The 533,615-nt window shown below is 37.6% G+C and overlaps 6 protein-coding genes across 29 annotated transcripts; 3 read left to right on the forward strand and 3 right to left on the reverse strand.

Annotated features, from left to right (window-relative positions):
• Window positions 1-18,952: 18,952 nt before the first annotated feature.
• On the reverse strand, window positions 18,953-117,653 carry PDS5B (PDS5 cohesin associated factor B). 6 transcript variants are annotated; one of them, XM_051778830.1, is made up of 35 exons: window positions 117,553-117,653; window positions 97,828-97,953; window positions 94,151-94,354; window positions 89,882-89,968; window positions 89,683-89,780; window positions 88,456-88,582; window positions 81,739-81,819; window positions 79,535-79,675; window positions 68,783-68,898; window positions 66,984-67,078; window positions 64,722-64,867; window positions 63,705-63,856; window positions 61,852-61,965; window positions 60,258-60,339; window positions 57,011-57,059; window positions 55,325-55,464; window positions 55,135-55,250; window positions 54,074-54,179; window positions 52,303-52,463; window positions 51,517-51,640; window positions 50,583-50,741; window positions 49,729-49,797; window positions 45,922-46,058; window positions 41,396-41,519; window positions 40,535-40,739; window positions 36,746-36,860; window positions 36,262-36,394; window positions 35,317-35,436; window positions 34,879-34,941; window positions 32,047-32,192; window positions 29,949-30,054; window positions 26,019-26,461; window positions 25,826-25,927; window positions 22,841-22,982; window positions 18,953-22,015 (listed from the first exon to the last, which is right to left on the reverse strand). In XM_051778830.1, exons 2-35 carry the CDS (start codon window positions 97,933-97,935, stop codon window positions 21,980-21,982), a joined length of 4,347 nt encoding a protein of 1,448 aa, XP_051634790.1. In that variant the 5' UTR covers window positions 97,936-97,953; window positions 117,553-117,653; the 3' UTR covers window positions 18,953-21,979. The 6 variants fall into 6 exon arrangements, with proteins under 6 accessions (XP_051634790.1, XP_051634791.1, XP_051634789.1 ...); XM_051778831.1 differs by lacking the exon at window positions 117,553-117,653 and adding an exon at window positions 116,885-117,184 and having other exon boundaries at window positions 29,955-30,054; XM_051778829.1 differs by lacking the exon at window positions 117,553-117,653 and adding an exon at window positions 116,885-117,184.
• A 10,979-nt stretch (window positions 117,654-128,632) lies between these two features.
• N4BP2L2 (NEDD4 binding protein 2 like 2) lies at window positions 128,633-174,257 on the forward strand. Of its 11 annotated transcripts, none has more exons than XM_051778846.1 (12): window positions 128,633-128,736; window positions 129,878-130,020; window positions 131,294-132,738; window positions 141,693-141,817; window positions 143,965-144,053; window positions 144,407-144,483; window positions 147,685-147,828; window positions 161,187-162,994; window positions 165,282-165,367; window positions 165,974-166,019; window positions 167,073-167,261; window positions 171,908-174,002. In XM_051778846.1, the coding sequence occupies exons 3-11, from the start codon at window positions 131,294-131,296 to the stop codon at window positions 167,231-167,233; spliced, it is 3,981 nt and encodes a 1,326-aa protein (XP_051634806.1). In that variant the 5' UTR covers window positions 128,633-128,736; window positions 129,878-130,020; the 3' UTR covers window positions 167,234-167,261; window positions 171,908-174,002. The 11 variants fall into 11 exon arrangements, 10 of the variants coding, with proteins under 10 accessions (XP_051634806.1, XP_051634812.1, XP_051634809.1 ...); XM_051778852.1 differs by having other exon boundaries at window positions 128,639-128,736; window positions 129,878-129,901; window positions 171,908-174,005; XM_051778851.1 differs by lacking the exon at window positions 128,633-128,736 and adding an exon at window positions 128,743-128,935 and having other exon boundaries at window positions 129,882-129,901; window positions 171,908-174,006.
• Window positions 174,258-174,357: 100 nt separating this feature from the next.
• On the forward strand, window positions 174,358-188,122 carry N4BP2L1 (NEDD4 binding protein 2 like 1). Its single transcript, XM_051778907.1, has 5 exons — window positions 174,358-174,560; window positions 182,170-182,294; window positions 183,094-183,182; window positions 184,419-184,495; window positions 186,470-188,122. Exons 1-5 carry the CDS (start codon window positions 174,439-174,441, stop codon window positions 186,696-186,698), a joined length of 642 nt encoding a protein of 213 aa, XP_051634867.1. The 5' UTR covers window positions 174,358-174,438; the 3' UTR covers window positions 186,699-188,122.
• A 334-nt stretch (window positions 188,123-188,456) lies between these two features.
• Window positions 188,457-226,351, reverse strand: BRCA2 (BRCA2 DNA repair associated). 4 transcript variants are annotated; one of them, XM_051778810.1, is made up of 27 exons: window positions 226,097-226,351; window positions 224,975-225,081; window positions 224,088-224,339; window positions 222,018-222,123; window positions 221,164-221,216; window positions 221,018-221,058; window positions 220,806-220,917; window positions 218,624-218,679; window positions 217,590-217,704; window positions 213,781-214,965; window positions 208,127-212,926; window positions 207,040-207,132; window positions 205,583-205,652; window positions 204,757-205,175; window positions 203,596-203,786; window positions 202,800-202,987; window positions 200,343-200,513; window positions 199,691-200,042; window positions 198,852-199,007; window positions 196,615-196,759; window positions 193,667-193,788; window positions 192,415-192,616; window positions 192,030-192,196; window positions 191,806-191,941; window positions 190,912-191,168; window positions 190,087-190,230; window positions 188,457-189,104 (listed from the first exon to the last, which is right to left on the reverse strand). In XM_051778810.1, the coding sequence occupies exons 2-27, from the start codon at window positions 225,051-225,053 to the stop codon at window positions 188,466-188,468; spliced, it is 10,251 nt and encodes a 3,416-aa protein (XP_051634770.1). In that variant the 5' UTR covers window positions 225,054-225,081; window positions 226,097-226,351; the 3' UTR covers window positions 188,457-188,465. The 4 variants fall into 4 exon arrangements, 3 of the variants coding, with proteins under 3 accessions (XP_051634770.1, XP_051634768.1, XP_051634769.1); XM_051778808.1 differs by having other exon boundaries at window positions 225,956-226,351; XM_051778809.1 differs by lacking the exon at window positions 226,097-226,351 and adding an exon at window positions 225,548-225,933.
• Window positions 226,352-227,576: 1,225 nt separating this feature from the next.
• Window positions 227,577-230,093, forward strand: ZAR1L (zygote arrest 1 like). The gene is made up of 4 exons (XM_051778902.1): window positions 227,577-228,629; window positions 229,055-229,147; window positions 229,289-229,363; window positions 229,771-230,093. Exons 1-4 carry the CDS (start codon window positions 228,024-228,026, stop codon window positions 229,912-229,914), a joined length of 918 nt encoding a protein of 305 aa, XP_051634862.1. The 5' UTR covers window positions 227,577-228,023; the 3' UTR covers window positions 229,915-230,093.
• A 992-nt stretch (window positions 230,094-231,085) lies between these two features.
• FRY (FRY microtubule binding protein) lies at window positions 231,086-465,193 on the reverse strand. Of its 6 annotated transcripts, XM_051778816.1 has the most exons (64): window positions 465,127-465,193; window positions 436,077-436,253; window positions 414,734-414,832; window positions 364,849-365,048; window positions 349,273-349,326; window positions 340,678-340,817; window positions 338,678-338,768; window positions 338,194-338,273; window positions 337,995-338,075; window positions 336,275-336,443; window positions 333,773-333,865; window positions 333,580-333,678; window positions 330,920-331,021; window positions 326,518-326,621; window positions 325,953-326,061; window positions 324,956-325,042; window positions 322,998-323,169; window positions 321,613-321,745; window positions 317,254-317,361; window positions 312,790-313,045; window positions 311,501-311,683; window positions 310,556-310,642; window positions 308,741-309,000; window positions 308,209-308,398; window positions 307,317-307,441; window positions 307,071-307,128; window positions 305,166-305,257; window positions 304,792-304,964; window positions 302,695-302,855; window positions 301,741-301,851; window positions 300,205-300,359; window positions 297,935-298,034; window positions 297,466-297,637; window positions 295,477-295,733; window positions 293,463-293,609; window positions 289,502-289,670; window positions 289,029-289,119; window positions 286,585-286,667; window positions 283,266-283,416; window positions 282,604-282,707; window positions 279,062-279,247; window positions 276,959-277,157; window positions 276,236-276,357; window positions 275,200-275,387; window positions 274,171-274,265; window positions 271,921-272,522; window positions 270,187-270,284; window positions 269,925-270,095; window positions 265,243-265,383; window positions 264,329-264,508; window positions 263,108-263,269; window positions 262,246-262,320; window positions 261,020-261,190; window positions 255,243-255,443; window positions 254,585-254,743; window positions 250,935-251,092; window positions 249,873-250,062; window positions 244,816-244,965; window positions 243,203-243,301; window positions 242,653-242,736; window positions 237,125-237,142; window positions 234,732-234,842; window positions 233,115-233,308; window positions 231,086-232,551 (listed from the first exon to the last, which is right to left on the reverse strand). In XM_051778816.1, the coding sequence occupies exons 4-64, from the start codon at window positions 364,966-364,968 to the stop codon at window positions 232,293-232,295; spliced, it is 8,880 nt and encodes a 2,959-aa protein (XP_051634776.1). In that variant the 5' UTR covers window positions 364,969-365,048; window positions 414,734-414,832; window positions 436,077-436,253; window positions 465,127-465,193; the 3' UTR covers window positions 231,086-232,292. The 6 variants fall into 6 exon arrangements, with proteins under 6 accessions (XP_051634776.1, XP_051634772.1, XP_051634777.1 ...); XM_051778812.1 differs by lacking the exons at window positions 436,077-436,253; window positions 465,127-465,193 and adding an exon at window positions 418,976-419,301; XM_051778817.1 differs by lacking the exons at window positions 414,734-414,832; window positions 465,127-465,193 and having other exon boundaries at window positions 436,077-436,251.
• Window positions 465,194-533,615: the final 68,422 nt, after the last annotated feature.

Below are 533,615 nucleotides of genomic sequence, written 5' to 3' on the forward strand. Positions count from 1 at the left end.
TTGGTTTTTAAAGTGAGTCTTTCAGTGAGTTCAGGAGCCACTTCAATCTAGTTTAAAAGTAATTTTACTTTATCTTTTTTTTTTTTTAATCAATGAGCATTAGGCTTATCCTGTGCATTCATCTTGCTTAAAGGCAGAGGTGGACAGAAGCAATTCAAATTTGATTGAAAATCAATGTGTACAAATACAAGGTCATGTGGCCTGGGAACAAGAGACACACTTGCTGTGGAACACAGATTCAGATCCTGCTAAGCAGCAGTTCTGAAAATGACATAGGAGGTCACAGCAGAGCAGTGCCCTGGTGTCACTAGCATCATGCTATAAGAAGAGGAACACTGCTGCTACCTATATAGTAGCACACTGAACACAGAAGTGGTACACCCTCACTATTTGGTGGCGATGAAGCTGTTGCTGACACACTTGAGCCCAGACCTTGGTTTTGAAGTGTTGGAGATGTGGGAAAGATATTTGAAGTTTGTGAGTGCTGTCAGTATTGTAGGTCCTCTCATCTTTTCTCTCTTTCCCAAGCCTTGCGCACACCACAGGTGTCTTCCCTGCTAACTTGTGATGCAGTCCAGTACTAGAGAACAGAAGATTCCAGGCATCTTTTAAAGAATGACATTGGGCAGGTGCAGGTGTTCTTGTGCTAAATGTTTTTCTGAAAGGCAGAGACCAGTTCAACCAGTCCCTTCATACCTGCTGCTAAGAAAAGCAAAAAGAAGAAAGCCAGCACTAGTCTAAAGGAAGTGAAGAATCCTGTCCCGCAGGACTCCCTGATGAGTGCTGCACACCAGAGCTCTGCTGTGACATGTATCTGGACAGAGGCAAGCTAACCTTAACCTGCGAAGCTTTAAATAAGAAACTAATCTTCCTCCTGGGTCACAACCTTACTAGAGACCAGAATTTGAGAGGTCCTTCATGAAAAGCCTGTCACAGTGCTGGAAGGCAGCTCCCAGAGCACAAGTGATAAAGGAGTGAGGAATACAGACCCATGGCATGTACAGGGCCTGGGTTCAGCTCCATTCCATCACAACCTGCCATGATGGTTGAGCCATCACTGACTCTAATGTTTCCTTTACAAAAAAAAATAAAAAGTCGTATTTTCATTTTCCTTGTATGTAGTACTGCTCTAGAAAAGCTAACTTTTGTCCCTACAGATTTTATTCCTCACTCACTTCCATCTTTCTACTGGTGAAAATAGACCAGAAATGTAGAAACACTAATATAAAAATGTTGCCTTCTTGAAACCACTTCTGAGAGCTAAGGAATAGGAAGTGACCAATGCCTGGCCATTGCTTTTTAACTGGTTAAACATCTAGCCATTGTTGGGGGGTTTTTTTACCAACTAAAATGCCTGTCAGATTTATCATGATATGTAGGGTTCTGCCACTCATGCAGAATCAAACAGCCACCGGGCTCTTTGGAGCTACCACCAGGCTGACTGGAGCTTCTACAGAACTAGATGAGCAGGCCTAATTAAAATTGTCCATTACAAACCAGCTTTAATCTCCATGCAAGGTGTGTGTCAGCCCTAGTTAACCGGGGAGGAAACTGGGCAGAGATGAAGTAAGGGTAATTAGCTCTTCTCTCTCCCCTTGATATCCCATTCATGGGAATATTTACAGAACACAAAAGTGATCAGCAAGCTTCTTAAGTCCAGAGAGTAATGCCAGATGGGTCAACCATGCCACTGGCACAAACAGAGAAATAGTGCCCTGCTTGTGGCCTTCGTATGGCTGTTTCACTCCTTTATGTGGAAACGTGGACTGTGTCTCGCTACATGGCTGGCCACACTCAGACTGGGGGAGGTACATTATCTTTCAGCTACATCACCAAAAAAACCCCAAACCACAGAAAATGTTATTTTTACATCTTTCATCATTCCAAAGAGCTGCATAAGTTTTGCTCTGTAAGTCTTGTACCATAAGGTATCTTTCCCAGATGTTGGACCATTTTTATGGCACTTCCTTTATATCTCAATAACTTGTGTCACTAAAGACAAATGACAACACTGAGGAAAGTTGTCCTCACCAGTGTCTATACAATGAGGTCACTTCCCTGCTAAAATCAAGGTGTATATTTCTGTGACATAAAGCTGAAACTGATGTTTCAGTCACAGTGGGTAGGGCAATCTGAAGAACAGGCAAGCTCTTTACAAGATCTGTTTGGGCTGCCCATTTCTGAAACATAGTTTTTCATAACACTTTCTTGGGAAATACTGTACTCAATAGGTTTTCTTTCTAGTGTGAAAAGCAGTCCTCAGAAAGTCATGTAAGCTTTAGACTTTTTCTCCCTATGGTATTAGAGAAAATAGGTGAGAACAAGGAGAAAAATTAAAAAGTCAGCAAACTGGAGGAAAAAAATAAGAAAAAGGCTTCTACTTCGAAGAGCAACTAGAAGCAATTTGCAGTAACAGTTTTTGGGGTTTGTGGTTTTTTCATGGAAATCATGTGCTTGGATCTTATAATGCCAAATAGTGATGTGATATGTTGGACAGCTCTACTGGATACATCTTTGCAGTATAAACTAATTTACCTGCAAATTCCCCTTGTGTGTTTGTGGGCATAAATTCTCATTCAAGGTTATATTTTTCCAACCTGTTTTGAATACTTTTGCTTTTTGAGAAAATAGAGTTGAAACAAACATCCAGCACTTTATACTCCTCCTTCCCTTAACATTATCAAGGAAAGCAGAACAGCCCCTACAAACCAGAGCCATTAACCTTAACGTAATATGCCAGGTACTGGGTGGTACTGGGTGGTTCAGTAGCTTCAGAGGAGGTAAAAAAGCGGAGGGGGGGGGGGGAAGGCATTGTAGAAAAATGACATCTTTTTAGGTGGAAATATCCCGCTTCGAGAGCCGCTGCGCCCCGGGCGTCCCTTATTCCCTCATGGAAAGGAGGTCGCGCGCCCCCTCCCTCGCGCGCGCCGGGGGCCGGCGGCGCCACCTGCCGGCCGGCGCGCGCTCCTGCACCCTACCGCCCTCACCGCCCCCGGGCCGCGCCGCACGGGGAGCGAGGGCCGGGCTCGGCCACAGGACCACTTTCCCTTCCCTTCCCTCCGTAATAAAAGCAGCATGCGGGCTGTCCGCCACACGGACCAGCTGCCTCCCCGGCCGGCGCCACCGTCGTCTTCTCGGGAACGGCGGTGTTCGCTGCAGCCCATCTGAAACAACCCCCACGAACGCGGCGTTAACAGCCACGGAACGATCCAATCAGCTTTTATCCAGGGATTTGCAGTTTTATCTCAAATGCACCTTCATCACATGAAGTTGCCCATCCACACCTTCAAGCCACAGCTTACACTTCTTCCTGTGTTTTTTTTTTCCTTTCTCCTCCAGCTCTGACACTGGTGCCGTGTTCTTTGTCTGCTTTCCCCTGATCCAATGACCCCTGCTGCTCTTCAGGAATCCTCAGCAGCACCAAACCTGCTCTAGACTAACATTATAGTACACGGTCATGAGCATTTACCTGAAAAACAAAATGTCAAAATGTCCATTTCTGAGAGGTTTTTAATTAAAATCCTTCTTAATTTGCATCCCTATATAGGTCCTCGAACACATTAGGCAGATCCCTCGATCGTTTGTAAACACAGGAGAAACCCAGCTCCAACAAACACTTCTCTAACTAGAGCTCTGGCTAATGGCTGTCCTCACATCCCTTAACTCTCCCGTCACCTCAGATTACACCAGAAATCCTTACAGCAGCACTTGTCCGCTACTGCTCATTTGCCAGTGCCCATCTTGGAGCACAGAATTGTAAATAACGGAGCCCAAATGACAAGTTATTTGTTATAGAACAAAAATGGGTGTAAGGATGTTGAACAAAAAAGGCAAGGGTACACATGGGTTGAGAGATCTAGCATGTTGTGGCACAGGAGATGTGTACAAAGAGTGCAATTCCTGCAGGACTCACCTTTGTCAGGGAGCTCTGGCAGGTCTTTTGGAGAGCAGAAGGTGCTTTTGCCAGGTTGTGGGCTTGGATCTTTCCCCTTCTCTTACCCCACAAGTACTCTGAGGTCTCTGCTTATTCCTCTGAGAGGAACAGGCTAGCTGAAACACCAAAATACTTGACGGAGGAAGTTGGGGTTCTTCAGCCTGGAGAAGGCAATGTTGTGTGGAGACCTCATAGCAACCTTCCAGTATCTGAAAGGGGCCTACAGGGAAACTGGAGATGGACTCTTTGCCAGGAACTATAGCGATAGGTCAAGGAGTAATGGGTACAAATTGACAGAGGGGAAATTTAGGTTACATATTAGGAGGAAAGTCTTTACTGTGAGGGTGGTGAGACACTGGAGCAGGTTGCCCAGGGAGCTTATGGATGCCCCAACCCTGGCAGTGTTCAAAGACAGGCTGGATAAGGCCTTGAGCAACTTGGTCTAGTGGGGTGTCTAGGGGGGTTGGGACTAGATGATCTTTAAGGTCTCCTGCAACCTCTTAACATTCTATGCCTCTATGATTTAAATCCGTGTATACTGGTTTTCATTCCCTCTCTGGGGCAGATGATAATTTCACTAGGTAATTTTCCTCTATATATGTAAGGACTAGAACTATATTGGTGAACTGAAAACATGTTTTGTCATTTGAAAATCCAGCCCAGTGTAACGGGGAAATCATCAAAACAGGTCGTGTATGTTTTACATTATCTATGCCACCTGAAAGATTAGCTATGTTGTTCACTCAGAGAGACAGAAAAATACACCAGAATATAAACCTAAAGAAGATGGTTACAACCAATATTTCCTTTTCCTCACAGCACTCCCGAACCCTATAAATGTGAGGAGGCCCCACTGTCTCCATGAGCAGACAGCAGTATGTCCAAACCTGCTTGCAGAGCCTGAATTCATAGATGCACAACCACAAGTTTGTAAAAAATACGTCATTTTTTAAAAAAGGTGCTTAAAAAGAATGTACCCTGATCTTCCTACCTCAAATGCTATCCTAAAAATGGGGGGAAAAAAACCCTACTGACTTTTCCAAACAACCATGATACCAGCAACATGCACTGCCATTTGGCATGGGATAAATAATGTCTACACTTACCCCACTATGAGCTGTTATTCTGTTCTCATTGAAACTGACCACTCCAAACTATCTTGTCTCAGGAGGATCTGATTGCTGAGGCATTTTTTGAAACCAGGAAGAGGGGCAAATACATGGTCCACCATTTTGACTGTTCTGCTGATGCTAAAAGCAGCAAAGAAATTTCTGCCACAATAGTATTTAATTCTACTTGTCACTAGTATCCCCAGAATATGTATCAGAATATGTATCAGATTCTGATTCAGTCAAAAAAGGAAAATAAAGTGCGGAGAGGAATAAGAAAAAAAAAAAAAAGACATAGATCTCTATACCAGTCTGTTTTCCCTTTTCTTGGAAAGAAGAAATAAAAGATATGGAGAGGAAGGAAAGGGGAAGTTTCAGGTTCTGTGTAGTTACACTCCTTCCTGACACTGCATTTCTAGGCCTGATAAAGAGCCACTAGGTTAATATTCTTGACTGGCCTTTACATTGGTTTGAAGGACTATTTGGTTGTACTAACAATGATTTAGAGACAACAGCTATGAGAAGAGGAGTTCAGAGGTATCCAATTACAATCTAATTCTGCTCTGCTTAAATTAAATATGGAAAGGAATTTGTCCAGCACCCCATCAAAGTTTTTGCTGAGGTAGATCCAGGAGTAGATTCTCGTCCCTCACAACAGCAACAGACATATATCACTAAAATGGCACCAGCAATGTGCAACAGCAAATCAAGGCTGAATTTGCAGCCCTGTCCCAAAATCGGGTGGGAAAACTTAAGAAAATAATTTTTTTCCCCACTGTTTTGTCATGCACAAATAAGTCTTCTGGAGCTGCTCAGTTGATCAAGGCTTCCATGAGCACATCAAAAGATCTTTGTTAATTGTATTTGCTGCATAAGAGGCAGACCAGGGGCTATGGCAGTTCTGCCTGCTACTGAGGACAGAAACCAGCCAGTCTGAACAAACTCGAGCAAGTTCAGAAACCAGTGTCAGCTTGTAACACACAGGACAAACAGTGACACATTCAGCCCTTTGGAAGACGACCCCCATGGCTATCATTTGTGGGCTGCAGCGGGTGCTTTGCCAGCAAGGAAAAAGAGAACAGTTGGAGGGATGCTAAAAGGAAATGTCGGCACTTTTGAATAGCTCCACAGTGGGAATATCACTTCTGGCAGACTGAGAATATCACCTCTTCCACGCTGCCCTGCTTTTTCCCAGCTCCCTCTTGTCACGCAAGACAGGATCCATACTGGATCAGTCAGGGTGACTAACAGAAACAGAAAAGAACATGGTAATGTCCATGGACAATGGACGACGAAGGACCTCTTTTAGAAGCTACAGTAGGAGGCAGTGAGGTCATGGGTTCATTTTGGAGAGTGGAGAGAGAAGCAAAAGTCCTGGAAGGGCAGGGAACCACAGTCATTACTATTTACTGAAGATGAGGATTATCTTTTTGGAGAGAGAAGACAGCTATGTCCTCAAGCAGCTATCTCATCTGGGAAATGACACTGTTCTAGACAGATCTAGATTTGTTCTGATACTCTGTGTTTTTTCACAGTCTCTTTGTAACTTAAATAAACTTACAAAGAGACTGTGAAAAAACACAGAGTATCAGAACAAATTTAAACCATCTGTTTGATCATCTTGCAAACTGGAAACATTGTCTTTGAGAAAAATAATTTTTCTTCAGCCTAACAATGTACATGGATTTGACTAATATCTGGGTAAAAGGAAACTGCCACTAAGTCAGACAGAAATTACCCAGAGTACAAGTCAATATTTAAATTATTTTAAGTAATCCTTCTTCTTTCATCAGCTTCTTCTAGTAGTACCCAGGAATTTATGCTCTCTCCAGCTCCCTTCCACACCTCCCTGAGCACTTGTTCTACCCAGCACCATTCAAATTAATTGCCTCACTGTTTATCTATTTAAAGCCATCATGCACGTCCTAACTTGCCCTATACTTCCTTTTTTCATACATATTCTGTACCATCTACATTTATCCTTTCCTGAAAGGACCAAAGTTTTAAATGACTGCATTGCAATCAAAATTATTACCAGATGATAGGATATTGTTGTCTTGTCTGCATATTGTGCTTTTAGACTATTTATTATGATCCATAATGCATAGTTCAGAGAAGATGCCTGCCTGTAAAGTAGAGGCACCAAACTTGCTCTTTCTTCTCCTAACTCAAAGCCCCTTAAAAGCAATTTCACTGGATTAAAATAACAAAGGAAGCAGTTCCTGTTAGCACTGATAATTCAGCTTTAGCCTTTTCGAACAGCCTAACAACAATAACATTAATTTCCTAGATTAAAAAAATATTTCAATACATGTACAGCATCGCATGAATATAAAGCAACACTTCGGAAACAGTGCCAAACCTAACACATGTTGACTGTCTTGGATTTATGGATCAAAACAGAAGCAGAAGCTGTTTTCAGAATGTGCTCATTGATACCCCCACACCAAACCATGCTAAGTAAAATATATAAATCTTGCACAAGCAGATAATTTTCAGCACAGTTACAGCGTGGATGGGCTAGTTCAGCAGATCCAGCTAGACCCAGCCTGTGGGAGGAGGTTTCTCTCTGGTCCAGAGCCTCTTTCCCCTGGAGGAGACAGGGAACAGCTGCTCAGTCAGCATGTGGAGTGCTAACAGCCTAGCACCTCTGCCTGCACCTGGCCGGAGCCCAACCCAAAGGGCCACGAGCTGTTGTTCAAGTGAGGAAGGGGCAAGATGCAGACGCATGTCCTCTTGCACCTCTCTCGGTTGGGAGTGACCTTCTGCCACCATTTCAGGACAGCAGCTGTGAGTGGGACACTCCAGACTGGGGTGCAGCTGCTTAGCATCCCAGATCAGGCCACCATGAGTTGGCTCCCAGGATCTCTCTCACTATAAGCCATGGGGTGTCCCAACATGAAGGTATTATTCAACCTCCGAGAAACTACCAAACCATTTTGAACCATTATGACTCAGTCCTTCTCTCTGTCACCTCAGCATGAGGTTTTCAAGTCTTCTCTCAAAGTCTGATGTACCATTATAAGCAATAAAAAAAATGAGCATGACATCACCTTAGCCAACAGAATCAGAGACACTTTGAGGCATTGTTCACAGCAACATGAAATGTAGACAGGGGTGGGAATTGGCACCATTTTCATTGCTGGTCACAGCCATCTCTTAAGTCATTCACACGATCAGGCCTGTTTCTGAAGAACCTCTGGAAAAGTGTATTTACTTAGAAAAAAATCAAATCAGGACTATGAAGCTCAACTTATTGATATTAAACACCAAAACAACATGCAACAGACAGACACAGAAGCATAAACAGATGACAGCACCACAGGCTAAGTGAAACCCAAGTTAAAGAATCAGATGTTGCAGGGTTGACCATAAATTTGGAAGAAATCAGCCACAAAAAAATCTGCTTGTTTGTAACTGAAGCACTGGGAGGTCCTGCTAAGAGAGTGGCACTACGAGTGAGATCTTTCCTCTTCAGGCGTTACAAGCCTATGGAGTTTTTCTTTTGATTGCTTAGTAGCAGATTAAAATAGTATTATGGTGACTCTATACGTGCTGCTAGCTAATTACCAGCTACCAAGTTCATTAAATACTATACTAGTCATACAACCGAGGAACGTACACCCTTTCCTCAGGTACAAAACCCCAGAGGTTGGTTTGCAAAACTGATCAATTTATCCTTTAATAGAAATAAAAATAGAAAGAAGCAGTTACCTACAAAAATTCCAGGCTGATAGTCAAATGGCAAATGCAGCTGTTGCAGCAGAAAATTTTCAAGGCCTAGGTAAACTTTGACATGCAACATTTTGTAAAAATTTGCAGTAAGCAAGGCAACAGAGCTACTGAGGAATTTGGGAGTATTTAATAGGTTGAAGGAAGTTAACAAGAACACATGGTAAAGGGAAACTGAACAGTTTCAGAGGGAGAAATTCTCTCCTGGGTTTGGATAATAAAGTGTTGGTTCACTTACTACAGTTACACTGGAGCCACTGCAGCATTCATGATCCTAAGCAAGAGAGCTCAGCTGTCCAAGGCACAGAGCAACCAGCATTTAAAGGAAACAAAGGTTTAAGGAAGTACTGTCTCTTCTCCTCATGTTTTTTTTTCCATTTTGAATTTAGTTAGGTAAGGCAAAGAACTGCAATCCCTGATGGAGGAATTAAAGTTCTCCCACAGCTAGGAATTTCTCGATACTCTCTCAACTGTCTTACTCTTCATGAGCAAGACTGACATTCTGGTAGATCCTTTCATTTAAACAGCAGCTCAGTGCTCAAATAAGAAAACACAGTGGTAGGAATTATCAGAAGGAATAAGAACCATCACTATGCCAAAACTGAGGACAGTCCACTCTACTCAGGTCAAAATGAAACAGCAGAACTGGAAAAGTTTGATTATCCTTGCTGTCATCTTTGAAATATATGGAACGGCTTCTTTTCAGTCTTCAAAAAAACCCAAAACCACAGATAACCGAAGCAGTATTGTGTCGGCCTAAAGTACACGAGGAGGGTGGTCAAGGGCTGACCTTTTGGTATGTCATCCACCACTGGAACTAGGGATGGTCAGATGAAAGTAGTAGGAACTGGATTCAGAAACACATTATCAGAGGCAGTTCACACAGTAGCTGCTTGCTGCCCTGCATGTGTAGCTTTTGTGGGTTGAAAGGAAGGTTGGACTTGGAAGAGAGATCCATTGCAAGTTATTAAACAGTTAAACCACAACAAGCTCAGGAAATCCTCTGGACTGAAAATAGCTCACAGCAACAGTAATGTCCAGGGGAGCTACTATATATTTTTATCTTGTTCTTCTTCTCCCCTAGGCACCCATTTCTGACCACTACTGGAGGCAGTCTCTCTTGTATAGCACAGCTTCCCAGTATAACCACTTTTCTGTTCTTTGATCTCAGCCTCTCTCCCCAACAAATGCTAATCTAGTCATAAACTCCTGTGCTTGACCTCGTTTCTGCTATTCACATCACGCACACTGGCATCTCCCACATCCTAAAAGAAACCCTAAGCCATCCTTGTGGGAAGGAAAGTTAAAAACCCTGCAAATAACTATTACATACACAACACAGGAAAAGCTCTGTTGGGTTTGGTTTGGTTTGTTGTGTTTTTTCCTTCAGTAGATAAGATCTACAATAGAGAAGGGACACGCAAAGTTATCCCTATGGAATACCACGTTAATGGAAACAGTCCTGGTTACGGTACTATGTCTGCTTAACAAAACACCCCGTTTACTCATAAACATAAATAACTCTTGGGAGTCTCAAGCACTGTAAGAGGGAACTAGGTGAAAAAACAAACCCTGAGTTCAAATAAAACTTTTTTGCAATGAAGCAGAGGCTCCTTCATCAGCCTTTTATCTCCAGTTCTTGCCAGCAGAGTAGCTCTGCCATCAGGCTCTTCCAGTTGGCTAAAAAAGGCCTCAATTACTACTTCTCCTGTCTGTAGCAGACACCCACAACGTGTCACCCATGTTGGCCTGTCTGCTAATCCTGACCAATAAGCTCTCAGTTGGCTCCTCATCCATCCCACATGCATCCCCATGCACCCCTGCCACACTCATGTGCGGGGTAGCTCTGCCTCCTCACCCTCCTGTTCCAATGTCCCTTAAGAGCTTGGATCCATCCATGGAGAAGATCCAGCCACTCGAGTTACTTCACTATTTATCTCTCTGATCTGAACTGGATCATAGCCCTGCAACTGTATGCAGACCCTCAATTTCTCCTGTTTGCTGATCATGCCACGTGCATTAGTGTACCAGCACTGCTGAGAGGCATGCAGATGTTCTGATTTCCCATAACAGGAAGGAGACTTTTCCCCATAAAGCTCTCCTGCAGATACTTCCTTTTCTCAAAATTGGCCCCTTTCAGCCCTTTTGTTTTCTTGATTCCCTTTGCTTGCCATCGCGGTCCATCACTTGATAGTGGGTTGCCTTTTCCCTTCCGTCATGCCTAGCCTTCCACGGTCCATTGTTGGTGCCCACATGGAAAAGCATGATCCAAGCCCCCAGCAAGCCTCCCTAGATACCAGGTTGTATCAGTAGATGGAGTGTCCCAATGCTGCCATTCTCTGCTTTCTCCCAGTGCTACCAGCTGAGGTATGGAGCTGCACTGGAGGGAGTTTCTAGCCCCTAGTCTGCTGCCAGACAGTGAATCCCTTCCCTGGTAGCAGATCTGCAGGGGGAGCAGGAGCCATGCTTCTGGACCCAGAAACCACTGGCTCCCAGCCTTTATCATAGTGGGAGTCCTGCTTTCCCACCCAATAGACTGCCTATACTTCCTTAAGTGGAGCTTTTGGGGGTATTTCTGGGGGGCTTTTGTACCTGCAGGGTCCCGGTTGATCTTTCTTGTCATCTCTGATGCTGTACAGACACTTTCATCCTCCCACAGCTCTGCTAATTACCCTCCCAGGCACCAAAGCTCATCTCTCCCAGCCCTGGTGAGAGCTTCCCAGCATCCCTCAGACCCAGCCCTGTGGAGCTGCACTGGGGGTGAGGCTGCTGGTGTCACAGGGACCGTCGACTCAACACTGCTGGGGTCTGTGCTCTGCGGTACATCCTCACCATGGCAGGGCACGTGCCTGCTGCCCACAGAGAGGTCCCTGGCTCTGTCCTGCATTGACTGCTGCTATGGGGAGCTGTGTTCTCTGCTAGATAGTGCTTGTGAAGGGCTGCCCCATACCTGCTAAAAAGGCACGTGTCGATTTCAGCCAGGAACAAGTTCAGCAGCTCAGAATACCCTTTCTTCAGGAACAGGCCAGACCTGTCTGAGGTTGCAGTATCCTCACATGCAGCAGCACAGTGATGCTCCTCAAATGTCTCTGGAAGTCCTCCATCAATCGCAGAAGAAACTCTCAGAATGTCCACAAGATTTCAAAGTACAATCCAGAAGCTGCTGCACAAACTGCTGTGCCTGTTGGCTGCCCCAACAGATGTGCAATTCCTCAAATGTGTGTCTCCAGCAACCCAAGTCTGTCTTTAGTGCTGGCAATCATCCACTAAGGAATATTCATCTTACCATATAAAATAATTTTTAAATTATTTAAACAAGCCTAACTGTGCTAAAGTAGTTCCTTACTCATCCGGATCAAAAGTCCACAACAGTATCCTAAATTAGAATTTAGGACTCCGTGGATTAGGAGAACCATGAATTAAGCCCATGGCCATACAGGGCCTTGAGTATACTACGTGACTTGTAATAATAATACACACTGCATTAGCACAACAACACAACCTGGTACTGAGAACTAGAAATCAGCCAGAAGTGAAAATCTGAATTCAAGCTGCCTGCATGGAAAAAAAAATATATCCATATGTCACAAATGTATGATAAACTATTCTGAACCCAGATTTAAAAAAAGTAAGATGAACCAATCTTTTGTATTTGTTATCTTCTGAACTATGCTAACACTCACCAATGGTGATGCTAAATGGCAGGTGGAATAAAAATGGAATGCTACAACAGAGTGACCTAAATTTGTCAAGCCAGGGAAACTTGCCCTATTTCATGATTCCCACTTCAAAAGCTATGCTGTTACAGGAATGGGGTCATAGGATAATTCAGGCTGGAAGGGACCTCAGAAGGTACAAAATCTAGTTCAAAGTAGGGTCAACCATGAGGTGAGGCCAGGTTGCTCAGGGCTTTACAGAGGTGGTTCTTGAAAATCTCTGAGGGAGACTATAACCTCCTCGGGCAACCTGATCCCATGCCTTACTGATCCTATTCTAGTCAGTTTGTCTTTGTAAGTTTCTCCTTGCACCCACCGTCATGCCAAGGTTCAGCATCTGACTTTGTCTCCCTTCCTCCCACCACACGCTGCTGTGAAAAGCCTGGGCCCATCCTCTCAGGACCCCCCCGCTGGTACTGACAGGCTGCTCTTGGAGCAGCTATGCTGGAATCCCAGCCCTGTCAGCCTCCCTGCACAGGACCTGTGCTCCAGGCCCTGGCCACCTTGGTGGCTCTCCACTGAACTCACAGGAATTTATTAGTCTTTCATGTTCTTAGGGTGCCAAAGCTGAGCACGGTACCTAGAGGTGGACTAACAAGTACTGAGTAGAGGGAATAATCACCACCTCCTATTCACCTGCTGGCTTTGCTCCTATTAATACATCCCTCAATGCTGTATACCAGCTGCCCCAGCTGACATTCAACAGATCTGCTGCCCAAACTAGTCAGTCCCCAGCCCTGCATCACTGCTAAGGGTTCTTAACTGTGCAGGGGCTGGACTTCACATGAGTGCTTATTCCATTTCATGAGGAGGTCCCATTCCCTCAAGGATACTAGGTGGTTATGTGTGACAGCATGCTGACTACCCCCTTCCATTTTCTGTCATCTGGGAACTTCATTAGTGAGCACTCAGCCATCTCCTCAGGTCACTGAAAAAGACATTAAACACAGCCCATCCTAAGACAGATCCCAGTCAGTCATTACCAGCCTTGAGGCAGAATAGCCCTTGAACCACTGCCCTCTGAGACCACTCTTCCAACCACTGTTTCTACCCCTCTGGTTGACTGATACCTCCTAATCTGAGAACTGGGCTATCTAGAGGTACAAGAAAAAAAAATTCATGTTTTGGTAAAAGCAGCCAGAAAACCTATTCCCTGTCTCATGTAATTCAAATACGACCTGGATTGAAACGCTCTATGGATTACCACCCAGATCATGTGCAGGAGGGAGTTTAGCTTGCAGCTTCTTCCCATCCCATGAATTACATCTTCACGTCCCAGCTCCATCCACTAGGGCACAATTAACCCAGTGACTGGCAAGCTAATTTGATCTGTGCCTTCTCTGTATCTCTGTAACTGCCTGTTCCTCCCTTGACCTCTTGCTCCACCTCAGCAGTAAATCACCTAACCTCTAATCCTGACTGATTTATCCAAAGTGCTCCATTGGACTCAAGCTTGCTAAACTGAAGGGATTAAATGATACCACATTGCCAGAATCTAAACCCATAACCTGTCTCCTTTCAGCAACATGAATTCATGCTGCTTCCTTTCAGCAGATAAAGTGCTCTGTGACTTGGTCACCACATGGCTGTTCGTGCAGTGTTCAGTGAAGTTACTCCTCTTTGCGGAGTACTGAAATACTTCTGATTTTTATTCATAGAGACACTTTGTCAATAAATCACCCAAACATCACCAGTATCAAATTCAAGGCATTACTTAAAAAGGTCATCTAAAAGAATCTGCACGTTTGCATACTTTTGAATCTCTTTTTTTTCTATGATATTCTGGTTTGAAAAGTGTATTTATTCCCTTACTCCATTCTATCATTTTTCATGTATGAGTTTTCCTTGTGCAGAGCTCTGGCTCTCAGCCACAGCAGATCTGTGCAAACAGGTTCATGTTCCAGTGATGGTGGGAGATGACCCTTCCTTCTCAGGGGCTGCTGCTCATCAAAGCCTCATGGGCCAGTGAATGCAGAGAAAAGAGCAGAGCATCTGCTGCTGACAGAGCAGGCTGACCTTCAGAGTTTCAGTCAGGTTTGTTTCTTGAGATAAAATGTTTTTTCCTCATTCGTATTTGTGGCATTAGACATGAGTAACACAAAAGAACAGTACAGAGCAGACCAGAACCCACCACGCTGTGTGTTGTATCAGTGTGCCAGATGACTCCCATCAGCTGTCACGATGGAATTTGTGTGGTGCACTCTAGATTTTGTGAAACCACAGATGAGACTGAACGCAGATGCACAGAATACAGCAGATTTTCAAGCACTGCTCTGAAAGTCATCTAAGTCCTGGCAGAACCCACTCTGATCACTGACCTGCTACAAGTACTTCATGGAGGGCCTGCACACAGACTACTATCCTGTTGTAAAGTCGGTGGTTAGAAATAGCAGAACACCTAGACAGAATGTCTGCAGGGGAAATGAATGGCCTAAGATGTCCAGGGGTCTGAATTTATGTGGTTAAAAATAAATAAATAAAATGCCTTCTGATATCAAGACTGTGACAGACAAATTATACCTAAAAGCAAAAGGCTCACAAGAAAAAGATTTGAAGCAATTTCTGGCCGAGGTGAAACTCCCACTGCTTTTGAAATGAACACAGTACAGAAATAGACACATGTGGCTGAAAGACAACAGAAAGGCATGTGAGGGTATCTCCTTGTGTCTAGCAGAGGTAATGGTTATAACAAACATCATATTTCATTAACAAGAATATGGAATCCAGAGATTCAAATGGGATCCACCTTGAGAAGCTTTCCAGCTGTCTCAATCATTTGCCCCAGAAATTTAAACTGAGGAACACTTTGGGTATTTTTAGTCCCTTTATAAGAAAATGGGATGACCCCAGTATTTAACAACTACTAGAAGTCCTGAATCAGTCTTGAATTTAAATATGATGGTGGGTTCTAAGCTGGGATGGCTACAGTACTAAGGACTACTTTTTCTTGCATGAACAGAAAGCAATACGAAAGAAAACAATGTTCCAAATGTTCCTAATTCAACATGAAAGAGTAGCATAGAAACTAAAAAGACAGAGTCACAAGTTTTGAACGTACTAATGAATTAAGTATGGATTTAAAAGTGTTCTCCTGATATATCAAATATTTTATCTAAAGTAAATATGATAGCACTAAATTACAGCAATTCTGTGTCATGGCCATATCTCACTTCCGTATGTTGGATAAATGTAAAAGTTGAAAGCAGGCAATGGATGCTGACCAGATATTAAATACCAGAGTTAAAAAATGATAAACAATAAAAGTAGCAGAGCAGCTTAGAAAGATGAAAACAAAACTAATTTTTAGATCCCTACAGAGATTAAAATACTGTCCCATGCAGAATTAGTGTAATATCCCATAACCCACTCTCACACATTTCTCAGGATAGTACCCAAGTACATAATCATTAAATGTTGCTGAGGTAATACATATTTGATGAGTAACTTTTCCTGTTCCTTTCATGACTACCAGAAATGTTTTGGCAAAATTTGATCTTCCCTAGTGTAATAATCTTCAATTTTTCAACATTCCGACCATAGACCTGTTTCCTCCCTAATATCAACAGCAAGAAGGAGTGAACAGAACTTCTGCCTAAATCTCTCCTAATTATTCCCCCATTTGACTTACACTCTGTTTCGTATTTGGGAGCACACAGTTCATTATTTACGCTTCAGAGGAGTCCTTACCTGCCATTTCATTGGATAATGCAGGCCAGATATTGGAAGAGAGCTTCACGATTTTGGAGAAGTATTACAAGCTATAACCTTGGAAGGAGCTTGGCTCACTAGATGCTGGGAAAATGAGGTATCAAAATGTAGCAGCAGTTCAACTACTAGTTCTCTTGTCAACTACCGAACTACCTTTTCCAATACACCCTGCAGTTGGGTAGCAGTCTGATGACAGCTTTTGTCTTATAACTCAATGGTTGTGAAACAAGCAGCACAACAGCCACATTTAGAAACACAGATTATCCTGATTTGGAAGGAACCCATTCATCTTGAATACAGGACTCCTATCTCATGTCATCTGGTATCCAGTAACTGCATTCCTGCCTCATTTATCTGTTGATTCTCTACTCTTTACTCATCTCTGTAACATCTGTTAAATCAGTAACTCATATCTAATACCCCATTTTTCACCAAACCACACACCATCATTTTTTCATCACCTAAACCATATAGAATACAGCAGAAGATAAATATAACCATTTTTCTCTCCCTTCTTCCTCCAGTTCTTCATATTTTGAAAGGGTTAGGGATGGATAAGAGTAAATGCATTTTGGGGAAAACACAAAGGCAATTTCTGCTGCCTTTCAGTATGTTGCAGGTCAAGGACTCCAAAAAAATGGTGGTGTACATGACATACATGTAACAAGTTATTGTATCTATAGATGTGGCTATAAAAAAAACCCCCAACAAACCAAAAAACCAACAAAACAAAACAACAAACCCCCCAAACCTCCTTGCTTTAAATAACCACCTTATTATTTTATTAAATAAGGATTAAAAACTCTTCTATTCTTCAAAATATCTTTAGTTTACAAAAATTTAATTTTGCTGAATAGAAACATACTACAAGGAAACAGGAACCTGGAATTTTAAAGTATATCTACCAAAAAAGCCAGTTATTCCAAACCAGACTGTTTCGAAGTGCTATGACTTTAGGAGAAAGTTGTTTTACATTATCAACTTGTCTTTCCAACATATTAAAGAAAAAGCTTTTTAGGGTAAGGTTGTTTCATTTTAACACACTCCTTTATATTATAACAGCAACTGAAGTTAGTACTACTTAGATTGTTACTAAGTTCACCTGTTCTCTTATAATGCATGTCTTAATTTGAGCAACTGTCTCCCATCTGTAGAAAATTAATGAACTGCAACAGTAGTGACACAGTATTACAGAACATAGTCTCTAAAGCCATCAGATCACTGGATCTGTTCAGAACCACTAACAAATTTATGAACTGCAATTGGTTTTGAATAATAAAATTACTTCCAAGTAAGCAGGCACAGTATTCAGTAATACTGCTTTGATTTGCAAAATACTGCGTTCCTTTTTATCTACACACATGAGGTAGGTTACAAGCATCAGAGACATGGCTAGCCAAAACAAACACCTTATGTTATCCATCCTTCAAAGAAGCTATATATTAAAACTAATTCCAAACATATCACATGATTACTGAAAAAGTGATTTGCAGGGGTAGAAATCTGTATTTGAGAGACTTCCTTCTTACACAGATACAATATAATGCTGCTGTCTCAAAAGAATATAAAACATACATCTTCATTATGGAAATGAAAGTGCTACTAAAAACCAGATCATGACTGTAGTGAGGCACTGAAAAAAATGCAGGAGTGAAACCTTTCCATGACTGTATATACACACCGTACTATACCGTGTTTATCCTGCCCATACAAACACAACGGCACTCGGAGACCGCTGTAAAGAGGTCAGACCTTTTACACAGCAGAATGTGAAGAACTTTTAAAGCAAACTGGGTGGGGTTTTTTTCTGTATTTCCATCCCAGCTGCCAACATTCAGCTTCCTACTTTTCCGCTAGCAACAAAATACCAGGAGCTGTACAGTACGCAATGAAGTAGGTGTCCTAAGTATGCTGGACAAACCGACTGACAGGGCAGGAAGTTTGCTTATGTCTGTGGAATGTAAGACACTTCTGTCAGTGTTAGGAAATTGTACCTAAATTAGTAAACATCTTTTGTAAAGGCAACATCCAACAAAGATGCAAAGACTAGAATGGCAATCTGTGAGCACAACAGGAAACAAGAACGTATTCAGATTCTTCTGCTCCTTCTGATGGATGACTGGACAGAGGGTCTTGGTCAGGTGAATTTTATCATCTTGGTCATCATACAACCTGCAGATTAAAGGGATGGCCATCTAGAACTCATCTTAGCCATGTGTGGTTGTAGACATGCTGCCTAGATCAAATACAGTGGTATACCTGAATGTATTTGCACCTATTTGATGAGGTAGAGATGTATCAATCTCTACACTATATATATATAAATTATATTTTTAAACACAGATAAGTCTTTAAAATTACTCCATCCACAAACTCAGAATTTTGTATATCTCTGGTATACAGCTGTAAGATCCTCCTATGCCCTGCATGCACAAGTGTGAGAATATTCAAACATAATGTACTTGGGTTTGTACCTGTACTTGCATAGGATGAATGTATTTAAGAACTAACCCCAAAGAATGACAGGGACGTAAACTTGCAGGATCCAAAACCTACTGTGTGCATTCAGGAAAGCAGATTTTGATAATCTGTCAAGACCTACACATGCAAAAAAGGGAGCAAGAAAACTGCACACACACCTCTCAAGTTTGGTGGTGTCTTTTTTAGACTATCAGATGACAAATGCTATGCCAGAATGATGTATTTAATATTCAACTCTAAATTTTTTTCAAGTTACAAATTGAGCATATTCATTTTTGACAAAAGGGTCTTTAATATGAGTATCTTTTTGTAAATTCTAATGTTTTTGTTCACAGAGATCAAAATGTCAAAAGAGCAAGTGTCAAAATATTTGAAAAAGGGTTCAGTGTTGCTAGAAAATAAAGTCAATTGACAGAGTCAAGTATTATTAATACAGAATTCTAAACTATCCAAGGTGGAACAGGTGTACTCACACTAGAACTTTCAAGCAATTTCACATTTCCCTCCTATTAGTGGATTACTTGACCCTAAGTATTCATTATCTCAGTAGGTAACAAGTAAAAGACCACCATGCTTCTGGAATAAGCGAATTATTCTTAAACATTAGTATAAATATTACAATCCCTGTTTGGATTTTGCATATGAACTACAGATCACTGAGAGTTTCCTGTTGCACTGCAGCAAGAAAAGGAAATGTAACAAAAGCTTAATTTGCTGCAAAGTACAGCAAGATACTTCGGTAATCTCACAAAAATGTCATACTGGAACTTGTTACAGTGAGTTCAATTTGATCTTTTAATGTAATACAGTACATTTTATAAACTTAACATTATCATTGCAGAAGAGCATGCTAACTGAATGTTAGCAATTTATCTTTTACACATAATTATAATCTACTGTAGCTACTGTATGCAGATCTCAAAATGTTAGTACATAAAATATTCATTTTCTTTATACGAGATGAGAATGAACTTAGAAGAAGTTTGAATATAAGAATGAAATATTTGCTGTGTCTATTTCTCAAGAAATAATGAATTACACATTATAACCCAAGAAATCAACATTTGCAAAACTATAGTTTAAATTTACAATAAACATTATGATCAGTAATGGTGCATCAATATTTGATGAAGTTTAACCTAACCATGTTTATGCACATAAAGCCTCAAGAGTCTGCAGCAGTTTCAGCATCAATTTTTCATATTTTTTGTATAAAATGGACTTAAAGGTACATCTTCCATAAATGTTTTCAGTGCAATTCTGTCAAAGAGGAAAATATAAAGCTAGCTTTTAATTATTCTCTACCATAAAAAAAACCTCAACAACTTGCATTTGCACTGCTGAAGCATAAGTAAGCCAGTTCTGTTGTGCCAACTCTTTCAAAGTCAATTCTTATCAACCATATTTGCCTTTCTAGGCAGCATTTCCCTCATATCTACAGGTATAAATGTTGAAAAGCTGAATACTGGAAGAGTGGAGAAGTTAAGATGAGGCAGAATAACCTAATTGTTTATAACACTTTTTTCCATCGGTACAAAAAAAAAGCATAATGAAAAAATTTTAAGGGTTGCTTGGTTTACTAGTGATCTTACACTTTGTAAATCAGTAAATCCATGGTTTAGTATTATCCTTTTCTCTGATCTTTACAGGCCACCTTGCAACAATAACTTATTTATTGATGGATTATGTGAAAATGCTCCATTATTCAATGAAATAAAATTTTCTTAGTTTAGAAATTGATTTTTCATGTGTTGTCAACTGTAGGGTATCAGAGGGAGAACAGCACCTGAAGGTATAATGTGTGCTTGGCTAAGCATAGTGTAGCAACTGATACATTTTGGTTCAAAGACACGCTTTGTAAACTGTAAAACTGCATACAGGAACAGGATACTGCTCTAAGCATTTTGTTTCCTTTTTTTTTAAGACTATACCTAAAAAAAAGACAAAAAAACAACAAAAACCAATCTCTCTATGGTAGCACAAAATAAAAATGGAGCTTCATTCAAATCTTGAATACCTTGACTGTAATAATCGACAGCTGGTTATCCAAAAAAACTTAGCTCTTCATACCAAAAAAATTTGGCTCAAAAACAAAAAAGAAAGGTACAATAAACTCTCAATAAAAGGTTCTCTCATGAGGCAACCTACCAAAAACTACTGCTAGATACGAGTTTCCAAAAAAACATTACATCCCATTTTCAGCACATTTTTCATAAACATGCAACTTCACTATAAAATACAAAACACTTGGCTCTCAAGAACAGCTTTATAAAGACACACTGCATCAATAAAATTTCTCTTTGTGATTAACTTTACATTGTAATAAGAATTGTATTTTCACTAATGTTTATATATCAGATTTCATATTATAATGTAGTAATAATTTGCTCTTTGTGAACATCATGTTCAGAAGGAAATATCTATACACATTAACATACTAGACTATTAAAAACTCAGTTACAGAATTTTATTGATACAGTAGATTAATAAAAACTGAGAGGGGAAGATAAAATGGGTAGGGTATTCAGTACATTATTTAATAACACACTTTTAAAATTAAAATATTTTAAATCCTTTTTGAATTTTCAATGCCACTACAAGTCCAGAAAAGTCTGGCATCAATACTGAGGTGTAAAACAAAACTTCTTTCACAATTTGCATCTCTTGTATTACTCTATCCAACATTGTTCAACTGTAAAAGAAAGTAATTTAGCACCTCTGATGATAAGTAGGTGCCTGAAGGTAAACACTAGGTTATATTCATGAAGGAAACAAAGACTTTTTCTTCTTCTTCTCCTCCACGTGACAAATAGTGGCAAAAGAATGTGGCACTATTTGTTCAACTGATTTTTTTTTCACAGTTAAATGTCAACAAGAGTACAAATACGAACACTGACAGATATTGCTTGAGATCAATTTTCAACAAACTGTTCTTTTTTAAACCAATCGATCCAATAAACAGTGGGGTACTGTCAGTTTAAAGCCGCAGATAAAAGCTATACAAGCACTTTATAAGTCAGAAACATTAAAAAAAGAACTATTTACAGTTTTCTTCTTTAGTTCGTATGTCTACAAAGCCAGCGCACATTACACTTCACAAAAATCCACAGTTAATGATATCAACATGTGTGTGGCTAAAGCTTGTGACCTAGGGACTTCAAATGCAGGGGCAGTAAAATAGGTTTTGTCTTTTTGTCAGCAACCCCATTTGTGCACTAACAGCTTCATTCAGTCTCAAGCTTTATATTAAAAGCATTCTTCAAAGCTTTCACCTGGAAGGCTGGTAACTACATGCTCACTCATCGCCTTTCCCTTTTGGAAGTTCTGCGACGGACCTATTTGGAGAAAAAGTAATTTAATGTTTTTACAGAAAAATCTTGAAAAATCTGAGAACAAATATATTCTGTAATGGAAAAAATGCTCAGTCTTGCTCAATAATGTTTGAATAACCGTATACAGTGGCATTCATTATTCATTTCATCACAAGCACAAGTCCCATTCAATGACCAGGATGTAACTTCATTTGATGTTACTGAGCCTGTGTCCTTCTTGTATTCAAAAACAGTTTTTTCTGTTTTTATGAACTCAGATGCTCCAATCATCAGACGTACCCAAAAGTGTAAAGGCATTCACAGTTAAATTTTTAGTATTACTACTAACATTGGTAATATGAAATAAATATAGAAGTGAAATTATCTTAACATATTTGCATATGCTGCTAAGAGGAAGAAATTAGTTTAGGATTCTGTTCCAAGATGTCATGCTTATTTTCCAGTACTATTCATTTTGTGTGTTTGTTTTGAATTTATTCACTATCACAATACAGCTGAGAAGAATGAGCAACAGTGACCTGGAAAATAATTTCCATTAGATAATACGCAATTCTGGCATACAGATGAGAAAGGTTACACAGAACAGAAACTTTAAGATGTTTGACAAAAAGAGGTATTTTCTAAGACATGCAGCTTCTCTGGGAAACTACAGTGCAGCTCCACTACACAACAGTGGCAGCTGACAGTGACCTCATTCATTTTAAAGTAGGAAGAATAAGTTCTAAGTATAGGAGAAGTCATTCTAAGAACAGAAGTCATTCTCTGATCATCAATACACAGAGGACCACCACAAAGACTCACAAAGAAAATCTCAGGCATCTGTCTTACATTGATTGTGGAAACTTCCTCTTCTTCCATTACTTCTTCCTGGGGAATGTCATCACTAACCGGTGAACTACCCTGAAATACATCCATCTCTTCACTAGATTCATTCTCTTTACTGGCTGCTTGTTTGGAACGTCCTGCACGGCTACAATGAGAAGAAAAATAAAGATCAGCTTCACAGCATATGGGTCTGCAAATGTATAAACTGTATGAGCAAACATTCTACTTTACAAGAACAGAAGCCTTAAAATTTCATGTTATGTAATACTCTTGTCTTATCCACCTATATAGTTCACCCATACATGAAACAGAAGAAGTGGAACTAAAACAAAATTCTTCCTTAATAGAGGGCTAGGACTACAAAGTTGAACAGTTTTGTCTCTATAGACAAGGCAAATTTTTCTCTTCAGTGCCAGAATACAGGCCAAAGCAGTGAACAACCCTAAGCAGTGAACAGGAAAAGCCAAAGAGCCAGAGACTGAATACTATGTGTTGTTTTTTTCCTATACAATTCAATGAATAGATGTACTCTATTTCTACAGGAGTTTATACACAATCTAGAAGAACCCATATTGTTATTTATGAAATTAACACTATGATGAACCTAAATGCAAATATTCCAAGTTAGCTCATACTAAGAGCTAGGGACAATCAGGATAACAATAACTTAATTAGGATAATCAAGAACAATCAGTCAACAATAGCTTAAATTGTCTGGTTTAGTTATGGGACCTGCGACACAAGCAAAAAGCACCCACTTGCTTTACTTGAGAACTAGTCATCCGCCCCTCACCTTAAAAAAAAGCCAACTGCATATATATCCAAAACTACAGAGCATCACCCACATTACATTAGCACAATTCAGAATCAAATCACAGAATCATCCCATTTATTTCAGATGAAGTCTTGTTGCAACCAAACTGGGTGACTTTTTGGTTGAAATTAAACCAGAAACTCTGTTCCAGGCAGACAACAGATAGATATCAATCTCCACTGGGGGCACAGATCTAAAACAACTGTCCTCTGACACCATTACACTACAAAAGTGGTAGGAATTTTCAGTCCTGAGAACCACTAAAATCTGGACAAAATAAAATCTCTGAATTGCATTAACCAGCATACCATCCCTTGAGAAGTAACATAAATTAGCCCAAACCAAGTCTTCAAGACTGACAGAAGCAAGAGAATTGAAAAAGAAACAGAAGAATTACTCACAAGCTAGGTTTATCTTTTCACATATTACAAAAATAAGCCTTTTCACATGCACTGAGTGGTAGCCTAATTTGCCCTCAGAAACAGGTTATAGACTATCACCCCACAGGATATTTTATCACCTCATAGGCAAAATCCCAAATTCTAATTTCAAATCCATTCCCAAGGAGCCTAGAAAGCTTTAAGTATTTGGATTAAATATATTCTATCTTGTGGTCCTGCTCAATCTACCAACTTCCTTCAGTTAAAACTGCTGTAGATATGTATGTAGGAAAGGAAAAAAGGTCTAGCTACAGTGTACTTTAAAGACTGAAAAATTACTATGGTCTCATCTTTTTCTTGTAGATTTGGAAAAGGGGTGGTCTGACTTTAAAAAAAAAAACAAACAACAACCCACAATATTTTTTTAAATGAAATCTAGAATAGACCCAACAACTTTGAACCCTGAAACAACTTACTTGGGTTCCTTGTGCCATGAACAACATATACACATGAAAGAGCTACATTTGTTACTGATCACAGAGAGTGATACAGTTTACTTTCTGTTTAAAATGGGGTAAAGAAAGGTAAGGGCTTCACCAATTTCACTGAAAAGTGATTCGAAAGATACTTTTTAGTAAAGGGAATTTGATAAATGCCACACAGCATGTCACCCAACAATGACTTGTTCGCGTGTCTTCTCGGCATGGCAGTAGCAGCTTCCAACTCTGGTTCTACTGCACATGAAGCAGTGACTTCTGTAGAAATCAAGAGAGTGTTGAGTCCTGTGTTTCTGGTTACAGAGTAAAGGAGCAGTAGAGATCTGAGGTGAGGTAGGGAAGCAGAACACTGGAAAGGTCAGGATATGGTGTGTGCAAAATGCTAGATCAATTGATCTGGTGTAAACCTAGAATGTGAAACGAGGGTGCAAGCTTCTTCACGCAAAGTTCTCTGGTATGGAAGATCTCCGGGGTCAGGCAAATCAGTACATTACACTGCCAGAGGAAGATCAGTGTGATGCTAACTAAGCCCAAAAGACAGAAAAACAACAGAGTAACACAAAACATCGGATGGCAGAAGTGCTTAAGCAGTGCCATAAGGAATTTATCACCAGGTTCTAGAAGAGTAAATCTGTTCCATGAGCTGCAGTTAGATACAAGCGGGCAAATAACCACTTGTGCACCTCTGCTTACATATATTACCTACACATGTACAGAAAAGGTAGAGACACCTCTAATTTCCTACAGCAGGCACAAGAAAATGAAGCTAGCCAGAGTTTAACCTCATTTTGGAGCTTAATGCACCTCACAATTTTCAGAAGCTACTATCCTTCACATTTTATTCATGTGGAAATGATTCAAGTGGATAACGAGAAGGTCAGAAACTAGAAACATTAATTTAAGGAGAATCAAAATAAACTTAATTCTCCACAATACTGTTTCACTACAGTAAAAATTGGATTCTTCCCCCCATCCAAAACAAACAGGACCACTTTTCTCTCCTTAAAGTCCTAATAAAGCCCTATCTTCAAGGCCCTCCTGTGCTTTATTGACTTTTCTCCTAGAAAAGAAAAGCTACGAATATGCTACCTGAGCACCCTAAACTTACTCGCAGTCTCTTGATCTGGTTTGAGATGACCTAGGAGAAGCAGCCAAGAAAAACATTTTAGAAATAACAATGGCAATTTATTTTCTTAACTGTCAATTAAAGCATTCCGAAACATTTTCAGTAAATGTTTGCTTGGGGGCACAGAAGCATATTTTTAATTTTCACTGAACACAGATTTAGAACACTTACACTTTTTTTTGCTGTGATGGTGGTGTTTGTGATGACCTTCCTCGTCTTTTCTGTGGCGTAGACTGTGCTGATTCAACTGTACTAGTTTCAGATGGTTCTGCTCTGTTTTGAGGAAGACCCAAATTGCAAAGTATCAAATTATAACTAATGTCCAAAGATAAAAAATATGCAGCTTACAAGAAGATGGACTTACCTCTGCTGTGTTCTTTTTGATGTCCTATTTTGCCTGCCTTTTGGTTTTTGTTCAATGTTTTCAGTTTGCCTTTCTTCTTCCTCCTCCTCCTCTTCTGCTGCAGCTGCTGGCGGTTGTTTTTTTTTGCTCCTTTTTGATGACTTTGCCACTGGTTCTTCCTTTGGTGTTCCCCCATTATTTGTTCTGGCAGGGCGTCCTCTTCTCCCTTTCTTTGGTGGACTGTTCTGTTCATCCTCACTTTCTATCACATCTTCTTTTAGCCTTTTTTCATCTTGCCATTGTGTTTCATCAGCTTCTGAAACAATAGCAGGTCTCTTCCTTCCCCGCTGACTACCTCTAAGTTTCTGCTCTTGACCCAATTTATTCAGATCATCTATGCCTAATTTCTCTTCTGAATCTGTGATAGCTGCTTTCTTCCGTCCTCTAGGCTTCTCCATCTCAGACTGAAAAGGTAAGATTACACCATTAAATTAAAAAATTAAACTGCCATATTAAACAGTCACATGCAGAAACTTCACCCAGCAAGACATACAGTCTTCAAGCTACACAAGTTGTCTCAGTTTGTCTACCATATCCATTTCAAAAACATTGCAAAAGTATAAACACATACCTACATAAAAAATACCAGGCAAGAGAGAAAGATTATTTGAAAGGTGAGTAGTCAAAACACTGAAGTGTGTAGGGTCTTCCTCATTTGTATCTTCAGCTGTATCAAACGCATTAGGATATAACATCCATAACTGTATTTCTATCAATAGGAAAATATTAAGATGGAGAGGATGAGAATTGTCAAATTGTGGCTTCAAGCTCTTGTTTGTGAGCTGCAAGGTGGTTATGCCTGGCTCCCATCCTAGCACTGGCAAGGCACTAATACAGGAGACAGTGGGCAATCTGAATTTACAATTCTAGAGGGAAGAACAGGAATTAGTGGTAGCTGCCAAACCACTACTGTCAGAGCTGTACCAAGACTCAGCATTTGTTCTGCGCAGCAAAAAACTCCATCCGAGCCTTAAAACAATCACAGTCTAGTTCGTGTCTGAAGGGACTCATAAAGATTATCTCGTTCCAATCACGCTGTCATGGGCAGAGACACCTTCCATTAGACCACGTTACTCAAAGCCCTGTCCAGCCTGGCCCTGAACACCTCCAATGGTGGGGCATCCTCAATTGCTCTGGGCAATCTGTTCCACTGTCCTACCACCCTCACTGTAAAAAGTCTCTTCCTTATGTCTAATCTAAACCTAACCTCTCTGAGTTTAAAGCTGTTGCCCCTTGACCCATCACTGCAGGACCAGGTAAACAGTTTTTCTCCATCTTTCTTATAAGGCCCCGTCATACACTGAAAGGTCGCAACAAGGTCTCCCCAGAGCCTTCTCTTCTCCAGGTTGAACAACCCTAACTCTCTCAGTCTTTCTTCCTAGGAGAGGTGTTCCAGCTCTCTGACCATTTTCATGGCCTTCCTCTGGCTCTGCTCTAACCAGCTCCATGTCTGCCTTCTAATGAAGTGCTCCTGATGGGGGTCCCATGAGAGCAGAGCAGATGTCAAGAATCACCTCCCTCAACCTGCTGGCCCCCTCTCCTTTTGATGCAGCCCAGGACACAGTTGGCTTTCTGGGCTGCGAGCAGACATGGCTGGCTCATGTCCAGTTTTTCATCCACCAGTGTCCCCAGTCCCTCTTGGCAGGGCTGTTGTCAATCCCTTCATCCTCCAGCCTGTGTTGACACTGAGGATTGCCCCGACTCAGCTGCAGGACCTTACACTTGGACTTGTTGAGCCTCATGAGGTTCCCACGGGCCCACTCCTCAAGCCTGCCATGGATGCCTCTGGATGGCATTCCTGCCCTCCATCATATCAAGAAAGGCAGAACCCTTTCTGAATCATAAGCTTTCAAAACAGAAAATATTCCTTCACCTCTCCATGTTTTAGTTCTGTAAAGTGCACAGTAAAGAGCTATAAAAAGTGCAAAGATTTCAACAAGCAGTTATTAGGGCCTGTTCACTCCAACCAACCCCCATCTCTAGGAAAAATAAAAAAAAAAGAAAATACTACCCATGTACCATTTCATGGGTACTGTATTTCATTTCAGACCATGAAATTGTCCAAAAGTCCAAATATTTACAGTATTTCTGTTTCATATCAATGTTTGTTTCATACTTATATTACTGTATTTCAGCACATCATTAGTATTTGCCACATGGCAATTTAATCTACACAATGACAGTTACACAACTTAAAAATCCAAGTGAATGTTTTTTCCTTCACATTTCCTTTGTTCCATAAGCTAGAAGTCAGCTTACAAAGTCAGCTTCATTTCCACTTTATCCAAAAACCTTTGTCAAGAAAAGCAGAAAAGAAATTAAAGGACAAAGAATTACACTAGAAGAAGACAAGAAAAATGTTTGAACAATGATGACACCTCCTGTCAGTTCATGTCTTCAGTGACAAAACTGTTGATCTAGATCAGTGACATCCTCGTTATTTCGGTTTATTTGCCTTTGCAGTCATCATGCACATCTGTCATTGCAGGTCCTTTTAGGTGGTAACTGCAGCCAATTTTCAAAGTCAAGTTTCCTCCTGAGGTTAAACCATGTCCCACAACTTTAGAACTAAGGTGTTACTCAACAATTTAATTTGGACAAACATCCTGAAGTGATGTCTTTAAAACATGGACCTTCTGCTACCCAATTACAATTCTGCTTCTCAGCTAATGCTTTCTATAATGTGCTCCCCAGCTCCAAAAAACCAAAAAGGAGTTCTGAATCAATGACCTTAAGCACCTTGCTTACAGATTTAAAGTGGAATAATGCCCTCAAAAGTACTCAAAACACTGAACTGTATTTGCTTTATTGCTCAGCTTTCTCAGTTACCAGTTCAAATTAATGCTTCTAAACATGAATTGCACGCCAGGAGCTGTTTGGACTTTCAGACTTTAAAGTTTACAGAAGTGTTATTTTTTTGACAAGAGATTCCTGATTTTTCTGATTTTGTTATAAGTCAGTTTGCTTTTCCCACAAGATATAACAATATAAGATGGTTATTTACACTTCAACACAAGCAAAAATTCAGGACACTTTTACTAGTCAGTAGCTTATGTCCCAAGCAACTAAGAAAAATGCACCAGACTGATATAATGAGAGAACAGAAAAGTGTCAGAGACAGTAAAAAAAAAATAATAAAGCAGCAGTGACATCGGACACAGGACATCTTTAATGTGGTCAAGAAAATCATATTTTAACAAATCTGATCTTATTACTTTTTCATGCATATCCCAAATACTACAAAATATTTGGGATATACTACAAGATATAGATTGTCAACTGCTATTAAGGCACAAAGAACTGAAATTTACTAGTGGTATTTGAAATTCTTCTTATTTTACCTGATTTTAAAATTACAATACAATTACAATTTTCTCTGGTAGTTTATTTTTCTGTATTCTGATGCAGGTGTAAATACTGCTTAAGATAATACTTAGCCTGCTTAAAATTTCTTTTATGTATTAAAGCGCTACATATGAGTGAGAGTCCAAAAAATGTTTTATATCCTTATTAGGAACCTTCAGCATTACTGATCTACATATATATGTAAATCCCTCAATAAGGACAAGGCTATCACTCTCTAAGGCCTAAGTACACTTAAGGACATGATTTAGTGGTAGACTTCTCAGTGCTGGTTTAATGGTTGGACTTGATGACCTTTAAAGGTCTTTTCCAACCTATATAATTCTATGAAAAACAGAGAATCTGAACCTTTTTTCATTGTATTTTCATATCCAACTCTAACCACATTTTCCAGTAGCTTAAAATATCAACTCAGTTTCACGTTTCAGCATATTTTCTTGAATGATATAAAATATCATCACACGAATTTTTATTTTATTGTCCTGGTGATTTAAAATGAAACATCTGCAATGCAACCAAACAGCTCACCCTTACAAGATCAGAGTCGTCCCTCTTGTCAGTTTTCTTTCCTGGTAATGGTGAAGCCAGTGTGAATTCTTCATTTTCACTGTGGTCCATTTCAGTGCTGTCAAGCCTAGAATGAATAAACATGTATTCCCCTCATTATTATAATACACTGGGCAATCATTAAAAAAAAAACAACTAAGAACAACAATCTTCTTAAGAAATCTATTACTAAAATGAATAATTCAGCAGAAAGAAACATTTCACTGTGGGTACTATAGCCACCATGTATCACAAGCCAGAATATCTACATCTCTGGACAAAGGTTTTAATCATAAACCACACTGATTTTTTTTTTTTACCAGGAAAGATAACCAGTTTTTTAAAACAGAAGAGTCTTACTGAGTTGCAAGTGATCTGCACGTTTGCATAGATTTGCATACACTTTCCTATACCAATCAAAGATCCCCACAGACAGACCAGCCAAAGAATGCACACTTTCCTATATAGGCAATAAAACAGCAGATTTAAATTTCAGAGACCAGTTCATCCCTCTGCTTTTTGTTGTTTTTTTACAGTAGAAATTTCATTTTTATTTCAGTTTCTACAAATATAAATGTGGACAATAATGCCTCCTGCATATGTAAAACACTGAGACCCACAGATAAAAGGTAATGCACAAAAGCCAATACATGAGTCCTTTCATTTCATCTGCCCTGGGGTAGGCAGAAGCAACATTTTTAAATACCAATGCACATTTATTAATGAAAAGATATATGCTATGAGTTTAAGTGAAAAGTGGTATTCCAATGCACAAACCCTTAATTCCTTGGCCTGGCCACTGCATAGTGAGTGAAAGACGTTCTCACTCCTACAAGTGTAAAATCTGTAATAACTGTGACATAATCAGAAGCACAGGTTTTATACATCATCTCAACAGATGAAAATTTGCCTGTACATATTCCGACAGACTAAACTAGGAATACCACACATACGGAATCATTGTCATAACTTCTCTTTGTCTTTGACATCTCCACTCAAAACACCAGTTTAACTCAGGTGAACTGCAGAGATCATGAAGATGACAGGTTAGGCTGTGAGTGCAGCATTTTTTAAAATTTGATCTCAGATTCATTTTGATGGATATAGAGGAGAATCTGGAGTCCACCTGTCTCTAGCCAATAATGTATTTCAGCATGTCAACCTGCATGACTCATAAGAAATAAGCCTTTCTGCAGACTTTCTAGCAGAGAAATATTTCTTGTGAAACACTGTACTATATGTAGAATTAATATCATATATGAAATAGTCACAGAAGTACTAAATGAGAAGCCTTATATTCAAACATAGCATTTCCTCACAGTCCTGAAAGAATGTGAAAAAATATGAATAGTGGGTCTATGCAATCTCTCAATGTCTGTGAAAAAAAATTAATGACAATGTGACTTTCAGTTAAAAAAAATGAACATAAGACACAGTAACTGATGAATAACTTACAAAGCTGACACAAAATAAACTATAACTTTTAAAGACAGATAAGTAGAAGAAGACTTATGTAGTATCACAGTACATTCACCTCTTCATCACAAAACTAATCTAAAATCCAACAACGTTTATCTGCAAAGTCCAGCAAACTGCAGGGGCTAGAGGATGAAGTCATGTGAGATCACCACAACGGCCTACCAGTCCTCACCATCTATGATGTGTTGTTAACTGCACAGCGAGGTTCCTGGGGACTGCAGTTGTGTGTGTACACACACACATATACACATGTGCATATATACATGTGTGGGACGATATCTATCTATCTATCTAAAAAACACCCCAAAACCCCCCAACGCTGTTCTCAAAAAATGAAACATATAAGGCTCTCCTTTCCTCCTTCAGCCAACTCTGGATGTAATTTGATTCTGGAGGGCTTTGTTTTTTTTTTTTTAAAGCAAATTTATTTCTGAGGACAGAAAGCCCAATTCATGGTTTCAGTTATACCAATGTAGTACTATAACTTTACTTCGATGTAAGATAAAAGAATTCTGTCTTTCACTTAAAAAATATTATAGAAATATTCAAAGTTTCCATTACAAATATTTGAAATATCAAAGTTCCTTTGTTGTCTACCAACCTCCCTTTGATCCTTCCTGGAGAGCTTGGATTTGAACTGCTGCTGGCATTGCTTACAGTTTCCATTCGAGAAGATTTGGATTGAGACTGCTTGCCTGCTGACGAAAGAGGCTTATTAACTGCTCCAAGAACATTGGCTGCTTTGGGCTGAAACCAAAAATATATTTCCTTTACTTTAAGCTGCACGTTCAGATATCGTTAACACATACTATGTTTAAAATACAGGTTTCACTTTCTGCAATCATTATCTTAATTTTAACACAAAGTGATAAACATTTTCATATGAAAGCTACAACAGACACCAGAAGAAAACTGAGGAAGCTGTAATGAAATTGCTAGCTGCCACCAAAACTGGTATTCTTCTCTGTACCCTTAGATTCTGTCCTCTTCTCATTGGTAGTATGGGTGCTCACCTGACCTTGCAGTAAGCCACTTCAGCACTTTGTGTGCAGTTTGCTTTCTGCTGATTTATTTCCTGAACCAGCTCACCATCTGGATCAGATAAGCACCTGTACTAGTAAAACAGAAATAGCAGTAGGATGGCCCTTTCAGCAAAGGAGACACCGAACTGGCTTAGATGTAATAGCAATCACATTAGTTTCAACTGGGAATGAATGAGAATCTCCGAAGTCCAATACTGTAGAGAAGACTCTGATACTTCTTGCACAGATATAAAAATGTTAGTCTTTTAATAAGTACCAAAATTCCAGACATCAGTGAGCTTCAGGTTATTAATTTATCTGGATTATCTTTCAGACATGTTGAATGCCTCCACCTCATATTAACTTTTGAGAGAGCTGAAAAAGTTCAATTACTCCTAGAGAGAATGCACATTTATGCCAACCACCCATGTACAAAAATGTTGAATTAAAGACCATTCCCTACATTTCTAATTATGCATCTTCTCTTTCAATATTAGATTCTAGCTATGTCTACAGTTAGTGACAGCTAAAAAAAGTTCAACATGCATATCATATCAGCTTTGAGTATTCCTTTTTCAGAGCTATGCACCATAGCAGTGCAGGTTATACCTTCATAGCCAGAGGGAACTTTACACTGACAAAGATTCACTCTGCACTGACTACTAGAAAAAGAGCATACGCTTTCTAAAAATAAACCTTGGAGAACAAAATCCAGTTTAACAATTTACATCTACTAGCTCAGAACTAAACATTAATCAATAAGCATTTCCTGAAAGAGCTCAAAAGCAGAGATTTTCAAACTCACACTGAACCAGACTTTCTACTAAGAAGGGATAACAGGGCCTGCACTAACAGCTCCTCCCTTATGACAGAAGATACACTCAAAGCCTTACTGCCCTCAGTGTTTCCTGCTTAAATCCACCTCACTCACATCCTCTCAAGATAGTATTCCATTCCCAAAACTAGGACTCCCTAAACCAACTTTCATTTCTTGCTCCTCTCATGACAGTGAAGCAATTGAAAATTCTGGTAGGCAAATAAGCTCTACTACTTGTTACAAAATTTCAAAATAACACAAAAAGAGGTAGAGTACCTGGTACTAGAAATTGAAAATAATATAAAAGTTAACTCAGGATTCAAAAGAGTTTCAGTTAGGACATATGAAAGACATGGAGTTGCTGAAGAGAGTTCAGAAAAAGGCCATTAAGATGAAGAAGGGGCCACATCATGTCTCAGAGAACAAGGGGTTGGACTAAACGACCTCCAGAGGTTCCTTCCAACTTCAAACATTCTGTGATTTCTCGTGGTAGCATACACCATGTTTCTTATTTAATATTGTCACAGTACACTTAATATATTAAGTATGGGACAAACTACTAAGAATGTTTGATGTTAAAAACTGGTTTAGAAAACTTAATATTGACTACTGATCAAAAATTGGAAGACAAACTACTTCCTTTTAAAAACTTCTTCACAAGTAAGAAGCCAATCTCTAATCCATGGCATTCAAGCACTCAAATGCACAATACAGTGATGATCTATTTCAATCCATAAATGTTGACTTTCAGCTTCTCAAAGAGATGCTCATCTGTCTTTTTTCCTAACTTGCATTCCTCCTTTATTAGTAAGTTACTAGCTCACAGCTAATGCTTCATTAGCAAAGTTAAGGGTAATGATGATGCTGAAATTTCTTTTGTTTGCAAGGTAGCAAATTAATTTTCTTTGTCCTCTAGAGTAGAACATATTAATCCAGATGAAAAACACAATTTGTCTTTTCTTTTACTAGATTTTATTCTAAAGAGTACCTGGGTTTAGTTTTAGTGAAGAAAGAACACTGCCATTCAATACAACGCATCTTTTGAAAGACAAATTAACATAACTGTAGAACAGCCAGTTATCTTGTAAGATACTGTAAAAAGGTATTCAGCTTTGCCAAAGATTATTTACATAATTTTTAAAATAATTTCTGTTAGAGTTTTCCATAGCTGTAACTTCATAGGCAACATTGTAGTCTTCTGCAGAAAAGAAGGTTAACCATTTTGTAAACTTGTCAAATATTACGGGTTGTTTGAGGGGTTTTTTTGGACTCTCTCCTTTTAACAACAACAGGCTTTGGCTACTATTGCCACAACCCAGCACAGACATTAGCAGTTTTCCCTTCTACCCATCTCTTTTCTAAATCTGGAAACAATCTGTTCTCTTAATCAAATTGTTTCATAAACTACATGCTAGTTCTCTTAAAAAAAAAACCAACACAAACACACACAAAAAAAAAAAACCCAAAGAAAACAAACAGGAACAAACAGGCAAACAAGTAAGATCACCCCCCCAAAAAAAAAAAAAAAGACAAACCAGAACTTCAAATACAGCACCAAAAACAAGCTCCTTCCAAGCCCCCACACCATACCTACCTTTCCAGGAGTAAAAAAAGACTTCATTTCCGGAGGAAGATAATTTTTGGTGTTACTGAAATTCTATAAAGAAAGGAGGGGGGGAATTACAGCAATAATCAGTGAATTACATATATATGTGTGTGTGTATATATATATATATATATATACATATATACACATTTTGGAGATTGCACTGAAAGATTTTCTTTACATCACTTATGCTTTTGAATTTTTAAACCAGAACACTAACATCGGGGTTGGGGGAAGGAGGAGAACTCTGTGTGTGCACACATATACAAATACTTATGAAAACATATACATATGTACATTTTCAACTACAATATAATAGGGAGAAGTCTGAAGTTACAGGAAATATTTAAGAAAAACAACATTAAATTACAACTTACAAATATTTAAACAGACTTATCTCAAGAAAAATTAAATGCCACAGTATACCTTGTCAGGTTGAGTAAAATATCTGGCTGGAAGTACAGGGTCTTTAGGGGATTCCAAACTGTATGTTGTACTCTTTGACATAATGATATTCATTGCTACATCACAGACTGTATATAGTTTCTGTAAATAATAAAATTACAAGACCAAACAACACTTTAAAAGTTCATTGAAATCTTGACAAGAGATAGTGCATCTTTTGAGCACAGAACTACAAGAACTCACAGTTTAAAAGCAATCATCTTAATAATTTAACACCAGCCTGCATCTTAAACAGTGTATTGCAGAGTACTGAAATACAGACACTAAAGGCAAAAAGCATTGTTAAGTCTAACAGTTTAGGACAGATAGTTTTCATGATCTTTCTGCACTTAAGAATAGCCCTTGCCTTAGTTTCTAAGACAAAGTTAAAACAAACAAATGAACTCACACACCCTACCCACCCACTACCCAAAACTCATCTCTGTGGGCAAAGCAGAAAAGTGACAAATCTGTACATTGTGTGACGCTAAAAACACAAAAGTAAGATCAGGGTTTGATACATTCACGACACAATACAAACCAGAGACTTCTAATGTAACTATTTTTCTTCCTATACTAAGCTTACTCCTGCATTTTAAAAATTAAATATTACAAAGCACTTTAGTAGATGATTTAAACAGTAGAAGTTATAGTTTACATCTATTTAAAGTTAGTGTTTAGTAATCTTACTGAAACAGAAAGGAGGACTGAAAACCATTACAAGTCCCTTGCGGATGTGCAAGAAGCACAGGAAAATAACTGTCATCTAAACTACAACACATATTATCATTACAATATATAAAGTATCGTCTCATACATACAACTCTATTGAAAGATATTCTGAAGTTGGTATATAAACAAAAAGCAACTCCCTTCCATAAGCAGGCCAGAATTAAATGCAATTTCCAATCAAAAAGTATCACCTACTTCATTCATTTTTTGATCATCTGGTCCTTGGGCATCCTTAGTCTGTTTGATATTTTCTACCATTTTTCTGATAAATGCATGACTGTTGTTTTCATTTTTAGCCATCAATATTTCCAGTATGAACCATAGGCACCTAAAGGAGAAATGCAGTATTCCGCACAAATGAAAATCCAAAAGAAATTCTTTAAAAAAGCACATTTGAGAAAGTGATTTAGTCTAGGTTTTACTAGTATTATGAATTCGAATCAGTCTAACCCCGGGAAAACAATTCTTTAGAAAAAATGAAATTAAGGTAGGATGAGCAGAAGATAAAGAGTTCATCTGTAAAATATCAGAAAGCACTAAAAAAGCATCTATACTATTTCTCACAATATTTTACTAACTGCCATCATTATGTGCACTTGACATTGTAACAGAGTACCACCATGAATTAAAATTTCACTTAGAATAAAGTTAGAAAGAACACTATTAAAAGTAGTCTTACTCTTTAATGTCCTTGAGTTGTTCAATGTCCTGGACCTTGACATAATCTGGGTCATGAGCTAGGAGATGGATAGTATAAGGAACAACATATTCTGGTAGAAGTGACAACAGTTTCTCTGAAAAGCAGAAGAAAGATGCATCAAAAAACTACATACTAAGAAATATGCTTTTCTACTAAAAGGGAAAGGGCAAAATTTTTCTAGCATCCTCTGAGACTTCTAAGTAATCTTAAGCAATGACTGCAGAAGAAAGTCTTTCCTACATCATGACAGACAGAAGGCCTGTTTTCCCCAGGGATTCAAAAACTAAGTGTGGTTGCCAATGGCCCTCTCAGAGTTATGATCACAAAATATATATTCTATAAGGTAACAAATTCCCTGACCAATACCATGCAGCATGAAGTCCGGCACCTCAAAGTTTGATGACGAAAATCAGAATAAAAAAAAACCCTCTCCTATGGGGTAAGGACAACAGAATGACAAGTTGTATACCAAAAGTAAAAAAAACCAAAAAAAACCACAACAAAAAACAACATATTGCAGCAAACATCCACAATGCTTTCTTTAGCCTAATGCCTAAGAGGAACCAGTGGATGCACAGTACACCTTAATTATTAAACCCGTACCCTGTGCAACAGGCAAGACAACAGGCAAAGGAAGGCATGCTAGTATTCTATGTACCTTGCTGTGGTGCAAGCATCTAATCTTAAGCGCTTGTGGCAAATGCAAAGTTTAGTATTAACTATGGATAAACACTTCAATATATGTGTGAAGAAAAGAGGGAAATTCCTAGCTCTGCTTTTGAAAAAAAAAAAAACAACACATTTTTGAGCTAGTAAGCACTCATGAAAGACATGACCAAGTCTGGAAAATCTTCTTTCAGTAAGCTTTTAACTATCCCCTATTCAGTTATGAATAAGTCCAAACATCTGTAAATCATTACATATAATAATAATTTTTGAAAACAATTTTAAAATACATTAGAACACTGACATTTTTATCTCCAATATATGTATTCACATGAGATATGTTTGACAGTTATTGTGCACATCAAATAAAATACATCATTATTGTAGATTTTACAAAACAAAATAATTGCCATGCATAAGTGAGGTTTAATCTATCACCTTCTTAGAAGTCTGCATAAATAGGGGTAATGCACAGTCTACATTATATATATATATATAAAATACCACCTAATGTCTATTTCAAGCTATTTTTATGTAATTGAAATGCAGTGTACTCTGCAAAGCAGTTTTTAATTTGTTTCAATTGACACTGCACTATTAACTTCAAAAGTATCCTTGACTTCTTCAAGCACTGTCCTGCATTTTAGCCAGCAGCTGTTTGCATTACTAAATTAAAAAATAAAGATGGGAAATGGAAGAAAAAGAACATAATGATGACTTCAGAACACTAGCAAAATTGGCTTGCCTTAGACACGTCCCAGGCAAACCAACCCACTATTATTTGTGTGAATTAGCTACTTCAATAGAATGTTCATCAAGAGCTCATGAATTCAGTTTTTCAGCAACTTCCTGCTTCGGACAATTTCTAATATAATGATAATTCCAACTAGGTCTGGAAAACAAACTGCATCAGTTCCAGACAAAACAGGAATAGAACAAATATTGGTACATATTGTATTTAACCCCTGTCATGACAAAAAATCGTAATTACACATTCTGTCCTCATCTCTAATGAAGAAAGACACGACCTGAAAGGTAGGGTGGCTTTTCTACCCGTACATAAAACTACAGTGTGCCAAAACCCTTCATGAAGTTCTTTATGAGCTTTTAGGAAAGAAACTTGTTAAAAAAATTAATCTTCACCCTTGTCAGTCTTCTGCTTACTGTATTGCAAGTAAAAGCCCATCCTGAGAAAACAATAATTCCTATGCAAGACACATCTCTACCCAGATGAAACTAGTAACAGATACGCAATCAAAATAAGTCTGTTCTTGAGTGGCTTCTACTCTGAATAGCATTTAGAGAACTTAAGAGAGCTGAGAATAATTCCTGCCAGCCTTTAAAAGGCCAGTGTGGAAGAAAAGAGGCATTTTACTGTCTGGTACCAGTCCTTAGGAAGTTTTCCAGAAATATACCATCTTTTCAACAAATGCTGAAATCCCCCAAAAATATCCAACAGATATCCTCCTCACCTGTACCAAGGTTTCAAGACAAAATGCATCACAAAATCAAACATTTATAGATTCAGAAAAATAGCTATATTAATCAAAGATGCAGATTTCCAAAGGAGGTACTACAGTCATTACTACCCCGCATTACTTCATGTTTCGTAAGGAGAGTGCCAGAGAGAAACACATATACATTTAAATAGCACTTTATTATCAGAACTGAGTTTCAACTATACTTCTGCAATATGGATATTTTAGGATACGGTTTGAGACATTGTATTTGTTGAAAGCTCAGACTGGTAAACCTGAATAGCACAAAGTTAACATTGCAATCCTCAAAAAATCCTGCAATCTATATTTAATCCAGACTTCTCATGGATTATAGCACATATCAAATCAATGACATCACTCAAATATTTCAGCAAGAAAAAAAAATCATCAGGCACACTTTGAGGTTCTACTGGATAAAGAATCACACACACCTAGGCTCCTCTAAATTTCTTCTACAGATTTTTGATAGCAATTTCACCTATTTTAATAGCAATAGCACCTATTTTAAACATACGAGAATTCTTCTATTTTTCTCCTACTACTAAAAAGAGTTTTCAACTTTCAAGAGGAATAGTCTTAAGGTGACTTAGAGGTGTTTGCTCAATTTACTTTTCTTTTTCCATGTTATTGAGGTGGGAGAAAAGTACCACTCTTTCTTCTTTAAGTCTAATTAATGACACACAAAAGGATTTCTCTGCAGACTAATTCTCTGATCAAAGTATAAGAGGACTAAGAAAGATAGACTGACATGGTTAATTTAAAGTGATTCATAATCACAAAAGGAAATCAGTTATCTGATGGCATCTCTGAGATCGGATTCACAAAACAGGTCTGGTTTATGCTAAAGAAGATGAAAAAAATCCCCTTTATTTCACAAAAGCCAAACCATCAGTAATATTTCAAAGAAATAAAACTTTCAAAAGCTCTTATTCAAAACACCCATAGCTCTTCATAAAGGTCTACTTTTTCCTATGACCATATACCAGTGTTGTCACACTGTATGTATGTAGCTTTAAGTCAAAAGGACTGATTTAATAAAATTAAAAATAGCTAACATGAGTCCATAATAACTCCCAAAGCATTCCCATGATCAGATTGCTGGCACTGAGAAGAAAGAAGTACATAAACTCATCCTGAAGAGTCTACAAATATAGACCTTTGCCAGCATAAGATAAGAAGTTACTCAATATAGCAGTGCAAAGAATCTATTTAATATAACATTTATTTCATTAAGGTTACGTATTATTAATTACTGAAGTAAAATTAATCATTGTCATTTCATTTAGAATATTATTAACCATTAAGTTCAAACAGTACACATAATTGCCTTGAAAAACTACTTCACTTTCAATATATTTAGGCATAAGCATTTGCACAGTTTTTAACAAAACTGAAAGACTTCAGAAATGCCTGTTAAAAAATCAAAAGAAAATCAGAAAAACTGAAAAATTTCAGTTTTCATTAGATATCACTAAGCGAAATTTACAGCTGTTCTATGTATAAAAACAGACAACCAACAGACAACCAACCACTGTTTTCAGTCTACTCACATTTACATTTGAACTACAGCACTTGTACCAAAAAGCAACTTCTGCTCTCTTACCACTAACTGCTGCATGTTGTTTCAGATATTCTCTTCTGACATTTATGTTCTTCACAAGGCACTGCCTGGCATGAGCTCTTCTCTCTTTCACAGGATCTTTTGCACACAGTGCACAAATAGCCATATATTCTAGTGGCAGCCGTAGTCTAGAAAGGCCTTTGTGAAGTTTCTGAGCAAATATTTGTCTCACTTGGTAACATTCATCCTATTAAAAAAACCCAAAACAATAAAACAGTCAAAACTAGAAAAGGTAACAGTAAACTGTTCTAAAAGCAATACAGACTGTGAAATAAAACACGGAAGCCCAGGTAAATATGAAAAAAAACCCAAAATAAAATTACTTTCTTTCTGTTACTAACTTCACAGTCAGAAGTTAAGAATGACAACTCCAGCATCTACTGAGGAATCTCTCAATTTTTCTTCTAATATTTAAAGGATGACAACTATCTTTAAAAAATCTCTGCATTCACATATATTCTACCCAAGTACTGACAGAAAGAGAAACCAAGGTCACTGTTGTCACCACAGTTCAACATAATTTACATAATCTCATTTCAACTTCTAAGAATGTCATAATGCAGCTGGGGTATTACTTTAAATACATACTGAATTCCTTGGTTTATCAATATTCTAACATTTGACTACCTAAGTTAGTATTCCCCCACTGGGCAACCCAGTACTATAGACCTAATTCTCATCCAAAATGAGTTTTCAGGATTATGTAGTAGAAAAATAATTTCATGCCAAAGATGAACGTTTTGCATAAAACTAGATTCACAGAAATATGCACAACATACAGAACAAACAACTATATACTCATACATCTGCTGACAACCCACAATTCCCATCAAATTTCCTTACGTTTATGGCTAGTGCACACAGCTGGTATTGTTCTAAGGTGATGATTTCATGGTAACAAGGTTCTTGTGCCAACTTCACAATAGCATTTCCTGCAGCCAGCCTCAAGCGAGACATATCAGGTTTACTGAAAAACAAGCACATGGATTATGAGGGTTAATTCGTAAAAAAATTATGCAATTATTTGGCTTAATTAAATTTCAGTAAGTGTGCATTGCTGAAAAACAAGTACTTAAAAAGAAAGAAGTTTCCATGGACTTAGCTGCCCCCATACCAGCAAAAATAATTTCAACCCAAAAGTATTTTTCGTGGCACCACATTTTACAGCCTATTACCATGCATCTATTACCTTGCCCTAACTTGGCAATAAAAATCTTCCCTGAAACTTCCTAAAAGTTCCACATAGGTATGAAACAGTTCTAGCAGTGCATTGAACCAACAGAGTCCATATTGCCCCTCAGAGACCACATCTAGCAGTAAAACACTTCTGTTCAGCTTGCTGCTTTTATTTCAGCAAAGGGCTCCTGCCAAAGAAGTAGCCCATTTTTAATCCCCAAAGTTGCCAAACTTTTTCTAGCTCAAAATCCATGCTGCAGGTCAACAGAAATTAAGATTAATTAGACATTACAGTAGATGACTAAGTGATTTTTTTTTTTAAGACAAGCAAAGTGTCTTTTGAATACAGCCACTGAAAATGTATATCAGATGTGTAGCAATTTTTCTACAGCACAGAACTATGAAGTTCTAAACTCCAATATTTTTTTAATAAATTTTCTCTTGGTACTGCTTAGTTTAAGGAAAATGCAGATAGCATTTCTAGAAGATCTTAATTTAGCTTCATATCTAATATCAGTACTTTCAGCAATTGCCAGTGTTCTCCCATCCTTAAATACTATTGTTTCATGCTTAGTATAGACTAAATTAAAATCCTTCTACAAAGACATGCAAGTTCAACCTAGCCAATTCAACCTAACCACAAAGAGAAAATTAGTATAATCTTGAATTTTACAAAACTGTTGACTTATAAAATTAAAAAGAAATACCTGGAAAAGATAGTTGATATATTATTTATTGGTAAAATTCAATATTAAAGAAATACAAGACTGGTGAATTTAACCTACATATGCTAACATCTCAAAGAAATCAGTTGTTGATTTAAAAGCAATTCAACAAAGTCATCAATCCTATTACTTCAAGGCGTGAAGGATGAACAAGAGAAGGGATTTATTTATTTTCCAAGTAGGACCTTCCCTTTACCTGACACTCTACGCTAAACCATGCTTCGAAATTTAAAAAACCCATTCTTTTACTCTGTCAATGAAAGGTACAGTTGCATAGATTTAAAGAGGCCTAGGGGCAGAATCATTTTTAGGGCTGATGAGGACAATAACACCAAGATGATTACACCATGACTAAGGGCCTAAAAAACATCAAATGTCTCCTGAGCCCTCCCACTTTCATTTAATTATCTTTAGCAAATTATACATTGTTTCAAAGACAAATGCAAGCCATGAACACAAAAACTGACTCATACAGAATGATCTCATATCAAGTACAATTTAAAAGATTATGTTCTGTATTGAACAGACAATTTTACTTTTTCTAAATCAGAAGGACCAGTGTCATGTTTGCACAGCAGGGACACAGTAAGCATTGCCAGAAAGAAGATATTCTTACTGCATTCTCAAAGGTTGAAGAATAAAGGTCAGGAAGTGTCATTCCATGCAGACCTAATAGACCTGAAACATCATCTCTCTGCTTCAGGTTTTGAGAGTACTTGTTAGTTAGGCAGTATAGTTCACACAGAGACAATGGAGACCTGTCCTTCTACCAGTTTGGAGCTTTCCCAAAAGTAATACTGGAAAATAATGAATACATGTCCTGTCACCAGGGCTCTTGCCTTATGCAGCAGTGGGTGCACGTTTTCCCTAGTCTTCCTTGTGTCACTTAGAGAAGCTCTTCTGTTTGCCTTTGTCACTATTCAATCCCAGCTGGGATTTGGCTTTCCTGTGTCTCAGATGGTGTATCTGTATTTCTTCCAGGTTACCCATCTCTACTTCCACTTTCTCTATAACTCATACAACCATAGAATAGTTCGGGTTCGAAAGGACTGTTAAAGCTCATCTAGTCCAACTCCCTGCAATAAACAGGTTACTTGGAGCCCTGTCCAACCTGATCTTGAATGTTTCCAGGGATGGGGCATCTACTACCTTCCTGGGCAACCTGTTCCAGTGTTTCACCACCTTCATCATAAAAAATTTCTTCCTTTCATCTATAGGCCTTCCTTTAAGTACTGAAAGGTCACAGTAAGGTCTCCACAGACACTTCTCCAGGCTGAACAATTCCAATTCTCTTCACCTTTCTTTGTAGAACCACTCCACCTTCTGACCATTTTTGTGACCCTCCTCTGAACCTACTCCAACAAGTCCAAATCCCTCCTGTGCTGAGGACCCCAGAGCTGGATGCAGCACCTCGGATAGGGTCTCACCACAGAGGGGTAAAGGGGCAGAATCGTATCTCTCAGCCTGCTGGCCACATTGCTTTTGATGCAGCCCAGGATACAACTGGCTTTCTGGTATGTGAGCACACATTGTTGGCTCATGTCCACCAGTGTCCCCAAGTACTACTCCACAGGACTACTCTCAATCCTCTTGTGTTCAAATTTTGCCAGGAGTTCCCTTCTCATCCAGGCAGCTCTGCTGAAATATTTGCCTGACCTTCTGCTTTGACCACTCTTGAGCAATGAAGGATTGTTTTTGAATATTAGTTAACTAGCTTTCTTGGGCCCTTCTTCCTTCTAGGACCTCATCCAATGGGACTCTACAAGCAGATTCTTGTAGAGACCCAAGATTTTTCTCCTGAAGTCCAGCACTCGGATCTTGCCTTTTGCCCTCCTTCTTGCTATCAAGCTTTTAAACTCCATATAATATGGTCATTATGGCCAAGGCTGACTTCAATCTTCACACCCCCAACAACCTGCTTCTTGTGGCAAATTGCGAGGTGCAGCAGAGAGATCCTCTCCATTGAGTCTTCTACTAGTTGTGTCAAAAAGCTGTCATCAGTGGTGTCCTGGATTGTTTATGCACAGCTGTGTTGCTCCTCCAGTGGATATTGGAGTGTTTGAAGTTCCCCATGAGGGACAAAGACTGCATACATGAAGCCATTTCTAGTTGTTTAAAGAAGGCTTCATCCCCTTCCTCTTCCTGGGAAGGGGCCCTCCAGCACACACCCATTATAATGTCACCCATACCAGTCTGCTCTACAGTCCTAACCCATAAGCTCTCAGTTGGCTCATCATCCATCCCCAGGCAGAGCTCCAAGCTCTGGGGTTGAAGGGTTACTTCCAGAGCAACATCACATGTCACTGCAGCTATCTCCCTATCCTAAAAGGATCCCTAGCCCTCCATTAACTTGATTTAACAATGGAGAACTGACCACATCATTATATCAAGTTTCTACTACTGCTTCTGTGTACAAAAAGAGTAGGAAAACTAAATTTCTAAAACATGCACAGTAAGGAATCATCACTCCAAGCATGAAAATATCCAGGACCTATCGAATTGATCTATTCACAAATTACTGGATAAGCCAACCATATGCTCCAAGTAGCCATGTTGAAAAGCCAAATTACTGCCACTCAACGCCCTAGCAACTGCCATGAATGGTGATATTACAGAATTTAAAACTATGAAACAATTACTTAGAGGACCTACAAGACAGATTACACAGTTGCTACAAAGATAACATGCTAGACAAATTCTCAGGTTTGCAATGTTGCACACACAGCATGGGTTCTATCAGCATAACAACTGTATAATATTAAATTCTACCCAAAATTAAAACCTTTTTACTCACACCAGTACAATCCATCCATGCCCTTAATGGCTTGTGTAGACATAAATTTTCAATGTTTTACAAGCAATAGTAGCTGACAACTTGTCACTTCTACCACAGAGTATTAAGAAGATACCCAGAGAAACAAGTTGTCTGACAACCACCTAAAAGGTAAATTATTTATTGAGACTTAATCCTCTTTACACATTTCCCTCTTCCTTTCACTTGTAGAGGCCTCAACGGATTAGCCTGCCATCAGGCAGAAGCATCTTATATACTAGCTATTTCCAACTGGTTTACTACAATATGCAATTATTTTTATTAGAAATCCACCTACTGGCCTTTGGCATACAAAGCCATTGGTACATAAGCTGCATAAAAAATTAAAACCAATTTTCAGTGGGAAGGAGAAAGTTGCATAGTTTATTTTTGCAATACGCATAATGGTCTTTTGAAGAAATAAATAAAACAAAGAAGACAAAAACTAAAATATAGCTGTAACACTAATGTACAGTGTTACAAAAACTGAGACACAGCAACCTTATGTAGGAACCCAGCCAAGTTTACCATTGGTTCTTATGAAATAAGATGTATAAGTTTTAAACAGTCTAACAGAATAGTTTAAGTACTACTTTGACCAAAATTCTCGCCACACCGGCATCAGAGATATGAAAACATTACCATCTGTTACACACCTAATTTTCCCCTGCTCTGTTAAATCTCCATCACTGTGTAATATTGTTGTTAGCAACCTCAGAGTAGAAGTTCCTGACTTGCTGTGGTTGTTCTTCATTCCTAGCAACCACCGAACCATCATCTTGATGGCCTGAATCTGGAAAAAAAAAATTGATATCAAAAAGTCCAATCACACCATAAGCCACATTTTTTTAAATAATCTTTATCTTAATTTAAACACATAGTATTTTCCCAAGTACTTTTTTGGTGCTACAAACACAAGCCTGTCAGGGTTGCAAAAACTCATTTAAATACCAGAAAGATAACTAGAAATACTGTCACTAGACAGCAATTTTTCACTGAAAGTCTCAAGCACATAAAGTCTCAAGCAAATAAAAATTATGCATTTAATTAAAGTTTGAACTGTTTTTTCAACTAAGCAATCACACATTTTGTCCTTTGAAAATATTATCTTAATTGAACTTACATTCATTAAATGCTATGGAATAGGCAAACCAGTTTATACTAACTGATAAAATGCTACTGGATCAAAAGGCAGAACACATTTTCATCTTTCTATATTTCTACAAATCACAGAATCTTCTGAGGTGGAAAGGACCCACAAGATTCATTGAGTCCAACTCTTAAAACACATGACCGATATGGGGATCAAACCCATGACCTTGGCATTAAATTCCCATGCTTAAACAATACCAATACATTCTCTATTTATCTACATAATATTTGAGTTTAAATTTAAGACAAGTAAATTAAAAAACACTTCACAGACATTTCAACTGTTAGAGTATCAACCTGTCCTAAGATAACTCATCCTGGAAAAGAATACTTTTTTACAGTTATGCCTCAAAGCCTGTTACTTAGGATAACTTGTCTTTTGCCAATGGAAACATCAAGTGTTTTGAGGCAAGCTTCTGCCAGTATGCAGAATCCAGCAACTGACACACTGAATAATTTCACTAAAACACTGAATAATTTCACATTTCTTTAGTAAAAAATAAAACATGAATTTAGAGATTAAGTTTACTTAGTATTTGAATCCCTTTGTCCTTTCATTTTCCTCCTAATATGACAGCAGAGACAATAAAGAACATAAGGAACAGTATCCTCTTATGACAAAATGAAAATGCTCATCTAAATCACATAGACATCCCTGGGGGGGGAAAAGAAAAAACCAAACCCAAACAAACTAAAACACCAGACTTGGAAGATCAAAACACAAACCCCAAAAGTTTTAGAAAAAACATGACGCTTTTTGTACATGGTATCTTCAACTTTTCTCTTTAGTGGGAAAAGCAATTCTAGTAACTTTTATTTAAACATTCACAGTATCACCAAATTAAATTCATCATACAATCAATCTATTCAGATCTCAGCTCTAGGATTATCATCTAAACGGCTGTTTACTTTTTACATTTATTCCACCTAACTGGAGAACACCAGCAAGATGTCTGTTACTCCTGATCTCAAAATGTAAATGGGGTGTGAGCAACAGAAATGACATTGTCTTGTCTTAGCTTTCAGAGGGTCTTCCACTAGAACAGTTATAAGTATCCGCCAGAAGATTTTAATAGCAATAAAATCAATATAATAATTATAATATAACAATAATAGCAGCAGATCTTTTCACAGCTTACAAATTCAGTTTCTTCATGTCATAATCTGTACCTGTAACCATCAGTGTTTCCCATTTGTTGGGAGGACAGAAACATGCTAGCTCTATTTAGTGTTCAAATAAGTGAAGTATTTAGCCAGGGAACTTGAGTTTTCAGAGCCACAAATGCTGCATGTTTGTGCAGTAGTGAAAAATGAAACAAAGCCCCACTTACAGTGTAGTTAGTGAAATAGGATGAGAAACCTTATATTCCAGTGACATAGAACAAAACAAGAAATATCACTGCTAATACATAAATCTCAACCCACTGTGTGGTGCACACTACTCAGTACAGGTCACTGTTGAGAGAGATTACTGCTTTAGAACTCAAGTGCCAGGCATAGCAATTCAAGCCATAGTTAATGGCTTATGCCACAATCATTAATCCAAGTTAATACTGTACTGAAACATTTCTCTGCAGACATCATTTCATTTAAGCTTTAGCATCCAAATGACTAAGGTTAGCTTGTATCAGTCTAAATCTGTTAGGCTGAATGATACTAACATTTTGTCTCCAGCAGTCATTCCTACTTTCATTCGGCAACTCCCTAGTTTTAAAATCTCCATTAGATACATAATTATGTTACAAAGGGAAAAAGAGGTTTTCAAAACCAGAGGGAAGAAAAATGCACTGTCAGAGAGAAATCATTTATAAACTAATGGCATGGCCTGCAGCATTCATTAAATGTAGGCTTCTCAGTACTAATAAATGCTAATTAAATTTGCAAATCAATTTTCACAATAACCTGTTTTCACCTACAAATAAATGTTTCTTAACAGTTTTCAGTCTTGGCTTCAACTTCAAATTACCCTAAGAATTGCTACAGGCTAATTCCCTTCCAAATAGCCAAATGTAAGAAAACTTTTATCAACATAAAAGGACATTCTAGAAAGTTATTACAGCGTCACAAATCATTAAAAAATGTTAAGAAAAACAATATTTACTACTTCAAGTTACATGTAGAATCACTGAAGTGAAATCATGTCTATTTTACACTAGCAGTTCATGAAATTAAAACAAACATACATTCTTTTAACAGTCTTTGGAGTGTAGTATGCAACTATGGAATTGTACAAATATGAAAAATATCCTTGCTGTAGTCAGACAACTAAAAAGGTAATGAATCAACTCCAAACAAAATCAAGCCTTTCCAGTAATGAGTTCTGTAACAAGCTGGAAACTGAAGTACTTACTAAACCAGCAGACAAGGACGTAGGCTATGAAGACTTTAACAATTTCAAGAGAGAAGGCAAAGAACTTTTTAAAACCATCAGAGTAACTTCATTCATAAGACATTAGAAACTAAATGACTGCTATAAAATACAGCATGCTACAAAAACATGTTTCTTATTCTAAAAACGTGAAAGCAAAAATCTATCCCTGTTCTGAAGGGCGTTCAAAAATCAAATACAGATACAGAATATACTTTCCACATCATAAGTCTATTTCTAATTCAGTGAAAAACTGAGTGACAGTATCTATTACAAAGTACAGAAAATGTAATAAGTTTATTCCAACAAGCTTGAGACGACATTTTTAAGTAAAAAATCAAAACAACCCCCCCACTATTTTTAAGGCTTTTTTTCCTTAAATCTAGGTTTTCCTCTGATACAAACTGCACACAAATAAAAACAATGTAACACATTTATTCATTTGAGGAAGACTGACAAATTCAAACTCCATTTTTTCTTTATTCCAAAACAGCATTGAAAGTTTCTTGGTATATCATAAAAAGTAAAAAGAAAAAAGGAAGACTTTTAATTAAGTTTCTAGAGTATTTAACTCCCATGTTGAACAGGAGAGAAAAAAATAATTTTACTTTAGGTATGCCAGATATCATCACATTTAAGTGTTGCAAAACAAAACTAAGCCTATAAAAAGCCATACAAAAAATTTAATTAAGTGTATAGGAAAATTTATATCTAAAATAATAATCGAAAAGATGTTCTCAAAAGCAAATTTTTTTCTTCTGGCAATCAAAAATGTGTATTGTGATAAGATCCTTAATTTAAAAATATTTGTTTCTTTTCTACTTTTAGAAAGATAACAAGGAAATAATGAAAGCAGTTGACAACTTCAGGAATCCAGATAATTAACTGAATTTATTAAGTACTATACACACATTCATAGGAAAATACAGTAAGTGCTACTTACTTTAACAAGCGTTTCAGGAGACACTTCTTCATCTGGGACCCAAAGTTTTGTTGTCTTTTTTCCTGGAAGCTAAACCAAATGTTACACTTGTTAAACTACTGTTACTCTTCAGTGAAACTTGCTGTAACCTCCTCTTTTCTGTTTGCTTCTGAACACAATACAGTAGCACAACCTGGTCTGTATCTTATAGAAATAACCATTTCAGAAGTGAGATATTGTTCTTACTTCATTATTCAAGTATCAGCAAATTTAAGATTAATAAAGGGTTTTGTTGTTGTTGTTGTTACCTGAAAACTATTGCTTTAGATTGTGATAGCTATTGTTTTGAAAGTAACTTCCACTTTCCATATCCAGTAGATTGGAACTTCAAGCACATTGTTTGAGAGAGTAAATCTTTCCCTAAACAATTGCTAACAATGCACAAGTTCAGTTTTTGACTTTATAGTCACTATCAATACAAAAGTACTCAAATATTGAAATTCACAGTCTTCCATTTAAACAGTGTATTTTCCTTTCAAATGTATTATACTTAGTAAAAAAATCAGAACTTGCTCACTCAAAATACGAAACTGAGAGAAGTTATAACAATTTTCCCATTTTTAACAAAAGACAAGTCAGGAGCAATCAAATGCTGTACTGTACAGCTTGTCACTATCGTAAGGTCTACCAAATCAGTAGTACTGCCCTTTCCCGTACTGTGGATTTTCAGTGTAGTCAAACAGTACACATGGAAATCAAAAGACAACCATATACAAAAAGTAGAACCAGCACGCCAAAAAATTTTCCCAAGTACTTGCTGAGTATCATTGTACAGGAGAACCAGAATCTTAATACAGGGTTTTTAAAATACTTACCCTATCATTCATTAGCAAATCTTTAACAATAAAAGTAGCAACCAAAGATTTCAAAGGGGCAGCAAACTGATCAGGTGCTAGCATGGCTATATGGCCAATAGTAACCAAAGGTGTAATGAGATGCTCAAAATTGCTTGGATCCAGACTTTTATGCAGTGGCTAGAACAAAGGCAAAAAATTCAGGTATTACTGATACAATCTGTGTCTTATCAAGGAGACGGGAATAACAGCTTTATACCAAGTTGTTCATGTCTATTTTTATTTCAGAAGTACAATTCTAAAAGAGCTATTGACTATTTAGATTTAAAGATACATTCACCAACACACAAAGTCTCCTACAAATCAAAAGAAACATCAAGATGACAGACAAAATATTTATCACATCTGGATAGTTCAAAAAGTGGCAGCTCAAGCAGGACCATCAGGAAACAATGGATTAAAAAGCCTATTTTTTTGTCAGAGAACAATATCTCAAAATAGCAATTTCAGTAATGGACCGCGATTCAGCCTTCAAGATAAAAGCCTGATGGGCACTAATTAAAAAGAAGATTTACAGTTATACTATAAAATTTATTTAATTAGTCTCTACCATAATTCAGTTCTCCATAATTTCTGAAACCATTTAAATACTTTTGACCATTCTCAACAAGAGTAGTGTACAGTTCCTCTTCCCACAAACAGTTCATGGTTCTAGCACATAGTCCAACACTTGGTTTTATTCTATCAACTGTTAAAATACATAACCCTAAACATGATGGATCATTAGATAGAAAAACATCCTCTGCTACCATTTTTCAGGCCAAAACCATGAGAACAAAAGGAAAGAGGAAAAACATTTTTTCTAAATTAACTACAACTTGTTACATGTAATAAATGTAATTACACATGTAATATAAAAGATCAATAAAAAGTAACTTAGTTATTTTAATTTTACCTCAAATATCTGTGCAAACTGTGTTTCCTTGCTGGAAAATATTGCATGGATGCAGTGAATAGCATACTTGGCTTGACGAGGGGGTCCCTTTTTAGCTTTATGATGCAACACGGGAAGCAAAGCACTACACAGAAGTGTAGCAAAATAAACAAACAAAGAGATAAATATCTTTTCACAAATCTTCCAAAATAACAAACTAGTAAAAAAAAAATACAGATATACATATAAAGAGCACATCACCCCTGCAAAAGTGCTAATTCATTTGGTTTGGGTAATTTCTTTTCTTAAAAAAAAAAAAGAAAAAAGTTTACATATATAGCTTGCAAGTAAAAAGCAGATGAAATATCATGTGGTAAAACAAGCATTTATATCTGCACAAGTTACTACATGTTCTTTTGGAAATATTCTTGCCTACATGTTACTATTAAATTGTAAAGAATGTTTTTACACTGCCATATATATTATATATATATATATATATATATATATATATATATATATATATACACACACAATTCAGGAAAAAACAACTAATTCTAAAGGACAACAACATAAATTATAGCAGTATCACTGACATATCAGCTGTCACTACTTTGGATATATTCATTTCACTTCCATTCTTCAAAAAGCACTAGATTTTACAGTCATTCAAAATCTCTTTCCTACTTTACCTAAATAAATACTTTCTTCCACAGGAATGCAGGATAATGCTACAAGTAAAAGGAAGAGAACTTCCAAAATCCTATACAGTAAAGAACACTACTCAGAGGAAGATATACAACTTACGATCGTATGTGAGGAAAGTCTTCTTCAATTTTACTTCCTGTATTTTTGAAAATTTGTAATGCAGCTTCCGCCACTTTTTCATCATCCATTTTCAAGCAAGCAAGGAGAGATTCAAAAGTTTCAGCTGAATGAAACGAGATAGGGTGCGTAAACGACAGTACCTGCCAAAATATGATGAAAGTCATGTTAATTAAAGGTCCGCTTACATTAGGACATTACATCAAGCATCATCTTCCACTGCCATACTGGAACATTTACAATGATCTGCCTGGTTTTGTCCCATGATGCACGATTCTCTTCTTCTGACTTCTTTTTTTTGGTACCACCTAAACTTCTCTGTCTTTATACACAATCTCATTAATTTATTTCTCCAGTCTCAATTTCTTCTATTATTGTGTACGTGGACTTCTCAGTGGCTACATCTACATTAGCAAGTATTGGGTTACAGCAGAAGCAGGTCTTTAAAGAAACACAATTGATGCTGAGGAAGCAATATCCATGTTTCAGGAGTTTTACTTCAGAGTATTTCTAGACTGTCTAAATCCACTTTAGCCACTGCAACACAACATGTGCTTCTGAAGCTCATCTCATATTTTGTTCCTCTGAAAGGAATCCAGCTTATGTGCTCCAAGACTTCATGCCTGTTTGCTAAGTGGAAAAACTGATTGTGCTCTGAAGTGTAATTCCTTCCTCTAAAATAGCAACACAGACATACCCAGTAGGGTCTCTAGTCCCTCAAGCTTTCTAAAGCAGCTTAGCAGATCCTGTACCTCTCCTTCAGATTCTTGGACTTGATTGTTTTCAAGTATGACAGTCTTCCCATGTCAAAAAAAATTAAATAAAATAAAAAAATCCTCATTTGTTTCTCCCTGAAATTTTGCCTTCTCAAAGTGGCTGTTGATTATTAGCCTCTTTCCAGATAATATTCTGACCCATGGCAGAGAAACGATCCTCAAAATCTAGGAACTTCTTCACACAGTTTTCTATTTTACCCCAGTTACTTTCCTCCCCACTTCATTGCATGCCATTCTCTTCACCAGACTCCCATATTTGTCCTTTCTAGATTATTGTCATGATGTATAGACAACTTTCTTCAGTGTAGTCTTAAGTATGTCCTGCCAGTTTATATGAGTATGTAAGTACTGACTTGAAAGCCTTCATTCAAATATATAGTCCTTCACAACATGGTTCATTCTTACTCAGATCCATTGTTGTGTTACTGACTTTTTGCACTTTTATCTAAATGTGCACATCTGGCTAAAGAGCCACACACTCTCAGATTAATCTACTCAGTCCTTAGTTGATCTAAAATACTCTGAAAACTTCAGTATGGTAGTCCTTTAGATTTTCAGGCCTCTGAAGTCAACCCACAGCTGGACTACTTGATGGGGTTTGCTATGTTAATTGAGTCAATTTATGAGGAACTCTGAGGAACCACAGTATTATACTGATATACAGGTATACTAGTACAAGAAGTAGTATAATTATCTTCACAAATAACTGAATTCACACTCTAATAATGAAAACTCAGCTGCTGCTGTCTCCCACATGACTACTTCTGACTTCCAGAAAAGCTTCTAAATTATTTACAAAATAATCTTACTTATGTGTCACATAAGATAAGCACAGAGAACAAAAGCCAAACCAGTATTCTTGCATGTAGGCACTACATGTTTATTGCTAGAGAGTATGACTGGTAATTAAAAATTTATTTTAACGAAGTTCTTTTAGAAAGTTTCACATGCTCACTGACCACCAAGACGATACTTGCCTTTAGCAATTCAAGACCTGCTCTGATTGCCTGATCAGTAGGCACACCCTCATCTTCATCATCAGCCGTTCCATCTATGGACTTGTTTACTTGTTTGATAAGGGCACTGAAGAGGAAAACAAAATATGACCTTGTAGTTACTGGAATTCCACCATGTATCACTATTTTAATAAGTTTAAGATATAATCTTATTAAAAGAACTTATTTAAACAAATATGTTTTAAAACAAATATGTCAACTACATACATATTCTGGTTGCTCTCATCTCCTACCTAAATCAAAACTTATGAGCATTTAATTAAAAACATTTATCTACAGTGAATTAAGAACTATATACAAATTACCCTGGAAGGATCACCAAAATAAGAGTTGGAGAACTACAAGCAACAAATTCAAGTAAGAATTATGGTGAGGTTATTACCTGCTACAGATTCTTAATAATTGATGGAAAACAACTGTTTACAATGTCTAGTCTCTAACCAAGAGGAAAAAAAATAACCATTAAACAGTTGTGCTAAGAGCTGATGACAAATTTAAAAGACCTATCTCCTGCATATTTCTTCTTGACAGTAAAGTTTATCTCAAATACTGCTGTTAAATAATTTCAGCAATTACATTTTCGCCCCTCCCGTAACTTCACTGTCTTACTCTTCCTTAAAGTTTTGATGCCTCATCACCATAATCTACTTCCTCAGTTAAATTACTGTTTATGTCACTATGAGCTAATATTCTGGGTGGAATGCTTCAGTTGAATAGCCTGGACAGAAATTTCTTTTAAAACAAGTCAGGTGGTCACAAACCACATTTTATCCATCACCAACACATCCTTTTTAACTGATGAGTTGTCCCAGCTATGCTGAATGATAATTCATTTGTTTCTGTGGCTATATTCTGAACGAGGACACGAAATCCCCTATCAACATGAAACAGAAGAAAATACTGCAGGTCACCAAGCCTTAAACCACACCCAACCAATCCATTACTGCTTGCGCTTAAAGAAAAAGCAAGAAACCCCAATTTCAGACTCTGTAATCTACAGCCAATAACATACACAAAAATACCTGATGGATTCAGTATCAATATGTACAGGAGCAATTCTCTCGAGAAGAAACTTTATCATTTCCAGGAAAGGATTTGTTGGTTGTTTTGGATTGCCCAACTTCTTCGTTATTTCTCTCTGAAAAAAAATTTCCATTAAATTTCTAATCAATTCTGTTCCAAAATTATTCACTTTTTAAAAGCAGTTCTTACCACACATCCTTCAGCCTGTTTGCAAGAACATGTAGGGCTAACAAGCATTTCTAACTGACTTCTTATTTTTTCATCATCTTCTAAAACTTGTGTGAATTTTTTCATGAAATCTTGAGCTTTCCCTGGATCAGGAAGGTTTCCTTTAAGTAAGCAAAATAAATCACAATTTATTTTCATAAGTATCAGTATTGTAAATTACGCAAGTTCGGAATGTCATACCAAGAAATCTTCTATGTCTGCTTAAATTAGCCAAGAAAGGAAGGGAAGGAAATCACCAAAACCAAACAAACCACACAAGAAAACAAGAAAAAATTGCAACAAGCTAAAACAAACAAACAAAAACCCACCACACCAAACAAGCAAAAAGAAAAACCACAAAAAAATCACAAATCACTATATACCTCAAAATGTACAGACATATCTACGAGGACACTAATTTCTATAAATTTCCCCTCAATATTTGCTTTCCTTGCCCTTCACACTCATTTTTCAGCAAGTCTCCTTGTTCTTGTTAAGAATGTTTACAGTTAAAGATTGACCTCAGAATGCAAAGCCTACACATCACAGCAAAATATATTCTGTATATAGATCACCTGATGTGACAAGTATGAAAAACATCAAAAGGGTATTTTTGCTAAATTACCTATTTACTAAACATAAGCCTTACAACAGCTTAAAACATTCAAAAAAGAGCTTTTAAAATGCATGTCTTAAACTACATACTTATTTTATATTTAGATTTTATATTATAGGAAGAAAATTTATTGGCAAATGATCAGCACACTATTCAGTGCGCTTCATGTTTTTCCTACACTCAGTGTTAAGCAAAGCTGGCACAGAATGTGGGATAGGACTACAGGATAGCTAGTTCAAAACAAGCTCTACTGTGAATTTGTTTTGTTGTATCTTTTTAATGCAATCCAGAACTAAAAGTATCAGAAAAAAATAAAAGCTGATCAAAAAAGATCTGGAACACAGCCAACAAAGCAGCAAGGTTCAGTTTTTCCTCCACCTTTTTTTTAAAAAACACAGTCTTACATAGTATCTTTTTTGTCGGAACAGTTGGCATTTTTTAAGAAAAGGTGGATTTATAAACAAAAATTTCAGGATTGCAAAGCAAGTTTTTTTTCTCCATACTGGTTTTAATGCTACTGGCATAGTGTGCTGGGGGGAACAATAAGTGTTGCTTTGGGGTCGGTGGGTTTTTACTTTGTTGATAGTTCAGTTTACACAGTAGTTCTTCATTTTCCAAAGTGCCTACCCTGCTACTGACATCCAAAGTCTTTTGCATTCACTCAATGACATTTAGAATGTAACCAACACCTCAAAAGACAAGTAAGTTAGTATATAGTTTAGTAGTTTAGTTAACATTACATATATTCTAAAATAAATGCTAAAATAGACATTAACATCCTAGATCATCTAGATTTTGTCCACAACAGATGCAGCCAAAATGTTATGTGATAAGCTTCATGACTGACGACTTCTTACAGTAAGAAAGCAATTCTGCTTAGAGTTGCCTTCATTCTTTAAAGCATATTGCTTACATCACATTTATCATTTGTTTTAACTTTTATCTGCTGCAAAACTTCTTTTTATAAGATTATAGCAAATGATTTTTGAAGCAAGAAAGCAATATAATTCAACGGTAATTTTTAGATAGTGTAAGTACTTTTACTGACTTACTTGTTATAACCATCACTTTTGAGAATATAGCTTTACTGCTGGCATCTGTCTGCAAGTCACAAAAGAAAAATGGATTAAGTAAACATTTTACATTATTTATTTTCACTTGAAGATTGAGTGAGAAAGATTCCATATTGCATTATCAATAAGTCAGCACCCATTTTGCTAACACATCAGTGTGTTAGAAATCAAAACCACCCCTGCAAATTTAATGCTAGACAGTTACAGGAAGTAAAAGGTAGATCATACCTACACTTATGTAAAATATTTTTACCTTTCAATCTACTATATAACTTATGAACAGCTCAAATGGGTTATTTCTGTAACTGTTTTCCATCCAAAGCCTGAGTATATAATGTCAAAAGAATGCTGTCATTTTATTTAACTTTTCTCCTTCAGCAATGGTATACAAGAGCTGCAATTTATGCTTTTGCTCTTCAGAAAAGTAAATTGTCTTAGAGGTAAGTTTCATGTCTATTCTGTCTCAGGTTAGAAAAATTATGATCAACAGTAATAAAAAGTTTCTTAACGTGTTTTCAGTCTCCTCAATAGTGCTTAGACCTGGGAGACTCTGAAGAGGAAAAATGGAGAACACCTGTAGAGTTTCACTAAATAGCAAAAAGGTTTTCAAAGATGAGAAAAACAGCAGACTAGGAAGTTCAAAGATTTATAATTACAGAACAATGTAGGTTGGCAGTGACAATAGTAGGTCACCTAGTTGAACTGCCTACTCAAGGTAGGGCCAACTCAGATCAGGTTTTGCTTCAGGCCTTATCTAGTTGCATTTTAAGTATTTACAAGTATTTACAAGGACGAAGATTTCACAATGTCTCTGGGCTACCTGTTCCCATATTTGACCACCTTTACTGAAACTCTTTTTGTCCTTACTACCTAATCAAAGTTTCATTGTGACAACTTCTGTATGCTACTTCTATTCTTCTTTATCTCTGAGAGCTCTCACAAGGCCTCCAACTGCCACAGGGACAATATCCATAAAAGAACAAATCAACAACTCAGCTGTCATGATGGAGAAATTAGACTGAAGCAAAAAAGCTTGTATGGTAACACCAAGCCATATTCTAAAAGGTTACTAGTTAATTTCGGTTTTGTTTCCTGAAAGAAAACAAAGTTTTCATAGCTCTGAATGGCTAATGGATATTTGTCTCAAGATTATTACGTGGACTGTATGCCCCTCCAGTTTATGGTTATGAAAATGCAGTCTTATCTTAAACACAATGATTTAATCATATTAACTATCAACTGGGGGGACCCCCAGAAAAGCCACACAAGGAGCACCACAAAAATAAAGAGTTATTTTTAAACTAGGCAACTGTTTTGGAAATAATGAGCATGTTCTGGGCTAACGGACAGCTGCTGCCGTGACCCATGTACGAGGAAGTCAGGACTGCCCAGTACCAGTCAAAGTCACTTCCAGTCAGCAGTATAACCAACAAACCAACTCAATATACACCAAAATTTCAAACAGAGGAACCTACAGTGCCACTGAAAAAACAGAGGAGACACTGCAGAAAGTATGACTCTAAAGCGACAGTGGAGAAATCCATGCTGAAGCAGTGGGTAAGAAACAAGTAGCATTAAAAGGAAGTGGACCACAATGCCCTGACCCACATCCCCTGTGCTGCCACCGCCTCAAAGGGACGGAGTGGCGAGGGGCCTGGAGATCGCAAAGTGGGAAGAGAGGTGCCTGAAGGGGAGTCAAAAGCTGTTTCTCTAAGTGTTTGTCTGCTTTTATTTCTCATTACCAAAATAAATAACTAAAAGTTTATGTTAATTGACAAATTCCCTGACTCAAAACTGTTTTGCTGCCTGCAGTGGCACCTCAGACTATCACAAGCCCCCTAAATTCTCCCATGCAGTCTTGTTACTCAAGTGTAGAGAATTAGCATTTAAGAGCAAAAAGCAGAATAAAATCCAGATGGACAAATGCAAACATGTTAACAGCATACACGGTCTTGAACGCAATGCTTATGCTGCAATTTATCAAAACCTACACGTTTAATTCCATATCATACTTGGTATTTTACAATTGAGAAAGAACTTTCACCAGAACTCCCTGAAAACAAAAGGAAAAGTTGAAATTTCACTTTCAACTGAAATGCAGAAAATATTAAGAAACTAACTCAGGTATTAAATGCATAAAGGTATTTAAACTACACTAAATAATAAAAAAATAGTACATGAAAAGCATTTCAATACAATCACCAAAATACAATCAATTATTGTTGTACTAGCATTTACTGCACATAGAATTTAATACATTACAGCATGTTTTAAATACACTAAGTCAAAATTATGAACTTCACTGCAGTCTCTCTGTTGGCAATACATTAGCATTTCTAAGCAGATACATTAGATGATCCAACCACACAGTTGCCCACTCTTCTTGATTCGGGTAATTCTGGCAAATGGATAATTCATTAAATTCACCACGGTATGACTATATATGTATATAGAAAATAAAAATCACACACAGAGACACATAGAAATGTGAGCATGGCAACACTTTATATTATTTCTCTTAAAAAAGTACCAGATTAAACTTCTGGCTTTAAGTTTTACTTATATTCCAAACCATATCAAGAATTTCATCTTATAATTCCTCTACCCCAAACATGAGTATGAACATAACATAACTAAAGCAAATCTAAATTTACTTTATGAAAATACTCTAAATGCAAAATAATTTTTCATTTTTCCCTTCTAAGTAAATTTGTAAACAAAAAAAATAAATTGTAGTCTGGTATCTCCAATACAATATTTAAAAAGTTTCCAAGAGGGGAGATAAAAAAGCAACCTGTTGGGACAAAAATACTCCAATTTCTTCAAAGTTACTAATCATACATAAGAAGTGAAGAGGATATAGGTACTTTTTCTTAATTACTTGATTTGGCAGTCAAAAATAATATGCTAGTTTTACCCTCTTTTAAGAGTCAGAACAGTCTTGGCAAGATGTAACTAAACATGGGAGAAAATATTTTAGTATTAAAATGACTGGCAAAATAATTTATAAATTTCTCTAACATACATTTTCCTCTTCAATTTTACTAACAAAATGTATACACATTTCCTACAGCAAGCGTAGTCTGGTGGAGTATCAGTTAACTTTCACAATATTTTCTATCTGTTATTAAAAATAAGCTTGAGATAATAAAACAAATGGAATTAAAAACCAGTATATTAACTAAAACTGTATGTTCACCAGGGGATAAAGATAATTTGAACTCACTTTAGGTTGTTTTATTAGGTCAACTAAATCCTTTACTTGATGTCGTAGCAGATTTTGACATTTCCACATTTCATTCAGTGCTCTAAAAAAAAGTGAAAAACTTAAGAGTTGTCAAAATTGTCTATTCAATGAATAACACAACAGTCCAAAACAAGTCTTTACATTCTTTTCAACTTCAGACTCAGAACTTTACTTATCACCTGAACTTTCGCTGTTGTCTACATTTCCTAGTAGGACAATATGGAAAATTTAGTTGGTCGTATTAAACTGGAATAAAGTGACATTTTGAAACAAGTTCTATTTCAGATGCTCAAATACACTGCCTTTAAAAGAAGCAGGAAGTAACTGATGCCCAGCCCATTAAGAACTCATTTGTCCAAGCCTGAAATCACTCTTCTAAGAATATTCCAAGAAGCAGGTTAAAGCAGATATTTAGGATGTTTATCATTAAAACAATGCTTTTCTTGCAGATAGGCAGCAGCTACTAGATGAATAAATTGTGGAAAGTGGACATGATTAAGCTTGTAAGAGATGAACTAGAGATATTCAACAAAATACAAAATTAGCACGCTTTCCAGGAATAATAAGCCATATAAATAAAAAACCAAAAGGCCACAGTTGCATTTAAAAATCTTACAGAATCCACAGGTAAAAAGTTCTATTTAACTAACTGAACAAACTATATCATTAAAATGAGTACTGTTGCATATGAAAACTGTAGAATTCAGAAGTTACTTGCTGCCTGAAATAACAAGTATTGAAAAGAATCCATTCTGCATTTACACTTAGCCTACACTAAAAATTACTAGAACTTTAACTTTTGATTTTTAATATACTATTCTTAATTTTAGTTTGTTAAAAGCTGTTGTATCTTTAGACAGGTGACACAAGAAGTGCAGGGGATTCAAACATCAAACATTCAAACAGTTTTTCTAGTATTTGAAGGCTTTGGAGTTTCTTAAGCCACTCTTGCATATACAAAGTCTTTTCTAGTCTCAGGAGAAAAAAACCCTGTATTTGATTTTCAAGTGACTGAGTACTACTAAATTAAAAACAAAGTAAAACTATCTAAAATCAACCCAATTGTGAACACTACAGCAGCACAACAGTTATCAGTCAAATACATGTGCATGTACCCATTTTAATCTGGAGAAAGCACATAACATAAGTAAAATGCATCCTGAAGGAGTGAAGACAAAGAAGTAATTCCTTCTCATTCTTAGTCTTCCTAGCTGCTGCAACAAGTAGTACAATAATTGAGAAACTGTCAGATAAGATCTAGGGCTGATCTACCATATCTATGTTATTTTTTTTCCCGACATAAAAGGACTGCCATGCACTCAAGCTTCTTTCCAGATCTTTGACACTACTTTCTTTAGCTGTTTATGGTTGAAATGTAACACACCTTGTTAGAAAACACCCTATTAAGTCCGGGGTATTTTTTTTTTAAATCTCGCTTGAAAAATAGGTACTGTTTCTATGCTCGTTAGCTACTTCTGTCCACTGGTCTAGGCTACTCATAACAGTTCTGAACTAATTTACAATAATATTTGTATTAAAAATTATTTTTGAAGAGGTAAAAACCAGTACATACTTCACAGCATTTGAATCCAGTGTTGCATAAAGGTAATACAAACATTTCATTCGTTCATTTGTTTCCAAGTTGTGAGGGACCATGTACTGAGCAAAAATGCGTTCAACAAGTAACCTGAAAAAAAGGATTGAGAAACTTTAGCTGTGAAGGAAGAACACAGTCTTGAATTGCTGAAACATTAAATCAAAAATTCTTAGACCTAGAGATCAGTTGTTGCATATGAAGATGGGGTTTTTCAAAAACCTAAAGGTCAAGTTCTTTAACTTCCAATATAACTCAGCATAAATTAAACAGAAACTTATCACTGTAGAAGATGCAATATTAATGTTAGCAGTAAGAGATTTAAGAGACGATGTTATCAAAATCAGATGTACTAATTTAGACAGGAACCAAACAATTTTGGAGAAAGATGTCTCTTAATTATCAATCCAATAAGATGTCACCATTTAATTTCACTATGGTTCAGTATTGGGGTAAAGTCATAAACTGACCCAAATAAACAGGCCTAAAATAAAAAAAATACAAAAAAGAAATATCATGTTGATTATATGACACGTTATCATGAAGCCCAGAAGGAGCATTCAAATACTAGTCAGAAGAAGCCGACTTCCTTCCACCCTTCCCTGGCCCCTTCCCCAAGGGCTCAGTTTATGCCCTTTCTTTTGCTTCCTCAACAAAAATGCAGGTACATCCACAAGGGAATTATTAAAAGCTTCTGCATAAATTGAAGCTCCTTATTTGGAAACAGGAGAGAAAGGTTTGGGCCTGACAGTTATCCAGAAAAGACTATGAAGAAAAAACAAAAGGAAAACTAAGCCCACATTGCTCTCCTAAATACCAGGAAGGTCCAAGACTGAGGTCCAATATGGAGGTCAGTTTTAACAGAGTAGAGCAAAAAGGCTAAAAAAAAAAATCATTTATGTTTAGGCTAGAAAAGAGAAGAAAATTCCTTATGCACAGTTGGAGCAGGTGATCAAAACCCAAAACCCAGCTAGTTTAAAAAGATCCTGAAAATAAAGGAAAATGTGAGTGGGTAAAACTGGATCTGAAGATCCAGACAGTTCTGTCCATTTCCATGGTACTATGAAATTGCTGATTTTGAGGATGACCTTTTGAGGTTTTGGATTTTTGAAAAGATGTGTATGGGTTTTCAATGCCATTTTAATATCAACATGCTGTGAGGGCCAAAGGCTCATTTCCAAAGTCAACAAGACAGTCTTGATTAGACAAAGCACACTAGTTCCCAAAATAGTTTTCCACGTACAACTACCTATTTTTCAATAACAACATCTATATACAAAACTATAGTTGGTATGTCAGAGGCACTCCTTTCACCACAAATCCAGGAAAAGGCTCTAATTCACAGCTACTATAGTACAGAAAAACTAACCCTCTCCAGAGTGAGATGCTTTAACCATTGCCACGACATGTACTAGACTTATCTTTAAAAAAGGCAGGAACAACATGCAAATCTAAAGCAATATTATTAAAGCAATTTTACTTACTGAATTTTAAACATAAAAATTAACAAGCTACTGAAATATAAACAACAATCTCCTTTACTGAAGCAGTGGTGAAGTACAGCTAAAACTTTAAAAATATTTCAATCTATCTGACCCTTTAGAATCACTTTTGGCCCTAAAGTAAGAAATAAACCAATATATAATAAAGTAGAAGAAAGCAACACAGGACAACATTTGGTTTCAGTTATATAAGATTATGCACTGAATCAAAACATACAAGATTATCATTTCCTCCTTCTCATCAGCACTTAAGCATGAATGAAAAACAAATCTTCATAACACGTTATCACTCTTATCCCCTTAATCACCTCGCTCTCACAACTGACTTACCGGTCATCAATACTGTTCTGATAATATATATGCAGAAGTTTATCTTTGATCCATGATATCTGTTTTGCAGCTTCTTTTCCTGCTTCTGACTGTAATGAATATTTCTTGTATATCTGTGCAAGTCCCATCATAGCTTCCTTCCTCACTCTCCACTTGAGAAAAAGAAATAATACCCAGTTTAGTAGTTCAAAACTGAAAAGACTGCAGAATTTCCTCTTAGGTATTTCATATTCTACACCAAAATAACATAATTTTATTCTCAAAGAAGTTAAATTGGGTTTTAAGTGCAACAGTTCCTCATTAGGACATATATTGCATCATATCTATTATGCTAAACTTCTCAACATCAGTAACACCATGCAAGTAAGCCTCTTGAATTTAGAATTACTACAAATTTAAGCCAACACCCTTGTGTTATGGCTGCAACAAGGAAACACGTCATCAAATATTAATTTTAAAGTTAATATTTCATTTTAAAAGTTTGACATCAAACTTTTTTACTGCACTTTAACATAAGTAGCAAACCTCAGAAATTTTACATAATGCAACATAGTTAAACTAAATGTAAATAATATTCAAATTTGAAAGCTATTACACTGATTTGTAGTCTTCCAATGATCTAATTAAAAGTAGGTTAACTAGCTACGTCTGATGGTGGAACATTTTTCATCAGTAATCTACAATAAATTTTGAAACCTGTTTGCAAAATTTCTTAAGAAAAATGTTAGAACGTTTTACAAGGAGAACTAGACAACCGGAACAACACTGTTGTGTTGCAGCCTATTTATTTAAATCTACCATCATAACTAAAATCACAGTACAATAATGAAGGTAGTACTCTAGTCAGGGGAAAAAGACGCCTCACTAAATAGATTGCTTCAAAATTTTACACATTATATTGGTTTTCATTTGTAATTTTAAAATTAGTACATCAATTTTTAAAAGCACTGCTTTTTAAAAAGCTGAACAGTTGAGAAACATAACACACAGCCATTATTGATACTAATTATGTCTTACCCGCTTGTCCAATGTTCGTTCTCTGACAAAATTTAGCAGGTGATCATTGACAAGCAAAAGATCTTTTTTAGCAGCAGTAACTATGGATACAATAACATCATGCCGTATGGCCTCCTCAGGATCATGTGACCTTACTTTCAGATATTCTGTAAAAAAAATTGAGTAAGTATTTCAGTGCAACTACTTTCCTCACTCTATACAGTACTGACAGAAGGAGAAAAAATTATTTACTTCCATTTGGAGCACCAGCAGTAAAAAACCAATAGTTTTCTCCAAGATTTACTGGAATGTCAGTAACACTTTGTATTTGCTTAGAATATCAAATATTTATTTGGCATTAATGAAGTAAGAATTATGGGGCTACATTTTTATTTTTATTATTTCTATAGTAGTTACATCATGTATACAGTAGCAACTATACTCTACAGTACACAGTAGAGCCAAGCAGGATTGGATCTGTAGTGTAGATCAAACAGTGCTTGAGAACTTGATAACCACACTATATACATTTTTAAGTCTTACATTAGGCTAAAGGCTACTCTTTTCCTGCAGACTTCATCACCTTTGGCTGCTGGAGCACATTAGATGCAGTCCTAATCACAACTTCTATATTATCCACAAGGAATCTAGTTCACATGCTCCAGGAACACTCCACAGTGTGAGCCATGTAAGCATTGTAAGCAGGGACAAATCATGTGACATACTTCAAACTACAATGCTTATTTAGACACATCCTAGTTTATTAATCTTAAAACACTTTTTCTAGGTTACTTTGTCCCACTGCTACTTGTTTGCTAACACCAATAATCTTATACTATCAACATTTTAAGACTTCTGCTTTTAGATGTCAAACAAGTTAGCTACCTACTGCCATTTTAGAAAGCTGCCAAATAAGATGGCAAAGTTCATGCATCTTTTTAGAAGTATGTATTTTCAGTTAATTTAGAGGCAGACACAGGTAGAAACATGCATACAGAAGTTATTAAGATCACAGTATGCTGCATACATCAGTGAAACACTGAGAACATTAAGAAACTTTGCCAATTCAAAGTTTACTCTGAATGAAGTAATCTGTTTAATGACCAGTGAAAATTTTCAAGTCTCATCTGAAATACTGGCCATTAACATTCCTGGTAACCAGCCCAAGTGTCAAAAGAGCACATCAAGAAATAAGGTTTCGCACTTATAGAGGTTATGAAATTTTAAATCCAAATGAGACCTTTTTTTTTTAAGTTTTGTTCTACAGGAACACAAACTAAAACAAATGAAAAATACCATCATTACACAAAACAATTCTGGTTTCAAACACAAGTGAGTCAGAGAAATTTTTCAACGATTTGACTTCTAAAAGTGCTGTGGGGAGAGAGAGAGGAGGGGTAAGCAAAATTACATTTCCCAGAGGATACCATTAGAGGGGGCACAAAGTCTTTTTGCAATACTAAAAAAAAACTAAATTGAAAACATAATTCTGATAATCAAAAAGGAAATATCTTTACCATTTCATTAAGGAAAGGTCCAGAACACTTTTTTTTGGTTTGTTAGCTTAACAATACCATAACTATAGGATGACTCTAGCCTGCTTCTATTTGTGCCCAACTTGACAAAGGCTCAGCAAGCAGGAAAGCAATCCCATGCACCTCATAGTCCTTTAAATTTGCTCCTTAGACCAAACGGACAAAGACATTGCCTCCAAAAAGTTACAAGTAAGAGCTTATTGATCAGGGGAGATAAAGTCTCCAAACCAAACCAACCACTTCTCATTAATTAACACTTTATTCCATTAAGACATTGGGAGCAACAAATACTAAATGCTTCAATCGATGCCAGTTGCCTTCTTCCTCCAGAGGTCTTGAATTACAGGCTGTGTTTGATCTGACGGAGGTGAAACTGAAGCTGTGGTCACAGCTATCACAACCGCTTTCACGTTTTAGACAGTGGCTGTATAAGACTTACACATTTCAACTTTGTGAGCTGAAGTCTCCACTCTGCACCCTAATTAATATGATCCCATAGTGCTTAACTTCAGCAGCAGTTGGGAATGTGACTACTATAGGAGAGGGAGAGTGATCTCTCTGGTTAAGGCATTCTTTATGGACAATCCCCTCAGCCTGAGAAGCATCACTGAAGGTGGGGACTCTGTGACCGATGACTCCAACATCAATTAGGTCCTCCCCATCTGACTGTTACATAGGATTACAACCGACCTTCTTGACTTTTTCAGGAGCCTTAAAATAGTATTCTAATGTTATAATAAACTGATACCTGTTAAGTCTTTTGCCAGGTCGGGATGGTTCATAAGGCAGTGACTTGCAAATTTCACACATTCAAGACGAATAGGTACATGGATATCATTAAACCTGGTTTGAAACAAGACAATGCATTACAAGAACAAAAATATTACTTTTGACCAAAGCCATTTGTTCATTTCTACACATTCTCAAATATTTCTGAAAATATTTTTTATGCTTCCTATGCACAGTTACACGAATAAAACATCCCTGATTTCACAGTATTAAGTAGACTCTCTACAGTTTAAGAAAAAAATTCTTGTACTCATTTATTATTTCATGTTCTGAATGTGAAAAGAAATATCCCCTCCTGGTACAAATGAAAAACTCCTAGTCAGATTAAAACTATTCATTAGAAAGATGTTCGATACATTTTAACTATTTTCTGCAATGCTCCATATAATTAACCATAAACTATGTATAAGCAACTAAAAGTTTTATAAGTGTGATATTCGTCCCCTTCTTAAACTATATGACAGACAGTAAACAAATAAACATCTAGTGTACTACAAATTTCTTCTGAGATGGGTCATTTAACAAGATTTCCTTTTGAAACACTGAATTAAGTTTGATGCTTGAAAACTAGTATTTTCTCATTTTTACTTTTTATATAAGTAATTTTGCAATAAAACTATTGATGCAATTAGTTACAGACAAGAGCTTGGAAAAATTAAATGCATTTTCAAGCTCTCCTCAAAATTCTTCGTCTTAAACAAATTAAAAACAAAATTTTAGGACATCGTTGCTGTTGAAATGCTTATTTATCAAATAAATAAATTTTAAGGAATAACTGCTGTAGTAAAAGCCAGGTATGTTTTCAAAATAAAGAGGTTTTAGAATGTTTCCTTCAATAACACAGCTATTAAAACTTTGTGAAAATCCCTGAAAGAAGTAAATGCATCTATATGATTCATAACTAGTCAAAAACAGTAATTATGAACACTCTGCACATATTCACATTATAATGCAATGAAGTACTTTCCTTTGGGCCGAATGAGATGTGGTATTTTTTGATGACATTCCATGTTTAAATAGTTATATACTTTCAAGCAAAATATCTTCCTTCAATTAAGTTTCTTATACTTTCAAAAGTAGCATTTCTTTGAAAACTCAGGTTTTGATACAATTCAATGCTACATTATAAACTACTGCGTTTGTATTAAATTTTAGAATTTATCCTCATTTACTAGAATCAAAAACATTTTCATCATTGTAGCCATACTTAAGTTTCTCCTGACTACAAGCTCCAGCTATATTTTCTATATCAAACTGGCAGAATATTTCAAAAACAAAAGACTAAGTATGTTTGCAGCATTGTAAATATTACAGTTCTTTTAATGTTCCCTTAATAATTAGAAAAATTGAAACTAGCATACAAAGACTGTACATAAAAGCCTCAAAAGCAGTTCTAATATCACCTGATACTGCAAATGTCATTTGATGTTGTTTTTTAATTAATCTATCATTGAATAGTTTCACTTCTGAAGAAATTAAAATACAGCATTCATTTTTCTTGACAATGGCAATAAAGATAGTTGAAAAAAATGAACTTGTAAGGAGGATGATTTGTAAATGCTCACTCTGGAGAATGACAGATGTAGAAAATATATGTAAAATTGCTTTAGCATTACCTGTCAGATTTCAGATAAAGCAGCAAAAAGGAATTCACACTTAGTTGTCACTTAAAAAAAAAACACAACCAACCAAACAACCTGAACTGAACTTCATTGAATATTTTTCCCTCCCTAGACAGGGAACTAAGCCAGAACATACCTTCCCAGGTAGCACTGCCAAAGTGGTTTGTTTTGGGATGCCAACTCCGAATCCTTTGCCCCAAACATTTTTGCTAGAAGTTTTACAACCTGCAGACGTTCTTCATTGTCATTGCTCTGGAAAATGAACAGATCTTAAAATTAAAAAAGAAAACTAAACCAAAAAATAGAGTTCTGTTTTGTACAGTTTTTACACCAATACACTTCCAGAAATATCAAAAATACAGATCAACAGACTTCTCATGTATACAAACACCTATCTCAAAACAAAAAACTCTCACTATTTTTGTGAGAGGACAAAATAATAAAGGCAGTGAAAATGAAAAACAATGTAGAGAAAAAAAAACAGTGCGAACAAAGCCTAGCAAAAAATACACATATAAATGCATCTTTTTAACCCTTACAGATTACAGATTGTGTTAGGAAATCTGATGTACAAGCTTACACAGGTTCAGATACAACATAATACAAAACTTATTCAACGTTTGTCTGCACATAAAAGGTTTACAGTTCTCTAGAACAGTCCTTAACTAAAAAAAAAAATTATTTAAAAATAACACTTTTTAGAGAAAAACAGTTTAAGTACCCAAGATTGAGATCCACGGGATCTAGTCCTGTATTTAAGCCTATTTTTAAAAATGCTGAGGTACAACAGATACTTTTCTTTCGTATTTAAAATTAGCACTAACAGAGATAAAACAAGGCCTTCTCCAGTGTATTTTCATTATCATTGCTTTGTATTACATTTGTTTAATACAACAAACAGTATTTGAAGCTTAATACATAGTCTAGAAATGTAAGCTAACATCTGTGCAATTAGCATGTACTTACTGTTCACCAATTTATTTCCTTTGCTTATTAAAGGGAAGAACCATAACTAGTTGGAACAATTCTTTGAAAAGGGAGTAGCTAAAATTAGTGGACATTTATTAGATATTATTCATCCCTTATTATTTCCAGCTTTTTTTCCCCTGGTAATAAAGACTTAAAAATACTGTTCTTTTTTACCATCTTTGAACAAGAAATAGGAGTACAATATAGCTGTCAGAGTTCTTTGATACAACACCACAGTTTTAAAGACAAACTATTTCTCCTGATTCAACACCATAAGAGGGTTGAAAAGTTTGCCAGCATGTCCTTTTAATTCAGAATCCTAAGAACAGTAAAAGCAGCCGTAAAATATTTAAAGTAATAGAGCAAGAGAAGTTCAGGAAGCAGTAATTTCTAACACTGATATGTTTCTACATTACATTTTTAAATACACTTTAGTATTAAGTATCGGAAGCATTAATAGCAAATCCATTAATATGTTTTTTTTGTAGTTGACTAATTTTTTCCAATTAACATTCAGATTGACATTACTGGAAGCCTTCTACAACCTCCTCCTCTTAATCTGCCATAAATAATATTGTTTTTTCTTGATGAGTTTCAGCTATTAAGTGTCCATTACACTACAAATTCTTATTCTGTGGCCTCATGGTTAAGAATTTTTCTTTTTTTTAGTAGTCTGTATTAGTCCAACCTCCATGACTCATATCCCATCCACTCCTGCTTAAATGAACAAAACATTAAAAATATTAAGCATCTCTGAATTTTTCTAGGTAACCAACACAGATCCACAGCAAGACACTCCAGAGAGTGGAAGGAAGGTGGGGGGTGGAAGAGTTGGGAACATTATTTAAGCCTGTTTTTACACAGCCAGGAATATAGGAAAAAAGTCAACCAAACAAAACCCCAATCAGAAACACAGGGGGGAAAAAAAGTCAACCAAGCAAAACAAAAAACTGCCCACAAAACAACAACAAAACCCTAAAATATCCTTAATGAATTAGCTGCAGAAGCCTTTATTGTATCAGCCACTAATCCAATTATAAGACAACCGACTTGTGTTTCTAGTCCTGTTGTAGAAGGAACAAATATTTTGTGATTATGGACCAAGAATATTTGGTACTTTGTAAATCTGTGCCCTGATGTTCGTCTCCTTGAAATATTCTTAAATAAGCTCCTAAAAGGTAATAAAAATCAATCATTACTTCTTATTGAATGAACAAATCACTGTTACAGTCCTTTATTCTACTTTAATCTATACACTTTTTATGAGGGAAGGGAGTTTATTATGGTATCATAAACTCTGAAAAAAATCTTAATCCTTCTCCATTCTATGAGACATTGTGTACTTGAAGAGTCACACCCTTCACCTCCTTTCTTAGTTAAATCCAGCACTCTGTTTAATAGCGTTCCATCATGATTTGTCAATAAAAATTGACACTGAACATTGACATTTTCAGTTTCCCATACATGTTCCCAAGACACAGGCAGCTGGTTTTTCTGCCGAGACATTGGGATCTGTCACTAACAGTAGCTGAAATCAGTCAGATTGTTACCACTACTGAGTCCAAAAGAATAGGCAGCATTAAAGATCTGGAGGGATTTGGGAACAGAAGCGGACACATAACCTGAAATTCGCAAAAAATTTTAACTACCGTCTCCGGGAAAAAAGGCAGCTCTACAATAACAGAAGTCAAGCTTTTATTGATTTTATTCATTACATCATATTTGCCTAGTAATGCAGTAAGATAAAAACTTAAGCCCCATTACAGTTATTTCCCAAATACTCCATGAGCTTTTAACTCTCCTGAACTTTCAAGTGTTATTCACTTTCTGCAACAGACATTTCTAAAATTCAAATATTAAATCTGAATGAAGAAATATCAGTTACCTTTACAAGCTGACCTACAAATAATATGTTTTACTTCTTTCCTGAACCAGTAATGCTTCTGTGTCAGTGCTAGATCTCTAAATACACCACCTTAAAATGCCAAGATCAGGCACAAATGACTGACCCTCACAGAAGAGGTTAAATGAATCTCAGTGCTCATTCTCCTGCTAATTCCCCAGATTCCTTTCCAAAATCAGGTAAAAAAATAAATAATCACTGGTAAGAAGGAACTACGATTTGACACAGCTTTCACAGAGCTTAGGAACAGAGTTCTGCCACCTGAGAACACAGGAGCTTTCCTTTACAAAAATCTATAAAGGTGTGGTGAGTTGACCCCAAACAAAAGCCAAACACCCATCCAGCCTCACACTCTCCTCTCCTGTACAAAGACAGGAAGGGAAGAGAAGGAACGTTAAAAGGCCCATGGATCAAGATAACAACAGTTTGACAGGTAAAGAAAAAGCTGTGTGTGCAAACACAGCAAAAAGAGAAATTCATTCACTACATCCCATTCGCAGGGAGATGTCCTGGCAGTGCCTGGAAAGCAGGGTCTCCGCTTGCATAGTGCTTGGGAATACAAACACCATGAGTACGAACAAACCCTTTCTCCTCCTTCCCCTGACCTTTTACAGATGAGTATGTGTCCCCTCTCAACTTCCTGCACTGCCTCAGCATACTTGGGCGGGAAAGGAAGGGCAACACGCAGAGAAGTTTTTACCTTTGCCTTCACTGTTGTAGCAAAATGACAAGGTGTTGAACACCAGGTGGCCATGTCGTTTAGATCCAAAAAAGTAAATATGTTCAATGGTGTCACTGAGACACTTAAGCTCTTTTACAAGTTTCATACTAGGAGTTTCTTAACCCCTCTAAACATGGTCAAAATATATTTTATCCAGAAAAGCCCTTGGATTTTACCCACACTCAGAAACAGTCTAGAACTTCCATAAGACCCTAAACCCATGAAGATAAACCAGGAGGCTTCCTGCCATAAAGAGTTCAAATAAGTTCAAATAAGACGGAGAGCAAGAGATTTGGATTCTGTGAGCTAATGAGTTACAAACACATAGATGTCTGTTCACACCCTCAAACTCTCATCAGTCACAGAGGCTGAGATGTTGTTTCAGGGAGTCCTTGTATCTTTTCTTCGGGGCTCCTCTCATGCGCCAGCCAGTGGCAACTTCACCATAGAGCAGGATCTTAGGGAGGCAGTGGTCCTTCATCCTTGAGACGTGCCCTGCCCAACGCAGCTGTGTTCTCAGCAACATGGTCTCAATACTTGTGATTGCTGCTTGTTCTAGAACAGATGTATTGGTCACATAATCTGACCAGTGGATGTTTAGGATTGTACGGAGACAGTGTTGATGGAAGCGTTCTAGGAGACGCAGGTGGTGGCGGTAGATGACCCATGATTTGGAACCATACAAAAAAGTAGACAGCACAATGGCTCTGTAAACATGGATCTTGGTACTTTTCTTCAAGTGTTTATTTCACCAAACTCTTTTATGAAGCTTTCTGAAGGCCCTATATGCCTTTGCTAACCTGTTGTCTATCTCTCCGTCAATCTCACCATCTGAGGAGATGAGTCTACCTAGGTAATTAAACTGCTGGACTGATTTGAGCTCTGATTGGCCAATGGTGATATGGGGATGATGGAAGACTTCCTGAGGTGCAGGTTGATAGAAAACTTCTGTCTTCTTGAAGCTGACTTCCAGCCCAAAGAGCTCAGCAGCGTCTGCAAAGCAGGATGTTAAATGCTGCAGAGCTGCTTCTGTGTGGGTCACAAGGGCGGCGTCATCAGCATAAAGCAGCTCCCGGACAAGATGATTTAAGGTCTTAGTGTGGGTGTTCAGTCGCCTTAGGTTGAAAAGGCTTCCATCAGTACAATATTGAATGTAGATACCATCCTGATCATCAAGGTCTGCCACGGCCCTTTGGAGCATCATGATGAAAAAGACTGTGAATAGAGTTGGTGCAAGAATGCAACCTTGTTTCACACCATTGGTAATTAGAAAGGGCTCAGAAAGTGCATCGCCATATCTGACTTGGTCGTGCTGATCCTCATGAAGTGAGATGATCATTTTAAGGAACTTGGGGGGACATTCTAAATGTTCCAGAATCTGTCATAGACCTTTTCTGCTCACAGTATCGAAAGCCTTGGTGAGATCAAAGGTTAGATAGAGACCTTTGTTCTGTTCCCTACACTTCTCTTGCAGTTGTCTGAGAACAAATACCATGTCTGTGGTACTCCTGTTGGCTCTGAAACCACACTGGCTTTCAGGTAGAATTCCTTCTGCTATAGCGGGTATTAATCTGTTCAAAAGTATTCTTGCCAGGATTTTGCCAGCAATGGAGAGCAGAGTAATACCACAGTAATTTGAACAGTCTGATCTAACTCCTTTCTTCTTATACAAAGTGATGACTGCATCTCAAAGGTCTGATGGTAGTTTGCCTAGTTCCCAACAGCACATCACAAACTCGTGAAATTTAGCATGGAGTGCAAGGCCCCCATGTTTCCAAATTTCAGGTGGAATTCCATCAACCCCAGCTGCCTTGCCAATTTTCACCTGCTGTATGGTCTTAAGGGTTTCTCCCAAAGTGGGGGCAATATCCAATTCATTCTTCACCGGTTGTTGTGAGATGGACTGAATTGCTGAGTCTTGAACTACACGGCTAGTACTGAAAAGAGTCTGAAAGTGTTCAGACCAACGATTCAGAATGGAGCTTTTATCTGTTAGAAGTGTTTGACCATCTGCGCTGAGTAGAGGGTTTTGGACCTGGTATGTAGGCCCGTATGCTGTTTTCAGGGCCTTATAGAATCCTTTGTGATCACCCGTATCTGCGCATAATTGAGTTTTTTCAGCTAGACTGATCCACCACTTGTTCTGGATGTCACGGAGTTTCTGTTGGAGCTTGTTGCACGTAATGGGAAAGGCTGCTTTTCTTACGTGACAGGAAGGCAGTGCAAGGTGTGCTTGATGAGCAGTTCTCTTCTTCCTCAACAATTCCTGGATCTCTTGATTGTTTTCATCAAACCAGTCCTTGTTCTTCTTGAAGGAGAACCCTAAGGATTCTTCAGAGGACTGCAGGATGCTGTTTTTAATATGGTGCCAGAGTGTTTCAGGAGAGGGATCTGTAGAATCTATAGAATGATTTTCGAGCCTAGTTTGAAGATTTGCCTGGAATCTGTCTCTCATTGTGGTTGATTGGAGATTGTTAACTTGGAGTCTTCTCCTTGGGATGTTGCCCCTTTTAGGTTTGAACTTAAGATTGAAGTTAAGTTTGCAGCACACAAGCCGATGGTCTGGCATTCTGCACTGGGCATCACGCGGGTATGGTGGACATCGTGAACATCCCTCCGTCGCACCAAGACATAATCAATGAGATGCCAATGCTTAGATCTAGGATGCAGCCAGGTTGTATTCAGACTATTTTTTTGCTGAAAGATAGTGTTGGTGATGGTGAGCTGTTGCTCCGCACAGAATTCTAGCAGAAGTCGACCATTATCGTTGCAGTTTCCAACACCATGCTTGCGTAATGCTCCTTTCCAGGCTTCAAAGTTCTTTCCTACTCTGGTGTTGAAATCACCAAGGATAATGATCTTATCATCTACAGGAACCTTTTGGGTAAGGTGGCGCTGGTCAGAGTAAAATTTATCTTTTTCAGCAGGGTCAGCTTGGAGAATTGGGGCGTATATACTAAAGAGGACGACGTGTTGCTTGTTGTGTAGTGGAAGGTGTAGGGAGATAATGCGGTCAGAATGAGTTTTTGATCATGAAGCCAACTCCTGAGAGATGCCTTTGGGTTCTAGGTTTACCTGACCAAAAGAGTGTAACCGGCACCATGTTCTCTAAGGCTGCCTTCCTCGTGGAGACAGACTTCACTGACAGCAGCTATGTCGATGCTGAGACGTGATAGTTCGTGGGCGATTAGGGCAGAGCAACGCTCAGGGTGTCCACTGTTCGCAGAATCAAGAATGGTTCTGATGTTCCAGCATGCTAGAGTCAGTTTGGTTACACCTCTGGAGGCAGGTGTATGCCTTTGAGTCTTGATCTTTGTGTGACCGCATTAGTAGGAGATGCCCGTTGGCCGCAGTTAACCAACCAGGTGAAATGTGGAGATGAGCTTTGTTTAGGCCACCTTTTCTAGGCCCCTCTCCAAGTGGAGCAAGCAGTGCTGTCCTTGGAAAGGCTGCTTGGTCGTTCAGGGTGCTGCCCCAAGAGACTGTCATCTCCGGTCAGTCTCAAATGACCAATATCCTGAACCGCCTACATGCAGGGTTGAGTCTGCAGCTTCCAGTGCACCTTTCACCTGCTGTTTCGACCCTCGCCCGTCACTGCAGGGCTTTGTGAATGTGGGTAACGCCTTCAAGCCTGTGCAATGGATTTTTTAGGTGAGATGCAGTATGTGCGGAACTGGACCCACCCTTTAATCCTAAAGTTCATCTGCCAGGGCTGAGCGAGCTTGGACGGTGGCAGCGAGGTCCTCAGGACGTAGATTTGATTAGAGTGTCCTCCTCTTAGATGGATGGCCTTACAGGGCTAAGCAAGCTCTATCTGCCTCGGTTTGGGATGAGAGTTGTCCTTCTCCTAGGATGACTGCCAGAAGGCTAACGAGTTCATCCTGCCTAAGGATGTATTGTATCTGACCCTACAGTTTTGACCTGTCTGGCATGGGCGACCCTACCAAAGGCACGTACCATTGCCAGCATAGCTCACAACCACATAGGGTTACACAGGCTACATTCCTACTATTAAAACAATTAGGGCAAGTCTTACACTTCCTTCTTTTCTGCCACATCTATATTCAATCCCAAGGAAATACCCAGGAACAACCCTTTGTCCTGACCACCCTTTCAGGATGTAACGAATATATCCAGAACATACCAAACCTGGGCAGTAGCTGCAGGTGAGCCAAAAACAAACAAACAAAATCATTCTGGCCCCAGAGCTCAAGTACCTCTCAAGGTCCTAGCCTGGTCGAGACCCCCAACCCCCCAGAGGAAACCATTATCCACCCTGACCTTATCCTCCCCCCACCGTGTTACCTCATATCTTCCCACGCACGGCTTACCCGTGACACTTCATGCAGTGCTGCCCCGCCCACCCACCCGCCAATCCGAGGACCCCCATGGCCCGCCTGGCACCCTTCCCCTCCCCCAAACCGGACTGGCAAACCTCTGTGTGCTCCGAGGTTTCCCCTCTCCTCTCTCACGAGGGCGCAAAGACACACTGGTGAAGCTCCCTCTCTCCTTTTCCCTGCCGGAGGCGGCCTCACGCAGGCCCACGGGCGGCCCCGGGCCTCGTGGGTTCTGGGGGGGGGTGCCCCCACGGCCACCGTGAGGGCCCCCTCAAGTGAAGAATACCAAGTTTTAGCATCCTCCAAGAACAGAAGGTGGTTTTCAAAATTGGAACAACCAGGACCAAGAGTACCTTTTTTTTTTTTTTCCTCTTCAATATTACCAGAATGGAAGGCAGCAGGGCAGTCTTTGCAATCATGAAACAGGTGTACATACAACAGACTTCGCAGATTTCAGTCTGTCCTCAGACAGAATTCATAAGCCCAAGCAGAATACAGATTCACCATAAGCCAAGCACATTCACACCAGAAGCCTGGGCATGACCTCCCACTAAGCCAAGTTACAGTTCTTTGTAGATGATTAGCTGAAGTGGTTGGTAGTTGGAGATACTGGGCACGTGATCTGCCAATAACAGCATACTGTTGAAACTGCAACAACTTCCAACAAAGCAGGACCAGAAATCCCACATCACATCATTGTTTTCTAAGGCCTAATTGTTATTTCCCAATTTATTTTGAAGTCCTGTGCCCTACTGAGTTGACCTTCATTGTTCTTCAGCCTTTACATGATAGGGCCAGTAAAAAAAAAAAAAAAAAGTTTAACATTTCCATGAAAGCTACCATTTATCATTTTCTACAGGTAAAAGACTTTTATACAATGTCAAAATAATTTAAAAAGAACAGCTCTTGGAAAAAATGGCTCAAACTATTAACAAAACATTTAAAAAATACTTTAAGAAATTGATTTATTTCTTTCAGATTAAATTTCATTGAAATTATCGAAAATACTGTATTCTATTCAAACTCATGCAGAGCTTTCCAAGTTTCACCTGAAACCAAGATTGCATCTCAGCTTTAAAGTGAACTAGAACACTTGGTGCCTTGCTCCAATAAGTCTACTATGAGTGTACTTCATCTGGCCAAAATTGTTTCTTACTTACTGCTTTGAAAGCCAATTAAAAAGAAAAAGCACATTTTCAAAAACACAGAGAAGAATTATTCACTTTATCTTTGAAAAGCACAGATCCTATGTCACCTTCAGCGTGTGTTCAGCACATGCAAGATGAGATCATTCTGGCACATCTCCACAACTCAACTGCTCAGACAGCCACAGTTTTCCTTCAATACTGGACACAAGGGGAAAATTTATCACCATGAGAGCAATCGGCCATTGGAATAATTTCCCCAGGGAAATGGTAGATTCCCGAGTGCTGGACATTTTAAGATGCAGCTAGGTCCCTTCCAATCTGGCATTCTATGATTCTATGATCATCTGCTAAGGTGTAATACCAATCTCCTCAGTTGCAAAGCAGCAATATGAGATCTTGGAATACAGTAACTGGTCCACTACCCCATAAGTACTATTGGAATATTTGCTGTTATGACAACTGTGTATTCTAGAGCTATATCTCATAGAACAAAAACTGGATGTTTCTGTGAAACTATGTATTTGACCTAAATATACTTCACAAACTTTTACTTCAATACCTACTACTAGACTTGCTAATTCAAAAAAGACATCAGTATTAAAATATGAGAGTCAATGAAGGAGGAGGATGACAAAACCTGCAGTTTTAAGTGGACCTAAAGATGGGAAAGGTACTGCAATTACGTACTATGAAAAAGGATATGGAGGCAGTTAAGATTAAATATCCTGAATAAAACCTTCAGCTGCAGAAGTACTGCTTTTATTGGACTGAGAATGATAATTGTTTGCCATCTGTAAGAACAAGAATGAAAGGCTAAAAAAGGTCTACTTCAAAGACACAGACAGCAAGCAGTAAACTGAAGCCTACTTCTTCCGGAAACATGAATGGAAAGATAAAAGCAATTAAAAGAACCTCATCCAACAAGTGCAGCATGCCTTCCTACCAACAGTATGGAAAAATAGTAGGCATAAGCAAGCCATTATGACTATAAAAATTGCAATAAGAACAGGCCAAAGGTGCTACAAACCTAAACTCGGTCCTCAATAATAAAAATGCATGCAAATTTAGAAATGAGCAATTACACATTAGCCCTCGAGTTTAATAACAGATCACTTTCAAACACAGAAATACTACACTAATCAAAGTCCCCACTTCCACGGAAACCCTGCAGAATGACAGAATACAAGCAGTGCAGGATAAAGGGAATACCAACTGTATTGCATTTCTCCAAGTGATGGAGACACTCTGGAAAGGAAGCCAAAAAGAAAAATACTCATTAAAATAGCTAGCACCAGCTATCCTCCAGACATATGAAATAATCCTGAAAAATCATAAAAGTCATTGCAGCAATTACTACAAGACATTTTTATGCATTCCAATTCTCTGTTTACACGTATCGCAGAACTACTATTTGGACAACGTTGTTAGTATGTCAATATATATACTCAATATATTAAGTCTTTCACAATAAATAATACAGTAAACCCAGGAATAAAACAGGTCAAATTTTCAGGTCATCCAAAAATGAAGTTATTGCTTGAAAGATACAAGCCAAAAAACCTACCAATCAAATCCTAAATATATGCATAAATGCACTGTAGGTTAATAAATCTGAAGTTAAATTATGCTTTTTGAGGGTTTTAAGGAATAAATGAGTATTCCTTTAAACAATGCAGAGAAAGTATAATTTACATATAAGTATTAGTTTTATATGCCAAAGAATTTGATGAACTTCTCAGAAAAAAACCTAACACATTAATAGTCAAAGCATACACATTTCAAATATAGAGAAAGGATAAGAAGTGTTTACCTTAAGTTTGAATTCAAGCTGTGGTAGGACAGAAAGTAAGAGGTGACTGTCAATATTGTATAATTCCAGAATCAAGTCAAACACATGCTCTGACAGGTCACTAATTGATGTTTTACCAAGCATGAGGACCTGATTGAAGAACTGGAAAATAAAACAGCACATATCAACAACAAGAGTGTATACAGACACTTCTCCAAATCTTATGCTTGTCAACCACTAAATTTACCTTTTAATCTTACAACATTAATTTCACTACTATAAAAAAAAGGGGAGGTAGCACATGTAGATCAGAATTCTTAAGTAGAAATCTTAGAATATCACTCTTTTGCATTCATTATTATACATAGAGGAAAACACATAAAAGTGATGTTTAGTTTACCCCAGTAGGCCTACAATTAATTTAAGAAACACAACTTTAGAGGAGTTCCAGTGCATCACATCTTTTTACAATGTGACTATATTTAGAGTTATTTCACTATTAAGGACCGTCACTTCAAAAGTATTCTAACATTTAGTCAAAACAAGACTGAAACAACTGGCTAACTACTACATTTAACAGCTGACAGGTTAAGGAGTTGAAAGTAAAAGCACAGGAATCAATAACTGACTGTTCCAGAATTTGTTTTAAAAGCTGTAAAGCAATTATTCTTTCTTGGTAAACTTGACAAGTTTGAGGGAAAATGCATACTTCTCATTAAAGAAAATAATTCCACACTACTTTCAACGATGTCCTCTCAGATGGGTAAGAAGGAATATACTACCCTCTACTCATTAGGGGGAGGATATAATTTGGAACATTTTTCTTCTCTTTGGGTTAAAACCATGCACAAGTGTGCCTAAACAAATTACCCCATTTCCACCTGCCACTAAGACAACAGAACACGTTTAACTAGCACTTCAGTTTTCTACTTCCAAACTTGGGACAGACAAACATCACAACACTCTGTACCTGACAAAGTTAATCATATCAGTAAAGAAATTAAAAACTCAAAAGCTACCAGTTTCTAAAGTTATAGAATGAACCCCCAACAAGTGATGTAGTAGAAAAAGTCAATAGTTCACCCAGTAATGACTAGAAAATAATAGAAAAGTGCGTTTCATGAGCAGTTAAAGACTGTCTTCCAGAAACATTTTGCTTTTCTGGATACATAGTTGCCTGAAATGTATATATTCCTGTTCAGGCAACTAACTGTTACTGTGTTTTTCATGTGTTTGAAGAAAGAAAATTTTCAGAACAGCTTATTTCTCACTCATGGGAAACAAAGAACAGAAGATGCCATGTACATTCTTTCCATGAACAGAAGATTCTTATTGACTTATTGACTTATAGACTTCCTTAAAGCTCACAAAATGTCACCCAATTTGTAATCTAACCTTACAGATGAACATTAAAAACACACACAGCAACACCTTCCCAAAGAGCAGGTTAGAAGTAAGAGTTTTCACTGAAGATTTTCTAAAATCTTAGGAGGTACCACTTTCCAAGTACCACAAACATTATAAGTCTGAAAGCAATAGAAAGCAGTGAAGATTTGCTATTGTCTTCAAGCTCCTGAGGTTTTGGATAGATGTCATGAGACCTGCTAAATCCTCAACTACTAAAAAGGAAATAGTCTTTTCTATTGTACAACTTAAGTTAGAGTATAATCCTGTCTGATCTTTACTTCCCCTCATCCATTTCTAGTACAGTGGCAATGATGTCTACACTCAACTTGGCTACAATTCTCTATGCACTCGGTTTTCTTCTCTCCTACCTATTCTTAGATTGTTTCCTATTCCCATTCATGTAATAACAGCATTACAATATTGCTCTATCTTCACTTCTTTCGGCTTCTAAATAGTCTCATCTCATCACTAAAGGACGAATTTTGCCACACAAACAATGTGTTTATATATTTTTATCAGAACAATACATATAAATACATTTGGTCTTCCAGTCACTCTAAGGATTGACTTTCAAGGTCTTCTAAAACAGTAGAAAGTAAACTATCCATTGCATTTCACAAATCAAAATTATTATAGGCTTAGTAGATTATATATAGTAAAGAATTAGACTCAAAAGGACAGGTTGCGCAGTGCTTCATTAATACAATAATTCTTTCAAAGAAAATTGAGAGTCTGTAAAAAGTTGCAATTCATTCTTTTTATAATACAGTTCAGTTAAAAAAAAATAATTTCCATATTTGTCTGCAGTCTTCACTTACATTAGTAATGTATGGTTCAATGGCTTGCGCTGTCCTCTTTAGTAAAGCCTTTGCCAAATCATAGGCTTGCTTGTTTAGATTCTGAGAAAGAAAAAAAGAAAACAAAACAGAATTTTTTTAAGCACATGCATTAATCCTAAAAATAAATCTCAGAATTTAAAGGTAACATGTACTGGTAAATGCATTAAAGCAATAACCTGTTCTTTTTATACTTTCAGAAGTAAAGATAAAATAGAAAAAACAAAGCCATTCCAAACAAAGTTTAGTAGTCTTCACTGACATTACCAAGAGAAAACCTCTTTCCTGGCAAATGAGGGCTTAGTTTTAGTTGCACGTCTAACACTGATGCTCACTGAAGTCAGTGCCTATATTTTACAGCTCCTCCTTACCAGCTTCCCCAAAAAACAGGAAAGCAATATAAAGCAACATCTAGAGTCACACTACAAAAGGATTCTGAACAGATTGTGGCAGAAAGTACGATTCTGTCCTTGCATCAAGCAGTCACCTGTGAATCACCATCACAGCCTCTTCATTGTACCGTGCAAAGATTCTTAGCCTGTTGTCTGAGACAGCAAAGAAAAAAACCCTAGAATTTTAGTTCATGAGCAGAAAAGGGTGAAGAATAAAATATAAAGAAGCTAACATAAAAAATTTAAAAAACAGACCCCCCTCCCCAACATTCCAATCTCTCCATTTCTCTAATTGGGTTATTGCTTTATCATTGTTTCCTTCCTTTCCCAGCACACATTCTCCACGCTCTAGTTGCTACATCCTTTCTCCACTTTCTATATCACAATTATTTTCCAAAAATTTTCAGATGAAAATACAACTCAGCCCTTGCGGCACCCACTGTAGAGCTGATTAACACAGAAGAAGGAAAAGTCTCCAATACACAAGAATATATAGTATTTTAATAGCTAAAAGTCTCTATAAAAATATAGTTCCCACAATTTTTATTCGGCTTTGTAATTTAAAAAAACCCCAGCATATTCAATTTACAAGGCAACAGTAAAAAAGGGTAGGTTTTGGTTGTTTTTTTTTTAAATATGTCTCATCCATAAAAGCAAGAAAACTTCATTTTAGCATAATTAAAAGCAAACACAAGATGCACTGCCACACCCAGGGTATTTCTTTACCTGTGTATGTTTGGTTCTTTATAGCTGACCAAATAGAAAAAGAAAAAAAAAAAACACATTTGCAAAGAGATGGAGAATATTGCCTGAAATTTAAAAAACGCTACAGAACCATAGGTTTCTAAACAGCAGTGGGAACAGATTAACATTTTCTGATAATATAAGATAAAAAAAGTCTTTGACTTGCCTACTGATAGAATTAAGTCAGGTGATTGAAGTCAAAAGACTACAAAGATTCATGCCTGAAGTATCTGTTTTACTCAGAGCCACTACAGAAGGTGACTAAAAAGAACAATTCTTGAGTACCCTTGGGATACTCAAATGCTTACATAAAATACTAGCATCCTTGTAATTCCTCTTCCCTTATTCTAATCAAGATACAAGGGTAACTGACAGTCTTTTTACAAAATTGTACAGCTGTTCCATGTCCCAGAAAAGAGAAGGCTCTGCATGCTGGATTTCTCTTTATCGTTATGAGGGGGAAAAAAAGGAAAAAAAAAAAAGGCATTTCCACCCATAGCATTTGTTTTATGTTATTCAGCTAGAGCGGTAACTGTTCAGGAAATAAAAGGTACAAATATCTGTAACAAGAAATGTACACCACTTTCAATTCTTGTTCTGATCCTTCTTGACTTCACACTTTACCTTTATCAAAAAATTACCTTCACCTGGGTAAGAGGGAACTCTGGATCATGAGCAAGATCCGATTTACATATAAAACAAGTCTAAACAGCAGACATAGCACAGCAGAGTTCCAAAAGGCAGATCTGTTTTGATTCACATTAATTACAGTTTTAGCTTGTGTCTTTCACACATCAGTTCACTTCAGAACTTAATGTTTCCCAAGATAAATGCTGGAAGTAGATATTTGCAATGTTGAGTAAGGTATTCGCATTACACCTCATTCTATCCAAAAAAAACTTCAAAGAGGAAAAACAGTCTAGAGCACAACTGGCTAAGGAAAGTTACCTATTTTTTCATATCTCACGTACTTGATTTAATTGTGCCAACAGTCACGACCCTCAAATATCCAGAGGCCCAACCTTCTGAAAATAACAATACCAAAGAAGTCTTAAAAGCACATGATAAAGTCGTCTTCTCGTTTTCCAGCCTCAGGATAAAAGAAGAAACAAGAAAAAGTGGCACTGCCTTAGTTGAAATGAAACAAGAGCAACCCAGGCCACTACCAAGTAGTTTCAAAGATCTTTTACAGAACGTCAAACTTATCCTTCTGACTAATTCAACAGCCACAAAAACACCTAAAACTTCCTTCTCCTGAAAGAGACATTTTAAAAGGATAATAATTTAACAAATTTCTTCTCTGTGTTTAGATAAACTCTTCTATGTTACTCTCCCTTTAATCTTTCTATAAGTTTGGAAAGGAAATTAACATGTATTTCAAGATCTTTTAATGATTTAAGAAAGCCCTCATGATGGGGACAATAATCTTAATTAGAATGCCTCTAAAAGTATTTAGGCACCCAGTGGGCATAAGCTTTTAAAAGTTCTGAACAAGGTAGAAACAAAGCAATCAGCTGGCAACACTGTTTAAAGTAATCATTAGTAATTACTACATTTTGAAGGAAAAAAACAGAAATAAGTACTGATTGATAAGGACAAACCAAAGAACCACCCACGAAAAGGCAGAACACAGATCTGCAAGATAACTGAGGTTACATTTAACATCTAAACCAGATTTTCCCCCTGAACACCTCTGGTTTTCTTTCAGAAAATAAAGTTAATAAACACAGGAGAACACTTTTTTTTCCTTAAAGTTTAGGAAGCCTCCAGCAATAAAATTGGAATACCGGTTATCTTGGTCAACCGTAAGATCTTTCCTTAGTCTCAATTCTTATTATGATTTTTATGTTTATATTGCTAGTATTTCAAGCTTTTTACACTTCTGGAAGACATTAACAATTTCACCAATTTATTTTTCATACCTGCTCTTCTGTAGAATGTTTGACAAACTTCTACTTTTTGACACAAGAAGCAGCAGCAACCTCTCTGACAGAACGGCACAGACATTTTTGTGTTTATATAGACAATACTCTCCAGAACAAGTGAGAGTGAAATAATTTGTACTCATCCTTTAAATAAGGGGAAAAGGAGGCAACTGAAAACAAATGCATATCCCTTATTTTTTCTTTAAAAAAGATGACTAGCTAATGTCAATCCAGCCCTTATTTTATAACTTGAGGAGGAAAATCAAATGTAAAGTCTGTATCTAGTGCAAAAATTCCTGAAAAACATACATTTTAACATATTATTTTCTTGGAATTTGAAAAAGGTCTTCAGTTTTATTCTTATTATCAATGGCACAGCAGCAGAATTAGTATCCAAGAGCATCTGACAAAACAGTTCTAACAGATTCTCTAGTTCTGCTGGGGAAGGTAAACAGGATTCTAAGGAAGGTTGACAAAGAAAAGCTCAGCTGAAGTGTTGCCAAGATAGATAACACTAATTATTAAGCAAATTTATAGTAGAGGCAGTTAGGAATTTAATTGTCAATATCACTTCTTCTAAGACATAAGCATGTAAAGTATGTGGGATGTGCAATGTGGGATTCCCTGTAGTACTCCTGAGGCTGAAAATGGAACACTGGCAAACACTCAAGGAAATAAAGTACAATTTGCCTTCTAACACACTGTACAAACACAAAATTGTTTGCAGGTCTTCCATAAAAGCTTTATAATATAAAAAGACCATTAAAGGGGAAAGGAAAACTATTAATTTTTCTTGCCTTTTCATACTGACTAACTCTCCCTTGCTTCTGGGTCTTATCTGGGTTTAGGTCACTTTATTTCCTTCCCTGATAACATAACCCCATCAAAAGAATTTTAGCAGAGTTTATAGAAAAGAAGAAAAGAGAAGGCACAAAAGGAAAAAAATAATTCAGCATCAAAACTAAGAGTTGAATGCACTATCAGACTTTTCAAGCTTGCCATTCTATTGACTTATCTGATAGCTGTACTACTCAAGCAAGCCTGTGCACACTCCAACGTGCCTCTTTTGTGATATTAGTATCAGCTGCTCTCATTCAGGTAGGCCTGAATGAAAAGCCATCAGTATGGCTTTTATTCTGGCCAAGTGAGATGGATGACAAACTCAAGGGACATAGAGTAGTTTAGACTACTTCAGTGACTACCAATTATGGTAGACAGATATTTGATGATACATCATGTGCGCAGTACATGCTCCTTATGCCTGAGTTTTTGTAGTCATCCTGCTGACACCATTGTTTATTACACTTACTATTCAGGACTAAGGACCACGTCTATTTTTCCTCTTTGAAGAAATAGTCTTGGTTTTAAGACATAACAGCATTGAATTAACCTTTGGTAAACTGCTCAACTAACTACTACATCTCTTAAAAATATTAATGTAATTTTTGCATCAAGCTGTCTAATGTTGAATTTTAGCCACTGGGCTTCAGCATCCAGGAGTTGCTTGAACCTTCTGTTCCCAATACATACTTACAGACCACTCTTTAGATAAATTATAAAGATTGAACTACTCAAGTCTCAGTCTCGTGTTACCAATATAACTATTTTCTACAATACAAGGCTACCACACATTCCCTCTCAAACACAACCTTCCTTCTGGCTGTATTAAAATACACCACTTGCCTGTATCACTTTCTAAAGACAAAATGGTTTTATCTCCAACAATCTCTCAATCTGACAGATCTATGTTCCTTCTACTCCATCAAAAGTATTTTTGGTCCCTAGGAAATCGGGGGATGCCCCACTGACCATTACACCAACACTTGCCATTCAATTTCCCTTTTCCACAGCCTGTACAGCTGAACAGTTAGGTCAGCTCCTAAGGTCTTCCTAGTTTTGTGCTCAGTGGACACAAGTGGAAAAATTCGCAACTCTGAATTCATTACACTTGTCCAACATGACATCAGCAGAAACAGAAAGTAGTTAGAGGACCAAAATTTTAAATAAACACTATTTGAAGATTTCGAGAAGAAACAGAAAAATACTAGAAACTTCTTTCCATTAGTATGAAAAAAAAGAAGAAAAAAGGTACTCAGGATACAGTATGAAGTTATGCAACTACTTCAGTTCAAAAGCAAGCTAAAAATGAGCATCATATCCAAAGAGATACTTAATTAAAACAAAAGCAGAAGAAAATTCAACTCCCCAAATATATTAACCTATTAAAATATTCAGTCAATATCTTCAAATCCTAAAAATCACGAAACAGAATTGTTTCAATGCTACAGACAATCTAACAGGATGCAAATTCTTCAACTCAAAATGAACTTATTAAACATGAATCATAGAAATAATACAATTAAATCAAGTTAAGCACAGGTGACACAATGAAACAACAGACTGTTAATAACTGAGAAAACACAAACAGAAGTGTTTCGCATAGTTTTGCTTTTGTTTCTTGTATTCCAAAGCTTTACTTCACAAATCTGAATATTAGTCACACAAATTTCAGTCTGGACCTGGCACAAAAGTACTAGACCCCTTGAAGGACACAGCTAAAGCACTTCCAGTGTGGAAAAAAATTACTGATCTATACTAAGCATTTAATCTTTCATTGTCAATAGGAAAATAATTTATGTGCTATTTATTTCCTGAAATTGATGACCTGTGGTAAAAGCATGCTAGCAGGCGTTCCAAAGGAACTCTCAGTTAATATCCTCTTAACCTTACACTTTTCAGAAACTACAGTAGTTAGGACTTTCCTGAACACACTTTAAAAAAAAAAAAAGGCAAGCTGTTAGAACTGTCCAAATGCAGCTAAATCCGCATTTCCTAGATAATTCTCCAGATTCTTTTTCTGTCATACAGAACATAAGTATAAGTCATCTTGTAAGTCATCTTCTACATTGTAGCCTAAGAGGGTTCATAGGACACAGATAGTTTCCTGAACTAGGAAGTCAGACTTCCATGATTTTTAAACATCTAAATATCACAACACAAGCACAGTTCTGAAGTTCTTCCTTTAGTTGATCTACTGGACGCTTTTGGTTTTTTGAGAAGACACTGCTCATTAAGGTAAGACAGCAATTCCTTGGGCTCTTCAGATACCACCATTGCTCCCCATAGTTAATTCTATGGCTGCATCAGAAACATATCAGTGTGCTTTCAGTAATGTGCCAAGCCAACATTTCTGAAATGCAAGAGCCAATTACAAATCAGCAGTTGTGACAACTTTTTCCCTCCCACATTAGTTTGAGCTGTTGATACAGCACTACAGGAATTACAACTTTCCAAAGGATATATGTAACTTTTATATCCAGTTCTACTGGTATGAGAGTATATAAAAAAACTGTGTTTAAATTCATATGACATTAAACCTTTTAGATTACTATGACCACTGATACTTTGCTTACAGCGTGCCAGAGCAATGAAATTCTACTGAATTTTCTGGCTATAAAAAATAGCCTGCTAAAAGAAATCTAAACATTATGAAGACATTTGCTACAGCTATTCTCGCAATGAGATCTACATATCCGAATATATACATCCAATAAATCATGATTACAAAAAAAAAACACAACCAAAACAAAACAAAATAAAAAAAAAAAACCAAAACTTAAGTCACTATTAAGTCTTACCTTATGTGCCGGCACTAGGTTAACTAACACTGTATCCAAAAGTTCCTGCGACACAGTATCTCCCTCACAAATGATAGAGCTCATTAGATCAACCATGTGCATGTGTACTTTTTGGTTATGACCATTGCTGAAATTAAAAACAAGAATTCTTAGTGTACTATCTATATAAAGTACAAGTTCCACTCAGAGCACTTCCTGTGGTGATTTCAAACAAGGAACACAATAAGCAAATCACAAGTTTTCTTAGAAGTCAAAATACTTCAGTTCCTCAGTTGTACATACTAGTTTCCAAAATGTTCTTTAATTTCATGCTCTCCTCATTTAGTACTATAGTAAGAGTAAGAGGACTGTATCCATCCCCCCCATGAAAAGATAGTGTATTAGCACATCCCTCCTCTCTACTCAGCTGGAGTGCTGTGCCCAGATTTGGGCTTCCCAGCACAAGAGGGACACGTACATCCTGGAGGCAGCCGAGGAAACGGTCATAAAGATGATTAAGGCAGCAGAGTAGCTCTCATGCAAGGAGGCACTGAGAGAGTTGACATCTATTTTAGCCTTGAGAAGAGATGACTTAGGGAGGAACTCATCATTATGTTTAAATACCTGATGTTAGGCAGAAAGGGCAAGATTGTCTTGACACCACACACTCAGTGACCAATGACAGAACAAGAGCCAATGGACACCAAGATAAATACAGAACATACCGTTGAAACACAGGAAACTTTTTAAATATAAGGGTGATTGAGCACTACAAGGTTGCCCAGAGAGGAGTATGGACTCTCCATCCTTGGAGATGCTCAAAATCCAGCTGGCTACAGTTCTGGACAATCTGCTAGAGCTAATCCAGTTTGAGCAAGGGGCACAGACTAGACTATCTCTAGCAGTATGTTTCAGTGTCCACTACTTTCTGACTCATGTTTTTACAGCAACAATCCTCTAAATTCCTTAGAATTACATATCACACCATTCAATTTCAAGAATAGAATAAAATAAAGGCAGTAAATGACAATTAAAGTGTCTTGGGGGGAAAAAGATTATTTGCAGTGTGTTTTTTTAAATTATGTCAAGCAAAACTGACAGCTTATTGTATTTATATTGCTACATTTAGTTAAACAGAATTACAAAACTAAGCTCATTAATGCTAAAAGTCACACCGAACAACTATCTTAGAAACAACTGACCTCAATCATGAAACAATATATTGTAATTGGAGGTGACAATACTTACTTTATTACTGAAAACAGCGTTCTGTACAACTGTGTAAAAATCTCATTGCTATCTTCTAATTCAAAACATATGTTATAAGACTTGACCCAAGCAATGTTCTGTGATGGAAAAGGAAAAAAAATAAAAGGAGTAGTTAATACAAATAATACATTGAAAAATTACATCTAACAGTTATTACGAAATAAGTTATGAAGCTCACCTCAAGCAAATAAAAATATCGATTAAACTGGGGGCTTTTTGTATCTTCTAAACCTTTAAGCTGCCTTGTTATAAACATAAATATATCCTGAAAAGAAAAAATGATAGTTATTTAGTCAACTGCAATCAAACTTCCAAAATTAAAATATTTTTTTTTATGTTACTAGTATTATTTATCACTACAAAATACACAGCAGTGACGGACACATTATTTCACTGTCCAAAAGAAGATCATCTGCAAAAACACCATGGAAAATGTCAAGGAGTAATTTTAAAATACTTCATGTTTCTTTAAAGGGTTTCAAAAGCAATCTTTTAGTGAGGAAGCAAAAGTTTTCCTTTTCCAAAGAAAAGCACTCAGCTTGACAAATGGAGTTGCAACTGGCTGACATGCTGTGGAGTCAAGAACTTATTATTCAGCAGGACAAGGAATTTTACATTTTTACTTCATACAGCAACAGGTTTCAAAAGAAGGGGGAAAAAGCAGTAGGCAATTACAGCTTTCCTAAAAGTGTTATTATATGTTCACACTGTATTGTTTGTGCATTTGTCAGTCATCATGATATTGACACAGATCACATCTCTTGCAAAAACTAATAAGTAAAGCTCCTCTGGCTTCCTCTAGCACCTTTCGGCACCAGAAGACTCCTTCAGAAAAAGTCTCACACAAAGTAAATTGAAGCAGTTGATAAGGAACAAATAATCAATTATGAACAGAATGGAAACACACAGGAAGGTGTCTTTTTAAAATACTTCTTTACATTCAGATTATTAACAGCTGGAAATTCACAACTACTATATAAAATCAAAATATTTAAAAATACAGATACCAGAAACACTGTTCACAGCCTCAACTGTATCTATAATATTTCACCTAAGAATCTAGGTGTAAATCAAATAAGTTCCAAAAGGTCTAAGTTGCCAAAATAGATACATGAAAGCCTTCTTGTTAACCCTGAAAAAACTATCCTAGAAATAGTCGATAAAGCTTTTCTATAACATTTTCAAAAGGACCACTTCACCTCAGCCCCTCAAGACAAATAAGATAGACAAAAGATAAGAATGGGGTTCCTTTCTTTCTAATACTACAACCACAAAATCCAGCCCTAATCATTAAGGTGAGCACATACTGTGGTTCTAAGTAAAAACAAGAATTAGATGACATCTGACATCATCATCTCTTGGCAAAAAAAGCACAGCAAGCACACGGTTCAGAGGTAATAGCTACATTAATGTTTTAATTTGAATCAAGATTGTGATTTTGAAGTGTAAAGGATGATCAGAAGGATTACTGTTTGGTTCACACTTCAGATCAGTTACAGAGCACACGATCTAGACTCTTTAGCTGAAATTAAACCAAATGACAGTTCAAAGGACACATCTAATGGTCGCCAACCACTCACAAACTCCCAGTCCACAGGCAAAAGCCCATCTGAAGAATTCTTCCCTTAAAAACTAGTGACTGAACAAATAGTAAGCCATCAATGCCCACCCAAAATGAGTGCTGTCTTCTGGAAAACTAGTACACTGGATGGTTCTTTATCTCAATCAGTTCATTTAACAAAACATCTTCACTTTTTATCTTGCAGCTCAGTATGGAACACTTATCTACTGAATGTGATTCCCAGACCCTACTCATTTTCCAGATTTTTGTAAAGTTCTCAGAACTGCGTTGTATATAGACTACATACAGTAATGAATTGCATACATGTACAATAAGTCCAACATTTGAACACTTCAAATAACAGTATCATTTGAAAAAGTAATCATTTATTTCTAAACTATTTTTTCCAATTTTGTTTTAAAGAAAGCAAGGCAAACTCAGAAGTACTCACTAAATTTTTAATATCTCACTTATTACGATCCAACATTTTTCCCCTTTTTAAGCATACATAATATACTATTTGAAATGCATTTAAAAATTCAAAAGACAGGTTAAAATAAACTTTGGCTGCAGCTAAGAAATTGCAACACTTTCACAAAGATAAGTTTTCACATCAGACTCCGTAAAGCAAGTCTACATTAGAATTCAGACTCTTAAACCAAAATTGCTTATACTTCAACTTCAGAGAGAACATTTTATGTTTTTTGTGGATTGCTGTCTAGATGGCCATTAACCACATAAGGGCTTCAGTAAGCATCAGTCATGGTTCTCACCAGAGAATACATTCAGAGTGTTGAAGTTCTGCTACCACATACACCCTTAAACATCTCCCTTTCAGCAGTCTGGCACAGTCCTTTTGTTCAAGTCATTTTCAGTGGACACATATCAGTGATTAGATTATCTTCCCACCAAAAGATTAGATTTGGTCTGTAGGTTTTCCACAGACTGAGGACTCAAAGTTAGAAGTTTCCGGATCCCAGAATCCTGCTCCTGTTCTGTTTTTAGCCTACTCATGCCATTTCCCATCCCTGTTATCAAAGCTCTTTCAATGTTCAGAAGGAATGTAAGATTTACACTGATGATATACATAAAAGAGAGAAACCTGAAATTCTGATCCCTTTCCTCAGAATCTCACTTGCATGACATGTAAGCTACAAAGTGATCCGAGGAGTCTGAAGTAAGGGCAAAAACTTAAGGTTTAAGTTTTCTCCTCTCAAGAATTTAATCCTTTTCAGCACTCCCCTTTGCCATTTTTAACTTTGGTGCTAAACATACGAAAAAAAGACTCAAAGGTGCAGTATGGATATGATATTAAATACTGGGTAAAAACAGTGCCAAGATATAACCCAAGAGGAAGCATTCTTCCTCTTACCTCTGTCATAAAGTGGAGGGAACTCTTCGACATTTCTACCAGAGCTTGTCCTGCAACCACAAAAGCTGTGTTCAGAGGAAATGGGTTTGCAAAAAACCTACCTCAACAGCCCTAGGCAAAAGTTCCTATTGTTTGGCTTTTCTTTATTTCTCACAATGTGTTTAGAAAACAGCATCAAGAAACTGAATTCTGAAATCTGCACAGATTACAGAACTCAATGCTGGCAGTGGAAGTTCCTAGTCCATTCAGAGTTGTTGTAGTATGCGTATACTCTAAGGAGGAACTTAGTCCAACTCAGAAAGAGAGAAACAAAAACTCTAAGCCTAACAAGCAAATGATAACATACTCAAAACTGAAGTAGAAATCAGGATGCCTGAAAACCAGACATAAATATAGCACAGCAGAGAAAGCTAACATTTGACTCCAGTTGAAAGCTAACATTTGACTTAAGTAAGGTAAGTAGATGTTGTACCTCTGATTACACGCTAATTTAGAATTGAAAACAGAGCTAACAAAAATCCCAAGGTATGTCTCCAGTATGTCTGTTAACAGAAGAGGTACTACAGTTGAAGCTGAACTGTTTGCCCTACTTAGAAAGCACTGCTGGTGCAACCACTAGATGAGAAATTGAGTGATTTCCTCTTAAGTGATAACAGATATACCTTCCACCACAACCATCTTTTTTTTTTATCCTGCTGTGGAATGAACAAAGACCAAACCAAAAAAAAAAAATAGAAAAGCCCACACGCACTCTTAAATCGGAGACAAAAAAAGACATTTTTTCAGCGTTATTTTCACCTGTTTTTTATAGATTTTCTCTAAAACTCACTTCATCACTCTAGAATCTGACTGTGCATGGGAAAGAGTTTGCTTTTGAGAGTTGGAAACAAAGTTAGATTACTAAAAAAAAATAAAAAAAAACCACAAAAGAATCTAAAATTTCTTTTTTCTGAAACACATGGGGAAGATCTGTACTGCCTTTTCAAATCTGGTATTTCTCTATCAGCCATCTCCATCTAGTGGGATCAGTGATATTTGTAATTGGAGAATTTTCCATGTCACATCAGAAATCATTATCCTCTGTACAAAAGTACTTTGTCTTTCTTTCAATAGAGCCTTTATCTATAAAAATAGAAGCACTCATATCTTGGTAGTTTACTTGGGGTATTTCCACAGTTGAAACATTAGCTATCTTGCAAGAGATTGTGATACAAGGTATAGATATATCAATATTTCTAAAGTAACAGACCACTAACTGCAAATCTCAATGACAGTTCAATAAAATATTTATTTTCAATACAAATCCAAAACTCTACAAGTTATTGGAAGATGCACTGTATAACCCTTTATCTCATGAACAACTGACTCAACCAAACAATCATATCCCAAAATCAAGTGAAAACTTTGAATTGCTTAGGTTTAACCAGAAATAAAGGGGGGGGGGGGGAAAGTTATAATCAATTATATTAATCATTCAGTTTAAAAACCTGGTGTGGAAAAAGAGATTAATTTACCTTTAGTTTATCTGGTGAAGTGTATGGAGCTTCAGGGGCATAAATTCTGAAAATATCAGCAAGACAGCATGCTACCAACAAACGTACATCCTTATCGGGGTGTTTGAGGAAAAAATCTGAAGCCAGATGTAATGCAAGATTTAGGTAGAGCTCCTTTTCTTCTTCAGAGTCCTGGTCCATATCCATGAAAGTTTTCACAACCATCTAAATAAGACAGATACACACTGGTACATAAAATGAAATACTCTGTGTAACAGGGTCCTTACTAAAAGTTCCTTTTCTAGTTTTGTGCAACTTCTATCAGAAGCATTATCAGCAATGCAGTAGCACTTACCTGAGTAACCAGTGTCTTATTTTTCAGGGTATGGGAAGGACCCAGCCAAGTCCTCTATCAACTGCCCCAACAACATACAGTCTCGGTAGAGCTACTGAAAGCCAAGCTGTAGACTTCCCAGATCTTTTTGAGAAACCATATAAGCAAGTTGGACAATTAAAAAAATTACAACAGTATTTAGTGTTACAGCTATTCACTTAAAAATTCAGAAAACAGCAAAACTTTACTCAAAATATTTGTTTCTCCCTAAACTATTCAGAGTTATGATTTTTTTTCCTTCTCCTCTCTTTCAATTTCAAGTTTTCTGTTACTGCTCTAAGGACAAGTCTATCCCCCTGTGCTGTCCAGAAGCAGAGTTCACACTTTCAGCAAAAGTATATATAAATCCAGGCAGCCCAGTAGCATGGATATTGTCCAACATGGATTTAGTCCAACAGGACTAAAATGCCCACTTGTAGTATTAGGATCCGGTAGATGAAGTTATGGAAGAAGAGAAAAAAGATTCTGGGGCACCAAATATTTAACATGCTAAATAAAAGCATGAAAAGCTATAATTACGAACTGCTAGTAAGTGAGAATTCTTGTATTTAAAAAACTGTCTGAAGGGGAAAAATTTATTGAAAAAAACAAAGTAATTATGCTTCTCTCCAATTCCTTACTCGAATCGCAGAGGCAGAGTTATTTTGAGGAGTTCAACTCTTGTTAAAATTAACTAAATGGTAATAAAGATAATAAAGATTACATTACACAATCCTGAAATTAAAGTCAAAACTCCCATCTATTTCACCAGTGCAGGAAGAGATATTTTTCCAAGAAAAATTACCTCAATGAAGTTCTTAAAAAAAATGCACCCAAGCCCCCAGAATCCTAAAACACTTGAAAATATTTTACTTTGCTATAGTTTGCTGTTTGGTTGGGGATTTTTCTTCCCCCCAAAAAATTTACTATAACTGGTCAGGGAGCAACAAATCCAACTTGAAAAAGAAAAGAACTTCTGCATAATTAGGATCACAGAAGCTGTCAAGTTTTCAAGCATATGAGAATCCTTTACTAAAAGGTACAGAAGATACGTAGTTTATGTAGACATATAACTTCCATTACAAGAAATCCCTGCCAGACACAAGATGAATCATTTGAAGTGCTGGTGCTCTTACACACTATTAATTTACAAATCAGAATTGTTTTCATTTCTATGAAAAGTAATTAGATTTATGCAGTTAACAAAGTAATGAATAAATATTCAGGTGTCAAACTGTTCTTGCAACATGTAAGGGTTTTGTCTATTCTAGAAATGAACCTCCAGTCTTTCTTTCCAAACATGAACATCCATACTCATCAGCACAAAGATCTGTAATCTTATCTCCAGAGCAATCTGTTACAGTGTTTAAAGGGAAACATAGGAAAACAAGCTAGTCATCCTAGCATAGCTTTCCAGCTTCCTGCAAAGCAAGAGGATTCCTGAGCCTGAAATCACATCCAGACCACCATGATTAATACTCTTGGAGCTTCATCTCCCAGATGTGGCCCATATTTCTTAAACCCATTCAATTTTTACTACATCATTCTACAGTAAATAAGCTTTGGAATTTGCTTATATAAAACTTAAGGAAAAGTTTTAGAAAAGTTTTAGACTGCTGGTCTAAAATTAATGTCTCATTAGATGATGACTTGGTTCTTGTGTATTAAAAAAAAACGTGGAAAAAATGCTTTTCTCACACTATTCATCATTTCTAAGTATTTATCACCTTCTGTCTGCCTCCAGTGCTAGTTCATGACTAACCATTTAGTTTCTATCTCCTTTCCAAACCTATTATAAACTGAAGAAGGTGTCAATAAGAAATGCATAAAATTTCTGAGGTAAGTTATGCTAATATAGAAATTCACTGTGCATATTTTCCATTTCATTCCCCGATTTCCCAATAATTCGTATTTATATAAATATATTGTCATCAACAAACAGCAGCATTTCTGCTTGTGTAAATCAAAACAAAATCCACAGAAAAGTGCTTCTTCCCTAATACTTATGTAAATTTGGCAGTCAGAGAAATCAAGAAGCTAACAGTTCACTTATTTATCAACTACTGTTTTTTAGCACCTGCAACTGTGTTTATATTTAGGTCTATACACCTGTGGTGTAGCCTGCCTCATCCAATCCTTTATAAAAGAAACACTGTGCAGTTTCCTGCCTGCCTGTGCAGTGATGAATTCACAGGCAGAATAAACAACTGAAAAGAAATACAGGACATCCTACAAAGTACACTTCTCCTGTGAGACAAATCAAGATACCAGAAAGAAGAGACTAGACATTCAAGGCCAAAAATGAAATTAAACTATAGGGTAAAAGTATTAGGAAGAACTGTGTGCAGCATTTCCACAAGCTGAAAAAAATATGCAACTGCTAACAAAGAACATCTTCTGTTAGGAATCGCTCATATGTAAATTTATAAATGTTGTCTTTTATTCAACATCATAGGATGCAGTACACTGACTAAAGTCTATCAGCCCAAATCCCAAAGCATAGACAGATTACTGGGGGGAGAGGAGAAGCAATCCTTGTGTTTTGGGATTTTATTGGGTTTTGTTCATTTGTTCATTTATCAGTAGTTCCAACTGACTTAAAACTACTTCTTAAGAAAACAAACTCCAAATTAAGCTCTTCCATCTGTTAGAATACTTAAGGTTCCCTCTCCTACATCTGTTCCCTCCTGTTTCACAGGGCAAGCCCAAGTTGCAGGCATTCCTTCTGCACAATACAGGCCTGCCTTTTTGTGAGATTACATGGGTAGATAAAGAACTGTAGTAAAATGATTAGCCCCCAAATACGTCCAACCTTCCTGTAGAGTTAGGCCAAATAAAGTGGTCCAGAAATTCAAGACAGAAATATATAGTATCATCAAAGACTACCTTCACCACAATACAGGTTAAAATAATGAGAGTAAAGAGCTTTATAATCAACCCAAAGGGTACAAAGGCATAAAAGGAAAGTATTCTGAGGCATCCAAATTATTTCCAAAATTATTACTCTCTTTTAGAGAAGAAAATACTGGAAAAACAATAAAAGTACTGACTTACTATAGGAGGCGAGATAAAGTTTAAGTGGTATTTGAAGTTAATATAGCTCATTTCTATTAGTGATTTTTTAATTCATTTAAACATCTTTGGACAAGCCAGTTCAGGAAAGTGGTAGGAAAAAAGGTACAACAGTCAACAAGTTCCTCCTTCCAAGCATAGAAAAATGAAAGCCCAAAGGAAAAAAAACAAAAACCTTTCAGATATAACATATAGTAGGATCATGGAACACCATTTACAACTTTAATCTGTAAACAATTACTTGCTTACTAACCTTTAGCCTTCTCACCATCTCTTCTTTAGATATTTTATCAGAGATTTCTTTGACTCCTGGAGGATATGTGATTTTTCCATCATTGGCTCTCGTCTTTGAATGAGCCATGATTTCACGGTTTTAAAACTGCGGAAAGAAATTAAGAAGACAATGTTGTTTAGCTAGTTCATGTTTACCTTATCCATCTCACTTTGACAAACAAAATCCAACTAGAAATATACTGACAAAGCCCATACAAATGAAAAAAAACCAAAACCAGACAAAAGATTTTCATTGGTTTCAGTAATTTATAGTGTGGTGAACAGCAATGGTTTTGATATCCAGGTAGATCGTCCTATGACACAATAAAATTTCAAGAAGAATACAACAGAAAAAAGCTAAAACTCCTCATTCCTGTATTTGATCTTCACAAGAGATGCAACAAACAATCTTGTCATATAGTATGATCTGTTTCCACCACTTGGTAATAATAAATCCTAGCCAGATTGGATTTTTAAACTCTCCGAGAAGAGACATCTGAAGTGGACTTTGTGATCTATTTACTTGTTTGGAAAACACAATTTCCCCAAAAGCCTAAACAGCAGTGCTGTTGAAGTGTTACACATCACTAATTTTAATTTACCAATACTGCCAGACAAGCAGCTGATAGCAAATGAAAGCAGGGACAGAAAAAGAGCAGACAAAATAAGTCTTTATGCCATTAAAGCCAAGTTTTCAAGCAAAAGACTGCAGATAAGCAAGGGTATCTTCTTCCTAAATTCCGGCTAAGAAAAGAACTCAGTCACTTGGGTTCTCAATCCCTTTCAACTGTTGCGAATGCAGATTGCCACCTAATCCATTCTAAGTTATGCAGAGTTCCACTGTTGTAGAGAAGGAAGCTGAACAGAAAGCTTTATTTACATAAAAGCAATTAATATAAAAAACGGTGAAAAAAAATAAGATGATGTGTTGGGACAAGTAGGATTAGAGAAAAAGATGGTACCAGGGTAGCTACAAATGAAGACTGTACCAAAGGAAACAAATTTCTTTGCCATTGCCTTGATATTTTTATTTATTTATCTTAAGGTATGAATCTCTTCTAACAGTCATCACTGTCCTGAACTGTGAATTCTCAGTCAGGCATTTTCTTAGTACGGACCTCCTATACTAGGATCTCTGTACACTTTGAACTTCTTGGAACTGAAACATCAAAAATAAGCATCAGCCAGAATCCACAAGAAGAAATGGGCTAGCATCGTGTTCCATGACAGCCATAATTAAAACTTACTGGCCCCCAAGCCAAGGTCATTCTACACTGAAGGAGAACTGGAACTTGAAATATATTCGTCCACCCAAACCCCCCAAAAAATGTCAACATATTTTGTATTCTTCAGCCCATAGTTCACGTCAACAACCAAAGTTACAGATTTTGCTTTATCTTCACTAATCTTTTACCAAACAAAAAGTTAATATTGACTTTTAAATAATTTTTTGTAAAGAATACATCCAGCACAATACATTTTAGTTTTTGAAATGAGGAAAACATGAGTAGAATGAACACAATCAGATTTCATTCAACACGTATGATAGGCAATGTACTTCAACAAGACACACAAAAGCCAACTCAGTTTCTGTCATCACCTACCTATATCCAACAACTGAACAGTGCTACATACTTGCAGTTGTAGTAAAAACTGATAATGAGGAAGCTGGGAAGTAACAAAACTCATTGAAGTAACTTTTTCTAATACTCCCAGGAAAATATGATGTCACCTTTATCCCCATCATATTTTTTAATACACTGCCATGACGGTAAGTCTAAAACTCCTCAAAAGCACATGGGAGATGCAATCAAATTCATTCTTCTTGTTGTTTGAGACCTACTCCATTCTAGGTTTCAGATGAGGTGATGTTATATATCATAGCTAAATTAACAGCTCATCACAGCAGAAGGGAGTCTTGCTCTCCTCAATCTGAGAATGTATAAAAGCATCAGATGTTTTGTGGGACCAATCAAGCTCAACAAGTCAAAAGAACAAGCCTAATTGTTTTTGAAAAGTGTGTGACAAGCATCAAAGCTAACTCAAGGGAAGCAATAGTAACTAAGGGAATCGAGGAACAAAACTCCACCATCCAGTGGCGGATAGCTGTCAGATCAGATCAACTGCAGTGGAAACTTGATTAGAACATGGTGATGTAGTCTCATTTGGAGCACATTTTGAAATAATTCAAAGACTGAAACTCATACATTATAGTCCAGTTGAACTGTCCAGCTAATACGTCCAACTGCCATGCAGCCAAGCTTTTAAGCTTGAGTGGCATCCAAGGTCTGGGCTTGAAATGGAACATCTATATTGTGTTTATGTGGCAAGGTTTTGGTAGAGGGGGAGGCTGAAGGGATGGCCCCGTGGGAAGAGACCAGGGGTTGTCCCCATGGTCAAAAGAGCCATTTCCAGACAGCTCCAAAATGGACTCAACCCTTGCCAAACCTGAGCCCATCAGTGACAGGGGGCTCTGTGATAACATATTTTAAGAACTTGTTAAAATTCTGCATGGCAGTTACAGGAAAGAAAAGCAACTAAATGTGAAAAAAACCCTTCAGACACTGAGGTTAACGAAGGAGAAAAGTGATTTCCCTGCATTTATCTTGACCCATGAGCTTTTTCATCTTACTTCCTTCCCTGTTCCATTAAGCAAGGGGACTGAGAGAGCAGCAGTGTTGGCACCTAGCAGCTAGCCAAGGTTATAGATGGAGTACAAAGCTTATCCCTCTCAGAAGTACAGAAAAAAACTAGATAGGTCTTAATTTTCAAAAAAATTAATAAATCTAATCTTATAGAGCCAAAAATAATTTTTAAAAGGCTCAATGAAATAGCCTATTACTTAGACCATAAGAGATAAAGAATTATAAATATTTAAAACTTTCTATGTGATACAAATTCTCAGATCACTACTAAAAGTTAATGGTAAGTTTTACTAATGAAAAAAACCAATCATTGAAAAGAAACAGTAAAAAACAAAACCTATCCTTCAAACAAGAGAAAATTCAATGATAAACTATCTCCTTGTACAACAGTTGTCACTTCAACCATTACCTAAATCAAACAGTTTGTTTGTTACATCCCACTGCTAGAAGTTCCTGTTCTTCTAGGTTGCCAGCATAACTTTGTCAAAATAATCTTTGTCCAAATAAGTGAACACTTAGTAGGATCTAGGATTTTTTTTTGAAGGAAGTTTGTTTTCAACCTGATTCTAGCCAAATGCAAGTCTCTGTGATTTCACAGAAAAATTACAGCAGCTGTTTCAGCGAACTTCTCTCAGAAAAAGAAGACAGTGACAGCTAAGAACAACAGCCTTAAGGCCAGCTGTACCTAGAACATGCTGAGCATGTAAATCCATAAACCAGTAAGGTGATATCCAATGACTGAATTTCAAAAAACTTTTAAAATTTGTTTCTAAAAATGCACTGTCTTCCTTTGGAATATGTTAGAAGACGACAAGCATTTTGAAAAAAGAAAACTCTTTGACAGCTTCTTTGAGGTTCAAGAGAGTCAGTTGACAGAGTCAACTGAAATTTTAGTTGTTCTCCACAATGTTTTCAGAAATCCAGTATTATTCCATATATACAATGAAAAGATAAAGTGCACAAGTCTTACAAGATGTGTCTGAGGGAGCTGGGGATGTTTAGCCTGGAGAAAAGAAGGTTCAGGAGGGACCTTATCACACTCTACAACTATCTGAAAGGAGGCTGTAGCAAGGTGAGGGTCAGTCTTTTCTCCCAGGTAACAAATAACAGGACACAGGAAAGGGGAGGTTTAAATTGGATATCAGGAAAAAATTCATCACCAAAAGGGTGGTCAGGCATTGGAACAGGCTGCCCAGGGAAGTGGTAGAATCACCATCCCTGGAAGTGTTCCAAAGACATGTGAACAGATAAGTCTACTGGCCATTATATTATTAAAAGAGTCAATATTCAGATGGTTTCTATATAGTACACAACTTTATCTAACTCCACATACACTACTTGCTCAACAGTATATACGAATTGTGATTATGCAAATAAAACATGGATTAGTGTCTTGCATATTAAGTACCTATGCAATATACTTAATAGGTCTATAAATATCATTACAGGATGTTAAGTCAACGATCTAAAAAGAGGACTTAAACCACACTCCATTTAACTGTATTTTGTTTGGTTGACAGTTTACATTGCCTATGGTGATTTAATCAACTGAGCTAATCATTAAGCAAACTATGCCTTAACATTCATGAAGTCATGTGTCAGCAGTACCTTTCCAGAGATCCATACATGTGTTTAAATCCTAATCCTTCAAATAGTTTTGTAGAAATCTTATCCAAGTGATGAAGTAAGCTTTGGCAAATCAATCCTATATTCCTTGCAAGTCTGCCCCCTACCTTACTATCACCTCCTCTTTAAAATCCAGAATCCAAACATGAGGATTTAAAAGATCACCAGAAACAGTGACCAACTTAGAAAACTTCATCATCATTCTTATTTTTCAGAACTTTCATTGAATTATACATAATTTGTTATATAGCTACATCTTGAGACCAGAATTTTTAAATTCCACATCCAAAATCTAAGAAAGCCTACATAAATTTGACCTATATTAATACATATACTTTTAAATCTATGTTTCCAAGACATGTTTCAATGAGCCACTGAGATTAATCCTTTCTTCATGTTCACAAAGCTATTAGAAGTCTAAGTGAATTAAATAAGTGGCTGGTACGGAAAAAATTGCAATGTGTAGAGAATTAAATATATGTGTTTCCACAGTTCACATCATTCCAACAAGAAAGTCTAGCCCAAAAGGATTTCCAAATATTCATCAACATGTTCTCCATAATCAAGGAGTATCACTGTCATAGGCCATTCTGTCAAAAATACAAAAACTGTTTAGGAGATGCAAGTACATTTTCCTAAATCGTCTCAGAAAATACTGCGAGGAAGTAAAAGCTTTTCCATCTCATCAATCACAATACATATTTCACTCCAAAGCTCTATTCCTCTATCAGCATGCTGTTTGTCATTTCTTTTTATTATTTTTTTTTTTTTTTTTTAGTTTTGCACCCTCGGTGGGTAACATCCTGGTACAAATAAATATAAACCATGACAAATATTTCGAGATCGCTAACTTTGTTTCAACAACACAGTATGCATGAAGAAATTGGCCCACTACAGATGTAATTTCCTCAAAAGGTGCAACAAGATATTCTGAAGAGACTAGTCAGCAAATTACAGAGGTGGAAGAGGTAGGCATCCTTCTAGTTCATCAGGATTATTAATAAAAACCAAATAATTTAATGATTTAAGCAATTTACAGAATTTTTTTACATCCTGGCAAATTCCTGCTGGTGTATAGCTGATTGACAACAATTTTGATCAAAGTGAGAAGTGACTTAGCTGTTAAAGATTTGCATTATCCAAGTGCCACTGAACTAAATCTATTTCCATAATAAATCTACTGCTAAGGAGTTATAACTTGGCTATAAAAAGCTACTCCAAGCTGAAACTTGGCAGTTAATTTTCTGCTATTGAATAAAATAGAAAACTTTAGAATGGTGGGCCAAGTGCGCCCACGTAAATCCAGGTCATTTTTCATACCGATTCAGATATAATGTCTAGATTGAATACTTTTCATTCTCTTTTAGAATCCATAGTATCAAGAAAATGTTAGCTTCCTATTTCTGTAAGGTAGCACTTTACATAGTAAGGACTGATACAGGAAGAATTTCCAGAAACCACTAATTAAAGGTCTTCTGGAATAAAGACCCACACTATAAGGTAAAAGTAACACTCTCAGTCCAACAAAGGACATGAAAAGCACTGGGTTTCACTATAGAAATCCATTAATGGCAATCCTTTGACAGTCAATATGTAAGTAATAACATCTACTTAAAGTAGGAAAAACTTTTTCAATCTTACATTAGAAAATACAGCAAAGCACAAGTTTCTTTATTAACATAGTAAGAAAACACTTTGTGGAAAAATAAAAGATGTGCAGGTAGTAACTGCGCAAGAAGAGAGATCTTTGCAATGTACAGAGGATTTGAAGGATTCAGGAAAAGAACTAACACATAAGAACATTAAGACAAGACATGATACCAAAATCAGCATATGCCCACTAAAAGGCCTCAAGCAACTTAAGAGAATTGCAATCAGTTAGCAAATGACCCCAGGCAAGTCCCCATTTCTGCTAATAGTATTCTTTTTCAAACTTCATTAAAGTGAGCCTTCCAGAGATTTAGCAAGTAGAAAGTATTCAGTACCAACTTATCTCAGCACACAGCTCTCTCCAGTGGTGTTGCAGACACTTGCAGCTCCCATAAAAGAGAATTGACCCAACTTGTAAGTTTCGGCATTTTTTCGGATTTGATTAAAATTAAAAAATGACACCAATAAAACTGCCTCTTTTTTGTGCCATCTATGGAACAACATTTTCACTGAAATCAACCCAGGTTAAAATAAAAATAAATTATGAGAAACTACATAACAGAATTCACCATTAAACCATTCAATCACCTAAGGAAAAATAAAATTGCCCTATTACTGTGGGATCTCAGCTTTCATATTTATACCCAAGACTAAGTAAAAGGGACTGCAGGAATTACAATTAAAATGTCTTATTTCTGTGCATGGCTTCAGGAAAAGAAATTACAAGCAGATAAACACTGGAAGATGATAGCAAATAAATCTGACAGAGAAAGAAGAGTGTACGCTGACCAAATATGATGTTAATAAAATAGACATCTGCAATATATTTGTCAGTTAGCCAAGTACTAGGGGAAACATTCCTCAGGTGGTCATATTATGCAACCATACAAAATCTTAAAAAACACAAACTATGACCAGTCCTGAGAGTCTTCACACAGAAGCAATTTGGTGATGTATACAATTCCAACACAATGGTCACAGGCAACGTCCATGGCAAAGGAACATAATTGAGTTTTAAGCTCTTTGTCCCCTTGACTGGGGACAAGTTTTCATACTACTAAGTAAATTCAAACAACCACTTAGTAAAAACTGTAAGTAGTAATTACAGCCCTCAAAACAGGAGAGCTGTACCACAAAGACCAGGAAATAAAGACAGAATTGGAGCCAAATTGCAATGTCCATTGTAAATAAGCTAAAAAAAAAATTGAACTTCAATGGTTCAAATCAAGAAAGAGAAAAAAAAAAAAGTACTACTGTAAAGTAATGCCTGGAGAGAAAGAAGTTACCGAAGTATTCCATAAAGTCAGATGAATACCCACTTTCAAAGAAACAGAAGGTAAAACTTTGCTGTGACAACTGTAACAGGTGTATTTAATCAGAAGTTACTGTATCTACATTAAGAATTTCACAGTTTCAAATTAAAGTAACTGTACAGGCACCATCCGAGAATTCATGAACCACTGTGGAATACAGAGCTTTTTAAAGGTATTTAAAAATTACAGTGCAGTACACTTCAATTTCAAAAAATTAAGGTATAGTACAAGAAAATAAAAGCAGCACTGTCATTAATAATGCAAAGTCAAAAAATAATAATATTGCCAGTACAGCTGCACTAATTTGATATCAATAATATTTGAAGAGTTTAGGAAAAAATCTGCATGCTAAAGTCAGAATTTCAAAAACAGGGATAAACGTAACTTACAGGCTTATTTTACTACCCTGGGTCAATTTATGTTTGATCAGTCTGTGACAAAACAATTTGCACTTTCCTTGCACTGAAAATCACTTATTACATAAGCGTTAAATTGGAAATCATAGATGGACGGATACAGAGATGGATCAGATTGTCATGAAAGAAAAGATTAGAGAAAGAGAAATGTTTGCAAATATAAAGACTGCATATGAACATCCAAATAAGAAGATATGCTGCAAGTCAAAGAAAATCAACTGCAAGGGGAAAAAAAAAAAGGGTCTAAAGATGGGTCCTATGCCTAGGTCCAGGTATAGTTTCATCATGATTTTCCTAAGCAGTTGTGCTATTCAGCATTAATTCTAGAACAAGGTACTTCAAGGGACTCCTCTCCTCATTGGAGACATTCAAGAACTGTCTGGCCACAATCCTGTGCCATGTGCCCTAGGATGACCTTGCTGGAGCACAGAGGTTGGACCAGATGACCTACTGTGGTCCCTTCCAACCTGACCCATTCTGTTATTCTGTGCAACAAACAAATTAACAACCCCCCACAAAACCAGGACCTCAACATCTAACGCATATTTCAAAGTACTGGCAAGAACTGGCTTGGAATACTATGTGCAGCCACCAGCACCCATCATGCAGACAATTTCAACTGGAAAAAGCACACATAAAGTCTATTACATCAGGACAGTACATACACAGAGGCAACAAGAAGAAACTGTCAGTAGGGTAAGTGGAAGAGAGTCAGAAATCACTATAAATACCAGAAATACTAGGAGATCCCATCCAAAGAAAATGAACCACCACAAGGCAAAAGTTCTAAGATAAACAACTGAGCCATTGAAGAAAAACTGAACATTAGAAGAAGAATTCTGGTTCTTCTTAAGACAAGAATTAAGACAACTTTCTTGTCAATAAAAGCAAAATATCCAAATGGAATACAACACAGCTTAATCAGTGTACAGAGGAGATTAGTATCTTGCTGTTGTATGGTATGTGAATAGCTATTTGAAAAAGCAGACCTCGAATTCCCATAAAATATTTCTTTTACCAGAATCACCAGAAACAATGAGAGAAAGTTCTTAGGCTTGTACTTTAAAACAAGAGAACTGACAACCAGACTAGGTATCAAAATTTCATTATATCACTAGTTTATGGCCATAATATTGAGGCAGCCCTCTTTTGGCAGGGACACTACTTTAAGATTTGGTAAGGCAGGAATGATTTGCTTCCTTCCTCCAACAGCTAAAAAAGAATGGGGGAAAAGAGGCAGGAATTATTATTTTCCTTTACATTAACTATTTTCAAAACAGCAAAACAAAAAACACTCATAGAAACCTCAGATATCTTGCATTACACAATTTCAAATGATTAAAAGCTGTAGTACTTTCACAGAAGGGGAGAAAAAACCCATGCAAGAACAGCATGGAAGCTATGGGGAAAATAATGGGAAAATAAACACCTTAACAGACAGACATTAGGTACAAATCAGGTTTAATCACTGTGTTGCCCCCTGGGAGGAAACAACACTTGGCATTTAGCATACCATTTGTTTGGCTAAAATGCCTTATTGAGTCCTACCATGAAACTTTGTTGGTTTTTTTGTTTGGTTTGAGGGGGACTTTTTGAGAATTAAAATTAAACAAACCTTCTCCCCCCAAAAAAAAAAACCTCCAACACTAAGAATACTAAAAAAAAAAAATATATATATATATATAAAAAATTAAGAACTAGAAGAAATAATTTTTTTTAAAATACCAAAAAAATCAAAATAAAACAAAACAAAACCAAAACTGAAACCAAAACAACCAACAAACAAAAAACCCACACAATAAGAACACTGGTATGCTACCACAGAAGCAAAACATTTTGTAAATTTTTCCGGATGGACAACCAAAATGAAGTTGCTATTGTAACAAGTCATAATTTATATACCTGAGTGAGATACCTTTCCATTCCTAACTTTGCATATAATGTTAAAAAAATACAAAATTAAATGCCTCACATCCTATTGCAATTTATCTGATACAGAATTGTGAAAGATCAAAGAATGCTAGTGGGATGAGTTGAACTGTAAGACCTAAAAGAAAGTATGGGTATTGAACTACAAAGTCAGATGTTGTGCTAAAGTGCATTCACTTCTAATCAGTATGAACTATAAACAAACATTTCCATTATAACTGCATACAAAAATCTCAGTACCAAAATCACATTCAGCTAGGTGTTTTACAAAGAGATGTTGTCTACCCAGATGGTTTCTATCAGTTCAGCTTTTTGTCCCAGATAAAACATTCGCTTTTTTTTTTACTTTTTGCAAAACTGTGACAGAAAACCATAGACTGAAAAAGTAATTGTGTCCCCAAAGACAGAGGAAGAACCCATAACTGTGATTACAAAACACAAATTAGATGAAGACATACTACAACCAGGTCAACTAAATGCATTATAAGACCACAGGACTAAAAGAAACTTAAAGAGTCTAACCACCTGCTACCATAGATGAATCTACCAGTGGGATAACTTAAAAAAAAGTTGAAGCTGAAGACTCGTTTGATGTTCAAGTCTTAACTTACCTTTGACACCAACCTCAAAACTCAACCAACATGTCTCTGCCTATAACCTATTCACTCCTGTAACTTTTTATAATACAGTTATTCATCTCTTACCACTATTTAGCCCTATGGGGTTGTATTTTCACACAGTGGTTGAGGTTGGAGCGGCTCTCTGGAGGTTACCTGGTTCAATCCCCCTGCTCAAGAGGGGTCTCCTAAAGCCGGTTTGCCGAGGAGTGCATCCAGATGGCTTTGCTTTTGAGCCATCTCCAAGAACAGTGAATCTGTAAATTCCCAGAGCAACCTGTGCTGATGCTTGATTACCCTCACAGTGGAAACATGTTGCTGTGTGTTCAGAGGGAACCTTGTGTTCCAGCTTGTGCCCATTGCCCCTGGACCTGCCAGCAGGCATCACTGAGGAGAGTGTCTCTACCCTCTTGGTACCCCACTCTCAGAAATTTACATACATTGATACATTTTAGTCCTGGCTTCAGTAAAACAGGAGCATACCTACCCTATGTCAACCCTCTCGATAGTAGATTTTCAAACTCTGTGATTTGTTTTCTGTTTTGAAATTAATGTTTAGTAATTAGTTATCCTTCAGTTGCAGCTCATCACTCACGTTAGGACACAAAGAGATGGAATGAAGCTGCATCGGGGGAAGTTCTGATTGGGCATTAGGGAAAGGTTCTTCACAGATAGGTGGTCAGTCACCATAACAGGTTCCCCAAGGAAGAGGTCGCAGCACCAAACCTGTCAGAGTTCAAGGAGTGCCTGGATAACACTCTTAGTTTCAGGCAGTCCTGTGTGGAGTAGGGAGCTGGACTTAATGATCCCTATGACTTCCTCCCACCTTGAGAGTTTCTATGATTCTGTGACACATTCACTGCACAATGACAACCACACATGGAGTGTGCAGTTAGTGTGCATGTTAGTCTTGCGCTCAGGCTCAGATCTGTGCTGATATGCAGTAAGGACACATACCTTATTTTACTAGGCTGGATTACTTCCTTACTTCCCCGTAACCCACTCCTCAAGAAGGACTTCTCCTCCTACCCAAGAGAGCATTAACAAAAAACTAAATCAAAAACAACAAAAAACCCTATACACTCCCCACTGGATTGTGTTCTGCAAAAAGAATCCATTAGGGCACAAGTAACACCTACAGAAAAGACAACGTTACTCATTTTTTAAGGATGGGTTTTGTAACCAAAAGGAGCAAGCTTTAAATTATTAATAAATAGATGTAGCTGCTTGCACCATGACTGTAAGCATACAATCACGATACAACAGTTCAGTTTCCACCATTACTTAAGGTATCAGAACTGTTCATGTGTACATTATAGGTTGCTCTCTCCTCATTCCCCTGAAGTTAGAAGGTGAACATAAACAAACCAGACTAACAAACACATCTGGTAAATCCTGCTGACAGATGAATCCACCTCTAATCCACTTGTCTACTTACAACCAGATGTTGCTGTTTCTTTAGCAGAAAAAGCTGGATTTGTTCACACCTCAGCCAGATTCTCAGCTGAAGAGAAGTCTGTCTTAATTAAGTTTTTAAGATAAAAAGCTCAGCTTACCATGGAAACAGCCAAGGTATGGACACAGTTACTTCTACTAACTCGACTGCAGGGACCAACAAGCTGTATCAAATGGACTAGGAAGTTTAGGGGTTATGCAAAAGGCACTCAACCAAGATGCAAAGTTAATGGGCAAGGGAAGAGAAAGAGAAAAGGGGGGGAATAGGAACAAAAAGTGCAAAAAAACTCCGAACAAACAACAAAAAACCCCACCTCTATCACCACAGTTTACGTAACCTATCAGTTTGAGGTTCCTAATATGTACAATGTAACTAGGTATATGAAGAGAGAGTGTAAAGCCAGACGCTTCTCGGTGGTGTCAAGTAATAGGACAAGAGGCAACAGACAGAAACCGAAACTCAAAGGTCCACCTGAAGACAAGGAAGAACTTCTTTTCTGTGAGGGTGACTGAACACTGGAACAGGCTGCCCAGAGAGGTTGTACAGTCTCCTTCCCCGGAGACAGTCAAAAGCCATCAGGACATAGTCCCCAGCAACATGTTCTAGGGGATACTGTTCGAGCCAGGGACTTGGACTAGATGACCTCCAGTGGTCCCTTCCAACCTTACCCACTCTCTGGTTCTGTAAAGTCTAAGAAGTGTTGAACAAGGTGAGAGAGGAAGTAAGATGAACTTGGACAATGAAGGATTGGAAGCAGAAACCTAAGAGGTATGAGGACAAACTAGACAGAAAAGTGACTAGAGAGAGACCAGAGCAGAAAGATCAGCTGCAGGTGGCAGGAGGGGAATGCACACCAGCAGAATTCAGTGCCTTTCTAGGGCCTGCAGTACAACATGCAATATGTTACACTGCCCTTCTACCAATAACAAGAATGTCTGCAAGAATCCACTGAAAAGCTCTCATACCTCATCCCACTTGATGCTGATTACAAGAGAAAAACTTACTGCTGCTAACAGCACTCCATCAATTAGTGGTAGGTACTAAAGGTTAAAGGTTACAACATAATGACTCACAGGAGCACATCCATACAGTGGATGTTTACTAAGTTTGCTTAAAAAGTAACAGTGAAAGTATGGAAATAGTTGCAAAACCAATTTTTAGGAGTTAGGAAACAGAATTAAAGTTTATTATACAATATTAAAGAGAATGCACACAAAGGAGCTGATATATCTGATGTGTCACTATTTTTTTCCCTACCAGAGGACTTCTTTCTCATTCAAAGCAAAGCTATTCAACTTTTCTCCTTAAAATTTTATGTGTGTTCCTTATACTCTCTTTAAGCCACACTCTGAAGAGATTTAATTTCTTAGTGGTTTTTCTCACAGCTGTATTGTTTGTGTGCCATAACCTGCTTTTGCAACACTTTCACAAATTTTTTTACAATTAGTTTTCTTCTCATTTTATAGACAAGTAACTCAAGTTACAAACTGAAATTTAAGAACTATCCACCAACACCACTTTATCTAGAGCTGCATTTGAAACTAAAGCTTCTGTTGAGCCAAGCAGCAGTAGACTGGGTCTAGAGCCTGTCTCCCAGGAAATCAATACACTACTAATACGCTCTTGTGAAAAGTTTGGTTTAAATAGACTTGTCTGGGATCACAAGAAACTGACAGAGAGAATGAATTCCAGTATCCCAAAGTGACATTCAATCATTCAAATCACTAGATATGCTTTCCCTTCCCACAGTTCCCTGTCAATTCATTTTACATTTCCCAGCTTTTGGAAAATATGCCCACCAACTTTGATATGCAGTTCTAATTCCTAAATACAGCGAGTTGAAAAAAAATAAATTGAAAGACTACCATAACATACACTTACACAGATAGAAATTAATTTGTACTATTTCCTATTTTTAAAAGAGAAATTACAATTTTAATATTGTTTTAAGGCATTTTTGTATGCAATACAGAAGATTAAGGTCGCAATGGCCAATTAAGAAATAAAAAGTTACTCTAAATATGCTCATATATATATATACACACACATATATAAAACATAGTATGGACAACCTAATGGAGAGCTTACTACAGGCAACATTTGTCACTTGGGCAAAACTTTCAAAATGTTTTGAGTTCTCAAAGCACAGATATATCAGCCGTTAAAAAAGAGCACAGAATATTTTTTTCCAAAAACTCTGCATGTAGGAAAATATCTGTTCTTAATTCCTTCAGTTATAGAAATGCTTCCAAGAACTAAGAACTGTATAAATTAATTCAGGCTAATAGAAGAGGAAATGCATCTCCTACTCACTGTCTCTCTGAAAAATTCCCTTACAAATCTTCTGAAGATTTTATCATTGGCTTATCTATTCTTTCTCGTGGCAACAACATCTCAGCCTTGGCCATATTGATCATCATAACTGGTCTACTCTGACCTCCAATCGGGAGGTCTGGAGACACACCATCTATAACGCTGCTGATGCCATTGAGAACGCACACAGGATCACCCTTGAGGAGAAAAGACAATGCAGAAAGAATCGTGCCCTGCAGAATGTACCACCTAAGGAGTCTTTCTGCTGTGCCTTTTGCAACCGGACATACCTGTCTCGTATTGGCCTTTTTAGCCACCAACACGCTTGTAACAAACGTGGGTAGAGACCTTCCCAAATCTTCGTTCGCAAAGCCAGACCATGATGATCTATTCTTTCTTCTGTTTCTAAAAGCTAGGAAAGCAAAACTTTATAGCCCTATTCTGACTACTTCATTCTCAGAGAAAGAAAACCAAAAATAAACTTTATTTTATACCATGAATTAAGTAAAGTAAGAAAATTTGTCTCCCTTAGACCTTTGAAAAGCACTGGGTGGCACTTGGAGTGTCCATAGACATTGTCCCTCACAAATGCTTTCACAAACTATGGCACAAAAACCTGCAGATGCTTCTATATACTTTGTCCTTATGTAGAGGAACTACATATGATGCTTCATACTGAATTTTCAAATAACAAAATTAACAAAATTATTGAGACAGTATCACATCTAATGGCAAGCTGCCCAGCACCTCAATATATTTTCCACAAGAAAAGTCTTTCAAATTGTAAGAAGATAGATGCAGGGGAAAAAATCCCTAAATGTAATTAAAAGTTTCCATGAAGTATCTTCCACTCATTTCTCATAACTGACAACAACTCAATGCTTTTTTGTTAAGAATAGAAACCTAACATGTAGTGCCAAACAATAACTTCCTAGAAATCTGACTGTCTTCACTGAAACTGTACATCTAAATAACAAAGCAGTACTAATAGAAATGAACAGTCAAACTCAAGGTGGCCCAAAGATTACACAGGAAATTTTGATGTAAATTTTTTTCAGGACTTCCTCACGAGCAGTATGTTTGTACTGAGTGTGGGTAACTGAGTGTGTGTGTTATATTTGTTTCTTTCTTTCTTTCTTTTAATAGTCTTTTATTTGCTCCCTTCCTTTGTAAGACTTTAGGAATTCAGATTTTTGATGTTGAATTGACCTACAATGCAGATACACTGGGGATGTTTCAGAGAGAACCAATGGTTGCTTTGACAGAAGTCATGGTCAACCAATATAGATATATTTACACAGAGGTGGAAAGCCTCACTCAACAGTCACTTTTTAAGTGATTATGTTTTAGCTGAATCTAGTACTCTTTAAAAGAGCAACAGACTTCTGCCCCCAGCACAAAAAGGACATTGACCTGTTGGACCAAGTACAGAGGAGGGCCACAAAGATGATCTAAGGGATGGAGCACCTCTCCTATGAGGAAAGGCTGAGAGAATTGGGATTGTTCAGCCTGGAAAAGAGAGGCTTTGGGGTGACCTAATTGCAGCCTTCCAGTGTCTGAAGGGAGCCTACAAGAAAGATAGAGAGGGACTTTTTACATGACCATGTAGTGATAAAACAGGGGGGAATGGCTTCAAAGTGAGAGAGAGGAGATTTAGATTAGATATTAGGAAAAAGTTCTTTACTGTGAGAGTGGTGAGGCACTGGAACAGTTGCCCAGAGAGCTTGCCCCATCTATGAAGTGTTTAAGGCCAGGTTGGATGGAGCTCTGAACACCTGGTCAATGAAAGGTGTCCATGCCCACAGCAGGGGGGTTGGAACTTGACGACGATCTTTAAGGTCCCTCTGAACCCAAACTATTCTATAATAATACGAAAATGTAGTTTAGGTGACTACAAAATGGAAACAACTAAGACAATAACATTTCTGACTGCTAACTTCATATCTTTTTTTATGCATTAAAAAGCATGCAAGTGAAACATCTCATTTCAGCAGCAGAAACATCCACTAGGATTTCCAATAAAGTCAGAAGAAAGTATATACAGTAAGCATTGTATGGAATTGATCTTTAAAGAACAAAGTCTAAATTTGAATACCCCAGATGGGGTCGTCCTGATTCCTGGTTATGGTACTACCACATAAATGGTGACAGACACAAGATGATTAGTACAAACATGCCCATCTGTTGCAAATGAGGTATGGTAGGTTTTTTTTATTACTATTTCTTGAAGCATACTAATACCAAAGTTGCTGTGAGGTGAAAAAACAGAGCTGAAGATCAGGCAGTATAAAACAAGCAGAATGTTTTTCCAGTGCTTAGGATAGGATGTGAAAGAGTAAATTCCACAGATGGGGACAAATTAATAGAGGTCTTAATCCTCAGAAAGTACTTCAGGGAGTTCCCCACACTTTAAAAAGGTTGAAAAGCAGTATATGCTGAGACAGACAATAATAACCTTTAAAAAGAGTGGAGGCATTAACACTGATTCTTGGAAATGAAGCTAAAATATTAGTTGTATTACATGGAATTCCCTCAAATTTTACGTATTACAGTAAATATTCACATTAATAGCATTTTTATTGTGGAATCCAAAACGTTCTAAAGAGGTTTTGAAATAAACCACTAACTTGCTAAAATAACAAAGTTAATTATCATTCACACACTGCACTTTTGATATGTCTTACTTAAGTGTCAGAACTAAACAGACAAAAAACCCCTCAACTTTTCTATGAGACTTCATTCAACTGAAGAGGCTACCAATAGAAAAGCAATAGATATACCATTTATATACATGCACAGTCTTAACTTTTAGATGTTCAACCTCTGAGGGCACGGAAAGATGATTTTTTTTAAAGCATATATTTTGCAATTCTTTAAAAGCCTTGATTCCTTCCAGGATCTGTCAATGCTGCTCAAACAGTTCAGAGGGTCTACAAATCTGGAAAATTAACACAACGCTTCACCACCAAACACATTCTTTTAAAAGTTTCCTCAGTTTTCCCTTACCACCTAATTTCAAAGTGAAAGCTGCCAATATTCCCTTGGTCTATCCGAAGATAATTTCAGGTTCCATTATTGACATTTTGTGCTAAGAGTAAAAACACCATTACTTTAGAAATCTGTCAAAAGGAGAACGGTACTGACAAGTGGTAAGATAATGTATCACGTATCAGACCCACTTTTTGATTCTATAAAGGAACTTGTCTGAAGGCAGCAGGAAAGATTATGTCAAGAAAAAGGAAGGTATGTATTTGGGATAAATAACATTAAGAGAAAAGAATATTAGAATGAAACTGGTAGGGAAAAATTATGAGTTGCAGTATTTTCCTTCATCTATTTTGCATGCTTTTACTGTTCAGCTTTACATTTTCTTATTTGTTGCATCCACGAAAATTCTCCTTGTGCAACAAGTAGCCTTTATCACCTCTTCCAAACTCAGGCTTAAAGAAAAAAAACATTTATTCCAAACACCTTTAAATGAAAATTCTTTACTAAACTAAAAGACTCCTACACATAACTATGCACCCTCTTACTCTTCTGTATGGATATAAACTGGGTGACTCAAGAAAGGACAGAGAGGAAAAAGGTATAACCTGAAAGACTGGTAGAGAGCAACATTTCCCAAAAGAAAATGCACCTCGATCTACTGGAGGTAATAGAGCCTCCTGTTCTATGGACAAAAATGTATAAAGCCCAAGGTCATGCCCATATTTCATTACTGTGCTTTTCCAAATGCTAGCAATGACTGTTGGGTTTTATATGTTTAATTACAGCTTAATAACGACTTAGCTGACTTGCTCAATTTCAGTCCATAAGTAAGCTTGCTAGATACAGTCTAAATTCAATATTTACATGGCACAAGACAAAAAATAGTTGCAGACAAGTGCTATACATATATGATTTTCCACTTTAATTTATTTAGTTGTTTCATCAAAAACTGAAGTGTAGTATATCCACCTTGTATACTAACTAGTTAAGAGAATGCAAGAGATATATAGGAACTATATTAAAAAAAAACAAAATCAAAACACCACACCACACATAGGCACTCCATAGCCCCCACCTTATAGTAATCAAGCACAACCTTGCTTTGAGCACAGACACAAGATGTCATGCAAGTGCTGAAGTACTAAACTACTTTCTCTAGTAGTGCATGCTTTCGAACGCTGTGATGAACATGATACACACACCTCTGTTGAACTACCTCACCTGATGGTCTGTCACTCTCAGTCTTCTTTTAGGATAGTCTGAGCATGGCATATGTTCAGATTTTTCATATCTTTTTGACTTATTACTTTATGCAATATAACATTTTGCATATCTATATTATATACAAGACATACCAGGCAAAATTTCTATAACCTGAAAACTGAACAATTTCACTGGTTTGGAAGAGGAAAATCAGAAAAAATGCATGTCATCTTATCCCCTTCCAAAAACGGGATTTGACACCCGTTTTCAACTATAAAGGCACTCAAATTTTCAACACTCCTTCTATTCCATCCCCAGTAAAGAGAAATCAATTACAGCCAAAGCACCTACCCAGCAAGCACAAAACAAAGACCAACACAAGAATGCTTCAGCAGTTGTGTTAAACGCCTAACTAAATAATCACAGCTCTCAGAAAGCAAGCATAAAAGTCAGAATAAGGCTGGCAAGACAAAATCCAGCTCTATAGGAGCTCGTCTGCTGCAGTTTAATTTTCCAGGACTGTTCACCGTCATTAATTGTTGATCTGTTTTGAAGAACAGATAGTGATTTATTTGCAGCGGGATGAAGTTACGGACCTAGATTCCTGACCGGAGGGTCTCAACGTAAACAATACGTAACCTATAAATTAACCATTCTCCATCTGGCAATTCAGATGTAAAATTCATAGTTTTCCATCTACCAGGCGGCGGCAACCGCCCCCCGCCCCCCCTCCCCGTCCTCCCTTCCCGAGCGCTTTCTATCGGAGCCTGATGCAAAGTGGGAGGGAAAAAGAAAGAGCAGGGGAAAAAAAAAAAAAAAAAGAAAAAAAAAAGGCAAAGCCAGCACGAAAGAGTCGGGCTCGCACACAAGTAGGGACCCACCAAGCCACGGTCCCCGGCAGCTCTTCTCGCTGAGGAGCGCTGCGAAGTGCGGCGCGGAGAGACCGAGCCGGGCGGGAGGGGAGGGGACGGGGGTGTCCCCCAGCCCAGCCCGGGCAGCAGCCGCGCGGGGCGGCGGGAGCCCTGGTGCTGCCCCGCGGAGCGGGGACCAGGCCGGCTGCCCGGGACAGGGAGGGAGAGAGGGGACAGCCGAGGCAGGGAGGGAAGGGACACGCGGGAAGCCGCGATCACTCACTCCCCGCCACGGGCGAGCAACCTCCCCGCCCCCCCCCCCGCCACCCCGCGCCGCGAGGAGCCACCAGCGCTGGGCGCGACACCGCCCGCCGGGCCACCGGGGCCAGGGGGTGACCCCTGGCCCCCGGGGAACCCCAGCCAAGGTCACCCCCTCGCCCGAGGGGCCGGGGGGGCGCGGCAAATTTAATTTGTGACGCCGGGCACAGGAAAGGGGGGAGGGGAGCAGCTCCGCGGAGGGGCGAGGGGGATGGGAAAGGGGAGCTCCGCCGCGGGCCGAGGGCAGCTCTGCCCTCCCTCTCTCCCTGGAGCGCCGGCCGCGGAGCTCGGTCTGAGCGGGCGCCTCCCCACCCCCGGGAACGGAAAATGGAGCGGGGACGGGGTGGGGGTACCCGCGGCCGAGGTGCCGCGCTCCTTACCCCGCCGCCGCCGCAGCCGCCTCTCCTCGCTGGTCGCAGGCGGGTCCGCTCCGCGCTGCCGCCGCTCCGGGCTCGGAGAGGCGCTGCCGCTGCCGCCGCCGCCGCAGCCAATCGCCGCCAGCCCCCTCCCCTTCCGCAGCTCGCCCCGGTCCCCCTGCCGGCTTCAAAATGGCGCCAACTAGGCTCCGGCTGCTCCAATGGAACCGCCGAGCGGCGCGAGAGCGGCCACCGCGGGGCAGCAGCGCCCCCTGCCGGCCGACGCGCGCACGGCGGGCGGCACCCACGGCCCGCCCGCGAAAGGGGCCGAGGGGCGGCCCGCGGGCAGCCCGCGGCTGGTGGGCCCCCGGAGAGCTGGAGGGGCGAGCGCTTCCCCAAAACAACCCGAATTGTTAAAGGATTGCGGTAAAACAATAAGGAATGAAGCCGCTTGGCTGCAGAGAAAGAGCAGAAAAAGTAGCAGAAGTCGCTCATCGAGCCCTTCGGTTTTGCTTCAGTGAGTGCAAGAATTTGAGGGGCGCCCTTACAGGAAACTGCAAACAGAAAAGCAATGTGGTTTCTTCTCATCACTGCAGATAAAAATGCTGCGTTTGTCACAAAATCGTAGAACAGCTGAGCTGTAAGAGACCGATCAGGACCATCAAGTCCAACTCGTGGCCCTGTGCAGGACACCCCGAGTCACACCATGTGCCTGAGAGTCTTGTCGAAACACTTCTTGAACTCAGACAGGCTTGGTGCTGTGACCACTTCCTGGGGAACCTGCTCCAGTGCCCAGGAACCCTCTGGGTGAAAAACTTTCTCCTGATACATCAGGAGAGCATGAAAATGTTTAGAAGATTATTATTTTAAAAACACAAGTCACACTCAACAGATCTGTTGAAATATACCCATGGTTTTTTCTAGTGTGAGAAACACACTTCAACAGCCAAGACATTGTAACTAGTGTCTTAAATCTTTTACAAACTTTCCTTAAGCTTTCTGAACTTGCTAATACATTTTAACCGGCATGCATGATTTTCATTCAAGTTTTAAAGTACATTAAATACCCTCATCTTCTAATAGAGGCTACGCCAGTCCTACCAGAACTGTTACATAAAAATCACTTTTCAGGCCCCCAAACTCCCCTTGTTTACATTTTTTCCAGTGAATTATGTTTGTTCCACTCCTCCTGAAAGCAAAAGTACTACTGCACAGACAGAAAACACAGGAAGACTTTGATAATTTTATACTACTTACTTCTGGGAAGGATCCTGGACTTGGAGTCAAGGATATAACTTTTTGATGCAGGCCAAAAAATTTATCCTCAATTCCGCTATTGTCATCTATCTGGGCTCACCGAGGTATAAAAATCCTAGGTTGGGGAACACATCTTTTTCCTATGGAACACTTGCACGTGTGTGCAGAGATGCTTGCAAACCAGTGGAAAAGTTAAACACTCACACAACTATTGAAATTGCAAACCAAGTGTATGACTGTGACAGTAACCCGTGCACTGACATACTCCAAACGCAAACATTTTACTCCGGAGCAGGTCACAGCAGCGACACTTCCAGAGCCTGTCAGGACGCCTGGAGCGTCGGACATCTCGCGGAGCAGGACAAGGTGCTGTGTGACGCTCTGTCCGTCATTTCCCTCCTGCACCGACACCCTTCGGAAATCGGTACATTGGAGGTGATCTCCACTCCGCCTTTCCCCTCCCCGTCTCGGTTTCGCAGTAGCGCGCGCGGTCCTCCGGAGGGAGCCCGTCCGCCACTGCTGCTCCCTCATCCTCGCGAACCGACTTGGAAAGTATTAGGAACCACCGCTGTGCCTACGGGAGTGAGTAACAAGCACGCACTCCCTTTTCGATGCAGTCGTACCGGAAAAGAGCTGCACGGTGCAGCTTGTGCCAGTGCTGGCTGTGTCCCGAGGGCAGGCTCAGCCTCCCCCATGAGAAATGTTGTGTCTCACACGGCACTGGTGCCTGTAAACAGCCTCACTTTTGCCGGATTTGCCACCGCCCAAAAGTGCAGGCAGGTGTGTGTTACTTACAGAAACTGTATACTTGATAAAGATTAAAAATATTTGCACAAAATAAATATTTTGCTTGCGATATGACATATAGAGAAAGTCAGTGCGTTGGTGCCACAGAACTTCAAAGACCAGATCCTTTACACAGAATCATAGAATCATTTAATGTTGGAGAAGACCTTTAAGAACCCTGAGTCCAACTATTAATCCAGCACTGACAAGTCCACCATTAAACCATGTTCCCAAGTGCCACAATAAATACCTTCCAGGATGGCAACTTCACTTCTTCCAGGGCCTGACCACCCTTTCAGTGAAGAAATTTTTCCTAATATGCAATCTAAACCTCCCCTAGTACAACTGGTGGCCTTTCCTCTTGTCCTGTCATTTGTTACTTGAGAGAAGAGATTGCCCCACCACCTGGCTACACCCTCCTTTCAGTTAGTTGTAGAGAGCGATAAGGTCTCCCCTGAGCCTCCTTTTCTCCAGGTGAAACACCCCCAGCCCCCTCAGCTACTCCTCGTAAGATTTGTGCTGCAGGCTGTGTGTGCTAAAGACACTCTTCACATCTCAGTGTTCAAGTGACAATGACGAACATAGTCAAAGAACATACTACACAGCAGTATCCTTCTCACAGCTTTCTGTAAAAACATGGTGGGAAAATAGAAGATTGCAGTGACAAGGGCCTTTTAGTCCCTTCTTTATCAGATTGACAATCTCTCCCCTTGGATCATTTTAGTTATCTTTCTCAATTCATTCTTTAAATTTGTTGTGTCCTTGCAGACCAGAACTGCACACTGCACTCAAGATAGGAGTACACTGAGATTTCCCACAGAGAAGTGAACTGCCTTCTGTCTTGCTCTCAGTACTATTCCTCATGATGCCTTACATCTCTGTTGTTTACTGGGGGTTTTTTGGTTGCTACTGCAGTTTGAATCAAAGATTTCAGAGAGCTGACAACAGTGACTTCAAGTTTTCATGAATTTAGACTTCCAGGTTTGACAGGTAATTCTATGCTTTGCCTTACACTGATCTACTTCTCAAAGCCTATCTTTTTACCCATTCACTTTCATGAGGCCTTATGGAGTTTTTTCCACTGGCACAGCATTTTATTACCTGGAAGAGTTTAACATCATGCAAGTATTATTCTGAGTGCAACCCCTTTTCCAGGTCCATTGATGAAGATCGAAGATTGATGCATAAAACAACATCAGTAAACCCAAACATTTCTGGAAGAGAGAATTGTTGGAAAGTAACCATTAAACTGTTTTCTCTGTTTCCATCCTTCAACCAGATTTCCAACTCAGTATAGGACATTAACTCTGATTCCATGGTAACTTTGACAGCTTTTAGTGAAAGACCTACATCAATGCTCTTTGAAAATAGAGGTATGTTCCCTGGTTTGTCCTTGTCCACACACTTTCTGACTCACAAACCTGCTTGAAGTCTCTGTGTCACTATCTCCCTTCACAGAAACTATGCTGGCACTTTCCCAAGACATTATTACTGTGTCTCCTTCCTCATTACAGCAACCCTGAGGCATTTGCATGTATATTTTGCCCTCAATTTTTTTCATTCATGGACTTGAACCAAAGAGATACGCAAAGATATATAAACTTTTAGGATACTTCAAAACAGAATAGTTATTAAAAAAATAGTTTTATAAAAACAAGAGCTTTAAGATATACCTTACAGGACTGAAGAGGAAGAAAGCTGGCATGTGAGAAGAGAGATATAGACTTTCATACAACTGCAGCATCTCACTGTGGGATGAAAAAAAGTTGGAATCTGCCTCCTAGAATGACTTGGTGCTCCAGACCTGAGCAATCCCTACTGATTCATTAGGGTGAAATATTAAAATTGCTTAATGAAATCTTATAGTCCCAGGGGACTTCCCAGGGAAGGAATAGATTGGAGGGAGCAAAATCTTTTTTCTTTTGGTTCATTTGTTGGTTTAATTTTTCCCCCAGGAGAAGAAAAGATTTTAGCTTAACAATATTCTAAAAGTCTGTCCTGGATAGCAAGATCAGTCATTTCATAGGACGGTGAACTAACACATGGAAGAAGGGAGGGACTATAGAGCAGAAACCAAGAACACCTGGTTTTGATAGCAATACGTTGGGAATTTTTTATTAACTTCCCTTCCCTATACATATGACTGAAGAGTATGCTTTTGACTAAATCCCTTCATACAGTCATCACCAGGGTCAGATGAAGGGACAGCACAAATAACAAAGAATTTGAATGGAAGCCAGTTGATGGGTTTTTATATGAATGCAAAATACAAGTTAAATTTCTAACATTACATGCGTTACCCAAAATCACTTAAATTAATATTAAAGTGCCCTTTGCTTCCTTCTGTATATGGTTTGGACAAAATCAAGGCAGAACAGAAGAGTAAAAATTGAAAAGTTTAAGAAATACAAGGTGCATTTTATCCCTTTTTTCACCACACTTATCTAAATTCCCTTTCTTAATTTAGCATGCTTGTGAATATGATACTTTTGTTTCCAGCACAGATATAATGACCTTTCACTTCTGGTTGTCTCTCTTATAATTGTGACCCTTGGACAACTGCATCAAAAATATTTTACTAGAAAAACAAGATTAAATATTTGTCATTTATGTACTGAGCTCTTCACACTGAAAGGTGTTTTTGCCATGTAAGAGGGAGACCTTCAACTTGCAGGTATAGTGATTTGTCTTAGAGAAAGAAAAATTAGTTCATTTTTTAGTGTTGTTCTACTAAATAGCTGATACTACTATGAACATGACTTAGCTTTGCAACTAATTTTAGTATCTCCTATGTCTCTTAAGTAATTTGCAAGGAAGTCACATGGAAACAGTGACTTCAGATGACTGGAATTTTTAGACTCTTACTGTCTCTGTGTGTGCTGTTTCCAACATTGTCTCCTTGTAAACAAAAATCAAACAGCTGAATAAAACAGCGATGCTAAGAAGCGACTAGCTTTAATATACGTGCGCTATAATATCTGAATTTTAAAAGTACCACTTTAATCTCAGTGCTAACAAGTCTGATTCTACCAGAAATACCCATCTGCACCTGTCTTGTGGCTGTTTTCTAATAAGAAGACAAGAGTCATTAAATACTATATGGTATTTCACAAAATCAGGCAAACCAATCAAACAAACCAAAACAAAATAATAAAGCTAGAGAGGATATGAGGATGTGATGTTACTCTTCAGGGTGAGAACTGCAGAGAGCCTTTCACTCTACCTACTCTTCTGCTTTTTCCATTAAATAGTTAATAGCTACAGTGGGACACTATCAAGATTAAATGAGCTACTAAAGTAAGACTTTTTATCAAAACGAGAAGTATTACCCCCTCTCAAAACATGTAATCTTGAGTCAGCTGTAGATGTATCTTTATCTCTGACCTCTTCCTAAAGAGGTCAGTGCCTTTCTGGAGACATGCATGGGAAGAGAGCAATAAAATGTTCCATGGTACAGTAGGCACAGGAGCAAAAACATAATTTAGATTTTTAATATACTAAACAGAATCTCTCTTAACTGCAGATGGTGCTTTATTTTGCTACCAACCACTGCATCCTTTACGCTTTAAGTAAACAAATCTAACAGTCTTGCTGTCTGACAGGAGTAAGCTGTAGAGCATTAATACAAAAACCTTTACAGCCTCTAATACAGGATTGTTGTCAGGGTTTTGTAGGGCATTTTTTCTTGTTAGTTTTTGTCAGGTTGTGGGTTTTTTTTCATTCTGGTATGACTTAACAGCTATTTTGTTGCTAAATGTCATCGAATCTTCTTGCTGACCATTGTCTTATTTGCACAGTGTATTCCTACAGCTCAACACTAATACAACTGATGGTAGCCAGTGTCTAAAAAGTCACAGTAGTCAGGGTAAAAAAATTTGTTCTTCCCTTCTTGCCTTGAAGACAAGTAAGACAGTAGCGGATTAGTATTTTGGGAGTCTGTACCAGCAGTCTTTCTTTCCCTGGTGATTAGCTCAGTTTGTCAATTAATTGTATTAGTTTCTCCTCTGAGTTACCTTTATTTGATTTAAATGCTCTCCAGCCCTAATTGAGATGTAGGATAGGAGGTGGGAGAGACTACATAACTTAAATATTTTTAAGCAATGCTGTTAGTTTGACAAAATGGGAAAAAAATTAAGAAATTATTCTACTGTAAGTTGTGTCTGAAAAGTGAGCATTTCAGTTGTTTGCCTTCTAGTAATCAAATAAAAGTAATTTCAGGTAATAACTGAGTAGTTAAAATGAAGAAGTATTCCATGAGACAGTGGGGATGTCAACACTGCCATAACTAAGCACGTTGCATTACATTTTTGTAATATTTCATCCTCTCACTCAAACATTAGTATATTAAGCATTAAATACTTAAACATATTGTGTGGCGTAAAATGCTGAGTATTTTTCAGTTGATCTATATAATTTGTTCTTGTGTTCGGGAATTACACACAATGCTTCATTTCTTTCTGCTACTCACACTTTTTGCTTTTACCATTCCACTGTGTGCCCTCTATTTAGAGCTACTTATTTTAATGTCCCATTGAATTTCAGTCTACTGAAGGCATTACACTCAGTCTCCTTCATTTTTATGTAAATTTGAGATGCTATTTAGAGAGTCTTGCAGAGTAAGCAGTTACTGGACCTTCACCTTAAGTGTCAGCTTCCTAGAAATTCTCCATGCTCTACTTTGAAATACATGAATTGTTCAGAATTGTGTTTTCTTGGTTGGCTTTCACAACCCATAAGCTCAGCTTTGTCGTGGGCCAGCAGTTGTTACCTTTTCTAAAGCACTCTGTCTTAAAGGTTAAATGTCACCATTCTTTTAGTTCTGTTTTCCTATAATGTAACTCACAGAACAGGTGCTTTACTGTCAAAAAAAAACCCCAAAAACTAAGTATCATGATGATTTCAGCTAAAAACCATCAAATGAAAGGTTTTGAGAACCTCCAAAATAAACTAATTAGTGTTTCTTTTATTTTTTCCCTGTTGTTTTTGTCTCCAAAAGGATTCATGCAGTACTGGAAGGGAATCAAATAATAATATTTAAATGGCAAATTAGTTATATCATAGTCAAAAGAAATCAAATCTATCCATGTCTTAAACATCACTTACTAAAATCTGTTGCATGTATTAAAAAATGCTCCTATATCACAGAACCAGCAGGCTACCAGGATTTTTAAATTTTTTTGGTAAAAAGATATAACTTTATCAAAACTGTAATTCATAAGTTAATCCTCAAGTTGAAATTTGAAAATAAAAACCTCCACATTATCTGCGGCAATTAATAAGTAAAAAACTTACTGAGTTTTTACCTCTGAAACTTTGATATGACCAGTATTCCTCTTTGCCATGTAAAAGTTTCAGAAAAACAATTTGGCAAGCAACATTCCTAGTTTATTGAGTAAACCAGTTCTCTTAAAGTTCTCCAGAATTTCTCTCTAGATATAGTTTGGTTTAAATTCAAAGAATTATGCAATGGTATTTCTTAAGTCATCTTGAAGTCTCACTTTTTCAGACATAATTTAGTAGAGTGACAAGACAAATTACCACCCAAGGTCATTACCCTTTAGAGAGAGGTGTGATTAAATCTAAGTCTGTAACTAGTCCTCTTGAACTCCAATACATGCTTTATTAAAGTGTTATTAGAAGAACAGTTTTATGAGAAGGAGTCCTCTGTTATGTCAAGTCTGATAACAAGATTCAGGCACAAGATCTAAATGGTTGAGTTATCATTCCCCATTAGCCCTTAAATATTAAAGCCAATTTCAAGTAGTTCCCACTGGATATTTATTTTTTCCCCTTGTTATTACAGATGGAGTCTCCTCATTTCTATATTAAGTTTTGCCTAATCTTTTCTATTAAAAGGCAGAACACAGGCACTTATTGTTTTGCTAACAAACATTTAATTTTTGAGTTAATACTTTTCATGACAGCTACCTTCTTTATGCTGAGTTATTTTGGAAAGTTTCATCTAAAATGTTTCCATATGCATATTTAAGGAAAACATTTCCATATAGAAAAGAATAGCATGATGCTTTTATTAAAAATACCCTGTGCTTCTGAGAAATCTGAAGAATAGTCCTCTTCGTGCTGCCATAACAGCTGCCATTCTCTGAAGAGAATGTATGTATTCTCAGTAGTTTTCCCTGAGGAAATGGATGCCACTGTGCTGCTGTGTTCCAGATTTTGCAGGAGAAGATAAAGGCAGCACATCAGTCTTTTGCCGGAAAAAAGAAAATGATAAAAACCAGAAGGAAGAAAACACCCTGAACCAAATGGAAAGGGAGGGAAGGGGGAAAAGAACAGCATTAGTAGCAGGAAGTGATACAGGGCTATGGAATGTAAAGGAATAACTGGAACCAGACAAGATCGTATTGGAAAGGAACAGTAGAGGTGAGGAAGAGATTGGTAGTCACAGTGGGTAGAAACAAACCCACTGTGAGTACAATAACAATTGCAAGGAGGCGCTGGGTGGAGTAACATGGTAGAACAGGTCACGTTAGTAAACCACAAAGGAATCAGTGGACAGCTGCCATCATTCCTTTTTTATTTAGGAAATCAAATGCAAAAGCTACTGTGAGAAAATGCTCCATTTGCAAGTTCAAACACTCAAGTTACATAATGTCAAAATTACTTCTTTTCATAGAACATTATTCACTCCCCTTACACGTACAAATTATGATGCAATGTGTAAGGTTCAAATCAACTTAAACTTACAAGATACTTGGAAAACAGAATCAAAATCTGACTATTTAAGGTGGAAATTTTTACTTTGACTCTTCTCTTAGATCAGTTAAAGCCAACATTTCATGAACTAATATGAAGGTGATGGCATAAATGTCAAGGAACACAAGAAGACATAATTTTTCATGATTTGTTAGCCATGCGGTCACACTACTAAACTCTTCTATTTTACTTCTATTCAAAGGTTCTACCAAAATAATAGATGCACGTTACAGGAAGCATGATTTGGGTGAGATATAGTAGAGGTACACAGTAGAATTCTGAGTACCGTTATAAACATAAAAAAATGAAGTTAAAAATTTCAGACTCCTCTGCAAGCAAAGAAAACCCACAATCTGTTAAGGCTTCTTTGTAAACATTTTCACTGTTAGAATGTTTGACCCTTTGGACAATACTTTGACATACCCTATCTGCTTCTCCTGCTGATGTTTCCAATGGAACTTCTTTTACTATCTGGTACAGCTGGAGGATTCTGGGGGAACTATTTGTAGCCTTGTCTCAAATAAGCACAACATCTTCCCATATGGGATCTGTAGCAGCTGTAATAGCATCACCAGGGAAAGTATATTTTATTAGGCTCAATGAGGTTGAAAAAATGACATTAGGGTACTGCCACTTCTAACATGTGGCTTATTTAATTAGGTACACAAGTACTGGGAGAATTCCTCAAATGAAATACATCTGAGACAATTACTAGATACAACATGAAGCACTTGAGAGCTCTGATCTCCAGATACTACCTTCAATAAGTGCAGTATACTTATTCTCTCTAAATGGTGAAGTTGGGTATTTCGGGATTTAGCTTGTGTAGGGAAGCACATAATTAGTATCTCAGATGGAATATAGTTTTTTCTTTAGGATTAAATAACTGATAGTATTACAATTAGAAAAGAATTCTCTAAGAAGTCAAGAATCTTGGTTGCAAAATACTTTTAATATTAAAATTAAGGACTAGCCTCCTTATCTTTAGATAATCTCATGAAAAAGGGTAGAAGAATAAAGCAGTGTAGCACTTTGTATTTGCAAAATACTTGCATTATACTTACACCAACCTGCATTTATGTTCTTTTGCATATCTTGTGTTACTTACATTTTTCTTGGTAGCAAAGGTCAGTTCCTTATGATATTTCCTATTTTCCTCCCTGAAAGGACACCTTACAGCAGAAATGACCAGTTCCTTCTGAATTTTTCTTTACTTCAAAATGGCATTAAAATTTGTCTCTTTGACTGTGGATTCCACAATACGGTACAAAACACAGGTCCCAAACACACAGCAAGGCCATGTCTAAACACAGGATTGCTCTCATCCTCCAGGAGAATACACACGTTGTTTTTCCAGTCTGGAACAGGGTGACAAGGTTATGCCACTGTTATTCCTTAGAAACTGCACACAGGTTTCCCAGCTCTGGCTGCAATGTCTGCATAACTGGGACAGCGCTGCTAAGTGCAAATCAATATGGAAAAGTATCTGATTGTGGCATTCACACAATACACATCTCAGGAGCTTTTAAATTGGAAGATCACTAATCTTCACAAAGCATGGCAAATGAGGAGAACTGGGAGATTCACTTCAAGAGCTCACTTCTGATCTAAATTAAAATGCTACCTAGGATACATCCTTCCACACATGCCTTCCAACAAACAAGGCCATCACCTGGCATAGGAAAGAATGTTTTGGTTCTAGGAGTAATGGGAAGAAACGCCTGGCATGGATTTTAACAACCAGTTTTCTTTTTACCACTTACAGCAAATAATTTCAGAGACTTTATAAATTATATACTTTCAAAACTTTCAAACATTCATATTTCATTCAGGTGATGTGAAAGAATAAGCATTGCAGGTATTTAGAATGGGGACATCACTTACAGGAGCTGTTGTGAGCACTAATGAAAACTGGGCAATTACTGTTACAAGACTTTCCTAAGAACAATGTTTTTTAGGAGAAATGTGGCTTGCCTTGTAAAACACCACGAGTTGGAAAAAAAAAATGTAGTCACATAATGGAAAAAAATACACCCTATTTATGCAGCAGGCAAAAGTTGGAAGTCCACGTTTAGTACAACACACGTCTAGGAAACTTGGGCAGCTTTTACGCTGGGGACAATCCTCATCGGAGCTTTATAATCTCGCTAAAATCGTTGTTATTTTCTCACGAAAACCAGAATGCCACTTAAAGCAAAACAGACGTTCCGCTCCTCCCGGGATGCTGAGGGAACAACCCCCCAGGCACCACAATCCGGGCCAGCCCGCTCTCCCTCCCTCAGGGCCCTTCCCGCCGGGGCGGGGGCGGGGCGTGGGGAGGAATGTCCCGCCCCCCACGGCGCCGCGCGCGGGGTGAAGGGGCAGCGGGAGGCGGCGCCATTTTGGGAGCGGGGGTTGGCGGCGCTGCCCCTCCCGCGGCCGGGCACGGGCGGGAGCCGCTGCCTGGAGGTTGGTTCCTCGCCCGCGTGTGGCTGTGGCGGCTGCTGCTCGGCGGGGCCGGGAAGCCGCTTCTCCCCCGACCTCCGTCGCCACCGACGTGTGGCCAAGGGGAACCGGGCTGGGAAGGGGGCGGCGTGGGGATGGCAGTGTCAGCGCGCAGGGCCGGCGGCTGCTGAGGTTGCAGGACACAGGCGCCGGGATGAGGGAAGTGTTGGGGGACCGGGGTTGGGTACGCTTTGCACTGTGGGGAGCGGGCAGCTGACACACCTGAGGGATGGGGCTGGCGTCCCTTGGCGGCCGCGTCTTCTCGGTCACGCCGCTCCCAGCCCGGTGTGCGAGCAGCGCCTGCTTTCCGCGGCTCCAGGTGTGTCCTGGCGCCGTGTGAGGCCTACGCGCTTTGTCACCGCCGTACACACAGAGGGGTCACGCAAGCACAGCCTGTAGGTTCCCCCGTCTGTAGGTTCTGCTACATAAGCCTCCGTTTTCCATTGGTGAATGTGGCGTGCAGGTGGAGCTCGGGGCCTTGAGTTTGTTGCTTGAGCCTTCTGGATGTTTGGCAGGTCAGTTAAAGTGGTGATTGAGCGTGGCAAGTGGGAGCCTGGTGAATCGCCGTGCCGGCTCGGGTTCAATGCTTACTAGTTCTTTACAGAAATAATGCAGACCTGTGCCGGCCCCCTTGAGAGGCAAGACTCTCACAGAGACTGCATTTTCTCACTACCTGCTTGCTATGTCCTCCCCAAGAATGCAGGTGGATATGCTTTTGTATGCAGCGTCTGCTATGTCCTCCCCAAGAATGCAGGTGGATATGCTTTTGTATGCAGCGTCACTGTCCCGAAGGATAGTCAGGGAAAATCTGTGAGAGATTAGCAAGAAAAGATATTCCTGTGTGGGACAGTCACAGAGCAGTATCCTCCCTCACTGGAGATACTGTAGTGTAGCAAGTGTTCACATGTTTTGTTTTCGTTCCACATCAGAAAATGGGCTCTGCTTAAACACCATCCCAGAGGAGGATGAGGACATAGGAGCTAATAAAACAGCTGTTTTTTTCTCCCAATCCTGTTTTTGAGTGGAGGCAGAGTAATATTTTTTTGATAGGTGAGGGATAGAGTCAGTTATTCACGTAATATCATACTTGCTTTCTAATTTACAGAAAGGAGGAACTGAGAAGCCGGAGGTATGCATAAAGCACGTATATCTTGAGAGGAGAGACCGTTGTGCCAACAGTGTTCCTTCCACCAATTCTGAGGAGGAGAGAGAGTTTCTTCCATATCTGACAGTAGTGCTCTATTCCAGGTAGTAAAGTCAAATGCAGACAGTAAAATCTCCTTTGTTTAGACATTTGGAGAATGAGAATGGCAGGTTTCTCTCCCTTTGGATAGTAGGTGAGAAAATTCCTAGAGTAACATGTTTTCTTGGCAGTTTGGCAAGTGAACATCTTACTTAAAATTTTGCTGTGATACTTACTACAGATCTTTTTCAGATAAAGAAAAAAAATATTTTCATATCCAGGATAAAGAGCATGTGACATTTTGTTAATACTTACTCCCAGAAAGTTGAGCTGTTCACAGAAAGCAGTAGAATAAATTCTCTAATAGGAGAAACACATTCTGTTTTGTTTGATACCCCATTTGTTTGTGGGCCAGGATTTGCTGAATAAACTACTTGGCACTTGATTTATGATAAAATGATTATTGCTCTTTATTGCATACTGTCTAGACTTCTGGAATACAAAGCAAAATCCAAGAAATTCTGAGCAATAATTAGATGGATAATGGCATGACTGCATGTCACGGGGGTCAGTGCCATCTTACTTTGTTTGTAATTGCTAGTCTCTGAATCTTTCTGGAACTTACTGCCTTACTCTTAGAATGCAATCTGTTTATGACAGGGATTATTTTATGTCCGTGTTTATTTTTAGAAAGCACGTAACCAAGTGGTCTTGGTCCCTAACAGAAGTCTTTAGTTCCAAAACAAGAAACATAATAACAGATTGCAGATTTGATTTAAAGTTGTATTTGACTAGTTCTAAATTACAAATGCCATCCAGCATCTGTTCAGTTGGTGTTAAATGAATTAGTTGAGTTTGGTTCATGTCACAGAAAACAATCCTCGTGATTGAAGTATTTGCATTTTTGTTGGTCATAGTAGTAGTGATGTCAGGCATCAGTTTCTGCATTGGAAATTGGCCTATGTTTATCCTGTAAGAGATTTTTATCACTTGACAGAGTAACAGGTCAGTAGAGAACAGAGATTGTTGATGTAATTAGTTTTTCAAGTGTTCACATTTTAAAATCATGATTTGTAAATTACTTAAGGTATATCATAAAATTCCAGCTGAACTGATGCAGCACTATAGTAGTTTTTTTACTCAAGATGAGCAGTAAATAATGTGACAGTCTTGCTTAAACCATAGTTGTGGTAGGTGATGTCTGCTTTTCTCCTGGGTGAGTACATTTTAGTTGTGACCGTGGAGGGTCTGATGTCATAGGCTTGAATAAGTTCTGCTTTTTTTATATTTTATCTTAAAAATATGCATGTTGATAATGTATTCATTGTTTTTTCTAAGATGCTTCATGCTGAAAATAGAATAAGGCTCTCGGAGTGTCACGATGAAATAAAAACTGAACCATATTCTAAAAGGATGAAGTCAACAGAAGGGACTTACGAGAAACTCCCTGATGATGATAACCAAGGTATTCAGAAGGAGGTGGATGCTGAGAGAACATCAAGTGATTGGATATCAGCGTGTGCCTCAGATAACCAAGGGCAACATGAAATGCAGAAGCAGGAGAAAATACTGACTGGTGTCTTGGGATCATTGAATGAAGTTCTCCTTGAAAATAATCCAGTGCTTAGTCAGCCAGTTGATTTAGAAACTCTGCAGAATGTAAATCCTCCATTTGCATCGATAAATGACACTAAAGTTGAAGAAGAGAAAGACCCTTTTATTACAAATAATGCCGGTGAAGATAATAGTAAAAAAAGTAGTACATCATTATCAGTAAATAGAAATGCATCAGATGAAGATTTTTTTACAAGCACAGAATTTATAGGACCTATTTACAAGCCTGCCAAAAGTAACAAACAGGATGAATCTGGCAGTTGCAATGAATGTAGAAGCAATGGGCGAGATGAGAATGAATTACATGAAAACAGACCTAAAAGAAAGGAGGCTAAGAAGATGCAGGCTGTTTCTGCCACTGTACCAGAAATAGATGATGAACTAGACCAGTTCTATAAAGAAATTCATCAGCTGGAAAATGAACATTTAGATACTAGTCCTCAGGGAAAAGAAAGTGAAATTTCTCAGGAACAACAGTCTCCATATAACTGTAGTCAAAGCTCACAAGAGGATTGTCAACACATATTGTTGGACAGCCCACAGCCATTTTATGAGAATGGACAGCGTTTTCTTGGGGAACAGAACAGTCAGAAAACTAGCAATGAGCAGCAGTTTGTTGTGGAAACAGATGGCTGGAAAACTGAAAATGCCTTTAATGGCCAAGTAGATGCTAAATGTTGGAACTGCTCAGTGCCTGAATTCAGACCTGCTTGGCAGACTAGAGCATCTTTCGTAGTACCTCAGGGACCTCTTCTTCCTAGACTGAACCATCAGTCCCGTTTTCAGACACTTAATTCCCCACCACAAATTCCAAATGCTCTCCCTTTTCAGAATGGGGAACTTTGTTATGAAAATCGTCGTACTTATTATAGAAATACTGATATCAACAATCACGGTCCACTGCTTGATCAAAAGACCAGCTATGCTAGTCATATTGACATCCATACTACTCAGGTCTTCAGAAATGAAAATAATGACCAGAAGGGACCCCAAAATAATGGTTTCTGTGAAACCAGAGAAGAATGTTGGAAGGATCCAAAAGCCGACAATACAGAAGGAATGTGCAGCTTTTCTTCCTTGCAGTTATCTGAAGAAAGATTTGGTTGTGCACAGAAATTTCTTCTAATCTTAAGAGGCCTACCTGGTTCAGGGAAATCTACACTTTCTCGGTAAGTAAAGACTTAAAACTTGAAAAGTTTATTCAAATAAAAATTTTTAAGAATTTAGAAATGTCTGTAAGCACTTAGCAAACTTTTAAGTTTGTAAATTAGGCTACTAAAATGCAGTAATTTAGTATTTGCTGTCATTCATACTTGATGAGTGCAAATGACAGTAAATATTAAAAGTATTTAGTTGGGGATTTTGTCTTCTTTAGAGGTTTGATGACCAGGAGCTGCTTTGTGTTAAAATGTTGTGTATCCATTAAATTGCATACTCGTTTATTCTGTGGCTTTCAGGTGTACTAGTATGTGATGGTCCGCTTGTTTGTTTTTTTTAGTTCTTAAACTCCTTCATTTAAAAAAAGCTTCCGTTAAATCTAACAGCATCAGTTTGACTGAACCAGGAGTACAATTTTATTTCCACACAAAAATTTACGTTAGAAGAATTCTGCTACTCTGAGGATCCTTGTTTTCAGTGTGGTGATGGAACTGATCATCATCATTCCCTTTTTTCATAGTATGGTCTGTCAACTGCTCTGTTTGTTTGTGAACACACAAGAAAAATACTAATTTTTTCTTAAAAATATACTTGTTGGTGTCTGGCAGGGTTAAAAGCAGATGCCATCTCCAACTTGGATTTTCACTTTGGGTTTTTTTGGCCTAATTTAAAAAGCGCAAAAGTTGACATAGAGCGCAGACACTACCTGTATTCATTTCTTGTATAAAAAAATAAAGTTACTAAATCAGTACTTACTGATTGAGTTTCATCCAGAAACTACATCAGAAATGGGATGTCTTCTGTGGTTTTGTTCTGTTGTATGCTAGGAGTCTGAAATAGATACAGTGATCATGTTCTTACTTACTTTTTGTATAAAGGAGTAACATTCTGTTTGTGGGGTTTTTCCTGATATTTAGGAGACCGTGATCTCCGTATCATAGCTAGAAATCTCTTAACAGATATTTTCTTATAGGTTTGAATAATTTTAACTATAATATTTTATAGTTACTGGTTGCTGTATTTTACAAACCTGCATATGCCCGTGTGGTATTATTGCAGTAATTCCTTTATTATGTGAAAGCAACATAGAAAATTTAAAAAATAACACTGTGGAAAAAATGCTGCCTCATTCAATGCAGGAATTGGATAATACTTAATATAAAGATTCTAGATATTTTTTTTCCATGTTTGGTGTGCTAACTTGTCTCAGAATCTTTCTCGAAATATATGACTCATGTTTTCTGAAAAATTCTAAGTATCTTGAGGTTTTTATGAACACATATTTGTGCTTTTTTCATCTCTCACTAGTGAGATCAATTACTAATTTTATTTAACATATGGGAAAGTGAGTACTATGAAATCAAGGTCAAGAATAGTTACCAAATGTGAGTGCAGAATTTGAACCGTGTGGAACTTGTTTTTCAGTATATTCAGTTACATGCAGTTTCATATGTTCAATGCTTGGTTGCAATTGCAAATTCCCATGAAATCATGTCTCAGGGTCTTAGATACCTTGGGGAAAAAAGTCCCAGAATTAATGGCTGCCTATGGGGAAAATACTTGTATTATTAGTTAAGTCTTATTCTTAATAAAGTTGAACATATTTTTCTGTGTAACATCATAAAATTTTTCTGTGTAGACTAGGACAATGTCATCTGAGGTCATATTAGTACCCACAGGTGTCTTTGCAAATGTGTCATCTTTAGCACCTGCAGACAAACCCCTACCCCTTTTGTGAGTAACATGACTGTTAAGGAGAAGCAGAAAGTTGACATCTATGTGGATCAGCACTAGAGGAGAATGAGGTTCATCTTGCAAGTGGATTTCCCAAGTATTAAATGACAGCAGGGCCAGTAGTTAGACCTAGGAATCTTGAATTTCTATTTGCATTTCATGCAAAGTGTTTTGTGCAAAGTGAGTACAGACTCTTTTTGTCCTGCTCACAAACTTCAGCCGTACGTGTCCTGAATCTTCCACTGAAGTTTGTGTTTTGTTTTGACTCTTCCATTCCAAATAAGCAGTTGGAATCATAGGCATGCTTTTTGGAAGAAGCTAGTGGAGATCAACTAGTCCATCATTCTGCTTGGAGTGGGTCTGTCACCATCATTGGATCAGTTTAGGTGTGTCTTTGTCAGGCCTGATCTTGAAAAACCCCCAGAGATTCTATGATCTTGGCAAACTTTTCTAGTGCAGTACAACTCTCCTACTAAGGAAGTTCTTCCTAGTCTCCAAACTGAAGTTCCCAAGTCATAATTTGTATGTGTTCTATGTTGTAACATGTGCTGTTCCATGGTAAAATCTGGCTCATCTTCTTTGCAACTTCCTTTCTGGTAAGGGATAAGTTTATTCACTGTAATAGGCTGATAGCAGATAGGCTGATATCAGGCCTTTTGCTGTCTCCACTACCAGACTAAAGCCCAGCTGCTGTTAACCTCTCCTTGTAGGTTATATGCCCTTAGCCATCTTGGTAGCCATCTATTCAGCCCTTTCATGTGTTTCAGCATGTCTTTTGAACTGGGAAGCCTCTCCTGGACACAGTATTTCAGAACTGACTGCACAAGACCAGGTAGAGTGTGGGTGATGCCTTCTCAGATGATCTACTGGTCACATTTTCTTTACTAAAGCCCAGACTGGAGTTTGCTCCTCTTTTGACAAGAGCACACCATTGCTCATCTTCAGTTTGATGTTCGCTGTAATCCTCAGATCCTTTTTACCAGGGCCACTCAACCACTTTCCCTCCTATGCTGATACTTAGGTTTTTTTCATCAGTTGCAGAACTTTTCTCTTTTCCTTGTTGAGTGTAGTGATGTTTTGCTTAGCCCAGTTCTCACGTTTCTCAATGGCCTTCTGGCTAGAAGCCTTGCTGATCAGTGTGTTGAGCATCCCTGCTAACTTGGAGTCATCTGCAAGTTCTCTGCCTCATCATCCAGATTAATGATGAAGATACTGAAAAAACTGGTCTTGCTAGCATGCTCTTCTGTACTGTTACCGACTGGGAGATGATGTTGGAAACATTGATGATTTCCAGGTGTGCTGCATTCATCACTCTGTCCTCATGTTGTTACAAAACACGTTTGTCTGTTACAAAACCCACATGGACTCTTCCTGGTTAACTTAATTTCCTTAACATGTTTGGAAATAGATTCCAAGAGGATGCACTCCATTGTCTTTCCACAACAGAGGTTGGCTGAGGTTGAGTAGCTGTTAGTTCCTTGGGTCTTTGTCTTTACTTGCCCTAAATATGAGTATAACTTCAGTGACTTCTGAGTCATCTGGGAGCTCCCCTCGTCTCACCGATGTGTTTCCTGTGTTCACCTGACGTAGACAATCCTAGCCTTCTGAAGCTCTTACATATTCTTATTTCTTGACTACCTGTTTCCAGTTTTGTTTTCCTGTTCATATCCAACCATGGCTTTTGGTCTGTGCTTACTAGCTCCACATCTGCTTCTAAATTCTAAGCTGATTTCTCAGTTCCTTCTCCATCCCCTTTCTTCACAGATTCGTTTTGTCCCTGTTTCAGCTAGTGGTATTATTTCACCCTGAACTTCATTATAAGTGTCTTCCCTGTGCTTCACTCTTTGCCTTGTCCCTGTTTCCTAGCTTTGCTGCCAGTGCTGAGTTGCTTGTTCCAGTGTTTATACCACTATCCTTCCCATGTCCTTCTATTTTAGGTCAGTTTTGTTTCTTCTGTTTCTTCTTGTGTTGGGAGAAATGTGTTCTTGCAATGCAGTATTGGTCCTGAATCAGCTTCCTGCCGCTGCCAGATTGCTCTTCTGCCACTCCCAGGTTGGGTTTACTGCAGTGAGAATCTTTGCATTTTCTGTACAAAAATGAGTATTTTTCACTACTATTTTCTGTGCACATGGCATTTCAAAGTTGTATACCTTGGGCGCCTTTACAAAAAGTTTTTGCAGGACAAATGCATGTACTTTGTCAGATCCCACTTTGTCAATCCAAACTTCTCAGAGAAAAGCTTGGAATAACAAAACATGATAAGAATGCTGTATTTCTTCCTTGGTTTTGTAAGTGATAGGCCATTTAGTTAGAGATTTTTGAGAATAGTTTGGCCTGACAGATACCCAGCGGTGATACCTTTAGCCCAAGTAACAAAAGTCTGCTACCGTTAAAAGTAGATGATAATGGGCTCTTACAATGCTGGGAAAAGTTACAGGAAAAGGGACTTGTATTTTTAGAATATTTTGCTACTGAACTTGGCAGCAATTGCTATTTGCCATTCCTCCATAAATATCTAAGCATTCATTTGAAAAAAAAGGAGTGTAATGAAGTAGAAAGAACAAATATCGGTGTAGTTTAAGAAGCACATTTTTAATCAAATCCATGAACGTATAAATACAGTTGTCTTTATCTGGGATCATTCTTCCTGGCAGCAAAATATTCTGAATGGAAGAGTTAAAGTGTCAGTATTTATAGCTGAATGTAGAAACAGTAGTGTGCTGTTGTTTCTAATTATGTATTTCTATAAACTGTTACAAGCAATGTTGTTAAAGTAGCAGTTACATAGTTTCAAAATCTTTAGTAGTACTACTTTTTTTTCCTCACCATGATAGGTTAGCTATTTTAAATAGGTGAATTATTAGATTTTGTTATAAAATCATCTATCAAAGTAGGCTAACCAGGATACAGATTTGGGGACCATTTTAGTTTTGAAGAAAAATTAAAGCAAGATTTATGTGTGTGCGTGCATGCGCACACATGTGCACTGGAAAAATGTGTATTGGTTTACTGACCAGTTAAAATAGCTTTTTGGTTTCAGCATGGGTTTTGTATGTCAGGCTAATGGCTTCTATCAGATCAGATAGCATGTCTGGAAAAAGTAGGTGAGCTGCTCTAATTCTAATAGCTGCTTTAATTTCAGTGCCCTACTCTGTTCAAAAGTGGGTGTTCAATTGCAGGGAAGGTTTAGGGTAAAAAAGCTGGATTACAGGAGTTGGATAATATGCTGTTCGTTTCAGGCATGTGCACATATTGATGCTGACTAATCTGTAATTTGACTCTCTCATTAGAAATACATTTATCTTACTTTTTTTCTTTCTCCATTTCTCAAAAGTGGAATATCATCTCTTTGTGGGTTTAAATAGTAATGATGCTTTCTTTGTATAGATATTCTTTTTGTTCTTTCTGTTTGCTAGTTCATGAGCCTGGGATGAATTGTACTTCCAAATACATGTTGGAAGTATGTGAGTTACTCTGTATGATGTCAACAAATAGGTTTGTGTTTTGAATTTTCCAAGTTTAAACACTATGAATTCTGAAAGAAGTAACTGTCAGGCTTTTAAAGTGTTTTGTTTTATGATTTAATTTCACAATTTAGAAACAGGTTACAACCATTACTGTAATAATTGAAATTTCAGTTCATAAATGTATTACTTTGTGATAGCTTCTTTGTTGTGTATAGTGTAAGAGTTCTATTACTCTGGCCTCTTTGGTAGTCACTTTGCCTTGTCAAATTCCCTGGTTTTAGGGTTATTGCAAACATAGTTTACTATATTAAGTCTGTTATATCAGTTATATAGGTTCATTAATAATTGTGGCATATTCTGAACTTCAAGGAATACTAACAAAATATTTCGAGAATAAACTTTGTTGATGGGTTTGCAAGATTTCTTGAACTCTTGGTCATTGTATTTCTTTATTGCTACTAATGGTGTTTGGAACATATGACAAAAGAATTTGAGTAGGTGAGTTATTCTCCAGAACACAGAGCAAACAGAGTCAGTTCTTAGAAATAAAAATGAAAATTAATGTCCCATTACTGTTAATTCGTCAGTTCATACATACTCCTATAGAAACTGAATGGTCAGGCCCATAGGAGCTGTAGGGATGTGTTTATCTCCTCAGCTAGTAGAAGAATCCCAGATGTTATTTGCTATCTTTTTTATTTATTAAGGCAGATGATTCTGTAAGATGTGTGTATATACATTCAGCACACAAAAAGCGAGTGTGGAAGATGGATCCAGTTTTTCTAGCATGATTAATTGGTAAATATAGCATACTGTAAATAAGGAAATCAGGCCACATGTGAAATCATGGCCATGTAACTTAATGAATACAAATTCCTCTTAAATATTTTATACTATAGAGGAATAGATACAAAAATTGCTGCCATGTGTGGTGTATGATTTACTGGTGCCATTTATTCTACTTGGAACAAAAATAGGTGATGAATCCTTCTGTGCTCTTCTAAACCAGCGTCATACACATCCTATTAAAAGATCTGGGCTCAAACAGAAATAATTATTGATCGCTGTTCAAAAAAGTGGCTGTACTTTTGGTGTATCATGCTCTTTCTCAAATAGAATTACTATTTGTGCTGAAGTAACCTTAATACTATGGAAAAGGGAGAAAGAGCAAGGAGGAAATAACAGTTTGTTTGCAGCTTTGATGATGTTACTTGACATTGCGCCATTAGTAGTTTGTTCTGGTCCTCATTAATCTGAATTTTGTTGTACGTATCTCTGTATCTTAAAAGCAAATATAACCAACAGCATATTTGCAGGACAATAAACATATAGGGATGTAAGCTAATATTTAATACAGCATCCCAGTCATTAAATTGTGATTCATAACAGATCTGTTGTTGGTGACAGGTGGCAAAACATAGCAAATTCCTTGTGTCAGACTTACACTTAAGTAGCTCTTCCTGCACAGATACATAGGAAAGCATGGTAACTTAGAACTGACATATATTTGTTCCCCTAAGACATTTGGGATCTGGCCAGTTCTTTTTTGTTCCTGCCACCTCAGCAGTAGTGCAATCCCACATACTGCTAGTGCAGTTTGGTTTTAGTAGCCTGTGTGTACATTGCCTATTTCTGAGCTTGAATAGTTGCCTAAATTTCCATAGGACAGTGATATCCGAGTGTTGCAGTGGGCTGTAAATGCTCTGTGACACTAACTAGTTGTTTTCTACTTTCAGATTGAAATAGTCAGGGAGGTTTTTTAATCACACTTTTCCTGTAGATCAGACTTGAAGAGAACTGTACTGTTGTCCTAGTTATATAAAGTTTTCCTTTAAACACCAATTTCCAAGGACTTTCTGAAATTAAGTTTACATTTGGCAGAACAGGGATTGCTCATTTGACAGGTTATTGATCAAGCAGCAGTTAATTACTCCCTGGAACTTTGCTATAACCTTTTTTTCCTGACTCGCAGGTATTTGCTGGCGTGCCTGGGCAGCGTTCAGGATGAACTTTAGTTAAATCCAAAAGTCGGCTTTATGATGCTTTTAGAAGGTTTGACTGTGGCATTTGATGACTGCAAATGCAGAATTCTTGAAAAACTTTATGGATTTTTCTAGTATTCCTACGTCACCCATTGCAATAGCTTCTGTAATTAATAAATATCAGTAATGAAAATTTTACAATACAGAGTAAAAATAAACATGAACAGTGGATTTTGCAACTGTGCCCCCTGAATTTCTTTTTTTTACCCTCACTGACTTCCCCGCCGTGTCTTTTATTGTTTGATAAAGTATGCTTAAATTTGTCCTGAAATCTTTAATGTTAGCTGTGCGAGAAGCAGAATGTACTGTAACTTACCCAACCCACAAATGAGGTAAACTTCTAGCCAGTGAAATATCTGTGATACTTGGAAATGTCAGGCCTAAAGACTGGGTAAATGTGAAATTTGCATTGCAGTCTTTTTTATGTTTATCTTTATGAATTCCGATTTGAATCATTTGATCCTTTTGTTTACAAATTTGTTTTGGTTTGTCTGTTCCCTCCCCCCCCCCCAAATTCTTTTGCAAGACTATCGGATTTTGGTGAAATTGGTCTCTGTGTTCACAAGTCACCATGGAATGGCATTGCCTTAAGGAAAACAATCTAAAACACTAATCAAGTAGTTCTTCTCCTGATCTGAAATAACTAATGCAGGGATAGTAAGATGCATGGCTTTCCTATCACCCTGTTAACTCTGAGTGATAGGGAAAAGAATATAATTCCCTGATAGTTTTTCATATCTTCACTTCTGTCTTAAATTTCTTGTCATCTGTTAGACTGAAACTGCAGTTTACCAGACAAGGTAACCCATGCAACAGCTTACTGCTGCTCAGGCAAGGGACATGTCCATTGGTAGTTATTAATTTCTGGTGTATCACCTTTTGGGGCCTTTTCTTAAATAGTCTCAACTGCTAAAGCTTCAGAAAAGTAACCTGGGGTTGGGGGGGTGTCGGCAGGGGAAAGTATTGCTTTCTTCTGGCTGGTGAATTCCAGCAGATTATAGTTCCAGTGAGTGCCAGAGTAGATGAGAAAACAGGAACGAATAAGACTATGTTGTCAGGATTAGACAAGAAGACTCGGAACTGGAATGGGATATAGGATCTTGAAAGAATATGGACACTCTCCTGTAATCCTGACTTTCATTAGTAGGATGATCTTGAAAGTTTATTTTTATCTTTTATGTTTTCCTGAAAACAGGGAAATAGCTGTAAACATTAATAGTTTTATTTTTCTGTTCTTGTTCTGCCCACATCCTATGTGCAAGCAGCATGGACAAGGGTCAGAAGAGGGCATATTGAGAGTTTAAGGTCTTGAAAAAAGATTTAAACATCCAGTTTGTTTTTCAGCTGGAGGCTTCATGTTCAAATTGGTTTCTAGACATGAGAATTGAGATGGAAAATGTTAGTAAATATCTTCAGTTATTATGGGGTACTTAGAACTTATTGCAGTAAAACCATAAATTAGATAGATCTAATTAGAACACCTCTTGGGGGTGGAGAAGAAACAACAACTACAGAAATAGTAGAGAAGGGGAAAATATATTGCTTTAATTTGGATTAGAATTATTGGTAATGCATGAGTGTACTTTTTTAAATCTGTTTGGAGTTTGCAAGAGGTTCAGAAGTAGGACACAGTTAAATCTATTTTAGCTATATTCTTTTTATGTGTCTTTTAATCTATCTGAAAATTTAAAGTTTATTTTTGTGTTTTCCTGTGTTTGACAGCATTCTGCTTGGTCAGAGTTGTGATGGCATTGTATTGAGCACTGATGATTACTTCCGTCAGCAGGATGGATACACGTATAATGCTGCTCAGCTTGGTGATGCCCATGACTGGAACCAGAAGAGAGGTTTGAATGCATAAGGGGAATCCTATTAAACTATGTTATATTGAGAAAATAAAAGTGAAGCATGCATGTGTCTTAAGAGTCTGTGTGAAAAGGAGTATATGTATTTTAGCATAGCGTATATAGAACTATGCATTTAAAGTATTCTTTAATCTTTAATTCATGTATATATATATACATTGAATTTTGAACTTCTACAAGGTTCAGAGATGAAAATAGAAAAACTTGTTTCTTTGGGCTATGCCCTACTGATTTGTTCCATCTGATAGTAGTGTCTTGATAGCAGAATTCAAACTTTTTAATGCTGGCAACAGCAGATGTCATGATGTAATACCAGCAACTGTGAAGAAAACTAACTCTATCCAAACCAAAAAGAGCAGAGCAGAGGATTCTGGTTTTTTCCATTATCTTTACTGATCTGAGTTTCATCCAAAATTTATGGAAGTTTTTCTGAGCAAGACTTTATTTCACTTGTGTAGATTAACAGTTAACAACTTTGATAAGTCATCTTTCTTAATACACAGCAGTGTCCAAAGGTTGAGTTTTATTGGTAAAGAAGTAGATACCTGACATAAGAAGGATTGTAGACAGATTCTTGCTCCTTCTGTAGCAGTTTTCTAAGAATCTCATTGTCTGTTTGATCTTCTCCAAGGAGTATACAAACCAAACAGGTCCATGCAGATTGCTCTCTGTGCTGCAGTGTCTCAAGCAGAAGCTTCTTTCCTGTCTAGAGGAGTTTTTTTTGCATCAAAAGATACAGAGGGACAAGGAAAAAAAAAAGTATTCTCCCCTTTTCTCCCCTTTTTACCTTAATGCAAAATTTATGATATACATTGGGGAACATTTCTGTATGAACAGAATTTTTGAGAGCAGTTGTTAGAATATGAATTGCAAGAGCCCTTTTGAGATTTGAGTGCAGCAATAATGAATACTTTGAATGAAGTTCCCAGTAGTAGCCAAAGGAGCAGAAGAGTTGGTAAGGTAGTACTATGTGGATGAGAGGTCTCAAAGCTTCCCAGTTACAAGACCACCGAACAATTCTCACTTAATAATGGCTTACAGCTGCTTCTGGCTGGATCTAAAGATCTCTCTAGTTCTGTACCACTTAGTTACACAGTGGTTTTGGTAACTTACAGTATATGATGTAGTTACTCAGTGATTTTGATAACAGGAACAAGAGTAGCTGTGTCATGTTTTATAGAACGCTGCAAAACATTTGCAGTACTTTTGGGTTGAAGATACACTCAATTCTTACCTCCTACTTTGACTAGATAGAGCTATCTAACTGGAATTACTTCAGAAACTCTTGGTTTCATTTGTGTGTGGATCCTTGGAATACATGAAATGTGAACTTCAGAGGAAATTGTGGTCGTGGTAGTTGGGATTCTTATCTAATGAATAGGTCTAGATTGAAGTTTCATATAGATAAAATCAGCTGCATAAATTATTTCTGTAGTTGCTTCTATTAATATTACAACATATTTAGCAGATTACAAATTACATTTGTAATTCTCATGTCAGAATTATGGAGAAGACAAAAATATATTTTCTTCACAAATGAGAAAATTATTATGGTAAAATTATCCTCCCCCATTTTTGGGATGGAGTGAATCTTTAATATAGTAAGTATGAGAAAAAAATAGTTACAGATGAGACCCATTAGGGAAAAAAATTAATTTCTTTTAGATGAACAGAGTTTCAAACTCTCAAATTTTTACAAGACAGTGAAATGCATATTTTGATACTAAAACACATGCATTTAATATGATCATTGTAAAGTCAAGTGCACAAATATAAGGAAATACTGGAATTAATTTGCCACTGCAACTGTAATTCCAAAACTAGTGTCAGTCAGGGTTTTAGACCCTGTAAGTTCAGTTTTGTGGCTTTGTGAAGTTTCTCCTGTTTCAGTTCATCCTGCCACTTCTATTGAAATTTCAGCTGCCTTTGATATGTTTTTATCACTGTTGCCTTGACAGATCCCTCTGGATGGCATCCTGTCCTTCAGGTTCTTGTTTCTACTTGTCATTCCTGTCTGTATCTTTTATCCCTTCCCTTAGAACAGTGTGTGTCAGAGTAGATTAGTGAAAAAAAAATCTGGAATAGTTTAGATGTAGTGGTTTTTTAATTTGCACTATTTTTCATTGCAGCAAAGCAAGCAATGGAGCAGGGAAGATCTCCAGTTATAATAGACAACACTAATACTCAAGCCTGGGAAATGAAGCCGTATGTGGAAGTGGTAAGTTTTGTTGCATGATTATGTCATTCATTACAGTTTTCCAAACTTAGCTTCACATGGGATAAGTTGGTGTGTTTTGTCCAGAAACATTTTCCTTGCTCAGGTTTCTAAAGAGAGAGACTGTTGTTGCTAACAATTACTAATTGGTATGGCAGTGGTTTAGATCAGTTTGAGGATTGACTTGATCTAATTTACTCAGCCTGGAACAAAAGACGGGTTGGGGGTGAGTGAAACTCAGCATGCTACCACTGCAGAGTTAGCTACATCTGTTTACTGTACTTGTCTATTAAATTTTTCTTATGTATATCTTTATTACATAAAACATATCACACATATTTCTTCACTTGCTGCAGGCTCTAGAAAAAGGTTACAGAGTGGAATTCCATGAACCAGATACTTGGTGGAAGTTTGATCCTGAAGAATTAGAAAAGTAAGGTTTCTCTTACAGAAATCATGATACTTTACATATAGAGATAGGCAGATAAATATGCATACATAAGTGTATATATACAGTAAGTTATATTTTATTCAATATATTATTAAGTATTTTACTAGTAGTTTGAAATGTATTTTATTTAAATAGGCATTTTGAGGCATACCTTTATATGAAAGTTCTATGGATAAACAAGCAGACAAATAAATACTGGCCCTGTTTTGTTGGCCCAAAAAGTCAATATTAAAATGTTATTGGACATGTGTAGGAAAATGAATGACCTCTGTAAGAATCGCTTTTATTATAATGACTAATTACTGTGATAAATTTGTTGCTACAGAATGCTGATGGCAAGGAATAGGTAGGAGACAAAAGGAAATTCCACATTTGGCAAGGAGTGCATCAGTATAGTACTTTGTTTTGTCTACTTTTACAGGTGTCTCAGTGCTAAAGAACAACAGTTTATTACTAATCAGTAAAAGTTAAAAAGAAAGCTCATATTTTATATTATTCTATTGCAAGCTTTTGTGGAATCATCCCCAGTCTTCAGAGGATCTGACTTAGAGTACTGTTGAACATAGGTCATTGAACTACTGGGTTGTGAGACTGCTTAGGAAGTTGCTTATTATTCCTAGTTAATATCCTTTTTGTCTCTCATGTATCTACTTTAGGAATCTATGAGGTGTCAGTCTAACTTAGGGATATTTCTTTGTTTGAAATGTAATGTAATAGTTTCACAGTTGATGACAGAGTTCTTGCACTGATTGTCATTTTATATGCATCCAGCTGACTTCGCTTATAATTGTTTCAGCTTTGCAAGTAGCCCCTACAGTGCACGAAGTATGTTGTATAGTGCTTACATTACTGACCGACTTGGACTTTATTGTGTTTACAAATCTTTTAAAGTTTTCACCTTCTGCTCCTAAGCTACCACTAACTTTTTTTCTAGAGATGGAATGAATTCTAGTAAGTTTTTTCTAGTTTGGGGTACAGCACAGCCAAGTTAGGAGGGTTAATAATCAGACACTTGTAAGATATTCAGCATGAAATTTCCATTATGTGAGACAGACTCGATTTCCAGGAAAATTCATGTTTCCACATGGCAAAAGGATAAGCAAACGTGAAGTGTAGTTACTGTTGAATTGTATTGTTCAGTCTTTAGTTGTAGGAGTAAAGTTTATGTCTTTCCCAAAACCAAAGGTTTACTTGAACTGTGAAAGGCTGCTACCAGTTTTTAGAAGGTTCTTAGAAATGTTTTGGCGGCTCTACTTGCTTTAAATATTTGAATAGAGGCCCAGTGTCTGAAAAGTTTATTTTTGAGAGCTTAAGAAAGGTCGTGATGTAAGTTTTCATTTTCTTTTTTAATTGCTTCAGGAGAGGGCTCCTCCCAGTTTTGTATCATAAGCAGACTTACTGAGGGTAGCATAAAAATATTTAATAGTGACAGAACTTTGCTTTTATCAATAGGTTCTGTGTTGCTCCAAGCAAAACCAACTTCCATATTATAACTATCTATTAGGAGCTTTTGCAGGTGTGTCTGTGTTGGTCCAGGATAGATGGCTTTGTGGTCTTTCAGCATAGCCAAGCTGCAAAAGGATAAGTGAAGACGTGCCTGAAGAGGAGATCCCAGTATTAAATGACACTATACAGCAAAATGATTTCCTTTTTCCAATTAGTTTCTATGCTTAATGCAATTTTGCTGTTTGTGATTTTATTATCCTGCCCTACTCCTTATTAGGCCTTTCCTTTTATTGTCCTGCCTTTTCTTATTAGGGAAAGTACTTACTCGTCCATGATGTGATTATACACAAATCCGTTCAATTGTGGATGAGTGTGCACTCTATTCCCAGAGCACTTGAGCTGTAATCTTCTTCTAGGAGTACTAAAAGATAGGGAAAATACTGAGTAACTTTCTGCTTCCATCACTTGGCATAAAAGGACTTAAGAGTTCCTCTTCTCATATTTTGTCTGTCATGAGTGTCAAGTGCTTCATAGTATCTGCATTTTTCTAGGGCATTGTTTTTTTTCTCTACCATTAACTTTGTTCATATTTGTGAATGAAATCAAAACAACTGTTAAGGCTCACCAACTGATAAGTTCAATATGCAACTGCTCCTGGACCGCTTTAGCACAATGTAGAAATAAGAAGCATGTAAACAGTGAGCCACAAGTGATTATCACTCTGGCTTCTGATGTTGTCTCAGGGAAGAGTTTCTGTGAGAGAAATATTCTCCTTAAGCATTTTCTTCACAGAAAGAAAGCTGATAAAATGCACCTTAAGGAGCCAGCATAATTATGAATACTTCTGAGATCACCAATTCTGCTTCCACTCTGAGTGTGAAACTAGTGTGCTACCTGGAGTATGCTTTGAACCCTTATCAACTTGATACTTCTCTGTTGTAATAATGCATACAAACTCCTGGAGGGGCTGGGTGGTGAGGAAGTCAGTCTTTTAAAATATTTCTGTATGGAGTATCCTCTTTCCAGTATAGCCTGTTTGTTCCCAGTATTGATTTCCCTTCTACAGAACTGAGCAAGGTGGTAAGGCCGATGCTTCTTCTGTCCCTGGCAGAAAGCACAAAGATTCAGAAATACGTTCCCTGTTGGTTTAGTGTGGAAATATTTCAGATTAGACAAGATTTCTTGGTGGTAAGAGATGTATTGATGAAAAATATTGTCATTAAGTCTAGAAACCCTGTAGTTGCATATTTTTTATGCTAGTTTGAACATTGCTTTCATAAGGAGTAGTCTATGGTATTATTCATCCCTCTGCTCATTAGCTAGTATATCATGTAAAATGTGATGAATGAACAGAAAGCAAAGTCCTTCTAGGGTAACTTAGATAGGTAGTTGTATAACTATGTATTATATAGTTATAGTTGTATAACATCACATTTCTGTATGAAGAAGAAGGACCGTATTGTTTACTGTTACTTAATATGTGCAGTGGTAGATTGTTAAAATAAACCTTAACACAAGTTGAATACCTAGAGAATGAGGGTACAGCATACTAAAAGTTTAAATATGAAAAGCAAGAAGAAAAAAATTGAGAGTTCAGAGGTTTTCTCTTAAGGACTGTAAACATATAACTGTGAACATGTATTAAACATGTATAACTATATATATACTTAGATCTAACTATAAAAATACCAGACAGTTAATTTCTTTTTTTTTTTTTTTTTTTTTTTTTTTTTGTAGGAGGAATAAACATGGGGTCACTCGTGAGAAGATTGCTCAGATGTTGGAACGATATGAATATCAAATATCTATACCTATTGTCATGAATTCAGTGGTACCTTCCCACAAAAGCACTCAGAGACCACCTCTGCAGCGAAGACATAGGTGGGGAGACAATACAGACTCATGGAATTATTTCAGTGTTTCCAGTAGCCAGTAACACAGTTGCAGTCAGATCTGTTCCTTGCCCTTTTAAAACACATCATCACCTCCAATAAGTAGTGGATCTTCTGTGTTTTAAATAGACCTCTTTCAAGACCATTTTCTTCTGGAGGTTGTTCTTTTTAATGGACTTGCATGTAAATAGAATTGTACATTTAATGTTTTTTTAAAACTATATTTATTAAAGTTGTAAGACCTTTGATTTTAGTAAAATATTTAATATAATATGGCATATAGCAGAGTCTTCCTTCATAAATCTAAGACAATGATGTTGTCATATATCAGGTAACTGTTGAGCAGTTTTTTTTAAAGAAAGGGTTATATTAGAGATCTTGTAAAAGATAATTCAAGCCCTGGAAGAAGAGGTTATTCATGTAATTATCCATTTTAATGATTGTCATTTAGCCTTCTTACCTTTTTGGAGATGTTTTTGAAAACAGGTATATGCTGAATTGTCTCTTAGTTCTGTTTAGCATATATTGCCAGCTGGAAAAACTTTGGCATGGCTTTTCTGGTTTCAGAGGTTTGATTTTTTTTTTTTTTTTATTTTATTTTTTTTTACTTGGTGGGTTTTTTACTTGGTTTTTTTTTTTTTTTTTGTGGTCTCAGAAGCTCATGTGGCAACTGCAGCAACATTCTGCCAATACAGTATTCACCAGCCTTAAACTGTGCAACCGGAATTATTTTTTTGTTTGTTCTTGTTGGTAGTATATAAACTATGATGGTGTCTGCACACCACCAACTTTTTTTTTTTGTACTGACTGAAAAAAAAAAATCTTAGTTTTAAACCCCCAAAATTTCACAGCTGTATCTTTCTAAGTCAATTTGTTTCATTTGCGATAAAAATGAAGTATTAAAGTATTAGGTTGTCAAGTCCCAGTCCACAGTTGGGATGCATTAATTCAATATAAATACTGGATATAACTGTAAAACCATCTTGCATTCCTAATTTTGGCACAGTGATTGTAATCTGTTTAGCACATAACAAAGAATGAGCCAGCATGGAGAGTGACTAATTTACTGCCGATTTTCTCATAAAAATGACGAATTTGTAAGTGTTCACTCTGCTTCTTTTTTAACAGCTTGCTGTATTAATAAAATATATTTGTCTTCAGTGTTGTTGAAGTAGTCCAGTGCAACAGTTGGTATTATTTTCAAGCTTGTAGGATTTTATACAGATAAGCATTACTACTAACCTGCTAGCTGAAATAACCCGTCTTCAGGTCTAACTACGTTTGATTTCCTTATACACTGAATGAGTAAACGTTGACTGGGAGATTTTGTCAAGAACATGAGAACATAACTAAGAGAATTTTGATGGTTATCTATTACTAAGTTGGTGTCATAGTCATCAGAATTTTGAAAAATCCAAAGCCAGCATAATTTTTTTAAATTGTAAACAATTTTTGAATAGGCCCTAAAAATTACTTCCTCATTAAAGTCTGAATATCATGAAAGTTGAAAATCCAGCTATATAATGAAGTATCTTTCTGTGGTTTTCTACACCTATTGTTCAAATATGAATTGATGTTTTATTTATTTTAAAAATAATTTAAAATGTTTCAGTAATGCATGTTAATATATTGAATTATGCATATATGTAGAGAAGAGGCTCTCCCAACTATATTGTTTCCCTCATTGTCTATTATTCAAATCAATTATCTTGCTGTATTTTAGTTTTCATGGTTATCTTTTTCCATGTCTCAAAAGAATCATTGAAATTATTGTAAATGCTCAGTAATACTTTATCCCAGAGCTTTTATGTTTAAACATGAAAGCGTATTTCAAGTGGAAGGGAGATAAAAAGGTTTTAGAAAGACTCATTTTATTTACTCTGTTTTACTGTAAGCTATAACATAAAATTTATTGAGGCTTTATGTAATATTCACACTGTGCAAAGGTATGGCAAAAAAAGAGCTTCCTATTGAAGATTGATGTTATAATATCTTTTAGCACCTTTTGTCTTGAGGTTTTAAGAGAAATTGGGGGGTTTCTAGCAATATTTGATTATTTAAATAGCTATTAATTGGTACTATTTTTAAAAAGTGCAGCTTTTCTTGTGTTACCTTTTTAATTATTGGTGGGCAAGGAGTGTTTTTGATGTGCAAAGCTTGCTGATCAATAATAGGCCTGCATTTTGCAAAGGGCACTTAAGAAAGAGAAGCTCTGCAATTTGTTTCTGTATCAAACATTTCTTTTAAATGGCTCCATCTATACAGCTGAATTCCAAGGTAAGTACAATGACATGGTAGGTGAAAACACAATGGAATTACTGTCAGTGTAACACCTTTTTGTTTCATTGTATATTAACATTTTATGAGGATAGGACAGTCACAGACATACATATATCTCAGAAGTTGATTTTACACTCCAGTGTTTATATGTAAAAATAATAAAAATTATGTGAAATACGTGTTGCAGGTATTGAATTTCTCATGCTATCTCAAAACCAAGGAAAATCAGAGGAAAATTAGTTATTTTTTCAAAATATGTATGCAAGAAATGTAAGAACTCGCTGCTCAGCTAGATAGCTAGATCTAAAAATTTTTAATGCCTGCTGTAGTTTTTATACAATACATGTATTGATGAACGTAACATACCTATAATGAAGGTTTCCTGTTTTACATTTTTAGTAGATTGCTAGTTCACCATATTTCATAAAATAGTAGTGTTGGATTGGGTTTTTTAAAAATTTAACTAATGCTTAGAGCCTGACTTTGTCTGGGATAAAGTTAGTTCTCTTCAGAGTAGCTGGTCCGGGACTGTGTTTTGGATTTGTGCTGGAAACAGTGTCGATAACACAGCAGTGTTTTTGTTATCGTTGAGCAGTGCTTACACAGTGTCAAGGCCTTTCTGCCTCACCCCACCCCACCAACAAGTGGCCTGGGAGTGCGCATGGAGTTGGGAGGGGACACAGCCTGGGACAGCTGACCCCAGCTGACCAAAGGGATCGCCCATACTATGTGGTGTCAGCCCAGTATATAAAACCAGGGGAAGAAAGAGGAAGGGGAGTGGAGGGCATGTTCAGAGTGATGCCGTTTGTCTTCTCAAGTAACAACGTGTGACGGAGCCTGGCTTTCCTGGGAGATGGCTGAACACCTGCCTGCCTGTGGGAAGCGGTGAATGAATTACTGGTTTTGCTTTGCTTGCATGCGTGGCTCTTGCTTTACCTGTTAAACTGTGTTTATCTCAACCTGTGAGTTTTCTCACTTTTATCCTTCTGATTCTCTCCTTCATCCCATCAGGAGGAAGTGAACAAGTGGCTGTGTGGGGCTGAGTTGACAGCTGGGGATAAGCCATGACAAACTAGTGTAACACTTCTAATTTTTAACATGTGATGTTAAATGATCTCCTGTGAGGAATTCTGTCTTCTCTTCTTGTAGCCCTGTCCTCTTTAGGTTCATTTTAATCCAGTTGGCCATGCTTCATAATTTTTTTAAGCTTTTTGCCTTTAAGAAGAGGACCAGGCTTTTGTCTTTTGTCATCTGTCTCCTGAAACCTTTTGCAGACATGGTTGTTTCTCTGCTAATAGATAACTAAAAACAAGGCTTTGTCTAGCTATGATTGGACCCATAACATTTATATTTAATTATTTTGTGTCCATCTTCCCTGTTGTAATTTAGACTGCGTTGATATTTTCTTCTTTGAGCTGACCAGTAGGATTCATTCTCAGTGAATTAGAAAATTTTGCTCTGTGCTGGTACATCATGGAGATGAGGTGACTAGGTATATGTGAGAATTCAGGGTTTTCCATACAAAAGAACAGATGCATGTATTACACAATTCCCTGTAAAAAGCAGTAAGAAGATATAGTGCTCAAATTAAATTGAAAGCAAATACTTGATTGAGGGGATCAGATGTTTCATGGGGATCAGATGTGGAAATATTTCACTTAATTGTTTCTAGAGTGGCATTTGTCTTATTTCAATGTTTTATGTTCTCATCCTTTTGAAATAAAAGCAAGAGCAGAGATTAAAGCTCTTCATTAATAATTTCCTAGGTGAAAATCTACTTGTACATCAATAAATTCGTTGGGGGGTGTGTGGTTTCCTCTTTTTATAGGCTAGTTGGTTGAAATTAGCTGTAAATCTGCTTATTTTGAGTTTGTAGAAAAATATGTGGAAACGTAACTGGTCTTATTTTGAAGATAAAGTAGTAAGAGATTGTCAAGGTCTGATCATCTCAAATATGTCTTAATTTATTTCTGTAGTAATGGAGAGGCAACAAAGGGTGGTTTTATCTTGAGATGGACTGTCAGTGTAATTCTAAATCAAGAATAATAAAAGTATTGTGTCTGGAATTGGTCTTTGCTTTGTTTCCTTTTAGCTGATAATGCTACTGCTTCATTTCTCAGGTAGGCAGGCAGTCCTTGACCATATCATTTGTACCTTACTGATTTATAGTACTATTGTAACAATACCATGTTGTGCCAAGCCAGAATATATTGTATCTATGAAGTAATTTTTTTTCAGTTGTACTTGCAGTCTTTAGTGATGTTAAATATTTTTCTTTTTTTTGGTCTGTTAATAGAATATGACTTTTTTTTTTTTTGAAACATGTGGTTGCATGTTTTCTAATTACTGATTTTTAAAAGGCTGAATTCTTTAGTGAGTGTTGTTTAATCTCTTCCTAAATTGCTAACAGACTAAGAAATGCTGCCTTAACTGACTGAATAATATTTGCTTATTTCTGAGGGGCTTATTGTATCATGTACAAATCAGTCATGGGCCCATAATGCTGTTTGGCTATTATTTTATTCATGATACTTTTAATCTTTTTTTTTCTTTATTCATTAGCCATAGGCTTTGGTAACCTACACTATAAGTTATTATAGTCTATGAGAAGTTATTGGACAGCTTATCCCACATCTTACTCTTAACCATTAATAGTTTCTGAAGGCTTGTGAACCTGACTTAAGGGTGGATTGACTGTATTACTTTCCCCCCATTTAGCATTTTTCCTGATTGCTTGTAAGAGGAATACACTGCTTTACAGGCACCTTAACAACAAAAGTATAGACATAGATCTTTTACCTGAAGCACACGAGGGAAACACGTTTGGAGCATCATTTGTGGCTCTTTGCAGCCGTTTGGTACATGTGCTAAATATTCAATGAATATTTAGCATTCTTCTTCACTTTATGAAGACTGTGCTTATGGCTATGCAGCAAAAATTCATTATATATAGGATTATGAATGGAATAACACCTGTAGCTGATCCTCCTTTTTCCTTTTTTGGGCAGTGTCACTGGTTGCTTGTGTCTTGTTAGCTGTATTGTCTTTCCAGACTTAGAAAATATTAGCATATATTAGTGTTTATCTAAAGTAATTTTATTATTTTCTGTCCAAAGACATATTTCTATTGACATTTACTACACTGAAAAATTGAAAGACAGTTTTCTGCATCTGTTCATCCCCAACACTCTGGAATAATACAGGGCTGTTTTGCAAAAAGTACCGTTAAAGGATAATTCATCATGTCTTTTGTGCATCTGTAGTCTTTTTGGTGAAAGATATTTAAAAAGGGAAATGAGTAAATACCAAAGTGTAGTATGCAGAAATAGTGAAATTTGGATGCAAGTATGGCCAAGTACAGAGATTTGTTGAAAAAGGTGTAATACCTTCCAGGAAATGTGTATTAGAACTGAATCATGTGTAGTTCTCAATATTTCATAGAGTATTTGAGATGCACAGAATTAGTGCAACAGGTGTAGCAAATGTTCTGAATAGCAACATTGTCTGTGGTTACAAGTATTTGAATTTTCATGTTACTATAATCCAGGTTAGAGGCTGGTTATTTAATATTTACTGATACTGTTTTCTTTTACTGTTTTCCTCTTGTAACTTTTTCCCCCCCTTTTCTCTTTATTCTTGAACTGCATTTTTCTCACCTGAGTCCCATGTACTTGGTTACTACAATTGTCTTTGTAACACTGGATCCATCTCCCCCTTCCCTTTTCTTTCTTTATTTAAAAGTTGTGTGGAAAGCTACACCTTATTCTCTATTTTTTAAATGCCTCAATTCAAACTCATGCAGATTTAAAAACTGAGTACGTAGTACCCCTCCCCACAAGCTGTCCTTTTGAATTTTTTTTCTTGTTTTGTTAAAAGTAATATTTTGTCATGCAATGTATTTTTCTTTATACCTTTTTTCCTCCTTAAGTTTGCAGCATCCTCTGAGTTTTCAAAACTCATTCTTTTGTTCCAGAATTACAGTCCTACTTTGGTGGATATTTAGTTATTAGTCTTTGCTACAATTTTGTTAATTGAAACTATTTTAAATACGGGAAAAATCAGTCATCTTTCATCGGATGTTCCTAACAGAAAATAACTTATTACATATCTCCACGTATTTCATTCTGTTCTCATTATACCCTTGTTGCTTCCTTACTCTCCCACCCATATTTTCCTTCAGCTTTGGTTGCTTGTGTCTCATCTCAAATTTCATTTTACATTTGGTTTGGATGTGAATGTGCCTTGGCAAGAAAGGTCAACACTTCCCTCTAAATCTAATTTTGGCTTTTAAAACCCTTTTGTTGTACTTGCTTATCTCTACATCTGGTTATGATGGCTGTGATCTATGTTCAGGTACTAGGATGTTGTATCACAGTATACAGGTCTTTTTATTTTCTGGTTAAAATATTTATTTATTTATTTTAAAAGTAACTATAATGACCAAAATACACAATGAGGATGTTTTAGGAAGTAGGATCTGGAAATGCTGTCTTTTTTGTGAACCACATTTTAGGACAGGATGTATTTCACAGCCTCATGAGAGCCTCAGTAAATTGCCTTTTCCTGGGTAAAGCTTCTTGAGTGGAATTGCAGAAGCAGATACCTGGAAAACAGTAGATTTGTGAGGGAGAGAAACTGAAAAATGGATCATGAGGTGGTTCACAGGAGTTAATTTTTGAATGTAGATTTTGTTTCTCCTAAAAGAAAGTATCCACTAAGATTCAATACTGTCTTGTATTTGAACTGGTTGGACTATATATACATTGTGCAATATTTTATATATCTAAAAGCAACTCTGTTGTTCATTTAGAAAGAAAATGTTGGGTTTTTAAAGTTAATTATTACACCTTTTCCAATAGCTGTGAATTGGTCAGTAGGCAAATAGACTTTGCATTTGCAGTGGATGGTGTTTGTCTGGTCAGTCGCAGTCTTCGCCTGTGTCCTTCACGGTTGTCAACCTGGGCCACCAGCTTTGTAGGATGTGGTGTGTAAAGTGTGCTCCAGTGCTGTGAAAGGAGGGTGCTTAAGATTTAGTGAGAACTTAGTGATTCATATCCCGTATGCAGTAGTGCTGTAGTTTGTCCAGAAGTTAGTGAAAATCTGAAACAGATCATTGCCTGGGAAGGTGGGATATTTCTATCCCATTACAGATTTTTGAAAATGTTCCTTAAAATCTCACACAGAACTGTCTATATCAGTAGAAAGCACAGCAGGTTACACCAGACTATTAACCAGTGCAAATTTGACTGTAGTTCCTATTTCTCCAAACTTCTTCTCAAAGCGGCATATTTCTTGTCTAGCCTGGATTAATTTCAATCAGATTGTTTAGCTGGTATCATCAAGTAATAGAACTGATGTCATCAAACTTGGCAAGATGATTCATACTGTACTTCCAGTGCATAACATTGTCATCTGTGTCCATCATGTTATTTTGAAAGGACTGAATGTTGATAGAACTTAAATGAAAACCAATTCTATGAGCCTTCATGGGGAAGAAGGCTGATGATGAAGCTGCAGTTTCTTCTCTGTATTGTAAGTACATCCCCTTAAGATGGATTCAGATCACTTGGAGTGTTTCATGTTGCCCTTTTTTTCTCCTTCTTAACCTGCCTTTTAACATTGAGCCATACTTAATGGTGCAGAAAAATCCAGTCAAACTAAAAATGGTGCCTCTTCTCCATCTGTTAGCATCCATCAGTGCATCTAATGCCGGGGGCATTGTTTTGTTTTGTTTCTTTTCTCAAATTCTTGAATTGTGTCAGGTGAGATATTTGTGGCATCTAAATTAGGTTGAAGCAGCTTTTGAGTTGTTTCTCTTGCTTGGAAAGTGGATGTTTGATACTGGGCACAAGTATGTTCAGTGCACATGTAGTGTATGTCAGACAGTATGTTTGGGATCAATTTCCTTAATGTTGATCCATGTAGTCTATGACTAAGGAGCCTAAATAGGACATCTTCAATCAGAAGATATTTATGACTTTCAAGAACCAGGCAGGACAAAGATCAGTAAGGTCACCCCACCTGAAATTTTTATGGAGTGAACGGCCTGTCATTTAGAACCAAACTGCTGTTACTGACACCTCACAAATGTGGGGGTTTGGATGGGTGGGTTGTTTGCTTTTTTACTTTGAAAAGTGAAGTGCTTGCACTTTACCATGTATTTGATTAAATTAACAGCTTCTAAAAGCATGCTTTCATCAAACCAACTGTATGTTATTCTCTGTGTACTTTCTTCATCAGTATCTCTTGTGTCTGGACTATAACAGGGCAGCAGTCTGATAGCACAGTCTGATACATTGCACAGAACTGTATACACATCAATCCTGTATAAAATATAAAGATTGGAGCAGCTCTTTGAGCGTTGTGATAGATGAGCACATTTTATGAAGGTATTTAAGTCTCACCACCAGTGGTAATGCTGGTGAAAGACAAAAGAATAATAAATGCTGAGATACCTTGGATCAAATCCGGTTAGTAGGATCTTTACTGATTTGGGGTGGAAGGAATTAATTTGCAACACTGTAAAGTGTAAACATTTCTTACAAATAACTTGTGCTGAATTTCCTTGTTGTGAGGCAACCTGACATGTTGCTGCTGGAAGTAGTCACTTGCCACTTCCTTTGTCTTAACTAGACACTTCTTTTACTTCTTGCTTTACTAAGTTAAATGAGCACAACAACAAAGTACGCAGTTGTTTTCTTTTGATGCAGGTTCGGGCAGGCGAATCCACCCACAAGGAGAGTAGTAGGGCCAGCAAAAAAAAGTAGTGGAAGTGCAAGGGCAACATCTGGAACAAAGTAGGAAAGGGTGACAAAGACTGTTTCTTCAGCAACAAAGTGCTAAACTGAATGCTTAGTTGTCTAATGGAATTTCAGCTTTTAGGAAGCCCAGTAATGCTGGCAAGTTATGTGGTTTTTTTCTACTTGCTTGATCACCTGATAGCAATATTCCATTTGGTTTGAGGAATTAGATCTTTTATCACTCATTTCAGTATTAAAGGCAAGATATGTAACAAAAAGGCTGATACCTTGGCTTTTTTTTGTTATTCCAAAATTATAACTTTGGTTTCTCGTTGTTGCTGAAGTAAAATTAGGTCACAAGGAATTCAGCAATGTACTTGGACTTATCAAGTAGAGAAGATAAAGTGTATCCCAGTAAATGCTATTTTATGTAAGCTGCTCTACTGTAATTTTTATGTTGAAAACCCACTCCAGAGACTTTATAGATTAATGATAACATACATTTCTGAAAGAGCATATGCCTCATTGCTAAATGTCATCTGGAATTGGATTTTAAAGTTATCAGTTCCCTTATATTGCTTGGTTATTAGGAAACATTACTGAAAGAGTGTTCAGGCTTTGGAACTGGCTACCCAGGGAAGTGATGGAGTCACCATCCCTGGAGGTATTTAAAAGACATGTAGATGTGGCACTTGTGGACATGGTTTAGTGGTGGATTTGGCAGTTCCAAGTTAATAGTTGCACTTGATGATCTTAGAGGTCTTTTCCAACCTAGATGAATTTATGATTCTATTCTATATTTCATTACAGGAGTGACTGCAGGCATTTTTTGTATCAAGCAGACATCAGTTTAGATGCATGCTAGAGCTGAAGTCTGTACTACTGCAAATAAGTAACTCTTCTGGTTTTGCCATTTTTCAACCTAATGTGACTGACTGCTTTAGATTCATTACTTTGCATGTTCTGCCTCAGTGGTTGTGAGAGTGCATTTGTTTCTCCAGTAAAGAGCATCATCTGAGCACTGACTCTCAGTCAAGATGGTCAGTGCTACTTTGAGCCGTAGGTTACAACCTAGAAGTCACACGTAACAGAGTTATGGCAAAAAGCTTTTAATATTGTCTAAACAGTAGACTAAGAAATTTCCAAGTGTTGTTACAGAATGGGAATTCCTATTTGAACAAAGATACTATTACTTTTTTTCAGGTCTTTTTATTACTAGACAGTTTGTAAATGTAGCAAAATTTAAATATCTGAAACAGCACTTTTTTTCTTTACCCTTTTGCCTGCGTTTTGTGGGTTTGAAAACAACTCACTTGCAAATGCCTCTGTAAAGAAGTGATGTCTGTGTGTATGCTGGTTCTTGAATTTTCTCAGTGTTTGTGTGCTATATGGTTTTACAATAAGGAAAATACTCTAAAGGTATGTAGGTGTACTAAAAGAGAAGGAATTGAGACAAATGTAAAGAAAACTAGTAGACAATCTGCTTCATTAAATGCAGAAACCTTAACATGATACTGGGTTTCACCCCAAGCAGGAAATTTTAGCTATGCCATCATGGTGCCAGAGTATTTCTTTGGAGTAGTATTTTCTAGGAATCAGTTGGGAAAAAAAGGTTACCTGGAAACGTGAAGAATAATACATTTTATTATTCTACATGTAATAGTTCATCAGTTTCCTTTTTGCTTTAGGCCTTTCTTTAGGAAATTCAGATCTTTAGAAAACTAATCTTCCTGAACTGCTATAAAACCTCCATGTTTCCAAAGCATAGAAATGACATAATTGTATTAATGATGAACTGTTGAATGTCACTAATGAAGGTCATAGCTACATATGCTAAATCATCATCCTGGATCAACATTTGCATTTGTTGTTATTTTGACATACAACAATTTCAATGCAGTAATAGCTGTTAATTTCTCTGGATCATCTTGGGGATTCTTCTCCCATACTTTGGATATATTTTTGCCGGTTTTGCATTCTAAAGTGAATTGTGTTCAGTATAGTTTTCCCTTCCTATTCAGAATTAGTAGTGAGGAGAGTAAATAAGCTGACCTTTAAGACTCTTTCCCGCATTTCTGCAATACCTTTTGATGCGACATCCCAGCCTAAGTTTTGTCAGCATTTTCCTGAAAGTGTTGTCAGATGTGTTAGGGGTTAGACACCACAAACATGCTTGAATGAATATTAAGAGAAGTTCGCTTCTATCAGCAACAGCACAAATTCACATCTGGGAATACCAAGACTGGAGAAGTTCGTTCCTTTCCTGAGCCAGTGCTGACATTGGTAATTTGGTTGTCATTTCTGCAGTCCTCTGGCAGCAGAGGACTTTTAGATTCAACAGTAAATTCTTCTTGGAATTGGTGCACAGGTGTGATGTTTTATTCCCCACTCCATTAAAACCAGTTAAAATTTGGACATTATTTTTTATTTCACTGGTAACAGGGTGTTTGGTTCTGAAAACTTCAGTGAATTTCCTTGTCTAAACCCACTTTCAAGTCAGGACTTGTCTTCACCAAAGAAGGAAGTTAATGTTAAGGTTTAAGGCATGATGTGTGATTAGTATATGATTTCTGCAAGTATGGGGTATGTGTAAGAATCTCCAACTACTGTTGCAGATGCTTCACTTTGATATCATTTATTTCAATAGACAAATGAGATCTATTCAGTCCTAAAACTTTGGCATTCTGTGTCTCTTTCTCTGGGGAGATAGGAGGCATGTTGCTGAGCAGGGACTGTGTTGTAACCAGAATTCAACAAGGAACTTCAAATGTCTGTGGTATAGACATCCACACTTAAACTATGGGGCACCATATCAAAAATACACTGGTTTGGAAAAGGAGAGGTCAGTTTTCATTACTGAGAGGAAAGCACCATGTGGACTTAAATGCCAAAATCTGAAGGAAATCCCATTTCTTAGTAGAATGTCTTATTTGGATACCATTATAAGGCAATAAATTTTGTGTGCTTTCCAACAAGATCACTGTGGAGATCTGTAGTGCTCTCTGCAGCAATATCAAGGCACCTACACTTGAATCCTGTTGCAGTCAAGTAACTTTGTTATGCTGAGAAGGCTGCTGATGTCCTTTGCATTCAGAGAATTAGGAGGGTTTGCTTTGTAGAGTTCAAATTAAAAAGAACTTATAAGAGACAACAATTAATAAATTTAAAAATGAATAAAGGGTAAGGATAGGTTTCCATATGTGATCTTTAGTTCCCAGGTTGCCTCCTAATGACTGACTTTCCCTCCACATGGACAGTCTCCCCTTTTTTTTTTGTGTTTTATTTCTCTCTTTAGAATTTTAGAATACAGCACTTACAGCAAGTAATTTTATATATGGATTCACAAAAAATAACTAATTTTACCCTATAATTCTTCTAGCTACTGCTTTGTTTTAGTGTATTTTGTGAAGTAACAACCCAAACAAAGGGCTACAGAAAAGGAGCAGATCTTTTGAGAGGTTCATCAGTCAAACTTAGCTCTGAAAATCTAATCTCTTTCTGAAGAGTTGCAATAGGAGAAGTTAGATGCCTGGACTAGGTTTTTCTTCTGAGTGTTTGTTTCAGGGTTAGCTGGCTGACAGGTCAACATCAGTATTTCAGAGAAGTCACTGTAAGGGCTGCTATCTGTTAGATTTGATGAGAAATGCAGGCAAAAGAAATAAGATGTTCTGAAAAGAGCTACAAAATTAATTGTAAATAAACGTCTTATTTTTCCTAAAATCCTGTGATTTTTTTCCATAGTGTATTATTTTGTTGATAATAAAATATGAAGTATTTTTTCCAAATACATGTGAATAAGCAGGTAATATGCCAAACAGTAAATATCAAAGTTGCTGTAGTCATTGTACATTATTTGGATTTTTCGTTAGTATATTTTGAACTTGAGTATTTGATCTTAATGGATGACATTTTCTTACTGTGTCCTTCACTTAGTACCTTTCTGCTCACCATGACATTTAATGAAATTTCAGAATAGCACCAGTTCTTTAGTATCAATTATTCAAACATCATGCTAGAAAGACATTCAGAAACATGTTTGGTCTTGCAGTGATTTGTGATACTTTTTGTAAAGCTAAGTTAATGAGATAGCAACTGTGTTTATTTAAATGGATTGAAATGTTCAGGAATTGCCCTGAATTGTAAGGTGTACATTTGTTTAATCAATGGAAGGTTTTATCTGAGATCTTATCTATTAAAAAAACCCAGATAGTCTGTATTTGATCATCATATTAACATAAAGTACCTATTCTTCAAGTTGATCACCGTGAATACATTATTACTCAAATTTAGTTGTTTACATTTAATTTTTTTGTTTGTTTTCACATAGGGAGACAATTTTAAAGACGATCACTGGGCACCCGTTGACGAAAGCAAAGCAGAAGAAAAAGCGAAAAAGAAACAAAACAATGGAAACCAATCACACAGAAATTATGAAGAAAATGTTACATGGAGTAGATCGTTATCCAACTCCAGGTGACCAGGACAGATCGGAAAGTGAAGAGGAGGATGTGGAAGAAGAAAACAGGAAATCATTGTGTACATTCAGCAAAGGTCCAAAGGATCCAGTAATAGTTTGTGAAGAACAGCCTAACAGTGATGATGAAAGCCTAAGAGAAACTGCAGGGGTCTCAAGAGAAAGGTTTCTGGTTGCTGTGCCTGAGGTCTCAATGATGTCAAACAGTGCACTGAAAAACGAATTGCCTGTAGAAAGTGACAGTTCACTCTTAATAGATGTAAAACTTTTTTCTACTGAAAACCTAACCAAAAATGCGTTCAATGATGAGGAAGCAAATCAAAGGTGCAGAGAAAATCTTTGCAGAAGCAGTTTCCTAAAAATAAGCAATGATGAAAATTCCATCTGTGAAACAGAAGGCATCTCTGAAGATAATGACACATCACTGTTAAGCATAGAAGAAAAAACGAAATCGTGTCAAATTACATGTGAACCTGACTTGGAAGCTAAGCTGATAAGTTTAAACAGTGAAGAAAAACAAATCTCTCAGTGTTACAATTCAAAGGTACGTGATGTTGTGCCTGATAATAACACAGAGGGCAAAGGTGCATTAAAAGCAGAAGAGACTAGCTCTAATGCCTGGGCTTGTTTTTCAGTTAATTTATCTACTGAGGAATTGCAGCTGGGCTTTGATACACAAGTTTCTCTCTTTCCTTGGTCTGAGGATAAATTTGTAGGTGAACAAAGACCCCAAAAAATGAGGGAACCTAAACCAACTCAGACAAACAGTTCACAGCTAAACTGCGATCAGTCAAAAGAAGGATTGGTAAAGGAAAAACATGAAACAGAAACTGAGGAGTTTGGCAACATAATAAGCAATGGTATGTCTGCATCTCCAGCTGGTGAAGTGCACTTTGATTCCCTTGTGGAAGCCAGGGCCACCTTCAGGCAGTGTTCGAGTGAAGTAAATGTTCCAATAAATGATGCTACACCAATTACGTTGAAGAGGAAAAGGTGCAGGAGAATTGTTAACTTAGCACCAAAGTTTAACCTACCAAGAGAGATTGCTGATCATACAGAGGGAGGGAAGGAAGTCCCAGTAAAAGAAAACGTTCCCCAAAAAAGTGTTTTGGAAGTGAAGCAAAAGAACTTCCTAAGCAAGGACCGTGGAGATGCACATGAACAGGACTCTGCATTGCAGGAATATTTTGCACCTTACAGTGACACCGAGGCAACCTCTTCCTTACCCACTCCTGATGCTGATGCTCTGTTACACAATATTTCTCACATTCATTCAGGACAATGTTCTCCTGTATCAAAATATTCCTGCAGTGTTTGTGTAGCTTCCAGAACAAAGGAGGAGCAAACTACAACTCTTAAGATGCAAGAGGTAGTTGATAAAAAAGAGGATGAGAGCGAACAAGTTTCTTCAGAGGTTACAAGTGACCAACCAGATATTTTGTCTTCTGTTAAAATTGTTTCTGAATATCCAGAAGATTCCAGTATATTGGCAAGCTGCAGTGAAAAGGTGAATGAAGCAGATGACCCTGAACCAGCAGAGGCCTCACAACTTGAAGATAATCAAGATGTGGATGTGAAATGCAGTTTTCTGGGACTTCCCTTATCATTAGGATTTGCCTTTCAACTTGTGCAGCTCTTTGGTTCTCCAGGTCTTCCACTGGGTATAATACTCTTCTTACTACTCCTACATAAAATAAAAGAAAAACAGCAACTCAAACCCCAAAAATCCCACAACCCCTCAAAACCAGAAACAGAAACCAAAGCACTCCCTCCAAACCAAAAAACAAACAAAAAGACTATGATTAAATAATAATTTTTATTGCAGATATTAGTTAAATATTAATCCTATTGAAATGAATCACTGCTACTTTGGTGATAGTTTCTGTCAAAAGCGGCTTTTGGTTTGGCCTCGTATTTTAAGTTTTGTTAGTAACAAAAATTTACTAACTTTAAATCGGAAGTATGAAGCTCTCATTGCCATTCTGTATTAATTACAGAACTGAATGAAAACATGTTACAAAATGTGTGCTCTTATATAAAGGTTGTATGTCTGCTTTTATATTCCATTTATATTTCCAAATATAAAACCATTCTGGTTTCCTATTTCCCAAAATCTATTAATTTGAAATTGAATACCAAACTTCCAAGTTGCATTTTCTGATAGTGAATACCTTCTTTTTAATCATGCATTGTTAAGAAGTGTCACAGTGTTGTATACTCACCTTCCAGGGCTTCAGTTGTCATTTTTTGTGTTTTCAGTTTAGTCGTTTTAAGTTGGAAAGTAAAAGACAATCAGTCCTCAAAGGAGCTGTGTGTGGCAACCATCATTTCCAAATGTACTGCAGGCTAAGGTAACCCTACAAAGCTGTAACCAGCAACAAAACCATGTTTTATTGGGAATCACCCTGGGATACAGTGCTGTGTATGCACCTGCTGAAAGAGCCATGTTCCCTGTGCATTTGGACCCTTCAAATTTTTGGGTCCAAATTTAGTGGACAAACTGTAACTTTCATTTAGCCAAAAAATAGGATTAAAAAACACAGACCAGCTTTTCAGCACATAGACCTTTACATCTGTTTGTTTCAGTAGAATTTAAAGTTAAGCATGTATTTTCATGTGACAGCTGGGGAGCACCTTTGTCTGTTTGTCTGGCCAAACTAACCTCAGCATTCTTTGTTTTTATTGTAAATGTTGATGGCAATACCACCTGCCAGAAGAGTGATGCAAACCGTGGGAAGTATTACTTGGCTTGGTCCCCAAAGGACCTGCAGTGCTGATTCACTGAAATCTGTCACCACACACCAAAGAACTTGACATACAGAGCTGAAACAGAGCAAGGAAGTACTGCTGATATCTTTGACTGTTATGTATAAAACATTTTTCTTCTCCAAACTTGGTGAATCTTCATATCTGTGATTAGATTTCATAATCTTAGAGAGAGTTGACCATGACTTGAAAACAGGTATCTTCTGGGGGGGGGGGAAAAGGCAAAACCAGGCATTCAGAAACAATCAGTAGGTTAGTGAACCAAATGTTATTCTTCTCTGAGTCAGTAACAGGTGAAAATCTGGCATTTAGATGAGCTTCCTTTGGAAATAACCTTTAAGAAATATCAACTCACCTTGCTATCTCTCTGAAGCTCTGCCAGCTTATGACTGCTCTCTGCTGGAGTTTTTCCATCAGAACTGCATGCACAGTCTGCAGAAGGCTGGCCATGTTCTCCTTTGATTATCATTATCTTACAATTTCAAAAATTCTTGTGCTTTTCAGTGGCATATTATATATTGACAGGTTACTATTTATTCATGCGCACATTTGAACTGTAGTGTTCTACAACACTGGCAATTGCAGTCAATTTTTATTGAAATTATTTTGTTGGGGAAAATTTTGGTAAATAAATGTCTTTAGTTATTTATAAATGAACATTTAGTTGATTGACTTTCTTGTGTGATTCTCATGTAAGTGTAGAATATATTTTAGACAGTTTTCCTATGAAGACTCTCTTTTCAGCTTCTTTAACGGCGTTAGAATTAAAACATTTTAGAAAGTAATTTCTTTAATGATATTGCACAAATTCCTATAATTAAACATTTTAAAATTTAAAGGTTTTTACTTGAGTTGCATTTTGTTTAATTTATCATCTGAAAGCTTACTGGTTTTCTTGTTTTCTAGTTTTGGAGGAGTATGTGGGGGAAATGAAAGTATGGTAGGAAAGCATTTCTCTAAATAAAGAAACCAAACCCAAATCTCCTTCCCCCTCTTCCCTCTCTTCTGCACTGGCCTTAGATTCTAGAAATCCTAAATTCTGACTTTGCTGCTTGCTCGTTGAAGTATCTGCTTTTTTTAAAAAAGGTATACATATAATGTGTGCAAAAATTGTAATTCAGTATATATTTTGGGTGTGGAGAGATCTGAACACTCAACTGCAAAAAATATTTTCTTCTGCAGAATCCTTGTTGCCAGATGATTTTATAGTTCCTCTTGACTGGAAAGTTTCAAAGATGATCTATTTACTGTGGAAGACCTCTGTGGAGGTACGAATTTTAGGGGATTTTGGAAGACTTTCCAATATTTCAGGTGCAAAGAGGAATTACTCAGTTATTTGTCAGTAAATTTGCTTTATATCCACAATGAGGAGGTGGATGATTTATGTACTCCTCTGAATATTTCTAGAACCAGCTCAAGGCTGTGGTAGGATTCAGGTTTTGAAAGATCAGCTTCAAAGTAGTTCAAAATGGAAAAAAAATTTCTTTGATACCTGTGTCTTGACCTGGCCTGTGTTCATTAAGTACAACCTACCATCATCCAGATGTTTTCTCTCCTCGTCTGAGCATATCTCATCCTCCACTACCTCTGCTAGAGCTGCAGCAGAGAAGTCATTCTGAGTGGCTGTCAGCAAGTTAATTCTCTTTGTCCAATTACAAAGTGTTAACCTGCAAATTACTTTTTTTCCCCTCATCATGGCTGTTGCTTTGTAAAGGTTTGCTTTATTTTTCTGGTAGTGGCAATTAGGAAAATCCTGTAAATGCAATGAACTAGTGATTATAAGAAAAGAACATGGACTTTGTTGTTTCCCCAAATAACAAAATCTCTTGTCACATACTTTCTTCTTTTTGCTGGACTATTGTTATCTATTTTAGGAAAAAGAGAAAGCAAATGGATTGCAGAATGGAAACAGCTTGACTGGTAAGTGTATTCTGTGATACAAAAACTGTGTAAAATTCTTCTTGTTGAAGGGTTTTTCATGACAAATAATTGATAACACTCCTGTTTGTGTAAAAGCACCAGGATGTGATAAATGAATTTGTGCTAGTGTTGATGTGTACATGATATGACAGAGCTATGGTTGCTGTGAATTGTCACTTTGTGTTTCCTGATGCAAGTGCTGTAATTCCTTGCCTTTTAAAGTTTCCCACATGGAATGAATCCAGTACTTAGCTCAAGTTTACCCACTCCAGATCAGAAGAACGTTTAGCACGAGGAAGTCTTTCTTTAGACTTTACTTCCCTGAAAGTTTGATTATCTTCTGGACATGTTCCAGCACCTCAATGTTGTTCTTGTAGTGACAAGCCCAAAACTTTGAGGTGCAGCCTCACCAGTGCCCAGTACAGGGATACAATCACTGCCCTGGTCCTGCTGGCCACACCTCTGCTGATACAGGCCAGGATACCATTGGCTTTCTTGGCCACCTGGGCACACTGCTGGATCATGTTCAGCTGCTGTCAACAGTACCTGAGGTCACACCCTTGAGCAGTAAGAAGTATCAGAGTTCATGTGAAGCTCTGGACTTCTGCATGCATGAATTCCTGCAATGTGGAGGTTATGGAATAAGGTTGCTGGTTGTCGTTTTCCATTATTTCCGTGTTAGTGTAGTACAATTACAGAAGTTTCATAATATGAGTTTAAAAATACATAATAGTAGCTCCCTGACAGCTGCTAGAATTTGCTGTCTAAAATAGGAGAGAATTTTAGAAAAAAAGGAAGCTTTTGGAGAGGAAGCATAAGATTCTATTGGGAATAGACACACAAACACGAGTGCTCTCTCTCACTCCCTCCTCCCCCCCCCTCCATGAGAGACAAATATGAAAGATTTCATATTTAGGAGGAGGAATCAAGGGTATTCTGATGAAATAAAAGCTTACTCTAGAAATACTCTATCCTGACACAACAGAGATGACAGACTACATAAGATAATTTTAGGTGCCTTTGGCTGAAGTTTGTAATTTCTTTATTTTTCAGATGATATTATTAGTCTTGAAGATCTAAATAAAAATCACCAAGAGAATCAAGATTCTTCTGAAACACTTCCAGGCATGGAGCTGTTTCAAGAGATGATAGAAGAGAACATCATGACCTGCACCAGCACTGGCTGTCTGGGTGCTGCATTTCATCAATCATGACTGACTATCTTAAATTCTGCATGAACAGGTAATCAGTCACACTTGTGAATGTGTTTCATTCTTTTTTCATATATTTGACAAAACATCTAAAGAACATTGTTTGTTATATCTTTTAAGGTGCAATTAGTATCCTCCAAATTACTTGTTTTTCAATTCAATTAAGGTTGAGGGTTGTTCTGGGTTTGGTTTTTTTTAAGCCTGAATGGGGAAATGAAAAGGCAGTATTTGGATATTAAAGGCATATGATTTTTTTTTTTTCCTCTGAAATCTAAAACCTGCCTGGTAAAGTAAAAGCAGTGTGGTAGGATGCCTGAGCGCTGGACTTCATTCCTGGTTTGGTTACTGTGTAATCTGTTATGAGTCATCACAGTCCTATTTTCCTTGTCTCTTGAGCATGGAGAGCAATGCTGCCTTCGTTAAAGGTCTAATTATCAAGAGCACTTATGAGTAATAAAACTGTATTTCACCAAGTTATGAAAAAGTGACAGCTCTCCTTTTTAGTAGAGAATCAGCAGCAGGGCATCACAAGAAGACTCCAATATATTGAAGTGTTAATTTTTCATTAATGTTTTAATTTGGTGTGACAAAGTGTGCTACTGAGCATTAGAAAGTATGCTGTTGTGTTCTTGCTTGTCTTGTGAATTTTTGAACCCTTTGGTAACCTGGCAAAGTTTCTCCAGCTTGTTTATGTGATATATTCTGGGTAGATTGTGATAAGAAGGAAGGACTTTGGGTTCCATCTGGAAAATGCTAGCTTAACTTCTGTGTCATTTGCCATCAGTTGTTCTTTCCAAAATGGAAAATGGATTAATCTGTAGCTTTTAAACTAGGAAACTGAGGTACACAGAAATAGAATAACTTGTACCATGAGCAAACTGAGCCAGAAAAAAAGATTACAGATTCTGAAATTTAAATTATTCCTGTCCAGACATCACAGGACCATTGAAATATCATCCTCGTGGGGTCTGGTTGGGGGTCTTTGTCACCCTGTGCCTGACCTGAGCATGAGTTGGAGTAGTCGAAGAGGTGGACGTGCACTGTGTTGGGACAGCTATAAAAGCAAAAGTTGATGTTTTAGCTGGTTTTTTAATTTTCACGGTAGAGGTTCGTGTTAGAGAGGAAGTAGTTGAATAGTTTGGGTTGGAATTGAAACCTCTTGAATGGAGTTTGATTTGATTATGTGCATTTTTATATCATTGATTACAAAAATGACATTGCAGGCCATTTGCTGATTACCCTGTACCATCTACTGACATAGGAAGATGAGGTGAATCTCTGTGAACCACTTAGTACAGACAGCACCGATCTCACATGGTTCTGTCAGGATGGATCATTAATAACATCAAGAACTTCTGGTCATGATATTGTCCTCTTACATAATCAAATACTACAATATTTGTTAAGCAAATTAAAAAAAATTCTACCCAAATACTTAGCCCTATGCCTGCTACATATTTTTAGAAGTTACTTATTTATAATATTCCACTAAAGGCAAGATTTTGGCTTATGGTACTGACTAACTGTCTGTGGCGTTTGTATCCTAAGCTACTATCCAGAAATGTTCAGGTTATTGATTGAAATGTTCATATGTTAAAGAAACAGACATGGAGAGCTCTGTTACCTTCCCAGGAGAAAATTGTGATTAACATGAATTTATTTTTTTTTGCCTTTGTGTGCTACAAGAAAGGAAAGACAGACACTAGCAGAGTATCTTGCCTCATTATCCAAACCTCTATCTTTTTCCATTAGATTTACCCCTTTTGTCTGTTTGCTGTGCTACTTCCAAAATTGTTTGTCTTCCTCTCCTGCTTGCTGTGAGTGCAGCAGAAGTGACTCGCAGCCCTGTGCATGTGTGACCCAGCCACTGTCTGCTGTCATTAAACCCCAGATTGTTACGTGGTGTTGCAGTCTAATGCTCTACTGCATTGGCTTATGTTAGTTCTAGGAATGTAGAATCAAAGCAATGCAAATTTTACCGTGAAAGAAGACTCTCAGTCAGTGTTTGGTTTATAAAAAGGTCTTACACATTCTCTGCAGGGCTCAGTCATGGAAATCGATGCTGGGGGGAGGTGTGGTTCAGTTGGAGTTTCGTGTTTGGAGGAGGAGGGAAGTTAGTCAGGAGGTTTTGGGGGTGTTTGCTTTGGTTTGGTTTAGTTCAACAACTGAAATGAGTCAGGGAAAGTCCTGAAGGCGGTTGGAGGAAGAGGATGAGACAACAGAGGTCAGATGGGTTTAGGCTGCTCTGGAGCTGTGATCTGCCTTCTCAGACCATGAATGGCTTGCTGCTGCCAAAGATGTGAAGTGCCCTTCCTGCCAGCCCTGCTTCAGAGATCAGCTCCAACACTTCCTGGCTGACATGAAGGCTATAATTTAGCTTGCTAACCCTGCAGGAAACAAATGGGTAGTTTTCTGCTGGACTGACAAGTTTAGATAAGCTGTAAAGCCCAATTCAGTGCCAAAGTTGTGGCAAGGGAGCAGACGAGGCTGTGCTGCTACAGATACAAGGAGAGGACGTGCAGGGCACCCTGTTTGGGTGTCAGTCAGCTCTGATAGCAGGGACCACGTACCACGCAACCAAACCTTCAGATGAAGGGCTGCTTTTAAGATTTTTAATCATACAAATGTAGGATGTTAAAAAAATTAAGAAAAGTATATGAAAAGGAAGAAGCATGTCTTGGGTTTTTCAGTCGGATCATGCTCACAGTCAGGCACAGGATTCAGGGTAACAAAGACCCCTAGCCAGACCCCACGTGGGTATTTCAGCAGTCCTCTGAAGTCTACATGAGTAGGTACTGTAAAAGGCAGGTGAGTTTTTCTCATTGATGGTGCCCCTGGTTTTGAGGGATAAGGTTGTCTTTCCTCACCACGAGGGAATTCTCCTCTGCTCCCTTGATTAAAGCAGACTCACCAAGAATGATGTCCCAGAGTGGTTGTAAAACTGCTCAAGTGGACAACTGTAAATGTTGAAATGGATTTGATTTCATCAAATGCCAGGGGGAAAAAAAGCTAAGAAAATTGAGACATTTCTATTGAAAACTTTTAAAAACATAGGAAATAAATGGCGAGCTAATATGATCATTCAGTCCCTTCAGATTGGAAAGTAAACTGAGCATTACTGGCCAAGTGCAACTTAAGCTGTTAGCCAGATGAATGTTCTTCTGTACTCATGTTGTGTAAGAGTGTTTTCATTCCAATGGGAGAGTGAACAGTGGTGGTGTTCCTCTGTGAAAATACAGGGTTAATCTGAAGCTGTTGTGAGAGTTCCTTATTGAAGCATTGGCAGCACATCAGTATTTGTTCTGCAGATTAAGCAAGAGTTCCCAGTTTAAAAAATGTTGAGATCATTGAAAACAGCATTATTTTGGTGCCTGTAAGATTTTCTTAGACAAGGACTCACAGGTGCCAAGCACAATACAAATGTAGCACAAGAAGACAGAACCTGATGTCAGTGTAAGCATTTATCTGCAAGACCACTGCAAAGTAAAAGCTGGCATGTTTCTTTTTGAAAGAATAGTGTTCAGGAACTCCCTGCAGGAAGACTTCTTCCACAACAGCCTGGTAGGGTGTGGCTTTGATGAGACAAATCTCTTGGTGCTGTACGTTATCACTCCTCCTTTCTCTGGCTATGCTATTCCCAGCACTTCCCATTGCTGCATGCAATGCTTCTGCAGTCAGAGTGAAGCAGTTCAACTCCATAATCCAATGCATGAAGATGTCCAAAAAGTTTTTTGTCTAGACCATGGAGCTCATCTAGAGTCCATGAGATAGCAGGACTAAGGCAAAGGAATAGGAACATATAGCTGGGTCAGGCAGGACTGTCTTTTGTCTAGCATGAAGAAATTAATCTAGAAGATACAAAGCAAACTAAAGCAGTCTTCCAGTATTGCCACAGAAAATATCATCCCATGGCCAAACCTCTTTTAGTTGGTACTTTGATACCACGATAATAATAAAAAAAAGAAATTTCTCTGTTCTTTGACATTTAACCACTAATAGTAAACAAAATGAAGCATGAAAAAGTGGACAGAATTATGAGCAGAAAACCTCACCTACTTTTTTCAGTGCTTATCAGAAAACCTGGCCCAAAAATGACTTAAGCAGAGAGTATAATTACCTAGGGGGAATAAGAGCTGCCCACAGCAGCGTTTCTGGAGCTCTCAGAAAAGACCAGCCATTGCCTCATATGAACTCTGTGACTTGGAGGTCTGTGAGGTCCTGAGTGAATGTAACAGGGTAAACAATTCATATTGTAACAAAACAATTATGAGATGTAGCTGTACAATATTAGTTTTGGTTGAACAACTGTTCATTATATAGGGTTTGTGAAGTATAGAGAAAAAAAAATCCACTGTGTTACTCTTCTCCCTGTGTTTTAGCATTGAGATTGTTAGGTCCTTATTGCCTCTAGTTTTGACATCCAAATTCTTCTCTTCCTTTTCCATTCTCCCTATATTTCTTTATTTTCCCTTTGCTTTCTATTATCTTCTTCCTCTCTGTTCTTTTTAACTTTTTAAAGAAATAACCAACAGCTGAGTATGGGAGACTTTAAAAAATGTCGGACAGGTGAACTCTTCTCAGTCTGGGTTTTCTTTCTCAGGTCTCAGCTGTTAAAAGTCTTGTTGCAGCCTGTGTTGTTGTGGTATTTCAGCAGAACCTGTTCTCTTTTTATTTCAGAAACTTCTCACTTTGATTCCACCATGGCCACTAAGGATTTTAAATGTGAGGGATAACCTGGAAGAAAGAAACCACTGTAGATTTTTTTTTTCTTTGTCTGTCTTCTCTCCCACAGCCCCCCAGTATCAACCTTTCTGTCTATGTAATAATGATCGAAATTGAGATGACTTTGGGTATGGCAAAATGTCACTTTCTGAAGCCATTTGGGATTTATACTTTCTCTATATAAACCTCAAGTGTGGTACAAACAGTTTGAGAGTGGAGACCAGAAGCATTTGTTGCCATGGGGGGTGAGCTTCAAGCTCTGGTATTTAATTTACTTGTGTGGGAATCCAAGATGTTGCCACACAGTGATGCTTGCCTGCAGGGAAAGGTGCCTGTTACATGTGCCTGCTTCTGCCTTTCACCCTGTCAGTCATAATTACATCCTAGTCCCTTTACAACCTCAAGTGAAATAAATCTTCATCAGTCACTCCTAATCATTCATCCAGGGGTACACAACTTACCTCCTTTTCTCTTGAAATGAGCCTTTATGCTTCCCTTTATGCTTCCCTTCAGCTAGACTCATTTGGGACTACAGAAATAAGAAAATTTCACTACAGACCTGATTCAAATACACTGGAGGAAGGATGTATATGGTTTGTGTTAGACTGAGAAGATGTATAACTAGCACTAGTAACTAGTGATTTGATGTTTCTGTTAGAGGTATTAGAAATATTTACATATGGAGAGTGAGCTAAATTATAATTAATTATAAAGAGCAACCTCTGTCAATTATGAGGCATCCATAAGGCTGGACATTTCTTTGTAGGGAGGAGAGACATAAAAGACAATTGTCACCTCACTTAATGGTGAAAGGTGTGACAAAAGATGAATGAGAAGAAGAGTAGCAAGGAAACTTAGGTTGTGTCTACTTATCAGAAATATTTCCCACTTCTGCAGCTTGCAGATCCAGAATATTTATCCATTTGTTCATTCAACTTCTCTTCCTTACCTTTCCCTGCACCTGTTTCATTATGCACCAGTTGATTCAGGACCTGACTGCACTCATGCTGAAGCTCCACTACAGCCTAAATTGCCAATGTGTCCCCACTTTCTGCCTAAATACTGCATCTACATGTGAGCAGTCAACAATGTATACATTTCGAAATTAATGTTGTACCATTGGTGAAATTTACTGGCCACACTGTCTTAATACATTTGCCAAGTACATGTGTGTGTTTTCCTTGGCTGGGAATGTGCTGCTCTCCTACCAGCAGAACATTATACAAAATGTAATGGGGAGGTGGAAGGTAATTCATGCCAGTGCTAACTGCAGCTTCAGACTTAGCTGAGGTACCAGTGGCAGCAGAAAAGTTAGTTTGATTTCAAGAAAATGTCACTCAAGGATTAATCCTGTCTTCCTGCTTCCTTTTACTGAGACAGAAATCTGAATGCCTTTATTTTCTCTTACTGGATAATGACCTTACAGAAGGCTTAAAATAAAAACAGTTTTCAAAATCTCGCAGTATTCTAATATGCACAAATCATGTTATGCCTCCTAGGAGGTTGTTGTCAATTTAAGTTTACTTTAACTCTCCCCTCCACAGTATCTATGAATTTCAAATTGTATGTATCTTTTTTCCTGCCACTTTTTTCCCCACTTGCTTCAGCTTCAATTAGCGTTGGTGTGCCATGTACTCAGGAGCTAAGCTTTCTCCCTGTATGTGAACCCTCTCCTTAGCACTATTGGCAAGCATCAGAACCTAAGGCTTCAGCCTTGAGGTTTGGTGGCAGTGTGTCCCTGTGGCATAGCTGAGGCTGGCTTCTAGCCAAGCTGGGATTGACGCCGTGTGTGGTTCTAAGAGGGAGAGTGTGGTACCACACCCGCTATTTTTGGGCTTACTAGAAACTATAATTTCTTTTGCTTCTGTGGTGATCGAATTAATGCAGATCAGGTTTTCTTCAGAGGAAATAAATCTTGTTAAACTTCCTTTACTTTCTCATGTGATAATATGTTTGAAAAAAAAAATAGGGTGGTGTACTGAGCGTGATGCACAGGGTTATCCGTGCAGTGCAGGGTGGTTGTTTAGCTACATCCCCTTGATGATTCCCTCTCCTGCCTGCCTTGTAGTTCGCAGTACGTACAGGCAGCACATGGGATTGAACACTTTCGGCGCTGGCTTGTGTTCTCCTGCCTTTGAGAATTTGGAGATTAATCCTGATTTTAATTAATCAAAGATGGTATCTTTGGGCTAAAGTTCCGGGTCGAAAGCGAGTGCCGCAGCTGAGAGTTCGGCGGTACGAGCCGCAGATGCCCGTCCTCGCCCGTCTCTCTCTCCTTAAGGCAGCTTTCGATTTCACGGGGCACAGGCTCGGGCGCCCGGGCCATGGAGGGACGCGGGTTCCCGCCCGCCCGCGGGGGCCGTGGGACGCGGCGCCGGGGCCGGGGCCGGGGCGGGGGCCGGGATGGGGAGCGGCTGCCACGGGCCCCCCGTCCTGGGCCGGCCCCGACCCCACTCCCCGCCGGGCCCGGGCCCGGGGCCGCGGCGATGGACGAGCGGCTGCTCCGCGCCCTCGGGGGGCTCAGCCTGGGGCCCCAGCGCGGCCGCGGCTGCGGGAGGCTGGTGCTGCTGCGGGGGCTGCCGGGCGCCGGGAAGAGCACCCTGGCCAGGTAAGAGTGTCCCCCGCCCCGGCTCCGGCCCCACCGCGGGGTATCGGGTGCGGTTGCGGGGCAGGAGCGGAGCAGCCGCAGGGGCCGAGCCGGGCAGTGCTTCGGGAGCCGTGTGCCCGCCCGGACCCCGCGCCGCGGCGGAGAGCGGGGCACGCTCGCTGCAGACCCCGCAGGGGCACCGGGGCTGGTTTGGGGGCTCGGGGGAAAGCGGGAGCCTTGACTGGTGGCAGCCGCTCGAAACCCTCCGCATGCCGGCTCCAGGCCCGCTCCAGGCTGCGCTGCTCCTGGTACCTGTGGCTGGTCTGGGTGTCCTGCCCGTGGGACTGTGGGTGCTGCTGTCCCCAGCGAGAGTACTGCAGGGAAGCTTCTAGGAAGTTGGACTGAACACTCTGACCCAGGTGGTTGTTGTTGTTTCTTTTCTAAAAAGCATCAGATTGGTGGTGGGGCTTTTTTCTTTGGTATTTTTTTGTTGTTGTAGGTTTTTTTGGTTTGGTTTGGGCACTTTTTTTCGGTTAATCACAAACACAGTAAAGCACTCCCCCTCTCTGACTGAAAATTGACAGCTCTGACTTCTGTTTTTGTGATGTCCTGCACTCCTGATCAGAGCTGTAGGGCTGTGTATAATGGGCAGAGGAGACCAGTCCCCTCTCTGGCAGTTCAAAGACTGATTAAAAATAGGTGGAAGAACCCAGTGTGGAGTACTGGGAGACAGCACTGCAGCCAGCATGACACAGTGTAGCTGTAATATCATATCACAAAATCTCACAGTCTGGTATCACACAGCTCCCAGTGCCACCCACTCTCTATCAAAAGAGGAACATTCACTGTCTTCTTACTCTGCTGGGTTAAGGAACCCATGCTGGGATCATGGGCTGCCACAAGAAGGGCTCTGCTGTGAGAGGTGGCAGCCTGAAGCTGAGTGATACACTGTGTTCATCTACAGTTTCGTCTTTTCAGTGCAGTACTTCCCTGTCACATTGGGCCTTCTGCCTCACTGCACTTTGGCAAGTGAAGTTATTTTATAAATGGGCAAATGCTGTGTTTTACTCACACCCAAAATGCATGTCTTTCCTGTAAGAGGCTGTGTAAGTGCAGGCCTGCTCCTTCAGAGGGGTTGGGTCTTCTCATAGCAAAGTAAGAACGTAATGGTTTGGGGCCATATTCTCAGGCAGCACAGGTAACTGACCCACTTGTATTTTTTAGGTCAAAACACAAGGTTAATTATTAATGACAGAATTACAAAATCAGGTGTAAGTATTGTTTTAATTCCCTGTGAGATTAATGTTTGAGTATCTTACTCTGTTTCTAGCCCCTGTTAATCGTATCATTGCATTTAGCTGTTCAGAAGTACACAGATTGAAGGACAGCCATTAGAGCAACATTTAATACCTCTCCATTAACTCTGACCAGATATGGAAGGACTGTGCCCAAAAACTTCTTTTGTTATTCCCACACTGTGTAGCTTGCGGTGTTGGTAAATGCAATGTGCCAAGCAAGGCAATGTTTGCAGAAAATGACAGCAACAAAGCTCATTGTAAGATCCTACTGGAGGAGGAAGGTGGTTGTTTACTTGCAAAAGCCCTCCAGAAGCTCATTTTATGGATTCAAATTTATTTTCTCAGATTTTACTCACAGTATCACAGCTAAATACCTGCAGGCACCAAGATGCATGTGCACAGGTGGTCTGCCCAAAATCAGAGCGGTCAAGGGCCTTCACCTGTCCTGTCCTTGCTTCCTCTGCTGGATTGCTCTCGGTAGTGACAGGGTGAGTTTTGGTCAGGTCTGGTGTGCCACTCGCAGCCATCAGCTTCTAGGGCTGCCATCTTTTTGCCTCCAAATTCAGCTTACTTGGTGCTTCATGAATCTTAGGTGTTGGGGATTTTTTTCCCATTATTTTAGTTTTCCCATTTTGGGTGTCTTTTCAGGCTCTGTGCTACTTCTGGAACGAGAGGAAGGAGGCAGGTGTGTATGGGCTGATGTGACCCGCTGGTCATCCTCCTGCTCTCAGAGCATGAGTCTTCCAGCAACATGTCCCTGGTGCTGGGCCTCAGCTGAGTGCTGGCCTTGTGGGGGGGGTTAAGCAGCACCTTTCCCAGATTTTTTGCTGTTAATTATGTTCTTGGCTGTCAGTGTGTACCATTGTTTTAGCCTTTGCTCTATTGTTTCTTCTGATGCTTTCATACACACTTCCCTTCATTCATTCATTCATTCTTCATATCAGCCAGCATTTCAGTTACAACCTGTAGATCTTTACAGTGCTCAGAAGTCACAAACTGTGCACTGGTGATATCACAGCCCAGTCATACCTCCAAGAGAAAGGCCCCTTTTCAGTTCATCACAAAATCTTAAGGAACAAACTCAGATCCATGACTTGTTTCCCTGACTTTTCAGTGTCACCGAGCTCAGTTTGGACACAGCTTTGTAAGATTTAGGTACAGCATCTTCATTAAAATTATTTCCCAACCCCAGTTGTTCTCCCAGCTCAGAGCAGCCTGACACTGGCATGGATCAGTTCAGGTCTGGTTTTGCATTTCTACTAAAGACAAAAAAGGATCCACTTGCGATTATTGAAGAATGAGTTGGTCTGCTCACCACCAAGCTCCAAAACTTTCCAATTGCTTCACTGTTAAGAATATCCTTCCCTGAACCACGTATTTTGGGTGACCCCAACCACCTCGCTGTAACTGTTCACCACACCAGCAGAAGCCCACAGGAGGAGGGCCAGCTGGAGTCACATCTCCAGCAGTCTCCATCAGGCAGGTGCGACACACTCCTCCTGAACACATTGTCCTCGACTTCGCAATGCAGGGTTTATGATCAAACTGAGGCAACTACTGAGAAAACAGTTAACTGGGGTTCAGTAGCAGGTATAGCTTCCAAAAATGCCTCCAAAAAGTAAAATGAGCTGCATACAAGCTCATACCTGCTTCCTCAGCAAGCTCTTTATTGCATGGTAGGTGCACTTCCAGCTCTTCTACAATACATTGCTCAACTTACACATAAGCCTTTATCTAGCAGTTTAACTCAAGCATTAAGCTGGGCATGATCAAACGTAACTTTTCAGCCACTGCTGTTGATTTATAGCTCAAAATGAGGTTGTTCTTGTACTCCCTTATGAACCACAAAGGGAGCAATCTTCCAGAACAGAAGAGAAAAAATGTACTGGCACTGGGGCATCACTGCTTGGCGTAATCCACGTCTTGTCCAGTTCTCCCTGCTGCCGTTGCCTGGTTCATCCCAGCACCTCCAGTCCTGGCCTGACATGTAACCAGCACCCAACCCTGACCAGCACCTGACCCTGTTGCAGAGCTGCAGCTCTGATGGGTTCATGGACTTCAGCTCTGCAACTCCTGCTTCCAGACAGCATTGTTATTGTAAACATGTCCCCTGGTATAAAACCACTTCAGGTGAGTCTCCTGAATGTGTTGATCAAATGTAATATCATCCTGTTTCTTTACAAAATGGAGCCATGGCTTGAGCCCCCGTGGGTGAGACACAAAGGCGTGTCTGTGCTTTACAAGCAGCACCTGACTGGCTCATCTGGGCAAAGTCCTCTGGGCACTAGAAATTGTTCAAACATTGTAGACAGGTGATAATGCTGAGCATGTGCACCAGATCTCACAGTTCTGCTTTTCTGCTGAAACCAAAAGCTTTTAAACACCTTTTAAATGCCACAGAATGCAACATAAAGTGTTGGGAAGAGTGACCAGAGCAAGCGGTTGCATGTATATGTTCTGGTCTCCAGGACATTGGAAGATGTATGAGAATATACTGGCTCTGAGATCTGCCAGACGTAGCATCCTGCTGCCTTCTGATAATGTTCCTTCCCATCTGCTTACCAGGTTCAAATCAGAAATTTATTTTCAAATTTTCTGATGAAAAAGCATGAGAGCCTATGGAATACAATTATGGAATTTTTTTATCTCCAGTGATTATTTTTGTTTACATTATTATAAAATTATATAGAAAATAATTATTATAAAATTGTTACAGTTAGAATATGAAATAATTGTTTGAAAGCACTGAAGATGCTCTTTAGGGAAAAAAATGGACTTCAAAAATGTTATAAATCCTGGGAACACATCTTCAGATGAATAACACAGGAGATGTCTTTAACCCACCTGTCTCTTCAGTGGGGCAGCTGTTACAATGCTACTGTGGTCAAACAGAAACAAAGCTGTATTTTCAACAGAAAGAGTCTCCTTTTTTGATCTCAGCAGCCATCGTAAATGTGGCCAGGGAGAGACAGCAGATGAGTGTCCACCAACACCAGCCGAGGCACTGTGTTGTTTAGAAGTGTTGTTGCTACCTGGGCTGCCAGAGGGGTTGGTGTGGGCAGGCAGTGAAGCTTCTGCCTCTGCAGCTTCATATTTCCAAGGTCTTTATGAGTTCCCAGGCCCTGCTGTAGATCATGAGGTTTACCACTGTTGTGTCAGAGCTGAAGAACTGAAGCATCTGAAAGGTTTTTTTTTCCTCAACTGTATCAGCCAGTCTAATGAGACACAGTACTGCTTCACTGTGCAGAAAGGGTAGAAAGGGGTTGAGGAGATTTGTTGCAAGCAGAGGAAACATCCCCCGTGCTCTTCTTACTTTCTTATCCTTTGTATTTTCTGAAACAGCAGCAAACTTTTCTTTAGCAAGATATAGAGCGTACCACATTCTGTATCCACTGCAGCAAGATGGAGAGATTGTGCAATCACTGTGTAATTACATTTCCCAAATTAATACTGAACCTTTGACAGATGCTGCTTGTCACAACACAGTGCTTCAAGTTCAATGGTTTCTTTATAAAATGCTAATATAGCTCCTATGTATCCTTTGATCTTGCAAAGAGATTCCATTCTTCTTTTCCTCTTTAGTATGCTTTATGCTTACTGATCCGACAGCAATGGGCAATTTCTTTTTACATGGGGCTGTTCAAGACTTATGCATTAATAACAGTGGTCACAAGCCCTCTCATTTTGCATAGCTAATGTATATTTTTCTAAAATACAGGCATTTTAATTGCATACAGTGATTAGGAGCCTGGTGTGATTATGCAAACCTGTCTTCTAAACCACCTTGCAGTCCTGTGAAGATTGTACAAGGCTTATTTCTTAAGAAACACATTAAAGAGGTTTGGGTCCCTTTTGAAATTATAAGGGACAGAAGAAACAGGATTTTTGTCAACTTCATGGGCAATAGGGAGGGGATTACAGAAATGGTGGTAAACTTCAGTGACTGGTTGTTTTAGAAAGCTAAAAGTTAAAACCAGCAAAATAAGCAGAAGGTAAAACACCTTTATCCCACTTAATGTTTTCTTATGTTGCTGTTAGTAGGAGCTTGTTTGGTATAAATATAGCAAATGTGAAAGTAATTTATGGCTCTTAGGATATTTTGTGCCATATTTTTCCTCCTTTGACACACAAGTTTTATTTACTTTATTATCAGTATCAGGGTAGTTAGACTGAGTTTACAGATAATCACATACAGTTTAGATTGCTTAAGGGTTAATATCAAAACTCTCATGTGAGTGTGCATATATGTGTTGAAAATTCAGTAAAGTATGTGCTAAGAAAATTAGTTTAAAATTTGCACTGTTTGAGAACATGTTTAAAAGAAATACTGAGCAAGAAAAAAATAGTCTTGAGATCTTTTACAAGATGTGTGCAATTTTATGTGCCTATTAATAGCTAAAGAGATGACAGGCATTTTAGCAAGGATTTTTTTAGAGAAGAAATTGCAATGGGTAAAGCAGTGAGAAAGGCGAGGTGCTGAATCGAAGTGAGAGCTGAATATATCAGTTTCTCAGCACAGAAGTAACCAGATAAGCATTAGGTGTTGCCAGGCTTTTCATGGTAAGAATTCTTTGCCTAGGACTAAAATGAAAGCAAATGTAATTTGACTGTTTGCTAACAGTTTGAAGCATGACTTTTCTTAAATCTGTTTGTCCAGAGTAATTATGTGATTAAAGCCTGTCTTTGGAGCTAGAAGATAACAACATGTAGGTGCTAAATGACACTTGACAGTGGGCATGGCCCAGTCCTGGCTGTCAGTCAGCAGTGAGCCTCTATTCTCTGGGAGGGTTGTTACAGCAAAATAATATCAATTAATCAGCAGATGGTAGGAGTTACAGTGGAGACTGAGCAAAGTCAGAAGCTGACCTTTATTCAGCTAAATGCAACCCGCAATCCTAGTGAAGAATTGCTGCTTGCAGGCAGATTAGGGTAAAACTGGTAAGTAAATGGTTAGGACAGAGCTAGATGACAGAATTAAGCTTTTTCTGTCTGTGTGTCTGTTTTTTTGCTGATAACCTAAAGGCACCTTTTCCCTTGCTGTTGCTCATGTAGATAAGACATTGAGAAATAGTTGTTTTACAGCTTGTGGGGATGGAAGAAAAGCATTTTATTAGGGAAGCTGAAATGAGTCACAGGGACTGGAGACCATGTGAGATGTGAGATAGCAGGGCAGCAGCATTCAAGTCTGAGAGCCACAGGGTTTCTTGGTTGACCTTTCTTTTCCTGAGACAGTTTGGGCCTTAGGGAGACATAGATTAGAGAGATGATGCCATGGGCTCTCCCTGACTTCTTGCAGAGACTCTCTCCTCCCCCAGCACTTCTGTGACTGAAAAAAAATAGTTCTGTCTATGGACACAAACAAATTTGGATTATAGAAAAATGGGAATACAATTTCATATTAAGATTTTTTTATGCTCTCTAAGGACTGGCAGAGGAATGCTTCATGTTTAAACCACCTCACAAGCCAGCACTTCCACCTCCTAGAGCCAGTCACAACCTTTGAGGCAGATGGTCAGTTTACAGCATCCCAGGTCTGCAGGAGCATCGCTGTGGGACACACATCAGTGCGAAGGGAAGGGGGTTTGCCCTGTGCCGCTGACCACAGCTGTCTGTTTTATGGATCTATAGCCAATCTGGTAATTCAGATTCGTTTATAAAAACATATTTAAAGCTGAAAAGATATAAAACTTACTCAATTCTACAAGAGGAAGATTAAGTGAAACAGGGATAAGTACAAGAACTATAAAACTGCAACAAATAACACAAAATATTGACTTATCATTCAGATATTTGTTTGCAAATAATAAATAAAATAAAAAGTACCATCTGCTTTCTAGCCAAAAAAAACCCAAACTGATGGTACTCTTGGCCATCTTAACTAAATGACAAATCCTTCCTTCTTATCTCCTGAAATAGTAGAAAAATGGTCAAATTGTCTTTTGACACCAACTTCCATGGGATAAGCAGGTTTGGGTTGTTGGGGTTTTTTTTTGTCTTTACAATCCTACGTTCTCAGACAACTCAGAAAATTCTCAGGTAACTCAGAAGGAAGACTGAATATATTAATATCATTAAAGACTTGGATGTTGGTAGTCCAGTGTAGATTTCTTTGCTGAATTAAAGAAATCAAGGCCATGCCTTCAAGCTCCATTTATTTCATCCTATGTGTCCATCTACTGATTGCAGTATTTTCAGATCCTTCCAAGCTGGAATTTTTCAAATGAAGCACGGTGCATATTTGCAGAGCATTCAAATGGCTCTTGATTTAATGGTCTCTGTTAAAGGCATGTGTTACCATATACTAATCCTTCTTTCATCTTTTTTTTCTGCAGACAACTGAAACGTGACTGTCCCAGTGCCGTAGTTCTTAGTACTGATGACTTCTTCATTGAAAATGGTGTATACATGTTTGAGCCTGACTTCCTAGAGGATGCACACAAGTGGAACCAAAAAAGAGGTGACTGAACTTCATCCAGGGGTTGTGCAGTCTGTCTTTAAACTTAGCCCCCAAAATAAAATATCTCAAAGTGATGTCATACACTGCAGTTCATGGGGTATTGGTTGAAAAAATACATTTACCACTTCTGATTTTATTTCTTCTGACTTACTAGAGAGAAATTTGTAAATGAAAATTGCTGAGGTTGATAGATGTTATTTTAGAAAGTAAAGCAGTGACTGTTAGGAAGCACTGCTGAAACTTGGTAAGAACAGGTGCCATACAGATACCAGCTCAGCAGCTGCTCTCTGCAGCTGTAGGCACCTCAGCCTTATGAACTACTTAGATGTCTGTCCTGGCCTGGAAGGGGGTGTTACGGGGTGGGGAGGTAGTGATAGGAGGAAAACTCGGAAACTGAGTTATGAGTTTGAGAATTAAACAACCCAGGTCTCTCCTTCAGAGATAACAATGTAACATGCTTTTGTGGCTGTGTTGTGAAGGAAATTTTGGCAATGACAAACATACTTTGAGATGATATAACAGGTATCTTCTGCAAACAACAGTAATTTTTAGCTGTTCCAAGTATGTTCTACAAGAGCTTTGTAGAACACAGCTGGTACACAGCACAGCCAGCAGCTGCACCACCTCCTCTGGGAGAGCTCCAGCTGGGCACTGACCTTGGCTCCCGTTTGGGCAGTGGCTGCAAACCCAAGTCTGGTGGGGAAACAAGTATGTGAGCAGTGGGCAAGAAAGGACACTTTGGGGCTAGTAAGGCCTGGATCAGTCTGTTATTTGATACACTTAATGTGTTACATTGCAGCACGCAAAGCAATGAAGAATGGGAAAAGCCCGGTTATTATTGACAATACCAACATCCATGCTTGGGAAATGAAGCCATATGTGATAATGGTAGGGAAATCTCTGATTTATTGCTTTTATGTGCTCAGCTATGACATTTACAAGGTGATCTGACTGAAATGGTTCTTAACATGGCTAAAAATAATTACTTCACTTTCCCCATTTTTCTCTAATTGTAGTGGATATTGTGGATATTATGACAAAATAGGGGCAGAGGTGCCAGTGTAGTTGTTTTAGCTAGTCAGCTCTATAACTCAGTGAAGGCAAAATGGCTTGAAAAGTTTAACAGCCTTTGAATCTCCCCTGTTACTTCTTAGTCATCAGGATGTCATCCCCTTCCCTGGTAGCGACATGAATTGAACAGTTCTGTCAATTGTTTGTTGACAAATATACCAAGATATGACTTACAATTTTAGTTCATAAGTTGTGAAAAATACACCACACAGAGTCTTCAAAGATGCATTGATATCTCTTGTCAGTAGTTCTGGCAGAGATGGCAATATTTTTAGTACAGTTGCATAGTGTGGCCTGTCTGCTAACATTAAACTCGTGCTTCTCTTTGTGGGTTATGGTGTTGTCAGTTAAGAATTTTGGGTCTGAGTATTGCTTAGCACAAAAGAGGCAGGAATTAATAGTGGGTGCTGGAAAGCCTCACAACTCTAGCAGGAGTTGTGAATGCTTGTGGGTGAATAAGAAGCAAGTAGAGGGCACAGACAGAGATGGGCAAGATGTAAAAAGGTCAATAGATTTCCCTGCCTCCTTGTCCAACTCAAAAGTAATCAATAACTGTATTTAATACATATATATGTACATGTATGGGTTTTTTTGTGTGTGTATGTACATATATATATACATACACACAAATACGTTCCTTTACCTTGAAAAAAATGGAGTACTGTAGACTCAATGGCTGGGATAAACATGACTGATAGATGTTGACCTCACACTTCCAGAAACTCCAGACTGGCATGGTCAACCTGTAGCTCTTGAACCATCAGTGACTTCAGAGAGATAAAGTGCCAAGATGCTATTGCCATGGGGGATGGGGACTGGGGGCAAGGCTGAGGCAAGTTTTGCCGGGAACCCCAAATCCCTTCATGTAGAAGGAAATGAACTAGCTGGGACTCAGACTGGCACCGTGATGGCAGTCACAGTTATCGTCCTCTTTCTGGCTTCTGGTACATATCACAGATAACATCTCTTAACCTGGTAAAATCTCAGGGGGTCTAGAAGATTGGCAATTCCTGAGCTTGGCAGCCACACATCTAAAACTTCTGTGTCCTTCAGGCACGTGAAAATAGATATGAAGTTACATTCCAAGAACCAGATACACCCTGGAAGTTCAATGTTCAAGAACTGACAAGGTACATATTTTTCTCTTTGATATTGCAGACAGCTTCTCATTTTGTAGATGTGTCCTGATAAAGGACAGTCTTCTTCCTCTTCACATACCCTAAAATGTAGCCTAGTAAATGACAACAGAAGGATTGTTGTGGAAAGTTTCTGGTACCGAATACCTGGTTTGTAGTAATTTCAGCCCTGAAAAGGCCTGACTGTGCTGAAGTGAGACAGGCAGTAGTAAAAGCAACAAGGCCTTTTTATGCTGCAAGCTTCTTGGGGCAGAAACCCCAGTTTTCATTCTGTATTTTGAGCAGCAGTCTTTATGTTTCAGCACAAAACCATATCTAAGCACTAGAGACAATTTTCAGGCTTCTATTCTTAAAATTTAACCATAGCAAATATTGCTATAGCGTGCAGGGATGATACATTGAGTGTGGCTAAGACACCGGGTTCTAGAGGATCTTTGTAAAGATCTCACACACACATGGGATATGGTGAATGTATCAACTCTGTGTGGTAGGATTTAGAGGCAGCCAAATGTGTCTCTAAGTATGTTAGTTTGATTAGTGACTGCAGCGTTAATGGTTATATCAATGAAAAAAATTCATGTAGGCTAATTTCCTAGCCTTTATCCAATCTGATGTAAAGTACACCTCAGTGAACTGTCTGTCAAACCCAGAAGCTAAACACATGCTAACTTACTTGTTATTGCAAGAAAACGAGGCACGGGCGCTTCATTCCAATGGATGTATTTGTTTTGTACCAGCTAGGAACTCTAGTCAAAAGTTAGCACTGCTCCTTTCTGTGTCTGATGGAGACAAACGGCAACTGTCAACTGTGTCAGCTCTTGCTTCACCAGCACCAGCCACTTGTAGGGCATCACTGCAGAGGCAGAATTTAATAATTCATTGTAGGCTGAGTAATTCAATAACTTGCATTTTGTGTTATTAAATATTTGAAACAAATCAGCTTTTTACAGCAGCACTGTAAAACTAATTCAAATACGCCCAGTTTTGGAGCAGGTCTGTGGTAAATGGTTCAGGGACAGCTGCAGGTTGCTTCCACATGGTGTCTTTATCAGCAATAGGGTTTGTGCTGGTTACTGGCCCAGGAATGGGCTGCATGTGTGCAGGACTCTGGCTGCTACAGGACCTTGTGCCCACTTCACAAGTGGGATGTGCAGCTGGCAGCCTGCTGTGCTACTGTCAGCGTGATTCCACTACAGAAAAACACATGTTGAGCAGTGCAGCATTTGCACAACACAAGGTTTTGAAAATATAGATGCAGGATAAACATACGTTCTAGATCACAAACTGTGCCTTACAGAGCTAAATGGCAAGCCCAAAGATATTCAGGGTTTGCAAACTCACAGACAAACAGAAATTCCTGGTGGTCTTTGCAAAAACAATTCCCACTCAGTTGTGGAGAGACCGTGACTGTTTTACTCTATCCAGAAATCCCTGCATGTTTGAGCATTGTGTTCCCCTCCCTCTCAAACCTGTCATTTACAAATCTGCCCTGGAGCCTGAGCCACATCATGTATGATTTTTTTACTACTTGTGCTCAAAGCAACAGCATTTTTTGACCTCTGTATTTGCTGATAAATCAGTGTCTATGTTGGTTACAGCACTTGTCTGCATTTCTCCAGATGTACCAAAGCTCACCCTGAGGCTAACAAGCTGTTAGTGCTAAAACCCAGCAGTCCTCTATAAAATACTACACAGGTCTTCTACATAACTCTTTCATTTCAAAATATTTGTCAACTTCTTATGTCCTGGCTGCCCAAAAAAATACTGGTGTGACATTTTTCAGCAGTCACAATAATATTCTTAAGAAGTCGGTAAAAGTAAACAACAATTTGTCAAAAACAGGCTAGAAATAGATCAGAACCATTGTCCTATTTAGGACAACCTATCAGGCACCTTAGCAAGCTGAAGATAACTTCTAATACATGGGCAGCTAAATACTTGTATTTTCTGTTAATTTTGACTCTACAGAAGAAATATTCATCATGTCCCTCGGGAAAAGATACAACGGATGAAAGAACAATACGAGCACAATGTTACCTTCCACAGTGTTCTTCACTCTGAAAAACCAAGCAGAGATGAGGGAAGCTACAGTGGACCAAATGCATCTTATGGCATGGATACCCATTCCAATCCTTTTTCAGACTTCTCAAGGAGAAGACCTCACAGGACACGTACAGACAACATGACATTTAACTGAAGAGGTGATTCCTTGGTGTGTTTTAATTATCAGGGTATAAAAGTCTCTAGTTTTAAATTTTTTCTAAACTGTTTATGTTTTTCTACTACATTTCTAAATTACTTTTATTTCTTACAAATCTTTAAATGGCATTGTTCTGTGATCTCACGGCTCTACAGGACCAATCTAAGAGCGCTGTCCCCAGTACAAACTGTACTCCCTCTCATCCCTCTTCCACCAGGAAAATCCATCTAAGTAGGAACTGGGCTACAGGAGTAGGTCTGTACAGCTGAAACACAAGGCTGTCAAATACACAGACTAACTCATAATGACTTAAGAAAGGAGGAAAAACCTGTTTTTGCTAAGGGGAGAAATCAGCCTCTTCAGCCACTGAGTGCTGAGAAGCCACTGACTGATGGATGAGTGGGAAAAGAAACTATCCTGCTGTGGTTTTATCCATACTGTTATATTCTGATGATTATGGCCTTGTCAAGAAGCCTTGTGAAACATTTTTAAAACTCCACTTGTCAATTTTTTTACATAGGTGTGGATTATTAAGCAGTGCCTGTAGAACAGACAGTGGGGAGGTATTTTGCAGGAGGAAATGAAGACGGCTCCCATTTGACATTAGGAAATATGGGTATAACTGTGATTCATCTAGCAATTTAGCAGAGAAGTCTGAGAGGTATAATGTTGTCTCTATGCAAAAGTCAAGCTGTCTTCAGGACACAATAGATGTACAAGATTAATGCATTTTGAGTAGAAAATGCAATTTAAGCTTTAAGCATCATCATTACGAACAATTCTGAACTGGGGGCCCAGGGACTCTGGCTCTGCAGTATTCCATGGAAGTTTACAGAACTACCAGCGAGCTCGTGTCAGTTCTCCAGTCCTGCACTTGAGCCAAGTGAACAGCACAGGACCCCTGAAGGGTTGCTGAGTGGGAGCTGGTGGTCTCAGTTCTGAAACATCCTCCCTCCCTTGAACCTGCCTGGTGGGAAGCAGCAGAGCAAAGGGCAACCTGACAAGCAGCTATTTGAAATGTGGAGGTGGCAGCTGGTCCAGCAGGACTATTTCCCTCTCCAATGGAGAAACTCCAGTTCTGAGCTTAACCTGTTGAAATGAATGAGAACAAAATAATGAATTCAAGCACTATCTCATCCCCAGCAGAAAGATCCTGCGATAAAATCAAAGAAAGATCTGATTATCTTTCATGATGTTGTGGCCTCAAGTGCTTCTTTAAGGAGTAGCTCAGAAACACTGACCAAAGATTTACCACTAATACCTTTGTGTGGCATTTTGCTGTAAATCAAATAATCACAGCTGTTCTCTAAACCTTTTTTAGTGCTATATGGAAAGTGAGGAGGAAAGTACAAGAACGGACCCTAATTACACAGAGCAACATTTCAGAATTAAAATGTTCTGTACAGTGAAAATAAGAGAACTATTTTGCCCTGTTCTTTTGATAGCCAAACAACTACTCTAATGCTGCAGAGGGAAACAAAACTGATTGCTTTAGACTGAAACAAAGATCCTGCTGTAATTTAAGAATATGTCAGAATCCAAACAATGGCTTATATAATGTCATAAAACCCTTAGCCATACTGATGTTATTGTACAATACATATTTGTGAGAAGTGTATAATTTCTTCAGACTATTTTGCAGATGAAATTTTATTTCATGAGTCTGTTTTTGAGATACAGCTTTATTAAACAGATTCCAGATTTAATGTACAAAGTGTAAAAATAATTTGAATTTGAAATATATACAAAACTGTACATGGGTGGTTAGTAGCATTTTCGGGATTTTTGTCTTTGTAGCACTCTGCGGGCTGGTAACGAGTCCACAGGTTCCTTTGGGTCCTTCTGAAGAGTCTCAGCTACTTCAGAACTGCTTTTTGATGAGTTATTTGCTTTCTCAGTAGACCTGGAACTACTTCTGGATGAAAGATCATCAGATAAATTAGTAGCTATTGAATTGCTGTTTTCATTTACATAATTCATCTTCCTTTCTTCTGGTAAATTATTCATGAGTGCTTGTGTATTAATCATTGCCAGTTCTTCATCAGCAACCAGGTCATTCTCAGGAAGATGGACAGTTTCTCTCAATTTTCTACAGGGCGTGACACGACCAATATTCTGATCTGTCTCTTTTGATGACTTGCTACACTGTAAACCCAAACGTCGTGGGGGCTGGAATGCTTTTTTAACAGATGGAGAAATTACTGAACACATTGGTGTCAGTGGTGGAGGGGCAGGTATGCAACTGAGAAAGTCCATAGCTTTTCTCTTTCTGGTGTTTTTGAGATGGTCTTCACTAACTGTAGCAGGTGAAGGTGTTTTTGCTGACCCTGGTGTGACAAGTTTCATATATGGTGTGATAGTTGACAAAGGGCTTGGATGCTTAATTTTGATTCTAGTAGAGATCTAGTTAAAAAGAGAGAAGTTTGATGTTGAATAGAATGTTCCATTTCATTAGCTTCCTCAATTACTTCCACAAAATGGGAAAAAAAATCCTGATATAAAAAAACTTGAAGATAACAAAACACACAAGACAGATGCTACACAGCAAATCATTCAAACACACATCTAACTTGAAAATACTTTTCATGTCTCATTTGTTTTAAATTGCTTAATATATTTGATAAACAAATATAAACTAAACCTTCAGAATTAAGTATTAGCACTCCCTCTGAAATGGAAAAGGGTTAGGTTTATAAGCATAAATTAGTCCCCAGGAACTGAAATCACATCAGGGTGTTTCCCCCTCCATCGCAACTAGTGGCAGGGAAAGTTTTTGTTCTGACTGCTCAGTACTCCACATCAGAAACAACTTGCCTCCAGCAGCTTTCATGGGAAACTTGAGTACTATTTAAAACAATTTTTGTCAAGACTGCTATAAAATGTAAACATTTACTAGGTGATACATCTTCCCCTTTAAATCCTGGAAATAGTAATCAATATCTAGTTAAAAGGAGGTAAATTCTCTCAACAAAAACAGGAACTGCAGAATGCCATAAAAGAATTTACAGATCAAGATTCTTCCTTCCAGTGACATTCACATCAGGTAATCTTCACAGTGTGACCAAGGAAATGATAAATTATCTACTGAGAAATAATGATTCATTTACTCACATAAAACTTAGAATATTTAAGTATGCTGTGGAAACATAGGCCATAAGGGGAAGTTTTCATGTACTGCTGGGAGGAAGAATGGTCTTTCAGTTCCTCCTGGGGAATAACAGTAAACCCACACAGAGAAAGTGTCTGATCAGTTTGCATTGCCCTGAAGAGAATGGATGGAGTGGACTGAGAAGTGGGACCATTGACCACAACCATCAGTACAGAACTTACTTCTATCCTCACTGCATGCACTGCCAGTACAAACACAGTATTAACAGAAGCTTACCAAACTTTTATCCTCTGCGAAGTTACAGGAAGGAGAGGGGCTTTCCAAGTCGGATCTTTTAGTTAAACTGGGTGTACGCAAGAGATTTCTTTGTAGCAAATTCACCAATTTACTTTCTGCATCAGAGCAAAAGGAGGCTACATTCTGCAAAGGAGAACAGTTTGCAATGCAGAATAGTTGTTTTTCAAATTGTTTAAGTATGATATGCTCACAAAGTATTTAGGACTTCCTTTTCTCATCATAATCCCACTAGAATTTTATTTTATATCAAGTCAACAACTTAGAAGACTGCTGCACTTTCCGTAGAGAGAAATAAAACTACCTTTTATTGTGAGCAAGAAGAAGAAGAAAAAAATTCTTTTGTATTTAAACTTATTTTTCAGTAAGAAATGGGAATGCATTACCAGGACATGGTATTTGGCACTGCTAGAAAACTGAAATAAAAAATAAATAAATGAAATCAACAATCCAATACTGAATAAACTCCACTGAGCAAGAGAGTAAATTTCAGCTTTTAAAAGGCTAGAGGCCAAACCGTGCATGACAGATTCACTATTGACAGATATAAGATGCTTTGCCAGCCAGAGCAAAAGATGGTATTGGTTGAACTGAATTAAAAAAAAAAAAGAAAAAGACATTCAATAAGTCATATGTAGAGTCCTCCAGGAAAACTGCATTAACACCTCTCCCAGAAAATCCCCTCAAATTCAGTCCTCTGTGTATTACTTCTTTTAAAGATTTATTAGTACTAACAGACTTTCTGGTGAAGTATGTAACACAGCAGTAACTAAAAGTAATCATCAAACTAAACATCTACATATTTACCTCTATCATACTTCTCAGTTCATTAAGCTTCTCTTGAAGATAGTTTTCCTTTGGACTGGCTGAGAACACAGAAAGATCTCCAGCCAACAGCACAGGAATTTCTGATCTAAATTCAGATTGCCACTGAAGGTTGCTTGCAGAAATGAGTGAGCAGCAGACAACTATATCTTCAATAGCAAGGTGTCTGAGATCTGTCCAGATCTTTACTGCCACGAAATTACAGCTTTCATCAGATAAGTACACCATAGTAGTGAAACCTAAAAGCAAGAAAAAAGTTTGAATTAAACCTTTGCATCCTTAAGTAAATGTTGATTACCACAATTTGTAGCTATAAAAAAAGGTCCCACACATCTTGAAAGAGAAATGATAAATGTTACATGGCAGCTTGTCTGCATGCTTCACCCATACTCTACACCAATTCCCTACTGATTACAGAAAACAACTCAAAATCTCTGTTGCAGTGGCTAAAAACCAATACTCCTATGGTGCTTTACCTTTTTATTCAGAAGATTATCCATATGTTCCCACCCATGAGCTCCAGTCCCTGTGTTCCACTCATTCCATGACACTGTACACAAAAGAGGGAGCTCACATACACGCACGGTGGCGCTGCTGCAGATGCTGAACACAAATGCGAGAACTCACATCCACCATTTATAGAAAAAATAAAGACAAGCTGTTCTTGAGCTTAGAATCCCGCCTTACTAACTTCCTGAGCTAATAAGCAGAGACAGTTTTGCTTTAGGAAAACAGAATTATCTGCCAGTATGTCATGGTTTTCACAGGTTTTCACAGGCCTGAGGTGCAGGTACAATACCAAGATAACTCTGACTTCTGAAATAAAGAATTCAGTGCTTATTCAATGGGAAGACATGAATGTGGTCCACAACGTACCTGTTCTGCTAACAGAAACTACAACTCCGACTAAATCGACTTCAGCACATGGTGGCTGAAAAGAAGGATCCAACAAACTGGTGAATTTTAGAGCCTTTCTTGGAAAGAAAATCTGCACCAGCATCTCCTGTGATACCTTAAGAAACACAAAACTTCAGTGTTTACCACACATATAGACCATGATACACTTTAATGACACATCTTTATGCACTTAAAGCACTTACTGATAGTTGCAGATACTGAGTTTTCTTTGTTGCTGTTAATTGTATGTTAGTTGAGTCTGCCCTTCCTTTGGACTGTGATGCTGACAGCTGGTAGATTCTGTACCGACTGCCCTCCTTTAGCAATGAACAAATATCCAGCAGTGGACGCCAGATACTCAGTATCACTCCTACCAGTATCAGAATAAGATATATTAGCTGTGCAATACTAAATTGAAGGCTTCTAAACAAAATAAATCCACAACACTCCCTCCACCCAAAAGCCCTAAACAAAACTGGAAATATTAACATGCAGGCTAGAATACTGCTGGGACACTCTTCAATTCTATCTACGTTGGCCAGTTACCATGTTTAGTTAAAAGTTATTTATAATTTTCCAAGTACTAACCTTTATATTTTTCTTGCTTTCTGTAGTCTACCACACATAATTTCCATACAGCAGACACGTCTCTTTTGGAACAACCATTTTCTTCCTGTTCTGCTGACTCTAAAGCCTTCTTGAATTCTTCTTGCATCTGAGTTTGCTTTTTGTCATTCATCAACTGCCTGTAAGCACTCAAAGCTTTTAACTGGTCTTCACTGAGATATCCCTGTAACCAAGAGAAAATGCACTCAGTATCTTTTTTATTAATTAAAAAAAATACTGTCAAGATTTTTAGACAGCCTCTTTAAGTGTTCATCTGTTACAAGCAATTTATTGTTCAACTGATACACTACTAGGACTTGAAATGAGGTATGTTAAAACAACAGGAGGCATCAAGTCTTGACTGGTACTCAGCTGGTGCTCTGTGGTCTCCACAGAGCATTACATTACAAACTGTTCTTATGTGACAATTAGTGAGAAACCTGCTTAAGAGTGCATAACTAAGGTGAATATTTAATATAACAGGCATGCTCTGCTGTTTCATATGAAGACATATTAGGAGAAATTTCAGTAAGAATGAAGGAAGGGTTGCATTTCTCCTCAGGCTGCTGTCTCTGAGCTGACACAGCAATTTACACTAAAATCCAACAGAAAGGTTACTTTTCTGGCCAAGCCTTCAAGACCCAGATGCCTTTACACGCAGCACCAGAGATATGCATACCACAGATCATATGGCTTTATGACCATCAAGGACCCTGACTTGCAAAAGGTAAGGCATGTATTTAATTTTGAACAACTGGCAGGGACTCATCACCTGCATCTTTACTAATAAAGGCATAATCTTAAAAGTCATGATTTAACTAGAACAGGGAATGAAGAAAACAATGACAATATAATGATTCAAACACTTCAGTGAACAGCATGCAAGAATATGTGTACACAACTCTAGATTACGAGATTAATTTAGTGTCCATATACGCAAGACAAAGCAAAGTAATAAAATTACAAGTAACATTAACTTTTAATTGTGCTATATCCTGGATTTTTATACCAAGAGAAAAGTGCCATCCAAACTATTATTAATCTATTTCAACAAGACTTCATTAAATTTTTTTCAAAAATTTTAATATTAATTTATTTAGCAATAAACATGCTGTAGGAAATCTCAAAAGGCAGCAAAAATAAAGAGTGATTTAACAGTTTGTTTTAGCAGGAGGTAGTAAATTGTAAATTATTTCAGAAGTGTTTCAAAATTAGCCCAGTAGGATCTAGTTACCTCCATATAACCAGGATCGGATGCATTCTGAATTGCTTCATAAAGTTCTGCACCATCTTGCAAATTATGGATTTGCTGTCTTGTGACTATATGTGATCTTGTTGTTCTTCTGGTAGTTCTCCCTGTTGGAAAAAAAAAAAAAGCTATCAGGTGGAGTGCAACCAATACACTTGAAAGTGAAAGAAGAAATTATTATGTAAGAAGCATGGCAGTACATAGGCCTTGCCAGAATAAAAATACAAACCACATATACAGGAACTGATATATGTGTATATATACATATTTTAGGAAAATAGCAGAAAATTTTAGGAAAAAAGCAGAAAAAAATCTCATTTATTTAAATACAACATAGATTAGAATATTATACAATCAGTGTCCGCACTTAGAAGAGGGTGGGAGACTTGATGAGTTACCAAGAAACTTCATCAATACTTGACTGTATTTTCTCTCTGTCTGTCACTTCCTCTTCCTCTCATACAGCAGAAAAGTCTCAAAGATACCAAGATCTGGGACAACAGGTCTGCACATGAAGCCTCCTTAGGAGATGAGCTAAAAGCGAAGTTAACTTCATTACATTAAACTATTACACTCTCCTTAGGTAAGTAATTTTGCTGTTAGCATTTTCATTAATTCCTTCAGCATAGCAGACAGTGCTAGCAGACATACAAGACAACTTGTCTAGTATAGACAAGTTTACCAAACATTAAACACCACAGCAAGAAGTTCGTATCAGTGAAGTTAAGAATTATAAAGCCATCTCCGATTTCAACTACAAATTCAATACTAGAACTACTGCTAAAAATCACTGGCAGAGGTGTGCAGTGTCAGCCCATTATGGAATCAGAAAATGGTTGAAGTGGAAGGGACCTCTGGAGGCCACCTGGTCCAACCCCTTGCTCATGCTCTGGTCACCTTCAGCAGGTTGACCAAGATCAAGTCCAGTGAGCTTTTGATTATCTCCAAGGATGGAGATTTCACAGCCTCTCTAGGCAACACTGTTGATCATCCTCACAGTGAAAAAGTGCTTCCTGATGTCCAGAGGGAACTCCCTGTATTCCAGTTTGTACCCACTGCTCTGGACCTGTCATTGGACACCACTGACAGAAGCCTGGCTCCATCTTCTCTGCAACGTCCCTTCAGGTATTTATGTACACTGATCAGATCCCCCTGAGCCTTCTGTTCTCCAAGCTCAAAGGTCCCAGCTCTCTCAGCTTTTCCTATGTCAGATGCTCCAATTCCTTACATATGTTAATGGCCCTTTCTTGTAATGTCTCCAATGTGTCCATGCCTCTCTTGTACTGAGGAGCCCAGAACTGGACACAGCATTCCACATGTGGCCTTACCAATGCTAAACAAAGGGGAAGGATCACCTCCTTAGACCTTCTGACAACACTCCTCAACTTGTTCACCAGGACTCCCAGGGTCTTTTCTGCCGAGCTGCTTTCCAGCTGGGTGGCCCCCAGCATGTAGTGGTGCATGGGACTCTTCCTCCCCAGACACAAGATTTGCACTTTGCTTTGTTGAACTTCATGAGGTTCTTGTCAGCCCATTTCTCCAGTTGCTAAAATCCCTCTGGATGGCAGCATAATCACTCATCCTAATTTTGTATCATCAAACCTGTTGAAAGTACACTGTCCTGTTCTCCAGATCATTAATGAAGATGTTCAAACAGGGCTAGACCCAGTATTGATCCCTGGCATACACCACTAGTTACTGGCCTCCAAATAGACTTCATGCCACCTCTTCACCATCCTCTAGGCCCTACTGTTCAACCACTTTTCAATCCACCTGACTGACTGCTCATCTAGCCCATGCTTCACCAGCTTCTCTATGAGGATCTCAAGGGAGAATGTCAAAAGCCTTACTGAAGCCCAGGTAGACAATAGGCACTGCTCTCACCTCATCTAACCAAGCCATAATTCCATCACAGAAGGTTGTCAGGCAGGTCAAACATGACTTCCCTTGGTGAATCCCTGTTGAATACTCCAAATCACCTTCTTGTCCTTCATGTGCCTGGAACTGGTTCCAGGAATATTTGTTCCATCACCTTCTCAGGAATCAAGGTAAGGCTGACTGGTTTGTAGTTAGTTTTCTGGGTCCTCCTTCCTGTTCTTTCTGAAGACAGAAGACACATTTGCTTTCCTCCAGTCTTCAGGCACCTCTACTGATCAACCAATGATCATTCAAAGAGGATCAAAAGCAGCCTCACAGACATTACTCAGCTCCTTCAGCACTTGAGAGTTCATCTCGTCACCAGCCATTGACTTACGTATGTCCAGTTTGCCTAAGTGTTCTCTAACTTGATCCTCTTTCACCAAGATTATGTCTTCTTTGCTTCAGAATTTCCCATGGTCTCCAGAGCCTGGGATTGCTGAAGGCTGGGATTGCTAGTCAAGGGTGAGGTGAAACAGGCATCCAGTAACTCAGCCTTCTCCATGTCCCTTGTGACCAGGGTCCCTGTCCCATTTAGGAGCTTCACTGAGCTCAGTGTCTTCACAGTCCTGCAATGTTTGTGAGGAAAGATGCTAAGTGCCTAATCTTGTTCAGGTCTACTGAGATACATTCCAGCAGTGCCCACCTCTGGGTGAATCATGACAGTATCAGGTCCTTGAAGAGAATGAAATTAAGAATCCTACAATTCCATAGCACTTCCCTGAGCATCATCTCAATGACAATTTTTTAGTAGCCTGGCTACCAACACGTTCAGGACGAGTTTCCTAGATAGCTGCAAAGCCAAGCAAATAAGCATGTAACTGTTTTGTACGCAGGAAGCAAAAATCTAGAAAAATACAAAAGAAACCCAAAAACAACAAAGAAAACAGCCCCAAATCCCATCTCTGTTTCTCTATCTCGAGGGAAGTTTTTTGACAGTTTCTTAAGATTCTTCTGTAAACGTCAAGAATGTTTTTGTGTTCTTAATAATTATTCTGAAAGAATGAAAGCTTTACCTTCACGCTCTTCATATTCTGCTTGGATTTTTGCAAACAGATCTTCCAGTTGCTTTTGTTGATCCTCTGCATGCTTGGCAGCTTCCCTTTCTTCAGCTCGACTGTTACGAAAAACATATGAACCAGCTGATGTCTTTTCCATCCACTGAAATAAAAAGATTCAAACAAAACCCAGACATAAAAATTATTTTTAACATAATCTAGTTTCATTTTAATACTCACTATTATGCAAAAATGCTTTAAAAATGAACAGGCAGTAGATCATAAGTTCTTCCAGTATAATAGATAAAAGGCAAAAAACTACAGCATTGGTAAATCTTCACTTTAAAGATACACAGACAGAATGGAGCAGTATCCAAAATCAGATGATTTAACAGCTGAAGAAACCATAGCTTGAAGTAATAAGTATCAGTGATGTAATTTCAAAGACAGCTGGATGCCACTGGTAGATACACTGAGACAGAAACCATCAAACTCAATGCTAAAAAGTATACCAGACTGCATTCTACCCAATTTGTCTTTCCACATCAATTGTATTGCCTGTTTTAACACACCAGATTAGATGTTGTAAAGGAACTACAATGTTGTCCTGCTCTTAAACCTTTTCTGCCTGAAATGGTGCCACAGGACTACAGCCTTGTCCACAACCCTGCTAGAATTGGCTTGACAGAAATAGGTGAGCCAAACAATGTCGCTGCTGATGAAAGTAAGTGGTCCCTTCCCTTCCTCTTTGCTGCACAGTTCTGTCTTCTCCCTTGCACTGGCTCTAGTACCTATTTGACCTCAGCAGACCATATCAGTTTGATAATTCAATAGACAGCGGTTCATTTTTATTTTTTTAATTATTATTAGTTACTTACTCCTGGTTTAAAATAAACAATAAATTAAATTAGCTAAGCAACAGGATCAGGTTAGGTCCAGGATTAGCACAAAGAAGCAGCAGGAGAGTACAGTGAAAGCAGGATGAGGAAAGCTTGCAGGACTAATCCTTATGAGGCAGTGAATTGTTGAAATAGGCTCTGCCTGCCTCATTTAATTGCATGCCATGTACCTTCCTGCACTATTCACAATCTAACATATTTAGTTAAGGCTACTGTGATTCATATACTCTGACTCTTGAGGTAAAAGGAGAGAGACAGCTCAAATCTTCCTACAATTTTGGTATGTTTGAGCAAGAGTCTCAGGGTTTAGAAAAGCAAAAAGTACATCGGTACATTAATCTCTTGATACAGTGAGATACAAAGCACCACTCTCCTCCCCAGCCTGGAAACCACTAACTGTGATGTGATTACACATTACAGTTCCCTTTTTGAGACCTAAATAAATGTTAGTTCTACCAGACAGCTTCCATAGTAGGTGCTGCAATTTCCTCCATTAAACCAATGATCTAAATATCAAAGTAATGATCCAAACTAAATATTGCTAGTACTCTGCAGAATTCATTCTACACCAACCAATAGTTAAACAACACCTTAGAAAGAAAGCAATGAAAAAATAATCCTGTTATGTACATGCCAAGTATAATATACTCTGAGAAAAGTTAATAAAACCTGAAAGTTGTATCCTGGTTAAACTGTTAACATTAAAAGGATTGATAGCTAACAGAAATATTGTTTCTTTTTGTGGCTGGAATTGTTATAAAAGCAAGTAGTTGCAGTGTAGTCTGACTGTATTTAAAATGTCTGGATATTAAGTAGTATTTAAAAGATCTTAATTCTATTTTATACCATAATCACACATTGTATTTTCAGTCATATTTTTAATTAATATAACTTAAACAATACAGTCAGCTACATGTAAGAAAAAGTAATCTTACTAAAGGCTAGAAATATACAACTTCTATGTTAGTATGTATGTAAAAATAAAAAAAATTGAGTTTCACTTGTTCTTGGAGCTGAAACTGTCAATGTCTTTTTTCTCCTTTAAAACAAGTGCTGCGCTTTTTAGATTCCAGAACTGAAATCCAATTCTTTCTGGCTTTTTGAAGTTGAAAGCAAAACCAACCAGAAGATACTGGGCGCAAACTCAAATTTTTCTCACCACAGGATACAGTCCTCAAATATTAAATATGTGCACATTGCAAGAACCACTCTTTGTTCATTTTATACAAAATGGTAGCTTTTCTTAAATTTTTCAGCTCTCTATATTATGTCTGAGTTAAAGAATGATACAGTAATTAACTGACATAATTTAGATCTCACAGAACCTGTTAGATTGATAAAATACTTACACCATACCTGAATAGGATAAGTTCTTTGAATAACGACATCAATACACCCCACTGCACCACCCTCGCTGTAAAGTGATGACAAAGGCAAAGGAAAAGGTCTGGGATCCTGATGAAACCCTAGTTTTGCATGCCATCGTGCACATCGAGTGCTGTTTGCTGAAATCTGAATGAGATAAATAATGAATAATAAACTGTCACTAATAGGTCAAAACTACATCCAACTTATTATATCTACCGGAAAGACCATCTTCACACTGACCTCGCTAAGAATATATCACTTTTACACCTGAACATATCACATTTTAAAGGTTTCCTTTCACATTGAAGAAATGTATTTTAAACAGAAATTAAAAATTTGATGAGTTAAAATTCTCTAGGAAATGAGTATCTATGAGACAAGCCATTGCTTTATACCAGAGGAGCAACAGTGTTATGCTGAAACTTCACCTATCTCTTTAAGCATTCTCAAACAAGTCAAAGCCCTCCCCTGCCAGTCCACCCTCTCACAAGCTGGTTTTCCCCCCCCATTCTTCCTCCAACTTCCATACTGTAAGTGATGAATAAGTACCTTTTGTAACTTGGTGCTTAACCAAATTAAGAAGCTGGAACTGCCAAAACACATAGCAAAACTCAGAAGAATTTTGTATTACAAACTTCTCTTCCAACCCTATTGAATAGTGTCAGTGACCTAGTGTCACATCTTACAAAGTGGTTCTTAAACTTCAACAAAGTTCCATCTGTTTGTAAAGCCACGATAACTTTGTTTACAGAATGTGGCTCAACTAAATAGCATTTATCACATCTTTCAGTCATATCCACTTAAGCTGAACTAACATTTTATTTTACCTTTAACATAAGGGAATCTGGGGCTTCCAGTGGCGTACATCCATTCTGAGAGCCAACAAGCTCTGCTCCGTGCACTATGATCTTCTGACCAACAGTCAGCCTTCTTCTATCTAAGAAAGCTTTGAGAGGTGGATCCAGAAGAGCTCTAATCCCATACCAGCCATCAGTAACTTCAATTATTGCTGCTGCTTTTTTATTTTCCACGTTCTTATTGCTACTGCTAGGAGATACAATGGTGTTCAGTGATATTATTTTGGAAACACACAGTACAAGTGTTTTACCTGCTGCATCATCTCTTTCCGTTATTTTTTTGATTGCTGATCGTTTGCTTTTATCAACTTCCAAATCATACCTACAAAAAAGCATTCAGACCTTGTTAAAGGAAACAAACCCCATCACGTTGTTTTCCTTTAAACACAATTGTAGCAAACTATTGCTTATTCAATCTACAATTAAGCACCACTGTAGCAAAGCAAATGTCATCTAAATTTTTGCAAATAACATGCACTATGTTTTTAATACTGCTATGCATAAATTTAACAATGTATGCATTCTACTAAATAGTAAATGCAAGGTAGAGGTGTTAATTTTGTAATTTAGAAAGCATACAGTACCACAAGTTACAGGTCCAAATACAGTGCTATACACATACCTATATTTCAATTGCAACAGCACCATTTCTGGTGTCAAACATCTGTTAGCAAATTCATGTGGGAATGACACTTCCATGGCTGCCAATTTCCATACAATCCATCTGTAGTGATTGTAAACCCAGGCCTCAGATATTAGCTTGGGATCCACACCAGGAGTGTCACAGAGGGCTCTGCAGATAAATGGTTAATAAATTAACCTGAAATCTACTTCAAGTTTTAACTTGCCTATTTTGCCCTAGCATTGTATTTGGTGTATGTACATAGGCAACATTAACAAAAGAATATTTATTACACTGAAAACAGGAAGGTTACATTCCATCACCTGATCTGGTTAATGTCTGAATACTGAAGTTTTGTCCTCATATGCCTTGGCAGCATGTGCATACAGGTATGTATCCTTGAAACAGAGATACTTGACCCAACAGCAGCTCCAGGGACGTGCTGTGTCTGCTTCATGCAGTTATGCACATAGCATAGATGGACTGAGGTGTGCTCTATTCCCCTTCAGCCCTGCAATTTCCCCTGCTTGCTTGATGGGTTCATTACAATCTATATGATGGCTGGGGGGACCAAGAAAGTTTACAGATAACATCAAATTTAGAGAAGTGATGTATTAGGAGCAAAGCCAGGAAGGCAGTGATCCTTCCCCTCTCTTCAGCGCTTGGGAGAAAGTTTCTGTCCAGCTTTGGATTTGCAAGGACAAAGGTGTTGGTATACTGGAACAAACCTCACAGAGGGCCAGTAAGGTGATCTTGAAGGCTAAGCACATGACATACAAGCTAAGAGAGCTGGGTTTGTTTGAATTTAAAACAAGCCAAAAAGATCTTATTGCTTTCTATGACTACTGGAATGGAGGGTTCAGAGAAAACAGGGACATTCTTCCTAGAAGCACACAACAATAGGATGAGAGACAACAGACCAAGATGGAACATGAAAAATTCCAATCAGAAATAAAGGTGGTTGTTTTGTTTTTTAAACCATAGGAATGGTCAAATGACACAGGCTGTCCAGAGAGGTTGCAGAATCTCTGTCCTTGGAGATGCTCAAAACTCAGCTAGGCAAGTCCCTGAGTAATTAATCTAATTCAAACTGTATTGAACAGAGGCTTAGACTGGATGACTGCCAGCAGTGCCTTACAACCTAAACTATTCTATGATTCTGTGAACTCCAGCACACGATTGTTCTTCACTGAGTAGTTGCTGGGTATGAACACACAACATCTCCAGTTCTCCTACGATGAACAAATATCATTGACACCAAAAACATTTCTCAAAGTCATGTGGGAGAAGCTAATAATGATTCTGGCTCACTAGCATGAGTAGAAAGCAATTTCTCATGAGAAAGTACAGATCACAACATCAAAGTACACATCTCATAATAGCCAATTTTCCCATTTTGGATTGCTGGCACCAACCTCACCAACTCAAACTTACAAATAAAAACAGTTCTTGAGCTTGGAACAGATCTATCTCTGTCACACTTTGGTACTGCAAAGCAAATATTGCAAACCTCTTGAATTCTGACATTACTTAGATTGGCAATGCATGCTTGACTACAAATACTACTCAATGCAGGTGCCTGCCTTGAGCGTTTTGTGAATGAACACCAACAGTGACACTGATTTGAAAATAGAGCATCTCAAATGCTGCACCTCAAATCTGCAGGGCCACAACTTGGACTTCAATGATCTTTGTGGGTCCCTTACAACTCAGGATATTCTATGATTCAAATTAACAAAGCAAATCAGAAGATAATAGTTAAGTATTTTCTGAAGTTTTGCTGCAACAACAGTACATTGGTAGTTCCTTGTGCTGTTGCACATGCTGCTGATGAAGTTACAACGTACACACTTGCTTACAGTAAAACAAAACATAATTTTCATGAAAATGTTTAGGAGAGGTGTACTCGATACTTTTTTTTCCTGCTCATTTTAAAGGACCTGCAAAAGGAGGGATAGAAGAACCAGAAAGAATGCAAGAGCAAGCATTGCTTCTGCACCTATTTTGGTTCTTACATCTACTCAAGAGAAGGCTTGAATGCAAAAGTGCCTTACTACTGTAGTCGTAGGTTTCCTTCAAATTATACGTCATCTTTAAAAAAGTTATATTAGAAAAGCATATTCATCCCTGTCCTGTCAAAGAAGCCCTAAGCACCCATCAAAAAATAGTTGGTTTTTTTTTTTAGACTATTTACACTGCTGAAGAATTTCCAGACATTTTCTAAATTGACTTTGTAAGCTTTCTTTAATGGTCACTGAAGATCAATCACTAGCAACATTAATCTACATAGCAAATTTACAATCCTAAAATATCTTTACACTAACAGAGGTGTACTAAAAATGCACAGTAAAAAAAGTAGTCAGAGGCTTTAAAAGATGACTGCACTGGATTTATTCTTGGGGATAAGAGAATAACTAATAAATAGCATAGTTATCTCAAGTTCATAAGTAACAGTACCTGTAAAACTCCTTTTTTCCAGCTTTTCCCTCATCTGTAGGTATTAGCCATCCTCCATCAGCAAGTTGCATTCCATTTCCAGCTAACAAATACTCCTTACTGAAAAAGTCTTTGACAAGAAACTGGAAAGATTCTGCATTTGTGCTGTTAACTTGTATGCAATGTTTTGAAACACCATATGTGTATAGCTGAAAAAAATTAGATGAAAAAGACAAAATAATGACAATACAGTAAGAATTCAGCTAAGAGTTTTAATATCTAATCTTAAAAATTCAGAGTAAATATTTCCTTAAGGTTGAGACAGTTCGTCTATCTTGTCATTTTATATGTAATCCATGAAGAATGAATTCCCAGCAATTATTTTAGCATAATAGCATCACAGTGTGCTTCAAAAGTGTTTTAAAAACTTCAACAGGTTTTGTACCTTCACTGAACCAAAAGCAAGAGGTTTTTCATATAGATTTACCTAAGCTTAAATTTTAATCGTTCTCTTATTCCAGCACTTCATATATGGGTTAAAAGTCAATAGCAACTATAGTTGGTGATTTTTTTCCTTTTTTGATGCTCCTCTGGTTTGACTATGACACTAGAGACTTTATGACTTTTATTACTGGGAATTGTCTTAAAAAATGTGGATATGCAAAGCTACTTAAATACTGCAGCAACTGGTATAAGAGCTACTCTAAATTCTTACCCAAAAACTGCAGAATGTACTGATTCAAAAGCTACTGAGATTTTATATGCTCTTCTTGAGAAACAGATGCAAAAGACAGACAATAAGAAGATACCAATATACCTCTTCTGTAGAATAAAAGCTAGGAGATTTCTCTTCCACTGCAGTTTTCAGAGAGATTCTATTGCTTGCAGAGGTTTTAATGACATAAAGACTGCCTGGCTGTGAGCGAATATTTTGCCTGCACTTCTTTTTAATTCTCATTTCCTGCAGATCTCTGGCACAGTGGAGATTTGTCACCATCCTGACCACAGCTGCAAAGAAAAAAACCCCCAAAATATTTTTAAAGTATATACCAAATAGAGATATACAGTCACACTACAAAAGCAGATTGAGAGAAGCATATCCACTATGCCACTCTGCAGATTTTTAGAAACTGAAAGTCTAAATATTCAAAGTTTAATGCATTTAGAAAACAGTGATTAATGAAAACATTTGAATAACATTATATGAAACAAATTATATATTCATATTAATTTTGTGTTAGTCCCCAAACTAAATTTTGAGCCACATATTTTTCTCATCAGACTGAACTCAAGTCTTCAAAGAAAACTCCAAATGAAAAGAAATGAGTTGATGACTACATCAACTAATGTAATCTTGAGATTTTGACCTAAATACAGGATCTAATTCTGCAAACGTTCCTACACCTGTTCAAATACACACAGGTCCTTCTGAAAAAATTTCAGATTATTTGGTTATAATAGTTATAGAACATTCAAGAGAGCTCAGAAGGCATAAGCCCACACACTAAAGTCAAACAGTTGTGCATTTAAGCTGCCTCTTTGGAAATGACACAATCAACCATTTATATGGCAAACCCTACATTTTAATTAGAGAAAAGAATGAAAACAAGTTTCTGTAAAAGTGAATAAAGTATAGCAAGGCTAATCTAAGGTTCCTAGGTTATTTTACCTAAGAGGTATATAAAAAAAATCAGGTATCAAATGAAACATAAGCTATCTTGTTTCTGAAGCACTGTGTAACATATTTTTCATCTTCTTAATTAACTTTAGAGATGAGCAACATATGCTTTGCTTGGAGTGCAATATAAAATATTAGGAAAGTAATTATTTCCCAGTTTTCTCACAGAAAGAAAAAAAGCTTAAAAAGAAGTTTCTTTTTATTAAAAAAAAAAGTCTGACAAATATGCAAAAAACCCTTAAAGGTTTAATTCTGACAGTTAGTATTCACAATAGTTAAGTGAGCAAAATCTGAAAATACCTAAATTGCCATTTTCTGTGTCAGTGTCTGCTGCATGCTGGATGCAAGACTGGTGATCTTGAGGTTCAGCAGTATTTTGTTCAGTGGTGATCTGATTTAATTCCATCTCTTCAGTCATACTTTTGCTGATCGGTGAGTCGCACCTTTTGCTGCTGCTTTGTTCACATGTAGAAAATGTCAGCTTGGTTTTGAAGGGTGGAATAAAAGTTTTAACAGTTTTGCCAGATCTGTACAGACTTCTTGTTTCTTCACTCTCTTTTGCTGACGCCTTACATGGAGTAGAAACCCCTGAAGTACCATTTGAAGACTGCCTTAGTGCACAGTGCTGAAAAATGGCAGGTTTAGATTGGAATCCTTTGAAGTCTTGATCTGGCAGAGTAAGGGTAGGATCTCTGACTTCTTGTCGTTCTTTAGTTGACCTACAGAGATGAAAACGTTTAAACATACAGGTTTCAGCCTCCTGACAAAAATCTTTTTCAGGACTTTTGTATTCTTTTCTTATTTTAGTAGTACAACTTTCAATATTACATCAATAAAAAGACAAAATAACAGTCTTTGATATTTTAAAAATTCAATATTTAATTTCTAGTGAGAAAAGACAGAGTTGAAGTAAAAGAGTGTAGTTTGTTTAGCATCTTACTGGTTTACTGCAGTAACATGTGTTATATGTGTTATATTTAATATGTTTATTTTGGAGTAAAATTATTAGTCTTTTATAAAGTTGGGTAGGAAATTATTACTGTATATTTTCAGAAAGTTACAAAGGCTTGTGAGGTTTTAAGAAATTGCATTAGAAGAACTCTAAAATCTATAATAAATTTCTCACCCAAAAGGTTGACAAGTTATGGGTTTTAAAGGTACATGGTACATAAATTTTCTTCTGTCTTTGAAAATGCCTGTAAGATAATTAGAAAAAAATATATTTGAAATGGTACATTACACAGTAGACATTTACAGCATGTTTTATCTAAATTAATGATATAAATATAAAGAAAAGCTTCCAGAGTGGATTTAAACAGTTTTACTCTGTCCTGCCCCAAAAAACGTTTGTATAAACATCTCCACGCTAACTGCAGACAGCTCTAAAGGAAATGTGAACACAATGCTGAACTCTCAAGAGTTTGTATTTGTGACCTAGCAATATATTTTTAGGCTCCTGAAAGGGAAATGCTTATCATATATTTAATTCCAGGGAGGCTCACCATTCAATTTAGAACTTTTTCAGCAACTTTCATTTATTTTTTTATTTGAAGTTACAACAGAAAAGGGCACATTTGCCCAACCTCCTCCTTTCATCACTGAAGGACAGGCTTATCTTGGAATTATCAATGTAATTAAATCATATCTGTTGGGAATGTAAACTCATTTGTGCCCTTAGGCTGCAAAGAGGAAGTTTCATATGAGAAGTTGCATATACAAGATGCTACAAGTTCTAGAAGCCAGAGGCAAGACTGTACTGGAGAAAGAACTGTTTTCAATTGTTCACCAAAGAACAACACTGTTTTACTGCAGGGTAGGATAATATTGAAATACGAAGGGAATAAAATTATTCTCTGGCAGCAACTTAGAAATTCCATTTGAAATTTTAAATCACGGCTTTTACGCCTAGAACAGATTTAGTATAGCATTCAGGAAACAATATACTGGTTAAATCAATATATTTGATGAATTCTGCTACTGAATTTAGGTGAGAGCATGCAGTGCTTAAAAAGAACAAGTTTCTTAAAGAACACTGCTTATCCCATAACCAGAAGCCATTGCCAAAATCACACTATCCTGAAATCCCAATCACCACCTAGCTTCACATAAAACATCAACTCAAACTTTAAAAACTTTGATATCCCTTTCATAAGCCTCCCTATTACTCAGTCAAAATATAAGCATCTGTAACATAGACAGCTATTAGTATATTACCAGTACCTTTTCATTTTCCTGTAGATAATTAATCAATAAAATATATTCTTCCTACTGAGATTAGAATTTCTGAGATTTAGATTGTGAGAAGCTGGATAAATTCTACTGAACTGGAAATTAAACCAGAGTTCTTATAGAAGTAATACATTGTAATATATTTAGATTCCACACAATAAGGCATACCATTAATCATCTGATTTCAACTCAGCACAGACATTACCAAGCAGCTTCCCTGAATTCCCAGGACTATACTGTTAAATGCAGTAGTTAAGCAGTCTTATTATATGCTAGTTCATTGGAAACTGAAGAATTCTAAAGATAACAACTGACATCAGATTACTGCTTAGAACACAAGACGACTAAAATTACCATCAGGAGTGCTTTTTGAAGCTTTCAGAGATCTGGGGGTATTTTCTGTTCTATTAAATTCAAGCAGTAGCTGTCTTTTAATTGGAGGTTCTCCTAGGATAAAAACACAGAATTTTAGAAGATATGTTCCTTTTCAGTTCAATTTCTTACCAACCTGCACAACTTAATTGTAATTTCTAAGTAAAACATTGAAGAAGTCAGAGCAAGCAGAACTAGCAAATTTTCAGATTGCACAAGGTGTTTTTAGACACATAGCTACCTCACCACAAACAGTTCACCTGTACCTTTTTTTGTGTACTTTCAATAACCAAAGAGTCCCTCCAGAATGCTAAAAATGTGTGTAACACATCTTTTACAGAAGCTGTAACTAAGGACAGGGTTCAGCTGTGGCACAACTGTTTCAAGTTGGACTGATAGAGTCCTACCCACCTTTTGACACCTACCCAAACTTTCCAGCACTAGCCTGCCTGACCTTTGTACCTGAACTTGTGCAGCTGGACAGGGATTCTGTTCCAGTCTACCCTTCCATAAATACTTTTCAGCTAGTCCAGATTTCTGAACAGGTCTGGGTGACTGTGCAAGCATCAACTACCAACACTTCAGCTCTAGACAGATCAGTTTTAGATGGCAAGAAAATGCACATTTAGACCAACAGCTACTTTTTGTATCAGACAGCAATCTCAATACAAGTGAAACATTGTCCTCACCTACAAGGCACAAAAAGGTGAAAATGAAAACACTGCTACTCATTTTTCGATGAAAAAATGCTAGATTTTTGGAGAGGAAAAAAAAAAGGAAGTTTGGTTAGGGAGAAAAGGAGCAGTAGCTTTCTTCTGTAAGTTTATGATAAAACAGCAAAGCTGTACACCTTCAAAATTACTAATCATAAATTTAGCTTGTACTGTGCATTTAAGGCTGGAAAGAGTGGATAAACTACTTCCTGCAGCAAGAATTTTTGTCATTGACACCTAGAGAAACTGCAATTTCTCTGTGACTCAAAAATCAACATGACAAGCAAAAAAAACCACCCCAAACAATCCACTGTGCAGAAATATGGAGTTGAACATATACAGGATAAAAGACGTACCAAACAAGTTGTTTTCTTCAGAGTGCCTCTTCCCAAAGGTCTTGTTTTGAATGTTTTTATCCAGTCTGCTACTGAAGGACTGTGCAGCATTAATTTGTACTCCAGAACTGGAAAAACTGTCTTCCATAAAAACTCTTGCACTTTCTACTGCCTCTACTTCCAAGTAATTTTTTGGAGTTTGGAGAAGATCAATATTAATTTCTGCTTTAGCAGGAGCACTGCACAAAATTGCTTCAGATTCTGTTTTCAACCCCTGATTCAGCTGCCCTTTTCCAGAAGACCTAGTCTCCTCCTGCTGAAAGCTATTTTTAAATGACGTTAACTGCTTGTTGTTCTTAATATATGGTATGTACTCAGGCATTTTGACATGGTGAGTGCTTGGAAAATACTTCATTTCCTCAGGGCAGATGCTTTTAAAGTCAGTGTCTTGATTGCAGCTTTTTTCAGTTTCAGATTCTGAGACCACCTTATCAGTTAAACATTTTGCATGTTGATCATTCTCTTTAATTGAACTAAGTTCATCTGTAATGCAAAGCCCACTACTCAAAAAATCATCAGACTCTTTTAAAATTGCCTTTGCTTTTTGATAGGCATCTTTAGAGACTGTTACCCGTTTTCCACTTGCAGTGCTGAACCCAAAAGCAGAATCTGAAACCAATTCAGTGCTGGCATTTTCTTCCCCTTTTGGTAATGCTGTCTGCATTTTCCTAGGAAGTACTTCAGTGTTCCTTTTAGACTTTTCAACATCTTCCTCAACTAAAAATGCTTCTTGTGCATGTGATGAATGATTACCTTCCATTTCAGAAAAGAGCTGTCTAGCTTTCCTGAGTGACTCTTCTGATAGTTGTACAGGTTTACCACTTGCTGTACTAAAAAATCCAAAATTGCTTGTAGAAGCATCTGATGGCTTCATCTGCTTATCTGGAACAGACAAGTGCCCTCTAAACTTAATATTCTGTCCAAAGCATTGCTTCTGAGAATTTGAAGCAGACTTTGCATCTGCAGATGTGTTTGTTTCTTGGTGACCACTTGCACTAGCACTTGCATTCACTTTAATAAATTTGGACGTGGTTGAATTAGCCTCTTCGCTTGTTGCAGCATTAAAAGAATTAACAGAATTAGGACACTCAGCACGAATGACAGAAAATGAATTTCTAGCAATTTCTGTTTGATTAGTTCTTTGGTTAGGCTTAATTTCATATTTTACAGCTTCACTGTAATCTTCTTGAAACATTTGTCTGACTCTTGCTAATGCACTTTCTGAAACAGAAACTGCTCTACCTTTTGCTGTACTAAACACAGTTTGTTTCAGATCACCCTTTTGCTTTTCAACATTAAGTGTTGTTTCTTTTGACCTGGTTAAATTGGTTTCATCATCAGGAAGGGTGACTAGTGACTGGTTTTGGCAAGCATTAACTGTGGTGCCTGTGAAACAGTTTGTATAAGCACAAGGTTCATTTACATGTTCTAATTCCTTACTGTCACCATTCAAATAAGAGCAGCTATTTTCTGAAGTTAAGAGGAGAGACTGATTAGATTTATTGCTATCCTCAACAAATAAAGTATTTTCTGTATCTCCAGGCACACAATTATCTTCAAGGTCATTTGGTACCTTCATTAAATGCAGAGATGCAGCAGAGTGCACAGGAAAATCATCAGTGTCTTCTGAATCATTCTTCTTTCTTGGTGAGTATTCTATCTTTGTCTCTGGAGGTTTTCCATCTTCAGACAAATGAGCTCTGCTTAAAGCATCAGTCTTCTCTCCTGTAAGGGCTTCCAATTCTGACTTTCCAGGTCTGACACCAGCTTTTTTACGCACATGTAAAGTTACCAAACTTTTTTCACAACCTTCATCTGGATTCACAAATGTATCTACTTTGACAGGATCAAGAATCATAGCATGCTTAATGGGACTGCTCTCTATTGCCTGCTTAAACTGATCTCCAGGTTCTTCAGGAACGAGCTTTTCATTAAAATTAAGTTTTCCTGGATCACACTGAGCAATGCTTTCAATACACAAATCACAGTCTTTAACACAGTTTTTACCATGCTTCCTTTTCTTGATGAGAGTCTTAAAATTGTCATTATGTTCCTTTCCTACATCAATATCTTCTGCAAAGAACTGTTCTGCTTTAGCTAAAAATCCATCAGCGATTGCTATTTTCTTGCCACTAGCAGTATGAAAACCAGCCAGATAACTCCCTTTCACTTCATTTTTTCCCACATCCAGCTCTTGTTCGAAAGGTATTTGATAATGATGGCAAGAACCTATTTTTATTCTGTCTTCATCCACTAACAGGTTCTTACCACGGCTGGTGTCTTCTTCCATATTTTTACAATTTGTTTTTTCTTTATCAGAGTTCTCAAAAACTTTTACATCTCTTTCTTCACGCTGTACAGTGAGCAAGTGTAGAGAACGATCCGAAGCTGCATCAGAAATGGATGTATTACCACCAGCTGGAGTTCGAAATGCTGGTGATAAGCATTCATCTTCCTTTCTGTCTTCTCCTTTCTGATTAGGAGACCAGTTTTCCATTTCATGTGATATACTTAAACTATGTTCTTCTGCAGTCAAAAGAGCATCTTCTAGACATGTTACATCTAATGATCTATCTTGCAAATTGCCTTCAACTTGATCATCTCCTTGATTTAAAAACTGTTTGGAAGTTTTACAACTCTGTTCATGATTTTTAATGGATGACAGACTGTTGTTATTGTTAATACTATTGAAATTAGCATTTTTAGTATCATTTATTGATATTTTTGTCTTACTTTCCATATTTTCTTTAAATGCTGTACTAGTATTTTCCTCACTCTTATTTTGTGCCCGGTAGGAAACTGAACCTGTGTGAAAAATGGCATTTCCTTTTTTGAAATCTGAAACACAAAATGCTTTTGCTTTGCTTTCTTTTGCCAGGCAGTTGAAAAAATTACAGTTAGAAGACATACACTCATTTGAATTGTGGCATCTATTACTGATTTCAGAAGATTTAAACAAATAGTTATCATCATCCAAGTCCCTGAAGAGCTCTGCAGATCTACTTAAAGATGCCTTAGAAATATTTATTTTTTTACCTCCAGCTGAAGTAAAGCCTATGAAATTAGAAAAGTTGTCCTGTTTAGCTATGGGAAAGCTCTCATCTGATCTTCTACTTTCATGTATGTCTAGGTTAGTAAAAGTAACCTTTTTGTCATTTTTATGGAAAACCACTGCATTTTCTTTTTCATATTCCACCACTTTAGAGTCTTCACTTGTATCTTCCTGCTGAGTACAATACTTGTCATTTTTCACTTGATATTCAGATCTAAAAGTGCTACAAAACCCAGCATCTTCCCTTGTTTCAGAAATATTTTCTACATTCTGTGTTCCATGTGTTTCTACAGTTCTGAACTGCTGAAAGGCATGACTTTGTATCATATTACTTTGCTTTCTAAACTGCGTAAATTCAAACTGACTACCTGTTTCTTCCAGGATACTAGAAAGTTCGGCAATTTCGGCTTCTTGGCTTGCTGTCAAGGTTTCATTTGCTTCTTGCAAGGCTTGTGGAGTTCTAGGAAAACTTTTACACAAACCAACTTTATGTGGAATAAACTGTGTATTCCTGAGCTCAAGAAAACTTGTCTGTGAATCTAAAGAACCAGATAAGGTACTGCCCAACTTGCTTTCTGAATCTGAGAAAGGCATATTCTCCTTTTTAACTTGGCTAGAAAAGTTTCTGGCTCTTTCCACAGAAGAGGCTTCAAAGCATTCATTTTCAATATCCTTGAACAGCATTCTGCCTTTTGCTATACTGGCTTCAGAGAATTTAATCTGCTTATTGGAAGCAGTCTGAAAGCCACCAAAGCCTAGATTCAAACTGCATGCATTAAGATTTGCTGATGATTCCCCTTTATGCTTTAGGTTCTCCTTTGGCTTTTTGCTGGAATACATAGGTGCTACTTGTTTCTCTTCTTCCAAAATTACTTCATTTAAAGAATTATTATCTATACAATCTAATAATTCTTTAGCAGTCTCTACAGCTACATTACTGAGAGCAGCTGCTTGAGGGCTTTCGTTGTTTTCAACTGACTTTGGCTCTTCATTGTTGGCTACAGCTTCTGAAAAGGCAGCTGCATCTGTTTGCTCCCCTTGTTTTAATCCAGTACTATCATTTTCTGAGCAGTTCATCCTCAAAGGTCTACGTACTTCTCTACAGTCAACTCCTGACCTCTGGTCTGCAGCATGCCTTTTGTCAGGTGATAATTTATTGCAACAATCGCTACTGACTCCAGTTAAGCCAAAGTTGATCTGACCCAAAGTATTATTGGAACTGCTGTTTGTCGCAGATGTACAGTCATGGTGCACGTCAATCAACTGTTCCTTATCCTTAGGAGAAGACCCAAGTTCTTCTTTCAGGATTTGAGATGCAGCAGCTGCATTGTTCGCATTAGCACTCATGTCTTTATCTTCCTCACCTTTCCTTAAGCAACAGCTTTTAGGGAGAAATCTGGAACGCTTTCTTGCCATTAGGCATGCTGAAGTTAGAACTTTACGTTTTATATTTGAAATAATCTCACTATTTAAAGAATTTGTCTTGTCTTCTTTCTGTGTATTAGATACTTCTAAGCATTTTATTGATGTAGCAGGTTGATCCTCTCTTGCATTTCCCCCCAAGTCTCTCAGGTCTTGTTGCTTCAGCCTATTGCTGAAGGAATTACTGAATGAGTTATCTGATATATCCATTTTTGAAGTACAAGTGCTGAAATTCTTTGTCCTGGTATTTGTCTGCAAACACCTTCTCTCAGCAAGAAGAAAATGGTCTACAAGAGAAGATGTTACAGAGTAAAACAGGTTAATAAATTTATTCAAACACATGTAAATTCAGATTTTCACAAAATTTTGGCCCATAAGATCATTTCTACAGATGCTTAACCCTGGAACCATAAGTATCACTTTTGTTTTCAAATGAAAACACCTTGAAAAGACTGGAGATCTATTTAATCTAATTGTATTCTAATAGCCAGAAACAAGTGAGTTAGGCTGCCATTAATGCTATCAGGTAAAAAACAACAAATAAATTTTCAGCTGTACTGAAATTTGAAAAGATGGACTTCCATTCCATGTGTCTCAACATAAGGATTTGTTTCAAACTTAAAATACTTCAACTCCTAATATTAAAGTAACGCTTCTAGCAGGAACAACAGCTTCTAAAAACAGGAGTGCCTGTTTGCTTTCATTACATTCTTTTAAAAATATTTTGTACTTTTGGAGGCAACAGATGTACAGTCTTAAATCCCCTAATTTTAGAAAAGTAACAATACAACTTTAACATTCTTTATGATCTTTTAGAAGTTATCAACTCGGACAGACTGGCCCTTGACACCGTGGATATATAACCGGCATTGACAAAGATAATTAAGCTTGTCAATTAGAATAATGGTTCGAGGGGAAAGTTTCTATTGCAGAAACTAATCTGAGAAAAGCTAGCACAAGATTACTTGAAAATAACATTATTCTTATCACTATATAACAGACCAATACTACATGTTGATTCCCAGTTGCCGAGCTACTTTATCACAAACACAAGAATTTACAGGATTCTATCTGAAACATTTACATGAAAGGTTCTTAACAAATAATGAATCCTCCACAAATGATGAAATGCTTAACATACCTTGTTCAACATCACTGGCCACTTGACAGCCTCTAAATTCATATGAATCAGATTCCGAATGGGGTAATACAGGATGAATAGGTGATTCAGAGGTTACTTCTTTCTGTATTTTTTCTTCTTGATACAGTAAAGTATTATTTATTGTATAAATAAATCTCCTGGATCTTTTTCTCAAGTTGGATAACATGTTCAGGTTTTTAAAGCCAGACTTCGTAAGAGTATTTTCACTATTTATTAAATGTAGGTCATCACAATTACCTGGAGATGTGGCACTACATATAAGTGGGTGAGACAAAACATCAGTTACGACAGATTTAGAAGTTGTTTTTAAATGCTTGGAAAAGCTGCCATTGTAGATTACAGAATACTCTGTGACATTTGTATGTTCAATTAAAAAAGTGTTGCAGTTTAAGAAGCTCATTTTGGAAACCTCAGCTGCACGTCCTTTTACCAACTTTGGATCTTGAACACTCAGAGACACAGCTTTTAATGGAGTTATTTTCGATGTTGGGCCGTTTTCAGCATTTTCCATTTCATAGCATTTTTCTGACAAATTGACACTCAATAGCCTTTCTGCTTTTATCAAGCCTGAAGTATTCCATAAAGATGTTTGTACAGCATCGTCCTTAGTCACTAGTACTGACTTCTCTCCTAAATTTTCCTCTCTATGCAAGTCAGAGGGTGGAGAGCTACATACAGACATCTCCAAGTGAGATACGTCAAGGTCAGATAAGTTCAGTTGAGACCACTGGCTTGATGAAGGTTGCACAGCTTCTTTGACAGGTTTCTCATTCTTAAATGATTTGCGTGTCCTATAATCTTGCACATCTCCTGAGATCCTAAGCGACTCCAATTCCTTTCTGTGTCCTGTTAAACAGCCATCTTTACCATCTCCTGTACCTTCACTGTTTTTTTGCAGTAAAGAACCATTCATTTCAGTAGAGTGGCTTTTTTCAGTCCAGTTGTTTGTTTTCACTTCCTGTGAAATGCCAGTCTTTCTTCTATTAGGCTGCTCAGAGGGAACATCCTCCTTTCCGAGTGTTTTATCTGTGTTTATCTCACATTTCTCTACTGCATCCAGAGCATGTGGCATCAGCAGAAGAGTTCCACTTGTCTTAGTGGGCATGTTGAATGTGTCCTCAAAGCTATCCATCTCAACAAGTAAGCCATCTAACATCTCTGACTCTAGAGGAGATGCAGAGGGAAAGAAATAAAAAAATTAAGTTTTAGGAAATAACTTAGGAACAGCATTGGGTTTTTATAGATAGATACAGCTTTCAATTTTACAGTCATTACCTTTACTCAGGAGCAAGTTTGTAAAGATAAATTTAAGCAGCTGTTAGAGGAAACAGGAGGCAAAGTTCATACATGCAGATTCCCTGGCCTCCTGAGGACCGTAGTGGCTAAGGTTTCCAAGATGAAACCCAGTTTCTCAAAAAAGTTTTTTTTTTCCCCCTACAGACAGGACAGGAGCATGAGTGGTAAATTTGACAAGAAAAATATCTAGATTTTTTCCTTCCAAAATTTATATTGCTGGTAGGTATCAGACATATTAAGAAGTTGCCTATTTTTATCTATAACTGGCAGCTAAGGAAACTCTTTTATAACGATTAATTTATTAAACTGTCTTCTGCTATGATATAGAATAGTAAAGCTTCTAGAAGGATTTAGAAAATATTCTCAATCTCTTAATTGACTGGGAAGCTTTTAAGTAGTTCCATGATCGGCAAAATATTAGAAAAATAATGAGAATTTTTTGTTTGTGCACAGATATAACATGCAGTGGGAGAAAAATAACCCAAACTCTACTTTGTAGACAGTCTTACAAGCTTATACCTATGAAATAAAAATATTACCCTCTCAAATGTATGAACCAAGACCCACCTATCAGTACAGTCCACATTAAAGAATATAGCTAGGTTTTATTTGAAGAGTACTTTTTAAGGCTTTTTCATATCAAAGAAGTCATAATGAAGTACCTAGAAAACATCACTGTCCTCTGTTTTCCTTGGGCATATAACCAATAGCTTAACTTTTTCCATAAGCCTTTTTCAGGTACAATTTCTGTAATTTAAAATTCTATAAGTTTCTCTATTAGAACTTTTAAATAGCCTCATCCAAAAGATTTTCCAGTTTCCCAGTACTTGGTCACGCACATCCAATTAGATGTAATACATCCATTATGGGTTCATGCTGACACTGTAGGCAACAGAACAGTTACTCATTCTCTTTACTTTCTATTTTATGCCTAAGTGGCAGAAGGTTTCACTAAAGGAGATCTCAAAAAAGAAACTGCAACACTACAGATTGAGTGTACAGGTTCTTTTCCATTACTAAAGTATGTGTCTCTGAAGTAATTTCTGTGTCCATATTCTTTCATCCTGTAATAACTTGTCAGTAGGGATTTCTAAGACATAGCTTATTTCTTTTTACTTAAACAAGAGATATTACCTTTTTTGGATTAAAGAAAACCAGGATTATCTGAAAGATTGTACAGATACTGCCTCAAACTGTACACTCATGCCAGGGGAAAAAAAAAATCAGGGAAGTTCATTTTGACTTCTGAACTCACTGGAAGGTGATATTATTTGATGATTCGATATATTATGATCTCTTATTTTCTTTAACTGAAACAAAATGTATACCTAATAAAACCAATAGCATTTCATGATCATACAACACTGTTCCAGAGAAAACCAACATTTGAAAGCCACAAACACGGAGGTTTGAGCTGTCCTTCTTTTCACATTGCATCTTCAGATACCAAGCTAACTATTATCAAAAAGGGAAGACATAGGAAAGAAAGAAAATTTGCAAGTTATTTTATACTTTAAGAGAAATGGTTTTCTTCCCCCTCTTGTTTTATTTAGACATTGTTTTAACTGGCCTTCTCTACTGTAGTATGCAATGTAATAAGACATACTGGAACATAGACCAACACATTAAGTTGTCCTTAATTTCCAAAAGTATTTTACCGATTACAATTTACTTGAATAGGTTTTCTATCAAACATATTTTTCTCAGGACATTTAACCTACCATACAAAAATAGCACTGCATATCACTCTACAAGCAACAATGCCTCCTGATCCCAGCATTCTCAGCCCTCCTTTTCAAATTCTAAACTGATTTTTTCACAATTCTTACATGTACCATCAAACTTTTTTTTTAGGGCAGTCTGTTCAATTCAGATAAGGAGACATACAATCCTAAGAATATATTGTCCTGTCTAGCTTGTGTGAATCCCTACAGCACCCTTTTACACCTGTGCACGTTGAACAAATTTCTGGTCATATTCTTCCCTTCTACCATAATTTCTGAACTAAAATCAAAAAGTTCCCATTTGTCACATTTAGAATTGCCTACTTTGAGGAGGTGAAGTAAATGAAGAACGGATATAACAAGATCAAAAACCAAGCTCACCCCAGAATAATGAGTGTTGGGGTGAAACTTCATGACAAAGCTAAACCTATTCAATACCTAGAAGCAGTAGTCTTGCTCCCCCTTCAGCCTGTACCACTTCTCTCTGCTCTTCCACAGTCTCATGTCTTCAGCTACAGCGAGCACATTTCACAGTACTAATCTGGTTGTCATCCAGCTTAACCAGGACAGTGATCTAATTCACTGACTCACCAGACATTCCCTTTTTTAAGGCTACATTAGTTTGACAAAGTTAAATTAATTAAGGAAGTGGGAGTAGGTACACAGCTGGCAGAAGAAATAAGCCATAACAGCAGCCCAAGACCTACAATGTACATTTATCCTGTCTTGCTTCACAGTATACTTAGTAGGTAAAGCATCAATGCATACCCAAATCTTTGCCATCATCTTCAGCATTTAGCTTGACTGCCTCTGGTACCAACGGCATACTTGTATCACTCATCTCAAGACATTTATCACAGTTGGAAAAAAAGTTGTGCAAAATCTGTAAACCAAAGACAAAAGCTGTTACAGTACTACCAGTGAGTGTCACTTTAACAGTAAAGCATGCAATTCTAGACATTTACTGCAGTACCTGAATAATGCTGCATCTCTTAAAAGGAAAGGTAACATTTTCACAGGTACACTTGAAAAACAAATAAGCAGGTAATCCCCATTTTCGATGCAAATCAGGTTTCATTCTGCAGTCAACTTAAGGGCAGTGAATGGGTTCAGCAGCTTACTATAAGCCTCTCAAAAAGGGACAAAGGAGATACAGGAAGGACAAAGACATTTTGCTTATTTTAATTTGTAACGGTTTGTTAAACTGTGAAGTTTCAGGTAGTTAAGAATCAAACTTAACCTTCTAATTGAATCCTTTTAGTGCCATCCTCAGTTTTCAGTCTGAATAATAATTCAGCTTTCACATACACAGAGTGAAATTACAATTATGCAAGAACTCTCCCTAACAGTATCAAAGGACTGAAATTAAAACCCAGCTCTAGGTGTAGTGGTTAAGCACAAGAAGTTATTCTCAATGAATAACTTCCAAAAGGTTTGACAGAAGTGGGAGAAAAACAAACCAACCAACCCTCACATAAGTAGCACATTGCAACTCCTAGGTTTGATTTCCCTCTGAATAACACCCACGGCTGCTGAATCCAAGTGGTTTCGGTGGGTTTTTTTGTTGTTGGGTTTTTTTAATAAACACAGCAAAAACCATTTCTCAAATAGGGTTATTTGTGAAAATACAGTGTACAGCCATGTTTTGCAAATTTAGTTTTGTCAGCAGTAACTTTAAAAACCATCCAAAGAGGAGAGTTTAAAATGAAAATGACAGAATTTTTCATTCTTGGCTCAAGGAATGTTAGCATGTAACCAAATAGCTTAACTGAAAGAAGAACATAGCTCTTAAAACTACTTACTCTATCTGCTCTTCCATCTTGTTGCTTTGCTTCAGAAACAGAATCATTCTCTCTAGCTTTAGGAGAAAGACAGACAAGTCAATTAATCTTCTCCCAAGTGATCTGCTGAGTGTGTTCAAACACAGTTGTGTTTTGGAGGGTTTTCATTGGATTATTTTAAATGCCACTCAAGTCTGTGAACAAAAAAAACTACTAAAAACTAACTAAAAGTCCTAACTAAAGAGTCCTACAGCACAATACACACTCCAAATCATAGGTTGTGATTTCTGCTATGTAGGTAGATCAGTTACCACCCCGAGAACATCACTACTCAAGTAGTTATTCATGGCACTACTCATTATTTTTTTCTGTCCGAGGATCTGGATCAGATCTTTGAGTTAGGAATTTGTTTTTGTTTTTTTCCCATTACCTCCCAAAACAGCAGCAATATTTTTTTACTACATTACAAAAGGAGAAACTGAACCCTATTTTTAAAATGCCTACAGAGCAGTGTATTACAATGACACGTTTCACAGGCTCTATGTAGCAGCCAAATAGTTTGCTCTTTCTTTTCGCAGGTGTCAGATGGGAGAGAGGGACCATCACTATTGTAAAATCCTAGGATCATCCGAGAAGGGGGAGAATGAGAGCTCAAACCACAGCTCACCTCCCAGAACATCATTATTAATGTATGGGTACTTTTCCCAGCCTTTCTTTACAGCTCACATCTTTCTCAACCCATGAACACCAAAACCGGCACAATTCAATAGCCCTGTGAATAGTATCAGCTCTTCCCTCCCAAAAGAGATTCCCAATTCTAGCATTCATTCTTAATATGCTTTATATAGTGTATCAGTTTGGCCTGGCTTTCCCCCCCAAGTCCAAGCTGTCTCCTACCCCCTCCCGCTCTCCCCAAGCGAGGGAAAAAAAACAACAAACGAACCACTGGAAAAAAACTGAAAGAAGTTCGAATGAAACAGGATTATATCAAATATTTATATATATATTACATATATTTACAATTATATCTACAATTGGAATATATTATACACAACAGGGAACTCCTGAGGGGGAAAAAGGGAAAAGGGAGGGGGGAAAACAGGGATAAAAAGAAACCTAAAAACCAAATATCTCCTAAATATACCTGCTAATAGAGAGCTAATGAATAAATATAAAAATGAATTAAATACTTCCCTGAGCGGGACAGCAGAGCTGTGCAAGGCAGCAGCCAACTCCCCCACAGCTCCCAGAGAGACCGGAGATAACAGCAGGTCTGAGCAGCAGGCCCTGGCCTATATAAGCAAAGCCCATCTACAGAGAGACCTGTCACCTTCAGCCACAGCAAGAGAGGAGAGAACGAGCTCTCTTATCAGCGCCTTTTTATGTGCTGTGTTACGGAAAGGAATGATATGGAATACTTCCTTTGTCACTTTTCTAGTTCCTTCCTGGTTACAAGCTGGTCTCCAGGAAGGCCTAGGGTGAAAACTATCACATATGGTCTATAACGCTTTATACAGTGATTGCTCTTTTTCATGTTGTTAAACTATGTCAGGAGATAAGCAGACATCCAGGTCTTCCCATTTGCATCAACAAGTCATACAGTCAAATTTCATTTTGCTTATCATATGCTAATGAAAGCCCCCTTTCAGCAACACCTTAGGTTGAGGGTTGATATTTAGCCACTGTTAGTTACCACTGAAAAAGTTATCACCCATTCATTTGTGCAGCTGTGCAGTAAATGAGTTCTGGGAATTGCCCTGTCCAAACAATCCAGGAAATATGGTCTTGAATTGGATCAGTATCCCAGTCTGTCTCACTGCATTGACAGGATGGCAGTCACAGTGTGAATGGTTTAAAATGCTGAAGTCAACACTGCTGCTGGGAAGTTTACTCCACAGGCTACCTACTTAGACTTCATACTTAGTCCAACAGTATCTAGTTTTGTGATAGTGCAAAGAAAACATTATCTAATCCTCTTTCTGTGCTTTGCTATGTTATTTCTAAATTTATATTCCTTAAACTCTCATACAAAGGAAGAAAACTGTTTCTGTTTAGGGCTGCATTATTTAAAGACACCCACTATGCATCACTGTAAGAGTTCTGTCTTTTTTAATTAAAAAACCAAACAGTTCCCACTCAGTGAACTTCCAGTGTCAAACCCAGAAGTTTTTAACCCTTAGCAATTGTTCATTCTTAGAAATACCTCTTATCACTGTTTCACCAAGTGTAGGAGGTGTGGCTAAAGAACTTGACCAGGACATATCTGGATCCACTTCTGCTCCCAGACTTTCAGAAATACATTTTGGAGTTCTGACCTAGAAATACATTTAACAATTATATATATATATTTTCTATGCAGAATTCTAAATGTATTCCTCAGGAAAAGGAAACAAAATGCATAAATAAAATACATACCTCCAAAAGTTTTGGTGTGCAAAACAAGCTTCCATATGGTCCTAAAAAACATTATGTAAAAAGGACATTAAATAATAATTAAAAAATAAGGATTTTTATCTAGAGATATAAAATACTTTGTAGAACCAAAAAGAGAAAATACAAACCAGGCATAGTATTTCTCTGAGGTGTTCTATAAGTATTCCTTAAAATAGCTGGACTGCAAAACAGAATAAAAATCAAAATATTAATTTCACTTCTCAGTTTCTGAAAATAATGAAATACTTCAATATATTACATATATTAACAACTCCATTATTTTCTTTCTTTGCAACCATGGCTATTTCCCTGACTAGATAAAATGCAGATTTCTCCTAACCATCAGTCAGTATTTTAAACCTTACTGTAAGTCTATTACAAACCATAAAAAGTTTCTTTCGTGAAATATGTTAATTTTCAGTAATAATTTTTCTGACAAGTAATAAATTTAAATATAATCATGAACTCTGTAATGTGCTGCATGAAACCAGGCAAATTGGATTAACTGATTTTAATTAAATGATTATTTTAACTGGTTTTATAATCAGTAAACTTGAGTACTTTAATCAAATTTATCTGAAATACAGACATTTACATGTCAAAATCAAGGCTATTACTAAAAAAACCTCAGTAAATACTATAAATAGCTTTACTACTTGAGAAGCACATGATACATCACTACCACTCTTTCTCTGGATGTTGAAGATTTGGAAAGCTGAAATAATGTCAACAAATGACATATTCCAGCTGTGAAAGAGTAGAAAAATAGAAAGGAAGATCACCTAAAATCAAGGAAATTTTCAAAATTAGTTTGTGCTTTATTTTAACTCACTTAAGCAACCCAAAAGTATCATAAAACCTACCAGACATACAAGATTATTCACTGCTATGAAAAAGTTAACAGGCAAATACGGTGAGTTTAATATTGCTTTTTGCTTAAAATCTAGTTTATTTTTAATTTGTCTTGACATATTTACCATACCTAGCAGCAAGACAGTTGCGGCAGGTACCAGGAGGAGAAGCAAGTATTTCATTTTCTTGGTCTGCTTTCCTTCTTCTGTTACTTGGGCTTATCAAATTCTCTCCGTCTACAACACACAATATAATAATCAACACAACTTTGCAAAACTACAAGTAATAATTTCAATTTTAAAGCTTCAAGACAAACTTAAAAAAACAAACTACACAACATCAATTTTAGTTAAAAAAAAAAGCCAACCTGAAAATCTCCAGAAACAAAAACCCAATGCTAATTTCTCCTCTAGTATTTTAAATATATTCAAATTTTAAATCCAAACAATGCTAAACGTGTTTCAACTGCACAGCTGAAAAAACCCTCATTATATCACTTTATTCACTTGATATTATTAAAGTAATTTTCAGTATTGTGCCTTTCTTATCATTGCAGAAGTTACTCTTAGAAGGAACACAATACATGCAAACATACACATGTACCAGCTTTCCCTCAAATTTACTAAGTCATACACTTCTTGATTCTTAAGCAACATAAAGCAAAAATTATTTCTTGAACTGTTGCTAGTCATTGCCACTGGCTGCAACAGCTATTTTTATAAGAAGCAGCTCCAGGCAAAAGAGTGTGTGCCCACCAACGCAGCAGAATCCTCCTGAACAGTGAGCCCCTTACATGAACAAGCATCTACTCAAAGGAATCACTACTCAGAAATTTCCAAACTACTTTAATATAAGAAACTACACTTCAATTTCTGCATTTCTCTCTGCTTCTGAGTTCCTGAGCCCACATTCACAGCACAGCTGCATCCCAATACCACACCAAGGTGAAATCCACCAGCTTCCACCCATGCTCTTGTTTTCACAAGAGGGAAAACCTAGATTACAGGAGCCATTTGGATCTGACTAAGAAAACTGGAAGACCTCAGGCCAGTCACAGGTAAACTCTGCACAAACACAGAGCAAAATTAACCATTTTGGAACAGAAGAATCATAAGGTTCCTTTGTTTGCCACTTATGAAACGCTACCAAGAATTCCCTAGGGACTTAACACTGTGAAATCCAAACAGCTACATTTAGAAGAAACATGTTCTCAGCTGAGAATACACTGAGCAAAAGTTCAGCAGTGAACTTCAGAAAAACAAAGATGGTAACGATATTCCATGGAAGCACTGTTATAAAGTATTCCATGGAAGCACTGTTATAAAGTATGTCTGAACAGCAGCACAGTTCTGCCCCTTTAGAGAGTTTGCTTTAGGATCTAAGAAGAATTCTGGTAATAAATGGAGTCTTGTGTTTGTCTGTAACCTGTTTAGAAAAGCTTATCAGAAGGGCACAGACACAGGAGATGCACAAATCAGGTGCTTCAGGAATGGGGTTAGACATTCTCCCATAGAACAGATATACATTCTTGCACACATTCTCCCTAGAAAAAATTCTCTCTGTCCAAGGAGGATGAGTACATCAAAAAGGAGCAGCATGACATACTTTCATGATGTACTTGGGATTTGGAAATAATGCAGTGAGAAGTACCTCATGAAATTCCTATTTTTCCAAATGGAAAAATATAACTTCTTTCTATGACAGTTTTAATAACTCAAAGAGCTTAGTACTTCCAAATTTTTCCAAGAAAGGTTACAGAGTGCCCTAAGATCACATCATATTTCAGCATGGTAAGTTCTCTCTCTTGAAAAGATTTTCAGAGATTTTGCATAAAACAAAAATGAAATGGCTGAAAAAATTCACTCTGATTCTCAGTCAAAAGTTTACACTAATAAGCTCATATCTCCTTATATTAACAGTATTTAGAGTATTTGGACCACAACAGTGTCTTTTATACAGGGAATTTTGTGTATATATTACCACTTTATCGCAAGGTTGAATTCATTAAGATTTATTCTCTATTTTTTTAGATGATCTTCAGAAGACTACTAAAATAAGCTTTTTAGTCACACAATTCCTACAATAGCATTACCTGTTACTGTAACATCATCAGCTACAACAGCAAAAGGTAAAAAAAAGTATTTTGCTTCTGAAGGGCACAAACAGCCTTTAAGTATCACTTTAAAAAAAAATTACTCACTCGTTCTGTTTTTTTTCTGATCCAGTTCTTTTTCAGGAGAAGAACAAGGTGGCAATATTGCATTTTGTTCTTTAAAGATCAGTGGAGTTGATGCCAGCTGAGTGTATGTAGACGGTTTTGTCCTTGGAGTTTTAAAAGATGTTTGATCAAGCCAGCCAGAGGGAGCATCAAGCTCTCCAAACACTTTAGGCTCATATGGTGGTGCTTCTGTGCTGAGTTCTTCAAACCAGTTGAGGCTGATGGGCCCTAAATCTATGAAGAAAAACATACAGAAAACCATATGAAATGAAAAAAAATTCTATGTGCAGGATTTTAAAATACATTAGGCATTTAAATGCTAACAGAAAAACACATTGCTCCTTCCATTGCCATACTTCTGTTTATTTTGTTTCTACATGGCTTTGAACTCTGATACCCGCAAAACATGTAAGAATGTCTAACCAATTTCTCAGACAATTAACAAAACTAACCAAAGAGCACAAAAACATCCAGGTTTTTTTTAAATTATAAGTATACTCTTAGTGTCTTTCTTATTTTGCTCAGACTGGCAAGTTAAACAGGTTCCTTTTAACATTAGCAACTCATTAATAATTACAACAGGTGCATTTGGCAAAAAACTAAACCTGGTCTGCATGTGAATGTACATGGACATAGCAGCTAAAAAAGCAAGTACAAAACCTAGCTAAGCACATGTCATGAAAAAAACTACAAATAAAAATTTAAAGAAATCTACAAAATCTAGATATGAGCAAATACAGATTAGGGGCCAGAGCAGCAGCTAACAAGTTGCATGATGCTTTCCTACTGAACATACAGCAAATGTGTATAATATATTGATGCACAGAAAGCAATCCTAATAAAAATTATTTACTTTGGAGAAGCTGTACCTGATTCACTGCAATGGGCCTTAAATATTTCAAAAAAAGTTGGTCTTTCCACAGGTTTGTAAGCCATTTTCTTATCCATAACATTACTGGAACAGCTGTTGAAAAGCCTGAGAAGAAATAAGAAAACACTTTCATACACTGCTGTTCCAATGTGGCACTGCAAGTCCTAAGCCTGCCTTCTTGCATTTCTTGGTGTGTTATTACCCAACTTACTTAGCTTTAAGACTGTGATGTGAGTGTTCAAACACCACAATGATTAACATGGTGCAAAAAAAGCAGACAAGAGGAGCAGAGAGAATTATACTGGAGATTATAAAAATACTCAGCAAACACAGGAGAAAACCAAGATGGAAAAGGCAGAACACTTTTGAGGCATTTTAAAAACAAATCAAAACTCCACACTCACTACTATAGGCTGGGGTGGAATATATACTATCACATATATACTCTTACAACCGTTATATAACATGTGTCAAGAATTTGATTCAAAGTTGTTTTCAAGTGGAGCAGACATTGCCAGTTACACAATTTTGTTAGAAAACAGGTATAAATAAGACTGACGTAGGACTTCACCGTTTAGTACGTTTATTGCTTCGACAGTAAAATCAGTTTCCCTGGCGATGATCGCGTTACACGCGCTGCCTAACCAAAACCATGGGAAAGCAGGGCATTTAAAACAGGGTAAGGGTTGCCCTGAGACAGAAAACCAAAGAAATTAAACACTGTCTCAGAAGCACATTTTAAAAAAGCGATTTGACCTGTCTACGCTCCTCCCGGGCAATGACCCAAGCACGGAGCGCGGCCTGTGCAGCCGCCCCCGGGTCTCCGTGGGGCCTCAGGGGATGAGCCCGGTCACCGGACACCCCCTTCCACACCCGCGGTGACCGCAAACCCCCGGCGGGCTGTGAGGAGAGGGGAGGGACTCCGGTGGAGCAGCGGGGACACCGCGGGGCAGGGCCGAGCCACACGCGGGGCCGTTACCTGCCGGCGGCCCCTCGGGCGGGGCGGTGGCCGCAGCATCGCCTCACGCAGGGACGGGGGGGAGAGGAGGGGACGGGAACAACCCCCACCCCGCCGCCCCGTTCGAAGCTTGGCGCCAACACCCCCCCCGCGCCTGCGCACCGGGAGCATCCGCCGCTCCCGCCCCCCTCCGCATCCACCTCACGGGAAGGAGGCGGCGAGCCGGCCCCGCCTCTCCCGCACGGCGGGGCACGGGCAGGACGCGGCGCGGGGGAGGCGTGGTCCCTCAGGGGACCCACGGTGAGCGACGTCCCTCAGGGGCTGGCTCCGCACAGCACACAAAGGGAGCGTGTCCTGAGCTAGGGTGGCAGCCAGCAGCTTCACTCAGCGTCCTAGAGACGCGAGAAATGAAATAGCACATCCAGGGCTGACAGGACCCATCCTGCTGTTGTGCAACAGCAGCTAACGCCGACCTCCCAGGAAAAGGCTCCGGGGGGCTCACCGTAAGTGGCAGTGCCATCACGGAGTGTCATGGCCTGTGCAAACCTTAGCTTTTCAGGTGGTTTTGTAGGCCTTGACACGTGAAATTATCGTCATGGTTGTTGATGTTACAGTAGAGAATGTTATCCTCCACATACATGTCCATTTCCATTTTGTCTCTTAGCTTCATGAGTGAATCCATGGAATAACTTCAAGCTGGCTGTAACATTTTTGTCACCAACTTTGAGTTAGCCATCTTTATTTTAGCTGGATGTTCATCTACACTGGTCTCATAAAGGGGTTTCTTCCTACCTCTCTATACCAGTCCTTATTTTACACAGTTTTATCACATCATCTGCTTACTCATCTGTCACTTGCTTCGGGTTCTCATCATACAATAATTTTCCATATCCCTTCTCCTTCCAACAATTTTAACTTGTAAACTTGCAGTGTTGTGGGGAGTTGCAGTAACTGGTTCTTCCCAAAGCATTTTAGAGGAAGCCAAACCTTTGCTTTGAATGACAGAGTGTAGTTTCCAATTTAATCTCCATTCCCCTTCCCAATGCACCCTAACAATTTACTCTTTTTGCAGCCACAGTGCAGTCATTAAGTTTTAACTTGGCCATCTTGATACTCTCTTTTTGCTTTGAGTTAATACCTACAGCGCTTTGAAAGCCCAAGCACAATGTGGAGCCTTGAGACATTTTCCTTTTAATTATGATGAATGTGTTTCCTGAGTCTTAACCTGTTTCTGTCCTATAAAAATGCTGTTACTTACTGATTTATTTCAGACACTCGAATGGTCTTTCTCAAATGCACTGTGAACATATAAAGACATCATCCCTACCAGCTCTTCTATAGCCCCTCACTTGCTGGCCCCTTGGAGTTTATAAAGCAATGCATTTATAAAGATGGTGAGGAATCATACAAAGAAAGTATTTCACATCACAGCAGTTCCAGGGATTTGAGGATTCTCCAGTCCTTAAAGGCTCCATACAGAGTTTGGATGATTGAATTATATGATTTTAGCTATACTACCTTAGAATTGAACTAAATTGATGTAATTATGGAAGTCTAATGTGTAAGTGCTTGTATTACTAACACTTATTTACTTACACAGGTATTAAGCCACTGTTCCCAGTATAACTGTTTCCCCTTACTTCAGTTTTTATACACAAGTACAGTCTTATCTTTTCCTAAAGCAGTTCAGTTGATAGAAAAGCTCCAGGTAGCTAATACCCGAGTAATGGAACAATGGGGATACTCAGACCTTTTAATACCGGTAAAGACTTCTCAGAGATGCAATTTCCTGCATCCTCTCCTCAGCTCTCCGTGGGACACCCAGTTAATCTGGGCTTTGTCAGTTTCCCAAACCCTGTTTTTCTTCTTTTAAGACGATGATCAGAATGAGCTGAAAGCGAGCAGGCTTTCCCTCACTATGAAGGCCATGGTTGCCCCAGCTATGGTTCATTATTACAGATGGCAAGCCTTGCCATCAGCCCTCCCTCCCCCAGCTGATCCCAATTTCCCTATCAATTAGCAACCATTAGCTCCCCAGATAAGATAAAGGCGGGACAGGACCACGGGCAGGCCTAACCTTTCTAGGGCTATGATTATGGAGGGCTTTGTCTGTTCCCCCTTCAGCACGTACCAGGGCTTCAGGGGCAGCCCCGCGCCCGGCCGCGGCCAGGACCCGTCGGCTAAGCAGCCTAGCTGGAAGCAGAGCAAGAGCGGCGGCATCAGCCCGTTCCTCGGGGGGCCCCTCACGCCGCTGCCCTCCGAGTACCTGGACAGCTACCGGCGGGCGCAGCTGCAGGCGCTGCTCTCGCAGGTGAGCCCCGGGCTGGCGCCGCTGCCGCGCCGGGCCAGCACGAAGGAGGCTGCGGTGCAGGTGAGCCTGCGGGCCGACAAGGCCGTGCAGTGCTCGCTGGGGCCACGCACGCTGCCGCCCGCCCGCGCCTTCGGTTCCGCCGCCCTGCGCGCCCCGGGGCGCCTCGCCGTCTACTCGCCCGCGCCCGACCGCCGCCCCTTCGCGCTGCCCGAGGCCAAGGCGTCCCCGAAGAAGGCAGCGCCGGCCCAGGAGACACCCACGGCGGCGGACAGCAGAGAGAGGCAGGAGAAGGGCCCGGCGGGGGCTGTGCTGCCGCCGCGCCGGGAGCCGACGGGGACGCGGCGGAAGGAGAACGCGGCTCCCGGGCAGCAAGCGACTTTCCAGGTGCGCGGGGATAGGGCTTGGCGCTGCCCACGGGGGGCCAACCCTGAAGAAGGGGGGCCAGAAATCCTCTCTTGAGCAGCACGGTGGTCCCCGGACAGGCTTTGTCTCCCCAGAAGCAGCAGAGCCTCCAGCCTCTGAAAACCCACAGGGGTGTATCATAGCACCACAAAACGGTTTGGGTTGGAAGGGCCTTAAACATTACCCAGTTCCAGCCCCCTTGCCGTGGGCAGGGATGCCACCCACTACATCATGTTGTTCAGAGTCTCATCCAATATGGCTTTGAACGCTTCCAGCAATGGGGCGTCCATGACTTTTATGGGCAGCCTGTTTCAGTGTCTCCCCGCCCTCAGGGAGTATAACAAGGTAGCTGAGCTGGATGTTCTCAGGGTGCTGGAAGGATGCTCAGTATACTCTTGTCTCTGCAGTTCTTGGAGCAGAAGTATGGCTATTTCCACTGCAAAGACTGCAAGACCAGATGGGAGAGTGCTTATGTGTGGTGCATTTCTGGAAGCAACAAGGTAGTTAACAAAGTCATTTTCTTTTGTTCCTGAAACTTGTAAGAATGGCACCAAATCTGGTGTTTTGGTGCAGATTTAGGTACCTGTACTTAACACCTTGAATAAGTTGCTACAGTAACTGAAAACTTGCCTTCTTTTCAGGTGTACTTCAAGCAGCTGTGTCGAAAATGCCAAAAGGGTTTCAATCCCTATCGAGTGGAAGCAATCCAGTGCCAGGTAAGTTAACATATGGCAGGATACAGTTGTTATATGCTCTAATAGTTAACAGTTGTTGAACTTGATATTGACTTTATCTGGAAGAAAAACTTGATTTCATCAAAATACTAGGAAATGTTATTTGGAAAAAGTGTGATGGGTACACCTCTCTCCTCCTGTGGATGGCTTACATGAACAATTTTCTGTTCATACAGCATTATGGCTACCGACAGATAGGGTAGGGTTTTGTTCTTCTAGGTGAGAAGGTTCTTACAGCTTAATTCCGCAGGGTTTTTACCACAAGAGCTCTTAAGTCTATCAGTCCAAATGTGTTACTATGATTAAGGAAAACTAAATGTCAGTCTGTTAGCACAGGCATGAGGTAAGCACCTTTAATCCACTTCCAATAACATGTCTTGTTTCTTAAGATCTGTTCAAGGACTCGTTGCTCCTGCCCTCAGAAGAAAAGACACATTGATCTCAAGAGACCACATCGCCAAGAACTTTGTGGCCGCTGCAAAGGGAAGAGGCTATCCTGTGATAACACTTACAGCTTCAAATACATTGTCTGATCTGTGTACCCTCTTCTGTTTTGTGCTTTGCACTTTGTCAGTCTTTTGCAGTGTTTTGACTTAAGGCTTTTGACCTGGCATTGGATAATGGACAAAGACATTTGTATTATTTATAAAGTATGTAACTTCACTGTATATATGCTGTAAATAAAGTTGAAGAAAAGTTTGCACTAGTTTGATACCCCTTAGTTTCATCTTGCTTAGATGAAAGAGGAAAATATATCTGGAAGGAAAAAACCTATTTGATTTCCTGAAAAAAGTAGACTTTGTTTTTAGTCTGCCTTGAAGGAGTGTTAAGATTAAAGCTGCAAGAGCAAGTTTTTCCTTCAGTCATTCAAACTGAACTAGGATGGAACATGCAAATGTTCTGGAGTGTAAAGTCTGGTGTGTCTTCCCATTGCCTCTGTCAAATGTATATTCAAAAAAATCACAGCTGTTTGATAATCAAAGACTATCTGCTGGAAGACTATGTCTGTAAGATAACAAGGGAAAAATCTCTTGAGTGGGAGCATCTGTGAGGGAGTGTAACAAATTGTCTAGACTTGATGAGTCCTCCAGAGTGGTAGAACAAGTCCCAGTGTTCCTGGTTTAAACACAGGCTCATGCCTCAGAAGCTTGCCAGTCATGTAAGGTGTCTCCAGGGTAGATGGCTTAAATAAAACTGAAGAAAGTACCTGAATGTGCTTTCAGGGAGACAAAATGCAGTGAACCAGAGGAATCCTATTTAAAGTACTGGTGTGGTAGAAGCACAGTGGAGTATTGTTGCAGTTCATGCTGTCTTAGGATATTAGTGAGGCTTTGTTGGGAATAGTCTGATTTCTCCTCTACCTAAAGTTTAGAAATGATGCTAAAAAGCTAGATGGTTACATCATGGGTTATTTTGTATGAATCTGTGAAGAATCAGGATACTTCAGGGAGGAAGGAACTTCTGAAGGTCTTCACTGTCAGTGGAAGATTAATGAAACTGCTTTTGTCACTGTGCTTTTCAAAGTTGAGTTGTAACTACAGCCTGACAAAAAAATCCCTATATTTCTGGCTGTTTTCTGTCAGTACAGTGAATGGTTTTGGCATAAACGGTGAGAAAGGTGTCTTGGGGGCTGCTGATCATGGATACCCTCTGCAACAGTATGGATTTAGACAAGAACATAATTTCACAACAAGCACATACTAGGTTGTGATTATATATGACTTTTATGTTTTAGTTAAATGGATGTACTAATCCAAATTTCAAAGTTACTTCACAAAAACGGTAAGTGTATTTACAGTGTGAATAAGTTACACAGTCAGAATAAAAGTATCTCAGGTGTGCAACAGATTTACATGCATACATTTAACACTGGACAGCAGTTAAATGTAAGAAAAAAACCATATAGTTATGACTTTTATATATACATTACAAATAAAATAAGACATCTCTTTAAAGAAACTTAACATGAGAACTTGCATTTCACGTTAATATTTTCACTTTTTATACTCAAAATTTATATTAAATAAAAATATGCATGCTTAACAATCAAATCAAAAAGATTTGACTCTGTGATGGGACTTTCTCCTATAAAATGGCAAGTTAAATTAGATCAACCATCCTTTAATAGTATAAATATATTCATAAAAGCAACCTTCTAGTAAAAAGCAGCCAAGGTCCTTAAAAAAAAAAAAAAAATCTACCAAGACCATTCATGATCCTTGGGGGGGCCTAAGAACAGACCTCTGCAATATGATCCAGTACCTTCAGAGACAGTAGCCTAGTAACATTAGGAAATGTACTTCATAGCAGCTTGTTGTTTTAAGATACAGTAATCATATTCAAATTACAGTGTACATTAAACTGTAGTCCATTTACAATTTGTTTCATATACACAGGCTCTCAGCTTTTGACCAACAAGTTTGCAAGATTCCGTGGCCAGCTTCATTCTGCCCATCTTTCACTCAACTAAATAAGAGAAAAAAGGAAAAAATGTACAAGGGTTTGTTTTGTTTGTTTTTTTTTTTAACAAAAAATACTATTTTGTGAAGGAAACATTGCACTTTTACCAACCTAAAATTAATTTGCTATAAAGGAAGTATTGTTCATGTAATAGGCTTTGGTATGCAATGGAAGTCACTTCTTCAGTAGTGAGTTGCAGTTGCTCAGTGAAATGCTAACTGATTTTTGTGCAACACAGAACAGAGGATGTTTTCCTGGGTGCTCTATGCTACCTCTGTCCTTACAGTATTGCTACACATTTGAAGTTCAGCCCATCGCTTTTTAGAAGAAATCCTAAATGTAACAAGAGCGAGTACAGTTTGACCAAACCTTTGTAAGGCTGAGAAGACATTGAGCCACCTCACTCCCACAGGGCAGCACTCCCAGCTTGAAAGAGGACACAAGGGTCCTGTCAGAGACTTGTGCCAGAAACGCTGGAGTCTGGAAGAAAAGTATTGATGACCCGGTAACTCTGAGCTCTGCGAATCATGTCGCGGATCTCTATGTTCAGTTCCATTAATTTGGTACAGATTTCAGTCAGGCTCTGGTTGGAGCCCACCAGTGCATAGGTGCCTGTCTGGCCCAAGGTTTGGTGGCGGAAGTAAATGTTCAGCAGTGTCTGGACTTCATCATCAGAGCTACTTCCAAAGATATCATTGGGCCACAAAATCCTGCAAAGAAACAGGAAAAGAACATGTGTATCACTATGGGTTTATCAACACAGACAGAAGCTATGTGATAGAGATCTCTAAAAGGAGAATGGACTTGCACACACTTATAAAACAAAAGCAACTCACTGTTTTACACTACTGTTAGTCAGCCTCTGGTATCAGGCACTGAAATCACATAAAAGCCCAATTCCTATCATGTAAAAAAATGCTTAAGAGAACTCATTCAAATAAGTGGAAGTGAAACTGGACTGAACGTTAGCTGATCTCAGTGACATGCACCTGTAAGGAATTACCTCTATAAAAAGATTCTTAAAAGCCTCACAGGACTTTTGATCTACACAATGTAATTAAACATCTTAATAGTTGCAAGCATACATGTTTGATAGCTACTGGTGACACACCCCTGCAAAAGTTAATATCAATGCCCCCATGTACCTTGTTGAAACATATTAATTAACTATGCTGAATCAGTGCATTACATTTAGTATAAATTTAGGATGATAATAAATGCATAATTTTCTAATAACATGAAAATCTAACGTGAACCATGTAGCAAAACTTGCCTGCATTCTCTTATTTGTCGGATGGCTTTAACAAGTTCATTGTTCTTCAAGCACTCCAGCATGGACTGAATAGCTGCTTCAGTAGAATTGAATGAGGGCTCAGATTCTGTTGTCAGAGGCTCAGCTGTGATTGCAGCAGTAGCATCCTTCAGATTTTTCTTCAGTTCACTCAGTTCTCTTGACATATTTAACAGCTGTTCCAAGGAGAAAGATGAGAGATAGGTATTTTCATTTTCCATAGGCCCCAAAAGGAGTAGATATTTCAAGTATGTTCTTACTACTACATTGAATGCACACATGGAAAAGACCTCATTTTAACACAAGGACATTTCTTGATCTCTGTACATTTTATGGGGAAAACACAAACTACAGATCTTTTAACTTTGTGCATCCTTTAACCTTATGCTGTAGTTTTGGCTTGCTAAAATGCAAGAGCACATCTAAACAAGCTTTTAATCTTCACCTCTTCCAATTTTTTTCATATCATAGCAGAAAAGTTTAAGAAATTGTACTTCTCCTGGAAGATGTTATCTATTTACAAAACATATGCAGGATCCAATATGATTAACAGATGGACAGGAATTGTATAACCCTTTGTCAGGCTGAAAAGTTAATATGCAACAACATTAATAAATAATTAATAAGTTAATTAATTTCTAAGGATCTACTTCTTCATGCTCACACATGCTAAAAATAACCACTGTCACGTGTACTAACAATGGAACCTCCTTTAAATAATAGCCTATGGCTCCAGCAAAATATGCAAATTTCATGGTGAAACAGCTCCTCATACAATTGTTCCCCAGTTCCACAGGCTGCATTATTTATAAAAATCCAACAAAGTCATAACTGTGTAATACAGTTACAGAAATCAATTATAAGGAACACATAATATTCTAAAACTTAAGACTATTCTAGTAGTAGTGGACTAGATGCCTACTGTCCTGTCTTCTCTTAAAAGTGAACAGCCCAGTCACATTCTGAGCCAGCCTTCAGAATAGTTCCTTAAGAGACAGTAAGTATTCAAATTCTTTGTACTACTATAGCACATAAACCAAACCATTTCCATTTATAGACCATCTCTAAACTACTAGAATCTGTCATAAATACGTCATAGCTTCAAATTTTACTTCACAAAGCAAAATACAGTAACTTATTCTACTCAATAATTTAAAATACATAAACCTTACTAAGAGAAAAATACATACGGAATGGCAAGTTAAATCTTTCCTTAAATTATGATCATTCAACTTAAAGTTATCACCTCAAAGGTATTTCAAAGTATTTCGTATTTTAAGCAATTGCTGAAAATAAAGCTGACAAACAGTATTGTTCCTGTGAAATTTTTTTTAAAGTAAGATACATAGATTTATCTAAAAACAAAAGGCTATTTGGGTCAAAAGCGAGAGTGTGCTGTGTCAAAAAGCTTGAAGAAAAAAGCTTGTAAACATTACAGAATTAGAAAGACATGACATTAATGTACTAAGTTGACTATGTATGCCTGCAGACATAATAGTGAAATAGTGTAATCTTTGGTGCTAAGTTCATAGAAGGAAAAATAAGAACATGAAAATAAAGTGGAATTTTCAGTATAAGATTTTGTAATTTGTTACATACCTCTGGCATGGAACTCACTTCGTGCACTTGTCCAATAAGTTTACAGTAGGACTGAAAAAGCAACAGCAGCTGGAAGTGCAGTTTATATAATCTCTGACAGAGTTCCAATTGCTAAGGAAAGATTTGTAGGAGAAGAAATAATTAATAAATATTAGTGAGTTTAGGTAATTTTCGATAACTAACAAAACACATGGATATAGTTCTGTTCTTAAAAACCATTATTTCACTGAAGTATGATCCTATACTATTTCAGAAAATAAGTAATGATTTTTCTTCTGCAGGTAAGTCAAATATGACATTGAAAATCAAAATTATGATGACTAGCTCTCATGTAGCACATGTCAGCATCAGTCTTAAAACATATTTGTTAGCTTCACTGTCTCCAGTTTGCAGCTGGAAAGCAGAGGCAGAATACAGAGGAAGTGACTTTGCTGCTTAAAACATGAAACTCTAAAACTTGAGATATGGACGAAGACCTCTTCTCAGGGATGCAAATCCAGGAGAGAAGTCATAAAATAGTTGTCCAAGAGGGTCAAAGTTCCTGCCTGCTTCTCTGATGAGAGAGGAAGAGTAGCAATAAATCCAGCTAGGAGTAAGAAAGAGGAAAGGCCAGCTCTGGAACTTAAAACTCTGCTCATGGATTTTCCACCATCTTAAAGAAACTATACAACAGATGGATGGAATTTAATGTGTAAGAGGATATTTGGCTTCTATGATGTATTATCCCAGATTATGTAGATACTGCTCTATGAATATTCACTTGTTTCTTCCAGTGTAATGTGCAGCACAACACAAAGGGTGTCAGACACATTGAAGAGTCAAGTTAACATGGTTGTGGTCCCAGTATTCTTGTGTGTATTAGGAAGGGGAATCTCATAGTTCCACAGCTGGATCATGCTGAAGAAGGGAGGAACATTTAATCTTTGGCAAATTAGAACCATAGCCTTTGCATTTCAGTTCCCAAATTTTCTGTACCAGCCAGAAAAGGCTGAGGTCAAAAGCAAATTGCAGCTTTGTTCATCAGGGTGAGGAGATCACCAGGTACCCATCTCAGGTAGTGTTCAAGGCCAGGTTGAATGGAGCTTTGAGCTACCTGGTCTAGTGGAAGATGTCCCTGGCCATGGCAGAGGGATTGGAACTATGTGATCTTTTAAGTGCCTTCCAACTCAAACCATTCTATGATCCCACCAGACCTGATACAACAAAGACCCACAGGAGCTGAAAGAGGGCCCAGCAGATCCATGGTGAGAAAAAAAGTGGAGTGGAACAGATGTGCTAGGACAGAACTGGCTTGTGGACAGGGACAAAACCTATCAGTGGCCAAGAGAACAAAGAGATAGGGCCTGAGGGACACTGCCAGTGAGTGAAATAAACCTGCCCAGAGGCCATTCTCTGTAACTGAGGGCACAGATCGCTGCCAAGTTTGCATTTGTGTGGCTAACCATTCTCCTCCCAAAATAAAGACTGACTGTTTAGATATAACATCCTGGCTTCTGTCTTTCCTTGAAATGTGCTCTGGCATGTCAGGGGCTGGCTGGTGGCCCAGCTATGGAAGTGCTAACTGCTCACCCTGAGTGCCAGCCCAGGGACACACACTTCCTCCCTCATCCTGTTTAGTTTACAGGTAGGGACACAGCCTCAGGTTCTCCAGCAGAGATCAAATTCATTCTATTCAAATTTTGGAGACCCAGCAACATTACATAGCAGTTACATCCACGTACACTTGAAGTTGTCAGGGAGTTAAAAATTAATTGAAAACCAGGACACATCGTTAAAAAAAAATAATCTCATGATAGCTTGGCATGTAACACCTGGTTTTTTTCAGTCCTTGGAGAACAATAATTCAGTTTCACCCTTCTGGCTGCTAACCTGAATGAAGACAAACTAAGGTCAAATTGATGATTCTAGTTTGACTCACTCAACATTTAGTTACCGTATCAAGCAGCTCAATTTTTGTTCTTCCTGAACAAGTATTAGAAACAAACAGTGGTGAAACTGTTCATCAACATATAAACAAAACCCGTTTGAAACATAACTGCCAACTATAAATTGTATTTTTCCATTAGGAAAAAATGAAAATTATTAATTTAAAGTAAGAAAAAATGTTGTTTTCCAATCCGGCATATTACATCCATTCAAAGGCTTGATTTTTAGAAATGTATGTAAATGACCATTTGAAACAGCATTATGAAGGTGCCAGAATTTTAGCACGATATTTTCATATTTCACAAAACACATGTTAGTAAATTATTTTTGTCACTGCATTTAGAACCACGTATTCTATAGGAAAACTATAACAAAAAAGGAAAGCATGCTTAGAAGTAAAACAGTAAGACTGGGGTGTATTAGTCCATCTATAGATGGACAAAAAATATGAAAGAACTTCAACTTACTGCAAGAGATTCCATTTGCTACACAGCAAGCATGGCACAGGAGAAAAGGAAAGGAAAGAAAGTATAATGTCAGTGTAATGCATGCAATAGGAAGCACAGCCCATCTGTAATAGCATAACTTGTCAGCAGTATTAGCAATGCTTGCCTCAACCTGATAATTGGTTGGAAATATCACATACAACATGCACAGCATTCTTAATAAAATCGAGTTTTAATTCTAATTGTAAATTCCAGTCCAAATATCCTCAGTTAGATCTTCGGATTTATTAGTTTGAATGTATCCCACTAAATAGCTCAGGAACTTACAGTGAAATTGTGCTACAAAACTCTTGAAATAATACTTTTATTTATTTAACTTTTCTTTCTTTTTTATTAAAAAGAGCTCATATTGCAAAGTACTAAAAAAATTAGGAAGGGTTTTCAAGCCATGAATAAAACTGAACTTTGCTATTTGTAAAAAATTTCTTATTTATAAATACTTTTATTTTTTGGACTTAATAGATCTAAGGAAATTTGCAGGGTAAGCTTTGTAACTGCTGGGCCTATTACTTGGCACCTTACAGGGGAAACATTTTGCATATAACTTTTAAATTATGACTATCATAAGGAAAAAAATCTATGGAAAATGCCAGTTTTGTTTAACTACATGGCAATGCCACAAGTTGAGACAGCTTTTGTTCCTTCCTCTCATCAGTAATGATTCACTGGTTTGTAATTCTGGAGCTACTAAAATGTCAGTGTAAGTCCTGTCGCAATAGTAATAAAAATTCTAATTGACCTACATTAACATTTCAAAGATTAGGGGACTAAGTACTCTCTTCCAAAAAAAAGTGTTCCTCTTTTCTTTGCCAAGAGCTAACATTTCCACTCTGTGTACATCTTATGCAGTTTTCCTTATTTTGTAAATATTACAATCTCATATTTTACATGAACAGAGTCATCACGTAAATGCTGTAAGTAACAAACACATCTGCCCAGTTACAGTCTGATGTCAATGCATATGCACAGAATGTTAATAAACATCTGGAATTCTTATTAAAATTATTTACCTTACCATCCATACAAAGGCAGAAAACAAGAAATATGAAATAATGCTAACTTTGAGGAGCCTAACAAAGTATTTCAGCCTGTCTTCTTTCCATTGGCCTTATTATTAAAAGGTATATGAAAAGTATTGTCCCAAATGCTTTTCTATAAAATCATGACAAACTAAGCTTTAAGGTCTTATGATGTTTAATTTTATGCCTTTAACATTGCTTGAATAGTTTTTATTCCTACTTAGTACTCTTCAAAAAAACCTCTTTCTATCTTGGCTTCCATGCAGTTCACGTAAATGAAGCTTTATGAAGCTAAATTCAAGATAAGAAGAGGACAAGAGCAGACAGATCACTGTGTTCCAGTAAATTCACAGGTGTGCTGGCTTGAGTTTTTCAAATGTCTCCTCTGTACTGCTTCCAAATCCAGGCAGGCCAAAAAAGGGGCAAGGAAAAACCCAGCAGCATGGGCTCAGGAGGAATGCTCACAGTCTTTACAGTTTAATCCCTATAGTAAGGGAAGTGTTGTAGATTAGTTGATAGACTTTACAGAAATAATGGTTTTGGTAGCTGAAAATACCAAATGTTTAGAGTATTTGGATCATTTGCACAGTTCTTTATGCAGCTAGTAAATGCAGCATCTAAGAAGGACACATTCCTTAGCAGCAATGCTTTGATTTAGTTTTTTATTCCTAGAATTGCTGTTTTGTACTGTTAGCAGACCAGGAATAGAGCAAAACACTCATTTTTAGATCACAGATCTTCTTGCTTTTTCAAGGAATCATTTTTAGATACTGAAAGGAAATGACAGTTACATAATTATTCCTTAAGACATTAACACTTTGATGGCAACACAGTCTTCAGTCATTTATGGGCACAAGAGAGTGCCAGCATATTAAAGTAACTACTGTGTCCAAGTGTCCAAACTGCAAGTGCATTTTCTTAGGTTATCCTATTTGACTTGGCATGTCAGCAGACAGAACCTTTTCCCATGATCTAGGAAACTGAGTATATACACAAACTTGTATATATATCAGAGATAGAACAGCATATGCTGTGCATTCTTAAATACCACTGGACTTGAAGGATAATAGAAACTATTCTATCTAGAGAAATCTATAAACAGCTGTGTTCCTCCTTTGGAAAAGCAACCTTGGCCCATTTCACCTCATTGTCAATGCATGGAACTGTCAAACAGTAATCAATAATTGATTATTGATTATTAAGAATTTATAGCTTAACAATGGACTCACTGTGTCTCGAGCTGTACTGTATCTAACTCAACTCCAGATGACTGTGGTGCCAAGAGGTACACCTCCAGTATTATTGGTGGCTTAGAGTGATTGAACCTTTAGCCCCAGGGAAACTCATAACAACAGGTACATTCTGACTTTTTGGAGCAAATTTTTATGGATTACAGGATGTTTTAAATATCCATTAACAGTTTGAGTTTGCAAAGCTCACATCCATTAGTTTGTGGTGAACTCTGGGATGAGGAACGTTTGAGAAAGGTGTATACTGACTTTGGACTTCTAGAGTAAACAGAACATCTCATTAGGAGATAAATACTTATTTGATTAGCAGTGTTAATTGACAAGAAAAAGATCTTCCAGTATCTCTTTTCCAAAAAAGCAAACAAAGAAAGAAACAAACCCAGTTTTTGACTAGATTAAAAAAATCCCTGCTTAATAAGGCTGAAGTACGTACGAATAATTGTACTTATCTAAGACTGTTACACCCGGACAGATTGGACAATAGCAGGTGCAATTATCTTTCTCCATAAATTGATTCCTATGTCACTGACACTCTGTTTTTCAAAGTAGCATCAAAGCTTAAAAATCACACACATCCAAATCATCTAATCTCTTGCAATAATAAGCAGGGGAAAGACATTCTGGAACATTAAACTTTTACCCAAATTTCATACAAGTTGCTAGCTCTAGCAGCTGACCTAGACAACTTCTATTTCAAGCTTCTTTAATGTCAGAATAAGCAATTTTTGCCTTTGCCCATTTTCAGTAACAGTAACAACGGTCAAGAAATCATATGCAATTATTTTGAAATAAGATCTGATTAGAGAAACTGGTGCCAAATCACTTACCAGCATCAGCAGGCATTTGTGATGCAACTACTTGTGATAATGCTGAATTTGGTCTCATGTCTGTCTCATCTGTAGAGGGGACTATTTTCATCTCAAGCTTTCTACCTTCTGTAGAGTAATGTGTTGCTTTTTCTTCCTTACAATTACTTCTGAACCTTTTCCAGAAGTGGCCTGGTTGTGTGCTTAGCTATGCAATTTTTTTTTTAGGCCAGAAGTTTTCGGAAGACTTTCAGGCTCTAGACTAAACCTCAATGAGTTTAAGAGTTTAGGCAGGTTCCCTTGTGTCTACAACTGTAAGACAGATTTCCCCCCCCCCTACAATTATTTGATTCTTTAGCCTTTCATGTTGAGGGAGAAGTGGAGAGGAAAGATAAGAAAACAAATACTTGCCACTCTATGATTAATTTTTCCTCGTCCCTTCCTAATCACATTTCCTCAGTTTCTCTGGCCTCTTCCTCCCATTACACTTTCATTGAATAAACAGATAATTCCTTTGGGAAAAGCTGCTTCAATTGACATGTTAATGAGTAGGGGAAGAAAAGAAATATGCCTGTTGATCAAAGACCTACCATCCTCTCAAATTCCAAAGAATAATGCATTTTGGGCTGAAGGAATAATGCTGGGGAGAAACCAGGAACTCCTGAAGGAATGAGAAACCCTTCTTTTCAGTCTGTCTGATAAGCAGTATAAATATTAACTCTGGCTTCACAAAACACACATTTAATTCTACAACAGAGAATGCCTAGTTAAAAAAACCCACACAAGTGGAGCATGACATTTACTGACTTTTAGATGCGTTTAGGCAGTTCAGGTCAGTTCACAGTTTATTCCTTCTCCTCAGCATTCTTTCTCCTCTACTTTTTCAAAAAAGAAACAATGTGCGTGATTTTATGGGTTTCCAAAAGAGGGATGTAGAGGATAAATTAAGCTGTCTCCAGCAAGATATGTAACACTAGAGTCTGAAGTCACTGTTCAGGGTATTGTGCATCAGAGGGAAGAGAATGCCCATTCATATTCCAATAATGATGCATACTCTATCACCCTCCCCCGATGTGCTTGCAGGAGAGGTAGTAGCAGGTATTCCAGGTCTCTCTTTTTCAGATTTGAGAATAGTTCCCTTTTAACTTCCCTGTACACCATTACAATTACAGAACAGACAGTATCTTATTTAAATGCATTGGAAAGTGTCTAACTTCTGCTGGTGCCAATGCTTAGCAGGGGGGAGGAAGATTGAACAGTTTTTCCACTGCCGGTGATTGCAGCCATAGGATTTATTAGCAAATCAGATTTGCTAATAAGGTCAAGGAAGCCAAAATGCAGGTGCGGTAAGGATTCAGGATTCTTGGGAAATGGCATAAAAAAAATAAAAATCAAGGAAGTTCAAATACATAGAGATGGGAAAGAAAGGTTAAGATAAAGACAGAAGAAAGTAAAGTGAACTGGGGAAGAAGACAAACTGAAACCAACATAAGAACAAAAGAAGGTATTTGAAAAACATGGTTACAATAGGCAAGTCTGTATTCTGAAAATGTCATAATTATCTTTTATAAGTTAAAATACATGGAAAGAGGATATATCACTTTTCTTTACATGTTGTTGCTGCTTCCTGGTCTTGGCTAATTTTCTTCAGACCCCTCTTTTTCCTATCCCTTCATTCTTTTTTCTCCAAAAGGAAAAAACTCCATAAAATAACATTTCTCAATTCATTATACATCACCAAGATATCATCTGTTTCCTATACTTAGTATATCAAATAATGGTAATGACTGCTGATGGTAGCGATTTCTGAAATATAGATTTCTTAACTGGAACCAACAAATATAAACAAACAAACAAATATTCACATACATGGGCGTATGAATTTTTTGTTAAAAATTGATAAAGAGATATTTTGCCTTAGCTCTAAATACTTATCTACAGCATAAATCATTTTACTGGCCATTTCACAGTCATGTTTCATAACTACTAATCTAAGTGTATTTCAACCAGGCAAGTCTTGCTGTTGAGCAGACTGAGTTTGTAACAGCTGTAGATAAAATGGGAGTAATATAGAAGGACAGTACACCAGGAATGATTTTCAGAGACACTCCACTGTGGAAAACTGCTCCTGCAACATCCTTCTAAAAGGGAGAGCACACCCTACCCAGGCAGGGTTAGCTTTGCTTCCTTGTCTAGATGAGGAAGGCAGAAGTACCTCCTCTGAGTATTTCCCATTTCCTGTGGCCAGAACAGAGGCAGCAACAGTAACTTCAAGCCTCAAGTGTAAAAACTGGATTATGCCCAAGCCCAGCACAGAGTCAAGGATGAAGTACAGCAGGCTCCTGTGGGTTCCAGGACAAGATATATCACACATGTCACTTTACAAGAGAGAAATAATACTGGTCATTCATTACCTTCTCTTCTGAGTCCCCTGGCTGGCAGGTAATAACTCCATCTCGTGAGCCTCCAGCAAATGTTGCTTTGCAGTTTGCAAGCCACTGTTTTGAGAGAGAAATTAAAGAAGATATGAATAAGACCTACTATTTGATTCAAAGAAAGATAAGTAGTATTTTAGTTTCAAAGCACAGCATGTAAACAAAAGTTTGTAATTGCAATTTTTATTACCACAGACTGCAACAATTTGCTTTGACTGTAATTTAAAAAGTGTAGTTGTGATTTCTATTACTATTTCAATTGCATAAACTAAGAAAATTAATTAATGAATGAACAGGAGAGAGACTGGGAATATTAAAGATACCAATGTTTCTAATATTAGGGGATACAACAGCTATTTTTTTAGTTCTGGTCCATATGTTCAGGAGGAAACTTTCCATAAATCCAGTATCTGAAACATGTTTTTGTACTGAATGTTAGTCTAAATAGATGTGAGTGGATGTGCAGTTTCCTGACATAGCATAAGTATACAAACATACAAAACCAAGAACATAACATAATTCAGCATACCGAGAGTGTTGCCTCTTTCCTGTTGTTGTATGTGTCCAGGTACTCCTGCAGCTCTAAAACACTGAACTTCAGCTTTTCAAGAAGGCCACAAGAGAGCAGCTGGAGAAATAAAATCAAAAGGTCTAGTAAATGTTACTATAAAAGAACAAAAATATTAACATAGTAGAAAGTACAGTAAAGATATTGCAAAAGAACACTTAGATTTACAGATACTAATACTGAAAAATATTTATATTTATGCAAACTCCTAAATAAATAGAAAAGTAAGTTGAAAAGTGAATAGCAAAAGTTGCACCTATGATAATGTGGAACTGAAATTGTGTTCTGTGTTTAATGGATTTGCAGAGGACTTCCCTAAAATAAAACAGCGCACAAAGCTTAACCAGTTACTCTCCACAGCTCTCTGACGATGTAAGACTCAGCTCTTCCATGGTCACAGCAGTAGGCCCAAGATTACACTTTACCAGTTCCTACCTCTAGACTTCTCTGTGGGAGGTCACACTGTCCTGACGCTGTTGGATAAACATGAGCCAGAACGAAGACAGTGGGAAGGGCCATCTCATTCATTCCCTAATATATACTTATAAAGAATCACAGAATCATTAGGTTGAAAAAGACCTCCAAGATCATCATGTCTAACCTTTGACCAAATACCATCATGCCCACTAAACCACATCGCAAAGTGCCACATCTACTTGGTTTTTGAACACTTCCAGGAATGGTAACTCCACTGCTTCCCTGGCAGCCTGTTCCAATACCTAAACACTCTTTCGGTGAAGGATTTTTTTCTCATATCTAACCTGAACCTCCCCTGGCACAACTTGAGTCTGTTTCCCCTTGTCCTATTGCTCGTTGCCTGGGAGAAGAGGCTGATGCCCACCTTGCTACAACCTCCTTTCAGGTAATTGCAGAGAGCGATAAGGTCTGCCCTCTCCAGACTGAACATGCCTAGCTCAGCAGCTCTTCATAAGATTTGTGCTCCAAACCCTTCACCAGCTCTGTTGCCCTTCTCTGAACTTGCTCCAGCACCTCAATGTCCTTCTTGCAATTAGAGGCCCAGAACTGAACACAGGATTTGAGGTGTGACCTTACCAGTGCCAAGTACAATGCCAGGCAAGGTCATTGCCCTGGTCCTGCTGGACACACTATTTCTGATACAGGCCACGATGTCATTGGCCTACTTGGTCACCTGGGCACACTGCTGGCTCATGTTCAGCCAGCATCATCCAGCTCACAGCACAGCTAACCCAAATGAAACCACTACATGTATTACCATCTTTCATGCTAAACTATGAAAGTAGCTTCTCCTTTTTCCTTTGGAGAGACAACTGAGTCCAGTAGGCACCTGTTTTATATTGGGTTTTGACACACAGTCTCAACCCATCATAACTATCTTTGATTTTATGATTTTATATTACTCATCTGTCAGTAATTACCTAATAAAATAATATGGAAGATAAATGGAAATATGGTTCAGAACAGGAGATAAAACATATAGATAGGAGGGGTGAGTTCCTTTTGACATATCTGTTCAGGAGTTGCTCAAAAGTGAAGCAGCCAGTAAAATAACACACTGCAATGAAGCACATGCCTTTTGAAAGGAATATACTCACTGTTTCTGCATCTACAAAAAGGGTGGGACATTCTGAACACGATGTTAACATCTGAGAAGACCTCACAAACTTGGAGCCTATTCCTCGCAGGTTATCTCCCAAGTAACTAGCTGCATCACAGGTTAGGAAGCAGAATCTTTTCTGAATATTCTGGAAAGCAAAACACAGTTTATTATATTATTTACTCAACTATGAGCTTCTTTCCTCTGTAAACGAATGGCTTGGCTGTTATTCTTTGCACAATAATGTACAAAAGAGACTATCTCCCTGTGGAGAACTGAATGTCTGCTCTAGGATACTGACTAATAGTTATTATATTGGAGACAGTGTACAGCTGTGAAACTAATTACAGAGTTCATCACAATCTACTACTGAAATACATTCTTTCTTGTACAGATGAATCAAACTTTATAAAGCCTTTTACCCACAGGTAGCGGTTTTTTTCTTGTCTATGCAGAGTTAACAGAGTTGATCAGCACATTACTTTATCTGTCTATTCCAGGCATTGTTTTGTTAATATTCCATGTCAAGTGGCTAATCACATAACATAATGGACATTCTAATGCCAAACAGCAGCATGGAAAAATCAGAAAAAAAATTTTGTTTTTCCCTGTGGGAAAAAACTTCTTAGTAAAACTTCACTGCTTCTTGGGAGTACTCTAGAAATACTGCCTTGCATCCGGGAATTGTTCTTCTCAGATTTTTTTGGTGTTTTGAATTCTAAACCAGTCTAGCCTTCCAGAAACATTCTAATGCTTTTCAGTGACTAATATATGAAGTGAATAATAAATAAAAATAATGTATTAATCTTGCAGGAACTGAAATAATGATATTGATAAATACACAGCAGGTTTCACTGCCCAAATATATCTCAGTGAATCCTAGTGCTCAGCGGGTGGGAGTAACATAAAAGTATTTTTAAAAATAAAAGTATGTAACATTTCTATTTGATTCATTTGAAGTTACCATAGGCATTTTTCTGAGGAATGTAAGTTAGGACCCATACTATCATAAGCATGCCTCACTGAAGAGGAGCACTTCCCAAATACCAATCTGGATGATAGACACAGATAACAGATGCCTGTTATTGCTCCTGCACTGGTGCACTGAAGTTAAGTATCTAAAATCAGGTGAGTTGAATTCAGACTTTATTGATAATGGAAGCTGTTGGATTGAATGACTTTTTAAAAAATGCTAGATAAGCCCTCACATTGTACATAGACTGTACACTATCAGTGATTTATAAAATGGTCAAAGTTCCTCTACTGACCAATTTCATAATTACTTATTTGTGAATCTCTCTTGAAAGCATCTGAACTGCCCATCAGAACACAGTTAAGATCAGATAGACTGATACTGCTCTTACTATGTGTTTCTACCACCTCACTTCAACACAGAAACAAAGTGCTATACACCTCACTCGGCACATGGTACAGATTCTCTGCTGCACTGAGTCTGTAGTAGAGGCAAGGGTTTAACCAGATAAATGATTATTTTTATAAGCAACTGTCAGAATCATCTGAATCATGGGGCTTGGTGACAGTTGGAGATTTACTGAAAAGAGTCAGTCCAAGTCTTAGTGAAACTGTTGCTGATAACCCTTTTGGCAAAAGAAAGAGATCTACATTTGATACTAACCAAGAGAAAAGAGATATCTGAGAACATAGAAATGAAAGGAAATTTGGTAAGACAGATTACAAAAGAGAATCCAAGAAACACTCTTTGAAAGGGACCTGTGGAGAACATCTGATCCAGCCTTCAACTGAAAGTGGAACTATTGCTGACCCCAGATCACGTCAGCCATGCTTTTGACTAGCTGAGTCCTGAAGCCTCCAAGCTCAGAGCTTTCTCAAGGCTCTGGGTAGCCTGTTTAGGTGCTGCAATGCCCTCCTGAGTAATTGAGTTTATAAATCTGAGGCAGTGAAGGAGACAGACTACAGAAATAATACAAATGATTTCAATGCATTCAGAATTTGCATGAAAGAGCCCCTTAGAAATAACTTAATGGAGAAAGAAGATAATGAGTTAACGATTCCTTTAGGAAAAAAAAAAGAAGGCATAAGCACATTCTATACCACTAAAAGATAGAAATATGTATTATAACATACAACTGGCTATATCATAAATATTTCATTTGGGCAAATACTCGTGCAAAAAAAGTACCACAAAAAATGAAACTGCACTGAATTGCTATCTTGGATATCAAAAGTAGTATGGTGATGTAGGCACAATTATCAGAGAGGGAGATGCCAAATAAACTAGCAAGAGAAAGGACAAACATCAAGAAGTAATCTAGAAATAATTAAGAGGAAGGCCAAGGAATCACAATGGAGAGAAACAGCTACTAACAGATGCTACTGAAAAGACTAATGTGTTTCATGCCTCCTTTTGCCTTATTGCTTCCAGAAAGGGCATCTGTGTACAGGTAGCCATGAGACATCTATGAAAAAGCAGGTGAGAACAGATCTTGCTAGCTTGGATATTTTTACATCTTTGCAGATTAGGGAAATTAATGCTATGATAGTTATAATACTGGGTAAAGAGGTATAGGAGCCATAACAAATATCTTTGAGAACTCACAGAACACAGCATTATTTATAAAAATAATTTCCTCAGCATAAAAATAATTTAAGTCATGGCTTCATCAAAAGCCGACCAGTCTACTATTTAGATTCAAGACATAATATTCTTCCCATTCTCCTGTCCTTTTCAGATATCCATAAAAGCAACAATCAATCTACAGCTATGATGATAATGGTCTTGAACAGTGTTTTAAAGTATTTCATGTGAAATTTTGAGGGTCTGTACTTTGCTATCTATGTATAGTATTTCAAATATATTTGTTTTGCAATTACATGGACTAACAGTTCTGTAATAAATTATCATCTCAGCTATGTCCTTCTGGGTGCAGACTACAGGGGTGGAAATCTCTCAAGCAAAGTCTGAATATTCATAAAATATTCTAGGAAAGGGGATTACTGTGAATAATAATGCCAACTGCCAGCATATCATGAATAGGTATACGCCTGCATACAGTCGCTGTGCTTTGTGTCTATGTAAATAATAACAAAATATTCTCAGATAGTTTTCTTCTTAACCTCAGGTTTCCTCTTCTGGGAAGAGGACTTTCCATAACAGAAGGTCTCAATTGTGGAAACTGCTTGCTAGATCTCCAATCTACTTGGAACTGTCTGGTCTGCTGGAAGACATTTAATTTAAGGGAATACAAAGAGGCAGCTGCAAAGATAATCCAGAGATCTCTGACCTATGACTTGTTTACAGGAAAAGTACTTCAATAATTTCAGGAATTTTAAACAAGTTTAGCATGTTGTGGGCAAGCATCCAAGATACCATTAACTTGATGCAGACTGAAATGTAGGTGCCCTGGAAAATGCACTTCTTTCACTTCACCAAGTATTCAGTTGACAAGCTCCTCCAAACAAGGATTTTGTTTCACAGTTAAATATTTTGCAAGCCTAGCACACACTGGGCTTGTTTCTGAAACTTCCTGTTGGTGAGGGTCACAAGTCAAAGCTAGTGAATGAGTAGCAAAGTTTGATGGTGCAAACACAATACAATTCCAGACAAGCTGAGATCTTACAAAAAAATATGGGAAAATACTACTCCTATGTTTTAGCCCTGAAGAGAAGAACAAAGCTATTTTTATAAACTAAAAATACAGCTGTGACCCCAGCTAAAAATGGTGGCTTGTTGATATTATTAACACGTTTTTCTTTCTCTTCCAATATCAAGTGAAGAAAACGAATAGGGAAGATTCTGAATACAGGGCAAGCACAACAGCAAATGTAGTGTGTGCATACTAGGATTTCAAGTTAAACAGGTACTTTTCAAGTAATGTTTAGGTCTTTCATTACACAGTATTATTTGTTTAGTCTTCAGAAGTGTGACACCAGTTCCTTTTTACTTCTTCAAAGAGAAGAAAAAAGAACAAATAACTCTCAGAACACTTAAACAGGGCAATTAACCTCTAGGACTGAGGTAAGGGCAGAAAAGCTGACATCATGAAGAAACATAGGACTAACATGCAAGTCAGCAGTGGGTTTTATTCCCTCCAAATGATTATTTATCAGTGTTTAAAAGAATGCTTATAAAACACTCATATTTACAGTGGTGTAATGTTTAAAGGAGGAAAATGTGCAGCTAGAAAAGACATCCAACTCCAGTGGAGCATAGAGGAAACATGATGAAGAGATTCTTAGCGTATGATACATCTTTCTTATAAGGATAATCTTAGACATATCAAAATATCTTGCAACTGTACATTAATTAACAGTGTAATAATTGTATTAATTGTTCATAAAAAGTCGCATACTCTGAGATCATGGGTACTTAAACTCCGTACAAAGTTACCTGGCTGCTATGTATGCTGCTGGAGCATGCTAACCATCCTGCAGCTGCAGGAGAAACCATTAAAAAGGCTTTATAACTAATTATGGGTAAAACCAGACAGTCACTCTTAGAACATCTTGTGCATTTGACTCCTTTTTTCTCATTATCTTTTTGCAAGATTGTTATCTTTGCAAGCATACAGTTTTAGAAAGGAGAAATGTATTTCTAGTCTTCAGACTCAATTTCTGGAATTTATGTTATATGATGGCAGCTGGATATTTCTACTCAGATGAGTAGGTACAAAACATTTAATAATGTTGACTTTCACAGGGGCATGTGCAGATTTCAAGAGTTGGAGATAAAAGAACAGATTAACAATACTTTGAGATTAAAAAGGTTATTTCCTTGTCTCTTGCATTTATTGTTTCAGACTATTTGCAAAGTACTGAAGAAAACACTCTTTAAAGTGGATCCATATTCTATAATGTTACCTCCAAACTTGGAAGTATGAGATATATACTATTTTTGTGACAAAACAGGTCATAGAAGACAGTTCTGCATGAAAATGTAGTATGCCAATTCCACAGTATGCAAAATTACAATGGTTATCTATCTAGTAGTTCATTACTGGTACTGTTTTCAAGAACTACTAATTGCCACACACAGTTTAAACATTTTGATTTTGTATCTTAAACTCATTTTCTCACCTTAAACAGGGAAGAGAACACATGAAATGTATAAACTGCACAGGAACCATCCGAGTCGCACATGAGCTGGTTGATATGGCTACGCCAGGCTTCTTCTGCATCATCACATGCTGCTGGCTGAAATGCAGCCAGGATGGCAGAAAAAAATGGTGAGGGAGGAGGGGAGGTGTTTCGGTCAACGTCTCCAAAACTGAAGGATTAAAAACAAAAGGTGATGAAAGGAGAATACCAAGAAGGTGGCAGATAAACTATGCTATAACAGAGACATATAATCACAGGACCAATTATATCACCTTTCTAAAAATATTCATGAACTTTTAAATTACTTTTGAAGGTTGACAAGATGTTGGCTACAATGAGGAAAACTCCAAATCAGAATCCCTATTTTCAGGCCATTGTCATCTATTTTCCTCCATCCCAGAACACCTAAATTGTTTTATTGTACCATCATTTGGAGGAAGAAGGCTGAAACTTCACAGGAGTGAAGTTTCCTCTCATCTCCTCTCCCCCCCATCTCCCCCTCTCATCTCCTTAAATACAGGCTAATTGCAATCTAACTCAACATCCCAAATGTGATAGAGCTCCATATGGCATGGAAAAAATCCTGATGCCTATAACATATACTGAGGTCTAGTCACACCCACCAGCAGCCTTTAAGAGTATATAGTTGAGATCTTTGACAACACTGAGACTTCCTTTCATGAGAAATCAAAAGGATGAATACCTGCCTGATCTGTTGAACAGGTAGTTAAGTCACATCTCCATTACTGAAAATCTTTAAAAATCCTTCTTTTATTTTGATTAAATATAGTACATACATAATGACTAACTGCATCATAAATTTGTTTTTCCTAGAAGCCCAAGCTTGGGTTTGATTTTGGGTTTTTTTCAGTTGTGTGATAGTTATGCAGGTAATTAGGGCATTGTCTTCTCATTGCTCCAAAATCATGAGAATTTTATAACTCCTGTGGCCAGAACAGTCATTCCATTAACCACCACCTTGTTACCACTTTTGTTGTACAGTGTAAAAGAACTTGCATGAATAATAGCATATACAAGTACCTAGCAAACTGTTCCAGCCTGCCAACTTTCTCTTCAGTTTCTGTCATATCCAGACTAAGACTATCACTGCATTCAAATGCTCCAGGAAGTTCATTTGTAGACCCTGAAAGGTCATCCTCATGGACTGGTATATCTTGTTCTTCATGTACAGCTTCAGCCTAGGGGAGTGAATGATGATGTCTTAGAAAACAGTAAATTAGTAAGTTAATTCCACTAATAAATAGAAGCATTTTATGAAAAAAACTCACCTGACAATATGTTAAACTGCACAGATATAAAGCCACAGATTATAAATTACATGAATCAAGTTACACTTCTTGAACAATGCTGTATTTGCTTAACTCACTGTCTTGGATAAATATTATTTTTAAGGCATTTCTTCAACTTGCCTAGCAAAGAATTTCAGATTTCAATGCATTTGGCAACATAGCAGGGAAGTAATTTTTCCGGAAAAACAATAGGGTTCTTTTTACTGTCAGGCTGTCCTTGTCACTTAACACTTGATGGTGTCCAAGAGGGTATTAAAGCCTCTCAAAATTGATTTGAAACAACTGAAAACAATCACCATCTGGAAGACTATATGAATGTTTAAAATTGAGAATTAATTTTAATACATCATTTACATTCAAGAAGAATCCAAAACATTTTACATTAAAAGGACTATGCTTCTCTCATTTCCTTCCGTTTTCTTCTATTAGCACCTATAGCTCCTGATTTCTTTTTGAAACATTCCAATTTCTCTTGCATTTTTAGTTTGAACAAATTTTGTTTCAGTTTTAATCTTTTGGCTTTTGTCTGCATCACCCACAGCATCCTGCAAAGCATTCCTTTAGGGATGACTGCAGTGAATAGCTCAAATGTTTGGGCACATATGCATGCACATACATGTGTTGGCAATTGGTGGAGAGGGAAATCTGTGGCAAGTGGAATTAAAGGAGAAAAGTGGCCCTCTTCAGTTTACCAAATCTGCTTGGATCCCAGATAAAATCTGGGGATTTGCATTTCTAAAAATTAAACAAGACTTATATCAGAAAAGACAGGATCAGAAATTAAGGAGAAGAATGCTTTTTTGGTTTGCTTTATTTTCTAAGCAAAAGAGAGAGGAACAGTCCTGAGTTCAGGGTGAATGAAATCAATCAGAGCACCAGCCATCTTGAAAACAGAAATAAAAGCTATATGGCTGAATTATCAGATTAGGAACCAGATCAGCTGCTAAGAAGTGTAAATGTTTCATGCTTCTTCAAGAAGTAATTAGTATTAACCACTTTCAAATATTAAATATTAGCTTGAAAGAATCATTGGTTTCTTCACTGCAATGACAGTGTTTGTATGAGGAAAATACATTTTGATAGGATAGGGTAGGGCAGGAAGAAAGAGGAAGCAAACATCTTTCACCCACTGGTGTCCAATATGATGACCCAAAAGCAAAATAAAAAAGTAGATTCTGAATATTCATGCAGGATTGTAGTATACTTCCAGAAATCTGTAAGTTGAGATAACTTGAAAAATACATAACAGAGCACCATCTGAATCTTTGTATCCCTCATAGCATTATCCATTTGTCTTCTAACAGCTTTTAAGTATTATATTAATTATTGTGATCACTATCTTTAATAGCAAATAAGTTTAACTGATTCCATGCTTTTAACAATAATATCTGGATTTTAGCACTCAAACATTTGAGAAGAGGCCTATATAATCAGCCTGTTTCTCTCATTTGCTGCATCTATTTAAAGGTTGAGGTGATATTTTTGTTTTTGCTTATGATGCAACAACTAAACATTTTTGTACAGTGCTAAAGAAGTAACAAAAATTTTCCTCTGCATTGCTGACATACCATCAGCTCTCTGAAAAGAAGAACTCAGAGGAAAAGAGAAACAGGAAAGTGCTCAGGTTTTGTGTTATCAAATTATGTAAAAATTTTTTAGGTGTAAATTTCAAATTTTCTGACTAAAAACTGGATAACTTATTCCTTAGAATAAATATAAACCCAGACATTTTAATTTTGTTTACATTGACTCCAATGTGTTTAGAGTAAAAATACAGAAGTGTGCACACTAGTAGAAAATAAGTTTGAGGCAAAAAAACACTGAGAAGGCAATCTGTGTTTATCAATTCAAACATCTTTGTAAGACTAGTAACCTGGGTTATGTTTTTCACCAATATCTAAACCTGTACCAGGACTAGCTGAATTTGCCTGTCAACCCCACAAGAAACTACTGTGATTTTACATTCTTCACTCACTTTTTCCAAAGTTTTTCATTTTTTTGGATGAACATTGGCCCATGGGCCATTAAAGAAATTTTGACAGTAAAGATTCTAAACCCTCAGGCATATATGAGACTCCTGAACTGTGATTTGCAATTCTTAATGTATGTACCAACAGCTACAGCAGCTGGAGATTAGCTGCAGTCACCACCTGCAAACATATCTGTTCTGACTGCTGCTTCCTGAACTGAAATTCTGCCAACTTGTGCTGTTTATGGTTGTTACGCGGTTACTTGTCTACTTGTTTTGACAAACAATGAGTTTACCTTCTCCACAACCACTACTTTCAGAAGTTTCCCTCCTTTCCTATCCTTACCCTCCTTCTGTCCTTTCTTCTTCCTGCAGAGGTTTCTGACACAAACGATTTTGTTCAATACTCAGCACAGTTCCAATCTCCTTTTCTATGACCTCTTTAATAAAGTTTCCATTACTTCTGTTATATGCAGTGCTAGCAATACTGTATCAATTTTTTTGTGTGGCTGCATTTGGAGGGGACCAAGGGCAAGAAGTGGAATGACAGCCAATGATTACACAAGACATATTTTTCTCCTGCTCATACACTGCTCTTTCTGCAGAAGTCACACAATTTAGACATGACAGAGAAGCTTTACTGACATAAGGCAACAGTATCATGAAGTCACTAATTCACACACAGACCTCACCCCAGATTATATTTCTGGAGGGACACTGAGAAGGGTAGGTTCACCTGGTCTCTCACAAGCAAGTATTATCAAACAGAAAATTAAAGAAGCCATCCCCATATTGATAATAATTTACCAGCCTTACTCTGTGTTCATCTTCTGATACAATTCTAGGAAATAAACTGTGCTGAACATGGTTGTCATATGCTTGCAAATCCTGCCTTCCCCCCCACCCCGGATAGCTTAATATTGCAGTCATGAATTTAAAATTTCTGAGTGTCTGCCAAAAGGCAAGTACTGAATCCAGTGTACACAACTGTACAATAGGTCCCCACATACAAAAAATGTCAGAGAATACACGCATACACCCACCACATGAGTTGGCATATCATTCTTTTAAATCAGCATGAAGAACAAAAGAATATTCCCTTGGGGCTGTAACTTGTAGCCAGTTCATGAATTTGTCTTCCAATGAGCTTGTACTATTTTGGTGCATGTGTAGCACAATATACTAAAGAAACGATAAATAACATCTTTTAATGAAGAAAGTATAAGTAGAAAGGAAACAGTATGAAGGTGCAAGAGCGCCTGAATGTATTGTACTACGATATTTACAGAGGAAGCCAGAATGTACTTGATTTCACAGATCAAATCCTTTATGAAAGTATAAGCAAAAATAATTTGTAAAAGTTTTATATAAAATACAGTCCAGTTGGAAAAGAAAGAAAAAGATGTATTCACCTTAGCTCCTTCAGACACTTGGAGATTATTCATATCAGGCAAAGACACATCAAAGCTCGATGTTCCTATATTAAAATGAGGGTCTGCTGAGGTTGTGTCACATGATGTAGAAAGTGAGTCAATATGATTTGCATCCTCAGATGGGGAAAGATTTATAATCTGTTTAAAAGACAACAGAAGCATGGAAGAACTAAGTATACAGCTACCCTACCACACACTGCTTTCATGAACATGTAAAGGAGACATTGTCTTAAAGAGCAGTGATGATGGCTCTCAGCCTGTACACAGACACAACGCTTTCGATGTTTCTGGCACAAAAATTTTATTTAAAACATCCCTGAAGTGAACAAAGAAAATCTGACACTGTTTACCAACCCGGAGTTTTGTTCTATTTCTTTAAGCATTAAATACATCAGAAAGATTTACTGTTGGCCAATTGTGCAAAACTGTCATATAGTAAAAAAGGGGCAAATAATAAGATATGTTTCCTGTGTTTCAAACTTTGCATTAAAATTCCTGTTTACCTTTGCAAATAAGTGAAAATGCACCCACCAATTTCAGCTGATTAGGTTGCCCCTGGGCAGAGGAAACTAAAAGCCCATCTTATTTAAAAACACAACTCCTTTTTTTGTTCTTAAATTTCAAGTTTGCAACTTACTAGGTCTGAGTTCTCCAAGATTTGGCTGGTGGTCAGGTCCTCCTCCTCTGATGACTCATCGGAGTCCTCATGGTTCATTTTGTTCAGGCTGGGCGTGCTCCCCGAGAGCTGGCTCTCTTCCAGCAGCTGCATGTCACACTTGTCCAGGCTGTCCAGGGACCGTCTGCGCACTCCCCAGTTGAAGTTGTCCATGCTTTCACCCTGAAATCAGATACAGGGTCAGCTTTCTTGATTTAAAACTGATCATATGCAAAGACCTAATCAAAGTTAGCTCCAGAAATACTTTTAGGCAAAAATATAATAAAAACTTGATATAAGCATTATTTTTTTGATCACCTGGAGATAAGAGCAGAAGCGTGGAAATGGCAGTTAAATGAGCATTCACTCTTTTCAGTATTAGATGTTTTTCATGCACTTGCTAATTTAAGAATTTGGTTTTGTAAGTCCATATATACACTCCTCAATACCAGTAGAGCAATGACAGGCAAAAGAAAAGTTTGGAAGCAATTTTAGGGGATTTTTCCATGGTGTTTAAAAGTATTAGGAGCACAGTTCAAAACAATGGTTCAATTGCAAAACTTATGTTATAGATTTTAGATTATTTGCATTATATACATAACCATAATGGTGAGTAGATTTGAACAAGTCCCTCCTTTACACGTAAAGTGTGACACCTAAAGCAGCACACCTTTTTAACTTTTATTATAGGCCCGTATTACTTATTTTTGTAACTTGAATATATTTGAATTATTCGAAACTATATTTTGAGAGCAGCCTGAAAAGCATTGCCTGAGATGTCACATTTTAAAAAGGACACAGTCAAATCGACCAACCATTTTATACTGACTTTCAGTTCTGATCCCACATGCAGTTACATAAAGCTGAGTGCATTAAGCAAATTGTATAACCATTTGTAAGGCTGGTGAACTGATCACTTGATTTCTTTCATGTACAAAAATGACAATTAGTTTTCCACCATTTTTCCATTTTTTTACTTTATATATTTTCCAGTGGACTGTATGCCTTTTTCCTAATTCTCACTCCCTTCCTATGTCTGGGCAGGTTCCTCTCCAGCAAATGCAGGACCACATCCACAACTGCTCCTGCCACAGACCCACAGAGGCGAAAGGGGCCTCACACATCAAGAAAGGTCTCCCCAGAAGTATACAGCTGCAGTTTTGGGCACTTTATGTAGGTGAAAGCCCTCAAACCATCATTAAAATGGGAAGGAAATTTATAGAGAAAAATGTTTCTTTTTAAGGTTCAGGGCTGACTGTTTAAAACAAGACTCTCTGTAAGTTGCAACAGTCTTAAGCAAGTCAATTGGTGAAAATTCAAGCTGATAGTGATCTTCTAAATATCAATTTGACAAAAATATAGTTCTGCCTAAAAAACAATCACTGATTATGAGTATTTCCTGGGCTTCTGCAGATCAAAATTATGCGCAATCATAGAGAATGAGGTCTCAGCTGAGTGAGGTCCCTTAAGCAAAGTTGTAATTTTAAACACTTGAGTAATCCCCATTCAGGACTACTCAGACATTTACTGAATGAGGACCAAACTGCATAAAGTGCAATGAATTACACTGCAATCTTACCTCCTTAACAATCAACAAACTTCCACAAATTGATCTTACTTTTCATCATTACCCTTTAATGCAATGGATCGTGGAATATGAATTGAGGGAGAGGGGAAGTTCAGTTTTGTGACACTAAGCTCATTGTTCACAAACAAACATGATAAAAACAGAAAAAAAATATTTTTAAGGAAAAAGGCAACCCAGAAATCGAAGAACTGTAATTCAAAAGAACATTTATAACTAAGGAATGCACTATAATAAAGAACATGAAATTGTCATGAAGCCTGACATATTATTGGAAGAACCCTGTGTTTTCATCCTGGGATTGGTATCATATGGTAGTTTTGTGTGGAAAGAGAACAGAACACATCTAAGATTTAAGAAGTTAGGTCTCTTTAAACCATAAAAATGACTGTTCAGTTCCAAGCTATTTATTTTAACAAGTTCTTTGGTTGTCCATCCTACCCCACAATGGCTGTAGGATACATGCAGCAATGAGACATCCTCCACAAACACATCAGTTACAGAATTAACAAATGACAAAATGACACAAATAAGCAAGCAAGAAAAGATGACGGTCATCACACCCTGATCCTCATGATGCCTAGTAAAGTTATCGGTAAACATTGCAACCAATGTCCGTGGGAATATGTCCTGTTGCAGTTTTATTCTGCGATGTCTTAAAGAAGGAAGCCAGCAAAAAGAAGAAAAATGAAAAGGGACACTTCCAGGGCATGCAGTTAGAAGGGGCAGTGAATTAAAAGTGAGGGAAAAGGGTAATAGAGATGAAACAGTGTAACTCAAATACCCAGGGTATTTGGATTAGCATAAATTTGCTACAGGGACACTTATAATCATAATGAATTTAAACAAGAGGTCAACATGTGTCTATGAAGATGGAGTTGTTGTTTTTGGAGTCTGTGAAAGCAATCTTTCTTTCATAGTTAACAAGAGCAAAGATGTATTTGAGAAGCTGTTGATTTTTATCTACAGCAGGAGGAAAGCTATCTCCTATTTGGAAAGTCACCAGTGATAAACATCAATTCAGAGGAATACAGCCACATGTTACAAATGTGTCTGGCCAGCAGTGAGCAAGTACCACACAGAACTTCTCACAATCAACACCCTCTGGTAAAGGATCAGATGTGCCCTTGCAGCTGCTTTAAACTTTACCACAACCCAGTGGAAAAGAGAGACAGCAGCGCAATAAAAAGGGAAGTAATCCTATGTGGGGAACAGCAGTAAAGCTCCTCTGTAGAGCCAGTAAGAATCATGCAAAACCTCTTTCACACAAGTTTTGATCCTTACCATGTTGACAAAGTATGCAAAGTTAGTGGAATCGCTCAGATATTGTAGGGTATAGGCATAAGTGTTGTGGAACTGCATAGTAAGGCAGTATTTCCATATGGATACAGCTTTTAGAGCACAGGCAGTTTGAGGCAGAGACTTTTTGGGGGCTGTGTTTGCACAATAACTGATGTACAGACTATCAGAAACCAATATGCAAATTACTGTGGTTGCTGATTTTTTTTTATAATTTGTACAACTCATTAGAATTCTCTATCATTTTAGTTCTCGCTATACATTGATAAACTGCAAGTTTAGGTCCCAAACTGGCAACCAGTGATGTGCCTTTTCAGTTTTCTTAAGAAGGTAAATGAGTCCAGCAAAGTTGGTAGGATCACACAGAGGAATTAAATTAAGCTGTAGAAATTAATTTACTTATTCAGTTAAATTCAGTCTGGCATGCAACTTTTTTAAGAGGTGTCAGGCATCAGCTTTAGCAAGATGCTAGCAGAAGACAATATACCACAACTGAAAAGCTAGAAATTATATATAATTTGCCCATAGGAACAAATGGCCCAAACTTTACTCTATTATAAATAATGAAGTTTCTACATATTAATCATGCACAAAGTTACCAAAAGGAGAAATGGCTCAATTTGAAAAACACTGATACTAGAAGTAAGATATTTTAAAACTTGTGAAGACTGCTGAACATGTCAAAAGCAAACTTAAAATGAAGCAGAATTTTTGAAAAAACCCTCAAAAATATTTCTAATACAAGACAAAAAATGAAGCACCTGCCAGAAATGCAAGCACACCCCACCCCTCCACGCACACACTGAAGGGGGGAGGTAACAGCAAAACTATGATGTTATTCTACAATACAAATTTGCAAGAAGGCATAACATATGCTGGCACATCTGGGTTCAAGTAGCATTCTTACCTGAAGTTCCTGGGTAGCAGATATAACAGATAGAAAAACAAATAGAAAGAATCTATGTAAAATTACTGTAATAAAGACATCATAGACAAACATTTGCCTACAACTGTAACAAATATTATCACAGAAACTTCAACTCTTCAGCCTATCTTTTAAGTTTGAAAATAACAATTACTTGCTTTCACATCTTTATCAAATTTCAAACAGGTACATCTTGTGGTCTGGGGATGATTTTTTTGATGTTGCTCTTGCTAGCTTAAGGAAGTAGACTCTTATACCAGGTCTGAATTTGGCTAAAGTATCTATTTAATTTTAAAAAACTAGTAAGTCAGTCTGGACTATACTGTGGAACGCAAGGCTTCAGATCCATGGCAATTTAAAACCTGTATCAAGTAAAAGGCTACATTTTTCATTTTACTTCATATAAAACTAGAGAAGCTTAGTATCTGTTTCATGACCAATTTAAGACAATTAGGATATCAATTAATTTAGGCCTCAGTCTTGAAATTAGCCACATGTATAAAAGAAATCTTTACAGCATCACAATCCATGAAGGTAAATTCATTTTGGTGGGAATTCTGCACAATATGCTCTCTGTATGGTTTTAAGTGGTGAAGAGAAAGAAGAAATTCCTGAATTTCAGTAGACAAAACATTATCAAGTTATATTCAGTCAAAATTGCAGTGTCAAATCCTTGTATTATCTTGAAAGCATTTAAGACACAACAATTACTGCAGTCAGTATATTTTTGACAAAAAACCTGGCGTTGTTTTATCATTTATCATTTTTTGAGCATTAGAGATCCTTCATATTATTTGTCTAATGTATTTTCAATCATTACTGCCAGCTACCCTTTTATTTTTTTTAGCAAACTCATGGGCAGCTGTGAGCCAAAATTACTATATTTTGATACAGAAATTCAAGACTTGGAAAAATAAGGACTTAGTGACATTTTTTTCCATTCCCTCATCTTTCTCTTCATTGGGAAAGAAAAAGTTCAGATGTACATGAGTTCACACCTCAGGGGTCTGTTTACCTTAAAATTATTTTACTACTGGAATACAAATAGGTAGAAAAATTACTATTTCTACTTGTACACTTGTTCTTCTCAGGGCTAAGAGCAATGCCTGAGAGAATTCTTGTTAACACTGAGTTCAGATTATGACAAGACAATTTATTAAACTGTTCAGTTTGCTGAACATCTGCACCTTAAGTCCTTCAAAAGAGCTAACAATTTCTGAAATTCTAAATAGCAACAAAAATGTTAGATTTGTTTGGCAATGGATATTAATTTTTGGGCTTTCCCAACCAAACAGAAAGAAATTAAAGGGTGTACCCCAAAAATTCAGCAGTTCTTCAACTTTTCCCCTTCAGCAATTTCAGCTCAAGGTGAGCTGATAGGCTTCACCTGTCAAGACTTGATCTGGGCCCTCAGAATTTTGTTTAGCTCCTGCAGGAAATGATGAAATCCCAGACATCTAAGCAGAATGGAAGGTATAGCTCTCTAAACATTAGTGATTTCATCAGCAGTTGCAGGAATAACAGCAGCCTGGAGGCCTGAGTTAATGTTTTAGAGGGTTACTTATGAACCAACTGATTTGGAATAATTTCATTTTATAGGTTTTTAATAAGTAAACATATTTTTGTTAACAATTTAGATCTTTATAAATTGTATTTAAAATAAATTCACTTAAAAGTAAATTCACTGAAAAGGTACTAGAACAGAGGTTTTATTTTCCACTAACAGTGTTGCAGTGTTTCCTAAAGTAGATTCAGAAAGGAAGGGTGTGGTAGCCTTTTACTGTTATGCTACTTAAATAAACACTAAGTGAACATTATAAACAATCTGAACTCAAAATTAAGTTTACAGTTAAACAGTTAAAGTTTTATGTTACAAGAAGAGTAGTGTTTAGTAGAAAGAGTATAAAAGTGTTTTAATAAAAAAGCTGTTTCAAAGAAAATATACTGTACCTCCCCATCTTCCAGCTCAACATCTAGGAAATCAAAGTCCCTAAAGACTCTGAATTGTTGTTCACTGTTTGAATCATCCATGTTCTCCTGCTCCCTTGTTCCGTCTTCTGAAGACACCAAGCTCGTCTGGTGCTCCATCAGATCCAAATCACCACAGGAAGAAAAAATCACCTACAATTTAAAGGATTTCTCTTGTAACAAACTGTTCCCTCTGGTTGTTTCTTCCTAAAAGCTGTAATTGGTTATTCAGAAGACTGTATTTCCAGTACACACCTAATTCCTTCACTGAGTATTTTTAGAACACTCTTTATTATTTATGTTGGACAGGTGCCTTCAGATTAAACTTGTACAAAGAAACAACTTCATACTGTGGGAACACATCCAAGAATATTACAGCTACCTCTTAATGGCTGCAGACTGATGTTGCCTGGATGTTTGTATACATACATAGGAACAAAATTCAGAGAACTTAGCAGAGAAAATACTGTCAAAGGAGTGAGATAGTAAGTTCATAAAAAAACCCCTCTAGTTAAAAAGATGTTCAAAAATATGTCAAGATTAGAAAATACAACAAGTTCTAATTTTTTCTTTCCTACTAAATATACTTATATCTTCAATTTAGTTGCAAAAATTAAACAGTTGCTGTCTTGCAGAAATGAAGGACCTGTTCTCCATAATAAAGTGACATACACCATATTCAAAAGCATTCAGAAATTTTCCTTTCTCTGTAGAAAATATTTAATAACTATTTTAAGAGCTCCCCACTATGGATGATCCATTGTCCATTTCCTGGCACCAGATAATATTAATTTTTAAAGAGTAACATCAGAACTGCCGTGTAATGGAAAAATCAGACACATACACACCATCCCCCCATTTCATTTCTTTAATTTATTTTTTTACTTTGTAAAGGTTCTAGATTGGTAATACCAGAGGTCATTACTTTATTCCCACTGAGATGGCATAACTAAAACCTATAGCATCACAGATCTCTCACAGGAAACCCACACATAGCTCTGACAGTAAGTCTGCTTTAAGTGAGAGGGCCATTCACTCACTGGTCCAAATGCTGAGAAATGCAGCCTGGGCCAGTACAAAGGACAGTGATAGTAATGTAACGTGAAAACTAAGCAAATGTGGTCAGCAATTCTGGGAAACACATTTCTTTACTTTTAAAGTAATGAAACACGATGAAACAAAGAAATGGTCGATACAAGGCTACTTACTGAAGGGTTTTTACTCAGCCCAACTTCCTGACCACACAGGGAAAGGACATGCACCAGCTTTTCCTTTGTTCTTTTCTAGAAAACAAGGTGTTTCTCAAGTGAGCATTTTTTTAACCACTCATTCTCCTGGTGGCTAGAAACATACATTAGCAATTTTTAATTAGGAGAAACCAACCAACCAAAGAATTAGTCATTAAGTGCTCAAAGGATTGCTCTCAGAGCAACTATGCATCAAGGAAACAAAAACAGCTGTTAATGATTTTGCCGTTTATTATATTTAAATTAGTCAATGAATTCCATTGAGCATAATAAGGAAATGTTGGATCATATGCATCACTTTAAAAAGACAGTTCAGAAGCTTAAAATTAAGCACATGCATAATTTTCTTTTGGTCACTGCTATATAACCTGGTGTATTGAAAAAAAGAAAAGAGTAATAACTACATTTATTCTGCATGGTTTTATTCCAGCTGGCAGATAACCAAAATCAGTAAGGTAATCAAAGATCACTTTTAGGAAAATTGGTTTTTTTACTCAATTTCTCAAGAAAGCAACACTTTCAAAGTTATACATGCTATATCTATCTGCTCTCCTTGCTAATATCTGAACTCATTTGTCATTTTTAGTTAAATCTGACCTAGACTTAACAGGTCTTAAAAAGATGCATTTCCTGCAAGTTGAAAGAAAAACAGACATAACTCAGTCCATTTTTGAGTCCAAGAAAGCACACACAGTCAGATATTGTGCTGCCACTGCCCCAGCCAGCCAGGAGCACTGCACAGGGCACAAGTATTTAAGAACCTAAGTGTGTGTTAATTCAGCTGCTGTAAATGCAACTTGTTAATGAACAGTGGGATACCTACCTGAGAATATTGAGGTCTCTTCCAGCTCACAGGAACAAGGACATTGGAATTAGATCCTGATGAGGTTGAAGAAGTGCTTCGGGTGACAGCCATTGCCCTGGGTTTACCATCTCGTCCAGAAGAACTCTGCAGCTCATCATACCGTCTTCCAATAATTGGAGTCTTAAATAGAGATTAATATTCCCTAGTACTATGCCTCAGGATGAACTTAAAAGGGCCATATTGCTTCAGTTGGAGGAAAAGATTACTCTAAAGATTACATACAAGGATAAAACAAGGAGTGCACCAAATTTCATGTCACTTGATATGATTGTTATTTTCCACTGTGAACGTCTGAGTAACAACTGCCATATTTAGTAGCTACTGCTTATAGTCATGGATGGATAATACTCAAAGCAACTGTCACACTAGTTTCTGACATAAGAGCACATTAAAAAAACCCCAGAAAGCATATGAAATTTATTGGAAATCCACATTTCTTGCACATGCTTTTTAATATTTTTTTCCTACGAGTGCTGAACACTTTGGCTCTTTTCCAACAAATACTGAAATTCTCTCTTGGATTGACTGTTGGATGCTCAGTATGTTCTAGAACTATACCTACATGAACAGCACATAGTACCAGATGCCTTTTTATTTTTATATTTCCTTTTAATCTCAATAGCTCACTATTATCTATATAAAATAAATCTATAATGCTGAAAAAATTCCTGCAGCTTCATAACAACAAGTGACTTGCCCATTAAAGTCAATAGGACCATTCAGTTCTAAAAAGTTATCAGGTGCACAGGGTTTGCAGGATAAAGACTGCTGTAAGAGAGTCCAGTCAGAAGTCAGGTAGTAGTTCCTCAAAGGACATTCTCTGTCTTTAACAGTTACAGAGAACACTGGCATCCAAGTATAAAATGTCTGCAAGGGAAATTTATACATATGGCATGCATATATATTACAGTTGGAATAACTCAACACAGCTTTTCCACCAGATAATTTTAAATACAACTAGTAATTCCTTAACAAAAAAAAAAATAGTAAACATTTGAAAAGAGCCCTCCAACATGGGTCACTAAATATGTCACTTAGAATCAAAAATAATTGAAGAGACTTTCAGTTTGGTAATTTTCCTTTCCTAATTTTTCAGCTTTCTTAAGGAGTTGCAACACATGTTTTAGGATTATCAAATAACTCAATTAAGGTGTTAAGTAGCAAAATTACATGAAGTACCTCTGAAATATCAAAATGAAACTCTAGAGTCTTCCCTGGTAGCTCCTTGGAGGCACTGTTCCACACTCGATGTATTTCCATTTTTGAAAGATCACTATGTTGATAGGAAGGTAGAACTAAACTGGCAGAACGAGAAACTACCAATTTCAGGATATTCAAGGCTTCTCTCCAGTGAATACTCTAGAAATAGGTATATTTAATCAGCAAACAGAAAGTAAGATTCACACATATTCAAGATTGTTTACATTTTACAGTCATATTTTTTACCACATAATAAAAATATTGAATTGGAATATTCCTGTTCTTTCTTTGTCTTGGCCAGTGACAAGGTACATACTTGCAGAATAATTTCAACAGCAGAGACCAAGACTTGCCCAAGGTGTCACTGTTAGGGAAGTGGCTTGCAGCCTGAGACAGACACCTGTGGGCAAGGTCAACTTGGCAAAGGATTTAAAATCTCCTACCTGAATGCCTTAATCAGTATGAATAAATATAAGGGCCATTGCAGAATCCCCATTTAATAAAAAAGCTGACTTGATACAGGTTCTTTACAACTGTGAATTCCTAGTAGAAACACGTATTTTTCACTTGTCAAGAATTAGGTAATGGAGGTCTTTCAAGGGAAGTGCTTATGCCTCATCTCCCTCATGCTAATAATTAAAGACTGCTTACCCAGGCTCTGTGTGGTATTAATCTTGCTGCAAGGTTCTGCAGCTGAAGCTTAGCCCTTCCTACACAGTGAACATACAGCTGGGCATCTTATCTGGGAATGCACAGTCTATGAGGCATCAGGATGTCTGTACACTAGGTCCCACACTAGACAGTTGCAACCCTCCCTGCTAATCTATGATCAATTTATGATAGTAAATATGGCTAAGTTCCTATATTAAAATAATAAAAAATACTGTATTTACCTGTACATATTTTTCAATGGTTTTTAGCACTTCCACATTAAACTGTTTCACAGGAATAGCTGACATGTCCATATAACTAAGAAGACTGTAGATCATCTGTAAGAGGGACTGTTGCATACTAGGAAGGCCCTTTTCTAGTAGCTGTTACAAAAAAGAGAAAAGTGAATGTAACTAAATTTTGAGACATTTCTTCTTATGGAAAAAGCTACTAATTTCATGAATGCCATTTGTACTGTTAATCTCTCTTCACTCACTGATTTTGCAATGCCATTTTGCAATCATTTCACAACTCATAATGATACAGGTGTGAAGTAAAAAAAAGCTTAAGTTGGAAAAAATGCTAGCCTGTTACATTTTATATATGCCTGCCCTAACTTATCCACAAAACATATTCAGCAGTTAAGTAAACTGGTAGGTAAAATTTACACTGTAATTTGGGAAGGACATCCAATAAAAACAGGAGAGTGTCTTTTTATGCCTACATTTGCTGAAAGTCAGTGAGAAAAAAGAAAACATGCTGAAGAAACAAAACTACTACTATTCAGACATCAATAAATATTTATCCAAATATACTTCACTGCCAGTGCTCACTGGCTATAACTGCCAAAGAAACATCTTCTTTTAAGGAGGAGATGGAGTTTCTGGGCTCTCTTATTGTAGAGACTAATACAAAGAAGGGCTTCATCTAAATCCCGGAATTTTGAGACACCTAGGTGCAGATCCTGTAATACTACAATGAACCTTGGAAGTGCAGCTGTGCTTATATATATAAATATCACATATAGATGACATATATATGACATATATACATATACATACATATATACATATACATGACAGTAATTTCGGACATGTATGGACATCCGTATACATGTGATATGTCTCATTTGAAAATTTCCTGGAAGGCAGCATGTTCTTTCACTGGTGACAGGCACTGTCCCACCCCCCCAAATTTCAGAGGCAATCAAATGTTATTGCTGGAAGTTACCAGAAACTCAGTACTAGATACCATCCTTCATTCAGGCCAACAAAAAAAGTTCTTCTAACACTGGCTACTAGAATTATTAGGATCAAGAAAACAATTACTTATAAAAACTCTGTGCTGCATTATGTCTTCCATCAGAGAAAAATTTCAACTGTTATCCAAGTGGACTTTAGCAGTTTTTTAGATATCCTTGCTGGTCTGAATGACAAGGCTCCTCCTGTTATTGAATGAGAATGCTTCATGCCAGTCAAAATGGAATGATCAGGTAGGACATGCCTGTCTTATCCCACTGTATATTTTCTGATTTCTTTCATCAGTAAAGTGAGTGATTCATAAAACAAAGTGGGCAAGTTCCATTAGCAGTACAATAAATGGAACTCACTACGCTTTATCTATTCCTCTACAAAATGACAGCATGAATTTTTAAATTAAAGATACTCAATGGCAACATGCTTCAGCCCTTAAACACCTTCAGCCCTTCAGTACCTTTACTGAGAGAGAAAATGTGCGTAGCAAATCTTTTTCAAAACAGGGTTATAGACTTTTTCTTGCCTTCTATTAGGATCAGACAGAAAGAAATATTTTTGTTCTCTGACAGAGGCTACTGCATCAGACAATCTCTTTTGGGATAGGAAAAGGAATTCTTGGGAAATAATGGAGGTTTTGTGCGTCTTGCTGGTTAGAAAGCTGTTGCAGGAACTTTATCTCTGAAAGTTTCTAATTATGTTAGTCAAACAAACATTTTGAGGAAATAAAGAAGGAATTTGTCTAATATTCAAGTCACCAGTGGGATAGTGCCTGATCTAGGGAATTCTTCCCCTTGCAATGTTTTAGTCTCTAGTGATTCCTTGGTTTTGAACAGGTTATGAATGCTCATGTTTCTATCACAAACTGTCTTATATCTAACAAGGAGGAGGTGGAAAAATCTACCATGAGCATATTACTATGCACTGTGGTTTCTTGTCCCTTGTTCTATATTAATAGCATTAGTTATTTAAGTCCAAGCACGGCCCTGGACTTAATGAGTCACTAGTTTAAAAAGTGACCTATGCCAATTCAGATGCTCCTAGAATGAGTGTGCTTTCATGATAAAAGGTTGAATTTTAAAAATTAATATACAAAAATCTAACATAAAAAAGTAAGGTTTCAGTAATATGTTTGTATGCTGATTTTGGTAGTGGAGGTTCAAAGTTCTACTGCACCATTAAACAGTGATTTTTCCTCATCTGTAGATTGAGATCACTCCCATATTTTTCTAGAATAAATTATCAGTTTTCATGAATGGATCTTATGTAAAACTGAGTAAAGAGCACTGCTTGTCACTGAAAGGTTTGGATAATAACACAGTTGAAATGTCTTATTTTATGCTTGAATCATACTTCTTGATTACAAGTAATTACCTGCCATCAAATAGGTTAAATGCAAACTTTTATCTGAATGGCAATAATTGAAACTTCAAACTTCTGCCAAGAGCATTTGTTTTCATAGCCTTAACGTGTGGTACCATGTTTTCTTCTGAAGGTACACCTGTGTGTTCAGAGGGGTCGCTGTTGCAATACAGATTTCCTTTGTTATTCTTAATCACTGCATGTCTTGCAATTTCCCTCCTGCCCAAGCATTGGGGACTGAACCAGGATTGTTAAAGCCCGAGTTTGTGTAACCAATGGTTATAACATTCAACTGCAGATTGCCCAGAGGAGCTGTTAACCTATTTGGCTTTACCTATTGACAGTATATCCCACAGCTGGTTTAGAGAAGACAGGGACACCTTGTTTATCCTGGTTTGGGATTAACTAAGATGAAAAGATGAAACATTCTGAATGCTGAAAAAAAAAAAATTTCAGGGCCATAACAGGCTGAACAAAATGGTTTCTTGTCTCTTGCTACTTCACCAGATTGGCAGCTACTCTACGCCCATATGAATGTTCTTCAGACATGACTCAACAGCGATGCACTCAATGTAAATACAGAAAAAGGAAGTCATGCTTACTACTCTGTCATCCTTCTGCTGATGGTGCTATGTGAGGAATGTCTTAATTATGGTCAAAAACCTGCCTGACTTGTTAATACAGTAGTGTGGTGCCAATCTACAGCAAGGGGGAACTGCACAGAAAGAGTCTCCACATATAAGCCTAAACCCGTTTTAAAGGGAGCAAGATCACAAGCAATGGCCTTTGTGGAGATGTTGCAGCAGTAGTGACTGTACGTAGAGCATGGAAGGAAAACAGAGAGGCAAACACTTTCCTAAGGCTGGGAAAGCAAAGGAGAAAGAATTTAAACACTTTAATTTTTATAGCAATTCTTTATTAGGAATATAAGCTTCTGCTGTGAAGGAGAGACTTGGCTCTAGAGGATGGAAAGAGCTAATAGTTCTTCAGAGTCTTTGAACTTGAAAACTGATTGAAAAACCTCAAGGTCCTGTTTTAGTCTCCTTCAGGAGAGTCATGGCTTTCATTATTAGTTATGATTATCATAACTATCATATATGATTGTTAACTTAGAGCCTCCACGTGCAAACCAGGTGAGGAAATGCAGCTTGAGGTAGCAGAGCCTAGTTTGCTCTGAAGTCTTAAGTGATTGTGGGAGCACAGCCTGGCCTTTCAGGCTCTTGAAAAATCTGTCAATAGCCAGTATTAGAGACACCTGAGGAGTTTTTGTAGATCCTTTGGCAGAGGGGGGAAAAAGTCTGCTCCAAAAAATAAAGCTGCTCTAAATAAGCTAGTTAATTTATGTAGAGAGGTGGGTGTCAGACTCTTTTCCAGAGTAACAAGTGACAGTATGAGAGGAAATGACCTCAAGTTGCACCAGGGGAGGTTTAGACTGGATATTAGGAAAAATTCCTTCACAAAAAGGATTGCCAAGCATCAGAACCAGCTGACCAGGGAAGTGATGGCATCGACATCCCTGCAAGTGTTCAAAAAATGTGTGGATGTGGCACTTGGAGACATGGTTTAGTGGTGGACTTGGCAGTGTTAGGTTTGTGGTTGGACTTGATGATCTTAAAGGTCTTTTCCATCCTAAATGGTTCTGTGATTCCATGAATACAGAACTGTCTTCTCCCTGGATGGGAGGGGAGACTGAAGGCATCTCACTCAGTGGGGAAGTGATAAATCCGAGAACCCTACAAGAAAATGCTGTCCTGATACTGATCTGACACAAGAGGCAGAATATCAAGAAGCCTTATGCTGAAAGCTGAACTGAGCCTTGGATCCCCAGGAACAACACTGCATCAGCTCTATACTCCATGCATGAAAAATGTTAGGAGTAAGCAATGAACACAGAGGAAAACCTTGGCAGCAAGATGATACCATTCAGTATTAGAAGAATGAATATAAATTTGTATCAAGAACCAGATCCTTATATAGCAGATGATATCTTATTATGCTGCTAAAACCCTTGTGGAATTAGCCCTTCCCTTATCCTTAGTGGGATCTAAATAAATGTCCAGTTTCCTCTTGCTTTCACAGTGGAAAATCCAACTGGCTTATGAAGTAAGATGCTTTAAGATGCATCAGCTTTTGTTTTAGTGTTCGATATTGATTTTTTATAGCAATTATGTCTGTTAATTTCTGCTTTTTATTTTTAATTATAAAATAACAGCAGCAGAGAGCCCCCAGAAATCTGCTGGCAGACTTCATCTCTTTGGGCTGTTAGGCAACAGAAGAGTTAAAACAGTAAAAAGTTTTCAAAAACTTACCTCAGCCAAATATGTAACCATACTCAAAGTAATATCAGCAAATGCTTCATGAAGGTAACGGCAAACCACATTTACCCAGGTAGCACAGTCCCTTGTATAGCTGTGTGTTTTATAAAGGGTCATGACATGTGCAAGATTTGATAGCTTGGGGTTCTTCTCCTCCAAACAAACCTAATTAAATATAAATGTCAAAACATATTGAGAACAAGGCAACTGCATTTCCAGTTTTGAGGATGTACAAAACAGTAAATGATTTTGATACCTGAGCAATCCTTTCAGCTATATCTTTACAAAACTGGTTTGGGCCATCAAAATGCTGAATTAAATGGGGCAGGAGACACAAAACATTCAGTGGAAATCCTAGAACAGGAAAATACAGAACAAAATGTGTATTTTGGACAGCAAGAGCCACAGTGATCTTTAAGTCTGGTCACAATTTTGATATTACATTAATTATAAACTCACACAGACTCTGTCAAGTTGTTCACACCACTGGCCATTCCACATTTGTCTTAAAGGAGCCTTAATTTGAAAATCCAGTACATCATTTACAATACTGTTGTAAAGTATGAAACTATTTCTGCAAACACTACTGCACATTCCTGTTAGAGATCATGTTTATCTTTTCCACTTAACTGGCTTATTGACAGTCTTAACTAGTGGCATTTTCATTACTGCTGCTAAAACACAAGAAGAAAATCACTGAGTATTGATCAATAAACAACTGTTTTGGTCAGGTTGCCAGGCTCAGCTTCCATTGTTTTATACTGTTCAAGGTAATAATAATAATGAATCAAAATTCTGATATAGCAGGTCAGCTAAGACTACTCAACGGGGTGCTTTTGAAGCTGGGTGATGGCTCCTGCAACCAAGTGCTGGCTGCTGTCAATAGCATAAGTACTGTCTGGAACTGGGATTCGGCTCTTCTGCATCGATACCTCAACGTAGTTGATGAACTACAGGCAGCAGCTGTAACAGTGAGCTGTAACAAAAACTGCTCTGGTTCAGGTGGGAGCTCAGAAGTCAAGTAAGTGTATCCAGACACAATCTGATTTTTGAAAAGAAAGAATCTGATCTATGAAAATAATTTTCTAATCATTCATTCCCTCTTGTTCTACACAACTAAACAAGTTGCCTAAATTAGGACCACAGTTTCCCTAGTCTGCCTCTGTACTCAGGGAAAAGAAAAGATACCACCAGATGGTACTGTCACAGCCTATGTGTGAATTGCCCAACAAAGTCTGGAACACAGGCACCACACAGGTGCTTAGAGATGGGCAGGCTGTTCATGGCATTCATCCCTTTATTCTGTGTCTAAGCTTGTTATGACTTAGTTGTTAAGCCTGGACAGTTGTCTTAATATCTGTGTTTCTGACTAAAAGACAGGAGTAAAAATCTGGAAAAATGCAGAAACTCTCTTCAAGACATATATTTAAAGGAAGTGGTCACAACCTCAGCTAAATAACTGGGAATTTAAAGATGTTAACTTTATAACCCAGGCCTCTCTCCTCACTCACTATTGTGCTATTGTAGTTTATCTAGATAGTGTACAACAGTTTTAGATATTGGTATTTCTAGGGAAAATTCCATGAAGCACTAATTTAAAATCAAGTAATTTGACACAGTCTGAAAATAATTCAAGAGAAAAAGTGAGCAAAATAGGCTATAGAAAATTGGACAGTATCTCCTTACATGTATTTACTTTGTCAGCACTCAGAAACTTTATATACTGCTAAGCCCTAGAAATGAAATGTTAAATAATACATGATTGCTCTCCTCCAAAACCTTATTGTGCAATACAGTCACTTTTTAGAAACATGTTATTATGGTTATGAAATTTCAAAAAAAGCCCACCCAGCTCAAAGCAAAAGTATATTATGCATATTATAAGAGAAAGAAAAATGCCATTTTTGGTTTTGTTCAGACAGCCAAATGAGATCTGTCACCAAATGTCAATGCAACATAAACTGAAAGAGAGGAAAGCATGCTGGTTTACCTATAGCTTGAGAGGAATCCACCATGGATATTCGAGATACTGGAGTCAGCAAGCTAAAGAGCTGTAGCGTGAGATCAGTGGTAGTAAGGGAGGTGAATCCTTTCAAGAGTAGCTGCTGAAGTCCTGAGAAGTCTGCCCACTTCAGCTGCCCCTGCAACTTTTCTAACTTCTCCCGGTTTTCAGCTTTATCTAGTGGCAAATGAGCCAGAAGTTTATTCAGTAACCGCAATGCCATCAGGTACTCAAACTCAAAATCCGACTCCATCAAAGCCACAGCAACCCAGAAGATGGTGGCCAGTAGGTTGGTTGGATTGTTAATATGGGATGGATCAGTAAGACTGTCTTTTAGAGAGGATGAACTTCTTGTTTTAGAGGACAGGCCTTGTTGTGTGCATGCCTGAATTCTGTCTAGTGTGGCACTGCGTGGTGGGTCTGAGGACTTGTCCACATCTCCAAATTTTTTGGGTACAGAGAAGCTCCTCTGGTGTCTGCTTCGTTCAGCAGTGGCTGTGTTGCCACTTGCAGGATTCACATTCAGCTGGCCTGTGCTCTTCCGATTTGCAGTCAGTTTGGTGTTTGATGTTAAATCTGGTGAAGATGAACTGAAACCAAGATATATAACATACATTACAATGTGTGAATGCACAGCTTGCTCATATTGGATGCAAGCTAAGTATTTATCAAACTGTAAATAAATATTTAAACAGGAAAAGTAAAACACCACACTGTCTGCTGCAGCCTGTCTTTTTTTTCAGAAGTGCCCACAGATATGACAGAAATAAGGTTCCCATGGCACTGCACCAAACCAGAGTAGAATAGCCTACAGTTTAAATAGACAAGAACAACATGGGGATAAGAAATACAGAGCTGTGAAGTGACTTGTGGAAATGCCCATACAATGGGACAGTGGCAGAACTGAAAATAACTTTGGTCTTTAAAATGCCCTCATCAGTGAAGCAAGCCCTGAACTTGGCAGGCAAAATGCACAATTGCTTACTGGTTAATGTGAGAACTGTGGACAGAAAAAACAGCATATCTTAACAAATACACCAGATTATCCTCAAGAAACCTATCATGTGACTGCCTGCCAGTACAGGTCCTTCAGAAACCTTGCTGTCATTGCATCCTCTCCTGCCTGTATCCTGAGATCTCTTCAAGGTAGTTCACAGAAAGTGTAGGTGTTTCAATTTCAATGACTAATGCCTCCTCATGGATTACCATGTGATGATCCTGACAATACCTATCAATGATCTGTACAGATGAACACGTTGTGTTGATACATGCAAGGGAAGTTTGTTCTCCGGGAACAGCTAATTCCTGACTCTTTGATCCCATTCCTACTTCATATACTATGAGCCCCTGCTGTCTACAGTGATTGAAGAAAATCTAATTATGGAATCAAGTGTCAGGGTAAAGTATATTGCATCCCACTGCTTACTGGAGTGTTTTCTATTCTCTGTTCCATCTTGTTCTTTCCTGAAATGCGCACTAAAGAAAGATAAATAGCTCTTATTTTAGAAAGTAGAAGCATATTTCCCTCTCTTTACTCTGTCACGAGGCACTACTTGTGTTCTGGCATTACACAGCACCCTGCCTACCATCGTCAGAAAAGACAGCCCCTGTATTTTTGTGCTGCATGTAAAGCATGGTAACTTATGGACATTTTTTAAAAAAGTTACCTATTTTGTTGTTACTATTAATTACCCTCACTACTGTCAACAGCCATATTACAGAAGGAGCCTGCAATTTTCCTCCATATACAAAGGTCTTCTTTCAGGCCATGGGTTTCAGAAAGATGGTCTACACATCCAGTAAAATCCACGTATACCTGGGACAAAATTCTCCCTAGTTTTATTGAGGAGAAGAAACCATGATCATTTACTTGGGGAAGATTTCATCTGAGAATGACAGATTATATGAAACCAGTATTACAAAAACCATGTTCCTTCCCAGATATGTTTTCGGGTATATGATACAAAGGTGCAAAAATACAATATTTTTAAAGGATGTTAAAGTAGGTTATAGCCAAGTGGCAGCAAGGCAGAATTTATAATACATTGTAAAGTTCTATTAGTTGTATCAACATTATTTCAACTATGGCAAAATTTGGCTGAATGTGCTCATATCTAGCTCTCTGTAGGTTACAAATGAGCTCAGTCTTATCAAAATTATTTTTTCCTGTTAGGCTGCATAACTGCACACTTAATATCATGAGACATTGAAAAAAAATTAGTTAGAACAGCCTCTTACCGTGATAACACCGTCAAAAGATCACTGTTCTTCAAACAGTCAGACAGATTATCCACTGCAGCTTCCAAAGTAAGTAGTGCCTCCATTACATACCCCTATCAATGCATGAGATAACCCATTACAACAAAGACATTCAAAAAAGTAACATTTAAAAATCTTCAGTTCATAAAAGGAATAGGCACCTACTGAAACTCCATAATTTCTCTTGAAAAAGAACAACATTCACATCAAAGCCACTGCCCTGAACATTAAAATGTCACTACAAATGTGTTTTATTTTCTGCCTCTAAATGATCTATGAAGGTATGCAAGAAGAGCACATATCTCATCAGGGTATTGGCAATGGCCCACCAAACCTCTGACTTGCAGGTTAGTGATTTACACTCTCCACAAGCAATTGTGACAGAATATTACTGTCATCTTGTGGCAGTTTCATTACCTAAGTAAAATATGGAGGTGATGTCAGTCTATTTCTTACTAAGAGTAAGTATTTTTCTTTATTAAGTCTTGAATCTTGCAATAAACAGTCTCTGATGGTAAAATTTCAGTCTGTTTAGCTAAACTGAATGAACATCACAGTTCAGTGAAAGGTGAAAGGTCTGTATCAAACTAAGTCAGTGCAGGCTTTGTATTATTACAGATGGGGTGGATTTCTTTATTTCAAAAGATGTTAACATTTAAGGAATGAGATGGTGTCTACTTCATCTCGTCAGATTACATCAGCAGGTGGATTCCTTAAGCTCAAATTAATAGCGTTGAAAGGGAAAAATGGTCATCATGAAGATTTCAGTTTGAGTGACAAATACTAGATATTTTCTAGCTGTTCTCTTAGAGGTATTTAAGATTGTAACAGCCTGACGAAGGTTTAGGTAATGCACATGTGAATTCAGTAAACTCAGAGGTAACCTTTTCTAAGGCCACATTATACTCTTCATCATTCGACTCCAGAACACCCTTGCTAAAATGCTAATTTTAAATTAAGTATACATTGAATCAACAGTACTAAGAAGCATTATGTACATATGCATACCTGAATCTCATCTCCATGCTCTCCAATAACTTCCACCAATCTTGACAGGAGGTCAGACAACGCATGTGCAGAAAGGGGCTGCTTTAGGGCCCTGAATATCTGGAAAGAGCGACCTGCATAATGTCTGGAAGAGCTTGAAAGAGCTGTTTGTAAAGCAACTTCACTCAGATGCTGCTCCAAATGAAAACCTAAGCAAAAGAATAGGATGTCAATTTTTTTTTATGACAGACTTTACTGTGGGTCATAAACAGCTGAGCCTACTCTGTAAGGAGGATATGCGTGTTAGCATATCCCGCAAACCCTGTGAGAAATGGAGGTGCAGAAATGTCTGTGTTTTGGAGAATTTCTCACTGCTTACATTTATTTCACACAGAATGCAAGAAAATGAACTGTAAAACAAAATTCTGAGTCTAAAATTAGTAATCTGATTTATTTTTTTTTACTGTTCATGGACAAACTTTCAAGCCAACCACTAATCTTGCTGGCAGAAAGAGAGTAACTTCTGAAGACTCCCAAACTGAAAGCCAAATTATATTAGGAGTCTTTCTATTAGCTTCAGAAGGCTTTGGATAAGATCTTTAATATAAATACTGATGCTGCATTCTGCTTTGATCTTTGAAGATATTTAATTAGCAACTGTGTTGGTTTTCGAAATACAATCAGTGCATTTCCTAAGTTCTAAAAACATAATAAGTGAAAACTAAACTTTTATTGCCTGAAGAACTTTGCTGAAGTACATTTACTGAGTAGCTGTGATGTATTTACCAACAGGTAAATACATAGAGGAGATTTTATCTGGCAGAATCAATCAAAAGGCTTTCTACCAACAGCCTTGAAGAAGTACTCAATTTAACATTTAGCCACAGTTTAATCTAACACGACTTTTTTTAAAGCAATTCTTTCATATGTTATGCATCCTTGTTAAGACATATGTGTTGTGCTTCTGCATAAGCAGATCTACTAAGTCACAGAATAAATATTAAGTGTGACTGTGAGGGAATATTTCTTTAGTTATAAAAGCAAAAAGATTTACTACCTGACTTGGAATCTTTAAATACAGATACAACATGGCGCAGAAAATTAGTGAGCTGTTCAGCACTCTTGGTGTTCTGATTTTTGGGAGTGATATCTTCATGGCACCAAAGTGGACCAAATGCCCTTAAAGAAATACATAACAAAGTGCAAGATTTCTTTGAGTTATCTGAAATAAATGTAATCGGTTAAAAGATATAATCTGTAAAGGCACTTAGATATTTACAGGGTCATGACCTGGAAAACATGCAACTGAACAGAATTTTAAATACAAGTAAATAAATACTCCTACGCTGTATTTTACAAAATCTCTCTCTTAAATATAAGCTATACCATTTAGAGAGCAGGATAAACAAATCCCTGTTCTTTAATTTAACAGTGAGCCTAGAATCTGCTGGCTGTAGTTGGTAGTTAATACTAGTCTCACTATGGCCTTTCACTATACCCTGTACATTTTCTATCTTCTTTTATAATAATAAAACTGTCTTCTTCCATTAGTTCATTGCTGAACATAATAATATCAGTCAATTAAACACTTTGTTGGACAAGATTTTTTTCTGCTTTTCCTGACACTGAAGTACCTACCTACTAAAATTAGTATCAGTAACAGAGGAATGGGAGTCTGTAATTACTGTATAAGCTCAGTAATTTTCCTTAGAGTATTTTAAGTTGTTACATGAAAGTATGCATTTCGAGTACAAACATATCCTCTGCTTATCTCCATTACCTGGTTGTCAGGAACTCAATTAATTTGTTTGCTTTCTCATCTGATTCAGCAGCAGTGTCCATGTCCTCAACTTCTTGTGTAATCTGTGGCAGATTTCCACTACTGCCTCCCAGACTGATACTGGAAGAGGTGGAGCTGGAGCTCAAGCCGGAGTCTGGCACCGGAGATGACTGGTATTCCCGCAGAAAGTCAAAGCCACCTGCCAGCCAAAAGGGAGGAGATAAAGATGGAATGCACTGTTGGGCAAGTGTTACAGATTAAAGTGTCTGCCAAGCAACTCTTTTCAGAGTCAGCAACAGAAACATTCTACTGTTTCTGTTGGGAAATGGGGAAAACCTGCGGAATACAACAACCCTCAAACGCTGATGGGAGTGAAAATGGTACTGTGTTTTTAAAGGTGTAGAACTCAACATAAAATGAAAAATATTAAAGTTTTTTACATTCAGAAGTGTTACTTTTTGTAAAGTGAATTTAGAAGTTGGCAAAGTGCATATAAAGTTCAGCTCAATTTTCTGGACTAGTTTGATGAAGAAAAAAACTCTGCAAGGTGGAATTATTAGGACAATTATGTTGCCCTAATTTTACAAATGTAGTGGAAACAAAGACAAATGTTTAAGGCTTCTGTTCACCTTTAGTAACTGTAACCACTGGACTACTCATACTAAATTTTTTCCACATTAGGATTAAACATCTGAATAAGTGTTCTGCTAGATCAAAACCTTGACACACAGTTTCAGAGCTGAAATTAGAAACTAAGGTTAGACTGCTAGTCATCTTAGGCTGTATCTACAACAGATAAAAAGGCATTGTGAGAAGAATGAGAGCAGGACAAAACCCACTGCAGATCATGACACTCTTAATTTAGTTGCCTGACATTTGCCTGACAAACCTGAGCTTAAGTATTTTCAATTAGGATTCTTTGCTATAGCTACTCACCCACACTCTCACTCTTTATATTAGTTGCTCAAAAGAGAGTCCAAATACCAAGTTTTGACACCTTCTTGGACTTAAGAGGCCCATACTCAGGGTACCAATTATGTTTTTCAGACACAGGAATGAAAACAGTTTTTCATTTTGGCATAAAAGCAGTAATATAATTTTAATGTAAGAATTTTATTCTGTATTTAATAATCCACAGACATGCACTGGAAAAGAAATCTACCTAACTTGAGACAGGAAATTCGTGTGAGGTAATTTTGCATATACGTTATTCAGAATGAAACCTCTTTGGCAAAACATTCATTAAACTGAAGTAACTATCCTGTCTACACATCACTTTAAAATAACTTTGTTGTGTCTCAGAAAAAAAAAGTTATCACATAATATTCTTTATAAAGCCAAATTACTTATCACTTATATTCCTAAAGAACCATGGAAATGCCACTTATTTGATAATATTTCCTTTTCATTTTTCAATGTATGGTGAAGTTCCTCACTCTCTCCCAGACAAGTAATCCTACATCCATAACTCTATATTGGCTCTATGACCCTTCAAATTTCAATAGTACACTTGCTTTTGGTATTATTATGACAACAGCAAATCTAGCTAGCAGCTTTCTACAGACTGTTCCCAACCAACCCCTTAAAAAAAGGTAAATTGGTAAAAGTTAACAGAACACTGATCTCAGCAGAGGTCTGAAGTAAGCCTCCTAATCTAGAAACAGATTTCAGGACAGAAATTAAGTGTATCTGTGATACAAAGGAGGGTGTGTATCATGTGAAATTTAACTTAATGGAAAATCTGAGCTGCATATCCCTGTCTCTTTCTGTGTTGGAATTATTTACTAATTTCTTTAGAAGGTTGAGGAATGATTGCCCTCATTTAAAGTAGTCTTGGCTCCCTGAGGGGGGAGTCAAGAAGTTATTAGGCCTATTAATTTTAAAATACTACATTATATATTATGCCTTACATTAGATAAATTTCCTGCTATCATGAAAAGTTATCTAATAATAAATAGCATTCACATGGAGTTAATATTACTGTTCTTATTTTCCACTTTACTACTTTGATTTATCAAAACTGTTGTATTTTAGAAAAGTAATCCTACTTTCAAAAACCTGACAATACAATGCAATGTTCTCTTATTTTTCTTGCTTTGTTACCTGTGTAAAGATATTCAGGTAAGTATGCCGGTTGTACTGTCAGAGTCTTGGTCTCATTCATCTCTCTGGTCTGAAGCAGCACTGATGCAATGGCTTGATAGTTGTTATTGCAAGATAATGCAATCAAAAGGTGAAGCAGTAACTTTTTACTGTGTTCAAAGACCTCCGGGCGGTAATGGTCAAGGCCTAAATGAAAAGGTTACAGCAACCTCTGAATATGAAGTAATAATAAACAAGTTCACATTCCAGAAATAGTGAAAATGACAAGGCAAGTCCATGACAACAGTACAAACAAACAAAAGATGTAGTATTTTCAGACACAGTTACTATTGTTGTTACTTGTGTATAATCAGTTTCCAGACTGAGGTCCCATACAAGAGGTACAAACAATGAGTGGCAATACAACTTTATACATTCTGTCTCAGTGCAGTGTTAATTTGACAGGTTTGGCAAACCTCTAAAGGTAAGGAATTCATGATGGTGGTTGTAATTACATTGCTTACCACAGTATGTGGCTTTCTTGCACAGAGATCAGGTTTAGAATGAGTGCAAACTGTAAGAGGTAGATACTGATTTATTAAGAAAGGAACTGACAGACAAATCACTTAAAAATGAATTTCAGCTACCAGTGAGTAGCATGAGATATTAGCCCCTAGCAGAGGGTAGAGAACTGAAACTGAAGGTTAGCACTGAAAGACTGATCTGGTTTACACTACTGCTGTTTGTAAGATTTTAAAACAGCCTGAATAATTCACAAATTACAAATATGAGGGAAACTTGTATGTTTGTAAAATAAACTGCATTCTATTGTAGTAATCTCTTTTTGATTCTCTTTCAGTACCTTCCAAGATATTTAAAAGTACTTTTTTCTGTTTAGGAGTAGTTTAAGTGCTGAAAAAGTTACTTTTTTAACTTCTTCAGCTCCTCTCTTCTCAGGATATATTCCTCTTTAAAAAGCAGCTCCTTCATTACTCTAAATGGCAGCAGCCAACAGATTTTTCAAGTAGGGTGTTTTCTAATATACTCCAGTCATGCTGGTTCTTGCTGGCCTGCAAAAATAGCTGCTCATACTGCCTGAACAGTGTGCCTTTGGCTCCTAAGGGCAGTTCTTTAGAGGTCCTGTGATTCTTGGTCTCTTACTCCTCTGCCCACAGCCTCTACAAAAAAAAAATGCAGGTATCCTGCCCACCCTCTTTTTCAGTTTCTTCAGGTTTCTGCTCCTATTCTCCTTTCTCCATTTCCTTCCACCTACCAGGAGACAATGAACTCATCCTACCCTAAAATACATCAGAAAGGATGTAAAAAGTTCTTCTAGTTGAAGATAAATTCTATATTGGCAACACTTGTGACTGAAATCCTATGAAACCCCAGGGCTGTATGAAAGTCTTGGCACAGATCTTCTAACTATAAGAGAAGGACAGTTCAGTCTTTGTGCTTGTCCAGTGCTGGGCCCTTCTTTACTTTGGAAGCGTTCCTGAGAGGGTAAACTTCTGTGACGTGGAAACATTTCCATGGGGAAAAAGTCTAGCTGCTCAACTCATTTCACATTGGTTGCAAAAGAGATTTTAAACAGCAGTGATTTTCATGTCCTTCTGACATAGGCAGGTTCACACCAGCAGTATGCCTCTCCACTATCACTACTACAAACCATCTGTTAGGCTATTAAACACACATAAATTGCAAAATTCTTTCATTTAAGTATTTTCTCGTTCCAATAAATGAAAGGATATTTGCTCTCCAGCTAGCCACTATACTAGTTTCAAGTTTCCTTTTTGGTCAGATGTATCTGTCTGTCTATTGACATACCAACAGGACAGAAATACTTGATTTTCAATCACAATCATACCTTTGGCTAGCATATAACATAACATCCTTAAAACATCACAAGAACTCTACTACAAAACATAGAAGAATTTTCCACAGAAGGTGTAGCAGCTCTAGAGAAATTTACCTTAAAGTCTTAAAGCTGTGATCTCACTCTAGTTACCACTAAACCAGTTATATTTAGCTTTAATTTCACATTTTAGAATTGGGAGTTCTTAATGAAGAGATTGTTTCAAATGCTATTTATAAATTTCTATTTGTTTCTTATTAAAAAAATGTAATGTTGAAACCTTATTGCACAAACAAATAACTAAAGACATTTTTATAATGGATTACTAGTGTCTTAACTATTTTTGCATATGTTTGTTTGCATGGCTCCCTGATGGCTCCTTAAAGCTGCCTTAACTAAAGTGGTCATGCTGCTGCATACCACTTCTGTCTTGTTATTCCTGTATTCTTGTGAGAATTTCTAACTGTAAGCACCAGTTTTCTCACACTTGTTACAAATCACATTAAAGATGTTTGATCAGTTAATGGTTATTGATTTGATCCATAAACTTGATCCAGTTTTCTTGGCAAGTTCACAGACATATAAAAAAAGAAGGAAAAAAATGTTATGGGCAGCCACAAAATAAATTTAAATTTTAAGTGAAGAATATATGTGAAATATCCTATTGAAACTGACTCTGGAAGTCCCATCCAACACAGTCCTGGTTATTAGTCCTGCATTTAATCAGAAGTTTGTGAAATAAATATACTGATATAAAAAAATCCCATTTCATAAAAAAATTCAAACAGAACAGTTGGTGACAGAGTAGCATAAAAGGAGAATGAATTATCTTCTTCAACTTACACTGTTTTCTACCACTGTGCTGTAACCTCCCAGTTTAATCTCTTCTTGTCTGCTGAACAGCAGACTCTTCCCAGACTGACCATGAATAGACTTAGTGGTAACTATGCTGTCTGAATGAGAAGTGAACTGCGATCTCAGCTATAATAAATTTATTTCACAACTGTCTGGCTGTGGGTTTTTGTGAACACTATTATTTATCAACCATGAAAGTTAAGGAATGGCTTTATAATGCTAAATACTCTTGTGTGCTAAAAAATTAGACCACTCACTTTTCGTAATGTTAAACAGGAGGACAGGAAAGCTAACACCTTCCAGCTGAACTGTGTTACAATCAGGAACAGACACAGCAGTGGGGAAAAAGCAGTGCCTCTATGCTCAGGTACATAAGAGATAAAGTATTCCATTAGCAATGCAATTAATAAAGCTTGCTTTCCAGTGGTCTGTGTCCTACTCCACTACTTCTGCAGTACAGTAATCTTGGATCTCTTACAGAGTATTTTTGCAAAGGCAAGAGACAGCACCAACGTGTGTACTCCAGGCCTAAGGCATGTGTAGACTGCTATCACAAACCAAACTGTACAAGGGCTTGAGTTTCACCTGCTATGTGTTTTTAGAGATATTTTAGGAAGTCAATCATTTTCAAATTTCTACACATCTCTCAAATTTGGGTGAAATTCGCCAAAATATTCAAAAGCTTCAAAGTTTTGAGACTAATTCATGTACCATAATTCCCTTGGGCTTTTTTTAAGTGGAGGGGGAGGTCATAATCAAAACATGTAAGAAACACAGCTCTATAGCTTCAGCAAAACTAAAGTAAAAAGATGGGAGTACATTTATTCTTTGTTTCTTGTTCTGTTGGTTTTACCTAAAAAGAGAGCATGTAGCAACAAAGGAAGGTGAAGAGCCCAATCTTCTCTCACACTGTGATCCACTACCATCTCAGTCATGAAGATGACAGCAATATTGCACCTAGAAATTAAATCACATTATCAGTTTCAAATGTCTTGGAAATGGGAAAGCAGTACAATGATGCCTATTTCTGAAGAAATAAACAATCTCTAAATTTTCAAATTTATTGCATTTCTTCCCAACATGATTAATGCTGAAGCACTTTAGTTATGGTATCAAGCAGATAAGTACCCATTACTGAAAAAAACCCTATTATTGTCAATGCAAATTATGTCAAAAAGGAATTTCAGAATACACATAGCCTACTTAGAATAAAAGATCAAAGCCCTATGAATAACAGGCACAAAGGCTTTGGAGAGAGAAATTTTCCTTTCCGTTTTAGTTGTTTCTTCAGTCTGATTCTTACCAGCAATGTCCTACATTGTAAATAGACTTTCTGGTAGAAATCTGGTAGAGTTGAGAGCTCTCATTGCAAGTTAGTTTTTGCACTGGAAATCAGCAGAAATTTAATGTATGATTTTCAGATGTTCTGAGTGGTGGGACAGTTGAATTGGTGTTGGTCAACTAGTAAGAGGAAGCATCACACTGTCTGAAATGTCAGAATGAGAAACTGCTCACCTATGAAGGGGGCCCCGGGGTGTGATAGTTTCTGGGAGGTAGTCCACAAGTGGTGCCCAACACCCTCCATTGTAAGGCATAGGCAGGGGATGTGGCTGTTTGGTTTCCACAATATTCAATAACCAGCTCATATATGGAGAAACAGGATCGTCTGCATGGAAAATCATTAAAACAGAGTGTATAAAACCCAAGTCTGGTCATCCATTTTTGAGAAATACTAAAATAGATTTTATGCTAACGTATCAGTTCAGCTGTTTGGAATAATGTGATAAGATGCCATGATGTTTGCAAATTCCTGTGTTCAATAACAAGTGATGCATTTTTAATCCCTCTTTCATGCTGATGGAAATTAAAGAGATTCTAAGCAGACAGCACTGAATGGTAGGAGCGGCAGCTGAATGCCTGCTGTCCCTTAGTAGCTTTGGATCCAGATCACAAAGCACCAAGCAACGGACTTTCTCTTCAAAAATGAGAGAAAAGTTCAGTCAACAAAGCTGTTGTCAGAAGCCATCTGCTGCAAGGAGCAGAGTACCAGTGACACATTCTTGCAACTCCTCACCAGTGCCCTGCTGAGCAATGCTACAAAGGCAAAGTTAAATGTCCTGAATTAGCAAAGAGGCATAAGGAATGCAAAAAACATCTTCAGGGCAATTTTGTTTCAACAGGGAAGAATTATCTCTTGAATTTCTCATATTTAACTTTGCTTCACTATGACAGGTGCTGTTTGTTAATGAGCATTAGGGTTTTTTCTTCCACCTGTTTATCTGCAATGATGTGGGTCAAGTAAGTTATGTCCAACAATTTCTGTCTTCTCTCAGCTGCACAGTTTTGTTAATCTCTTCTGTGTTTTGTTCCCTCTCACTCCTTTTGATTTTCCCACTGGTCAGTTTTTATTTCGGAGGTCTAGCAGTTTGCAATACGCTGCTGTGGAAAGTAACTTTTCCAGGTCTGTTCTTGACATACACCCAAACGTTGTCTTTTATGAATTTTTAATTAGTGTTATTTTTTGCTCTGCTTTGTTTTTGTTTGGAGTTTTGTGGGCTTCTGTTTGCTTGTTTGTTTTGGTTTTATTTTGTTTCACTTTTGTATTTTAGGTAGATTTGAAACTCTCAGCACTTTCTTCTTTTTTTTTTTTTTAACAGCATGCATCTGATGCTTGTCAGCTTTCCCACGGGAAAAGAAATTGTTTTGATGCCTACAAAAGTATCAGAGCTAGCTATTTCTAATGCACATCAATTCTTAGTTTTGAAAAAACATCTTCAGCCCAGATCTTCAGGAGACCTTTAATGCAGTAGCTGCTTCTCCAATTATTTCTAAAATGCAACTTTATAATTCCCATTCTTCAGTGCTGGTCTTTCAAGGAACATTTTAGACCTTTATGATTTAGACCTCTACTTAGATCCTCATCTGGAGGATGATTGCTTAGTTACAGATAAAGAAAAAACTGACCTAATAATGTATCAAAGTACAGCATTTTTGCATATTCATCTTGTAAGAATTAACCAGATAATGTTTGCCAGATGCTTTTCACAGGTACTACTTATTTAAGTGTTTAACAGCATAGTGCTTCATGAAGTTCACACTGAGACTTAGATCCTCACTCATGTTTTCACAGGTTTATGTACAGACTGAAAAAGGAACAAAGAAGCACTTTGAAGCTTAACATGCAATCCTTATCCGAACAAAACGTTTTCTGTGCTGCAGAGTTATGTTCCCTGTTTATATCCTCAGCAATACATGTATGTTCAAGTAGACTGGAGAAAAGAAAGAAGCCATACAAGCAACTCCTTTGTAGCTTAATGGAAGTTGCATTATGTATCTTGTAGAATGATGAATGGTATAAGAATTGCTCTTTCTTATTAGAATTTTATATAAATGTGAGCAGCTAAGTAAAATGCATTTTATTTTACATGTAGGTATTCATATATTTGCTAAAGGAATCCCTAGGCGAAGCACACTTTGCATAAATATTCATCGTACTATGAAGCTTGCATGTACATGCAGGAAAAAAACATTTGGGCACTAGTTTGAGGAGACATTCCAAAAGAGCAAAGAAAATTTCAGTATTTTTTAACCTTTTATTACTCTAAGCTCTTGTCAAACCCACCAACTTTTGAGGGTTGTTCTGATAATATAAATATTGTTCTGCTTTGAAAGATTGTTAATGCAGATCAGATTAGCATCAGTGCTCCAGATAACATCTGGTGAAGAATTGTTAGTAGCTGCAGCACTAGAAACCCACAAAAAACCCAAGACAAGTGTACTAGGACCTACTGAGTTTAAGATGTTACAGACTTTTTTGTGTATTTAAATACTCAAGTTTGTACATACACAATATTTTGTAAATATTGTGCTTCATAATTATGAATAATAGTTTCTAATATACATTTAATTATCCCATTGTAATGTATTTGACAGTGTTTGCATATTTTGCAGATGAGTATTGCCAAAAATTACTTAGATTAAAGCATATTTAAAATCTTTACTTCTTATGTCAAAATACTGTTCCAAAATGGTGTCTGTAGCACCAAACCAAGATATTATGGCCTATATATTATTTGACCTGGCTTTAACAAGCCAGAGATGAAAGTCAATAACAAGGTCTTGCCTTATTTACGTTTGGTTAGGGCCTAACTGAAATCTCTAAATTGCCTTCTTTACAATTCAATCAAAAAATGAAGCCAAGCAATCCAACTCATAAATTTTACACTGTTGTTCAATAGTTGACACTGTTTTTCTTTGGAATATCTGCTGAGCACCAAGTGTCTATTTACAGTCCATTTTGCAGAAATACATATAGAACAACAAGCGTGCTCAGGAGCCCTATCTCAATCTGTTCACTAATATACATTTGCACAGTGTAGCCAGAAACTAGTTGCAGAGGGCATACAAAAGCTAAAGAGGAGATAAGATCTCATATTTGGAAATTCCTGAATCTCTTTTCATGCTCTTGTAACAGCACTTGATTTGGAGGGATATACTGGCAAATGACACAATTCAAAGCACTTGCTATAATGCTCTTAGTTGGCTTTGCCGTGTACAAAAGGCTCAATGTGTTACTGTCCAGAGGATTCTTTGCTGCTGCCTTTTGTGAAGTTCTCTGGCCTTCAAATAGGTTTGACTGAGCCCAGATTAAACAAAGTAAATTAATTAAATGAGGTATGAAGGTAAAATAAGGACACTCCCTGTATGGTAAAGCTACATTTGTTACATTTCTATTTATAAAGAATTTAAACAGAGAGCCTCCGCCAGACATCAGAATGTTTTCCTCTCCCACCAAAACACCAGAAATTTCATCAAATTGAATAATAAAACTTACTTTTGTCATCATCGTAAGATCCTCCGGAGCTATTACTGTACCTTGATTCTAGTCGAGTATGTGCTCTGATTACATTACTGAACCTTCAAATACAAGGAAAAAGTCTTCATTATAAACATAGACTGACATCAAACATCTGGACTATATGCTTACTCTAAAAACAGAAAAAGCATTTCCTTAAGTATGCATTTTTATACAGGAGTTGACAGCTGCACTTTTACACAAGAGTAGATAGCAATGTGAATACAATGCTGTTTCTTTCCACGAAAGATTTTGCAGTCAGTTTCTGAGAAGTTCTAACAGCTTTTAAAATTTAGCAAAGGGAAATTCTTATGCTGCAAACATGTGGTTTTCTTGAAGCAAGAAATTGCTAAGGCTGAACTGAATCCACAGCTAGTATTTTGTCACAGATCATGTTCATGGGTAAAATTCTCCCAACTTGCTAAAGCAGTAACTGACTGGATAGTCCAAAGCCAAACCCACACCAGGTATCAAGCAGGAAAAGCTTCAGCAGATCCCCTTTCCACAGGAGAATCCAGCAACTGCCAGAGCAGACCTAACAGAGAAGTTAAGGGCTATGAGAGCCAGAAAAAACTGCTCACAGCTGTCCTCAAATCTGCCACAGATCTTTTACTTTTTGCCAGCTAACTTTTATTCGTGATCTCCTTTGACTTCCTCCACCTTGTGCTGTCAGGGTAACTAGGCCTGAAGTGGAGCGAGAGGAGCCATACTGAGGTCTCACACACTAGTGATGATCTAAAAACATCACCACTTCTGCAAAGCTAGGAACCTAATTACAAATAACCATATATCAAATGAAACAAAACCGAAGGTTTTCTAGACAACATTCAATTCAATTTTTTACTAATGTGCACACATCTTAGTGCAGGGTATTTCACTATACATCGATGTATTACACTGTTTCCGAAGCACGTCTGTCTCGTAAGGACACAATAAACTCCTTGTGTGAGTTACAAAAAGGCATCATGAGCCATCTTAATACATGATATTCTATCTACGACCTTCATTATTTCATATGTCTTGATGCATGAAGTCAATATTAATGGACATTCTAAGACTGACACATTGCTTTTGAAATGCAGATGCACTTAACAGCTTCCAGTTTCTTTGGTAACATAAATGCCAGCAATGAATTCAGGTAAATTATTTTCCATTTTTTCTGAGGTGTCTTTCAGCAGGAACCAGAATGTCAGAACTTTGTAATTTTCCTTTCATTTTTATCATATGGTCTCTGATAAATCTGAATGCTAAGAACGTTTTTGGAGTCACATTTAAAACTTACATAAGAAAAGAAACCCTGAAAACACAGTTAGACTGAAAGTACAGTAGGAGATGTTTGCTCAACTTGCCTGAAAATCAACTAAATAAAAATCTAACTTAAAACTATATAGCCATAAAATTTAGCTAAAGAATAATTAAAAAATAATTCAGAGGAAAAACGTTTTTATTTTCCTTTCTAGTGCATATGCTGAAAACATCATTCACAGTAAAATCTGCTTTATTATCAATTTGAAACCTTACTTAGTACTGAGTGCTATTTTTTACTGACATTTAAATTAGCAGACACATAAAACTAACCTGACAAAATGCTACTCATGTTTGTAACACGTAAAAGGCAAGTAATTAAAAAGGTTCTGAAGTATAGAAAGGTTTGCCCACATAACTGTCTCTGTGCTCGGAGCCTATGGAAGGTGGGTTGGACCACTGAAGTGATACTAGTGACTATTAGCAACAACAGATTAATGTAATACTAATGCACTTACTGATGAATGCTATTATAAGCCGTTCGAAGTTCTCTTACAAAACTAAGAGGGTTTCTGTGAGAGAAACAATATATATCTGTCTGTGCTCGAGGATCTGATGACCCTTAGGCTTTGCATTTATTCATTCATCATTTTTCAGTATGTATCATAAGAAGCCAAAGTCTACATTGAATATATGATTTCTAAGCAAAGTATTTTACATAGCTTTCCTCTGTAAGATATTTTATCCAGACAAAGGAGGTGTCCTTGTGGTCATGGATACAAAACTGCAAACTAAATTTTACTCACTGTCCATGAAATCGAAAGGTGTGATCAAAACTGATTTTTCATAAAGATTTGAGCAGTCACTATTTGATACACACTTTTGATTTCCTTTTTCCTTTGTAGATAACCCCTAAAAACCCATGATCTACTTAGCATGATTCAATCAATGTAGGTTCAACAGTTGTTTCTTTACAATGTATTATTAAACAACAGTCAGGAACTAGAATCCTGTGAATAGCTTTTTTAAAAAAACTTATACATACTAGGATGTATCACCATTTAGGATCAGCTTGAGCATCAGAGTTCCTCACAATACAATGCAGACTTTTATCCAACATCTCACCCTCAGCCTAGGAAAACACATTTTGGAGAAAAAAACAAACCCAAACCACAAACCTTTCATCAGTCTCTTTCACCATTCTGTTCTCCTCCGCATCAGGAAAACTATCTTGGCCAGCTACAACAGTGTTACTGCTAGAGGTGGTTCCTGTGTATGAGATGTCAGTAAGAACACCTGTTACACACAGCAGACATTATTTGCAAAGCAATAAAAGACCATAACTTAAAGGGTCTTTTAGCAGCTACAGTCGAAGTGATCATCCTGCAAGTACTTGCACATATGAATGAACACTGTCACCTCTACAAACTAGGACCTGCTTGCATGGCTGAATGGTGTAAAGTTTATATGCTTTGAGGAGTAGATTGATGTAGTAATGTTCTTCCACTCCTTAAACTATGCTCATTCCAAAGTGACATAACCTATTGTTTTTCAAGAATTTGGCAAAACACTAACAAGGGTAAATATGGGGTTGGTTCTCAAGTATATTTGACTACTGCAGAGCGTAACAGAAAACACATTGAGGTCATACCAGAAGCTGCAGCTGAGGCTTTGTTGCTGGCAGCAAAACGGTAAAATGGAGGATTATCGCAGTGTTGGACTATCGGGTTCACTGGGTCGGTTTGCTGCAGCTCAAAAAGAAGCTCTTCCATTGTCTGAATAGTGTTATTGCGACACAGATATATAGCAACCTTTTTTATCTAGAGAAAAAGACAACAGTTATTAAATTCTGACTAAAGTGAATTTCCAAAGAAACCAATAAATGTTACACTGCAGTACTGAAAGGATCCAGAATGCAAGTGTTGCTCCTGGACAGATATCAAAACCACATACAGTTCACACAGAAATAAAACTTTTCACCTTGACATCAACATCATTTTTCCAGCAGAGTCAATCTGTGATCTAATTACCTCAAAGTTTTTGCTTACCATTCACAATGAGATGTTTAGGTATATAAACATATAACATACACATCTACAAAACTATAGCTGTAGCCACAAACAATAAACCAGGCTCTAAGTAGCTACTTATATCTGTAAGCAAAGTAATAGCAAATGGAAGAAAGGTAGAGCAATTATGTACATAGACTTCATGTATCTGGATTTGAAAAATCTGAGAGTATCATTTACAGAAATTCTGGAAATTTCTATAAATCTTTTAACAAGACCTCAAAAGTTATTGTATGCATTGCAACAATAAGGGCTGTTGAAATACTGAGATCAAATTAGGATGAATTCTTGAGGAAGAAAACCCTGATGGCTAGTAAAAGCAGACACTTTCTCCAACTCAAACCCATTTGATTCATTAAGTGCTGGAGCTGGTGGACCATATGGGGAAGCATTCCTCTGTGCTTGCCTGCTTGTTTTTAAAGATGGCCCTAAATAGATGCTTACAGGGGAGCTAAAATACTGGACTGAACTGCCTGTTGGCCTCACCAAGTATAACTGTTCTTATACTCTTAAATACTTCCATTAAAATAACTTCCTAATTGCTTCATTTTCCTCTTTCTCTCTCTCTTTTTTTTTTTTTTTTTTTGCTTAAACTAGAGAAAATGCACATATTCCATGTCTCTTTTACTCTATTGTGCTAAAAATTTCCCAGGGACTTTCTAGATACAAATCCATCTCCTTTCTGAGGCTCATTTCTGGTTGGGTTCACAGTGCCCTTTTCAGCTTCTCTCACCCCTGAAGGGGTCACACTAAGTCTTTGCTGTAGAAGTTTCTGAACTATAAATATTCTAAGAAATCTTTCAGTACATAATGTGAAAGAATGGACTGCTCAGCAATTTGTACTGGGGCACTGGGAAAAAATTCTTAAAGGAAACATAAGAGACAAAGCAATTAATTTAGTTAATGAAGAAAAAGATTAAAAATAAAGTGAGTCAGGCATGCTTTTGGCTTGAACCCATACAGGCAGAACAGATGGCTGAAGGCACAAAGCAGCTGGTGACTGCCTTGGGGTACAGGGGGCTCCAAAAGGAGATGGGTAAACTGGCAATCTTGCAACTCTGTGGTCTTTTGAGCCCAGGTGACCTGCAACAGTGCTGATAAACTGTCCAAATGATCTTTATTTGCTAGCATTGTCTAGCAATCTGTATCTGTTATCTAATGGATAACATAGTAATGGAAGACACATGTTTATGGTATCAGCAGTCTTGTGCAGTTAGCAGAGTTAGGTATGATTTCTTATCTGTAAACTCCAGGGCATTAGCAAAACATTGAGCAGATGCGTGCGATAAGCCCAGTGTATTTTCCTACTCCAGACAAAGCTATCAGTGAAGGGGTGACTCATAGGCACAGTCAGGCTTCCTACGGAAGCTGAAATTTTTTTCAGATTTTGCAAAATATGAGAATCAGACTTTTAACTCAACATCACAAAGCACGGACTAACTGTGTGGCAGAAAACACAGGAACCTTGTCACCTGCCGCCACCAATGAAGACCTGAGTGTCTTGTTAACAGCCACTGGAAGCCTGGGAGGGAGGCCAGAAAAGTCCCACAGGCAAAACAGGAGATGCTGAGCAGCTGAAGCTGGATATGCCAAAACAGATTGCTCTACTGTCCTGGAGGAGGACAGAGCTGTGAGAGCCAAGACATTGAGGCAAGGAAAGAATTTGAAGAAAGAAGTGCTCTGGGTAGGAGGGGGTTTGAGGTTGGCTGCTCAGAGCTGTGGGATGGCAACAGTTTTGGAAAAAGGAGGTGCTGAAAGCTTTGGGTTGGCAAGTATCTAGAGGGGAGGATAATGTATGTGAGGGGCTCCTGGGCAAGACAAGACAGGGTTAGCAGGCACCAGCCTGCTATTTAGGAGTCAGGCTACAAAGTTAGGTGTTAGACATATACTCAGCATAGGACTACTCCTTCCTCTTAGAAAACTGCCCCTATTCCTTTTGTAAGCTGACATAAATTTAACAGCCCTCATTTTGTGTCTTATCTCTGTGCTTTCCACTTGTTCTCTGCCAACATAGCTCCTCCTGATGGAGACCACCTTTGGGCCTAATGCCAAGTCTGTCACAGAGTGTAGGATCAGTCAGGTTGGAAAGAACCTGGGAGGTCTCTCGTCTACCCTCCTTTTCAAAGCATGGTCAACACTGAATGGAGAGCCTCTGTCACAACTGATGGAAAGATCTTAATTACTCTCAAGATATTTGGGATCAACCCCTTTGTCTTCCTCTCATACAAACCTTGAGTTTGTTCTTACATCAACTCCACTGTCAAATTTTTCCTCTTTTGATTAGTGAGGCATCTCACACTGATTTGAGACTATAGAACAGTAAACTCTACAAATAAAAGGAAACAAACAGGATGCCTATGGCACAATAACAACATCTTGAAAATTTGTATGGGCTTCCATATTTTCTTTATTTCATTATGTATAGCTGTCATCTTAAGCACTTTAAGCAAACTATTATTTCAGTAACTCTAAATGAAGTATGTTTATGAGGATTTTTAGACAAGTTTCATCCCATTAATAGTAATTTTGAATGTAATTCAGGGAAATCAATAGAAAGAGGTTAACTTATAAAACAGCATATTGTAATTGTGCTGGAAAATTTACTAAATTTAGATTCTGTTTCACCCAGCAACTGAGCAATAGGGAACATGGGAATGGAACTATCCTGCTTTTCTCAGACAGCCCTCATTTTATTTTAACTGGAATAACAACAATATCCAACACAGTTTGAGTTGCATATTACAGGAACCATTATATAATTTATGACAGCCATCCAAAGGCAGAAGTTGATATGGTAAGGAGCTTATAAAGGTTAACTATCTTCTGTCTCTTCAGATGTCCCACAGAAGGCCTTAGTTGGTTACAGGAGAACAGAATGCATCACTTTCTTAAAACTGCATGCTTTTCTGAAAGAACAGCTAAATATTTACAACAAATAAGCTAATAAGACCACAGCATGTTATGTCCCATTCATGATACAACATTTATTGTTTAAAAGACTTTCAAAATTTAACTAATAGCTTTGTAAACTAATTGATAACTGAGAAAAAATATAAGCATTTAGTATTTTTACTTCTCTTCATTTTCCATGCAAGTTATTTAATCACAGAACAGCCATTCCGTCTTTTTAATAAAAAATTAAATATATATATATATACAAATTGCATATTTTTATGAAAGTCTGTAATGAAAAAATATCTCTAATATTTTTCTCAATTCATTCAGGCAATTTATGACCCATCTCTGCTACTGTCCCCATACACTGACATGCAAAGTTGCTCTTTGCTTGGAAGAAGCCCAGTTCCTACTTGACATGAGGTGTGCTCCACTGCTGAAGACTGAAATTTGAAGTACTCAATTCCTGCCTTTAATTTCAGTTTTTTGGCTCTTTTATTTCCGACATTTAATTTTGTACAGTGTGCTAAGCAATATGTTGATATTTCTTATTTTTGATACATAAATTAATTTTCTGCAGGTGATAGCTGTTTTCTTTATTAAAACCTGTGTAAACAACAGCGAATAAAATAAAGTGCAAACACTTACATAAGGTAAGAGGATGGTATCACTGCTAACACCACACAAACTAATGAGAAACTGCAGCGTTATCCTAAGGTTGTTACTCCATTTTTCATTGTTGGCCAAAGCATTCCAGACATTTTCCATCTCCGGTCCGGGAATTTCATCTCCGTACTGTAAAGAATCATAAGCATACATTTCTTGAAATACACAGACTTCCAAACTAAAGCATGCTCTTTTAGAGCATTTTCTAATGCAAAATCTACAGTCAAATGATGTAAAAAGTTACAAAACATTATTTTCAAAATCTATCTGACAGACTTCAGAGCATAAATTCTATTTAATAGCATTTAGGTTCCGATCCACAGGACTTAAATCACAAAAAAAGGAAAAAAAAATTCTTAAGGAATATAAATTCAAAAAGTGAAAACCAAGAAGTTTATTAAGTTTCATCTTTAGAGTTGTCAAGTAACCAAAGTTCCGCATGTTTGTGCTAAGTGCTTCAGTCTTCACAGTAGTCGACAATTGGGAACCTCTCTTCCCAGTAAATCCTAGCAGAATTAAGCATTTTATGGGCCTTTGCTTTCACATTGGAAATGAGCAGTTTTTACTCTCTTTTGCAATACACAGTTATAGAAATTACTCACTTTTGTCCAGTCAGTCAAATATTTAGTGCATGCATCCAGTTATGTGGGAGTCTAGAATTGAAGCTGTTCTGTTTCCTATGTAAAGTTTCTGCCTCCCACTTTGAGAAGTCTGTTTTAACCACCGCCCAGGCTGACATTCTACTAGCAGAGGAGATGCAATCTACAGGTCATGCTATCCTACTGAAAATGATATAATACATATTAGCTACATTTACACTGTCACTGATATCTACATCTACTGTCATCTACACTGACACTTCCAGGTGCCAGTCCCTTTGTCACAGCCTCAAAACTAGGTCAAACCATATGGTTTGAGGCAAGCATACTTAATCACTCTGGAACCAAGACTTTGTGTGGTTTTGGAAGTAACTTACTCCAAGGACTGCTGCTGACAGGCAGTCAGGATGGGACTGCATCACACTTGTTTTCAACCCATAAAATTCCACTAACAATATCCTAGAGACTCCATACCATCAGATTATTCAAAGCCACTATCGTGCCCTGCATATGCAATGGATATCAAACAAACATGCTGGTGGGTTGAAGCGCAGTCCCTACATTACTTCAGATGTGGTCATATGACAAAACACACACAAAATAATTATTATGTTTTCCTTAGAGGCCCTCAGCATGAGGCAAGATTCAGAATCAACTGCTATGTAGTGTGGAACAGACAGTCTGCTTGAGAGAGGATTAACCCTGAGCAGGTTAGGAAATACAAAACACTCTGTCTCATAAGACATAGGTACCAGGCATTTCTTTCTAGAGTTTATGTGTTTAGCAGTTTAGATGCACCTACTAAATCTGGTAGAAGCAGTGCCAGAGAAGGCATTGCACACTAGTAGGGCAGCCTGCAACTCAGCAAAGAGAAGGTAAAAAAATGGATTCTCAGTATCTTCTCCAACAGCTCCTTAGGTATTTTACATTAAAAAGTTACTGGACAAAAGGTCTCTGGTCCTTTATCAGGACCTGTGATGTAAAATACTTTCCGTTATGCAAAAAAATGCTTTAACCAGCACTTTAGAAATTTATACTCATTTTACCCTTTTCCCTTTTCTAAAGAACATTTAAGTGTTTCCTAGAAAGTACAAGAGTTTCAGTAGGACAAATTCCAGGTGCTTATTCTCACCCCCAAATAAACTTTCATCTGCTGCCTTACACATTAACCCAGGAGGTGATATATGAGGGAACTGAACTTAGAACCCCCATTAGTACTCCTTAATGCTCTCACTATTAAGGTGGGGTTTTTTTAAAGGATGAAACACTCTTTGTCCATGTTTAGAAAGAGAACAGTTTTATCACTGTCCTTAATAAAACTCTTCCAGTGCAAAATTATTGGTTTTGGAGGGAAGGGTTTTACAGGTTGGTTTCTTAGTTTGATTTGCTTTTTTTACCTTGGCTGTCATATACATGAGATTATTAAGGACTAGTGAGGTGGCCTCAGGTGAGCCCCAGCCATTGCCTTTTAGTCCGCCTGTGACTGCTATTTCCCCATCCTTGTCCTTCAGTTCATCTTCTGGAGTGGTAGGGCTCGAACCAGGGAGGAGCAGTCTGTTGTCTACAAGTTCAATATTATGAAGCCATGGTAGCAGATACGCAAGCATGATCTGTCTTCCATTTGGATGTGTAGTTGGAAATCGCTGGCTCACCTCTAAAATAGTAAGAGTTGAAAAGGACAACATATTAATTTAAGGAGGAAATCTTAAATACACTGTTTAAATCACATTTCTGATGTTTGTTAGACTACCTGATGTTTTTTACCTGGCACACCACTAGCATACAAAACCATGTATTTGAGCTTACTGAAGAGAAACATTGCTTTAATATTCCACAACAGCAAGCAACTGGTCAGGTCTTCTGTCCAAAATAATTAACATAGTTTAAGCTTAGACACAGAAAGTCACCCCTTTTTACTGTGCCATATTATGCATTAAGTGAAGTGGATGTCAATAAAAAGGAAAAAGGGTAATTAAATTACTGGTGGTTATTCTAGAATTCCAAGAACTTCTAGAGAATTATAATTAACATACAAAAGTGTTCTACAGAATTGCAGATGTCCCATTGGCCTCCAGGTTTCCAATCTACAGTTTAAATATTAAGGTATTTACTATACCGAGTTTACAAAAGCCATCTTGCATATATTGGGGTCTTATTTCCTATGGGAAGGCCTATAAAATTCAGTTGGCTGTCAGTCCAGGAGTGCTTGTATACAGCACTTTTATATAGTATACAAAAAAAGAACTGACACTGTAAGGTAAAGAGATTTGGAAAATCTGGGATAAGAAATACAGCTTCCTGCCAAAGTGAACCACATTATCTCTCTTTACCAGAATTCTTCTGTAAAATCAGTAAACATTTCCTTTCTTTAACTGTTGCCTGGTTTTTAAAAATCTTGAAGACACGTACTGTTGTCTCTCCTTATGATTCTAGATGTATACAGAAAGGGTCTCGGATTGTATATGAGAGTTTTTTTAAATGATACGGTCACTACAGCAACATGAGTAGACGATAACAGTACTAATGAACAACATTTGCTTAAGGATAAATGAGCCATCAGAATTTCCTTACATCAGCTATTTATAACTCATGGTATCTTGGGCACTGAGAAATGGATGATGTGCCTTTACCCTCCCTCCAGCCCCTACAGACTTAGTAAAAAAAACATAAATGGATTTTAAGAGCCAGTAAGAATTCCCATGATTACAGACATTTTTGTTCTGTTACTTAAAAACTAGAGTAATACATTAGATTAATGAAAACAGACAGATATGTCTCGAAACATCATTGTTCCCAGGAATGGTCTCAGAGTGGGCATATTCTGAATTGTGCTCTTGCAGGTCTCATTCTTTAACATTTTTCTCAGTAACTCTGAAAAAAGGTATTTCTGATAAAATTAAAATAATGCTGAGACATGCTTATGTGGCAAATAACAGAAGGTAGAGATCGCTTAAGAGTCATTCAAATAATTGGTAAAACTGGACACAGGCAATCAATCTGCCCAAAATTAAAGTCATGTTTATATAAAATGAAGAATTATATCCTCACAAGCATCATCTCTATAAATGCATGCGTAAGAGGAATCACATGAGAACCCATTATAGTAGTTTGCCAATGTCATTTTAACTCATTCAGGGTACTTGTAATTTCAAAGTTACCCTAAGATCTCACCCTAAGATCTTACCCTAAGTGGAACAGAGTCCCCAAACAGGGTTTCTGTACTTTGCATAAGTACTTCTAGGAAATATATATTGTATTCCTAAATCTGAACCAGAATAAAAATAGGTCAATTTACATTTATAAACAGAATTGTCGTTCAAAATGGTAGCGGTACACCATTTGTACAAATGTGTAAAGCAGATAATATGTCAAATAAATACAGGTACCTGAAAAAAGTGGAAGGGTAAGTTCAGGATACATCCTTGCTAGTTCATATGAAAGAAGGGCAAGTGAGACACTGTAAAGAGGTGGCAGTGGACCATGCGTCCCATACAAGATACTGCCTGGTCTTTGCTCAGCTACCTTTTTTGAATAAACGAAAAGCTTTGATTCAAGGATCTATAAAAGAAAAAAAAAAAAAAAGAAATGAGACAAAACTTCATTAATTCACAAACTGTCAGCATTTCAAGTTTAGCTATCAGAGAACATTCTATATGCTTCACAGTATACTCTCCAAATATGAAAGACACCATAACATTCATTTTTATATAAATATTCCCGTAAGTATTTATAGCCAGGACAAAACTGATTGTTTATTTTCAAAACAAAACTAAAATGCAAATAAACAGTGCTTTATAAGAATTTCTCAAAACAACCTCCAAAGATAGGAGGACAAAAAAAGTAGCTGATACGTGCCTGCATAAGTTGCATGGAAATTTCATAAATCTCTCTGTTGGTGTCAGATGCCTTGAACAGCACCAAGTTTAAAAGCGTCACTATATCAAAAGGATAGTTCCTAGAAGAATAAACAGTACATTTTTGTGAATGTTGGTGAGGAATGCAGATTATATTCACTCTAATTTACTATGGAATATGGTCTAAAGAAAATGTCATCTTTCTTTTCTCTGTTCTACCATCAGAATATGTGAAAGGGAGCTGTTATGAATACATGCTGCTTGATCAAAGGGCCATCTGGAGAATGGGAAGAAAGAAAGGATTATTTGTAATTACCTTAGACTAATGCTTAGGAATGCATTGAGTTATCCGCAGTGAGAAAGGCAATACCTGTGTCTATAACTGTCAATTTATTTTAATTTATGACATAAACTGTTAACAGAACAGGCCAACACCCATGAAATAAAACAGGTAGCATGAAAACTTCCAGTAATAAAGTACTTCTCTAGACAAGTTGCAATTAAAACAGTCCCTTTGGACAAAAGATGAAATCTCTGACGTGAATATTTTGAGGTGTTAGACAATTCTATCAAAATTGTTTTCAAACATTAAACATGAACTGATTGAAAAAGTCTGCTATCTATAAAGTCAACTTCAACGGTAGGGTTAAACATATCAAAGTGTTAATGAAAATATTGTCAGAAGAAGAATTCCCATGTCACAGCATTTGGATTTTCACTAAAATAATTTTCCTTTTTCTACTCTTGATTTGTAAATGCACCTGATTCCATTGTGAACCATCAATTTCTCATCCTAGATCTCAGCTCCTGGATGGCTGCAGAATGCCTACATGGACTTTTTAATACGGCAGATACGTGTGTGTGGCATGGGACATTCTTGGTAATTCCAAACTAGCTGCAATCCATGCTCTACACCCGTCTCTTTGACCTTCAACTAAGTTTAAAAAGTAAATTTAAAAAAAGAAAAAAAGAAGGGAAGTAGCTTTTATGTAGAAAGTCAGACAGGCATCATCAATGAGATACATTACTGCTCATTTCACTAGTAGTTTAGGCAGTGGCCTCCTGATACATTTTGATAGATGATAGAGGAAAAACTCTTAACAGCTTTCAAATATTAATAAAAATTCTCAACTTGCTAAAAATAGGACTTTCCCTTCAAAGTAAATCATGCAAATCATACTCTCAATTTTTACTGTAATATGGGAAATTACAGTAATATTTTATTGTAAGTATGGGAAAGATTAATTTTTAGGACACAGTGGCATAGGTAACACAATGTGAGGAAAAAAGACTGGCTTAAAACCTGATATTTTTCTGTGTTTCTAAAATAAAAAGCATCCCTTAACATAACTGAATTTGCAAACACAAAAATCCATTCATATTTTAAAAATCTCAGTATAATGCAGTCTCTAGTCTATTTGCTCCTGTAAGAACAGAAGAATTCTGCAGATAATTCTAAAATATTTGATTTGTTTTGATTTGCTATATGCCAAGTATTTCTATATTGAACTATGATGATCAGACATCTTGCCAAATTATTTTTGTAGAGAGTAAATTTTCAGATGTATTTTAATTAGATGCAAATTACTGCATTATTGAATTTCTCTATAAATTTTGTCTTTAAAAAATTAAAAAAGGATAGATTTTTATGAAGGCCTGACACAAAAGCAATATTTCTATTCATGTCTTCTTGTAGCTCGTGCTTGCTCAGCATTTGCAGTAATGATACCAGCTGACAGAAAAGTAACTAAACAAATTAACTGAAAGTCAGAAAAAGAACATGACTTTGTAGATAACAAGAAGTCAAAATAATGACTTTAAAGCTATTAACATTTAAAACATTTTTTTCCTTTTATAAATTAAATTAAAAACCATGCCAAATCTTTTGAAACCCGATTTACAACCTTGGCTTTATTAGCCACCAGCGTGCTTGTAACAAATGTGGATAGAGCCTTTCCCAAATCTTTGTTCGTGAAGCCTAGCCATTGGGGGGTGTGTGGAGATTTATGACCTACATTCATGTGGCTATTTTCTATCTTCCTGAGCAAAACAGCATCAAAATAACACAGATTTTAAATGTATATACAGTAAGAGCATCTTCTACCAAACACATCACTTTGTTTTCAGACTCATGAAAATAAAGCGTTACAGTCCCCAAGAATTGTTTGAGAAGATAGAACATAAGAGTATGACCAAGAAGCCTTTACAACAGAAGCTGAACCTCCAGTTTTCTTTACATTTGAAAGCATAGATTAATAGATTAATTAATACCTGCTTCCACACACAGTTGCAATGGCTTTGAAACATCCAGAGGCAAGCTGGTACGATCCCGTATAACATCGATCTATAGCCCAGTTGAAGAGATTGATTTGATCAGGATTCAGTTCCAGCAGGAGGACTACAACTTCACAACCAAGCTGATGAACCTGAGCAAATGTTGAAACATGATTAATGGGCTCAGATATGTTCATTCTCTAAATTGTTTAGAGTGACATAGGCAAAATGGGGACAACTGAGAATTCAAATACATAAAAAGAAATCACAAAATTTATAATAAATTTATTTTAGGGCAGAGTTGAAATGTGACTCAGGTTTCAATACTCCTCACTTGAAATAAAATTCTATGTACAAAGATTACATGAATGAAATAAATTTTCCAAAATGAATATAAAGTTTCCAAAGTACAGCACAGAAAAAAGCAGAGTCTTTGGAAAATCTACGACATTTGATAGGTGTTCTTGGGCAACTTACATTTATATTGATTAACTGACTTAACTGACTTCCTAATTCCTGAGAATTTCACAGTGACACGCCTTCATATTTATTCTTCTTTTGACTAATGCAGAAGCAAGGCAGACAAAGAAAGATACCTTTTGCAAGCCCCGGGGGTATGAAACTTGTACGTTTAATCCAACTATACCATACAATCTAACAACTCTCCATAAGGACCTTGTGTCACTTTATCCTACTACCATCACTGCTACAAACACAACACAAGTAAGGTTTGGATTGTATAGGATAGTACTGGAACATCAAACACTAATGCCTATTAATATTTTGTCACTAAGTGTAGCTATGTACTTGTAAAGACTGCAAATGATCCTTATTGTTAATGGACAAGGTAGGATCCTTCTCATCTAAATCTGAACTAGTTGTATAGGCAATGTGGTTTAGTTACAATCCTTCATTACAGGGATTAATCATGAACTGAAGTGATTAGCTTAAGGGAAAGAAATTTGACCTATTTATCCTAATCAACTACCTATACTAACCTATATCCTCTAGCTGCTTCACACACATTTAGATTTTGCTGTTTGCCTTTTTTAGCAATCACAGTCGTGTGTGCTGGTATGAGACTTCTAGGGAGAACAGCAGATCAAAGTGCAAGATACCGCAAAGAGAAAGATTGTTCTCTCTCTCTCCACTTGATGTAAATCTCCAATCTACTCCTTGTTAATCAAAAAGACAGTTCAATTAGATATAAATGCAGAATTATGACTGTGTAGTTACTAAGTCAAAGCCCATCTTCACAGAAATGGAGGAGAAAATGGCAAGAATAATCTATTACATGTTCTTTAAAAAGAAAAAAAACACCTTTCCTTTTCTGAATAATTTTTTTCATCACTTATTTGCAAGACCTAACCCACACAGTTTTCACTAAGATTTGTTTCATCAGCATCTATGTTACCAAGAAGTAACAGATTTTTAGAATGTATACAGTCATAGTTCTTACAGTCACAAACTCTTTAGTCACCCAGTACAGACATTAAAGTTATTCATCAGTGTTGTATTCTGGTGAGTACTTACACGTAAATCTTGACAAGCCAGAATGTTATCAAGCCATTTGTAAAGATATCCATCAGGGGAAAGACCAACATTATCAAACACAGGTCCACAGCAGAGCACTGCTGACATGGCCTAGAAACAAACGAAACTTTAGTTGCCCAAAAAAGTAACATAATTCACCTTTCAGAATTATTTTAGCTCAGATCCAGGCAGACAGGACTGCCACTTGTTTTCCATTTTGAGGAAACTATAGTGAAAATGGTAACAGATGACTTTGCTAGAATTCAATAATTATGTTGCTACAGGCTGTATTGGATTCAAGATCATGCTCAGTTTAAGCATTTTGGAGGGAATACTATTGCCCAGCTTCCCAAGATACATTTTGTCATTTTACCCAGTCTTCACAAATCAAGCTACAAAAGCAGTTAAAATATACTCAGATGTTTCAATCTGTTTCTGCAAATATTAAAACTGTTTTACAGGAAGTGAGGCAGTTTATATAAGTACATAAGCTATTTCTTTCCCAGCTTATTTATGCAGGGGAGTTACAACTAGTTTTGTCACAAAAGTATATCATTACTGGACATGTCACCAGGCAAGTATGGGAGAAAGTCCTGAGATGTACACTGGTATAGATTCAGTATGCTGAGATACTGAATTTGGTACTACACTTGATTTCAGAGCCTAAGATCCTCTTGCTGAATCTGATAATCTGTTAATGAACAGCTAAGTAAAATTTTAAAATGCCTTCTGGTTTTGAAAATAGTTAGCCTTGAAAAGTGTTGACAAAGAAAAAATTAGATAACTTCAGTGCTATACTGTATGATACCACTGTACATATACATATGAGCATACAAGTTTGCATTGAATATGCCAATTCAAATTTCTGTGAAATAAAAGGAAATAAACCCCACAGCTACTTGCATTTTGACTGAAAAACTGCTGTTACCGATTTGGACAGCGAAACTTTATTACCTTTAATGCACAATACTGGTATCTTGTAATCTGATGATTTCTATCACTGTAACGGTCCAGTGGTGTGAACATAATACTGAAAGGTCCTGCCCACTGACTGAATAAGATGAACAGGTGATGCCTCAAGCTCTGCTGAGGGAAGAGAAATCTCCTGTGGTGAACTAAGTGAACAGAAACAGAAACAGTTGTGACTTGTTAATATTGAATATACATTCATGTGGCATAATGATATCAAATGAATATCAAATTTCTACAAAAAGGGAGTTTTTTTATATGTTCAATATACACTTACTCCAAAGTATCTAAGCTCCTTTAAAAATCTAATGAATGGAGTAAGATGCACCTTATTTCTAAGAGCCTTCAGTTCTGAATTAATGGGTAGTTACACAAACATGTACATCTGACTTTAGAAAAGTGTGTAAGACCCTAATTATAAAATCAGCGGTTTCACTGCCTTTGCATTCCTTTCATGGTAAATATTTACTTGTTTTTTCCAATCCTTTAAATGCAAGCCTAAACAATACATACATCTTATTCTAATACACTAATAGGTAGGGACAATAAATAGAAAAAAATTGGTGCCTGTTTACGACAATGATGTGGTATATGTTCTGAACAGCCAAATTACCTGAGCAAGTGAAAAAATATCTATGAATTCTTAACCATGTGGAGGAAAAAAAAGAGAATTCTTTTAAACAATAGTTTTAAGTCCCCTCAGCAAAACATGATGTCAGAGGCCGTACTATGTTTATTGAAGAGACTGGCAAACTGCTACTAGCCAATTATTTTTCACGTGGAAACTGTGGTGGAGGCCAATAAAGTTTAACTAAACAATACTTATGCAAATCAGCATGAACAATGGCTAAAAGTGATACATCTTGACATGATAAACATTTGTTTGCTAGGAGCTGTTACGGTTTTGTTAGTTATTGATACATTTTAAAGCTGTCTTGTTAGTAGAAATATATCTCTGAATTACTGAAATGCGTTAAGTTCTTACTGTAGTCTCTCAAAGCATACAACATGACTTTCATTGTGGAAAATTCATACAACACGCAGTCATTGGTCATGCGCCTTGTAGAACGTCAGAATGAATGCAAAGAGGAAGGGCTTTGCAAATTAAGGGCTCATGGCAAAGTAACTACTAAAGAAATACTGTATTGGTAATGAACATCATGTAGAAGAGAAATAAAGGAAAGAAATTCAGTATTCTGTTTGCTGTTGGCAGCTAAGAACTTGACATCATTCAGTTCAAAGAAATTTTTTTAGAGAGTAACAGGGATGAAATTTTTTTCTTTATTTTGTTCAACTATTATATATTTTCTATGCAACTATACAACTTTGAAAAAATTTACATATTGGAAACTTACATGAAAGCATTTGTACATTATTTATTCCCTCACTTTCCTCTTTTGAATTCCTTTGTATTTGTTGCTACCAATGCTGCTATGTCTTGTCATAAATGATCTGGACATAATGATCTTAGACAGACTGAGTAAGCTGCAGATCTCATCGTTCAGTAATTACATGGAGGCCATTAAAGCAGAGGTGGTTTTTTCTTCTTTGCTAATGGAACTACATTATATTTCTGAAGTGATCTTGTAATATATAAAAAGCATGAATTCAACAGTAGAAATCTTGGTGATACAACTGGACTCAGGTAACATGGTCTCAACACCTTGTGCAAGTTTTTCACTATATTTAATACTGTACATTTTCTGCACCTACCTATATTCTTCAATGCCTGTCAGTTTATGAAGAGTCTGGCAATCAAGTCAGAGGGAAGAAAATAAGGCCTTATTTCAAAGAAATCTGGAGTCATTAAGGGTCACAGACAATTTCTTAGCTGGGCTTTTAAAGAGCTGATTATTATAACTGACTATTACAAGCTTCATCAAGCTTTACTGTTTTTTTTTTTTAATTTAACTCTTAGTAGACTTTTGAACACATTTTTGTCTACATTTTCCTTAACATTCGTTACATGACAATTCACAAGCAGTAAAAAAGCATAGAAAAAAAGAAGAAATAAAAAATTACTTTTCCAATATCTATATTAAATGCAATTTTATAGTATGTTGAGACAATTCAGCACCATACCTGGAACACATTGAATCAAGTTGGCAATCATTGCACTGAAATGTGCTCTCATATCCTTAAGGATTTCAACTTCTTTATCATTTTCAGCCTCCAAAAGCATGCGAGTCAGATCAACGTACTCTAAGAACAAGGCTCCAAGGGCTAACGTATCTCTTTCTAAGGCTCCATTTGTACTAGCATAAAGGAAAGTTGTACATTAATATAGAGTAACAGTGTAGTTATACTACAGTTTTCTGAAGAAATGCAGAATAATCTTTCCGTATCTGACAGACTACACAATTCTTCAAAGAACATACCAACATAATCTCAGTGTGGAAAACAGTGAAAATTATTTCACTTAAAAGATCAATATTTTTGATGAGTGATAGTCCTACCTGTCACTTATAACACCAGCATCAGCAAGTAGTTCAAAAATTCGCAGTAACTGCAGTCTTAGTAGATCTCGGCGCTCTCGACGTTTCTTGTTCTTGGAATTTAAAATAACAACCATTTTTATATGCCTAGGTGTATACATTAAAAATTAGCAGCTTCAGAAATATCAGTACAGTAGTGAGATTTAGGAATTCCAGTTCAAGAATTTTCTTCATGAAGGAGTTCGTGTGCTTTTGGATATTTCACCAAAACACTCTGCTTAATGCACCAACAAAGAACTGAGTACAATCAATATTTTGTCTTTGGAACGATTATTGAAAAAAATTGTTAACATCTACCTTAGTATTTACTGAACATGTGGAAATGAAATAATGAAATACTGGATAAAAAATAACTAATATTCAAGGTTCATATGCCAAAACCCATGCTATCTTCAGGTAACAGGGATATTGATGCTAACTTAATGTCATCTAGTTTCAGTGCTGAAAGCACTGTAAAGTGCAGAACGTGTATCCACACCACAGGGAGATATTTTAGCCATTAGCCATTCTTGAAATGGAAATGTTGCAGTGACATGATCACCCATATTCAAGTTAGCTCCTAGCAGACACCACTCCAGTAGACTCTTGGATATGTTGACTGCAGAGGTTGTACACACAGTTAATGTACTCCTCCCATAGGACAGGACTGCATGATTGTTAACTGGTTTATTGTATCTCTTTGTCTTCTAGAAAGCTGTCCTTTCTGTCTTCTATCTTGCATGGAAAGATGTGAATGCAACAAGGCCTGTTCTTTGCTGAAAGGCTAAATTGACTTGTTTGCATCCTGCATCTCCAGTAAGCAAAAAAAAACACGTGAAGGTCAAAAAGCTGCTATTGCACTCAAAGAAATTTGCAACCGGAACAAGAAAAACTCAGACAAAGCTCAGATTTTCCTCTTCAAAACAAAAGAATGAGTAAGATCAGAGGCTTATCTCATGTAGGGCTCTGGCTCTGCCTATGGCCAGCAGTAGATGCACGGGAGAAGAAAATGATGCTTTCCCTGGTATTCTGACCCAGAACTTGCAGTCTGCAGCATCCTAGCCAATGGTTTCATTCAAATCATTATGCCATTTGATTTGTCCTACTCAGAGCCCTGTTTTTATCTTGTTACACCTTAAAGGTTCCAGGAAGCACATGTAGGGATAAAAGTAGTTTTACTGTAACAGTATTTACCCGACACAGCTGCCTCCTGCAATAGTGTCAGAGGTGATCTGGCGAGCTCCGTGCCAGCGCCCACAGAGTGGAACTTGTGCAATGTTCATTTTGGTTTACCCCTGCAGTTCTTGGCCATGCTGGTAATTCTCTTCCTAGTCATAGCATATGTCACTTCAAGGACATTATTTCTGGTGTGTTGGATACCTGCCTGTTGACATGGAGACAGGCCATGTTCTCTACAGTTACATGACCCATACACTCACTCCCGGGTTTACTGGTGACACTGTTTGCAGGAAGGTGGCCCATTTCTTCACATTAGGAACTACACAGGAATTAACATTGCAGCCTCTTGTTCTCATATTCCTCTGTTTTGTATCTCAACTCTGCTACGAAATGTGCTTTTAGCCCAGCTCTGTTACTGAAAGTGAATTTCTAATATAACTAAGTTTCATATCATAAGGTTTCATATTTGACAGGAAATTTTTCCTCAGAATGGAGTTCTACATTGTACATTTTTTATAGAATTTAAATTAACTAGGTTTTAATGGAACTATTTTAAATTATACAATTAATAAAATTCTTGTTGCACACAGAACTTAACTTGTTGTTTAGTACAAAAGAGTATATTTGTATTTCAAACAGATAGAATTACTATTTTTAAATGGATTTGTCAGTATAAACAAACTAGTACATTTCATTTTTGCAACTAACCTCCGGCCTTCTTTCTAGGGCTTCTTTCATTAGTGGATGAAGTTCTTCTACTAATTCCCTAAATTAAAAAACATAAATATTTGTTAAAAAAATTTAGTGTACTTTCAAAAGATTCAATATTTTATTCAATATATAAAAACAAATGTCTAAAGTGCAAATAAAAATCTGAATATGTTTAAATTACAACAAAAATAAAGCATTTCGATTAGAGACAAATAATTGATAATATGATAAAAGGGGAAATACCTGAAAACAAGGGAATTTGTTCTTCCAAATCCTAATACAAGTGATTCTGTTATTTCTATGCTTTCAAGTCTCATCAAAGGAACTAGTTGCTTCAGTAAGACTCCAACAGATGGAGTTCCAATAGCCTAAAATATATTTAGAAATTACTGAAATTTAATTGTCAGGATATCAATAATAAGTAAATACAATTTTTATTTTTTTTACAAACATACATTGTCCAAGAATCAATATGTACTTTAAAAATATGTTGAAATGATTTTACTATTATGGATATCAATACAGCAGTCTAACTGGATGTCTGCCTCTTTGTAATCATCTCAATAAGGCCTAACAAATTAATACATCTGGGAAATCTCTTTGCTTTAGTTCAGATTATTGTAATTTACTTAATTGTTGCTTCATTAAACTATTCCAGTAATTGCATTTGAGGAGCTACTGCTCTTCTCAAGTTGCTACTACTTGAAACTGTGTTTCATGTATTATTCCTTCTGACAGGCATAAGTCCAACAGGAATACAATTTTCATTCCGAAATCTGCCTTATTGCTTCATGTTATAAATTTACAAATTGGGGTGCTCTACAAGGAAAGAAAGGGGATGACAAACTAAAGTTGACTTCAAACACATGTCCAGACCTTCTATATTTTGAATATATATCACCCAGAATGTGAAAAAAAGAGTAATATTTTGAAAATGCCATGGCTTTTGCCAAATATTTATTCATACATCATGTCATACAGATGTTTTAATTCTTAATTATATGTTAAGTAGTTTACATATATCAAAATAAAATATTCCCCTAACTAAAACACTTCCATTAGGATATGATTTTGCATGGAGATGCAGTTTAAAATTCTCCTAAATAAATAATTTGTTTGAAGCAGGATGCATCACCTTATTATCATAGTTCACTGTTCCATCAGGAGTGGTAGCCATGATCTCTGGTGTTGAAGCACGCAAGTGTCCTGGGCTCATAATACTGGGCTTTGCTACTCCAAAACAGAGAATAAGGTAGTTTCTCCACAAAGTAACATAGTTGTCTCCACTGCTTGCTGTGCTTGTTTTCTTTGCATTAACAGGAATACTAGAATTTAAAAATAAATTAAAAATACTAGAATAATTTCCTAGTCTTAATTGTACAGTATTTTAAAATATTTTAAAAGGGAATAAAACATGCTATGTATCTACCAGCTTCAAATAAACATGAGAAATCAATGGGAGAAACATGGGAGAAATCAGTGAAGGTAGAAAACTAGAGTTTTCCACCTGATAAGTTACAATTATGAAACTCAAAACTGTGTGGTACTAATCTCTGGGTGGCAACTTGCAGGACTTGTTGACTGATAGTGACACATGAGACTAAAAAACCTTGTATTAAAATCACACAGCCCATAAAAATGAAAGTTAAATGCAGACTGCCACTTACTTTGGATCCACAAGAGGCATTATCAGTTGTAGCCTCGTGAAAGCGTATGGCCAAGCATAGCTGAGAGCTGTAGGACAATGTTTTGGTAGATTCTCCTGCCTAAGAAAACTGAAGAGGCAGAGAACCCAAGGGTCTTTAACAGACTGTGCAAATATCCAGACATGGGAAGGACTTTTCACATCATAATGGCTATTTACTAGCACAGCATTCCACTCCACCAGCCACTGTAAATCCACACTGTGTGTTAACGGGATTGTTGTCTATGGAGAAAAAAGATAAATTACCACTCCTTGCCAAACTAGTCAGAAACCAGTCACATACGCAACACATTTGTTTTACTTCATTATTAATGTGCAGAATGAAAGCACAACATTCAAACCTTTGCTATAGAAGTTGCAACAACTGAGCTCAGGTGCTGCTATTTTAGATTAATTTCCTAATCCATGCATTACAGAGTCAGAATGTCTCTTGTTTGCTCAGTTTCTGTTTTTAGCTGCAGAGTGGCCCAACCTCACCACCAGTTTAATGGCCCCTTCTGTGCTGGTTTTGGCTTGGGTAGAGTTAACTTTCTTCACAGTGGTTAGTATGGGGCTATGTTTTGGATCTGTGCTGAACACAGAGTTGATAATATAGAGATGTTTTTGTTATTGTATTGCTTACACAGAGCCAAGGCCTTTTCTGCTTTCCCTACTGCCATGCTGTGAGGAAGCTGGGGGTGCATGGGAGGTTGGGAGGAGACACAGCCGAGACAGATGACCCCAACTGGAATGTCCAAAGGGATATTCCAGACCATATGTCACCATGCTCGGTATATAAAGTGAGGGGAAGTAGAAGGAACGGGGGGACGTTTGGAGTGATGGTATTTGTCTTCTCATGTAACCATTATGCATGATGGGGCCTTGCTTCCCTGGGGATGTCTGAACACCTGCCTGACCATGGGAAGCAGTGAATTAATTCTTTGTTTTGCTTTGCTTGTGTGCATGGCTTCTGCTTTTCCTATTAAACTCTCTTTACCTCAACCCACCAGTTTTCTAGCTTTTACTCCTTCTGATTCTCTCCCTCATTCTGCTGTTGGGGGAGCAAGTAAGCGACTGCATGGAGCCTGGTTGCTGGCTGGGGTTAAACCACCAACAGTCCTTTTTCGCATCCAGTGTGGGGCTCTAACCCATGACCCTGAAAAGGGCACTCACGTGGCAAGGACCATTTGTTGCTTTAAACCTAATCAGGCTGAAAAGAGCCCCAAACTGAGTGTTTCTGTTCTCTAGAAGAGAGATAGAGAGATAATCTCTAATAGAGCAGGCAAAAAAAGTTGTCTTACATTCCAGTTTTCTACTGATACTTTTTCATGCAAAATGCTTAATTTCTGCCACTTCTAGTGCATGTTAGACACATGAGGCCATGGAAGAAAGAAAGTAGAGATTCAGCCCAACTGGAAATTGCTTCGGAGCTTAGACTGAGGTTTGCAGGTAGAGAACACACAAGGAAGCTAAAGTTTATTCCCTTCTCATACAATAGCAGTGAGTGACTTCCAAGTGCCTCAAGGATTTGGTGGTGCTGACAATAAGACTTTTTCAACAGGTCCAGAATCCAGGTAGTTTTGATTATAAATTTTGTTTATTGTTGTATGTAGTAACTTCTATATCCATAGTACCACTATTTTCATGGAATAGATTGTCTGGGACATTGTGGAGCCTTGGAGCTCTTGGGTAGATGGCTGGAGCCTTAAAGCTGCATGATTTCTCAGTTTTAGTTCTGGTATTTCATGTCTGATATTTGTTATGTAAACACTAGCAGTAACAATAGAGTAGTACTTACTGAATCTGAAACAGCCACATGAATAAAACTTTCAAGAATAGAAGAACTCAACTGATCCATGACATCAATCATAGGTCTGTCATCATCCTGCATAACACAGAGAACACAAGTTAACTGCTTCTTATTTTTCTGGTACATGAAACAGAACCATCTAAAAATTATGACATGAATCTAAAATAGCTAAAAATATTCACTGGCAATGATAGGTATATTTTTTCTTTTCCATATTAATCTCAGAACCATGTCCAGACTGTGGTTTGAAATGAAGTTAATTTGCAGCTATAGCTCACTGCTTAGCGAACAAAAGCACATATCAGAAAATCCCAAATGACTTTGGATAACTGCTATCAAAAGACTGAAAAATTAGCTTACTGTTTATTGAAGCATTCCTTTGCCATGAACGCACATATTTGTGTTCTTAGGCATTTAGATGGCTCACTGGGTTGTGACTGCCCGTACACAACATGACTGTCCATATTTCTATATCCATAAAAAAGACTTAGAGGTCTTTACTACAGAAGGAAAATGTATGTGAATAAAGTCAAATGTGTCTTGTGCTGTGTTTTTTACAAAATGGTATGCTATAGGAATGAGTTTAATTTCCAATATAAATTTATAATCCTGACAATACAAAAATGATCCATGCAGTAAAAAAGGTTTTACAGTGTATTTTACATTCACATCACACCAAGAGAAAACATTAAGTGGCTGTATGTGTTTCTGTTCAAATTCTTAAACAGGGCATATGTCATTAATGCTACATTGTTGAGTACACAGAAAGGTTTGCAGTGTTCAGGTAAATAGAAATAGTAAGATGAGATCAAATGCTTTATTAAGTGCATAGCTGCTACACTGCAGCAATCATGTTAAAAGCAACTATAATAGCAGTTTTGAATTTATCTTTGGAAAATTTTAATTCAAAGTTCCAGTTGAAAAAAATCATACCTCTGCTTGGCCAAGGGCCAGGAATAAAGAGCGGATTTCTCTGAGGATTAAAACAGCCAGTTTACGTGTAGCAACCTGGAAACTACACAGCAGAACCAGTGCAAATCCTTCGACTGCATGCAGTACATTAGAATAGGGGCTTCTTTCAGACTGTATCCTGTGGCTGGATCCATTTGGTATCAACTGTAGAACAGTGCAAGAGAAAAAATGCAGTGGTGGTGTTTGAAAACCAGGTCTCCAAGCAATATTCTATTTAACTAGGACATATAAAGAAACAAAATGCACAGGTCACGTAAATACTGGACTAGAAAACTGACAGTACACCCTCAAACAACCAAGTTTTGTTGCTTTACGTTACCTTGTTCCACAAAAGCAATGTATGAGTCAAGTCCGTTGACTAAACACTTCCCTCTAATTTTCAATTAATCTACACACTTTTTCCATCCTCCACTAGAAAGTGAATTAATAAGTCAGACTGTGAACACTTCATACTTTTTCTACTCCAGATAGCAGGTCCTCAGGTCCTTGTTTGATACTGTAGCAGCCAACACCTTAGGTGGGTGGCTTCTAGAACCTAACCCCATCAGTGAAGTGTAACCATATTTAATGAAAAGTATGTGAGGATTTATCTTTTCTACATTTTTTTTGGTACTGCTATTATTACCTATTAATTAATGGTCCTCTGTGACATAAAGCAGACCTCATGCTTGCCCAAAGGAATGCATTTACAATATGATTAGTTTAGCAGATAAGACGACTAAAAATCATTTTTCATAAAGAAAATATCTGTGGGACAGTGCAGATGGGAGGAGCAGGAGAAAAGCTGTTCAGTTCCCAGAAATATTTGTAACAAATGGAGACAGCAGGCTATTGTAACAATCAGGTTCTTTGATGTTTCTGAATCAACCAAATGAAATGGTTATGGAAAAAGAAGATCTATTTCCCTCTTCACAGCATTCCCACTAGCATTATCAATCTGTTTCAGTCCTGGGAAAATGTCCTTCTGCTGTAACTACATACACATATTTCACTTTATGTGCTTTTGTTGATGTGCATATTTTAGTTTGACATGCATTCTCTTATGTTGCTCAACAACAACATCTGCTGTATTACACGAGGATGTAGCTGTCCTCAAAAGACATGTGAACTAATTATCTAAAAAATTTTTACACAGTAAATTCTTCTCAGGTGAGTAAATACAAAACACACAAACCACATCAATATAAAGGAATATAATTTCTGCCTTCAATTAATATAAATGTTAGGATACAGATGTCTTGATTTCATACCTCTCCAGACCTGGTTTTTGCCTGTTCAGAAGCTTTTCCTGGAGTGTGTATTACAAGCTTCCATTGTGTAAGCAATTGTAGCAGCAACTTCAGTGAAGTATCAAGAAGGGTATGATGCATATCATTCACTTCACGTAGCAGAAAATTGGTAAAACCAAAGAGTACATCCTCCCGCCAGTCAACAAAGTCAACAAGTAGACCCTGAAGAGAATTCTGTGCAATGTGTCGAAGTTCATCATCCATATGGATAGACAGTCTGTAAGTAAAAGTAAATGTCAGATAACAACAAATCTAAGAAGTGTTTATCATGGCACAAAGCATATGTTTCTCAGTAGCATAACACTGATAGAAGATTCCCACTGACAATGTAAATTCCAATGATGCTATCATAGTTTCATTATTACTGACCAAAATTAACAGCCTTGACTTGTTTTTATATTGTAATTCATGCTATAACAGTGCCTGAAGATATTCAAGGATCCAAAAGAAGTGTGTTCCACTCCTAAAATATAGTATCTCTAAAGTACATGCTTTGGTGACTTTGCTGTCTCCTCAAACCAAGTAAATTTTTTATTTACTCACTTATAAAATAACTTCTATTTAGTTATGATAGCAAAAGGCTTACAAATTAGTATATTATTTCATAATGTATGTATTTATTTGTTAAATTTAAATATAAAAATAAAAGAATCGCAACACCTCAGCTGCCTAACAGTTAAAATGAATCTTTAGCCCAGAGGCAAATCTTTACTGAAAGTAAATCTTCAAGAGAATTAAAAAGAAGCATTTGAATTTAAAAAACTGCTTTATATTGTAAATAAATTAGGATAGGTAAAAGGGAAAAACAGCCTCAGGACTTTCTATACTTTTAGAAACACACTGGACACCCCTAAAGTTCTTCCGAAAGATGGTGACATTTCTGGTCCCATTTTAAAATTTTATTTCCTTCTATATTTTCATCATGTTGAAGTTCTTTCCAACACGAATTCTTTATACTTTCTTCTGATACAGAAATCATAAAATCACTTCTGTGTTGGTAGTTGGCAGAATAAAGTAAATTCAGATTAGCATGTTCTGCATTTTTTGGTTCATTGCCTTTATGATGTATTTTGTTTTAATTACCCATGAGACTGTAATTTTCTGCAGTGTGTTAGAACTCATTTTTAAAGTATTTTATCTACATTTAATCTACATAGTTGAAAATGAGGACTCATTATAACAAAATGGACAGAAAGCTAGGAGAAAAAACAAAACAGCAAATGGAGTGGAACCGAATTCCATTCAGTTGGAAGAGTATGATGAGATGTGGTTCGTAGAAAATTTGATTCATTATAGCTGCCTAATTTGGAGGCAGGGGACATTTCATTGAAGTGAAATGAAAACAACTGCCATGAAACTTCACCCCTGGAGAATATGACTCCAAAAATAACTGTTATGCTTTAATAACCATGTGACTTTCTATATAAATTTAGAAACAAAGTATTTTGTTGTGCTAAGGAAGGATCATTTTTGTCTCCTCTTCAGAATGCCAAAACCAGACAATCAAGCAAAACTTTTGAGACTACCATTAAGTTGTCCTTGAAATGACTTCCACAATGACACAAAGTTATAACAGAAAAGAGGATACAAAAGATATACATCTCCTAAGCCCAAATTACAGCATTAACTAATGAGATGAAATTCAAAGTGAGCATAAGAATGCATCTATGTATTACCACTATATGACAGGCAGACGAGGAAGCAAGTACAAGTTTGTTTGTTTGCACTTGAGTCAGTTAAATTTAAGACCTACTTGAGAGTTTGTAATGAATGGTTGCAGTGGGCAGTGAAAGGGCAAAAGATACAGTATATACTTGACATCTGCTCTATGGTTTATAATTTGAATACAGCTGTCCTGGAAGAAAGTCTAGCTTCTCCTTCTGGAAACTGCCAAAAGACACATCTGTTGTAAGGATGAAAAACTTAAACCAAACTGCGAACAGAAGAACGGATTAACCCGAAGATGTTACTTTATCTTTAGTGAAAAGAAAATATTTAACAGCTTTTAAATCCCAACAACACAGTCCCACTAGCAGAACAGCTTCTAAGGGTCTTTCGAAAAACAGAGAGGAACTGAAACCTCACCTCTTCAAAGTTTTTTATCCCTGCATTGAATTTAGTCTCTGACCCAGAAAAGACACAATATTGTAATGTAGTGTTCTCTAGAACACAAAGACTTACTTCCTGGGCCTACTTTTTCATAACTGGGAGAAGCAGTCAGTCTGGACTCAAACATGTGGCAGTATATAAAATCTAGAAACAGCTCTGGTGCTGGAGCATTCTGGTGACTTACATTAAGACTAGGCCAAGTATTAATTCCTTAAACACTTTATTACTTTCTTCTCTGAAGGTATGTTTTTATAGATAGTTTTCAGTTCATGGAGTACCAGGCTAAACAGATCTCATTTTTTTCAACTCGCTGATCTTTTTTTCCCCTTATTCTCTGGTCAGTCTCTTCTTCAACTACAGTGCCCCAGCTTGGACATTGTTCTCCAAATCAGGCATCCTTGATAGGCATTAGATCAGAAGAACTTTTACAAATGTCTTATAGACTTATTCCTATTTATATATGTGAATGAGGTTTGTCCTTTCATAAGAACATCGCTTCTTTGTATCTGTTCAGTTTTTGATCCTGCTCAGCAATACTGAGACCTTACTCAATTATGTGAACACCACTCCTGAATCATCAACTATTTTTAATTGCTTTCCAACCTATTATGTACCTACTTATTTAACCAAAATTGTGTTTCCCTTGCTTATACATAACAATCTGATTTAAAACAGTATCAATGTCTCAAAGATGTTGTAGCATGTACATGTACATGTACATGTACATGTACATGTAGAAGAGAAGACTCCCAAAGGTCCTCTTCTTAGGGAAAGGCTGAGCACATAATTGCTTCTGAAGTTGCTCTAGAGATGCTTTCCTCAGCTTCTCTTGATGTCTCACTTCTCACAGTCAGAAGCAGATAACTCAGCAAACTTACTGCTTGCATTGTCCCAGCATGACAACTACCCAAGAAATGCTTAGAATCATGACTGATCTTTTCTGCATGAAGTCTGATGAGAGAATAAAGACCAATGTTATATTGACAGTTGTGAGACTTAAGGGGGGAGCACTAATTTATAACAAAATCCACATTAGTCTCCAAACCTTCTTAAGAGAAGTAAGAGGTCTGACCTGGACAATTCTCTGAGATTGAAGAGCTGTGACCTGAATAGTTATGTGCTTTCTACCAGTTCAGTTAAAGCCATTAATAAGGATAGAACGCTAGTTAAAATATCGGATTAAAGGAAAACATGTCCTTCTAAATTTCCCTTAAGCAGAATTGATGCAACTGTGTAATATGGTATATAATATAATTTGATAATGTGATGATTTAAAACATCCAACTGATTTACACCAAACAATGTAAACACAAGGAAATCAAGTTGCACTGCAGCACAGCTACCATTGGCTGATGATTTGGCTTGTTTGGCCATTTGTGCTCTCTACTACTAGCAGAATTAATTGTTTCACTGCTTTAGTACATCCCTGGGAGTTGATTGTTCAAGGAGCAGAAAAAACTCCTTTTGCATGTAACCCTCTGGTTCCCGCGTCTGCCATTCCTCACAGATGTTAGAAAAGCAAGAACAGGGTGGCAAAGATTGCTTTGCCACAGTTATCTGAGAGCAAAGTACTGCAAAGGTCTAATGGTTCAATTTAATATCACAATCCACTTACATAAATAACACAAGTTGGAACCTTGGATACTTGAACTGAAGTATGAGAGTCTTGGATACTTGAACTGAAATTTAACAGACTGACAGTACCTGTTATCATAATTATTTGCCATAAGTCACTCATTTGATGTCCTGAAATCTAACTGGTTTAGCAATTGTGTTGTAGGTTACCTTATTCCGTGAAGTCCATCTACACAAATTAAATGAAAGGAGATCATATTTAAACTTATCTTTTTCTTTATGTATAATAATAATAATAATAATAATAATAATAATAATAATTTAAAAACTTTTTTTGCAAGATACTACATCTGGTATCTGTTTTACCAAAGATGGGGGGATGATAAAACTAAACAGGTATCTCCATGTTTTTCCACTAAAAAGAAAAGATCTTCTCTCTTCATAATCAGAATGCTGTGATGGTTAGAAAAAGGTAATAAATTGTGACTACAATGAAGAACAATGAATATCATGTAACCTATGTACTGACGGAAAAGAGTTTTGGATGACATACTGACTCTTTTATAAAAATAGAAGTCTATAATATAAACACAAAAATTGTAAAAACACGCTAGGACTCCTATGTCTTATTCATTAAGAGCTATTTACTTTTTATAAACATATGGTTTTGTCTAAGAAACAGTTTATAAATTCTGTGGCTTGGTTTTTCATATCGTTCCCCTTAATGCTTGAACAGCTTACCTTGCCAGCAAGTCGATCAACTCGAGTTTTGACATTCCATCAGGAAGCAATCGTGGAATAGCAGCAACACATGTTCTGAACAGATCGATTTTTGGTTTTCTTTCACCACTGAAAAATTAAAACGGAATTTTAACTAATCTTAAGAAAGAACTATGTTAAATGAACCACCTCCAGTTTATCAGAAAAGGACTGGGCATAATGAAATTCCAGAGGCCTACTAAGAACATCTGGATGGAAAGCTAGACACTATAATGAAACAAGAAGGAAACAAGAATACATTTCTCTTTTGAATGAATGGTTTTGATTTTGACATTTTTCATGCATTGTATCTATACAGTACTTGAAAAATCAATTATTAATGATTCATTTGTTTCTTTTTGAGAGGAACTGGAAGATATATAAAGAATGGTAGTATAACGTAGGAAGATTCCTCCATCAAGATCAGCATTTATACGATGAAAGCTTCGGATGAGGCAATGAGGAAAGAGTTGGGGTGTTCTCCATCATAGGGCAGCTGTATTACACTGGTTGTATAAATCAAATACCAGATATGTAACAAGTTCAAATAACATGACTGAAGATCCAGGCAGTTGCCCCCAATAGGGCACAGACCTATGGAAAACCATCACAATACATTATTACACTGAAAAAGGTACATAATTCAGAGGTAGGTATGGCCAGAGATTTTCTGTTGATCACTGCCAGAGACAGCAGCCCTTTGGCAACTCTTATCAGCTAAAACATGTTTTAGCTGCCCCAAGACTGTTCTAGTCTGTGGAATGGCTCAACTGCTTCCTAACAGCCTGGGAAAGTCATTGAGCCTAAAGTTCAGCATGAACCAAACACTAGGTTGGAAGTCTACAAGTCTGCTAAAAGTAGCTCAAGTTTCAGCTGTTGATTATTTTCAAAACAGATGCAGTTGTTTTCTTACTAGTTTCCTACACTTTTTGGTAAGTATGCAGATCAAATATGTCCTTCAGATAGACTCCAAAATATGGATTTTTTTATTTGCTCATTTTTATCTCAATGATTCATTATTTGATCATGGAACATAGAGGAAATTACCAAAGTGTAACAGCATTTCAAATTGTGCAGTCTTTCCCACAATATTATTACCTATTAGTCTGTAATATGCTTTGGAGGGATCAAAACCAGCAAGGTCCTATTTAGGGACCATACTATTAACAGGCAGAGAAAGACTGTCCCTCTTTTAATATGCTTCTGAGAAAACTAGAAAAGGATGAGGGTGAAAAGAGAGACACCAGGCATTGTAAGCTCCATAACACCACACTGAAATAGTGACAAAACAAAACATGAACTTCGTTTTCCTGTACACCAGTCCGTTGCCCTGATTACTAAACTACTCTATTCCTCCATCCAACAGAGGACATTGCATTTGCATACGTTACTTCTGTGTTCAGTCACAGAGAAAATCTGGATTCAATACAGTCTAAAATAAGATTTATGGAGTAACATTGACCATTCACTGAAACAATGGGCACTGAAAAGGCATAAACTGACATTAGACTTACTTAATTCAAAGACTAAATACAGTTTTGTATTGAATACCATTCTGTCTCTTAACACCCTATAGACTTATCTGCTTGGATATATATTACATTAATAAAATGTTGATATTGTTTTAATCAACTGTCTTAAATTGTACAGTTAGGGAAACTATTTTCATAATGAATTACCTCTGTCTCACTGTATCTATATTCCAACAGATAGAACTTGAAAGGTGTCAGCAACTGACTGGAAAAAGAGTAAAATACAACATCTCACTGAGAATTTGGTTACAAACAAAACCCTTTCAACTACTATTGCTAATGCAAATACTACTTGGATTAATAACTAGTGCAAAAACTACATTTTTATAGTTGTAAATATTAAAGTGCCATTGGTAGTTTTATCTGCAGGCAAACCAAGTAGTCCTTGCTGACTTGAAATGGAAAACGAACTTTGCAGGGTTTCCTTACTATCAGTCCCCAGCCAGGGTAAACAGTTTGTGCATTTCAAATGGAGACTTGTAAAGTAATAGTCTGAGAGGAAACTCTTCTGAAGGTAAATAAGTAATTATTTATAAATATAAAAATTTATGGGTGTTCTGTGGCTTATCAGCTGCTCAAAAGAGTGGCAGGGGAAGGTCCAAATCTGAGGCTCAAGTTCCCAATTTATCATCTGAGCTACCAGGCACAGCATGCAAAGTGTCTGGCAAGGGGGGCCTCACAGAGCCCTGCCATCATCTCAGGCTGACTGAGGATACAACGGGACGAGCTCTGGATAAACCCAGTGACAGCAGTCCTCACCTGGACACGTGTGTTTCCATACCAGCAGTACTGGATTTTAGTCAGGTATTGTCAGCAAAAACCTTTGAAGTACTTCCAAGGACAGGTTTGTATATTAGAGAAATGGATGTCCTATTCTGACTAAAGTAATTACAACAAGTATTGAAATTCATATTCCAGTGCAGGATGCAAAGGATGCTTCATACTCAAGATTTTAGTAAGACTTTCCATTTATTATTTCAACAATAAATGCTTAAAAGATCAGTCATTAAATACGGTAGCAAGTCTAACACTGCCAAAGAAAATTCCACAATCTGTATACTTTAAAATGTGATGCTATTAATTGCCTAGCTACTTCCCTCTGATTCCTGTTTTGTTTGTTATTAAAAATACCACTATGATATTCAGTTTATGCATGAACTATATGTAACAATGACAAAAGCAGTAACTTTATAATGTACATAAATGTAGTGTGGTATCTGTGAATTAAAGCCCATAAGAATTCAAAATAAATATGTAACTCTAATGAAGCACGGGGTTCTGAGAATAAAATGGTAAGCAATTACACAAAAACAATATGTTGGCTTTTCCACTTATCCACAATAGAGGTTTTGAAAGAATCATTTTAAATGCTGATAGTAACAGCTAATGATGTTCTTGTGAGTTCACGTAATTTTAGATCGACTGATAATTAAGCATCTCAGATATTTTTTTCCTTGGAAGAACAAGTAAAAATGTGTTATAATGTGGTTTGCCTTTCAAATGTATATATTAAATCAGAGATCATCTGGATATAAAGTACAACACAAAATACAGAAACTTACACATCTAGATCTTCCAACCTTTATATTTCTCATAATAGTTACTACCAAACCATAAGACTTTCTGAAATTTAAAACTCTTTTAAATTTATTTGCTCACTGACTCTAAAAATAAACAGTACTTTGGTGATGCTGAGAAACCATCAAAAGCATATTTATAGCTAAGGTTAAGTAGACTTCTTATCTAAGTGCTCAAGGTTTTACTATGCAATTATCTTTTGAGAATAAAATGTGAGTTTCAAAACTCACTTTCTCTGCCACAAAAGCCTGGATACCCAAAATGGTTATGAAAAATGGCTGTGAGTACTGAAAAGGATGAGGGGTAGGACTATAAGAAAAATATGAAATATTATTGGATAGTAATATTAGCATTGACTATAAATAAATAAGACTACACTGGCAACACAGCTTACAGTCTCATCTAAAGTCACTGCAACAAATAAGGGCAGAGAAATGATATTAAAACATAAAGACTCTATCAGTTCTAAGAGGTAGTTGAATTTGGCCAGTCATTGCAGTCTGTCTATCACTCCCAGTATTCTTAACAAGTTGATTTTTTGGCAGTAAATAAAAAAACAATCTCAAAGTGACCGGTGTTCTTTTCATTGCAAGGTCTTCTTACAGTTGAGAACTCTACAATCTGTGCTTTGCACGTGTTAAATGATGTCTCTGTGTCACTAGAACTCTCTCCAGGAAACTTCCTTCATTAATAATTTTAGATAAGGGTGTAAAATGCTGCTGTTCAAAACAGCTCGAAACATACGGGTTTGATTCCAGTGGGGTACTGCTTAAATCCAAGACTTCTCAAAGAATTACTTGGGCTTTTAATTAAGATTTGATTTTGATTACAGGTATGAATAGTAATGGGAATTTTGAAAGATTATTATTAATACGGATTTATGGAATTTTTTGCATTTATTTTGAAGTTCAGTGATGCAAATATACCCTGAGACAGTGTTCTGAAGCATAGACTGCCAGGTTTTCCACTTGAGCTTTCAATTTCTACCATGTAAACATCCATAGGATTCACACATTATTTTGCCTACATCAAGAACATCTGTTCAATTCCAAACATTGCAACAGGCAAAGAAGCACAATCAACTTGTCATAAACACTTTTTCAAAGTATATACTAACTAAGCTAAATGTTCCAGTTTCTTGCTTATTCTCTGATGACTCATGATAGACAGAAATAAAGTTCCAAAATTACATCTCAATAGTTTATAGGATTTACTGTTCCTCAGCACTCACGTAATCATGTCTTCAGGTTCTTTGTTAAGCATCTGTATGTTGGTGAGCATCATGCACCGACCCACTTCCTTGTCAAGGTGTCTGAGTATGTTGTCCACGGCTTTCCTTACTTGAGAATAGTATAATGACATACCTGAAATAATATGCATTTTTGTATAATTTGGGATATTTATAGGTACATGTATTTCAAAAAACAAAGCTGCTTACTCATGCTGTGCTGCATGAAGTAAGATCAATGTTTTCCTCATGAGATAGCATATTCCACTAGGAATTATATTCTGATTCAAACACAGAATATGTTGCCTGCTCCAAAAGGAATGTTTACATATTATACATGGAAACTAGAATATTGTATCATAAACAGCAAAAAATGGCTAATACAAACTAAGAATTTAACAGTGCAAACATTTGTTATCAAATACTACGTTGTGCATTTCAACAGCAGTGGGTCTTACATTGCTTATTTCTTGATATTACTACAATAATCTAGCACAGTACAACACAGGTCTTTGCCACTTGTTTAGACTTGGTTTCATTCACATAATTTTGGGGACTTAATGAAGTGTGAAGCTGAGCAGCCAAATTGTGTTTTTTGACAACAGAAACAGGGCATGATACAGAGGCTCTTCTCCTACAGAACAGGGTTCCCTCTACACATTGCCTATGAAGGAAGCTCAGATAACAGTGCTAATAACTTAGGCACTTCAGTACAACTTTATTTTGAATTTAAAAGTTTTGCCCTTTTGAAAGTTTCACTTTGCGTGAGATACTGCATGTAAAATGAGGATATCAAGGGAATCTTTAACGGTTTTCAAAGCTGGTACATTTTCTGAGCACAGGTACTGTTTGTAACAGGATGAATACCCATGAATAAACAAAGCTATTCAATGTGGGAGGCGTGTCCAAGGCACAGGGTATGTGCCAGGGCAGAGGAGCCCAGGGGAGCACGCGCCGACATAGGTAACCTCATTGGTCAAGAAGTCACATGGTGTTAAAGGATAAAACAGTGCGGATTTTAAAATAAAGGCTCTTTGTCTCACCACCTCATGAGGAGCTGTTTTTCCTTATTATATAAGGACTTGGCGTCCCCTACAATTCAACGATGAAAGAAGCTAATCCTTAACTATCTGTGTGTTTAATCCATCCCAGAACACCGCATTGCTACCGCTTGTGGAGCACGACTGAGGACTTTTCAGAAAAATTTAAGAAGAGCAGCATTTGTCTAACTAAACCATACATTTCAATAGAAGGCACAATAAAATAAATGCTTACAATAAAGAAATCAATGGAATACTTAACAATAATAAACTATTCTGCTCAAGTGCTGAAGACTTTTTCACATCCATTCTCATCCAAGTTTCTACTTTGTCCATTATCTTACTGACCTATCATTTTAGCTTCTTCCTCTGTAAGAGTTTTGCTCAAGTACGTTTTCTTCACTCTGAGAGTGTTTCCAGAGGGAAGGACAGCTCCAGTCACTGGCATTGGAGGTTCACCATCTTTTTGCTGCAAGCTATCAGCAATCACCAAGAAAGCTCTCAGACCGATATTCATTCTCTGTAAAGTTCAGAAGATGGATGAGTATCATAATCAAATAATCACATTCTATTCATATTCTTCATTCACTTTGAAATTTTGAGTATGCACTTGCCAGCATTTTTTTTCTGTATCTTCACTACATTACCTAGTCTAATATACTTCACAAAAAATGCCCATGAAATACATAGTGAATTCATATCTCCACTATGAGCAGTGCTCTCCCCTCTTATTTCTAACTATTTGCATTAGTACATTATGTTTTTATCTTCAGGATAAAACACATGAATATGATCTGAGATTTAGTAATGTGCTGTAAGTGGACCTTCAGTTAAACACAAATGTCCTACGTGGTCCACTATGAAAAAAGATCAATAATTGTCTTGAAAGGCCTCTGGGTTGATCATACTGAGAGAAAAGTCTGGAATGATGCTCAGTGTCAAACTACAATGCGAAAACATCAGTAAGATGAGTCTAAGTGACCTGAATGCCTTCTGGGAATTCACCAGAGGAAAACTTTCAGGCTTTGCATTGCAATGACTAAAAGACAGAATGTTTTCCATTTTTCAGGAATGTGTTCCAAAAACTCAAAGGCTGTTCTACTGACAGTCTCCAAGAGACATGTTTACATAAATTATGGGCTTTTTTTTGAAGAATGCTAAAATCTACATACATAAAAAGTGGCTCTATAGTTTCACTGTTTTCAGATTTACAATGTTGTTGAGAAAAAGTAAAATTTCAGATGTTGATTCATGAAGGGGCTAAGGACTATGTCCCCCCCCATCAGCTTGAGTATATGCAATGCTAGTACACAATGTCCTTTGCAGGACCCTCCTCAGTCAATAATGCAGGTGACTGATTCAGAGCATGGCAGGCACTACCTGCTCAAAAATTCTGTTTCATTTTTGTCTATTCTACTGCGGAAAGATGAAAGCTGTGCTCAAAGTAAAGCCTGTTTTTCACTTTTGCTGCTTTTGACAGTAAAAGGTTTAATCTACTTTTCCACATTTTTTGTATCAAATATAATTTTGGTAAGGTAACTCATTCTATTTTAACACCTTAGTGAATAGATATGACTGTTTAATATTGCAAGATTAATATTGACATGTGTTATGAGATGATCACAAATTATTTTTATTTTTCATGTGTTTATTCTTAATTTTCAAATGAAAATATTTTCAAAATTTTAAGTAAATGCATTATTTTTAAGAGAATTTTTAATTCTTTTATTATTTATTTATATATTGATTTTTTTTTTGAAGTTTTTCAAATTTCTGTTTACTTTCTCTAGGAAAAGCACTAGGAAGTTGACTCACGACACCAGCTCCAGTGGAGCTTTCCTGGCCAGAGTGGTAAACTTATTAGAATGTTTTCTTTTTTTTTCATCTTCAATTCTTCTTGCACCATGTACTCTTTTTCAGTAAAACTGTTTTGAAAAACATTGGAATTGTTACAGAAAAATTACTGTTATATTGAAATAGTTTAAGCCATTGTATGTAATAGCAGCAGAGTGATATGGACATCAATATGTTTATTTATTTATTTATTTATTTATATTTTTGTTTTATACAGTTCCTCTACTTCACATTTGATATTCTTCACTGAGAAAACATGGGATAGGCATAAACAATGTGACATTTTACAGGTAAAAGTCCACAGATGTATTTCAGCAATGAATCAAATTCAAGATTTGGCCTGAAAAATGGACAAAGGTGAAAGCATGCTTAGAATGGAACCAGGAAGTACATGTAGGACATACAATACATATTAACTCAGAAAAAGAAAAAAGAGCAGATGTACATCATACCTCAGGGTTGAGACTGAAAGCTTTTGCTGGTTTTCCAACACAAAGGAAGTCAAAGATAATTTCTTTCATTGCAAAATCTAAACGCTCCTAAAACAGTAAAAATACTGCAAATCATTAGCTGCCCACTTCTGCTACTTATTTTATTTAAGGCAAAAGAATGCTGAAAGCCAGTTTAATCAGGATTTATTTAAATATATGAAAAAACAGATTATCAGAAGTATGTAGAACATATTATCAGATCTAAGCTTTTAACACTGCTTTATGTTGACAAAGTAAAAAACTTCTAGGATTTAAATAGGAAATTATCCATTTCGGAAATAAGGCTTTTAATTATTTCATTTAAGCTGTGGTAATTATGGTACTAACACAGTATTTTATATAAAAGGAACTTGTTCACAGATGGTACAGTTCAGGGAAGATTTTAAGCATCTGTTTGATTCATTCCTATTCAGAGACTTTTAAGTATGTGCTTAAGTGCTTTGCTCAATGGGAATGTTTTCTGAATCTTAGTCATAAAAGAGATGAAGCTTCCAGCACCACAGGTTAGTTTATTTTAGCGATTCCCATCTGAACCGATGAAAACTAAATGCTGAACTTCATCTGACTTACTGCTTGCAACTTATTGTCCTATACAGTAGGAATGATTCGGTACCAAGATAAAACATGGCTTACTATTTTGAACTTTACTGACAGTCAGAGCCTGTCAACAAATGCATTTTCTGACTTGCTGGAAATGAATAAAACTGACAAAAATTACATTTGAGTTGAAGTGAACCGATTTTTATTTATTCTCAGTGGAACTTGCTGTTCAAAAGAAGTTTGCCCCAGCTCAGTCTATAATTTCATCATTGCCTAGATGAAAGATACTGACAACAGTGTTGCAAAAAATTCAGTCATTAGAAGAAAATTAGAAAATTCAGTCATCATTTGTTAATTTGTTACTGGGAAAAGAAGTTGTTCAATATACGGAAAGATATATGCAATGGTTCTCCCATACCTGTGCAATAAACTGTATTATCTTCACAAAGATGTTTAGAGGCATATCTCTTGGCACAACACCACGGGACCCTTTTGGGAAAAGTGTTGTGACAATAGTAATAAGTCGACTGCAAAAGAAAAAAAAATTAGACATTTCTGGACCTTGCAGACCTTCACTTACCATGACACTACCATTTAGAATGACTAGAAAGTATTTCCTTTGAAATGAAAATGTAATGGAGTATCTTGTTCTGATCCTTTGCTACAAATTCAATGTCATTATTTTATTTCATTACAAGGAACAATAAATCAGTCAACGGCCACTACAAAAATATTTTTAACTTTCCCCAGGCAAAGATTGATTTTTAGTTTTTCTAAAAGCAGAAACCCTTTATACAGTAATTTTAATAGGTGGCAGAAAAACTGACAGCGCCACAAGAGGGAATATTTTGTAGTGTACAATCGAGTTTCTCATTTCACAACACAAATAGGTTCAATTCAAAGGAATTCAGGAGAACTATAAAATCTCTTCACTGGCAACATCCACTCTACAAGGGATTTTCATCACAAATAAAGCATTTTACCTTTGGGTAGCTGTGTTGCTTTCACATTTAATTCTGATCATGTAAACCCACAGTAGTCTGTACAGAGATTCCAGTGCAACTCGAGCCATTTTGGGGTCCTTGTTCTAGAGAAATATATAACATAAGAATAAACTTCAGGAACAAATTAGAAAGGAAGTCCTGCACTTAACAGATGTTAAGGTTCAGAGTTTTGACAATTAAACTACAAAAAAGATACACCCTCACAGCTGCTCAGTGTTCCATTCCTGTAGCTGCAGGATGCTTATGCATCTGACCTACTTTTCCTGTTACTACTTAAGTTGCTGAAAAACCCAAGTATCAAGTTAGTTAAATTAGATACATGTTGCAATCTAAAATCTCAGTTTGAAACCCACCTCAATTTGACTCTGAAAACCTCATATTCATTAGATTCCATCAATTCAAAAGCTGTTGCCCTATAGTGGAGACCTGGTATGAAGAACACAGCAGATAAAGAAATGTACCATACATATTCAAATGTGAAAGGATAAAAATCTGAGGATGCTTAGGCTGGCCTAATTAACATGGCATCTAGGACCAGCTGGACTGAATTGGATTATCTAATTTTGGAAACTTCTGAACTAGTACAAGACTTATATTTGGTTTTTTTCGGTCGTATGCCATTTTCTGTTTCTGTGGCAGTTTTAAGGGCTTTCTGTGTAGTGACAAGTTTATGCAGTCCAATCAGATGGTCTCCCACATGCTGGGCCATCTGCTGGGTTAAACTTTGAAGGAGTTCAGTACACTTTGACCCAAGATAAGATTTGCCTGGCCCACAGTGCAAATCTCCATGGCAAAGATCTGAGATACTGTCTGCATACAAATGTTGAGTCATAGATCAAAGACTGTGGTTTGATCAAAGAACCTGCAAATGATGCCGTCAGTAATTATTGAATGTGTATTGGTCTGGATTCTGCAAAATTGAGGGAAGGCAATTTGCCAGTGATATGGGAGATAACTTCAACTTTCAGCATGGCATCTGTCACAAGTCTAGGAATAGAAACACTTTCCTTGGGTTGCAATTCCCATTTAACTCCTTGACAACACATTTTATGCAATAAAGCTTTATGTGGACAGAAAACTGAATATCATTTTTTGTTTATTATAGCAGTATACAATGGTTGTCACAAATGATTAGAATAAGTGGTAAAAGGAATGCCGAAGTTTACTTGGTCCATTAATCTTTGCAGAATATTCAAATTGTAACATCTGTTACAATCAATTTTTTTATTAACTTCTTTCCTTTCAATCCATTTTTCATCAAGGATAATCATGTCAGTCCTTGTAAACTTCAGACCTAAAAATCTGATTTCTTCAACAGGTGGTAAAGTATATTTATCAAAGTTTATTTTTACCCCAATGTTTTCAAGAAAACAGCAGACTGTGGTTAACTGAGATAAGGTAACAAGAGGCTATGTAGCAGAGGAGGAAGTTATCTCTGTTAGCAAATGTCCAAACATTCTTGCAAGGAGATAGTTCAGCTGTGACGGCAGTTGAGAAGAGATGCAAGAGAAAAGGGCTGAGACCACTATCATTGGAGTTTTCCAAAAATAGCAGACTAGTTTTCCATCAGGAACAGTAAGTGGCATAGAAGAAGTAGGATTAAGAGGAATTATAAAAAGTCCAAGAAACATCCAGGGAAATCATGGGCATGTCCATGAGCAAAATCTTTCCAAGTTCACAGTGGTACTTTGGAAATTCCCAGTACTTTGGAAAGCATGCAGTGTGTCACCCTTTGGAAAACAAAGTGAAGTTCACCACCAATTCAGTCTCTTTAATATTTCAAGATTTTTGTCAACAAGAAAAACCCAGCCAGTAACCCTATTAGGAGTATTTGGCCTAATATATCTGACATCTTCTTCACTTTCCCAACAGGACATACAGGCATTGGATGTGGTTCCTTTACCACTGCTGGCAGTGCCAAACTCACTGCTGGGGCCGAAGAATTTGTCAAAGCTGATGTAGGCCTTCTGAACACAGTAGCACTTGGTGACTGAGCTCTGCCAGGATCTGCTCTCTTTCTTGACTGATAAGTGCTGCTGGCTTTTATCCGTTGCTGTTGCTCTTCTAGAAACTTCTTTTTCAATGCTTCTGCCTCTTCTGCTGTGATGGGCGGAGGAGCAACTGGTCTTCTAGGCGTGAGGCCAATTTTCTTTAATTCATCCACCTCTGTTGTCCAATAATATGATGTTAAATCTGGCCCATTCAGACCGAAGGGATATTGTTTCGGTACCCATGGATTCATCCCTGACATAGGCATTGTTTGACCCATTCTTTGTAAAGTAAGTTCTGCACTCTTGGCTGAAATTGTACTGAAGCTTTCTCCTTGTCCCAGGAGGTTTGGAGACAAGGAACTATTGTTCCCTCTGAACAATTTTGCTTCTAAATGAAACACAGAGCTTTGACCCTCTGCTATATAGAATTCTTGTCTAGAACAGTTTTTTGCAAATAAAGTTTAGTTAACAATAAACATTCAATTTCAAAACCGGGATACTTATTAACTTTTACACCACTTTCAACAGTATAATAGGAAATGTCCTTTGGCCAGAATGTGGTCATGGTCAAATATTTCCATGTTCCGGCAGAAATCTCCTTTATAAATTCAAGAGAAAAGTTTGTTTCTGTAAAATCAGAGATTTGCTAGTTTATATTAAAATCAGAAATATTATTAGAATATAAAACTTCTATCTTTCCCAGTGTATGCCTGACGTTATTTTGGGAAGGAGATTGTGCTCTGTGGAGTGTAAAGGCTCATGAGAAACCTGACACATTATGTAGTTTGAGGCAGCCCACACATCATGAAGTTCTACATATTGTTGGTGTGCACAACTGTCCTTCTAACAGAGGTATTTCTAGCTCTTCCTCCAGCAATGTGAGTTTGGCTTGGGTTTTGAGATGCCAAATTTCACTGTCTGGTGAAGCGATTGCTTCAATGACTGGGGGATCTCCTTCTCTATGCTGAGAAAGAGCGACCATTTTCTTAATTTAGCCACGTATTCAGCTACCTTACCTTCTCCCCAAACTAGAGATTGAATGTGCCCCCACATTAATCTATGAGCCGTATAAATAGAAGTATATCAAAGAATTACATGTTGCAAGACAAATTCCAATTTTATTTCCAATCAGTAAAGTAGGAGCAACTTTATTTATATTTTCGGTAATTGTTTCAAAAATTGGTCAGGATCTCCTTGAATTTCAGAAAAATCGATATTTCCAGCTGGCTCCTCAGAAATCTTACAGCTGTAGCTGCCTTTTCTGAAGCTTTTACAACTGCATAAACCCCCCAAAATTAATTTCAATAACAACATGTTTATTCTGAATCAATTTGCAAATAAGATTCTAATACATCTTCACCAAAAGTAAGGAATTCAGGGACAGGTGGAAAGAAATCTTCAGGCAGACTGAACATTTTGAAGAGCTATTCTAACAGTAGGATCCATATGAAGAGAGCCAAAACAAATTGTTTCATTAAGACAGAGAGGAAGTACAGAGAGAAAGCAACAGCAACAAAGGATGTAATATAGACCTTTCTGAAAAGCTTGTGAATTCAACTTTTGGAGAACAGATATTTGGCTCTGAGCTGAGGAAGTGGCTGCATGTTCTACCTGAGCTGTTTGCAGAAGCCTCGTAACCACTAGTTCAACAAGTCACACGTTTGGAGGCCCTTGATTTGACCTAACCACTTCACTGTGCTTCTTATATTGCTCTTTTCAGGTAAGAACAGGGCCATCCTTCCACATAGATGCATTTTTAGCATGGTACGGGGCATGAGTTTTTGCACAAGTAAAAGACTTGTAAAAGAAGCAGTAGTAATGATAATGAGCATATGTGTATTGAACAGTATGTGCTGTACAGGAACCAGAGCAGATTGCAGTGGACAGTTAAACTTCAAAGATCCAAAAAACATGGTGAAGGAATCAGAATGGATATGTGGAGGAAACAAAATAGTTTAGGGTTTCTGTAATGCAACTTCACAGAGTGAAACAGGCAATGGAATCAATGTCCTACAAGTAATACCATTTTGAAAAAGTAATAAGTTCTTTGTTTCGAATGCTTTTGTGAAAAAAAGCAAATTACTATTGGTTCAGTTTAGGTATGCCACTCAAGCTAATAACTTTCATCAGCAATCTTGTCTGTTTTCATTGCTGTTTGACTTGGGCTTAGTTTGAGTTAGAGAAATAGTAGAAATTCAAACTAGGCCCAAGAATATCTTTTTGCTATTGAAAAAATCTGAACAGCTAAGAAACTTGTCCTGTAAGGAATAAAATTATGTATAGAATCACGTAATAGCAATAATTCAGTACATTTACCTAAAAAGGATTTGCAAGAGATCAAAAGTGCATACTGAAGTTTTAATGCAATATTAAAACCAAAAGATACTAACCTTCAGATTGGATAGGCAGTTGTTGAGGAAAATATGCCATCTGTTTAAAAAGAACTGCTTCTGACTGACACAAAGCAGGCATGTTACCAAAGGGTACAAAGCCTAAACAGGAAATGGATGTCAATACAGTGTTATTTTCGTGCCTACGCAACACAAAAGTAACTTAAGAGAGCTACTGTAAACCCGAAGTTGTAACTCCTCCATTTTGTGCAATACAAGTTACCCAACATTAACCATTGGTAAGTAGTACAATTTAAAAGGAACCTTCTCTATTAAAAAACTATTTTTTTTTAAAAGAGAAAGAAACTTCTCTATTAAAACTGCTACACATATGTTTTATGCATGAACTAAAACCAACCAAATGTGTACTTATGGTAGTATAATAAATCCAAATATAAGGCACAATTTTACAGCCTCTCAAGGCTAAGTTTTGTCACTTTACTGAGAAATGATAGCATGGAAATAACTAAACTCTATTATTATAACAGGTATCTCGCCCTCACAGAAACCAACCCACTACAAGGACTCAGAGAGATTGTTGGAAGTTATGAATTCTCAGACGCCTATTACTCCTCAAAATCTGCACTCACGATATGTACTGAGAGACATGTCAAACACCCTAAAGAATTGTGTTAAAATACAGGGAATGCCTGGGTCTGCTGGGAGTTAGATCTTGTGAAGGGAAAACTAAAAATAAGCAAAGCAAAACACAGAAGGTCAAATACTGGAACCCAGTCTCTTTGTCAACACTTACTTTGACACTGATATTGTAAATGTTACACTAAAAAATAAGCTAAAATACACCCATTTATTTTGAAACTGACTTTGCTATTTCAACAAGACTTTAAGTTTTTAGCTGTCATGCTAATATATCCAGTCAGAACTTAAAAGTTATTAGTCAAAACCAAGGTAACTTTATTTTTGAGATCAATGACTCTCAAATTAACTCTAAAATTCTAACTTCAGCCACAGCTCAAAGTATAAACACATTAAAAATCCCAGTTTTTGTTCCTGTAATATGTTACATAAATTGTTTATAGTTAGGTTAGACCTGATTTCTTGAGCAAATGGCAAATGTACATTAATTTTTATTTTTATAATCTTCACATCCAAAATACATATGGGAGAGGATAACTGAAGTCTTCTCATAGAAGACTTTCTTATCATACAGTTGAGTACTTGATGGGATCCCAGAGTTTAGTAACATCCCAAGAGTGTTACAACCCATCCTAAGGAAGAGTCCTAGGAGGGAAGGTACAAACCATCTTCTGGAATTTCCTAATTCTCTCCCAAGAGAACACCAATGACTAGCTCATGTGAGATACTTTTGGACAGTGAATGAAGCAAGATGAATGCCCCCATCCTGCCTGTATAGTGAGTGCATCGATTCACAAAACACTGATCTTGGTCCTGGTTCAGACTTTAAAGAGTGTGCTTTCTTCCTGGAAGCCTGGAAATATGCACGGCAGTTATTTCTGTCAACTGTTTGCCTTTCCCCTCCTCCTCCTCCTGGCAATGTTTGTATTTCTAATCACACCCTCACAAGAATCTATTCTGTCACTTTTAACTATGTAGCCTCCAGTGTGGTATGTGTAGACAAGCAATCAAATGCAAAGCCCCAGCTGTGCAATCCTTTCTCAAGCATGTAGTATCGACTTTGGCAAGTATGGCCATCAGTTTGACAAGTTCTACTTAGTGTAAAAACTGTACAGTAAAGCTCTAGCCTGCTGCAGTTTCAACAATGTTTTACTAACTCCGCAGAGTGGAACAGAGCCACACAAACACAAGCAGAGTGAAATTAGAAATCCATCTCAAAACTTCCACTAATTCAAACTGGATCAGGACTGTGCCCCAGGGATGCTCTGACTCTCCCCTGGGAATACTGTAACAGGCACAGAGATCAAGCACAGTCCTCCAGTCCTCCCAGCAGATTCGCTAGTGCTAGTGACCAGAATTTGCTGAGGGAACTGGGAGCACGGAAGCCTTTTTGACTTTCCCAAAGAATGAGGGAGGAAAAATGACAACTTTCTTCACTTGAAAGGTCCAAAACTTCAAAATGGATTAGCTAATACCACATTGCTGACATGCGCTGACCCAGTTGGAGAGACAGACTGCTTAAGGCGGCCAGCATCAAACTGACTCAGATCCTCATTTAATTCAGATTAACTCATGATTCCAAAAATACACTGCAGTGCCACTGTTCATCTTACAGGAAAAAAATGAAATAGGGAGCCGCACAGTAGCCAAGTTATGGATTTAAAAGGGCATATGTCATACATTTTTCCTTTCCTATAATGTATTATTTAAGCCCCATGAAAGGGTTGTTCCCACATGCCTCATTTATTCCCGCTTGACAAGAAGTGACCTCTATTCTTCCTCCTCCTTTCCTAATGTTTACACATAGTAAGTATGAGAAAACCTAACCATTTAATAATCACATAACCAGAAGCTGAAAGCATCTCTTTGATTCAGACGAATTTAGATCATATTCCGAATAAAATAAATGCAGTTATTTTCCGTGAACACAATAACCTTCCCTGCAAATAGAAATGTACCAGTCATAACCAAATGCAGAAAAAAAGTTTTGCAATTTCCCAAGAGTCTTGCTGAGAAATATTTATGATGAAGAATTTTAAGCTCTGCTTCTTAGGGTTACTAACCAAAGAGTGCTTCTTTCGTGATGAAAGTTCAAGCGTTGTATCATACAGGCTTTCAACAAAGTTCCTCAGACAGGGGACATTCACTTCATTTTTAACAGCCTGAAAGAAAATTTCATGTTAATAAAATATTATTTCTCAAGCTTTTTAATCTAATTTAAAGAAATTATGGAAACAACAAGAAAAATAAACTCACAGCAGCTACGGGGACAAGAATTTCGACAAACAGTCCTGCCAGTGCATGCTTGATATCTTTGTCTTTAACTTCAAGGAAATAATGTGCACATTCCTAAAACAAAACAAACAAGAAACATAAATTGCACATCAACTGGAATAAAGACCTCTAAATGTTTGCTGAATGCACATCAAGAGTCAGTGACTATTTTTATCCTGCAAATCCCACTGAAAACATTTGCCTATTAACTTCTAAATCTGCATTCTGCAGCAAGCGGGAAGCGGGATGTAAGTCACGATCAAGGATCTGTTACTTTAATCCAGAAACTCTCCACTGACTCCAGCTGTGCCTGGTGGCTTTTTGGGGCTGGAAATGGAGTTGGAAGGCCAGGGTCTGGCCTTATGCCTTCCCCGTGTGTATCTTCAAGGAGCAGGACTACTAGACAACATGGACTGCTTTACACAATGCTTTGACAGGCCAAGAGGAATGTAATTCTCCAGTAAGACACTCAAGGCAAGTAACAATCTTACTTGTAAATATTTTTGGATAAATTTCATTGATGAGATTCTTGCACATTAAGGGTCAATATAGAACTGTGCTATGTGAGAGAAGAACCACTACAATTTCCAGCCTGCATCTGGGGCTTAAGACAGAAAGTAAAAATATACTTTGTCCTAAACACATAGCAAACTACTATCCACACAGCTGTGTTGCTCAGGAAGTAAAGGAGGGGAGATAAGCATCCACCCACTTGTGTGTTTCTGAGCAACTTCTCTGAGGATGACAAATCCTATTGCTCCAGTTACTTCTCCGGGTCCAAGGACCAAACAGCCACTGACTTTACAAGGAAGGTCCTCACTGACCTTTTTTCCTGAATATGCGTGCAGAGTGGTTTACACCTTAGATTATGCATCTTTTTTCCTGTGTGTAATCAGGATTATACACAACTTAGCTTTAATCGCTCCAGCCAGTGTTCCTGCACTGCTTATGCACTCTTTGGGGGAAGACAGGCTCTTCTGGAGCTCACTCCTGAAATTAGCTCACCCTTTGCAAGTGTCTTTTCCTACTACAGTAGCACATGTGGGACAGAGCTTTTAGATGAAACACTGCATATAGACATTGAAACTAACAGACAAACTGCACAAAGAATCAAAATGTATTTCACCAAAATGAGTAAAACTGGTTTTCCCCCCCATACACATTGCATCTTATGTCACACAGCAATACATATAAGAATTAATTTAGTGCTGAGATATTGTGGTAGAGGGAGGTAGAGATCATTTGCATCCAAATTTTCAGTTCTACTATGCGGGAGTTTTACCAGAGATCTCAATAGCAGTGATCACTAGATCCCAGCAGTGCTGTGTCATAAAGCTGTGCCACAAACTCATTCACTCATATTAGTCATGTGCACTGAACACACACTAATTTGATATTTTGCCAGCTCTGGATAACTCACTTTAAGTTGACACATACTAATATGTGTCTATATAATTAAGAGTAAAGGAAGAAGAAAAATGACCTGTTTCTGTGGTGTTAAGTATGTTTTAAATATGTTATTAAATATGGTCTAAAATATATTGCAAAGCTGAAATAGAATGTGCTTCCAGTTCAGGCTTTAAAGAAATGGCTTGGTGTGTCTGGATGCCTGTGTATTAGTATTCCACTGTCAAATCCTTACTCATGGGCATCTAACATTGATTTTTTTCTCCATCTACTCTATCAATAAGGTGATCTTTACGTGGAGGTTTACATAAAACATGTATTTTACTGGAGTGGCTACAAACTCTGCAACCATGAGGGTGATCCTGAATAAAAACAGGAGAATAGAAAGGTTAAGCTAAATAAACCTGCTAATGGGAACAGAAATAATTGTACATTACCAGCGAGAATGTTGCAACATGAAATAGTTTCTTGCCTTTTACAAAATTATGTAATCTCTTAATTTAAAGCATTCATTATAACCAAACTATGCTCTGTACTAGTGACTCTCAAACCAGGAGGATACAGAATGTACCCTACAGGAAGCAGGGTGAAGGTGTGGTGGAAGCAGACAATACATCCAAGGGAAATTCCATCCAGCTTTTGCCTCAATTCTTTGTCTCTTGCTCAGTGTTTTTCTCCATCAGAAATTTCTCTCTTTTCTGGCAACTACATCAGTGTTGGCAGATTCCTTCTGGAGGCAGTGAGCAGCTAGGGAGACAAAGCTAGGCAGGGACACAGGGCAAGGAGCAGCTGTGGGATGGTAGGGTGGAAGGTCTGGGGTCTACAGAACAAAACCACTTTTAGTTGGAGGGCAAGATGTAGGGACTAGAGGCATATGACTGATGAAAAGTGGTATGGAATGACACACTCCAGAGACTGGAGACTGGAGCACTGAGGTTCAGAACAAGTAGAAAGTAGCTGCACATAAATTTATGTGGGAATGACATATGGAAAATCTCCTGGAACATTACAGGAAAGCTAAAGGCTAGCCCATTCAAAAAGGCCTGGAAATCACAATTATATACTTAAGAATTTTACCTGCATAAACTGAAGAGAAGCTTCAAAGTCCTCCACAGGATACATCTTAATGCGAAAGAATTTCATTCCCATTATAAGACTGATAATGCTTTGAACTACGTATGGGCTTTGTTCTTTATGCCGCAACTCTTTTAGCTCTGCCATAAATTTCTTCTTTACAGCAGGAAATCTATGAATTCAGATTGGTTAGTTCCAAAAATTTCAAAATTAGTATTTGAAATGTATTGTAAGGCATATGAATTGGGAAAAACCTAAAGGAGATTTAAAGCATTTCACTCAGTATGCGAATAGATTTCTTTTTGTTTAGATTTCTTTCACTTCTAATAAACTCGTAAGATGAAGCATACAGTCTGATCTCAGTCCCTTTAGAGAACCACATCTTCCAAATTATTTTACCATGCACCTCTTTTATATGAGAGCTAATAATATCATTACAAATAACCCCCTCACATATTTTTCAAAAATCCATGATGAAAGATAATTTTCTAGCAAATACATGTAATGCTTTCAAAAGAAGATGTTTAAATTATAACCATGAAAACATTCAGATAAGCAGTTTTTCAGTTCAGGTTTTTTATCTAACAGCCATTACAGTAACACTTAAGCATTAATAACTACAACAGCTTTGGATGGAGGAGTCTACGACAATTTTAATCTCCCCCACAAATCTATTGAAGGTGTCTTTTGAGACATACTGTCCATAAAAATAACATACAGAAAGATCATCCAACAGGACCTCCTCTCCTTTTTGAGACGAAATCAAAAGAATATCATTTTCATGGGCAGGTGTAGTTTGTAGTAACCTTTTGTTATCACCTTTGATAGACAACATAAGTGAATTAAAAGAAACAGGTTGGCAGGAAGAAACCCTTTAGTGACAGAAACATCTTAGCAAGGCCCTTCAGAACTGGAGAAGAAAGGCAGTATTTATGGAGATCATGTATATTTTGACAGTCAAACTGAGGCTTTGGATCCAGATGCCACTTTTGCATTTGACCCAGATAATTTAGAAGCTCAGGTAAGGCCTTACCCGAAGTTATATGATTTCCAGAAACTCAAACTATTTTGTCTACATCAAGCTAAGCTGACTGGTTTTGTAGAGCAGACTCTCTCAGCAACACCAAAAAGTCAGGAGACAGGTAGCATTATGTCGGGGCAGTAAATTCTATCCTTTGCTTAGTTTGTGGCGTAAGAGTATGATGAGAGGCTATATTGGGTACACAAGCTTCTGAATTTGTCTGTTTCCAGATCCAAAAAGTGTTTTATGTCATCTGTTCTAAGAAGGATGAAGGGTTCAGAAGCAGTTACATTAAGTTCTAGGCCTAAATAATGGCAGAGAGACTTAGAATTGTTTCTATGTAGGAGGATAGCCATTTATAGGTTTGCTCAGCTAAAGAAAAAATAGTATATAGAAAAAAATTAATTAAAATAGCTCTCTTCAGCCCTTTGGGATTTCCACAGACATCATTGCTGAGATAAGAAAAATAATGCTGCTGTAGTCAAGTTGAATTTATTCAGTATCACTGGACTAGATGCAGAAAGCCTCTGATTCCCTAGAGGTCAATGCTACAGAACACCTAGATAAATAGAGGGTCAATGAACTGAACTAACTTATTCATACAGTATTTTTAAAGAAAGTGAGAAAATCAGAATATTCACATGCCAAGCAAGTAGAACTTGTCAGATTCATAGGGGAAATAAGATATTCCATTTTGCTTACTTTGCTTGAGCTAGAACACCTATTACTTCTGCATACAAATCTGCAACAATGTGCATATTTCCAGTGTTAGGACCAAGGTACCTAGTAAGAGAAAAAGAAAGAAAGCTCAGCTGAGAAAGCATACTGTTTGAACCACAACTATTAAAAAAATAAGCAAGCATTTTTTTTCATAGAATTTTTGTACGAAAAAGAGCCTTACCCTTCTTTGTACTTAAAGTGCTTGAAAGCCAAGTTAATAACATCATTTACCAAACTGTCTATTACAGGATGAAGTGGAATCTGAAAACACAAAATAAAACATAACAAGGACATATATGTTACACTTCAATACCTCAGAGTATTACTCATGGGTATCATCCATACAGAAATATGGTATCAGCTGAAATAGAATGTAGCTAGAAAAATAGCTGGAATAAGCCAGCCACTTGATGTTTATTTAATATGGAAGATAAATACTTTAGCTCTTAAGACTTGGCAAAGTAAAGTCTGTACAAGCACAGAGTACTATGTCCTGCAGGTGCAAGAAAGACAGCAATGAACAAGCATGCAGAATGTACTTCATGTTTTTATTATACTTTTAAAGATGCAAATAGAAAGAAGAATCCCAAAACTCACTTTACATCGGAAATTACATTGGTAAATTCCATCATTTATTAGTTAATGGATAAATTAAAAACTCATACCTGTTTCAAAACTTCTATTAATACTAAAGAAAAAATAAAATCAATAGCCAGATCTCTTCTCTCCATTAAATAGTCCCTCTGCTGTTCATCACTGCAAAATCAAACCAAGACACATGATATTTCAGAGATGTGTCATAATACATATTATATACCTTCTTCAGTTACACAAATACAGATAACAGGGGATTGTGTTCTACTTTTTAAATTGCAGTCCAGCATTTTAGAAAGTAAGGTACTGTTGTGCTCTTAAAGTCTGAGATAAACAGACCAAATCTAACTTGCTTCAAATGCTTAAATATCACTATCCATTTCCTCCCTCCTTTTTTCTGTTTAAGATCTACACAAAAAAACCCAAATCAAAACACAACTAAGGAAATGTATGGATTTTGTATTCTAACAAATGGATTTCATCTCAAATTCCTTGCTGATGCCACCATTTAGACTATTCTTAATTACACTTTGGTGGCAAATGTAATACATTACATTGTGCTATCAAATTCATATTTAGATTTGTGATGAATTTTGGAAAATGCCTTAAAAGCACTGATGGAGAATTCATAACCAAACTCCATTCTCTTTTAAAAACGGTTCTGGTGTTAATTTTTTAACTTTGGCAACACTTGTCAAATGTTCAAACACATTCTTAGTGTAGAATGACACAGAGGAATAAAAGTCTAAGGTGAGTAGCCTGCAATACAAAACCAAAAAAATACCCATTTAGATCACCTGATCAGAGTTTCAAGGTGTATTGAAAAGATAACATGAAACATATGTTTTTAAAAATGTACTTTTTGTAAAATTAAACATTAAAGGAACAGTTCTGGAGTCCATTTGAAGCATTTAACACTGATTTCAGTGAGATTTTTGTGTAAATTCAGCACAATTTTTATAAACATTAAGAATTTCAGTTATTTCAATTATACTCGCACTCATCATAAAATATCCATTTAAGAGTACTACTTGATTGATGAAATAAATTATTTGCATTTTGGTTTTCTTGGTTTCACATTAACTGGAGACAGGACTGGTAATAATATTCTTTCTGCAACACTACCAATTGACATAATGGCCTTGTTCCACTGCTAAACTGACTTTCAACTAAATTTTAGGTGGAGTTCCTGAAGACATCTATTTATGAGTAGGTAGTCCTGCAACTAGCTGAGAAAAAGAAGGAATTCAAGTCAAGGATTCATCTCATCCAAAAGTAGACATCTAATTGATGAATCATGTCTTCATACTGCCTATTTCTACTGACATAAAGGGTCTGAAAGATTCTGATTCAGGTTCATATCTAAAACTAGCCCCTACTCCTTTGTTCCAGCAACTATTGCTTTCCGTAGTTACTGGATTATAACGTAATCCTAATGTGAAGAATTGCCTATGTATTTCCAAATACCAGGCCTGACAGTGTTGATTCTCCTGCTGCTTCATTAAACTGTGTTAATGTACTACCAAAGTATTCAGAAAAACTGTAAGTCTGAAGAATATATCTGTACCAAACTACTAGACCTCAATATAACCAAGACCAATCTACTGCCTTAACACTGACGAACTACTGATATCTTTATTTTTATGTGCTTGTTTCTTTAAAGAGTTAAGTCAATGTTGTTAAAAACTCTTTAACTGATTCTCAAGGTTTTGGATTGAGGATAGGTGTATATGAAATTTCTATGTCCAAGCAGAACACTATATTAAAAAAATTCTTCCAAGTGTCACAGAATTACTGCCTCATCACATAAGTAAAGAAGACACATCAATATTTACATGACATCAAAGCTTTCAAAACAGCAGCAAGACAAACATAACAGCAATGTCGTGTTTGAACTACCAGGATCATAACTTTAAAGACACAATTACTGCATCCATCAAGAAGCCAAGAGAAGAGTTCCAGGAACAAGCAGAAAAAAGATACAACAACCTTCAGACAACTGTTACCTCACAGAAGCCAATTTTACCTTAGAATTTATAAATTATGTATGTATGCAGATTCAAAATCATACCTTTTGGATTTAGTGCTTGTTCTTGGTCTGTACTCATGAGATTCATCTTCTATGCCATTCTGCCTTTTATACCAATCAAACAAAGTGCGCAGGATAGAGGGTAGACAATATTCTGAAAGTGAGCTCATTGAGCTTATAACCTATGGGGAAAACATAACAAATCAACAAATCAAATACTGTTGGAGTTTCCCCTCCTCCTTAAAAAAAGTACTAATTCAATGGTTATATATGTTCTTTCTTGTTTTCATCTAATTTTTGAGAACTATGGGACAAGCAGTGACACTTAATATTCTGCATTTTATATCTTTAAAAGACATGCAGACGTGGCACGTAGGACATGGTTTAGTGGTGGACTTGTCAGTGTTGGGATTGTGGTTGAATTTGATGATCTCAGAGGTCTTTTCCAACCTGAGGGACTCTAGGATTCTATAAAACATAAGCAGAAATACAATAGTGGAGTGTATATAGGTAGTGTCTTTATATTGATGATATTAAAATCCATTAAAATTGCGTGTCATATCTTACTACATATCAGAACTATCTAGTTCTTCAAGGGGGTTATTTTGATTTGTTCCATAATGCTGATTTGAGTTTGAGCATATTTTAAGGAAAGAAAAAGCAATGAATCAGAAGCACTGTCTTTGGGGGTTGTATCTGACTGCTGGATGCCCCTCCTGAAACTCAGAACATATAAGCTCTGCAATAATTTTAATCAACTGATCGTACAGATGCATTCATCTTACTCTTAGGTTCACAGACCTGAAAACTTAGGCTTCTCTTTTATATATAGGAAAATATTTACAGTTTCCTGTGTCTTTGTGTGCACAAATAAACAAAACATAGTTTAAAATTATTCCTTAGAAGTTCCTGATTAAACAGCTCTAGTGGCATACCGGAAAAGATTACTGCTCACTCAGTATTAACTGTGTCACCAATTACAGAAATGTTATTGAACATATTATTACTGAACTATTTCTTGAACTTCCTATTACTGGAAACCATAAAGCTACAAAACATGAGAAGATAGAAAAAACACTCCATTATTATACAAGAGGATATTATATGTACTGCAACAGAATGTTCATAGCCACAGTATTTGTGGACATTCTAAGAAATCAGAAACCAATTATTTAAAATAGGAAGAAATTACTGATCTAGAGATTTACCACCACCTCATGATCATGCAGGGCTTGATCCTGTGAAGTGCTGAGCATCAGGAGTAAAGAACGTGTACTTCATGTCAAGCACACAGATTATGTTGTCAGGTTTATCTACCTGCTTAAACTTAAACCAGTACATTTCAATGCTTGTGGAAAAACAACAGCATTTAATGTCCCATGTAAGACCAAGCTTGTGCGAACACTGTGACTAAGACAAGAGTAAAACTGGCAGACTGAGTATCTTACACACAATTTCCAAGTATTAGGATAGATTTAAATGAGAACTTTTGTGGATAACAGTCAGTCTAGATGAATAACTCTGACCTCTTTGGAGGTTTTCAGCCTTAGGATTTAACTAACTCACACTGACATTGTGGTCTAAAGCTAATGAGACACTTCCAGAATGAAGTATTATTGCTCGGGTATTATGGTCTAAAATTAAACATGGTTCATCAGAAAGCTGTCACAACTGCTCCTGTAAAATTAAAAGTTTCTATAAAAATATGGTGTTAAGAAAGCTTTCAATCCAGTGTTTGCAATACATTCTATTACCTGAAATATGAAACAAGCTGCTGTGGAAGATGGCACTAAGGCACTGCTTGCAGCAGTGACAGGAGACCTTTCATGACAAATTACTACAGCACTTCAGGCTCAGTTATACCAAAGCCTTCTACTACAAGGCTTCAGATAAATACTCAGAAGACATGAATGACCTGGTGTCAGGGCAAAGCATTCGTTACCAACTCACTTCTCTATTGTTTTCCAAAAGTTTTTCTGAAGCTGACAGAACACTGGTTGTTAATTATGAGATGGAATGAAAAAGGGTTTGCTAGGGAAGACAAGAACAGAATCAAAGAATCATAGAATGGTTTGGGTTGGAAGGGACATTAAAGATGATCTAGTTCCAACCCCCTGCCATGGGCAGGGACACTTTCCACTAAACCAGTTTGATGAAAGCCTTGTCCAATCTGGCCTTGAACACTTCCAGGGATGGGGTATCCACAATTTCACTGGGCAATCTTTTGCAGTGTTTCACCAGCATCATCATAAAAAATATCTTCCTTCTATTTAGTCTGAACCGAGTCTCTTTTAGTTTAAAATTCTTACCCTTTGTCCTATTGCAACAAGCCCTACTAAAAAGTCTGTCTCCAAACAGATCTAAATATCTTGAAAGAAATCACGATATGTAACTACAAATGAAAAGTTGTTTCAGTCATGACGTATTTATCACTGCTGTTCTTTAAATCCCAGTTATACAATTTCACTAGAAAAAGTCAAAGGGATTCCTGTTAAATCTTTTCTGCTGAATTTACAGTGTGTGTCTTTAGTAGGGATAAAAGGTCAATATAGTTTTGTTTTTTTTAATCTTTCTGTCACTGCACTTTTAAGACAGGAAGGAAGGGTGGACTGGGCAAAGACCTGGCTCTCAGGGAACAGGAAGGGAGGGAAGTCTAGCCAGCTTGCCAGCATGCCTGTTTCTCAACCCTTTCATTTTCTGGAAGTAAGTCCAGGAGTGAGATGAATTCTAGCTCTGTGCTGCTCCTGAAAGGGAGTGCACAGATGTACAAATATCTCCTTGTTGGACAAATGATCATGTTCTTCCATCATAAATGAACTACCTACTGTATACCTTAAGGATAAGAAAGCTGCACAAGTAGGGAGTTGTTTAAAACCTGTGTTCACAGAGCATTAAATATACTTTATGCAAATGCTTAATATTTATTTTGGACTAAAATGCAAGAGGAAATTCAATCAAATTCTGCCCAGATAGTTTGCTACAATTTATATACTTCCATAAAATCTAGTTATATTATCAAAATACAAATATAAGAAATGTTTCTGCTAACAGCAGATAGATGTGATTACCCTTTTCATTTCACTTATGAATTTATACGTGCTTTAACAGCAAATATATTCAAAATTGCATCCAATTCCCAAGAGTACCACTAATTTCTTGGCTCTGCATTTTTTTCATATACCATATATGTCAGTGCGTATGTTGAATGGGCATTTTCTTGCCATTTTAATAATGCAGAATTGCAGTACTTCAATTTTGCATAGGGTTGGTTTATTTTTTGTAAATCTGTTACTCACACAGTGTCTGCATATTTTGTCTTCAAATTGCTGTTGTGTAGATTCTAAATAATTGACTTCAGAAGTGAGATTTTACACTGTATCAATGTTACTGAAAGCAGAATTTGGTAAACACTCTTTTAGCTACGTTTAGGATACCCATAGACATGCAATAATGTCTTCCATTCTTTCAATATTTCTAACACTTCATGCATATCTGTAGCAAAGCCCCAGAACTACAGACGATATGGATTCAAGGAAAATAACAGCTGTAGTTAAATCCTTGCTCCTTCAAATCAACAGCAAAACTCTTACGGACCACAGTAAGATCAGGATTTCATATATGCAAGATACAACATTGCAGACATAAAGTTAACAATTCCTGTTCCATATATTCCAGACTAGAGGAGAGGGAAGGTGGAGAGATGAACTGCCTTAAACTCTAATCAAAGCAGCTAATGCACTAATTCTGTTGGATCCTCTGAGACAAAACATTTTTTACTGCTAATGAGAGGTTTCTAGACAAGCTAACTAATTCAAAAATTTGTAAAACGACATATTAGCAGCAAGTAGTGCAGTTGTGTTTGTGAAGATCTCCTTTCATTCACATCTTTGTTATAAGCATGTTTTGGGACAGTGCTATAAAGCTAAATCTCCTGGAAATGGTTAAAACTGATAACTATTCAAGTTGGGCTAGTTTTCATTTATGGCCTTGGCTTTGTGAGACATAAAGAAACAGGATTTTTTAGTATTGTAATTTTTTAGATGGCTAATTTCACCTAGCTTGCTTATACATTATCAATGTTTATAGCTATTTTACTGCCAGCATAACATTTTACATGAAAACCCATTTATTTTTAGTGGGCAGCAAGTTCAGTTCTGAAGGTACTACCTTTAATTTTGCCTTCAGATGTACTTTGTTACACAGTACTTGAACCCGAACCTCTTATCAGGAGCCAACGGCTGTTTCATGACCCCATCACCACCATCTTATCCTTCCTCTACCATGTGCCCTTTGCTGGTGAAGAAGGACAACGTTTAAAACTCAGGGAAAGACAAAACACAAAAGGAACCAACCACAGTGCTATGGCAATGATGATGATACCAGTATTCACTTACTATATCTAACAAATATAATAATATTGGATAAGAATAATCAGCCTATCATTAATCACATTTAGGTTGTTATGAAAAAGGAAAAAATTAATCATTAGTATGCTGCTTATTGTCTATTTATATTTACATTTTCCACTTTTTTATTCTTATTCATTTTTAGTTTCCTTTTTTTACCTTGATCTATTTTTGTTGGTTTTGTCTCCTAAAAGTATATAAAACATTAAATGAAATATGTAAAACATTAAATGCTTTTGCTTTCCAATCTGTATTCTCCAACCTAGTGCACTTCTAGAAAGAGAGCAGTATAACTGAAACAAGGACAAGTTTTTGTGCAGTTTATGCTGAAACTCCTTCAACAGGCACCTCATAGAGATAGCTTCATATAAAAAGTAAGCCTTGTTGTTAAGTTTTCACTTCCATGGCCAAAATGTCACATTTATTCTGTAATTTTATATGGAAAACTGTCTGTAGCTCAGTCCAAGATTACACAGTGCCTTTTTTCTGCCTCCAGTGCTGTTCATGAACATTTATATACTGTGGTAAGAACAGAAGATGCATTAGTAGAGGTTGAGAAAAGAGTAATAAAAGTGTTTCCTTAGGTGAGGATAAGCCTCTTGGAGAATTATGAGTTTTTGCACCCTAGCTTTTGATCTTTTCATGTACTGCAATTTTATGGTTTCCTGTAATAGGAAGTTTAAGTCATAGTTCACTAGTACAATGTTTAATAACATTTCTCTAATTGGGAACACAGAGCATGCTAATACTGGAGCAGTAATGGTCTTTGCCAATAGGCAACTAGAGCTGTCTAATCCAGAACTTTTAAAACATGATTTTAAACATACTGTAAGATTACTTAAAAACATATGACAAAACCTACATAATTTCCTGTATCTATTTTCTTTATATACATGCACACCTAAAAAGGAAAATACAGTCAGTGTAAGGAATCCAGTTTGTTAGGCTAATGGCGAAACACTCTGCAAGTCAGGATAAGTACAATCACTTCATACATTGCTCAAGATACTATTATGAGTTTGAGGAGGGTGATGCAATTGGCAGTCAGACGTACTGTCTGTCTCACAGGAGCCACTGACCACACCTATGTGGAGAGAAACAGCTCTGCCTGTGCACAGACTCTTGATGTTGGATACATCACCACCATCAAAACTACCACTTCTAAAAGGGTGTTGGAGAATGTGCAGGAAAAAGTACTGGTTCTCAGAGAGACAGAGATAGAGCTATTTAGGGGTAGTAAGCAATGCTTTCATAACCATCTTTTGGGGGATTCAGTGTTAAACAATGCTGATTACACTGGGTAGCTAAAGTTCCAGTCTGCATATTGTGAGTTAGTGTAAAGGGTTTTTTTGGGCTGGTCTTTCCACCTCTGAAGCTGACTTGCAAAAAGCAAATTTTAAATCAGGTCATGCCTTACCTTTGATGCTTTTTAATCTACAGTTAAAAGAGGCAACTCAGATATTTTAAAGTGACAAGTGGCTAGTAACCTACTCACTTCAGCATTACCTATAAATTTCACTCAAACTGAATAGAGATAGTTTTGATAACAGTAAGATTAGAAAATTAGGTTCCTCTGACAGTGTGTCACTTTTTATAACTTAAAATTGTAAGTAAAAATTATTAGACACCCCTTGAGAATGTTTGTTCATGGGGATTCTCTCTGTTTTCCTCCTTCATTTCTGTAGTAAAAATGTCAGGAATGTCATGTGTGGCCTTTTTTTGTTTTGCTGGATGACTTAATGTGTTTCAGGAAAAAATACCAAAGCTTTTCATACCTTACCTGGAAGGGAAAAGTAAGGGATTATCAACCTGGTCTTCCTGCATCCCATAGACTCTTTAAATATTTCAGTATCATGTCAAATCATGATCTTCCAGGTTTCCTAAGTAGCCCATACCTTAATTTTCAATATCAGCAAAATTATTCTTACTTTCATGACAGCTTTATCATACTGACATATTATGATTTGAAAAACGGTTTTATAATGAGATGTACTTACTAATCTACTGAGTGAAATATGTCAAGCAAAGAAAGACTTTTTCCTATATTTTCTTATCTCTATTCCAGCTCAGCTCTATCCAACTACTACCATGCATCACAAAATTTTGTATGATTGTATGAATTTAGCCAAACAAAAATTATTTTGGTAAGGATGAACCATGTTCTCGTAAATGGGCTCATAAGCCAGGTTCACGTCCCATCTGCCAATCACAGGTGTACATCAATCCCAGGAGCACTATAACATCTCAAAATGATAATGCTTTTTAAGTGGAAAACATGAATGGGAAACATGAAAACGGAAACATTGCCAACAATCTGGGCTGAGGCTGACAAATGATTTTGAAAATTTCAGTTTAAATATTTTGTTTTGAAAATTTCAAGGAACTGAAAGGAAGGTTTTCTGACAAGACTTCTAAGGTAATCTCAGCTCTGTACTTTTCTATCAACTCTGCACACAGGTAGGACTCTAGATACACAGATAGAGATACATGAATGACTCGCATAACAAAATTTACCTTTGTTTTCTGACTACATCTGGGTTTTTTTTCCCCCAGCACTCAGAGTAAATTGCTACAGTAGTAAATACACAGTTGTTTCACTCTAGGTAGCATTTGCTGTTATCATTAAATGATTTTGAATTAATCATTCAATTTTCTGTCTATTTACCAATAAACAGGAGAAGCATCAGTCTTCCAATTCTTCCTTGTAAAGGGCCACAACTTGCTTAACCACGAATATTTAATCAAATCACAGCTGCCCATCATGTGTTTGTTTAATACACTGCAGGAACAGCATCAGAAGGTTTGCATCTGGGTGGCTTAATTTGTTTTACCTTCCCATTTGCATGTGACACTCTTCCCACAGGAAGAAAAAAAACCTATAAAATTAAGGTCAGAATACCACAAAGAATTTCATTAGGCAGGTAGGGAGTACTCACAAAGCAACCTCCTTCAGCTGGTTTCCCTGGGTTTCTCTGCGGTCAGCAAGGCAGACAGGGAGCTCCCAAGTACAGAGCAGAAGTGTCGCCTCTTCTGTTTATCTCCTGCTCTGAACATCCATCCGAGCAGGCTACCTCTCCCAAAAAAGCAGCTACAGAACAATCTAGAATGTGTCACTTTGTCAAGCTAAAATGATGAAGTGAACCTTAGTGAATGCCAGTGGAGTCTCAAAAGGCATCTTTGCTTCTGGTGTAATGTCCCAGAACACCGAATAAATGTTCATCTGAGGTTCTGAAGTTCTACTTATACCTATCTCCTCTCCCAAAGTTAAGTTAATCAATATGGTACCTGCAGCTTATGCCATTAGTTACAGCTGCTTTCAGAGTTGTCACTTTTGCTGGTGCTTTTGCTCTGTCTTTCTGTCCTGTGTTTCTGGCCTTGCTGGTGGCATAGTGCTGTGGGCAGATGTGGAATCAGCAGCAATGGTGACAGCAATGACAGCTTAGGCAGGAATGGAGGAGCAGCAAGTAACTTTTATTGTTTATGATACACCTATGGTTTATCATTCCTCTTCATTGGGAGTGAGTTTTGTGAGTTTTGGCATCCTTTACGCAATTTAAATTCTTTACCACCTATTTTTCTTTATTTCAAAATAGGTTACTTATGTGGGAATTATTTCTAGGTGGGTTTTTTTAAAGAAAGACAGCTGGCAAAAATTAATTGCTTTATACCATTATTAAGAAGTGTGTATATTGCCGTTGGTTTTATTTTTATACTTGTCCCATTTACCTTACATAATAAACGTATTAATCTAATGACAGATATAAATTTCATTTTATTAATTACAATTTTATTGTTCTACTAAATGAAATCTAATTAATTATATAAGTTATATTTTATTTTTAATACTTTTTCATAATAACTATAAGAGAAACCCCATTAAAAAAAAGATTGAGGGCTGTGCACCTGTTTCAAAAACCAGATATTCTGAAAATATAAAAAGTTTGCTTCAAAATGTCCATTGGGGAAACAGGCAGGAAATAATACACGTACCTAATACACTGTAAAAAGCAAGAAGTTCTATGGCAGAAAAATGTTGAGCTTAAAAACAGTGGAAAAATCCTTCCAATTTAAACCCAAGAATGGTTAGGCAAAGCATTTGTCATTCTACTAAAGTACATTGAGACATATTGCTTTTGCAGTATGCAACCACAGAATAAAGACACTAGAATGCCTTCCAAGTATTTATCTTTTAGCCTGAGGAATGGAAATAATATAATTTCAAGTGTCTTACTTGATCAAACTGGGGATCTTCTCCTCGTTGCAGAGATTTGGTCAGCGGCTTCTCCTAAAAGAAAATATATTAAATACGTATGACTTTAGATCAATACTATCATATATTCTATCAACTCTACTATTATTTTTCTGTTAGATTTTTTTACTCACATAGTGTGTCTCCTGATCTCATCCAGGAGATACTATTTGTTTCATACGCAAAGGAGACCTCTGCATATGTATCGGTCAATACTGACATTGTGCCTTTAGTGACTTTGGTGTCTTTTCACAAAAGAGAAGGATTGACCACATATTACATCTGAGTTGCTGCTCACACTGATGATAAATTCTTTCAACATTATAAAAAGCATCTAGTATTTCCTCTAATACATAACCAAGGGGGTCTATTTAGTTACATGATATACCTTCTTGTTATAATACTACCAGGCTACACAAACATGTCCACAGATATAGTGCATCATTTAGGGCATACTGAAAGAAAGAATCAAAGACCATAGAGTTCATTTTTGAGGAAGACAATTGTGGAAAAACTATTACTCATTAAAAAAAAAGGCATTTTTGGAATGGAAGCAAATTTCCAAGACATGTTCTCAGAGTAACTGGGAAAGCCAAAGAGAACTGCCCAGCTCAGAAAGAGTCATCGTGTGTGAACATCCATTCACCTTTATGGCTCTTTTGTCAAGCAGGCTGAGTTCCTGAGACACGTAGAAGTACACAGGCCAGTATTCTAGATACACACAACAATACACAAAACATGAATCTCCCAAACCACAATGAAAATAAACAATACATGAGGGCAGATGACAGTCTGAAAAACACATCACTTGTCACCATCACAATTCTGTACTGAATTACACCACTGTTGCTGGTGTCTGAAATGTGCCAGTGCTTTATTCTTCTGTAAATCATGAATCTTTCTTCTCCTACAGCTGAACGACTGAGGCTATCCCACCAGCTCAGAATGAGATTTTCTGTTCAGCTTTTAGCAAACTATTACACTCATCAGCATCCGTTAATGTGTCAGGCCAAATACCATCACTGCCAGGGCATATGAGATGCAAACCAAAGAAATCTGTAAAGCTGCTGAGATATGGGAATGGAGAGACCTTAGGTAGACCAAAGATTTCTATTATTTAATGTTTTTCTCTGAAGAAAATGTTGCCCAGTTTAATCTGCTGACTGATTTTGAAATTAATTATGCTGATCCACTTGTAATGCCAGCTGGCAAGGAGGCCAAGTGTGGGGTGACTGCAGTATCCCCTGACTACCTACCAAATACAAAAATCAACAGAATGTTTTCTACTGAGTCACTGATTTATCCAGAACAGCCATCAATATTTTTCATTGTTTTCTCAAATATCTAAAGTGACTCCTCCAGGTTACATTACGGGCACAACAGCTATTAATTACAACTTCATGACAACTTACTGGTGATGAAAAGACGCAGTAAAACTTTGCAGCCCAGAGAAAAACAAAGGACACTACCCTACCCACAGTCCTCCTCCTCCAGACAATCAGATATGTCCCATAGGAGGACAATACTTCTTTTGTCTGTTGCTGTACACTGAAAAGGACAGCAGATAATCTTTCAAAAATAGTAGTCAACTTATTTAAAAGAAAAAGATTCTTACATTTCCGTGAGTCCTGAACAAATTAGCATATTAAGAATTAGTGCAGTTTAGGGAAAAAACCAACAACCCTTTTTTTTTTTAATTATGAAATTTCTGATTCTGTTACAGAAGACTTGTGTTACCATGGTAAAGATTCTTAAGGTCTGTTTCAACAAAAAGGGTTTCAGTATGTAGAAGCTTTGTGTTTCCATGCCCAACACTGCAATGTTTGGCTTTCAGAGTGTGGAGTTTTAGGCAGAAACAAGGTACGGGATTCCTCATCACATGCTATCTGTAAGAGGGACACAAGAAAATGAGACAAACCACGCTCTGGGAACCCAGGTCTGAAACTGCAATCCTGAAAATGTCCTTATCACCTGCAACCTGTCTCTGGAAGCACACACACCTCCCAGATACTTCAGTTTCTGATGACGATGCTCCCCACAGAATGCACTTCTGAGTTAGTGAAGATCCCTTGATTTTGACAAGGCAAAACAAGTAATCTCTTGCCCTCTTACAGCGGACTACACCAGGGCTTCCAAACTATGGTAAATTGACCTAAAGAAACATTCACAGGCCATGCAGCAGTCTTGGTTGCAGCAGAAGGTAGTCCTGGGACAGAGAACTGCCAAGGATATCTACCAAAAGCCATGAAGGCTTCTGCTGCCATAACTTCTCAATGTTTCCAGTCTAAAGCTTCAACTGAGGCCTTTTCTTCCCCTCTGTCCCATCCTGCACCTACTCACACTCTTGCCCGGCAGCAGCTGCTGCTGCAGCTGTCTCTGCCTCTTCTTTGTCCCCCTGTTCAGATTGCTGCTGTTGCTGGATCTTCCTCGACTCTTTCCAAGTATGGTGTTGCCGCTGACACTGCCTGCAGCCACTGCAGTGATGGCTCAGCCTGGATGGACCCAAGCTGACCCCATGAAGACAAGTATCTTTGCACAGTATCCCCCCCCCCCCAGTTCTGGTAGCAGGGTGCATATGCCAAAGCCACTCATTGTACCCCTGCAGTGAATGGCAACAACCACAGAAAATTTTATTTAGGGCTTGGAGGTTTGAAAAAACTCAAAGTAGTGGTTATTACTATTTACTTTATTACTAGTGATGAGTGCTGAACAGATAATGAACTGAATAAAAATGAAGGGCCAGATACAAATGTGGTTTTTGTTGTCTAAGGACTCCTAAAACATAAAAGGATGACTGCTTGCATCATGACAGTAATGAGTGACCATGTCAGGAAGACACAGCCGAGTAAATTCAAAGACTGCTTGCAGGCGCTTATCCTTTAAAACCAGCAATTTTTCTTCATGCAATAGATAATATCTTTTCAACTATTGTAAACAACTTGCCTATTCTATATCACGTGGTTCTAATATCCTTACGAATCTTACCATTTTATTTTATGCAGTATTTTCAACATTGCTGTTATGGCAGCTGCTATATAAGATATAATTATTCTCATGGTAGACTTCTTCACTATATGCCAAGCGTTCAGGACTTGTAAAGACAAGGTTAATATGTATAATAAAGTGAAACTGCCTCTGAGCAATAGATTCCATAGTAGTCTATTTACTCTAGAGATACATTATTTTAAAAGTTTTTAAAAATTCTTAAAACTGTTTTCTAGCCTCAAGGTACTATTTATTTTTATTAATTTTACTGCCCAGCCAATTTGGAAATGGCAAAGAGGCCATTTTATATTACCCATTAACTTATTTGAGTCTCTGTAGCTAAACTACATCTTGGATGAATAGGTAGGCTGAATTTGGAGCCAAAGCCTACAACCAAAATCATGAAAAAAAAAAAATTTGATCAACGTGAAAGAGCCTATACCTTTCTGAACTACAAAAATATCAGAAAATTTCAGAAGAATGGACTCTCAATAATAACATTTCCATTTTTAATCACTAAGTTAAACATCCTTATTTCTTGTTTGAAGTGCTGCCTACAATTGTATACTCTGTATTTGTTCATGCTGGAAATTCCCACGATTTAAACACATTAGAGATAAGTGGTAAAGATCAGCAAAGACAGCTTTGGATTTAATATTTGAAACTACTGCTTTTCAATAAAACCATCAAAAATTTTGTGTTGTCAGTGCTTACAAAACAAAATGCTCACCTAAAAATTAATTTCCTATATTCTATTGATAGAATATAATAAAATAGAATATGTTATATATGCAATGAAAAATGTATACTTTATCATATTTGCACGCATCAACTAAAGATAATATTTATAATTTATCTAAAAAACCCCTATTATTCAAACCCTCTATTCACACAGACACACAAAAACATTTCTCCAAAGACTGTCAGTTACTTTTAGTGGCTAATATATTAATGCTTTTTCGGGGCTGTTACACAAACATAATTGGGTAAATTTATACAGGAATAGCCACCTGTCACAGAACTGAGTGTTCATGGAACACATGTTTCAGGGAAACATAAAAACAGAAGGATGTTGTAGCACCTATTAAGCTTCACTACGTCACCATGTTATAATGATATATAATAGCCCTTAAAGCTATTTCTAATCTCAGCAAGCATTAGGCATATTATTCCTAGTGAACTGTGACAGGCTACTGTCACTGTACTACTGATTGAGATAAAACCCATCGGTCTGTTGGGTTTTTTTAAAGCATAGAGGATGAAAGAATCTTTTTATACAAATTTTAACTTTTGCACTGCATGCTAAAAAGCAGCCACATGTACTCTACTGAGTAGTCTGCTGGGGTAGAAGACTTATTGAAAAGAAGGAGCAGAAGAATGGACCTTTTCACATGAACTGGAGCAGATATAGACCACATTCCACTGCTACACCACAATATTTACAAAATGAATGTAAGCACAATCTTAAGAATCAAAAGATCCCCAAGTGTACTTCTTTCCTGCTTACAATGAATCACCACATAAGCCCCTCCACCCCAAATGAAAATCTTTGTCCTACATACTTTTCAGCAGGAAAGAAAACTGGTGATTGTAGGAAAAATTCTGTTCAAAAATATGCAATTTTTTTGGTTTTGGCCATTGATTATTCTGTACATACAAAAATCACAAAACATATCACTCTCAACCTTGTGCTCACGTGATGTGTAAACCATGTTCTGTACCATCTAGGAGAAAATGCAATGATGCCAATTCACGTCTAAAGGCTGGGCATGCAAAACTTCATTCCACAGAGGTGCACCTACCCTTCAGGTGCAGCTGACCTGCCAGCCAGTTGCCTCTGAAATGAACAGTTTGTCTGTCTGGTCCTGGCCTCCTCTCCAGGTGTGTGTCCTGCCTCCACCCTTCCAGAATGGATCTGTGCTGATCCTGTATTGAGCAGGTTCATGAAACTGAACTTGTGAGTATTTATATCAGTTTTGCCATTTCAAAAATGAATAGAGAACAGCCTATGGTCCCATAAAAAAAAAGCTCTTGCACTGAAAATAGCTCTGAATTTCTTTGGAAATAATTTTCATCTCTTATATGCCTTTTTACCACTTGGGAATTCCTACCACCATCCCACGAAGCCTAGTTAATTTATACCTAAGCAATGAAGAGAGCCAAGCTTTTGCTGTTTGTAGGAAAGGATAATCTATTTGCTCTGATAGTCTCCCAAACTGGAACTTCTATGAAACAGGCAATTAGTGTCCTGTTTTCATTAACAGTTCTTCGCAAGTCAGCAGGTCCTCATGCATAAATGTGTAAATTGTCTGTTCAGTGGATGACAACAGAATCTTTGATTTCTCTTGTTGCTCTGCTCATCATCAATTAGCTGTTAGGCACTTCTTTTAAGAAACTGCGTGAATGAGCATGGTACACAGATAATAAAATAAAGAGAAAAGGAGATTTCCCTTATTAACCTTTGAAATTCTACACATACAGCAACAGGAGATTCTAAAGGCAAACATAATAGAAAAGAAAACACAACTTTGCATAAGACAAAATTATAGACTCGCAGATGTTAACAAAAACTCTGATAGACTTCATTTAACTTAATTGAAAATTCAGAAAAAAGTAATGTTAATTGTACATAATATTTCATTTGGAGGAAATAAGCATACTTGAGTGGCTATGAAAAACATGTAAAAATATGCTATATTTCAAAAAAAAATTTATTTTAGCAAACTCAGGTCAAAAACCTACTTGTCATTATAGTTAATGCACAAAAATAATGAAAGGTGCATGTTTAGAAGACAGGCTCAGTATTATCAGCCTATTCTTTCTTCATGTAATTGCTCTGGTTTTTTTGTAATGGTTCTTCTGTTTCGTTCACGTGGAAAAGAATGTACCCAGTACTGCTGGACTGAGGAATACAAAACTGTAAGAAAACATCAGTTCAGCTTCAAACACAGGTTTTCACTCACTGGCTCTGATTCTTGCCTCTTTGGCATCCTCGTCATGTACTGTTCTGATTCGGTGATAGTTTATGTCATCACATCAGGTATTACAGGCTAATTTTTGTCTGATTACCACATTCTCTGCAAAAGGCATCTTTTACCTATGCTGTCTACCAAGAAACACTCACGAGAGTGTTTAATCTGAAGTAACTGATATATCAGGAAAAAAGGGCCAAACAGGCCAAAAAAATAGCAAATTGGTTTTCAGAAGTAATACTCCACAGAAGTAAATTTCAAGCAGCCTGAAGAGACAAGCAAACCCACTGAATCAGAGATTGCTATTAGATGCATAGTGTGAAATTTGTCACTGCAACTTTCCCAAAATAACACTTGAAAAAAAAAACTCACAAAAAAAGAAAACAAAAGTTTTCTTTCTTTCATTTACCTTGAGCAAACAACTCAAGGGCTCTGACATTCTTACCTGAGCAGTAAAAAAAATTCCCAGGTACGTCCTCAACTCAGTGTTGACAATAAAGAGTCACAAACTTTAAACAAAGGTTAAGTGCTGCTACAGATATACAGGTAACAGCAACAAAACCTATCACATCAACCCAAAACAAACAAACAAAGTTTGTTACAAAGTAAAGTGCTTTATTGCAGATAGAAAGTAAAACAGTTTCTTGTACTATGGCATTTTAAACCCTGATGGCTACTAGTGGATCAGTTCCAAAAGAAATATTTTAAATACATGCTTTTGTAAAACCTGTAAAGTTGAAAAGAGTACTAAGTTTACTGAAATGTGAGGTAGATTCTAGCACAACTGAGAAAGGAAATTTTGTTGACTGTTTGTTTTCAGAGCTTTGTTCTAATAGGAATGCCTTTTCAAAATTTGAACTGTGAACACAACAAAATCCTCTGTCTGAGCACAGGTATGTTGTAAGGTGGGTTAGTATCATAACAACGTCCCTTGGTTTTCTCTGATTTTATTTACTCCAGTACTACAGTGTACAGAAACAGGGGTAAATTTTACAACTGCTAAGTTTGATAAATTTAAAAAGAGCATCTAAAAACAAGGTGTGGACACTTAATGTTGATAATAATTCAATCACAGACTTGTATTAGCAGATTGCGTGATTCTGACTTAAAAAAATTCCAGTATAAGAGAATAAAATTTTTTTAATTGAAACCTAATTTGTTGGGACAGGGAATATATTAAGTTTTAGTGGCATTTGTATTTAAGATCAAAATTCATGAAGGACCACGATGTACAGCTTGGAAAAGGAATATGAATTTAATTTAATGGATTAACTAAAACAAGGCTAATGGAATTTTAGGTACAGGATTGAGTTTTTTTAGTAGTCCCAAGTCCAAATAATGGTTTACATGGGTTAAGTTCAACACTATCAATATTCCCAATTTCTACACTGATAATCAATTACTAGAGGTTCAGTGATTTACATGCCTAAAAGAGTTATTGGCTAAAGTGGTATTTGACTGTAAATTTGAATATTCAAAAATATCCTAAACCATTTTTAGTTGCTCATTGCTAAACTGAACTGGTATTAATGAAATGAAAAAGGCCAGTTATAGGAAGCAGCAGCAATAGCGGAGCTGAAAAAGAACACAGCTATTACATTGCAATGCCTGACTGCAGCAAGATAGACACATACACATAAAAACATTCTTTTTTTTGCTTATATGATGTATTTTCTTCAAGGTGAGCAAGATTTATAGGATTTCCTTCTCCAAAGCTTTTGGAAGTAAATACAGATTTCTTCTTCTGTTCTTTGTGCTGAGAGCCATTACAATGTATTTTCATAAAAATGCTCCTCCATAATAGAAACAAGAACATGCTCCAAATACAGACATCAAAATGAAGGTATGCTCCATAAAACCACTACTTCCACCTTGCTCTCAATATGAAGTCAGGAAGAAGGCTTTCTGGAGTCATATTCTAATAATTAATGAAACTTTATATAAAGTCTAAGTCAAGAATGGTGTCCTAGGATGCAGCATGAGAGTCCAAGATCTTTCATTTATGAGCCTGTTGGGCTGGAATAAACATGATGCTCTGAAAAAGCACTTGATACAGTGATTTCCATGTAACAATAAAAACAATAGACAATGGAGATCTAGACTTCCAAGTCCATGTTAAGACTTCTGCCTGAAACTGCTATTCAAAGTCCTGTTTCAACTGTTTTTTAAGGTGGTTCAGGTACTTGATCAACATCAGTCAATACATATATATTAAAAAAAACCACGAGGATATGCATATAATAATTACTTCTGTGAAGAGAAGGTTTTTGTGACAGCAGACTGTTGTGAAATAAAAACACTGGAAGATACAGTGGTGAATTAAACAGATTTAGGGAAGAAAGTCACTGCAGTCAAAAGTGTGTAATTTGAATAGTGCCGTTCCCTCTCATCTCTGACACTACTTTTGAGAGCTGGCAAAGAGGGTGAGAGGATGCTTTTCCCTGACCTTAATATACCCTGGTCATTTGGCACATCTTTGTTTCCCAAATAGAGAAGTTAACTGACATCTCAGTCCTATATGCAAAGAGTTTTACACCAACTGATTTATGAGGAGTCAAGCTACTTCTTCTATGCAAGAGGACATAAACGGTAGAAAAATGCAGGAAGCTTTTCTTTCCTGCAGTGAATGGGGAAGGCACATCTTCCCTCTTGAGCTCAACTGATTCTCTGAGTGCTGTCCTCACTTTCAGTCAAACTTTCTGCCCATAGTGAGAGCAATGCTATGAGGACGTAGAGGATCTCCATGTTCCAAGCAGTGGATGAGGTTCCTTCTTTTAATGTATTTTTATGTGGGTGGACCCGGCTTGGCAAGGCCCATGGCAGGGCAGCATTGTGGGAGAAGGAGACCAGCTCTGCTGCAGCAGGGACTGATGGCCCCAAAACCTGGGAATGGGTCCTGGGCTGGGGGGCAGGGGTGGGTGAGAGTCAGAGGAGGCCATTACTGCTTATTAGTGTCCAAAGGACCCTGACCACTGGTTATCCACTCAGAATAATGTGACCTAATTTAATCAAAGCTATAGGAAGCCCTTATGATTTGCATAAATTTAGAGTTGTAATTGCAGAGCTGCTCTAGGCAAAGTGGAGAGCTCTGTAAACAGAAACCACACTTCTTTCAAGCCTCAGACAGCCAAGGGTAATAAATGACAGCACATGACTTTGGCCATGGTTTGCTGTCTGGCAGTCAGTGCTGCTTTAACGTCAGGTAGCTACTTATACCAACTACACATCTATTTTCATAGAATAGACCAAGAAATTAAGAAAGTGCATTTTTGAAGTGAACTTGAAAACTACTGCCAGCAGTTTTCTTTAAACCTCCTTTATCTGTGGCTTTATTGGCTATATGTTTATCTCAAAAGCTGTAACTGTACCATAACAGACATATTCCCAGGTAACTTGATGTGAAGCCTTTTCCTCCTGTTACTGGTACTGATTTGACAGACTTTTAAGGAGGACGCTGGGTGCCCTTGCAGAGCTAACATCAGCTTTCACTGCTCTTTTGCTACAAGAATGTTGGCCATAAAAACCATACCTTCTGCCTGTACTGATTGCCCATCTAGTGAAACAAGACCTTATTGCGTGGATTTCCATACTAGGAAGGTCGTTAGGTGAAGTATTTAAGTTTTACTCATATTTCTCATGTCACCAGATATGAAGGGTCAAATATGGAATAATTTTAGCTGTCTGATGTGTAAACTGTACCATGTCAGACTCAGGCCCAGAAAAGAGAACATTAATTAAAAAACATACAGCACTCCTGATGAAGCAGTGCCTCATTGACTTCAAATATGACTCTGAAAGCATACAAAGGATGAAGCTGTGTGAAGCTATGGAAAGATACCGTGTTAATTAATTGTTTCTTATCTGGCAAGAATGCTACCAAAGTGTATACATGATTTTCTTCTGTCCTTCATGATGATGATAAGACTGGCCTGAAATGACTGTAATACGACTTTCATTTTCTGGAAAGTGGAAATAACCAATATCCTTAAATGACACAAAAATGTGATTAAGGGCATGTGGTAGATTCTCTGCTGTATTTTGCAAGCACTGGCCAATGTGTGATCTAGTGTGACAGCCTCAGTGACCTTGGATTGAATCTGTCTTCCAGTGTTAAATCCTCTTAGTGATTTGAACCATCACATGCGCCATTGACTATCCTCCAACTATATCCATGCAGTAATGAGGCCCAGGGACAGTGAGTATCCTGGAGAGTCTTGCCATTGAAATGATTAGTGAAGGAGGAAAGAGTGATGACTGAGATTGTTCTGTTTAACTGATTTCTAAAAGCAAAGAAGTTGGTTGCTGGAAAGTCTGAGTAAAAAGAAATGAAGGGGACAATCACAAAGAAATTAAACTTAGAATCATAGAATCACCAAATGGTTTGGGTTGGAAGGCCCCTTTAAGATCTAGTTTCAACCCCCTTGCCATGGGCAGGGACACCTTCGACTAAATTGGGTTGCTTTAGCTTGGCCTTGAATACTTTCAGGGATTGAGCATTCACAACTTCTCTGGGCAACAAGAAGTCCTCAGACATGGCTAGGAGTTGAATAAAACACTGAGACCAACTATCAGTCTAAAAAGTAGACCCAGGATCAAGTCAGTGACCTGCAGGAAAGAAACTCTGCTGACCTGACACTTACTGGGAGCACTAGGAGATAGACCTCCTCCTGAGATGAATTACTGTTCTTGGTCCTTCAGACTATCCTATGACCGACTGACATAGATATGCCCATTCAACAAGCCACTTAATGCATCCACTGTAACAGATCTGTAAGGCTCCATAAAATAAAAGTTATAAGTTCAGGTTACATATTGAGTACTTACAGTAAGATGTTGTGCAGATGCTTTCACTTTCATATGAATAGGTGAGAAGACAGTCCTCAGCATGGTATAATAATTTAATAAAGAATTTAATAAAGAAGCATTTAAATTAAAGAACTATGCGACACGAGATACAGAGCCACAGCATCATGAACCATGAGCTCCTTAAAGCTGGGATGGACTGCCATATGCTTCACAGAATTTTGACTACCACAAACACTAGTGGAATAAAATAATTAGATTTTAATCCTTGAGTGAGACAGAGGTAGACAGGGATATATGACAATGGGAAGCTGGCATGCTGGTAGCTTTTATAGAGGAAGGTCCTAGGGATGATAGTTTTTGTATAAGAAAAGAGAACAGCATTTTCAATATGTACTTGCAGAAAGTTCTTCTCAATTTTTCTGGGCATAGATAAACTGAGTAAAGAGTTAGAACAGAGCTAGACAGTTTGCCTTTCCTCTTTTCCATGAAATTACTTGTTCCTTATAATAACTACTATACGTGCACAGTGAAAAAACAGGGGTCTGAAGTACCCATGTATGCCAAACTATTCATTAGGACTTCAAACATAAAAAATGTGTAATGGTAACGTGTCTCAGGTGACATCTCATGTGATGCAGCTGGAATTTTAGTTCATGTAAAACAGAAAATCCTACATTACAGCTGTGGGATAAAACTGCTTGGTATTATCATAGCCTACATAAATCTTACTAGTTATCACAGCCCAGTCCTCAGAGAAAAGAAAACCCTTCTACTTCCTTTTCTTCCAAGTCTGTCCTTAGCGTATTTCTTCTCTTGCCCAAAAAAATTTAAGCCTAGACTAAAGCTAATCAGACACCAGCGCCATTACCTGTGTTGGTTAGTCAATCTTTCCAATTTGCATATTCTTTCTCTTTCAGAGTCTCCTTAACCACCTGCTGGGCTGTTACAACAGCCCTGTTTTGAAATAGATCTATATTTTAACATCATCGAGCTTCTATGAAGTAGAAGTAATAAATACACTAGTATCAACCACATCACCACTTTCAGGGTTTTTTTCAATGCTGAGATGAAACCTACCTAATAAAAGGAGAAAATTATAGGCAGAATACATGAACATGCTTATGGTCCTAATCCTATAATCAGTAAATTCTGTCCTTGAGTTCAGTATTCAGACAGATCCTGAATTTAGACAAGCTCAGTAAAAGAAGATGCTTGCAGGAGAAAAGCATAATGAAAGTTTACCAACAGCTAAATTAACCATTAACCACTGTCAATGCCTGTAGCTCACTATGTTTTATCAATGTCTACAGCTGTGGCTAAGTACTGCTGAAAGCCGTATTTAAAGATCAGCCTGCTCAGTATGCACAGGATGAATTACTACCCAAAGTGATAATCAACACTCCTAAAAAGGAAACTATTTTCTGGGTTTTCTCCTCACATTGCTATGAAATATATTCTTTCATTTGAATTGGCAAGAATATTTCCCAGTCTTCTCCTTTCTAGCTTCACTGTAAGGTCATCACTGCTTGAAAAAAATCAGCAGTAATAAAATATCAAATTATGTTTGGAAGTGAAGCAATGCAGAGAAGATTTAAAATGTAAATTGATAAAAATCAGATATGAATTAAATAAGCTGTGAAAAAAGGTCTGCAGAAAAAATCTTAATATTTGTAACAAAGAAGAACAATTATCTACAGAAAAGAAGCAGGAAACTATTAAAGGTTATCAGAAAGAAAATATTTACATTTCATTTATGTGAATTTAATTTTATAAACTGGACAAGCCATTTTAATGAAGTCTGCTGTCAAATGCTTTTAATTTGGATTAATATAACGACAATCTGGGTACAGTAGTTAATCATTAAAAATTAGCCCCATGATTGTGAATTTAATGTAATTATTGAATCGTTTGCTTAATATGAGAGATCTTAAAAGGGGAAAAATTCGCCTGAAATTCCAAAAAAAATAGTCTCCAGACAAAGTGAAAAAAAAATAATCAAATCTGGAAACAAAAGTTTTCCATTTTTACTTATTAAAGATTTAGCAATGCATAGTTGACATTAGATTTATGCCTAGAAAATACATTAACTGGGGAGTGCATTTTTATGATGATCACTGCCAGATCCAGTAACCAAAATATCAAATGATACTCGGTTGACAGCCAAGACAGCAGTAGGAGTAGGTGACATTGCCCTCTGCTTTCTCTGCCACTGGCATCTTGTTATTCCAGCTGAGATTTCATGGGGCTGCAGGAGGGGGTGGGTGCTGTGCCCTTCACTGATGCCCCAGAAAACAGCAAAAACTTCTAGTGCCTTGCTAGCATCTGCAACTCATGCTGGGACGCAAACATGGTTTTTCAACATAGTTGTCAGAACATGGTAATTTACAGTCAGGTTCTGTGTACATCACAAAAGAAAGAGATGGATATATCATACAGGCATATGGAACCCAAAGAAACTGAGAGAAAAATTCATAAAAACAACAGTAATGATAATCAGAAAGGATAAGCAGGCAAAATAGAAGTATCTAGGTAAAAAATATATCAGTAAGTCTTTAATTTAATCATAGTAACTTCAGAGCTTCAATATGAGCTAGACTTTGTGAAAAAAGACAATGGTATTATAAGCAGATCATTTTAGCTTCTCTAAAAGATATTGTAAGTATTCATCACTCATTATAAAACTGTCATATCTTCTAATGACTTAGAGAATTCAAACTAGAAATATTCCAGTGTGACTTTCTTTGAAGTATATTTGAGTTTAATTGGACCAGAACCTTCAAAGAGTTCACTGTTGGACTACCTATTGTGAAAAAAGGCCAAAAGGTAGCTCTTGGCACCATCGGTTTATAAACTTCGTCTCCCAAATCCCTGGAACTTCCTGGTCACAATTCTAATCAGTAGAGTAGAAATGTGGGAACAGTGATGCTAAACATCCAACAGCTACCACACAAAAAGGTGGACTTAAATTCTTAGTCAGTATTCCAGAATAATTTTTGCAATTTTCTCTTGTCACTTCTTTCATTACAACCTAATTATTTCAGATCATTTTGACTGAATGTCTACAGAATCCTGCTTACTCATTTGTCACAGTGACCCTCAAAGAACAGCATGCCATGACTTGTAAGTCTTATTAGTATTAATGAGATGTGAGTATATAATTGAATTATTGTTAGTGTCTCGTGGTCAGACTCCCGTAAAAAATAAGTTCTGAAAATGATGACCAGAAGAAGGTGACATTCTGGCCTTTGGTCATATTTTTACATTCTATGTTGAATCTCCCAAATAAAATTTCACTGAACAACCTCTAGAATAAGATCAACATTCAGATATTCATAGTTTCTCCAAGTGACAAAAATAACATCTTACCGTACAGCAACTCAAAATCATCTTAACACAAGGTGAAATGAGAATAAATCAGGGTCATCAGTTCATATCTATGCCTGAAATCTTACATGAAAATGTAGATATTAGTGTTTAAGAGTAACAGAGAAGCTGCAAGGAAACTATGTCCTCAGTCCTGGTCTTTTTGTTGTTTTTCTGATCTTGCCAAGCAATTCTACATACATTTTGTTTTAAAATTTTAAAGACGTTCACTGTGCGTCACATGAAGACTGGATGATAATGAATAGCTCCTGGTACTTTATTTTTTTAAAGGACCTGCACTATGATTGTCAGTTTATGCTACTTTTTGTGACTGGGAGGGGACTCATCAAAGAAGAAAAAAATGGATTTTTTACCAAAATATTCCTTAGTGTTAGCTTTCTTTGTGTTATTTCCAAATTATGTAAGATAGTTCTGTCATCATGTATCTACCTAATGTTTCAGAAGAAAGCCTGGTAAAACTTTCCAAGCATCAAATGCTTCTGAATCCAAATCAAAGCTAAACAGATGCCATCAGAATCAAGAAGATCTTAATTTTGCTCTTCAAAATATACAAACCTGAAAGTGGGGAACTGAACTAAACATTCTACACTGGACTTTGCAACAAAAACATTATAAGGTTTTATAAAAATTCCCCTAGAGCACAGAAATAAAGGTTTCTGGTTATTTTTAGGTTTTGGTTTTGTTTGTTTTACCTCATCATAACTAAAATATAAGTTATAGAAGTATTCTTCCTTAATCAAAAAAACAAGAATGTATATAAAATGTAGTCTCAAGTTAAAACAGCAAAATCCCATAAGTTCAGCTACATAAGACAAACTGCAACAGACATACCTGTGTGTCAAATTTGCCTAAAATACAAATAACAATGGCTCTTTCACTGTGCAAGACCTTGTAAGCTTTTTCAAATGCTCCATGCCTTTTCATATATGGAAAATAGGTGCTACAGCACTTTGTTAGATTATAAAATCTACTACTACCAGAACTAAAATAGGAGCCAGCAGTGCTATTAATTTTCATGTTTTAGCTGAAAACCCATAATACTCAGAAATACTTGTATAATGTTTCAGCATTTTCTAATCTATTTTGACTCAAGGAACCATTCTCCCAGCTGTGAAATCTATGCTGGCTGACACCCCTTCTGTCTCTCAATTCCATTAACATGTGCCCATACTGCAAACAGAAATCAAATATTAATTCCTTCTCATGTCACCCCTTTGGCATATCTTGCATACCTCTGCCCTCTCCCACAACGTTCTAATTGCCATAGCAGCATATCTTACAGTTTGGGAAACACTATCAAACTCCAACGCAGATTACAAGCAAAATATTCTTCATTGCACAGTAAGCAAGCCTGATTTTAAAATAAATTCAAAGCACTGTACATATATACTTGTATTTTCTTTTTACTCACAAGAGGTTCTGCCATGATGATGCGAATCTTGCGTTCAGCCAGGGTAGTAAAGTTAACAAACAAGCTCTTCAGGACATATTCGCCTGGTTTGCTGTCTGGGTCAACATTGATAGGCAACATGGCTGGAGGTCCTTTTTCTCTCTGTGTACCAGAAACAGGTGGGACAGGTGGCTTGATATATCCGTTACCAACTGGAGAAGCTGAAATGTAGAAAAGACACATTTACTTTTGGGTAATTCAACATGTCTTAACATTTCCACAGCACCTCAATAGCCCTCTATACTATCAAAGCATAAAATTGGAGATTAGTTGCTAATCAAAGAAACACACAATACATAAATACAACTTGCATGGTACCATAGGTAAAATACACATAATCTAACTGGAAGAGGAAATAAAAGATGAAATCTTATGTATTAAAATGGAGTGGTGCTTACTACGCAGTCCATGTTCAATCCTCTTCCTCTTTTTTTTTTTTTTTTCCACCACGGTAAGACTTGCTGGTACTTTAGTATTTGAATAACATCCTCATTTCTTATCCTTTGCTTGCAGGCCAGATCAGTAACTCAGTTGTTAAGTAACAAGAATTTATTCTTAATTGCTACTCAAACCAGCCAAGCCTTGCAAAAGTCAGGAGTCTGGTCTTTTGACGATGGTGAGTTGTAAAGGGCCTCATTCTCTTATTATTTATACCGAGATTAGTCAAGAATGACTCCTTAAAAAAACAATACACATGTCATCAGTATAAATCTTAAATGAAGAGTCAGACATGGAATGTATTCCATGGCCAAAAAATATTCATTATGTGTTAGTTTTCCTGAAAGTACTGAACCCTACAGTTCCATCTGGCACTTTTGAGATCACATCTGTTGTGTTGTGTCCAGTTTTGTGCTCTCCCATACAAGAATGACATTTCTGCTATTTTGAAGCAAGGCCAAGGGAGGACCATGAAGTGCTGGGGCTTAAGCACTTGCTAGATTAGTACAGACTGAGAGTGCTGGACTGGTTCAACCTTAAGAAGAGAAGGTTAAGGGTTGATCTTATTGCAGTCTTCAGCTATCTATTGGAGTATAGCAAATATGCCAATGGAGTATAGCAAATATGCCAAGGAACCAGCCTCTTCTTTGAGCACGGTGACAGGACAAGAGGCAACAGACCCTAGTTTGAATGTGGAAAATTTCAATTAGATATATGGAAAAATCTTCCACTGTCAGGGGGTGATTGAAGATTGATACATGTTGTCCACAGATAAAGCAGAAACTTCACTCTTGGATACACCTGAAACCTGACTAGCGAAGGCCCTAAGAAACCTTCTCCAGTTCGCAAGCGAGCAGAGGTTGGACTAATTATCTGCCAGGGATACCTTCCAATCTAAATTATCCTGTGAGCCTGTGAATTCCCCAGTATCAAGATATTGTGTACTAGACTGAGTTCTACTTACTGTTTTTCTGGGAACTGAAGGAAAAATAAATTGAAACAATACAAAACAAAATCTTGTTAATCCACATATTGCCATTTTACATATAAAATTGCCAACCCCAAATCATCAGGCTCAGCTCTCATTGGCAATAAAAGTCTTCAGGCAGGTACTAGTAGCATCCTCTCTCTGTTAGCTTTGCCAGAAACTTCACAGTAGCACTGTCAAGAGCAGCCACTATCCACTCTGAATGCAATACAAGTGTCACAATGCTCGTGAGTACTACTAGTGACTGGGACAGAGGTGTTTTAATCCAATACAGTCGATGGAAATATTGTGAACTAATACCATTATAGCATTTCCCCATATCATTGCATTCCAGAGTGTTACATTATATGTCGCATCCAAGTTGAAAAGAAAGAAAGAGAGAAAGAACTACAATGATTGTTGCCTCACATCTAATGCCTTTAGCCTTTCCTTTGAGGAACAGAATTGCAACTACTATTGAATGTAATTGTCAATTATTGACACGTGACTGTAATAAATGAGATTATTGATCTTTCCTAAGTACTTTAACACTTCATGGCTGAAAAAAAAACAAAACAAACCCAAACCTCCAAAAGATTACTGTTTAAGAGTATTCAAGATGTAGCAAAATCAGACCCCAAAATCATGCATGGAAAAATAAAAAAAGATGCACTGGAGAAAAGAGAACATATTTTACTTTAGAAGAATCAGTTTATAAATTCACTATATAATTGAAGATAAAAATGCTTTTCTTCATGTAGCTATTATTCTGCAATTGTAACACATCCATATTTTTCTTTGAAAATAACCCCCAATTGACAACTCTTCCAGATTTGTTTCCTGCAAAGTTTCATTTGATTTTTTTAGGGCAAAAGAATAATCATGGAATCTTCTTGGCATTATGACTCTTTGCAAAAATTAAAGTGTATAAAACAGTCATACACTTATATCACACAAAACTGGTTCTAAAAATACACTGTTGTTCTGAATAATAACCTACTTCAAAGTACTGAAAAAAGAGCCACCAGAGAAGAGTGTAAATTCCACTGTTCTTCGGTCACCACCCAGGCTCTCCTAAAATTTAAGCATGAAGACAGTGGGATGCAAAGGATCAGATGCAAATTTTTATGGACTATTGAATACACTAGGCAATGGAAATATCTCCATTGAGATATTTATAAATAGCTTTAGGAAGGAGTCAGACAATATTTTTACAATTACAAATATATTTGCCAAATGTGTGGTTTTGACTGGCTCACATCTATCCATGAAATCAGTTTGATTGCCAAGTGCTCAGTCAGGAAATTTTTTTTGTGAGCAGTGAAACCAATTTTCTTAAGGATTTGTGTCCTTTGTGCAGTAAAAGCCCTGTCCTCCCCTCTGTCCTCATCCCAGCCGTTCCCAAGCTCCCTCCCAAGTGCTGTGCCCGGGTTGGGCAGGCAGGCTGCTCGCCAGCCAGCCTCTGCCAAGCACAACACACCCAGGCTGGGCTGCCTGCCGCTCTGATGGCCAGGCAGCAATCCCAGACTCCCTCTTGAAGGAATCTTCAGGAATCTAATCAAACACAAACTTGTCTTCTGTTCCTAAGGCAATTGTGGTTTAAACTGTCTCTAAGTTCAAAATTTGCTATGAAGGGTCACATAGGAGGGATGGAAGGAAGGAAGGCAGGCAGGCAGGCGGTGTGTGAGGTCATGTACACTACTTCACATCCTTATGAATAAGTTTAAGAAACCTTAGGCACCCTACCTGGGAGCTGCCACCCTTATCTTCAATCACTGCGACATTCAGCCAGGATTTTGAGACTGAAATTTAAATCCATATAGTCATTGCTAGTAGGGGGTCTTTTAACAATGATTTTTCAGATTTGTGACACGGGTTGATCTAATTTTTTTTTCCAGACATCTAATTGAAAAATCACTTATTTGCATACTGTAATAGAGAAATGGAATTATCTGTGAGATTTGCCAGTGCACCAAAAATTTTTATTCTGGCTCTTCTCCGAAATACAGGACTGTACAGTCTTTCACTCAAATATAGAAAAAGCATATCCTGGGGGTTAACATCTATCATTGCTACAGCAATTACGGCAGCTAGAGAAATGACTGACATATGACACTGACATAGTTCAAAATTTTAAAAGACCATTTTGTAGCTGTTAACTTCATTTATGCATCTTCAGTGTGAAAATCAACAGTATGAAGGTTTTGAGTCGATTGTGAGTTGGTCATGAAATATTATTTACAGGTTTGGCTTTCTAATGCATCTTTTCAGCTCCATTTTCTCAAGCATTTGCATGTGCTTGATATTTGCATTGCAAATATGTGACAAGACTATCATTGACATCTATATGGATAATGTATGAGCTTTAACAGAATATAGTTTTTATTCCTAGACTGAGAGCCCTATAGAACTCATTAAAAAAAAGTTGCCTCTGAGACATAAAACTGCAAATCAAGGACTCAAAATTTAAGAAATAGCTGCATTAAAGTCATCCCTGATTGGTCCCCTTATTTTGACACATTATAATGTGGGCCTTAAAAAAAAGCAAAAAAAAAGGATGTGCCCAGTTTTGCCATCTATGCCAGTGAAACACTGACCCATTAAATAGACATAATTTTTAACATGGGAAATCACCACATATAGTTTGCATGGGTTTATGCAGAAGATGTGTGGGGCGGGGTGGGTGGAAAGAATGAGTTATACTTGATTCGAGACACTGATTGCCTTGACAGATTTAGATTTTACTACCCGATCTCAAAATAATAAATGTTATTCAAACAGAGGTACCAGAACAGACCACAGAAGCATTTAGTTTGAAAGTGTACATATTGTAGGGTACTGCTTACCACACAAGTACTGCACTAAGCTAAATCCTTCACTTAGAAAAAAGTAGCTCATTTCCCAGGAGAATGAGTCGTGAAGCACATGCAGGAAACCATGGTAAACCTGATGCCTGAGGACTCTGCAATAGCAGGGAATCTACAGACCAATTTTAGAAAGTTGTATACATATTAAAAGCTCCTATCCTAGGAAAATCTCTAACAAAGATTAACTATGCTTGATCAACTATAAGATATCTGTACCATTTTGGGGTGAAATTCTGTCTGAAACACATTTTCTTGTTTCCAATGTTCCCTATTTTTCTACTATATGTGCAAAATATTTTCATTCAGTTCAGGCTATAACCATATTATTTTCTCAATCTTATGTGTTTTTAAAAATTACAAACAAGGAATAAATATCAAAGTAGCAATGCAATATCACACATGGTTGTTGTCACAACTATATACTATTGCTGCAGAAAGGCTTATTGACATAAAATCTCTGCTGAATTTTTCCATGTATTGATCATTTCACGATCCAAGAAACAGCTGTAAAAATGTAGAGTAGTTTTAGTGTACACACATGGTCAAAAGCTGATAATGGGGATGATAAACAGAGTCTCTGCTATGATCTGCACTACAAATATTTTTCTTAAAGCTGTAAGAGGAACCAAAACAATCAAACTATCATAATGCACAAGCCAAGAGTCTGTGCTAAACTGGATACAACTTCAGCCATACAAAGTGAATTTTCAGTATCTTTAAAAGCAGGAAAAACAGAGGCTGCATTTTTTTTAGTAAACTGTGTCAAACTTACACTTTAGCAACAATGAACAAACTAATAACACAAATGCAAACATCTATTTGCAGTATTTTCATACCTACCGAGTCCCTTTATAAAGCTGATCACGCTGGATTTTCTCCAACATGCTACTGTAATATCCATGAACCTGTGAATACCTGAAATGTTCCACTCCTTTAGTTAGAAAAGTTAGACTCCTTTTCTAACTAAAATCAAAAAATAAATGAGTTGCTTCATAATCCTATTGAGAAAGACATTTCTTTCCATTTCTCAGTTTTGTTTTTCCACAGACAAAAGCCGAAGACCTACAATGTGTGAGCTAGAGCAGGCCTCCTGATCAGCTCAGCCTTTCCATAACCAAAGGGGTAATTTTTAGCTTCAGCATATGATGATGACCACTCACAGAGTGGCTACATGTCTATATTTATCCACAAGTACATACTATGCTGACAGATTAGTGAAACTACTTCAGGCACTCCAAGAACATGAGACAGGATAATGGAGTTCGACATAAACAAATCACACATATCAAACACACGTATTATCACACAATTCAAGCTGAAACCAATTAGTATAGAAATGCAAAGCACACATAGAACAGAGGACGGGTTTTGTTTTGTAACTAAAGTCTTTTGGCCAAACGTACACACAGTTAAAATTCCTTGTGATAAAACCAACCCAGTATCTCTTCTTTTCCCATTTCAAGGGTATTAGAAACCACATAACCTTAAGTATAAATGTATATCTGCTGCATTGACTCTTCAGAAAATTTGCTTTGTTTTAAAACTGCAATTATAATATTAAAAGGAGAACAGATTATTAAATAAAGCATGAAGAATTTGATTTACAAGGATATGGTTAAGTGCCACAAAAGGTGTCTTTTTCCACCTTTGGAAAAGAATATTTCCAATAAATTCAAGACTGACAGACAGAGAATAAAAGAGGAAATTTTTGCTGAAAATAAAAATCTAGCAGATCCATTTTTATCTTGGTTGGGCAATCTTTGTCCGAACTTTCTATTTCTTTTATAGTAACAAGAGAGTGCAGATTTTATGTGAATTCAAGGAACAGCAAAGCCAAAAATCAGGAGACAAATAACTTAGTGCATCCACTAAGAAGTGGCAGAGTTGCCAATAAAGTATAAACTTTGGCCAACCCAACTACTCTATCCAACTTTTTGTGTATGTGTGTGCAAGTGCACATGCTTGCTATTCTTCAATTAATTTTCAGTATCTTCAGGGATGCTATAAAAAAGCAAGGCTAAAACAGACTGTGTGGTATCCTCAGTGAGACTGAACATTTCAGATCATAATGCTAAGTAACTCCTTGTAGTAAACCCATTCAGCCCTCCCCCAAATCCAGGGGTGGACAACAATTTGCCTAAGAACACGTACCAGATGTGGTCATTTCTTCCCAATCAGATCCAATCCTCTGCAGGATAGAAACAAAATGCAGCATCCATAAAAATAAGCATATGGCCACTTAGGCCTTATGGATGCTAAAATACCACTTGTATGGTATGCTCTCCTCTGCACGTCTACAAGGAGTTCAAATGTTCATTCCACTCAGATGCTTATGAAGCAGCCATCTTCTGAGAAGAACACCAATAGGAAATAACCAGTTTAATACAGATATCTTTGCCCAAGCTTAGAGAAACATCAGAACAGTCCTTACACAAACTGATGGGTCTTATCTAAGATGGATGTGGTGAAGTGCCTGTTAGCTTTGAAGCCGAGGATCTTGTTCAGCCTGGTACCTTGGAAAGGTTGGTTTGGCTTTATTAGTCACTAGCAACCTTCTGGCCCTGACATCCCAGTTGCTGGCAAGTAGGTTTGTGATCCTCAGAGGCACACTGCAATTCTGTGCAAGAGTGGGGTAAAATGATGTGAGAGCCTGTAGAGGAAAGCAGTGAGTGGAACACATTTTCTCCTCTTGCATATGCAAGGGATTCAAGAATGATGACTGCCAAAACAAACAAATAAACAGGAAATCCTGTCATATGTGTCCATCCACTGTCTAAAGGCCTTTTCACTGACTTGGCAAAGCTCCTAGTAACTATGATCCTGTAAGATGTAGACCTTCCCTCTCTCTTTCTCCTAAGTGGCAGGTCAGGGGTTGAGTAGCTTAACAATGTTCCCTAGGTTCTTATCTCAGAACTTTGCAAGACATCTGAGTGAGGTAGGAAAGCAATTGTCCTCACTGCCCATTCTCTTTGTTTACCATTTATTTTTCTACTGTTTTTCCTCTAAATCATTATTTTCTTGTTTACATATACCACTGCGCTGAGGATCTAGGGGAATCTAGGCATGTAACATAAAGATTTTTAGCTGCACCAATTCTAGAATTTGCTAGGTTTATTATGAAATTAAAACCTGAAAAAGCTAAATGACATGGAAAATCTTGTGGAAAATCTAAAACAATTTTTACATTTGAGTGCTTCATTTAGGGGTGACTTCTTACTAAAGGAAATAACTGTGTTGCTTCTGATGGGATGCAAATCAAACAAAAATACCTTTCGGTTCCGTGTTTTATATGGTAATGACATGCTGTCTCTTTGAAGGTTGACTTGAGATTAACAATATACTTCCAAAAGATTTCAAAATCCTAGTATCCTTTCTATGTAACTTCAGAAGGTTTTTTTGGTTTGGTTGTTTGTGGTTTTTTTTCCTGGTCTTTTTCAGTTATTCCAAAAGTAAAAACTTCAAATAAGGGTGAAAAGACAATTTCAGCTGAATAGATGGTTTTTGGGTTTTTAAAAAAAAAAACAAACAAAAACCAAAACAAAACAGAGAAAAGGTTTATTTCTGAAACTACATTGGATTTTTTTTTTGTTCAAATAGAGCTTAAAAACCATTTTACTTTAAATAAAGACATTCATACTCTTCCTTTACACTTTTTCAGGTACTACGGGCAAAGGCTACCTCCGGTTTGGTTTTGTTGGATCAGAAAATAGCTTCCTATAAAATTTTTAGACAGATGTTTTGTTGCATTTGCTTTTTCTTTCAGAGACAGGGAGATGGAGGTATTCTTGTCATTTTGTGGTTGATGGGTGTTAGCAGAAGTATTTTTAGGGAACTTGGAAAAGTGCCAAGGATGCACAAGGCTAAAAGAGTCTAAAGGAGAAGGAATAGTTACTTACAGAAGAGGGACTGACTAGCAAGCAGGGAGGATGTGATCTGCATCTTCCTTCCCTACTGTGCTGATTTTGGTTGGGGTAGAGTTAATTTTCTCCACAGTAGCTGATATGAGGCCGTGTTTTGGATTTTTGCTGGAAACAGTGTTGATAACACAGGGATGTTTTAGATGTTGCTGAGCAGCACTTACACAGAGCCAAGGCCTTTTCTGCTTCTCACCCCACCAGCAAGTGGGCTGGGGGTGCACAAGAAGTTAGGAGGGGACACAGCTGGGTCAGCTGACTCCAAGTGACCCAAGGGATATCCCAGACCATGTGGTGTCATGCTCAGCATACAAAGCTGGAGGAAGAAGGAGAAGGGGGTACATGCTCTCTGTCTTCCCAAGTCACTGTTAGGTAGAATGGAGACCCATTTTCCTGGGGATGGCTGAACACCTGCCTGCCCATAGGAGTGAGCAAGTGGCTGGGTGGTGCTTAGTTGCCAGCTGGGTTTAAGTCATGACATCTATACATTTTCTCTTTGATGCAATATACTTTTCCTTTTCTCCTTAAATATTTTCCAATAAAACTGTCAGAGTCTGGATAAGATGGAATTTTAAAAATATATTTAAACAGTTTATTTTTTACTATAAAAAGTATATATATTTTTTACTATAAAAAGACATGAAATGCTTGCATCTTCCTATTCAATTTCAATAGATGTTAGAACTGGAAATCATCTCTGAATTTTTGTTGTCTGTTTGTTCACACTTGCTCTTGCAAACCACTAACATGTTGGTTGATGCTGTTAAAAACTCCTGTCTTTCACTGGAACGAAAACAGCATATCCAATTGTGGATGAAGTGTCTTCTGTGTAATGTACACAAGTGTATTAAAACCTGAGCATGTTGTAATGCACATGTGCAAACAAGTATATTTTACTACTGATGCACAAAAAGAAACAGACTGTAGCACATTTACCACCAAAATTGCATGGTCTGAACAGTTCTAGCGACATAACACTGTTCAGTGTCTAAGAGTTGATTTCCTAGAGTTTTGCTTATTTCATGCCATAATAAAGGTGTTGTGTCTAGTTATGTTTCAATGTGCAGTACTAAGAAAAATCCTCAAAACTGTAGTTGTTTTCCTGACCTCATCTTCTGGTACACCTGATCTACTCTATGGCTGCCTTTTAGGGAAAGTTACAAATTTAGCCACCTACAGACCAAATATCAAATTTAATCTAGCCATCCAGTCTCCGGGTAGAGTAAACGAAAAGAGACTGACGTTTCTAGGTGATCCATCATACTCTTCTTAGATTCTTAGTTTACGACAGAAAAAATCACTTTCTAGAGGTACCTATTACTCATCAGTGATTACTGAAGGGGAACCAACAACAAAGATATACAGCCGAGTTATAAGTGATGACTTTCACTTTTAAATCTGTAGACTCTTCAAAAGCACCTCATATGCACTAAACTGCATTGTGGTGCATTTCAGCTGTTGCTGGCTACAATTCTTAACCTTGCTTGTGTGGTTGGAAAATGGCACAACACCAGGAATAAACCAAGCCACAAGTTGGATCTGTGAACTGGCAAGCTAAACCTTCACAAACCAAGAAGACTTTAACCAAAATGTTGTGAAGGTTTCTGGGATGAAACCACAAGAGAGATTTCTGTGAATAAAGACTAACATGAGATAGACATTCATTCATGTTTCCCTCTACAGTGGAGCATACAAAATAACATCTATACCAAGAAAAATCAGAGAAAAAATTTTGCAGCCAAAATCTGGATTAATAATTATCAGTATCGATCCCCTACTGTATGTGTGATTGAATCATTATTGTCATTACATAATACTGGCTGCAGCAGCACATTGTCTACCTTCTATATTAAATGCTATTTGGCCTCTTCGTTTAGCCACAGACCATTATGATATGGTACAATCTAATAACCCTTTATTACATTACATTAACAATTCTTCTTTGAAAGTGGGTTCATCTGTGTCTTAGCCATAAACCTAAATGCAAATGTAAATGTTTGCCGCTTCACTAGACTGAGAGTCCAGGACATAAATACTTCCTGTGCTGATTCTGAACACAAGACAATGACTTCTACTATCCATATGAGCTCAGAAAAGGTTTTTGAAAGTTTGGTTCGAGTACAGTTGCCCACTGAAAAACTTTCCCTTGAACAGGTAAGCAGAGTTCATGGAATTTAGCTGCTGTCCAAGGGACCTTCTGCATGATGAAACAGTTGCAAATACCTAACACAGCACAGACAGGACGTCACTCTCATGCTGTTCAATAGGCCATGACAGAAAACTTCTTCCATATATTGAAATGTCTAAATGTTTTGGAATAAATGACTGCCAGAAATATGTTATTAAATTCGGAGAGGAACAGGCACCTATAGAGATGAACTCAGCATTATTATGAAAATAAAGAAAGAACCCTAGGGTTAACATTGGATTTTTCAAATAAACAGCTTAAACCCTGTGAAAACAGAGTAACTAATTAAAAAAACCCGAAGAACCTAATTACATCTGAAAATAATAGAAAGACTCCTTTTTTAGGGTATTCAAAGGGAAATTCAGTATTCCTGAGGGCTGGGATAATATTGTATCAGATTTTCTCAAGTGTCAGCAAGGGCAATCCAGGTAACCAGAGCACAGTTGGCCTGATAATCGTTCAGGAATGGTTGCATTTGACTAATAAAGAACCAAAGTATAATAATACAGTGTCATAAGCATAGGTTTATGGAAAGCAGATTTTATTAAATTAACTGTATCTTTTTACGAGATTATAAATTTGGCTAACAAGGTTGAAAGTGTAGTCTTATATTTCTGCTTGGCAATTGGGTTAGCATCTTACCAAACTGTAAAATGAGAACCAAAAGATCAATGTTCACAACAAAAAAAGATTAAAAGGTAGGTTACAGGTACTTCTCAATTTGGATTAAGGGAGAATCATACCCTAATGAATGTACTTCTAGTGGAGGTACGAAGAGTAGTTCTTGGTTCTGTATTATTTATCCTTATTGCTAATGAGATAAAACAAAAAGAAAAACACAAATTAAGAGTGATAGAAAAAACAGCAGAGGTCCTTCTACTCTGTCTCAATAGCATTTTGAGAATTAAATGCAAGAAAATGATATACAAGATATTAATTCTAACCTACGGAGAATTACACAGACAGAGACAAGGCCACACAGACAGAATAAGGCTTTCTATTCCTGGGAAACACTGATTATGAAAAAAGGCCTGAGACCAGGATGACTAATGTGTTGAAAACAGGCTGCTATTCTTGTGACCTGAAGAGCTATGGAGAGCCTTTTCAAGCAGTATAAATGAAAGCAAAAGCAGGAAAGCTCTACTGCTTCACTGCCAGTGTCTCTGCAACCACTGCGGGAGGCTCAGTCCTGTTCTGATGTCTGCAACTTGAGAAAAGATGCTGATGAACTAGAGGACATTCAGGAAAGATAACTATAACTAATGACTGCCTTCAGTTTTCATATTTTAAAGAAAGAGTACATTGTCTTAAAGTTTAGGTTAGTTTGACCATGAGAAAGTTACACAGTCATATCCTCTAATGGCAGGAATTTGCACTTATTGCACCTACAAGGGCATCTATTTGTAAAACATATTTACATGGAGCCACTAACCCAAAACACCTTTTTTAAACAACACAAGGACTCAGGCACTTCCAAGGTGTGATTCATTACAATAAACACATCTCAAGCAGCCCATCTGAACTGTACCCTGAAAATACACATATTTCTCTTCACTGGCTATCAGGAAAGCCAGGCTTGCCTATGTCAGGTGTAATATAAACATTAAGAATGCCTGAAAGTTAGCTGAGATGACTTCCATGCCCTTTAAGCATGAATATTGGAAATAGAAATTTGCTAAGAGACAGTTTTTCATTCAGTAACATTCAATGTCTGCAATCTTAAACTAGACAAACGCATTAAAGAAGTTAAACACAAAGGGAGGGAAATTAACCGACAGAATGCTATTAAGTCTGGTGCTGATTCTTCCATTATTGGAAATTTTAAATTACCATTTTTTTAAAGACATGCTTTGTCTCAAACAGAAATTAATTCACAGAAGCCATAAAGCCTGTTCTATGAGAAGCACAGATTGGATGACATAATGTTTTTCTGGTTGTATAATTTATGACTTGTTGAATGTATTAGTAGAAAACATAGTGCTGAGAACAATCTGTCATTGGTAAAAGTACAATACAGATGTTTTAAGACGGATTCTTCTTTCTCCAGTCTTGATAATATTAAAAAGCAGAAGTCTGAATGCCTATTAGTACTTGATTTCTCTTTGTACATCCAGGTAAAAATATAAACTGTGTGATCAGAATATCTTCGTGATACATGTAATAATCTCCTGCTCTGATGGTTTGCTTGTTGAAAATGATTTGCCAAAACAGAAGCTGATTGTAAGGGTTGTTTTGCAGAATATACCTCAAGAGAACATGAAAGTAAAGGCAACTTATTGGGATGATTCAGTTTTCATATTTTAAAGAAAGAGTACATTGCTGGAATAATTTATAAATATGACTTACAAGTAAAAGTGATAACCATTCAAACTAGTGGTTTGCCTTAAGAGAATGCTTATATAGAAAAGTGAAGCTCTCTGAAGGTGCAGTGATGTGCTCCAGGGAAGTCATATTCCACTACCTGAGTGACTGTCTGAGGAGCACAAAAGAACCCTGGCTGAAATGCTATTCTTCACAGAATCACAGAATATGCTGAGTTAGAAGCAACCCACAAGGATCAGAGTCCAACTCCTGGCCCTCTACAGGACTGTCCCCAAGAGTCATACTTGCTTAGTATCCCTTCTAGTCTCATGTCCAAGTCATTTTATGAAGATATTGAAGAGCACAGGGCTCAAGATGGAGCCCTGTGGAACTCCACTAGTGACAGGTCACCAGTCTGATGTTACCCCACCATCCACTATTACCCTCTGTGCTCAACCCGTGAGCCAATTGCTCACCCAGTACATGATGTGTTTATCCAGCTGTGTGCCCAACATTTTGCCCAGAAGGATCCTGTGAGAGACAGTATTGAAAGCGTTACTGATATCCAAAAAGATTTCATCAACTGGCTTCCCTTGATCAACTATGAGGGTTACCTTGTCGTAAAGAAAATAAAGTTTGATAAGCAGGACTTTTCTCTCATGATGCTGTCCTGGCTGAAGGACAGCATTGTCCTTCAGCTTTTTTTCAATACCTCCCAGAATAATCTTCTCCATAACTTTACCAGGCACTGAAGTGAGACTGACAGGCCTGTACTCTACAGGGTTCTCCTTCTTGCCCTTCTTGAAAATTGGAACAATGTTCGCCAACTTCCAGTCAGCTGAGACCTCTCTGGGTTCCCAAGACCACTCAAAAATCACCCAGAGAGGTTTTGCAATGACATCAGCCAGCTCTTTGAGGATTCTGGGATGAATCCCATAAGGCCCCATAGATCCATAGGGATCCAGCTGCAGCAGCAGATCCCACACAATTTCAGGGTCATCTGGGAGCTGATCATTCTCGCAGTCATTGTCCTCCAGCTCAGGGCACTGAGATCCCCTTGGTCTGTCAGCCATGTTGAAGACAGAGGCAAAGAAAGCATTGAACACCTCTGCCTTGTCTTTGTCTCTGTTTGTGAGGTGATAATCCTCATCCTGTAAAGGCCAATGATATTTCTATACTGCCTGTTGCCATTAATATATTTGAAAAAACTCTTTTTATTGCCCCCCACACTTCTGGTCGGCTTCAACTCCAGTTGAGCTTTGGCCACATGCATTTTCTCCCTACTGCAGCAAGCAGCATCTCTGAATTCTTCCCATGTCACTTGACCTTAATTCCACTGCAAGTATATTCAGAGGCACATGAAGGTAGGCTATCCTGAGAATCTGGAAAAGGCTAAAGTGCATATTACAGATCACCAACAAATGCCTGGTCTTCTGCTACAGAACCAAGCTGAATAAATACAAAAATTCAAGTCTTCTTTGTATAGTAGCACAGTATGAAATAAAATCGTGTAAGAAAATTGTATATTGTATAAGAAAGGATGTGGTAATGCATTACAGAATTTTGTATTCCAACTATCGGACATAATTCTTTTCATTCTTTCCTTGTGGCATCTAAGAAATTCACCAAATGCAGTCAACTGTCCTGCCTCTTTCCCAAAAGGAACTTTACAACACTTAAGTTGAGCCTCCAAGAGGGGCAGCAGAGCTCAGAAGAAAACCACGTATTTCTAGCATTAAACAAATAAGCCAGAATTATTCTGTTAGAACCCCCCAATTTTCACTGTAGAAAGAAATTAAAACAAGAAAAATATTGACCTAAAAATGCACAAATGGTTTTGTTGATAGGTATGGAATCAAACATAGAATTCAAAGTGAAGAGGGTAGGCAATGTGTGCCAACGCTGTTCCATAAACTGTGATCTTACCAAAAATTGCATTAGTTACAAGCATCAGATGTTGTTATGGGACATCACTGTGCATCAAACACAATGACAAGCTATATTAGCATAATGGGTTATTATTCCCAGATCCATGTGATCAGTACTCCATGGCAACCCAATGATAATGAACGTCTTTGTCAGTTAGAAAGCATGTACAGAACTATATGAAGCACAAACCTCAGGCACCTGAAATGGTACATAAGGCTGTTAATATATTAAGAATTTAAACACCAGCATTGTCATTTCTTTCCATTTATACACAGAAATTTTCCCCATGTTCTCAGCCAACCCTCGCCTTTGTGGAGACGTTGCATTTTGAGGACACTTTCACTCAGGGCTCATCAACTGAGAAGTTGGATGCTTAAACCCAGCCTGTGGAACGGACACCATAAAAATGATCCAAATGACTGGGTAAATCAGGGAACATCTCACAACAGGATCAGGCTCCACAACAGCCAACCTGGGCTCAACACTGCCTTAGAAACATCCTCACAGGGACCTCACATTGTTGGGCTGTTCAAAGCAGAGCAGAGAAGCAGCTCCTGTCCTTTTCAACTGCTTTTTATGTAGCAGCTTAACGGCTAAAAAACTCACCTAGAATGTGGTAATTTTGGGTTAAATCCTTAATTAAACTTCAAGGTTTTGAACTCCCATCTCCCACCTTCTTGGGGAGCACTCTTCTTTTCTGGCTACTGGCCAGAATGGTAAGGTTTACCCACATCTAGCTTGTTCAAGATCTGATAAATCTAAAGACAGAATTCAATGTGCTTTACATTAGAGATGAAATGTAACAGCAAGCATAGCTCTAGCTCAGTTGTTGCTACTTACTTAACCAATGAATGGGAACTGCTAAAAACAATGTTGTAGTGAAATTATAATAAGAAGTAACATTGAAAGTAAAAGTATCTGGGCAAGGAAATGCCTATATTGGCATTTCCTCTTATTCTCGTCACTGTGTGTTAGATAGGCTTCAAAAATTCCTCCAAATCAGATCCTTCAGATATTTCTACCTATTTTCTGCCTGAGTCATGTTAAATAACTTATATAATATTTATCCTCATCCTAGGCTTCTTTTTGAATCCTAGTTTATTGTCTCACAAAGCAGAGCAGTAGACAGGACAAGGATCAGCCTCCAAAGCAAGAATCCCCAGTAAAAGACATCCTGGGTTGGGCACAGAGTATCCTTATGATACTAAATGCCACTAAGTAAAAGTTGCACAAAAAACATAGAAACTTTTAAATGCTATCAAGTGTACCCAGTCCGGACCAGTCAGGATCAAGCTATTAAACAAAATAAGTCAGTCTTTCTAAGAAGATGCCAGCATAATGACCAATAAAATGAACGTCCACTGAATACTGATTTTCTTCTACTACATTCTAACCAACAATAAATGCTGCACTTGTAACAGTAATATTTGTTTCTGTTTATTGATGTTGTTAACATCTTTTAACAAGATAAATGAAAATGTGAAAGGATTACAGTTAATCAGATTACTTTGGAGACTCCAGGGTATGTTAAACACGACCCTCACAAATACTAGGCACTTAACCAGAACCAGATGGATGGATGCTGTCTCCTGCAGCCAGGCCCAGGCCACTGGCTCCTTTGGTGGAGGCACAGTGAAAAGCTCGGGACTTCACACACTGTTCATGGGTCCACATTGGTAGATTTTACGTGTTGGGCAGATGAACACTTGACTTTAAGACATGACAGAAAATTAAACCCTCCCGAGGAAGTGGAAGGACAGATGAGAAAAGTCACTGTTTAAAGAAGCATGATTACCTTGTTAATATGTTTAGACAAATCTCAGGCATGTCTGTGAGCTACTGGTTCATAACACTTGATTTATGTACTAGAATCTGAATGCTCTTGGCCACTTTAGCTGCTCAGTAGACTTAAGGTATTCTGAATTACTTAGCCTTGACCAACAGAAGAGCACAGAGATCCAACCAAATGAGCTGTTCCGTGGCAGCTGTCTATCATAAAGGTAAAACAATTAATGAATTAATTTAAAATATATCCTTAAAGGTAAAGCTGGATAACCATCCTGAAATGCTGCAATCTATAGAGTAATCTTTTATTCAGTATTACAGAACAGATGATGTCACAGAAGTGAGTTACATAACATGAAATTGCAGACACTGGGCACAAGGACTGATAAAAAATTGTATTATGTGTTGTTTTTTAAAAAAACTTTATAATGCATTTTGATTTTGTGAGTCTGGAAAAACAAATCAAAGCTAACTTTCTTTTCCTTAAAAAAGGATTGCCTAAAACTTTACGTGGAATAACTAATACGGTAATTTCAAAATACAGTTCATATGTTTTTAAAAACCACACATTAAATCAGTCTAACTCCAATTCTACTGATGTAAACAGTTAAATACTCTCTAGTCTTCACTGAAAAAGCCTTAAGACAACACTCAGCTTTCTGAAAATGCTGCTCAATATATCTTACTTAAATTATCAACGCAGATATTCATCACTGTGTCAGTTCTTCTATAGGTTACGGAAAATCATAGCTATAATTTGAATCCACAATGCACATGATTGTATGATTCAAAACAGAAAAAAAGAGATTGAAAAAGATTGTCATTGATCACACTGACACTTGTGTCAAAAGAAGTTTAATTCCTGAAGACCATTTTCTGTATTAATTAGAAAGACATAATTATTTATTGTTACACACACACATGTAACAATAATTTATAGATTTGAACCTTCCAGCGAAATGTTTCAAACTCTTCTTCTATAAAGTGGATAAACACATCCAACCTAATAAATGTAAACTATATCTACTTGAAATGTCTTTTCTGGATTTAATATTATAAAACTGAAAACTTTACAACAAAAAGTCATGCCCCAAAGGCATAATGCAAATGCAATCTTTAAAATGCATGCTATCTCAGTCAGGCAGGCTTTAGGAGAATTTACAATAAGGTTGAAATCTGGTATGTAAAAGTGGCAACTGTGCAAAAGGATCTGAGAAGTATTACACACCTCTTTGTACTTAATTGAGAAAAATGCTTGATTAAAATCAGTGGCAGCAAGTTTGAAGAAACTATCTCATTACTTTGCAGGCATAGGTTCCTTTTTGTAACAAGAAAATTACTGCAGAAATAAATAACAGACTTTATGGTGATCTAAAAAGAACAGTAGTAATATTAGAGAGAAGGCCCTTCTAAGTATCTATTACTAGCATAAGCACTTGATAAATTTAAAAAAATGTCTAACTTGCCAGTAGTGTGATGCTTCCATGTTACTCCTTGATGGACTACTGTTTGTCCTTAAATAAATGAAAAACTCTTACTTGTAAATGCCATTCTCAGAGTTTTGTTGTAGCAGACAGACCCCCAGAATTTCCACTTTGGGCAAAACAGAGCTGAGAATTGGCCCAGGAGCAGCTATGCATGGACCTTCTGTCACTGCAGCTGCAGTGAGAAGCCCTGTTTGTCCCTTTCCAGTGAAGAGCTGGCCCTTACATGATAGCTTAAGAATGTAGCCAGTCTTGGTTTTTTATGTTTCCGAAATGAATTCTGTCTTGAAAGACATTTACAGATTCACATGGTAACTACATTTTCAGATTTTTACTCTGAATAATTCCTTATTTCGTTTGATTATTATTTTTTTCTCTTTTTTGTTTGCTAATACTTGCACACTTCAGTGTAAGGATGAACACAAATGTTCACAAATGAACACAAATGAAACATGCTATGTACCTTCTTTCAAATCCCTAATGAGAATATAAAATAAACACTAGAGTCCATCCCTTCTTAGCTCAACCAGGCACAACTGCTTAGCTCAACCTAATGTGGTAAGAGACAATCAGCAAGAGTACTTTAATATTTACAGTGCCTCATGCCAATTTTTAACGCATTCCTCATAAAACTATTATCTTCATTCATTTGAGAACTCTATCCAAAGCCCCCAGTTTTGTCTGATACCCTCCCTTGGGAGTTGCTGAAATAGATTAACTTTTATTAGTATCTTATGCACTGCCTGCTGTATTTGACAAGTGCAGAGGAAGTTACCTGTTACTGCATTACGAGTAATAATTAATAGAATAATAATCTGTCAGGAGTATTTCTTTGTACATCTATATGCTTTCCACTCTGCTGCACTACCTCACTGGACTCAAGCTTTCAGAAGCAAGGTAATATAGAGGACGTATGATAAATCTGATGCCAAATGAACCAACTGTTGACCCAGTTACCTTAACAGCATGCACAAGTCACTTGCTGTTCTCCTCACCTGATAACATTTAACACTTTCTGTCACCTAATCCAAGCACTAGGTAAAGGAATGCATACTCTGTGATGAAAAAATGTGCTATAAAGCAAGGATGTAGGATGGAAATCAGGTCTTCTGCATTGCATTCTGCTCTTGGGAGGGGATTTCTCTGTCTCTCATCTCCCCAGCTGTTCTCTTATTCCTCCATCTCTAGAATCTGGTGTCTCCTCATGGCTGTGTCTTCCCCACCTCAGGCCCTCTATTCCAGCTCCAGATTCCCATGCATTGCTTGCCCAGTTAAACATGGCTAATCTCATCCTTCAGCCCTCTCAACTGCATCCCATCCCTCCTCCCAGTCCTGTCCCTTCACCCCCCCATTCTCCAGTCTCCCCTTGGTTCCATCTCATACCAGTCACTCTCAATTTCACTCCCACTGTCTGGGAAGTATCAGTTCCTCTACTTCTGATTCCTTCTCCCCCGTCTTGTCCCTTCATTCCCGCTGGCTCTTTGCTGGGCTTTTATTGCACATTCACTCCTCTCTGCCCTTGCTTTCTTTGTGCAGTCACTGTACAGAGGCAGTTGGCTGTAAGGTGTCTGTCCTCCACCCATTCCCAACATCCTCTTCAAGAGAATTTTTAACATAGACAAACAGGGGGCTTTTTGCATTTTCTCATTCTTAGAGAGGGTAAAACCATTTCTGCAGAGAATTCGAAAATTCACCTTCAGGGACTTAAAGTTTAGAAGTGCTTTAGCTCAAACTGCAGAGCTCAGGAAAAATTATTTGCAACAAAGAAGAGAGGTTTTAAATAAAAAAAGTAGGCACAGCAACATACACACATATTCATTAACAAATATTATTTTTTCTATCTTTTAAAATAAAATACCAAGCCATCTATATTAACAATTAACTTTTAAATTTAATTAAAACTAATTCCGATTGTGTCAGTAATTTCACTTGCCACGGAAATCTGTAGCTCTCTGTAACACTCATTTCTATCCATCCTCTCTCCCTTACTGCTTAAATAAATGACAGACAAATGAGTAAAAACAATAAACATTTTTAATTTCACATTCCCTTGGAAAATATTTTCATCTTTGTTTTTATGACAAATTTGTTAAAGATTCACTATGGACACACTAAGACTTTGCTTAATTTACTACAAACCCTGATGACTTCTGTATTTCAAAAAGTGATACACTCCAACTTCTGATTCCTAGAGAATTCGAAATGCTCTCAATCAAACACTCATCCCAGGAAAGCATACATTGCTCTGCCACATCTTCCTGCCTATGAGCTATAGAACAAAAATCAAAATAACCACCTAGCTTTGGTTCAGATGGCACACAGACAAAGGGTGGGGTGAGGTTATTTGTTTCAAACATCTGCCTTCAAAGAAGAAGAATCATAGCTAAGTAATTTTCTCCTCATTTAAGACATCACTAGCAACAAATATGCATGCTGTGGAATTCAAAATAATCCTGTGATATTTCCATATTAAAATTACTACTTACTGCCAATTAAAAGTCTCTATATATGATAACTGGTTGAGTCATGATTTATAATGCGTCTGCCACTTGGCTACCAAGAAGGTGAAGGAAAAAAGGTTCTTCCATTAAAGAAATAGAAGACAGGGCTTCATTTCCAGATCTAACACAGGTCCTGTGTAATCTTGTGTTTTTCAGTTAATTTCTCTGTTTCAATTTGCCCAGGAATAACACAAAAGCAATCTTACATATTCAGGCAATAATGCTGCAAGAATTTAAGTCTGTAAAGCTTCCAAATGGGAAGCACTATATGAATATTACTATAATGTAGACCATTGCGAACAAGTTATTTGCAGCAGCTTCCCTGCACCTGAATTAATGAGTATCAACCTGTATCTTGTGAATCTATTTTAAAATATGCAACACTATGAGTTTTGTGTGCAATCCTCTCAAAGGTGTGACTAAAGCTTGTTTCAAAGCTGGGGTATTTACAAAGGCTATCACAGCAAGGATTTTCTTATGACTAAGACGACAGCTTATGCTGCCATTTTTCATTACCTGAACTTCCCCCTTCACTACCTCACAGTCTCAACTTACAAATTCTGTAGAAGAATTCTACCCTTCTCTAAATTGTTCTGAATTTGGTTAATGTTCAAAAAAAGGCAGGCAGACTGAATAAGCTTTGCCTCCATTGGAATGCTGACTAAAACCAATTCCAGTTAGAAGGGAATGGATTGCCAAACCTGATGTCAAGTAGCTTACACTACTTTCAACATGTTATAATCTCAGTAATATGCATGGAATAAACCTCATTCTGAAAACCATACAACAATACATTACTGTGAGTTTATGTAGAAAGCTACTCTGCAAACTTCTGAAGGAAGAACTGTGGCAAGAACTCTATCCTGGTAACCTTCTGACTAAGAAACTAAATTGATCCACACATTTAAAGGCATTCATAAATATTATTCAGAAATGCAGTAAGAAAGATAATTCTGTGTGTTCTGTTCTACAAAAGTTGTTCAAAGGAGTCAGTATCAAAACAAACAAATTGATAAATGGACATTGAATTTTAATTTATTCCACATACAAGTTGAGACTCTTTAAAAGTTACAAAGAAAGAAGAGAGCTTGAGATAAGGAAAAAAATGTTAGTATAAAGATCACCCAATTATAGGAGAATTCCTGCAAAACAATACCTTTGGCAGACTTTTGTGCTGAGCCATGTACTACTTAAGAATTCAAGGGAATTAGTCTTTCAAAGGCAAGTGTTTCAAAATAAAACTAAAACTCTGCAACTTCACGATTATAAATAAAGCAAGATCTGTTGCATTCTTTTGATCAGTCCTTGTCTAATACCAATCCATCTAACATTTCCACATTTTGGCAACACACAAATCATGATTTCTCACCCCATCACTGACTACTGAAAAACCACAGCAGCCTCTCAATTTGTATACATTAGCACTACATGTGATAACAGCAAATTTCTGAAAGCATAGAAAGTACCCAGGATAAAGACTGTATAGCATGTCTCTCAAAAGGGCCTCTCTATTTTTTCATGTGTGAAACTTTTCTGCTAAGGTTCCAATCACCTAATTAAGCTCTTTATCAGCAACGCATTTCCCTGGAGGCACGTGATACTGTCACTAGAGTGATCCCACAGTATTTGCAAAACAACACTCAGATTTCTCTTCAAACCAGTGGCTTGAAGAGCACCCCAAAATCTCCCTTCTTAAACATTAGAGAGCTGAATCTCAGGTGGCTCTGTATCTTATATATAGTGCTCTCTCGGTTGAGAGTAAACTATGAAGCCAGTGTTTCTCAAATGTGTTTCACTCAGCTGCTTGTTTTAGCAAGCTCTGCTGTCTGCTGTGAATAGAAAAACTACACCATCTCTCAGTTTTGAATGTGAGTATAATTAGCAAAACATAGAACATAAATATGTAAGGAATTGTCAGGCTTCTCAGTAGTTCCTGCAAAGAAGACAGTCTGTGCTCCTGAACTCTGGACTTGAACAAGTTCTATCTTTCCCCTTATAAGAAGTTCCATATCAAGGAACACTCCAGCACCTGGTAGAGAGAGGCCAGAGAGAGCTTGCTGGTGAAGGCAGAGCCAAAAATGTCACTTAGTACTTCAGTCTGCTGTCACTAAATTTCCTGCCCCATTCAGCAGTGGGTCCACATTTCTCTTGTTCAGTCATTTACCACTAACGAAACAAGAGAAACTCTTCTTATTGACTTTGATATCCCTTGCAAATCCCATCTCCAGCTGAGCTTTGAATTTCCAAGCACTGTCCCTGCATGCCTGGGCAATGTCTATAAATTCCTCCTTTGTAGCCAACTCACACTTCTGCCTCTGATATACTGCCTTTTTTGCACCACAGACCAGATAAGCTCTGATAAGCCAAGCCAGCCTCCTCCTATGTCTGCTTGTTTCCCTTAGTATTGGTGAGTCCCATTCTTGTGCTTGCTTCGAAGATATCGACCTCAAAGATCTGTCAGTTTTCCTGAGTTCCTTTGCCTTTAAAAGTTGCCCCCCATGGGATCCCACCTAATAGCTTCTGAAACCTCACAAACTGAAATCTGCTCTCCTGAAGTCCAGGGTCTATACTCTGCCACTCTCTTTCCCCACTCTTATCAGGATTTTGAGCTCCAATCAGGTCTTCCATGTTAATGGATAACAGACCCAGCTACACTTCACCCATTTGGTCTGTTATTAATCAAGAAGTTACTTCCAACACCCTCAAGAAATCCTGACTCCGTGCATCCTACTATTTTGCACTTCCAGCAGACAACAGGAAGTTTAAGTCCCCCATGTGAACCAACATCAACAATTCATGAACTTCCTCAAGTTGTCTGAAGAAGGCTTCCTACACTTCCTCACCCTTACTGGTGGTCTGTAAGATTGCCACCATCACCCAGTAATCCTTCAAGTCCTCTCTTCTGATCCTGACCCCCAAACTCCCAAGCACACCATCACCCACTCACCTCATAGAAGAGCTCCATACCCATAAGGAGCTCCTTCACAAAGACAGCAAATTCCACTCCTTATCTTCCCTGCAGGCCCTTCCTCAAGAGCTTGTATCCATCTATCCATCAATCACAGCATTCCAACTGTGTGAACTGTTAACACCAAGGCTGCTACTGCTATGATGTTGTAATTTGTGACTGAATGCAACACTTGACTTCCTCCTGCATGTTTTCCAGAATGCATGTATTTCTATAAATACACTTAAGGTATGTATACAATATATATAAGGGTGTGGGTGTCTCTTCATCCTATTTTACATTTCTGAGGTTTCTCTTATTCCCTTTGCCCTGCATCCTTTGCTTTCCACCCCTGTTCACTGCTACCTCACTGAACTATTGGTCATAATCCCCCTCCATTGTCACCCTCAGTTTCCAGCTCTCAGTTAGCATGATAAGCCAGCCAGCAGATGTCTTGCTCTGCTTTGTCATACTACTGAACATCTATTTACATTCTTAAAAATATAAACCATACAAGAACTTAAAATATCTGACTGATGGAGCTGCTGTGAAGTTTGAACGCTATGTTTAGTGTTCCTTTTAGCTAATGCAATAGACAAAGGATTGGGTGATTCAGAAGGAAGGATGTTAGAGGACACGGGATTTTCTTTCTATGGACAATTGATTCAAATTTAGTTTAGGTAACTGCAGTGACTGAAAAATTACCAAGTCACAATTGACAGAGCTACCTACCTCTATGAAATTATTCTGCAGTCCAAATTTATCAGGGAAACAATAGCAACAACTTAATTGCTGATGCCCTGAAGCAGAAAAGAGAGGGATGCAAAAGCCAGACTGGCCTGGAGAAGGAACTAGTTCCAATATTTAGAAGCAAGCATGGGTCACTATTCAAGTAAATATGACTTACCATACAGCTCCACCAGTCTAATAGCAGGAATCAGCCAAAACTGCCTCCCCCTCCTGGTTGTGTACTCACATCCCCTTTCTCATGCTGACACCAGCATCTACACCATTTTAGGAAGTTTACGTTGCAGGATATTAACTCTATGGGTAATTAGGGTGGGAGAGAAGGTGTAGTAGCTTGGGCATAGGGATAAGAGGCTAGTATGAGACTGTCCCTCCTAGGCACAGCTACTGCAATGCCTCATGTGCCATTCATGGTTTCAACACCCTCTGGAATTCAGTCTCTAGGGCTATCAACTCATAGCAAGTTTGCTTAGAAACTCAGGAATGAATACAGAAACTAAAGTTGGACGTGCAAGTGTAATTCTGTAGGTGTGGAGCCTGCTTCCTACTGTTCACAATTCTATATAGAGAAAAGACTTTAAACTATCAATGAAATGATTGTATCAAAAGTGGATAAAATACAAAAGGATTGCTAAGTAGCACTTTGGCTGGTATACCCTATTACTAAATTTTTAACATTTTTGCACATTTTATACTCCCAAGGTAACCTTTTCATTATCACTTTCCTTGTACTTTTCTATATTCCCTTTTCATATTTATAACTTTTATATTTATATACATAAAAATAAAAGATGTTAGAGCTTACTCAATGGTATTTTATATGCATAGAGGAAACACAAGAAACTGTTCGTACTTTCCCTGCTCCTTTTAAATAATAACAAGTTATATTGGAAAAAACCAAACTGCTGGTATTTTGATAAAACAAAGGATATCACATATTAATCACTCAAAATGAATACTAATAGTATAACAGAATAGTTTTCTTTCTACCACAAGTAAAATAACTAGAACCTTCATGGAATATCGACTAGTAATTATCTATGCCTAGTTTATGCCTAGTTTCCAGATCATCTTACATTTTGACATTTTGAAGTTTTACCACAAAAACTTATGTACTGTATTGCACTCAAAGTACTTTTCAATTTTTACTGCAGTAATTCAAACCTTTTAATGACAAGCAAACTCATTCTATAAATCAACTGAATTTTGCAATAGAGTATTTATGATTTTCTCACCCTTTTTCCTGCCATTATCATAGAAATGATTTTGGAGTGTCCTCAACAGAGCAGTAAACATCAAAATAAAAAACAAATTCTTTGTTAAAGAGTTCTCGGGTTCCTGAAGTCATAAAACTTCCACTTTCCCTTGCTTTTAGAAGAACCATGCCAAAATGCAAGTTCTAAAATGGGTACCACAGAACACAAACAGCTGGTTTTCCACCTTTCCCTACAGCTCTTCGGAGAAGAGATCTGCATACAAATATAAAGAAAGTTCCTGGGAGACAACAGTCACCATTATCATCAAGTCACTTTGCTGACAATTGCAGACTACTTAGAGCTGAAGAATACACTAAGCACTCGAACTTCAGGGCTCAATGGACAGAGCAATCAGTCCCCCTCAGGTAACAGCTTGAATTAATGGCATCCTTTTCCCAGGAAGACTCACACACCAAGACATGAGCTAACCTTTGGGCCCAAGGCTCCTTAAAGGTGGAGGCTGTGGAAGTGCCCAGCTCCCTGCAGGTGTATTAGGCTGAGACCTCAGTAGCAAGCACAAGGGGCAGGTCCAAGCATGGCCCCTGCCCAGGCTCCAGTTTGTATGTCAGTGCCAGGCTGCTCACTGCAGCCACATGACCCTGTCCCTTCCCCAGCCGCTTCAGGCAAGAACTGATCCTCTCCCCGCGGGGTGAGTTTGCAGCACATCAGCTTCTGGAATCAGCTCTCTTTGGGTCTGGAATGTTAAAGCAAGAGAGATGCCAGGAAAGGATAGGTTCCTCTTGTTCAGTCAATGTGTTTGTCTAAGTGGGCACTGAGAAACGGGAATGACCCTCTTTCCTTGACTGGTATCTTGCTACAATCACTAAGTCTGATAGCATGGTGTTCAGCTATTTAAACAGGTCTGTCTTCGCCTGCAGATAAGGGAACCTGCAACACAGCTGTTATCAACCTTCTGCACAATAAAATCTTCCTAGAATATCCAACTAGTGCACCACAGAACTTAGACATAATGCAGACTTTTACCTAAGAAAGTGCCAGTGGCTTTCCTTTTCTCGTGATCATCAACACAAGAATATTCTCTATAAAATGTTGAATTTTATTGCTTCATGCATTATACTCATTTAATGAAGGACTAAAGCTCTTAATTAATTTCTGTTCCTGACATGGAAAAATATCTTCAAGAGAAAAACAGAATGTGGCTGACCACATGGCAACTAGTAACCCCTCAGGCTTCACGTTGGCCACTGAGAAGTTTCTCTGGCACCTGATGCTCTACTGACCACAGAAGTTGTTTTGATGCTAGCCCCATGTTCAGCTCAGTACATGACCAGCAATCCATGGAGGAGCCAGAGATCCTCCTGGGAGTGTTGTGGGATGCTGCTGTGTTTGAGGAACGCGAGCAGTAGCTGAGCTGATGTAGGTGTCTCTATACCTGGATTAGGCTGTCTCTGATGTTACCACAACAAGCAAACAAGGAATGGCTTTTGCTAGCCACTGCTACAGGGACCGGGCACACAGGAGCACACAGAGAACAGTGTGTAGTAGGAGGACTGACCAATGGGCTTTGTACAGCACAAAGGTAAAGAGGATAATGATATGAGGATTTTGATGTGGACAGTGACTACTAACGGAAGAACATAAGGAAGTATGGGCCATGGGAAAGAGCCCTGAAGTCCTGATACTTAAAAAAGCCCTTATTCTGAGTCTGAATTAAACGCAAGTCCACAGAAAAAAACATCTTGCTATTTAAAGGTAGATAAACAAGCATTGCAATCCTTCAAATACTGCCCTGAAGATAACTCTGTTCTATGAGAAGCGGCAAATAAAATATTCAGTATGCAAAATGTGCACTTTCATTTCATTACACAAAAAGACACCTAGAAAATCTGTCTCTAGTAGATCTATCTATCTGTGAGACAATGAAATGCTGTTTCTACTCGCCCACAGAAGAGCTGACTTGTGAGATCACAAGTGAGCCATCTACCTGTGCCATTCAGATTCTTCCACACAATCCTTTTCTCCAATAAATTTAATTGCTGATCTGATCTAGAAACCACAAAAGATGGAATTTATAAACTCCAGTTTCTTGTAGCTTGATTTCAAAATTTTTACTCAAGATTTTTTTTTAAACGATGAATTTTAAAAAAGCAATTGGAAATTAAATTCAGAATAAATCTATCAGATTAATTAAAAAAAGTAAAAAAAATCTAAGGAAAGATCAGGTTTCAAATTCTTAACATTTGTATTCATATGTTATGCTTGAATAAATTAGAAGTACTTATTTACAGAACTGCATTTTGTAATATTTCCATAACTAAACTGAGGAAAAGCCTCTTAATCCTCCTACTTTTGGTGAGCTCTATTTTATTCTATTTATCTTACTAACCTCAGTGGGCTAAATGAGTAGCACTCTGAGTAAACATAGCCATTTTAGCAGTGCTTTCAAAAAGTAATGCAAATGATTAATGCAGTTGTTGAATAATGCAGCATTGATCAAAAATACTTGAATATTTAAGAAAACATCAGAACACAAATGAGATTGGAAAAAAAAAAAAAATGATTATTCTTATTTTCCAACCAGAGAATTCTGGGTCTAATGCCATCTCCAACAAGTTACAGGAATATTTTTCAGACAGGATGATGTGCATGGTATCTTATTGACACATGCAGAGCAAAGGAGTATTTTGAGGTCTCTCAGTTTAATGGTATGATTTGAAGGCCAGATTGTGACTTGGCTTTTTTGTCCCTTAGTAAAAAGAACGCACACTCACTGAGAACACCCACTGACTGTATCATTCTGACTACAACAGCTAAAATGAACCAAATCCATTGCCCATAAATTACCTGCCTCCTTAGCTGGGTGATGAAAATAAAAATGCAAGCAGCTTGCTAGGTGAACACCTCAACAAGTGCTGTGTGACACTGAACTGAAATCCTGCCTGGCGTGTCAAGAATGCTAGATACGAAAATCAGAGAAAACTGGCAACCCAAGAAGAATAACTGAGTATATTTCATGGTATGGGCAATGGATATGGTTGGCATTCTGTTAGAAAACGCTAATGTTCTGTGTAAGCCAAAACACAAATCAGTGGAAAGGCCTGGTTTTGGTGGGGCTATAAAACTGCTCTTTTAAAGTGCCAATCTGCAGAAACATATATGGACAGCACCTCTGCACTATCATTGTTTGAGCAAAATATATACTGTAGGAACCAAAGTTACTTTTCTTTCAAAACTGTATGATAGACCTCTTGCTGCTATGTAAATGTCCTGGCACAATTTATAGCCTACTTCTGCTCTTGGGTAGGCAGGCACAGCAGCTATTCTCTGAAAAACATATTCCCGTGCATGCATGTGCAGGCTTCCCAGCAGTTTCTCAAGCAAGGGAACTGTTTTCCTCTGCTCCACCCATCACATAGCAGAGCTGAAGAAAGCCCTAGGTTTTTTGAACTCCCTACTGTCTTCTTACCAAACTTTGTTTTTCAGCTAGGAAGGGTATGTTCAGATTTATGAATATACCCTTCTACACTGAAAGCAAAGGACTCCCCAAGTTTAAGGCAACCTGGGTTAATTTACTCAATTTCCTCTTACTGTTTCTTCAAATACAGTAGAAGGTGTGTTTATCCACTAAAAGAATGTCGGAAGTATCAATTATTCATATATTATTTTCATTTCCCTAGAACAGAATTTAGGGACTTCTAATTTCAGACTAGAATTATCTTTCCTGTTTTCAAATACTTTCAATACACTTCAACATAGAGGAAAAAGAAAAAAAAATAAAATATTACATTTAATTCCATAATGCAGTCATTTTTTCATTCTTAAGTGCTAGCTTTACTTAGTATTCAAGTTACAGTAGGCTATTGCAAAAATAATGCCAGAACTGATTTGATTTCTGCACCATAAATTGATTTGTTTTTCTTCTGTCATATACTGTGACTGGCTTGTTATAAAATGCGTTGTCACAATACACACTTATGTTCTCAGTATTTGATTAACGTTAGTCCAAGAAGGTAACTAAATCAAAATTCTCTTCTAGTCCTTGAGGGATCACTGATTTGAATGAATATGCACTAAATATTTTGGAAGGAGGGCAGATAAGCAATGCTGTTTAGGTAATAGCACTATTCCCTGGTGGCTTCACACTTGTGGTAGAAAAACAGTATCAAACAAGCACTCCAGTGTTACTGAGGTTACAAATGACCTGGAAAAATACAGTTTCTATGGATATCATTTAATGAAGACAAGTCTTGCATGTGCCATATCTAATACAGTGTTATTTTTATTTCTTTGCATGTATAAAGGCACTCTCATTGTATTGAGCAGATTTTGCAATATTTGTATACCACAGAATTTAAAAATACTAGTCTTTTATGCAGAAATTATATATTATAGATAGTAGGATGATCAGCACCTTATTAAATACATAGCCAAGTTGGATTTTTCAAGACACATTGTGCTCTATCTTTTAAAAACAGTTAAATATGGAGATTTAGCACTGTTAATACAACCTTCTACAGAAAAGGAATATACTGTTCATGTATTTTAAGTTAAAAAGCAATTTCTGCCAGAGTTATCTCATGGTCTTACCTAATCTGAATATATTTGCAAGCACTAATTTTTACTCAGATATCTTCATTACATAATATAGATAAAAAATCTGAAGAGTGATTGATTTAAACATCAATGGAAATCAGGAGCAGCAATACTGAAAAGACCAAGGAAGACTAAAATGCTATTTGTTTACATTCTGCAAAACTCAGCCTGGATCAGATAAACAGATGGATTCTTTCTGGAGGGAAATATTGCATAAGATTCTGAAATCATACATAGAGAGTGGGAAGTGCAGTTACAAGCAACTGATGTTTTGCTTTTCATCACATTAAAATGACTTTCAGACCTGAAGTAGAATAATTATAATTTTGTCCTCAGTGCACAATTAACAAAAATAACTTCTGAGCTATGCCACACCCTTGTGATTAAACAGCATTTTCAAAAATATTTAGATAAAGTCTGAACAAATCAAACAAACATGTAGACAGGAAACGCTGTTTGGAATGCACTCTCTGAAATGTACTATTATAGCCAGAAAGCAGCCTAACTTCAGAATTCAATCAAGCAAAATCTAGTATAATCTCATTACAGTCTTTGCAGTTAATGAAACCTATTTAAATCTCTGACATTTTGATTTTTAGAGCTGATGAAAGCAAAAATTACTTGGTTTATATAACACAAACATACAGAAAGATAAGATTTCATCCTTTAGGTTATCCTCGCTATTTACCAAGCAATGCATAATATGAAAAGATTACTCTTCTACTACTCACTATTGCTCCAGGATTTCAGTAAATATTTGATACTGATTTCAAAGAAGCCAGAATCCTGCTGGCTAGCCATGTCTGCTGCATACAAAGAGGCTTCTGTAATTCTGAGCAGCTGAAGTGGCAGGTACTATGTATGTAGATGTGACTGTCACCAGTCAGTGATGTAAACGAGGGGTCAGAGGAGGAAATGAAGTCTCCACAGATCCACTTCTTCCGTTCATGGTAGGTAAGCTCATTAAAAAAAAAAAATCTCAACAACAGCAACAACAAAAACACACCATGAGATTTTTGTCCTTTGCTCTTCCTTCGGGGCTTGTCCTTAATTATATCTGAAGAGTATTTTATTCCCTCACCCCCTCAGTATGTATTTTCATTTATTCCATTCCACAATTGGGCAAATTTCTTCTGGTTGGTTAAGGGATAAGCAGTACCACAGCACTTGTTCCATAAGAACAGTTAGAGTATCTTCCCGAAGGGTGTCTGAGCTGTGCTTTTAATAACATGCAGTCTTGCCTGTCTGAAGCTTTTTTCCCATCAGAAGCTGTCAGCCCGAGCGTTATGCACCTCCTCTTGCAAACCGAGTATCAACTTGAAGCCCCACTGACACCGTCTCTTCTGCAGCTGGAAGAATCTCACACGTACTGTTTAGCTTCAGCGAAAAAAAGGCACTCTAATGAATATCCTCTGCATGCTCTGGTCAGCTGCTCTCCTTCCGCCTGTTCCCAAGAAGAGCACGCTGAACTATACACAACTGCATCATGCTGCGGTAAAGCAGAGCTGCACCCATATATCTGATTGCAGTGACGCTGGGGAAAAAAAAAAAGGCTCTCCCTCAGCCCAGTTGCACAACAGAAGCACTTCCAGAGTGCTAAACCCACGGCATTCAGACTGGCTGCTTCTGCTTTTCTTTCGCTGCTACAGAAAAACGTGCTGTCATTTTTTTCTTGGCACTTTTTTTTTTTCCTTCCCTTAACAAAGATGAGAGACAGCAGGCTGAATTTGTAACGGCAAATAACCCAGAGAGCTTACTGCTTGGCATTCACCTCTGAAAGAGTCACAGAAAATTCTCAGTTTGATATAATTTTTATCTTGAATAATGGTTTCTAAAAAGAAACTGAATTCACATAAGAAAACAAGGCAGAAGCAATTCACTGCTTGTTAATTTCTCTGTATTTTCAACAAATATACTTAATTGCTAGGTACAATTCCCATATTCCTAAGGTTTTATTTCATATAATCATACTACATCACTATGCATATTTTAATGGTACTGAAGAAAAAGAAGAAGAATCAGTTTCCAAAATATTTTTCGTTTCATATGTTCTTGGTATCATCCTTCCAGATATTGTTTCCTGGGAATAACAGTACTCTTTTCACACTCAGTGGAATAAATTTCCTGCAGCATTTCATAATTATAGTATCTGAGCCAAAAAAGAGCTTGTCTGCTGCTGATTCTTCTAAAAACTTTGTCAGCAATTATATTCGCACATTATTTTTAGTTTCAGTATGTGGAATATTTGGTTTGGATTGGAAACTGAGGAACACAAGGGTCATTGAGATCAAGCTCCTGCAGTTCTCACTGAAAATATGCTAAATGTCTTCTGTAAACATACCTCATCTAGAGATAAGGTTTTGTGACCTCACTAATGGAAGGCTGTTGTAGAAACTCGCTTTTTAAACCTTCTTTCAGTTTCTAAATGAAATGGACTCAAAACCTGTTTACTCCCTTTCATGAACATGGACTACCAGAAATGTTCAGAGTATCTCAGGTTTGACCTCACCAACTACATCAGTGAGAGCTGCTCACCTCTTCCTCCCTATATGGGTAATTATCATCCTATTGCTACCACTCTGGGCCCCCAATTTATGTTCTGAGACCTCACTGTCCCATCTGTTCCCCCACCTGCCCCACTGACAATGTCTCCTCATTGTACCATCTTGTTTTAACCGGCACACTCCAGCCTTTTATAATTAAAGTTAAATTTAATACCAAATAAGGCAAGCCCCAAGGTCTAGGACTGATGACTTCCTACCATCCCACTAATTGATTTTTCAGTAGAGACAATGCCAGGTAGGTTTGGAAGTCCTTATTCACCCTCAAAAATGTTGCATTAATTCCTATGTTCAAGGATTTAAGTAATAATTTTTCCCGTGGTGCTACATCAAGTGCTTTTAAGAAAATGACTAATATATTAATTTTATCATAATCCTCTTGTTGAAAATAAAAATATAAGGTTAATTTGCAAATAGTTGTATTTCCTAAATCCATATTGGATTTTATCTAATTTTCAGTTAAATCCATACCTTTAAATACAATCTCTCACCAAAGTTTGTTTCACTCAAAGTCTTGAGTGACAAGCAGCCTCTCTGTTGATACAGATCATTTTCCCCCTATAAATTCTTACTCCATCTCTTTTCCCCATGGGATATTGCACTCTTTAAAATCAATGTTCTTGTTTCAAAGTTGTAAAGGAGTAAGGATGTTTAACCATTTGCTTGTAATTCCTTCATCTATTCTTACTCAGCTAAACTCTTGATAGTGCTCACTTCAAATTGACACTCTCTAACCTCCAAGCCACAGATGCATTAACAATGCAATGGGGATTCTTCCAATAATTCTTCAGTCCTTTTCCATAAGAATGTTGGAGCATTCAGTGAAATGGCTGGTGAGCTTCTGGAACTTGTTGCTGCTGGAGATTGTGGAGGTAGATAGCATTAGCAGCTTCAAAATGGTGATAATAAATACAAACTTAGATCTCTAAAGGACACTTAAACATACCTCTAACATCCCTAACATTGCAATAACTTGCTGGGGCATATGAGAGGGATGGGCTGCAGAAAGTGGCTACACCTGTGTGAGCTCTTCCCAAACAGTGCCTTCTACTGCTGCTGTTGGGAGAATACGAAGTGAGGTGGGTGACCAGTGGGCCCCATGGGATGCTCCTGAGGGTCTCACATCTCCCTCACAGGCAGAATGAAAAGTTCAAGGGTTTGTTGGTTGGTTGGTTTTGGTGCTTTCAAGTTAAAGAAATTTCAGGCATCCCTCGCAGGCGAGTATCTGTTTTCTTAACTCTCATTAACCAGTTCCTTTTATTTCTCAAGTTTGTCTTCTCAAAACTGCAGATCTATCCTTGCTTATCCTGACTCAGCTTGTGTGAACATGATCCAGTAATGTTCTTGTCACTTGTCCTTGGTCTTCACCAGTTATCAGACCTAACCAGCACAATCTTTCTTGACTTTATGATCATTTGGTAAAGAAATAAATGGGCTATCACATCCAAGGATATCTGGATTTGACTACCATAAGTAGAGTTTGTGTCTGGGATGTTAAAGTATTACTTAATGCCTACTTGCACTTCCTTGCAGAATAACATTAAAATGGCTACAGCTACATTCAGCCATCTGTCTAGGAGTAGCAGATCTCCTAGCACTGTTTTTACTGACTTTCTTCAAAGTGATTTGGAACCAAAATTTCATGTATAGTAGGTCTTTTCTTAAACTTTGCATCACAATATTAATATACACAACATTAATAAGTATATGCTTCAGAATTTAACTTTTGCTCTAATAGCCTCTTTAAAAGAATAACCAATTAAAATCTCAATAACTTCTATCATTAATCTTAAATTATTTTTAAAAAATTTAAATGCTAAATTAAATTTAAATATTTCCCAGTCTAAATTTGCTCAAATAAAACATTCTCCAGTTATCATGGTTTTACTCACATTTTAGAAACACTCCTAAACAGGAATAACATACTGAAATGGCAGAAACAGCAGCATTTTAACCTAGTGTTCTGAACTTATTTTTGGGAGGCTCAAAAGACTAAGGAGTTTTGAAGATATAGAGCTTCTACTTCCATTCTTGCTGACTATATGATATTTACAATTTAATTACACATTCCAGGCTGTGAAAGATAGACAGGCATAAGCACACAAAACCTGTCAGTGAAAGTAAGCTGTCTGATGATGGATATTGCAGACTTACATACTTACAAATGAAGTGGGCTTCTCTTTTATAATATTACTACATGGGAGTTGACAAAAAGAATGTAACTTTTTTTTTCACAGTTAAGAAACCACTGATCTAAAATGGAAGGCTTCTCATAGGTCTACCATGATGAAGCACCTGCTGATTACCATGATAATACAAGCATTGCTTAAATTATAAATATTTGTGTGTAACTCACACTCCACATTTGTGACATGTAGTGCACCTTCTCTTCCCTCATCTGCCTTCTGAGATCAGAGGTATCCTGGTAGATATGTATCCAGGAGCCTTGGGTACCTGGCTTATACTCTTCTCTATCTGAACAAAGTCTGCAGCTGTGGAGTTTCCATGCTCCAATTTTGGACAAAAGAAAGTGGGTGATGCTGTTCATCAGCAGGGTCAGAACTGTTCTCATAAGCAGAACATTGCATGAACAGCTATTCTAATCACAAAACATCTGAAAAATAGACTTCAAAACCTTCACTCAGTAAAGGAAAAAGAATAACAAAAACACATACTGCTGGAGGTATTCACAATATCTATCTTGAGGCATCCAGTTCAGATGCCTACACTGGGAGGTGAGTGCCTTCAGCATGACACAATAGTTCAAAGCGTTCCAGTACAGAGCACAATTATTTGTCCAAAGCAGCCTGTTTCTCCTCGCTATATACACATGATGCTTAGAGTAACTACTTTTGCCAATTGGGTATTTAGATTTTTAATATTTAGTAGTATAGGTAGCAATTTTGTTTACAGTTTTAATGTCTACAATCTATAACAGTCATACAGGCAGTTTAGTCCTCTGTGTTCTGAGCAATGCTTGCAGGAATTCTTAAAAAAGCACATGGAGATTTGAATATAGCACAGTCTTGCACAATCTTCCAGGGCTCATTTTAGCTTGGTATGAAAGGACCTATTTGTATTTCGCAATCTTAACTCTTCAGAATCTGAGGCTAAATGCAAAGAGTAGCTGAAAGTCTCTAACGGATGACAACAGTAAAAAAGCAAGTATAAACACTGGATTCAAATTTTGTCCTCCAAGTAGTGATGTGGACACAGATCCCAAAGCCAAAAGTAGCTTTGCTGAACTACTGAAAGTTTAACATATTATTTTTATTATTATTATTATTTTCTATGCCTTCATATAGCTCGTCCTCCTTAACTTGTGTCAATGCTATGTCCTTTTAGCCAAATAATGTTGTACGTTGAATTATTCCCGTGTGTCTGATTTCCATGGAATCAGCCTGGATTTATAGTGGTACAGTTTCTATAAAAGTTTAGCTGTCTGGAGTTTTTCACCCCAGGAGTAAGTAAAGGCTGGTTACTAAGGTCTTTGTCATTTTGATACAATCTAGTCCTCCTGGGCAAAATAAAGCAACCCTACAAAGAATGATTCCCAGGTCTCTTTGATACCAGTGCAGAACACACCTAAGTGGAAAAGAAAAAGGACCTATGATACTGTCATTATCCCAGAACAGATTGCACTGTGTTCATGATTTCACATTCCCTTCTCTGGGAACCCCTAGCTTTCAGATGGATACTGGTCATAGTTGAACAGTATTCAGGTGCCTAAATATAGGTGTCTAGGGTGATTATAGATATCCTAAGGTATGTGAGTTATTCACAGAGACTGGAAGATATGACATAAGACATACATTAGATCCACAGCCTTCTGAAGCATTTGGAGGCTTAGTTTTAGACACTTATGTTTAGGTATCTGATTTTCTCCCTATGGTTTCAGGAGGAAAAAACAAATCCCTGTGTAAGCCAGCAACAAAAAAAGGAATAATATTTTTACTTTTAAGCAGAAAAAAACCAGAGTATTTACATGTATGTAATGAGTTTATCTTCTTCAACTTGGCATTTGTTGAGTTTACGTGCTTATTTCCTTATATGAAAATATTTTAAAGTGGGTTTTTTGCTTTTCTTTTATAGTCTGCCTAACACAAAACAATTCGAGCTAAGTATTAGCAAAGCAGCTTGTACACATGCTTTACTAATGTCCTCTGTTAAAATGAAGATCAAAATTGTTATCTAAATCAATTGAATTCTATGTACTATAATGTCCCTTGATTTACAAGGTAAAATAAACACGATGCTAGGGTCCAAATTAAAAGTACAGAGTGACAGAAAGCACTACAGAAAATAAGATTTCATTAGGCAAATCTGATTTCATGTGCTACGCTCTAAACAAAGCAACAGAAATCCTTCTTAGTTAATGTCTCACTAGTTTTGCCGCACCATTTTGTTTTCCCTCCTGTCTGTAAGTGACTGTTCAGCTATTGCCACCTACTGACGAGAAGCAAAACAGGCAGAAGCAGAACAGTAAATAACGCACAGGGAATGCATGTTTACATTGTAAACTGTGTCAAAATGGAAGATAGCAGCATAGAAATGAAGAGCATGTCTATATTTCCAGAGCAAGGATATCAGGCAATTTGGGTACAGTTATACAAAATATTTAAATAGAAGCCTATTAAATGGAATCTAATAGAGTAAAATTAACTTATTTTCATAGACACATGACAGATTCATGCATCACCCAGCTCTCATCATCAGCTTGTTCAGTGAATTCACTACAGTAATTAAATAGGCTGTAAGGGGGTTGTGCCTTACCTATAAGTAATAAATGATAACTAGGCATTTTGCAGAGGATTTATTGGTTAACGTTGGAATTATGCCTTCAAGATTCAAAATACAATTATCCTTCCCTTGACTTTGCTTTGGAGCTGTTAAACTGACATGTCCTGTTAGGACTCTGACATTCACTTCTGAGTTTCTCCCAGCTGAACGGTGTCTGGAAGCATCAGCCAGCCAGGAACAAATTTTGTTTGCCCAGACCTACCATACATATGCTAAAAATATACCATCCTATAAGCCAATATGAAATCTGCACCACTACCACTGGGGCATGGGCTCAGGCAACACTGACGCAAGAATATTGCTGTGCAAGTCAAAATGCAGCCTGTGTCCCACAAGCACAGCCCACAGGCATCAGTGGGCATGAAGAATAACTTCAGCAGTATTTTCTTCCTGCTCTTCACCATAGTTTCCAGGGATGATCCCTATACAATCTGTTTTCCATTACTGGTATCCTATAAACTTATTTCCTTCTCAGTTTTGTAACAAACCCTTATCTGTATTTTAGAAACAAGGTTACATAGCATATTCTCCAAACGTCCCAGCATGATATGTCAGAACTTCCTCACAGCAGGAAATTTCCAAACAGCCCCTGATTGTGACCCTAATTCTGGGTGCTTTTTCAGAGACAAGATGAAGTAACTGAACCCTACCCACTTCCCAAAGTATAATTTCTATTTGCTAATTTACTCCTAAGAGATCCGTACCAGGTCATGCAGAGCTTAGGACAGAGGGAACACAGATGTTGTGGCTGTCCCTCTTTTCCTCAAGTTATTATTTTCTCATTACACACTGCACAGACTGAACCTCTCAGTCATATACTCAAAAATTTAGGACTGTATATATGTCATAACCCCCCCCTTCCTCCTCCCTTCTGTGATGTAGTTGTATCTCTTCTACCCTCCTGACAGGAAACTCTATAGGAGGGCAGAGAAGTAGAAGCCAGGGAGGAGAAGGGCTGGAGCATGCCCATCACTAGATATTCATAGAGTCATAGAACAGTTTGGGTTGAAGGGACCTTTGAAGATCGCCTAGTCTGAACATCTGCCATGGGCCGGGACACCTTTCATTTCATCACATTGTTCAAAGAAGCCTGTTTTGTTTCTATGGGGTCTCTAGGGACAGCTAACAATTACTGTATGTGACTGTAGCTGAGATATAAGAGTTCTCAGCTTTTCTTCTCATTCTTGTGCCCGCCATTACCAGGCACACCCTGAGATCCAGGCAGGTTTCCCCCTCTTTTACCAGGGCCACAGAGCTGGGGCAAAGTCGTCTCTCCCTTCTATCCCCAGGCATATAGGAGGCAGCCAGCTGGGAACCTGCCTTGGGAAAGGAAAAGCTCCTGACTATTCAGAGAGGTGCCTGAGATGCAATGGAAAGCAGAGCAAGACAGACAAGGATAGGGGTGTACCCACTCAGAGTGGTGAGTTGATGCCAAAACCAAGGCATCCCTGGCCCAAACACAAATCACATCACACACCTTAGTTTTCCTGATTTTGTCTCTGTTGTCGGATGACATGTTCAAAATACTCATCTTCCACAAGATACCACCCTGTAACATGCTGCAAGTGTACGACATTTTCATTGATTACCCAATTAGGAGATGGAATCTTCAGTGTAATAGCTCAAATTTGCTCTCTCATACTAGCACATCCCTCAGACAGATCTTATCTCAATGTAGGCACTCATTAGTGTGATTTTCAACACAAATGTTTTCCTGAATCTCAAATACATTTACAGATATATATTCCCTCTCTTAATTCTGCCACAGCAGTTCTTAAAGCTTTCCCTGACTTTAAACAAGATGCTCTTGTGACAAGCTATTTGCTTACTTGTTCTTTTTTTAACTTTCCTTTCCATTCTCTAGTTTTGTCTTTAATTATTAACACTTCTTCCTTTCTGGTTGACCTATTTGGATACTCACACCTCAACGTTTTCATTACTCTGTAGAAAGGTATCCTTCTGCTTATGTCCCTTTGCTCCACCAGAAACATCAACCTTAGAAAGTAAGTTGATTTTTCACTTCTCTCATAAAATGGGAACACGTGTTGGAAGGGTGTCAACCAACTTCCATCTAGTATAGATCAAGATGGGACGGACATGGAATCAGGCTGTACTACATTTACTGCCTTACACCTTCCTATCAGGCATCATGCTCTGCCAGCCATCAGAGAGATATCAGAGAGGCCATCAGACCAGCCAGGCACACATGCCCTTGTAACACCTCCACAGTTCCCTCAGATGGGTCTTATGCATACAGTACTCACTCTGAATGAATCAAAAAACTGCTACCTCTTGCAACACCTGCGTAAGAATTACCTGGCTGAAACAGGATACTGAGCACCATCAGAATTAGTTGATCTGAGGTAACTAACAGTTAGTTACCTACAGTTATCTATCAGTTTTTCAAATTATGAAAGATATTGTATGTATCACTGTATTGATTTGCCACCTTCCCTGACATGTACTGCCACAAACAAGGCTGTACATCCTTCAGAGTAGGACTCAGATCTTTCCTGTGAGTGAAGTGCTTGGCATAGCTGGAGCCTGGCTCATTACAGGATGAGCTTTTTTCTCATTTTACTCAAAAGTGCTAACAAAAAATTCAGGTAGCTCAGACCAGTGCTACTTCCAGTTAGACCAAGAACCTAATGACTCAGCTGGATAGCATCTACAATTTTAAAACTGCTTTTTTGTTTGAAAGCGGGAAGAAGTAATGTTTCAAAAATCAGGTTTACCCAAGAAGTCATGCCAGGTGGTAAACCAAAAAGTATATTTTTCTCTCCCTCACTGCAGTTTATAAACAGGACATGCACACAAACATACACTTCTTAGCTCGCTTGATACCTTTAATAGCTAGGCTGTCAATCACTATGCCCTTCATCCCTTTGAAAATAATTCTAAATATCCAAAGTAAACATAAATAGCTGTCAACAAAAATCTTCATGAATCAGGTCACTGGCCAGGAACTTTACATAGATGACTGCTGTGAGGCAGTGTCAGGAAAAATCAGGCCATATGATTTTACAATGAAATTTCTGTTCCTCGTGGTTGCTTTTCCCTCACATTCCTCATTACATGCAGATGACCCTCCATTTACAGCTTCTGCCTTAGCTCTCTCCTGTTACTACTCAAAATTATTTTTTCCATTCTTTGAAGAACTGATGCCAGTAAACAATCTCAGTCCTAATCAGTTGTTGAATGGAATGCCTTGTTTTATGTAGTTTTGAATTCACTTTCTATATAACCCTCCCAAGCAAGCACTGGTGAGACACAGCGTATGGAGCTTACTATGTAATATCCTTAACTTGCAGAGCAGTGTGTTTAGATGTTAGCTAGATAGGAGACAGCAATTTGGTTTAAAAAAAAAAAATCTCACTGATCTTATGTAAGAACACCTGATCTGAGCTTGCAAAATCTTTTCTATAATACTTTTTTAAGCATTGGGAAGGAAACCTTTTTTCTAAATTAAAACATTACCTATAAGTATACCTGTTATTTCACCTTTTGAAGTAACCTGTGGCAGTTGAGATCTCAATTTCAGAGACAGTCTTTCTTTGCTGCTTTTTTTTCCTCAATATAGTACTTTTTAACTGATGAGCACTTGTTTGAGGACTCTCCCTTGCTGTGGGGAAGGTTTTGCAACATCAACTCTCTGATCTAGGTACAGGCAATAAACAGAGCTCCAGCATCCTCCAACCTACTGCTTTTCTACAGAAGCACAAGCATCCTCACACAGGCCAAGTTAAATATATGTGCATTCTTTGTAACTGGGTCTTTTATACCCTCCAGAGTTCATCTCTTTCTGCTAAAAAAAGAAAATGTCTTGGTTCTCCAACAGCTATGAGGTCCAACACAGCTGATTGTTTATGTTAGAAAAAGGTAAATTACCCTCGTCTATGTTACTCAAGGTTTCTCTCAGGCTACATTTGAATGGAAACTGCAGTTTACTGAAAAAATGTACAATTTACAATCTGCTTTTTATGAACTAAAAGAAAAATATTTTAGGCTTAGTACACAAGGAAGAAAGCACAAAAAGATGTCACATTTAAAATTGAGCGATTTCCTAGTAAAGGCAGTAATTATAGTTGCTTTAACTACACTTAAAATGATTAATGATCTTGAGTCAGCACAGTCTAGATTTTCAAAGGCATTTAGCTTCTGAAACATCTAACAGTTGCTTTGTAGATTATTAAGTGCCTAATCTGGTTAAGTATCAAACTCCCATGTACTTGTTTGTCCACTGCAGCATTAAAGGCTCTGAAAATCTAAACTAATTTTTTTAAAAACTTATTAAAATTAGTAGATCTCATTCTCCCCCATGTCTTTTTTTTTCACCAGACCAGAAGAGGAAGATAGGTTCTTTCTTTTTGATCTCTGGATTGGCTCCTCAGCTGTGAGATCTAACATACAGGGTATATAACAAAAAACAATCCACTGAGATAGAATACTTTTATTTGAATATGATGCTTAGATCTGGAGAAAATCCAGTTAACTTCTTTAGCAACCTAATTCAAAAGGGATGGGTGATCATAAAAAATAACAACTGGGATTCACGTGTTTTGAAAGCTTTCAGTGGACCTGCAGGCGGTGTTGGGTGTGGAATTTGAGCTCATGCTCAGTCGGGTACTGGTGCTCAGTGACACCGTATCCTCCCGACTCACACAGGGCTCTAACGCACGAACCTTGCCTGAACTCTTCCACAGATCAAGGGAGGTCATCGCTACCTACTGACTAATTCAGTGAATTAAGAACATAGCACCAGCACAGGCAGAATCCTTTATAAACTGGAAACTTCTCCAAGAATATAAGGATACTCCTACCCCATCTGATAATACAACAGATTTGACGTGGAGTGTGTTTTCTTGTTTGACTTAAGTTAATCTAAGATTCTGCTACTGTTGGAAAAGCTGTGAAGTTCTTCTGTCCTCTCTTAGGTCGCCTTGTGGTGGCACTAGTTAGGAGCAGCAATTTAATTTGGGTACTGTGTGTGTCTTGGAGCTAAAGTGTTACCTTCATTAGCTCCAGTTGTGAATGAGGTTATGAGTATCCCCACAGAAGCACGTGATCACTACGGTCAACACAAGGGACGCTGATGGGTGTTTAGGTGGGGAAAGGCAGAAAAGGAAAATTATGTTTCTAAATTGCAAAAAAATTGTTTAAAAAAATCAAAGACATGCTTTTCATAGGTATTACATGGTTAAACAGCTTTTCCAACTGCTCATATGCATCTACAAACATCTATAACAGGCACTGCATTTTATAGTAAGAAAATTCTTCAAACCCACTTTTCTGGCTGAGCCGTTATTGAACTTTGGCTGTCGCAGGAACAGATATATTTTAGGTTCAATTGCAAGAAACATGGCCAGAAAATGAGCTTGAAGATTTAAAAAGCCAGCATGCAGGTCAGGTCAGAGAATGTATTTATTTCTGGTCCATGTACATTGATTCAAAGTAGCAAGAAAAGAACCAGAAAAACCTTCTTCCAAAGCTATTACAGATAATGCTAGATCCAGGTTAATCTGCAAATGCAAAAACAAGTACTTACGGATTCAGCTATGAGACAAAAAGGTAACATTTCACATATATATGCAACACTACTAATTCTCAATAATATAGAATCAGAACAAAATAATTAATCTAGACATCCATCTATGTGGACAACAGCCTGCATGCTGTTATTATAAAACAACTAATGCTACTCATATTTGTTTCTATGAGGTTTCATCAGCAGATTACAATATTAAACAGATACAGAACCTTAACTTGCCTACTTCATATATGACACAAAGAAAGGCAGACGGAAAATTATGTCAAAAGAAAAATAATGAAATTATTTTCACAAAATTCATAGAAAATCAATAACACTTTATTAAAGTAAAATAAGTGTTCATGAATATGGACCATTTAATCTAAAAGTTCTTTATAAAAGACAACAGTAACTTATGACTGATAAGCACACAAGCCCCATGCTTCATTATTTTAAAACCTGAGGTTTCAGAAACAATCATGTCAAAATTTTGAAAGCTTGGCTTTTGAATCACCAGTGTGGGAGCAAGCAGCATTGTTTGCACAGAAGAAATACTTGGTCATATAAAACTATGAAAAAATGGAAGCAATGAAGAATTCATTGGTAACTTGCTTCGCTAGAAGGGAGAAGCTAAAGGTAGGCTACAGATGCGGGACTTATTCAACTTAATGCAGGTGTTTCCATTTCAGCTTCTCAGATTGGATGTCTTATAATCAATGTAAAAAAAAATAAGAGCTGGTTCATCCCATTTAAATACTAACATCTACAGCAAATCACCCAGAATAAATGGTTATAATACCTATATTTCTCCAGTGTTTCTAAAGGGAACTTGACGTGACTAGCGTGTTCAGCAAACGTCTGAGTTTGGAAAGACAACACCCCAGTTATCCAGATAAGACAACGCTCATAGTGAAAACCCCCAAAACAGTGATGCTGACTTTGTCCACAGGCTTTTTTTCTCCATAATTCTCTTTTGAGACTAGCAAGCCTTGTAAGATGCAAAGCCACTAGGAGAACACAAAGCCGTTTCTTACCACCTCCAGCTTGAAGGACAATCTATTTATTTCTGTTTGTGAATACAGACAATTTATTTCCCTAAAAACTGTTTTAAATAATAAATTTAGCCACGTATAGCTAAAATCAGGATCGAAGTGAAAAATCTGAAAACACCTTATAAAAAGGAAGACAAATCTGCTAAAGTTACTGCACCTGTTCCTTCTAGACCTCTTGTGTGAGAAAGGAGCAACGCTAATGCTCATGGAAGTTCCTTCTGCTATTTCTCCTGAAAGTATCAGAGTGGAGGAAAGCAAAGGAGATTAGAAAAGAAAGGTGTCTGCAACTCCTGCAACAATGGACATTGCTTATAGGCAATACACAATGAAGTAGGTTTATAGGATTGTTTAACAGTTTTATCATTTATCTATCACAAAAAGCAAGAAAAAAATGTAGATTCCATTTTCTGTTAATATTTCGTAGGAAAAGTTATCAATTTAAATACTAATAAGGAAATGCCTAACAATTATAATAATCTTGGAAAGTAGAATAAGAGAATTGCTAAGATTTTCAGCAATACTGGGTGGTTTATAAACCAAAGTGCTTGTAGAAGTACTTGTAGTAGTAGAGGAAATATTGAACAAAACTCTGTTAAAATCATTAACTGTGTTAATATCATATCATATGATAACACATATTAAACTGTGTTAAAATATTGAACAAAACTGTGTTAAATCATGAAATCATACTGAACTTCATAAGATTCTATTAAACAGTACCGACTCCAGTATCAATCCCTGGGCTACACTGTTAGTGATTGACTTCCAGTAAGCCTTCATGCTGCTAATCACAACACAGTCAGTCTGGTAGCTCAGTTTTCAGCCCACTTCACTGTTCATAAATCTGTTTTGTATTTCATCATTTTGTCTATGATGACGCTACAGCAGATATTGTCAAAAGGCTTTAAATAAATGGTATCCTTTGATCTCCCATCATCGACCATGCCAGTTACCTTGTTTTTGAAGGCTACTGAGTTGGTAAAGCATGATTTCCCCTTTGCCCCATCACTTCCACAGGGTTATGGTGAGGATTACCATGCAGTAGTTCCTGGATCCTCTTTCTTGCGCTTCCTGAAGAAAGGAGTCACATTTGCTCTCCCCTAGTAGCCATGAGCTTTCAAAGACTACCAGGTCAGACCGTGATGCCAGCCAGCTTCCTCAGCTTGTGGTTGCATCCTGCCAGGACCTATGGACCCAAGCACATCCAGTTTGTTTCAAATGTTCCCTAACCTGTTACCCCTGTACCAAGGGTAAGGACCTAGTTCAGGCCTTCCCAATTGGTCTCTGGGAAACAGGATTCCTGAAGGCCTCCTGAAGGTAAAAATGGAGGTAAAGGCAGTATTAACTACCTGGGTCTTTTTCATCTCCATCACCATCATTCCCCTTTCTGCTGAGTGAAGTTTACACAGTCACTGAGCCCTCTTTCAGAATGGGCTTTCTAGTTGGAGGAATAAAAATATAACAATAGATTACACAGAAGCATTCTTAACCCTGAAAGCAGATAAAGGACAAACCGTAACACTACTTTTACTTAAGAGGCCCATAGCATTTAGTATGACAAATCTAAACTTAAATTACATTATTACTAGCTTCTAAAGAGAGAACTGCTGATTTTCTCGTTCCAGAATGGATTTAGAATTGGACTTGTATACATACATTTTGTTTATCCTCAATTCACTGGGTAGAAAATTACATTTCAGACCCTGAAATTCCATCTTGTGAGCTTAATTTAGTTTCTGGTATTTTCCTTTTCTTGTCATCCTTCTTTCACCCTTGCATCTTTATGTGATAGTACCTCTGCTGCAGATTAGACTTTTTACTTCAGAATGGAAGACTCAGCAACTAGTAGAAATTTAATGCTCGAATGATTGTCCATAGAGGAGTCAGTAACTGACCATGATAATCCTAAACAAGTCTTATCAGAAGTACTTAATTGAACATTGAACAAACTGGTACTGAGTTTTAATGACTTTTATGGTAATTAAAGTTATGTCTTGCTGGACAGACTGGTGATTCAACTACACTGGACCATGAATGCCATGCCTACATTAATACCTGGGGCTGTTCTCTGGCCACAAGGCCAGACGTGATGAAACAGGCTACAAGTGCATCATAAAACATTATCTACATGCAACATCCAGTTCTCTCTCAATTCCTCAGCTCTTGTCAACTTCTGAACCGTGCCTGAGAATTGTTAGGGGGGTTATCCAGGCAAAATGAGGAAGAAATGGAGCAGCTTTGCTAGACAGGGATTTCTCTGACTTGCATACAAGGAACAGGAGAGAACAGACAGGCCAGCAAGAGACTGACTAGTTTAAAGATCCTAAACAAATTAGGAACTACAGGACAAATGAGATCATAGCTAGAAAGATGACACTTGTTGACTGTCCCTCTCCTTACCATTACAAAGACTAAACATCATGCTTAAAAATTATTTTGCCAACCTTTTTTTGCATGCAGCACAAATTAGCCCAGAAAAGGTTTACTCAGAAGAGCAGATAATTCACAACGAACCTAGCACAGAGATGGTTCAATCTCTGGCATATTCTGCAACTAAAGCATGTTGCCATTACAGCCAACATGAAACAGTAACTCCAAAGACACAGAGGAAAACCCCACAGAAAGTCACAGCAATACCCTCAGACAGTTCTAAAACAAATAAATAAACAAAAAACCCACTACCCAAGCAGGTTGTTGTAAGAGGAGCCACTACACTGTATCAAACACAACATACATTGCTTAACTATGTACATTTTTCCCTGCAGTGATGTCTTCCTGTAATCGATGGGAAGGATTTCCTCTTTTAATAAATTTTAAGTGCAACTTTAAGTATAGGATTACAAAGCATGAACGGATATATGTCAGGTCTTCAAAATTGTATCTGAATATAATACTGCATTTTAATTTTGTGTAGCAGCTATATATTAGTATATCCTGTGTGAAGAAGAATTTATATTGATCTCATATTGTGAAGCACTGTGCAATTTCAATTTCCCAGAAACCCCAATAAAGAAAGTTTTGAGCTACTCGAATCAGGCTCCTAATTTGAGATCCAATCCCCAAAATGCATAAAACCCACATTCCAAATTAACCACTCTTAATTAGTAACAATAAAGAAAATTCATATGAGAGCTACAGTTGACTAATTCTTTTCTTTATCAGAAAGGATTTCATTCAAAAGGGCATCTTTTATCATGAGAAGCGGTAAAAAAAAAACAAACAAACTTCCAGATAATTCTAATTGTGTTCAAAGTGGTTTCAATGGGTAGTCTTTTGTAACTAGGATGAATTACACTATTTACACCCATCCTCAGGCGAACAATCTCTGAATCCAAAAAGATTAATAAAATACCGATTTTTAAAAATTATTGAAATTAAGCAAATATTTTCAGAATCTCCTAAACCTGTTGTTTAACTTCAGGTACAGTAAGACAGCAAAGAAATTAAAATTAAGAAAACATTGAGATTTTTTATTTCAGAGATTCCAAGATCATTGGGTGCTTTGGATATAGTATGCTCCAATTAAATATGTAAGGCTAATTATAAACAGCTGAAAGTTGGTTACCTACCAAATGCACCCAGCAAGTCTACTACAGCTTCTGAAAGTAAACAAGCACTATAAAAGGAATATATTTTGAGTGATTTATACACAGTGCATAGACCCATCTGACTGCCAAGAGAACATACTTCAATGTCATTACCTACATTAACTTATGTGAAGATTGCTCTTCAGAAGAGGAATAAAATATACATCAGCAGGAAGGTTAAATCAAAGCTACTTAGATAACTTTTAAGTCTAATTCTTTTAAAACACTTTGCTGATAAGCTTTTGATTACAGCAGATGCACTACTGTAAGACTTTAAAAGTAATGTCTGTCTTTCATGTAATAAAATGATATGTATTTCACAACTCTCTGAAAAAAATTATTGGCAATCTATCCAATCCATTAGCACAAAAATATTTCTTTATGGGTCAAAGGCGGGCATATTTTTATGGTGATTCCGCTATTTAAGTTGCATCTTAAATCAGATAAAGAGAATAAAATATCCTGCTGTGTCTTGATGGCCAAAGAAAGACTTACTCAGAAATAATGTCAACAAACCCTCACAGACTTACTGCACATGGAATATAGTTAAAACTACTACCATTTGATGTAAAGAGTGACTGGCTTGTTCTTCATTATTTTAAAACATTTTTGTATGTTTCCTATTTTGCTAATATTTGTTAGGACTCTGATTTTTTATTTATAAAATTCAATACATTTTATATTGTTATACTTTTCTGTAGATAAAACCAGTATCATATTCATATGAATATGAATTCAATGTTGCTTCTTGAAAATTATATAAACATACAAAAAAACCCCTATTGTGTTTCCCAGAGATGAGCATTCAGCACAAGTTCGAAGATTTCACTCTACACTTTAATCATTATCCTCTAGAAAGGACATAGCAGAAAGCCAAAGGGTCAAACTGGCAAACTATGTTGCTAATCCAGATTCTTTTTTCACGTCCTATTTCTAAAGCAGCACACACAGAAACTTGTGCTGAACTCAGGACACAAGTGCTATAATTGCTTCACAAGATCTTTCAGCAGAGTGAGGTCTACAAACCCTTAAACATGTTAAGATTTGAGGTATATTACTATGTGTACAATGGGGTTTGTTTACTTGGACACTGGAGCCTTTGCTTTAAAGAGGAGTCTCAACACTTATAACAACTGATAGTGGCAATCAAAATCTAGGAAACAACTAAACAGTTTTTAAAACAAACAAAAAACAAATCAGAAAACAAAAATTCAAGCCACAATATCAGAAGGAGCCTTCCCTATCTTAACTTCACCTTCCTCCCTATCTTCTCCCTCATTTTCATGTTCAAGTCACTCCAATGGACATAGAGCTCCCTTTATGTCCCAGATACAACTTAAAGATGAGGCAGCATCTTCATCACTTGCATACAAGAACATTTGGTAGTCATTCTCCCCAGTCCACAAAATACCAATAAACCCAAGAAAAACACAAGTCTGACAATATGCATCTATGACATGTGACTTCAAAATGCAGAATCCAGAGCTTTCCTATGAGTCATCAACCTATCCTTCCTGAAGAAGACAACACTTTAATAGAAACATTCAAGAACTAAAATTCTGAAGAGTATACTAAATAATATATGTAGAAATACGCAAGAGAGTGTAAAAATACACATCAAAGCAAGATACTATCAATTTTATAATTTCTATTAATAAAGCAGTGGTCACTCACCCAGATCAGTGGGTGAATACATACCCAATCAGCAATGTACTAATGGCATATCTTAACAAAAGGCCCAATAAAAATCAGAACCAACATACATACAGAACCAACATCAGTTTGCAATATGAACAGTAAATCAAATAAAAAAGTGCTACACCTCCCTCCCCCTGCATTTTCAATCAGCAGAAGGTCTTGGTAGCAGTATTAAAGGGAAACCAAGCCAATCTTTTCAAGTCAGGAAGGAAAGAGAAGGAACTTTTGGACAAGCCAGTTTTGCCTTCCCTTCTGCTGGATCATACTTGTAAAATGCAGCACCATCACAGGCCAATCTCCCAAATGTCTCCAAACTGTGCAAGGTGCCACTAGGGGTACCATAAGTGAACAGCAATTATCATATGCAGATTGCAAGCATGCATTATTATCATGCAGTACAATTTATTCAGAGAGGAGGTAGGATATTCAAATCTTCACCAAATTAAAATACTGAACACAGATCATTATAAATCAAGACACATACTGTAGCCATAATTTTAAGCATCCTTATTAAAACTAATTAGATTTTGGCAAGTCTTTCTCAATTAACATGACCAGTCAAAAGAAAAAAATAAGTCATACATACTGGCTGTTTTATCTCCATGATTCACGAAACATTAAATAATTTATTCACATCACTGTTGAACAACTTTTGAGTGTTTTTTTTACATATAACCCCCTTCTTTCCTTTATTATTTTCATCATTATAATTTACATGCAAATATAGTGTCAAATCAACTTACTTATTTTAGAAAGTGACTTTGCTAGACTGTACGCTGGTCTGAACTCCAGAAATGCTTTGAGAGAGTATCTCAAGACTTCTAACTGCGATAATATGTTCACTGGGGGAAAAAAAAAAGGCAGTGAATTTGTTACAGAATACTAGCTATTCTGTTGTAAAATCAGACTAGCAACCTACATTCTTACTTTGAGTAGCTGTGTAAAGTACTGTTAACCACTGACCTTTATTACATTAGTTCATAGCAACACCACACTGCTTTTACAAAAGTAGAGATAACATGTTGTCCCACAGAATACATAGAGCTTATTTTGGCTGGGAAGACAACACCTGAGGCACAGGCATACCGCTGTGAAATGGAGGTGTGCCTGGTCCTCGGAGAAGCAGAAAAACCAAAGTATTTTTCTCACCTTCTGTTCTTAAAAACTGACACAGCATTGTCAGTTTTTGTCATTGTCATTGAACAAGCAGTATTCAACAATGATACAGATTACCTGGATACAAAAATGATGCAGGAGAAGAAAAAAAACCTACAAGACACTAATAACAGTACTAGAATTGGATTTTCAGTGGTACTTAAACAAACACCTCCAACTCACAATATGAATGGCTTCCAAGTAAAACTTAAACATTATATTTTGACCTTTTCAATTTCTGTATTGTTTATTCTATTTTCTACAGAAAATTAACATTCCCAGGCAAAATCTCATGTCTTTGCTATGCATAAATAGGAAACTCAAAAAACAACATCAGCAGCCTTCCAAAAAGAAATAGGAGTAAAAACTCACCCTACACTTCCCTAGATTAAAATTAATAAATACAGACTAATTTTCTTTTGTGCTTTTGAACATGTTACCATAGACATTTAATGATGTTTAGCTAATGCATTTTAATTTTGTGCCCCTTCAGTTAGTTCTAATTTACCTTTCCTAGGTAGCTCTCTCAAGACATGGTCTCCTAAGATGCCTTCATTGCCCACTCAGTCTTTATACAATTCTTTCTTTTCTCATTAAAAAGTAAGAGGTTTATCATGGAGATTACTCAGGTTAAGAAAAGACACTGTTCACTTTTGCATGGTCCTGCCAGGGTAAAGTTCAGTCATGCCTACGATCAGCATCAGTATGCTGAGCTGAAGGCATGTTCAGCAGATACGTACAAACTCCACTAATTAAGATGATGAATCTCTCCACTGACAATAAATGGCCCTATAATGTTGATTTCTCCCTTGTGCCTGTGTTGGTTTTTTTTCTTTTTAAAGATAACCATGAAATAGTAAAAACTAAGACTTTGATATCACCAGTTGACATTAACCAAGCCCTGAAGCATGCAGCAGACCTAAACATTTCAAATTTAAAGAACAAAAAGAAATTAAGTGCTTTGTGGAAGAAGAAAAAGGTATATCTGTGCAGCATATTCCTTTGGCAATGGCATGGTTTCTCCATACAGTCATAGTTTCTGTCCTCCCCTTGCCATGTGGGAGTGAACACTGACATGTATGGTATCCCCAGGGATACCATTCTCTGGTTAGTCCTGCCTAGGCATATGTGAATGACTAATTTCATGACAGCAGGACACAGATGTGTCATGTTTCTCACATTGCAGCTTTCATTTCTAAAGAGTGAGCTTCTATCACAGTTAAGAAAAAGTTGTAAAACAAGCCTATGGAATGTAAGATGCCTCCCCAAGGCTGCATCAAGTCTGAAACAAAAGTCCCAATGTATGAACTGACATATATCCTTGCACCTAGATGCCTTGATGTGTCACTATTCACTATTTTATTAGTTAAGCTCCTTAGGACAGAATAAAAGGAAAGAAAACAGGAGGTGCATGACTTCAGACTAAACTGCAACCATGTCCTAAACATGAGATAGGTTAATGGTGATATAAAAGACTTAGCAGAGATATGGGGATTAGAAGAATGTAGAGTAGACAAAACGATAAAGATTTAAAATATTTCTATTAAGAGATGACTAGGCTGAAACAAGGAAGTAAGAATTACCATATTCTTCAGAGGGCTTCAGCACTGATCCAAAAGACTGCAGACAAAGTCTGTCTATACTTCTATTTATTATCTGTCTATCTATCTATCTATCTATCTATCTATCTATCTATCTATCTATCTATCTATCTATCTATCTATCTCAAGTGCTCAAAATCAGGTTGGGTAGGGCTTTGAGCAACCAAACATAGCGGAACATGTCCTTGCCCACAGTAGGGTGGTTGGAGTACATGGATTTTAGAGGTCCCTTCCAACTCACACTCTGATTCTATGATACAGCTCTGTTTCCATTCTAACATTCATTTACAGCATGAAAGACAATGGTTTAGAGGACTTCAGGCTTACTTTGTTAACCTGTTTTCAAAAGCAAATCAAGTAAAGCTCCTCCCATGCTGACCTACCAAATGAAAGACTATACCCATCTTTCCATCATGCTCCATCAATTGCTTATAGGAAGCAATTTGCATTACCTTTGAGTTAAGTGTTCTTGAGTGTACAATAATACATCTGCCTTGGATTTTGTAAGCATAATGGCTGTGTTCCAGACACACAAACTACATGAAAGTGCTTATATCTGACACAGCACAAACAATGGAGTATTACTGGTAATTTGGGAGGGTGGAAACAGAGAAGAAAGAACTGCATTTAAAAAAAAAAAAATCACAGAATAAAGGAGATATCTGGCTGGACACAACAGAGTACAGGTGTTGGAGATCACACACAAGGCTAATATTTAATACGTTTTTTCTAAAAAAAATGTTGATGTACAGGAAAAAAAGCAAAAAGTTACAGGAGGGGAAAAAAAAAATCAAAAACCCCAAACACAGAAGTAATTAAGGAGCAGAAAAAGTAGTTCAAAGACAAAAAGCAGCAACTGAGATACAGACAAGCTACAGAGGCAGATAAGATACAGAGGGTTTATCCTGTCCAAAATAATGTGCTTTGACAGTCACCAACAGACCACATCACCTTAGGAGGAACTTGTTCAGACACTGGGAAGTCCAGGAGCCTTGGGCATATCTGAGTCACATGACATGAGATCTGATAAGGTTTTTTGCATTTTTTAAGTTGGGAAGTAAAATAGGAAGGAAGAGAAAAGCTCTATTTCCTAAGGAGTTGAACTATTTCAACAACCTTAATAAAGGTACAATAGAGGTTCTAAATCTCACACAAACAGTGCTGGCCTGTGTTCTCTTTTAACATTGTATTCATATTCCTTCACCAGCGTTTCAGCTCTTGAAAAGGTACCCATGTAAGTTTAGCTGTTATTAAGGAATATAAAATTAATATTTAAATAATCAATAACACTTTTTTATATACTTCACAGCTCTTCAAAGATCTGTATTATTGCACTATTTCCCCTTGGAAATGTGAAAATCCTAATTTTTGTCTGGAAAGGAAGAAATCTAAATTTAAAAACCAGTATATTTTTGTTTCTATAAAGGATTTCATTTCCTCTGATCACTCACAGAAACACATCTTCAGTTTCAGTAGGGATGAGCTGATATTGATTTTTTCCCCCCCTAGAACCTTTTAAGTCCTCCTAGTACAGATGACCTGATTGTTTTCCAACAAATCCTTTGTCCTCATGCTAATCCGTTGCCTATTTTTAGGCATATTTCAAATAATAAAAAAAACAAACACAAAATATTCCAGACTTGCCATCAGCTTGACTGAAATCCACTCTTACACCTTGTTCCTACTTCTTAACAACTAGAGAGTTAAACTAAATTATTAACTCCTGACATTACAGGCTCCAGTGCAAACCAGGAATTCAAAGCACGCATTTGACTATTTAGTGATGTTAATTTCTGGCTACCACAAAAAATAAAATAAATAAATCAGCTAGACTGAAAAAGTCTGCATATCTCCAAACCACTCTCCTCCAGAAAAGCAATGAGAGAAAGTATTAGAGCAGCAAGAGAGACTCTTATACTGTTTTTAAGTGGGAGTTGGGAAAAATGCAGTTTAAAGTTCTAGAGAAACAACTGGCTTTCTTTAAATGCAAAGTTTTTTTAAAAAACTCCTCAAGCAAGCAACGTGAAATCAAAACTATGAAGTCTCTCTTTTTGGTTCCATCACTTAAACTCTAGTGGCTGACATAATTTAACATGAAAGGGCACTTGATTAAATCCATCTGTGAAAACTGTCTTAGGTTTTAAACCAGAATAAGTTCTGACTGGAATCAATTACCAAAAAGGTTTAAAATATATTGCATCAACAAACGATTAAAATAGCATTTCCTACCTGAAAATATAGACGGTCTTTTCTTAGGACGCCTTGGATGTATAGGGTCTATATTCCTAATATTTCTTTGAAACTTTCCTTTAAAATCCTTTTCTAACAGGATATCCGGTGGCAGGCTTCTCCGTCTTGTTGTTTTATAACGAGTCTGATAGGAATTCAATTTACTATTAGTCCTGGAGTACAAGCTGCTGTCATCAACTGCCATTATAGGGCACTAACTGTTAGAGTCACCCCAGGAAAGCAAAGGCAGCCTGGAGATCCAGAAGTATTTGGACTAGTGGTTACAGAGCTGAGCAATCTCAGATGTTCTCATGCTCAACTCACTTGTTGGGGAAGTTGAGCAGGTGGATAGGCATGTGCTGAGACAGGTGTAGAGTTACTGCATTGCCCCTCCTTGCATCAGTGAAGTAGCACAGGGAGGAGACAGGCTGAAATAATTTGTTTGAAAGTTCTGAGGTAATTAGAAAGTTCAATAAACCTGAGCTCAGCAGCACAATCTCAGCAAAGGGGGAACTACAATTTAACATGAGGCACTGTCTAGGGTTAGTATGGTTTATATTATACCCACAGCATTTCTCAGATCAGTTCATTAATACTTCGTTAACTTGGCAAGCTAAACAGGTGATGCTAAACCTTTTGGAAGGAACGGGAGAAATTATATATCTTGATATATAATTGTGTAGCTTTTTAAGTATTTTATTGTGTTAGAAATGCAGAAGGATGCAAAGTCTGCTAGATTTTGTCTTGCTCCTCCTAGAATTGTATTGAATTTGGCTGAAAGTTGAAATTATGAATGGAATGATCCAGTCTAAAATACACTGGACTCAGAAATCACACCTTCAATTCAGAAAAGCTGATAAATTAAACCAAAGTGATTTAAACCAAATGAACATCAAATTAAATATTTAACATTAGATAGCAAAGTGACCATCTATAATGCTGCTGCTTCCTTTGAGAACGCACGCAGGATCACTCTCGAGGAGAAAAGACAACGCAGAAAGAACCGTGTCTTGTAGAATATACCACCTAAGGAGTGCTTCTGCTGTGCCTTTTGCAATCAGACATTATCTCATATAGGCCTCATTAGCCACCAGCGTGCTTGTAACAAATGTGGATAGAGCCTTTCCCAAATCTTCATTCGTGAAGCCTAGCCATGATGATTATTTCTGATCTTACTGAGTATTCAAAAGATCATGAGCTCTGTTTATATGTGGAAATAAGCTTTTGAAAATTCTACTGGACTCCAAAGGAGGTTTAGGTGGTGCGAATTAAGTTATGACCAAAGGGAATCATATGTCTAAATTGCTCAGTTACATTTTAAAAATTCCTCTAGACACTGGTCTTCATCACTGGAGACCAAAACACTTTGTTCAAGTCCTTCAAATCTATAGCAGCTGTGGATCTCATCCTCTGTTTTTCCCAGCTAATAACTCCTCCCTCTCAAGAAAAAAAAAAAGGTCCAAGAAGTTTTCCTTGCTTCTCCTTCTCTTCCAACTCCACTTGCTTTTTCAGCTTTGACTGAACCAACACAAAAATATTCACTTCATTCCTGATAACACAACTAAACCAAAATACATAAAAAAACCCCCTTTTCAAACCAACAGAAAATGCTTAAATCTGAGCAAATAAATATCTCTGAACCATGTGTGAAGACTGAGAAATAAGAAATATCAAATGCAAGAATTGACATTTGAGGAGCTTTAAACTGAAATTTGACAGAAGCTTTATATAAAATTTCAGTATCTTCAATAAGTGACCTAAGCATCAAGCTACAGGATATTCTGGAGACAGCTCTTAACTTTTCCTGCTGAAAGTACTCCAACACATATAAATAATTAAATATTCATTAGAAGAGTGACTTGAAAGAGACTGTCCCATATTCTAGCTGAGTGATACAATCGCTGCACTATACAATCTTACCTTCTGCAGCCCAATGAATATTCATGCCAAGTGGAACATTTCCAATAGGAGAAATGGCCGCTGAGACACTCAAATATGTGATAGTGGTCACACTCTATCAGATGGGGAAAACCTGTCAAGAGCACAAATCCCTGATCCAGCAACAGTACACAGAAATCTAAGAACAGTTTACCCCTGAGTGGCCTTCAGGTGGAAATCCAGAAGACAGATGAAGACCCCAAACATCTCATCACTAAATTAATTGCCTTTTACAGGATCTGCTCTGGAACACACACTGGAAAATTCATTCAGAACTAGAAATCAAGACAGGCAAATAAATACTTGTTCTGAAAACTGAAAATCCTAAGCAGATAAAGCAAAGGAGTATGCAGCAGTAAAGCAGAAACTGAGGGTGCTGGTGGTGTCTGAAAGTTATTGAGAATGAGGTGCCTAAGTGTCATTTTAGTAGACTAACTCTATTATTTATCCCATCAAAGGTTTACACAAGATCTTTCAGAAGAGATTACTACAAGAAAGTAATCCTTGTGTTACATTCAGAACTAATCAAGAAAGTGCTCAAAGTATGAAAAGCAAAGCACAGGAATCATAATTTGGCTAAATTTTAAGGCTGGCAGAGGTTCATAAGACTTCAGGCTTCTCTGGTAGGTTCTATGTAGTTCAGTACTTTCTTACAATTTTAAAAGGTCAGTATAATAATCATTGGGTTTATCCATTACAGTCAAAGGCTAAATCAGGACATCATACCCCTTCCCTCCAACAGACTACTCAGTTGTAGTGTCTGCAGTTTCTATTATGAATTCTTTCGATCAAAATTTGATAAAAAAATGCTAAAAGTAACTGATGTTTGATAACTGATTTGTGTTTGGATGTCTGTACTGCAGAAACATAGAGTTGATGTTACAAAATCAGCCTGGTCCAGGTCATAAAAAAGCCAATTTTCTCATAGGGGAAATTATCATTAGCTTTTTGTTTAATAATACAGCAGCAAATCTTGTTATATTTTATGTGCAGTAAGCCTAGTGTTATTATGACCACATTAGAGCTGCTGTTCTCATTTTCAGCTGAAGAAATATTTGTGCTTATCAACAGCAGAAAAAGTTTCCTAAAAAGTGTTCTCAATGTGTCACCTTGTGCAGGCTGGCTCAGAAAATCTGTATTATGGAAGAAGAAAACCAACATCACAATGAATTCCTGTATGGTTTGGTAAAGTAACTTCTGTATCAGTGTACACGAATTCATGGCCCTTCCCACCATGCTGTACATAGCAGAATAAAGTGGTATGTAAATACCTCCAAGGGAGAAGAAGGCCTCTTAGCCATATAAGTTGGAGGAACTGCAATGGCAGGAGAGGAAAGTTCGAGCTTTACTAACATTTTAAGCCAGCATGGTTCAATAAATCAAGCCTCATCCTTCTTGCCTGTGTCCCATGGAGCTTCTGTCCTTGGTTCATTACCATCCACTTTGTGAGGCTGCATAGCAAACTATGGCAGAAACCAGGACAAAAATACAAGAGTAAGCATCCAGGAGAGGGATATATGAATTGTTTCTTTTAGTGACTGTGCCCAGTTACCCTTAGTTAAAATATTTGTAAAACTAAGGTTACAAAGGCAATGTTCAGGCTACTTAATTAATTTGTCTGTGTATTACAGGTTTTAGACATATTTAAAGAAATCAAGTTGTTACCAATCAAGTTGAATATTCTTGGGTACCTGCTTGCCCAGGAGACTGTTGAACAGAACTTACCAATTTAGAAAATCAATTTTGTTCTTTTGTTCAATGTAAGGACTTATTACCCAGCTCTCATTTCCTATACACATCAGAACACTCACAGATCTGCCAAGTTATCTGTGTCATGAAGTCTCTAACCTCTTTTGCTTTGCATCTCAAATACAAAAGCTAAACAATTCAAGAAAGGAAAATTGGGTATCAAAAAGTGAGGAAAATATACAGCTGTTTAAATCCTCCAACTGTTACATAAGAAATTATTTGTTTAATTTTCTGGAATAACCTGGTTGTCTTAATCCATAGGATGTGAACATCTGACATGTTCTCTGCTTGAATTAACCCATTTCTTCCAGCCTAATGCTGTTATAAGAAGAGTCTGGATTAGGTCCAACTTCAGCATCCAAAAACCCTCTCCTTAGTCAAGCATCATTTTTCAGAAGTGAGTATAAGAGAAAAAGGTCAATAAACAACCAGTCATGGTCATCCTGTTAAAGACAGCAAAGAGATCATATTAGGTTCACATTAATTTCTACCCTTGTAGCAAACACTTGGCTCATAGAATTGTGCAATTAGGGCTTAGTTTCCTACTACACCTGACCTTCGAGAAACTAAATAAGAGATGTTAGTCATATCATGCACTACATTTACAGTTTTAATTTGCAATAGGTAACTTAACATCGAATTGCAGTCACAGAAAAGAGAAACAGACTTTCAGCCCAGACAATTCTTCACCTCTCTCAAACACTAACAGATAAAACATCAAGAAAAGATAGAGCTTTTACAGAGTTACTTTCTATGTTGGTATGTTGATTTTAATAGATGAATATTGACAAGAGATTTGGCTAAGTGTTTCAGCTGCATTGTCCTTCAGCTGAAAGAAGATAAGAACCTTTAAATGGAAATCATATTCTTGCTTGCTAACAACAAACAAAATATATGGTAAAAGCTGTAATCTGATTCTAAGATATTAGTTCCTTACTGTTTGATCCAGAATGTGCACTTCCCATATTAAGTAGGAAAGCTGACTTATATTGCAGCATTTCAAAAGCAAAAAAATTCATTTTCTAATGTCCATTTGTAATAATTTTATTTCACACTAATGTTCCCGTTACATGATAGCTGCCGCAGCCTTATTTTCATGAGAACTCGAAAGCTGATCCTTCTCCAACAGGAAAGCATCGCAAACCCTGAGAACAGGCATTTTCTGGCAGGGTAGAGTGTAGAGGCAGAGCACAGGAACCCAGCCAGCTGACAGGGCTCCTCACAGATGGCCTCAGAGCTGTCGGCACCCGAGTGGCAGCCCAGTGGCTGGGCATCTTCCAAAGATCACAGGCTGAGGGTGGAACTTGCCAGAATCTACACAATGGTAATGCTTGATATTATTCCACTGCAATCTGGGACATCAAGCCTATGCTCTAGGTACAATGGTTAGAGAAAGACCTGGGGCTACGCAGGAATTTTACTTAGTAAGAGGTAGTATTAGTCTGGAATAAACACGGCAGATGTTCCTGTTTTTCCTATTGTGTTCTGTGTAGAAAGTGAATACTGTGAGCAACTACAAACACTAAGGTTAAAGATTTCAGAGACAATTTTCTATTTTAAACCACTTTTAAGTGTTCAGTATTCTACATAAATTAAATTTTGTTAGCGCATATGTGTGAGGTAATAACAGCACTTCAGCTTCTGTAAAAAGTGTTAAATATATAGAGGAAAAAAATTCATCATGTTTGAAACTTGTATGTATTTCTTAGAGAGGATCAATTTAATGAAATTTTTCATAAATTACAAAGAGTTTATGCTACACTTAATGTTAAGTGAGGCCACTGCCCAAGGGGATCACATAGATATAGGAAATCCAGTCTTCTTCCTTTCCCTGCCATGAAAACTAAAGGGTAATGAAAATTCTGATTTTTATGGATGAGCAAATGCCTATGTGGTCTATTAATAACATTGACTTTTATAAATTCCAACTTATCAAAGTTGCATTGATTCAGTGCTGGATGAGATTCAAAATAGATAGAGCAGGCAGAAATAGTCCCTTGCCCAAGATTTTGAATTGATTGTGTTACATGAATTTTGTTAATGAAGAGGAAAGAAGAAAGGCAGACAAAACTCATCTCACCCTTCAGTACACCTGTCCTTTGCAATGTAATGGGACAGACCAGAATTAGATTTCACATGTCTTTCTAATGTTGCAAGAAAAAGAAAAACAACAAAAAAACCAAAACATGGAACAGTGTATCAGAAAACACTTTGAAATAAGTACCACACAGAAAAGAGAGGAGGAGAGAAAATTCAGCTATATAGTTCTCTTAGATCCTTGTGAAGATGCATCTTTTCCCACCCTTCACATCTTCCTAAAACATCACACTCTAGTTAATGCAGGGTCACTTCCATCCCATCCTCCTTGAATATCCATGCCTTCAGTCTTAACAGATTGTGGGTTACAACCTGATGGAAGGGTTCAATCTCAAACCACTGGGCTAGTATTTGCTGAGTGTTATGTCATTATCCATACAAACAAAGAGAAGGTAACAACTATCACCAGCCTTTGAAAACAGTAACAGCATTTAACTCTTTAATAGGTGTTTCCTGTTCTCAATCTAGATACTACTTCAACATCCACATAACATAATGAAACATATTTTGCATCATCTATTGCTAATTAAAGGTGAGATTCAGATCATTCAGTGTTGACTTCAATTCACATCTGAGTGAAATCTATGTGCCCAAATCTTAGGGATCAAGAGTGCCTTCTCTCCAGCACCATTTAATTTCTGAGTGAAGACTGTCATGATCCCACATGTCATGCTGGTCAGGAGCTCTAAAATGCTTGTGGTTTTGGGATTAAAAAAAAAATAAATATTTTGAGCCTCTGAAGAATATGACCCTTCTTTCTCAAATGGGGGAGAATCCATTTTGTGCTGCCTCTAGTGGGTTTAGAACAGCAGAAAGCACTACTGCCCAGGCTCCTACTAGTATAAGTTTCATCTGTACCCTCATGTTGGGGCAAACTGTTTCCTAGATCCTCAACAGTGACATCTGCTCATTTCAGAAGTGTAGTAGTCAGAACAGCCAGGTATAGCTTGTTTTTCATGTAAAACAAATATAACCTGGAGAAAAGGAGGCTCATGGGAGACCTTATCACTCTCTAAAACTGCCTGAAAGGAGGTTGCAGCAAGGTGGGGGTCAGGCTCATTTCCCAGATAATAACTGATAGAATGAGAGGAAATGGCCTCAAGTCACACCAGGGGAGGTTTAGATTGGGTATTAGGAAAAATTTCTTCACCAAAAGGGTGGTCAGGCATTGGAGTAGGCTGTCCAGGGAAGTGATGAAGTCAGCATCCTAGAGGGTATTTAAAAGACATGTAGATGTGGCACTGAGGGACATGGCTGAGTGGTGGACTTGACAGTGTTGGGTTAATGGCTGGATTTGACAATCTTAGAGGTCTTTTCCAACCTAAATGATTTTATGATTCTATGTAAGTACCTATATTTTGCCTGAGTCCTAGACAGATGGATCTCATATATGTACTCAGGTCATAGCTATATCATAGTGTTCTCAGGAAAAAAGTGTACTGGTAACTACTGTTAAAGGAATTGGAGCATAGAATTTTTTATTGTTTTTACTTTTCAGTGTCAGCTCAGAATATGCTTGATTATATGCTGAGCCTGTAGCTTTCCAGCTTCTCCATGTTCTCCCCAAAAACCCATTTCATTTTCACACAAAGCATGTTGAACTGAATAGAAGAGCCACATTCAGCTACCATAATTCTGGAGTTTTAGTAACAATATAATAAATGTAGATTAATTTCATATAGTGAAAGATAACCTAGGTTTATTCAACTGATTCTCCAAATTAGTGCTCTCAGTTTCATCTAGTGATCATAAAGGTATCTATTAAAGCAACAAAGGAGCACACAAACTGCAAGGTGTGTGTCTACCCTTCAGTTTTCTCCAGAGACAAAAGTGTTTTTTACAAAAGCATCTTAAATTTTTGTCTAAGATGGAAAATGCATTCCATCTCCCTCAATCTGCAAAATATCCTCCTTCCTAGCTGTCACACTCCCAGGAGAATCAGAACCACATGCATATTCTTGATGTCTGCCACACAGAAATGGGTTTAAAGTGAGTTGTCTGGCATGATTTAAGCACATTCCCTTTCATGGGAAGTGCGATTTACAGACTTATATACAGTTTGACTTAATTTTATCCTCTCTCTAGTACCAGTGAAACATTCAATTTGCTCTCTATATCACTGGCTGTGTTTCAGCTTCCTTAGTACTACCTATAAAACTGTCCCAAGTGCAAGAGCAATCAATATGAAAATGAAGGTATTCCATCTGAGGCCAAAGCTCTAGAAACATCAGAACACATCCTTACCAGCTACTCTGAATGCCTGAATGCGTAAATAATCTTTAAAATCTCCAGTTACAAACAAAAACTCCATAACTGATTTGCCTGATTTGTTTAATTGTACAACACCAAACTTCTGTATCATAGAATCAACCGGGTTGGAAAAGACCTCAGAGATCATCAAGTCCAACTCTTGATCCAACACCACCGTGGTTACTAGACCATGGCACTGAGTGCCACATCCAGTTTCACTTTAAAAATCTCCAGGGATGGTGAATTCACCACCTCCCTGGGCAGCCCATTCCAATGTCCAATTACTCTCTCTGTAAATATTTGCTTCCTAATATCCAACCTACACCTCCCCTGGCACAGTTTAAGATTGTGCCCTCCTGTCCTACTGATTGCCTGGGAGAAGAGACCAATCCACACCTGGCTACAACCTCCTTTCAGGGAGTTGTGGAGAGTGATGAGGTCTCCCCTGAGCCTCCTCTTCTCCAGACTAAACAACCCCAGCTCCCTCAGCCTCTCCTCATAGGACTTGTGATCGAGTCCCTTCACCATCCTCACTGCTCTTCTCTGGACCTGCTCCAGCACCTCAACATCCTTCCTGAACTGAGGGGCCCAGAACTGGACACAGTACTCCAGGTGTGGCCTCACCAGCACTGAGTACAGGGGAAGAACTGTACTTTTATTACACATACTTATTTTGCATTTGAACAGTATTAATAAGGCCCACTTATTGCATCTAACACTGCAATACAGTAGGATACTTCTTTCATAATAGAAGCATTTTTCTGTGTAGAGACTTACTCCCTCTCTGCATGCCTCTCTTCTCCCCCTCTCCCTTTCCCATCTGCAGTAAGGAAAGCATTGCCTGGGCAAAATAAGAATGGCTTAGGCAAACTTCCTCTACACAAGTTCATAAATGTGGATTTAGAAGCAGACTGGAGCTCCTCTTGCAGTGTCACAGAAACAGAGAGAGCAAGGAAAGGAACAGCTACCTGAATATAACATGTAAATTTCTCCCCCCCACTCCTGCCATACTCAGAGATAAAAGTTGACAACCAGTACACATGTCAAAAAAATCAGCAAATGCAAAGGATGTGAGGAAACTCAAGGTCTCCAAACCACAGGAAGTAGTCGCCAACAGTAAGTAACTGAGACATGGTGCTGCCTCAAATAACAGTGAGCACTGCTTGGCAAGGACAAGCAAGGGATGACTCCTAAAGCAAGCTTTAAGGTAAGTGAAAAATTCCAAGTGCTTAAAGAATAAAAAAGAGGGGAAAAAACCCACAAAACACAAAAGAAAGAATAAGAGACACAGTATAGACTTATTTGAAGTCAGAGATATTTTAAGGTACTCTTTTGTCCACCTTGTTTCTTGAAGATGAGAACCTAACTAGTGAAAAAGCATTACATTTTTAACCAATGACATCAAAAGCTCCCAATTTTACTGATTATTTTTCTCCAACTTCTTAAAGCATCACCTGCATGATAAGATGGCTTCTACATCATGCCCAAAACATTGTTCCTGCACAGGACTGGAAAAACATCATGTTCTATTATAAATACGACACAATTTATATAGCCTATACAACAATGTTAGATTTAAGGGAGCGTGCCTGTGCATTTTGCATAGATATATAGATATAGATATTTAATGTGATTAATAAAACAGTACATATGTATACTGATTATTCAATTTTCCAGTAATATTCAGATTAGGATCTCAGTGGACACAGTTACTATTAATACAAGCAGAACAAGAACAAATTAGAAAAACATTTAAAAATTCCAATGAGATTATTTGTGACCACGTGCTGGTGTGAGTTAACTACAGTTTAGACTAATTTGACAATTAATTTGCAAGAACAACAGTAAATGCATTCAAAACAGTATTAGCAGAAGAGAGTAATTGTGTCCCCTTTGCAAGCTCCCTAATACAGGCAAAATGACAAAAGAGGTCATGTGCTTAACAGATGCTCCCTTTAGGGGTTGTGTTGCTGAAAGTGCTGCAGTGGCCCAAGGCTCTCCAGATAAACACCAAATATATATATATATATATATATATATATACACATATACATGCATACATATATGCACACACAGAGACTATTGTACACAATGGAAATAAGAAATAAAGATAATCTGCAACAACAGAACAGAAAAGGAGAGTTACTTTGCTGAGTGTCAGCTGTGCAACTGGTAAATTTTCAACTAAGACAACACAACCTTATTCTGAACAGTAACACATATGAAAAAAACTGAGAAACACACAGTGTTAGTGTTAAATAAAACTGTGCAGTAACCTAGTGTAAGATAGACAGTCACCGTAGCAAGTACATATTTTGAGACAACTGTTTGCCCACTGACTGTGAACATTAATCGACATGTTTCAGCTTTCTCAAGAAAAGGAAACACCCTTCCACTCCTTAATGTCTTCTACTGTTATCTCTATACAGAGCATCAGAAACAGAGAATTTATTTCACAGAAAGTCAATTAAGAGCTTAGTTAGCGAGGAAGAAAGCTTGCCAAGGGAGATAAATCCTGCAATGTTCCCAAAACTTAGGGAGACTCCCACTGAACTCTTCCAGTACTTCATTCCACAGTCAAGGGAGGTATGTGAAACAGCATCATCTTCCTGCTTCTTCCAAGTTTAGCTCCAGGCTTTATAACCCCAAAATTAGAATAAGTGGCAAAATATTGAGGAGCAATAAATTTTTCAGCTGGACTTACGTAGGCTAATTAGGACTTTGAGGACTCAGGATGATAATCCTGAAATTAATCCAGATTCAAAGATACTAAAACAAAAGACCATGCAGCCCTGTTGCAGTATCCTCACATAGCTTGGATAACCTCTAATTTCCTGACATTTCGTATTAGTTTCAAGAGGAATTTGAAGAATTAATGCCTGTGATAGCATAGAATATTATGTTCTGTCTTATCTCTGGGAAGTCAAGTTGTTACCAGTCTCTAGAACAGGCAAATACGTTGTTGAACACTTCTGCAATTACGCATACATCCAAGAAAAAGTGGTAATAGTATAGAAACTAATTATTTTCAGGAAGACATATATCAGTAAGGTAAGTCCTTCAATCAGTTTGCTTACATTTTCTGTAGTTAAGCACTACTGTCATGTTAGCAGTATAAATTTAGCTGATAAAGGGACTCTGCACCTGAGAACGAGTTACAGCTACGGAAGTGAAAAAGTACCAGAGCAAGGATCAGACTTACTCATGGCACTTGATACTGCTGGTCACATAATTTCTGTCTTTCTTAGGTGGAGGAAATTATTTGGGGGCTATCTATCCAAGTCTTGACTCCAAAAGCAGAGTATTAAGAAAACAGCTCTTTTGGCATAGTGTGCAAATGTAAGAAATATTTCTGTGGAGGATAAAAACTAGTAGTGGGTCCCAAAGGGACCTAAGGAAATGCCCTTCATTCCTACACAGATTGGAAGCATGTGGAGAAACGGGTGCAGTTCAGATCGAACTTCAGCAGAAACGAGATTTCCAGATATGCTTCTCAAGTCTAACAAGCAGGACACATCTTCCATGGGAAAGAATACAGCATGAGCACATAAAAACCAAGAGATTAGTGTAAGGGAGGGTCATCTGACCAACTGTATACAGAAGCTGCAGAGATCTTCCTCCTAGCTAAAGACAGGCTTTTGGAAAGTCCTGGGGACTCACAGGAATTAAATAACAAAGCCCAGTTTCAGCTTGGGAGCCTAGTCTCCAATACCTCTTTTACAGCCCGTGGAGAGAGCCATTGATTCAGGGCTGGGAATACTCTCTGCCTCTCCACTAACTATACTGAATAGTGGCAAAGACAAAGTTAGCTTTTGGGAGTTCCTGTTCCACAATGATAGGAATATCCCTCTTTCTTTGGTAGAAGATGCTACAACTCATCTATTTCCATGTTAATATTTCCTTCTTGTGAGAAAATTTGGGTTTGGATGGAGCTAGTTCAGTTTCAACATTCAGGTGCCTTTATTTATAAAGCTGAGAAATCTCTTGCTTTGAGATGGCTTTTTAAAATACAGAAATTTGTGGATGATGATCAAGTCATCTTGCAAAATTCTGTTCTATAAATTTAAACAAATGAATTCTTGAGGACTCACAGTACAAAAGCTAGATATAAGGACCTTGAAAAATTCCACAGGCCTCTTTTTTGAACTCTTTCCCTTATTCACACCTCTTTGTTAAGTGGAAATATCAAGGCACCAGATACAGCAGTTTAGTACCACAATAGGGGAAACTGTCTTTTCCCCTTAACTGCAGACTTTTATTGACAGTTACAGATGCTTACACTTTGAATGCTCATACAGGATAGATGAGAGGACCTTCTACACTACAGCAATCGTGAGTGAAGCACAGTAAACTAAAAAGGATTTTCTTGCACCAGCAGAGCTGCTCTGCTGGGGAGAGCTCAGATGTGAGTGCAGACTTGCCAAGACTGATAAATTTTTTCTGCCCTAAGCAGAGGGCAGGAGCAGGCTTCATCTCTCATTATTTGTTCTCTCCTAATTTGTTCATACAATTCCCAAGCTTTATGTATCATTACTTTAATTGGGAATGGTAAACTAATGGGCTGAACTTTCTTTGATGGTCAGAGTGCTATATAAAGAGATGCACAGAGTCAAAGTGAAAGATTCAAAAGGGCTTTATCTTCCGGTGTCTGAGACAATGCTGAAGAAACTGAAAAAATATAATAACAAGATTCTTACAGCAATTCTTACAGCAATTTTTGATGTTTCTACTTAGGTATCAAATTTATTCAAATTGGGAACTGAAAACTTCCTATATTATGACATAACCCTAAATAAGGGCAGCACTAGATTGGAAATATCTTCCTGTCAAATCATCTAAAGGAAGGTGTCTAGCAGCAGATTTCGGCTGCTATTACTGTTGAAACTGTACCTAAATTGGCAATCTTGATTTGCTACTGTACATCAACCTCCACATTAGCCAGTGTGTGGTGTGCGCATATCTATGTGAAAGTACGTACAAAAACACACTGAAAAATAAATCACAGTCCGCAACCTAAGCTAAAATTTTTCAGCTCACTTTCTGGAAACACAGAAAGTAGGTCAGCACATATTCCAAAATAGCACAGCAGCACTAAAAGCAAAAGGACTTTTTAGCTCATCTCTCTATAGGGGAAAATGGAGAATAAAAGCCTTTTCCTTATTCTGCTATACGGAGGAACACGTACAAGAAAAAACTGCTTATACTTTAAAAAGCCTCCAAATGAGCCACCTATATGGGTTAAAATGTTGTCTGTTTTAATCAAAGCAAAATAACATTAAGTGGAACTATTTAAGCTTTATCTAAATATAACCAAGGGAAAAGCCTGAATGTTTAAAATGTGTTTAAAATGTTGTGCTGGATATGTATCACATCCTGTTCCTTGCACATCTTGTTCCCTGTATCAAAAACCTATTTGGTAAAATATTTACTTTGGAAATAACGGGATACTGTCTGTGATTTTGTTGTTCATCTTGTGATTTATTTTTGAAGTATTTGGTGTTGCAATAAGAATTGCTGCCTATTTTGTGATAACTTTCATGCTAGGCACATTTTAAAAAAATATTTTTTTTAATACCTGATGCAGGTCTCCCACTTCTATATTTGTTCTTCTTCTATTAAGGAAATAAAAAGATTAAGCTAAAACCAAATTATTTAAGCACTCACATATCTTATAAAGATTCTTAGGAATTCTTCTGGAATTAATATTGATAACTCCTTTCATGAACTATTACAGTACTGTAATATGAAAAGAAAACCAAAATCCACTCTTAGGCAATATTAAATAATGCTTATCAGCCCTAAAATGTTATTACCTGATTCAAGTCAATATTAATACCGTTGGCTGCAACACAGTGAATGATGCTTCCCACCATCTGTTTCCCAGAACAGATTTCAAGGTAGAACACTGATATTTTTAATTAGGAAAAAATTATATTGCCTCCCCCAAATTCCAAGTGTTAGCTTCATTTGGATCTCTGTGCTAGACTAAAATGAATGAATGCTTGAAAGTTACTGAGCAGTGGTAGTATGACCTTTTAAGTTCAGCGATTTCTATGCAATCAGCAGGAATTCCTAAAAATAACAAAACAAGTCTATTTTTAGCCTCATTCTCTGGGGTTTTTTTCATTTTCTTTTTTTTTTTTTTTAACTACTACTATACTTGTGTTCCATCTCAGTTCTTGGACATATAGCTCTCATTTATTTTCCTGCATCAATATCTCATCCAGCAGTTTGTGAAGTACTATAATCCATGTATATATGCACAAAATTTAGGCAGATATACAACTGGACTCTTCCAAGAGCCACATTCCCCAAGAAGGGAGATTAAAATGGAAAACAACTTCCTGAACCCACAGCTGCTGGGATCTGCACTTTTCTTTGACACTCAAACCAACATTTGCTATCATAACTTAAGTAAAAATCAGGAACTTCCTATGTAACACAGGCTACACAATTAACTAAGTGAAGAAACTATAGTTTCTCAAACTCTGATAAATGAAGTCAAAATACTAAAATAAAATAAAATGGTTGAATATTTATGTCCTGTGAGGTCTCCACCTTGCTAAATTTTAAAACCGTAGCCTAGCAAATAAAACGCATAATTAAACATGTTTAATTGCATTCCTAGATTACTGCCAGATAGCTTGTCACATGCCTTGCTGGGTCTAAACAGAAGTTTTCATTTGTTACTTCTAAAAGCCAAAGGCGCAGAAGTAATTGAGTTCAATTTACAGCTGGACAAATATACTATTAAAACATCATCAGATCAAATAAATAAAATAGTATAAATTTACAGTGAAGTGTTCAAATAAATAAGGGAAAATGAGACAGTTGTGTTTATGTGTAGCAAGAGATATGATCTCCTAGCATTCTCTCACTGGTGCCAGCAATGTCATCCTCCAAAACCTGAGAGATCTATGAAAAGATAACAGGTCATACATTCATCAGACTTCAGTTCTGCTAATTCTGACATGCCACCAGTGTAATTAAAAAGCAACACTGCTCTAGTGAAACAGAACTAAATCATTCCCTCTGTTCCCTGGGATCTTTTCTAAACTGTAAAAGACAAGAGATTTCACAACAGTTCATTATATAATTTGGTTTGGTATTAGAAAATAAATGCCCACAAATATACCTGCAAATTCACATAGTTCCATCTCTGAGTTCAAGGACATTTACAAGACACCTGCTAATATGCCAAATTTGTATTCACTGGAGTGGGAAGCCTGCTATCATGAGATACTGTTTTCACTCAGAAGCCAGTAGCTTAACTGCTGAGAGATTGTATCTTCTTAAACTGCTTCTGAAGGAGAAACGTTAGTATAATCAGTTGCTTGAAGGCACAGTAAAACAGGTAAACTAATCCAGAAGTGGTCAGATCTAGTATTTTCTGAGCTTGCTTAACCAGGATGTAGGAGGTCCTAGAATTACAGTTGCAAGGTAGTCTAGGAAACAGCTTTTACATTTCCCAGTTTACAGGCTGTTACTACATATAGTTGTACTTTTCCAGACCAGAGTCATCAGGCATTCCCTCCCAGCTCATGTGGTGCAACGCTACATGCTCAATCTTGTGTCTAGAGCACTAGAGATTGTGCTGTAGACTCCCGTGGCTGCAGTGCTCTACATAGGGTAGATGTCTGCCTTACACCCTTCAGTGACTGACATGGGAATTTCAGCAAGTTCCAACTGTACACGGGGTTGAAATTGCACATGCTGCCAGGGAGACGTGTCCTAGAGCCCTAACTCAAACTGAACTTACAGACTCAGCCATATGGAGCCCTTTTCATGCCAGCTGTAAGGTACACATCTCTGGTGTACAGAATAGCTTATCTCTAGGCAATGAAAATCACCATTTTCATAGTGATCACACAGGTCTAGAATATATATCACACACAGATCATTGTGCTCTACAGCATAAATACTTCCTCTACTTGTTTTGATCTGCACTGTCTTGGGCAAAAAATATCAAAATAAAATAAACACCGAATAATAAATCATATAATAATAATTGTCCCACTGTACTGAAAACCATCACTGAAAAATTTAGAAAAGCTGAAACAGAAAAATCTGTATTTAAATGATCAACAAAGAAAATAAAATAAACTACTCAGAAAAGTCTGTGACCTCGTTAAGTGCCTTTATAGTACTGCTCTTTAAAAGCAAAAGAAAATATGTCACTCCCCAGTGGAGTAGAATTGAGAGCACTACAGAAGCCAGTACTACAGGAGAAACACTGCTAAGAATATAATTTAGAGGGACTTACAGTCAATTACACTGTACCTGTTTAACTGTCGACAAGAAATCTTATTTTTATGGCAGAAGGACTAAATAAAGAATAATAATGGTTGGTTAAAACCCATTGAACCTTTTTTTGGTAGGAAAAAAATGTTTTGTTTTGTTAAAGAGGACAGTGATGTACTCACATTGCTATTTTTCCCCTGGTTCCTTGACATATAAATGCACGGTAGCAACTGAAGCTATTTTAGATACTTAACTCAGTACACGTGCAAAATGTTTATTCATCTGTTTTCAAACAACGTATCAGCATTTACAAAACCAAATATAGACAACTCTCTTCTGTAAGGAATTTCATTCCAAGGAAGACTTTAACTAAACACTTGCACTGTATTAGATTAGCTAAAACCCACGTTTCTTCAGCTTCTGGTAATGGTTTGCCAGCTTTCACTAACATTAAGACAGAGTCCATAAATACTCATAGTAAAGTATGTGCACGATCTCAAGTCACATGTGATGGCCTAAATATAGCTTTGCAATTCATATTTAAAGTGAGACCATAAGAAACCAAAACCTGTCACTGCCAAATATTTAAATTCATGCACACAATCCTTTTCAGTAAAAACTACATAAACATGAGCTTCCAAACACCAATTTACATGTTTTACATTTTTCACCTATGCAAAAGACCGAACTATTTACTAAAAAAAGGGTAACAGTTGCCACACTTATTCAATAAAAACATGCATTACTACATAAAATTCATCATTATTCTTAACAGAAAAATCTTGTGTAAATCTATAATGACTAGATAATTAATTCAAAGTCTTACCTTTCCCTGAAGCAACAGATTCCAGTAGTGATCTCTCTAAATACTTTGATTTTGCAATGTAATTTTCATAAACAGTTTTCTAGTTCAGACAGAGATGCGTTAACTGCAAGCAGACTGGATGCTATCTTCTTTGTTTCCTGGAGATCACTGTTTTGCATTGTGAGCCATCACAACTACCTAGGAAAAATAACAGTCGACCTTCAGTCACCTGGACAACATGATATATTACTGCTCCCAAATTAAACAAAATATTAAACAAAAGCCAAGTCTTAAAACATCATGTCAAAATTTGTATTTATTTATCAAACAGTTTGTAATAGAAGCTGTTAAAAGAATTACTGTATAGTTTCTTACCAGGAGTTCATGCTCTTGGAAAGAGACATAAAACAAGTGGGAAAAAATTATATATAAATCTTATTTTTTTTAATTACAACTTGTCTTTTCATTGACAATATGAACCAGAGTACTTTTTTTCCAGATTTTTGGTCAGAAGCTATATGCAACAATGAAAACTGAATTATTCCTTAAGCAGAAGTACATAGAATGGGTGCCAACAGAAAAAAACCTGCTGAGAGAAGGAATCTACTTTTACCATTTGGGTATAACTGCAAGGTCCCAATTAAAAGAAGAAATATATTTCTACTTAGTACTAATACAGGCACGGGGCAGACAGTTTTTTAATTCAGTCCAATAGCAGCTGTAGGCCCAGAAACAGAAGTTATTCACCCATAGCTGTTCTTTGAGACAGGCTATGCACATTTGTTCTTATGTTGTATGGAAGCAGCACAGAGTTAGCATTGCAACATTTCCACACCCACACTGGCTGAAATCTTCTCCGTCCAAAAAATCCCAAAGACATGAGATGACTTTTGAATGGCAGGACTGTTCTTATTGTGTATCAAGTTTATGTCCTGTATTCCCATGTCATCGTAGCAAAGGAGCTTGAAGCTGTCTCTGGTTCTCCTCCTCTGAGCAACTTGTTTATTATATGATGCCATGTTACTGTCACTGTGTCCTAGGTTTTAATATCTTTCCAAAAGGTGGTGATACAAAAGAAGCTGAATATTTTGAGCAGATCCCAACCTGCACAAAGGCTTTGAAGTTGAGACTGCCATGTCTGTGTTAAAACCACTGGCAGCAGATGTGGGTACTACACTTTGGAGGGAGAGTGCTGTCCCATGATGGATATGACCAGAGGCCCATAATACCAAATTATCAAATTCAATTTGAATTTTGTTACTATGAGGACAGTTTGAAATGTTCTCTGTGAGCTCGAGGAGTGATGATGCTACATAGATCTGTGACATGAGTAAAATGCCTTGCTTGCTAACTTGAATATGAGATGGAGTTGCTCAGGGCCTTGTCCAACCAAAGTGTTGAATACCTCCAAGGACAGAGAGAAAACCTGTCTGGACAACCACAGTGCTGTCGGAGTAGCCTCTTGAGCAGTATATCTCAATCTGAATACTCCAGATACCCAGCAGCAAACAGGACAGTCCAACTCCAACCTAACTTGTTCAGCTCCATGAAATGTTTGATAGGGCACATAATTAAAAGCTCTACAGAGTTGATATTAGCAAATGATACTCAGTAGTATTCTATCTCATAAGGGATTGTTTTATAACCTGTCTCCTCTTCCTATCCTTCCCGTGACAACAGGAACTACCCTTGCCACTTTTTTGTATTATTAAATGGTTTATACATTTTGATTTCTCATTTTTCACTGCTTTTATCCTTCTGGATAGCCTTTTGCAGCTGATGTCCATAGAAGACACAATAGTACTTTTGTCCACACTTTAAGAAGCACTACTCTCAGTCTGGGTAATTCCCTTCTACCATGTTTATGCAAGAGTTCAGTTTTGTGAACGTTAAGAGAATATTGAACAATGGCATGACTCAAAAGTCATTGAGAGAGACTGAGCAGTTCTGGCTCAGATCTGCTCCTGCAAAATTTTTGCAAACTTGGGTATCCTTTTGTATCTATACCATTTTAAAGATAAGGTCCCACTTTTTTAGATACTTTTTGGTTTGGAAAATGAGAAGTGACGGACAGCAGATCTAACCGGTTCCTGAAACCACCCTAGTTTTTCATCTCCCTGCTGAGAAGTCTGCTTATGCCTGTGAGATGCTGTAAGAGATGTATAAGATTTTTGAACAAAAATGGATTATGAAGTTTTAAACTCATAAAAGTCAGTCCCAATTACATGGAATACTTCATGTTATCATCATCAGTACAAGAGAGTGGATTTTGTCTGTCATACATGACATCTGTGCAGTATTGAGAGACTGCAGCTTAGAAGTAATCACCTAGTTTTGCATATCCATATGAAAAACCACACTTTTCAATCTCTGGTAACCTGAAGTCATTATCCTTTGCTCTGGGGTGGGGGGAGGATGGTCAGAAGGAGAAGAAGGGAGTGCTTTCCATAACAGACTCTGAGGCCACAGTGTAAACCCTGACTTTCATGGACATACTTTACTTCAAAGAACAGCAGTAAGCTGAATCAAGCAGTCAGCCTGAAGCCAAACGTTAAAAATTTTTGCAGACACACCACCTTTTCAGTCCAATATAAAAAGGGCATAGTCTCCTCTATAACCTGAGCAGAAACCAGACCTTGAACAAGGATAAAAAGGAGGAACCTGAAATAAAGTACAGTATGGATATAACTAGTTTAATTGTCAAGTGTTACACAATGATTTGTCATATGCTATCTAACTTCTTATTCTTCCTCCCTGAACCACTTCGTGGTAAGTATGTTATTTCTACACAGGTATTATTTACACCAAACTATGACTTTCACAGATCTGTGCTTTGTTACATCAGTCTCACTACATGTGCAATAATACATATATGTCAGAGAAATAATTGACACTTCCACTGTGTCAGTTCTTCTGAAAAAGCTGGATTTTTATTTTTATCTCTTTTTAGCAGTAAAGAAAATTAATAAATGCCCTAAGTAGGTACACATTGTTCTTGTAAATATTACTGCTTAATGTGCCTTTCTGAAATAATCTTCATAACACAAAATAATTTTAAAGTATGAAAATTATAATATTAAATGTAAAAAAAAAATGCAGTAACTTCATAGCTGTACAGTAAGACATCTCAAAATAAGGTTTGTCAAAATACACATTGTTCTAGAGAAATCAACGAAAACTAATGAAGGTAAGAGCTGCATCACTCCAGCACCCTCTGTTGGCCTTCCTGCACCATATTACTTCGGGTACTCATTTAAGAGCATTATTTGTTGAGTCCTGAAGCTATGACTAAGATTCCATTATATACAAACATAAACGAAAAGCAAAAATAAACCCATCCCTCAACTCAGTCCTATGCATAGCACCTTGAGCTATATAGGACAACACAGCTTAATATCAGAGTACTCAGTACTGCTGCATCTGCCATGCATTAGCCCATCTTTGCAGGTATTCAGAATTGATCTGTCTAATTACAAGGGCAAAATGTTCTTTACAAGCACTCTCTGTGTCTGATATTTCTAACAGACACGAATAATAAATGGCATCTCAAGGTCAGCTCTCACCAATAGAAGGAACAGTTTTACAGAAAGAATAACTATTTTTATGGAGCATCATGCATTGTGGCAACTGAGAAGTAACAATGCATACACTATGTAGAACATCATCCGACAAAGAAAGTGCTCAAATCAGGTCTCATCAAGCATGCAGGAAAAAAGTCCAGATGCCAGATACAAGGTGAACTAAATATAAACTCCATATATTGTGCACAGCCAGATGGTGTAATTTCCAGAAGCAAAGGCCCTTAACCCAGTGATTCTGGCAGCTGCTTTGCAAAGCCTGCTCAGAGCTTTGCAAAGGCAGATGCGAAGTTGCAGTGGGCAATGGAGAGGAAGAGGGAGGAGGAAGCAGGAGGCCTGAAATGGAGAAGCAGTCATGCTTTCATGGCACTGAGGGAGGTAAGGGTGGTAAGGCTGCTGCTGAGAAAAACTGCCGAGGGTGTTATCAAGGCTGCCCTGACCTTTCTGGCTCCTCAGCAGGTGACAACAGTGGAGAAGCAGCCTGTGCCCAGCTCTACAGCAGGAGGCAAAGACCTGCTGCCTGGCCATCTCACAGTCCTTGAAACACCACTCAAGAAAAGCCACAAGCAAAGAAAAGGCAGGACACGAGCAGGTCTTACTGAGCTGCCTGGCTGCTTCCACCAGACAAATGGTTGAGTAACTGCCTACTTTATCTACCTACGGCTAGGCCAACACTGGCCAGAACCCAAAGAACCAACAAAAGAGCTTTTCTTAGCTGATATTAATGACACGGGGAAATTTAGTCTCAAAAATGTCATCAGCCATTGCAAACCTGCTCCCTTCACTGCCTCTTAATTTTGCACCTTTAAGCTCTATACAGCGTTATATCTGCTTAGTTTTGTTTTCACAACATCCTGTCTGCTCACCTGAAATTCATGCCCACTATCTCACCACCCTTTCAGGCTCTGCTCTCTGCTTCTCTTCTTTCCCACATGCATCTTCACATTATTCTCTCTAATATTTCTATGTTTATCAACTTTAGAATTGTCCTAATAAAAACTGATCCATCCAATAACAATCTCCAGAACATGATGAAATGCATACAAACTTTTGCCAAACAAATCTGTAGTACTATTTGACAGAAAGCATAACTACCCTATTTGAAATATTTACACAAATGCTTCTCCTTTGGGTAATTTATATTTTACCACTTAACAGGGATGGAGAAATCAGTTTGATTTGGAATGTCATGATTGGAATTATTAGAGTCAAATATTTATTGCACAGAACAAACCAGAAACCATCTCATGAAATCTGTGAAGTTCATTTGAGGTCACTGACTAACCAGTCCAGAAGCCAGAGGTGGGCCCAAAATGAATCCGTATCTCCAAACCTCAAAATTGAAAAAAAACCAAAAGAGCACTTGCATTTTCCATTTTCAGGAGTTAGTATTTTGACAGTTATTTTCTGGCATTTATATTCTGTTTTGTTATTTTAATACAAATTCAACACTTCATTTTTTCCATGTTTGAAAGGTCTAGTTCCAAACAGTAAATGGTAGACGTTATTTCCTTTAAGACTTGGCTGTTATTAGGTGGCTGGTTAGGGCTGTAGTAGCCTGTTCAGTAACAGGTTACTTACGCAATGAAGTTCCTCTGCCTAGCAACCCCAAGGGTGGGGTCCAAAACAACAACTGCACCAGTCAGATTTTGCAACTAAAAGTGAGGGAAAAAAGAAAAAGAAAGGCCGGAATGGAAAGTGCAGATGGAAAAAAACCACTTTTGTTCATGAGAAGTGTAACTTTCTAAGAAAAGCAGGTAACAACAACATAGAAGAACGAACCAAAAGCAGCTGAACTATTTTCCAATCAAAGTGGTAATTAATTCTGAGATCGTAATATAATAATGATTATTAAGGAAATAATTCATGCAGAAAACACAATCTCTGCAAAAGATCATGCAAATACTTCTCTATTCTTGCACTAATCTTCCCTTTCCATTGAATGCAGAAACAATCTTTTCACTTACAATAAAAGCTTATAAAAAAAGTTACTGCTAAAATAGCTGGATATTTTGAATACTTACAGAGAAAGGTTCAGTATTAGTATATTTGTGTTGAGTTGTTAAATTATAAAAAAAAAATGAAAGCAAACATTAAAGTTATTGTTGACAGCTTTAGGAGTAACATTAACTTTATTAATTTCATTTACTAAGTTTGTGCTGGTTAACGCTAGAAAAATTAAAAGATAAAATATATTTTTTGAAGATTTATAAATAAATATTCCGTAAAAGAATCAAGGAAACCAACACTTCAAACATCAGTTGTATGAAAAAAAGAGACTCAAACCCACAAAACGACCCAAAACTATTTGGCCATGTATCACTTTATTGTTCATAAAAAATTCTTCTATGTAATGATTTTCCCACCCTCCACAATTTCAAAGTCTTTCCCTTTCTCAACTCGCCCAGAAACCGGTCAAGTATCACAGAGAGAATAAGCTTGCCATGAGAGAATAAGCTGGGGATGTTGACCATTTATATTCACACATAACTTACGTTTTTCATTTTTTAAAGTATTCAATGCAGAGGGGAGAAGCACACCTCCCAAGCAGCAGGGATCCACTCAGCCAGCTCATGGAGTACAATGCCACACCAGGAACACCTACGCTTGCTTCAGACCAGCTACTGCTGTGTGGCACAACATAAAGCTTTTGGTTTGGGGGCTGGAAGGAGCAGAGCTCTATCTGTTGCCCACATCTACCCAACTAACTACACTTCTCATTTTGTTTTGCCTGGCCAGGCCTGAGCAGCCTACGGCTCTGAACTGGTGCAAAAAGCTCAGAAGGGTTCCTCGTGCTTTCTCTTCACGCTCTCCCAGACAACTAGTACTGCCCTTTATTTATACTTCAACTCTCATCTCAACATACTGGTCTCTTATACAGGAGCCTTTTCTGGTAACTGTGTTGCTTTAAACAGTAAGTAAAACCTTATTTTGTATTATTTACTCACTTAGTAAATACACTAAATGCATTTACTAAATAAAGAGTCCTAGATGCATCTTTCATGCTGTGAAACAGATTCATAAACACATCAGCACTTGGAAGGCACTACTCTCTGATGTGTTATTACACAGTCCTTAGAGCCTAACTTGGCAGAACATTTCTTACCAAACACACATAAGGTCACGTGTTTAACATTTACCTAATTTGTGACAGAATGTTCACCTTACCCACTGACTGTACACCCACACGACCTGATTACTATTAGCAAAGGCTGTTCGCTAATAAACATTCTGTGGCCCTAAAAACATTTGCTTAATTTCTTGGTAGAAAAGAAGACAGAGTGATAAAAAATAAACGCTTCAACTACATAATAATGGCTAAGTTAAGGCCAGGATGAACCTTGTTTGCCAGGTAGTACATGTATTATTGCCCACTACTGTGGTCACTGGCAGCTCCATGCTGGCTCCCTGGAGAGCTCCACATTGATGCATACTTTGAGAATTAGTATCTATAAATGCCATCCCATTCTAGTTTTAAACTCTCATGTCTCTGGCTCTTTAATAAGAGAACTTTTCAAAACACAACAGTTCTGCGTACATTTCAAAACTGCCTGTGAGTCTTGAATAACTGGCACTTGACAAGGGTTTCAGGAGTGAAAAGGACTGAAATCAGACAGTACTTTAAAAAGACCCTAATGACTATGACAGAGGATTAAAAAAACCCAAAACACAAATCAAAAACCCCAACCCTTCCTCTACTTCACATTAACTTTTTTGGGAAGAGTTGAGCAGAGCCAACACAAGAGAGCTGGTGAGACAGAGCACAATGTAGGATGAAGAGATCTCATTTTCCAGCATCAGACCTGATTTTCTCCTGATGAAAATGATCACATAAGCCATGGCTTAGTTGGGACTCAAAGTAAAAAGGAGAAATCACTTAATTGCTTAAAAGGTAAGGAATTTCCTCTACATAACTAGCACATTTACAACTGCAAGTATCTCTAATGGTGTATCAGGTGTTCGTTTGGTGACTGCAGCAAGAGTGGAGGTCCACTCTTTTTTAATATGAAAAATAATCCTCTTGCAACAACACTCAAGTTTTTTATTGGGGTAAAAAATCTGATATTTGTTTTAGCAGGCTTCTATGATGTGGCTGGCTGCAATAGTTTTAAGAGAGGAACTACTGGTTTTGTTTTGCTAGTTTTAACTAAATTTGGTCTCTAAAATGGCATTTCATTAAATAGTTATTTCTGATCTTCCTTCCCATTCTATTTTGATTAATCGGTTATGGAAGCAAATTCAGTGCAGTGACCCACACATTGCAATTTTCAATAAATAAACTCTGGACGAAACTCTTATGTAGTCTGTACAAAGCATCATGAACAATTTAAGACCTGAACTTTTCCAGCTTTACTTGTAGGCATGAGCAGGAAAAACAATTTGAAAGGTGTGTACCGAAAAGGGTAGAACAAAAACCTACAGTGTGAGACCGGTCACAGAAAGTGCACCTCTGTTGCCAACGCCATGACCCTGCCTCAGTGCAGCACACGAGGAACTCCAACAATCAAAAGGGGAAACCTTTGCAGCCCTCAGACTTTCATTTCAAAGGGACAAACAGGAAAGCAAGGACCAGACAACAGCTACCATTCGCTAAAGAGTCTCACATTAGTGATGGGGCCATCCTAAAAGATAACTGCTTTTTAATTTTGAGGTTAATTATGGTTATGAGCTTTTAATCTGTATCATTTTCACTTCTATCTTAATTGGCCAGCCAGAAGCCCCCTCTCTCACAAAATAACCTTCACAAGTCTGTTCTCAAAGGCACTTTTATCAAGTTCACAGTCCCCAGTGACATGTATATCCAAGACCTCCAAGGTACTGGAAAATCCTACCCTTTTTTGCAATTAATAAGGCTGTTTTCAAATACTGAATGTAATGTTGACTGAAGAATGCAGGAAGAAACACAACCATTCCACCAAGCAACTACATCAAGATCTTTTTGAAGAGGAGAGCACAAAGTATTATTATTACATATACATGGATCATTGCTTCAGACACAAAGCCTCTTTCCTTTTCAGTATGAATACATTTTTAAAGCATTGTAAATATGCACACAAGTATGAAAAGTATACAATTTTGGAATACAGTTTCTTCTACACAGACCATGGTTGGTCTACATTAAACATTCAATTTATAAAAACATCAATGCATTTGATTCAGTTCTGGGATGGGCAACAAAAATCTCATCTGAAACCCCAAACTTTAAATACATCAATCTGTGGAAAATGAGAATATTTAGGCATACTACAAATCAGCTGACAAAAAAGTCCCAATCACTTTCATATATATCAAGTACCTCTATGAACCTCTATCCCTACTATGCTTAAGGAAGTCAATCCCTCTCCTTTTCCTCTCAGTTTGTATGTCTTGATTAATTTATAATCATTAGTGGCAGTTTGTCTATTTTTTAGCAGAAAAATGCACAGGAAGCCTGTGCAGCTTCAGAAGTTAAGGAAGAAAATCGAGTGCCTCACCATGTAATACAAATCTGAACTTTTTGTTACGTGCTGTATGCTACTTCCTACTTATTCTAAGCAATAAATTACTGAAGTTGAACTTGATACTAATACTTGCCATCATTCTTTAAGGCCTCTCTCAATTCTTGACAATTGCCATCACTATTTCACAATAACTATTGAACTAGTTTCAGTATATGATCATAACTGGGCCATAACTTAATTTATGCTAGAGAACATGAAGAGATGTTTGCTTTAATGCTTACATAAGATGGTCTGCAAACTTGAGGCACCAAAAAAGTGGAAAAAAAAAATTAATCACCCAATATTTATACAGAGATTATTCCATATTAGTCAGTCTTTTCCCATAAGAAATTTCATTCAGCTTGCAAGCACAAAAAACCAACATCCTCAACCTCAGGATTGTTCTGTGCAAGCCAACTGCATATATTTCATTTATTTTCAGGGGCTAATTAATAATGAAAAATAGCTCTTGCTACTGAGATTTCCAAAAAGGAATTTATGACAAGTAAAGTTTGCTCCAGGGCAGATGGACTGTATTTAGAACTATTGTGTATGTTCACTGATTTCCATCATACATTTATAAAAATAAATGACACATTTATTAAGCAAAACTGTTTATAAAGGCATGATGCCTGCAGTTCTTTGCTCCAGCAGATCTACATGTTTATCCCAGAAAAAAGCTTTCCATTACTTTACTCAGAGATACCTTTGCAACAGCCATCAAATTTTTATCCATTTTGAAAAAGTTTGTTTTTAAGCTTTATCAGGACACTTGTAAGTACTGTTTCTTAATTCAAGATGGCTTAGAATATCTTACTAAATTACTTCTAAACTAAAGCTTTAAAAATTAAATAATAACTATTTTATATGACTAAACCCAGAGGGAGATAAGCATATAGGTGAAAAGTTACAACTTATCTTACTGAATTTTATGATAATCATTCTTATTTATTTCTGTTCAGTGTTAAAGAAATACAGTAATACATGCGGCCTGGCCAAGTATGTCCCATGCTTAAAGCTTTCCATTTGGGAATTTTTTGGTTTATGCCCAAATTCTCGATCTTAGCACTGCAGTTATTGTGTATTTGTGCGTTCTTGCACACGTAAGCCATTGGTACTTCACTTAAAAGTTTATGCAAAAATCTGTCACAGTCTATGCTAATGTGTTTCTCTGGGTTTTTTTAAAGTAAAAAGCATGCATGAACATCAAAGTACACACTGTAAGTGATTGTTTCTAATCTCAGATGTATCAATTATTCACTAGCTTGTTCATCTTGTGCTTCATCATATAGACTTCACCATGGCAACACTATTCTTCGCTTCCTAGACTTAATCAGTGAATCTGTAAACTAATATTAGATCTAGCTGTTGGATTACTTGACAGTCTACTTATTGCACTGTGAACAAAACATAGCTTCCAAGATACCAATAAACTTTCATTTGCCTAGAAATAATGAGATGGTAATTTTATATGAACTAGCTAGTTCCTCTAGCTAGTATACTTACTGCTAAGTATAAATATGTAGCTTTGAATTACAACTAGCAAAATTCAGAATGGAGTTTAATGCCTGGATGTACAAACTGGGAAATGGTTGACCTTCCAAACCCCCAAAATTTAAAAGTCACTGTTACGTTTTAGAACTATTTCACTTGTTTTCAGCAAGTACCTTAGCTTAAAAACATCTTTATAGCTGACAAATATGTGACAATTTTCTTGATATGATTTCCCTTCTTCATGTTTTCCAGCATTGTTAAACATATATAAATATAAATGCATCTTTTTCTAGCACATTTTGACCCAGCTATTTTGTCCCTTTCAGTAAGTTTTTTCTTTCTAATTTCTCTCCTTTTCATGTCTAATTAGCTTTTTCTTCACCCCTTCTTTCTGTGTTTCTCCAATAGTCTTGATCCCATTAATTCTTGCCTTCTTTTAGCTGTTCCACCACACAATCATACTTCCGTTCCCCTCCAGACTACAAGGACTGTTTATGCAGCTCATTAATCCAGAAGATACATCTTTAACACCTTAATGCTGCACCATTTTTTCCCTCAACTTGTAAAGCAGAACAGCCAACACTTCTTGTTTCTTCACTCTTATACAGGCTTTTTCACAAAGGTGTTCAACTTGTGATACCTCTGCTGGGGTCTCTAGGGAGCACTGATTCAAGTTGTGCTTTTGACTATCTCATTAATTATCATCCTGAAAGCAATTTCTAAGGTTTTTATCATATATAAAAATCTTAAGGGATCTTTTAACACATATAAATCTAACTACAATATTATCAGCACAGAAACTGTGATGTACACAAAGAGCTCATGTCCCTTCCCAGTAAGTCCTTAATATTGTTCCCATACGGTTCTTTGTTAAAATGATGAACTGCATGGTATTTCCCTTAAACGTAAATTATCTTCAACACACTTAAAAGAAAAAAAGGCAGGATTCACTTTTTTGAATACCACACATCTCAAAAAAAAAGAAAAAATTTAAAAAAGTCAGACATTTCAGAGTTTTGTAATAGGATGAATATTACTTAGAAAGAAAAACTGTTGGTGGTTTACGCTTGGCTGAGACCCCACTGTTCTTTGTGGATCTGCAAGCCTTGGTGAGCATTCCCTAAAGGGAATGCCTCTTGAGAGTAGAAATTATCAGCCTTGTACTGAGTGCATGTCAGTTGTCCTGTGACAGCTGCACAAGTCACACTGGTTTCCTTGTGCTACTCTTTCCTTCAAATCTCGCCTTGCGGAGTCTCATAAGGGATTCACTTTCTTCCCAGCCAGCTCAATATGTATGAAGGTAACAGGGAAAACTGTGAAGCAAATTGGATCAGTAGTTTATTAATATTTTTACAGCTTCACAGTTTGAATGAGTATGTCAAAGAACACAAGAAAGCATAGCTGACTGAAGTTACCTTCTCTGGGCAGAGCTGATACTCAAAGGTCAGTCAGGGCCCTCTGCACTACGTCTTTGCCCATTCCCAGGGGGTTAGCCAGCTGTGCTTAAGGCTAGCTCTGATGCATGGGAAAGCTATGAAAAGCCTTGTTCGGGATTTCTCTCTTTTGCTTAGGAGCTACTGAAGCTCAGAATCTTGCCCTTGGCCCTTGCCTGTGCCATGCTCCAAATATGCCTATGCCTGGCCACATGCCCTGACCAGTGGAACTGACCTTGAAGTTGTTTCATGACTGGAGTTGTTTGCCTGACTGGCAAAGAGGACTGTTTGTTGGTTGTCACTGGATACTGTCACGACTGCTCCATTCTTCTTGTTTGGGTAGTGTGGGACTACACTCTTTGTGTCATCTTTGACTGCTAGCAGTCTCCCTTTGTCCTCATTTCAGTTGAGATACAGTAAATTTTCTTCTTAGTAGCTGCTACAGCGCTGTGTTTTGGATTCAGTACGAGTATAATGTTGATAACGCAGTGATGTTTTGGTTGTTGCTAAGTAGTGCTTACCCTAAGTCAAGAACCTTTCAGCTTCCTAGGCTTTGCCAGTGAGGAGCTGCACAAAAAGCTGGAAGGGAGCATGGCCAGGATAGCTGGCCTGAACTGACTAAAGAGATATTCCATACCACAGAATGTCATGCTCAGTATATGAACTGGGAAAATTGGCTGGGGGAAGTGGGGGTGGCAATCACTGTTCGTGGATGGGCTGGGCATCAGTCAGTGGGTCATGAGCAACTGTATTGTGCATCACTTGTTTATTTCCTTGAGTTTTATTCCTCTTCCTTTTGTTATCTCCCTTTTCATTACAAATATTTTTATTATAACTGTTACTATTATTACATTTTATTTTATTTCAATTAATAAATTGTTTCTATCTCAACCCACAGGCTTTACCTTTTTTTCTGATGCTCCTCTCCATCCTACTGGTGGTGGTGGGGAGCAAGCCAGTGGCTGCATGGTAGTTGCTGACTTGGGTTAAATCAGGAATTACTCTTGCAGAGTAATTTCATCCTGCTGTTCCCTGACAACTGATCTCAGACACAGTAAAATGTTAAGCTCCCAGTAAGGGATGATGTTAATATCCTGCCTAAAAATGCTGCAGACTCAAATACCACTGAAAAATGCATGTAGTTACATTTTTTATAATACTTTTTCCTATCGGTCAGTGACCAGGTCACCACATCTCCATATTGTATTTTGAGTCAGCACCAGCAATGCACACACTCGCAGTACACACCATAATGCTTCGTATGTGGATATAAAAAGTACCTTGCACATCTTTCAGGCAACAGAAGCTGCTCCATCAGCAACAGAGGGCACTAGGATAGTTCTGCTCAGCTTGAACAGTGTAACTCCTCCAGCTTTTTGTTCCTGCTCAAACACTGCCTGTCACTAATTTTCAGTGATCTCCTCAGAGCTTGCTCAGGAACTGCATGATCCTGACCACACACAGGGCAAAACTTACAATCTTGATTCAATATCATCATTAATATGCTAGATAGCATGTACACCAAATGATCTCAGGAGCCAATTCTTAGCCCTTACACATAAACTATGCAATTTGCACTAAGCAGAAACATAGACTACAACCCCAGCAATGAAGTGTAGTATTCTTAGACTGTAATACAATTTGCTATGACTACAAGTGTTTGAAGAGATGGTCTTACAGTCAGTCAAGCTCACCTAGCAAACAGATCAAACAAAGCTAATAGCTGCAGCAGGGAGGGTTCTTGACATGGTACCTCCGCTCTAGAGACTACTCCATGAACCCCAGCGCCTTGCAGCCATCAGAGAGACTTCACAAGTGATATCACAGGAAAAAATTATCATACACTAATGTGAAAATGCCTCCCATTACACTTTTGTAGAAACATTGCTGCAAGTTTATCACTAGAATTGAACTAGCACCTGTGTGCATGCTGTCCTCTTTCCATGAATATAATTGGCAACCAGCACGTTCACATTTGCACTCAATATTTGGTACCAGTCATAAAATGGATACTACACAAAAGAGAAAGCTTTCTTTCTCAAGTTTCAATCATTTTCCTAAATACAAGCAATGAACAACTCCCTAAATAGGGCACAAATAAAGAAGCACTTGCCTTAATTCACTTTTTATAGAACAAAATTAAGACAATAAGGTTTCAGAACTTGAACTTGCAATTGTCTAGACTCATGTTCTAACTCGGATTCAAAGGAGAATAGTACAAGTCTACCTACACAAATTATACTTCCTAACTGAATTATAATGGTAAAGCAAATATTCAAACGAATAAGCAGGATTTTTTAATAAAAGCCTAACCACAGGCACTGACAATACTAAGTACTGGAAGTACTATCAGCATCCTGAAACGAGACATTATTGTTAAGCTTCACTAAACAAATTTGGCTATTTTCACATTGTTATGATAAAAATACTATGTTTGTTATCTTTCACTTTGACCACCAGCTAAGTCTCAATAATCTCTTTAAGGGTTAAAAATTTTATGATGAATATTAAACAAGATTGTGCTGGAAAGGGTTATTTTCCCACTTAACGTAGCCTTCCATCTGACCAGTAACAAAATCCACAGGACTATCCGAATCATATGTACTATGATCAAGACTCACTATTGGTATTCTTTTGTTCAAATTGTAAAGCACTATTCTACAGTTGATATTCAGAAGTGTGTGGTCATATCAAGTAAGCTAGAGTGGATTTATTTTCAAACTTTATTTAAAAAAAAATTCAGATCAACAACACTCCCACCACAATCTGTACTATACACACTAATTAAAACTTAATTGAGTTTTCAGATCTTTTAGAAAAGAAATGGACAGTTACTGGATGCAGTACCTCCTGGTTCTGACTGATAAGATTAAATGGAAGTTAAATAAAAATAAATAGTTGAAACAAAAATAGAAACACTATTTAAAGATAGATATGACTACACTCCAAATTTTAAGATGATTTTAATCTAAAAGATTACTTGTCATGGTAATTGGACCTGGCCCAAATTGCTATTAAAACTTAATGCACTCAGTGATGCTGAGCAGGATTGCTCCTTCCAGCAGTAGTGAGGATACAGACAAATTTAAAAGACTTACATTAGAGCAGCCTGTATCTTAAAAGTTCATTTAATGATGCTCCTAGTCTCATTAAAAGCATCTAATGCCATACAATTTCTGACCTTAGTATTTTTTCTCAAGTTTTTCTGAAGACTTATGTCAGAAATTAATAGGATTTTGTAGCTCTTGGATAGTGTAACAGTTTTATAGTCTCTTACATGGCATTAAGGTCTTGATTCAGTTTCCCAGACACAAGCATCCAGAGTGCTGCTTGAGATGCTGCAGCAAATCCTGGTCCACAAGTCTCAGGTCTCACAGGATGTATCACAGGATACAGGTCTCACATGGGTGAAACGAGACTTATCCTTTCATGGTCTTGCTTGGGACAGAAAATGGAAGAGACAGATCCTTAAATCTGTTACCCTCCCCTCAAATACTGAAGGAATTTGAATATGCTTCAGGAAGTGCCAATGTTTTTAAAGTATCTACGCCGGTAAATAAACAGAGAGAGAGAACAAGGAAAAAGGAATTTGAACAGGCCTTAGTTCATTTGGTTATATGTTGTGTAAAAATTAAGGAGACTCCCTACAGAATTGCATTACACAATATTATGCTCTAGGTAGTCACCAGAATGCACATGATTAGTGTCATGTCAACTTTAGTTTCAGAGTTTAATTGACATCCCCACAGATAAAAGAATAAAAATAAGTATTTACACAGAGATGTCAGAGCCTTTTCAGTTATGAAATGGAGATCACATGCCAGTAACATTAAGTAAAGGGAGTCCACAAATCTACTTTTAACTTCCATGGATTTATGCACAGCTATGGGAGATGAGGAATGACAAATGAACTGCAATGGCTCCTGCCCTCTTTGAGAGTTATGTAAACTAAGTTGATCAGCTTATTGAAAGTAGGCACACTGAAAACATGAAGTCACTCAAGTTATGCTAGGACAGAAACTATGGACTGAAATAGGTTGATCTATCAGTCATACCCACAGTGCTTTTTTTGGGTTGTGCACTATCTATATAGAAATTTCTGCATTAGGGAAGTTCATTAAATACATCAAAGATAATAGGCTGAATATCAGACAGGGAAAAAAATTAATTAGTTCCAAGGATTGGTTATTAACACAATGCATGTGGGCATAATGCACAGATTTTTCTAATATGTCCATAATGGTTTTTCACTTTGTGGATCTTCTCGCAGGGGCATAAATGATGGGTCATAGTTGATCTGGTAAAAATTTTAAGCCACCAGAACTGCTGCTAGCCAAGAAGCACCTAAGGTGTTGAGGAACACCTGGGCATGCTTGCTCTTCAACCCTTAATCAAAAACAACAGTCAAACAAAAGAAAAGAACTGCATTGTTGATCTATGTGCAAAATGCCAATCATGTTGAATCAAATATTATTGCATAAAGAGAGCAAATACTATGGCAAAAGATTACAGCAAGGAGTCTTGATAGGCCAGAGTCAGTCCAGCTGCTTGTAACACTGGTTTAGGCAGCATAAAGGATGCTCTTCCTGCAGCTACCATACTGTAGGAAGAGAGCATCCTTTGCTTCCCTGCTCTTTTGTTCTTAGAGCAGCCCACCCATCTTCAGTGACAGGCTTCTGCTTTGATCACGAGCAGGTTTAGAGACTGGAAAGCCACCAGCAGTGCTGATGACTTTGATGGTAATGCACTGGGACACCGGTCACTTCCATTCGGCTATTGTTGGTACTGGATCTCTGATGCTTACAAGCAGTTCTACTGCAATGGTAATCGTAGGAATCACTAAACAGTGACCAAATGACATCATTAACCTTTTTTTTAATCCTGACAAATGCAAGACTGATTGAGTTGCAAAGTAAAATTGGACCCCTCACAAACAGTCCCATGAAGTACATCTAAGAATACTTCAAAAGGGCATATGTTGGAATTAATTAAAGAAATCAATAATTTCTCTGCTAGTCTGTATACAGCTTCAAACACATCTATGTCTGCCACTGGCAGAAAAATAATATTTGTGTGTGCTAGGAGGAATGGATTAAAATGCAGAAGACTAGTGAGGAAGACTGTAAATCGCTCAAGTGAACTTGCAGCTGGGAATAGCCCTTGATAAACTTGTGTAAACAGCAGGCCAGTGATTCCATAGCATTGGACCAAAACATAACAGTGCCTGCATCTCCACTTGTCTACCTCTGCCTGGGTATTGCTTCAGGGATCCCCCAGTTTACTCTTTACATTCTAGCTGCAGGTTTGTGGTTGTTCCAGCTGCCTGCCAGTGTCGGCTTATACTGTGTGGCATCATGTTCAGAGCCACAGCAGAAAGAAACTCTAAGAGGTGATGATGGTGACTCCTCACAGACAGACGTCTGAAATGAAGCTGGTATTTGTTCTAGCTAGGCTGTAGCTCCAGAGCTGATGTCTGCTGTGTACTATAGAGTGATGTATGACGTATGGAATTATGAAGATCTACCAGCCCAAAAGGGGTACAACTCTGCACTCCTCTCAACTCAGTCATTACTTCCCATGGGCATTTGACAGAGGTTACCGAGATGTTCTTTTGCTAAATGGAAGGCTTATAAAAAAACATGCTTCAAAAACAGCGCTGTGGGTTCATCACTCCTCTCTGTCAACAGCATCCTGCAGTGCGGAAGCTCACAGAAAGAATACTTTGCCCACCCCTGCCCTCAAAAATTTAACTCTAAGCTTCACTAATCAGAGAGTTCCTAATGAAAGGAACACGGGAGCTATCAAAATAGCTCATACAAGTGCTACATCTAATCCAGCATGCTGTCTGTTCATTAGCCTGTAGCAGATGGTTTGACAGAAGGTGCAAGAAATTAGTCAGTGGACAGTTCTGGATTGGGAAAGAGTCTTTTGAATTGTTCCAACTAGTTTGCTTATATTTTGAAGTGCAAGGATTTACAGCAGAAAGCACTTCAACAATACTGAAGTAATTTATATATCATATGCATATATTACATTTAAGCATCTAATCCTTTGTTGTAGAAATAACAGCATCTTCCCACTGTTCTGATATTTTTGTCAGTTAATTACACAAACTAATGACACATCTTCTAAAAAGAACTTCTTGCATCCTTGAAGTTTTTTGACTTTATTACACAGCCTTTAGTCTTTCATCAAAAAGGGTAGACAGAACACACAATTCTCTTTCCTCATAAAGCCTACTATTCTGTATACAGTTCTAAGTGGAATAATTTGAAAAGTGCCAATATTCTCAATCTTACTCTACATGGTAGGTTTTCCAAAGTCCATTTATCATTGCTGCCAATCTCTGACTTCAATTTCTACACTCTTTCTCGACTGTAAATAGATGCATGTAAACAGAGATCTTCATGTCTTTTCTGACAACTTATTCATATGGTTGGGTCAGGAAAAAAATAATTTTGGGGCCTAGCTTATCTATCAAGTCATCAACACAGATGAATATTTACTCTGATGTCCCAACAGTGTATATGTATTTTATTTTATTCCCTTTTCTGACAAAGTAGATCCTAATATGTGTCAACATTGAATTTCACACAACACAAACTTACTCAGAATCTTCTGTAATTTCCACTAAGCAAAGTAACCTGCCTTCTGCAATCATATCAACATTAACTTTTCATCCAGCACAGTATCACAATACTCTATCAACAGGCAGTAGTTTAACTGTTGCCTTTTGCACTCTTTTTCAAACACAGTTTTTATGATAATAAAATATTAACCTATAGTTTTAATCTACTCTAGCCACTACTGTAATAAATACAGCCCCACAAACTGTATACAAAGAACTACCTACCACAGCAATGCTTGAATATGGCTTACACGGCATATTAAGGATTAACAACAATCACCTATGTGATTTACATAAGTCTTTGAAAACAACAGACAATCAGCTCAGCCATTTCCTCCTTTCCCTCACCTTTTATTAGTAGCAGAAATTAGGAGTAATAATATTACAGATTGTTTCTGACATAATTTACATGCTGCCCCTTCTCAGGTGGATTCAGTGGCCTAAGGACCATCAGACTTTCATCAGTCACAAATTGGTTCTAGAGTCCTGGAGGATCCTCCACTGTGGATCCTCCCAAGAGATGGGGAACATAATCAGATTGTTCAAAGAATGGAGACTCATTTGTGAATAGCTGGACTGTATATCCTCTTACTATATATTTCAAAGCTAGGTATTAGCATGTGAATTATTAGACAAGAATTATTAAGGGAAAAAGGACTCCACAACAACACTTACAAGGCAAAGGAAAAAGTAGCGATAGGAAAAAGATAGCATAGGAATCACTCAAGACAATGAAAAATAGCCAGCCTCAGCAACTGCAGTGTTTGTTTCCACTGGTAGGTTTGACCATATGAACTAAGGAAATCTTAGTCTTTTCCATTTTTATAATAATCAAATGCAATAACAAAACCACCCACAGTCTTAAAATATGCTTATAAATTTAAATTGTAATTTCACTCAAAAATTCAGTGAAAAGTTGGCAAAAGCCAATCATGTCATCATATTAAATACCTGTACTTACAGAGAACTTTGTTCACTGTGCAATCTGTCAGAGATAAGAATATGATCTTGACTGTTCCTTTCGGCCTCTTATTTGTGTAAATTGCATTAGCACTTGCAGCTAAAATCCAGTGAAGAATTCAGATTAAGACAGTCTTGCTTCCCCATCCCTCCAAAAAAGAGAGAAAATAAGAAGACGAACCCCCCCCCCCCCCAAACTATAGCTTTGGTCTCTGAGGTTGTATTTTATTAAAATACAAAAATAGGAACCTTAAGCAATATATGCACAAGAATTCAAGCTGGTTTGTTGCCAGTTGATGCTATTAAAAAGCTCAAAACCAAATCTAACCCATAACTATGTCCCTGTGGGAAGTATTTCTTCCTCTGGACCTTACTTCCAGCCCAGCAATCTTCAGCCGTTTCCTCAGGACAAAAATATCTACACAGTCTCCTCCGAGGACCAATAATCTTCTAAATAACATCACTAACAAACTGGTATTTGCATAAGCCTGTACAGCTTTAGCTCCCTAAAAACCTTTTACCAGAGAACAAAAGACTGCACAAGAAGCCAGGTCAAGCACCAAACCCCAGCTCTCCATACTGCTCACCACTCATCTTGCCCTTGGACCTGAATTAAGTCTCTCTACAACAGAGCTGCTCCAGACTGAGGTCAGCTTAGCAACATGTCCAGGTCCAGACCGGTGGACATACTGGTACAGAAGTAGCCACTGAGGACTGACTTCTGCTGGAGGCAGACCTACACTTCTCCATCTACCAACCTTTACCTGCACTGCACCTTCTGACTTGCTGTCTCCTTCCTCCTCTTTGTTATATCTCAAAAACTGCTCCAGTTGGATCATAGCTTCCTTGAGGGTAACTGAGGCTCTCTCCTTTTTTCAGAAATGTTCAGTCTGACCCAAAAGACAACAGTCAGGGCTAAATATATAGGTAGCTGTTCTCTCATCCTTTTATGATGGCAGTGTTTTCACACAAGATACAGTAAGTATACAAAGATGGAAAAAAATTACGTATTTTTACATTCCGAGATGATATTAGTAAGCATTTTATTAACTGCAAGAGCAACATAAAGTAATTATTTTTGTTCTGAAGGGTATCTGCCTGTGTTCTCATTAGACTACTGTAAACAGTAGTTTAGCAAGTCCTTTTGCTTGCCGTGCTTAGACTGGGGAAGAAATACCACTGCGGCATTACTAAGCTATGTGGTGATAGAAAGTCCTTGTTGTATAAATCTTCCAGTATTGTTCCTAAGCAGGGAAAAGGATATACAAAATTCTCACGTGGTTTTGATACTGCTTGGACATACCTCGAAAGTTTTTTTTCTTCTCAAGAGACAAACTTTGAGAAGTGAAGATTCAGGCCTAGGTAATTTACACCTAGCAAATTAGTTACAGCTAACAAATCATACAATAAAATGAAAGAAGATATTAATAAAGTCAGCTTGACACCAAATAGAATAATGCAGACTTTTTTGAAGAATGTATTCAAATGACTAGATTCAGAGGTATATGCTGTACTTCTACTGGGACACTCATGATTTTCAAAAGGTTTTACCTGCCTTCATTTCTCTTTTCCCATAAATGGTAATTTTCCCTCCTTTATGCTTTAGTATGTTCTTCTTTCATCTTGTCTCTATCCAAATCTCACTCCTCCAATGCCTTCATATCAAACTATCAATTTTCCTTAAATTAGAAATTACATTTATTTTTACTATCTTTGCTTTTCTTTTTCTCTCTCTCTTCAGGATTTCACTTCTCATATCCTGTTTTTACAGTAAGACTAAACTCTTGAGAAGGTTCAGCACGTACAATAGCATACTTCAAAGTACTGCAAGGCTTAATTGTGATTAATCATTATTGACAGAAAATAATTTTCAATTCTTCTTTCTGCAATTGAAGAAACAATATATTGACTTTTAATTTGTTATAGGATAATTTCCTATTTGCATGGTATGGATTAATTTCAAGATGACTTCAGTAATATGACTTTCAGACAAGATTGCCAAATGACACTGCAACAGGCCAGAACTGAAATAACATATCATAAAAACCACCCCTACTTAAACTGAGTCAAACATTGTGTTCGAGTATGTGACTCCACAAGTATTTCTAGTAGGGTAAGCAGGAGCTTTATATTTACAGTATATGTTAAAGCTATTATTCTTGACAGGTGACGCAATCCTACATGTGACTCCACACTCCTTGTACAAACTCTTGCAGACATTAAGCTGTAAAATATACACTCATCAAAATGTCTTGCCTGAATAAACTGTAGCTATTACTGCTTTCAAAATATCCATGAAACCTTAGATTTTATGAGGGGGAAATAAGTGGGTCTGATATTCATTAAAAATAGGCCAGTACTTTTAGGAGTCTCCTACTGACACTAGGTATTACAAGAAATATTATCTAGTTTCAGCACATGTTTTAAACTTTTCATACACAAGTAATTTTCTTTTTTGAGATTTATCTCTTTAAGGAGAGCATCAGAATCCCAAGTGCTGCAGAATAATTAAAATACAGATTTCAGGTCTGCTTTGCTAAAGCTAAGAAGCTTATGTGATCACGAGGTTTGCGAACATCTCTCTCTTCCCCTCCCAATAGTTTTCAACCACTTGGCAGATATTACTGATTTTTGACAGGATAGCAACCTCAAAGGTAGTTAAATTGCTACATGCTTTACAGAAACAGATGGCCAAGTGAAGAACATGTTTCTGACAAACAGTTCCAATAAATGCTCTGAATGAGATAAAGGGTGGAATGTGGATTCACATCATATTACGCATTAGCAGAGCCTGCATGGAGAGAAACCTTACCACTCCTTCAACATAATAAAACCATTGATCATAACCATCAGATGAACCATGAGATAAAAATTCAGAAGAAAATGAGCTTTACTAACTCCAGGTTTCACAAAAGGACACACTTGCTGTTAATGGTGACCACAGTTAATCAGGAGACAGAAGAAATAGGCAAATACAATATGAAAAATGCAGATGATGTTATTTTATTTTTAATTTTAAATCTTCCAATAAAGATTGCCTAATGAAAATATTAATAGCCAAAAAACCCTCTCTCTCAGAACACGTATTGCTACAAATATCTCAAAAGAGCAATGCATACAACTTTTTAGGTATATACAGTATAGAGTTTTAAGGTACTGAAAATGTTCATTTAATAGTAACAAAGTTGAAAGTGCATCTATAAACTAACCAGACCCATTAAGTAATTTCTGAACAATTTTTAGCATACAGTTTTCCTTCTAACTCATTTCAGAGCTCATCAGGTTGTGAAGGAATTAAAAAAAAGTGAGACTGATGAATTTGGTGAAGTCTGTTAAAATCACTTATTAAGCAGCAATGTATGGAACTACCCACCTAAGAACAGTCTACGCAGCTATATTACAAACAATTATGTTACTTGTTGTCTGTCATTTTATCCTCAGTGCCAACACTTAACTGCAGCATCATTTGTGGTATTTCATCACATGCAGAGAGGTTGAAGTCACGCTCTTGCCTAGAAATACTAAGGTTGTCAGTCTCAACAAGCAATTCTGTTTCTACTGCAGAAGAAAATTAGCTTGCTTTCTGAAAGTATCAGTTTTTATTTTCTTTATCCTAAGTACAAAAGTACGCAGCACTTTTTCCAAAGAACAATAGAATCTATTAAAAATATTTTTCGTTTTGCATGGAATTAGATTTTTAGTAAAGACATTTGAAGGAAAATACTAAACAATACAAAGGATGTAGTAGCTGATTTCATAAATTGAAAAAAACCCCGAACTACCAAAACTCCACTATGTTGATTTTCATGCAGTTTGACAGGTATATATACAATGATCACAGTGAAAGTCCTGCAGTTAATGAATATAGGTGTTCTGTCTCCAAATAAAGCCTTCCACAAGTTGAGACAAAGATTCTTTATCAGGGATCTATTGTCAAAAAGCCTATCTTTGAAAACCAATTTCTATCTAAATAAGAATACAGTTATTATTTAATTTAGAAGACAGCAATATCCTGTAGCACTGATGAATGTCTTCCACTCCCTTACATACAGAAAAGTTCCAATCCTACTACAGAGAGGTGCCCCAGCTTGGAATCCCATGCTACATTCATATGCCCCGTCATGGCCTGGTATGAAGGTCTTGCAATTGCTGCTCCAAGAAAACCATGTACTGTGATGCAAAAAATAAAATAAATCCACATCCTAACAATCACTCATTTACAATGATGACTGACACTTGTATTTAAACTCCTTTCAAAGCACTCTAATTATCTGTGCTCTTACACAACTGAAAGAAAACAAAAAGCTAGCATGGGCTAATATTTTATAGATACTAGTAACACTATTTGTAATATCATACATATGCTTTGCTCCAGCTCATTTAAAAATATGAGAGATTTATGAGAATCTTTTTTCTTAAGTACAAATTTCCAAGAATTGAGTCTTAAGTATAAGAGTAAACACCTACTATGTTTTTATCTCTGCTTTTAGACATTTGCCTAAAACATCTAAGGAGATTTCTTGATTGACATAGATCATGTAACAAAAAGTCAATGAAAGCTATGATTTTTACCAAGGCTATATTAGGAAAGCAGCTTCAATTACCAGGGACAGAAATCCAGGTTTTAAATTTAGTTCTCACCTCCTGTGACTGTAGTCACCAGAAGTTCTCCAGCCTCACACTGCCATCTATAGCAGTCTCATGCTTGCAGCAATGATGCAAGCAGTGATGAGAACAGAATGTGTGGTCATGTCGCAAATACAAAGCATTCTGTGAAAAATGGGTTTGGATCATACATTAGTACAAATATTAGCAACCAATCATTTAAACTAGTTGAGTTGTCATCGGATTAACACAGCAGCCTACTGGCTTCTAGTCTAAGAGAGGTAAGCCTCGAGCAGGAGCAATAGCGCTCCTTTCGGGGCCAGTCTGGCATACATATGTAAATCATGGATTTCTTTATTGAAAAAAAAAATGTAGAGGCATCCATCTCACACAGAAGCTGAAGGAACACTGATTTGGAACAGCACTATCCAAAATTTCAATCAGTGTTAAAACACCTAAGTTCCCAAACATAGTGTGCAGTCTGCCAGGAGCTCATGGTAGGTACTGAAGAATTTCACCATTTTAAAACCCTCCACAGAGCTGCATGGGAAATCTATAAAGTTCAGAAAAAATTCATAAGCAATAATATAATGAAATTTATGCTTAGACTCTCAGATATTCACTGAATACTGAATGGTGCCATTCTACCACACAATGACAAGTTCATAAATACATACTCACACAGCACGTAACTTATTCTTACCAGAAGCCATCAATATAAAGAATCTAACAGTATTTAGATGCAGACTCTTATAATAAAAGGGAAATGATAAGCATCCCACATTCAAGATGCTACTGATACTGGGATTGAGCAATATTCAGAAACAGACTGTACTACAACAATGCTATTTTTCCCCCCACTTTAAAGTCAAGTCCATAGCTCAGGAGACTCAAGTAAGTATGTATCACGCTAGAGGGTCATTTCAGATGTCTTTGTTGTTTGTTCATGCTGTTTATACATGAGAGTGTATATATATATATATATATATATATATATATATATATATATATATACACACACATACACTTGAGTACTCACTGGGACAGCTGTTTAGCTGTTGGAACACAAAACTTCACAAGTTTTCCTAGTCCAAAACTACAAGGCCTAACTAGCAAGTACAGGCACAGTTTCCATGTCCATTTCACAGAAGCTGAGAGATACACACCCCGGACTATCCTCCAAAGTGGGGATAATGGCATTCTCTGAGAAGCAGTCTCTGTTCCAGACCTTGCTCCAACACAAACACAAAAGGAATCTGCAACTGGGCAGGTTTCACATCCAGATGAGTGTTGTCACCACTACAGTTCAAACTATAAACATGTGCGCAGAAGCACCTCTTTTTCTTGAATGTCACATTAGCCCCATTCCTTGAAACTGGTGGAACATATTTGTCCTGAGCCTGTAAACAGTCTGGCAACAAGCAAGCAAATAAGACACCTGCATAAACTAGATGCCCCCCAAATTAGCCACAGATCTAAACTGGTTACTTATATCAGCAACAGGTATGTCCATAACTATGCATAATAACATCGGAAGAGGCTATTAAATATTATGCAGATTTTAAACCAACTCCAAACTACAAAGCACCAGATTCACCTTGAACATGGGATGCAAATTATCTCACATTTGTTCTTACAGTTCCCTCTGAAGCATCTTTTATTAGTCACTGTCACAGACTCCAGGTTTAACTTAGCACAGCTATTCCAACATTCAGTCCTCTGGGCCATAAAACTGAAAGCGTATGAGCTGCATTATGAAATTCTGTCCTATAACAATAAAGTTCAAGCTAGAGATAGCCTTTCTGTATGCACTACAGTAAGCAAACCATTCATGAGTCTAACAAGTGCATTCCTGGTTTTTTGTCCAAATTCAAACTGAAAGTTATTATACGAATCACTGCTATCAATATCTGCTTGAAGACATATGATGACCTCCTCTTCTGAGATTTTGATCTGAACAGTCCAAGATAAACTGACATTCTCAAATACTGTCAAATCAAATAAAAGCCTTTATACTCCCCCAATAAAGGTTTACTTTATAGAAGAGTAATGTGACATTAATTTATTTATTTTACCATATGACATGCTAACAGGAAATGCTAACTGGGAAAAACATAAATGGACTAAACACTTAACTTTTGAAACAGAAAATATCATTTTTAAAGCCCTAAAATGTTTGTAGTGGTAAAATTTAAAATCTCAAATACATAATCTAGAGTTCAATGAGCCTGCAGAAGAGATTTATAAATGTCAGGAATATCTAAGACTCGCACAGGCAGTACAGGACTAAATAAAATACTATAAAACCACACCATAAAAAAACCCCAATCCCCCAAAAAACGTCAAACATATGATTGATTTCTTCCTGAATGGAAGCCCACCACAATTAATACAAGACAATGAGTGTAAGTACATCAGGTGTTCCCATCATTATAAAATAGCAGCTGTTATTTGAAAAAGCAAGTTAAATTATTTATCAAACAATTCTAAATATCATCAAATTCAGTGCAGCCAGTCATTCAAATGGCTTCTAATAAATTATTTGATATGGCTCTAATGAAAACCATCAGTTATTCAGAAGCATTAGCTATTAAGCAGCATCATACTAATGTTTTGAAATTTTACTCAGACACATCTAGAAGTGACATACTATAAGTCACACTACAAATGCTTTTGAGATATTATCAGCAACATCCAAGAATTTATGCAAATTAAAATCCAAATAATTTTGTCAGTCATATGTCATGGTGTATAACATGCAAATTTTTATTCTGCACAGCCCAAAATTTGCCTGTTGGACAAAAAAAAAAAAAAAAAAAGGTGCTCACATAATTTCCCACATCAACAGCATCATAAATATAAACCTAGGCTTCTCCAGACCATTAAACAATACCTACACATAGTACAAAGGCAACTTCTCAGTAATAACAGGTTGCACTGTATTGTTCAAGGCACATCCCTTCTCTAGGAAAATCTATTTCAAGACTAAAGCCATAAAGCTTTCCTTCTACTAAAATGAGTAGACACACTGTCATTCCAAGAGCCTATATGACACTGTTGATGGTGAAAAGACTCGAGAAAAAGTTGGGAGCAAACTGTCTCAAATTGAGAGATGGGTAAATTATTTGAGACATTTTTGTGATTTTAGAAAAACACCAACAAATAGTTTTCATGAGGTGTTTATACATTTTAAATTAATATGCTAATGTGCTATAAACCACATTCAAATAAAAAGGAAATGTTAAGCAAATGCTTGGGAAGAATAAATTTCCAATTTATGATAATAAAATCTAGCAATCATACTTAAAATGATGTCATTAAACAATCAGTTATTTGGTCCAAAACACTAGCATGGTTTCTGCTAGCTTCTAGAACTACAGATGTACATGACTATGATCACCTGTGGATGGATGTGAGGTGCACAGTGGCAGGATAAGAGGAAACACAAATTGCAAAACAGGAAATTGCCAATAGATTTAAAAACAAATCACCACAAAGGTGGTCAGACACTGGCACCACCACAATCACAGAGACTGTGTAATCTTCATTCTTGGAGATACTCAAAATTCACCTGGACAAGGTCTAAGCAACATTATACAACTGGACTTGCTTTGATTGTTGGGGCAGAACTAGATGACATCCAGAGGTCCTTTCCAATCTAAAACACTCTGTGACTCAGTGCTTTTTCCTTAAAGTTCCTTTCCTTATTGGAGATGTAATTTTCCATTTGCATTTACAGTTAATTTTACACAAGTTTCCCATATATCTGTAGTGGCTTTAAAATAAAAATCAGAATTCGCCTTTGTGAGCAATCATGATTACACATTTGGTGCAATAAGACTCATTTGTTTTATGGTAGTTCTGTCACCAGAGTCAGCTGAGATACAATAGCTAAAACAAAAGCAAAATATTTATTTACAAAATAATAAACAGCTCTGATAGTTGCAGCTCATTATTACTCCTTCAGTCTGCATCACCCACATGTTGCAGGCATTCCAGAGAGAAGTGACCGGGCAGAAAATGAAGGAAACGGCAGATCAAAGAAGCTCGAGTGACTCTATAAAAAGTATTGCATGAATTAGGTGGGCACGTACATAAGACCTCGCGTCTCACACTGAAGACACACTGCGGAGGACAACGCCATGAGTACCTTTGTTGACATGCTTAAGGGGTGACCTTAATGAAGATACCGTGAAAGCATCCTGTGTGCACCTGTGGATATTAACCGTCCCACAGCTGCCTGTACCACTGAAACATTTTTTTTCCTCTAAAAATTGGCTTAAAAAAAACCCGACCACCAAACCACATCACAACACGAGGCCTCCAGAACCAGTTTCTTCCCCACTCCTTAAATAAGAACCGTGCTATTTTTAAGACGCATTGTGATGGGAGGCACATCTAAAAATAAGTTCGTTGGCGCTCGGCGGGCCAGTGTCGCTCCCCACGCCCGTCCCCGGCAGGGCAGCCGGCCCGGTCCCCGTGGCCGCCGCGGGCGGGGAGGGGGCCGGGGCGGCAGGTGGGGCGGCGGCTTTGTCTGCCATCGGGCGCTGAGCGGCGGCGGCGTCAGGGCGTGCGGCCGCCGGCTGGCGACTGGGCTCCGCGAGGGAGGCGGAGAGGGGGGCGGCGGAGGGAAAGGGGGAGCCCCCACCTCACCAGCATCCCCGAAACTTTCCTCCGGGCAGCCGCCACGGAAGAGGCGCCGCCGCCACAGCGAACCCCCGGAGCGGAGCCGGGGACCGCCCGGTGTCCCCGCCTCTCTCCTCGCCCGCCGGGGCGCGGCCGAGCGCCGCCTCCCCACTCCGGCCGCCCGCCCGCCCGCCATCCGTCGGGGACACGCCGAGCTCAGCCGCCCGCTCCCCTCCCCGCGCCGCCGCCGCCCGCTCACTCACTCACCCGCGCCCGGCGAGAGCAGCCACCGGCGCCTCCTCCTCTCGCGCCCTCCCTCCTGTCAAGTTGAGCCCAGCCTCTCTCCCTCCCTCCCTCCCTCTGGCCCCTCCTTCGCCACCGGGAGCCGCCGCCACCGGCTGCGCCCTCCCCCAGTACAGCCGGGCGCCGCCCCGCTCTCACCTGGGTCCTGCCGCCGCCGCCGGGGGAGCGGGGGAAGAAGGGGAAGGCGGAGGCGGCTCCGGGCAGTCCCAGCCAGCGGCGAGATCGCACCGCCCCGCCCGGCGCTCCCTGGGCTCCTCCCCGCAGGGACGCCCCGGGAGGCGAGGGGGGCGGTGGGCCGGGCTGTGCCGGGCCGGGCGCGGGGCGGGCACGGCGGGCGCGGCTGCGTTCTGCCCCTCGGTGACACACGGAGCGACCTCGGCGTCGCGACAGGAAAGCGAGGCAGCTTTCCCGGGAGAGCCGGCCGGGATCACGCCGCTCTCTGGGGAGGAGATGGCAGGAGCCCGGCGGTGGGGCTGTGGAGCCCGACTGGCAGCGCCCGGAGCGGCTGCAGGCCGGACGAGTTCCCTCTGTCACACGATCCCAGCGCCGCTCTCCGCAGCGAGTGTCCTGGGTCGGATAACCCCGCCCGGCAGGAGAGATGCTCGGTGTGCGAAACAGAAAAGAGGGTATAAAAGAGAGGTTTTTTCGGCGAAAAGGCAGTGCCGGTATCACCTGACAGCAGAGAGGTCTTAAACTGAAGTCCTGGTTGGAGTGCGGGTCTAAAATGAGCCAGAAAGGGTTAAGCAAAATCCGAAAAAGGAGAAGCTGCGATGAGTGCCCTGCGCTGTGATCGGGAGGAGCAGAAACGCGGTTTCGCTGCTGAGAGGCATCCCGGGGGGACAGCACTCCATTAGCTGCTCGCTGAGGGGCTGGTAAAGGATGGGGGTTTAATCTGCAGTGTCAGGTAACTTGCAAGGTGACAGTATATGTGAAAGAAGTCAACGAGGAAAGACTTAAACCTGTTCATGTTTCTTTAGATCATTTGTAATCATACTGAGGAATAAAGGTAGGAATGCAGACAAGTTTGAGTATGTTGTTCTTATAAGGGTGAATGTGTTTGCTTGGGAAATAAAAAGTTTATCAGCTGTAAGATTCCAAGATATATATCAACTTCCTAGGCAAATAGGCTTGTTAAAGCGGGTTGGTGTCTTTTTCCTATGAGAAACACAAGGTTCTTTAAGCAGCATAGCTGATGAGGCCTGGTTGCTTAGGGAGGGATGTTTGTTCTCCCCATTTACTTCCACTGAATCTTCTGCATCTCCTCCTCCTGCCAAAGTCACCTCTAGTTTTTACCAACTGTGTCTGTGCTGGGCTGACAGCCATGTACAGAGCTGTCAAGAGACATGTCATTACTCTTTCCAAATTAGTAAGAGGCTCAAGTAAAACTGTAAAATTAGTGGAGAGACTAATTGGGGTGTCTCTTCTGCTCTGAGTTCTCATGAAATTTCAAAGCATATAGTGTCTTTGAGATTTGTATCACAATTCTCCGCTTGACTTGTGAAACTGGTAAAGGCTTCAAAATTTGTGAGGAGCTTTTGCTGACAGGCAAAAGGACAGAATAACAAAATAGTCAGATAAGCCCCGCATTGTTTTGAGTTGATTCCAGGCTAAAACTGGATCATGTATGACTCATGTTAGTTTGTTGTCCACTATAAAGCATATGTTATATTGTAGTTAGACACCTGTGTGGAAACTAAATTATTGTGTGAAATAAAACATATAACTCAAAGCAATTAGTTTTGCATTTAAAACACTTGAATCTCAGTAATTATGAATGGGAATTCTTTATCCAACAAGGATATATCTAACAGGGTGTCACAGGCTGGTGAAAAAGTAGGTATTGTTGTCTATACATCATCCGTACACCATTTGTGCTGTGCATTAACTACCAGGCAGCACAGAGCCATTAGGGGAGAGTGGGGTAACAGACCTCCGCCTACCTTTTAGTGCTCTTGGCATTCTGCAGTGCAAGCTCTTAAATGCTTTGGGTCGATGTCAGAGTGTTCAGAGTGAGGAGGTAACACTGTTTTCTGTACCATCAGCTACTTCACTGCTTCAGCCTTCCCTAAAATCTCATCTTTGATGTTCTGTAGGAAAACTGTGTGATAAATACCTATACACTTATACACTGAGAATCAGTATTCCCCTTACTGTCGGTTCACGTTTTCTGTTCCTTTTCGTGATTAATCAACTTTATGGTGTTCCTCATTGCATCCCTCTCTCTGCTCAAGGTCAGTTGTTTGGTCTGGAGGCATCTCATCTACAGCGACTTGTATCTTGGGGATTATTTTATGAGGAAAATCAGAATCTTCATTTTAGATTTTGACCTTTATAACAATTCATTAATGAAGGTAGGTTATGATTAACAGAAACTGAAGGGCATTCTGAGGAGATACAGGAAAAGCTGTGCCATCTTATAGGTTGAGACTAAGCTCTTAGAAGGCATCTTGAAATTTTGTAGGGCTGTAACGTTGCACGAGAACCCCAATTAAATATCCACACACAACTTTTAAAAACTACTGGGAACCAAGACTTTAAAGGCTATATACACAATATTCATCTCCCAGAGGGCAAGAAATTAAATCTTGTCTGATTCCCTGGAGTACACTAGCCAATAGAGCTGAACCACTACATGACTGATGGGGAGTGTGCATGCTGGGACGAAATTTCTACCATTCAAGGGAAAAAAAGGAACAGAGTGAAAATTGTTACTTGAAAAGGACTGGGAGAGCCCCTTTGTCTTCAGAGTAGCTAGATTTTGTGATTATATTTAATTAGGATAGTTCTTAAAACCACAGGTTAGACAAAATCTGTTTTTCTAATGTTTGTAGAAATCAGTTTTGAGAACCAATGACTTCCTATAGAAGGCAATTCTATCCCACCTGTTCTTTGGGTGTAGAAGGAGGGGGCTATGACAACATAATGCTTTATTTATCTATTACTCTTTGAAATACTTAATTTTATTTAAAAAGGCTGAAACCCATGATGTCCTATGTCCTTTTGTCCCATATTTGACAAATACTAGAAGTAGACAAAAGTAGGGAGTTGACAGTGAAGTTGTGATGTGTTTGACAGTAACTGGAAAAGGGCCAGCATTAATTATGTGTCACTCAAGTGCCATCCCCCTACCCCCCAGTGTTTTCACACCAATAATGTTTTAAATTATTTCAGCAGGATATAGCTGATAGGAAGAGGAGGCTGCTTTGGGAAGAGATTGGAATGATAGGGAGGATGGAGACAGGTGAGCTGAGAAAAGACTGTGTGGGGCAAGAAAAGGAATAAAAATGTGTTGAAGGAGAAGCAAGAAAGGAAGTTGAAGAACGTACTATGGGGTTTGCTGGGAAAAAGTATTGGTTTGCTGAATGTGAGGACCAGTATCAGAGGGGATTAAGTGGAAAGTCGAAGGACACTGTAAAGGAGACAAGCTGATGTGGAGGAAATACCGAACTGGAATCTGTGCACAAAAGGCCACTGCATGGAAGAGGAAGGAAATGGACTATATCTGAACTCTTTTGGCCTTATTTTCTATAATTTATATAATAACAATGGTAGCTCTTCATAATAGTAAATAACAATACTTAAGTCCCTTGCAAGAAAATTAGAATCCCTTTGTTCCTACAAGGATACTAAAGGCTGAATTTCCAGCTTGAAATGATTACTCACGAGGTGTGCATGCTGGCTGCAGGGCTGAGAGCTGGACTGTCACTTAATGAAGTAGCCTGCCCACTTGTAAAGATCATGTGGTTTGTCTGGAAGCTCTCTAAAGCTCAGTATATTTTAGAGTAGGAAGGTGAATATTTTTACCATTTGATCTCTGCATCATTTGTCTTTAAAAATGCCTATTTTGATGACTTAACAGATATTTGGAAACCACACATAACAAATTTTATAGGACAACTTTTAACGAGACAGAATTTTGTACACTGACATAGAGTGATACGCAAGGGCAATTTGGATTCATTTGGTTTCTTCATTTCTCAGTTTCCAAGGAAACAGGCTTAAAATGAATGTCTGGAAAAATCCTTCAGAGTTGCAAATGATAATTTACTCATTTGATTATATTAATAACAAATAGTTTTCCTAGTTTGGGCCTTTTCATACACCTGAGAACAGAATATTGTCACAGTGTCTTTTGTAAGAGAGAGCAACACTCCGAGCAGCTAACATGACTTTCTTGACCCAACTTTTCTGCTTCTCATTTCTTCAGTTAATGACCTATCAACAATGAAGGACGAGGGAATCTTTCAGAAAATTTCAAGCTTATCAAATTTGAATTATGATGGCAGGGAAAAGGCATTAAGCACTTTTCTGCTTGACACTTCCCTGCTTTTTTGAAGTGTACAGAGAACAAGTGCTCTTCAGCTGTTGCATTACACTTTGGTCAACTCTTTTTGCTCAGTTATGACAAGTTCTGTTAAATATATGATTTTGCAAATTCCTTTTCCTATGTTAACAAATGCTACAGTAGCAGAGAGCTAAAAGAGGAATTTGTTAGTGCTAAGAGCTGACACTTCTTTTGTCTCCTGATATTGAGAACTATTTTTAAATGAAGTATAAATATCTACAATTACATCATTTTATACTAAGCAGAGCTTGTCCATTTTTTTTTATTTAGATTCAAGAAAATCCTGTTTCCATTCACTGAAGGCCAGGATCATGGGAATGCATAGAAACTACATTCTTAAATACAGTCTTAGTTTTTTCCAATATCTGGAACAGATCTTACCTTTTAAAAATTTGTATTTCTTTGCAGAGTCTTTAGTCCAGAAGTGTCTTATTCCAACAATGAGATTTCAGGCAGGACTCTGGCAACTAACTCATGAGATCTGTGAACTGAGCTCTGCCAGTTTCCATTAGTTGGAATAAGGGTGGACAGACTGAATGGGAGGTGATGGTGGAGCTACTTTGGCATCTGTCAGAAGTGAGGAGGGGAGTATGCTCAATGACTTCAAAACACCAGCTGCAAAACGTGCCACATGCAGATTCGTCCTTGGGGAATAATGGAGGAATAATTTGAAATTTAATCTTTTCATGGAGGGAGGCACTGTCTTGAGGTACTTGCATTCACCATCCTTCAGATGCCTACGCACCCTTCAGATGCCTTCCTCAAACTGCATACTGTGCACTTGCATCTAATTATACTGATTTTTCTGACAGGGGAACCAAAAGGTAGAAATCGGTCGCCAAAGTCTGAATAGATAAAACTGTAATTGCTTGTCCCCTCTAAAGGACTCAAGCATTCAGTGCAGTTCTCTGTGGCTGCTTGCCTTTTTTTGTCATTTTTACTCGTGCAAAGGGAGTGCAAAACCATGATGATTTATGAGACTTTGCACAAGTGACTTCTCTAATAGCATGATTTGATTCAGAGCAATTGTGAATAGGATCATAGCTGATTGGGAAGTAACAGGAACTACAATACTAGACCAAGCACTGAAATTATTTTCCCTACATTAGGATATTTGACAGAGCATGAGGAAGATGTTACTCGCTAAATATGTACTACACCAGCTTCATCTGTATGCTGCTTCCCTGATCTGCACTGGTGAATGACATAGCTGTGCCTTGAACAAGACATATGGGAATCTAACTTTAGTCTGCTTGACTGGATTTGTGTGTAGCAGCATGACCAAGATAATGACACACAAATGCAGCATGTTTTCACCTATTAAGATTTTTGTGGCAACGGAGATCCTAATTTTAGAAGTAAGACTTCTCATGCTCACCTGTCAACAGTGGTAATAAGCCTAGAATGTGTTAACACATGGGCTCTTTGAAACTCATAGAAACAAATGCTGTCTCTTACTTTTACTATGTCTCATATCAAATGTTCTGCCGTCTCAGTAGTGCGAGGGCTGGCTAGATATTACTACATAATGAGTCAAATAGCAATTAAGAGACCTTTTTCACTTTCATTTCACAGCATTTACTGCTTGTTTTTCATAGGTGTTACATCCGTGGAAACAAAACTTTTAAAAAATGGGAGGTGAGACCTTCTTAATGAATTAAAGACCTTAATAAAAAATACAGGACTGAGATGACATGATGAGGTATGAGCTACTCAAGGAAGAGTGGATGAGAAGATAACTGTATGTATGTGTGTGCTGCTCATGTAAAACTAGTTCCCTTTGCTACCTGAAACATCATCACATTTCTGGAAACTCTAGAAAGAAAACAGGATATAATTAGACCCTGCTTTCAATGTCTGTGCTTAGAATCCAGGTGACTCAAGCAACTCGCCCTTTGCTTATTTTTTTTTAAATTTATTAAGAATGACGAAACTGTTTTGCCAATGTACTAAATAGTTAAGGAATACACAGGAGAGGCTTTTCATCTGAGGGCAAAACATTTATCCCAATAAATCAGTTGGACAAATAGGTGGAAGTTGTAAAAGTAGCATAAGGTGGACAGGCTTCACCCTTAGACCCTGATGTCTTTGAAATATGTTGGTTGCATGTATCATGGGCACGTGCATGTACACAGCCGTGTGTATTTTCAGCCTTTTTCTCTAACTACACTGGTGGTGAGCTGTAAAACAAAGCACCAGATCACCAGATCCTGCTTTGCACTTTGGAGTCCTCTGGGCTGGAAGGAAGGTGAAGGTCTAATACACTCTGCTTCAGCAGCTGCTGTAGCTTTTGTTTCTCATTTATCTGGGTGAAAATCAATTCTACAACCCTGTGTCCTACTGCCTCCTGTTCATCTACATCTCTCTGGTGTAAAAGAATTACTTCTTTGCACAGTACCTTTTGGTGTAAAGCAGATGGCAGTGAATCTCATCTCTGCCAAGTGTGAAATAGTGATTTTAACTGCAAGGATGAAGCAGTACAATCAACAGGCAGTTTTTTAACCTTTATGAGCAGGTAAGGATGGACAGGAGTGCATATGCTTCTTTTGAAATTGTCACAAAGTCCTATTTCTTCCTCAAACTGAAACTTGCAGCATAATTTTCTAGCCTGTCTTTCTGATGTCTTTTAATTCTATACCTGAAGTCACAAACTGATGCACAAGGCTGTAATAATCTCATCTTCCCTGTTGCTTATGCTCATTTCACATAAATGCTCTGTGTGTCACCATCCTAAATTAAAGCTAGTTGTTATCAAAGGCTCTGTTTTCTTATGCAATGCAATCTTTGTAATAGGAGTCATAATTTTTAGGACTATTGGGAGAAAATATAAATCTAAAACTCACAAATGTGATTAGACTAAAAGGGTTGAGTTTTTAAACAAGGAGTTGGGGCAGCATCCTTTATAGAGTGTTTTTGTGGGATAGAATTAGTACTTAATAATAACTACCTTTTTCATTCCAGACCCTCCTAAAGTTGTTCTTAATTGCATGATAGACATTGGGTGGGATTCAGCACAGACATCTGGTGCCCTTTGAGAAGCCCTGTGGCAGCCAAGGTGTCTGTGGGGTTGGCAGATATAGGTAGGGATCTGTGGAGATGCCTGCTTTCCCAGAAACCATACCTCAGCTTCTCAAATGGCACTAGACACCTATGTTTAGACAGCTGAATTTCCACCTTCCTGACAAGGACTTGCTTGGCAGAATTCCCCATGTACACATTTCCAGGCTTTAGAAGTCCTAATGCTTATTTGAGGTTTGACTTCAGTGGGAGGTTGCCAGAGTTAATACAAAAGAAGTAGAGCCGCATAGCTGGGCATTGAAGAGAAAGAAGGGCAGGGAAGCAGCAAGGGCAAGACATTCCACTTTGGCAAATTCATGATAAAGTCAGCTGCTTGTGTAACCACAACCAGAATTCACAACTGGAATTCACAACCAGGAAATGGGGGTATCACTGTTACCCTTAGCTCATGGCCAAAATAGGTGCTGGGCCATGGATTCAGTGAGCAGTTAGTATGGATCTGTACAAAACCACGTTGCCTGAAGGAGCCAGTGAAGGTATATAATTAATCAGGTGGTCAGTCTGGATTAATAAGAACTTCCTGCTTACTGTTTTACATTGTAATCTTGAAATATTAATACTGAAAGAGAACTTATTTTTATGTGGCTGCTTATTTACTATTTGCATTTCACTATGTTTACATGATGAAACAATGTTTTCCAGTCTGTTTCCAAGGATCTTGTATGAATACTCAGTTTTAATTGTGATCTACCAGATGAATATTTTAATTAAAAAAATGTAATGACTTTCAGATATACAGACAAAGAGTAACATGTAGGAAGCATGAAATTTTTTTATTATTTTCATATTAAACACATCTATTCTTTCTTCATGCTTTTTAAGTTATTTGTTAGCAATGTTTTGACTGGAAGAGAGGTTTTTGTCTGGGGCTCTCCTTTCTCCCTTATTTACAAACAGTAGAGCAACTAATGAAACTTCTGTTAGCGCAGCTCCAAGGAACATTACCCAAGTCTCCACCTGTGGTCTCACGACCTGTTTTAGCTGATTTAAATATTGTCAGCCACTAAAAGTGGCACCACTCTCTCCTTGGACACTGGTTGCTGATTCTTGACCTCTCCCATGAAGCAATGCTGTTTTTTCTCTGTTTATTCAGTGAGCTGAATGAGAGTAGTGAAATGGCTGAGAGGCAGCCCTGCAAGAAAACCTGGCTTAGCACCAGGCTAGGGTGTGGGCAAGAAGAGAAAACAGCATTTCAGCACAGAGTAGTGGAGACATGGTGCAGGAAGCACCTTGGCCAAAGTTACTCCTTCAGGACATGTTTTTGTGATGGCACAGCCTGTCTTCCACAACTGTGCACTGATGACATGATCTGACTTTTTGTGAGTGCCAAAAGATCAGTAAAACTGTTCCAGCAAATCTTGGTGACAGAACTCCAGCGCTTGCAGAGCTGGAGCTGAACTTATCAGGCAGTGGACTTCGATTCTTTACCATATTCTCTATATGCCCAAAGCTGATTTATACAAGCGGTATAAAAAGATCTCAGGAAGTCAGAGCAGAGGAGTTTTATACCCCTAAAGAAGACTGCAAACTTGTTTGTAGGCATGAAAAAATGGAGATTCATTTGGTGTATGATCTTAGCTCCTGTGTTTGGATATTTCTGTGCTGGGATAACATTTCTCTCAGGCTGAGTGGAGCTGATTTTAGAGAGCTGAGAAGTAGTTTTATGGCAGTGAGCAATAGGAGGAAATTTCTTTATTTGTCTGCTTTCTTTCCCAAGGGGTACAACTGATTCAAAGAGGGGAAATGAAATGTGAGAGAGAGTTAAAATACTTCTGCCATGTGCCAACAAGAGCTATACTATTGCATCTGTGTCCCTTTTGGATTTCTCATAGTCTCACAGGTCCTACCTCATTCTACTTACTTGGGAGACTATATCTCATCAAGGATCACCCAGCATTGAAAAGCTAAGCTGAGGGACTCCTTCCCTTTGAATAAGTATTTTGTAACAAAAGTGTCGGAGGATATTTGTATGATCTGGAAAAAGGGCACTTTACTCTGACATAACCCCCTAATTGGCTGTTAGAGTGGAAAGAGAGTTGGATTCTGGGTAGTTATATATGGGTGATTTATAAGACTTATGATATTAATGATTTTTGCCACCACGATACATACTGATAAATGCAGCATTCAATAACTCTTTTGCACTCAAATTGTATATTGTTTCATCTATATACATAATTTTTTTAATCACTGCCTGCATATTAGTTTCTTCTTGTCTCCTGATGATTTTTGTAAGTCAAATGCTTTCAATGGTTTAGGTTTAATACTGCTTGTTTTGAAAAGCAAGTTCCTGGGTAGTTGGATCTTTTCTGACCAGCACAGTCCTGTGGGGAGAGGTCAGATGTAGCAAAGCTATCTTGAACCCTGGAGGTCCATAGGGATGTCATGCTGTATCAGAGCTTCATTAAACGCTGATACTTTTGGTCTCTGTTTGGCCCAGCCACCTGTGAGAGTTTATCTTTTTCCTGCCAAGTTATGAGAAAACAAGCACTGATAAACAGGAACTTCATCCTTCAAGGGCACTTGAAAGGCAAAGTGAAGAAGAAGGAGATGAAGTAAAACCCCTAGACTCAATTAGAAAAGACCCCTCAGGTATCACACACATGCGCAAGGGGAATCCCAAGTTACTCATGTATGTGCGGAAGGGATCCCACTTGCATAACCAGGGGGTGGGACTGAGGGCCTCTAGCTGGGCAGTGCTGGCCACACCTGCCCAGGTAGACGCCATTCAGTTAATTGTATAAAAAAGCAGATAGCTCATTAGCTTCACGTCAAGGACAACGTTGCCTTTCACGGGTACACCTGCTATTTTGTGAGCCTGCTGACTCTCCAGGAATGCAGCTTCTGCTATGGGTAATTCTAGGCATTCTGGGTCAGTAAGATAACTTTATAAGCAACATCTGGGTAACTGGGGGAGTTGTACCAGGGGCTTATTTTCCTCCTCCTTCCTCTCTTTCGGATTTGTTTGGTTTTGTTGGTCACTTCTTGGTAATAAATATTAGTTCTTGTTGAACTTTCAATGGTGTTATGGTTTCAGTTTCACTATCCTCCAAACTCTCCCTGTGACACATGCTGTGGTCACAGATCCCCTTCCCTTTGAATAGGTACAGTGTGAACTCCTTGCTGTTTGGCTGACTGCTGCTGATTGATATTAAACCTTAAAGCTTTACGGGCTGTGTCTGCAGTCTTATTATATTGCTTATGCCACTTCCTTAACAAATAAATTCCCCGCCTTTCCCCTTTGCCTAGTAGCCCTTGGATAACCCTTGGGCATGCTCCCAAAGCATGGGGAAATGCTCGATCCTAAAATTGTGACTGGTGTCAGTTTTGGTGGCATGATTCCTTGGTTGTTCTATGCATCTGGCATTGCACAATGACAGATGGTGCTTTGTCCAGTGCCTGAAGTTGTCTGAAGCACCCAGCTCTCCTCTTTTCCATAGGTATGTCACATGAGGACTGCTGGAGTCAATGTGAATGCTGAAACACTGCAGCAGAAGCAGTTCATTACCTGGAACTGTGTGAAGGCATCCCAGGATGTGATGGGGAAAATATGAGTTAAGACCAAGGTCAGCAGTGATTTCTTATGGTGGCATTTTTTTAGTGCCAGAGGGTCTCTGAAGGAGTATATGGTAGATTTACTCAGGGTAGTTGATGTGGAGGTGCTTGAAACAGCCTTAGAGGTGTGGGCTCTGGGAGCATATATGAGACATTTAAGTGGAAATAAGAGACTATTAAGTGGAAATAAAATCCAAGGACTGCTGTTATCTTTAATAGTGCTATCAAGAAGGCCAAAAATATCTCTAGTAAAAGTGAACTCCTCTCTTGGGATACCTTTTCCCTTGCAATGAAAGTCTCCCACATGTTAGAGAAGTGATTAAAGAGCTAAAGAGCTACCATGAACATCTTGTTAATTCCTTTGTGCTATGCTGCTTGGTGAACCTTTACAAATGAGATTATTTACTCTCCAATTCCTCCATTGTCATTCCCTTGCCCCTTTCTATGTGCAGTAGCAGAAACAAAGCAAAAGTAACTCAAATGTCAGCTCCTGAAAAGCAGCATTTCATTCAGTTACATGATGTTACTATCAGTGCACACAAAACAGAGCTGAAAAATGATACAGAAATAAAATGCAGATGGAGAAAAGACAGCAAACGGCAGGGAGCATAAAAAAAAGGATAACAAACCTTGAAAAAGTAGAGCACCTTCCTTCTTCACATTGAACTCTTTAGTTTTCTGGCTTGACTTGCAGTAAGGTTATGAAATAGTGCCAAGCATTACAATTACACTGTGCTTCAGGAAGTGCAGGACTGATTGCAATCCCTAAAACTCTGATTTTAGGTGCAGGCAAAATTCCCAAGATATTTTTGGGGGTTCCTAGCGTTTTCAAGGAAAGAGAGGTGTCGTGTAGGAGATACTTGCATTACATACTCCTTTGGTTTTATTAATGAGTTTCAAATTTGAAAGAAAGACATTAGATTAAAAATTAATTTTCAACTAGTGTGCCCACCCAGCATTGTAGTATTTTAACTTATATGCAATGGGCATTTCAGTGGTTGTTTCTTGTACATTATTAGGCTTCAGAACAGATAACATTGAAATACTACTCATACCAATGAACAAACCATCTTGTTTGATCTTTCAGAAAGTGTTGATATTGATTTCTAATGAGTAGAATAATAAAAAATATTAGCCCAAGCCATAAAGATGTTTTGCTGCAGCCTTTTTTTAAAATTAAGAGGCTCTCTTTTGAAACATAATTTATTTAAGGCATCTGTGTGCTTGAATGCAGAGATGTAGTTCAAGATTCAGTCCACTATCACCACCATCTATCATACTGAAATACTTTTTATAGATTTATGCAGATAGGAAGGTGTCTAACTTCACTTTCTGTTCCATTATTCATGTGTTGTCCTGAGATTACCTTTGTTGATATTACAGTGTGCCTGCTGAGCAACCTTTGTTCAGAGTAGGAAAACCAAGTGTGTTTATTCTAGACAAACAATGAATAATGCACAGTATTTTAGAACTATCCTAAGGGTACATACTTGTAAAACATACTGTAAAACACTAAACATTGAAAATGCTGAATAATATGGATTTCTGCAAGAGTTTTAAAATACCTGTTTTAAAATACATCATCCTCTGGACAGTTTCGTATCACTGCAGCTAGTCCTATCTGATCCATTTTATCTTTTCTTTCAATTAGGGAGATAATATAAAAGATTTCCTTTAAAAAGATCTGTCTCTTTGTTAGATCATCTCCTGTTAGGATTTCTAAGGCTGAAGTGTTTTTTGTTCAGCTGTTCACTGATAAAAGGTACAGGGGAATGTTCTCTGCTGCCATCAGGCTGTTAATGACCTTAAAAAACTTCCCTGCATTGCAGACAATTGAACTGCACTTGGGATTGTCACTGTTCACCTTCAGTTCCTGCCCCTGTGTTTCATTTGTCATTGATCACATACTAGTTCTGAGGGACAAAAAATTATTTTATTCATAATTATGTTCTGTCAAAAAGTTATGTTGTAAAGCCAAATTAGCTTTTTATATATATGTTTGTTAAACAGACCCCAATAACAAAAAAGTACAAATGTTCAGCATAGTAAAAAGGCAACTCTTCTTTTAGTTCTTTATGATAGGCAATTATCTGAACAACATTTGTTCAGGTGCAGCTGTTTGTTCTGGTCTTATTTTCTTTTATTTTAATTAAAAATTAGGTAAATAGCCATGGAAATGCTTATAAAGAATTACAGCCATTAGAGGCAAGAAAAAGCCCCATGAATGTTTTTAACACCCCCAATATTTTATATATTAGGGAGCTTTGTAACATCGTGTGAGGGAACATTCCTGAGGACTGAAAGAAAGAAAATGTCACTTTCTATATTCAGGAAGGTCAACAAAGAAGATCCAGGGAACCACACATCAGTCAACTTCACCTTGGTACTTGGAAAGGTAATGGAAAAAATAATCCTATAAACCATTTCCAAACATATATGAAGAACAAATAGATGACTGGGAGCAGTCAGCATGTTTTTGTGAAAGGGAAATCATACTTGACCAACTTGATAGCCTTCTACAGTGATGTGACTGCCTTGGTGGATGAAGGGAGAGTAGTGGACACGGTTTGTCTCAACTTTAGTAAGTCTTTTGACATTGTCTCCCACAATATTCCATAGACAACCTGATGAAATAAGAACAGTCAGTACGGACAGTAAGGTGGACTGAAAACCTAACTGTTCAGAGGCTGAGAGGCAAACAGGCCAGCTGGAGGCCAGCCACTAGTGAAGTACTCTAGAGGTTGATATTGGATTCAACACTGTTTAACAACTTCGTTAATGACCTGGACAGTGGGACAGAGTTTGCAGAGGATATAGAACAGGGAGGAGGGGTCGATGCACCAGTTGGTTGTATTGCCATTCAGGGAGATTTTAACAGGCTGGAGAGATGGGCTAACAGGGATTTCACTAGGTTCAACAAAGGGAAAAGCCAAACCCTACACCTGTGGAGGAATCATGCCATGCACCAGTACACACTGGAGACCCATCAGCTGGAAGGCAGCTCTGAAGGACTTGGGGGTCCTGATAGAGAACAAATAGGGAACAAATAGGTCATGAGCCAGCAATGTGTCTTTGTAGTAAGAAAGACTGAAGTCTTCTGGGCTGCATTAGGAAGAGTGTTTCCACAAGGTCAAGGGAGGTGATAATTCCTCTCTACTCAGCCCTGGTAGGACACATCTGGAGTGCTGGGTCCACATCAGGGCTTTGCAGCAAAAGAGAGATGTACATGCTGAAGTGTGACCAAGGAAGACATCCATGAAGATCATTCAGGGACTGGAGCATCTGACATACGGAGAGGATGAGAGAGCTGGGGCTGTTCATCATGGAGAAGAGAAAGCTCAGTGAGAATCTTACCAACAAAGGAGCAAGGAAGGCAGAGACAGACTTTTCTCTTGTCATGCCCAATGCCAGAACAGGAGACCGTGGGCATGAACTTAAATACAGGAAATTCTGTTTAAATGTAAACAAAATAAAAATTCTTTACTGAACAAATATCAAACATTGGAAAAGGCAACCCAGAGATCTTGTGGCATCTTCATTCTTGGGAGATGATCAAAATCAAGATGGACATGATCCTGGAAGACCTCAGTTTTTCTGGGGTTCTGTGATTCTGTAATCTCTGATTCTGTGTATAATTCCTCCTTTTTTGCTTTTTAACAATTTGTCTTTCATTTTTTATATCTTATTAGGGAAGGACAGGGCCACCAAGGTGTACAACTTAGAGAAAAAAAGAGTAGTAGTGTTGCAAAAAGTAAATAGCTTTTAAGAATTAACAGTGAGACTTAGATGTTTCAGATATTTTAGTCAGAAAAAGCAAAGCTTTTTTCTTCTTCCATGTTCATATGCAATTCAATAACTGCAAGTGGAAAACTAGAAAACACAAATTTGCATGAATTTGTTTATTTTAATAAATTACATGCTTTAAATATTAATCTGTTGGAACAGCTTGCAAATTAATGTGAAAAAGTGTCCTTCTGTCTCATATAAATCAAATTTGGGTGGGCATACAAGGCTGGATAAAGCTCAATTTCTACTTTATACTAAAGTTCAAGTGAAAGAACCACTTAAAGTGAAGTATTTTTCAAGGAGACGAAAACATGACAAATCTTGTCTATGTTATCCTAGGGAAGTGCCCAGAGTGGTGTATTCAAGACCAGTTTCCCAACCCATCCCCACTATTTAGCCAGTGCAGTGCACATGGGTTGCTGCAGAGGTGCAGCAGTGAGTAAGTCAGGAGAGGGTGCAAGGAAGGAAATTACCTCTTCAGGGCAGGCAAATGAATTCTGGATGATAGGTAGCTGCCAGCACATCTGTTTGCAGAGGCAACATGTATTTCAGGTGTTAGAGCAGTCTTGCTGGGGTACTACCTTATGACTTTTGCCTCAGCATGCAACCACCCCTTCTGCAGTAACAACAGTGGATCTGCTTTGCTCCTCCCCTGGCATCCCCATCCTTCATGGTAGTGTGGTTGTAGCCAAAGTCCCACTGTGTATGAGGAAGGACACTTCCTATAGGACCTACAACAGCCAGAACCTATTTCACCTTCACAACTACAAGCAGATAAACCACTGATATGAACCATCAAGCTGCTATGGCTACTCTGCCCCTGTACTCCTGCTCTGCTTTGACCAGGCACATGCTGAATCCAGGAGGCTCCAAGGGACCTTGCAGGCCAAGTAGGACAGTGTCTACCAAATTAAGGCACTCAGTGGGTTGGTCAGTACTGGAAAGTAGGTCAACCATGTCACTAACAGAGAGCATCTTCTGATACCTAAATGGAAATATAGATTTCTTCAGATGGAATCCCATGCTGAAGTGTGTCCTGTGTGAACACTTGGATCGAAACCTCCCAGTTGGGCTCATTGCCATAGTACAGTGAACTTACTATTGACTTCCTGCCTTCATGGTGGTTTGAATATATCCATCATGTTTCTGAGTCTGGGTGGGCCTAAAGCACATACTCAGTCGCACCATCTCAGCTGAGAAATGTTAACTCTTCAGGCTCCTCCTTAGTTTCAGTGATTTGCCTGCACACTTGGGGGTTTCTTTCCATTTCTGGATCTTCCTCACTTCCAAACCCCTTTGATTTATGAACTAGACCTTCTGAAACATTTTCTGTGTCTTTATGAAATATTAAAACAAAGTAAAAGTTTGCTGAAAGTCTTGCTTTATTCTCTTTGTAAGAGCTTGATTTGTCTGTTTATAACAGGTCAGCAGCTCATATGTGATAAAGTCAATATATAGCTAAGGTGGTTATGAAAACATAAGCAATAGTGGGGACTTGTTCTTCCTTAAGAGTGCCTCAGTCCCATAAATACTCCCCCAAGCATGTACTTGCCCATGCTGCCCGGATGCCTATGCTTCATAAAACCTGATGCAATGAAAACTGAATTGACTGCTTTCAAGGGTTGTTCTGAGAGCTTCATTATTTAATTCTTATTTCAGCCTGGGCTCTGTTGCTTACACAGGAAGTTTCACTTGACTTTTAGTACCTTAAAAATATAGTAATAACACTACTTGGGTCTTGCAGTCCTGAGTAGTGATTTTATGTGCACAAAGAGACATTCACCACTCTGCAGAGCTCACAAACTACTTAAATCTTACAAGATTAATATAGATTTACACATTGCATAGACTGTTCTGGCCTTGTCCCACCAAGGACTTCCAACCCTGGCACAAACACCTTGCCACAAGGATATATCCCGAAACAGGTAGTACAGACCAAATGAGACAAAGATCCTTTCCCTTACTCTATATCTATTATATGAAGATTATAGCTAGCAGGTACAGGTGAACTGACTCTCTGGGGCAGAGGGATGAATAGTAGACAAGTATTGCTGGTTTTAGCCCTTCTGTGCAGTCTGCTTGTGCTTCAATCTGCAATACAAATCTACCCTGATAAATACAACAGTTGTGATTTTCTTTTCTGGGAAGATGGATACAGAGATGATAACGGCCAAAAAGGGTCTACATATGAATCTCAAATAGATAATGCAGCTGTAAGGCAGTTAGGGCCTGTTTCTGGTATCTCGCTAAGAAACAACCACTTGTAATTGATAAATAAAAGTTAATGCTATCTTCAGAAGTTATTTTTTAAAACTCCAAAAAGAGATGAAGAGCTCCGGGTGAGGAGATTGTCTTTCCACATGACTGAAGTGACCAAAATTATGTAATTTTTGAAAATTGCCCTCCTTCAAGTCCGGTGACTGCTTCAAATTCTCCTTGATGAAGGTAGTTGTGACAGTACAGAAAATAGGGTTCAAGGCACTGTGTATTGGCAGAACAAATATCACTATGCAGGAAGTGTCTAGGGTGAACAGGTAAAATACTTTGTATGTTTTGTTGTAGGAATGCTAAGGAAGTGAATGTGTCTTTAAGTAATTTTTACTTTATGTCCTTTATTTTACTCTATGTCACATCATTTAATCTGATTTTGTCTGGAATTATAGTATTAGTTTTACAAGAAAGGGGGTTGAATTCAACATTGCTCTCCGTGGTTTTCATTGAGTTCACCATTGATTTTCATGAGAAAGTGGAAAAGTTTTTCAGCAGAGAGTGTTTTTATCTACCGGAATTTAATAAAAACAGTAAACACGAACTGAAGCCCATTTTTCATTAGGATGGTATTTAATATAAAGCCAAGTCCCATACTTATTTTTTACATGGCAATTTTCATCAGTAGGTTTCAAAATGCCTTACAAAATCTTCATTATTATTTTACAGAGGGGAATCTGGAGTACATTTTTCAGAGAACCATAAGAGCCTCACCATCATGGACCCCACACCAGTCAAAGTCATACATCTTTGGGACACCCGTATGATAGCCATGTTTTATTTCTAACAACCTACATCCAATCACTTCTCCTGTGGTTATGCAAATGGAATTCAGTGCACCCAATGAGGCTGAATAGGTTTTGTGATAAAACCATTGACAATTTACTATGTATCTTTAGTGTCTTTCATATTATGGAGGATTACTATGAATACTATTGAAAAAAATATCGATTGGTAACAGCAACACCCTGTGCATGTTACTCCTTACCTCTGATGCCTGAAAAGCAGTTTTTTGAATGGAACAAAACATGCTAACCTGTGAAAACACGATGATGATGGAGGTTAGCAGGGTCATACCTGTGGGGAAATAAGACTCAAAACTAAGAGTACTGAAATGGTCTTTCCTCTCTTCCCAACCACTTCTCTTTTTCATTCTTTTCCTTTATTTTGTTATAATTTTAATGTATCTGTAGTATATAGATACCAATTTTATTTTAGAAACAGCTCCTCGATATCTACTGTCACACAGCCTGCTCCTATATCACGTGTTCCCATCTGTTACACAGGAGGATGTGAATAAGTTATAAGAAGTAACTATAGAAACAATTAATGCACAGCATTGGTGGGCATGTGATTCCGTAGAGATCTGGTCTCCTGACTAGAAATGCTGCAGTAAATCTGAAGCAGAAACCACCTGCAGAATTCTTGCATAGTATGGAAAGAACAGCATATTCCTCAGCATTGTGACAAACTGATCTGAGGCATGTGTTCATTTCAGACTGGCTTCCTCAGTTCTGTATAGATATCTGTCCCAAAGTACTGATGGAAGAACATGTGCAGCACAAGATGTGCAACTTGAAAGTTAATTGCATTGTGCAGTTTTGGAGAGCAAGGCCTTTAACTGTTCATTAGATGGCAACTCAATGGAGTGGAGAACTGCAGTAAGTAGCTGAGTGCCATTGAAGGAGCCATTTATGTCAAGATCCCAGCACCTGTGTATTGGGTTTGTGTGGCAAGGTTTTGGCACTGGAGGAGCTACAAGGATAGGAGAGATTCCCATACAGCACGTGGGGAACACCATGGTGAGGCAGGCTGTCCACCTGCAGCCCATGGAGGTCCATGGTGGAGTAGATATCCACTGCAACCCTGAGAGGAGGACCTCTTGCCACAGCAGGTGGATGCCTGAAGGAGCCTGTGACCCCATGAGAAGCCTGTACTATAACAGGCTCCTGCTAGGACCTGTGGCCCCGTGGAAAGAGAAGCCTACACTGAAGCAGAAGTGTGAAGTGTACTCCCTCTGAGGAAGAAGCAGTGACAAAGACAATGTGTGATGAACTGACCCCAGCCCCCATTCTCTGTCCCTCTGAGCCACTGGGGGAGGAGGAGGGAGAGACAACTGGGACTAAAGCTGAGCCTGGAAAAAGGGGAGGGGTCAGAGGAAGGTGTTTTTTTAAAGATTTGATTTATTTCTCATTATCCTATTCTGATTTGACTGGTAATAAATTCAGCTAGTTTTCCAAGTCAGACCTGCTTTACCCATGATAGTAATTGCTGACTGATCTCTCACTGTCCTTTCCTCAACCCACGAGCCTTTTATTTTCTCTCCCCTGCCAGCTGAGAAGGGGAATGATAGACCAACTTTGATGCACACATGGTGTCCAGCCAGGGTCAGCCCTCCACAACCTGAAAATAGGCTCTTCTTGATCAGAAATATGGATTGAAACAAACAATCCAACAATCCGTACAGATATAAGAACCACTACTGTCTGTTGCTTTCCAGGATGGATATTACTGAAGGGAAAGACCATCACGAAATACTTTTCCAAGATCAGATATGTCAACAATAGGACTGACACCTCTGTAGATAGCATGGCAATGAACCCCATGATATGGCATGGTAAACTTTCAACCCACAGCATAATTTTTATATTGTACATGATACTTAATATCAAAAATTTCATGAGCATGTATTGCTGCTGGTTAAACATAAGCCAATGTCACTGCCAATTACACCAGTAATGCAATTAGGTGCAAGGAGCTGGAAGAGAAGAAATTTTAACAAAATAATTCCTGGTGCATATAAGGGACATATTGTGACAGATATTAAATCAAAGGAGGATTTACTCAGACATTTGTTTGCAGCCCATGTCCTTTCAGTCCCCAGTAATAATGCTGCTGAAAATGGCCACGATCACCAGTGATTTCCTTCAAGTTGCTGTAATATGCCCTAATAAGAGCTGGTATGTGTTTCTGTTTTCACAAACCTTGTAAGGACTTTGCTTTACTACTCTTCCTATGTCATCAATGTGCAGATGCATATCCTTCATGCTAAAGTGCTTCAAAAACAGAGTATTTTTGCTGTCCCTGGCTGAAGGATTTTACTTGTCTTAACAGATTGTGGAATGTCTGTGGAATGACTTAAATTTGGTAATGAAGATTATCACATCTTAAATGTTTCAGTTTCTTGACCATTATTCAACTAAATGGTTGCCTGGTTCAGTGGCAGTACTCTCATAAAGATTGCTTGTGGGATAGGACATAAAGGCTCTAATACAGGAAAGTGTGCAAGAGCAGATTTGTTTTGAAAAGTATGCTTACATGGTTGTGAAATGTATGAACAATGATATGTCGTATTTTGCATGTTTATGTGGTCTTATTGATTGTATCCACCATCTGCTGGTAAGTAAGTGGACAGGAGCTGACTTAAATTTTATTTTTCAAGGGACAGGAAAAAGTAGAGTAAAGAGTGTAATATGAGTTCTTTAACAATAAAGTAAGAAAGACGATGCTTGAAAAAGTCAATTGAAGATGATGATTACATTCATGATGTAGAAGAAGCAAATATAAGTATTTGAGAGTGATTCTAGACTGAAAGAGCAAAATCAAAAGGAAAAACTAAGTTTAAAGATTTCTCATCAAGAAGGACATTTTAACTATTTAGACAGGCAAGAAATATTTGAGTAAATATCCTGGCTGGCATTAACAGTGAAAGCATGACACTCCTAAAGCCCTTTACCTTTAGCTCAGAGATTGTAGTTCAGAGTCATCTAGTGTCACTGGCCTGTAACTGTGGCCTACTGTGAAGGAAAAGGGCCTGCTTTATGACAGCTAATTAAGATGTCTATACAACACACATTCTATCTTCTCCATGAACATATTCATGTCCAAAATATAATCAATTTTCTGTTTCTTAACTCACTTCCCAATTTCAGGTGAACATGAATGAGGTATTCTACTTCTACCTGCTAAGCATAAGGCTACAGCCAGAAAAAAAAGTAATGTGATATCTAAAAATGAGGGAACAAAATAAGGAACATGTTTCCTTTCTCTGCTTGATATAGTGAAATATTTAATCTATTTTTCTAGAAATTAATATGAAAAGCAACACCCTGGGATGGTTTTGGACATTTTTTGTATGGACCTCCCACCCCCTTAATTATCCCTTCTTTTATTTTGCATATATATATGTGGAAGAGGTTCCTCCTATGTTGAAACATTCTTCCATTTATATTTAGACTCTCAATCATTTCTACGTATCTGTGAAATATGTAAATATTATGATCTGTAAATAAATTATACAAAATGGGGATTTCTGTAGTTACCAATTTTTGAAGTACAGAAAAAAGCCTTTTCTTAAATGATAGGTCTTAAAGAAAGTATCTTATGGAAAAAATCCTGACTTCATTCAGTAGGAATTATGATTATTTGTCACACTGAGCTGTTCATTGAAAGATTGTGTTGTAAGGCGGTGCATTTAGCCTGAACTCCCTTTGTAGTTATGCCATTCAGCAACCGATGCATTATCCATTAAGGGAAGCACAAGAAGTGATTGCACAGGTTTTTGTCTCTTTCCCTCGGTGCTAAGCTCAGCTGCTCACAGCAGTGTGATTTTAAATCTTATTGTTATAAACCTTGGCCAGAGGGCCTTCTGACTAACAAAGGAGTGACAACTGAAAGCACTAATAAGCCCAGAACAGGCAGGGAAAAAAGATAGCTTCTGCTATGAGAACCAGAGGAGAGGAGGACATAAGACAAGAAAACAAGGTTTGTATAACATTACAAGCATGCAATCAGAACCAGTACTGGCACTGAGAGCCTTAAAAGTGTTCAACTTGGTAAAAATCCTGATAGTGATAGAGTCATGAAAGGACACTTTGTGTACTGAGTATATTCATTAGGCATTTCCTGAAGCATCTGAAAGCAAAGCTTCATTCTGCAGCATCCCAATAGACCTTCAGTCTGCACATTCAATGTCAGGAGTGCATGTGCTGGAGGATTAGCAATCCAAGCAAGTCCAGAAAAAGTGTCAGAACATCATTATTTTGCACATTTGGCTATACTGGAGAAAGAAGACATGGAAATAGTTTGTTTGATTAGCTCTAGTCCAAACAGGAGAAGAAACTCCTGGCATACTCAAAGCCAGCTGTAGCCAACTGCCAGAGGCAATAATGCTAACAGAAACTTGTAGTACTGAGTCCTTTGCAGTGGACACTGAGTGCAGGTATTGGCATATCCAGACTGGCATATGCTTCGGGTAGGCAATAGTATTTCAAGGGATTTGATAGAATATCTGCACAGGTGATACTTCAGGGAGAGGTGTGTGAAATAACGGAAGAGTGACAGGAACTGAAATCCTGTCAATGACACCAGTAACAAGAAAAACAAAGCCCATGCTATTCACACAATTTGGTTGGTATAATTTGAAATTGGTTCACAGCAATGGCAAGACAGTGCACAAAAGATATACTTTGATCACATTTTAGAAAAGGAAAACATCAAAATTGAATCAAAAAGAAAAATAAGATCACCAAGTCAGATGATCTGCTTAGACAGATGGCACTTGGGTTTTGTCCCTTTGAAATTACTTTGATGAAAGGAGAAAAATAACTGATCCCAAGGATTCCAAATATGGTTTAGGAAGAACATGTGAATCTGGTATGATGGGAAAGGAAAGCCTGAATTTGAAACCCTAGTAAAAGAGGCGAGTAATAACTTCTGTATTTGTGAAGTGTATCAGAAAGAGAACTCTTGGCACATGACATTGCATGTGTAGCATCTATCCAGGCCTTACTACCAATGCAATGTTACTGCTATGGCTGTATCAAGGTTGCCCAGAGAGGTTGCGGAAGCCCTGTCCCTGGAAACATTCAAGGTCTGGCTGGCTGGGGCTCTGAACAATTGGATCTAGTTGAAGATGTCCCTGCTCATTGCAAGGGGATTGGACTAGATGAGCTTTAGACGTCCCTTCCGTCCCAAACCATTCTATGATTCTAGGAATAAGACACTAGAGTGCTCATGTCTGTTATATGAAAAGATTAAATCCCAAATTGTAAACTCCAGAGCTTTGGTGCTAGGGCAAACATCCCTTCAATATCCAATCCAGGATCAGAGATTCCTGTATTTCCAAAGAACCTAGTAGATGTTCCTGACTCAGCTATTCCCAGCTCTATTGTCTGTTTCACTTCTAGGAAGACACAGGGGAGATTCTTTTTGCTGAGAATTTCTAACTTTATTTGAGAATTTGGTCTGTCTTTTGTCATGACCTGAACTAAGAGATATTTTACCCCCCCTACTCCCCCAAAATTTTAAACTTTAAACTCTTTTTTGATTATATACTGTCTCTCCCGTGAAATAAAATGCCTGTCATCTTGTCAGCAAGGCTTCTGGAAAAATGAATGATTACTGAATCACTTTGTTCTGGTTAATTCTAGCCCAGTTAGAATGGGGGGGTGTGACATTATGTCTGTCTTATATTCTTTGTTTCTGTGCTGCATGTTCTCAGTTGGAAATGTAGATCAGACAGTCATTTGACAGGCAGGCAGGTGGTACTATTACATTGGCTGTACCATATCTGTCATGGTTAATGTGCTCTCACATTGAAGTAGCTACACTTTCCCTTGCTGGTCAAGGTTTATATAGCAGCAGAGCATGTCTCCATCCATGGATCAAAACAATTTTCTGTCTTATGATTACTGCCTTGTTCCTGTGGTGGCTTATGGACTAGAATATTGATACTTGCTACACCTAATCCTGTGAATAATAATGAAACTAATCTGTAAGATAACTTCACAAAGAATCTAAAAGGAAATTATTCTGGCACAGTTGCTGCATAATTGACTCAGTTATCCATCAAAAACCATTTCAGGTGTCCTGGAGACACCCATCTGAGATGCCCGTGTAGAGCTGTCTGATAAGACACATGACATACAAGGGACCTGTGGCCTTATGAATTAGCAGGTGACAGTCCAGTGGGGTAGAAACTCAAGGGCATCTCTGATGGCACCTGTACGCGGGCAACAGAATCAAGCAGTGGTGAACACAGCCACAGGGATTTGTACAAAGTCTTATTCAACCTAGACTAGCTTTTGGGTGCAGTATAGCTCTCCAGACTCCATCCAGTATTTTTTGGCATCTCCTATGCTGACCAAGACATCTATGTGGGCAGGCAGACATGACACAGGACCCATGAGAGACCAAAGATTTTCTGGAGTGGGGACACTGTAGGGATGTCAAATAGCACTAGACGTCTGAACTGTGAGCAACTGAATCAGTTGCCTAAATTTTGCCCTTACTGTAATGACTTAAGTCACGTGGATCACTTGGCTACCCTTGGGCATTTATGGGGGGTCTACAGCAAGAAACTGAATATTACCCTCTGTGTTGACTTCCTCACAGTGTTTTTACCGTGTAGCACAAGAGAAAAATACCAAACAATGAGTTGCAGAAAAGCTTTTCAGATTAATTCAGGATGTTTTTCTTTTCCTTAATAAAAAATATGGTGAATTTAAAAATAACCTCTGGTTCTTCTTTTGGACAGCTTCGTAAGAAAAAGCCAATACAGCGCAGAGTGGCATTTTTTAAAAAAAATTCTATAGGCTTGTTTTTCAACCTTGAATCCAATGAAGAGGACTTTTAGATGAGGGTAAATATTTGCAAATTAAAGAGGAAATAAAAATTAAAAATTCAAGCTTTGTGTAAAATTCTTAATTAAAAAAACAAAATATGGCTGTATTCTCAGCCCTGAGAAGTGAGTATTTTATAAACTACCCCAAAGGAGAGTTTTTGGAAGTTCTAAAACACTTGTTACCATTTATTTATGTCCTTATCTTCCCCAGTGCCCTGGTTGTACTTTTTGTGTAATTTATTCTTAATTTATATGTTTTGATTGCTTCTAGACTTATCATTTGTAAATAGCAGTAAAACTGAGCAAACTGCATGGCTGTAATTTGTGTATTCTGACCTGTTACCTTAGTGTGTTGAAGGAGGAGAAATTACAAGTTCATTCAGTGTCTTATAGAATAGCAATCAATACTTCACATGCCTATAGTAATTAATTAATATTTCTCCTGGAAAGAAAGCATTTCATTTATTTTACTATGTTAGTAAAATGTTTCAGGTTTTATTTACAAAAACTGAAGCTGCTGAAGACTTTCAATGTGATTCTCAGAGAGGTGAGAAGATGGACTTAAAGGATTGCTAAAAGAATGAAAACCTGTTTCTTATTTTATTTCAGGAAAAAGACAAGCTAAAATTAGTACATTTTTAAATTCATGTGGGATTCTCATTTATAACTCACAGCTTTTGTAACTACTTCATGTCTTTGAAGAGATAACACGGTGATTCTGTAATCGTGTTGCTGGAGAGATCCCTTTGAGAGAACAAAAGCAGCCAGATTCATCCTTAGTATTCAACCCATCTCTTTCAGTACACCAACCTTTAGTACTCTAAGATTGAAATTTTCTCCTTTTTATCGTGGGGAGGCATGCTATCTTACTTAAAATTGTAGTAGCAGCAAAATCAGCCTTTATTATCACTTCAGTTCATCCAATACTTCCTTTCTCTGATTTTATTCATAAATCACTTTGAAACCAGTTGGTACAGGTACTGATGTTTGGCAATTGCTAAACATGGATCATTTCAGCTCTGATTCATCATAACTAATTCAGCTGAGGTATCTAATTTGGGAACCTGGTTGCCTGAGGGTCTGTCTATAATTTATGAACTTAATAATTGCTGAGAGGTGAGATGTATCAAAGCCTAATTACATAGATGTGAAGCTTTCACATTTAATATAGGTAGAACAAGGAAAAAACAAGCAAAAAAAATTTAAAAATCCCACAGTAAATTCACCTCTGAAGATTGCTATTAGTGAATGAGTTTTAATCACGCCAGCAAATCAGTGTCTTCAACAAATAACATCAGTCGCTGGTCTCGTTCCACAGCCAGTAGCAGCCTGTTTCAATCACTCATGTCACTCCAGTCACTGACAGCTCCCCTTCTCCTTCAAGCTTTCCCTTCTCTTTTCTGCTTCTACACTTTCTGCAGCTGTTTTACATTTCTACCTAAACATGTCATGTCAGATAATGAGGCAACCAAAACCCAGATGCAGCTTGCCTACTTTATATGCAGATGAGCCTAATACATACACACTTATCCCCAGGGATAGTGAAGGTCTCAAATCTTAAAGTAGGTGTCTGGGTTCCCCAGACAGCTCCTGGGAGAGGCTGGATCAACTCTAAAGCACAGAGATTCTGCCCTAGCAATCTTTCTATAGACTTCACAGGGAACATAGGTGCCCTCAGCGTGTGTGCTGAAGCAACTGAAAAATGTCTTAAGGACTCCAGAGGACTGAGGTGAAGTACTTGTGAAGCACCCAGTGGGTGCTCGTATGCCCAGAAGGGAGGGAGCCTGACAGTCACTGGGATAGAGGGAGACCTTGTTGTTCAGCCCATACAACTATGTCTGTTGTAAAACCCAAAAAGTCTTGGAATTTTCTCCTTTCCTCATGATGCTGCCCTAAGCAATGCCTGCAGATCCCTCTTGCCCTCTCCCTTTCTGTCCTTCTGCTTTCGATTCTGCGTGGTTTCCTGCCTCGCCTCTGGCAGGAAAGGTGCAGTACACTCACAGATTACAGGTACCAAAGAGTTCACACTCTATAATTCAAAAAGAAATTTTAGAAAGTTCACGATTCCCCCCAGTCTTTTAATGAGGAAAAGGTATTTTCAGGTAGCAAGTGAATTTGATTTCCAGGAACAAACCTGCAAAATAAAATATATATTAGAATAAGTACTAAATGATTCAATTTAATATTGGGTGCTACTTTCATGTTTCAGTATGATTACTTGACCCTTTTTTTTCTGGTTGTGTTAGAAGTTACACAGGATTCCGGTTAATCTTTCCAAACTGCAGCAAGGTTTGTTACTGTAGTTAGTGCAAAAGAAAACCACAAAAGACTAAGTAGTTTTTAAAGTAAAACTTTCTTTAGTATTAATTAAAAACAAGCAAACTGAAAAGACAAATATGGATTTTTGATTAAGGGCTTTCCTATTCAGACAGAAATGCTACATGCACAAATTTAGCTTGTTTTGCTTTTGCTCTCACTGTGATTACCACAGCCCCAATTCCTGTTCATCACTGGTAAGATACCACATGAATAACAACAAGGAGCATTTTATATTTCTTAAGCTGTAGAATATCTATTCATAAACATGATCCTCCTTCAGATGCTGCTTTTCTCATCCTATGATATGAAATATAGCTGAATATTAAAAAAATAAAAATTAATATGTGAGTCATTACCGTACACTAATATATTTAATTTTAGCAGCAACAAAATGTTTTGCTTGGGTCTTCTGCAAAGGGAAAACCCATTCTGAAAGAGGAATGGATTCTACAACAGAAAATATCTGTATGCTGAGATACAGGGATACTATACAGTTTCTGCTTCGTGATCAGATTGCAAGTCCCAGGATTTACTGGAGTTTAAAAAGTACCCTGGTGCTCATGATCTGATCACAAGGCAAAAATAATACAGTTGGCCTGTTTCTTATTCAGTTTGTTGAAGCAAGTGATTGTGACAATTGCCAAAATGTGCCATGTGACTACGCATACAATAGTGCAATTAATCATAAAGAACACCTCCTTGACAATAGCACAGCTGTCTCGATAAGGCTTTATACATTGAGACAAATCCTATGTTGAGAACTGAGAGTCACGCATATTCAAAAGGGTTTTGTTGCCTTATTTTCATACTTTTTATCTCTTACAACACAGCGAGCACATCACACTCTAGGAAAGTGGGATTAGTTAAGGCCTTAATATGATTGCCCTCAACATCCCTGAACAACAATAAGGGAAGTGATTTTTTTCATGTGTTGTGTAATAGTTTTGCAGGAGGGAGTTAAGCTCTGGGCTCGTGTTCTTTATTCTGACCTTCCTTTATTTATTTATTTATTTTAAAAATAGCCTAGATTTATTACCTAGTTTTGAATGTGAATGTAAATATCAAATAAAGCAAATAATACCCTTTTCTTCAGTTTTATTTCATATCTATTTATGGGCTGACCAGTCCTTTCAGCAATAATAGGCTAATATATTGGCATTTCTTATGTGTAATCTGAGTACCACAACAAAGAGAGACCACTAGGTGGAGATTTTACATTGCAACATGTATCTGTATATTCTAAGTTATACTTTGGGTAAACATACATTCACAGTAATAGATTTCATTTTCACTGGGAAATTAAAGTGAAGGCAGAATTTTGCTAAACTCATGATAGTCATGAAACAAGAAGCAGATCTAAAGATTTATGTTGGCAAAGGACTGGTATTTTTTAGACAGTCAGTGAGGTTCAACTTTGGCAAGGTTATACTTTTTTCTGAATGTCACACTTTAAAAATGGCTTGGTATGACAGAATAAACAAATTATGGATTTTTACCTTCACAGAAAAAGATATATTCATTTATCAAATGAAACTTTTGCATCATTTACTTATATCCAGTCAATAAAGAGGCATTTGAATACAGATCTTCTTGGGAAGAATCTCAAGCGTACTGTTTATCATTGATCTTCATAAACTAAATCGTGGTTAGAAAACAAGATGCTTTATCATATTTCATAACACAATATGTAAGTGTAAGAAAGATATGCAAATGTAAACTTTTGAGAGAATCCAAGTTTAGATTCAGTTACATTGCTTTGAAATTTAAAGTAGATTTTACAGAAACTACACAAGAGAAAAGATTTTTTTTAAGTTACCAGTAGCAAGACATAGCAGAAATAGTACTTTTGATACTAGCTCATTAATTTATTTGATTTATAGGCAGTAGATTCATTGACTGACAGAGAAATATGCTAAATTGAACAGCTAAAAAAACCTCCTGTGTTTATTAAATAATTTACATTTGCAGTATGATTACTGTAGTTTTCCATACAGGCTATGACCTTCTTTTCCATCTTACTGTTTCCTGTGGGAGCTGGTAAGAGTGGAAAGGTATTGTAGCTCCTGCTTCATCCATTGCTTCAGCACTCACTCTGTGAAGCCTGGTACAAACGCTACTGGTGCCAGCTCTGATGCCAGCAGCTGCCTACCATGAACTTGGCTGAAACAGCTGAGTCAATGAATCATTAAAGACACAAAGTTCTTAATTTTCTTTGTCCTGAGCCAAAGGACTAGCAGCAAAACCTTAATTTTCTTCTTGCAAAATCAAATAAAGTATTTCCCTGGAAACAGCTTTCATAAGAAATCAAGATTGTACTTTTCAGGGCTGGTGATGGAAAATGCTTATAGGACTTCATGTCTCCCTTCCACACACTGTAAGTTCTGTCAGATATGGAATTTTCTGTTACAGTCATCACAGTGATATCTGCATGGGAAATTGTTCAAGTACCTAAATGCTATTTCAGTTTTCTAGAAGGAGATGTAAGGTTGCATCCAAGGATTTTCAATTTACATCGTGAGGTCCCGGTAGGCATTCTGAGAAGAGATATAATTATAAACAATTTTACAACTTCAGGGATGTGGTTTATATTTAACAGAAACATAGCAAAGATTAAGTACCACTACTCCTGAAATTCCCGATTTGGTAACTTCAGCAATATTTGTTGGGTGTTCATTACCTCAATGCAGGCTGCACAACCAATGATCTTCAGTAAGTGGCCTGAGGCTGTCAGGCTTTAAGCAGTAGGAATGATGAACCCAAAAAGCATTCAGCTCACCTAATTACAAACATCTACAGTGCAAAATGCACATCGTGGCTAACAACCCAAGCTCTCTGTAAAGGAGACATGTAAACATGTTCTGTGTGCAATCCTTATGGCTTGTATTAGTTGACCAGTTTACAGTGTTGATGCTATTTTGTCAGATAAATTCCACACTGAAGTGGGCCTTGCAGAAAAATGCTCACAGCATTCACTACGTACTAGTAAATCACCTAGTAAGTATCTATAGTGGCTCAATCTTTTCTGCAGTCACTTAATGCAGAGTGTCTTAGTCATTTCTTTGCTTGTAAAAGAGCTTTATGCTGGAGACCAAAGGGAACTCTACTCACAGGAGGGTTCTATTACTTGAAACAAGTTTGTTTGATCAGATGAAGAGTCATTTTGACACTTCTTTTTAGAAAGGGATTGGATATCTAGATGCAACACCCCCAAATTACCTTAGTAAGGTTCACACATCGGGAAGGCTCTAAAACACTGAAACTTCCTAAGACTGCAGTACTTTACATTCAGTGAAAGCAAATGTAATTAACACTTAAATCAAGTTTAATATCCTGCTGTCTATAAGCTACAATATGGGCAACTGAAACACAACATGTATTTGATGTACATATTAATTGATACATGTGCACAAATGAGAACATGTGAAAAACTTCCAGTGGAATAGTTTTCACTAGAGGATGCAGATTTGTTCAAGTCACTACACTTTTCTGAGAAATTGGATGTAATAGAGTGAGATTACAAATCACAGAATCATAAAACCACATTTTAGTGCAGATCAGAGGAAATATAACATCTAAACTTGCCTCTTGCTTGCCAAGACACTCCCCTTGTTTTCTGGGGCTTAAGGGAAGGGCTTTTTGGATGCCTCAACTTGACAGTCCATCTAGAGCTTTCCCAGTGCTTTTTTTAGTGTCCCACAGAGAATTCTTTTTTTTTCTTTTGTTCCAGGGTGGTATGAAAACTATACCCACTTTTCAAAAGGTTCCAGAAATATAATTACCATTTTCCTGCAATTTTATATAGCTGCAGTATAGTAGTAGCAACTGAGTTCCACATTGCATTACTCTGCTCCGCTCTGCTCTGCACGCAAAAAGCTCTGGAAGAATAAAGGAATTCCCTGAGTGCATCTATAATTCCAGATATCTCTATAATTATAATAAATATATGCATGTAGTGAAAAGACATAGAAGTGTAAAATAGTTTAAGGATATCAATAAGGACATTAGGATCAAGTTGGAATTCTTCTGATAAATCAAGATAATAAGACTTTCCATGAACCATATCAAAGATACCTGTTCATCCACTTTATTTCCTATAAAAAGTAGTAATATTTGTCAATGGTAGATTTTCTATCAGATTTTAATGAAAACTGGAATATTAATGTCTATTTGTCTGTGGGGTGCATGTGTTTTATTAATATGGGATGCAAATTTTTATTGTCTTTTCGGCTGATTCTCAGTAGCAATTATAAGCCCACATTAAGAAATCTCATACAAATGGAATATCAGAAGTGTAACAGACTATAAGCTTGAGAGTGAGATAGAGAAATAGAGAGAGAATATTGATGCAAATTATTATTAGAAGATGTGTTTATAAAAATAACTGAATGCTAAAGTGGAATGATTTATGTAGTGGAGAAACTCATACCGAGGTACATGGTATAGCATGGAGAGTTACAACTGTTTACAGTGACAATCTATACATGATAATGGAAATGTTCTAGGACAAGACTGAAAGTCAAAAAGTGACTGTAAAAACTAGAAAGCTTACATCAATGTATCAGATGTTGCACAAAGGTTGGACTGAAAATAGCTTACTTTCTGTATTCATTCAAGGACAGAAAAAGCATTTCTTCAAAGCACGTGTATATGTTCAGTATGGCCTGACAGTCTCTTTTAAAGAACTGTGTCCATGACCTCTTGAGAGAAGCAAAGCTGCAACAGAATGCATGTGGTGTAGCAGAGCTGAAAACGAACCCTAAGTCTCTGTTCGCTCTAAGCATTCGGTTAATTGCCCTGGCAGACAAGAAACCACCTATTATCCAAACAGATAGGGCTTACTCTCTTAGGTTTTCTCTTTGAGTCTCTAAATTCATTTTAACTTGTCTTAATTTGCTTTTCTATCAAGCATAATGCATTTAGTGCTCTGAAGGCTGCCTCTGTTCCTGACACACTTTCCAGTAATGCTGACACACAAACAACGGTGTCATCTGCTGAGTATCCACATCCATTCTCATCAATGTCTGCAGTATTATGTGGAGCAGGTCCCCAAGACTCGTGATTTACTACCCCATGGACAGCATTTTGGCTGATGAATAGATACAAATAAAGCAGAAGCTTCTCTTTCAAAGCAATAATACCATTAACTCACCGTGTGATAAAATTCAGTCATCAAATTTCTGCCTATGATTAAATTGCTCCTCCTCTACTTACTGTTAAATTTCCCCTATTTCTCACAATGAATTTCTGAGGGGCAAAAATCAACCAAACCATAGCATAACATTCACGCAACATGTGCACAGTTCTCAATCATGTCATTGTTATTCAATATACTTTAATGAAATAAGTCTATAAATTAATTGCACACTTGGTAGTGCAAACAAGGAATGTTGACCCTTTCAGTGACTGTGGTTCTAAGAACAGTTTTGTTTGAAGTAGAAAAACTGAAAGGTTCTCTGCAGATGTCCAAGTTGTGCAAAAGCTCTCCTTTGCAATAAGACAGATCCAGAGATTTCAGCACTAGTTAAAACTGGTTTAGTGAAAGCCCCTAGTGGAATCAATACTGCTTGAAGCAGTTGTAACACACATAATTAAGGCACATTTCAGGTGATAACAGAATATTTTTTTTTATCTTATTCTTACTGCTCCCAGGTCACTGAGAGATGGCTTGCTTTACTTAGCTTCAAAATCACTAAAATATTACTGCCTGAGAGCTCAGTGGGAGCACAGCTGTTGTTCACATATTGCATAAGAAGGAAGAGATGAAAAGAAAAAAAACCAAGTCAAATGAATCACAAGCACTCAGTATTAGTAAAAAATTTTGGAAAATAAAAAAGAGAAGTCTTTACATTTCTGGATCCCGTTTCAATGAACACACAGAGCAAAACATACACAAAGTTATTGCACACAGATCTAAGTTTTCATAACTAATCTTTTCCATCAATGCATCTTTTCTAGTTGTGAAAATAAAAATTTGGGGTTATATCAGATTTTACATAGAAAAACACTGGACAGATTCAAACTACATGTCAAAGAGTTATTTGATGAATTACAAGAACTGTTGTCATAAAATTTTGAACATGCTATGAACTGTCCACATGAACCATCCATGACTGAACAGTGAGCAGGATTAAAGCAACACTGCAAATTAGATACTGTCCACTTGTGAAATTTATAAAATCTACCAAAAATGGCACTGTCATAAGGCTTTCACATTAATCTAAAATGTGCTTAATTTAGGATTCCTGTATCTACCATAGTGACAGACTCTTCATCCGTGGTGTTCCACAGGAAAACACAGGAAATAACCTTTACAAGGTTATTCTTTTCCATGGCAGAAAAATGACTCACACTATATTTTACACTGAGTAGTTGTATGACACTTAAATAGGATTGATTGTGTGATTTATAATAGGTGGGGGGTTTCTATTGTCATTGGAACTCTTATTAAGGACTGGACTGTAAATTCCTTCCTGACACCAAGAAACAGCCACTCACTGAAGGGGTCCTACAGCTCCTGGGAACAGTTGTTCATCATAAAAAAAGAAAAGGTTGCATTTAAATATTTTATCCTTAAATTTGTCATTAATAGAATCTCTAGGCAGTGACGCAAAAAGTCTGAAACTGCTGTCCAAGATACCTGTTCTATCAGCTACATCAGATGATCCTTCTGGGCTTATCAATTCAAACTGATAAGACTTATTCAAATGCTGAAATTTCAGTCATTAGTGTTTTAGTCACTAGTTTGTCTAACTACCATCCATTACAAAGTTACAGCTCTGGTTTGAAGAACCTTTTTTCCACTTAGTAGGATGCCAGTTTTATTTCTCCAACATGTCCCAGATGCTGTATAGTTACCTTCAACAGGTCTTGGCGTGTAAGGATAACTATGTGAGGTTCATTCTGGCTGAAAGTCTTTGTGTCTCAGTGGCCTATTGGGGAGAGCTTTTGGGGGAATAAATGCAAAAAAAGGGAGCTGGTTATTGCCTGCCATTAGAGGGCAGTAAAACACTATCTTTTTATACAGTATTTATTCACACTAATTACTAAGGGCAGTTTTTGAAGGTTAACCAGCCATTCAGATATCAACAGTATTCATAATCAAGTGATGTTTTCCATTCTTTTGAAGTAGACTCACGTATTTGTTCTAGGAAACAAAGTACGTACCTAGTGAAGCCTAAAAAGCCTGTAATCAATACCCATTTTACACCACAGATGTTTTCCTCAGAGACATGGCACAGATGAGGGTTTCCCAGGCGTAACTGCATCCTATGACATTCCCGAAGCTGCTCTGCTGAACATATAAATTCGTAGACACATTTAAGAGGAGGAAGAAAGTCAGGAGCTGATCAGGCATTCTCTGTGGTATTTCTGTACCACTTAGAACACAGTTATGTGAGGGCTGTGAGGACTTGTCCACACAAGAAAAATCTCTCTGATATATATCTCCTTCCCTACGTTTTTTCCTTCCACCTGTGATTAGCCAAGGCTTTTAAGCTGGAACCTGTTTAGTATGGAGTGTGCACTGCCTTGGGGTGCCCAAGTGTCATCTTGAGTTCAGTTCCTCAGTGGAGCCATCAGAACTAGTCTGGTTTGGCCAAAAGGAACAGAGAATAGTTCAAAATAAACAAAGATATAGGAAAAAAAGTAAGAGTTGTTTTGGTAACAAATTATTTTCAACTTTTATTTCTTCAATCAATCTTTTATTTCTTCAATGAAGTAATGAAAGCAGTATGTTAACTTATGTAATGAAAAAGTGAGTTATTGTATGATTTTTATGAACCACATTATCTTAAACCAAATGTTGAAAACATAATAAAATTTATGTTAAAATAAAAACTTTACATGAGTAGAATTTCCTTCATCAATAATAAAACATAGTTTAAAATAGCAATTTTAAAGTAAAATTCAGTACATTGAAACACTGCATATTCCACTCGCTTTGTAAGAGGGTGTCTACAGAACAAATAAACACATTCTCTAATACTTATTTTCTGGCTCTAACAGGCTGGCAACTTTGAAAACTTATTTTTTTGTTTCCAATATATTTTCTGTTTCAATTCTTATTTTGATTACAATATAGCCTGTCCTATGTGTATTAACAGAAAAAAAAAGATATTTTCTTAAAGAACTTTTCGCAAGCTGAGAAATTATAATGCATGAGCTAATTGCAATGAGAACCATTTATTCACTTCTCTGTGATGCTTCAGGAATTACTAAGAACAAGAGAATAGTTTATCATTAAAAAATAAGTTGTGCAGGAACTGAAAAATCTTAATTTTGGAAATTTTGTGTAAATTAAATACTTTAAGTTCTAATTGTATTTTGTTAAGAACTTTTCTCATAGAAGCAATTTCTGAGGCAATAATTTCTGAGATCCAAAGTGCTCTATCAAGTGTTTAATTTTAATATGCTGATACTGAGAGGATTTTCTTGACCAAATTATCACAATTTTGTTGCAATAGAGAAAAATTTATTAAAACTCAGTTGCTAGGTTAAATGCTTATTTTTTTAACCTAATATGTAGAAAATGTGTTATGACACCAGTGTGAAGCTTTCTGTTTACAATAATGATTTATTACATCAAGCACTTTTCCAAAAAGTATCAGTTTATCCTGTATTCATACATTCAATGAATTTTATTTCCTCAAAATTTAGAGTAACTTGGTTGGACAATTCTGTCATTTTATGAAATCAAATTTCCTCATGTGCTGTGACCACTTTTTCTCCTAAAAATATGTTTTTTTCAAAATCGTGTAAGTTAAAATTCCTTACTGATTCCTTACTTTAGATGAAATGCCTTGATTATTCCTTAATGTGAAAGAAAATTTGTTACTGTGTCCCAAAAGGCGGTCAGCTTTATAAAGAATTAAGAATGAAACAACTTTACCTTGGATTTCTAGAGGAACAAATATAGAGGAACAATACGGAGCAGAAATAGCATTGCTGACAGTCTGAAGTCAATAAGATTAAGAGAAGGGCAGTAGGATGTTTATGGCCATTGAGCAGTACTTAGGCTCTGGACACCTTTGTAGCTTTCTCATAAAGAAAGCTCCAGTTCAGCTTCATGTGGCATTGAGCATGCCCACAATCTGCTGATTCCTACTTCTGGAGGAGAAATTATTTAAACCATTGGAGCAGTTTTGGTCTGGCTTTGGGATTACTACTGCTCTCATCTGAGAAAGAGTGTATGGGATTTTAATTTTACTGGATTCATGAGTGATTTCTGACAAGGTAATTTGACATTATGGGATAGGTTTCTTTTATAAAAATAGTAAGCTACTTTATAAGGGAGATGAAAATTTCAAGTTTGATGTTATTATATTGCAGCTAGGATTACAAAAATGTCATTTTGATTTTTCAGATTGTGTAAGTTTGGAGCTGGCTATCTGCCAAATTGCCGAGACCCAGTTAAAAAGCCTACTGCCCAGAGAGGGAGGAAAAAACCCGAACAGCCAAAGCTACACCACGAATACATATTTACAATTATATATACAATTTGAATATATTGTACACATGATAGGGAGCTCCCGAGGAGGAAAAAAGGGAAAAGGGATGGGGAAACAGGTATTAAAAACAACCCACTAAAACAAATATCCTCCAAATATACACCGTTACTATAGAGCTAGCAAATAAATACAAAAAAACCGAATTAAATACTTCCCTGAACAAGACAGCAGAACTGTGTGAAGCACCAACCAACTCCCTCATGCCTCCCCGAGGGACCAGAGATAACAACAGGTCCAAGCAGACAGGCCCTGGGCTATACAAGCAAAGACCGTCTGTGGAGAGACTTGTCGTCTTCAGCCACTGGAAGAGGGAAGAGAACAAGCTCTCTTATCTGCGCCTTTTTATGTGTTGTGCTACGGAAGGGGTTGATATGGAATACTTCCTTAGATTTCTGACCTCGTTGCTAAGGAAGGCCTAAAAAATCCAAAAAACCAACCCACTACACAGATACAATGCCATCTAAATTCAAATATCCAAATACTTAAACGTGTAATCAAACAGTTCGTGGAGTTGGCCTGTGGAATTCAATTGCTTAGTTGTCTCCCAGAATGATTTGTGAAATGACAGTTTCTCAAAGAAAAATCATTACCTCTTTGCTTTAATTATTACTCTGGAAAGTTAGTAATCTTCTGCCCCATGTTATGGCAGCCTTATATATGTTCCTCCCTTAATAAAAACCCTTTTTCCCCAGAAAGAGGATGTAATGGTTTTGAGTCTTAGACCTTCCTTCCTGGTAACCGAGGAAGTATTCCACCCTATCCCTTTATGTTAACAGAGGTATAAATAAGACGGAGAGAGGGGCCTCTTCCTCTCTTCTGGTGAACTTGGGAGACAGCAGGTCCCTGCAGTTGGTCTCACTTATCTGGGAGCTGAGGCCTGCTCAGGTTTGTTGTTTGCCACGCGGGAGGTGGAGTGTGCTGGCCGTATCTGGTGTGATCCTGCTTTTTCAAGGAAAGTATTGATATTTCATTTCGCTAGTTCTTTATTTTGCTAGTTTCCAGGTTTCGATTATGCATATCTGTTTTATTTTTGTCCCTTTTTGTCCCTTTTCCCTCTTTCCTTTTCCCTTTCCCTTTTTAGGGGTTGTGCATAGTATTCTCACTGTATATGACTGTGATATATGTAAAAATATATATATTTTTTGGTATAATTCGGTTGGTTTTGGTTTCTTTCTGTTTCTATAGGTTTTTTTTCCTTTGCCCAAAGAGGAAAGGAGGGAAAAGGCTTTTGCTGGGTCTCAGAGATTTGGCAGGAAGCCACCTCCAAACTTACACAGGTTTTTTTTTTGGTAGCAGAGGATGGTTTGTTTTGGTTAGCTTGGTTTGTTTTGAGAACAAAGACATGTAGAAGATCTTTGATTACACCACTATCTGCGTTTAAAATTATGCAGGACAGACACATTGTATTAACACAAATATATAATTTGTTGTAGGTTTTCAGTGCTTTTAACTAATGTGTCGCTAGTGGCACTGTGGTTAGTCATGGTATATTTTGATTTAAATGGGGAAATCAAATGCAAAAAGACCACAATGCATTCACATAAAATCTCTCAAAAAATCACTGGTAACTTTTGTCTAAAATACTTCAGAATACATGACTAGCAGAGCTAAAAGGATGAATGCAAAATGCTCAGAAACATGGACTTCAAAATGCAATGTGTATGTGTAGTCCACTCCATAAGATTCTGAATATAAATGTTTTGAGCCATGTACATACTTAGATACATTTTTAAGCACTGCATAGTACTAAGTAGATAACACGTTCAGGCTACGTGCTTGTCTCTGCACAGATGAAAAAAGTAACCTGCGTACAGCGGGCTGCAGTAGAGACCTCAGACTTTTTATGTGGTTTTTTTGTGTGGCCAGATTCTCATGACTGCCAACATTTCTTTTGATTCCATGTGATCTTCCTTTTCTCCTTTTCAAAGCCACACGTAGGCAGGGAACAAGAAAAAAAGCTACTAAGGACTGAAAAGACCTCTACTTTTGTGTTCTGGAAGAGCTGTTGTTCAGAGGGAGATGCAAAATAACAACACAGTGCCAAGGAATACAGAGATTCAACTTCTGAGGTCAGTAGTTCTTCAGCTAAAACCTGTATATGAGGGAAAGGTGTGGGCTGAAGCCAGCTCACAGAGGAAATGCAGAGGAAGCCTTTCCCCACTTGATGGGCCATCTAGGTTGCAAAGAGTGCTTCTAGAAAGCTCAGCGACTAGAATCACAGAATCACAGAATCACAGATTATGCTGAGTTGGAAGGAGCACACAAGGAGCATCAAGTCCAACCTTTAGCCCTGCACAGGACCCTCCTTGAGTGCCTGTGAGTATGTCCAAACACTTCTTGAACTCTGTCGGGCTTGGTGCTGTGACCACTTCCCTGGGAAGTCTGTTCCAGTGCCCAACCACCCTCTGGGGGAAGACCCTTTTTCTGTTATCTAACCTAAACCTTTCCTGACACAGCTTCAGGCCATTCCCTTGGGTTCTGTCACTGGTCACTACCAGAGAAGAGATCAGTGCCTGCCCCTCCTCTTTCCCTCATGAGGAAGTTGTAGATTGCAATGAGGTTTCCCCTCAGTCTCCTCTTCTCCAGGCTGTACAGACCAAGTGACCTCAGCCACTCCTCACACGGCTTCCCCTCAAGGCCCTTCACCATCTTCGTTGCCCTCCTTTGGATGCTCTCTAAGAGCTCAATATCTTTCTTATGTTGCAGTGCCCAAAACTGCACACAATATTCCAGGTGAGGCTGCACCAGTGCAGAGCAGAGCAGGATAATCACCTCTCTCGCCCTTCTGGCCTGATGCCCCCCAGGACACAGTTGGCCTTCCTGGCTGCCAGGGCACTGCTGACTCATATTCAACTTGCCGGTGACCAGGACCCCCAGATCCCTTTCTGTGGCACTGCTTTCCAGGATCTCATTCTCCAGTCTGTACAACCCAGGAACAGAATCTGGTACTTCCCCTTGTTGAAATTCATATGGTTGGTGATTGCCCAGTCCCCTAATTTGTCAAGGGCTCTCTGCAGGGCCTCCCTGCCTTCAGGGGAGTCAACAGCTCCTCATAGTTTTGTATCGGCTGCAAACTTGCATAGCATCCTGTCCACTGCTAGCACAGAAGAGAGAGTTACGATGGTTGAAAAGATGCGGCATCCTGAATCGGAGAAGGCAGATGTAAAAATTTAGCCAATTAAAGCTGAAGAACAGGAATCCAGTCCACCATTTAGGTTATCAACAAACACAGTGCTCCAACACTTTCAACACTTATCAGACTTGCAGGTAATGCCTCAGAAGAAAACACATTTTCCCTATAGTTAAAATCCTATCTCTTAACATTGTATGAACTCCATTCTGAGTTAATGAGTACACTATCATCTCAGCACTCCTTGCAAAAGACATTTCACAGTGCTGTCATCAGGTACTTTTCTTGCTCAGATAGTACAAGACTGACCTGAGGCCTGCTATGGCACTGTGTTGTCTTCAGTGTCTTGGTTTACCATTTTAATAACTCTCCATGTGCAGGGAAGAGTGACTTGTTTTCATACTTCACTATAACCTGAGCAATGTCACCTTAAAACAATGTTTGTTTTCTCCATTCAGTTGAAGTTGCATTTATCTAGTAAAAATTGTTTGAAACACGAAATATAACACTGTTTAAAGTAAAAGGGAAAGTAGAATAATACTGTGCTGAAAATGACACATATATGAGTGATTTCTGAGGAAGTTTAATTTTCATTCATTGTTTTCAGGAGTTTTGTGTTGGAGACCCTTTTTTTTTCTGAGATGTCAGGAATACACTCTAAGAACTGCTCACCAGCCACAGAAGGACAGATTATCGAGTCATTATTTCCATGAAAGCCAATACAAAATTCTAGAGAAAGCCTTTGTAACATCAGGCAAATGAAGAGATGAATCCTCTGTCTCCCCAAATGCTGAAGTAGCTAACTTCATTGACTGTCCTGTCAAAGCATTTTGAAACCTCAATTATTGGAAATAAGAAAAAAAAAATGGTTTTGCCTTCAGATAAAAACAAAAGCAAGAGGTTATAAAAGTGAATTTGTTGCATGTTGAAAATGCCTATTCATTTTTGGTATATCCAAGTAAATTGTAAGAGACACAATGCCATAGGGACTTCTGTGGACCTTTTTTAGTCCTTTGTAACTGACAACAGGTGTTGTAGAAAAGTGAAGTCTCTGTTGAGATTATTACTGGTTTACATGCTGTATTTTATCTTAATACAAATTCAGTATTGCTTCACAGCCTGAGTTGTTCCAGATTGAACTGCTGCTTGATCCCTTAACTAGAATTCCCATGTGATTACACTCCTATATGCAATTCCTGCAATTCCAAACATCAGCATCAGTGTCTGAAGCTGCATTTTAGTGTATCACTGTTTCAGTGATAATGCTGGAGAAGTGTTCCTCCTGTCTTCTGCAGTTGCTTATTCCTTCCTTCATTTCAATGTGCAGCTGCAGCAGTTGCCTGGAGGCTGCACAGTACCAGTGAATTGTTCAGCACCGCTGTTCTATGGTACCCTGGCAGAGGCCTCTGTCAGTGAAGCAATGGTAAGTGTCACAGCTTCACACTGCATGTCTAAACCTTCTGGGTGTTGTGCAGAGTGGCGCTCAGGACAAAGGGAATTCTCTAGAATTCATGTACATGGCTGTACCAGACCACTGCTTATAATGGCACAGCAAATTGTAGATAAATACTTCTCAGTAGACTATTAATTCAACCCATAGTTCAGCCTCTTTGGAATATAGAATATCCTGAGTTGGAAGGGCCTCAGGAGGATCATCAAGTCCCATATTAAGTCTTTCTTATAATTGACTGAAGAAATAACACGTGGAGATGAGGGGTAACTTGCATAAGAAAGTGGAAGGAAACATCAATCTGAGAAGGTTGTTACTGTAAAGGATGCACAGAGTGCAGGGAGGGTGTGGCTGCCCACTGCCCCTTGGTTGTTCGTCTGGGCTCCCTCAAGCCCTGCGCTGGGCTCCCTCAGTTCCACCTGCTTCTCTCTGGCTGAAAAAGACCACTATTTAAAATCACCATTTTACACAAGAAAATATTCAGTCCTCCCTCTCCCTGCCCTCCCCAAGAATAGTGTCTCACAGCTACCAGGAAATCCCTGTCTGGGCTGAGGCTTTCCGGCCAGCCAGGGCTGCAGGATGTCAGATGTTCAGCTGCAACTGGGTGCCTGAGCTTTCCCACCACTTCCTTCAGGGCAAGGCATCTCACTGGATGGGCTCCCAGGCATCAAACAGGAGGTCCAGCATCACCTCCTCAATGGGTTTCAGGGAACCAGCTTGGAGAAGACAGCTTGTCATTGTGACTGAAACACGAGTCCCAGGTAAGCTCCTTTTAAACTCCTGGTTAATTAATCTAATAAAACTAAATTTGAACACTGGCCTTTTAAAAAGCTGAGTTATCTTCATTTGTATGTCTGAAAATGCACAAAATGCTGTCCCTGTCAAAAATGAGAGACAGGAGCATACAGGCTTTGTGATACTCTCGAACGGAATTTTCAGTATTGAATATAGATCTTTGCAGTAATGTTTGTGACAGCCATATGCATAAAAATTTACCAGAACTGTGAAAAAATAGAGCTTGAGGAATTTGAGTTGTCACCTAGCCTGAAAGGAGGAATGAAAGCAGCACTCGTACTTCTTGTGATGAATGATTCACAAGTCAGCCCTGTCCTCGACCTCACCTGTAATGTTTCAGAGCTGTTGCCTTGCATAAGTGATGCTGCTGGCAAAGGCAGCGGCGATGGTAGTGGTTTCATCTGTGAGGGACTGAAGACCCTTCCCACTCACTGTGAGAGATGCCCAACAGCAGCTACCTGCCTAACCTGTAACAAAAAAATGGATCCAACAGGGTAAGTCTGTGCTGTACCAACACAGCCTCTGCATCCTGCTTAAGCTATTCTCCTGTGCCTGGCTGTGCAGTACATAAAAGATCTAGGCTGATGTTTCAGGGGATAGAGGCCTTTATGTTCACAACTGTGCTGTTAGTTAGTTTGTCTAGAGACTTTAAGGTGGGGAGCAAAACTGTTAATTAATTAGGAATATTCACAGGTCCCCAGTAGATGTTTTTTTCTTTAATTGGTTGTTGTGTTACCAGGCTGCTTAATGAAAGTGAGGCTTCTCCTTAAGGCCAAACTGACCTAGTAAATTGGGCTGGCCCCTCTTCTCCACTTCCACAGTCACATCTCCTTTGTCATCTAGCTCTGGCACAGCATGGTCACTCTCTGCAAGAATAGTTTTCTGCTGGTTTGGTTTCCTTTATGAGCTCAGTATGGGTCTGCAAGCACAAGGGAAGCAAGAGAGCTGGTGCAAACATGAAGCCAGGAGCAGGTAGGGGTAGACAGGACAGGCTGTTCCAACCAGAAGTTACTCTAAGATCTTTCTCTGGCTTGGAGATCAAGGATTATCAAAGGAGACAGGGAGAAAACCTCTCAACACTTTTTTAGCCAATCTTTGTTGATGATGAGTTAATTAAAAAAAGGGAAAAATTTCTGTATAATGAGAGGCAGAATCTGACAAATTCACAAAGCAGCAGAGAAGGCTGACAAAGCTGGGAGCTGCCCATTTTCTGAGTGAAATTTGGACTTCCCTAGGTGTTGCAGGGTGGAGGAGGACTCTCCCCAGGGTTGGCACTGACTTTACTCCATTGTACAAATAACAAGTATGGACAAGGAATGTATTTTATGAGAAGCTGACTGGTCAGGAAGGTAGGGAAAAAACAGATGGGGTGGCACTTGGCACACCCCAAGATTATGTTGTACTTCCAGAACTGCAGGTAGTAAGCTCCCTCCTACTCCAGAAAGGGGTCAACTGGCAGCAGAAACTAATTTAAGAACTACCTTTTTGTTAGTATTCACACATGCCAAGAAATTAAGGAATAGTTTAGGCCCACAAAAACTTGTTTAATCCATATCATCATTGAAAGCATCTAGCTTGTAGCTTGGTCTTCAGTTTGCTAGCCTGAACTGTGAAGCCCAGAGAGGTGTTGTGCTGGTAGACAGCCAAAGCCCAGCACACAGTAGGAAGTGTTAGCACTGGGATGTGAGCTGGGATTATTTAGACAATAACTGGGGGATCCACCGCCTTGAAAAGTCAGTGGAGATGTACAGATTTTGCTGACCATTATTTGTGAATTCCTAACCAGATGGTGATGTCCAATATCCAAGACTGAATTTTGGGTTGATATTTTTTTGGTTGATTGGTTTGGTTTTTAAATTTTGCACAGTGTATAAGCAAGAAAAGCTGCAGCCTGCCCTATCAGTTCCAGGCTGAATGTCACATTATCCTTTACTCAGTCAGAGCTGATTAGGTAGAGTCTTGTAAGTGTTTTTGTAAAAGTCGCTGCAAAGGTCTCCTTTTCTAACTTAAGGATGTAGTGGCTGGAAACAAGCCAGGCTTGCAGTGCCTCTTGCAGTACATTACACAGCACGCAAAACTCACTCTAGCTGAGCTGGAGGAGTCTGTGAGCGACTTTCAGGGCCTGCCATAGATGGTGCTGCAGGTCCAGTTTGGGGGGGGGGGCTTGTACACCTGCTTTGCCTGGCAGAACCTGCAAAGTACTATCTAGTAAATGCTTCAGAATACCACAGTACAGGTTTACTGACAAGCAGAGAGCTGCCAGGTCTGAGGAACAGTTACTTGCTGCATTATACAGGAGTGCTAGGTGATGTAGAAATATTCCAGGCATGCTGGTGTAATGATAGGTTTGTTTTAAACCTGGTCAGTGATTGCTAAGGAACAAAAAATTCCCTCCCTGAGACCTGCTGCTGAGCAAAAAGGCTTATTTGGTGCATTATTCTGTGCAAATGGCATGCAAGGAACCAGCAGAAACCCACAAAGAATGAGGGAATAGGATGAATTCAGTGCTGCAGTGCTTACAGTAAATTAAATACTACTGGGCTGAGGTTAGGTACAGTGAATTCCAACCCAAATTTAATGAAAATGGTGGTCACTACACTCGGAAAAATGAACTTGTACCCTCTGACTGAATTGCTTCAACAGATGTTGCTTTTTCTTTTCTTATAATTGCTGTGTTCAGGTTAAAAACATGTGATATGAATCACAGTAATGCTTCTCCATATATTGCATAAGCTTTTGGTTTACTGCCAAGAAGACATGTAATGAAAATTAAAAATAGAGTTATTATAAAAAAAAAATAAATCTACATGCATTACTGCTGACATTTGTTAAAATAAGAAGGTACATGAAAAATTATTTATAGATTTTGTGAGTTAGAAAAGGAAATGAAATGCAATCAAAATTGGACACAAAGGGAAATATTTTTATGGAATATGGTAATAAGTGAAAACATTTGTGACACTAACTTAAAGATAAGAAACATTCAAAGAATTATTCAAGGATTTAATACAATAGAGCCGTGTACTTAGATTTAAAATATAATTGTCTACAAATGTAACACATTTAAATGTTTTAAAAATATATTCATCTGAAAACAGTCAGAATTGCTGGGAAACTGCATAGCTCACCAAGACACCAGACACTTCAAAATGAAAATAAGGCATAAACAATGTCTCTGTGGTAGTAAGAGTAGTTTATTTTTACGAAGTAGAAAGAAGTTCTTCGGAACATGTATTACCTTTGGAAACAAAACCTAGTGGGCAAGATCTTTTAATTAGAGGTTACCCCTGTCTTTGGAGTCTATGATTCGTTTTGGGACTTGACTAAAGCAGAATAAGTTGGGTTGACTTACTTTTTCCTGAATTCTAATAATAAGAGTGAGAAAATGAACAGACTCTTGAAAAAAACTAAAAATAAAACACTGCAAGGACCAAACTGAGATTACAATTATAATTTAATCAATAGGCTAAATTGATTACCAAATTAACACAACAGGTAATTAACACAAACTTTGTGGTTGACTCAGGTGAGGTTTGTATCATTTTGCTTTTAGATTTCAACTTCTTCTACCTACATACCTTCCCAGAGCTTTAGCTGATATATTACATTTACATACCAGAAGAAGGTTTGTGTTGAATATAAAAACTTTACATAATATAGGAATTCGTACTGGTCTTAGACATTTGTCAAGGAAATTTTTCTGATTCTTTTCAAGGAAACAAATTTATGAGGGCCTTAAATGATGATGCTTTAACACTTAAGGCCAGAAATTATATAGTACAGTACATATAATTAATATGCAAGTCATATCCTTCCAGAGTGAGATACAGACACCTATAATTAAAGCTTTATATGAGTTTTATGGAAATTTGGACTCCCTCAGATGACAATTCCCAGCTCATTAATTTGAACTCAAAATCAATGTGATTAGCACACAGCTTCTAAAAAGATACACGGAGAAGAGAAGATTTCAACTCCCATGCCTTCTAGTGTGTGAGTACCTTATTTCAGATATGTTGAAGCATCTCCATTTATCAACCTTCTGATAGGTTTCAGAAAGATACTTGTAAACAGCTCTGCACTGAACCGCACAAGGCTTTCCCTTTCAAAACCCATCTGAAGGAGGAAGAGGAGCAGTGACATCATTTTATGTGATGGCCAACGTGATATGTGGGAAGGAGAAGGCTTCCACTCTTCCTACTCCTCAGCTTGCTCTCGCAGGCGTATTGAATCACAAGGCTAGTGATCTCAACAGACCAGGTGGAAAGCAGCTTCCAGCAGCTTCCAGCCATGTCTTTACTAGCAGGTCAAACAGCACCCAGACTTGTTCTTGAACACCAAGATCAAGTAGTAAAGAATGGCCCACATTTATGCCAGTAAAACCATACTCAGTAAACCCTGTTTAAACAGACTGGTGGCATCCAAGCTTTGTACCTGGAATGATTCCTGTTAGATGCTTGAATACCTTGCAATATTTTTATTTTTATGTTCCTTTCCTCAGTATCAACTGTGTCATAATGAATGTACAGAATAGTTATTTGTTTTACATTAGGTTCCTTGAGACTGTGTGTCTGACTTGAAAATAGATAAATTCATAGATGAGATCTTTCACATCTTTGGAAAGCCTGAGAGCCAAGTCTGTCAAGTTAGGCAGTTAATCAAGAATATTCTGTGTATGATCTTTGGTTTGACTTTTAAAAACATAGCCAATAAAGTTCAACCCTGAACCCCTCATATGTAAATTTTCTTCTGATCCTTCTGTTAATTTTTCCTTTACAGTATAGGAAATTAATCCAGAAGGCAATTTGCAGCTGTTCAGTTTTGACAGACACAAGATGTGTATGTCCCAGTGAAAAGGTTATCTGGAGGAGGTTGTTAGGTGGTTTTCAGGAAAAGCTGTCACAATTCCCTAGCTCCCATCAAGTCTTTGGCTGTTTTTAAGTTGTTGAACCGCAGAAAATCAGTAATTAAAAACCACTGTATCTAAAATCCTCTGCTTGTCATTCCTTCCAGGAAAACACGTTCACTGTTCATGTATCATGTTGTTTTCCTAAATGCACAAGATTCTGACAGATATTTACCTAGCAAGCAATTTTTCTTGGAAAACTGAATTTGATGTCAGTTAAAAATTGTATTAATAATACTCTTTTCAATGTTTATATATTCCTCTTAGTTCCTTTAGAAGAATGTTCCGTTTACCAAGGTGTAGGGGCCATTTGTCTAACTTACCATTTGCAGGCACTTAAATTTGTTTGGATGGGTTAGTTTGCCTGCCTAAATTCTCTTTATTTCTTCATGTGTGCTCATGTAACACAAATATTGTATTTTCTGCTTTTATTAAAACCTCAGAAGTTTCATGATTTCTTTCTCCTCCATTCTGAACCAGTGTAGTAATTTGATTAAGTGCTAAAAGTCTGGTGGCACTTCAGAGAACTGTTTTATTGGCTTGAGAATGCCACATCATAGTCATTAAAGTTAGCAAGGCTACTAATTTCCATTTTATATCTAAAATCAGTCAGCTTCTACAAAGAAGACTCTCATTGCACATCTCAAACATACATTAAATTGGTAAAAAGATGGTCTCAAAAGCTTCAAACACTAACAGTTTTCTCCTTCAGAAATGACTCAGAGGTAATTCCCAGTACAATGACATGCGGCACTTTTATGGGTGCTTTCTCATGGTGCGTTAGGACAACATACACATGCAACCCTTTTCAGCATAGACTCTGTAGGTTGTACTTTTTTCAGTAAAAAGGATGATAAGAATAATAATAGAAAAGAAAAAATATTGCCTGTGGCAAACAAAAGGGAATCTATGAAGTGTGTTTATTTATGACAGAAAAATCTGGAGGTGAATGAGTTCTCTACTTTTCTAGTCAAGTTCTCTATTTTACTTCTAGCCCCACCCTTGCTCCTTCAATGCAAACCTGCTTTCTGTTGTCAGAAAAAAAAAATCAAACTTTGCTTAAAAAAAAATGGCTATGACTTTTTTTGTGTGTGTTTAAACATTTGTTTGCCTTGGCTTGTGGTGGTACAGCTGTCAGCTGTACTTCCTTCTGGTCTCTTGAAATTTTGTTTGATGAATAGGTTCAGACCCACGCCATTCAAGAGCCTGCTGGCCTATAGAAAAGAGGATACAGAACTTAATAATGCACTGAAACACACACATAAATGTTGAAAACATACTGAGCTTCTAGAAGGAGAAATACTACCTTTCCAAAAGAAGTTCAGCATCAAATCTTTTTTCCCATGCCAGATTGGGAGCCATGCAGCAGAAACAGGGAACCATCTACCTTAAAATTTCTGCTGCAGTTGGTAGATGCTCTCCATCTTCCTGCAATCAGTACATGTTTCCTGCCAACCTCTCTGTGTGTCCGATCTTATCATGCCCTGTACACTGATTACATTGAGATGAAGCTTGTGTGGGAGCAGACTGCAAGAGGTCAGCACAGTAAGCCCAGTCCTGGATGGTGTCCGGTGCTCTTGGAGGTACTATGCCTAGCTCAAGCCTCCACCGTGAGTTCTTCCCACAGTGCCTCATATAGAATTCCTTGCTGTATTTCCAGAGCTACTGGAAGTTTCTGTTACTTGAATGTGTCAATTGCACTAGAAAAATCAACACATATGTTTTGGGTTCCTTAATTATTACAGACACATGGATGACTGTGTGATTCTGACTCCATAGCCAAACTTGAGAGACTGGGAAACATGAATAGATGTAAATGCAATCTTAATTAAGAAGTTTTATTTAATCTTTCTCCCCTAACATATGGTAAAGATTACTGGAAAGAAGATTTGGAAGCCTGTTAGGAGAAATTATGAAAAGCATGTTAGAGGAATCTAGGTGGCTTAGAGTGGAGATGCTTAAAGACAATAAGCAAGCTAATTTTTGGGACTGTAGCATTTTCAGAGCCAGCGTGAACATGTGTGGTGAAGAGTTTTCGTATTTTCCCATAAAAGTATATTATTCGCTTCCTCAGTTGGCTCGTATGCTTAGGGTGACTCCCAGTTCAGCTCATTGCAGTTCACCTCCAAATCCCAAAGCTGCACTTTTCAATGAGTATTCTCATAAAAGAGAGAGAAAAAAAGAGAGGAACATTCTGTGATTTACCAGAGACATCAAAATATAGCACATTTTGTAGATATAATGTCAGACTAGACATTCTATCAAGCTGTCCACATGTCTTTATCATGATCTCTACATTCCAAGAATTCTGAAAGAAAAATTGACTCATTTCCCAGCATAAAATCATCTTACATCCAAAATGGTGTTGTGTTGGAGGAATATGACATGCTCATAAAATAAGTGACAAGTAATAAAATGGTTTTCTGAAATGTGCCTAAGTATAAATGCAAAAGAGAAGATACCACACAGCTATCTAAATCAGTTGTTATTTTGCATATGATTCACATGTGCATGCATGTATATGCACCTTGTGTATAAATCCCCATTGAGTGAAATGTGAATGTAAACCTTAATGCATAATTATCAAGTTTTAACAAACAAGATATGGTAATAAAGCACCAAGCACTTGAAGAGGCATAAATCTCTCATGGCAGAGGTGAGTGACTGGGGATGGCAGGAAGAAAGAGAGAGGGAGGAGAAAAACAACAGCAATCACTGTAAAACAGTAACATGAACTTGTAGCCTTTAGGATGAACTAGGACCTCATTCTACTAATGCCAGAGGTATTATAAAAATCTTCCTGCTTTGTAAATTAAGGTCAGAGATGTTAAAAATGCTAATAAAAATATTATCCTTATTTAAACTGGGCCGTTGAAATTACATTTGCAGAATTTAATAGTGAATTATTAGAAACTGATTCACTTTTAAAATAGGCAAAAGCACACCGTGCTGAATATGTAAACTAGGTCAGCTCTCATTTAAATTCTGTATTGCTGAGAAAAGGACGCCAAAGGGAATGTGATTTATCACTAGATCCATCTGGCAGATCATAGCAAAAAGCTAGTGTTTTAATTACATTGCTTTGTCAAATCATAAAAATCACAGAAATGCGTAGTGAAAGGGACCTAAAATGAACCTTTTATATGCTCTGATAGTCAAGTAAGATTACACCTCTTCTGAGAGATACTTGGCTAAACCAGAATCAACCAGGGCTGAGGATTTTACTATTTTTCTTAAAGCCCGTCAAAGCCTTTTAGCACTTTCTTCTCTGTTAGCCTGATACCTCTATTTCTGAAAATTAAGCTAATTATTTTTTCTTCTAGCTTTGGCAGACATGGAGAACAGCCACAATACTCTTTTGTTACTACAACCCATACAAAAACTTCTTTATTCCATTCTTCTCTGAGTTACCTGAGCCAGTTATCTGGATTTTTTTTAAATAGACCATAGTCCCAACAACCTCTCCAGCTGACTAACATTCTGTACTTGCTTGTCACGCCTTTGACAGATGTCCCCCCAGTTGATGAAAACCCCATATAAAAGCCAGAAGGATATATTTGCAGAGCTGTTCTGCCTTTGGTTGTTCCTATGTTCCAGCAGCAGGATCAAGGAAGCTGGAGGTAGACAGAGTCAGTGACGCTCCATCACTGTCTTTCCCGTCTTTGGTCTGCCCCTCCACATCCAGATTTGGGAGGTGATTTCAGTTGAGGGCCATACTGATGTAGGGTGAGAACTTCTCCCCCTCTCCTCTATCCTGAAGCAGCACAGAATCCTGAGGGAATGGGACAGGACAACTAGGGAAGATTAGGTGGTCTTGAGAACTGCCAATGATTTCAAAGGCTTGGCTGAACTGAACAGGGCAAGATTACTCCAGTAGAGCCCTTACAGCTTGGATCAAGATCGATATTTGTGACACGTATGTGACAGGTCAAGTTATTGTTTTGGTGTCATTCATAGGTGACAACAGTTTAAGTTCTGTGTCTTAGGTGCTTATTTTTTTAAAGATTATTAAGAAACTGATATTTAAAGTTTCTCGAATGTTTTCCTTTGATGACATCATATTAGATACCTTCAGCTTTTCTGGTATTCATTGTTCAGGCTGAGATTTGATATCTCTACTTTCTGAAGGTACTGCTTTGGCTGAGCCAGAATTATTCTGTTTCTAATGATAATGCAATGTAGGCAAAGAGAAAACAACTTTCCCATCATGAAAAATAAACATGTGGTCACCATTACAGAACTCTAATATTGCCGGCTAAACTGAAGGAATGAGATTTGCCATACCTGTTATTTTGGGTTAATATTAATTCCATTTGACAAACTTTGAAAGACTTATTTTTTCATTTTCACAGACTACTTAAGCATTGATTCTTGTGGCTCTCCCACCAAATCCAAGCTCTCTCCTGCCCCCTCCCACTCTCCCAAGTGAGAGGAAAAAAAAACAAACTACAGAAAAACCGAAGGAAGTCCGGACACAAATAGGACTATATCAAAAATATATATTTACATATATTTACAATTTTATATACAATTTGAATACATTATACACACAGTAGGGAGCTCCCGAGGGGAAAATAGGGATAAAAAAACTAAAACCAAATATCCTCCAAATATACCCGTTAATAGAGAGCTAGCGAATCAATGCGAAAAACGAATTAAATACTTCCCTAAACGAGACAGCAGAACTGTGCGAAGCACCAACTAACTCCCCCACGCCTCCCGGAGGGACCGGAGATAATGACAAGTCCAAGCAGTCAGGTCCTGGCCTATACAAACAAAGACCATCTGTGGAGAGACCTGTTGCCTTCAGCCATCAGAAGAGAGAAGAGCTCTCTTATCTACGCCTTATTTATATGTTGTGTCACGTTAAAGGATGATATGGAATACTTCCTTAGCTTTCTGACCCCTGTTGCCAAGGAAGGCCTAAAAAATCCAAAAGCCAACCCACTACAATTCTCTTCACGTTGTTGCACTTTCTAATCTCATCGGTGTTTTATTTTCTTTTAAAAAATATATTTTTAATGGACAAAATATAGAAGGAGAGAAGCAGAGCAGATCTCATAGGGTGTTTCTGGGGGCTGGAGCATGGAGCTTCTCAACCACACAATATCCTCTGCAGCTGAGAGAGGGCACAACTGGGAGAAGGCAGTGTGGCCAGACCTGTTCGAAGGCTTGTGTAGGCTTGTGTCCAAAGGCTTGTGTGGCTAGTAACTAATCCAGGAAGGTGGAGGGATGCCTTCTAGGAAAGGAGGAGAAATTATAAGTTTTATTTTTCTTCTTTTTCTTTCTTGGGCAAATGTGCTGCAGAATGTTCTTTAAATACGTTTTAATTCTGCGTATGTGTTTGCACTGCTTGCACAAAGAAATTAGATTAGGTCTTTTGACATTGCTATAACATAATTATCTAGAGTGAGATTTATGTGCAGTCCATACACACATTTATTAGTTCAGTAGTATTACTGAACTTCTTTTAGTTCAGTATCCCAGACAAGAACCTTATCTTTTATACAGCTCCTTGTTATTTTTCTTAAGACCATATACTGCCTCTATTATAAATGGTCTTTAGTTTATCTTTTTAGTGCTTTTAAATCTTATTGTCTAAAGAAATAAATCCCATCTGTCTGCATCCTCTCATGAGAAAACAAAACACATCCCAAAACCCCTGTAGCTATGGAGTTTCATCATTGTAGCTTACTTCAAAACCTGCCTTTCTTACATGACTCATTCGTTTCAGTGTTTACTGGAGAAGGGCATCTTTTATGGAGATGGAGAGATTTAAAGGAGCAAAAGTAGATTTTTTTTTTCTGTCACAGATTTAGAAACCTCAGTAGCCTTAGTAATGGAGGGAATGTTGTACCCACCCAGCCAGGGGAATAATATCATGTTCTGTTCTATGACAGTACTTCATCTTATTATTTCTAACAATCATTTTTATTGTGGTTTGTGAAATGTTTTGAGATCTGAGAGGAAAAAGTCTTATGTAAGAACTCAACCGTAAAAGATGGCAAAAATGCTCTGGCCAGTAAAACACTTAAACAAGTATTTAACTCAGAGTGCATAGGAATACTCTGGGGAATAAATATGCTTAAATCTAAATACATACTTCTGTGCTTTGTTGGATCAAAACCAAAGCCCTCAAATCCTTGCAGGACTGAGCTCTCATTCTTTTTGTTTTTATAGAGTATTTGTTTACTGAGTTTCATAAATCTGAGTAGGTAATTCAGCTCAAACGTTTTCAAGTCTGTACTGCCTACCCTGCACCATTTGACGTCAGTAGTAAGCTTTATTTCAGTGGGAATGAGACCAAATCTCCATGGTGTGATAAATTGCTGTGGAAATCCTGTTCATCTGTCAGACATATAATATACATACTGAGTGGTAAATGATCACACTCCGTGTCCTGAAGTTATACACAAAAAATATTTTTTGCTTATTAAAAGCATCTGGAAATGTTCTATGCATCTTACAAAGAAAAACAGAGTGAAACACTTACCTCAAGGCATTTCCCACGTTTAGGTAGGGCAGTCCAGCAGTGGAGCATCACATGTAAGCAAGGCTGGTGAGAAGGGAAGGGGAAGATGAGCTAGGAATATGCACACACCTTAGGGGCAGAGCATGAGCCTTGCAGAAGCACTTATTGCAAGCAGCCTGTCTCACTGCAAATAGAATGAATTAAAAGCCTGCCACTTTGCAAAAAGGAAGGAAACCTTCCTTTCCCACTACTTCTCAAAGATGAGAAGGTAGAAAATATTGTAAAAGGCAATAGCTATAAGAAGCAAATAAAACAAAGAGGAAGGCAGACTTAAGAGGCACAACAAAGTCAGGCTATGTGTTTCTTGCAGACCTCTTAGAAAAGCAAAAATAAGAAAGCCAAGAAAGGACTCTCTGGTGGGCTTTCCTACTAGGCTTTGAACAGAGTTCAAGAATATGCCTGCACTTACCCCATACAGAATGCCAGAACTGTAAGTGCTATCTTGGTGAATCATATCAGCACTGCTATAACAAAGCTGTGGGGTTTATTTTTAGCACAATGTTAACTGTTGCCATCACCTGGATGTACTGTGACAACCTGCCAATGAACTTAGTCATATCACCAGTACATAGCCAATAGTCAAATTGGATGTTATTCGTGAACCCCTAATCCAACTTTTGCAAATATTCTGGTTTTTCTTGGTTTGAGGGTTGCTTGGTTGTTTTGGGGATTTTTCAATCCTTTTTCCCTTTTAGGCTCTATGTCTGGAAAACTACTGGTCTTTTCTCCTAGTAGGGCTTGTTTCTGCCTTACAGAATAAAAGCTGCAGAACCACGGGCAAGATCAGAAATCACAAAACTCAAATAACTGAGAAGAAGTTGAATCAAAAGAGTAGGAAAAATACAGATGGTGCATGAGACATGTTTATTTAAATAAAGAAAAAGTAGTAAGAAAAATATATATTTAATATTAAGAAAATCATGTTTTGATTGAAGTCTGTTAAAGAAGCAACCTTCAAATGTGCAGAAAAAGAAGCCTCACAGGAGCCATGCTTTTACTAGACCCTAAAAATGTTTACCTCAGACATATAGGTTATGACTGGACGGATCTACTACTTGTTTTTATTTCCTGTTTTTATTTCCTGTTTTATCATTTCATTAATATCATAAAAGGTTAAACCTAAAAGTTACTTTTTAAAAATGCTTGAAACATTTATGTGTTTTTGAAACCCAATCTATTCAAGCTGGACATTTTGACTTCCTGAGTCTTGGCTCTGTTATAGTCTGGATGCTACCAAAACTCTCATCTTTCCATCTATCCATGCTACCATGGTTCCATTCAGTACATGGTGCATGTTTCTTTTGCTTTATCCTGTCTTCTCTACTGAATGTAGTGCTAATAGCAATTGTCTACCAAAAAATTGCAGTTACCCGAGATTAGGTCAAAAAGCAGCTTTACACCCACAGTTGCCCACCTGAACTTCACTAAATTGCAGTCTATGTTTTCTTACATTTTTTTACTGGTGTTCTTTCTTTCTGTCTTGAAGAATCTCTTCCACATCAGGAAGCTTATGGCAGTCTTCTATATTCTATTAGGATACCTTTCAAGAAATGCAGAAACACATCATGCAAACACATCAGAAAAGTGCAAATAAAATAAAACTGCATATTGATATTTCATGATCCTCCTGTACTTCCACCGGCTAAGAGTCTCCCCTGAACTGACAGCCATTTCTCCCTAGCATCTCTGTGTGACATGTGCCCACTGCAGCAGGTGTATTTGCACTTTGTGGGGATGATCTTTTCACATTTCTGCTCTTTTCTCTGACTGTCTTAAGTCATATTCACCATCACGTGATGGCTCAGACCTTCTCCACATCTCACTGTTCTTGTGCAACATCTTTACCGCCATCTAACCACGGTGATAGACTGAGATGCACTCATACTGTGGAGATGCCAAATGTACAGAGCTAGATTTTGAAAAATTCATCAGCACTGCAATCAGGAGTCAGTTGTTGTAGCCACTCTTTACACACTAACTTGCTTCTAAATGAAAAAAACCCAACATTATTTTTAGCATACATCTTCAGTTTATCATAATTTTGAACATCCAGAGGAATGACTCTGTAAGAGACAGATAGAAAAATCTTTAATCCACATATTTGCACTGGAAGTCCTACTATACTCAACATAATGCGGTACTCAAAATAACTGGAGGTAAATCATAACAAGATCTTTTTTAAACTTAAAGTAACTTCACAAAGTGAATAGCTCTACAACAAGGTTATGGCTACAAATAGTTTGGATAGTAATTATTTCCAGCATTCAAAATTATGACAATTTACCATTCTACTGAAAAATCAACAGGAACATGTTTCTTGTATAGACACCTGTCAAAGACCCTTTCTTGCTTCATAGGGAAAATGGCACAGCAACTGTTGCAGCCACTGTATTCTATGTTGATAACAACCCTGTATTTCTATTATATTAAATCCTAAAGTTCTGGAAGATGGAATTATTTTATTATAAAGGCACAAAGTGATGATATAATTTCTTAAATTTTTTCACCTACTAACTTCTCCTTTAAAAGCTAGTCCGTGGCTTACTGGTTTATGTTTTCAATATATTTTAGCTCTCGCTTTGCTATAAATTCATACAGTACCTCGTTGTACACATACCCCCTTTGAAGTTCAAAGAAAACTATTTTCACTTAAAAGGGCTTTGGTTCTATCAGACCTGAAATTTAAGTCCGTGTGAAAAGTCCTATGATGGCAGTTCTGTCAAGAGTTAGGAAAGAGAAGAAAGCTGGAAATTTTTCAAGTAATTCACAGTAAGTAAATCATTAGCAGCACCTTTTTGCGTATGTAAGGAGCTTCATTTTTTTCTCTCTTCTTAGTTATTTTCAGTTTGTTTCTATGATTATTTATTTATTATTTATTTATTTTTAAATGAGTATGAGTATACTGCAGACAAACTTCCTCTCCTGGATATCCATGAAACAAATTACTTTATTCTGTTTGTGGTCTTTGTGTTTTCCATGGCTATAAACACAAGATTGTGCTGCATTTTCTGCCAATTAAATTTTCTGCAAATTTCCCTGATAATGAGTGATCAATATTCTGTTTTTGCCAACAGAGTACATCAATGAGCAAATGCCAGAAGCGTGATAAATGACAGCAGTGATCAATACCAGTATGATTCATAGCAAGAAAGGTCCCACATTACCACTGTTGTTTCATTAGTTTGTGAAGCATTCGCTGTGTACTATGGACCAGATCCTGATGACAATTACATTATTAGCAAATCTTTTGCTAATTTGGGGGATTTTTCATCCTCTCTTCAATGAGACAAATATGAATTTTTGCAGATTAGTTGAACAAGCAACGCCAGAGCTTCTTCAAAACTTCCACCAGTTTGGCTCTTGTCTGAGAGCACTGGCTGCAGCTCTGGCTGGGGGATCTGAACCACTCACCCTGATGGCCCCCACCCAGATGGAGCTGCTCAAGGGAGAGGCTGATGTGCAGACCTCAGACTGCAGAAGTGCTGAGACCTTTTGCCTGGGGCAGGGACAGTCAGCAGACCAGCCTCCAAAAGGTGTGCCCAGTGAAGGACTTCCTGCTACAGGTGGCTGAGCTGCAGAAGGTGGTGAGAAGGCTGTGTAATGTCAGGGAGACTGAGAAGGAGTTGGATAGCAGGGTCTAAGTGGACTAAGGGACTAAGCAGCCTGCAGTGGACTCACAGACCACAGTCAAATAGCGAAAAACTCCCCCAATGGCACACACAGAAGGGGGACCAATAATACAGAAGAATGGAAGCTTGGAGCAGCAAGAATCTTCAGGAGGAAGAGACTTCTGTCAAAACCTGAGTTGCCCTTCAGAACCACCTCACTGCTTTGCAGGCTGAAAAGGAAAGGTGCGTTGTCACATCAGTAGAGTGGATCTACAAAAGAACCGGAGAGTAACTTTTTAGAAGGGCATGTAGTGATAGAACAAGGGGGAATGGCTTTGGACTGAAAGAGAGTAGATTAAGATTAGATATTAGGAAGATATTCTTTACTGTCAGGTGGTGAGGCACTGGAACTGGTTGCCCAGAGCAGTTGAGGATGCCCCATCCACAGAAGTGTTCAAGGACAGGTTGCATGGGGCTTTGAGCAACCTGGTCTAGTGGAAGGTGTTCCTGCCCATTGGAGGGGGGTTGGAAATAGATGATCTTTAAGGTTCCTTCCAACATGAGCCATTCGATGATTCTATGATTCTATGAAATGTGTTATACTTAGTCTGAGTTTCAGAAAAAATTGAACTGTTTACTCTTAACAGTCTTTCTTGTAAAGATTTGTATGCCTATCACAGTGCCTTGCAGTGAAGAGGATGAAGTAGTGGTAAATAACAATCCTACGTGCAAATTTGTGGGGAATGCAGAATTTCTGTGCTTTTATTACATAATGTGACTACAGTGTGCAAGTGAGAGTACACAGTCAAAAAAATAAGGCATAATAAAATGAGATTGTTTATGTGTATATCATATATTCGAAAGGAAAATGGCTGTGACTTGTTCAGCAGAAGGATTTGGACTTTTCAACTCCAGTTCTTCTAAGAGTAAGTCTTGGCTGTTGCAGAATCACAAGGATCATCAAGTCTAACTCCTGGCCCAGCACAGGACCATCCTCAAGAGTCACACCATGTGCCCGAGAGTATTGTCCAAACACTTCTTGAACTCTGTCAGGCTTTGTGCTGTGACTACTTCCCTGGGAAGTCTGTTCCAGTGCCCAACCACTCTCTGGGGGAAGACCTTTTTCTGTTATCTAACCTAAACATCCCCTGACACAGCTTCAGGCCGTTCCCTTGGGTTCTGTCACTGGTCACCACCAGAGAAGAGATCAGTGCCTGCCATTCCTCTACCTCTCATGAGGAAGTTGTAACTGCAATGAGGTCTCCCCTCAGCCTCCTCTTCTCCAGGCTGAACACACCAAGTGACCTCAGCCACTTCTCACACGGCTTCCCCTCAAGGCCCTTCACCATCTTCATTGCCCTCCTTTGGATGCTCTCTAAGAGCTCAATATCTTTCTTATGTTGCAGTGCCCAAAACTGCACACAATATTCAAGGTGAGGCCACAGCAGTGCAGAGCAGAGCAGGACATGCTTTGGTTGATGCTTTGCTTGATGCCCCCCAGGACATGGTTGGCCCTCCTGGCTGCCAGGACACTGCTGACTCATATTCAATTTGCCATTGACCAGGATCCCCAGGTCCCTTTCTGTGGTACAGCTTTCCAGCATCTAATTCCCCAGTCTGTATATACAGCCAGCAAAAATATCACTGCATGAGATTAACCCTTCCAAAACTTCCATTGTGTGAGACATGTCAATATTTTTGTATTTTATTTTCTGTCACAAAGACAAAAGTGAAAATGCAGAAATAGTCAATGTACTAAAAGTCTTTTTGCTTTCATATCTGAAATATCAAATTAGCTACATTTTAACATTTTCTGGTTTATAAAACATTTTTGCAGCCTCTAGAGCCAGAGCATTGCACTATAGGAATCATAGCTCAGGAATGCATGAGACATCGTCCTCTTGCAGCACATCTTGCCTGGTGAGCTGTGGTCTCATCTGCAGCCTCGCCTCGGAGGTACCTCCCAAGCAGGGAGGATGGCACTTAGTCTAGTGTGATGGGGACCAATGGAAAATTGAATCACTGCAGAAATGGGATTATGAGCACAGAACTTTGAAGTACCTAAGGCAGACATGAAAATTTACACGTGCAATAGGTCATTTGGACTTTCCTGAGAGAAATGTCTACAGAAAGAGTATCTTCCTAATGGAAAATTTCAATAAGATCCCACTTTTCTACAGGAAAGTCTCTTATGTAAAATTTGTACTAGCTCCTTGATATTATTTAGTATTACAGCATGACATGGTGCTGTAGCGATTTTTACATTCCAAGTCACATAGCTAAATAAAGACAGACAGGCACAATTGGTCTCTGCTTGGGAGTACTTGATTATGTAGTAAACGATACTAAAATCATATTAGGACTTATTAAAAATAAATACCTCACTACAATTTAGCCAACCCAACTTTTTGTGGGGCAGACTCCCAGGTGATAGAAACAGTCAGACAGCCAGATAAAATCTGAAATCCAGATAAAAAGGGATTCATTTATAAGACATACAAAACTTGATGCTGGGGTTTTGATTCAAGTCCAAATCTAAATTAGATGAAAATGCTTAAACGCTGGTTTAAGGCTTTTAAACATACCTTTTAAGGCCACTTAACATGTACTGTGACTCAAAAAACACTTCAGTCTCAAAAGCACCTCATTTTAAATACACATTTAAAAGCTATTGATATCAAATTGACTAATTTTGCAACCAATTATATACTTTCCCAGCATTAGATAATTTTACTGTTCATGTCACTTCAGTAATGTGCATCCATTGCACTAATGTTTTAGCCACTTTATGTTACATGTATTAGGAGCAATGAAAATGGACCTCTCTGAAGTTGTCTAGAGTCCCATCATTGTGGGATGCTGGTAGTAATTGAAGTTGAGATGTGTTATCTATGTTTGCTTTTTCAAACTAAGCTGCACTTCATGCATTCCCTTATCTGAGAGGCAGTGCTGGGGAAGGAAAGCCTTCCAAAGCCCTGGAAGAAAAAAGTATAGTCAAAAAAGAAGTAATCAACCTTTTATAAAGGCCTCAGCTTTCTTGAATTGTTGGTGAAACAGAAAATTTGCAAGGGCTTCTGGAAACTTCATGGTTTTTAGAGTGCAATTGCCAGTGGAGTGGCAGTTCAGAAATTGCATATGATGCTCCACTCACATTGTTTTTGCTGTTCTGGGTGACAGTAGATGGAAAAGCTGTGTGTTGCTCAGGCATGATTAGGTGACAGTCATGCATGGAATTCTTAATTGAAAATGCAGTAAACCTCTGAACTCCTTGCTTCAGGTTGCTGAAGATAGCAACTATTCATATGGGTTCAAAGAGAGAATAATTTCATGGAAGGGTAAACTAGAGGTTTCCTAACCACACAGAAACCACATCAGCCTAAGGAGGTCTCTGGAGCTGAAAACAGTTGGAATCTTGGAGCATATTAGAAAGAAGTATTGTATATGCATGTCTTGTTCTCATCGTTTGTTTAGGTACTTGTCAAAAATTCTGTTTGATTACACAGTCGTTTGCAACATGTACCTGCATTTGTTATCTCTTTCATATAGTAGTTGATATCCTAACAGCAGGGGATTTTGCCATCTTTAACAAAGTTTGTGATTTCACAAATATAACTAAATTCAAAACAAGACAATAGGGTGAGTTTTCCTGGCTGCTGCCAGAGCCCTAGAGCACACTGTGCTTGTGGGAGTGCTGGTATTTGTTTCTAAGCAAAGGGATATTGCCAAAATAATGGTTTAAAGTAATGTAAATCAACTTAAAATCAATGCAGGTCTTCAGGTTTTACTTCTAAGGCTCAAAAATATAAATATTATTCACAAAAAAAAATACAGCAATCACACTCTTAAGGAATAAGGTAATTACAAACAAGACAGAGTTATGATGCAAATAGCTGCTCCCCTCATATAGGTGAAAAGTTCAGACAATACAGTGTAAAGTGTTGAAAATCTGTTGAAAGCCTTAGAAGCCAAGATAGTAAAAGGAAGGTATTAATGTCTGTCAGAAAACTGAAAGCAAGATTAATCTCAAAATGGCAAAAATATCCTGGCAAATAAGAGATAATAACAGTATATTATCGTGAGGGAGAACAGCAACCATTTCATAAACTCAGTGCCCTGGTTTTATGTTTAGTGTATTTCACTGCTGCCTTTGTGAATTCACCCAGTTTATTTGAAAAAATCAAGAACAAAAGATTAATTCTTTAATTTACATTAATTTAAAACCCAATCTCAGTATAATATACTTAAATATAGTTTTAGCTTAGGAACTGCTGTAGACTGACATATCATAGGTTCAAATGAAATAAGTTGTCCTCCAACACTGCCTTTCATTACAGGGGCTTTCTGAATTTATGTTTGTTATAGTATCAAACTGATGAAAAATTGTAATGCATAGTAAACATTCAAAAATATACATAGATTATGGTTTTTTGATTTTGTTAGAGGTTGCAGGATCTGGTGAACCTGAGGACCCAGGGGCTTTCTGTCGCTGCTGGCTGACTCTTTCTTCAGCTCTGCCTCCCCAGGTCTGGCCAACAGTGATTCTGAGCAGGTATTGAGGCACGTGTATACACACACACACACACACACACACACACACATACATACACACACACGATTGCCTACACAGGTACAGCTCCTAGCTGTCCTTTGACCCTAGTTTCATCCAGCCTCAGCCCCCCACTGCCCAGTCACATCCTGTTTTTGGCACTCAGGGGCCCCTTAGACCTGTGGTCCTCCTCCAGTGACTGGTGCTTGGACCTCTTACCATGCTCTCCAGCTACTCCAACTTGCATTTCAGTAGTGGATCACTCACACATGCAAACACACAACACAGAGAGCACGTACATGCAGAAAACAAAAATAGTCTAATAATAAGACTGACAAGCTGACTGGCTAGAGAGACATTCAGACCAACAATCTTGTTCACATGTGATCAGCAAATATTATCTCCTTTCCCCCTCAATTTTATTGTGTGTTTTTCCCTTGTCTACTTTGCTCCCTCCCTTTCCTCACCTTTGGTCCTTTGTCTAATCGTAATTTTCAGAAATTCTCACAATTCCCTTAAAATATCAGTTTTAAAACCTCACAAAATTCTTTTGTCCGTGCATCCAATAGCAAGTCCTACTCCCCTCTAGGCAATAACCCCCTTTTTTTTGCATGGTTTTCTGTGGTAAAAATTCTTTCCTTGATTCCTGTCTGAGTCATTCTCCTGGGATGGCTTTGGGAAGCAGCTGAGGTGGTGGGCTCCATTTCATCTGGACAGGTTGTGGGAGTTTCCACTTGTCAGTCATCCTCTGATTCTCGCTGGGCCCATGGGATCATATGATTTAGCCTTTAATCAGGTAATGTATTAATCAGCTCACAAATTAAAATAGAAAATAATTCTGACTCCTTCTAAGCCTGTTTTGACAAACTTTCAGCCCTAGAACAAGAAACGTAACACCATATGTAACGGACTGTGAATGTGCTGGGGAGACCAATCAGTGTCCTATAAAAGCTGAATGCCTTGGATGCAATGTCTCTCTTAGGTGTAAATCTCCCTGTGGACTGCAGGCAGTAGAATGGATCTCACGGTACAAAGGAAGGCCAACATTTCAGCTCCACCTGCCATCCAGACCTTTGAGGTCAGGGAGGTTAAACCTGCAAAACTGCAATTTATGACTATAAAGTGCTTCTTTCTGCAAAAGACAACAGTTGCTCCTGTCTTTCCAATCACTGTTTCCAGCCCCCTTCTATTATTTTATTTGCTATAATTATTCTATTGCAGTTGGAGCATCTTTTTGATTAAATTTTCATTCCATTACTTTTTTGCTTCTAGCTTTTCAATCTAGCTTGCAAATGAATCACATAGGACGCAAGAAAGGAAATCTGCCATTTTTCTTTACCTCCCAATAAACACACTTTCCAGAGCTGCTGTAATCTGATATTTATATCTGCGAATTATAATATGATTTTTTTGCACAAAAGGAGAAAGGAAAGAAAATAACTATGGAAACATCAATCTGCATTAAAGAAAGCCTCAGTTCCCAGCTGTTTTGAGTGCTCCTGGTCACAGTGCTCCCTAGGGCAGTTAAAACCTCCCATGGCTGCTCCTGGCATCACCCAGCCATGGCAGCCTCTTCTTACCATCAATGAAAGTGAGCAGTGAAAGCTTATAAATAGTTGGAATAAGTTGTACAGTATAGGTAAATGCAGGAATAAAAATTATATAAGGAAAAAGAAAGAATAAGTTTAATCATTATCACACACACACACTTGCTTTGCTGCTACAAATACCACTTTCCTGACTGCAGAGATCCACACTGTTCACAGAAACAGTAGGCCTAGCAAACAGTATTCAAACAGGATAAAAATCATTATCAACCAGATCATTACCTTCATCACATCATAATATGGTATAATAGTCTTTCAGAAAAGGAATAAAATACAAATAGCTTTTTCCTCCAAGCAAATAATTTGAGAGATGTCAATTACATTTTCCAAATTCTTGCTGTGGAGACTCTTAATGTCTTTGATGTCACTCTTTCCATTACATCTCCTTTCAAGCCTCAGAAACATTTAATGCATGAATACAACAGAATCTGTTCAAGAAATGTTTTTATTAAATAAATGTGCTTTGACTGAGTTTATAGTCTTTTTCTGTTCACTTTCTGTAAGAATACTTATACCAAAATTTAATGGCAAAAGTCTTTTTGAGTCACATGACTTGAACATCAGTTCAAACTATTCACAGAAAGTGCCTATTTTAAATTACAAGCTTTTGCTCAGGAAATTTGGTTATAAAAAATTCTGTTCACCCAATAAAGCAGCAGAAAAAAATCAAAACCACAACTGTATTATTTACAATAAAGTGCACATACCTATCTTCACATGGATCCAGTCCGCTCACACCTTGGAAAAGCACTGGGACAGAACTTCCTATATTTATATCCAGAGAGAGGAGGGGAACACGTATCCTCTGAAGATTATCTCCAAGACTCATGTCCCATACAAACACCCATGACCAATACTGGCAGCAAGTTGCACACCTTCTCACAGCATGCCCTGGATTTGCAGTCTAAGAATTACTTGGTTGTCTTTGATAGAAAGCCTTGATGTAACTGGAATAGAGTGATCCACTAGGCAGCCCCAGAGATGCCACTAGCTGAGGCAGCTACCTTCTCTGGAGAGTGGGATCTGGCTGGTACCCAAACAATTGAAGGAGCCCCCTGCCCTTGTTTAACTGCAGTAGAAAGTGTGGAAAAGTATCTATGGGGGGAGAAGGTGGTGACTTGAGAACAGGAGCAAGTAGAGATGGAAAAAAAGACAGGTTGAGCCGGAAAGCTAAGTAGGGATTAGGTTGCTGGCACCAAGAAGGTTGTCCACCAGTAGGACTTGCAAGGTGTGGATCTGGTTCTTGTTCTGTCAAGATGCAGCCACCACCAGGTATCCATTCTTCACAAAGTCCCTGAAAGTCTAAATCATGGTAGGGAAAGAGGAGATAAGTTGCCCACTTCAAATACAAATCTACACAAAGACAGGCACCCGAAGGCATACTGTGCAGCAGAGAAAGTGTTTCTAGATAGCGCAAATGCACAGTGAAGCTGGAAACATCTATTTAGAGACATTATTGTAAAAATGGTGAAGATCAGGCTCAGTATAATCAAGACTTACTCCACTGGGAAAACACAGTATAGAACTATGGGTATGAAAAATTACCTGTTCCTGTCTTTTTCCACCAAAGCTAAAACTAATCTGGATCTCCCTGTCACAGCAAGTCCATGAATAGCTAAATTTAGCACGGATTGACCCAGATGTGCTATTCATTTTTTCTTCCAGCTGAACTGGTGGCTCAGTTACCTCCCACTTCCCTCCTATAATTTGAAACCAATCTGTAGCAGTTCCAAATTATTACGGTCAATTTTCCAGCTCTCAACTTCAATAATAAACAGAATAAGCTATTTTATTTACCTCACTCAGTTCTAGATTTGCCATAGGTACTTAAATCTTAATTGACACCTGTTTCTATACATATCCAGTTTGAAGGAATGGAAGTGACAGGTGGCAGTAGCAGTAATTCCTGTTTCCATCGGGTTTCCTGCAACTCTAAGTAGTTTTGATTAATGCCCGTGCTTATCATTTTCTGTTCAAAATCACTCATAAATCAGAATAATCTGACTGTTTTAGAATGAATAACCATTCCCTTCATCCTACAGATCATGTGTGGACACCTCTAAATTCTAGAATAGGTAAAATAAGTAATTTTCTAGACAAGGACATTGGGTTCTCTGTGAGTTCTATGTACACTTCCTGTCCCACTCTTGGTGCTTAATCTTCCTCAGGGGTAATTCCCAGAAGTAAGATCTTCAAAAGACCATATTCTGCTATAAAAATTCTGAGAAGACCCCCATTTCTCCTCCGTCTCCAGGTCTCACATCCTTATTATGGAGTATACCACTAGCAAAATTATTCTTTCGTCTGTGATGGCTGCTGTAATTGGGAGCAGGCTGTGTGACCCTTAAATAACATACTGAAATAATTCAGTCTAGTATTTAAAAGCATGTTATTGGATATTATTATGCATATTATATGATATGTGCAGGAAGAGATGGGAAAACCTACCAAAACTCAGTTGACAACTATTTGGATCTATTAATTATAAACCAGAACTTTTTAGCAAACAATACGGTTTCATGTCCCCTGTTTCTCAGATGTAATTATTGCAAAATTTTGACAGAGTGTTTGAAGAATCTAATGCACTAAAAATTCGTAACTAGAAAGCTTTCTACCAGTCAGTAATCTCTATTATGTTCTGAAGACTCCCATGGTTTGCTCCATCATCTGCTTCCAGAAATAACAATCCCTTTAGCTAACAAATTCAACAGTGGGTATAGCCAATTACTTTCATTTTAACAAAATTTTCTTGTTTAGCAAGGAATATCCTAAATTACCACAATACTGAAAAAAAAAAAAAGTTGGATTGACTGTCATGACACTAACAAGTTCACTGTGGTTTTACTGGTGTCTTTTGAACTTGGAATCAAAGTTTTATATTATTCATCTTGGTTGACACTAATTCTTTTTTCTTTTACCTCAAAGAAAATGCATTAGAACAGGTAGCAATCTTTATGAAATTCTACCCCTGATCCTCTAAGAAGAGTTTCTCTGTAAAAACAGTTTAGTGAACTACTCGTAATTTTCTTCTCTTCAGAAATGCGTGTAGTTAGGCAGCAAGATATGCCCATTGTGTCTCTAGCTTTTATCTTCAAGAGATCTTTTCAATGTTCTGGTCATAAAGGCTTTGAACGTGAATGAATTTGAGGTTTAATCCACTGGCTGAATTGCCAGAATTTCTGATGCAAAAATTTGTTGCACAAATTTAGTGATGAATATTATAATAATAAAATCAATTGGATTCTACTTGCTCATCAGCTAGGCTTTGTTCAACATTCATCTATATTGAGTTTGCACTATAGGAAACTACTGTCACCAAAAGCAAAGCTGGGAGAAGAGGGACCTCAAACCAGAGATGGAATGGAAAGATCAAGACAATTAGTGCTGCTGGGGCTATCTGTGTGTCTATGCTTCCCATGGCACAGCTGAGAAAGACAGGCTTTTTCAGACCCCACCACCTTGCAGAAGCTTACTAGAACTAAACATAAGTCAGGTGTCCACTTGAACATAAATTTCAGTTTACCTCGTTGTTTTAACAGGTTTTCTTGCACATCTGGATGCCAAGCTGGAATTTCTATGTTTTCATGGAAAGAAAACTAAAATATAATTTTATTTGGACTTAACACTTGTTTTAATGACACTGAAACCTTTTACCTCCAGAAACCTGGAACATATATGTATATGTGTGAATATGTATATATGTGTGCGTGTGTGTGTGTATGTATATGTGCACATGTATATCAGCTAGTATAAGAGACTAAACACAACTTTTCTCTGGGAATGGGATGAATGAAAACAAACATTGTGACAGATAAAAATGATTACCTCAAAAATAGAATCAAAATATTGCTTTTCACTAATAACTAAAGGAACTAAGTCACAGGTTGCCTGGAACCTCCCTAAATTATATTTTGGTGCCTCAGTCCCACACACAGACTCAGCAGTGATCAATCTTCTACAATCCTAAAATCAATAGTTACTCCTACGAATAGCACAAGAGGTTCCATGACAGCTGGAGTTGGGCTGCAGGCATGTTCATCATGCATGAAGAACTGAGCAGAACAAAGAAAGAGAAAGGAGATCAGGAGTGGCTTGTGTGGTCTGCATCTTGCTCTAGCAACTAATTCTTTGTGTTCAAATAGATTGTACTGTTACACTTATTTTCCAACACGTCATAATAATATCAGTTAAACGAAGCATTACTAGGATAATGTTGGTCTCTCTGTATTATGATATATGGTCATAAACTGAAAACACAATACTTGTCCATGACAACCACAAGAAGTGGGATTCTTGAATCCAGCTGAGCAGTTGAAAAGATTACATTTTAATATTGATTGTAGAACCAATTTAGAATTGAATGTGGAAATAAACACAGGGCTGCAAATGGAAAATGTAATTAGAACATGCCCTAAGTTAGGAATCAAAGTTACATGCTGTCACAAATAGAGTTTTATTTCATCATGACATTGTAAACTCCAGCCATCTGTTCCTTGATAGGGATGGGGATGCTCTGGCATTACCAAGGAGTTATTCATGAGAGCAAATGTGCTGAAAACGGGTCTGAGGAGAGGAAGAGGGTTTCTGCTTGGATTATGTATTAGTAAAAAGAGTTTGCAGAGGATGTGTGTATGTAATGGAAAGAGAAGGAATGAGCACAGTTATGAGAGCACAAACTGAACACATATTGTTTTTCACCTTTAGGGCAAGGATGTGCAAAACAGAAAATTCCCTTTGCAACTGAGATGACAATTTTCAGATTTGAAAAAGAACACAGAGGAGGAGGGGAGAAGCATCTCATGTTTGGGGGGATAACTGGCACAATTCAATGCAGAAACAGGATTTTTCTGACCTATTTCTGAGTCAATCAGACAGGCATCAGACTGGATTTATGAATGTAAATAAGACAAGGTGGATGTGCAAGGGGTTACTCCTGCTTTGAGACATCCTGAAACTGTAGGATGGCAGGAAAACCTTCCTACCATCAGTTACACGGTAGCATGAAGAGAGGCTGCAGCATGATGAGCAGAGTTCATCATGCTGTGGCATGATGAGTCTCCACTGCTCAGGAAATATATGAGGTACCTCAGTAAGTGCATTAAACAAATAAATTGATATTTGATGTTTTTACAATGGAACTGTAAAAGCTTATTGAGTGGAACATTATTAACTGCATAAAAGATGTTTGTTGGTGTGTTTTTCTTTGCTGAATCTAGTAAAGAGATTCAGCAGCTGTCCTCATTTCCTCCTCATTGCTTTTTTTTTCTAGCGGCAAATTCAATCTGCTCTGTGGCACCGCAGTTGCCATATGCTCCGTGGCCTATCTTTTCATGCCAGTGCATCCTTTGAGATAACAGCAGGATGCCTGTGAGGAGCCCACAAACTCAGGATAGCCTGT

Source organism: Manacus candei, unplaced genomic scaffold (assembly GCF_025592945.1).
Source record: "Manacus candei isolate 608988 ecotype Guabito, Panama unplaced genomic scaffold, ASM2559294v1 h1tg000014l, whole genome shotgun sequence".
Classification (NCBI taxonomy): Eukaryota; Metazoa; Chordata; class Aves; order Passeriformes; family Pipridae; genus Manacus; species Manacus candei.

What these genes read in the sequence shown, in the direction of transcription:
- N4BP2L1 (XM_051778907.1), top strand. Translation starts at nt 174,439, where the DNA reads ATGGACGAGCGGCTGCTCCGCGCCCTCGGGGGGCTCAGCCTGGGGCCC. An exon ending in TGAAGCCATATGTGATAATG is followed by an intron (nt 183,183 to 184,418) that starts GTAGGGAAATCT and finishes TGTGTCCTTCAG; the next exon opens with GCACGTGAAAATAGATATGA. An exon ending in AATGTTCAAGAACTGACAAG is followed by an intron (nt 184,496 to 186,469) that starts GTACATATTTTT and finishes TTGACTCTACAG; the next exon opens with AAGAAATATTCATCATGTCC.
- ZAR1L (XM_051778902.1), top strand. Translation starts at nt 228,024, where the DNA reads ATGATTATGGAGGGCTTTGTCTGTTCCCCCTTCAGCACGTACCAGGGC. An exon ending in GGCAGCAAGCGACTTTCCAG is followed by an intron (nt 228,630 to 229,054) that starts GTGCGCGGGGAT and finishes TTGTCTCTGCAG; the next exon opens with TTCTTGGAGCAGAAGTATGG. An exon ending in TGGAAGCAATCCAGTGCCAG is followed by an intron (nt 229,364 to 229,770) that starts GTAAGTTAACAT and finishes TTGTTTCTTAAG; the next exon opens with ATCTGTTCAAGGACTCGTTG.
- FRY (XM_051778812.1), bottom strand. Translation starts at nt 419,180, where the DNA reads ATGGCAGTTGATGACAGCAGCTTGTACTCCAGGACTAATAGTAAATTG. An exon ending in ACAAGCACTAAATCCAAAAG is followed by an intron (nt 338,769 to 340,677) that starts GTATGATTTTGA and finishes TTGATTTTGCAG; the next exon opens with TGATGAACAGCAGAGGGACT. An exon ending in CAGTGAACTATGATAATAAG is followed by an intron (nt 307,442 to 308,208) that starts GTGATGCATCCT and finishes AATATATTTTAG; the next exon opens with GCTATTGGAACTCCATCTGT.
- PDS5B (XM_051778830.1), bottom strand. Translation starts at nt 97,935, where the DNA reads ATGGCTCATTCAAAGACGAGAGCCAATGATGGAAAAATCACATATCCT. An exon ending in CCTGGCAAAAGACTTAACAG is followed by an intron (nt 64,868 to 66,983) that starts GTATCAGTTTAT and finishes TTTTTTTTACAG; the next exon opens with AATATCTGAAAGTAAGGTCA. An exon ending in AAAAGTGATGGTTATAACAA is followed by an intron (nt 55,465 to 57,010) that starts GTAAGTCAGTAA and finishes GCTTACTTAAAG; the next exon opens with GAAACCTTCCTGATCCAGGG.
- N4BP2L2 (XM_051778846.1), top strand. Translation starts at nt 131,294, where the DNA reads ATGCTTCATGCTGAAAATAGAATAAGGCTCTCGGAGTGTCACGATGAA. An exon ending in TGACTGGAACCAGAAGAGAG is followed by an intron (nt 141,818 to 143,964) that starts GTTTGAATGCAT and finishes TTTTCATTGCAG; the next exon opens with CAAAGCAAGCAATGGAGCAG. An exon ending in GATCCTGAAGAATTAGAAAA is followed by an intron (nt 144,484 to 147,684) that starts GTAAGGTTTCTC and finishes TTTTTTTTGTAG; the next exon opens with GAGGAATAAACATGGGGTCA.
- BRCA2 (XM_051778810.1), bottom strand. Translation starts at nt 225,053, where the DNA reads ATGGATAAGAAAATGGCTTACAAACCTGTGGAAAGACCAACTTTTTTT. An exon ending in TGGTGAAACAGTGATAAGAG is followed by an intron (nt 218,680 to 220,805) that starts GTATTTCTAAGA and finishes TTTCTCCTAAAG; the next exon opens with CTAGAGAGAATGATTCTGTT. An exon ending in AACTGAGAAGTATGATAGAG is followed by an intron (nt 190,231 to 190,911) that starts GTAAATATGTAG and finishes TCTCCTTTGCAG; the next exon opens with AATGTAGCCTCCTTTTGCTC.